At 49.2% G+C, this 550749-nt stretch overlaps 1 long non-coding RNA gene and 1 pseudogene across 1 annotated transcript; one reads left to right on the top strand and one right to left on the bottom strand.

Moving 5' to 3' along the window:
- Positions 1-211465: 211465 nt before the first annotated feature.
- LOC147667219 (uncharacterized) lies at positions 211466-464179 on the bottom strand (annotated as a pseudogene).
- Positions 322753-356198, top strand: LOC147667220 (uncharacterized). The gene is made up of 4 exons (XR_015304481.1): positions 322753-322888; positions 323324-323393; positions 335803-335981; positions 355653-356198. It is a non-coding gene; the product is annotated as an uncharacterized LOC147667220 (long non-coding RNA).
- Positions 464180-550749: the final 86570 nt, after the last annotated feature.

Below are 550749 nucleotides of genomic sequence, written 5' to 3' on the forward strand. Positions count from 1 at the left end.
CGCAGCAGTAATCGACATCGCAAGCACCCGCTGAAACTGAAACCTCGTCAGTGGGGTGGCGTCAGCGTGTCTCAACAAGGTCCCCCCCCATGATGCCACCCTTTGTGCTAAATATTCCTCTACACAACTCACCGGGCACATGGAGGACCCGGGGATCCTTTGTATTATTATGCAATCACCCATCGCACCCTGATCGGTCTTGGACCTGACGAACGAGACAGTCATTGTCTCCCCTCTGATCTGAACGTGCTCTTGGCACAGTCCCCCCATCACGTCCTGCTTGTTCCTCGCCACTAATTCGCTTACCCGCATAGCCCCATGGAATGCCAGCGTAAAAGCGGCTCGGAATAACACTGTTTCATACTGGGATGAACATGTTGCAGGGAGTCTAGATAATAACAGGGCCAACCTATCCAGACCTATTGGGCGCCTTTCATCTACTCTGCGACCCTCAAGGCGTTGCCACCCACGTAGCGCTTTTTGCACAACGAAAGACGCTGTCGGGTCCTGGATCCCATGAGCCCTAGCCACAAAGGAAATGGCGGCCCGATGCCTCTGGGCCGTAGCCACTGATTTGCCTGCCTGCCGTAAAGACAGCAGGAATTTCACTACCCACTCCTCCTGGTCCCAAAGCTCCCCTCTAGCCGCCCCCAAAAAGGCCCAATAGGAACGGAACGCCCCTTCATATGCCTTCCTCGTCCTGGGTGCTAAACTCTCTCCCACGAGGTTCTGTAATTCGGGGCACCGAGAGACCAGAGAGCTTCGGGAAAGGGTGCTGCCACCGGGTCCGCTGTGGGCAGAAAACCCCAGAAGGCCTGCATACGAAAACGAGAAAGCGCATCAGCCGCCTGGTTCATCACCCCCGGGACATGTCTTGCCTTAAATAGTACATTCAATTGCATACACAATAACACAATTTCCTTGAGCAATCTCAGAATCCATTTGCATTGTGCTGCCTGGCTATTGATACACTCAACAACGGTCATGTTATCAGACCAGAATACCACAGAGTGATCTCTGAACCCCTCGGGCCAAGTTCTCAGGGCCACCAGAATGGGAAAAAGTTCTAGGAAAGCAATGTTACTTGTCAGACCACTATCATGCCACCATGACGGCCATCTTTGTGCCGACCACTGAGTGCCGAATATGGCACCAAAACCAATGCTCCCTGCCGAATCTGTCCACAGCCCCAGCTCCTCAGAGGACACGGCCGGTTTGTTCCAGACAATTCGACCATTGAAATCCGCCAGAAATGCCAACCAAATGCGCATGTCCTGGCGAACCTCTGCCGAGAGCCTTGTGCGATGATGACCCTCCTTCAGGCCGACCATGGCTTGAGCGATCGAGCGAGAAAAGGGGCGGGCCATCGGTATAACTCTTAGGGCAAAATTCAACTGCCCCACCAATTGCTGTAATTGATGTAGCTTAACCTTAGACTCACTTATACACATTTGCAGGGATGCCCTGAACCTTAACACTTTGTCACCTGGTAAACGAAAACAACCTTCCTCGGAATCGAGCTCGATCCCCAGAAACTCGAGGCAAGTCGAGGGACCCACAGTCTTACCTGGTGCCAATGGCACGCCAAACTGATTCATCAAGACACAAAATGCATTCAAAGCCTGTCCACATTCCGGATCCCCGGCTGCCCCCAGAAACAAAAAGTCATCGAGATAATGCATAACATGCTGAAACCCCGTCCTCTTTGTGAAGACCCATTGCAGGAAGCAACTGAACTTTTCGAAATAGGCACACGATATAGAGCACCCCATCGGCATACACCTATCCATGTAATAGTGACCCTGAAACATGAAACCAAGGAGACGCTGATCGTCTGGGTGTACCGGGAGCAACCGGAACGCTGACTCGATATCAGATTTTGCCATCAGCGCACCGGGCCCCAGGCGATTCAATATGGCTACGGCCTCATCGAAGGATGCGTACCGCACCGAACACACTTCCGGGTCTATCGCATCGTTCACGGAAAGACCACGTGGGGCTGATAAATTATGTATCAGCCGAAACTCACCCGGGTCCTTCTTGGGGACCACCCCTAAAGGGGAACAAACAAAGTTAGCAACCGGTGGCACATTAAATGGACCGGCGACTCGACCTCGAGCCACCTCCTTCCCGATCTTTTCCTGTACCACGGTCGTATGCTGTAAGACCGATATCTGGTTTTTACATTTTGCTATACTCTGAAACTCCCCTACTGGGATGCGAAAACCATATGAAAATCCGCTCCGCAACACCCCAGCGGAAGCGTGATCCGGGTATTCGCTGAGCCAGGGAATCATTGCCATGGTATCAATCGGAGTAGGTAAAGGCGCCCCTCGGACTATGTCAGACCTGTTTGGCGCCTCCTCTACCCCCGTTATCACCCGTTTTGGCTCTGCACATGGACTCAGGATGGGATGATTGCCCACACCCCCCACATTCGTGCCTAAATTTGCATGACCCCTGGGGCCTAGTACATTTCCCCCTGTTAAAGTTCCAACAAACCCCCCTTTTACCTGTGTTGCCGATTGGCCTCGAGTGATTGTCGTTACTCGTACCTGATCGAAAGGGCGTCCCCGCATATTGGCGGGAGGATTCGCCAACGTTACTCCCTACCAATGGCACCTTCAACATACCAGAGTCCTCCATTTTGGACCAGGACACAGAATCATAACAATCCCAAGTTAAGTTTTTATCATGCTCTTTCGCTTTTCTGAAAATATTATCATAACAAAACCAATGGTTGCCCTCGTGAGATACTGAATACCCCATGATCCGTGACTGGTAAATCGGCAATTCAGACAGCAATTCGGGCCTACGTTCACCCAAGATGGATGTAAAAACCCCCCATGCTTTGCCCCAATTACCAATGTTTTCATTTACCTTAAAGGCGGCCATCTTTGCGCGCCAAACACTCGGATGCATGAGCTCCTTTTGGCTCTTAACATGCTCCATCTCATAATGATCGGTAAGCAACGAGAAGATGTTTATATACTCCCCTGCCCATATCTTCTCTTTGATAGCCAGAGGGACATGTTGACCCAACTTTTCCCTTCGAGAGGGTGCCGACTCATCCCTCGCAATCGGCAATGGCCGCTTACCTGAACCGGAAGCTGTATCTGCGACTGGACCTGACCCAGGTGGTCTTTCTACTGCCGCATCCGGCGATGGAGCCTTCGTCGCTTCCCTTGTTTCCCGCAGCTGCTTCATCAACACCTGCGCGTCGTCAGCCGTGGCGCCCTTGCTACCTTTACCCAACCACGCTGCTAGTTGTGCTGCCAGCTCGGGCGGCATATCCTCCCCGGATACGGGGGTGACCACCACGGGAATCGGATTCCCTTCCTCCGGCACAGGGGTGGGTGCCTCGAGTGGAGTACAGGGAACTGGGACGTCTCCCCCAGCTGCTCCCCTTCTGGGCCTCTTGCCTTTTCCTCCTGGAGCTGCTCCTGCCAGAGGACGTTTCGGCCCCCCTTCCTCGTCTTTCTCCGCCATTCGCTTCTTTAGGTCGGTCACCTCTTTCATGAGAACATGCAGCATCTGGTCGGTAGTCATTCGCTTTCCCGCCTTCTTAGGCATTCTCCGACAGAGTATCTGCAAAACAAACAAGAAAGATTACAACGCTCAAAAATGGCTCTTCGTTCCGTCTCGAGCTCACGTGCAGCGAGGTGGTGCAGCTTCAGAGCACAGGAACAAGAGGATGCTTCCTTGGCTTGTTGCTCCTTTTATCCGTCTTCAGGGCGGGCGTAAACCCGCACCGGCCTGCCCCGAGGGCGTGGCCAGCCGCGTCAGTGTCTAGGCCAGCCCACTCCAGGGCGGGAAAAAGGCGCGCCCCGGCTACGCCACTTCGGGCATACCAGCCGAGACTCGCCTCCCGCCCAAGATGGCTTCCCGGGGGGATCGTGGTACTCCACCATACGTTCGGGGGGACCGAATGGTCGCCCCTTTCCATTCTCCTCCAAATCCCCATCTGCCCTTCAGGATCTGATTCTTGCCCAAACGACTCTTAATAACATTATAACTAATGAAGCCTGTCATACCCTCCTTAAAATAAAATCTAAATATCATGGGGGTCAGAACAAAGCAGGGAAAATGTTGGCCAATTATTTGAAAATCAAGTCTGAACGCAAAGCTGTCGGCCCAATTTTTAATGATTCACTCAACAAACTGGTTACATCTGATGAAGACATTGCTGAAGTTTTTCACAACTACTATCAAGCCCTATATACAGACGATACTCATCCTTCTGATGCAAACTTAACAACATTTTTTGAAGGCCTTCCCTCCCCCCCTGCCCTTCCTGTTGACTTTTCACACCTAGAACGTGAAATTACTCTCCAAGAAATCACCTCAGCCATTCATTCCCTCAAGAAATCAAAAGCCCCTGGCCCTGACGGCCTACCAGTTGAATTTTACTCCTCCTTTCATTCCTTTTTTGCTCCCAAACTCCTTCAGTTATTTAATTCTTTTATTTTGGAAGCTAAAGCCTCTGGGTCCTTTTTGGATGCCCTCATTGTAATCATTCCAAAACCTGATAAGGATCATTCCCAATGTAAAAATTACCGCCCCATATCCTTAATTAATTATGACTGTAAAATTTTTGCTAAAATTCTTGCCTCTCGCCTTGATTCCATTATTCCTCGCTTAATCAACACAGACCAGGTGGGTTTTGTTAAGGGCAGACTCGCTGCTGATAATGCCGTCTTTTCTCCAATGTCCTTTCTCACAGTAAAAATGTCAAAACCCCGTTAGCAGCCCTATCCCTAGATGCTGAAAAAGCTTTTGATCGTATTAATTGGCAATACATGTTCCGAACCCTTACTTGGTTTGGTTTTGGCCCAAATTTTATATCGTTAGTTAAACTCCTTTATTCATCCCCCCGTGCCAGCATTTTTGTCAACAACCAATTTTCCAGATTTTTTTCTTTAACCAGAGTCACAAGACAAGGTTGTCCCCTATCCCCTTTATTATTTATTTTATGCCTTGAACCCTTTCTACAACGCATTCGTTCCAACCCCCATATCACTGGTTTAAAATTCTCCTCTGTCGAAACTAAACTCTCAGCGTATGCTGATGATGTCCTCATCTACATGTCCAATCCCGAATCATCCCTCCCGCCCTTTTTAAATGAAGTTCAATTGTATTCTTCAATATCAGGTTATAAGCTCAATTTATCCAAAACGGAAGTGCTTCCCCTTAATTCATTGTGTTTTCAATATATGTTTAATAATACTGATTTTGCATGGTGTCCTTCTAAAATTAAGTACCTTGGCATATGGTTTTCTTCCTCTCTAAAAGATACCCTTAAAATAACATTTGATTCGTTGACTAAGAAAATTCAATCCCTTCTGCAGATTTGGTCCCCCCTATTTCTCTCTTGGTGGGGTAGATTAGATACCATCAAAATGATGATTACCCCTCATGTTTTGTATACAGTTTCTATGCTCCCTTTCAAAATCCCTAAATCCTATTTTTCTCGTATCAATTCTATATGCACAAAATTTTTGTGGAATAATAAACATCCCCGCATTGGGTTACATAAGTTGATTCGACCTAAAAATGAAGGTGGTGTTCGTTTCCCTGATTTTGGCTCTTATCATTCTGCCTTTTTGATCAAACAATCCTTCTCCTTGGCATATGACTTCCTTGATACTCCTGTTCCTAAGTGGGTTCTTCTGGAACGCTCTTTTTTAAAAGATTTCTCCTTTCAACACGTTCCTTTCATGTCAAATTGTACCTTTATATCCAAGTATCCCATTCTGAAATATTGCCAATCTACATTGCAAAATATTTTTTCCTCTACCCTTTCCCCTCTACAATGTTTTCTATCATCTGTAGTTTGGTATAACAAATTTCTTCGTTATAAAGGCAAATCATTTTATTTTAAGCACTGGAAGGAAAAGGATATAATGTTTGTACATCAGTTTTTCCTTGATTCCACTGTTCTTTCTTTTCCAGCTTTACAAAATAGGTTTAACTTGCCTTCCTCATTTCTTGCTGAATATTCTATTATAATATCTGCTATTCAATCTCACTTATCCTCTTTATCTTCTTCCTCCGATTCCTTCTCTTCTTTCACTCCTGTCACTCCACTTTATCCTCTCTTTTCTACTCAACAACCAAAAGCTGCTCTTGTATATTCACTTTTACTGTCTAATTGTTCTGTTCGATCTAAATCTAAAGTAGAGACTGCTTGGGAAACTGATCTTGATGTCTCTTTTGACATTGCATTATGGGATCGTTTATGGTCTAGACTCTTCAAAGTTTCTGTTGCTGCACGCATTACCAAATCCTTACTTTTTATTTACCACAGAGTTGTTATTACCCCAGTTACTATTCATAAATTTTCTCCAACCTCTTCTCCTTTATGTTGGTCTTGTTCCAAAGTTACAGGTACTCTAAAACACCAACTATACCATTGTTCCCCAGTTTTATCTTTTTTGACTGATGTTTGGAATATATGTATGAAAATGTTATCTCTTTCTTCACAATTATCTTTTTTACGCATATTTTTAGGTTCTTTATCTGATGATATTGATATTGTTATACCCTCTTCTGCTAAGTTGTTGGACCTATTTATTGCACTTGCATTTAAAGTTATTTTATCGTGTTGGAAAGATAATTCAAAACTTTCGGTCCACACATGGTGGAATTATATTTGTGATGAACATAGAATTTCTATAGCCTCTTCTACCTCTGTCCCTTTGAAAATCAAATCTGACTTGTTATGGCTTCCCTTTACTTCCTATCTCTCTTCTAATCCCTCTCCCTTACCGCGTGCTCCTTGTCCCCTATGATCCCTTAGTTCTACTTTCTTATCCTCCTCTTTCTCTCCTCTTCTCTTTCCTTTCCTTTCCTTCTGCTTTCCTTCCTTTCTTTTTTTTTCTTCCTTCTTTCTTCTATCTCTCTCTTCCTACCCTTCCTTGTTATATATAAATTCCTATAGATTGATGTCTTTTAATTATTATTATACTCATATGTACTTTTTTCTACTTTTTCATGACATGCTTCTTGTATCACTTTTCAATGCTTAATAAAAATTTCTTAAACAAAAAAAAAAATCTGTGTCGTGTTCTCATTCTTCCTCCTACATTGTCTTTATGGTGGTGTATATCTGTTTTCTTCTTATTCACTCTTCTTCTCTCTATCTTTCTCTGTCTTCTGCTTTGTTTGTCCATCTCTGTGTTGCTTCTGCTCTCTCTCACCCTATTGTAGTGTTTGCCTGCTGTCCTCTCTGTCTCTGTACCTCCTGTTTTTTGTCTTCTTTGTTCTCTGTCTGTTATTTTTACTCTGTGACTCCGTCTGCATGGTAATCTTTTTCTTTATTGTACCTCCCCTTTCTTTCTTGACTTTTCAGTGGTGGTGTTATTTTTTTGTCTATCTATTTGTGATTTGAATGCTAGTCTGTCTCTGTATGTTCCTCTTCCTGCTACTGTCTCTCTCTTTTCTGTAGTCTGTATCTCTCCTGTCCTGTATCTATTTCCTACTCTATATTGGATATTTTATTTCATATTTATTTATGTCATGTAATCAATAAACAATTATTGAACTTAGTTAGGCATTAGGATATCTAATGGTAGAAAATCTTAGGGAATTTATCTGTTAAGGTTCTTCTTTGCTAAAATGGCTCTATGTTGTGTAATAAATATGTCTGTAATATGTTAATTACATTTGATTACTTCTCTTTTTTATAGTGTTTGGTGCTGAAAAGCAACAACCTGCCTTCCATATCACAGAATTCCACGAATTATATTCTTTTTTTCAGGTGAGTTGGTATTTTTGAAAGGCAATTTTTTTGGGTGCACATTAAAATAATAAACAAGATTTTTAAAAATATTTGCAAAGTTTCGGTTTGGAGCATGATTTTATCTTCTATTTTTGCCATGTCTGTATCTGCTTGTACTAGATATGTATTTTGAGATATTTTTCAACTGACAATTGATATTAACTTTTTATGGGCCTGGTGCATGTCTTCTTTCTGATTGAGTTCTTGTTTATATATCATTATCTATAATTCTTTGCAGTTTCCATGGAATAATTCTTGCTAAGTGTTGATTATTTTTGGAAACTCATGCTGTATTATCTTTGGCAGTCTTTTTTCTTCCTTTACAGAGGGGTATTATGATATGGCTCTTTGTGTGATGGGCATCTTTCCTGCACATCTGTGACTGTACTATCTGTATGCATTGTTTTACATATATTTGCAGAGCTTTATTATGATGTGGTTCTTCATGGTTAGCATGAAATTTCGTACATGCAATGAAATTCACATGCTGAGTATGCTGTTGAACAAAGAAACAACTGTCTCTGTAGGAAGTAGCAATCTGTTAAGTGAATGTTATGGTTTGTACAATGTGAGCCTCCCCTTCAGACTCTACATAGTTTGAATAGCACTTTGTAGTGGTGAACTCAGAAATTGGATCCCTAAAAATTAATTATAAAGTTTATTAATAGTTGTGATATCTAGAAAATCTAAAAACAAATTTTACAGTAAAATGTCTTTTTACAGCAGTAATTATTTCATGTAAAAAAAAGGAACAGTGTTAATGTCTAGGGTTATAGTGTCAATTTCTTTTCAAAACAAGAGGAAGGCGCTATCTTATATATGTAGTTAATGAGTTAGAAAGTATAAAAATATATGTAGTTTAAAAATTAGTAGAGGTAGAAGCAAGATGGCGGCCGCTACTGCAGCCGAGTGAGGAGCTACGTGGCGTTCTGCCTGCACCCGTACCGGCTTTCAACCTGCGCCTTGACAAGCTGCCTCTGTTCAAGTACGGGACTCGTACTTACTTACTTGGGAGGAGGTTCTTTCTTCTCCGGAGCCATGGCCGATTGAAGTATCACGGCGTGTGGCGAGCTTTCAGATTCTGCGAGTACGGGAGTGCAGGAGCGGGACGAGCGAGACGCCGAGTGACCACAGGTGTGGGACTGCTGAACCGGAGCTCAGATCAGCCCGGTGCGCTGCTTGGTCTGTGATAGTCGGCACCCGGCTCTCATTTAACAAGAGAGAAAAAGGATAGAGGAATCGGGAACACTGCAACATTGTTGCAATATCTACACGACGGCAGCTTGGAAATTTTCTTTTCTTTCGTCTGACAGACCAGCTGAGGGGTAAGAGAAGGGGAGAGCTAGTATATTCGAAACCCTACGCTGTGACTTTCTTTTTTCCTTCTCTCCTCGTGTGTCTGGGCTTAAACTGATACTGACCAGCCCTGCCTTCATTTCTATCCTCTTGATCCCTCGTGACTGTGTACATTGGTACTGGTGGGACTTCCTACAAAAGTGAAATACTGGTACTGCTACAAGTGGAGTTCCTTGCCCTGTCTGGCTTTAACTTACTTAAAAGGAGATACGGAAAGTTATGGCACCTAAGGGTAGAGGGGGCAGAACAAAAACAGCTGTTAGTTTAGCTGATGTAGATAATCCAGTTACCATGGCGCCTAGCAATGCTGAAAGCACTACAATAAGACCTGCACCAGAGCTTAATTCTCAAGATAGCTCCGCTCCAGAGACTCGTGCTCGCCAGCAAAACTTGGTCAGTAAGGAGCCTACAATACCTGATTTATTAAAAAAAAAGTAACTATTCCAAATAAGAATACTACGCAGGCACCTCAAGTTCTCACCAAAGGGAAAGCGCAAGGAGCACATGGAGCCGCTATATCTGACCCATCAAGCGCTGTTTCAAAAAATCGTGGCCTCAATTTATTTATTTATTTATATATTTCTATAGCGCAGGAATCGAGCCCGAAAGGGTTATCTCCGCACTTTGACAGCAACAGGTGGCAAAGATACTGTACAGATAGCCAGAGAATGCAAAAGGGGGCATCCTTTAGTTATGTCTCCATAAACAGATTTGTTTTTAACATTTTTCTAAAGGTGAGGTGATTGTAGGTCCGTCTTAAGCTGAGCGGCAAGTTATTCCACAAGGCCGGCCCCACTGATGAGAGGGCTCGGCCGCCTTGTCTGTTTTTTTTAATGAATGGTGGTTTGAGCAGGAGTTGGTTACTTGACCGTAGATCTCGTTCCGGTACTCTACTCACCCCTGCAAAATTAGGGGGTGCAGCTCCCCCCCCCCTTGGAAGAAGAAGACATTGATAAAGATGTTGCTGAACTTTGCCAAGCGGTTGGTGAAGTCAGAGTCTCACCACGAGTTAATGTAGGGGGGGATGTAGAGGAAAATGGGGCAGCTCTAACTACAAACTATGCTGAATCTATTGAATCAGGAGGCCAATTTTACTCTATGTCTGATGTCTCGCTTGTATCTGACGGAGAGAATGACGAGGATCTGATCAATGAAGGTCACCTATCTTCAAAGGATTGGGCTGACGAGGGCACTCAAAACTCTGAGGAAGAACTTCTGGGCTCTGACAACTTGACGAATGAGGGGACTCCAAACACAGTTCGCAAGGTTATTGAATCCCAAAAGCCTCCCTTGAGTGATAATGTTGGCGCAGTCGCTCAACCGCAGTGGGAAGGAGCTGGAGCAGCTCCGGAAAGTCAACCTGAGCTTCAAGAATTTCAGGAAGGAGACGAGGAAATCACTCTTAAGTCTATTTACAATTGCAATTTTCCATGTACAGGCTAATCATGGCTCACAGAGAGGAGACTAAGGCGGAGGGGCTTCGCACGCAAGGGGCTGTGGGAAAACTGCAGAATGTAGTACGTCGCTTAGCTAAATCTAGTAGCGAAACCATCTTAAGAGTTAACGAGACTGAAACCCGTATCTCTGCTGTTGAGGATGAACTGTCTACACAGAACAATTCAATTAAGGACGTAACAAATACCAGGAAGGACATTGACTGGAAACTGACCGACTTGGAGAATCGAGCAAGGCGCAATAATTTGCACATTTTGGGGGTTGCAGAACGTTCGGAGGGGGGAGATATTTGTCGTTTTGTTGTGGACCTGTTTTCGGATGCTTTTCCAGATCTCCAGGGGTGGGTCTGGGATAAAGAGATTATTAGAGCTCATCGTTTTCCCTTTAATCAAAAACGTGATCAGGGGGGGAGAACAAGAATCCAATAGCTATCCTTATTTGTCTGCAAAACTACTTACTCCGTGAGATTTTATATGACCTTCAAAGACTAGAAAGGGATTGGGGCATGAGTTTTTTGTAAGGCCAGATTTCTGTCCAGCAACAGTGCAACAACGTTGGAGGCTTAAGCAGCTAATGGCTCCAATCAAGTCTAAAGGCGGGCAAGTCTTTTTGCTAAACCCTGCAAAGCTCAAGGTGGTATACAAGGGGAAAACCATCTTTTCATCTGAGATCAAGGCACAGCATTTTTTAGATGAAATGAAATAGATGACAGGATAAAGGGCTTTTCTTTTCCTTTCTCTTAAGCGTATTAGGGAAAAGATATAAGATTATCAAGGGCCCGGGTGGATCAGGCAGAACCACTTAGCTCATTTTCACTTTCCATCATGGAGGGCTTTTGCCCTTAAGCTTCTGGTGGTGGGGTTTTGGGAGGAGGGCGGGATGGGAGGGGGGTCTGTGGGGGGGGCTGGGGGGAAAAGGGTGATGTGTTGGGTGCAGGGAAATACAGCTGAAGGATGCTTAGTTTTGGGATACTCGGAATATGTATGGCTGAGTTCAATTGTAGGAATTTTGTTTTTGCAAATGTAGTATTAACTGCGGTATTAAACTAATACAAGATAATGGCTAAATTTTCAATCTGTTCTATGAATGTCTGCGGGTTGAATGATAAAAGAAAAAGGCACATAACTGCTCAGGTATTCAAAGCTTTGCGAGCTGATGTAATCTGCATACAGGAGACCCATGTCTCCTGTTCAAATAGGGGATGGCTTAAGGACCTGGGAATGGAGGTTGTGGGATGCTCTTGTCAAAGTTCAATGACAAGGGGGGTGGCCATTTTGAAGAGGTTTGGTCTGGGGGATGTGAAGAGAGTCAAAGAAGACCTGCTGGGACGATGGATCATTGTGGAATTTAAACTTGGGGGGTCGCTCATTACTATTTGTTCAGTCTATGCCTCCACGGTTGATGACCCCACAGCTTTTCATCAATTAAGCTTAGAGCTGGCTTTATGGTCACCCAAGTTAATCATATGTGGGGATTATAATCTTCATTTGGATGAAACATTCGATATTTGTGGAAATACTGCATATATGGGGAGAAAAAAGAATGTGTTTAAAGCAGTTAAGGGGATTGTCCAAGAATACTGTATGATAGACGTGGGCTTTGAAAAGAATTGTGGGAACTTATGGATATACCTTTTTTTCTGCCCCACATCAAAAACATTTTAGGCTGGATTACTTCTTAGTGGCAAGGAACTTTTTCAAGGAGCTGACCCAGATGGGATATAGAGTTTTACCTAAAATTGTATCAGACCACAACCCCATTATGCTTAGTTTTGAGTCAATCTACCATTTAATCCCCGGCCATGGTCTTTCGATCGTAAGCTTTTGTTCGATGTATCTTATGTTGAACACATGAATACTTGGATCCCGGAGTTCTTTGCTAATAATAAGGGTTCTGCCTCGTTAGAAACAGTTTGGGACGCATTTAAGTGCGGGGTTCAAGGAGAAACTCTGAGCTACTCTATAAAAAAACAGAGGGTGACTCAAAAGCATGAGGAATGTGAGATGAATAAATTGAGACTAATAGAGATTCGTCTAATGTAGGCTTGTAAGAAGGGGCTAGCCACAGACAATATTGTTAAGGATCTACTGGCTCATAAGGTTAAGAACCATCAGGGATTTGCTACTAAATTTGCCCAACAACAGGCAGCTTTTCGAACAGAAGTATATGAGGTGGGTGAAAACTCAGGAAAACATCTGGCTAAGAGGGCAAGGCAAAAGGCTGTTTTGGCTAGTATTGATAGAACTAACGATATTAGAGGTATGACAGTTAACAGTTCTGCAGATATACTTAAAGTGTTCTGCGATTTTTATCTTCAACTTTACACAGATGATACGGAAGGAGACTGCACAGATCGAATAAATCAATTTATTGATCAGGCCTTGAATGATACTTTATCTATTCAGGAGAGGGAGAATCTGGATTTGCCCATTACTTGGGAAGAAATTGAGGGGTCATTACTATCCTTGGCCTCCGGAAAGGCGGTAGGTCCCGACCTCATTCCCTTGGAGTTCTTTAAACATTTTCGAAACGTATTAAAAGCAGAACTGGTGGATTTATTTCTAAGAGCACAACAAGGCCTAGCCCCTCAGTCCTGGCAGGATTCCATTATAACTGTGTTTCTTAAAAAGGGCAAACCTCCTCTGTTACCGAGATCCTTTCGCCCCATTTCCCTCATAAATGCCGATAGTAAAATTTTCTCCAAAATCTTTGCATCACGCTTATCTAATGTTATATCTTTATTGGTTTCCAAATATCAGCATGGCTTCATCCCTTCTCGAGACACCGCGGACCACATCCGATGAGTGATCACGTTTTTGGATTGGTCCCAAGCAACCCGGTCTAGGGTTGGACTCATTTTTTTAGACGCTGAAAAAGCTTTTGACCGATTTGCTTGGAACTATTTATGGGATGTGCTAGTTAGGAAGGGATTAGGCCCAGGGTTTCTAACAGCTTTAAAAACTATGTACACTGCCCCAAAAGCGTGTATTCAAATCAATGGCCAACTCTCCCCTTTATTTTTGATCACCAGGGGCACCCGTCAAGGATGCCCCTGCTCCCCCTTACTTTTCGCACTTTATATCGACCCCTTAATTAACCGGTTTATCATGGAACAAAGGATTAGCCCCATTTGCTTAGCGAATATGAATTATCGTGCACTGGCTTACGCTGATGACATAGTTGTAACAACTACCGACGTGCAGACTGCTGTTCCTGCAATTAACGAACTCGCTAAACAATTTGGGGCATTCTCAGGGTACAAACTAAATATAGAAAAGACACAGATTTTATGTACAGGAGACAATACACTTCTAAACATTCCTACTGTTTCAGAGGTCACATATTTAGGAATCAGACTAACTTTGCCCATAGAGAAAATACCTGAACTTAATATTAGTCTTGTGATATCTCAAATTAATAGCTTGCTACAACGCCTAGATAATCTACACCTATCACTGCATGGTAGACTCAACATTTTAAAAATGTTGATTCTGCCAAAAGTGTTATACTTGTACCGTACCATACCGTTGGAATTTTCCCCTTCTTGTTTCAAAAGTTTAGAAAGGACTACATCTAGGTTCTTATGGGGTAACAAGCATCATCGGAAAGCTTTAAAATAAATGGTGCTGAGTAAGGAGTGTGGAGGATGGAATGTTCCATATTTCATCTTTTATTACTTAGCAGCAACGCTTCAATTTATCAGACCTCTCATAATTTGTGACAGAGCAGAAATTACCGAATGTCAAACTCCATCTATTAATGAATTGATTATGGGTGAAGAAGTGAAAGGCAGTTTTCTTAAGGTTGTAGAGCCGAGCTACCATAAAAAGACAAAGTATAAGATGATGAAGTCAGCCTTTGGAGCTTGGCAGAAAGTACGTAAGCTTTTGTCCATATCTAAACTAAATCCTTACGCACATTTAGCGTCTCCCAGGCTTCTGCCAAATATTTTCTGTGATCTCACAATTTACAGGTGGGAACAGAAAGGACTATTTTATCTAGGTGATTTGTTTAACAATGGTCAAATCGCATCTTTTTAAGAACTACAGACTAAATTTTCGTTGGCAAGAAATGATTTTTTCAAATTCCTTCAGATCCGCAGTTATCTACAGAGCCATACATTTATTACTTCAGTGAGAATGATAAAAATTTCTTTATTTGAGCTTCTTTATAAAAAAATGCCTACAGGTCCTCTTTATACAAGTTTGATTCAAGAATGAAGACGATATGGATCAACGTCAGCTTAAATGGGTTACTAAATTAGGTCTCCCTGGTATTGATGTTTTGTCCTCAGTTAAATGTGCTTCATGGTGCTTAATCACAGAGATGATGAAATCTCAGCACTTTATGTGCATACACGATCTTTACTATACCCCTAGCAAGGTTGTCAAGTGGAGCTCTACCACTGGAACGACCTGTAGTCGCTGCGGGTTGTATGCAGCTAATGATTTGCATATGTTTTTTCAATGTCCTAAACTTAGGAGTTTTTTTCAACAAATTGAAAGTTTTCTTGCAGTTGTCCTTAGTTGTGATATTTCAGTAAACATCGAGATGGTGTTGTTAGGAATGGACTCTTCTATTTCTAGATCAAGATCTGTAACTTACTTTTTATTTATTTGTATGGCAGTGGCCAGAGCATGTATTACTAGGGAGTGGATCAATCCAGACCCCCCTTCTTTTTTTACTTGGCGTGAAAAATTATTGTTTATGTATAATATTGAGTCTGCCATGTATAAGTTAAAAGGTATCAAAAGAAGGATTCTGGGGGAGAAAATTTGGGCCCCAATTGCCGATTGGATTTAATCAACCTCAGGACTTTTTTATGATTTTCTTATGTTCTGTAATCATCCAAAAAAATCCCTTTTTCTTCTGCTGCTAGTTCATTTGTATTGCTGTATTTCCCTGTAATAAAACAATAAAACTTTAAAAAAAAAAGAAAAAAAAATAGTAAAGATACTTTTAAGTTATATATTTATGAAAACGATATAATTTAGTCTTTATATTTTTTTAAAAGGATACAGAAGAACGAAAACTAATAGAGATGCAGAATTATTCTGATCCAAAAGAAATTCATTTAGAAATTATTAATGATCTGATGGAGGACTTATTAGAAGCAGTTTTTGAGAAGGATAAAAACAATGAAAATGAGAACTTTATGGGCATTTCATTGGACAGTGCATATTTAGAGATGGTGGAAGGAGAAGAGGAGTATTTGGAGGATGAGGACTATGAATTGGACGAAGTACCTGATGATATTATGCTTGAAGTTCTTTTAGATTATAAACTTTTAAATGAATAAAATTATTTTTGATAGTAAAGTATTCTTCAAGACAGTTTTCTTGTCCTATTCGTCGTTTATCTGCTTTTTGAGAGTGACAAGACATGTTCTCATGAAGTGTATAAGAGATTATAGTAAAAAAGATTAAAGCACTAGGATGACCGACAGTTCTTGAAAAACAGTGTACTGTTTGTATGCTTTAAAAAATAGAATCAGAAAATACGTCTATAATGTTAAGACAGCTATGGACTGTCATAAATTTAGAACCAACATTCACTACAGGATTTCCTACTCTGTTCAGAGACTGTTTCTTTGTCTTTATTCTACTTCGAAAATTAATCTGTGGTTTTAATTTGTATGTTATATGCTAGTAGCCAACTATAATATTTGTTATGGTTGTGTTTTACAGATTGTCATTTTCATCACAAACATAAATTAGTATGCCGACCAGAAGTGAAAACAGAAAGCTCTATAAACGGACATACCATTTGAAGAGGAAAGAAATACAAGATTTATCAGAACAAGAAAGGACGGATAAAAAGAAGAGTGCTCCTGGTAAGAAACCAAAGCTTTTTTAAGAAGATTATGTCAAAGGAAAACTATTAACGATAACGTTCAAAAGGAAAAACAGTTATCAGTATGTAGAAGGACAAATGGAACAAAACATAAAAATGTTTCTGGAATCAGCAGAGAGGAAAATAGATACAGCAAAACTCGTACGAATCAGTTAACGGAAATCAGGAAGCGTATGTTTTATAACAGAGTAGTTTCGAATTTATTAAAAAAGGAGAAAGTTTGTAAAAGAAGATCTGCTTTTTATAAGAAGAAAGAACATATAGAGGGTGTTGTTCAGCGCACGTTTGAGACAAAAAGAAAATTATTTATTTGAGTACTTAATAGAATAAATACATGAAATAGGGCAATCCGAGTTTTAAAAGCTAAAAGTAAATAGAAGAGACACATAAATAGAAGTAATTTTTGTAAAGTGTTTTCTGGGAAGTGGATGCATACTTCAACTTCTAAGCCATTTTTTAATGAAGAGAGTTACTTTCAAAGTAACGATTTGTTGCATTCAGTTGACACCAGTGGTCGAGCATATGAGGCGAAGGATGGTTGTGCAATTGAGAAAGAGAAAATTGTGGTTAGAAATGCAGAAGAGGTGATGGCAGGAGAAGTTTTAGAGGGACGTCCTAATGTTCCTGTTTACAGTTGGAATTGTAGTAGCATTTGTAGTGTACGACAGGATACAATTGATTTCTTTCGCAATTTCTTACGTAAGTACACTAAGGAAAGTCTTAAAAAAAATTGTAATGTTGCAAGAATTAGATCATTGCAGAGTGTGAGAAAAAATAGGTCTGCAAGGCCATTCTCTGGCTTGTCTTTCTAAAAAAGTCTGCCAGAGTGTGTTTCATCACTTCAGGATGTTAGCAGTACATCATACCAAAATGAGAAAATTACTGAGAAAGTTGTATTATGCAAAAAGTCCAGCACTTAAACTTAAACAGTTAAATAGTGCTATTTTGCATGGATGTGAATTAGATGTTAAGAAGATTTGTGGAGAAATTGAGGTAAGTTATTTTGGTCCAGAGGAAGATAATGCAGAAACTGATATAATTATAGAAGGAAATGTGTTAGAAAATGTTGGAAATTTTAATATTGAAAATTTTGAACAGGAAATAACAAAGTTTAAGGTCATTGCAGTTGAGAAACCAAATGTTCCTTGTGTGTGTTGTCGACGCATTCATTACAAAAGTCAAACTAGGTTAGTTGATTTATATTTAAAAAGTGAAGATGAAAGTAATAGTCAATGGAAAGATTTCACAACTAATTTGTTGGTGGAAAACTATTTTGATTTGGGTTTTGAGCAACGTATTTGTAAATATTGTTATAATAAATTAAATGAAAATAGAATGCCTGCTAGAGCTGTCCATAATAATCTTGAGTTGATAAATATTCCATCGGAACTGATGGATTTAAATACTTATGAGACTATTCTGATTCAATGTGTACATCCTTTTCATGCTATTGTTCGTATGGAGCCTAAGACTGGCAAATTAAATCCTTCAGATTTACAAAGAGGATTAAAGGGTAGAGTTGTTTATTTGCCACTTGATTTAAAAAAATATGGAAACAATTGGTGTTGAAAATGTAGAAGAGAAACCTCTAGTTATTCTAGTTAATGGTGTACCTACAAAGAGTAAGAAAATCTGGCAATATTTAGTGGATGTTAGAAAAGTCAAAAAGGCAACGTTGTATTTAGTCCAAAATAATAAGTACTATAAAGATGTATACGTAGAAGAAGAATGGAAAGGGGCGACCACTCGGTCCCCCCGAACGTATGGCGGAGTACCACGATCCCCCCGGGAAGCCATCTTGGGCGGGAAGCGAGTCTCGGCTGGTATGCCCGAAGCGGCGTAGCCGGGGCGCGCTTTTTCCCGCCCTAGAGTGGGCCGACCTAGACACTGACGCGGCTGGCCACGCCCTTGGGGCAGGCAGGGGCGGGTTTACGCCCGCCCTGAAGACGGATAAAAGGAGAAACAAGACCAGACGGCATCCTCTTGTTCCTGTGCTCTGAAGCTGCACCTCCTCGCTGCACGTGAGCTCGAGACGGAACGAAGAGCCAATTTTGAGCGTTGTAATCGTTCTTGTTTGTTTTTCAGATACTCGGTTGGAGAATGCCGAAGAAGGCGGGAAAGCGCATGACTACTGACCAGATGCTGCGCGTTCTCATGAAGGAGGTGACCGACCTAAAAAGACGGATGGATAAAGACGAGGAAGGGGGGCCGAAACGTCCTTTGGCAGAAGCAGCCCCGGGGGGAAAAAGCAAGAGGCCCAGGAGGGGAGCAGCTGGGGGAGACATCCCAGGTCCTAGTGCCCCGCTCGAGGCACCCACTCCCGTGCCGGAGGAAGGGAATCCGATTCCTGTTGTGGTCACCCCCGTGTCCAGGGAAGATATGCCGCCCGAGCTGGCAGCACAACTAGCAGCGTGGTTGGGTGAAGGTAGCGAGGGCGCCACGGCTGCCGACGCGCAGGTGCTGATGAAGCAACTGCGTGAGAAACGGGAGGCAGCAAAGGTGTCCACGCCAGCAGTAGACAAGCCACAGGGGACGAATTCGACCGCAGAGGCAGCGTCCGGTTCAGGTAAGCGGCCATTGCCGATTGCGAGGGACGAGTCAGCACCCTCTCGTAGGGAAAAGTTGGGTCAACATGTTCCTTTGGCTATTAAAGAGAAGATTTGGGCAGGGGAGTATGTAAACATCTTCTCGTTGCTTACTGATCACTATGAGGTGGAGCATGTTAAGGGCCAGAAGGACCTCATGCATCCGAGTGTTTGGCGCGCAAAAATGGCCGCCTTCAAGGTAAATGAAAACATTGGCAATTGGGGCAAAGCATGGGGGGTTTTTACGTCGATCTTGGGGGAACGAAGGCCCGAGTTGCTACCCGAATTGCCGACTTATCAGTCACGAATCATGGGGTACTCGACATCACACGAGGGTAATCATTGGTTCTGCTATGATAATCTTTTTAGAAAGGCTAAAGAACATGATAAAAGCTTAACTTGGGATTGTTATGATTCTGTGTCATGGGATAAAATGAAGGAGACTGGTATGTTGAAAATGCCATTGGTGGGGAGTAACGTTGGCGAATCCTCCCGCCAGTATGCGGGGACGCCCTTTCGATCAGGTGCGGGTACCGATAATTACTCGAGGCCTGCCGGCAATACAGGAAAAAGGGGGGTTTGTTGGAATTTCAACAGGGGTAAATGCACTAGGCCACAGGGATCGTGCAAGTTTAGACACGAATGTAGTGGGTGTGGGCAGACATCCCATCCTGAGTCCACGTGCAGAGCCAAAACGGGTGATAACGGGGGTAGAGGAGGCGCCAAACAGGTCTAACATAGTCCGAGGGGCGCCTTTACCTACCCCGATTGATACCTTGGCGATGATTCCCTGGCTCAGTGAATACCCGGATCGTACTTCTGCTGGGGTGTTGCGGAACGGGTTTTCTTATGGTTTCCGCATCCCAGTAGGGGACTTTCAGGGTGTGGAGAACTGTAAAAATCAGCTTTCGGTCCTGCAGCATACGACCGTGGTACAGGATAAGATCCGGAAGGAGGTTACTCGAGGTCGGGTCGCCGGCCCGTTTAGTGTACTCCCGGTGCATAACTTTGTTTGTTCTCCTTTAGGAGTGGTTCCCAAGAAGGACCCGGGTGAGTTCCGGCTGATACATAATTTATCAGCTCCACGTGGTCTTTCTGTAAACGAAGTGATAGACCCGGAAGTGTGTTCAGTGCGGTACGCATCCTTCGATGAGGCCGTAGCCATTTTGAATCGCCTGGGGCCCGGGGCGCTGATGGCAAAATCGGATATCGAGTCAGCGTTCCGGTTGCTCCCGGTACATCCAGATGATCAGCGTCTCCTGGGTTTCATGTTTCAGGGTCATTATTACATGGATAGGTGTATGCCGATGGGGTGCTCTATATCTTGTGCCTATTTCGAAAAATTCAGTACCTTTCTACAATGGGTCTTCACAAAGAAGACGGGTTTCCAACATGTAATGCATTACCTCGATGATTTTTTGTTCCTGGGGGCAGCCGGGGATCCGGAATGTGGTCAGGCCTTGGCCGAATTTTGTGTCTAAATGAATCAGTTTGGCGTGCCATTGGCACCAGGTAAGACTGTGGGTCCTTCGACTTGCCTCGAGTTTCTGGGGATCGAGTTAGACTCCAGAGAAGGTTGTTTTCGTTTACCAGCTGACAAAGTGTTAAAGTTCAGGGCAGCCCTGCAAATGTGTATATGTGGACCTAAGGTTAAGCTGCATCAATTGCAGCAGTTAGTTGGACAGTTGAATTTTGCCCTGAGGGTTATACCAATGGCCCGCCCCTTTTCCCGTTCGATTGCCCAAGCCATGGTCGGCCTGAAGGAGGGCCATCATCGCACAAGGCTCTCGGCTGAGGTCCGCCAGGACATGCGCATTTGGTTGGCATTTCTGGCGGATTTCAATGGTCGAGTCGTCTGGAACAAACCGGCCGTGTCCTCTGAGGAGCTGGGGCTATGGACAGATTCGGCAGGGAGCATAGGTTTTGGTGCCATCTTCGGCACAAGATGGTCGGCACAAAAGTGGCCGGCATGGTGGCATGACAATGGACTGACAAGTAACATCGCTTTCCTGGAACTTTTCCCCATTTTGGTGGCCCTGAGAACTTGGCCCGAAGGGTTCAAAGATCACTCTGTGGTATTTTGGTCTGACAATATGACCGTGGTCGAGTGTATCAATAGCCAGGCAGCACGATGCAAATTGATTTTGAGACTGCTCAAAGAAATTGTTTTACTGTGTATGCAATTGAATGTGCTATTCAGAGCAAGACATGTCCCGGGGGTAATGAACCAGGCGGCTGATGCACTGTCTCGTTTTCATATGCAGGCTTTCTGGGGTTTTCTTCCCACAGCGGACCCGGAGCCGGCACCCTTTCCCGAAGCTCTCTGGTCTCTCGGTGCCCCGAACTTCGTCACCTCGTGGGAGAGAGTTTAGCACCCAGGACGAGGAAGGCATATGAAGGGGCGTTCCGGTCCTATTTAGCCTTTTTGGGGACTGATAGAGAGGGGTTTTGGGGCCACGAGGAATGGGTGGTGAATTTTCTGATGTCTTTACATGTGGCTGGGAAATCGGTGGCCACGGCTCAGAGGCATCGGGCTGCCATCTCCTTTGTTGCTAGGGCTCATGGGATCCAGGACCCGACAGCGTCTTTCGTTGTACAGAAAGCGCTACGTGGGTGGCAACGCCTTGAGGGTCGCAGAGTAGATGAGAGGCGCCCGATAGGTTTGGATAGGTTGGCCCAGTTGTTTTCCACACTCCCTGCTACATGTTCATTTCAGTTCGAGACAGTGTTGTTCCGAGCCGCTTTTACGCTGGCATTTCATGGGGCGATGCGGGTAAGCGAACTAGTGGTGAGGAACAAACAGGACGTAACAGGAGGTTTGTGCCAGGAGCACATCCAGATCAGAGGGGAGACAATGACTGTCTCATTTGTCAGGTCCAAGACCGATCAATGTGGGATGGGTGACTGCATAATCATACGCAGGATTCCCGGGTCTTCCATGTGTCCGGTAAAGTGTTTAGAAGATTACCTAGCACGAAGGGTGGCATCATGGGGGGGGACCTTGTTGAGACACGCGGACGCCACCCCACTGACAAAATTTCAGTTTCAGCGGGTGCTTGCGATGTCGATTGCCGCTGCGGGCTTGAACCCGGGCGAGTTTGGGACCCATTCCTTTCGGATAGGGGCTGCTACAGAAGCTACAGCCAGGGGTCTGAATGTGGAACAAGTGAAACGGGTGGGGCGTTGGTCCTCCAATTGTTATAAAAGGTATGTGCGGTTGCACATGTTGTGAAGCTGGAACGATGTACTCACGCTTCTTGTTTTTGTTTGGTTTTCAGTTGCGCAAGCCTACGAGGCGGGGCGGACTATGCAGTCGACCCAACACCGGGCCAGCGGTCAGACATCACCGGCTGTGAAAAAGGAGGTGTGGGTCGTGGGCCACTCATACGTGAGGCGTGCCGCGGACGTATTCAAGGCAGGTGACATGATTCACGTAGCTGGGGAATACGGGTACAGGGTGTCCTTCTACGGAAGAGGCGGTCTCTGTATTGACCAGTTTCAATCATTTTTCGAGGGTTTGTTAGGGCGGACGAGGTCACCGCCGTCTGTAGTAATAGTACATCTTGGGGGCAATGATTTGGTCACCACTGGTAGACGACTTCTCCTTGAGGCGATGCTTTCCACTGTAAGTTGGTTAGCGAGGAGAGTTCCAGGGTGCACAATTGCGTGGTCCCATATGATACCACGAAAGGTGTGGCGGGGGGCTATTTCTATTCCCGCTTTGAATCATTCTGTTAGAAAGCTTAATAACAAAATGAGTAGGTTGTTCCGTTCCAAAACACTGCATTATATTTCGCATGGGTGTATTAATGATGACAGTATGTATTTGGGGGATGGTGTGCATTTGTCTCGGGTGGGGAATGAGTTACTCATAGGAGACTTCTTAGCATGGCTAAAAACGTTATAATATGACCTTTAGGTAGGAGTCTTGTGGGGGGTCCGGATAGCCGGTCAACTATCCGGCCTGTGGCGGTAAGGTCATGATCGGTGAGCACTAATTGGAAGATCCCTATGAGTGGGCGTCACCCAACACGGATGGGAGCGCTCGGGGGAGGTGGCCATTGGCCCCTCAACGGGGAGGCGGTCCCTTCTAAGGATGGGTCGCCGAAAGAAAAGGAAAGGCGGTCAAGGCCCCTTCCTGGGTAGGAGGGGTTACAGCCCCCTCCTGGGGAATTTCCCGGGGCCAGGACGTCTGCGACGGCAGATGTGGTAAGTTGTGTGGGGTTTGGGGGGGGTCTACGCTACCTTCTAGATACCTCACACGAGTCCTCGGACGACCGTTAAGTGGCGTCGAGTTTTATTGGGGCCCCCGTCAAGTCAAGGGAAATTGGTAGTTGCACTTGAGGTACGCCTCTGTGCGGTCCCCCCTCACAAGTGAGGGGGATATTTCGGGTTTAGGGATCTTGACACCGGTTACGACCTTGCCGTTGGCCCTTAAACGTTAGGATGTACAATTTCAAAATTTCAAGTAAATGTTTTGTAGGATGTTAGTTCGGCTAGGAGAACCTTTGTATTAGAGAATCTGTTAAGGTTAGCCAAACATCGCAATGTGGTAATGAAATTGTACATTAATATGAAACTGTTGATTTAATGTTTTAATTTTGTTTCATATTTTAATAAATACGGCCGGGAGGGTCACTCCCTCCCTCTTCCAAAAACTTCAGAACTGTTTCCGGTTTCCCTTCCTTTGGGGATTGTGTTGAGAGGGGGTGGCGGGTATCTCAGCCATATGGAAAGGGGCGACCACTCGGTCCCCCCGAACGTATGGCGGAGTACCACGATCCCCCCGGGAAGCCATCTTGGGCGGGAAGCGAGTCTCGGCTGGTATGCCCGAAGCGGCGTAGCCGGGGCGCGCTTTTTCCCGCCCTAGAGTGGGCCGGCCTAGACACTGACGCGGCTGGCCACGCCCTTGGGGCAGGCAGGGGCGGGTTTACGCCCGCCCTGAAGACGGATAAAAGGAGAAACAAGACCAGAAGGCATCCTCTTGTTCCTGTGCTCTGAAGCTGCACCTCCTCGCTGCACGTGAGCTCGAGACGGAACGAAGAGCCAATTTTGACCCACCCACCAGCCCCTGAGGACAGCAAGTGGTTTTTGAATAAAGTTGATGGATAACTCTGATTTTCGTTTACAGGTTGTGGTATTATCGTGATGATTTTGAGTATGTAATAAAGAATGGTCGATTTGGGTTATCTTTCACGAATAAAGAAATTCTGCTTTAGTGTCCATTGGTAAGCATGCTTTTAATTCAGTTGTAGTAGCCAAGGTTTTTGTAGTTTAGTAAGTTAGTTAGCATTGTCGTATTTATTTTGGTCGGGCGGTATGGTCGTGATCGGTGAGCACTAATTGGAAGATCCCTATGAGTGGGCGTCACCCAACACGGATGGGAGCGCTCGGGGGAGGTGGCCATTGGCCCCTCAACGGGGAGGCAGTCCCTTCTAAGGATGGGTCGCCGAAAGAAAAGGAAAGGCGGTCAAGGCCCCTTCCTGGGTAGGAGGGGTTACAGCCCCCTCCTGGGGAATTTCCCGGGGCCAGGACGTCTGCGACGGCAGATGTGGTAAGTTGTGTGGGGTTTGGGGGGGGGTCTACGCTACCTTCTAGATACCTCACACGAGTCCTCGGACGACCGTTAAGTGGCGTCGAGTTTTATTGGGGCCCCCGTCAAGTCAAGGGAAATTGGTAGTTGCACTTGAGGTACGCCTCTGTGCGGTCCCCCCTCACAAGTGAGGGGGATATTTCGGGTTTAGGGATCTTGACACCGGTTACGACCTTGCCGTTGGCCCTTAAACGTTAGGATGTACAATTTCAAAATTTCAAGTAAATGTTTTGTAGGATGTTAGTTCGGCTAGGAGAACCTTTGTATTAGAGAATCTGTTAAGGTTAGCCAAACATCGCAATGTGGTAATGAAATTGTACATTAATATGAAACTGTTGATTTAATGTTTTAATTTTGTTTCATATTTTAATAAATACGGCCGGGAGGGTCACTCCCTCCCTCTTCCAAAAACTTCAGAACTGTTTCCGGTTTTCCTTCCTTTGGGGATTGTGTTGAGAGGGGGTGGCGGGTATCTCAGCCATAGTAGTAAGTGAAGAAGAGGACAATGATTTGTCTATTGGACAAATTGAAAAAGTTGACTTATCCAGAAGTGAAGAAATTTATGAGCATTACAGTGTTTATCCACTGTATTCCAAAGAAGCAATAGGGAATGCTATTGAATTATTTCAGATGAAAAAAGCAAAAGGAAATCCTATTAGTGTATGGGAAGAAAGTTTGGAAGGTCGTTGTTTTCCACAGTTATTCCCTACAGGTGAAGGTACACGATATGATGATCGACCTATGCAGATTCCTGCATCTGAGTACCGGACAACAAGATTATATGCAGAAGATCCGAGGTTTCGCCAATGCATTCCATATTTGTTTCATCTTCTGTTTGAGAGTGACTTATCTGGTCTGTCTTATGCAGTAAACCATATCTTAAAAAGTGGAGTGCATCTGCAAAATATTTCAGCAAAGGAATTTATGGATAAAGTGCAACAGAAAGATAGTGTTTTGGATTAACACCTAATTAATTTAATAGCTTGTCAGCGTGGTACTAATGAGTATTGGTACCGTCGTCATGAAGATTTGAAGTGCATGCTTAGAAACTTAGGAGCACCTACATGGTTTTTAACTCTAAGCTGTGCAGGGTATGCTTGGGAAGATTTACTTGAATTTCTTCGGAATGCGAATGCAAGCATAGAAAATATAAACTACAAGACACCTGGAGAACTGTGTTAGTTAGATCCGGTTAATGTTTGCAGATATTTTAATCATAGATTTGAAGCTATGATGTCTTTTATTACAAACAAGAAAAATCGCCTCTTGGTGAAGTACTGGATTTCTTTCGGAGAAAAGAATATCAAGCAAGAGGTGCTCCTCATATTCATATGCTGTTATGGATCAAGGATGCTCCTAAATTTGGAACAGACTCGGAGGAGACTGTACTGTCTTTTATTGAACAGTATGCCACTTGTGACATACCTAATAGTACAACTGATAAGGACTTAAGAGGAAAAGTGTTACGCTTTGAAAGTCATCGTTGTGGAAAATATTGTCGGCGAAAATTCAAATCAAAGAGTAAATTCTACACCAAATGTCGTTTTGGATTTGCACGACCGGTACTTTCAAAAGGAAGAGTCAACAATTTGATGTCATCTTTGCGACATAACATCAGAAGAAGGTCACCTAAAAATACGTACAATTTAAGAAGAGGTGAAGAATCCAAATATATTAATGACTATAACCCAGTCATTTTGTCCATGTGGAATGCTAACATGGACATACAAAATGTTGCAGACAACTCTATTGCTGTGGCTGGATATGTAACGTCTTACATCACGAAATCTGAAAAGACGGAACTGAAGGAGATGTGGGAAGACATTTCTCTTGAAAAGAGCCTAAGCAAGAAATTGTATACGTACAGTTTGAAGATGTTGTCTCATCGAGAAATTGGAGCATATGAATGTTGTGATCGGTTAACATCAGCAAGTCTTTATGCAAAATCAAGGACTATCCTCTGGGTGAGTTTGGGTCTTGCAGAAACACGAAACCGTGTTCTGAAACCTGTGCAAGAAATTGAATATTTAGCCCAGAAAGAACCAAACAGTACAGACATTTTGAAAACAAATATGTTGGATACATACTATCCAAATAGAAGTATTCTGCTTGAAAATATTTGTCTGTATGAAATACTTCAAAACTACACTTTTAAAAGGAATATTACAGAGAATATTGATAAAGGTGCACACGCTGTAATTGGACATGAAGGATGTCTGGTGAAACAAAGAAAAGGACACTTGATTAATCATCGAAAACTGAGTTGCGATACACCTGACAAAAGAGAATTTTACTATTTAGCTCTTTTGCAACTCTTTAAACCATGGCGTACAGAAGAGGAACTACTTGGTGACTTTGATAGTTATGAAGATTCATTCAACGCATCTAAAAGTAGTATCGAATGTCCTGTTTTTAGTAATTATCTCCAAATGTTGAATGATGAAATAGAGCAAGCACCAACAATTGCAGCAGAGATTGCTAGAGATAGTTCACAAGGTAGTCAAAGTTCGGCTTCATTAAGTCAAGATCCACTGGGACAACCAATTATTCAAAATGAAGCAGCCACTGCCATGGATGAGGTGGAAAGAGCAATGCAGCAAGGTCAAGAGGAAGTAATAAACTTAGAAGAATTAAAGAAGCAATTTAATCTTGAGCAAAGACAGATATATGATGAAGTGACAGAGCACATTGAGCATGGCTTTCGTCATGAGAAAAAAGATTGCTCATGTATGTCGTTTGAACCTATTCGACTATATGTAAGTGGAGAAGCTGGACTGGTAAAAGTTTCCTAATTAAAGGAATTACTACATATCTACAGCAAAGAACTCAGTCAACACTGTCGTGTGTTGTTACTGCTCCAACTGGATTTGCAGCACATAATATTAAAGGTATTACTTTACATCGTTTACTGATGCTGCCAGTTGAACATGAAAATAAACTACAATATCACAAGCTATCTGGAGAAGCTTGTTTTGAAGTTTCTAGAGTCCTTAAAAAAATGAAACTTCTTATTATTGATGAGGTAAGCATGGTATCCAATTTAATGCTTGCTTTTGTGCATTTAAGAATGCAACAGATACTTAAGACAGAGTATGATGTGTTATTTGGAGGTGAATATGTCATAGTTTTTGGAGATTTACTGCAGCTAACTCCTGTGAAAGGACAACCTGTATTTGAAACCTTTACGCATGAGGAGACCAGAAAGTACCTGGGCAGTATTGGAAATGTTAATATATGGTCACATTTCAAATATACTGAACTGATTCAAAATATGCGACAGGCAAAGGATACTAAATATGGAAATATTCTTCAAGATATAAGGATTGGAAAACTAACTGAAGATGCGAAAGACACTCTACGAACACGATTACTTTCCAAACTGTTTCCTAATGAAGATAATGTACCTGAGAGAATCTATAGTAAAGAGGTAGCAGATAAGTCAGTCATATGCTTGATGCCAACTCTCAAAGAATGTTCAGTTTTTAATGTGAAAATGTTGAATTTAGAAAATCAAGAAATTAAGAAACTGGAAGCTAAAGATGGAATAGAGCATGAAGGTAGTACTATTGTCTGAAAAGTTGAAGTTAAAATTGGATTCTCTTCAGAAATCTATATCTAAAACTGCTGGCTTAGAGAAAAATCTGTATGTATGTTTAAATTGTCAGATAATTTTACGGAGAAATTTACATGTAGAAAGAGGATTGGTAAATGGAGCAATGGGTAATGTTGTTGGTTTTGTCAATTATTCAAATAGAGATGAGATTGAATTTTTAAGAATAAAATTTGATGGAATTGAGGAAGTTCAACAAATTAGTCGCTGTTCAACTCGTTTTTTGCTTGTGAAAGACTTATATGTCCGTCGGAAGCAATTTCCAATTTGTTTGGCATATGCAGTTACTATTCACAAATCTCAAGGTTTAAGTGTAGATTGTGCTTTGGTAAATATTGGAAGCACTGTATTCAAAGAGGGTATGGCGTATGTTGCTTTATCTCGAGTTAGAACTTTATGTGGACTTTATCTAATTGATTTAGATGAGACAAAGATTAGTGCAGATTTAAATTGTGTGAAGGAGTATAATAGGTTAAGAAGAGAATATGCTCCAAGTTTACCTCAATATCCTTTAATTGAAAGGCGTATGGTTGGTCAGAAAAGGAGAAATGAGGAAAAATGTACCGAAGTAGTCGAGAAACAAAGAAAAAAAGATGTAGCTGTCGTTGGTAGGCGTAAGACAAAGGTTAGTATTAAAGAGATTGTTGGATTTAAGTTTGAAAACAGGTCTGGTGCCAACTGCTATGCAAATGTAGTATTTAATGTTAAGCAACAGATTGTACAAAATCGGGAGCAAACATTTTGTTGTTCATTAAATTCTGTATTTGAAAAATGTAGCAGTGGTGATAGTGAAGTAGCAAGTGTTTCAGAACTAAGGAATGTTTTAGACATATGTGCATGACTAAATCAATTTTCTCAGAATATTCAGCAAGATTGTCAGGAATTTATTATGTATATGTTTACAGTTTTGGAAGAAGAAGGTGTAGATATTGATAGTCTTTTTGGCCTTTCTTATAAATGGGAACATAAGTGTGATAATTGCTCACTTTCAAGTACTACTGATATACACAGTGAAAGATTTATATATTTAACATTACCAGACTGTAAAGAAGTGTCTTTTAATAAACTAGTTAAAGATGCGCATCAGAACATGGTCCTTTCTCAATGTAAGTCTGAAATGTTATCAACTTTATTTATCTCCAGAAATGGACAATAGGTAATTTTAATGTTTCAACGATGCAGAGCTGATGGGAGTAAATTGTCAACTTTAATTAAAAATGTTGTGGCTTCTCAAGTATCTATTTCTAGAAGAACATTTGTAACTGTAGCCATTATTTTTCATGAAGGGCCTTCAACATCATCAGGACATTACACAGCTTATTTGAAGTGTCCAACCGGCTGGACGCTTTGCAATGATAGTCAATTGACTTTTAAGAAACGTTTGCCTTTTGACTTAACTAACTCTTATCTGCTCTTTTTGCAACCCAAATTTCAGTAAAATGACTTAGTGTAGGAAGATTAATACTGTAAAGATATGAAACTCTGTTTAGAAATATCTTGTGACTGAGGGTGTGCAAATCTAGAAATGAAATTTGTATTTGGCATAGTGATAGCATCAGGTACAAGTTTACTTAATGTTTGATGGTACAGAACATGTTACAATTTTTAACTGGAAAGATTCAGAAAAGAATAGATAAGGCTAAGATTAAGAAATTTCAGAAAATAACTACTTAACTCATACTATTTGGCCACGCGGAAAAATATGAGACAAGAAAATGAGTACTTCAGATAATTATTTTAGAACATATATGGACACAAGTTTTTTGAGAGGTATTTAAAAGATAACGAGTTAACTTATACTATTTGGCCACGTGGAAAGGTATGAGAGAAGAAAATGTGTACTTAAGATAGATTTTTAAAGAAGATACTTGTACGGGGCTTTGTTGAGATGTATTTAAAAATAGGTGGTATAGTTTAATTAGTTTGTAACTGTGGAAGATGTACTGTGCTTACTCAAGAAATTGCAAATTAGTGAAAAACATTTAAGACATGTTTTTTTCAGGTATTTATATTATGTATGGAGATCTTGTATGGGTTTTTGTGTGGATTGTGTTTTTTTTTCCCGCTGTTACATGATGATTAATATTGAAATCACTGTTTATAGTGAAAATCAATGTATTCTGAGGACAGCAAAAATAAACCATGTAATATGTTGTTTAAGTTATTTTGTTACATTGGATTTAGAAATATGTATTATAACAGATTTTTTTACTGTCTTCCACAGATTTTACATTTATAAGGTAAGTACAACTAATAACATCCAAGAGTTTTGTCTGCCTCTCTCTTATCCTTATTGTTTTGATCTCCTTCCTTTCTCAGTACTGTTTAGTCACACTTATTCCGTTTAACTCATTCACATTTTGTGTTGTTTAATTTTTTCTCCTGTTTCTATAACATCTTTTCTGTCACTATCTTATTCAGTCGATCTATCTCTTCAGTTTGTTTCTACTGTTGTCTCATGGTGACTCACCTTTATTGACCTTGCATCACCTTTGTTTCTAGAATCTTAATTTGTTTGTCTTACTGTATCTAATATTTGTTCCCTTACTCTGCTTTCATTAATTATGCTCAATTCTTACACTTAAATGTAAAGGGCCTCATTTATGAAAGCCTTGCGCCACCGATGCACCAATGTTTACCATGTTAAAAGTGACGCATGGGCGTTGCAAGGCCTTCATAAATAAGGCCCATACTTTACTTCTCTTACCCTACTTTATTTCTATTTATATGTGTCTTGGAGTGCTTGTCTATTTGTACTCCGTTTACCTTCTGTTACTCACCCTTTTTCACTCTGTTTCTCTTACTGTTTTTCCTTTATTTTATTTATCTCCTTAAGATATTTTTGTACTCTTACTGTGTTTCTTTAAGAGACTGTTTACTTCGTGTACTATCACTGATCATACTTTTATTTTCTCTCTCACTTTACTTTCGTTTAAACACTCCTTCCTTCAGTGCTATTATCTCTTTCAATTAATTATGTTACTTATTGATTTATATACTAGACATTCTGTCTCTGTCTCTCTCTCTCTGTCCCTTAGTCTTCTTTTTTTTACTTTCTGTTTCATTCACTCCTACTTTTTTTGTTTTATGAATTGTGCATTATAATCTTATTTTTACTTTTCTTCCAGAGATACTATGTTTTTAAAAGAAATTTACTTTTACTTTGTTACTATTTCTTAGGTAAGTATAAAAAATAAAGAAACTTTTCTATCACTGTGTCATTTCTTTGTCTATCCTGGTTATACCAGTGTCATGTTTTATATAAGCACTTCCACACAGGATTGGGTGCATTCTCATAAGGAGTGCCTTAAAAGTGATTTAATGAAATCAGCGACATTTCACTGAGTGAGTTCAGCAACACTGATATATGAAAACATTGGTGGTAAATGATATTAAATGTTAAATGGTGTTGTTTCCAGGACTTTAACTCCTTTGCTGCGGTGGCAATTCCGCCGCAGCGCTAGGGGGGCGGGGGGCTGAGTGGCGCTCGTATGCTCATGATGGAGCCACTCCTTCACGAGCCGCGGTTGAGCTGTTCTCATGACAGAGCGGTTCCATCATGGCCCCTCTCACTCAATAGAACACGCTGTGCAGGCGCAAAATTAGCGCCGTGCAAGCACAGTGGCAGGGCCATGACGGAACCGCTCCGTCATGAGGACAGCTCAGCCGATGCTCATGACGGAGCGGCTCTGTCATAAGCATGGGAGGAGTTAAGAGGTGTTAAAAAAACTAGGGGGTCTCTTCAAAGAGAGTGTTGGTTGTAATTTAGAGGGCAGTTTAAAACACATAGGGGCAGATTTATGATGCCCTTGCGTGTCTTTGCGCCACAATTCCGTCACTTTATTTGACGCAATGGCGGTGCAAACAATGCACCATATTTACAACGTGATGCATCTAGGAGATGCGTCATGTTGTAAAGCCCTGCACCATAAGGAAGTGTTCCTGTGCAGGGGGGGGACGTTCCTGTGCAGGAACGCCTCATGAAAGTGGCTGAGTGAAATCTATGAGATTTCACTCAGTCACTTTCAGGCCAATGCTGCTTCAAAACCCTGCATGTGCTTCAAGCAGGCGTAGGTCTTGACACAGCATTGTCAAGATGGGGTACCGTCGAGCCTTGCTGGAGCTGTGTCACACTTGCGATGCAACTCCAGCAATGCACCACCTTTCCGGCACAGATGCGTCACGCATCTGTGCCGTTTTTGCACCATGGTGCTAGTGTTATGTTTTTCTGTCATTCTATGTAGATATGTAATATTGCAAGTTTTTTGTCAGGAAAAAGAAGCCATGACTATTGGCTTTGTGAATGATTGCTAGATTCTTAAAATAAAAAAGCAGCAACCATGGCATTGTTCAATATAGTATTGTAAATACTTATGTTCAAGAATGATGAGAGAGTAAAAGAGGGTTAACCTGATCTTTTAAACTTATTCACAGGCTTCTTTAAAGGAAGTGTTCTATATCATTGTAGCTTGGGTGTTTCACTTTTTTATACCTAACACAATTCATTCTGTATGCTGTAGCAGGAGGAGTGCTACATACTTGAATATCCTTCAGTGCTTATTTTCATTCAGTAAGTGGCAATGAGACCGACAAAGAACTTCAATAGGCGGGAGGGGCTGCTCCTGTGCTCCTGGAAGAGTGCGAGGCCGCTGCAGCAGTGGGAGTGAGGCCTCTCAGAGGGGAGCAGAGCAGCTCCTTCAGATGGCCACAATTACAAAATACAGGGTATGGATGTCCGTGGAATTTATGGACGGTTAGTCACTCTAGAGTGTGCGCGGCGCCCCTGGCACCTCATTACAGTGCACAGGGGAGCCGCGGTGCATAGTTTCAGAATCATAGACCTAGGACATAAACTTTCATAATAGCAAGGCTCCTAAGAGATAAAAATCGCCGCTGCTCGGCGTTCTAAATTTCGACGCTATGGGCGGAATTTTCCACGGTGTTAGTGCTTTAATATCAATGGGAACACATGTGTGATAGTAAATGCTGTAACAGCCGCGGTACTTAACATTATCGCGTGAAAACAAACGTTGTTTTCACACAGTAATGTGTGCCTTGTAAATAGGGGGCGGGGTGGATTTAGTTTTATTTTCTACACTCTTATGTTAACGATGCCGAATGTTTGATTAGAGCAGGATTTAACAGTCCTGCGATAAACAAGTTTATTCCACCTCTTTCTCTCGCAACGCCTCTTTACGTGATAGGGTGCTTTCCCCTCCAACCACATTTTGCATGTGCTTTGACCTACGCCCACTTTGCATGTCATTAAGTTACTGTGCGCAAGATATGCAAAGTGGTCTTACGGCAGGCGATGTAATGCCGTTTTCAAAAAGGTGCAGCAGAATATTTTCAAGGATAGGTAAAACATTAAAGTCGCTTTTATCGGCAGAAAAGTGCAGATATAGCGGCGATAACGGCGTTGATAATGTGCTCTATGAATTGCAATCGAATCTAATGTTAGATGTAAAGACAACTAACGTAGGTTTCGGTTGCAATTCATAGATCATATTATGAAGGCTAATATCGTCGTTTTATCGGCAGTGTCCTGTCGATGAAACCGACGATAATGTATTAGGTCTCCTTCATAATATGCCCAAAGTATCGTCGCTTTTTTGCATAATTATCCCGAAAAAAAGCGTCGATACTTCAGCTTGTGAATAGAGCAATTTTTGGTACAATGAGTTAGTTCTGAAAATAACTTTATTTTTTTAACAAGTGTTATATTGATTTTGATTTTTAAAACTTGCACCGAAATTTTTAAGTGTAAAACTGTGACACAGGATCAAATTGAAATGAAAAAAATTATTTTCTGTCGGAGCATTGATGATTATCAATTTTCATTTTAATAAGAATGAGGCTCTGTTCTCCGTACAGAAGAAGTTCTCCACACTCGTTGCATTTCATATGCACCTTTGACAAATATGGTCTCAAGTCCATCTCTGCACTGGATGGAGAAAGAGGTCATCCACCAGAAGATGTGCTGGCCACCTCTGATGGTAGTTGCGTGGCCAGAGCTCTTGTCGATACCTGTGCAAATTGCACAGGGTGCACTTGTCTCACATGCCTCATCAAGGTATGTATGGAAAAGGAATACTTTTTCGACGGATTTCCTCTTGAAAGAACTGCTTCACATATTGTGCAAGTACCTTTGGGCGCATTCACTTTTTTTTGGATCCTTAGGATAAGTGAAAAATTGCCAGATGAAAGATTCCTTCCTTTTTTTTAAAGGTAGTCGATAATTTTCCTCAGATTCGGAAGATGAATTCTTTGCGGCAGCCATTTCACCAAAGTTTTCGGAAAGATGTAAAACGTTGTTCTCTCTTCAGAGTACAAAAAATAGTGAGGGAACTGGTTGGAGTGGTCCATGAAAATTCCAGAATAGAAACTACTAAGAACCAATTTGAAGTGTTGTTTTCGAGTCACATGACTTCACATACACGCATTAGGACGTGTACGTGCTGAGGGAGGGAAGTGGGTGGGATCTGTGAAAATTCCAGAACAGAAACTACTAAGAAGCAATTGCAAATGTTGTTTTCAAGTCACATGACTTCACATGCGCTCATATGGCTGGGATGCCCGCCACCCCCTCCAAACACCAATTCCCCAAGGGGAGGAGACAGACACAAGTTTGAGCTTTTGGAAGGCGGGGGGGAGTTACCCCCCCGGCCGTATTTATTAAAATATGAAACAAAATTTAAAACATTAAATTAAAACGTTTCATAAATTATGTACAATTTTACTTTCATTACATTTTGATGAAGACATGTTCTTTGGCTAACCTTAACAGATCTCTAATACAAAGGTTTCCTAGCCGAGTCTAGCATCCTGAAAATGCATACATTCTAAAATAAAATCGTACATCCTAGCATTAAGGGCCAACGGCAAGGTCTTAACCGGTGTCAGATCCCTACTACCAAACTCCCGCCCTCACGGTGTGAGCGGCGCATGCGCAGAGGACTTTACCCTCGTTGCCAACTGCAACTTCCCTTGTCGTGGGGGCCCCCTTTCACTCGACGCCATCTTAACCCCTTAAGTGCGGGGAACGTTCAGCGGTCGTCGCGTGCACTACCTCGCTAGTGCTGCGCACGTTCGCTGAACGTTCCATTCCCGTTAGCGCAATCGAACGTCCGCACTGGGGCGGAATTTTCGGCGCGCTTAACGGGTTAAAGGTCGTCCGAGTTCCCGTGTGAGGTATCTGTAAGAAGGACAGCGTGGACTCCCCCCCCTTCCCCACACTCTCTTCCGCCGGAGCGGATATCCGGCCCCCGGGAAATTCGTAGGAGGGGCATCTAGCCATCTCCCCCTGGGAGGGGCCTATGGCCGTCTCCCCCTAGGCGACCCATCCGTAGTGGGTGCCGCCTCCCCATGGGAGGGGCCAATGGCCGCCTCCCCCCGGGCGCTCCCATCCATTCTGGGTGGCTTCCCCCCTAGGGACCTTGAAATTATTGCTCACCGATCATGACCTTACCGCCACAGGCCGGATAGTTGACCGACTATCCGGCCCCCCCACACCTCCTAAAGGTCATGCCTCCTCAATCCCACTAGCCATGCTATGAAGTCTTCTATGAGTAAATCATTCCCCGCCCTGGACAGGTGAACCCCATCATTCAAATGAAAGTGATCACCCCGAATACACCCATGGGGAATGCTTTGTAAATGCGCGGAGCGAAACAATTTCCCAATTTTATTGTTGACCCTCTTTACCGAGTGGTTCAACGCCGTCACAGAGAAACCCCCCCGCCAAACTCTCCTGGGGATCATGTTGGACCAAGCAATTGTACACCCCGGGAGCCTCTTAGCCAACCAGCTGACTGCCGACAAAATGTGTTCCACTAACACTCGCCTTCCCAGTCTTACCAAGTCATTGCCCCCCAAGTGTACTATGATTATAGATGGCGGTGACCTTTGCCACCCTAAGAGACCCTCCACAAACGATTGAAATTGGTCAAAACAGAGACCTCCCTTCCCATGGAAGGTCACTCTGAACCCGTATTCCCCAGATGCGTGAGTCGCGTCACCTGCCATGAATACGTCCCCGGTGCGCCTCACGTATGAGTGGCCCACGACCCATACCACTTGCTCTCCAGTCGGTGATCCTTGACCGCTGGTCCCCTGGTGATGGGTTGATCCCAAATTCCGCCCCGCGTCACAGGCTTGCGAAACTGTAATTCAAACAAAAGACAACAAGTGTGAGTGCATTTCATCAGTCTTTTACAACATGTGCAGTCGCACATACCTTTTGAAACAGTTCGAAGACCAACGGCCTAGCTGTTTCACTTCTTCCGCACCCAGACCCCGAGCCGTAGCCTCAGTAGCGGCCCCTATTCTGAATGAGTGGGTCCCAAAATCGCACGGGTTCAAGCCCGCCGCAGCAATCGTAAGCGCCAGCACCCTCTGAAATTGAAATTTCGTCAACGGGGTGCCATCCTTGTGTCTAAGCAGACTCCCTCCCCATGTTGCCGGCCTCTGTGCCAGGTAGTCCTCTACATACCTTATCGGACAACTGGGGCTCCCTCGAGCGCGCTGCACAACAACACTACTCCCTATAGCATCCTGGTCTGTCTTGGACCTGGCTATTGAGACTAGCATAGAATCACCCCGTATTTGAACGTGATCCCTGCATAGGCCTCCCTCCATATCTTTCTTGTTCCTCGCTACGAGTTCACTCACCCACATAGCCTCATGGGATGCCAAGGCGAAAGCCGCTCGGAACAGAACTACCTCGGAAGGGGAGGAGCATGTCTCATCCAGTTTTGCTAGTAGCAGAGACCATCTTTCTAAACCAATCGGGTGCCTTGTATCTTGTCTGAGACCCTCAAGGCGTTGCCAACCGCGGAGTGCCATCCTGACTAAAAAGGAACCCGTCGGGTCCCGTATTCCGTGGAGCTGTGCCATGAATGATATGGCCGCCCTATGTCTGTTGGCCGTCGCGGCTGATCGGCCTTCTCTATGAAGCGCCACTAAGAACCCCAGGAAGGATTCCTCCTGCCCCCAGCTATGTCCCCCTGCCGGCCCTAAAAAGGCGCAGTAAGAACGAAACGCTCCCTCATAGGCTTTTCTCGTCCTGGGCGCTAAATGGGCTGCCATGAGGTCCTGTAATCCGGGGCACCGATCAGCCATAGTGCTGCGGGGAACGGTGCCGCCACTAGATCCGCTGTAGGTAGATAGCCCCTGAAAGCCTGCATGTGTGAACGAGAGAGTGCATCCGCTTTATTATTCAGTACACCCGGCAAATGCTTTGCCCTGAACTGTACATTCAATCTCATGCAACGTAATACAATTTCCTTAAACAGTCTCAAGATCCACTTGCAGCGTGCTGCCTGCTGATTAATGCACTCGACCACTGTCATATTGTCTGACCAAAACACAACTGAGTGGTCCCTAAAATCTTCTGGCCATGCCAACAGAGCCACCCAAATGGGAAATAGCTCCAAGAACCCAATGTTACCTGTTAGGCCACTGGAGTGCCACCACGTCGGCCATACTTGCGCCGACCATCGGTTACCAAAGATGGCGCCAAATCCAACGCTCCCGGCTGAGTCGGTCCACAAACCCAGTTCGTCCGACAATGCTGGGGGTTTGTTCCACGCCACTCGACCGTTGAAGTCCGCCAGGAATGCCAACCAAATGCGCATATCCTGGCGAACCTCTGCCGACAGTCTCGTGCGGTGGTGTCCCTCCTTGAGGCCGGCCATAGCCTGCGCAATGGAACGTGAGAAGGGGCGAGACATCGGTATTACTCTCAAGGCAAAGTTAAGCTGACCCACTGTTTGTTGTAACTGGTGCAGGGTCACTTTTTCTTTGCCCAGGCATTGTATTAAGGAAGCCCTGAACTTGGCCACCTTCTCCATTGGAAGCATCCCTCCACTGAGTCGAGCTCAATTCCCAGAAACTCCAGTGAAGTAGATGGCCCCACTGTCTTACCTGGTGCCAATGGGACTCCAAACTCCTGCATGAGAATGCAGAAGTCCTGCAGTGCCTGTGCACATTTCTCAGTGCCGGCCGGCCCTAAGAACAGGAAGTCGTCTAAATAGTACATCACTTGTCTATGCCCTGTGGCCTCGGTGAATGCCCATTCTAAAAAACAGCTGAACATCTCAAAATAAGCACAAGAAATTGAGCAGCCCATGGGCATGCATTTATCCATGTAATACTTCCCCTGGAACGTAAATCCTAGCAAGCGCTGGTCCCGCGGGTGTACCGGGAGCAACCTGAATGCTGATTCGATGTCTGATTTCGCCAACAGAGCACCGGGGCCCAGTTGATTCAGTAGGGCAACGGCATCGTCGAACGATGCGTACCGAACTGAACAGACATCCGGGTCAATGGCTTCATTCACCGAGGCGCCCCTCGGGGCCAACAGATTGTGAATGAGTCTATACTCCCCTGGGTCTTTCTTCGGAACCACTCCTAGAGGTGAACACACGAAATCCGCCACGGGCGGGCATGGAAAAGGTCCTGCTACCCGCCCCAAGCTGACCTCTTTGGTAATTTTCTTGGCTGCCACTTCCGGGTTGTGTTGAATGGATTGCTGATTTTTACAAAAGGGGCTCCCCCGAAAATTTCCCGCCGGGATGTTGAAGCCATATAGGAAACCATTCCTCAAAATCCCGGCGGACACATGATCAGGGTATTTGTTCAGCCAGGGAGTCAAAGCCATGATGTCGATGGGGGAAGACGATTGCTTCCCAAGCATCACTTCAATCCTGCTTGGATCCCCCCTTTCCTCCCGAACTACCGCTCTTGGACCTACAGCTACTTTCCGGGTGTGAGGAGTTCCCACAGCCCGCACAAGCATGCCGGAACCTACATGTTCCCTGGGGCCTGTTACAGTTACCTCTGTTGAAACCCCAACAAACCCCGCGCTTGCCCCCATTTCCGCCGGTCTTGGGCTGTGATTCCCCACCGACGCTTGCTCGAAAGGGCTGCGCCGGCCTTTGTTGAACTGTCCCAGACCCGCTCCCGCCGGGCGAGGACGTACCTGCCGATCCAGGCATGAGCTGTTTGTGCCACGATACCGTGTCGAGGCAATCCCACGTTAAAGTTACATCAAACTCTTTAGACTTTCGAAAGTGCACATCATAACCTTTCCACTCATTCCCCCCGTACATGGTATAAAAATCCATGATCCTGTTCTGGTAACAGGATAGATCGGGCAACACTTCAGGTTTACGTTCCCCCATTACTGCCGTAAATATAGAGAAGGCCTTCACCCAGTTCGCTACGGTCTCGTCGACCCTAAATTCCGCCATCTTGGCCTGCCATACGCTGGGGTGCCATAAATCTTTCTGGGTCTTTGCGTACTCTATCTCACGATGGTCGGTCAATAATGAAAACATATTAACATATTTGTCCCCCCATATCATTTCCTTCGTGGCCGCTGGGATGTGCTGGGCCACCCTTTCGTGCCTCGAAGGCACTGAACTTTCCCCTACCATTGGCAATGGGTTCTTACCAGGTTCAACCGCCGTGTCTGCTGTCTTTTCTCAGCCAACCGTTGTCACTCCCGGTGCCACCTGTGGGGAAATAGAAGGAACATTCGCCGTCCCGGCTTCTCTTGACTGCCGTAACTGCTCGATTATTAACCTGGCTTCCTCGGCCAGATCCCCCGCAGCCACTGCCCCCCCTGTTTTCTTTTTAACCCAGGGCAATACTGCCGCTAACTGAAGGGCCAGTTCTGGGGGCATTTGATCATCATCAACCGGAGTTATTACAACAGGGATTGGTAAACCCACGTCTGGACTCGGTACCGGGCTGTCCACCGGTGTGACGGGGCCTGCTGGGGGTACCTCCGGGACCGGGCTCTCCCCAGAAACTGCCCTCTTCTTACTACGCCTCCCCCTACCCTCAGGGGCGACTCCCGGCAAGGCCGGACCTATCACCTTCTTAGGACGGCCCGAGAGGTTGTTCTGGGCTGCTATCTGCTTTTTAACCACTGCTAAGCCCTGACCGATCGAATCTACTTTACCCAGTTTTCGGTCCATGACCGCCATTCGATTCGACAAAGTGCGCAGTATCTTCTCCAACTCGGAGCTCTTTCCTGCTTTTTTGCCGGACATGGCTTCGTTCACTCCGTTCGAGTTGATCGACGAGGTCCTAGATCCTTCACACGCCTGATACTGAAAGAGAAACAACAAAGATTACAAGTTCTCAAAATTGCCGCTTGTTCCGTCGAGGGCTCACGAGCAACGAGTGGTGCAGCCTTCAGAGCACTGGAACAAGAAGAAGCTTCATTGGATTCCCGCTCTATTTATCCGTCTGCGGGAGGGCGGGGACCCTCCTCAGGTACGCCCACTGGGCGCGGTCTTCCGGGCAGGTGTCTAGGACAACCCCTTCTGGGCGGGAAGGGTGTGCTCTGGCTACGCCGCTTTGGGCATACCAGCCGAACCACGCCCCCCGCCCAAAATGGTTTCCCGGGGGGATCGGGGCACCCATCCATACGTTCGGGGGGACCGAGTGGTCTTCCCTTTCCATCAGGACGTGTACGCGGTGACAGTATCTGGTCACGTACGTCATTTGGAAGTAGCGGTCTAATTTACTGAAGTTTCAAAACGTGAAAAGGAGTAAACCTAAACACATCCTGATTTTGTATATCTTCTGAGGGGGATCCAAGCACAAAATTGTTAAAGTATAAAACGTTTTATGTCTTTGAAAAATACCGGGGTGTGTGCATCCGGTCACTCACGAAGTTTAAAAAGTCGTTCGGCTCCATTTACTGAAAAGTTTCACAATAATAAAAAAGAAGGCTAGGTACAGTCTCTTTGACCTACTATAACTTCTTTGAGGGGTCTATGAAGAAACTCGATGAGTTGGAATTGCAATGTTTTCCCGAAATATATAGGAGGGTACGCGCACCCGGTCGCGCACAAAATTTTACAAAAGGTGATCTCCATTTGCTGACAAATTTCAATATGTTCAAAATAAGGCAAAGTAGAGACTTTTTAATCCACTAGCGCTTTACAAGGAGTCCCTATACAACTCTGACAGTCAAGAAAACTGTCTCTTTCTGAAAAAAAATATTTGCACATATTCATTGACAAAACTATAGGTTGCATTCACAATATAGTTCAAAATTAGCATTTAAAAAACCTATGAAATTCACTGAAAAAACCATAGGTTTTAAACCTGTTATAGTTAGGAAGTAGCATTAAAAAAACCTATGAAATTCACTGAAAAAAACCATAGGTTTTAAACCTGTTATAGTTAGGAAGTAGTATTCAAAAAACCTATGAAATTCACTGAAAAAAACAAAGGTTTTACACATGTTATAGTTAGGAAGTAGCATTTACAAAACCTATGAAATTCACTAAAAAAAACATAGGTTTGACACATGTTATAGTTAACTGGACATTTTACTCATATAAAACCAATGCACTGCTGATGATGTTACATATTACATCACTTAGTCATGACATGGTCAGTGACATCACTTATGACATCACTGATGATATCTGGAATGACATCACTGATGATATCACTGATGATATCATCTTTCTGAAAGAGTCGTAGACTTCCACTCAGCGTAATATAACCTTTGATACACACATTCAAAAATAGAAACTAAAATGTTCAAAGCATGAGTGAAGTACTATGTGACATCATCAGCAGTGCATTGCGGGCGCGCAAGTTATAGTTAGCTGAAGTAACTATAACGGGGGAATTTCATTGGTTTTATATGAGTAAAATGTCCAGTTAACTATAACATGTGTCAAACCTATGTTTTTTTTAGTGAATATATATATATATATATATATATATATCTGTCTCTCTCTCTCTCTCTATATATATATATATATATATATATATATATATATATATATATATATATATATATATATATATTCACTGAAAAAACCATAGGTTTCACACCGGTTATAGTTAGGAATTAGCATTTAAAAAACCTATTAAATTCACTGAAAAAAACATAGGTTTCACACCAGTTATAGTTAGCTGGAAATTTTACTGATATAAAACCATTGAAATTCCCACGTTATAGTTAGTTGGACTCAATATAACTTGCGCGTGCAATGCACTGCTGATGACATCACATATTACATCACTCATGACATGGTCAGTGACATCACTCATGACATCACTGATGACATCTCAAATGACATCACTGATGACATCGTCCAGTGAATGTGTGTCTTTCCGAAAAATAAATATATTTTATATATGTATATGTTAAGATCGATGGAAGAATAAATGTTTAAATAAGTGTCTAAATGGATGTTTTTTTAAAAAAAATTGATTGGTTAACTGGCTTATTAAGTGTATCTTAGTGAATACATATATTAGCGAGTAATGTTTAAATATTTAAATATATGTATCAGTGTTTTACTTTGTGTATAAGTGGCTGCATGGGTTGGTGAGTAGCTACATGTGTGTGTATATGGGTTATTAGATGTTTTTTTAGTATCAGTATGAGTGTCTGTATGGTTTGGTGGGGCTGTTACTTAGCATATAGATGCATCAATGACTGACTCACTGTTTGTATGTGTTTTGAAGACAGCATTTGTGTAGGATTGTATGGATGGATGAGTGTGTATATGTGTGTGTTAGAGAGTGAATGCCTCTCTCACTAGTGTCTTTATGAGTAACTACATATGTTTTAATCTTGTATATATGAGAATTGATGTATATAAGTAAGTATATGTGAGAGTGAGAGATTGAAAGAGTTCCTGTTTAAATAAGTATGTGTTTCTATAAGTGATTGTTTAAGAGAGTAAGTATGTGTAAGTTTCCTTAGAAGTAATGTGCTAATGTGTGTATAGTTGTATATGCAAATAAATGGATGTTTATTAGTTTATTTGCATGTGTGAGTATATGTATGAGTAAGTTTTTGATGACTGTCAGTGTGTAACAGAATGAATAGGGGTATCACTACATATGATGAGTGAGTATATGTATGAGTGAATACATAAAACTGTTGGTGAATGTGTGAATTTGTATATAGATGGTGAAATTACTGAATTGGTTGTTGTAACTGGTATGGGTATATCCACTTTTTTGTTAATGTTAGTTTCTATTTTTGAATATGTGTTTCAAAGGTTACTTTACAGTGAAAGGAGGTCTGTCACTGTGTTACAAGGATGGTGTCATCAGTGATGTCATGAGTGATGTCACTGACCATGTCATGAGTGATGTAATATGTGATGTCATCAGCAGTGCATTGCACGCGCAAGTTATAGTGAGTCCAACTAACTATAACGTGGGAATTTCAATGGTTTTATATCAGTAAAATTCCCAGCTAACTATAACTGGTGTGAAACCTATGTTTTTTTCAGTGAATTTAATAGGTTTTTTAAATGCTAATTCCTAACTATAACCGGTGTGAAACCTATGGTTTTTTCAGTGAATTTCATAGGTTTTTTAAATGCTAATTCCTAACTATAACTGGTGTGAAACCTATGGTTTTTTCAGTGAATTTCATAGGTTTTTTTAATGCTAATTCCTAACTATAAGTCTCACTTTATAAATAAGACTGTTAGCACTCTATTTGTTCTTTAGAACACTCTGGTACATTCTGTCATTGGGCTACAGTTGGGCTACATCTAGTTGAAATTTGGGCTACATTTACATTTTTTGGTCTCTGGTGGCCATCTTTGGGCTACATTGGGCTACATTGGACTACATTTGGGTTACATTTTGGCATTTTGGCATATATATATAGCCCAATGTAGCACAATATATATTTTATCAAAGTTAATTTTCGTAAAAACCACTTAAGAATAGGGCTACCAGTCCCTACAATTTTTCCCATTTTTTATTTTTTTATTTTTTGCTTTGGAGCGCTCCCGGTGCGCTTCCCGGGGAGCGCCCCGAAAAGCGTACTTTTATAAAGCGCCCCCGGGCGCGCTCCGAGGAGCGTCCCGTAAGCGCCAATATCGCGAACGAAAACATGATCATGACGTATCGCGTAGCCGCGTCCGCGTGATACGCACGGCGTAAGCGCACCCGGAAGTACTCGAGCGAATACGATCGCGCAACGTAAACATCTGACGCGCTTACGCTACGCGACCCGAAGCGCCCCCGGGCGCGCCCCGGGGCGCGTAGCGTAAGCGCGTCGGGTCATGTGACCTGAAAATAACACTTTTCATTGGTTCATAACAGTTTTAGTTTCATAATGATGAAGCCCCTGGTCTTGTGACCTGAAAATAACACTTCTCATTGGTTCAGGACAGTTTTTTTTCTAAATGATGAAAGACCCCACCTTTTTTCCTTATTCTGACTTTGTCCTTTGACTGAGGAAGACCTGTTTGTACATCTCTGTACCTTTTTGATATTAATAATGGCTTCAGTAGCAGCAGCAGCTGGTGCATCTGCCCCACCACCACCACCACAACCACCAAGAGGACCACCTCAAGATTATATTGGTGGTCAAGAACAGGAGGAGGAGGAAGAGGAAGAGGAGGAGGAGAGGAGAAGATGGCTGCCTGAAGAAAATACCCCATACAAACCCAAGCCACACATTGTATGGGAGTTTTTTTCAATCCCAGAGGGCAAGAAAAAAGTGAATGCGCCCAAGGTAACTTGCCTAATCTGCAATGATGAACTTTCACGGGGCAACCCAAACAAAAAATATTCATTTGGTAACTATACCATGATTTGTCATATGACCAGAAAGCACCCAAACAACTACTCTCGTGCTGAGTTCAGGGAACTGGCCAGTAACCTCCCCCAGTCGTCAAGGACCACCTCCCAAACAAACCAACCCACTTCATTGGGACCAGAAACATCCGAGATGATGCCTTGCATTCAGCCAAGATTTGCTGATTTTAAAATCACTTGTTCTGCATGTGGCAAGCTTATCGCCTATGGTGAAAAAAGCGTTAAGCTCATCGTCCTTGCAGGTGATAATCACAAGTGCCCCAAAAAGAAGTAATTTTTGGGTTTTTTTATTTTTTTGCTCCAGTTGAGCCAGTTTCAATTCCCTTTTTTCGTTTCTCCCCCTAAAAAAATACAAAAAAAATATAAAACTGTTTTGAAAAGCCAAAAAAAGTTAAAAAAGTTCAAAAAACACAAAAAAATATAAAACAACAAAAAGAAGAAAAAAAAAGTTCTTTTTAGAACTACCTCCAATTTCTAAATAAAAACTTCATTTTTTTAAAACTCTGTCATCTTTTTCCCTCATTTTACGCTCCCCGGTGCGCTACCTGGTGCGCGTACCGGGCGCTTCCCCCGCGCAAAACGAAAAAAAAAAAAATATTTTAAATGCCCCGCGGGGCCCTTTTATAGCCCCCACATCAAACCTAGGGGGTCAAGGGGGGGTCTACCCTGCCCCCTTATGGTCATTTCCCTCTTTGTTTTGCCCACCTCTCGTGTCTCAATCCTACCGAGACACAAGATGGCGGCCGCTCCGGACTGTTTAGAATGTTTACAGACAACTGAGAGCCAATCAGCTTTCTGCGCGCAAGTCGCGTGGCGCGCCTGGAGCGCTCTCCGGTGCGCGCAACGGAGAGCGCCTATAGATATATATATTTTTTTGAACCTAAATTACTCAAAATCCACTGGAGCACATATCTTGAGACATAGCAAAGGCACATCGGGCTACCAGTCCCTACAATTTTGCCAAGTTTGGTGGAAATCCATTCAGCCGTTCGGGCTAAAAGTGAAATCGACCGCCCTATGGAAATTAACATGGGGAAAACGCGTTTTGGGACCCCCCTTTTATCTCGGCCCCCGCTTGACGTATCCCCCCCAAACTTTCAAGGAAGGACCGGAGCTCGACGAGGCCATTTTCAGGAAATTTTCAGGCAGATTCGTCAACCGGTGCCAAAGTTATTCCAAATAGAATTTTGAGATTTAACATTGAAAAAAATCCTAACTATAACTACCTACTGGCGACCGCCAGTAGGTAATATATATACATATATATATATATATATATATATATATATATATATATATATATATATATATATATATATATATATATATATATATATATATATATATATATATATATATATATACATATATAGAGACAGAGAGAGAGACAGAGAGAGAGAGAGAGAAAGAGAAAGATATTTTCACTGAAAAAAAACATAGTTTACAGAGACGTTATTGTAGGAAATAGTATCAAAAACCTTAGAAATACACCGAAAAAAACAAAGGTTACAGAGACGTTTACTTAGGTTCAGATTTTACATACTCAAAACCGTAGAAACTGAGCAGTTATAGCTACCTGGGCTAACTATAACTTACACTCCCCCCAATGCACAGCTTATAAAGCCGGCAGAGAAACACATGGAAAAATTGTTCCTGCCCGTAGAGCACAGTATTTTAAGCTGCTCCCTACAGGTAGAAACAATACTGGCTCCCGCTGGCGTCATGGGGACTTTGGGGGCCCTCAACATTGATAATGTGGGCTTCCTGGATGGGCTCAAGGGCACCCACCCTTTACTGGCAGGGCCATTTTTGTAAATCCTTCATTATGCATGGTCAAGGCATATGCATGGTAAAGGTGTTACGTGGTAAAGGCATACGTGTTTAAGGCATTGCAGGGTAAAGGCATACGTGTTAAAGGCATTTGTTGGTATCTATAACATTATAATTAGTCTAATCCTGCACTATCTCTTGACTTGAAACTAAACCCTGGGCCTTGATAAACTGAACACAGACAGCTCAAAAAAAGTGTAAAAGCAGGTTTAGTGGAAATGTCAGGTCACATTGTCATAACACAAAAGAGAGGGGAGGGCCCAAGGGGATGTTTAAAGACCCCACAATACTACAACCCCTTATTACAAACTATCACAACAGAAAGTAGCAGTGGGTCTATCAATCAGTTGACTCAAATATGTGTCCGGAATCTGGAGGTAGACTTAAACTACTTCAAAAATGAGCATCTTTCCTACGTGGAAAAATACCCATCAGTTGTCGATCCTGGGCGCCCTGTTCATCATTTGGGTTTCCTTCACACCGGGAAGGTAGGTTTCAAGCCAATATTAATGATGGAAATGGAAACCTTTTGTTGTTCTCATATGTCAGGGTGTGGATTGAGGAATGGCAAGAAAATTCCCCAGGAGCAACCGGGAACGTCAACGACACCAGCCTCGTAATTATCCTAAGCTCCCATGTATTGACTCAACTTGAAGAACAGGTGCTTAACAGAGGCCTGGGCTTTGTAGCAACAAATAGAGGAGATCCTTTTCTCACACAAATAGAGATGAGAAGATTCTTTAGAAAGGTTTGACTACACTTTCTCTTTTCGAAGACTAATGGAGATACTCAGGATCTGTGTGAAGAGGTGAATACTGGCCTAAAAAGACCGTCAAAATGTAATCCTACCACGATAGGGCTGCCTGCAAAAGTCACAGCCTTCGAGGAGGCAGTGGACCATGACCTTAAGGTCTTGTTTGAACAGCACCATAATCCCTTTGTCAATTTCACTCGAAAGGAACAGGAAGCTCTTAAAGGTTTGAAAGAAAATGAAGCACTAACAATAAAACCTGCAGACAAAGGGGTTGCTATAGTTCTGATGGACTCTAGTACATACAGAGAAGAGTGCCTCCGACAATTGAATGATGTGAGATCATATCACAAATTGAGCGAAGATCCAACTGATAGGCTCTCTGTAGTGATTGCTACTGTGATAGAAGAAGTACTTGCAGAAGGTTGGGTGACAGGAAAAGAGGCACAATACTTGTGTGCAGAGAACCCGGTGGTTCCATATTTGTATGTACTACCAAAAGTACACAAACCACAACGTCCGCCACCTGGCCGTCCCATAATATCGGGAAAAGGTTCTCTGTTAGAGCCTCTTTCCTCCTTTGTTGACTTCTTTTTGAAACCAATTGTAAGAGAAATGCCCACCTTTTTGAAGGACACAAAAGATGTCCTCAGGATCTTACCAGAGATTGAGTTTGACAGGGATCTGGACCTACTCGTCTCTTTTGATGTAGAATCCCTGTATACCTCCATACCACAAACAGAAACTCTAGAAGTGGTGGAGAGGCTTTTAACAACTAGGGAACTCAATTCCATCACACCAGTGAACCTAATTATGACTTTGGCTACAATAGCAATGACAAAAAATTATTTTCAGTTTGAAGATGCGTTCTATTTGCAGGTTAGCGGGACTAGCATGGGCAGCGTTTTTTCCCCTAGTCTCGCCAACCTGTATGTGCATTCAATTAATTCAATTAAATTAATTTATATAGCGCGCTACATACCCAGAGGGTCTCAAGGCGCTTGGAGAAGGGTGGGGAATTACTTGTCGAATATCCAGGTTTTAAGTTGCTTTCTGAATGCTAGGTGGTTCTGAGTGAGGCGAAGGTGTGTGGGAAGTGATTTCCAGGATTTGGCTGCCAGGTAGGAGAAGGATCTACCTCCCATGGTGGTTTTGTTGATGCGGGGTATAGCAGCAAGGGCTTGGTGGGAGGAGCGTAGATGGCGGGAGGGGGTGTAGAAGGAAAGTCGTGTGTTGAGGCATTCGGGTCCGAGTTCGTAAAGTGCTTTGTGTGCGTGGGTTAGGAGGCGGAATGTTATCCTCTTATTGACGGGGAGCCAGTGGAGGTTTTTCAGGTGATTAGAAATGTGGTCTTTCCGCGGAATGTCTAGTATGAGTCTGGCTGATGCGTTCTGATGCGTTGAAGTTTTTTCTGAAGTTTTGCGGTGGTGCCGGCATATAGGGTGTTTCCGTAGTCCAGGCGACTTGTAACCAGTGCGTGGGTGACCGTTTTTCTAGTTTCGGTGGGGATCCAGTGAAATGTTTTTTTGAGCATGCGAAGGATGTTGAAGCAAGATGATGAAACGGCGTTGACCTGTTTGGTCATCGAGAGTGAGGAGTCCAGAATGACGCCCAGGTTCCGTGCGTGGTCCGTCGGGATGGGTGCTTTTCCAAGGGACTCTGGCCACCAAGAGTCGTCCCAGGCGGACGGGGAGGTGCCTAGGATAAGGACTTCAGTTTTGTCAGAATTCAGTTTCAGGCGGCTGTGCTTCATCCACTCAGCTACTTCTTTCATTCCTTTATGTAAGTTTGTTTTGGCGGTGTTAGGGTCTTTGGTGAGTGAGAGGATCAGTTGAGTGTCATCAGCGTAGGGATGATGTTGAGGTTGTGTTGGCGAGCGATGGCCACGAGGGGGCTCATGTATACGTTGAAGAGGGTGGGGCTGAGTGACGATCCTTGTGGCACGCCGCAGATGACTTCGGTTGCCTCTGACTTGAATGGTGGGAGGCGGACTCTCTGGGTTCTTCCGGCAAGGAACGAGGTGATCCATTCCAGTGCTTTTCCTTGGATTCCGATGTTTCTGAGGCGCTGTAACAGGGTGCTATGACAGACAGTGTCGAAGGCTGCGGAGAGGTCGAGGAGGATGAGGGCGACTGTGTCTCCATTGTCCAGTAGAGTTCGAATGTCGTCTGTTGCTGCGATGAGTGCAGTCTCAGTACTGTGTTTTGCTCGGAAGCCAGATTGTGAGGAGTCTAGGGATTTGTTGGTTTCGAGGAAGGCGGCGAGCTGGATGTTGACCACCTTCTCGATGACTTTGGCTGGGAATGGTAGGAGCGAGATGGGGCGGTAGTTTTTGAGTTCGGTGGGGTCAGCTGTGCGTTTTATCAGAAGGGCGCTGAGTTCGGCGTGCTTCCAGATTTCCGGGAAGGTGGCGGAGTTAAAGGAGCAGTTGATGACATCTCGGAGGTGGGGTGCGATGATGGAGTCAGCTTTGTTGAAGATGTGGTGAGGACATGGGTCTGTGGGGGATCCTGAGTGGATGGAGTTCATTAGGCGAATGGTGTCCTCGGTGGAGATTGGGTTCCAGTCATTAAGGATGTTCAAGGGGGGTGAGGGTACGGCAGAAGTTAGGGTGGGCTGGTCTCCGGGTTGGTTGTCGTAACTGTTGTGGATGTCTGCGATTTTGTCGTGGAAGAACGAAGCTAAGGAGTCGCAAAGGGCTTGAGAGGGAGTGATGTTGTTGGAGTTGGCAGTGGGGTTGGTAAACTCTTTGACGATGTTGAATAATTCCTTGCTGTTGTGGGCGTTGTTGTCAAGTCGGTCTTTGAAAGCGGCTTTCTTGGCAGTCCGGATCAGTTGGTGGTGTATGCGGGTGGCGTTTTTGAAGGCGTCCCTGGTGCTGGTGTTAGGGTCTTTTTTCCAGGTCTTCTTGAGGGAGCGACAGAGTTTCTTGGATTTCTTAAGATCATCGTTGAACCAGGGAGTGTTTTTTCTGCCTGGTTTGATTTGACGTTTTTTCAGGGGTGCTAGGTTGTCGGCGCTGTTGGTTAGCCATTGAGTGAGGTTAATGGCTGCTTGGTTGGGGTTCGAAGATTGGGCAGGGGGGTGTTGAAGAAGCGATGAAGAGATTTGGTCGATGGTGATTTTGTGCCAGTTTCTTCGCAGAGTAGGTTGAGGATGGTTGTGGGTTGTGGTCTTATTGTAGATAAAGTGAACGCAGCTGTGGTCCGTCCAATGGAGAGCTGTGGTGTGGCTGAAGGAGATATGTTTGCTGGAGGTGAAGATAGGGTCGAGTGTGTGACCTGCGTAGTGAGTGGGGGTATTGACAAGTTGTTTGAGTCCGAGGTTGGCGAGATTGTCCAGGAGGGAGGTGGTGTTGATGTCGTTGCTTTTTTCCAGGTGAAAATTGAGGTCTCCCAGTAGAATGTAGTCCTCGGAGGGGATGGCATGTGGGGTGATAAAGTCAGTGATTTCTTCACTGAATTGTGCACGCGATCCTGGTGGTCTGTAGAGGAGGGTGCCTCTGAGTGTGGTATTGGGGTCGGTGTGGATCTGGAAGTGAAGGTGTTCGGCGCTAGCGAGGTTGACGTCGAAGTTGGTTGAGATGCGGATGGAATTCTTATGGACGATCGCGATTCCTCCTCCTGTTTGCTTGGTGCGGTCTTTTCGGATGATCTTTGTTAGACCTGGCACCTTGGCGTGAGTCTCCCTTCCACTTTTTGCTGGTGTGCCTCCGATGTTTTGCTGGTTTTCCGATGCTCAGGGCACTGCGCCACGGCTGACCCGTGCCGCAGTGCAAGTGCTCCCTACTGTAAATTGTACATGCGATTGGTATCCATGATTGGTGCATTGGGTTTACTGTCAGTCCCCAGTAATGCGCACTAGAGAGTGCCGGGGCTTGTAGATGCCAATACTGCTGGTGGGCCTGCAGCGCTGGTTGCGCCACCCACCGAAGCAGCCGTAAAGATGTGTCCGGGAACTGCGACCGCAGAGCCCGCGTGCGGTCTCGTACTGTCACGCTAGCTGGGCAAGTGCACCCACTTGCCAGCCCCGAACCTTCCCTTGACTACATATTAGTCACCCCTATGGTAGGCCTGCGGGCAGGGTGCGTTGTAGGTGTAAGGTAGGACAAGCCCTGATGTGTGTAGCATGTCCTAGTAGTGACTTACAACCAAAACCGTATTTCACTATTGAAGGCTACCTGCTCCATTAGGCCAGACTGAGCTGCTGGAATTATTACACCCTATAATCCCAGCAGGCTCAAGGAGCATGGTAGCGAGTCATGTTTAGTATGCCTGAACTCAGGATGATAAAATATTTCTTTTAGTAAAGTTTATTTTAGTATCCTGGGTTTGCAAATGCTACTTTTAGAAAGTTAGCATTTGCTTGCTTAACCATTTCAGTCCGCCTCTGCTGGTATGTGTATCTGACTGTCTGGGACGTGTGAGTGACAGGGCTGGAGGGATGACAGGTGGTGAATGCACAGATTACACCTTAGTGGGAGATAGGAGTGCCTCTTGACTCGAACTGTAGCTGTGCTCGGCCACCACAATGCTGGCTCCACCCTCCTGGAGAGCGGCGGATGACTCGGCCGGCACCTGGCCCAGGAAGGGCGAAGCCCCCATCAACAAGGTACTCTGGTCGCCCCTGTCCGCACAATGCTGGCTCCACCTCCTGTGGGGCGTCTGATGCGCCTGCCCCTCACACTGAAAGCAGAAGCCGGAGTACACCCGCCAGGGTACTCAAGGACTGAGAGTGGCTATGCAAAGGCCCCCCTGGCCTGCGAGAACAAAAGAAATGGCCTATAAAAGAAGGAGCCCTGCTCCTTGAAAATTAGATCCTGTTTGGGCCACAGAAGGACTCTGCCCTACGAGAAGGACCGTGAGAGACAAGGAAGGGTGCTGACTCTTGCCTGTGTCTGGTGCCTTGCTGCCGAAGGAGAGGAAGAAGAAAAAGACTACGAGAAGACTTTTGCTTTACTTTGTGCCAAACTCTGCTAAAGAGATCTCCAAGGGCTTGCAACTGAACTTGCCCCCTGACCAGCGCCCCAGGACCAGTGGGCGCTACACCCTGAAAGAAAGCGACTGCGGGTGCTGGCCATCGCTGCAGTACCGACGGAGGAATCTCCTCCAAGGCAACGACATCCACCTGACCACCGTGACCGGGGCCCTAAGCAACAGCGAACGCAAAGTAAGGACCAGCCGCCGCTGGCCCGAACACCGTGACCGCAACTGCACCGGGAGCCCGAGAGCAAAGCAAAGGAGGACCCGTCCGGTCCGAGCTCTCGAGTTGACTGCGCAACGAGCAGCCACTCACCTGCAAAGACGGACAGTTGCCCTGTGAGAATCCGCAAGGTCGGTAGCCTGCCCGACAGCCCAGCTGTGAGCGCACAGCTGCACCGGCACTTGGCTGGGTACGTCCTGCACTTGGGGACCGTACTGCCACTTGCCGCCACCGCACAGCCGCCGCCTCCAGGGTCGGAGCGGACGACGAGGAGAGGACCCTGCCGCCACAGAACACCGCTGCCCCGGATGACCCGTGAACTGCTCGGCTGAGAGCCGCAACGAACAGCGACCACGGGAAGGCAACGCGACGTGGGACAGATCCCCTGGAAGCCGCCTGCTCCCCAAGAACTTTTGTTGACACCGGCCTGAGGGCCCTAAGAGAACGCTTAAACTGCTAGAAAGAACTGTGGTAACCTGAACTGAGTAACTTGCAACCGTTATTGTAAAGTACGTTGACTGTATTCACGAGCCTGCTTAAAATCTATATAAAGATATATATTTTTACAGAATACAGTCTGGTCTCGTTGTGTGGTGGGTTGGTTGTAAAGGTGTACTATTGCAAGTGTTTAACCTATATGCCCCAAAGATTAGCCTACGACTGCTTAAGCCGCTCTACCTAGAGGGTAAGCAGAGGTTGTCTGGAAGGTAACCCTCAGCCCTGACGAGGAAGAGGAGAGTCCCTGCTTGTCGCTAGTGTTGCACTGCGCCAACTAGAGACTCCCCCTTCCTACATTGGACGCAGCGGTGAGGATTTTCGAATTTACACTTGCGATATCTATACCTGAGCTTCTGACCACTACACAAGGATTACGGTCCAGTTACTTAGCCACAGACTTTGCTTTTGAATTTTGCCGAAAAGAAGATTCCGAGTGCGGAAGCCATGCCGGGCACAAAGAGCCTGGATGGAGCAGAGTCCACGACCTCCGAGGTGTTGGAGGTGGAGTGGGACCCCGCAAAGCTGGATAAATATTCCAGGGATGAACTGAAGTTCTTTTGCAAGAAACTCAAGGTCCCACACGCTGGTTGCAAAAACAAGACACAGCTCTCCAAGGCCCTGAAAGCCTGGATAGAGTCCAGAAAGACCCCGGAAGATCAAGACGCCCTCGCCGAGCAGAATGCAACGGAGGAGCAGAATGCACTTGGGGATCTGATTGACCTCGAGAGGCAAGACAGCGTGCACAGCTTTGGTAAAGGCCTGTCGCCAGAGGAGCTGGCGGACAGGAAGGAAACAAGGAATCACGAAAGAAAGCTGGCAGAATTGAAAATCCAACTGGAGCTTGAAACAAAAAGAATGGCGCTGGAAGAGCGAAAGCACCAAATGGATTATGAAGTGAAAATGAGGGAGATAAGTCTCAAGGAGAGAGACTTGGATCGCCCTCCCTCTGGTGGCAGCACATCGCCAGTGCAGGTAGAGTCAAGAGTGCACATCCCAAAGGACGTAGTTAAGGAGTTCTTTAAGGGGGATGACATAGGACAGTGGTTTAGGGCATACGAGGTAGCCATGTCCTCCCACCGGGTCCCTGACAAGGATTGGGGAGCGGGGTTGTGGGGAAGGTTCCTTAGCGAAGGGAGAGATACCTTGCTAGATTTGCCCGTTTAAAATCAGAGATCCTATGCCCACATGAAAGAAGCTTTAATGAACAGGTACGGGCTTACCCCTGAAATGTATAGACAGAAGTTTCGGGTATGTACTAAGCGGCCTGGGAATACGTATGTGGAGTATGTGACTTACTTTTGCAGAGCACTGGATGGTTGGGTGAAGGGTAGCAAAATTGATGATTTTCAAGGTCTCTTTGATTTAATTGCATGGGAGCACTTGTCTGATCACTGTTTTCCTGAGTTACGCCAACACCTGATCGATAGCAAGCTGTCCAATCCGAGGAAGCTTGCTGAGGAGGCGGACCGCTGGCTCAGCACCAGGGTCCACAAAGGTCCCGTGGGAGACTCCGCCAAGAGTGGGCAGGGTCCCCAGCAGAAGAGTGGGGGGGACAAGGGGGGAAAACAGAAAGGGTTCCAAAAAGGCCCCCAAAGTAGTTCCCAGGGGAGCCCGCAGCAGGGTTCTCAGCCTCCCCCACCTCCGAAGCAGAATGGGGCCCCGACAGGTAAACCTGTTCCAAAGGGGCCCTTCAATTGTTTCAAATGTGGCGAGCCTGGGCACATATCCAGTGACCCCAAGTGTCGCCTATTTGGAAAACCCGCACCCACTGGTGCTCCGCCCCGACAAGTGACTAGCTTTCACCTGGGAGAAGAAATGATGGTCCCGGGGGGTGGAGATCCCGTTCACATGACCCTGGTCTCGCTAGGAGACAGTGAGATGATCCCTACGAACTACCTGCCCTCTAACACTAAGAAATATGGGCAGGTGGTGATCATCAATGGTAAGGAAGCTGAGGCTCTTCGAGACACAGGAGCCAGTGTGACTGCAGTGAGGCAGCACCTGGTGTCTCAAGAGCAGGTTGTACCCCATGCCTACTGTAGGGTTATCAACGCTGATAATTCAGAGAGTCCGTGTCCGATGGCTCAAGTTCCCTTTGAGTGGGGGGGGGTCTCTGGTACTCTGCAGGTCTGTGTGAGAAAAACCATGCCTGTTGACTGTTTGCTAGGGAACGACTTGGAGCACTCCCCTTGGGAAAAGGTGGAGAAGACGACTCACCTGCGGATGGTGGGTCTGCCTGATTGGGCGTGCGTGACCACCCGGTCGATGGCAGCCAGTAGGGGTGATCGAGAGGTCCTGGGGCCTGAAGGAGAGGCCCAGGAACCGGCCTTAGGGAGAAGGCGCAGGGGGCGCGGGAAACCGGCCCCTGAAGTTCCCACGGTCCAGGAGGAAGCAGACCTTGAGGGGGATGCCCTGGAGCCTACAGGGGAACAGATCGCCGAACTGGGGGACCTGCCTGAGCTGACCCATTGGCAGCAAGAAGGAGGACCCTCCAGGGAGGAATTCTGCAAGGAGCAGAAAGAATGCCCTTCTCTCGTGGGTATGCGGCAGCAGGCTGCAGACCAGGCCAATGGTGTTCAGGCCAAAACACATTACGTGTACTGGGAGAACGATCTCCTGTATTCAGAGCCTAAGGCTGCTGAACCTGGGTCAGCCCGTGTGCTGGTGGTACCCCAGAAGTTCAGAGCCTTCCTACTGGGTCTGGCTCATGATGTGCCTTTAGCAGGACATTTGGGGATGGACAAGACCTATGACAGGCTTGTCACCCACTTTTACTGGCCCCAAATGCATAAGAGTTCAGATGCTCATTGCAGAACCTGTCCGACTTGCCAGGCAAGTGGGAAGACGGGAGGGAAGAACAAGGCTCCCCTCCAACCATTCCCTGTGGTCGGTACGCCATTCCAGCGAGTGGGTATTGACATCGTTGGGCCTCTGGACCCCAAGACAGCCATGGGCAACAGGTTCATCCTGGTCTTGGTGGACCATGCCACCCGGTACCCTGAAGCCATCCCTCTGAGGACAGTGACGGCCCCCGTGGTGGGACGTGCACTGATGGGAATTTTCTCACGAGTGGGATTCCCTCTAGAGGTGGTGAGCGACAGGGGGACCAATTTCATATCCAAGTATATGAAGTCCCTTTGGCAAGAGTGTGGCGTAACGTATAAGTTCACCACGCCTTACCATCCCCAAGGTAACGGGTTGGTTGAGAGATTCAACCGAACCCTGAAAGGCATGATCATGGGCCTAGAAGGTCCGATGAGGCGTAAGTGGGACGTCCTCTTACCATGCCTGCTCTTTGCATATCGCGAGGTGCCACAGAAGTCCCTAGGGTTCAGCCCCTTTGAACTACTGTACGGCCACCCCGTGAGAGGACCACTGAGTTTGGTAAAGGAAGGCTGGGAGCAAGCTCCCAGGAAACCTCCCCAGAATGTATATAGCTACATGCTGGCCTTCAGAAACCAGACCAGACGCTTCAGACAACTTGCCGAGGCAAATCTGGAAGCGAGCCAGGAGGAAATGAAGCGGTGGTACGATCAGAATGCCACTCTGGTCGAGCTTCAGCCTGGACAAGAGGTGTATGTCCTGGCCCCAGTGGAGCCCTGTGCCCTTCAAGATAAGTGGACAGGCCCATTTTAGGTTGTGGAGCGCAAGAGCCCCGTGACATACTTGGTGGACATGAAGATGCCCAGGAACCCTTTGCGGTCTTACATGTCAACCGCCTCAAGCCCCACTTGCGAAGGTCCGAAGTGGGCATGTTGTTGGCAACTGATGACAGAATGGAGGAGGAGTCGGAGCCTCTTCCTGACCTCTTGGTGGCCTGTGAGAAAGATGGGTCAGTGGATGGAGTTAACCTCTCACCCACCCTGACCGCCGAACAACAGGAGGACTGCCGCCAGTTGCTGGGGCAGTTTCCAGACCTATTCTCCCTGGTTCCGAGTGTCACAGATTGGTGCGTCCATGATGTGGACACTGGAGACAGCTTGCCTGTGAAGCATAAGGCTTACAGGGTGACTGACAGGGTCCGGGCCTGCATCAAGGAGGAGGTCTCCAAGATGCTTGACCTGGGGGTGATTGAGTCTTCCAGCAGTCCTTGGTCCAGCCCCGTGGTCTTGGTTCCGAAGGCTGCTGCGCCGGGAGCCACACCCGAACTCCGGTTCTGTGTGGACTACAGAGGACTCAATTCAGTCACGAAGACTGACGCGCACCCCATCCCCAGAGCTGACGAGCTCATTGATCGGCTAGGGGCTGCCCGGTTCCTCAGCACGTTTGATTTAACGTCTGGGTACTGGCAGATCGCCTTGACCGATGGGGCAAAGGAGAGGTCGGCATTCTCTACACCAGATGGGCATTTCCAGTTCCGGGTTATGCCATTTGGAATGAAGAATGCCCCTGCCACCTTTCAGAGATTGGTCAACCAGGTGTTGGCTGGACTGGACGAGTTCAGTGCCGCCTACCTGGATGACATCGCGGTGTTCAGTGGCACCTGGCCCAAACACCTGCGACACCTTTGGGAAGTGTTGATGGCCCTGCGCAGAGCAGGCCTCACAATCAAGGCAAGCAAGTGCCAGATTGGGCAGGGTTCCGTGGTGTACTTGGGACACCAAGTTGGGAGTGGCAAGGTAGCACCCTTGCAGCCCAAAATTGAGACCATCCTGGCTTGGGAACCCCCCAAGACCCAGACTGCAGTGAGAGCCTTCCTGGGGCTCACTGGGTATTACAGGAGGTTTGTCAAGGGTTATGGCACGATCGTGACCCCCTTGACAGAGCTGACGTCGAAGAAGCAGCCCAGGAATGTGATTTGGACTGACACCTGTCAGAAGGCTTTTGACACCCTGAAGACTGCCATGTGCACGGCGCCCGTGCTCCTGGCTCCTGATTTCTCCAAGGAATTCATAGTGCAAACAGACGCTTCAGAGCATGGTGTAGGGGCTGTTCTTTCACAGATGACTGAGGAGGGCTTTGACCAACCCGTAGCCTTCATAAGTAGGAGGTTACTTCCACGGGAAAGTAGGTGGAGTGCAATAGAGCATGAAGCATTTGCTGTGGTCTGGGCGCTGAAGAAGCTAAGACCCTACTTGTTTGGGTCTCACTTCCGAGTTCAGACGGACCACAGGCCCCTCAGATGGTTGATGCAAATGAGGGGTGAGAACCCGAAACTGTTGAGGTGGTCCATTTCTCTACAGAGTATGGACTTTACGGTGGAACACCGCCCTGGCACCGATCACGCCAACGCTGACGGTCTGTCCAGATTTTTCCGCCTTAGTGATGTGGAACTCCCTGGGGAAGGGTAGTTCCCCCCACATTTCAGCTGGAGGGGACACATGTTAGACCTGGCACCTTGGCGTGAGTCTCCCTTCCACTTTTTGCTGGTGTGCCTCCGATGTTTTGCTGGTTTTCCGATACTCAGGGCACTGCGCCACAGCTGACCCGTGCCGCAGTGCAAGTGCTCCCTACTGTAAATTGTACATGCGATTGGTATCCATGATTGGTGCATTGGGTTTACTGTCAGTCCCCAGTAATGCGCACTAGAGAGTGCCGGGGCTTGTAGATGCCAATACTGCTGGTGGGCCTGCAGCGCTGGTTGCGCCACCCACCGAAGCAGCCGTAAAGATGTGTCCGGGAACTGCGACCGCAGAACCCGCGTGTGGTCTCGTACTGTCACGCTAGCTGGGCAAGTGCACCCACTTGCCAGCCCCGAAACTTCCCTTGACCACATATTAGTCACCCCTATGGTAGGCCTGCGGGCAGGGTGCGTTGTAGGTGTAAGGTAGGACAAGCCCTGATGTGTGTGGCATATCCTAGTAGTGACTTACAACCAAAACCGTATTTCACTATTGAAGGCTACCTGCTCCATTAGGCCAGACTGAGCTGCTGGAATTATTACACCCTATAATCCCAGCAGGCTCAAGGAGCATGGTAGCGAGTCATGTTTAGTATGCCTGAACTCAGGATGATAAAATATTTCTTTTAGTAAAGTTTATTTTAGTATCCTGGGTTTGCAAATGCTACTTTTAGAAAGTTAGCATTTGCTTGCTTAACCATTTCAGTCCGCCTCTGCTGGTATGTGTATCTGACTGTCTGGGACGTGTGAGTGACAGGGCTGGAGGGATGACAGGTGGTGAATGCGCAGATTACACCTTAGTGGGAGATAGGAGTGCCTCTTGACTCGAACTGTAGCTGTGCTCGGCCACCACAATGCTGGCTCCACCCTCCTGGGGAGCGGCGGATGACTCGGCCGGCACCTGGCCCAGGAAGGGCGAAGCCCCCATCAACAAGGTACTCTGGTCGCCCCTGTCCGCACAATGCTGGCTCCACCTCCTGTGGGGCGTCTGATGCACCTGCCCCTCACACTGAAAGCAGAAGCCGGAGTACACCCGCCAGGGTACTCAAGGACTGAGAGTGGCTATGCAAAGGCCCCCCTGTCCTGCGAGAACAAAAGAAATGGCCTATAAAAGAAGGAGCCCTGCTCCTTGAAAATTAGATCCTGTTTGGGCCACAGAAGGACTCTGCCCTACGAGAAGGACCGTGAGAGACAAGGAAGGGTGCTGACTCTTGCCTGTGTCTGGTGCCTTGCTGCCGAAGGAGAGGAAGAAGAAAAAGACTACGAGAAGACTTTTGCTTTACTTTGTGCCAAACTCTGCTAAAGAGATCTCCAAGGGCTTGCAACTGAACTTGCCCCCTGACCAGCGCCCCAGGACCAGTGGGCGCTACACCCTGAAAGAAAGCGACTGCGGGTGCTGGCCATCGCTGCAGTACCGACGGAGGAATCTCCTCCAAGGCAACGACATCCACCTGACCACCGTGACCGGGGCCCAAAGCAACAGCGAACGCAAAGTAAGGACCAGCCGCCGCTGGCCCGAACACCGTGACCGCAACTGCACCGGGAGCCCGAGAGCAAAGCAAAGGAGGACCCGTCCGGTCCGAGCTTTCGAGTTGACTGCGCAACGAGCAGCCACTCACCTGCAAAGACGGACAGTTGCCCTGTGAGAATCCGCAAGGTCGGTAGCCTGCCCGACAGCCCAGCTGTGAGCGCACAGCTGCACCGGCACTTGGCTGGGTACGTCCTGCACTTGGGGACCGTACTGCCACTTGCCGCCACCGCACAGCCGCCGCCTCCAGGGTCGGATCGGACGACGAGGAGAGGACCCTGCCGCCACAGAACACCGCTGCCCCGGATGACCCGTGAACTGCTCGGCTGAGAGCCGCAACGAACAGCGACCCCGGGAAGGCAACGCGACGTGGGACAGATCCCCTGGAAGCCGCCTGCTCCCCAAGAACTTTTGTTGACACCGGCCTGAGGGCCCTAAGAGAACGCTTAAACTGCTAGAAAGAACTGTGGTAACCTGAACTGAGTAACTTGCAACCGTTATCGTAAAGTACGTTGACTGTATTCACGAGCCTGCTTAAAATCTATATAAAGATATATATTTTTACAGAATACAGTCTGGTCTCGTTGTGTGGTGGGTTGGTTGTAAAGGTGTACTATTGCAAGTGTTTAACCTATATGCCCCAAAGATTAGCCTACGACTGCTTAAGCCACACTACCTAGAGGGTAAGCAGAGGTTGTCTGGAAGGTAACCCTCAGCCCTGACGAGGAAGAGGAGAGTCCCTGCTTGTCGCTAGTGTTGCACTGCGCCAACTAGAGACTCCCCCTTCCTACAATCTTGTAGCCTTCCGGGATGGCAATGGTGATGTCTGAGGCAGAGGAGGCGTTCATCCATGTTTCTGTTAGGAAGGCGACGTCCGGAGAGATGATGTCTAGTAGATTCCAAAGGTCGATGGCGTGTCTGTGGATCGAGCGGGTGTTGAGCAGGATGCATTGTAGGTGGTTGGTGTTAGAGCTCTGTTTGGTGTTCGTGGATGGGGAGTTGGCCTTGGTGCCGTCAAACTTGCAGGAGTTGCATTTGAAGGGTCCATGGGTGTGTCCAGGTGCGGCTTGGGCGCAGTAGGGGAGTCGGCCTGGGTTAAGGGCTAGGAGGGTGGAAGCGGCGTATGTAATGCGGGAGGGACGGGGGCCAGGGGGTCTGGCGCTGGGCGCGGGCTTGGCGCGGACGGGCGTAGATGGGCTTACCTTTGGCGCACCTTCGGCGCGAATTGGGCGCGACCGCTGCGCGAGAATGCTTCTGTCATATATGGATGGTGGAGGGGGAGGGGCGAGGGAGGGTCAGCAGGGAGGCGGGGCGGGCTGTGGGGGCCGGTCTCTGGGGCACTAACAACAACAACAACAAGCGTAAGATGGCGGCAGCTATGTATAAAGCGCTACTTGCGTTATGCTGAGGCTGATGTAACTGACTACGCTTGCAGCTGAAGCGTCCTGTTTAAATAAGTGTACAAAGAGAGAGCGCCGATAGTACAATGCCCCCAAGCGTTCCGAAGTCTTTTTAAAAGGTCAATGAGCGCCGAGTCAGCACTCCCCTGAAGTAATTTAAAAGTCCCAAATGCGTGTGGCAGCACTCGCGCTGCAGCGCTATGCAAGCAGATCAAGTTAATGCAGTCAAAATATTAATCAATGCACATCCAAATAACGATACCACACAGGAGCAGGCAGCAGGGCAAAGGGAGCGGCCGCTTCTGAACTGGTCAGGGCATCAGTTTGAGCAAGAGCATGTCCTTAGTCAAGTGAACCCATACCGCAGTAAGCTGCGGTTATGGAGACGTTATATTGATGATATTCTGGTGGTCTGGCGGGGCTCAGAAGATGATCTCAATAACTTTCATCTCTGGTTAAACAACAGAAACCGCTTTTTACGCTTCACAGTGGAATTCAGTAAACATCAGCTACCCTTTTTGGATCTACTCATTGTCACTACGGACTCTGGCCTACAATCAGAACTATATCAAAAGCCAATGGCTAGAAATTCTCTGCTCAGCTACCAAAGCTGCCATCCAACAGCCCTACAGGACAATCTCCCGTTTGGACAATTTCTGAGGATCCAGCGTAATTGTTCGACTAAACCATCCTTTGAAAGGCATGCTAAGAACCTGGAGGCGAACCTGGTCGCAAAAAGCTATCCAAAAAGCCTAGTGCGCAGGTCTAAAAAAAGAGCCCATAATAACAACCGTGAAAGCCTCTTAGAAATAAGTACTATCAAAGAAAAGCAAGACCGTATGACCTGTATTAGTACTTTTTCTACTCAATCCAACAAAATCCAACAAATTGTGAAAAAACACTGGGCTATTCTCAACACAGGGACTGACAAACTACCTCCACTTCTTTTCGCATGGAAAAGGGGTCAGAATTTAAAGGACCAACTAGTCCACACGAGGCCTAAAGTGACAATGCCACGATCTGTAGGTACATTGTGGGACTTGCCAGCAGTGAGAGGTCATCATCCTTGTGGGAATTGCGCTGCATGTCCCCAAACCTCCAAGACAACGAGCATCGATATCGGAACTGAAAAGCCATGGTTACAACTACGCTTTACAAACTGTAATAGTGCAAACCTCATATATCTCATCACATGTCCCTGTGATCTGAGGTATGTGGGGATGACCACTAGGAGAGTAAAGGTTCGAATTTCTTAACATAAGAGTTCAATCAGATGCAAGCGCCAAGCGACCAAAAGAGAAATCACTTTTTGGAAGTAGGTCATAGTCCGACTGATCCTAAATGGACTGTGATTGAACAGCCAATGATTCCATCTCATGTATCTGATGTGAAGAATTTCTTGTTTAAGCGCGAACAGAAATGGGTTTTCAAATTGAACTCTGTAGGAAGGGGGAGTCTCTAGTTGGCGCAGTGCAACACTAGCGACAAGCAGGGACTCTCCTCTTCCTCGTCAGGGCTGAGGGTTACCTTCCAGACAACCTCTGCTTACCCTCTAGGTAGTGTGGCTTAAGCAGTCGTAGGCTAATCTTTGGGGCACATAGGGTTAAACACTTGCAATATTACACCTTCACAACCAACCCACCACACAATGAGACCAAACTGTATTCTGTAAAAATATATATCTTTATATAGATTTTAAGCAGGCTTATGAATACAGTTAACGCGCTTTCAAGTATCGGTTCCAAATTACTTAGTTCAAGTTGCCACAGTTCTTTGGGCCCCGGTCACGGTGGTCAGGTGGATGTCGTTGCCTTGGAGGAGATTCCTCCGTCGGTACTGCAGCGATAAGCAGCACACACAGTCGCTTTCTTCAGGGTGTAGCGCCCACTGGTCCTGGGGCGCTGGTCAGGGGGCAAGTTCACCGCAAGCCCTTGGAGATCTCTTAGCAGAGTTTGGCACAAAGTCTTGTAAAGCAAAAGTCTCTCGTAGTCTTTCCTTTCTCCTCTCCTTCGGCAGCAAGGCACCAGACACAGGCAAGAGACAGCACCCTTCCTTGTCCTTCACGGTCCTTCTCGTCGGGCAGAGTTCCTTCTGTAGCCCAAACCGGATCTAACTTTCAAGGAGCAGGGCTCCTTCTTTTATAGGGCATTTCTTTTGTTCTCCCAGGCCAGGGGGGCCTTTGCATAGCCACTTTCAGTCCTTGAGTACTCCGGCGGGTGTAATCCGGCTTCTGCTTTCAGTGTGAGGGGCAGGCGCATCAGACGCCCCACAGGAGGTGGAGCCAGCATTGTGCGGACAGGGGCAGCTAGAGTACCTTGTTGATGGGGCTTCGCCCTTCCTGGGCCAGATGTCGGCTGAGTCATCAGTCGCTCCCCAGGAGGGTGGAGCCAGCATTGTGGTGGCAGAGCACAGCAAGTTCCAGAGTCAAGAGCCACTCCTGCCTCCCACTAAGGTGTAATCTGCGCATTCACCACCTGCCCTCTCCCCAACCCTGTCACTCACACATCCCAGACAGTCAGATACACATACCAGCAGAGGCGGGCCGAAATGGTTAGGCAAGCAAATGCTAACTTTCTAAAAGTGGCATTTGCAAACACAGGATACTAAAATAAACTTGACGGAGGCGTGGCCAAGATGGTGGTGTGAGCGGACGTGCCTTGCTGAGCTCCCGCCGCCGGTCACCGAATTCAGCACTGCATCAGCACTTACCCGGCCGAGAGTGGTCCCGAGAGACTCCTGGCACCTGCGCCGCAGCAGCGGTGACCTTCTGGCCCGGTTCTGAGCCCGGAGGCAGCCTGACCCGTGAAGTATTCGGCCGCGGAGACAGCGGCCGTTGGGGCCTAGCGCACTCCTCGAGACGGGAGCGCGTCCGAGAGCGAGGCCGAGGAGGGCGGAGCCTCAGAGCCGCCTAAGATCGCCCGAGGCAGGCATCAGCTGAGGCGGCGGGTCCGGCCCGCGCGGAAACGTGCGAGGCTTCCCACGGTTCCACGTGGAAGCTACTGCGGACCTGCCGACCCCATTGGAGATCGGAGCGGACACTGCCCGGGCTGCCGCCGGCTCCCATCACCGGACCTGGTGGCGCCACTTGGAGGACACGCACAGGCCTTGAGACCCGGCCCGCAGCACAGTGGAGAAGAGGTACGGGGGGGATGAGACAGTAACACCAGGCCCCCCCCCCCTCGCTGACCACCCGCGACCCGACCCGCCTGGCCGGGGTAGAATCGGCGCGAGAGGCGCGATCCCCAGCAGCACCCCGCCATCTTAGGCGTACAAGCGCTGAAGCCACGTGGGAGCGCGACAGCGGCCTAGCCTGCACCCGGCGACCGCTGACACCGTGGGTGGCGTCTGGGACCGACCACCTTCCTGCCCACTCTCTTGAGCCGCTGACCGGCGCGCCAGCACGGGATCGCTTGGGGGACATGTCGAGAGTGGAGCCATCGCGCCGGTGTGAGAGGAACCTGACAACGAGCCCTGCGCTGCTCCCGCGCCCACACCGCGGGCCCCTGTGACGACCCCAGCACTAGCCCAGACGCCGGCCGGAGGACGCTCCTGAACTCCAAGGCAAGGGGAGGGCCCCCGCCCCCGACTTGCCCCTACCTGCGTGGTGCACCTCTGGCGGAGCCCTCACACCCAGGCCCTCACTGCGGAGGCCGCACTGCGACGCAGACACCCGGCTAGACACACAGCTGGCACGCAGGGCGCACCACCTCCCCGCTATCCATGTGCCGGACGCCAAGAGACACAGCAGCATCTGCGGCCTGGGCCAACGGTACCAGTAGCGGCCTGTTGCTGGGCAGGAGGCACCGCACGCGCCATGTCCACCGCCAGGACGAGGAAAGACCGCTCCATCGCTGACCTCTTCACCCCCGGCGCTGTGGGGAAGAAGGCGGATGCCGCAACGGCCAGCCACCGCGTGGGCTCCGAGAAGAAAAGCCAGGCCTCGCCAGCCCAGGGACAGACAGACTCAGAGGGCCCAGTCACGCGCTCTTTCCTGGAGTCGCTCTTCATGGGGCTGCGCGAAGACATCCAGGAGCTGAAGAAAGAACTCCAGGACGAGATAAAGGAGGTGCGCCGAGATACCGACGCCATTGGTGAGAGAGTGGCGGAACTAGAGACGAAGAGCGACGCACGGGACATAGAAATTGAGGCACTGCGGCAGGAACTGGTGCGCATACACGACCAGCAAGTGGACCTCCAGACACACGCCGAGGATTTGGAGAACCGCTCCAGGCGGCATAACATCAGGATCCGGGGGGTAAAGCACTCCCCTGACACGGAGGACCTCTTCCAATTTACTCAGGGCCTGTTCAATCATATCCTAGGCCGACCGTCAGACGCCCCCCTGGGCCTAGACAGAGTGCACAGAACGGGCCCACCTAGAGCGGCTACGGCCCATCCAGCGGACATCCTTGTGTGCGTGCAGGACTTTCGGACCAAGGAGGAGATCCTCAACAAAGCGCGCCAGATGGCGCCGGTGTCCTTTGGCGCACACTCCCCTGCTCTTTATCAGGACCTTGCAGCGCTGACCCTGGAGAAGAGGCGCATCTTCCGACCTATCACAGCGGAGTTGCGGAAACGCAACATCTCCTAAAGCTGGGGACACCCCTTTAGGCTTGTGTTCAAGATGGGCAATAACCTCCACCAGATTCGCTCCCTCAGGGAGGCCTGCACCCTCCTGAACATTGAGGAACCGACTGAGGCCGAGAACCCAGGGGCGGGGGGCACCCCCAGCGAGGAAGCACCGGGACGGTGGCGGCAGCAGCGGCGGCGACACAGGCCGCGACGTCCCGCCACCAAAGAAATAGCAGAAGGCCAACGGGCGGCAGTGGAGACCGTCGCGCAAGGCCTAGTAAATAAAGAAAACGACTGACCTCTGGCCACAGTCTCACAGTACTACCGGGACACGGCCCGGCCGGGACTGCTCACTCCAGCGGCGGGGGCGAAGCCTCGCTAACCCGCGCTATGTTTACGCCATCCCTTTGATGGCTGACCCACACGGAGACGTGCAGTGTCCGACGTCACCGTCGCCATCGCCCACACTCCAAGTGTTTCCCTTACCACGGGTCCAGAGGACATTCACCTGGATCTGGGACTATGATGGTTCAGACTTCTTTACGGTTGAGTTGACAGGGGCAGAGGGTGGGGGTGGGGGGGGAATTGCTTCGGTGCTTGCACCCTTCTTAGGGATCGAACACTGCACTACCGGGGGTTGGGGGGAGGGGGGTGTTGCACCAGTTGGGGTCGGGGGGGAGTTGGGGGAAGAAGGGGAGGGTTGGGGGGGTTCTCCTTGTCCAAGGGATTCTACCACCACTAACGGAATCGGTTTGACCTCCGGCGCAGTGTCTTCCACGGACCATCGGCCAGCGCCCGCCACCTCCAGGTGGGACCCAGCGTTTCCCCTATTGCCTTAGCCATGACACGACACATAACAGTACTCTCGCTTAATGTGCGGGGGCTCAACAGTCCGAACAAACGCAAAGCCATACTGTCCTTCCTCGAGCGTTCCAAAGCAGACATCTGCCTCCTCCAAGAAACACACCTGGTCCGTAACGACCAGCACAGACTCAAAACACGCGCCTTTCCATGGCAGTTCTTCTCCTCATCCCTGAAGAAAGCAGCGGGGGTAGCGATTCTAGTAGCTAAGTCATTTGAGGGGAGGGTCCTCCAGAAGGAAGCTGAGATTAAAGGGCGACTCCTGCTTTACAGCTTCCAGATTGCAGGTCATACTCTACTCGTGGGTTCGGTCTACGCCCCGAATGAAGGGCAGGAACGGTTCTTGCACACAGCATTGGAGGCCTCGACATCCACCACACACGCGCACTTACTTCTGGGGGGGGACCTCAACATTGTATTTCATAACACAGCTGACCGCTCAGGCCAGAGATCCGGGCAAGTAGGGGCACTCACTGCTGCAGGACACGCACACATAGCGGACTTGGGCCTCCTAGACCTATGGAGACATACCCATCCCCAGTCGACGGCCTACACATATTATTCGGCGGCGCGTAAGACCTACGCGAGGCTGGACTATTTTTTATGCTCCTCTCAACTAGCGCTGCAGGTCAAAGCAGTGGAGATAATGCCAGCCGCGCTATCAGATCACTCCCCAGTGGTGGCGACATTTCGAATGGGGGCTACGCCAGCTCCGCAACGACACTGGCGGCTGCGGGATGGCCTTTTGCAGCTGCCTGATACCCAAACGCGGCTCAAGACCGCGATTGACCACTATTTGGAACACAACGCCAATGACGACACCACCAAAGCCACTCAGTGGGCGGCCCTCAAAGCGGTCCTGTGCGGTGAACTTATCTCCATTGCCACCGCCAACAACAAAGAAAGGGCTCTAAAACGTGCTGAGCTCACCCAACGGGTGGCGGAACTGGAACAGATGCACCAGCGCACGGAAGCGGCGAGGGCATGGCGCCAATTATGCGCCGAGCGGAAAATGTTGGCCGCTCTAGACCAGGATGTAGCGGAATATGCCGCTATGCGCCTGAAGCACGCCTATTACACCGGAGGCGACCGTTGCGGGAAGCTTCTGGCGAGCAGACTGCGGGCGCAAACCCAACGGCAACAGGTGCACTCCCTCCAATCTGCTAGTGGCAGCCAGATCACAGAGGACGCGGCAATCGCAGCGGCCTTCAGCAATTTTTACGCGGCACTATACGATGCGGACCACTTGGACCCTACCGCCGGGCCGACTTATTTACGGAGCGCGGAACTCCCCGCCCTCAATCAAGCCCAAGCGGACTTTCTGGAACGGCCCATAGGCCTGGAGGAAGTCATCTCTGCCATTGCCCGCCTCAAAGTGGGGAAATCCCCAGGCCCTGACGGCTTTACTGCTGCCTTCTATAAGACCTTTTGTCAGCAGCTTGCCCCACTTTTGCGCGACCTGTTTAACACCTTTGACACGCCTGGTGCCATACACCCGGACCTGCTAGAGGCCTCAATCTCTGTAATTCCCAAACCGGGCCGCGACCCAACGGCTTGCGGCTCGTGCAGGCCCATTTCGCTGCTGAATGTAGACTTGAAACTCTACACTGGAATACTAGCGGGCCGCATTGCACCATACATGCAGCAGTTGATTGACCCAGACCAGGCAGGCTTTATCCCACAGAGGCAGACCAGCGACAACACCAAGCGAGTGCTGCACCTCATTGAGGCCGGGTCGCGCACAAAACCGGACTGCATGCTCCTCACCATCGATGCGGAGAAAGCATTCGACAGGGTGCATTGGCCCTACCTCGACCAGGTTCTTCGCCACTTCGGGTTTGGGGAGAAACTCCGCCACCGCATCTTCAATTGTTATCGCCGGCCCAACGCCACCGTGAGGGTGAACGGCCATACTTCCCCGAGATTCGATATTGGCAGAGGCACGCGCCAGGGCTGTCCACTATCGCCGCTCCTATTCGCACTGTACATGGAGCCGATGGCCCAGAGAGTGCGACAACACACGCTCATCTCCGGCATAAAATTTGGTGCTGAAACGCACAAAATTAGCCTGTACGCTGACGACATTTTGCTGTCACTCACCGACCCGATGCAATCCCTGCGCGCTCTCTTTGTGGAGCTCCATACCTTTGCCCTGGCCTCGGGTTTTAAGATCAATGAAGCTAAGTCTGAAGCCCTGAACATCTCCCTGCGCCCGGAAGTGGTGGCCGAGATTAAGTCCGAATTCAAGATACTGTGGTCAGATGCGGCCGTCCCGTACCTGGGTGTGCGCTTGGCTCCGACTGTGCGGGGTACTGCGCAAATCAATTATGAGGCGCTCACAGCCAAAATCCGGGAGCAGCTCCGGCGATGGAAGCCGCTTACACTCTCGTGGCTAGGCAGAATCGCCGCAGTCAAAATGACACTGCTACCTCAGATCTTATATCTATTTCAGACGCTCCCCTTGAATCCTCCGGCCGGCTGGCTGCAACAGACCCAATCGGAATTGTCGCGATTCATTTGGAACGGCCGCCGACCGCGGTTTAAGCATACCCTCGCCACTTTGCCCCCAGCGAACCGGGGGGGTGGGTGTGCCCGACCTCACCCTGTACTTCCAGGCGGCGCAACTGCGCACCTTCGTGGAGTGGTTTCAACTGGAGTCCGGCAAACACTGGCTCTTCCTGGACCAGGCAGTGGCAGGCCGCACTCTTCAGGGCGTGCCTTTCCTGCCACGCCAGCATCGGCCCCCTAATCTGTACGCCTCTGAAATCACCAGCACCGCTCTGAGAGTGTGGGACAGAGTGGCCGTGACCAGGGGACTAACCACCTTTCCCTCGCCTATGACCCCCATTTTCGAAAATCCTGACTTCACGCCAGGCTTGGATGCCGGAGCGTTTACGACCTGGCGATCGACGCCCTGTAGAGCGGCGGGCCACATGTTCGACCTCAATGGGATCCTCCCGTTCCAACAGGTCAAGGCGGACTACGGTGTGGCCGAATCGGAACGCCTACAGTACCTGCAGGTGCGCCACTGGGTGCTCCACCCCTCGATCCAGCCTGGTGCCCAACGACACCTCACGCCTTATGAAAAATGGCTGCTGACACGCACTTCGGATAAAAAGTTGATTTCAGACCTCTATCAGCAGCTGCTCCTCACCCACGCGCACACATACAACGCGGGACAGGTCAGGTGGGAAAGGGACCTGGGGCGGCAGCTCACAAGGAAAGAATGGGAGGGGGTGTACCATAGAGCCAGACATTCGGCACACCACACCGGGCTCACCGAGACACTAACTAAAGTAGCCACGTACTGGTACCATACCCCTGAGAGAATACACCAGTGGGATGCCCGAGTTAGCGATAGGTGCTGGAGAGGGTGCGGGGAGCTAGGAACACTGGAACACCTGCTATGGAGCTGCAAGGCACTTCGCCCCTACTGGGACCCTATCCTGGACCTTATAGACGCACATCTAGATACACAGCTGCCGCGCTTCCCAGCATACATTATACTAGGCCTCCCGAACGCCCTCATGTACCCTCTGAAGTCCTGGAGGGGGCGGCTGATCGCACTGGCCCTGGGGGCAGCAGTCCAGAACATTGTGGCCCATTGGAGAGCAGCCCAGGCTCCGCAACAGCTGGGGTGGCTCCACCGGCTCTGGGCGATCCTGGGAATGGAGAAATTGTCCCTGGCTGCGGCAGGGAGGGGGGCGGAATTTGCAGAGCTCTGGCGACCATTCCTCGCCCTACTTACGGGGGAATTCCGTGAGGTGAGCTGCCCACGCTACCTGCGCCTGCTACGCCTTGCGGAGACGCCTCTCCCAGAACCCAAGACACGCTCCCACAAGCGTACAGGTCAGGCGAGCGCAGTACCACCAGGCCATTAGTGGAAGACAGTAACCAACCGATTATTCCCAGACATGGACAAGGAGAGGGGAGGGTAAGGGTGGGAAGGGTGGGGGGTTGTTCACAGTTTGATGGTTCTTTCATGTTGCACTAGTACTACTCAGCTTGCACCTTTGTAGCACCTCTTATGACGCGGCCGGCCCGGTTGGGTTGTAGGCGGCTTGCTGTGTTAACGAACAGTGTGGCCCGATGGCCAGGCCATGGGTGTCAGTGTGATCTCCGCCTTTGGCTTCCCCGGAGTGGGGTCGGCCCACATCACAGATTGAGGTGCATTTTTTTTGCCTGTGCTCAATAAAAGATTTAATACATAAAATAAACTTGACTACAAGAAATATTTTATCATCCTGAGTTCAGGCATACTAAACATGACTCGCTACCATGCTCCTTGAGCCTGCTGGGATTATAGCGTGTAATAATTCCAGCAGCTCAGTCTGGCCTAATGGAGCAGGTAGCCTTCAATAGTGAGCTACGATTTTGGTTGTAAGTCACTACTAGGACATGCCACACACATCAGGGCTTGTCCTACCTTACACCTACAACGCACCCTGCCCGCAGGCCTACCATAGGGGTGACTAATATGTAGTCACGGGAAGGTTCGGGGGCTGGCAAGTGGGTGCACTTGCCCAGCTAGCGTGACAGTACGAGACCGCACGCGGGTTCTGCGGGCGCAGTTCCCAGACACATCTTTACGGCTGCTACGGTGGGTGGCGAAACCAGCGCTGCAGGCCCACCAGCAGTATTGGCATCTACAAGCCCCGGCACTCTCTAGTGTGCGTTACTAGGGACTAACAGTAAATCCAATGCACCAATCATGGATACCAATCGCATGTACAATTTACAGTAGGGAGCACTTGCACAGCGGCACGGGTCAGCCGTGGCGCAGTGCCCTGAGTATCGGAAAACCAGCAAAACATCGGAGGCACATCAGCAAAAAGTGGAAGGGAAACTCACGCCAAGGTGCCAGGTCTAACATGTGTCCCCTCCAGCTGAAATGTGGGGGGAACTACCCTTCCCCAGGGAGTTCCACATCACTAAGGCGGAAAAATCTGGACAGACCGTCAGCGTAGGCGTGATCGGTGCCAGGGCGGTGTTCCACCGTAAAGTCCATACTCTGTAGAGAAATGGACCACCTCAACAGTTTCGGGTTCTCACCCCTCATTTGCATCAACCATCTGAGGGGCCTGTGGTCCGTCTGAACTCGGAAGTGAGACCCAAACAAGTAGGGTCTTAGCTTCTTCAGCGCCCAGACCACAGCAAATGCTTCACGCTCTATTGTACTCCACCTACTTTCCCGTGGAAGTAACCTCCTACTTATGAAGGCTACGGGTTGGTCAAAGCCCTCCTCAGTCATCTGTGAAAGAACAGCCCCTACACCATGCTCTGAAGCGTCTGTTTGCACTATGAATTCCTTGGAGAAATCAGGAGCCAGGAGCACGGGCGCCGTGCACATGGCAGTCTTCAGGGTGTCAAAAGCCTTCTGACAGGTGTCAGTCCAAATCACATTCCTGGGCTGCTTTTTCGAAGTCAGCTCTGTCAAGGGGGTCACAATCGTGCCATACCCCTTGACAAACCTCCTGTAATACCCAGTGAGCCCCAGGAAGGCTCTCACTGCAGTCTGGGTCTTGGGGGGTTCCCAAGCCAGGATGGTTTCGATTTTGGGTTGCAAGGGTGCTACCTTGCCACTCCCAACTTGGTGTCCCAAGTACACCACTGAACCCTGCCCAATCTGGCACTTGCTTGCCTTGATTGTGAGGCCTGCTCTGCGCAGGGCCATCAACACTTCCCAGAGGTGTCGCAGGTGTTCTGGCCAGGTGCCACTGAACACCGCGATGTCATCCAGGTAGGCTGCACTGAACTCGTCCAGCCCAGCCAACACCTGGTTGACCAATCTCTGAAAGGTGGCAGGGGCATTCTTCATCCCAAATGGCATAACCCGGAACTGGAAATGCCCATCTGGGGTCGAGAATGCCGACCTCTCCTTTGCCCCATCGGTCAAGGCGATCTGCCAGTACCCAGACGTCAAATCAAATGTACTGAGGAACCGGGCAGCCCCTAGCCGATCAATGAGCTCGTCAGCTCTGGGGATGGGGTGCGCGTCAGTCTTCGTGACTGAATTGAGTCCTCTGTAGTCCACACAGAACCGTAGTTCGGGTGTGGCTCCCGGCGCAGCAGCCTTTGGGACCAAGACCACGGGGCTGGACCAAGGACTGCTGGAAGACTCAACCACCCCGAGGGCAAGCATCTTGGAGACCTCCTCCTTGATGCAGGCCCGGACCCTGTCAGTCACCCTGTAAGCCTTATGCTTCACAGTTAAGCTGTCTCCAGTGTCCACATCATGGACGCACCAATCCGTGACACTCGGAACCAGGGAGAACAGGTCTGGAAACTGCCCCAGCAACTGGCGGCAGTCCTCCTGTTGTTCGGGGGTCAGGGTGGGTGAGAGGTTAACTCCATCCACTGACCCGTCCTTCTCACAGGCCACTAAGAGGTCAGGAAGAGGCTCCGACTCCTCTTCCATTCCGTCATCAGTTGCCAACAACATGCCCACTTCGGACCTTCGTAAGTGGGGCTTGAGGCGGTTGACATGTAGGACCCTCAAAGGGTTCCTGGGCGTCTTCATGTCCACCAGGTATGTCACGGGGCTCTTGCGCTCCACAACCTCAAATGGGCCTGTCCACTTATCTTGAAGGGCACAGGGCTCCACTGGGGCCAGGACATACACCTCTTGTCCAGGCTGAAGCTCGACCAGAGTGGCATTCTGATCGTACCACCGCTTCATTTCCTCCTGGCTCGCTTCCAGATTTGCCTCGGCAAGTTGTCTGAAGCGTCTGGTCTGGTTTGTGAAGGCCAGCATGTAGCTATATACATTCTGGGGAGGTTTCCTGGGAGATTGCTCCCAGCCTTCCTTTACCAAACTCAGCGGTCCTCTCACGGGGTGACCGTACAGCAGTTCAAAGGGGCTGAACCCTAGAGACTTCTGTGATACCTCGCGATATGCAAAGAGCAGGCATGGTAAGAGGACGTCCCACTTACGCCTCATCGGACCTTCTAGGCCCATGATCATGCCTTTCAGGGTTCGGTTGAATCTCTCAACCAACCCGTTACCTTGGGGATGGTAAGGCGTGGTGAACTTATACGTTACGCCACACTCTTGCCAAAGGGACTTCATATACTTGGATATGAAATTGGTCCCCCTGTCGCTCACCACCTCTAGAGGGAATCCTACTCGTGAGAAAATTCCCATCAGTGCACGTCCCACCACAGGGGCCGTCACTGTCCTCAGAGGGATGGCTTCAGGGTACCGGGTGGCATGGTCCACCAAGACCAGGATGAACCTGTTGCCCATGGCTGTCTTGGGGTCCAGAGGCCCAACGATGTCAATACCCACTCGCTGGAATGGCGTACCGACCACAGGGAAGGGTTGGAGGGGAGCCTTCTTCTTCCCTCCGGTCTTCCCACTTGCCTGGCAAGTCGGACAAGTTCTACAATGAGCGTCTGAGCTCTTGTGCATTTGGGGCCAGTAAAAGTGGGTGACAAGCCTGTCATAGGTCTTGTCCATCCCCAAATGTCCTGCTAAAGGCACATCGTGAGCCAGACCCAGTAGGAAGGCTCTGAACTTCTGGGGTACCACCAGCACACGGGCTGACCCAGGTTCAGCAGCCTTAGGCTCTGAATACAGGAGGTCGTTCTCCCAGTACACATAATGTGTTTTGCAGAATTCCTCCCTGGAGGGTCCTCCTTCTTGCTGCCAATGGGTCAGCTCAGGCAGGTCCCCCAGTTCGGCGATCTGTTCCCCTGTAGGCTCCAGGGCATCCCCCTCAAGGTCTGCTTCCTCCTGGACCGTGGGAACTTCAGGGACCGGTTTCCCGCGCCCCCTGCGCCTTCTCCCTAAGGCCGGTTCCTGAGCCTCTCCTTCAGGCCCCAGGACCTCTTGATCACCCCTACTGGCTGCCATTGACCGGGTGGTCACGCACGCCCAGTCAGGCAGACCCACCATCCGCAGGTGAGTCATTTTCTCCACCTTTTCCCAAGGGGAGTGCTCCAAGTCGTTCCCTAGCAAACAGTCAACAGGCATGGTTTTTCTCACACAGACCTGCAGAGTACCAGAGACCCCCCCCCACTCAAAGGGAACTTGAGCCATCGGACACTGACTCTCTGAATTATCAGCGTTGATAACCCTACAGTAGGCATGGGGTACAACCTGCTCTTGAGACACCAGGCGCTGCCTCACTGCAGTCACACTGGCTCCTGTGTCTCTAAGAGCCTCAGCTTCCTTGCCATTGATGATCACCACCTGCCCATACTTCTTAGTGTTAGAGGGCAGGTAGTTCGTAGGGATCATCTCACTGTCTCCTAGCGAGACCAGGGTCATGTGAACGGGATCTCCACCCCCCGGGACCATCATTTCTTCTCCCAAGTGAACGCTAGTCACTTGTCGGGGCGGAGCACCAGTGGGTGCGGGTTTTCCAAACAGGCGACACTTGGGGTCACTGGATATGTGCCCAGGCTCGCCACATTTGTAACAATTGAAGGGCCCCTTTGGAACAGGTTTACCTGTCGGGGCCCCATTCTGCTTCGGGGGTGGGGGAGGCTGAGAACCTTGCTGCTGGTTCCCCTGGGAACTACTTTGGGGGCCTTTTTGGAACCCTTTCTGTTTTCCCCCCTTGTCCCCCCCACTCTTCTGCTGGGGACCCTGCCCACTCTTGGCGGAGTCTCCCACGGGACCCTTGTGGACCCTGGTGCTGAGCCAGCGGTCCGCCTCCTCAGCAAGCTTCCTCGGGTTGGACAGCTTGCTATCGATCAGGTGTTGGCGTAACTCAGGAAAACAGTGATCAGACAAGTGCTCCCATGCAATCAAATCAAAGAGACCTTGAAAATCATTCACTTTGCTACCCTTCACCCAACCATCCAGTAATCTCCAAAAGTAAGTCACATACTCCACATACGTATTCCCAGGCCGCTTAGTACATCCCCTAAACTTCTGTCTATACATTTCAGGGGTAAGCCCGTACCTGTTCATTAAAGCTTCTTTCATGTGGGAATAGGATCTCTGATTTTCAACGGGCAAATCTAGCAAGGTATCTCGCCCTTCGCTAAGGAACCTTCCCCACAACCCCGCTCCCCAATCCTTGTCAGGGACCCGGTAGGAGGACATGGCTACCTCGTATGCCCTAAACCACTGTCCTATGTCATCCCCCTTAAAGAACTCCTTAACTACGTCCTTCGGGATGTGCACTCTTGACTCTACCTGCACTGGCGATGTGCTGCCACCAGGGGGAGGATGATCCAAGCCTCTTTCTTTCAGGCTCATCTCCCTCATTTTCACTTCGTAATCCATTTGGTGCTTTCGCTCTTCCAGCGCCATTCTTTTGGTTTCAAGCTCCAGTTGGATTTTTAATTCTGCCAGCTTCCTTTCGTGATTCCTTGTTTCCTTCCTGTCCGCCAGCTCCTCTGGCGACAGGCCTTTTCCAAAGCTGTGCACGCTGTCCTGCCTTTCGAGGTCAATCAGATCCCCAAGTGCATTCTGCTCCTCAGTCGCATCTTGCTCCGCAAGGGCGTCTTGATTAGGCATGGGCGAATTTTGCGGATCTCGCGTTCGCGAATTTTGCGGATTTGCGGATTTGCAATCCGCAAAATCCGCGAATTCCCGCGAATTTGCGGATTTTTTTTTTTTTGTGTACGCCCGTGTTTCTGCCAGTTCGTGAGGGTTTTTACAATTTCGCAATTTGCGAACTTACCTGTCGGGTCGCAAGTTTTGCGAACTTGTTGTTTCTACATGTCCAGCCTGTTTGGGACACTCTTCTTCATCACTGCCACTCTCTGTCACCACTGCCACTCTCTGACTACTCATGCCACCCTCTGGCCCACCCATGCCACCCTCTGTTTCATCACCACACCCTCTGGTTGTCCAGTGTACATTATTTTCGGCAAAGCAAAGCACACCTTCCCTGCCTCAAGTGACCTGAATTAATTTGGGGCTGATTAATGTGTCACAGAATATTTTTTTAGCTGGCACCTGCTTCCTTAGTGCGCCCTGATTAGTGATCTTTTGCACTTGCTAAGTGCTTTCATTGTTGCAAAATTAGTTACAACACCTGCCCTGCCCCAACTGACAATAATGAATTAGGGGCTAATTAATGTGTCACTGAAAGAATTTAAAGTTCCAGCCTGGCACCTGCTTGTCTGCTCCTTTAGCTGTAAATCAGGACCTTTGTGGCATACAGTTAAGGTCAGAGCAGGGTCACACAAAATAGTTGCAAGCAGGCAACCGAATTCTGGAGGGCCCCCTCAGGAAGCACTACAAAGAATCGTTACAAATCATGAGGTTGACCTTTTGCACCTGCTCATTGCTTTTGCTTTTGCTGAAATAGTTTTTCGGTTTTTTTCGCGCTATTCGCGGGGCGCGGCGTCGTGCGAAACCGACCAAGGAAGCCGCCAATTCGTGCGAATGAGCATTTTATTTTTTTGCGGCTTGTTGTTTCGCAAGTTTTTTTGCAGTATTCGCGAGCCGCTTGCAGCGCAACACGCGAATTTACCCCAAGGTCGAGTACGGGCGCGGCCATTTTGTTTCCGTGACGTATTTCCGTTTCCGCCCGCTATGTATAATCTCGCGCAGTAAGCGCATTGCGAGTAGAGGTTCGCACGAGATCGCGCGGGAAATCTACAGGTTCGCACGAGATCGCGAGGAAAATCTCGCGCGAACTTTCTTTCGCGCTCGTGAACGGGCGCCGGCCATCTTGTTTTTCATTCATTTCCTGTGTCTGGGCATGGTGTTTAATCCTCTTGGTATCTTTGCCATCCTTTGCTTGTTTTCAGTTTTTTTTTTTACGATTTTGCTTCTTATCTATCCCTCTCTTTTCCTAGCTGCATATTTTTGTCTTTTCTGCTATTTTTCTTTACTTTTAAACTACTTTTTTAAACTCTTTTCTTTTCTTCTTCCCTATCCTATTCTTTCTTAATTTTCTGCTTCTTCCTACCTTACCTGCCCAGACCATGGTCAAGCCAGGCGCCGTGAAGCTGCCCAGGCACTTGAGGGCCGCAGCGGCGGCGGGGAGTAGTGCTGGACCCAGTGGCAGGACAGCATGCGGGAGATTGAGGGGGGAGCAGGTGACGCGACGGGAGATATTCAGCCCGGAGGAAGTGGGCGCGCTGGTCTACTTCGTCCAGCGCCGCCTGCCCAGGACCATCGCGGGAGGCGGCAGGATCGCGGCCGGCGGCTACAACATGCGGGAGCGCCGGAAGCGGTGGGAAAAGGTGTGCTGGGCCATATCCCACCTCTACGGGGTCCAGCGCACCTACAGCCAGGTCACCCATCGCTGGACGGACCTCCTGGACCGCGAGCGCGACCTGCTGGACCAGCTCGGCTTGGAGATCCCCGGGCTTGGTGAGTAGTAGTAGCCATTTAATCACTCACTACTATGATGTTTTCTCCTGCTCTGTGTTGTTGTATTGCAAATATTTGTTTTTTACATGGAGCAAGCCAATAATGCCGCTGATGACGATTACATTGTAGTTAAATTATATTTCAAAATCTTCTGTGCATTTCAGGTGCACTGCTCTCCTTCTCAGTGGCGTTGCTACTATGCTTATTTGTTTTCTATTTCGTGGTCTCATTGGCCTGAGTAACTATTATGTATGAGTGTACTTTACAGAACTGCGTAATGCTAGACACTAGGGGGCAGATTACATTTACAAGCCCCTTGCGCCACGTTTACGTTGCCTTGCGTGACGCAACAGCGGCGTAAACGTGCTGCATCCCTGCGAGTCATTTACAGCATGACGCATCTAGGGAGATGCGTCACGTTATAAAGCCATGGGCCTGCACCACAATGGGTGCGTTCCTAGTACGCAGGGTGGGCGGTCCAGCGGCTGTGCGCCTCGCAAAATTGCCTGCGTGAAATGTACAAGATTTAACGCAGGCACTTCTGCGACGCTGCTACGTCAATTCAATTCCTTATGTCTGCTTGAAGCAGGCGAAAGGACTGACACAGCATGTTAAGTATTGGGTGGCCCTGAGCATTACTGGAGTTGCATTGCATTGACGACGTGACTCCAGCGATGCGCCGCTCTTACGTGACGAGATGCGTCACGCAAGTGCCTACCCTTGCGCCAGGGCGCGCCGCATTGTAAATGAGGCACATCTGCCGTGTCGCAAGGGTAGTTTTGCGTGACGCATTTGATCTGGCGCATCTCTGGAGATGCGCCAGAACGCGTAAGTAAGTATGCCCCTAAGGGGCAGAATTGCAATTACCGTCGCATCCCTGCAAAGTAGCAGGGATGCGCCATTAATTGTGCGGCCCGCTACCACCACCAAACATGGTGCGCCGTATTTGTAATGCGGCGCACCATGGGCCCAAAACGTCACCGAAGCTTTACTGCTGGAGTTGCGTCGCAACGATGGCGCAGCTCCATCAATGCTCTGGGGTACCCTATCTCCCCAATGCTGGGTCAAGCCGTACGTCTGCTTCAAGCAGGTGCAGGGTTTGTGTGACGCATCATTGTCCTAAAGGTGACTGATTGATATTTTGTAGATTTCCCTCAGCCACTATTAGGATGTGTTCCAGCGCAGGAATGCCCTCCCTTGCCCCTGATGGCGCAGGGCTTTATAACGGGATGCATCTCCCAAATGCGTCACGTTGTTATAATATTATACGCCGCACCATGGCGCCCTTTTTTGTTTAGCTGCTGCGTCACAAAAGTCACGCAAGAACGGCGCAAAAGAGCCGCAAGGGCTTAAATCTGCCCCTTCCTTTGTAACCCTGACAATAAGAAAAATAGTGGCGGTGGATTGATAGTTTGACTATTTAAATGACTGGTAATGTAGCAGGCAACTGTTAGTGTTGTCACTGATCTGACTGAAATCACAATGGAGTTTGTCTGTCACTTTGCGTCTTGCCTGCGGACTGCTGCCTGCCAGTCCTAGGTGAACGTTTCAGTACTTTGTTTAGTGAGTTACGTGACTTTCGAAGTCACAGGTCCGCAAATAAATGAAAAGTAACCATAATCAATATAATTTCGCAGAAATATTTTGTTATTGTTCTTTTGAAATGTTTGATTTGGTTGACATTGACAAGCAACAATCATCCATGTTTTCTGTTCTTTCTTTCATGTTGTACGTCAGCTCCCCCCAGGGGCGAGAGGAGGACACAGGAGCAGCAGGCGGCGGATGCTGTTCAACAGGGCCAGGATCGGGCAGGCGAGGGCTCCTCTGCTGGCCCCAGTAAGTTTTCATTTTAGACTAGTACCTATTTTTCCTAGCGTTCCTCATTTGACTTTTTTCAAAATTGTCTTTGCTCTTCTTGTAGACTGTATCTAAATTCTTATCCTGCCTCTACTATGACTCCCTGTGGTATTACTAGATTATTCTTATTAGTCTGTCTGTGTAGCTAACTAAGATTGCACGGTTGGCGAAACTCCCATGATTCTAGTCAGCAATAGCTCTATCAACTTAGTGCAGTCCTCTGGGATTGTCCATAATGTCTTTTGAAGTGTTCTATCTGGACTCATGCTTGCAAAAATTGCAAAACCTTTCGCTCAGTCACTCTAGTCTGGACCAAAAAACACAGATTGTATTTAAGTTTAAAAGCTTTATTAAAAGTAAACACATTTATTAAAATCAAGTCATAATAAAACTAAACGTTTAACTGATAATGGAAAAGTGGTTAGTGCTGACGATTAATTGAAGACATTTCTTGTGGTCAAGCCGAGCTCTCACCTGGTTTCAACTTGATCTTGTTGTTAGAAGTCCATCTTCTGTCTGTGTGGAGAAAAATGGTGCGTGTTAAAAAAACAGCCTTCATCAGTTGTGCCAAAAAGTGCAGCAAGACAACCTTCCCTGGAAAAAGGGACATTTTTTTTTAACTTTAACGTAGACAGTCACAAATTACATTGTTTTCACATGTCTTCATTCCTAGACCAAATACTAGTGACTAGTGAGTGCTTTATTCTAACATTCTTAAATGTACTTTGTAGGTGGAACATCTGGTGGCGGGGCCAGTGTGGAGGTGGTGGTGCTCGACACGGAGGCGGAGGGCGATTCTTCAGGGGAGGAGGCGGCGGCTGTGAGAGTTGAGACGGTGGTGGTGGCGGCCAGAGGTAAGCTCTTATATATTCCTTACTTATTGAGATTGAAGACTAGCTGGGAAGGCAAGAATATGAGATGCATGGCTGGGTGAATGATGAAGCAATGATGGGTGGAAGGACAGCAGCCTGGGTGGGTGACACAGAAACTGTATGTGTCCATATACCTGGATCATGCTACTATCTGACTCTTAGATAGCATATGTGTATCTAGAGCAGGGGTACTCCTAGTACGGCCCGCGGGCCGGTGGTGGCCCGGCAAGCCTTCCTTGGCGGTGCGCAGACCTTGCAGACAATCACTGCTCCCCCGGCCCCCACAGAGCAGAGGCTTTTTTGTATTTCACCTGTTAGCGCCCCTGCATCTCCACTCTGACAATCACTGCTCCCCCGGCCCCCACAGAGCAGAGTGGAGATGCAAGGCCACAAAGAGGTGAAATAGAACAAAGCCTCTGCTCTGTGGGGCCGGGCAAGCAGTCATTGTCAGGGTGGAGAAGCAGGGGCGCTAAAACAAACAAAGCCTCAATAATATGTTAATGGTCTTTTAAAGACCTGTTAAGTACTTTGGTGTTGTTGTCTGTGTGTGCGCGTTGAGGAAGCGGTCTCAACCCGGGCTGAAGGCTGACACAGATAGACACACACACAGTGAGATGACAGAGGGGGAGGGAGAGGGAGGGCAGGAGGGAGAGAGAGATGGAGGGAGGGCAGGAGGGAGAGCAGGAGGGAGAGAGATGTATGTAAATGCTGGGTCTGGTGGCTCAGTGGATGAGGGCATCTGCTGCAGGGACCTGTGTGCAACCTCATGGTCACAAGTTATCGTTTTGCTTTAGCCCCGCCCCCTCTGACTCCGCCCCCACCAGTGCGGCCCTCGGCCCCAAACTACACTGTAAATGTAGCCCCTGAGAGAAAGTTTGTGAGCACCCATGATCTAGAGAGAGTAGACGGTCAGTGGATGAACTAAGTGTAACTTTGAAGAGCATGTAACACTGCACCCGCACGTCCGTTCCAGTGTAGGAAAGGCAAGGAAAAGAACTTTTAATTTTGTCCAAATACTACCATAAATAGTAGCAGTAGTTTGTATTGCAAGCACTGCATAGATCCGGTTATTATGGTGGCCACTCCCTACCTCTCTTAATAAGTTTAGTAGTACTCAGTCATTCATGTGTGGATGTATCACTGGTCACTCAATAAAAAGCAAATCACCTAAAGTCATCCCATATATAAGCAAAAACATCCCATGTGAAGTGATAGATAATCAGATTATTTATCTTCTTCAATTTTCCATTTCTAGTACTCATTTCCACTGTAGGGTGAAAGTTAAATTAATTAAGCAGTAGCCCTTGAGTTGTAACAGAGTATTCTCAGTGCCACCCGTAATAGAAAAGTAAGAGCTTCACCACCTGCATGTACTGGACGGGTACAGTAACGCAACGGCAACGCAAGTCTAGGTCACTCCTCATGGCGTGCGTCTCTTTTTCTCGGGTGCAAGTTTACTGCGCTGGCATTATGCCGGCTTGCAGAAAATAACGTACCAATTTTCCAAAACAAGAGATAAGAAGAAGAATAAGACTGGTGTACTTTCATAGTCGACTCCAATGGAAGTCCACAGTGCTCGTAGAATTTGTTCCTTAAACTCCCACTAATGTTAGAGCAAGGATGAAGAAGTGTGAGGTTAGATAGATACTGGCCTCAATAGTTATGTAATGCGCTTGCAAGTTGCTAGTTGTACTGCAAAACAAATTTCTGCTGAATGATTGAGTTAATCTTAAAGAGCATTGGTTACAGACTATGTCTTTCTTTCTTCATATAGGTTCTCCTTCCAAACGAACAAGGAGGAAGGAGCTGGCTAGAGCGGCCCGGCAACGGAGGATCGAGGCCACTGTTGCGGAATATCGGCGGCTGGTGGCCCTGGAGGACGTGGAAAGTGTGCAGTCGACAACTACAACAACGTCGTCTGCATCGGCCTCCGTGGCCCCACGGGCTGCCACCCAGCACAGTGGTCCACCCAGACTGAGCCGGGCTGCCAAAGGCAAACGCCACGCCGAGCAGCAAGGCCAACAGCTGCCTCTCACAGGCATTGCACCTGCAAGGCAGTGAAGGCACGCCTGCGCCGCACTACCCTGATGGTGTCCCGCCTTCAGCAGGAGCTCGCCTTGCTCCGCGAGGAGCATGATGCCCTGGCCCAAAAAGTTAACAGCATCCACCCATAGTGTCCCTTGCCCCTTTTTTAGAGACTTTTGGGGGGTGGGAATTGGGAGTTGGGTTTTTGGGGACTTTTGAAGGACAATCGTTGGGGTTAGGGAGGGTCTTGCGGGAGATTATTTTGTTAGGGATATAAATATACTTTTTCAAACTTTATCTGAGCATACCTGTTTTTTACTGCTTGCCTGGTGGGTGGGGGTTTAACGTTGACTGTTTTCCTGAAAGTTTAGTTCTATTTTCTTCCTTTAAGTGTAAATGCCCAAATGTTTTCAACACTAAGTGCCTCTCACAGACTAAGTGAAGTGAATCCAAGAGTCCTAGGACTTTAGTAGTACTACCTTCAGTCTCTCGTCTCTCGTACTAATACTCCATTATACCCCCAAACCACCAAACGCTTATCTTACCTGTAATTTGTGTTTGAAAGTAGGACTAGACCCAGGGCTGGCTCCACGGGAAACACCGAATAACGTTGGCAATCTTGGTCGGATAAAATTTCCTCATAGCGGTGGTACTAGTGGTGTGACACAGTGGCAGTTGCATGCCTATGAAAAAAAAGAAAATGAAATCTGGTTTGTCCTCCTGAGCAATTCAACGGTACAACTGAGAATATAGCAGGTGACAGAAGTACAGTAGAGCAGTGCCACATTGTAGCCTAACAAATGGTAAAGTATAACTACTAATTCGGTTGAAGTTCTTTCACATTAGCAATGGTTCTTTGTCAAGCAGAGTAAGAATATATCCTCGGATTTCTTCACCAGCCTGTTGCTATCACCTTATCCTCCCCACCCAGCAAGTGTGTGGATTTATTGCTGTAATAATAATTTAGTCACACATCAATCAAAACCACACAGCCCGGGGGAAGAGGGTTAGGGTTTGAAAAATGGATGGGTACGGGGGTTTTTGGGAAAGGTTTTGGGAGACAAGAAAAAATAGCACAGCATAGACAAACTATTGTGAACATAAACAAATCTTTGGGTACAAACCTATCCATCAATCTTTGAAAGTGCATGCACTACTGCATGCATGTCAGTGAAAAGTAAGTAGTACATTCGACAACTGTGGAAAGAAAGAATGCGACAGTACAGGGCCTGTGTGGAATTATTGATAACGATATTCAACATAAGGTCTCTGTAGCCAGATACCCGAGAGCCTTGCTGGTCACTATAAATCCATTCACAACAACACTCAATGGGGTTGGTCTGGAAGGTGTCAGGTTTACTCCCCGTGATCCAGTCGATGCAAATATGGTTCCACCTCCAAATGTCACCAACACCCAGAAGTGTAAACACAGGGTGTTCGAGCCATTAGGCGGGGGAGAAAAATAACAAACTAAAATAAAAAATGTGGGATGGGTAAAGGTAGGGTCAGCAGGGAAAGGATACCTGTAACAGAAGACAAGACAGGCATCAGTGAAGTGCTGTCCTAACATACAAGGGTACTCTCATATAGTCTCACTAAATAACCAAGGAAGTAGACAAGTACCTGAGCACCAAGAAAACATGACCTTGGATAGGAAATACTATAGCCCTTCTGCCACAATCTGTGAGGAAGGCCTAAGAAACACATAAACATATAGTTAACGAACACACTCCTGTCGCACCAAACACACTCGCGTTATACTAAGACATCAAACCCACTACTCACAACATACCACAAACATGGTAGAGGACTCAATGTACAAAGGGGGTTCCAAATAGTCAAAGCAAAGATGTATGGTCCAACAAAAAGGAAGAGGGAAACGGTAGTGTGTAGGAAGCAAGAACTACAACACTGCGCTCTCTAAGTAATGACCCAGTAGAGAATCTTTGGTGAAGGTCAAACAGAAAAACGTAGTTGCTGTTGCGACCACCACTGAATTCTGCCAACAACACACCCCACGGTGCACTACACAAAGAGAACTGGGGTAGCCTGTAGTTACCTCACTACATGCCCAGTTATGGAGGTCCTTTGAAATACACAGTTATACAACGGAGACGCGTAGTTGTCCTTACTACCGCGCTCCGTTTTAATAGTACAAAAACGATCCCCGATGTGAACGCTAACACGTGGTTAGCCACTGTGCTCCGCCACACACAATTCAACCAAACAGGAATTCATCAAAGCTAGAATTCTGTTAGAAAACAGTCACAGAACCTCCCTTAACAATCCGTTCAGGCAGTAATCAGCTGACCGCACGGGCGGCCGAAGAGTTTAGAGCAGCTTTACCTGAAGACGCGTGAAGTCCGTCTACCGCCAAGGACAGAACACGGAAGCGCTCCCCACTGAGCCTCAGGGGGGGGGGGGGGGGGGAAGGTGATAGTCCACAGGAGACACGATAGAAAAGCATGCAGAGCGTCCGCTCTCATGCCGGTGCAGAACAGAAACCAGAATAACGCGCAACAGGAAGCGCGTCTGTTCCCCAGATAAACTTCCTGCAAGTCTCCCGCCTACTCATGGGAAATGTAGTTTCATAGTACGGTAGGCGCTTAGGGGCTGCGTAACCTGACAGAAGGTATAGTAGATAGAAAAGGAGAAATTGCTTTTTTTCTAGGTGTCCCCTCACTCACCAGGGTTGCCCCTTGGTGACATGCTTCATCATTGGGGCCATCCCAGTCCTCTACGGCCTGGGGCGTGCTGCGACTTGCGAATTACGTAGGAGCACTTACAAATGACTATGTGTGGTGCAGATGTGATAGTGGAGTGGACTAAGTGATGTGTTAAGGGATCAATTTAGAAGCCTAGAGAGAGCCAAGAAATGCAGTCACAGTCAGAGAAAAAGGCAAGGGATACTGTATGTATGTGGTTGTAGTGGTCCTGTTGGAAGTGGTAAGTAAGTTGCCTGCAGAAAAAAAATCCTCCTATTAGCGGCACTCCTCCATTGCAGCCGACGCTTCGTCCATCGATGTTGGTCACCAGAAGACACCCTGTAAAAAAAAGCACAGCATAGACAAACAATTGAACATAAACAATTCTTTGGGTACAAACCTATCCATCAATCTTTGAAAGTGCATGCACTACTGCATGCATGTCAGTGAAAAGTAAGTAGTACATTCGACAACTGTGGAAGAAAGAATGCAACAGTAAAGGGCCTATGTGTAAATTATTGATAACGATATTCAACATAAGGTCTCTGTAGCCAGATACCCGAGAGCCTTGCTGGTCACTATAAATCCATTCACAACAACACTCAGTGGGGTTGGTCTGGAAGGTATAGTAGATAGAAAAGGAGAAATTGCTTTTTTTCTAGGTGTCCCCTCACTCACCAGGGTTGCCCCTTGGTGACATGCTTCATCATTGGGGCCATCCCAGTCCTCTACGGCCTGGGGCGTGCTGCGACTTGCGAATTACGTAGGAGCACTTACAAATGACTATGTGTGGTGCAGATGTGATAGTGGAGTGGACTAATTGATGTGTTAAGGGATCAATGTAGAAGCCGAGAGAGAGCCAAGAAATGCAGTCACAGTCAGAGAAAAAGGCAAGGGATACTGTATCTATGTGGTTGTAGTGGTCCTGTTGGAAGTGGTAAGTAAGTTGCCTGCAGAAAAAAAATCCTCCTATTAGCGGCACTCCTCCATTGCAGCCGACGCCTTGTCCATCGATGTTGGTCACCAGAAGACACCCTGTCCACTGCCTGCCTGATGCTGAATTGTGGCTCGCTACTGTGAAGCCTGACTCCATCCTTTTTTCCCCATTGCAGAGACTGAAACCCGGCCTGTAATTATTCAACGAAAAACAGGAAGTGATATAATATTACAACACCACTGATAAATAAATATAAGGTATGTAGGCTGTGGAGTGCAAAAAGTCACAATTTGATTTTCCTAGTAGACAGTACAATATTTTTGAAAGTGCGTACTCTGAGTCACCTTTTGAAGGATAAATAAGTATGGGCAAATTAATGTAGCGGATCTTGCCCCTCAAGCTAGGTGTACTGTAAACTGTGTTTTAGAACAAAATTAGATCTTCCTAGCAGTGCTCCCACCCAGACCCTTACTAAAGCCAGTCGCAAAAATGTAGAAGACCCCCAATCAAATCTCAAAAAACAAGGCCTAGCAGAAAACTGGTGACAAAACTTACTTTGAAAGTAAAAGTAGGCCGAAGTACCCCCTTCCTAATTACCCATTACCCACCGTGGATTGCATTCAAACCTCTTGCAAGCAACCAAGCAAAAGTAGCCATAGCCAGCATCGCTCCAAGACTCGAAATCCCCCCCACTCAAACACATGCAATAGAAATACTGCTAACCCTAACGAACCCTAAGTTAAGAATAGTGGCAAAGGCTTTCTTTAACTATGCCAAATCCCCCCTTTCCCACCATGGATTTTCTTCAAATGACTTGCAACCAAAATTACACATTCTCACGAGTGCTCTAAGACCCCAGAACTCAGTTGGAAAAATCTAGAACACCCCGAAACACATGCAATCCTGCTGCTAGGGCTAACCCTAACGAACCCTAAGTTACAAAAAGTGCCAAAACTAAAGGCTTTTCCGCGCGGATTTTGTCCCAACCACTTCTACCCGGTATTAGACCTTCCCAGGAATGCCCCAAGACCCGGCAACCCACCCGCCAAGAAGCATAACACCCCCAAACAGGCCAAAAGCAAAATCTCATACTTGCAATATTTCTGGGCCTTCGGTCCAAACGCGCTGCGTAGCTAGGCCATAAGTCGGGGTTGGCACGACGGATTTCCTGAAAAGCGAATGCAATCAAGATTAGAGTGTCCCAGCAGTGCTCCCAGACCACGAAACTCACCCACAAACACCAGGAAGCCCCCCAAACAGGCCCCCGAAAACGCTACATAGAGCAAAATGTCAGAAATAGCCAAAAAAAAAATCGGCCTGGATTTTGTCCCAACCACTTCTACCCGGTATTAGACCTTCCCAGGAATGCCCCAAGACCCGGCAACCCACCCGCCAAGAAGCATAACACCCCCAAACAGGCCAAAAGCAAAATCTCATACTTGCAATATTTCTGGGCCTTCGGTCCAAACGCGCTGCGTAGCTAGGCCATAAGTCGGGGTTGGCACGACGGATTTCCTGAAAAGCAAATGCAATCAAGATTAGAGTGTCCCAGCAATGCTCCCAGACCACGAAACTCACCCACAAACAGACGGAACCCCCCCTAAGAGCACCTCAAAGGCAAGCAAGTCATCAAAAACACAAAAAAAATTCCGCCTGGGATTTGGTCCAAAACACTTTTATCCGGTATTAGAGCTTCCCAGCAATGGCCCCAGAGCCGTCAACCCAGGAGAAAACGAGTAGAAGACCCCCAAACAGCCAAAGAGCAAAAGTACAAAAATGGGGACTTAGTCAATTTTTCACAAATTTCCCAAATCACTCCGCGCGTGCTCTGCAGCTAGGCCCTAAGTCCCCTCTGCCACCATGGATTTGCTTCAAACCTCTTGCAAAGTAAAGTATATATAGCCAGCAGTGCTCCCAGACCACGAAACTCACCCACAAACACCAGGAAGCCCCCCAAACAGGCCCCCGAAAACGCTACATAGAGCAAAATGTCAGAAATAGCCCAAAAAAAAATCGGCCTGGATTTTGTCCCAACCACTTCTACCCGGTATTAGACCTTCCCAGGAATGCCCCAAGACCCGGCAACCCACCCGCCAAGAAGCATAACACCCCCAAACAGGCCAAAAGCAAAATCTCATACTTGCAATATTTCTGGGCCTTCGGTCCAAACGCGCTGAGTAGCTAGGCCATAAGTCGGGGTTGGCACGACGGATTTCCTGAAAAGCAAATGCAATCAAGATTAGAGTGTCCCAGCAGTGCTCCCAGACCACGAAACTCACCCACAAACACCAGGAAGCCCCCCAAACAGGCCCCCGAAAACGCTACATAGAGCAAAATGTCAGAAATAGCCCAAAATAAAATCGGCCTGGATTTTGTCCCAACCACTTCTACCCGGTATTAGACCTTCCCAGGAATGCCCCAAGACCTGGCAACCCACCCGCCAAGAAGCATAACACCCCCAAACAGGCCAAAAGCAAAATCTCATACTTGCAATATTTCAGGGCCTTCGGTCCAAACGCGCTGCGTAGCTAGGCCATAAGTCGGGGTTGGCACGACGGATTTCCTGAAAAGCAAATGCAATCAAGATTAGAGTGTCCCAGCAGTGCTCCCAGACCACGAAACTCACCCACAAACACCAGGAAGCCCCCCAAACAGGCCCCCGAAAACGCTACATAGAGCAAAATGTCAGAAATAGCCCAAAAAAAAATCGGCCTGGATTTTGTCCCAACCACTTCTACCCGGTATTAGACCTTCCCAGGAATGCCCCAAGACCTGGCAACCCACCCGCCAAGAAGCATAACACCCCCAAACAGGCCAAAAGCAAAATCTCATACTTGCAATATTTCAGGGCCTTCGGTCCAAACACGCTGCGTAGCTAGGCCATAAGTCGGGGTTGGCACGACGGATTTCCTGAAAAGCAAATGCAATCAAGATTAGAGTGTCCCAGCAATGCTCCCAGACCACGAAACTCACCCACAAACAGACGGAACCCCCCCTAAGAGCACCTCAAAGGCAAGCAAGTCATCAAAAACACAAAAAATTTTCCGCCTCGGATTTGGTCCAAACCACTTTTAGTGCTTCCCAGCAATGGCCCCAGACCCGTCAACTCACCTGCAAAGAGGTAGAACAACACCCCCACAAGTGCTGAGTCTTTCTTCATTGGGCGTAAACCAGCCCTCTGCTTTGATGGAAATAGGAGTCTGGAGGAGGAGGATAGAGGAGCATGTTCTTCTGAACTTGTGAACCTGAGGAATGCAGACTGCGGCACCTTCAAATAAATTAGCAAACAAGTGAAGACAGTTCTGCTGATGGGCTTGTTTTTGTGATTATCTGATTAAAGTTTGAATTATATTAACTGTGCACAACAAAGAAAGACAGACACACAGGAATAAAAGTGAATAAGGATGAAAAAGAAAGTTATTGATTCGTTGTCTCATTTTCAGGGCTCGAAGTCGGAATCACGGTCCAGGAATAAGAATAAGGCTTCGTCATCATACTCTGCGAATTCAGGCAGGGTGAGGTCAGTGTCACCTGACAGAGTAGAAATTCCCTCATCTATGTTGCTGGCCACCTCCTCTTCATCCGGCACGCTCTCTCGTACTCTGAAATCTGGTGGTATGAGGTGCTGATTCATCTTGATCATTGTTAACCTCTCCACATTTTTGGGCGAGAGGCGGCTCCGTTTGGGAGTTACAATCCCACCAGCCGCACTGAAAACCCGTTCAGAAGACACACTTGCGAGTGGGCAAGACAAGTAGTTTAAAGCCAGGTTGGTGAGCTGTGGCCACAATTCTTTTTTCCCATGCCAATACGCCAATGGGTCAGAATTAACATAGACCTCTGTTGAGTCATTCAGATAGTCCTTCACCATCGACTCAAGGTCCTCATCCAAGGTTCCTCCACTTTGCTTAGCTCTTGCTGTGCCTCTGACCTTTTGAGAACCAAACCCACGCAGAGCTAGCCAATCCTCTTCAGCCTCCAATGTTTCTGTTGTCTTTCGTGCAGATGATCCGGTTGCCGGTGTCTTTAACGGCTGAGAGGTCACTTGTGCCACAGCCACAGGTGCAGAAGTGGATTGTTTTGACTGGGGATGGCCTGCTGATGTACTGCCATTTCCTTCAATTTCCAGCCGTTCTGTTTCAAACTTCTTGGCTGACAAGGCTAGCCAACGTTTGTACTTTGGAACATGTTCATCATTAAAAGGAAAGAATGCTTGGCCTGCCAGCGCCTTTTTGTAGCGTGGATCCAGAATAGTAGCACAAATGTAATGCTGTTCTGAGTGGATCTTTTTAAGACGTTCATCACCTTGTAGGAGCTCTAATAATTGCTCAGCCAGAAGCAAAGAGTCTTGCTTTTTGTCATCTTTTCCAAACACAGAACACACCTCCTTCAGTTGGTCCTCCAGCATGTACAACAATGGGATAGCTTTTCCCAAATTAGAGTCCTCCTTGCTGACTGCACGCGTGAAGACCTCAAAAGGACGAAGCATGCGTGTCAGGCTTTCAACTATGTTCCATTGCGGCCCACCCATCCTCAGCTCCTCTATACCCTCTTTCAAGAAATATTGATCGAGTTCCGTATACTGCTCATACAGACGCTCAAGCATGTAGAAGGTTGAGTTCCAACGTGTTACCACCTCCTGGATGAGTGCTTTCACTGGCATTTGACATTGATATAGCATGCTCCTCAGCTGCTTCCGGGCCTTAAAAGAATGCCTGAAATGCTTGCAAATTTTTCGGCAGGTCTCCAATACACCGTACGCTGCACTGCGTTTATTACCCAAGAATTTTTGGACAACCAGGTTTATACAGTGCGCCAAACACGGCACTCTGAAATAGTAACCGTCCCTCATGGCCTTAACTATATTGGCGCCATTGTCCGTGGAAACATAACCAACCTTGCGTTTTAGTGGGGACAGACAGTTAAGGACCTTTGTGTTAAAGACATCCAAAATGTTTTCTGCTGTGTGACGTTTCTCCAAACCAAACATGGCTAGTGTTGCATGTTTCCGAGCACCTTTTAAAACAATGTTAGTGTCAACACCTGAGTTTAGCTTTGCTTTAGCCCCTGAAAAAGAGACCCAGTGTGCAGTGATGCACATGTAATCAGCGCCTGCGCCACTGGTCCACATGTCTGTTGTCAGATGTATAGTGTGAACAGCACTCTTCTGCAAAGCTGCCCCAATCACCTTCAGAACATCTTCATGTAGTGCTGGAACCGCAACTCGGGCAAAATAGAACCGGCTAGGAACCTTCCATTTAGGGCAGAGCGCTGTCACTAATTCTAGAAAACCAACCCCTTCTACAAAAGAAAAAGGGAGAAGGTCCAGAGCTAGCATTTTAGCCAGCTTAGTGTTATACAGACGGGTCATTGGGTGGTTGCGTTCATATTGCGCTTCTGTAAACAACATCTTTTTAATGTTGCCCTGGACCAATGATTTACGGGATGATGATGATCTCTTCGACCCAGTTACGCTCGCTGATGAACTTTTCCGCATTGATGTCTCACTCTCTCCCACACTCTTAGTGTGGCTCCCATGGGGTGTGCTGCTGACATGGGAACTGGGTGTAAGTGAAGTGTTTGAATCGTCTTCTTCTACCTCCTCGTCATCAGCAGATGAAAAATCAACGTTTTCATTACGTGCAATTCCGGCTTTCTTGACCGCCTCTAGGTGCGGAAACCATTGGACAGCGTGCCTTCTCTCAAGATGACCTCTCTGGCCTCCGGTACCATAGTTAGAACCAAGCTTACCACGACCAACTCGAAGCTTACAAAGGCTACAAATGGCTACGTTTTCCTTTTTTGGGCAAACACTAAAGAAGTCCCAAACTGGAGACTTGAAATGTCTTTGGGGGCCGGAGGAGGCGGCGATACTGGTGGTGGTGGTCCTGCTGCTAATGCCAGATGAAGTGGAGGATGTGGATTGCCGAACTTCAGTACGTTTTGCACTTTCACCACCACGAATTGAGGTCGAGGACGAGGTGGGTACCTTCTTGCGAAGAAATATGGAAGCGGTAGGTTTTGGTGTACTACTTAACTCCAAATCTAATGATTCCATTTCCATTGCCTCCTCGCCGACATCATCATCACGCTCAGCAGCTTCTCGGGATAGGGTCAAAATGTCTCTTTGCTGCATGCCCGGTGGGGCTGCAGTGACCTTTGTGATGACTGGCTCGTCGTCATCGTGAGAGGCTTCATCACCAGCAGTATCTGTCACTTCTTGTTGAGCCTCATCACACTCCATAGGTTTGAGTTTTTGGACGACCTTCCTTTTACGCTCAGGTACCGGTGTCAGATCATGGTGTGCCTCACTGTCAGACCGCAGTTGTGGTTCCCAAGACAGATCACTTGCATCAGAAGGAGGTGGGCTTGAAGAAGATGTAGACACCCCCCTTGATCTTTTCCTTGCTAGGGATGTGGAAGACAATGAATGATCATCAGGAGGAGTGGCTTCCAATGATACCTCGGCTTCATTGTCGATTTCCTGATGTGCCCCTACTTCGGGAGGAACAACTATTGTGGGCACTTGTGAACCTCCATGCACCTTTGCTTGCGCATCTCCTTTTGCTGCCTCTCCTTCCACATGTACTTGGGCGTGTACTTGCACATGGTGTTGTTGTTGCGGCTGTGTTGATTCAGGGACATTGCTGCTACTTTCTTGCGATGAGCCAACATCACTGGTCGATGGTGATTGGAGAAGTACACTGACTGCCTCTGAAGCACTCAAGGGCTTTGACTTAAGTTGGCGTGGTGGTGGAGGCACTGAACCCAATGGAGCAGGGGTGCTGCTCCCAGCTTGGTCCCCAGCAGAACCTGCTGCAGCAGGCGTACTTTTTTTTTTGCTCCCAAAAAACGTGGCGGGTGGCACACCAGCCTCCTTGGTAACTTGCTTCTTCTGCTCCTTACTAGCAACTTTCTTGCTAGAGGAGCTACGGAGAACTTTCTTTGGGGGCGGGGCCATCTTCTTCAGAGCAGGTCAGACAGCAGGCCGCAGTTGCACGAATTGTAGAGTTGTCTGAGGCCAGACGTGACGTCGCGTGACGTTATGCTGCACACACACACCGCTGCAGGACTTCTTCCTGGCACTGGTGGTTCTCTTGAGTCTTGTGCACCTAAAAAAAATGGAAGACAGAGGAACATCAGTTCAGTTATAGAGCACAAAAAAAATCGAAAAACACTGCAAAATCAGCACAATCCCAATCTATCCATGCCCTCCATAATGTTTAAATTCAAGACAACCCACAGAAAGACTAGGCCCATGCAAGACTCACTAGTACCCCTGGGCATAAATAAAGGTTGAAAAGTAGGCAAAATGGTTGGAGGCCTAACAACAAAGCCTGCATTCAAAATGGCCACTTGCCTCCTAGCACATGGCCAGGGCCTGCCTGTACCAGCACTCAAAATGGCCCCCACCCACATGGCCTGTCCCCATGAACACCCCCAAAAATCGAAAAACACTGCAAAATCAGCACAATCCCATTCCATCCATGCCCTCCATGATGTTTAAATTCAAGACACCCCACAGAAAGACTAGGCCCATGCACCACTCACTACCCCTGGTCAAGGCCCCAACAACAGGTCAAAAATCGAAAAACACAGAAAAATCAGCACAATCCCATTCAATCCATGCCCTCCATGATGTTTAAGTTGAAGACAGCCCACCGAAAGACTAGGCCCATGCTAGACTCAAATACCCCTGGTGAAAAGGCCACAAGTACAGGCCCAAAAAACGAAAATCACTGAAAAATCTGCACAATCCCATTCCATCCATGGCCTCCATGATGTTTAAATTCAAGACAACCCACAGAAAGACTAGGCCCATGCAAGACTCACTACCCCTGGGCATAAATAAAGGTTGAAAAGTAGGCAAAATGGTTGGAGGCCTAACAACAAAGCCTGCATTCAAAATGGCCACTTGCCTGCCAGTGCCAGCACATGGCCAGTGCCTGTAGCTGCACTCAAAATGGCCACCAGCCACATGGCATGTCCCTCCCCATGAACACCCCCAAAAATCGAAAAACACTGAAAAATCTGCACAATCCCATTCCATCCATGCCCTCCATGATGTTTAAATTCAAGACAACCCACAGAAAGACTAGGCCCATGCAAGACTCACTACCCCTGGGCATAAATAAAGGTTGAAAAGTAGGCAAAATGGTTGGAGGCCTAACAACAAAGCCTGCATTCAAAATGGCCACTTGCCTCCTAGCACATGGCCAGGGCCTGCCTGTACCAGCACTCAAAATGGCCCCCACCCACATGGCCTGTCCCCATGAACACCCCCAAAAATCGAAAAACACTGCAAAATCAGCACAATCCCATTCCATCCATGCCCTATATGATGTTTAAATTCAAGACACCCCACAGAAAGACTAGGCCCATGCACCACTCACTACCCCTGGTCAAGGCCCCAACAACAGGTCAAAAATCGAAAAACACAGAAAAATCAGCACAATCCCATTACATCCATGGCCTCCATGATGTTTAAATTCAAGACAACCCACAGAAAGACTAGGCCCATGCAAGACTCACTACCCCGGGCATAAATAAAGGTTGAAAAGTAGGCAAAATGGTTGGAGGCCTAACAACAAAGCCTGCATTCAAAATGGCCACTTGCCTGCCAGCACATGGCCAGTGCCTGTAGCTGCACTCAAAATGGCCACCAGCCACATGGCATGTCCCTCCCCATGAACACCCCCAAAAATCGAAAAACACTGCAAAATCAGCACAATCCCATTCCATCCATGGCCTCCATGATGTTTAAATTCAAGACAACCCACAGAAAGACTAGGCCCATGCAAGACTCACTACCCCTGGGCATAAATAAAGGTTGAAAAGTAGGCAAAATGGTTGGAGGCCTAACAACAAAGCCTGCATTCAAAATGGCCACTTGCCTGCCAGCACATGGCCAGTGCCTGTAGCTGCACTCAAAATGGCCACCAGCCACATGGCATGTCCCTCCCCATGAACACCCCCAAAAATCGAAAAACACTGCAAAATCAGCACAATCCCATTCCATCCATGCCCTCCATGATGTTTAAATTCAAAACACCCCACAGAAAGACTAGGCCCATGCACCACTCACTACCCCTGGTCAAGGCCCCAACAACAGGTCAAAAATCGAAAAACACAGAAAAATCAGCACAATCCCATTCAATCCATGCCCTCCATGATGTTTAAGTTGAAGACAGCCCACAGAAAGACTAGGCCCATGCTAGACTCAAATACCCCTGGTGAAAAGGCCACAAGTACAGGCCCAAAAAACGAAAATCACTGAAAAATCTGCACAATCCCATTCCATCCATGGCCTCCATGATGTTTAAATTCAAGACAACCCACAGAAAGACTAGGCCCATGCAAGACTCACTACCCCTGGGCATAAATAAAGGTTGAAAAGTAGGCAAAATGGTTGGAGGCCTAACAACAAAGCCTGCATTCAAAATGGCCACTTGCCTGCCAGCACATGGCCAGTGCCTGTAGCTGCACTCAAAATGGCCACCAGCCACATGGCATGTCCCTCCCCATGAACACCCCCAAAAATCGAAAAACACTGCAAAATCAGCACAATCCCATTCCATCCATGGCCTACATGATGTTTAAATTCAAGACAGCCCACAGAAAGACTAGGCCCATGCACCACTCACTACCCCTGGTCAAGGCCCCAACAACAGGTCAAAAATCGAAAAACACAGAAAAATCAGCACAATCCCATTCCATCCATGCCCTCCATGATGTTTAAATTCAAGACACCCCACAGAAAGACTAGGCCCATGCAACACTCACTACCCCTGGTGAAAAGGCCACAAGTACAGCCCAAAAAAACGAAAATCACTGAAAAATAAGCACAATCCCAAGCCATCCAGCCCCTCCATGATGTTTAAATTCAAGACACCCCACAGAAAGACTCAGTCCACCCACCACTGAGTACCCCTGGGCAAAAGGCCCCAAAACAGCCCAAAATCGAAAATTCCAAAATTTTAATTGCAGCAACTGTATTGCCCCAAACAAACTTACTTGTAAAATTTCTAATCCAACAGTGATCCAAAGAAAGTCAAAAAGGCCTCAAATCCAAAGATCCAGCAGCATCCACAAAAAGTAATCCTTCCAGCTGCACATCCAAATGAAAAGTGACCAGGAGATGGACAAAGCACTGGGAGGAGCCTGCTGAACAGGAACAGGAAGTTGAAGACTATGGGGCACTTCCTTCCTCCCACCCCCCTGCCCCCCTCCCCAAAATGGACTCCTCGCTAAAAAAGTGCAGGCAAATGTCAAACTAAGGAGTTATTCACATAAAAATCATCATTTCTAGAAGATTTATGCTGCTTGCTGGTGGATTTCTTGTGCAGAATTGCAAATTTATATTTTCGCTCGCCGCATCTCAAATCTCGCAATTGCGAAGTACCGCGAGACGAGATCTCGCCGTACTCGCGTTGACAAACTATCGCTGGCAAGCCGCGATGACGTAATCGCGCTCGCCAATTCCCGCGGGATCACACAGCAAGATCCAAAATGGCTCAGCACTCGCAAACTATCGAAAAAAACAACTCGGCAAACGATGATAAACGCCGCGCGCCGCAAAAATTGTATCACCAACGCCGCGCGCCGCCAAAAAAATCCGCTGCGTGCGAATTTGCGGATTTTGCGGGAAATCCGCAAATCTCGCGGATTGCGGATTTCCCGAAAATCCGCAAAGTCCGCGAGCGTAACGGATTTTCCGCCCATGCTTAGTCTTGATCCTCCGGGGTCTTTCTGGACTCTATCCAGGCTTTCATGGCCTTGTAGAGCTGTGGCTTGTTTTTGCAACCAGCGTGCGGAACCTTGAGTTTCTTGCAAAAGAACTTCAGTTCATCCTTGGTGTATGTATCCAGCTTCGCGGCGTCCCACTCCACCTCCAACACCTCGGAGGTTGTGGATTCCGCTCCATCCAGGCTCTTTGTGCCCGGCATGGTTCTCGCACTCGGAATCTTCTTTCGGCAAAATTCAAAAAGCAAAGTCTGTGGCTAAGTAACTGGACTGTAATCACTGTGCAGTGGTCAGAAGCTCAGGTATAGATATCGCAAGTGTAAATTCGAAAATCCTCACCGCTGCGTCCAATGTAGGAAGGGGGAGTCTCTAGTTGGCGCAGTGCAACACTAGCGACAAGCAGGGACTCTCCTCTTCCTCGTCAGGGCTGAGGGTTACCTTCCAGACAACCTCTGCTTACCCTCTAGGTAGTGTGGCTTAAGCAGTCGTAGGCTAATCTTTGGGGCACATAGGGTTAAACACTTGCAATATTACACCTTCACAACCAACCCACCACACAATGAGACCAAACTGTATTCTGTAAAAATATATATCTTTATATAGATTTTAAGCAGGCTTATGAATACAGTTAACGCGCTTTCAAGTATCGGTTCCAAATTACTTAGTTCAAGTTGCCACAGTTCTTTCTAGCAATAAGCGTTCTTTAGGGCCCTCAGGCCGGTTCAACAAAGTTCTTGTGGAGCGGGCGGCTTCCAGGTGAGCTGTCCCACGTCGCGTTGCCTTCCCGGGGTCGCTGTTTGTTGCGGCTCTCAGCCGAGCAGGTCACGGGTCATCCGGGGCAGCGGTGCTCTGTGGCGGCAGGGTCCTTCCGTTGGCGTTCGCTCCGACCCTGGAGGCGGTGGCTGTGTGGTGGCGGCAAGTGGCAGTACGGTCCTCAAGTGCAGGACGTACCCAGCCAAGTGCCGGTGCAGCTGTGCGCTCACAGCTGGGCTGTCGGGCAAGATACCGACTCAGTGGACTCTCACAGGACAACTGTCCGTCTTTGCAAGTGGATTGGCTGCTCGTGGCGCAGTCAACTCGAGAGCTCGGACCGGACGGGTCCTCCTTCGCTTTGCTCTCGGGCTCCCGGTGCAGTTGCGGTCACGGTGTTCGGGCCAGCGGCGGCTGGACCTCACTTTGCTTTCGCTGTTGCTTTGGGCCCCGGTCACGGTGGTCAGGTGGATGTCGTTGCCTTGGAGGAGATTCCTCCGTCGGTACTGCAGCGATAAGCAGCACACACAGTCGCTTTCTTCAGGGTGTAGCGCCCACTGGTCCTGGGGCGCTGGTCAGGGGGCAAGTTCACCGCAAGCCCTTGGAGATCTCTTAGCAGAGTTTGGCACAAAGTCTTGTAAAGCAAAAGTCTCTCGTAGTCTTTCCTTTCTCCTCTCCTTCGGCAGCAAGGCACCAGACACAGGCAAGAGACAGCACCCTTCCTTGTCCTTCACGGTCCTTCTCGTCGGGCAGAGTTCCTTCTGTAGCCCAAACCGGATCTAACTTTCAAGGAGCACGGCTCCTTCTTTTATAGGGCATTTCTTTTGTTCTCCCAGGCCAGGGGGGCCTTTGCATAGCCACTTTCAGTCCTTGAGTACTCCGGCGGGTGTAATCCGGCTTCTGCTTTCAGTGTGAGGGGCAGGCGGATCAGACGCCCCACAGGAGGTGGAGCCAGCATTGTGCGGACAGGGGCAGCCAGAGTACCTTGTTGATGGGGCTTCGCCCTTCCTGGGCCAGATGTCGGCTGAGTCATCAGTCGCTCCCCAGGAGGGTGAAGCCAGCATTGTGGTGGCAGAGCACAGCAAGTTCCAGAGTCAAGAGCCACTCCTGCCTCCCACTAAGGTGTAATCTGCGCATTCACCACCTGCCCTCTCCCCAACCCTGTCACTCACACATCCCAGACAGTCAGATACACATACCAGCAGAGGCGGGCCGAAATGGTTAGGCAAGCAAATGCTAACTTTCTAAAAGTGGCATTTGCAAACACAGGATACTAAAATAAACTTGACTACAAGAAATATTTTATCATCCTGAGTTCAGGCATACTAAACATGACTCGCTACCATGCTCCTTCAGCCTGCTGGGATTATAGCGTGTAATAATTCCAGCAGCTCAGTCTGGCCTAATGGAGCAGGTAGCCTTCAATAGTGAGCTACGATTTTGGTTGTAAGTCACTACTAGGACATGCCACACACATCAGGGCTTGTCCTACCTTACACCTACAACGCACCCTGCCCGCAGGCCTACCATAGGGGTGACTAATATGTAGTCAAGGGAAGGTTCGGGGGCTGGCAAGTGGGTGCACTTGCCCAGCTAGCGTGACAGTACGAGACCGCACGCGGGTTCTGCGGGCGCAGTTCCCAGACACATCTTTACGGCTGCTACGGTGGGTGGCGCAACCAGCGCTGCAGGCCCACCAGCAGTATTGGCATCTACAAGCCCCGGCACTCTCTAGTGCGCGTTACTAGGGACTAACAGTAAATCCAATGCACCAATCATGGATACCAATCGCATGTACAATTTACAGTAGGGAGCACTTGCACTGCGGCACGGGTCAGCCGTGGCGCAGTGCCCTGAGTATCGGAAAACCAGCAAAACATCGGAGGCACATCAGCAAAAAGTGGAAGGGAAACTCACGCCAAGGTGCCAGGTCTGACAAACTCCGACAAAGCTGGTCTGAATGAAGACATCCCATAGATGTCACTCTAGGTCCCCAGAAACGGTGCCCCAGTTGAGGTCCGGCCTATACTGTAATGCGGAGTAGATGTTCATGTAGAAGAAGGGCAGGTTTTACCCCCTATAGATCAGCTGTGCCAGTATGATAAATACTCTCGACCACATGAAGACATATGGGATGTTTTATGATTAATAGGGTGCAGAATTTTTCTTCCCCTGGTTGGTGTCCCTTATGTACCAGTGTCGTGTACCAACACTTTATACACTACATGCAAAGCGATCCAGAGTTAAATAGACTTATCTTTCTCATTCTCAGCGCATAAGCACTAGGTATATGCGGTCATCGCTAAAATCATTTCACCACTATACATTTGTTTTGTGATCATCCATCAACATTTAGCAGGGCTTTAATAGCCAACAGTATTCTGATCCGGTGCTGCCATTGTACTTGCGATATGAGCCTGATGGAAAATTGTTGGATCCCTATAGGAAATCTTTATTATATAATAAAATGTGCCTGAAAAGTAAAAAATTCTTGTGTCAAATAATCAGGGCTACGAGCCGAATTCAAAGGGCACAGTGTAAATGTGAGCGTGAGCTCGTTCAGGGCTCGTAACTACATTTCCCGTGAACAAGTGCGAGAGCGCTTAGTGATGACGTGCTTGTCGCGACCCACGCTGGAGGTTCAAAGGTCAACACTCCATTCCGGTCAGCACCTCCCCGAGACAGCCCAGAAGGACGTCTGGAGTACCGACCGGACGGTGAGTGAAGCGCGCGGTAAGCGGATGTTGCTTCGCAGACAGGCTGCCCACTGGACTGCTGGTTTGCGTTTAGCGAGGGAACGAATCTGCTCTTGTACAAATGTAGCTGTTGCTACAATAGCCAGCGCTCGGTCCATTTAACAGACAAGAGAGAGCGAACAGAGCCGATTTCAGTAATGGGGCGTACTAGCTCAGGACGCCGTTTTTTACGATAATAATTTGCTACCAACAACGATGGGATACATAAAAGCAGCGCTAAGATATTCATGGTCAACATACAAAGAAAAGTCATTGTGAAGCACACTAGAGCATGCCTGTGTTCAGATTATCACGAACATACTTAGGTGAAGTCACAGGATATGTTTGCTGATTCCTAGGTGGTAAAATGAAGTCAGTTTCCTGATATGTCATACTAACCCGACATTCAATATGTTTTCCTTTTTTATGCTCATCAGTGCGGGGCTCCATGTACCTGAGCTGTGGCCAAGTGGGGTGGAGCGTTTCTCTCCTACAACTTTGGTGAGTGAGAGCAACCACTTTAAGCTTTGGAAGTGTGGTGTACTCTGTGAGGCACTAGATTTCGATTTTGTGACGAATCATCTAATGCATATAATTCTGGTATATTGTAACCAAACTGACTGACTGATCTGTTGGTTGTTGTCTTTTTGTATGTGTCTGCATGGGCATCACATCTCTACTGGGATCCTCTGGATTTCACTGAAGGTAGGAGAATGATGTACTACTGAAATACACAGGTGATAGTTTTCTCATTTTTTTTACTTTTTATTGAGCAGTCGCGAATTAGGTCCTGAAGAAAGCAGCAGGATACCTGAGAGGATCCATAATTTAGTCTGCAGAAACATGTTGACCATATACAAGGTTTAGTGGCTATTTGTTAAAACCACTAGTATCACACGCTTTTTTACATTGGTAATAGAAAGGTGTTTATTAAAATTGTCTGTCCATTCTATTACCCAATTTTATCTGTTCACATCACAGTTCACACCCTTTCACTCTACACATGCACTGCTCTAGAGTTGTCTATCCACACCCTGACATATGAGAACAACAAAAGGTTTCCATTTCCATCATTACTATTGGCTTGAAACCTACCTTCCCGGTGTGAAGGAAACCCAAATGATGAACAGGGCGCCCAGGATCGACAACTGATGGGTATTTTTCCACGTAGGAAAGATGCTCATTTTTGAAGTAGTTTAAGTCTACCTCCAGATTCCAGACACATATTTGAGCCAACTGATTGATAGACCCACTGCTACTTTCTGTTGTGATAGGTCACATTGTCATCACATGCCATTTTCCCAGTGCATTGTACCATTTCCACAGTTTTCCCCAGATAAATGGTGCTATGAACCGTATAGCACTACTCGCCACCACGTTTAGAGGGTGATCTATTTCTCTTCCTACCCTGGAAAGAGAGTTACTCCAGCATTTTGTTGAAGTGAAACTCTAACTGTTTCCAGTGTCAGAAATAGTCAGATTGGGGTCTGTGAATGCTCACTTGCTCACAAACTGACAAGGTGAATCATGCATGCAGTACAGTTACTAGTGTGTGATTCAACACATGCAAAATATGTACACCTGGCAGCTATCATCTGATTAGTTTTGTTTTCAAACATTGTTGAAAGAGCTGAGGACACAGACAAGCCCACTGACACCAAGAGAGAAACAGTAATAACAGTTAGTCACAGGCCCTGGCAAAACCCCTAGGCCTGCTCATCATGAGACCAATCTCCCTCCCAAACATTCTTGCTAAACTATTCACAGGCATTCTGGCACACAACATAGTCCGTTCATAATGGCCTTATGACTGCAAGCCACAGCAGTGGTGGGTTAATATTGTGCTGTTAATAAAATTGATAATTCCCAACACTGAGAAGACACTGGGTGTAGGAAGGTGGATATCTAACTATATGGTTACCCCAACTTTTTGCCTTGTGTTTTGCTGGTTTTCGACTTATTTGGCCTGGGATCCTGCTATTCGGAGCCCCAGGCTATCTGCTGTGCCTATAAAATGGACTCCGTGTACTTTAGGTACATACCAGATTGGGTATTGGGTCACCTCTGTGAGCCCCTGTGTAGTGTACCATAGGTACCCAGGGCATAGGTGCATCCAAGGCCTACCATGGGCTGAAGCATGTATTATGCCACCCCTAGCTGGCCATCCAAACTGACACCACAGGTTGAAGGTGGTGTAATCACCCCTTACTTAGATATAGTATACCTATATCTACCTTTATATATAGACACATATGCACCTATAAGTCACTCCCATCGTAGGCCTCGACAATCCTCAAGGCAGAGTGCTTGGTTTTATGTGAGAGGGTGCCCTAGCATGAGCTGAGCCCCTCTGCAGCTTTCAGAACCATGTCCTTATAGCTGTTCTATGATATAGCCATACCATATACTCTTAAGTGCATTATAATCCTCGCGGTTAAATGCTAACTTTCGTGTGGCTTTATCAAAACATGTGGTGTAAGGTGTCAAACGCTTTGGAATACTACCCTCTCCCACCAATTCTGGCGGCGGGGTAGCATTCCACCCTTCTAGAGGGAAAAGACATGTATGTTACTGCTTTACCCGGTTAGAGTTAAACAGAGCTTCAGCATCACAAAATGGATGCTGCTGCCACAGACACCAGTCTGACCTCCTGCTGCTGGACGAAACGCCAGCAAGGGAGGCCTGGACAATGGGTTTCCTGTCGAGGGAGGTGCTAGGACCTCCCCAGACAGCCTGTAGTGTATTGGGGCAGTGTGGGTTGAATGGAACAATGCTTTTCCAGACACTGCCTGGGGCACACAAGATGCTCCATGCATAGCCCGGTTCAAACCAGTTGCTGGGGCACTCCAGCCCTGCTCTGGCACGATACTGGACAAAAGGTAAGGGGTGTAACCACCCCCTTCTCAGGTGCACCCATAGGAGGGACCTAGTGGGTAACCCAGCCCATTTTCTTAGTATAAAGATAGGTGCTGTGTCCCCAGGACTTTAGATTATCCTGGAACAAAACTCTGAAATGAAACTCTTGGACCTTCGACATTCTATACCGACTAGAAGACTGAAGACATCTCCCTTGTGTTCAAGGAGTGACCACCCTGTGTAAACAGGGACCCCTGTCTTTAGTAACAAGCAAGGTAAAGGCGGCAGTTGGCATTTGAGCTGATCCAGTGTGAACAGGAAAGCATTGTGGAAAAAGATGTCCGGAGTTACCTTTGTCATATATACTTCCTGAAGAGTTACCTTTGTTATACAGTTCATAAAGAGTTACCTTTGTTATACACTTCCTGAAGAGTTACCTTTGTTATACACTTCCTGAAGAGCTACCTAAGGTAGATACTTCCTGAAACTGAATTAACGGCAGCGCTTACTGATTCCGCTCTTTTTCCACAATCTGTTCTGTTTAAATGAAATCTTATCCATGTGTATCTACCCAAAACTGTACCTGTAGCACATGAGTGCTCTGTAGCTGCCCTTTGCTTAGTAATTTACTCTGAACAATGGTAAATCACCGTCTTTTCAGAAGTAAATACAATGTGACATGTTCAACCACAGTTTTAATGAAATATCCATGTATGGTAAAATGTTCCTTACTAAATTTCAAATATGGTAGAGAAGAGATGTCTTATCCAGCTGGTTAAATTTTGTGTATTCACATTGTATTACATTTGCATTTAGTAATATTACATTTCTTTACATCCAACAGAAAATAAGCCTTAAATGCACGGATTGATTTTGAATAATGAAGATAACACATCAAACCTGCAAAAATTGTCAAAAATAAGGAGCTCCAAAAACATCAGTGCAATCAGAGACAGAGGACAGATCCAGGAAGAAGCAGTCAAAGGCAATTCAGTGAGTGTCCGAGTCTGAGCTCTGCACCTCGACACCCCAAGACAAAGAAATGACCTCTACAAAATTAAGGCAACAAAACTGACAAACCACCTGCTGTATAAACAAGCGTCCAACACCAGCTTTGATCATGAGGCCGGTATGAGAGTTGGAGGAAGGTCTCGTGTCTATTTGTAATCCACAGCGGGGGAAAAACCATACCACTGCAATGAATGTGTAAAGAGCTTCTGTCAAATTTCAAACCTCTACACACATCAGAGAATACACACAGGGGAAAAACCGTACCAATGCAATGAATGTGTGAAGAGCTTCTGTCGGTTACAAGAACTCCAAAAACATCAGCAAACCCACACAGGGGAAAAGCCATACCATTGCAAGGAATGTGTAAAGAGCTTCACTCAATTATCAAGCCTCCATAGACATCAGAGAATACACACAGGGGAAAAACCATACCATTGCAAGGAATGTGTAAAGAGCTTCAATCAAATTTCAAAGCTCCGCACACATCAGAGAATACACACAGGGGGAAAACCATACCATTGCAGTAAATGTGTGAAGAGTTTCAGTACGTTAGCAAAACTCCAAACACATCAGCGAACACACACAGGGGAAAAACCATACCATTGCAGTGAATGTGTGAAGAGCTTCAGTCAAATTACATGTCTCCGCACACATCAGAGAATACACACAGGGGAAAAACCATACCAGTGCAGTGAATGTGTAAAGAGCTTCAGTCGGTTAACAGGCCTCCAGAGACATCAGCGAATACACACTGGGGAAAAACCCTACCATTGCAATGAATGTGGCAGTAGTTTTACTTACTCGTCAACATTAAGAAATCATCAGCGAGCTCACATAGGGGAAACAAATCTCTTAAATGCCATGAATGCTTGAAAAGCTGAAGTCCATTATCAATCCTTAACAGGCATCAGCGAACACACGCAGAAGAAAAGCCTTCAAGTGCAATGAATGTGTGAAGAAATGTAGTCAATTATCAAGCCTATATAGACATCAGCCTACACACACTCTGTAAATACCGTACAACTGTAGTGAGTATAGAAGTACCTTTAGGAAATCTTTCGCATTAAGGATTCATCAGTTAATGCACACAGAGAAAAATCCTTTCAGGTGCAGTGAATGTGTGAATATCTTCTGTCAGTTATTAAACCTATGGATACATCAACTAACACACAGAGAGTAAAAATGAGCATTGCAATGAATGTCAGAAGTGATTTTGTCAATTGCGAACACACCTGGGGTAAAACTTACAATTGCACTAAAAGTGTGACGAGCTTTTGTCAATTTCTGATCCTACATAGCCTCAGCGAACACACACCTTCATTTAACTCACTTAGAAATAATGCCAGAGATGCAGTGAATTCAAAAAGAACTTAAGAACATTAACATTAATATCGACTCATCTGAGGACATAGACAGGAGCAGAACAGTGCAGTTATTGTGACATGAAGGAATTATAGGAATAAATATATAATTATGTTAGTTATTCAAATACCAGATGAATGAAGACTCGACTATAAGAAATGAAGAAAACCAAAGATTTGTAGAATAATAAAAGTGTCTGTTCCCAGTGATTGTTCACTTCGGTACACATAGAAAAAACATGATATAACAGGAAATCCACTGGGAGACTAGCACAATGTGGAATAAAAGAAAAGAAACACTGTTGGTTTTTATTTGGCGATGAAGAGTTGCAAAGAAAAACATCCTAGTGTTCCTGTTCATGCTACCTGTAAAAGTGTAGGGATGAATACGATTCTGCCTGCACACATTGCTATATTAGCATAAGTGAGCTAGTTGCGAAAACGCCATTTTGCTGCTTTTGCACATGACACTACATCTCTGTTTTTATAAAGACAAACTGCTTGCTTTTCCTTCACATGAGAATGGTCTGTTTTTCATATCTCTAAACTCACACTGCGACCTCAAGTCTGCACAAAGTGTTCAAGGTTAAAATAACATTGTATGCTGTTGATGCAGGTTGATCGGCCCACGCTCTAGACACAACACAATCACAGCTGCTCATTTCTGAAACTCAGGTGCTTTTAATATTGCACTGCATGCATGAGTCTAGCACTTGGGAAAAACCTTTCAATCGACAAAGAGCTGTGCTGATCTGGGATGTGATTCACTTCACCTGACTTTGGAGGTATGGGGTTCCCGGTTTTAACCTAGAGATCTTCTATATTATAATACCTAGCTCCTAGCAAGGGGAGGGTGATACCCAAGGCTCTATAGACCTGGTTCCACTATCATTATAATATGATTTCTCCCTTTGTATTTTATGGAATTGTAACAATGTTGATTGTATTGATTTTATGCATCTTTTTACTTATGTTAATAAAGATACTGCATCTTAGAGCACGTAGTTGAAATAAACATTTTAAACTATACGTTGTGGACATTTATGAGAATAAAAACAAAAGAGAGTTCTTGATTCCCACTATTCCTGAGAGGTCCCAAAGTCGCTTGTTCATTGGTAGCTTCGCTGTAGTACAGAGAATGAATGAGACACTGTTGCTAGTCGGATAAGGGTTCTGGGCACTGAGGTGGATTTTTGGTACACCGCAATACACTGAGGTCCTGGTTTCCTGCGCATAGTTCTGTGCATGAGCAGAATTCCCGCAACATGGCACCCAAAGTCTTGATTAGTGCTCGTATCTGTCCACAATACCCTCAACACCTTTTCCGGTTAACAGGTGTGACGGATTAACCTACCTATACGAATGTGTTATAGGTCAATTCAAGCATGAGATTTATGAAAAGGTTCACATTTTGAATTACAAGCCTTTGTTGAACTGCAATTTATATAAATTGTTTTTATTTTCTATGTCCTCATGGGTGATATTGACATAGCTCAGCATAGTTGGGAAGCGCTCCGGCGTCATCTGATGCAGTTTGGAGTAGCAGACAATGGTATGTCTGTTATCTTTGTGGTGAGTGCTGATTCGGCGTTCCCCTTTGAGCTTTTCTTCTCTTGGGTCACGTTTCCTGCAATAAATGCGGATGAGTATACGTTTCACACATACACTCACACTGCGATTCCTGTGAACGATACTCCATATAGGACAGAAGAGATTCCAATTTCAGCATGGCAGCATCGTGTTTGGTTGTAAGGCACCCTCCCCCACACCGTAACTCCGGTTCGGTTAGGTCCCTTGTCAATTCCTGGGGCCACTTGGCCAGTCTTAGCCGGGTTCACACCATATCCACGTTATCTCAATGCCCCGATTGACGACTTGTGTCAACTTTATACCTCTTTTGTTGGGGTACATAGGGCTTTAGTTCAATGTGTTTCTTGCAGCGGAACAAGTTGGACTGGCCGGAATGTAGATTAGTCCAGTCATGGTTAATTTGGTTAATTCGGTAATGGGCAAGCACCCTCAAACTAAGTACGGTATGCCTTATTGGCTTACTGAGAAATTTGACCAACTGGAAGCAGTGTTTCCTAATACCCAGGTCCCCGATCCCTGGGTGCTGGGTTTAGACCGGTCCCGGGCTCGATCCCGTTTTGGCAGCCATCTTAGGTGGGGGCACATTCGCCGAGCGGTCTAGTCGCCCTATAAAAGGAGGGCTTAGTGACCAGACCAGAGATTGAGAATTACTGAGAGGCTGCTAGTCGAGCTCTCAGTTGCTGCTTTAGTTTTAAAAACTGTACCTGATTTCTCCCTTTGTGTCCGATCCCCCCCTGCATTTTGCACTACATTTTAGGACGAAAAAACAGAAGTTTTAAAATCGAATTTAGAATTGTTTAACTGAACGCTCCTACCCTCGTTAGGCAGAGAATTCATTTCCCTCGGTCCCCGATCCCTGGGTGCTGGGTTTAGACCGGTCCCGGGCTCGATCCCGTTTTGGCAGCCATCTTAGGTGGGGGCACATTCGCCGAGCGGTCTAGTCGCCCTATAAAAGGAGGGCTTAGTGACCAGACCAGAGATTGAGAATTACTGAGAGGCTGCTAGTCGAGCTCTCAGTTGCTGCTTTAGTTTTAAAAACTGTACTTGATTTCTCCCTTTGTGTCCGATCCCCCCCTGCATTTTGCACTACATTTTAGGACGAAAAAACGGAAGTTTTAAAATCGAATTTAGAATTGTTTAACTGAACGCTCCTACCCTCGTAAGGCAGAGAATTCATTTCCCTCGGTCCCCGATCCCTGGGTGCTGGGTTTAGACCGGTCCCGGGCTCGATCCCGTTTTGGCAGCCATCTTAGGTGGGGGCACATTCGCCGAGCGGTCTAGTCGCCCTATAAAAGGAGGGCTTAGTGACCAGACCAGAGATTGAGAATTACTGAGAGGCTGCTAGTCGAGCTCTCAGTTGCTGCTTTAGTTTTAAAAACTGTACCTGATTTCTCCCTTTGTGTCCGATCCCCCCCTGCATTTTGCACTACATTTTAGGACGAAAAAACGGAAGTTTTAAAATCGAATTTAGAATTGTTTAACTGAACGCTCCTACCCTCGTTAGGCAGAGAATTCATTTCCCTCGGTCCCCGATCCCTGGGTGCTGGGTTTAGACCGGTCCCGGGCTCGATCCCGTTTTGGCAGCCATCTTAGGTGGGGGCACATTCGCCGAGCGGTCTAGTCGCCCTATATAAACAGTCACACATGGCTCCGCGCAGCGGACGCGAGCAGCGGACGCGCCGGACTAGCGCCGGAGTTTCGCCAGAGTTAAGCCCGTCTGGGCCCGTCCGGGCCCAGACGGGTCCAGGACCAGGGGCTATGCCCGAGGCGAGACCCCAACAGGCTATTACGATCAGGTACACGAAGGATGAGCTCCTATCCTTCAGAATACCGAAATATGTCAGTTGCTGCTATATTGCCAAAGATGGAAAGCACTTTAGGGGATGTAGAGTTTGCCAACCGGATGTCGAAGAAGCCACCCCCACTACCTTGTGTCGGCTCGCCCTGCTTAACTGCAGATCTCTCCCCTGCCACGCTATAGAGATTAACTCCCTACTACTGGACCACAAGGTTGATGCCTTGCTTCTCACTGAGACTTGGCTATCTGACACCTCGGGTCCGGATATGGTGACAGCGTTGCCGCCGGGATATCTGATCTACCATCTTGACAGAGGCACAGGGAGAGGTGGGGGTCTGGCTATTATATATAGGGAGTCACTGGGTTGTAAGGCACGTGAGGCAGGGGTCAAAGATTGTGAGAGCTGCCAATTCTCACTTCAATTCTCCCCTACCTACTCGCTGACAGGCCTCCTAGTCTACCGGCCCCCTGGAAACATGGGTGATTTTATATCGTCACTAATGGAAACCACTACCCTGTTGGCTGCGGCCGCATCCAACTTCATATTGCTGGGAGATCTCAATTGCCATTTCGATGAAGAAACTGACCCTATAGCAACTAATTTGTTGAGCGAGCTGAGCGCCCTGCAGATGAAATTGATAAATACTGGGGCCACACATGTTAAAGGTCATCTTCTGGACCCCATTTTTTCGAACATGACGGGTATATCCGCTATGCCTCCCCTCGCTCTTCCTTGGTCTGACCACTCACTGATCATGGCTAACTGGGAGGTTAAGTGTGTTGATACGCTCCCACTCAGGAAATTCAGAATAGACAGGGCATGGTCAAGGCTTCCTGTACAGACGTGGAATACCCGTCTTGAGGACACCCAGCCTGAGAAGGGTGGTGATCCGGTGTCTGCAGATGCTATAGTGAGGAATTGGTTGACCAATGCAGTGGACCATGTGCTTCCACTCAAGAAGATGCTCATTAGGGATAAGAGAAAGGGGTCTGCCCCTTGGTATACCCCAGAGCTCAGAACCCTGAGGCAGAACTGCAAACGCGCGGAGAGACTATGGAGGAGGAGCCCGGAGATAGATAGCAGGGAAAAATATCGCATGGAACTAAGAATATACAAACGTGCTATACGTACTGCTAAGACCTCCTTCTATGAGGAGAGAGTAAATCACGCTGCGTCCTCATCCAGGGAAGCCTTCCTAGTGATGAAGGGGCTTCTTAAACCACCTGAGCCTATTCCTGTCTACGAGAGACCACAGGAAAAATGTATGGAATTAGCCACCTATTTTAAAAACAAAATTGATATTATTATTAGTTCTCTCCCCTCGGTGGTGGGAACATCGTCCCCTTCTGAGGACTTCAGCATGTCGGAAAATCGACTGATGTCATTTGGTCCTGTATCTTCAGGCGAAGTGCTGAAGGTCCTCGGGAGCCTGAAAAGTGGCTCACCTCGGGACCCAGTCCCGATGCGGTACCTTAAGCAGGCCGCCTTGGCGATAGGAGAGCCCGTGACCGATTTGATCAATCTCTCGTTCACCCAGGGGACTGTGCCGCCTGACTGGAAGAGTGCGGTGGTCAAAGCGCTTCTGAAGAAGCCGGGCCTGGACCCGCAGAACTTGGCCAATTTCAGGCCCATCTCCTTATTACCAGGAGTGAGTAAGATTGCCGAGAGGTTGGCGAACCATCGGTTATCAAACTTTCTTGAGGAGAATGGCCGGTTGAGGGACTCCCAGACGGGATTTCGTCCAGGCCATGGAACGGACACGGCTCTGCTAGCAGTGGTAGAGGAGGCCAGAAGCACTTTGGACGGAGGGGGATCAGTGGCAGTGATCCTCCTGGACCTCAGTGCGGCCTTCGATACCGTCAACCATGGGGTGCTGATACAACGTCTAGCCGAGTCGGGTGTCGCAGGAGTGGCCCTGGAATGGTTGACCTCCTTTTTGGAGGGGCGTACCTTCGAGGTCTGGGAAGGAAACGCAAAATCCCCTCCTCTCCCATTTCATTGCGGGGTGCCACAGGGCTCATCCCTGAGCCCCACGTTATTTAACGTGTATATGGCACCCTTGGAAGGTGTGGTGTCTCCGTTTGGCTTTAAGACCATAAGCTATGCGGATGACACCCAGCTAGTGGTGAGTCTTACACAGCTGGAGAAACAGCCTGAGACGCTTCATGCTTGCTTGAGAGAGGTGTTTGATTGGATGTCCAGGTCATCGCTCAAATTGAACGGATCAAAAACCGAGCTGATGATCTTGGGCCAGTCAAGTTTTTCCCTCTCGCCAAGCAGCTGGCCCAACTGCATGGGCACCCCGCCCGATCCTAAAAAGGAGATTAAGAGCCTGGGGGTCTGGCTGGAGCCGGATTTGTCCTTTAGGACACACGCCAAAAAGACCGCGGGCGTGTGCTATGGAATGCTCCGGTCGGCCCGCAAGGTTCTCCCTCTGCTACCAGAACTCTCCCGGAAGCTGTTAGTCCAAGGCTTAATCATCTCACGCCTGGACTACAGTAATGCGCTCTTTCTTGGAGCGCCAGAATTAACGTTTAAGATCCTACAACAAGTGCAGAACGCAGCAGCAAGGCTGCTGCGGAACGTTCCGGCCAGACAGTCAGCCAGGCCTGCTTTAAAAGCACTTCATTGGCTCCCTGTCAAAGAGAGAGTCACCTTTAAGGCCCTGTGCATTGCCCACAAGAGCATACAGGGTAAAGGACCAGCTATTCTGAAGGACATGATTTGTCCATATAAGCCCACAAGAGCCTTACGCTCTGTCAACAAACATTTCCTTCAGACAAAGAGAATCAGGAGAGCCCGCTCAGGGGGCCGGAGTTTCTCTTTCCATACAGCGCGCACCTGGAACTCCCTCCCATTCTCGCTGCGCTCTGAACCAAACCTTCTCAGATTCCGAAAACATCTGAAAACGTATCTTTTTCCAGAATAATGGTAGCTCCCCTGTTCTCTATTAGCAGTCTGCTCTTGGTCTCTATAGGCGCTGGGATGCCTCAGGGTAACCGTGCGCGGTATAAAATTCAATAATAATAATAATAATAATAATACCACTCCTGTGGAAAAACACAGGATTCTCACAATTAGTTTGCAGAAAGACTTATTGCCAGAGGAGGTAAGAGATTGTGAGATTTGGGGTAAAGTATTTGCAGCAGAATATGAGAAGTGTTTCTGCACGCCGTCTATGAATGTCTTGCCCTCTGTAATCAAGCATGTTCCGGATGAGCACAGTGCAGAGGTGGCTGTCGAGTTGAGAATGAGGCTCGTTGAAGTGTTTGACGTAGTTGCTGATCTCATCTTTTGTAATATAAAGGGAGATGCGGTTAACTTTCAGGTGTGGAATGCTTTGCGCCTTGTCCAAGATGCCGACAAACCCCGAGTGTTACCATAAATTATTGCGGAGGCTTATAAGACCATTGGCCGCAAAAGTTTGGGTGTTAAGCCTTTTGCTAAAACGGCAACTCAACCGCAGACTCAGATAGCAAAGTCTACTAAAGATAACCATCCAAATTTTCCAAAACAGAATTGGAAGAATAAAAATCAGGGGAAGCAGCAGTAGAAACAGGGGTTGCGTCCGGCGTCGCCGATACCAGCGTCTACTGAGCGCACTTTGTGCGACCACGCAAGAATTAGGTCTCCTGATAGATTTCATGTTCCTGAGCAACGTTCTCCTAGTTCTTCACAGGAAACATCTCGTGCAAGCTGGTGGAGGAGAACAACACATCAGGGGTCGGGGTGTCCCTTAAGGACGTAAGCAGCCCCGCCCGTCTGATGGTAAAGGCAAGCAGGAAGACTTGCCACGTTAACACCCTCATTTTCAGAAAAAGAAAGTTGCTGCGTTAACCTTAAGGTATGCCACGGATAGTGAGAACACAGCTTCGGATCCTGACATGGGCATTAACGCTGCTCGACAGCGCAGCGGAGATTACAATAGTGCGCAAGCACTGCGTCCATATCTGAAGGCGACAGCAACTGATACTTTTATCACAATGGAAACTGCTGACAGTAGGGTGGCTCCCCCTGACAGACTATATGATATAGTTCTTTTAATAGAAGGTGATATCCAACGTGTAATAAAAGGGATTTTTTTGGGAACATCTGACCTCTACATATGACATTCTGTTAGCTGAGTCAGACTGGCTCCCGCTTTTCATTTTGGCTGCTCCAAGAGGGGAGGAGGTCACCCTCCCCAGCTTTCCGCACACCGTGCCCAAGGAGCAGTCCGCAGAACTTTGCAGAAGAGTGTGCTCTGGTGCTTGCACCTGCGTTGTACCATACTCAAGTCGGGTGGGCTAAACTTTCTCCCAGACACGAGATTCCATTGCGGTTTATGCCACAGCCACCACCCCGACTTCCCATGTGGCGAGTGGCTAAAGCCCCCGTTGCGGAAATTCTTGAACGATTAGAATATCAAGGTGTGATTGAGACATGTGTGTCACCCATGAATAATCCTCATTTCACTGTTACCAAACCTGATGGGTCGTACTGCCTGGTTTTGGATTATCTCTGTGAAACAAAGGAGTTAGGTCCATGTAGGGTATGGGGTAGATTGGATCGTAATAAACTAGAAAACACAAGAATATGTCTACACCCAATTAATTTCCAAAAAAGTATTTCAGATCATAGGAGAAACACAAACGTATTGAGTTTGACCCGGTATTTTTATTTATACCTGTCTATTTCAACAAAAAAAAATCATTCTTCTTTTGAAAGTTTTGCAAAAAAGGAGAAAACTGTACATTCAATACATTTAAATTCCAACATCTAACTATTTACAAACAAAATATTTACACTTTATTTACACAATTATCATTCCACAAAAAATTCACTATACAAACACAAACAATTGAAATTTTCAATAAAGTTAATCTGAATTCATAAATCAAATAAATAATGTCAAATAATGTAATGCTTATTGTTTAGTTAATTAAAACCATACCAATTTTAAACCAAGAACCAAAAAACGGATAAAAAACAGTATTGTACAAAGGTTAATAAGACAAGAATTTAAATATACAGTCACTTCATCTCTACATAGGGTCTCTAAAATGACCATTGTTAGTAGAATAAGAAAAAAGTCTGTTCCGTGAGTTAGCCCTCACATGGTCATGCTTCCGACCCCTTTTAGCACAGCTTTGTAAACACTTTGAGAAATTTAATCAGTCTGCCATTCAATGGGGGATCAGAGGGGTTTAGGCACGCCGTTATTGCAGCTCTGCAAGATCTAATGCCCCTCTGATTGAAGCATGCTTTTAAAAGGAGCGCTCGCTCCTCCTGTAGTTTCCTGCATGTGCAGATTAGGTGGATAAGATCTTTTTTTTAAGGGTGAAGAAACGAAAAAAGCTTTATTGTTGCAGCAGAATAAACAATACTTTCCCCCAAAAAATTGGCATCAAGGTATAGAAAATACATGTGTACGCAGTTCACACCCCCAGCACGGCTTCAACAGTTGCAGATAGAACAGGAGATGCAAGAATCAGATCCACGGGATACAGTGCAAGTACAGAAAAACTAACATAAGGAACATGTGCGCAGTCATCAGGGTAGTACCCCAGCCCCTTCTCACCCTCCCCATCCCCCGCCACCTCTTCCTCAGGTTCCGATTCCTCGGACGAGAACAATGCAGCACTAGTAGCATCAGAGTCGCTGGCAGTCGACCCCACCGCACACATCATACGCCATGCAAGCAAGTCCTCCTGTAGCCGCTCATCCCTACGCGTAAGTTGCATGTGCGTTTCTTCAGCCAATGTCCATTCCCCCACATCCCGAAGCCATAATGTCATATCTGGCGCCCTTTGTCCCATCCAGGTTATAGCCACCCGCCTTCTAGCCAGCACTAAGAGCAGCTGCAGCATTTTATACGACAGATTCCTCTTCTTAGGTTTGGGGTCCAGGGCTAACAAGCAATGGATCGGGGACAGGTCAAGACGCAGTCCCGTGACTCTCCGGATGTAGGCTACCACAACCCTCCAGAAGTCCCCGACTAGTGGGCACTCCCAAGCTAAATGGAGAAATCCGGCTCCTACTGAACCACACTGAGGACAGGCATCCGATTTATCCGCCGCAATGCGGCGCAGAGCAACTGGGGTTACGTAAGTGCGGTGCATGAAATTAAAATGGATTAATTTGAAACGTGAGTTACACGATAGCTTCTTGGTGAGCGTCCCTATCCGCCCGGATAAGATCTTCTTTGTAGAAGTTGCACAGCCGGCATGTTTTGGGGCCTGTATGCAACCACGCGGGCTGGTCAGCCAAGGATGGTAAGATTCCAAAACGTAGTGTCATAAGTTGCATTTTTACATTAATTGAAAATGTTTTGCTCAGGTATGCCACCGGTGCAAGGGACTTATAGTGGTTTAACACCATCCAGGCATGCGACCTTGATCTAAAAATGTTTTTATCCAATAGAGACGAATGGCTTTTTGACGCCTTATTTACAACTTGCTTGAAAGATTGGTACGGCAAATTTTTGTTCCATAATTCCATTGTGCATGTAGTGGAGAGGGATTTGGTGAGGTATTGATTAAAAAGAGAAGTTTTATCCTCATTTAATTCACACCAAAGAGCTTCGTTGATTTTTGATGTGGCTGCATTTAGTTTCAGGCGATACCAGGTTTTCACAGTCGCATACATTCTTCCTATTTCTTCATTTATTAGACCAAATTCAAGGCGGACCTGCGCTGGAGAGGCCGACCTTTGTATGTGGAATACTTTTTTGTAGATGGAAGCTATTAGTTTGTTTATGAGCTCTCCGTCCTCGCCATGGAAGGCAGCGCTGGCATATGATAGAGTTGGCAGGATTTTTGCCTTCATTACAGCAAGCAAGGGTTTATAGGAGGGACCCTTCAGCTTTTTAGCCAGTAAACTGAAGGCAAAAGTTAAGGCACTTGTTCTCTGAGACATATACTTTTTTTGCTCTGTGACATTTTTAGAGTTGTCAATGTAGAGGCCTAGGTATTCGTATTTTTTTACCTCCTCTAGCTGGGTTCCATTAAGCCAAATTGTCTTGGGACCATCCATGCCGCAACGGTGACACAACCACGTCAACTTGTACAGGTTCACAACGACTCTACACCTGAACACGGTCAGGAAAAGGAAGTGACTGAACTTCATGGAATATCTTCGAAAAAAAATGTCAATACCGGAAACGTGAAAATCTTTATGGGGAAGATTATATCGCCCCTCACAACAGACCATCATAAGAACCACTGGATGGGCAGGAATAAAGGAAACTAACTGGGGACAAGAAGGATCCAAACCCTGCGTTTCCGGAGAAATACTGTTGTGCCCTGAAGAAACTCCCTGGAAGGGAGTGAAACGCGTTGGCTGATCTTTTTTGTAAAATGCCTGGTGATTTGTATTTTATGAACGGATAAAAATAAAGAACATTTCTATATACACGAATAATACTCTCCTTGGACTTCTGTTTGGTGCGCCCCTGCAAACAATTGAGCAAAATAAGCCAAATTGTCTGTTTTCTTTGCTTTTTGCTACCAATCACCATAGTTTTAGTTTTGGATGTGTTTATTTCAAGATTATTTTCTGAAATATATGATGACATTTCGTTAAGGCATCTTTGTAGACCGATCTTTGTTTGGCTCATTAACACCACGTCGTCCGCATGTGAAAGATGTGAAAGCCTCAATTCACCAAGCTTTGGTGGATGGGAGTTAATACTGTCCAGCCTTTGAGAGAGGTCTGATAGAAACAGATTGAAAAGGTGTGGGGCCAGGACGCACCCTTGTTTTAAGCCTCTGGTGGTCAGCAGCTTCCTCGATAGCCTGGGCCCATCACCTATCTTGATCCTTAGCCAGGTATTTGAATAAAATAGCAATATGCCTTTTAATACCCTGTCAGGTATGTCCCAGGCTTGCAGCTTTTTCCACAGTAGGTGACGATCGACACTATCAAAGGCTGCTTTTAGGACTACAAAGCAGAGGTAGAGATGTAATTTCCTCTGCTTTCACTTGTTCGCAATTAGTGATAGACCTAAGATATTCGTCGTCGTCCATAAGCCTTGCCTGAAACCCGTTTGGTTAGCCGTGATAAGGTTAAGGTTGTCAGACCATGCCTTGAGATCTTCTAGCACCCGGGTGGCATAGTATTTCGCCTCTATGTCCAGCAGGGCTATCAACCTATAATGAGCTGGATTTGCTCTGTCACCTCCTTTAAATATTGGAGTCAAGATCGAACCTTTCCAATTTTCTGGTATTGTACTTATTTTCTCTATTTCTTGGTATAGATTAGAGAGGTAATTACCCCAAAACGAGATGTCGTGTTTAAAAATTGCTTGCCGGATGCCGTTGGGGCCTGGCCCACCGTCGTTTCTGCCTTTCTTGATTATGCGTGTGACTCCTTCACTTGAGGGGGACATGTAGTTTGTAGGTGGTGTCAGAGAGGCTTTTCCCTCTATTGGGTTTATTTCAACATTTATCTGGTCTTTTTTTTGTGGAGTAAATGCGTCTTCTGGGCTGGTAATTTCTATGGCCCCATTGAGTTTGCCATTTCCCTCTACTGAATCGTAGGAGTTTCTTTGACTTCTTTCTTGATAGAATGTTTCTGAAAACCTCATGGTTAAAAATTCCGCCCATCCGATTCTTGTATAGTTGAGGATACAGCTTTTGCTGGTCGGTTCAAATTGTTTATAATTATCCAAAACTGTTTTGAGTTGGTTTTCTTTGAGCTACAGAGGAGTTCTGCCCAGAATTTGTCATTGCTCTTTCTTTTATCGTCCCAGAGATCTTTTTTATAGCTTTTCCAAGGCTGCCTTGCCCTATCCCATGCAGCTGTATCAGGGGTTGTTCTTTTTAACATCCTTATTGATTTTTTAAGGTTACGTTTCAAAGTTCGCAGCCGTGCTGTTGATGTTTTTCCCCGGGCGTTTGTTTGGCTGAGATTGTTTATCTTTTTTTGTCCAGGCGACATTAATGTTGTGAGATCCGCTGTGAAGTTTTCCCACGCTTGTATTTTATTCTGTACAAAAGGGGGTGGTGATGGACGGAGCATCTGAATCAATCAAACACTCACACCCAGTCAAAAGATCTGGGTTTAATCCATCACCATTCTTTAGCCCACTCTGCCACTTCAGTTCAGACATGGCTATATGCAAATCAGTCTGACCCTGTGCCTCATGGGAACAGTCCAGCCCGAACTGCCAAGCCATGTCTTCCCAGGACCGGAAACAAGCTTCCGAGGACCGGTTTCTGGCATTCAAGCCGTCTTCATCCCGGCTTGCTTGAATCCAGTGGCGAAGTGAGCAAGGGACTCACGTCTAAGCATACCCTGCCACACTAATGGCGGCCAAAATCGGTACAAAAGGGGCTGGTGATGGACGGAGCATCTGAATCAATCAAACACTCACACCCAGTCAAAAGATCTGGGTTTAATCCATCACCGTTCTTTAGCCCACTCTGCCACCCCAGTTCAGACATGGCTATATGCAAATCAGTCTGACCCTGTGCCTCATGGGAACAGTCCAGCCCAAACTGCCAAGCCATGTCTTCCTTGGACCGGAAACAAGCTTCCGAGGACCGGTTTCTGGCATTCCAGCCGTCTTCATTCCGGCTTGCTTGAATCCAGTGGCAAAATGAGCAAGGGACTCCCGTCTGAGCATACCCTGCCACACTAATGGCGGCCAAAATCGGTACAGAAGGGGGTGGTGATGGACGGAGCATCTGAATCAATCAAACACTCACACCCAGTCAAAAAATCTGGGTTTAATCCATCACCGTTCTTTAGCCCACTCTGCCACCCCAGTTCAGACATGGCTATATGCAAATCAGTCTGACCCTGTGCCTCATGGGAACAGTCCAGCCCAAACTGCCAAGCCATATCTTCCCTGGACCGGAAACAAGCTTCCGAGGACCGGTTTCTGGCATTCCAGCCGTCTTCAGCCTGGCTTGCTTGAATCCAGTGGCAAAGTGAGCAAGTGACTCATGTCTGAGCATACCCTGCCACACTAATGGCGGCCAAAATCGGCTTTACTTGTAGATAACTTTTCTTTTTTTTTTGACTGAAGGTTTTCAATTGAATCGTGTGACCATTTTCGATGTTTTAAGTCAACTGTGTGTATGTTGCCTACTACTGTTGCATTTAACAGATGTTTACTGGTTTGTAGCCTAAAATGGATCAGCTGATATGAGTGGTCTCTCTTGGTTGTATGGTACCAGTGATATTGAGATTGCTCTATAGTCCAGTCTTGATCTTGTTTTTCCCCCATGGAATGTAAACTTGGGGGGGAAATCGTCAGGAGTCCGACCATTCATCACTCGTAGCCCGAGAAACTCTAGGGCATTTACGAACCCTTGGCCTGCATGGTCGACATTTGGTCTCGTTGGCTGGTATTGGTGTGGATCAGACCAAATTATATTGTCAGATGCTAGAAATTCGTCCTCATCCGGAGTATGAATTAAGTTTGAATTAAAGTCCCCATTGAGTATCAAGTCCCACATGGGGAAGGTACTTCGGATATTTGTGATGATAGTGATTAGTTCTTTGTCTTTGTTGGGTGCCAGTTTTTTTCTGGCCGTAGGGTGTGCGTATGTATTCATCAAGAGGACGGTTTTTGTTCTACTAGCAGGCCCCATTGTCAATTTGATCATTTGAATGTTTGGTCCTTCTGTTACCATTTGTTCGCTCTCGATTTTTATCTCTGCCGAAATGTAGACTGCCAGGCCCCCTTTAGGGCAACCAAAGGTTTTAGTTATGGTGGCTGGGACAGTATAGTGGATGTAATTTGCCAAGGGGAGAGCTTCTAGTGCCCACGTTTCTTGCAGAGCTGTTATGTCGTACGTTTCCCATTTTTTTGAGTGAGCTCCATTCTCCAACATTTTTTTTCCCCAAGCTATGTTCCACGAAAGTATCTGTATGTTGTACGGGTCTTGAGTTGCTGGGATGTTTTCCGTTGGTCAGTGCCATGATTTCGAATTTAGCACTCCTGTCAGCCAATTCATAAAGAATGAAGAGACAAAGTCAAAAGGAAGGAGCACGTCCTAAAATAAGGATGGCTTTTACAGCCAGCCAGAGCTAGTTCAACCGCTTAGTGATATTGATTGCTCCCTCAGATGTGTTGACACGTTTCTAGTCCGAGGAAACCAGTTCCCAGACAGTCATCAGGGCTTTGCCACTTTTCTGTGTAAAATGCAGAAAAATAATAAAGTTTTAATTATCTAGCTTGAAGCCTCTATTCTTTCTGGTATTGCAGTAAATGATCTAAAATATGTACCTGTTGGTCTCTGATGTCCTGGCCTCTCACGGTATCGTTTGGCTCAGAACACCCACAGTTCAGCTCTCGTTAACAGTCTGATGCGAAAAAGATTTAAGATCACACAAGACATTTCAAATGGCTTTTTTAGTCATAACCTGTCCTCTGTTAGTAGTCAATGGACAGCGTTCTCTTGTGGCGGCAAACAAAAACAATTTAAAAGACTGGCCATTGGCTATAAAAACAGCCCAGGTGTCTTCGCCGCACGTGTCGTCTCTTTCTTAGATGGCATTGAGGAAAATTGAATTTTATATGGCCTAGTATGTCCCCTATCGTGTACCCCAACGCTCCATGTATGTGCATGACCCCCATGCATTCCCCTCCATGGCCGAAAATGAAGACGCATATGCATTTGCGTCCAACGTTAACATGTCATCTACCAGATCCACCATGAATGAATCGATAATTCAGTCTTTAAACATGCCATGCCAACGTCTTTACATGGTATACTTTTGACATCGAGAAATGCACTTTTTCCTGGCTTAGTCGAGCTAGGCCCTGATTTCTGACTCCGAACCACTTCTGCCTCTGAAAGCTGCCGTTTAGGTATGCATCCCTGACCTCTGCCTTACTTCCTGCCAAGCGAAGCGGTGCCTGGCTCAGCCTGGCCTGCCTGCCAAGACAGTATTTTGCCTACAGTTATCTGTTCAGCCTCCTCGAAAACACATTCCAGTCTAGTGATATAGGTAAACATATTGCCGGCTACAGAGCAAAGGGCCCGGCCTCCCTGTCTCCATGCAAGTAATTTACTGCTCCCGTTGCCATAGTAGGCCCATGGCCCCGCGCATTGCACCAAGACACGCATGCACCCACTAGCATTCAGTGATGAATAGCCTCTGCCCGAGAGACCTTTTACTCCAGATAATACATCCTCCAAACACAAGATACCAGATATGTTATAGGTCCAGGTCGTTCTGACATCCCAGACTACAGTCTCCTCTACTAGTGCTAAAGTCAAGCCCCCAGTTCTCCCCAGTTACACGTCAATGCCTCGTTATGCTCAGTTGCGTGCGCACACAGGGTAAAGGTTTCTGCCGACTCTGCAGATTTTCTCTATGCATCCACCCACCTATAACACTTTCTGTGACGCCCACATCACACACCTCCGTGTACGCCTATTACACGCCTTCTTTCACGCTCTTATGTTCTTATCTTCTTCTTTTCACTTGTTACGCCTACTGTATTCAATGCAATTATACCGTTTTACTATATATATTGTGTGCTGTCAATAAAATGTTGAATATCCCTTCCTGAACCTTAGTGGTGATGGAACCCGATGTCCCTTGGCTCGAGCCAATTAATTAAAGCCCGTATGACTCAGATACCACTGACTCTGCCTTTCATTTTATTGAGATTGAGCTATCATTTAATGTATAGAAAAATGGTCCGGTAATTTTATTTACCACAGATCCTGATGCGTACTCGTACATTGATGATATTTATCTAATGTACGACGAATTATGGGCGCATTTGTGTCGCATTGACCGCATCATCGTTATGTTTGCGGACTTCGGTTATAAATTTATCTTTGCAAAGTCAGACATTGCGGAGTTCACTGTGTTATTCCTGGGCTCAACAATGAAGGTAGAGGTCTTCACTTCCTGGAAAAATGCGCATGTTTATGGTCTCCTACAGCTCTGAAAAAACTACAATCCTTGCTGGGATTTTTGAATTTCGGGCGTACTTATATTCCCGATTATGCCCAGCGTATCAAACCTCTTTATGCTTTGATACAACCAACTTTTACCAAGTCATGCTGGCTGCCTGAACATTCAGCTATTCTGAAATTTTTGCAGTCTGATCTTCTTGAATCTAAGTACTTATTGACTCATGATAACCACATCAACCTGGTAATAAGAATTGTGCCTGGTGCCGTGGGTTTCACGTACTTGATGTTTAATGAAGGAGACACAGTGCCTATCCCTTACAACTCACCTTTGTACACTTCGGCTGAAAAGCGATTTTCTTCTGTCGAGAAAGTCTTGACAGCTGTACAGATGGTGATTCTAAAAGAGAGAGCACAGTCACAAGGAAAACACATGTTGGTTGTTACAACTTATACTGCATTTGAAGCAGTGATGAAAGCCAGTGTTCCAAATTCTAAAGTTTTATATCCTAATTGGATACAATGGGCAACTTCGTTGACATCTCTGGATGTCACATTTATCCTTGACCTCTCATTGCAAACTCAGGATTTCTTACAGTATGAGTTTGTTCATGCTGCTCCTCTGATCATGCGCATGCTTGAGGATTACCATTGTATCATTAACACTGACGGTTTGGCGCAACCGGCGATAGGATCTAAGCATTCTTATTCAGTGGCCTGCGCAATCGTGGCTGGTACCATTGTGAATGGAGAATTCAAGTCCGATGTCGTGCACACGCAGACATTAAGTGACTGTACCTCCCAGTTGGCAGAGCTACGTGCTCTAGTGCTTGGGTTAGTGAGAATGAGGGGTAAAAGGTCCCAATCCCTTACTAGCCGTTTATTGAGCAATGGTCCCTCTTTTTTGTCAAGCTTGCCCTCGGCATGGGGAAACCCCTAACCCCCTATTATAGCAAAGTTTGAGAAAGGTGTGTTAGGGCAAGCTTTGTTTTTTATAGTCTATTATGGAAAAATTCCAATCGCACGAGACGACTCGTACCGGCATTACACCAAAATCAGGGAATCCCTATTTATCCACAGAAAAGAACGACCAAATATACTTCTTCAACCTGATTCGTAAAGCCCTGAGGAAGCCCCAGGCCGGATGGCCATGTGAAGGGTGAAACAAGTGTTGGCTGTTCTCCTACGTACTATCACAAATATAGTAACACCTTTATTAAAACAAAAAAATTAACCATCGTGTGATTGGAATTTTTCCATAATAGACTATAAAAAACAAAGCTTGCCCTGACACACCATTCTCAAACTGTGCTCTAGTGCTTGCATTGAAGTTTGCTGACCCTCGTGTGACTACTTTAATTGTGAGTGACTCTTATTACTGTGTTCAGTCCTTCAATAAAAATGTATTCTTTTGGACTCAGAATGACTATCGTAATTCCAGAGGTGGCACAATTAAGCACAAGATGCTATGGGTTTGAGTCGCAGAAATAAAGAACGTCTGCCTCTCGTAAATGTAATTCATACTCTTGGTCACCAGCATTTAAGAGTACACGCTGTTTGCAACGGTCTTGCTGGTGAAGCAGCAAAGACCGCAGAAGCAACATATGTAGTAGCAGCAGTTACAAGGTCCAACAGTGAGAATGATGATGACATCTTGGCAGCTATAGCTGCTACAGAGATCGGTGATAATTACCCTAAGGGTTTCCCTTCTAAATACTCTTATCATTTAAGTCCTGATAAAGTTCCCTATGTGAGAATCAACAACATTGGAGACAGGCTGATTCCTGACGCGGACCGCAGGCTACCCTTGATAACAGTCGCTCACGAAGGCATAGCCTCTGCTCATGCCGGCATTTCAGCATATGTTTCTATCTTACAGCAGCGTTACTGGTGGTGTGGATTGTATAAATAAACTTGTGAATATGTCCTTTCTTGTTATGTATGTCAGCAGATTAAACCTTCAACTGCGGCACGGCCGCCACAAACTCAGCTGTACATATCTAATAGACCACTTGGTTGTGTTTATTTAGATCACTGCTGACCTTTTTCTGCTGATACTGTGTATAAGCACATCTTAGTTGCAGTGGATTCATGCACACATTTTCTCTGTGTTTGGCCACAAAGGAGTGCTGATGCTCAAACTGTCATCCGAGATTTGCATGTCTTCGTGGGAATTTTTGCATGTGGCACCTTCCATTCTGATCAGGTCCAGCGTTCACCTCTAAGGTGTACAAGGAAGCCATGGGGTCTTTGGGGGTGCAGGTGAAATTTTTGTCTCCATACCGGCCTGAGGGCAATTCTGTTGTGGAGCGAATGAACCGTGACTTAAGGCAATCTTTGACAGCTAGGGTTTTGTTAGAAGGGGTGATCCTAGAGGGCCAGGCTATGCTCTCCCGACCACTCCGTGACCCACCTCTCCCACAAATAATGCAGAGTCTTAACGTGAGGTCCTCACCGGGGAGGACTTCGAGTCTAGGATCGTACACACTGAGCTCACACCACACTTACGAACGGACACCACACCGTAGGTTTTAAGTAACAAGTTCTTTATGAAGAGTAAAAAGGAATTGGCACTCTTATTTACAAGCGATCGAGGGATCGTAAAGTCTCAGGAATTCGGGAAGGGGGAAGCGGGACAGTGTCAGTCTTTAGGCCAGTATGAAGCGTACCCTGCGCACAGCTCTCAGTCCTCGAGCCATGGGATACGAAAAGGTGATGGTCGTACTGACTGCTTCACTCACTTCAGGTCGACTCAGGTCGTGTTGGTAGCGTCGAGGGTCCAGCCGGACCAGAGTACTCCTCGAGCCGCGACGAGGTCAGCAGGGCTCGATCCGGAGGTCAGTTCTTGAGGAGCCGCGACCACGTCGGCAGGGCTCAGGATGTTCCGTGAAAGTCTCTTCAGAGTTCAAGATCGAGCCACAATGAGGTCAGCAGGGCTTCGATGTTCTAGTTCCGTTCTTACGAGGACGAGCCGCGACAGCATCAGCAGGGCTCCGATGTTCCAGTTCCGTTGTTACTAGGATGAGCCGCGACAGCGTCATCAGGGCACGAAGAGTTCGAAGGTTCAGTTTTCCCCAAGAGTCAGCCGCGATCAGATCAGAAGGGCTTTCTTGTCCAGGATACAACTGCCTGCTAGTTGTTGGGCGGGCCTTGATATAGTCCAGTGGCCCTTTGATGTCTGGACCCTCTCAGGCGGAGGTCTCATGCCTTGGGGGCTAGTCGTTGGAGAGGTCCGTCGGTTGGCCCTTTGATCCCTTTGAAGATGCATCCGGGAATTCCCAGACACCCAGCAGGGTCTGGAGCCAGCACTCGGGCAGGCCAGTGGTGCGATCAAAAGCGGCCCACAGGGGAAGGCCAGAGCTGTGATAGAAACCAGTCTCTTGGGGGAGGCCGTAGGTGCAATCGAAACTTCCTGTCTTATCTCACTCGGGGAGCCCTTTACCCCCCAGCCGGGACTGGCGCGCCTGCGCCTAAGTTTCGCTGGGGTCGGGGTCAGGCTAGGCCGAGGGAGTCAGGGACCTTGGGAAGGGAAAATGGCTGCCGGGGGCCCTGTGGGGTGATGCAGGTTCTGGGCACTCGGAGCCGGGAAGGAGGACGGGGGTATGCAGGGCTGGTCGTCGGTTGGCGGGGTCGTGCAGGGAGTTTGGGCGTACATGGACAGGACGACCAGGGGCTTCTGGGTGCAGGGCTAGGCTAACGGGGTGCTGAGGAACGGGGGGGAACCATGCCACGAGGCCAGGTCCAACAGGTTTTAGGTACTACGTGCACTAAATAATCTTCCTAGAAGATCTCTGGGTGGGCAGACCCCGTACGAAATGCTCTTTGGCATAAAAATGTTTGTCCTGGACCTTGATGGTCTAGACATGGCGGCGACAGCCGTACCCTTTGAAGTAGATAATCATTCTGCTGTGTTACAGAACCTACAAGAGACTCGAGACAGTCTTGCAAAAGAACACTTGCCCTCCACATATGGAGCTGAAGCTGCTCTACAGATTCCGGTAGATTCCTGTAGTTAGCTGGCTACCCCGAGTCGGTGACCTGGTCTGTGAGAAGGTGGAGAAGAAGGAGTTCAGCCCCTTGTATCATGCGCCCGTTCCAGTGCTTGGCATGCAGGTCACAAGAACAGTCATTTTACCACCACTTCTTGGTCACAAGTGAAACAGGCACGACTCCATTGACAATGTCAAACTACAACGAGCAGACGATTCTTCTTAGTATGACTCCTGCTGTCTCTTGTCCAGCACTGCTGAGAAATTCTGTTTTGGCCTCTGCTGACACCAACATCCCTAACCTTGCTATAGAGATGTCCACAGTCACTAATCCATTATTAAATTCGCCAGCTGGCGATCCACATGAAGATACTGAGTATACATATCCCACGGATTTGTCATTGCCTGGTGTGTAAGCAAGTCTATCTTACCAGTCACATTTTTCCTTTGACTCTGACTCTATAACATCAAGTGTACCATTGAGGTTTTCTATTTTTGTTACTTGGTTTAAAAGACATTTTTTGGTTCCACCTTGGAATTACATCTGGTTGGTTCTCATCTCCATTTTTTTGTTCATGTCGATTGGATTTGTGATGGTATTTTTCCGTCTGGTAAATGGACACTATATAACTGAACGATCAAAAATCTGATTAATTGATGCAACTTTAGCCCCAAACTCCTCATGACACATCATGAAAAGAGACCAGACTTTTGTCAACATCACAGCCTAGCCTGTGCTAGATGGGATTGTATGAGATGCTGTAAAATTTCAAATTCATGGACCCACAGAGGTGGTTAATGTTCCTAATGTACTTCGTGTTTCAATGGGGGATGTTGTGAAACAAAACATACGTTCTGATGATTGGGATGTCCAAGCCATTGAAACTCTCTTTTCTGATTTGAAATATTATGCTGCCTTTGATGCTGAGGATTTATATTTAGACTCCACAAACTACGCCGACTTGTTCAGTTACCGACACTATGGCCATCACTTTCTGCATAAGGCTAATACATTTAGAAATGTGGTTAATTACACCCAATGGGAACATTGTCCTACTCCCTTAGAAGGCAGCTCAAATACCCTTTTGAATAAATTCACATATTTTACTGACTTTGATCGCTCTAACCCGAGCTCATTTTATTTTAAATTAAATTACAAATCTAATTCGAAAGTGAGACTTACTCACTCAAAATCGTTGTATTCCAAATCCTTTATGGATCAGTTAGCAGTGGATGGCTACAAGCTATGGAAAGATACCATAGATCTTAAATCTGTTTGGGGTTCTAGACCCTGGCAAGTGCAGGGCACTGAAGCTTTACACCGAGCATGTCTTATTCTCGGCCACATGTTGTTTTTAAATAGTACGATCTCACAAACAACTTGTCTTAGTTTGGCCACTTCAAAACACATGAATACCCCTAAAATTCCTAATCTGCATGCTTACTCTAATTGGAACAATCATACTGATAGATCCCTTGATGAATTACAATCTTTCATTTCAAATTCCTCCTTTAACATTTCGTCCCTGGATCCTGAGGGTTGGCTGTTGTGGCCACCAAGTTCTGATTCTTGTCAACATGGCTTGCTGGGTTTAGCCCCTGGCCTTACACAGGACAGAACTGATCCCTTTTTGAAACTTCCCATTCAGTTACCACCTAGTCAGTGGGGAAATGATGTCAAAATTGGCTGAAACATTCCACTCTTTCGTCTGTTAAACATTATTTATCTTTGTTCACTGACAATGTTGATTTAGCTGATTTTGTTAAGGGTCCTGTGAGTGGAAGATCTAAAAGATATATACATGTGCTATTTACTATGAAGTTTGGAAACTGTCGCAGGTTGAGGCTGCTTCCCGTTTAAGAGAAATAGACCAAGCTAATTTGGAAAAAGTGCTTGCTCTTATTGATAATAGCATTAACACACTCTCTTCCAGGATTTACACCTTGGATAATATTGTTTCGTCTGTTGTGGATATTGTGCAAGATGATGTTTCTGTTTTGTTCCATGGTCAAAATCAATTGCGGTCCATCATGCAGTTTGCATGGACCTTACAAACTTTAAAATCTGGGAAAGTGCCTTGGGACTACATTAATATTTCGTCTGTGTTTTTACCGTTTAATTTAACAGAAAAACAACAGTTCATGTCTAAGAAGGATGCGTCATATTCTCTATGGCATATAAAAAAATTAGAACCATTACCATTTTCTGTAGTCGAATCTAATTCAGCTGTTGGTTCATCCATGGTTTAATAACATTGCCTTTTCCTCTGTTTAAGTTTAGTTCATGTATGAAACACTATGCCCTGGGTAGATATGAACCACTTGGTACCGCTTTTCTCCATGAAGTTTGGTCTCTGCCCTTCTCATGCAGATGTCTGAGGGATGGCTAAGAGCTTTACTTAAAAGGGGAGGAGTGCACTTCCACACCTGATCATTCACTCGTATGCAAGAATGTTCAATTGCACGGCACATGTAATGTGGAGGCTCCAAATTTAGCTTGCATTTTGAAGGAAATTCCTGTGTCAGCTATCGTACCAACATTCATACTATTAGGTCATTTCAAGAATAGTTGTCCTGTTTTGTTGCAGCGCACGAATGGTGCTTCTGGTGTGAGAGGTCGAGGTGTTCAGTAAGCTCCTAGAGGTAGGGGACGTGGTGTGTTACCCCAGAATGCGCGTTCCTTGCCTCCACAAAATTCGATGAATTGTTTTGATCAGCAGAATGGTGCGTCTGGTAGGAAGGCTCAGTACTACGCGGACGATTACTATGTTGAAGGCGAGAATATGGATGGTAATGATTGCTAGGACAGCCATAGACAAAGAGAGGAAGTTGTTTCAGTTCCAGTAGATCAGAGTGGACCTTATGTTGAAGTGATTACATCAGGTGTGTCAGAGCCTTTTCTGTTGGATACTGGTGCTGTGAAGTGTTCTATTATGCACTCTAAACTCCCTGGCGCACCTTTGTCTGGCTTAACGAATGTTTCAGTAGCTTTTTCTGGCGCCCCAGTTAGTAATCCGATTTCTAGTCCCTTGTCTATTTCTGTTGGACCTTGTGATTTTGAAGCACCCCTTATTCTGACGACAGGTTGTGGTGAGAACTTGTTGGGATTGGACTTGTTGAAAAGATTGTATGCAGCGCTTTATTGCTCTCCTTCAGGAGTACAGCTTACATTGGGTAAGAGAGTGATCTCTCTGATGTACTTGTCTAAAGATCATTTTCCAGCTGAATTGTCTTCTCTTTCTGATTCTCTTTGGGCTACGGGTCCTAATGATGTGGGTCTTTTGGAGATTCCGCCGCCATATGTTGTGACGCTGAAAGCGAATGCTAGATTGCCACGTATTCCCCAATATCGGATTTCCAGTGATGGTGAAAGAGCACTTTTGGCGATCATCTATGATCTGATTGAGAAAGGTGTGATTGAAGAAACGAGAGGTAATGTGTGCAATAGTCCGGTTTTGCCTCTTCTGAAACGAACTGATTCTTCACAGCCGCCTGTGTATAGGTTTGTGATCGATCTTCGCGAGGTGAATAAGATTGTAGTTCCGCAATTTCCAGTTGTGCCAGATATCACTGCTTTATTGACTCTGATTCCAGCTTCAGCCACCTGGTTTTCGGTGATTGATTTGAAGAATGCTTTCTTCAGCATCCCGATTGCCGAGGAGAGTAGGGATATTTTTGGCTTCTCTTTAGGAGTCCGAAGTTTCCGGTTAAAGCACGCTCCTCAAGGTTATTGTGAGAGTCCATCCATCTATAGTCAGGCTTTGAAAACACAACTTGATACGATTGTTTTACCTGATGGTGCTGCTCTTATTCAGTATGTCGGCGATTTGTTAGTTGCTGCTGACAATGAAGAGATTTGTAAAGAGGCTACTTTGTCGTTGTTGCGTCATTTGTCTGATTTCCATCATAAGGTGTCTCTTTCGAAGTTACAATATTGTCGACAAGAAGTAACCTACTTAGGTCACCTCTTATCAAAGGAGGGAAGAAGGTTGACCCCAGAAAGAATTCAAGCCATTGCGAACATGAGTGTGTCAACTACACAGAGAGAAGTGCGTGCTTTCTTGGGTATTACGTCGTACTGTAGACAGTGGATTCCGAATTTTTCACTTCTTGCGAAACCTTTGATAGCTCTTACTGTTAAGGATACTCCAAATCCTATTCCTTGGACTGACGAATGTTAGAAGAGTTTTTTTGAACTGCGCGATGCGTTGTGTTCGGCTCCTGTGTTGGGTACTCCTGACTACAGTAAGCCTTTTACACTCTATGTCCACGAGAGAGAGGGATGTGCATTGTCAGTTTTGACTCAACAGTTTGGCGATAAGCAACGTCCATGTGCGTATTTTTCATCGACTTTGGATCCGGTAGCTAGGGCGTGCCGAGTTGTTTGAGAGCTACAGCAGCAGCAGCTGTCTCTATTCGACAGTCTGCTGGTTTGGTGATGGACAATATGTTGATTGTGATGGTTCCACATGCAGTGGATACCTTATTGAATCGAACCAAGACACAGCACTTAACTAGTGCTCGGTTGTCAGGTTACAAATTGACACTTTGAGCGAGTCATGTGCATATAAAGAGATGCAACACGTTGAATCCAGCTACGTTGTTGCCGATTTCAGTTGAGACAGATGTTTGTGAACAGCATGATTGCTTCCTTAGGACAGAGGAAGAAACGAAAGGGAGGATAGACCTTAGGGATACTCCTCTTGCAGAATGTGATGGTACTTTATGGGTGGATGGTTCGTGCTTCAAGCTTCCGAATGGTGATACGACTGCGACATATGCTGTTACGACTTTGCATACGATGGTTGAAGCTGCACGTATCCCACATAATTCAGTGCAAGCAGCAGAGTTGATTGCATTGACAAGAGCGTGTGTGTTGTCAAAAGGGAAACAAGTGACTGTGTATACTGATAGCCAGTATGCGTTTGGTGTGGCTCATAGTTTTGGACGATTGTGGAAAGAGCGTGGGTTTCTGACTTCGCATGGGACTAAGATTCAGCATGGTCAGTTGGTGAATGAGCTCCTTGAGTCACTTACTTTGCCGTTGCAAGTTGCGATTGTGAAATGCAGTGCGCATAAGAAAGTTACTGATGATGTTGGTCGTGGTAATGCGTTTGCAGATGAAGTTGCGAAAGAAACAGCGAGAGATGTGATGAGTCGAATGTATGTTGCGGGTCCGGCGAGACGGGTTCTGGATAGAAGTATGTGTGAAGATACGATAGAGAGCGTGAAGTCTATTCAAGCTGAAGCTACAGAGAAAGAGTTGAATGAATGGAGAGAAAGTAAGGGTAAATTGGATTCGAATGGTTGTTGGGTTGAGTTGTCAGAGCATCAGCGATGGTTGTTACCAGATGCGCGTATGTTTTTCCAGTGGTTATGATGGCGCATGGAATGGCTCATATCAGTGTGAAAGGGATTTGTAAGTTGTTGGCTCCAGTATGGCAAAATGCTGGAATTCCTAAGTGTGCAGAGAATTTGGTCAAGAACTGTATGGTTTGTTTGATGTACAATCCTGGTAAGGGAACTCCAACTCCAGCTGGTCATTTTGCGCCTCTGACGTATCCGTTGAAGGCTCTGCAGCTAGATTTCATCCACATGGAGAGGTGCAACAACTTAAAGTATGTGCTCGTTGTTGTTTGTGCCTTTTCGCGATGGGTAGAAGCATACCCCCTGAAAGATAACAATGCCTTATATACAGCTAAAGCCCTTGTCAGGGAATTCTTCCCTAGGTATGGATTGCCGAGAATGGTCTGGAGTGACAATGGGAGTGAATTTGTGGGTCAAGTTATGAAGAGAGTGTGTGATGGTTTAGGAATAAGGCAGAAATTCCACGCTGCAAATCATCCCCAATCAGCTGGCCGAGTCGAATGCTATAAAGGCACCCTTAAGCTAAAACTAGCCAAGATTCAGGCGAGCTCTGGTCTTCAATGGCCTGATGTCTTGCCGTTAGCCTTTCTGTCCACAAGAATGACTGTGCATTCGCGAATGGGACTTAGTCCGTATGAGGTTGTGTTTGCTCGCCCGGCAAATATTTAGGGAGTGCCGTGGCCGACCAAATTCAGTGAAATAGAGTGTCCTGTACTGCTTGATTACCTTTACGAATTGACAGCTAAATTGCGTGTTTTGCACCAACAGGTTCATGATACACTGCCACAAGCATCTGAAGATCCAGGACATGCTATCGAACCTGGATCTTAGGTCTTCGTGAGAAATTTCCAGCGGACCAAGAACGATCAGCCCCGCTGGAACAGACCCTACTTGGTGCTTTTGTCCACACGTTCAGCAGTGCGAATGCGCGGTAAAAAGAACTGGATCCACGGCCTACATTTAAAAGGGCCCGTTTGCCTCTGCCGTACGACCGATGGGTCCAGAACGGACTTCCTGACTCTGAGACTGAAACCGTGCCTCGTCTTCTGCCTTTTAGCGATGCACGTTTGATTGGAACAAACTCTGAACGAGAAAGCGACGATCTTCTGCAAGAAGCTATGCCTCCGTCAGTTCGTCTGGATACTTCTGAACCTGAACTTTTGTTCCGAGAACAGACATTGCCTGGCAAAGAGCGTTATAATTTGCGACCAAGAGTCGTTGGACTAATAAACAAATACATTCTTTTTCTTCTGATTTTTAAGGTTTAGCTCTCCTCCGAGGAACTATTTTGATTTTTGTTTTTCGAACCGCCATCCGGGTTCAGCTGTAAGGTCGCGGTACAAAGACTTTGGAGTGCAAGCCGAAGATGTTAGGTCGACGGTTCTGGTTGGTCTAAGGGCGTTCCCTGGACTGACAGACGCACTCCTTAGCACGGAACACCCTAGCGCCGCGAACAGCACGATTAGAGGATGGAGTTTTTCGAGATGGAGAGACCTGTTGAAGGAATGAGCTTTAAGAGCAAAATGTGTAAAGTAATGAGCAGAAAGTGTTTTTTAATATTATGTCTTTTTATGTTCCTTAGCTTAATGATGTTTCTGATAGGATATATTATATTCTCTTTCAAAGTGACGTTTGCACCCACTGCACAACCTATGCCTCCTCCTACTGTTTCTTCGCATTCTTTTCACCCTCTGCCTGAACATGAGTCCATTAGGAGATTGGAATTCGTTAATAATAACTCCTTTGTTCAGCTTCTGCACCAACACCAGCTAGTAATGAACACGACTGATTGTTGGGTGTGTGGCCTTATGCCCCATACTACGGATAAAGGTATTCCTTACCTGGTCCTGCCATTCAGCTTCAATGGTTCTGTGTGGGCATACAGAACGATGTTCTTCTATGCTCGTGAAGTTTACCCCCTACGTTCTGTGAAGGATAGTCCAAAGAATAGTGCTCTAGTTAAGGGAATAGTAGATATGATTAGAGGAATAGATTCTTATGAGACTATCCCAAGAGATGAGACGCTAGCATATATTGGATGGAGCGTTACTGGATATGGAGTTAGTCTGAGTGAGAACCAGCAAGCGAAAAGATCCTCTCCAATCTGGATTGTACCCCAGTAGGGTCATTACTGTCCGCAAGGTAATGGCAAGAATCCGAGAGCTCAGTTAGGGAAGAGTGTTTGCACTGAGACGTATGTTTTTATGTCCCAGACTTCCCCATCGTTTCTAGCAGCTAAGGGTACCTATTTTGTCTGTTACGATAGAGCGTATACATGGTTGCCCCCTGATTTCTCGGGCACATGTTTTGTCTCGTTCCTGTTGCCGCCTACGTATACAGCTACGGCAGATTACCACAAGACGAGAGTTGTTAGAGGTGTCTTCAGTAAGGAAGATACTGCAGGACAAGAATTGGGAGATTTTCTGAAGGGTTTTCTGCCGTTTTGGGGACCTATGGTTAACAGCAGGAACATACGGCAATTGACAAGAGTGGTTGAGTCCACCATAGTTGAAACTGCCGGTGCCCTTAGTAACTTGACTGCTCGGATCGCCTTATGACTCTTCAGAACAGAGTTGCGTTACATGTCATACTTGCTGATAGAGGAGGGGCATGTAAATTGATTCAATCGAGCTGCTGCGTTTTCATTCCAGACAACGCTCCACCAGTGTACCAAGACATTTCCAAGCTACATAAGATCTCCTAGTCTGTGCATATGGACGAAGGAGATTGGTCGTTGATGGGATGGTTTTGGGAATAGTTATCCACTTGGGGATGGAAGATTCTGATGACCATTGGGATGGTTCTAGCGATTCTTTTCCTGTTCTGTCTTTGCGTACAGTGTGCTCCTGCTATATGTGGCCTTTGTGCTACTTCGTGTTTGAGGAGACCTGTCCAGAGAGAGTTACTAAGTACTAGGATGATGCTACAGCAACATCTTGATGATCTGATGAATATAGACCTGGATTCAGATTGATGTGAGTTTAGGTTATTGCCTATGTAAGGGCAAAAAGAGGATCTGAGGTTCCTTGAATTCTGAACCTGGGTCATAAAAGTTATGGTTCCGTTACGATTTTGGTAACAGCGAACCATAAACAGTGAGCTTAGCAAGCATGAGTGTTTTCGTCATGTTACACCGATGGATTCACTGTGTATTCGACGATTTCGTTCTGAAACCCTTGGGTTCCATTTTGTGCATGGCAGCCATTTTGTGGATTGCCCTCACATAGGCCTATGACAGTGGCTGAACAAGTCTCTAGGACACATGCACCTTAGCTTGAGTTTGTACTGACTTCTGTGTGACCTGAGCAAGCTGACTCCATTGCCCGAAGCTAAACCTGTTGAGCCAGTTCCTTGTTTGGCAGCTGGTCAAGATAGAGATCAAAGAGCAGGACATTGCTGAGTTTATGGTACACGCACACACCCTTCTATCTTGCTTCTCATCTGTTTCTGTTCCCTCTTTTATGGTCTATTTATGGTTTGGGTTGAGGTCTTTTTATTATGGGTTCGTCCGGCCTGTTTGAGCAAGAATGTTGGGCCTTCCCGTGTAATTTATTATGGGCTGGACAACTGAAATGTGGGTTTGTCATCATGCAATGCTTTTGTCGTGTATACATGTGATTGGTCAACTGTAAATAAGGAATGTTTGCCTGAAGCACAATTTTTGGCATAAAAAGGGACAACCTGCTTTGTAAAATTGAGCAGTCTCCTGAGAATATACACTGTGTTGTACTTCTAGGACCTCTGTTACTGGCTGCAGCCAATAAATTTGATCTTTGACGTCACCAAGAAGTATCCCGTTTCTCTGTTTGCCAAGACAGGTGAATCCGAAGACATTGGGCGTTTCCCCTGGCACCGCTGGGTTCTAAAACCCGGTTCTTCAGGGCTTGTCCTACCTTATACTTACAATGCCACCTGCCCTTGGGCCTACCATAGGGGTGATTGATATGAAGAAAAGGGAAGGTTTACGGACTGGCAAGTGGTGTGCACTTGCCCAGTCAGCATGACAGTACCAGACTGCACGCAGGCTCTGCAATGGCAGACCTTAGACACGTTTCACAAGGCCGCTTCTGTAGGTGGCACAACCAGTGCTGCAAGCCCACTAGCGGCATTTGGATTTACACACCCTGGGCACACTCAGTGCACTGTACTAGGGTCTGACAAGTAAACCAAATATCCAATCATGGAACCACTAATCAATACATCATTTTACAGTAGGGAGCACTGGCATTGTGGCACTGGACAGCAGTGGCACAGTGCCCAAAGCATCTAACACCAGCAAAAACACAAGGCAACAGTAAAAGAGAGGGGGAGAGCAGTTAGGGTAGAGGAGTTGGCATAACAGCTAGGGCGCTCAACCTGGGACCTCGGGGTCTGGGGTTGAGTCTCGATAATGATGCTAAACATCTTGTGATTCTGGGAAAATCACTTAATCTCCCGGGGGTATGCTCCGGTAAACAGCATAAAGGCGGGGTGGGATCCCGCCTCAAGACACGCACAAATGCGGGGTGGGCTCCTACTCTCTTCCTGCAGGCAGCCCAGCTCTGCCTGCAACAAAAGTTTCTCCTATCCTGGGAGAATGAAGGAGATCGTCACAGCACTCACAAGGCGCTTAAGCCCCCACAAAGATTTCCTCAAGGGACAAAGCTGTGCTCACGCAGGCCAGGACACAGGGCCCTCCAGCAGGGAGGCAGTCCCTTGTGGCAGTTCCACCTGGGACCCAGCAGCAACAGGTCCCAAAGAAGCACAAAAAGTACAACTTTTCCTGGGGTCACAGCCCCTATAATTATACTACACATCTCTTTGTCTGCAAAGCAGGGCTTGTGGGGACCAGCCAGAACTGGTTCTGGAGCATTCTGTTTACAGTGCTCACAACCTTCTTTGGGAGATGGGGGATCGGCCATCAGACACACCGACGTGGGGCCGAGCCAGCATTCACTAGGGCAGGCACAATCCTATTCATGGTCAGGGGACTACTCCTCCCACTACTCCAAATGCTGATGTCCTATTGAGCCCAACACTGACTCACCCTGCCCCTCCTGGATCCACACACACCTCCAAGCCCCTGTCACTCAAAAGCCAGACATGCAATTCATATCAGGCAGGCAGACACATAGCACCTAGAAATGGCAACTTCTAAAAGTGGCATTTCTAAAATAGTTATAATAAATCTGGCCACACCATTGCGTAGCATTTGTTATCCCTATTCCAAATATACCAAACTTGACCATGCTGCTCCTCTCATATCAGGAATTACCACTGAAACCCTTATCAGGGAATCCCCAAAGCATTCCTATGGGAGGGCAACCTCACAGTAGTGAGAAACCAAAAGGGCTGTTTGTCACTACCAGGACATGTCACACACTTAACGTACATGTCCTACCTTTAACCTATAATGCACCCTGCCCATAGGGCTAGCTAGGGCCTACCTTTGGGGTGACTGACATGTAGTAAAAGGAATGTCACAGACATGGTACACACTATAGGTGCCACGTCACAGTGGCAGTAACACTGCGTGCACAGGCCCTGCAACGGCAAAGGCCTGAGATAGGTTTGAAAGGCTACTTTGGTTGGTGGCGCAATCAGCTCTGCAAGCCCACCAGTAGCATTTAATTTACCAGCCCTGGGTATATGAGATACCACTTCACAAGGGACTGACAGGTAAATTAAATAGGCCAAATAGGTGTATACCAATCTTACCATATTTAACACAGAGAGCACACACACTTTACACTGGACAGCAGTGCTAAAGTGCCCAGAGTCCTAAAACCACCAACACCATGTCAGAAAAAGGCTAGGAGAAAGGCAAAAAGTTAAGGGATGACCCTGCAAAAAGGGCCAAGTCTAACAAAGACCATTGACACATGAGAAAGAGAATAGGTGCAAATATATGTGCCAGTCCCTTCAAAAATCAGGATATGAATGGAGATTGTATGAGTCATGCTGGACAGGGCAGCAATGTATCCTTCATCTACTGCTGAACTCAGCAGGACCAGCGACAGAGCACAATGGAAACCTTTTGTAAGGAGATCCTTCGAAGTATGTTATGATCAATACGCCAGACGATGCATGTTTTTTATCTTCCAGAATAGGCTGACTAGGTGGAGGGGCAACAAGCTGATAAAATTACATCGATCACCTCTATTGGCATCTGGAAGGAGCTCTGATGACCCTCACAAGGCAAGGTGCCGGTCCTGCCCCTCTCAACCTACAGACATGAAGGTGGAGGCTCTGCAGGGAGAGTTGTGGGTGCCGCTCCTCTCAAACTCCAGGCATGGGGGTGGAGGCTCTGCAGGGTGCGGTGCGGGTCCTGCCCCTCTCAATCTCCAAATATGAAGGTGGAGGCTCTGGAGATTGAGAAACATGTCCTACCTCTTGAGAGTTCCAGATATTAAGGTAGAGGCTCTGGAGGTTGAGGCGCGAGTCTCGCCCCTGTCAATCACCGGACAGAAGGGTGGAGGCTCTGCAGGGGGAGGAGTGGGTCCCGCCCCCTCAATCTCCAGATGTTGGACTTGGCCCTTTTGGCAGGTTCACCTCTAAATTTTTTGCCTTGTATGTGACCTAATATTAGTAGTTTTTGGCCTCTGCGCACTTTAGCACTGTGGCCAGTGTAAAGTGCGTGCGCACTCTGAGTGCATGTGGTGAGTTTGGCCTTGCCTCCCATAGGAATGCATGGGGGATATGTGTGTCGATGGTAATTCCTGGTGTGAGCACAGTGCAGGGGCGAGTTTGGTATGTGCAAACGCGTGAGAATAAATGCTGTGCAATGGTGTGCGCAGATTTATTGTGACTGGTGGAGAAGTGCCACTTTTAGAAGTTGGCCTTTCTGTGTGCTGTGTGTCTCCCTGCCTGATGTGAATTACATGTCTGGCTTGTGATTGACAGGGGCTGGATAGTGTGCTTGGCTCCAGGAGCCAGGATGGGTCTGCCCAGTGGTGAATAGGGAGATCTGCATGTGGATGGGAGGGAGGAGTTGCACCTGGGACCTGAATAGGGCTGTGCCTTCCCTCCACATTGCTGGCTCTGAGCACCTAGCCCCCACCTGACAAAGGAGAGAGGAGCTGAGCACGACAAAGTACTCCAAAGCTCCCCCTAAACCAGTTGCATCTGGTTTTCCTCCAGCCCTTTGCTGTATGGCAAAGGGAAAAGTGGTATAAATGAAGGGGCTGTGACCCCATGAAAAGTGGTTATTCTGTTCTAATTTGAGGGGGGCCTGCTGCATGGCTCCAGGAGGAACCCCAACTAGGGACTGCCTCCCTGCTGGAGGGCCCTGTGAGCTGGACTCCCTGGGCCCAGCCCTTGCCCCCTCCCTCTTAAAGAACTTTTCCCTGGACTTTGGAGGACTGTCAATCCTAGCACCTTGAAAGTGCTTCATTTTTGGTACAGAGCGCTTTTCTTGTCCCAGGAGCATGTAGGCTCTGCAGCCCTGAGCTGCCTCCTCTACTGAGGGAATCCCGATGTAGGGATTCCCCCGCAAGTGCCCACCCTGCATCTGTGCACTATGAAATCTGAGTGGAAGCCTACCTCAGATCAGTACCTTGGATGCGGGTGCCCACCCCGCATATTTGCCGTTTGAAATACCCATAGCGGATGCCCACCCCACCAGGGACTTTATGTGGAAATAACGGGGGCCTACCCCGTACTGCGGCTAGGAGGAGCCACTAAACCCTGAGGGAAGCCGCGCTACCTGCGGTGACCCGGAAGCTGAACTCTGCAAGCCTTGATTGGGGGCGGGGCTTGGGAGCAGCCCAGAAGAGAAGAACCGGTCAGAACACCGTCAGAGCTGTGCCGGTGTTCCTGGAAACCAGAAGACCCAGATGGGAGCCTACCCCACACTGGGACGTGCTGCAGGGAAGGTATGGAGCCTCGGAGGCTCCACAGAGAAGCCGCAGCCATCTGGAAGTAACACGGAGGGGGCACGAGGCACATTGTTGGTGCCTGCCCCTGCCACATGTCAGCCCCGCACAAGCCGACACTAGGAAGAGAGGAGACCGCGAGGGAGTCCCAGGTGAGTGGGACGTCCCCCCCATGCCTGGTTCCTGTTCTCCTTGAGCAGTCCTGCAGGACAGCGGACCGCTCTAAAGTTGGGGGACATTTTTTGTGGCTTAAACTTGAGTCCCCTGAGTGGGACTCACAGGCACAGCTGTGCCCGTTCTCCCTATGCATATTGAGCGGTCTCGCAGGGCAGCGTACCGCTCCAACGTTGTGGGGACATTTTGTTCCTAAGAGTCCCCCGAGAGGGGCTTCCAGGCACGGTTGTGCCAATTCTGACTTTGGGTTCACAGCAGCGTCGCAGTTGCAGGCCACTGCAATGTTGGAGACAAAGTGTGGAGCCTTGCTGGTGCCCCTCGAGTACAGTGGGTGCCGGTGTCTTACTTTACTAAAGACAGTGTACGTGAAAAAATACCTCTGTGACAATGAATTATATATAAGTATTTCAAGACCTAGGCTTAAATTTATTACCTACGCCGATTTTCTATAAATGAACACAATACTTCTATCAATTTGAAAAATGTGGTAGATAGACATCACCTACATCACTCTACTTATGTGGGAATGATCAGCACGACACACGAAAAATACAATCTGTACCTTTTCAAGGATGAATTTTACTTCATATTATTTTGTTAAAAAAGAAGAATAGTCGATTGTACAAATCATTATACATTACTTGGTATTTTATGTATATACAAATCAATAAGCGGCTTGGCATAGCCAAAAGGTCTCGCCTTTGGGACCTTATAAGTATTTATTTATGCAGCACAATATCTTTGGTGCAACAACATCAACTGTTGCATTGCTAAACACTTATGAGGTCCGAAAGCAGAGACCTATTGGCTATGCCAATGCTTATTTGCATTGTAAGGGCACAGGGCACCATTTACTGGCACTCATGAGTTCCACAGACAGAAGGGTGTGAGGGAGCCGTGCAGATATTGAGAGGATCACAATTCACTAAAATGCATAAGGGACAACATCAAGGAGCATGCGGGGGCACACTGCACAGTTTAAGATTGTTGCAGGTAACTGTTCACTAGGGGGGTTCACAGTAGAAAGTGTGCAAGGGCATAGTGCCTAAATTACACTTATTTAACACTGAGAGAAAAAGCTAGGTCTTCAGAGCTTGCTTGAGCCAACTTCTGTGGTATGCGAGCTGTCTCCACTACTGTCTCAAGTGTCGTAATTGCATATGCAGCTGAGGTTGTGCCATCTGGTAACTTCAAACAGGACCCATCAACCACAGTTCCCCATCTACATCTGAAAGGTGCGTATCTTGCAAGTCGATGCGACCCTTTGTCTGTTCCTCAGTAAGAAATAAACAGTAGTGAGGCTCCTTTGACTGAGACTGAGTCGCAGGATATGGCAACAAAGTGGCTAGGTTTAGTGTCGCACATCTCTTCAAGGTAATATGAAATGCTAACAATGTCAATTCATTTTCTGTCAGGCGAGCACTAGTTAAATGTTGTGTCTTAATCTGATTCAAAAGGGCATCTACTGCATGGGGTACTAGCACCAACAGTTTATGTGACAAAACTATCCCTTCACTCTGACGTATGGACACCGCTGTTGCTGCAACTGAACGAAATCACCTGTGTAATGCTCGAGCAACAGGATCAAGAACCACTAAAAAGTATGCATAGGGACGCTGCTTATCACCGTGTGTCTGTACTAAAACTGACAATGCACACCCATCTTTCTCGTGTACATAGAATGAAAACAAGTTACTTACCTGTAACTTTGGTTCCCCAGTATTGGTAACTTTCATAGATTCCCATGCTTTGTATCATTCCCCGTCGTCGAAATGGGAGCCTCGGTAAATAGAAAATACCTTAGTAGTAAGCACAAAGTGAAACAAGCATTTACAATGCAACGGTTTCGCCTTTGGAAAAGTTAGAGCTATTGGCATTGTAAATGACACCATTTTTATTTATGTGTTGGCTTTGAAAACATAAATAAATGGCATTGTCATTTACAAAGCCAATAGCCTAATCTCTCGCAATGCGACACCTATTGCATTTGACCCACACACGCACACAAAACTGGGTCACAAGAAGGGAACAGAGGCACACACAAAACCGGGTCACAAGCAGGCAACAGAGGCACACACAAAACCGGGTTGCAACCAGGCAACAGAGGCACACACAAAACCGGACTGCAAGCAGGCAACATAGTGTGGAAAATGACAATGTTAATGTACATAAGCGGCGTTCATTTGCGTTCACCGTACCCCTCACTGTAAGCAGAACGAATACCGTGAAGCATTGACCGCATCATCCCGCCAGCATAGGTCCATGCACGCATGTACACAACAGCCATTTTAGGCACCATGGCCTCTCTGCCCGTTTGTTAGAATCCCCGGCTCCCCTCCCGCGCGCATTGAACACCCCCACTCTCACGTGCATAGACCATAAAACCCTCTCCCTCTGCGCGACCCTGCTCTAGAAGTAACACTCCTGCTTGACCCACGCACCTCTGCTGACGAGCCCCCCCAGCTGCACCTGATCTCTCAACCCGGTCCCAAGTCATAAGACCTAGCCTCGTGGATTTACACCTCCCCCTGAACCGATCTTATCGCCTGCCCAACCTTTGATCTGATCACCCCCTCTTGCCCTCATGTCCTGTTGGAATGTCCAGCTGAGAGATCACAATCTCTTGTTACATACGGGAGGGGGGATGACATCCGAGCGACTGATATGGGAATAGGCCTGAAGCTGGGATTCCAAACATGCCTTTCCGTACTTCAAAGTGTCTTTATTGCAATAAGAAATGTTTGTGCACCATAAAACTGTGTATAAAAGACGAAGCCTCAGAGAAACCTGTTAGAGCACCTCTTGAAGACATTGTGTGTCTGTCCGAAATGACAGGCTCTCCTCATGAGAAATAAAACTCTGTTCTTGCGTTCCTGCTTCCAGCGCCCGTCTCTTTATTTGGTAACTGTTCAAGATGGGAACTAAGAGGCGTCTTGTGCCAGCAGCCTGGGCATCGATTGAAATTTGGGCTGTTTTCCTCAATTGGCGCCCAACGTGGGGCCCATCAGCGACATAAGGTCCGGTAAGAGAGGTCCAGACGATGGGGTGAACATCTAAACGATTGGAGTATACCTGCCTTGAGAGGACCCTCGTCCGGCTGCCGATTGAATGAACTTCACCGATTCCGAACGGACCTCTCTCAAGTGACCTACTGTCCTGACTGGAATCCCACAGGAATGCTGCGGTAAAAACATGGAGTAAGAGAACGATCGGGCGCTGGAAAGGGGAAGGCGAAGAACTGTCCACACGGTCCGGTCCGGGTAAGGTTAAGTAGGACGCCTCTTACGTCTGATTGGTAGGATGGCTTTATCCATCTGATTGATTGATTGATTGTTTGTATTGGAATCGGTATTTAAATACTGATATTGTTCATTGATTGGTTCATTTAGCCATGGTCGCTACTTGAAATATTGGTTCTCTTTGAGACATTCTCTGTTTGCAAACAGCGACGAATAGGAACATTCCTCCCTCTTTGCAAATAGTGAAGGATAGGTAATGCAGACTTTAGTCCCCATTGTAATCCGTCATGCCTATCTTTTCTCCTCACTGATTGTTTGTTATCGATTTTTATCGATTATTGCTCTTTTGAGATATTCCCTGTCTGCAAATAGAGAAGAATAGGAATGTTCTGTCTCCCTTTGCAGATAGCGAAGGATAGGTAATGCAGACTTTTGTCCCCCGTTGTAATCTGTCATGCCTATCTACTCCCCACTGATTGATAAACCAGTTCCACCCGGACCATTTATTAGAGGTGGATCATCTGGCTCAACCGGAGGGCACCCCTAATAAAAAGGACATATGTAAAATATGAAGTAATCACCGTATCCTGTTAACAGAAACTTTAGCATGAAACACACTAGAAAAGGAAGGAAAAAGAAATCGAGCAAAGTCAGTAGGCCACTGATGAGTTTTCGACTTCGCTAAAAATAAGAAACGTTAGAAATAGCCCGCAATAAGAAACATGGAAGTGGTGAGAGGAGCCAAACGTGGCATCACAGCAGCCACGAGGTAACTAAGCTCCGCCGCCCCTCACTGCTCCAAACATGTCTGTCCCACCGCCCGCCCCGCACAATAACGACAACATAAGAATAGACCAGAACCAATAGATACCTACCCCCATTCCGGAAGCTCCCGAAGTACAACAGGCTCATGGTTACGCCCATCCGGAAGACAAGGCCTTCGGCACGTGTAGGGCGGGTCCTGCTGGCAACCGTCGGCTGGAGAGGTTGCCGCGTAAGGTGGGCCAGGAGAGGAGCCGAGGCCGACGGGGTCCCTTGTCGACAACTCTCCTTTCCCTAATAATGGCTGCGACAGCACTTCTTTCTTCAATAATGGCTGCGACAACACTTCTTTCTTCAATCATGGCTGCGACAGCTCTTCTTTCTTCAATGATGGCTGCGACAATGGAGGGGGGGGATGTCTTGAACATGCCACCGACCCCCCCCCCTTGTACCTCCTGGTCTGGCCCCGGCTTGGTCTGGGCTCCCCGATCTGCCCTGAAGCGGCGCCCTGCAGGCCACGGGGGGGATGTCTTGCCTCTGCCTCCGACCCCCCCCCTTTTCTTACTGCCCGGTCCGGCCATCATGAAATACCGGAGCCGAGAAACGGCGTGGGGTGCGCTGGGAGGGAGAGGCGGCGCGAACGAGCCTCCCCCACCTCCCCAGGTGGAGGCCCCCAGCGACACCCCAACGCTCCAACGTACACACTATAGGTGCCACGTCACAGTGGCAGTAACACTGCGTGCACAGGCCCTGCAACGGCAAAGGCCTGAGATAGGTTTGAAAGGCTACTTTGGTTGGTGGCGCAATCAGCTCTGCAAGCCCACCAGTAGCATTTAATTTACCAGCCCTGGGTATATGAGATACCACTTCACAAGGGACTGACAGGTAAATTAAATAGGCCAAATAGGTGTATACCAATCTTACCATATTTAACACAGAGAGCACACACACTTTACACTGGACAGCAGTGCTAAAGTGCCCAGAGTCCTAAAACCACCAACACCATGTCAGAAAAAGGCTAGGAGAAAGGCAAAAAGTTAAGGGATGACCCTGCAAAAAGGGCCAAGTCCAACAAAGACCATTGACACATGAGAAAGAGAATAGGTGCAAATGTATGTGCCAGTCCCTTCAAAAATCAGGATATGAATGGAGATTGTATGAGTCATGCTGGACAGGGCAGCAATGTATCCTTCATCTACTGCTGAACTCAGCAGGACCAGCGACAGAGCACAATGGAAACCTTTTGTAAGGAGATCCTTCGAAGTATGTTATGATCAATACGCCAGACGATGCATGTTTTTTATCTTCCAGAATAGGCTGACTAGGTGGAGGGGCAACAAGCTGATAAAATTACATCGATCACCTCTATTGGCATCTGGAAGGAGCTCTGATGACCCTCACAAGGCAAGGTGCCGGTCCTGCCCCTCTCAACCTACAGACATGAAGGTGGAGGCTCTGCAGGGAGAGTTGTGGGTGCCGCTCCTCTCAAACTCCAGGCATGGAGGTGGAGGCTCTGCAGGGTGCGGTGCGGGTCCTGCCCCTCTCAATCTCCAAATATGATGGTGGAGGCTCTGGAGATTGAGAAACATGTCCTACCTCTTGAGATCTCCAGATATTAAGGTAGAGGCTCTGGAGGGTGAGGCGCTAGTCTCGCCCCTGTCAATCACCGGACAGAAGGGTGGAGGCTCTGCAGGGGGAGGAGTGGGTCCCGCCCCCTCAATCTCCAGATGTTGGACTTGGCCCTTTTGGCAGGTTCACCTCTAAATTTTTTGCCTTGTATGTGACCTAATATTAGTAGTTTTTGGCCTCTGCGCACTTTAGCACTGTGGCCAGTGTAAAGTGCGTGCGCACTCTGAGTGCATGTGGTGAGTTTGGCCTTGCCTCCCATAGGAATGCATGGGGGATATGTGTGTCGATGGTAATTCCTGGTATGAGCACAGTGCAGGGGCGAGTTTGGTATGTGCAAACGCGTGAGAATAAATGCTGTGCAATGGTGTGCGCAGATTTATTGTGACTGGTGGAGAAGTGCCACTTTTAGAAGTTGGCCTTTCTGTGTGCTGTGTGTCTCCCTGCCTGATGTGAATTACATGTCTGGCTTGTGATTGACAGGGGCTGGATAGTGTGCTTGGCTCCAGGAGCCAGGATGGGTCTGCCCAGTGGTGAATAGGGAGATCTGCATGTGGATGGGAGGGAGGAGTTGCACCTGTGACCTGAATAGGGCTGTGCCTTCCCTCCACATTGCTGGCTCTGAGCACCTAGCCCCCACCTGACAAAGGAGAGAGGAGCTGAGCACGACAAAGTACTCCAAAGCTCCCCCTAAACCAGTTGCATCTGGTTTTCCTCCAGCCCTTTGCTGTATGGCAAAGGGAAAAGTGGTATAAATGAAGGGGCTGTGACCCCATGAAAAGTGGTTATTCTGTTCTAATTTGAGGGGGGCCTGCTGCATGGCTCCAGGAGGAACCCCAACTAGGGACTGCCTCCCTGCTGGAGGGCCCTGTGAGCTGGACTCCCTGGGCCCAGCCCTTGCCCCCTCCCTCTTAAAGAACTTTTCCCTGGACTTTGGAGGACTGTCAATCCTAGCACCTTGAAAGTGCTTCATTTTTGGTACAGAGCGCTTTTCTTGTCCCAGGAGCATGTAGGCTCTGCAGCCCTGAGCTGCCTCCTCTACTGAGGGAATCCCGATGTAGGGATTCCCCCGCAAGTGCCCACCCTGCATCTGTGCACTATGAAATCTGAGTGGAAGCCTACCTCAGATCAGTACCTTGGATGCGGGTGCCCACCCCGCATATTTGCCATTTGAAATACCCATAGCGGATGCCCACCCCACCAGGGACTTTATGTGGAAATAACGGGGGCCTACCCCGTACTGCGGCTAGGAGGAGCCACTAAACCCTGAGGGAAGCCGCGCTACCTGCGGTGACCCGGAAGCTGAACTCTGCAAGCCTTGATTGGGGGTGGGGCTTGGGAGCAGCCCAGAAGAGAAGAACCGGTCAGAACACCGTCAGAGCTGTGCCGGTGTTCCTGGAAACCAGAAGACCCAGATGGGAGCCTACCCCACACTGGGACGTGCTGCAGGGAAGGTATGGAGCCTCGGAGGCTCCACAGAGAAGCCGCAGCCATCTGGAAGTAACAAGGAGGGGGCACGAGGCACATTGTTGGTGCCTGCCCCTGCCACATGTCAGCCCCGCACAAGCCGACACTAGGAAGAGAGGAGACCGCGAGGGAGTCCCAGGTGAGTGGGACGTCCCCCCCATGCCTGGTTCCTGTTCTCCTTGAGCAGTCCTGCAGGACAGCGGACCGCTCTAAAGTTGGGGGACATTTTTTGTGGCTTAAACTTGAGTCCCCTGAGTGGGACTCACAGGCACAGCTGTGCCCGTTCTCCCTATGCATATTGAGCGGTCTCGCAGGGCAGCGTACCGCTCCAACGTTGTGGGGACATTTTGTTCCTAAGAGTCCCCCGAGAGGGGCTTCCAGGCACGGTTGTGCCAATTCTGGCTTTGGGTTCACAGCAGCGTCGCAGTTGCAGGCCACTGCAATGTTGGAGACAAAGTGTGGAGCCTTGCTGGTGCCCCTCGAGTACAGTGGGTGCCGGTGTCTTACTTTACTAAAGACAGTGTACGTGAAAAAATACCTCTGTGACAATGAATTATATATAAGTATTTCAAGACCTAGGCTTAAATTTATTACCTACGCCGATTTTCTATAAATGAACACAATACTTCTATCAATTTGAAAAATGTGGTAGATAGACATCACCTACATCACTCTACTTATGTGGGAATGATCAGCACGACACACGAAAAATACAATCTGTACCTTTTCAAGGATGGATTTTACTTCATATTATTTTGTTAAAAAAGAAGAATAGTCGATTGTACAAATCATTATACATTACTTGGTATTTTATGTATATACAAATCAATAAGCGGCTTGGCATAGCCAAAAGGTCTCGCCTTTGGGACCTTATAAGTATTTATTTATGCAGCACAATATCTTTGGTGCAACAACATCAACTGTTGCATTGCTAAACACTTATGAGGTCCGAAAGCAGAGACCTATTGGCTATGCCAATGCTTATTTGCATTGTAAGGGCACAGGGCACCATTTACTGGCACTCATGAGTTCCACAGACAGAAGGGTGTGAGGGAGCCATGCAGATATTGAGAGGATCACAATTCACTAAAATGCATAAGGGACAACATCAAGGAGCATGCGGGGGCACACTGCACAGTTTAAGATTGTTGCAGGTAACTGTTCACTAGGGGGGTTCACAGTAGAAAGTGTGCAAGGGCATAGTGCCTAAATGACACTTATTTAACACTGAGAGAAAAAGCTAGGTCTTCAGAGCTTGCTTGAGCCAACTTCTGTGGTATGCGAGCTGTCTCCACTACTGTCTCAAGTGTCGTAATTGCATATGCAGCTGAGGTTGTGCCATCTGGTAACTTCAAACAGGACCCATCAACCACAGTTCCCCATCTACATCTGAAAGGTGCGTATCTTGCAAGTCGATGCGACCCTTTGTCTGTTCCTCAGTAAGAAATAAACAGTAGTGAGGCTCCTTTGACTGAGACTGAGTCGCAGGATATGGCAACAAAGTGGCTAGGTTTAGTGTCGCACATCTCTTCAAGGTAATATGAAATGCTAACAATGTCAATTCATTTTCTGTCAGGCGAGCACTAGTTAAATGTTGTGTCTTAATCTGATTCAAAAGGGAATCTACTGCATGGGGTACTAGCACTAACAGTTTATGTGACAAAACTATCCCTTCACTCTGACGTATGGACACCGCTGTTGCTGCAACTGAACGAAATCACCTGTGTAATGCTCGAGCAACAGGATCAAGAACCACTAAAAAGTATGCATAGGGACGCTGCTTATCACCGTGTGTCTGTACTAAAACTGACAATGCACACCCATCTTTCTCGTGTACATAGAATGAAAACAAGTTACTTACCTGTAACTTTGGTTCCCCAGTATTGGTAACTTTCATAGATTCCCATGCTTTGTATCATTCCCTGTCGTCGAAATGGGAGCCTCGGTAAATAGAAAATACCTTAGTAGTAAGCACAAAGTGAAACAAGCATTTACAATGCAACGGTTTCGCCTTTGGAAAAGTTAGAGCTATTGGCATTGTAAATGACACCATTTTTATTTATGTGTTGGCTTTGAAAACATAAATAAATGGCATTGTCATTTACAAAGCCAATAGCCTAATCTCTCGCAATGCGACACCTATTGCATTTGACCCACACACGCACACAAAACTGGGTCACAAGAAGGGAACAGAGGCACACACAAAACCGGGTCACAAGCAGGCAACAGAGGCACACACAAAACCGGGTCGCAAGCAGGCAACAGAGGCACACACAAAACCGGACTGCAAGCAGGCAACATAGGCACACACAAAACCGGGTTGCAACCAGGCAACAGAGGCACACACAAAACCGGACTGCAAGCAGGCAACATAGTGTGGAAAATGACAATGTTAATGTACATAAGCGGCGTTCATTTGCGTTCACCGTACCCCTCACTGTAAGCAGAACGAATACCGTGAAGCATTGACCGCATCATCCCGCCAGCATAGGTCCATGCACGCATGTACACAACAGCCATTTTAGGCACCATGGCCTCTCTGCCCGTTTGTTAGAATCCCCGGCTCCCCTCCCGCGCGCATTGAACACCCCCACTCTCACGTGCATAGACCATAAAACCCTCTCCCTCTGCGCGACCCTGCTCTAGAAGTAACACTCCTGCTTGACCCACGCACCTCTGCTGACGAGCCCCCCCAGCTGCACCTGATCTCTCAACCCGGTCCCAAGTCATAAGACCTAGCCTCGTGGATTTACACCTCCCCCTGAACCGATCTTATCGCCTGCCCAACCTTTGATCTGATCACCCCCTCTTGCCCTCATGTCCTGTTGGAATGTCCAGCTGAGAGATCACAATCTCTTGTTACATACGGGAGGGGGGATGACATCCGAGCGACTGATATGGGAATAGGCCTGAAGCTGGGATTCCAAACATGCCTTTCCGTACTTCAAAGTGTCTTTATTGCAATAAGGAATGTTTGTGCACCATAAAACTGTGTATAAAAGACGAAGCCTCAGAGAAACCTGTTAGAGCACCTCTTGAAGACATTGTGTGTCTGTCCGAAATGACAGGCTCTCCTCATGAGAAATAAAACTCTGTTCTTGCGTTCCTGCTTCCAGCGCCCGTCTCTTTATTTGGTAACTGTTCAAGATGGGAACTAAGAGGCGTCTTGTGCCAGCAGCCTGGGCATCGATTGAAATTTGGGCTGTTTTCCTCAATTGGCGCCCAACGTGGGGCCCATCAGCGACATAAGGTCCGGTAAGAGAGGTCCAGACGATGGGGTGAACATCTAAACGATTGGAGTATACCTGCCTTGAGAGGACCCTCGTCCGGCTGCCGATTGAATGAACTTCACCGATTCCGAACGGACCTCTCTCAAGTGACCTACTGTCCTGACTGGAATCCCACAGGAATGCTGCGGTAAAAACATGGAGTAAGAGAACGATCGGGCGCTGGAAAGGGGAAGGCGAAGAACTGTCCACACGGTCCGGTCCGGGTAAGGTTAAGTAGGACGCCTCTTACGTCTGATTGGTAGGATGGCTTTATCCATCTGATTGATTGATTGATTGTTTGTATTGGAATCGGTATTTAAATACTGATATTGTTCATTGATTGGTTCATTTAGCCATGGTCGCTACTTGAAATATTGGTTCTCTTTGAGACATTCTCTGTTTGCAAACAGCGACGAATAGGAACATTCCTCCCTCTTTGCAAATAGTGAAGGATAGGTAATGCAGACTTTAGTCCCCATTGTAATCCGTCATGCCTATCTTTTCTCCTCACTGATTGTTTGTTATCGATTTTTATCGATTATTGCTCTTTTGAGATATTCCCTGTCTGCAAATAGAGAAGAATAGGAATGTTCTGTCTCCCTTTGCAGATAGCGAAGGATAGGTAATGCAGACTTTTGTCCCCCGTTGTAATCTGTCATGCCTATCTACTCCCCACTGATTGATAAACCAGTTCCACCCGGACCATTTATTAGAGGTGGATCATCTGGCTCAACCGGAGGGCACCCCTAATAAAAAGGACATATGTAAAATATGAAGTAATCATCGTATCCTGTTAACAGAAACTTTAGCATGAAACACACTAGAAAAGGAAGGAAAAAGAAATCGAGCAAAGTCAGTAGGCCACTGATGAGTTTTCGACTTCGCTAAAAATAAGAAACGTTAGAAATAGCCCGCAATAAGAAACATGGAAGTGGTGAGAGGAGCCAAACGTGGCATCACAGCAGCCACGAGGTAACTAAGCTCCGCCGCCCCTCACTGCTCCAAACATGTCTGTCCCACCGCCCGCCCCGCACAATAACGACAACATAAGAATAGACCAGAACCAATAGATACCTACCCCCATTCCGGAAGCTCCCGAAGTACAACAGGCTCACGGTTACGCCCATCCGGAAGACAAGGCCTTCGGCACGTGTAGGGCGGGTCCTGCTGGCAACCGACGGCTGGAGAGGTTGCCGCGTAAGGTGGGCCAGGAGAGGAGCCGAGGCCGACGGGGTCCCTTGTCGACAACTCTCCTTTCCCTAATAATGGCTGCGACAGCACTTCTTTCTTCAATAATGGCTGCGACAACACTTCTTTCTTCAATCATGGCTGCGACAGCTCTTCTTTCTTCAATGATGGCTGTGACAATGGAGGGGGGGGATGTCTTGAACATGCCACCGACCCCCCCCCCCCCCTTGTACCTCCTGGTCTGGCCCCGGCTTGGTCTGGGCTCCCCGATCTGCCCTGAAGCGGCGCCCTGCAGGCCACGGGGGGGATGTCTTGCCTCTGCCTCCGACCCCCCCCCCCTTCTCTTACTGCCCGGTCCGGCCATCATGAAATACCGGAGCCGAGAAACGGCGTGGGGTGCGCTGGGAGGGAGAGGCGGCGCGAACGAGCCTCCCCCACCTCCCCAGGTGGAGGCCCCCAGCGACACCCCAACGCTCCAACGTACACACTATAGGTGCCACGTCACAGTGGCAGTAACACTGCGTGCACAGGCCCTGCAACGGCAAAGGCCTGAGATAGGTTTGAAAGGCTACTTTGGTTGGTGGCGCAATCAGCTCTGCAAGCCCACCAGTAGCATTTAATTTACCAGCCCTGGGTATATGAGATACCACTTCACAAGGGACTGACAGGTAAATTAAATAGGCCAAATAGGTGTATACCAATCTTACCATATTTAACACAGAGAGCACACACACTTTACACTGGACAGCAGTGCTAGAGTGCCCAGAGTCCTAAAACCACCAACACCATGTCAGAAAAAGGCTAGGAGAAAGGCAAAAAGTTAAGGGATGACCCTGCAAAAAGGGCCAAGTCCAACAAAGACCATTGACACATGAGAAAGAGAATAGGTGCAAATATATGTGCCAGTCCCTTCAAAAATCAGGATATGAATGGAGATTGTATGAGTCATGCTGGACAGGGCAGCAATGTATCCTTCATCTACTGCTGAACTCAGCAGGACCAGCGACAGAGCACAATGGAAACCTTTTGTAAGGAGATCCTTCGAAGTATGTTATGATCAATACGCCAGACGATGCATGTTTTTTATCTTCCAGAATAGGCTGACTAGGTGGAGGGGCAACAAGCTGATAAAATTACATCGATCACCTCTATTGGCATCTGGAAGGAGCTCTGATGACCCTCACAAGGCAAGGTGCCGGTCCTGCCCCTCTCAACCTACAGACATGAAGGTGGAGGCTCTGCAGGGAGAGTTGTGGGTGCCGCTCCTCTCAAACTCCAGGCATGGAGGTGGAGGCTCTGCAGGGTGCGGTGCGGGTCCTGCCCCTCTCAATCTCCAAATATGATGGTGGAGGCTCTGGAGATTGAGAAACATGTCCTACCTCTTGAGATCTCCAGATATTAAGGTAGAGGCTCTGGAGGGTGAGGCGCTAGTCTCGCCCCTGTCAATCACCGGACAGAAGGGTGGAGGCTCTGCAGGGGGAGGAGTGGGTCCCGCCCCCTCAATCTCCAGATGTTGGACTTGGCCCTTTTGGCAGGTTCACCTCTAAATTTTTTGCCTTGTATGTGACCTAATATTAGTAGTTTTTGGCCTCTGCGCACTTTAGCACTGTGGCCAGTGTAAAGTGCGTGCGCACTCTGAGTGCATGTGGTGAGTTTGGCCTTGCCTCCCATAGGAATGCATGGGGGATATGTGTGTCGATGGTAATTCCTGGTATGAGCACAGTGCAGGGGCGAGTTTGGTATGTGCAAACGCGTGAGAATAAATGCTGTGCAATGGTGTGCGCAGATTTATTGTGACTGGTGGAGAAGTGCCACTTTTAGAAGTTGGCCTTTCTGTGTGCTGTGTGTCTCCCTGCCTGATGTGAATTATATGTCTGGCTTGTGATTGACAGGGGCTGGATAGTGTGCTTGGCTCCAGGAGCCAGGATGGGTCTGCCCAGTGGTGAATAGGGAGATCTGCATGTGGATGGGAGGGAGGAGTTGCACCTGTGACCTGAATAGGGCTGTGCCTTCCCTCCACATTGCTGGCTCTGAGCACCTAGCCCCCACCTGACAAAGGAGAGAGGAGCTGAGCACGACAAAGTACTCCAAAGCTCCCCCTAAACCAGTTGCATCTGGTTTTCCTCCAGCCCTTTGCTGTATGGCAAAGGGAAAAGTGGTATAAATGAAGGGGCTGTGACCCCATGAAAAGTGGTTATTCTGTTCTAATTTGAGGGGGGCCTGCTGCATGGCTCCAGGAGGAACCCCAACTAGGGACTGCCTCCCTGCTGGAGGGCCCTGTGAGCTGGACTCCCTGGGCCCAGCCCTTGCCCCCTCCCTCTTAAAGAACTTTTCCCTGGACTTTGGAGGACTGTCAATCCTAGCACCTTGAAAGTGCTTCATTTTTGGTACAGAGCGCTTTTCTTGTCCCAGGAGCATGTAGGCTCTGCAGCCCTGAGCTGCCTCCTCTACTGAGGGAATCCCGATGTAGGGATTCCCCCGCAAGTGCCCACCCTGCATCTGTGCACTATGAAATCTGAGTGGAAGCCTACCTCAGATCAGTACCTTGGATGCGGGTGCCCACCCCGCATATTTGCCGTTTGAAATACCCATAGCGGATGCCCACCCCACCAGGGACTTTATGTGGAAATAACGGGGGCCTACCCCGTACTGCGGCTAGGAGGAGCCACTAAACCCTGAGGGAAGCCGCGCTACCTGCGGTGACCCGGAAGCTGAACTCTGCAAGCCTTGATTGGGGGCGGGGCTTGGGAGCAGCCCAGAAGAGAAGAACCGGTCAGAACACCGTCAGAGCTGTGCCGGTGTTCCTGGAAACCAGAAGACCCAGATGGGAGCCTACCCCACACTGGGACGTGCTGCAGGGAAGGTATGGAGCCTCGGAGGCTCCACAGAGAAGCCGCAGCCATCTGGAAGTAACACGGAGGGGGCACGAGGCACATTGTTGGTGCCTGCCCCTGCCACATGTCAGCCCCGCACAAGCCGACACTAGGAAGAGAGGAGACCGCGAGGGAGTCCCAGGTGAGTGGGACGTCCCCCCCATGCCTGGTTCCTGTTCTCCTTGAGCAGTCCTGCAGGACAGCGGACCGCTCTAAAGTTGGGGGACATTTTTTGTGGCTTAAACTTGAGTCCCCTGAGTGGGACTCACAGGCACAGCTGTGCCCGTTCTCCCTATGCATATTGAGCGGTCTCGCAGGGCAGCGTACCGCTCCAACGTTGTGGGGACATTTTGTTCCTAAGAGTCCCCCGAGAGGGGCTTCCAGGCACGGTTGTGCCAATTCTGACTTTGGGTTCACAGCAGCGTCGCAGTTGCAGGCCACTGCAATGTTGGAGACAAAGTGTGGAGCCTTGCTGGTGCCCCTCGAGTACAGTGGGTGCCGGTGTCTTACTTTACTAAAGACAGTGTACGTGAAAAAATACCTCTGTGACAATGAATTATATATAAGTATTTCAAGACCTAGGCTTAAATTTATTACCTACGCCGATTTTCTATAAATGAACACAATACTTCTATCAATTTGAAAAATGTGGTAGATAGACATCACCTACATCACTCTACTTATGTGGGAATGATCAGCACGACACACGAAAAATACAATCTGTACCTTTTCAAGGATGGATTTTACTTCATATTATTTTGTTAAAAAAGAAGAATAGTCGATTGTACAAATCATTATACATTACTTGGTATTTTATGTATATACAAATCAATAAGCGGCTTGGCATAGCCAAAAGGTCTCGCCTTTGGGACCTTATAAGTATTTATTTATGCAGCACAATATCTTTGGTGCAACAACATCAACTGTTGCATTGCTAAACACTTATGAGGTCCGAAAGCAGAGACCTATTGGCTATGCCAATGCTTATTTGCATTGTAAGGGCACAGGGCACCATTTACTGGCACTCATGAGTTCCACAGACAGAAGGGTGTGAGGGAGCCGTGCAGATATTGAGAGGATCACAATTCACTAAAATGCATAAGGGACAACATCAAGGAGCATGTGGGGGCACACTGCACAGTTTAAGATTGTTGCAGGTAACTGTTCACTAGGGGGGTTCACAGTAGAAAGTGTGCAAGGGCATAGTGCCTAAATGACACTTATTTAACACTGAGAGAAAAAGCTAGGTCTTCAGAGCTTGCTTGAGCCAACTTCTGTGGTATGCGAGCTGTCTCCACTACTGTCTCAAGTGTCGTAATTGCATATGCAGCTGAGGTTGTGCCATCTGGTAACTTCAAACAGGACCCATCAACCACAGTTCCCCATCTACATCTGAAAGGTGCGTATCTTGCAAGTCGATGCGACCCTTTGTCTGTTCCTCAGTAAGAAATAAACAGTAGTGAGGCTCCTTTGACTGAGACTGAGTCGCAGGATATGGCAACAAAGTGGCTAGGTTTAGTGTCGCACATCTCTTCAAGGTAATATGAAATGCTAACAATGTCAATTCATTTTCTGTCAGGCGAGCACTAGTTAAATGTTGTGTCTTAATCTGATTCAAAAGGGCATCTACTGCATGGGGTACTAGCACCAACAGTTTATGTGACAAAACTATCCCTTCACTCTGACGTATGGACACCGCTGTTGCTGCAACTGAACGAAATCACCTGTGTAATGCTCGAGCAACTGGATCAAGAACCACTAAAAAGTATGCATAGGGACGCTGCTTATCACCGTGTGTCTGTACTAAAACTGACAATGCACACCCATCTTTCTCGTGTACATAGAATGAAAACAAGTTACTTACCTGTAACTTTGGTTCCCCAGTATTGGTAACTTTCATAGATTCCCATGCTTTGTATCATTCCCCGTCGTCGAAATGGGAGCCTCGGTAAATAGAAAATACCTTAGTAGTAAGCACAAAGTGAAACAAGCATTTACAATGCAACGGTTTCGCCTTTGGAAAAGTTAGAGCTATTGGCATTGTAAATGACACCATTTTTATTTATGTGTTGGCTTTGAAAACATAAATAAATGGCATTGTCATTTACAAAGCCAATAGCCTAATCTCTCGCAATGCGACACCTATTGCATTTGACCCACACACGCACACAAAACTGGGTCACAAGAAGGGAACAGAGGCACACACAAAACCGGGTCACAAGCAGGCAACAGAGGCACACACAAAACCGGGTCGCAAGCAGGCAACAGAGGCACACACAAAACCGGACTGCAAGCAGGCAACATAGTGTGGAAAATGACAATGTTAATGTACATAAGCGGCGTTCATTTGCGTTCACCGTACCCCTCACTGTAAGCAGAACGAATACCGTGAAGCATTGACTGCATCATCCCGCCAGCATAGGTCCATGCACGCATGTACACAACAGCCATTTTAGGCACCATGGCCTCTCTGCCCGTTTGTTGGAATCCCCGGCTCCCCTCCCGCGCGCATTGAACACCCCCACTCTCACGTGCATAGACCATAAAACCCTCTCCCTCTGCGCGACCCTGCTCTAGAAGTAACACTCCTGCTTGACCCACGCACCTCTGCTGACGAGCCCCCCCAGCTGCACCTGATCTCTCAACCCGGTCCCAAGTCATAAGACCTAGCCTCGTGGATTTACACCTCCCCCTGAACCGATCTTATCGCCTGCCCAACCTTTGATCTGATCACCCCCTCTTGCCCTCATGTCCTGTTGGAATGTCCAGCTGAGAGATCACAATCTCTTGTTACATACGGGAGGGGGGATGACATCCGAGCGACTGATATGGGAATAGGCCTGAAGCTGGGATTCTAAACATGCCTTTCCGTACTTCAAAGTGTCTTTATTGCAATAAGGAATGTTTGTGCACCATAAAACTGTGTATAAAAGACGAAGCCTCAGAGAAACCTGTTAGAGCACCTCTTGAAGACATTGTGTGTCTGTCCGAAATGACAGGCTCTCCTCATGAGAAATAAAACTCTGTTCTTGCGTTCCTGCTTCCAGCGCCGTCTCTTTATTTGGTAACTGTTCAAGATGGGAACTAAGAGGCGTCTTGTGCCAGCAGCCTGGGCATCGATTGAAATTTGGGATGTTTTCCTCAATTGGCGCCCAATGTGGGGCCCATCAGCGACATAAGGTCCGGTAAGAGAGGTCCAGACGATGGGGTGAACATCTAAACGATTGGAGTATACCTGCCTTGAGAGGACCCTCGTCCGGCTGCCGATTGAATGAACTTCACCGATTCCGAACGGACCTCTCTCAAGTGACCTACTGTCCTGACTGGAATCCCACAGGAATGCTGCGGTAAAAACATGGAGTAAGAGAACGATCGGGCGCTGGAAAGGGGAAGGCGAAGAACTGTCCACACGGTCCGGTCCGGGTAAGGTTAAGTAGGACGCCTCTTACGTCTGATTGGTAGGATGGCTTTATCCATCTGATTGATTGATTGATTGATTGTTTGTATTGGAATCGGTATTTAAATACTGATATTGTTCATTGATTGGTTCATTTAGCCATGGTCGCTACTTGAAATATTGGTTCTATTTGAGACATTCTCTGTTTGCAAACAGCGACGAATAGGAACATTCCTCCCTCTTTGCAAATAGTGAAGGATAGGTAATGCAGACTTTAGTCCCCATTGTAATCCGTCATGCCTATCTTTTCTCCCCACTGATTGTTTGTTATCGATTTTTATCGATTATTGCTCTTTTGAGATATTCCCTGTCTGCAAATAGAGAAGAATAGGAATGTTCTGTCTCCCTTTGCAGATAGCGAAGGATAGGTAATTCAGACTTTTGTCCCCCGTTGTAATCTGTCATGCCTATCTACTCCCCACTGATTGATAAACCAGTTCCACCCGGACCATTTATTAGAGGTGGATCATCTGGCTCAACCGGAGGGCACCCCTAATAAAAAGGACATATGTAAAATATGAAGTAATCACCGTATCCTGTTAACAGAAACTTTAGCATGAAACACACTAGAAAAGGAAGGAAAAAGAAATCGAGCAAAGTCAGTAGGCCACTGATGAGTTTTCGACTTCGCTAAAAATAAGAAACGTTAGAAATAGCCCGCAATAAGAAACATGGAAGTGGTGAGAGGAGCCAAACGTGGCATCACAGCAGCCACGAGGTAACTAAGCTCCGCCGCCCCTCACTGCTCCAAACATGTCTGTCCCACCGCCCGCCCCGCACAATAACGACAACATAAGAATAGACCAGAACCAATAGATACCTACCCCCATTCCGGAAGCTCCCGAAGTACAACAGGCTCACGGTTATTCCCATCCGGAAGACGAGGCCTTCGGCACGTGTAGGGCGGGTCCTGCTGGCAACCGTCGGCTGGAGAGGTTGCCGCGTAAGGTGGGCCAGGAGAGGAGCCGAGGCCGACGGGGTCCCTTGTCGACAACTCTCCTTTCCCTAATAATGGCTGCGACAGCACTTCTTTCTTCAATAATGGCTGCGACAACACTTCTTTCTTCAATCATGGCTGCGACAGCTCTTCTTTCTTCAATGATGGCTGCGACAATGGAGGGGGGGGGATGTCTTGAACATGCCACCGACCCCCCCCCCCCTTGTACCTCCTGGTCTGGCCCCGGCTTGGTCTGGGCTCCCCGATCTGCCCTGAAGCGGCGCCCTGCAGGCCACGGGGGGGATGTCTTGCCTCTGCCTCCGACCCCCCCCCCCTTCTCTTACTGCCCGGTCCGGCCATCATGAAATACCGGAGCCGAGAAACGGCGTGGGGTGCGCTGGGAGGGAGAGGCGGCGCGAACGAGCCTCCCCCACCTCCCCAGGTGGAGGCCCCCAGCGACACCCCAACGCTCCACTCAAAGGGTTCCTGTTGTACAGCGGCGCTTTGCCCAAAACCGGCGCACGTCCTGTGATGTTCTCCTCAACCTTGAAGATTCTATAAGAGTCGGGGGGCCCCGACCCCTCCCCGCGGGCGCCCCCTTCCCCCGATGGGAACCGCGAGACGTCGGCGCACTCATGACGGCACCAGCCTCAGTTTTGAAATGACCAAAATCCTGCAAGACTACCAACGTGATCAGTTCCGGTGGGACACCAGTATGACCCGGTAGGAAAGATTGTTGCCTCCCTCCCCACTTTGACTGATGGTTCATATCGCCAGTCCCTTCTGTTACCCTTTTACGAAAACTATTTGGAGTGCCGAAAGAGGTTCTGGTCCGACCACGAGTTGGTGGAGACATTTTGACTACACTCGGATATGCCTGACCTCACCCAAAATGGCGCCGGTACAAATGAAACTCTCGACTCCTTGTTGTGCCCCGATCGCTCAGCCTTGATATCATGAGATATGTATGCAGTTTTTAGCACGTGGCAGGAAGGGATGGGTACTGATTAGATGTTCGGACAATGAATTGATACGGGATGAGTGCTGATTATATGTTCGGACAATGAATTGATATGGGATGGGTACTGATTAGATGTTCGGACAATGAATTGATATGGGATGAGTACTGATTATGTGTTCGGATAATGAATTGATATGGGATGGGTACGGATTGAACATTCGGACAATGAATTGATGTTAAGTTTGGCGCATCATCATTAGTAAAAGTTTGAATTCCCGACACTTATGATACTTGCTCACAATGAATTTTCTATATGATTTTATTGCACTTGTCGCACTTTCTATTATGAAATCAATGACCACCGACTCCGTTCCCCTCATACACAGTTCCAGTCTGCTCCGTGGCCGACCCACGGGGTTGTAGAACCGTATTTTTGCACCAACATTTTTAATTAAAGGTTTTTTGAAAAAGCAAATGTGGTTGTAGCACTTAGATTGGTAAGTTTCGAATAAATGGCCGCAGGCGAAATGAAGCAGCTCGATTAAAGGTTGATTAAAAAGCATGGTATACAGAAATATCGCAAATATGAATGGTCCAGGTTTTGTTATATGTGTTTTTATTTTTTGTACGACATAAAGCAATTCATAAAGGTGCTGGTATATTAGCCTCTACCTTATATGCCACAGGTAGCAAGGGAGTTGTTTCAGATCCCCCTAAACCACTCCGAAGAAATGCCGTCTGGCCCCCTAGTACTAACGAAAACGACCCTGTACCACTATAGACCATCCCTCTTCCCCGGAGGAGAACACGAGCTCGCCCCCACTCTACACCGACTGCCCTTTTGTTTTGACCCTCCCCTGCACACAACCTGAAATACCACGCTTGGGCGACCTTTGCTATCCATAGGCCATCAATAATTATCTCTCCCACACTGCCGGTCCCCCTGGGCTCGAACGCCGAGATGGTAGGGACTACATCCCGCGGAGATAGGCCGAGTATTTGGTAAGTAAAAGCATTTTCGGGTTTTTGCGCGCTGATGTGTTTTAAAATGCTGCCCCCGCCCCCTTCTCTTTTTTTCCCTTCTTTCTGCAGGTGACGATGGAACGTCGATTAAAGTACGGAGGAGTGATGATCGAACGACCGATGGAATGGGAAAAGGGGGTTGGAACATGGTGCCTATACGCGACGAGCTTTGAAAGATATAGCACTCCCTTACTTAGAAATGACTATTCCTCTCTCAGAACCCAGCGACTGGGAGGGTGGTCTGACGTAGAAATTTGACGGGTTATTCCAGTATGACTAAATATGACCCCAACCGGCACACCAAATAATGCAACTAAGAATGATGGGCACCATGAATAAATTCATACGTTTAACTAGATAGGAAAAGGTTAAAGGAATATTCCGGGGTAAGGTTTTCCTAAGTACCACCCGTCTGGAAGACTAGAAATGTTGTCAATGTTTAAAATGTACCACATCCTTCTTGCACCCTCATAGACATAGAGCTAAGCTGTCCCATTGTTCTCCCGATTGATGCCCTCCGTTGCCTCAACCTGGAAAACAATTCGCCAGAAAAGAAAAAGAAAAATGATTCAAAGATCCCACCGTGAGCATTAGCCCGACCAGGTTAATTCCCGACCAATTGGCAGAGGTGTAAGTATTAGCAACCGAGAACACTCGCAAAGACAGCCAACGATAGGAAAGAAACAAAAAAAAAGGTGAAGAGCTCAGCCCCAGATGAATAAAGTAGGATACTAAGGATTGCGCAGCATGCAGGTAGAGATTTTTTTTTTTTTTTGGCCAGAAACTGTTCTATGTTTTGTCTTGGATCTTTTGTATGTAATGCATGTACTGTCACCTCTGCCTGAATTTGTGTCTACGTGATGTATGGATCTATGTCACCCCTCTGCCTGTGTTTCTATATTGCTTGACCCCTGCTGTTCTGTGTTGTGTGCGCACTAAATGGCCTATTATTGTACACGTCTCTCTCTCTCTCTCTCTCTCTCTGTCGTGCGTGTACCGAATAGTTCGTTTAGAATGCGGACGACTCTCACTCTCTCTGAGAGTCCACCTGCTCCCTCTTCCTTTGTGTGGTAACGTTGTGCCCAGCCGGCACAAGCCTAATTGGGTCTTTTTGAACACAAAGGTGTTCGGCAAAATTGACAGGAACTCAAATAATTGTAACTCGCCATATTATTACCTCTCCTTTCTGCAAAATGAAGGAACTTGAATTGGCTAAGAAGGAAAGGACAGGTAAGACGACTGATGTCCCCTAATCTGGCCTTTTATAGGGGGACTATACGTCAATGGCCTTCTGTTTTCAGTCGTTTGAAAAACAACCCCCAATACCCAGATTGTCCCACCCCTCTGCACCCAAGTACGGATGTCCAAAGCGTCCTTGCCTCTCCCGATTGACCCCAGCCCCATATCTGTTGTCCCCGAACTATAACTGAAGACCCTGATTAACGGTTGCTCTCCGAGAAAAGAATGTTTAGCCTCTGTCCTTCTCTTATGATGTTAGATGTTAGTACCCCCCCCCCCGTGCGCAAGAATTAGCTGACTCTGAAGGAAAATGTAAGACTGCTAGGACTCGGGTTAGCAAACGAGTCTCTACCGAAGGATCCGACTTCGAGCTTGATAAGAATACACAGTCGATAGGAGTCTGACTTCTCCCCATATACATCATGAATGAACGCCAAATAGACTTACGAACCCAGTAGAAATGCCCTCTTACATACTCCATAGTGATGACTTCTGACCGTGACCGATGAACGTATCCCCACCTACTTAGGATTGGGGACGGAATTGAAATGTATAAATGTCTTCTCTTGCCGGTTCTCTAAAACCTGTTTTTTACCCATTCAAGGATACACAATCACCGGAGGAGAGGGGCCGGACGTGACGCTCAGCCTGGCCACAGATCACGAAGCACGTATGACCTGGACCAAAAGGTGGAGCCGCAGAGCAACGAGACGCGGGACGAGGCACCACTTTCAAACACGGAAAATGAAAGAATGAAGGGCTGCCCTGAAGCCCCCTGTTTGCCGACCAACTTGTGCCAGAAGTCCCCCGCCCCTCTGAGCCCGATCAATGGGCCTGCCTGCTCGTTATCATTTGCTCCCTGGGTCTGCTTCAGAGAATCTGACTCCGCTCGGCCCTCTCTTCCCTCGATTACCCAACAACACCCCCTTTTATCCCTGGATTTTGGCTCAGAAAAAGGAAGCGGCATTTAGGAAGAATAGGGTTTTGCCACGGAAGGAGAAAGAAATGCAGGTGCCCAGCTTGGGACACCCTTAAAGAGATTAGTTAGGAAACAGGACTGTGGTCTAACAGCAGAGGACAGATCGCACCCTGCAACGCGTAAGGTTGGATCCGAGCTGGACCTATAGCTCCACCGCCGGTGCTCAACAGCGCCAACGAAAGAAGACGGACTAGAGCCTACCAGTGATGGCTCGCTGCTAAAAAGACACTGTGACGAAGATAGCATCCCCCTTTCCCTAGACTGATTGCTTGTATTGAACTGAATTCCTCCCTCAACCACTTTGTATTGTTTTCAAAATGTTTATCGGTCACTTTTTACTGTACATTGATACCACCGAAGAGAAGGTCAGAACGTCTATAATATGTAGTATGCTGATCCCTAGACTTGTATGAATAACCCACCAAATGTAAATTCATATGTACTGCATTCCGCCAATCGCATCGACTGCACATGGTTATACGCAATCTGCTAGTACTGACAAACGCTATCTTATTGACCGCGCATGACTATATGTACGTCCCATCAATTAGGATAAACACGGAAATGAACTAACTTATGTTAAAAAGCGGCGACTGTGGAAAATGACAATGTTAATGTACATAAGCGGCGTTCATTTGCGTTCACCATACCCCTCACTGTAAGCAGAACGAATACCGTGAAGCATTGACCGCATCATCGCGCCAGCATAGGTCCATGCACGCATGTACACAACAGCCATTTTAGGCACCATGGCCTCTCTGCCCGTTTTTTAGAATCCCCGGCTCCCCTCCCGCGCGCATTGAACACCCCCACTCTCACGTGCATAGACCATAAAACCCTCTCCCTCTGTGCGACCCTGCTCTGGAAGTAACACTCCTGCTTGACCCACGCACCCCCCATTTCCTCCCAGGAACACCCTTCCCCTCTGCTGATGAGCCCCCCCAGCTGCACCTGATCTCTCAACCCGGTCCCAAGTCATAAGACCTAGCCTCGTGGATTTACACCCCCCCCCGAACCGATCTTATCGCCTGCCCAACCTTTGATCTGATCACCCCCTCTTGCCCCCGTGTCCTGTTGGAATGTCCAGCTGAGAGATCACAATCTCTTGTTACATACGGGAGGGGGGATGACATCCGAGCGACTGATGTGGGAATAGGCCTGAAGCTGGGATTCCAAACATGCCTTTCCGTACTTCAAAGTGTCTTTATTGCAATAAGGAATGTTTGTGCACCATAAAACTGTGTATAAAAGACGAAGCCTCAGAGAAACCTGTTAGAGCACCTCTTGAAGACATTGTGTGTGTGTCCGAAATGACAGGCTCTCCTCATGAGAAATAAAACTCTGTTCTTGCATTCCTGCTTCCAGCGCCCGTCTCTTCATTTGGTAACTGTTCAAGATGGGAACTAAGAGGCGTCTTGTGCCAGCAGCCTGGGCATCGATTGAAATTTGGGCTGTTTTCCTCAATAGGCACACACAAAACCGGGTCGCAAGCAGGCAACAGAGGCACACACAAAACTGGATCACAAGCAGGCAACAGAGGCACACACAAAACCGGGTCTCAAGCAGGCAACAGAGGCACACACAAAACTGGATCACAAGCAGGCAACAGAGGCACACACAAAACCGGGTCACAAGCAGGCAACATAGGCACACACAAAACCGGACTGCAAGCAAGCAACAGAGGGACACACAAAACCGGACCGCAAGCAGGCAACAGAGGCACACACAAAACCGGGTCGCAACCACACAAAGAACTGCCCATGAATCAGAGGAAACCCTCTAATATGCATTCAGTTGAACACAGCACCATCCCATATACCCAAGGAAAGGTGTGCTTGTGGGGGAGGGGGAAGGGTGGTGGGCAGGGGGGTACAGTTGTTTCGTTTTCCCCAATTGCGTCATTCTGTTCTAACCAGAGGGGAGGCAGGTGGCCAGTGGTTCGTTTTTTCCAGAGTATTATCACTACGAAACAAATTGAAATGAACCATCGTTAACGGCAAGCATAACTTCCTAAAGCATGGATAGAAAATAACCTATTATTTTTACTAATTGCCAGTTCAGCAGGAATAGCCAGGCTTTACAGCACCGTCATTTGGAGAAAAAAAATCTAAAGTTGGAACAGGGAAAGACGAGAATACAGTTACTAAACAACATTTAAATATATTTTTGAAAATTTTCAGCACCTAGAGAAAATATCGCTAAACTACAACTTGAGACTAGAACTGAGCTCTCTTCATTGTTTACATTTTGCACAACCACGTAGAAACTTTTAAGGTGTTTAACACCCTTGGGTGAAATGTTCAACAGAATGGGTGCCGGTTTCTTTCAAGAAAGTGGCTTTTTGTGAATACAGCATGAACAGCGTAACACTGCAAAATGTGTTTATGTTTTTCCTATATGAAAAAAAAAGCAAGCTGCATCTCCATAACTACCAGAGTAGCCCTTGCCGCTGCGTCATGGTAACAGACAAGCAATATCGTACACAAGCAGTAGCAATGACATTTGAGAAAAATAACCGCCAAATCAGCACTCTGGGCCTTCAACAGCATGCATTGGGAAGACTGACTTTCCTCCCAACAAGGTGCTAGAGCTATCCTTTAAAATAGTACCATTATTTATAATTAAAAGCACGGATACTGCACCGATGTGTTGTAAAAATGAGTGAACGGCGCGGTCTCCACAAGTCACATTCTTACATACAAGGAGAGCCAGATAAACACTACACAACATTTCATTTTACTAGCAAGCTCGCCTTGGAAGAAAAGTTATTCACACAGCTCCCATCACAAGGTATCTTACTAGTTTCCTTACTCTTAACGCGACCCAAAGAGATTTAAGCCTTAGGACAGCATGAAAAACTTTAAAATCAACTGGCATGCCAACAGACACTTTTAAATGACGAAAGGAACAGGCACATTTGGCAACACTAAACTCCATCAAACCAGAAATATCAAAACCTCAGCAACAAATATTCAATATAGTATAGGTAAACACCACATTAGCATAGCAGCTTGAAATCTATAGAGGAGCGTCTGAGTCACGCAATTTATCCAATGATTTTGCAATCTGAACAGCACTGCGCACTCCGTAATTCGCTTGCTAGCACCATCCACCCTCTCATTCGTGTCATGATACTGGACACCGGTGAAAAGATGTTCCCATTAAAATACTGTGCAGGCGGCAGACCTTGGTTGTTGATCATTAACGTCCCAGATCATCTTTTATTCTTCAACACTCTACACAACCAATTCCTCAAGTAATTTATTTTGACGTTCTAATTTAAGATTGTCAATTTTGTAGCAATACTGTACAGTTATTTATGACGATTGCATTTTACAAAATTCAGCTGTTCTTCCTATTCTAAAATTTTAAAATCGGGCACTGTATTGCTCGTTGAAGTGGTTTCCCCGCTGCTTGATGGCAAAAGTGTATTGCACTGGATATCCAGGGGGAAATGCAGGGTTTAGAAACTGGACACCCCTTTCGAGGAGCGCTGAATGAAAAAAAATGCTGGGAAGATTTTCTGAATAGTCTTGTTCGCTCAAAGTAGAATTTAAGACATCTGTGAATGTCCAAAGAGTGCAAAGCCCTTTCAGCTGGCGTGGAGGGCCGCGGGAAGAAGGATTTTAAGATGAAATTCTGAGGGTACCTTCAGAATAAATTTAGGATTTGTCTTTAGGCTGAGAACATCATTTTTGAATTGTAGAAAAGGTTCCTCAATTGTGAAAGCCTGGAGCTCACTATGTGTTCTAGCCGATGTCAGGGCCAAGAGAAGAGCTAGTTTCCATGAGAGAAACTTCAGGTCGGCCCTGTAAATAGGTTCAAATGGGGCCTTCATTAGATGTGACAGGACCAAATTAAGATGCCAGGCTGGTGGTGGAGGCCGGACTGGTGGAAAAACCCTGAATAGACCCTTCAGGAATTGTTTAATGATCCTTGCAGACCACAGGGAAGGACCTGATGATGAACATCTAAATCTAGAAATGACGGCTAGATGTACCTTTACAGAAGAAGGAGACAATCCAGATTTTGCAAAAGAAAGGATGTAAGGCAAGAGTTGGTGCGGTGCAGAAGTATATGGATGTAGACCTTCCCTCCGACACCAAAGGCAGAATCTTTTCCACTTAGCCCGATAGGTCTTGTTCGTACTAGGCGCTCGGGCCTGGGCCAAAATGTCTTTACATTCTCCTGAAAGATTTAAACCCTGGAACTCTCTGAACTCAGGAGCCATGCTGTCAATAGTAGGGACTTCAAGTCCGGATGCAGAACCTGTCTGTGAGCCATTGTCAACAGTGACGGAACAGGACGCAGGAGAATTGGTTGATCTTGGGAGAGGAGAAGAAGTTCTGTGTACCAAAACTGCCTGGGCCATGCTGGTGCGATCAGAATCATCCTGCACGGCTCCGCCTTGAGCTTGCAGATCAGTCTCGGGATCAGCGGAATGGGAGGAAAGGCGTAAACAAATGCGCCGTACCAGGCAATCAAAAGCGCATTCCCCAAGGATTCCCGATGGTGAACCCTGCTTGCGTAGGACTGGCATTTGGCGTTCTGGGAAGTTGCAAACAGATCGATGGATGGGGTCCCCCAACGTGCAAACCGTTCCTCTAGAATGGTCTGATCCAGTTCCCATTTGTGGCTGATAGTCTTTTGGCGACTCAAAGCGTCCGCTGTGGCATTGAGTGTTCCCGCCAGATGTTCCGCTGAAAGGGTGATATTGTGTTGGATCACCCAATTCCAAAACCTCTGTGCTTCCTTCGAAAGGGTGCAAGATCTCGTTCCGCCTTGCTTGTTTATGTAGTGCATGGCTGTGGTGTTGTCTGTACGAACCAGCACTGAACGGTTGCGGATACTCTGAAGGAAAGCTTGTAAGGCTAGACGAATGGCCATAAGTTCCAGTAGATTGATGTGGAACTTAACTTGAACTGGGCTCCAATGACCACTGACCTTTAGTTCTTGGAGGACCGCTCCCCATCCTTCCATGGAAGCATCTGTCGTCAATACCATGGGAGACGGTGGAAGTTGGAATGGTAAACCCATGGAAAGATTGTCTTTTAGCAACCACCAGCTGCTTGCCTTCCTCATTTCCGGAGTAATGACAATCCTGTCGTCGAAGGAGCCTGTCACCTGACGCCATTGTTTGTCCAACTGTTCCTGCAGTGGACGCATTCGCAGCCTGCAGTGTGGTACCAATGTTATGCAGGATGATATTGATCTGAGAAGCGATTTGTATTTGCGAACTGACAGAAACTTCCGTGTCCGAAAAAGGCGAGCTGAAACAATCAGCTTATTTTGGCGTTCTTCCGAAGGAAAAGCCAGGCAGCACTCAGTGTCCAGGATTGCACCCAGAAACTTCGCTGTTTTGGAGGGGCGCAAAATTGATTTTTCTCTGTTGAGCCGAAGGTCCAGTTGCTCGAACAGCTGTCTGCAGCTCGTGACTGCCCTGGACGCCTCTTGAAAAGAAGGAGCCTTTAGCAGCCAATCGTACAGATATGGGAAGACTTCCAAAGACTGCTTCATGAGAAAGGCTGCCACCGGAGCTAGTACCTTTGTAAAGATCCGCGGAGCGGATCGGAGACCAAAAGGCAGTACTTTGAATTGGAAATGGCTCTTGCCTACTGTAAATCGAAGGTATTTCCTGTGAGCTGGATGAATGGGTACATGGAAGTAAGCGTCTTCCAAATCTAGGGTCGCCATGTAGTCCCCTGGATTGAGAAGGCGGAGAATGTCCTGAAGAGTGATCATCCTGAAGGACAACTTGATGAGATAAGTGTTGAGCTGCCGTAGATCTAAGATCGGACGCCACTTGTCCTTTGTCTTCCAAACCAGGAAGAACCTGGAATAGAACCCTTTCCCCTTTTGGGAGAGAGGTACAGATTCTATTGCCCGCTTGGTGAAGAGTTGGTGGGCCTCGAGATGAAGGAGTTTCAGATGTTTGGGTGTAAAGGCGCCTGGAGCTCTTGTTGGAGGAAGATCTTAGAACTCCAACGTGTGTCCTTCCTTGATGATGTTTAGGACGCACTGGTCAGTTATGACCATCCAGTTGTTGAGGCAATGGGCAATCCTGCCCCCCACTGGTGTTAATGAGGGCACAGGAACAGTAGAAAGAGCTACCTGGACGCTATTGTCTCTTGGTATTGGCTCTCCTCTGCTGCCCTTGTCGTCCTCTCGGCTGCTGGCAAGAGAAAGAACCCCTTTGAGAATACTGGGGTTTGTATGTATGGCCAGGTTGTGAGCTGGAAGAGTAGCGGTGCTGATTGCCGCCTCCATAGGTGGAGAATCCTCTTCCTCTTGCTCCTCTGAAGGGCACTTTGCGATATTGTAAAGTTCCTAGGGATTTGGCCGTATCCGTATCTTTCTTTATGCCCTGTAGGGCGTCATCCACGTGTTTGCCAAATAACATCTCTCCATCGTAGGGCAGATCTAGAATTTTATTTTGTACCTCCTGTCTGAACCACGTGGCTCTCAACAATCCCTGATGTCTCAGAACCGCCGAGCCGGCTAGCGCTCGAAATGCTGAGGTTCCTATATCCATAGCGCAGTCGATTACCTCCGAAGAGGCTCGCTCTCCCTCCAGCAAGATCTTCTTTACCTCGTCCTTAGATGTATCCTGAAGTTCTTCCACGAACGGAGAGAGGTCAGACCACATCTGGCGATCGTATCCCCCCAGAATCGCCAAAGCATTAGCCGCCCTAACGAGGAGGCTGGCCATTGCGGAGAATCTTTTTCCCACATTGTCTAAACACCTGCCCTCTTTATCCGGAGGCGTCGTTAGCGGCGTGGATGAGTTTTTTGATTTGCTCTGTGCCGCCTGGGAAATGACAGAGTCCGGTTTTGGTTGACCTAGTAGATACGCCGGGCTGCCATCTGGCGCCTTATATTTTTTCTCCAGTCTGGGGAGCACCGGGAGGACTGTGGCCGGATTCTGCATAGCCTTTAGGCCTTCAGACCAAACATGTTCAATGATGGGGATTGAACGTACGGATTTCCGAAATGGTTCTTTGAAATCGTACAAAAAACATTCGGACTGAACTGTGGTAACCGGGAGACCAAATCTCTTGGAAGCTCGTTCCATCAAGTTGTGAAAACCTCCGACATCTGCTGGAGGAGAGATTGCGTTATCAGGCCCTGTGACGTCTGGATCTCGAGGGTCATCCTGATTCCAGTCTACATTCTGGTCTTGGTCAGGGTCCACTTGTTGGTCCACATCTGATGATGCATTATCATCATCTGTATCGTCCTGAACGGGCACTACCTCTTGTGGATGCTCTACAGGCTCTGTTTCACGCCCTCTTGAAGGCAAAGAGTGTCCTGCCACAGGATGTGATAGCTGAGGCGGAGGTGTAGGAGGGCGCACCTGTTGAACCTCTTGAGGAGTAGGAAATCGCCTTCGATAGTCCTGCAACATAAGTTGTAGATCCGAGATGAGAGTGGATGGCATTGCCACCATCTCCTGCCGAGATTAATGCGAAGGTTTCTGCAAAGGAACTTGCATGCTTGGCATTTCCTGTTCATAATAATCTTGTGGAACATATTGTTGTTGTTCCATTTCCCCTTCTTCAGAACTGATGTCCTGAATTTTTACTTGTAAGTCAGAAGGGCTATAAGCCTGGCCGAAATCGCTATAAGCCTCCTCTTCAGAATCCTCGTCCGGCAGTAGGTTAGGAGGAAATTTTTGGACTTGCCATGGAGATGTCATTTCTGGTGTTATTTGCCTCCTTCTGCGTGAAAAAAAATGTTTCCAGTCGTCGACGACGTCGTCGACGGAGTCATCGTCGAGGGTAGTGCCTGCACAGACTGTTTCGTCGACGGAGGCGCCGACGAAGAAACTGCGCTCGTCAATGAAGAAACTGGGCTCGTCGTCGAGGATTGCGTCGTCGACGAGGAGAAGGTCATCGTCAACGATGGTTGGAGCGTCGACGGGATCGTCGACGAACTCGTCGTCAGCAGCAAGGTCACAGGTGTCGTCGACGTCGTCCTCGTCGCCGCCGAAGCGATTCTCGTCGTCATCGTCGTCGACGTGGAGAAAGTCATTTTCATCGACGACGAACAGGCATTAGGCGTTTTAAACATCGTCGACGGCGCAGGTGCCGTCGTCGCAGCCGTCGGCGACGAGCCCGTCGATGAGGCTAATTTCACAGACAAGTCCTTTTTAATAGAAATCGTCGGCGTACCTGTGGTTTTCACTGTTGACGAACGCTGTTTCTTGTCGGAAACGACCTCCTGAGTCGTAGTAGAAGGCTTTTTCACCCCTCTATCCCTGTCAGAGGGTGATGAAGTCACAGGGGCAACCTTCTTCAACTTTGTTGAGGGTTGCGACTCCTCAAGCTTTCCCTGCCTCTCCTTTTCACCGTGGTGAGATTTTTGGGAAGCAGGCCTATCCGACCTATCAGAGATGCCTGGCAAGGCCTTGACAAGGGGCTTGTCAGAAGTAGAAGGGGGAGACCTACCCCTCTTCTTCAACCTTTTAGATGTCACCATCGACGAGGAGCCCTCACTGTCAGAAGACACAAGTTCTTTGCGGTCTTTCATCTTCTGTAGCCAAGTGAGGAAACGTCCCTCTCTGTCCCTCAAGGTCTTGGTGGAGAAGGTTCTGCAAATCTTGCAGTCCGTGGTTTTATGATCCAGATATAGGAAGTAGATGCAGCCTTCATGTTTGTCCTCGACAAACAACCTCTTTTTTGAGCAAGTAGCACAGGCTCTGAAAAGTGCTTTCTTCTCCTTGTCAGACATGACTAAAAAATAGACACAAGTTGAAGAAAATATACTAAGAATTGAAGAAAATGAGCAGAGCTCAATGGAGACTCCCTTGCACAACGTGCGGTAGAAAATCTGAGGCTCTCTCAGGAAGGTTCCATGGGGTGAGGCTGCTCTGATTGGCTACTGCAAGAATTTGGTTTCTTTTACAAAAAGAGATAGATAAGCTACAAAATGAGATGAGACCTAGGCCTGTTTTTTCACGTTGTGCTTACTACTAAGGTATTTTCTATTTACCGAGGCTCCCATTCCGACGACGGGGAATGATACAAAGCATGGGAATCTATGAAAGTTCCAATACTGGGGCAAGTAAAGGTCTTCGAGTAATCTGGAGTACCTAACACTGGTGCAGAACAAAGAGCTTGACGTAACTGATGAAAAGCATTCTGGCATTCAGTCGTCCATGGAAGGGGCATTGGAGTGTCTTTAGTCAAAAGCACTAGCAGAGGTTTAACAATGTGTGAAAATCCTAATATCCATTGCCTACAAAATGAAGTCAAACCGAAAAAGGCCTAAATATCTTCCAGAGTAGAAGGTACTGGTGTATCTAAAATTGCTTGAATGCGATCTGGTGTCAGTGCACGGCCCTCCTTAGACAGAAGGTGACCTAAGTAGGTTACCTTCGGTCTACAATATTGCAATTTCATTCATGACACTTCAAGACTGTGTGTAGCACGAAAAGAAAGCAAAGACAAAGTACACTCTTCACACCGTTCAGGCGTATTGGCTGCCAACAAGATGTCATCGACATATTGTATGAGAGCCACTCCTTTAGGCAAAACTAAAGAATCAAGCTGTCTCTTCAATGCTTGACTGTAAATACTAGGACTCTCAGTATCGCCTTGAGGAACTCTACAAAATCCATACGATCGATTATTCAAAGTGAAACTAAACAAATAGCAGCTATCAGGATCGAAAAGAAAGCGTTCTTCAAGTCTATCACGTAGAATGTAGTTGCTGTCGGAGGAACCAAAGTAAGTAGTGTCATTGTGTCAGAAACCACAGAATATTGCGGTACTACAATCTTGTTAACTTCTCGCAAATCAATAATGAATCTGTAAATCCTAGTGTCAGTATCTTTTTTCAAAATAGGAAGAATAGGACTGTTGCAAACATTGTAAGGGACTTCCTCCACAACCCCAACTTTAATCAAATCATGGACAATGCGTATAAGTGTTTCTTCGCCTTCTTGAGAGATTTTATATTGAGGCAATCGTGGCAATGAAGCACCCTCCTTGACACTAATATGCACTAGTGGGATAACCATCTGTCCTACATCTGTGTTTGAAGTAGCCCACAAAGTACTAGGGAGTGAAGCTAATGCAGTATCCTCTTTAACAAGACAAGATCTCTCAATCACGGGGAAATTGTCATTCAAAATAATCCGTACTCCTTCAGGAGAACATCGTCTAGTAGCCCTGAAATATTTGAGCATATAAAGACCCACAATATTGTCTGGTGTGTTTGGAGAGAGCAAAAACAGACATGGAGCAGTAAATTTGTCAACATGGAATGCAAGAGGCTATGACAGTGGGCTAAGGGAAGGTGTTCCATCGAAACCTATCGATGTAATGGTTAAGCCAGACAGGGGAGCCCTCGGAAACAAATGCTTAGATAAAGCGCTACGAGTAGCTCCTGTATCAACCAGAAACTGATCAGTAGAACCCAAAACATGTGCGGTAACATAGGGACCCTTCTGATCTACTGGAACTTCAACTGATTTCTTACCCCATCCTAGGCAATCCTATGCATAAGCAGAATCATGAAAATCAGACGGCACATAGTCGGACATTTGATATTGGTTACGTCTATCAAACGTGTTAAACCCATCCTGCCCACGTGTATTAGCATCAAACCTAGCACGATCATCCATGCTTCCTCTAGGCCCTGAATATCCTGAGAGATTTCTCGTTTGTCCCCGACCACGTGGACACTGCTGAGCACGCAGGACCGGGCAATCAGAAATCCAATGTCCAAACTGCCTGCAGTGCGCACACGCGCAGAAGCTGGAACAAGATCACAGCAGACCAGCTCGCCACCTCCCTGAGCCAGCACCCTCCTGCCAGCTCAGCGAACCCCAGCCAGGCCGCCGACAACCTCACGAAGTGGATCAGCAACTGCGCGGACGAACTCGCCCCACTGAGGACCCCGCCCAGCAGACCCGGCAGCAAGAAAGCCCCATGGTTCACCGACGAACTCAAGAGCTCCAAGAAGAACTGCCGAGCCCTCGAGAAAGTCTGGAGAAGGGAACCGACACCGGACAACAGGACCTCCTTCAAACTTGCCACCCGGAAACACCACCAGCTGATCCGCGCCGCCAAGAAAACAGCATTCAAGGACCGGTTGGACAACAACGCACACAACTGCAAGGAACTCTTCAACATCGTCAAAGAGCTTTCCAACCCCAGCGCAGGAAACAACGACATCACCCCATCGCAAGACCTCTGCAACTCCCTGGCTTCATACTTCCACAACAAGATCGCGGACATACACAACAGCTTCAACAACCAACCAACGCACACCATGACCGAACAACCACCCCCCACCACCACCCTCCACGCCTGGACCCCGATCAGCACCGAAGACACCATCCGCACGATGAACTCCATCCACTCCGGATCACCGACCGACCCCTGCCCTCACCACGTCTTCAACAAAGCCGACGCTGTCATCGCACCCCACCTGCGAGACATCATCAACACATCCCTCGACACCACCATCTTCCCCGAGAGCTGGAAACACGCCGAACTCAGCGCCCTACTCAAGAAACCAACAGCGGACCCCACCGACCTCAAGAATTACCGCCCCATCTCGCTCCTCCCGTTTCCAGCCAAAGTCATCGAGAAGACCGTCAACAAGCAGATGGCCGCTTTCCTCGAGACTAACGGATCCCTCGACCCCTCACAGTCCGGCTTCCGAGCCAACCACAGCACCGAGACCGCCCTCATCGCCGCCACCGACGACATCCGAGCCCTGATGGACAATGGAGAAACAGCGGCCCTCATCCTCCTAGACCTCTCCGCGGCATTCGACACGGTCTGCCACCGCACCCTAGTACGGCGCCTCAGCAACGTCGGAATCCAGGACAAGGCGCTGGAGTGGATCACCTCCTTCCTCGACGGGAGAACACAGAGAGTCCGCCTACCACCGTACAAGTCAGAGGCCACCGAAGTCATCTGCGGCGTCCCCCAAGGATCATCTCTGAGCCCCACCCTCTTCAACGTCTACATGAGCCCCCTCGCGGCCATCGTACGCAAACACAACCTCAGCATAATCTCCTACGCCGACGACACCCAGCTGATCCTCTCCCTGACCAACGACCCCGCCGCCGCCAGAGCCAACCTGCACGAAGGGATGAAAGAGGTAGCCGAGTGGATGACGACCAGCCGCCTGAAACTGAACTCGGACAAGACGGAGGTCCTCATCCTGGGCTCCTCTCCCTCCGCCTGGGACGACTCCTGGTGGCCTCCCGCCCTGGGCACCGCACCCAAACCGACAGACCATGCACGCAACCTGGGCTTCATCCTGGACTCCTCCCTCTCCATGACCAGGCAAGTCAACAACGTCTCCTCGGCATGCTTCAACATCCTACGCATGCTACGGAAGATCTTCTGGTGGATCCCCACCGAGACCAGGAAGACCGTCACCCAGGCCCTCGTCACCAGCCGACTGGACTACGGCAACGCCCTCTACGCCGGGACCACCGCCAAGCTCCAGAAGAGACTCCAGCGGATCCAGAACGCCTCAGCCAGACTCATCCTCGACATCCCACGAACCAGCCACATCTCCGGACATCTGCGAGACCTTCACTGGCTCCCCGTCAACAAAAGAATCACCTTCCGCCTCCTCACCCACGCACACAAAGCCCTACACGACCAAGGCCCGAGCTACCTCAACAGCCGAGTCAACTTCTACGCTCCCAAACGCCACCTCCGATCAGCCAACCACGCCCTCGCCGCCGTCCCCCGCATCCGAAGAGCGACTACAGGAGGAAGGTCCTTCTCCCACCTGGCCGCCAAGACCTGGAACTCCCTCCCGACCGACCTGCGCCTGACCCAAGACCACCTCTCCTTCAGGAAGAAGCTGAAGACCTGGCTGTTCGAGCAGTAGCGGCTCCCCCCCCCCCAGCGCCTTGAGACCCCACGGGTATGTAGCGCGCTTTATAAGTGTCACTGATTGATTGATTGATTGATTGGTCAATGGACAAATTCGAACGAGTAAAAGATGGAAAAGACAAACCATAAGATCCATGTCTACCTCTATCATTACCTCTGGAAAGCGGACCATAGGCCTTCGGTAATGTATGAATTAGCACACTGAATGGAAGGAGCTTGGTCCTTTAATACCCACACAGGGGCTCAAAAGAAGGCGGTACAAGTACAAGAAGAAGATTTTAGGTACATATAAGATTATACAGAAAATACACAGTCAACAAGTGGGAGGAGCTAACAGTTGCTAATTCTGGTAAACACATCCTGACAGTTACATACTAACAGCAGCTGACTGGACAGCTGCAAGCTCAACTGAGCATGTGCGAAGCAGAAGAGACTACATATAACCTGTCTCTAGGCAGATTTCAAGGGCAGACAACAGCAAGGTAGGACAGAACACATGGTGAGCACACGGTAGCACATGGTAAACAAGATGGCTGCCAGAAATACAAAATGGATTCCACAAAACGGACAAGATAGCCTCTAAATACAGGATGGCTTCCGCTAATGCTAACCTAATCGCTGCCAAATTACAACACACCGGCTGGTAAAGAAATATTTTTTTTACTCTAACAGATCACTATGTATTGAAGTGTATTTATTGAGTCGGGTGACACCTCCCTGAATATTGCGACAAAGTTAGATGCACAATTGGTAGGACCTCAAGTCGTTTGGCTGTCACTCTCCCCTTGACCTAATGAAGACCCCACTACCTGTACCACACAGCCATTGGCTCATTCACCGTATGTGTCCCTTTTTTTGTTTTTGACAGCCGCTTATTGATTTGTATATACATAAAATACCAAGTAAAGGAACTTAGTTGTTTTGACAGAAATTGTTTCTTCTCATAGTGTGTTACTTCATTATATGACTAAAAGCATATTATTTTCAAAAGTTGATATCCCCGACAGAACCACTGTTTTTCTTTAAAAAGAAGGGAGGGGCAGTGACATTTTGCATGACGTACATACTATGTTTAGACCTAGTTACTACTTAAGGGTGAACTTCAGTGATCTGCTTACAGTGCGTAATATCCACAAACCTTATAAGATGTGCGTATCAGTGAAACTTCAGCAATTAATATTTAGGCCAATGCGCGTAATCCCAGAAACTTAATTTGCTGTGAGTATCAGCGGAACCATCAGCCCGATTACTGATGGCTCATATTTATATAGGGAGGAGTCACTTTAGTCTGGTGCTCAATTACATGTGTAGATGTGAGTCTAGTGGTGCCGGATAACTGAAAGGCACATATTTGTTTACATACAATTTGATATATGTCTGATTTATTATTCCTATTACAGCACCTTCTACCTTGAGAAGGACTAGACCAGTGTGTGGACAAAATACATGCCAACATATCGGGGACAAAGGGATCGGGACATGGTCTAGGAACAACAAATTCTACATCAAACCTCATGTTTAACTGATGGAGAGCAAAGAGTGACATAAAGTGATACATACTGAGAAAAAGTAACCTGCAGAATTGCTGCAAATTAAAGTACATTAAAAAAACTAATAAAGAACCACATATTCACCGCTGTGTGACCTGGAAGCCGATTATTTCTCAATATAGCCTTTGTTTGTGATTACCTTACAGTGATCACATTATCATCCGCGCTGGAAGAGATCGGAGCCTGGGGTGTTTAGTCATTGAAGCTCATTTACATGCAAACGGGGGTGACAGCCTGTTCACAATGCACAGCACAAGTTATGTACGTAAAACGCTTGTACACCTAACAGGGTAAAGTGATTCAGGTAACAGTGTGAGTTTTGTATGACAGGAGCGGGCAGTCTTAGTTTTTGAGACCTGATTGTCTGAAGGGTGCATCTTTAGCTCTTTTAACTGTTTGAGAGAGGGTGGCAGTCTCAAATTCTGGGGACACAGCTACCAACAACACTCCTCATGGTTTTTACTTTTTGCATCTACAGTTGGTGCAGATTCCACCTAAGACCATAACCTTTTCAGCTCGGTGGTCTGCTTCCTGGAGTCCGCCAGCTTTGCTTCTCTCATACTTCTGTCAGCAAAGGTAAAAGTGTCATCTACTAAAGTGCCCTTAACTCACTTTTGGTAACGTGGCTTGAGTAGTACAGTCTAAAGCACGCTCAAAGGTAAAGCAACACAGTGGAAGTCACAAATTTCAATACAGTATAGTAAAAAGAGACAAGGAACTTTAAGATGAAAACCAAGGTTAGAAAAACAAGAATATTTAATAACTATTCAGAAGCAAAATCAAAAGGTCTCTGATTTAAGGATTAATAATTAGCAAAAACAACTGTCCTAAAGGAAATACCAGATACTGTTAGTCATGTACTCTAAACCAAACAAAAAGGTTAATGAATACAAACAAATGCAGATCCACTGAATCAGTGTTTAAGGTGCACACAAAATAGTACCTGAACTCACTAGAAATGCTCGAGGGGGCAAAGGTAAGTTCAGTCTCCGGTGATGATTAACACTGGAATTTGATGCTAGTTTTTTCGCTGAATCACTCTCAGAAGGTGACGAGATGCACAGAAGTGGGTGGCCAGCAGCCGAGCATGTCAGACGTGAGCTGAGCTATCTCCGTCTAAAATCCCCTGTTTTGGTAATTTATCCTGCTGTCTCGGTGCCGAAAAACCCCCTTCTAGACTCTACCTGGTGAGGGGTATTGTCTGAAGGAGAGAGAAGGCATCTCTACACTGCACACGCTGGGTCACAGAGGCTCCGCTGCGAGGAGGGGATGAGGCCTAGTGGAGAGCGGGCATCCACGGCCCCGGTGACAAACTTGGCGGACCGGAAGTACACTGAGGCCGGGAGGGAGTATACCGGCACCCCCATTCCACGCATCGGGCTGGAATCAACTACAGGAGTGATACGGGGCTGAGAATCGGCCTTGCGCTGCCTCCCGCTCACCCGTCCCTGTAGACGATCGCGCTGCCTCGCGGACGGAGGCGCGGGTCAGCCATCTACAGTGAAGCCCGGGCCTACCGCCGGGAGCGGTGACCCTCCGAACTCTTGCCGGGGAGAGGGAGAGCGGTGCGCTGCCTTGCCCGCGGGACGACTCAGGGCCCGGAAAAAGAGAGACGCTGCGGATTATTCCACCGGGACACGCCCACGAAAGAGGATGGCGGCCATTGCCCTGCATCTGAGGTGAGATCTGACGGCCTCCTGCGTTTGAGTGAACAGCGGGGTGGCCCGAAGAGCGGTTGTTCCTGCTGACCCCCCCACACCTGTTTCGCCCTGCACTCACTGTACTGCTGGATGGGGGACGCCCGTGGGACTGGTGCAGACGGACCCCTTATCGCATTCCCTTCCCTCCCCCACATCTTCCTCCATTTTCTGTGGCTGACGTCGACAGTCGCCTCAGAGCTCAGGCCGGGACCCCACGCACTGCAATAACACTGTGCTCCGAAGGGGCTAAAGGAGGGGGTGCATCACACGCGGTCCACTGTTGGACTCACTTGCAATGATCTAACTGCTAAGTACATTGAGAGTGTACAACTTGAGACAGCGAAGGGGGTGAGGATTTGTACGGGTGCAAGACCAAGAATGGGACACTGAGAAAGTAGAGAACACTGTGAAGACCCTGGAAGCTTCCTTTGAGGAGCTGCTAAGGTTTTGAAGCTGGGCGCTCCAAAGAACATTATGCCACAGGTGGGCCTAGACACACGGACCGACAAGGAGGCTGGTTGCAGGGGTGAGTGGTGAGTCGGACCGCCGCTGGATCGAACACACGAGTGATTGCGGTGAGGGCGCCTTCCTGACACCGAGAAGCCTGCACATCGAGAGTTCACTGCTGTGCAGAAGGAGAATAGTGGAACAAAGGTGCGGAATAAGGCCCCCAAACCTGCCCCAGTTTCACGGACGGTGGTGCACTCCTCTGGTTCGGAAGATCCACTGGCCTCCTCAAATGACGACATAATACCCCCGACGGGATTGGGGTCACAGGAAGCCAAACTAGACCTTATCCTTGCTGAAATCAGAGCCTCCAGAGAAGCACTCGAACTGCGGATGGATACGATGTCAACGGGCCTCTAGCTGCTGAAAGATGACCACAAAAAACTGTCCAAAAAAGTGGCTGAACAAAAGCTTGCACTGGATGATCTGATTCCGCAGCAGACTGAACATTCTACACGACTAGAGGTCTTGGAACATCAACTTAAAGGTTTGTGGGAGAGGGTGGACGATGCTGAAGGGCGCTCTCGCCGTAACAATGTGCAAATTCTAGGCGTGCCGGAACGCAGCGAAGGGACAAACCCAACGAAATTTGTGGAAGATTGGCTGCAGTCCATTATGGACCCCGGGGACCTCACACCGATGTACAGTGTAGAAAGGGCCCACAGAGTGCCCCCAAGGCCTCCGAAACCAGGAGCCCCCCGTGTCCACTAATAGCACAACTCCTACACTTCAAAGACCGGGATGCAATACTGAAAACTGCACAAGAGAAAACCCAACTAAAGTTTGAGAACAAATGGATTTCCATTTACCCGGATTTTGCGCAAGCTGTGCAGAAAGCCCAGGCGTCCTTTTGGGAAGTGAAACGGACATTGCGGGAGCGTAACATGAAGTACTCACTCTTCTTCCCAGAGAGACTCAAAATTATTCATGGCCGCAGGTCCTTCTTCGACACCCCGGTGGACGCCTCTGAATGGATGGAGGTGACCCTGACGCCGCCCCAGACTCAAGGCGACTCAAGGAGTGTGCCAAACGTCCAAGTATCGAACACTTCCGGGACGCGCCTCGATCAAGGAACAGCAATAGAGCCAGAACTCTCGCAGCCTGTCAGTCGGAATCGTTCAGACGCAGGACGCTCCTTAGAGATTGCGGTGCTGACAAAGGATGCCCTAGCGGCACATGACGTGACCAATGATGTGGACACGAACAGTCAAGCCAGCTCACACACACCTGCATCAGATACGGACACTAGCGTGCAATTGTTCTCACGCATCACGGCTCAGATGGCGGAAGATTTATGAACACTGGTGTGACAGATGCAGCTTGGTAAAGTAGCCGTGCGTCAGCCTGATTACTTAAAGGGGGGGAAAAGGTACCGAGCTACACATTGGTAATGAGGTGTTACGGAGGTGTGACTTTGGGTGGACAACTGATAGTAGGGGACGTCTGGGCACACCCCCCCAGGCATAGGCACAATGGTGATTTGTTACTACCCCAGTTGGGTATTTGGTTTGGCCCTTCACAGTTTAAGAGGAGGGGCCTTCTAGTTGGGGAGTTCAGCACAAAGGTAACACTTACAATGTATACCAGCATGATGTTCAAGTTGGACCTTAGAGTAATGTCGTGTAAGAGTAATGTTTTTTGCCATGTCGACCCTAATAATTACAAAATCTACACCTGGAATGTGAGGGGCCTAGGCTCAGTCCATAAGAGGCATAGAGTTCTATCGCAACTGAACAGGCGCCAAATATCCATAGCGTATATACAGGAAACTCATTTGAATAGAGAGGAGGGTGTTAAGCTACTACGGAAATGGAGAGGCCAGTTATATGCCACAGAATATTCAGCGTTCTCCCGAGGGGCGGCCATCTGGATCAGGAATACTGTCCCTTTTAGGGTCTGGGAGCATAAGGTGGACAAGGAAGGGAGATATGTGTTCATAAGGGGGATACTGGATGGTTTATGCATAGTCCTGGGCTGTATATATGCGCCCAACTCGGAGCAATCAAAGTTCTTACAGGATATTAGTGGAGTATTGTCTGGGTGGTGGCACATGACTGGGTGGTGGGAGGAGACTGCAATACAGTCTTAGATATTGCACTTGATAGATCACACCCCCCATTACATGCCACTGATAGTAGATGGCAAGCTGCAACACTAGCGTCTTGGGCTGACGGTTGGGAACTTGTTGATGCGTGGAGGACATTGAATACGACACATAGGGAGTACACGTTTTACTCTCCGCCTCATAAATTACATACTAGAATAGAATGTATATTTTGTTCACGTACACTGTCCGGGTCCATACTGTCGGTGACCCATATGGGCAAAACACTATCAGATCACAATCCGGTGGAACTAACATTACAGTGGGGGAGGCTCCCCACTGCTGTACCAACTTGGCGCTTTCGCCAGGCTTATTGGAGGACTCGGTTCTCCGATCCAATTTACTAGATGCCAGCACCGCATACTTTGCATAAAATGAGAACACAGCCAGTACCAGACAAATTGAATGGGATGCGTTTAAGGCAAACATCCGTGGGGTAGCGATGCGCACGAAGGTAGGGGTCAAGCACCTGGTATTAGACAAATTACGGGCTGTAGAAGGTAGCCTGGCGTTGCTTGGGACCGAAGCTGTGGGTACAGCTGACAACCTCACTCAACTTCAAGAGGCGCATATTCAATATGCGGAGTTATTAGAGGAACTACGAGTAATAGGTTACAGGGAAATACCAACAGACAACACACGGAAGCCGACAGGGCAGGGCCCCTTCTGGCGCGCTTAACACGCAACGCTCCAGAAGGTGCTCCTATAACGGAGGTGAAAGACCAAGACGGATCAATAATACGAAGCCAATTAGAAATTAACAACACATTTAAACATTATTACGCTGACTTATATGGTCCACATGCCACACTGTCGGAACATGAGCTGGAATGCTTCCTTTCAGACTTAAACATCTCACAACTGACACCTACACAAAGAACTGAGTTGTCGAAACCCATATCACTAGCGGAAATCAGACAGGCCATTAAAGGGATGCCAAGGAACAAAACCCCGGGGTCCGCCGGCTTGCCGGCTGAATTTTACCTGACAGACATTGATATCCTAGCCCCAAGATTACACACGTTGTACAAGGGAGCCCTAGAAGGTAACGCACTGCCAGACACAACAACACAAGCACTGAAAGTGTCTCTATTGAAACCGGGTAGGGACGCACTGCAGCTGGAAAATTATCGACCACTATCCTTATTAAATACGGATTATAAAATCCTTAGTAAGCTGCTAGCGAACCGCCTCTCACACTGTGTCGCAGACATAATACACCCAGACCAGTGTGGTTTTGTACCGGGTAGGAGCACAGCGCTGAATTTGCGAAGAATCAGTCAGTTTATGTCACAGGGTGATGGGGTGGGAGACACGGAAGGGTGTATTTCCCTGGACCTTAGAAAAGCCTTTGACTCTCCGAGATGGGATTACATGTTCGCAGTCCTGGCCAGATTCGGCATACCACCTGAATACATTACATGGGTGAAATTACTATACACGGGCCCCACAGCACGTGTCCGTACTAACAAGTGTAACTCAAAACAATTTGAAATAGCAAAAGGGACTAGGCAGGCCTGCCCACTGTCGCCCTTGCTCTTCATTATCACCTTAGAACTCTTACTGCTAAAGGTAAGGACTGTGGCAGTCGACAAGGGGATGACAAGTCTAAACACTCATCATATTATCTCCGCGGTCGCGGATATCTTCTTGTTTCTTAGAGACCTGTCGAGCCCGCTAACACCGTTGCCAGAAATATTTAGAGATTTCAGGGGACTGTCGGGTCTCACGATAAATAAAACTAAATCGTACGCTTTCAGCTTGCATGGGTCTCTTGAGGGCACACACCTACAGTTTACACTGCATAGTTTCTGGATTGCGCCCGAAACGTTCTAATATTTGGGTATATAGATTTATAGGCGGGCACAGGATATGCTAGATGGTAACCTAGGTAAAGCCCTTACTACCCTGAAGACACAGGTCCGCTTTTGGACCACATTGCCGCTCTCGGTGGCAGGTAGGGTCACTATCTCAAAAATGGTGGTACTGCCCAGAATGCTCTATTATTTCACAAACATACCGGTACTAATACCCATGTCCTTTTTTATAGCACTAAACACAGTCAAAACGGAGTTGGTGTGGGGATCCGGCAGGAGACGAATCAGCCTGGTAAAATTGCAACTGCCGACAGTCAGGGGAGGTATGGGAGTACCGGACCTAATTGCTTATAGCTACGCGTGCCAGCTGCAGTGGCTGGCCTACTGGCTAGCGGGCCGCAACGTTCATGAGCTGAATAGGTCTGGTGCTGATAGGGCAAGAGGAGAGATACACCGGTTGCTACTACCGCATGCCAAGGTAATGAACTCTGCCCCACCTTTGCTCAGGCTGGCACTCCAACACTGGAAGGCAGCAGTCAGATACACTAACAAACACTCTACATACGCCCCCACGATACCGCTGCTGGGGATGCCCCTGGGAACTGGTACACTAACGGAACGCAGGCTGAAATTATGGCATGACGCGGGAGTGTTAACTGTCGGGGATTTTTTCTCGGATGGCAGTCTATTATCACATGCAGATTTCCCCGGGTTACACCAGACTCCAGGGGCACTGTTCCTCACTCACATGAAAATTTCACATTACATAACCACGCATTGGGAAAGGGACGGACAGGAACCAGATACGAACACACTACTTACAAAGCAATACCTTATGGGGGCGGGTAGTCACCTAACGTAGTGGCTGACCAACGGCATTCGTTTGGGCAGAGCGATATCACTGCAGCCCATCGGACCCGCTGGGAAGCGGACACCGGCAGACCCCTCGGGACAAAGAATGGGAAACAGTACTGAAATATCCCAAGAAAATAGCACGCAACCCGAAGTTCAAATTCATTCAGTTAATGGTAGTCCACAGAGCATACCTGACACCACATAGGCTGCATGCAATGTTCCCGGAGTCAGCGAATACATGCCCCAGATGTACCGCGGAAGACGCGGGCCTTCTGCATATGTTCTGGGACTGTCCCAAGCTCGGGCATTATTGGGTAACAATACATGAGATTTTAAAAGCTGTGGCCCCGTACAGACCTTACACGTCCCTGCTCTTCGGCGTCCTGGGTCTGGGATACAAAGAAAAGAAAAGAAGTGTTGCTACTAGATTTGTGGACCTTGCACTGTTGTTGGCTAAACGTGCAATAGCGATGAGGTGGAAATCACCTAGGCCACCGGACATTGAGAGCTGGCATGGAGAGGTAATGAGATGGGGGAAGGCGGAAGGGGTAGAACTGCAGAGAGAGGAACGCAGAGGTCTTAGGAAAACACACATCTCACTAGACTGGAACACACTACTACTAGAGTTCGACACACGCGCTACGGTGCACTTTGAGTAGGCTTTAGCGATGAACCGGCGAATCAAGGTTTTATGTCTACACCCCGTATCACCGGATACCTAGTTACTGGACAAGCCGTACACGTTCCTGGTTCACCCGCAGACCAGGTTGCGGAACCTGATCTAATGATACGAATCATATGCAGTACAAAGGCAGGTGGTCGACAGTTACAACAGTGATAAAGGTATACACTCATGAGGCATTACCAGTTGCCCCAGTATTGGAACTTTCATAGATTCCCATGCTTTGTATCATTCCCCGTCGTCGGAATGGGAGCCTCGGTAGTATCACAACCATAGAAACAAAAGAGAAAAAATAGGCCCAGGCCTCATCTCCTTTTGTATCCTATCACCCTCTTTGTGTAAAAGAGACCAAACTTTTGTCAGGACCAATCAGAGAAGCCTCACCCCCTAGAACCTTCCTGAGAGAGCTCAGAGCCTCGGATTTTTCTACCGCACGTTGTGCTAGGGAGTCTTCACTGAGCTCTGCTCAGTTTTCTCATTCTAACGGTTTATTTCTTCAAGTTTTCTACTTCAATCAGGACATGTCTGACAAGGAGAAGAAGGCCTTGTTCAGGTACTGTATGAGTAATAAAGGGGTGGGCCCTTAGAACTCGAGGACCTGGGTCCATGGAACAGTTCAAAGAAGAAAAGGTCCAAGTGGCGATGTGACTAATATGCAAAATCAATTCTGTATCATATCATACAGACATACACCACAGATTCATTTGCAACAATTCAAAAAGAATCAATAAAGAAAAAATAGTATTCAAAATGAAAATTGCATTTATTTATGCAATATTAGTATTTGCGTACGTTGTTCAACCAGTTGTATATCAAATATTCAAAAACAATACTTTTTTTATTTTTTATTTTATTTTATTCGCAGGATGCAATACATACAGAGCTGTTCGCCTACAACCCGTCTCAAGCCGGCATTACATTGAAGTTGGTCTGTAAAGCATATCACGAAAAGGCAAACAGTTTGAAAGTCACATACTCAAATAGGTGCCACGGACAGCAGTCACTGCTCCGCCCAATCCGTAACATCATATAACATTTTATTTTAACTTTTTCGCCCCCCCCACCTCCCCCCCAACTCCCAGTCCCAAAACCCCAACCCCCCCATAGGTGCTCTGGTTACATGACTGTGCAACTGAATTGAATGAACTACCTAGCCTTGTTGAGTTAGCTCCTGCACCACTTCCAGGGCCTACCTGGGAACCCACTACAACCTGACTCAACCTACCCCTGGGGGACTCCCCTGGACCAACCCCAGGAACGTGGGACTACCCCGGCGTCCACCTCCCCAGGACCCCGGCTCTATAGTGTGCCTCCACCTCGCCGTTACGTTAAAAATATTTCTACCGCGCACGTTCACCAACGGTTTCACGCCCCTCTACTTCTGCACCACTCGAGAGCCTGTGCCAACCAAATCAGACTGTCCTTCCCGTGCCTGCACTGGGGACTCCACTACTGGGTCTTTGGAATATATGTAGGTCTGATACAGTCCCCAGAAGTTCTTAGGCCGGCTCCTGGGTGGAAGCAGCTCACCGTAAACTTCTGATTGCGTGTTGCAGTACAACATATCATTGGACCATCTTTTCATTGTGGGTAATGGGCCCCTCATCCAGCACAGTGCTACCACTCTTTTTGCAAGTAGCATGCCCATGTCTACCAATTTTCGCACTGACACTGGGACCCCTTTGGAGAATCCAAGCAGGGCTAGGGCAGGGTCGATGGCCAGTTCTAAGTCAACTATAGTGCCCAATTCGGCAAATATTGAACGCCAGAATTTCTGCACTCCCGGGCATGCCCAGGCCATGTGCACAAAGTCCGCCACTGGGGCATGGCATCTCTCACACTCCAGGCTATCGCGCAGTCCATATCTGTGCAGCCTCTCCGGCGTGTAGTAAACACGCTGCAAGTATTTGAAGTGGACCAGGCGATGCCGTCCATTCAGCGATATTTTTCTAGAGTTTGCACAGCAGTATGTCCACATGCTATCGTCTATTTGGATGTTTAAGTCACTTTGCCAGGCCAAACGCGCCTTAGTATATCGCAGTGCAGTGTTCATGACCTCTTTTGTAAAGCTTCGTTATGAGTTTTTGGGGTGCGGCCGGTTTGATGACACACGTCAGCTCCGGGATTTCGGGCGGCTCCTCTAGATCGGGTCCCAACAGTTCCAGCAATGCACTTCGTACTCTATGGAATTGGAATCGCTGCAGCAATGAGGGCCGTGTCCCACCCCACGTGATTTGCTCCCATGTCTTAACCTTTCCTTGTTCAAACAGGTCACCCACCGTGTGGACCCCCAATTAGCGGAGGGCACCGCAGACCCCTGGCTCCACCAACGTGGGTAGCCACAACACCCAGTGAGTACAGCAACTCCTTGTCCTGACGTCGCAGTAGGGAATGCCAAGCATGGTTAGTTGTCATAATAGAGTCCAGTGTCCCCACTCTGCGATCCATAGGGCCGCACACCGTTGCCGGGAGGGGCTCAGGGTCCGCGAACAGTCTTTCCATTATCACATGCGGTGTATCTGGATTCCCGTGGATCCACGTGTGGAGATGGGTAGCCTGCGCTATTCTGTAATACCTCTCCATATCTGGAGCTCCCAGACCCCCTTGCTCATACGGTAGCATTAGGACCTCCCATTTCACTCTGGGTTGTTTGCCGCCCCAGGCCAATCGAATGAGGAGTTTGGTCAACGTAGCAAAGAAGGCCTTGGATAGCACGATAGGGATGTTGCTGAAGAGAAATAGGAACCGCAAGAGTATCACCATTTTCATTATGGTGATACGTCCCATTAGAGATAGTGGTAGTTTGCACCAAATCTCCACATCATCCGTTAGTTTGCTATAGGCCACTCCGTAGTTCTCTCTGACCATAACATCAGGGTCAGTGTGCAGCATAATGCCTAAATACCGGACCTGTTCAGTGGACCACTGTAGCGGATACTCCATGTCGAAGGGCTCAGTGACGGTGGTGAGCGGGAACGCCACAGATTTTGTCCAGTTCACCCTGAGTCTGGAGAGTGCACCAAAGTGCACCACTTCCCTGAGGACTGAAGATAGGTTGGTAGCCGGGTCCCTGACATAAAGCAGGGTGTCGTCCGCGTAGGTGGATATTCCTATCTTATACGTTGGGTAGCTGATGGCCTCATACGAGTGGTATTCTCTGATCGCACAGGCTAACGGTTCCGCCACCAGAGCATAGAGCAGAGGCGAGAGAGGGCAACCCTGCCTGGTGCCCCTGCTAATGTCGAACGGCTCCGAGACCCTGTCGCCTAGTCTGACCCGTGCCGTGGGCATGTAGTATAGTGCGCCTAGCATTTGGAGGAACAGTTCTCCTAACCCCAGTTTCCTAAGTACCCTTCGCATGAAGGGCCACTCTATGGAATCAAATGCTTTCTCCATGTCCAGGAACACCGCTATCGCCTTCGTGTCCTGACGAGTGTGCTGGATGGTCCCCATCACCGTGCGTATATAATAGGTGAGGTTGCGCGCCGGTACATATCCCGCTTGCTCTGGGGCTGCCAGGTCGGGGGCAACCATCGCCAATCGAGTAGCCAGTACCTTAGCGTACAGTTTGGCGTCCACGTTCAATAGGGACAGCGGTCGGTATGAACCTGCCTGGGCAGGGGGTTTTCCCGGTTTTAGGACCGTAACCAACATCGCCTCTCTCATGGAGGGTGGCATGGTTCCCTCCTCACAAATATCGTCAAAGAGAGTGGACAGGTGTGGAAGAAGCTTATCTTTATATGCTTTGTAGAAGCTCACGGTCAGGCCGTCTGCCCCGGAGGCACTGTCGGGTCTCATACTCTCCAACGCATCCGATATCTCCTCCTGCTGTATAGGGGACATCAGAAAGTCCCTTTGCCAATTCTCGAGGAACGGCATCTTGATATAACTCAAGTAACTATCTATCTGTTCTTCGACCACAGTTAGCTTAGTGGTGTATAGATCTGCATAAAAGTTTCTGAACTCGGCTAGGATCTCTTCCTCCTCAGTGAGTAGCCCCCCTGTAACTGACTCCAGCTCTGCTATTACTTGCCGTCTTCTGCCGCCCTTCATTATTTTAGCCAGAAGAGAGCCTGGGCGGGCGCCGTTGCGTATTTGCTCATGTGTCGGACCTCCCTGTCTGCCTCCTCGTTAAATTCTCTAAGCAACTCTTGTAGTTCCCCGGTTCAAGCCGCCACTGTGCCCGCTATTTGCTGCTTCTCCAAATCTGCTATCTGTCTCTCCAAATGTGTCAACCTCTGTCTGATAGCTTTCAGTACACTGGAGTGTTTGGCCATCGCCACTTCCCTAATACAGACCTTAAACGCTTCCCATACAGTTCGGAAACTGTCCACCGACCCTATGTTAGTTTCGAAAAACGAATCTATCTCCTCACCCAGCTCACCCCTGAACCCCTCATCCAGCAGGGAGTAAGGGGGGAAACGCCATGTGAATGGAGGGATTCTACGTTTTGGGGAATCAAGTGTCAGCAGAAGCGGGGAGTGGTCTGACAGGGTACGCGGCAGTATCTTGCAGTTTCTCACTGTCTCTAGAAGGGAGTGTGTGACTAGCCAATAATCTATCCTGGTGTGTATGTTGTGGTAGGCGGAGTAGTGAGTGTAGCCCCCTCTGCCCTGGTGTCTCTCCCTCCAGACATCCACTAGTTCCAAAGATACCATCTCGGCCTGCATTTGTAATGCGGCAGCTGCCGGCCAACTGGGGGGGCCTGCAGATCTGTCCAGCTCTGTATCAAATATCAAGTTGAAATCCCCCCCCCACAGAATTCTAGAGGGACTCAACCCTACACAGTGTCTGGCTGCAGCAGCATACAAGTCCGGGGAATCATAATTTGGTCCGTACACATTCATGACCACAAAATCATGTCCTTTACCCACACACCTGGATAACACAAACCTCCCCTCCGGGTCAGCACATAGTAGCGAAAGTTGCAATTTGGACTTAGGATTCACCCATGTGAGGACCCCCCTAGAGTGTGTCGTGAAGACCGCATGTGTGATATTGCCTAATAGCCCCCTATACGAGAGCATCTTACTCGTGTCAGGAAAGTGCGTTTCCTGCAATAGTGCCAGGTCAACCTGGTGCCTCTGCAAGTAGTGTAGTACTTTGCCAAGTTTTCGATAATCATTAAGCCCCCTAACATTCCAGGTCATGGCTTTAAAGGACTCGGCATCTCCCACCGAGCTTCCGGGGTGCTCTTCATCCATACTCACAGTGGTGTCCTATCTCATGGGTCTTCATTATCTGTCTCTGATTCCCCGCACCATACAGAGTCCGAACAGGGTTGGCACAGGTATGTAGGACTATATCCATATTGTGTAGAGCGGCATGCATAACATCTCTAATCGTACTCGCAAACATGAGGTAACAGTCCCGTTGGGCAGAAACCCGCCTACCAGTGCACACACCACTCAGAGCACCCATCCAGAGCAAAACAACCATCGGCGTCAGAGCTTTCCTCAATGCACCCAGAGCCCACCCACCATGAATGAACAGCAACAAAACCCCACTATCTCTCATCCTCCCACAGCCAACCAACCCCAACCTGGTCAGACCGAATCCCCTACCTCCCCCCCCTCCTCCCTTCCAAGTAGCCAAAACCAATCCCCAAACTAGGCCCAATATGTACCAAAAGTGCTGACAGCGCTAGGGCAGAGGTCGCCAGACAAATCCTGTAGTCCTGATCCTCCAGTTCGGCACCACGAAAGTGTATCACAAATCTGCCCCTGCACCATCACCGTTCCAATTTTTGCTGACAGTGGCCTTGCAATGATCCCAACGACTAGATAAATGAGTCCCCTCTCGCCCCCTCGCCCCACAGAGGCTCCACCCTGTACTATGCCTGTCGTTGAGACACCACGCATCATGCTGTTCTCAAGTCTTATAAGTATCAAGCATTGCACCCTCTCAGCAGCGCTGAAACAGCATGGAAAGATCCCACCCAGTATAGTTCCTGTCACCTTCTCCTCCAGCCATCGCAAGGGCGCCGTGGAACACCATCCAGTGCTCCAAAGGGCCAGCAGTTCAGTCCACCAGTTTGTGGTCCACCTCCGACCCTAACGTTTCCGCTCTCTCCACTAGTCCTGCTCATAGAGGTCGTTGTTGCGATCTGGCTCTCCCTCCTGGCTCCTCGGACTGCCCGGCCGTTCCTTGGCCCACACCTTCAGAGATTTCTGTAGTTCTTTAGGGTCTGTGAAAAAATGCGAGTGCCCCTGTCTGTTAATACGCAGCCTCGCCGGGTACAACATTGCGTAATCCAGTCCCAGTTCCCGGAGCTGCTGTTTGTAGGGGGCGAAGTGCCTTCTCCCTTCCTGCACTTTAGCCGTAAAGTCCGGGTACAGAGATATGTCCATTCCCTCGTACTGCAGCTTTCCTTTCTCCCGAGCTGTTTTCAGTGCCGCGTCTCTGTCCCTATAATTTATCAATTTTGCGATGATCGGCCTGGGGTTGGCCCCCGGGCGCGGGTGCGGTCCCAGTGTGCGATGCGCAAGTTCCACTATAAATATCGGCGAAAAGACGCCTTCTCCCTGGAGGGTGACTAGGAGTTTTTCAGCAAACAGCTCCATCTTACCCGTTTGGGTCGTTTCGGCCACACCAGTAATGCGAATGTTCGAGCGCCGCGAACGCGGTTCCAAATCCTCAGACTTGTCCTGGATGACTTGCAGCAGTCTGCCAAATTGTTTGCGGTCTCTGTCCCATTCGGTTTGGGCTTCCCCTGCTTCTGTTAAACGCCTCTCCGACATGTCCAGCCTTTCCGCATGTTTGTCTATTCTTTCAGTCATGCGGTCCATGCGGTACAAGGGCGCATCGATTTTGGAGCCAATTGCTGACATGCCTTCTTGTAGCCCCTTTTCCATGGTCGTCAGCATGTCCTTGATCTCCGTGCATAGTGAGCCCCAGGGCTCTCCGCCACGTGGTGGGGTCGCCTCCGCACGTGGCTCCGGCTCCTTCTGCCGGCGTTGATCAAATGATAATTTCGTCTGTGTTCTATCTCCTTTTCCCATGGCTGCTCCGCGTGCACTGGGGCGTCCTGCACCCCGGCAACTTGACAGGCTGTCTCCTCCGCGGAGGACTGCTATTTGACTCACTCGCCGCCAGGCCTCTTCCGATCCTCAGCACAGCGTAGGACCCCACTCTCAGGACACGCACCTCCCGGGCTGGATGTCTGCGCCAACGGGGGGCTGTACGCTTGAACCTGTAGCCAGGTAACAGTACTCTAGTCAAACAAGGCAGGGGGGGAGCCGCCGGTGCCACCTTCACTGTGCCCCCAAGTAAACCTCTCTGCGCCACAACACACACTAGCCGCTTCCTTGGGGCCTCCACTGCACTCCAGCACTGAGTCCCTCGTGCCACGAGGCTATGCAGGCCGCAGTTCACACCACTGGGGAGCCTCAGCTGTTACCGCTGTTTTATTTTAAATCAGAGCCCCAGCGCCGGGGGTCGCACAGGTCCACAAAGCTCCTCCAAGTCGCTCTCCGCCGAGCTCTCCCCAGCTGCGCACCTTGCTTCTCGCTCCGTGTGGGAAGATAACTAGGGAGACTCCCCAGCCTCTACAGGTGTCCGGGCCTCCGCAGGTTCTGCACCCACGTCCTCCCTCCGGGTCTGAAAGCCCAGTCCACGGGTATTACTGGGCTCTCCAACGGCTGCAAAGGCCTCCATCTCACTTCCGATCACTACGCCTGGACTCAGATGAAATATCGGGGTCACACTCCCGAAGTTCTGGTTCCCTCCGGGCGCCGGTCTCAGCAGCGCCCGCACGTAGGGCGACGCAGAGCGGATCGCCGCACAGGAAAGACCGGTGGCAGCGGCCTAGTCCGGCGTCCACAGTAGGGGCCTGTCTCTGGCGGCCGTCGGTGGCGTCTCTGGCTGCAAACACCACCGGAGCGAGGGCGAGGGTGTCCGGAGGTGGCCCCCGGGTCTTTTAGTGCGCAGCCACTTCAGGGAAAGGATTGATTACAGGATTGACTGTCGGTGATGGTGCGGAGCCTCGCGCTTATGCGTCCACCATCGACGCTGGCAAGCTCCGCCCCCCATTCAAAAACAATACTTCAATGTAATTACAAAATCATTACATTCGGAGTGCTCTCAGTGAGAAGGGGAAGGGAAGTGCAAAAGTTGTGAGGGACCGGGTGAAGGTGGTGTGACTTTTTTGAGGACATCACGTTAAAATCAAAGCACGCCTTTACAATCGAAATGAACAAGAGGTTCCAAAATTACATCACACATAGGTTAAATCAATATATTCCTTGGTATCCTATGGTGTGTTCAGATGGCGTAGTCTACGTTTCGAGCCCCAAGGGTTATTATTGCCTCATGTTGGGGTCTTCATCAGGACAGTAAAGTGGAGAGCCTATAAAAATAATACGGAGGCTAAGGTTAGATTGTAATAGTGAACTGTCTTTGTGGTGAACAAACTGATTATGAAAAGGAGTTACATACATCAATGGATGGTCGTCATCTGTACCGTCAAAAAGTGGGCCTGGGCGTGCTCCTGTGTATTCTGTAATACATAATTTATGGGAGAGAGATCTCAAAGGACTGTGTAGCTGTGAGGCCAGACTGAATCAAAAAAGATATTTGGAGGGGAGGACTTACTTGGACACTATTCCTTATTGATGAATGGACATCCTTATGTCGATTGCCGTATCAGGGTTCACTCCTGGTATTCAAAAACTGAGCGCGCCGTTCTAGGAAAGTTAACAAGAGCCGCCATTAAGTATACAGCGGGACTGGGGCTGTTGTTGCAGTCCAGTCATCAGTAATATATGCGGGCAAGTTTTAACAAATCATCAATGGCGGTGAAAAGAGCTTAGCGTGCCGTTCTATAAAAATTAAAAAAGATCGTCAATTAACACTCGACGGGACTAATAGTTAGATTAAAGTCCCGTGAATTACAAGTACACATTACGGTAGTCAGAGAGCTCAAGGATCGCATGGGAAACACTATGAGCACAGGTCTGAGAAAATGGACATGAACGCCATTTAAAATTAAACTCGAACGGGGACTAAAGATCGTGTTAAAGTCCCGTAATGGATATTGCATAAGGGTACTCTTCACATTAAACAACTCCTGGTATGGTCGCTTACCTCATCGTGGAGAGGCTGTGGCCGTCAATGCTCCTAGCTGCCTTGCTGCATCTGTCGATGCTCGCGGTGCAGCCGCTGGGTGCTAGTTGTAAAAAATGGACTCGTCAGTGACGGACCAATCACAATAGACGGCTGTGGACCTGCTCTGTCCACGCGCGAAGCGTGAGCAAGGGAGCGTCTAACAACGAGTCGGATACTTCGGAAAAGCTAAGGGAGTGAGTGAAAATGGTAATATCACTCGGTGGTGGAGAGTTCTTTGCTGTAGGTCATTTGCATGGATGACTGAAAATAGAACAAGGAACGCAGCCCCGCCTAGTGATATAATGGTCCTAGCAATAGGATCCAACCAATATGTATGGGGTGATTAGTCTAGGAGTTAGCATTGCACATAACAAAAATAAGTCAATCCAATTATACTCAAGAGAAAATGTTTAGGAAATATATATATTTTTATTTTTTTATACTCTTAGAACTGATGTAGAAAAACCGTACAAAAATAAGTAGCATTTTAAATCCACATAATATTTTTTAGAACATCAAAAAGACATACATTGGTGAAAGGAGGGGTAAAAATAAGAGAAATTCATCATACCCAGACCTACCCAGTAACAAACCACACTTCAATCATACTTTCATACTCACTGATTTCAAAATTAATCTACCTAATATTCTACCATTCAACTTTCATTCTTCCATTCATTCCTATTGTCCTGGCGTGTGCGACACAGAGATGGTAAGTCTGTTGCATAAATCAGTATGTTATTCCAGGCAGATGACATTAATACGGGTCCTGATGAATATAGGACAGTGTGCCGTATTCCTGGAAACACAAGCCGACGCGCGTTTCGGTGACAGGCCAGTGGGGCCACACCTTCGTCAGGGCTGGGGGTTGTTGGCTGGGGCGGGAAAAAGGAGTAAAGATCTATTATAGAATTCTAGTCATAAAGACACAGATGCTCGAGACCAGATGTCCTATGTGCGGAGGAGAGTGCTTTCTACTTCCATTCTCACTGGATACTGTAGATAGTGGACCTGAGGCGATCTTTAGAAAATTATCCGGCAGTAGTGTGAAATTAATTAGTTCCCAAGGAACGAGAATATGTAGTTCCTGAATGAATTAGCTGTCATGAAGCGCTATACCGATAAACTAGTTCCGTGAGCGATAGGCTAATAGTCGTGGGTAGGGTGTGTATCCGCCGTATTCCCGGCTATTTTGTAGAACAGGTAGCTATCAGTAAAAGTCCCGTAAAGGGATGGGATGCGACGCCGCCGTATTTTCTGTTATGGAAATGGCGAGTAGATGTAGACGGAGCTGCCTTAGAGAATTGATGGATCGTCTGTAGATGGGGTTCCGTCGACTCAACGGGTCGACCTACCGCAACGGGAGACAGGACTCTCATGGATGGGACACATGGTCGATCGGGTCAGAAGAATGGTATATAACATGTAATATGAGAATTTCACAAAGCACATTATCGTTATCAAGCATCATACACAACACAATGTTATATCAAGATAACATGCAGCATAAAAATGTAGTTATCATTCAGTAATCGGGATGCATATTTAGCAAAGGTAGGACAATACCTTCTCACATCTGGTGGAAATGTTGGAAACGTGTTGGGGACTAAGGCAACATAAGAATTCATTCTGAACTTGAGACCCTTTCTTATACAGAGGATTATATAAAGAACTTGATTGGGGAAGATACGGGGACTTACAACCAATAGCGCCAGTGTAGATTATTCCCTAAATGAGAAAATAAATAAACTTGAACGCCTAGAGAAAGTATTGGTAAGAATCAAACTACATGGACACTTGCTAACAGGGTACTTGAGATCGAACATCATCCCTACCGGACTCCAAGTCCGCAACGAACCGGCCATCTTTGTCGATAATCCTAAATTTAAAGAGGGCTTCAGTTTTGTGGCAAATAACTGCTCCCGGCACTGGATGGTGATGGGAGTGGAGACAGCTATAGATCAGGTGGAACAACTCACAAAGGAAATTGATGAACTCAAGGCTGAAATTGCCAGTCATTCGGCCTTTGCAGATGCCAAAGACACCTTGGAAAAACTGAAAAAAACTCTAAAAGACTTTGATGTGGAAACACAAACGAAAAAACTGGATAAACTAGCTAGAGACATTCAGTATTACGATAGGAAGAAGACAAACCCCTACCTACAGCCAGATTACTACAGGCAAGACCACCAGGGCCGGTTCTTTAACAGAGGGAGAGGAGGCTACAGAGGAACACAGAGATTCACCAACTTCTCGGATTCCTCATACAGTGGAGAAAGTGAGAACGAACAAACCACACCAGGCGGAAGCTATCAACAACAAGACCAATGGTACCAACTACCCCACCAACATATGAGCGGACCCCAATCGCCTTTTTTAGGGGACACCCAATGGAGACCACCGAGAGGCAGAGGCAGAGGAGGATCTTGGAACAGCCGCCCCAACCGGGGTCAGAACCAGCAGAACTGGGATGGCGGGAGGCAGCAAGGCCAGAATACCAAACAGGTCCGATTCCAACCAGAAGATCGCGGGGAGAGAAGCACCAGGAGGAAGACCTACAGATGGTAACTGGTGGACCACCTAGGACAAGGCCCAGCTCCAGCCCAATCATAAATCTGTCTAATCACACACTCACGCCGGAGGAGACCAGCATACTCTGCAAAGGATTATCGTTCGTACCCACTTCTCATCCCAACAGATTCAATATACAAGCGGAACTCACCAGGTTCTTCAGAAAATTGAGATTGAAAAACTTTTTCAGTAACAAACCATCGACAGCCATGACGGCTTTCACAAAATCTACAACCCCCCTCTACCTTCATGCCCACTATGGCATCAGTCTCTCACAAAATATTGATGTATGAAAGCGTGGTGTTGAGGAACGTTCTCAAAACACTTGGAAACAGATCCTATGTGAAACATAACATTACCGCAGGAGAGAGGGCAGCATTGGACTCACTTAAAAACAACAAGTCAGTGGTTATTAAACCGGCGGACAAAGGGGGATCCATTGTCATGCTGAATGTAGAGGATTATAAGACAGAGATCTACTCGCAATTGACTGACGGCATCAGCTACAGACCAGTAGCACAAGACCCCACGCAGGAGACACGGAAGGAGATTGTGGCCCTCACCAACAAAGCCCTTGAGATGGGATTCCTGACGAAGAAGGAACTCCAATACCTCAATGTAGAACAACCCAGGACACCTACCATATACGTACTGCCTAAGGTACATAAGAATCCAGTGAAACCACCAGGACGCCCGATCATTTCAGGCTGTGGATCACTCATAGAACCACTCTGTAAATATGTGGATGTCTTCCTAAAACCGCTAGCAGAAGTAACTCCGACGTACCTCAGAGATACCATGCAAGTCATCAATCTTATAGACCAGACACCTTTCAACAAAAATAGCCAGATCCTGGTAACAATGGACATGGTCTCGTTATACACCAGCATCCCCCAGAGACCGGCATTGGAGTGTATCAAAAGAGTTCTCAACAGACGTGAACAACCAGTTGGAGTCCCAACAGAATTCATTGTTGGCTTACTAGAAATTGCAATGACTAAAAATGTCTTCATGTTCCAGAACAAATTTTACATCCAAAGCAAAGGAGTTGCCATGGGCACTGTATTCGCTCCGGACCTGGCTATCCTATACATGTCGGAATACGAACACTATTGCATTCTATCACAAGAGAATCCATACCGTGACATGATTTCCACCCGGCATCGATATATAGATGACGTCCTCATGACATGGACAGGTGACGAAGATGCCCTACACGCCTTCATGGAATGGCTAAACAATCAATCAGATGATATAAAATTTACAATGCACATGAGTAAAGAGTCCATTGACTTTCTTGATATCAGCATAAAAGTGAGTGAAGGAAACCTCTACACCACCCTCTTTGGGAAACCTTCAGAAAGAAACTCCCTTCAGAGATACACAAGCCACCACACCAGAGGACTAAGGGACAACCTACCCTTTGGTCAATTTCTCCGCATACGGAGAAATTGTTCCCTCAAGGAAGACTTCTTTAAAGAATCCGAAGACCTGATTAATCGCTTGATAGACAGAGGATACCCCAAGCGACTCGTAAAAAGATCGCGAAAACGAGCATGGTTCCAAGACAGATCAACACTACTGGTACCGAAAAAACGTACAACTTCCCAAGAACGTATGATCTGTGTAACAACATTTTGCACTAAAAGCAATGAAATACGAAAAATTGTCAACAAACATTGGGAACTGATTGCGGATACTCTAGAGAGCCCTGATCCACCGATGCATGCCTTTAAAAAGGCGAAAAGTGTAAGGGACCATGTGGTACGATCATTGCTGGACACGCCGCAGGCACCAACCATTCAAAGATTATGGAATCTACCTGAGGTGGTGGGCCATTTTAAATGCACGAAATGTAAAGCATGCCCCACATGCTGGGAAACCAAGAAAATAGTTCACAACAACCTCACTATAGATTTGAAATCTTTCACAAATTGCAACACGAGTGGTGTGATTTATGCTATCCTGTGCCCATGCGACCTGATGTATGTTGGGCAAACAAAACAAAAAGTAAAAAATCGAATATTCCAACATTGTAGCAGAATCCGCTGCTTAACGGCGGGGGCACCACTAGTGGACCACTTTAAAGACAAGAACCACACCCCAGAGTCCATCAGATGGTTGGTACTGGAAAAGATCTCCTTGGGACCACGTGGAGGCAATTTGAATTCCATTCTAAATATCAGAGAATGCAAATGGATGCACATATTCAAAACTATCACCCGAGGGCTTAATGAACTAGATGCTAATTTTGTCCAAATGGCTCGCATAAACCCAGAATGAGCACCCTGCATTAAGGATTGTTCCCTCCTTAACTTGATTCATTATAGTACAGGGTCTCCAATCAGAATGAATTCTTATGTTGCCTTAGTCCCCAACATGTTTCCAACATTTCCACCAGATATGAGAAGGTATTGTCCTACCTTTGCTAAATATGCATCCCGACTACTAAATGATAACTACAATTTTATGCTGCATGTTATCTTGATATAACATTGTGTTGTGTATGATGCTTGATAACGATAATGTGCTTTGTGAAATTCTCATATTACATGTTATATACCATTCTTCTGACCCTATCGACCATGTGTCTCATCCATGCAAATGACCTACAGCAAAGAACTCTCCACCACCGAGTGATATTACCATTTTCACTCACTCCCTTAGCTTTTCCGAAGTATCCGACTTGTTGTTAGACGCTCCCTTGCTCACGCTTCGCTGATGAGCCCATTTTTTACAACTAGCCCCCAGCGGCTGCACCGCGAGCACCGACAGATGCAGCAAGGCAGCTAGGAGCATTGACGGCCACAGCCTCACCACGATGAGGTAAGCGACCATACCAGGAGTTGTTTAATGTGAAGAGTACCCTTATGCAATATCCATTACGGGACTTTAACACGATCTTTAGTCCCCGTTCGAGTTTAATTTTAAATGGCGTTCATGTCACTTTTCTCAGACCTGTGCTCACAGCGTTTCCCATGCGATCCTTGAGCTCTCTGACTACCGTAATGTGGGCTTGTAATTCACGGGACTTTAATCTAACTATTAGTCCCGTCGAGTGTTAATTGAGGATCTTTTTTAATTTTTATAGAACGGCGCGCTAAGCGCTTTTCACCGCCATTGATGATTTGTTAAAACTTGCCCGCATATATTACTGATGACGGGACTGCAACAACAGCCCCAGTCCCGCTGTATATTTAATGGCGGCTCTTGTTAACTTTCCTAGAACGCCGCACTGAGTTTTTGAATACCAGGAGTGAACCCTGATACGGCAATCGACACAAGGATGTCCATTCATCAATAAGGAATAGTGTCCAAGTAAGTCCTCCCCTCCAAATATCTTTTTTGATTCAGTCTGGCCTCACAGCTACACAGTCCTTTGAGATCTCTCGCTCCCATAAATTATGTATTACAGAATACACAGGAGCACGCCCAGGCCCACTTTTTGACGGTACAGATGACGACCGTCCATTGATGTATGTAACTCCTTTTTATAATCAGTTCTTTCACCACAAAGTCAGTTCACTATTACAATCTAACCTTAGCCTGCGTATTATTTTTATAGGCTCTCCACTTTACTGTCCTGATGAAGACCCCAACATGAGGCAATAATAACCCTTTAGCGTACATGGGAGTCGAAACGTAGACTACGCCATCTGAACACACCATAGGATACAAAGGAATATATTGATTTAACCCATGTGGGATATAATTTTGGAACCTCTTGTTCATTTCGATTGTAAAGGCGTGCTTTGATTTTAACGTGATGTCCTCAAAAAAGTCACACCACCTTTACCCGGTCCCTCACAACTTTTGCACTTCCCTTCTTCCCCTTCTCACTGAGAGCACTCCGAATGTAATGATTTTGTAATTACATTGAAGTATTGTTTTTGAATATTTGATATACAACTGGTTGAACAACGTACGCAAATACTAATATTGCATAAATAAATGCAATTTTCATTTTGAATACTATTTTTTCTTTATTGATTCTTTTTGAATTGTTGCAAATGAATCTGTGGTGTATGTCTGTATGATATGATACAGAATTGATTTTGCATATTAGTCACATCGCAACTCGGACCTTTTCTTCTTTGTATTGTTCAGGTGCTGTGCGTCTTGTGGAAAAAAGCGTCTTTTTGTGGAAGATAAGCATGAAAGCTGTATCTATTGCTTATACCCTGACCACAAGGCCACAGACTGCAAAATTTGTAGAACCTTCTCTACTAAGACACTTCGTGACAGAGAGGGACGGCTTTTGACCTGGCTTCAAAAAATGAATACTCGGAAGGAGGTTCTCTCATCGGATGAAGAGGATTCAACATCTCTGGCTTCCTCTCACAGATCCAAGAAGAGGGGTAGGTCTCCTCCTGGTTCTTCTTCAGCTGAGCACCCTTCTAAGGCCCCTCATAAGATCTGACAGGTCTGAGAGGGCTAGTCCCCTTAAATCTCCTCACGGAAGTGAAAAGGAGAGGTAGGGACAGGCTGCTGGATTAGTTACAGCCTCTAAGGACAAAAAGGAGGTTTCTATCTCTTCTCCTCCGTCCAATAAGGAAAGGACTGGTGACAAACACTCTACAGGCACTCCAGGGACCGTGCCTGAGAAAAAACAGCATCCGTCGACGACAAAAACATCAGGTACGTCGATTACTTCTGTGAAAATTCCCGCTGCTTCCTTGGCTCAGTCGACGGGCTCGTCGTCGGTAGCGGTTTCAGCGTTGACGACTTCGTTGTCGTTCAAGGTTCCTGGTCTGTCGACGATAACTTCTTCAACGTCGACGATGGTGGTCTCAGGAAAGCTGCTGTCGACGGCATCGTTGACGACGAAAACTACGTCGACGACGACAACGACGACAATGATGGTGATGATGACGAGTTAGTCTACGAGACCATCGACGATCATCCCGTCGACGACGACCAAGACTCCGTCGACGAGCTCTTCTGTGCCGTCGACTACTCCGTCGACAATACCGTAGACTATCTCTGCACCGTCAATGATGGCTCCGTCGACGAGGCCGTCGACGGGTCAAAAACTGCAATTTCCGCTGCCATCGTGCCTTCAAACCTCGGGCCACGCCCACTTTAGAGACCAAGCCCAATTATCCCTGGACCTATAAAATCGCGCTGATCCACTAGCATGCCCACAGACCTGAAGTACTCCTGAGGCGGAAGCCGGGAGAATCTGCTCGTTGTTTTAAAAAAACTGAAATTGTTTCTTGTGTGTTTTTAACCCACCCTGCACCTTTCCTGAGCACTTTTCCCCTGGTAGCAGCTGGAGAATCACTCACACAGCGGATTTTAGCGCTGATGCAGGTGGGCTGCTGCCATCGCGCCTTCAAACCTCGGGCCACGCCCACTGTAGAGACCACGCCCAATTATCCCTGGACCTATAAAATCGCGCTGATCCACTAGCGCGCCCACAGACCTGAAGTACTCCTGAGGCGGAAGCCGGGAGAATCTGCTTGCTGTTTTAAAAAACTGAAATTGTTTGTGTGTTTTTAACTCACCCTGCACCTTTCTTGAGCACTTTTCCCCTGGTAGCAGCTGGAGAATCACTCGCACAGCGGATTTTAGCGCTGATGCAGGTGGGGAACCGCGCTGTCGCCATCGCGCCTTCAAACCTCAGGCAACGCCCACTTTAGAGACCTCGCCTCCCACCTTTCTACATCAATGTGCTTTCTCCGGAAGCGCAGCTGGCGCGCCGTCATCGCGCCGAAGTCGCGCCTGAGTCAAGCCCGTCTGCGCCCGTCCGCGATTGTACGCGGACCAGGGCCAGACCCTATGTCCCTCGGGTGGGACACATACGGTGGAGCAGGCAGGAGCTGATGGCTTTCCGCAGTACCACTGCCAACATATGCTTGCATACTACGCGAGTGGAGGATAATATGGCCTGTGAACACTGCCACTTTTCCTATGATCCAGGCAGAGAGGTTGCCTCGGGAAACCTTATCCTGGCCTGTGGCCTGCTCAACGTACGCTCCCTGCGGAAGCACAAACTAGACCTTTACGATCTACTCACTGAGAAACAGTGGGATCTTTTGTTTCTCACTGAGACATGGCTGGATGAAGGCTCTACCCCTTATGCTTTAGAAGCACTACCAGAGGGCTATAATATGCTTAGGCAGGATAGACCCATTGGTAGAGGAGGGGGAATCGCGATTATAGCTAAGCAAAGCCTACGATGTCAACTGGATCTTTCCCCCACTTTAGATAGTGAGGCGGGGAACTTTACCATCAAAGTAAATGAAGGCTGCACGCTGAAGGGCCTCCTGATTTATAGACCCCCAGGCCCTATTGCCCGGTTTGGGGAGAGTCTAGTAGAAGGCATTACGGAGGTTGCGCTGCGCAGAGATAAACTCTTGGTACTGGGGGATCTTAATCTTCATTTGATTAACCCCACAGACAACGCTACCAGGGACCTCTGCCAGGCGCTAGGAGCCCTCCAACTGAGTCAGATAGTAGGTGGTCCCACTCACCAGCTGGGACGATTGTTAGACCCCCATATTCGTCAACTGGGGGGAAGTAGAAGCCATGACTCCTATTCCTATCCCATGGTCGGATCACTATCTGGTTCCATTCTCCATACGTATTCCTGGGGCAAGACTATTGGTGCCAGCACCATTATACCATTCTAGGCGGAGATGGGCAAACTTCTCCCAGGCAATATTCTGTGCGGCACTTATCAAAGGAGGGAGTCCTGGGGGGGATGATGCGGACACTGCCAATACCAACCTTTGCAAACGTATCACTGAGGCGCTTGACTGCACGGCCCCACTCTGTCGCGGCAAATTAGGCGGCCGCATTCAAAAATCAGCCCCGTTGTTCAGTGATGAGCTGCGGGTTGCAAAAGCAGCATTGAAGCGAGCAGAAAGGCAATGGCGAGAGGCCTTTTCCATGGAAACTAGGGAGCTCTACCTAACTGAGCGGCGACTATCATGGACTAATTAGAAAGTCCAAAGCTGCACATTATGCCACCAGAATCAGTGAAGCTGGCAACTCCATGAAGGAGCTTTTTCTGCTTTATAAATCTCTCTCAAGTGGGAAACCAGCTACTGCCCCAGATGACTGCTCGGTGGAATCTTGTGATAAGATCGCAAACTTTTTCGCCGAGAAGGTAGCTCAAATCTACTCAGCATTTCCTAGTCACCCCACAGCAGGGACTGAGTTCGTGGAAATCCCAATGGATTGGGGGGATAGACACATACTGACCAACTTTGTCACTCCGCCCCCGGAACACCTTCTAAAGATCTGTAGATCTATCAAGTCTGGATCCCCTCGGGACCCCACCACGCCAAAACGGCTAGCCGATTGCTTGCCAGTATTGGAACCCTACATCAGGTACTTGCTAGACTTATCATTTAAGACTGGGACCGTACCTAGAGATTGGAAGCAGGTGGTGGTTCTACCTCTTAGGAAGAAAGCTAATATCAGCTTCGAAAAGTTAGAGAACCTCCGACCCATCTCCCTTCTGCCCCACCTGGCCAAAGTGGCAGAAAAAATGATTAACGCCCAACTGATGGATTTCGTGGAGGAGGCTGCCCTCGTGCATGACACCCAGTTTGGTTTCCGCCCCCATCACTCAACGGAATCGGCGCTTCTGATGGCTGTGGAGACCTTACGCCAGGGGGTGGACGAAGGACAGACCATGGCCCTCATACTACTGGACTTAAGTGCAGCATTCAACACTGTAGCTCATACCACCTTGCTACAGTGTCTGAATAATGGAGGAATATCGGGTTCTGCACTTGATTGGTTCCATTCCTTTCTGACAGGGAGAGGCTTCCAGGTCCGCCAGGGCGAATGCTATTCTGGGGAGATTTGTTTGGGACAGGGCATGCCCCAGGGTTCGTCCCTGAGCCCCACCCTTTTTAACTTATATGTCTCCCCAGTGGCCTCTATTGTGGAGGGTCATGGTCTGCAGATAGTATCCTACGCCGACGATACACAGCTGGTTATCTCCCTGTCGCGCGCGCCCGGTCTTGCGGTGGACAGATTCAGAACATGCATGCAGGAGTTGGCAACCTGGATGTCCACCAATTGCCTCAAACTAAATGGCAGTAAGAGCGAGGTGCTCGTGGTGGGGGGAGCCCATCTGTGTGGTCGTCGGCGTGGTGGCCCTCTTGCCTAGGCGAGGCTTCAGTTCCCTGTCGGGAAGCCAAGAACCTCAGAGTTTGGCTTGATGCTGATTTGTCCTATGATCCTCAGATAGGCCGTGTGGTGGGTGTTTGCTTCAGGGTCCTAAAAAGTCTGCGGAAGGTTTTAGATCTCCTTCCCACGTCTGCCCGTAGGAGGCTGGTGCATGCCCTCGTCACATCGCGCCTGGACTATGGCAACTTACTGTACCTGGGAGCAACCAGTAAGGTATTAAATCGCCTCCAGGTACTGCAGAATGCGGCAGCTCGCCTCATTCTGAAGTTTCCTAAAAGATCGGCCTCCAAAGCAGCCCTTCAGACTCTTCATTGGCTTCCAGTGAAGAGTAGGGTCGAGTTTAAGGCCCTTTGCACATGCCATCGAAGCCTTAATGGGAAAGCACCAGCACCACTCCAGAGTCTGGTTACCAGATACGAACCTATGCGTGCTCTGCGCTCCTCCCACGGTGGCCTACTAAAGGTCCCTAGGATAAGAAAGGCTCGCATGGGAGGCAGATCTTTTCGCTACTTGGTGGCGAAAGGCTGGAACGCTTTACCGCTGGATCTTCCCCTAGAACCGTCAGAAGCCGGCTTCAGGAAGAAGCTAAAAACACACCTCTACACACGTTAAACTGAGCTGACTCTGCGGCCTGCTGCATGAGTTCTTCTGTCTTAGCGCGGGGACACGCCATTTGAGCGTAACCAGGCGCTTTATAAAACTCCCTTATTATTATTATAGAGAATGAAAATGACACCTGAGATGACGTCTCCGACGAGTTTCGAAGCATTTACCGACAATGCTTCTGGATGACTATTCGGAGGAGGATGAGGAAAATGAAGGCCATTTTGGGGATGCCTACAGTCCCTCAGACTTAAATGTAAAATTGCCAAGAGACTGACACGGAGGAATACTATGAGCAATTTGACCAGCGGATGCATCAATATGTTCCACAAGGACTACGTCCACCTGGTTTAGGGCAGGACATGGTGGCTATGCCCGCCTCTTTAATTTCTGACCTGCAGTTGATGCTGCAGGACTATAGGAGCAGGTTTCCTTCGGAACAGTCAAAGCAGTCTACGAAACCTCCACCTCAGGCGTTGCCGCAAAAGCAACCAGTAGTCGAACTTCCTCCGTCACAAGTGGTGTCTCTCACACCACCAACGGTCATTTCTAGGGTCCTTTCCCGGACACCGGATCCCGGACCCTCCTCTCCTATTCAGCAGGATACCTCTTCGGATGACGAGGTACAGGTGGATCCCTTGACTTCCATTGCAGGACCCAGACTTGGATCAAGGAGACAGTGGGTTTCAAGATCCAGACGCCACTGGTCGGGATACTTCTATTTCCCCTCCAGTCGATATAGGGGGGTTCCATAACCTCATGGAGAGAGCTGCAAAGAGGTTTGGACTACCAATTTCGAATGAAAAGTCTCAATGTTTCCTGTATGATTTAAAGGATCAGTACAGAAGATTGGTCAAATCCATTCCTATTATTGAGCATGTGTGGGAGGAAGGTATGAAGATAAAGCAAAATCCAGCCACTGTGATTCTGGTTCTCCCCAGGTTGGAAAAGAAGTAGAAGGCTCCAGATGGCAGTCCAGCTTGTCTTCTTGGGCAGCCGAAGCCTGATTCCGTGATATCACAGGCTGCTCAAAGCAAGTCCAAGAACCCATCAACACCTTTGACTACGCCTCCGGACAAGGACGGTAGGCGCCTGGATAACGTGGGGAAGAGGTTTTCTTCCATGGCCAGCTTACTGGTTCGAGCAGCAAATTCTCTCGCCATTCTAGGCAGATACGATCGCCAGATGTGGTATGACATGGAGCCGTTTGTGGAACAACTGCCAGACTCAGCGAGGGAGGAGGCAAAGAGTTCTGATGGAGGGAGAAAAATCATCCTCTGAAGTTATCAACTGTGCTATAGACATAGCGTCCACGGCTTTTCGAGCATTGGCAGGGTCAGCTGTGCTTCGTCGACAAGGTTGGATGAGAGCCACCTGGTTTCGTCAGGAGGTCCAAAATAAGATCCTGGCCTCACCATTTGATGGAGAGATGCTTTTTGGTAAGCATGTTGATGATGCCCTGCAGAATATAAAAAAGGATACGGACACGGCGAAGTCTTTGGGATCACTCAAGTACCGTAAAGTCCCATTTAAAGGTGCTCGTGGCAGAGGTTTCTCTTCATATAGAGGCAACACCCAACAGAGATATTCCTCTCAGTCTTCGCAATCTTATAAGACTCAATATTCAAATCAAAGGCACGGACAATCGGCGTCTTACTCTCGCCAACCTCCGCGAGGACGTCAGAACCGTCAGGGACGCGACAACACTAAGAGACAATAGCGGCCTCCTGGCTCTACCTACTGTTCCTCCCCTCCCAGTCACATCAGTGGGGGGCAGGATATCATTTTGCCTGAACAGCTGGAAGTGTATAACATCGGACCAGTGGGTCCTGAATATTGTTCAGAGTGGCCATACGTTGGAGTTCCAAGACCTTCCTCCAACAAGAGCTCCGGGCGCCACCCGCACAAAACATCTGGGACTACTCCACCTCGAAGCCGACCAATTGTTCCTCAAGGGGGCAATAGAACCGGTACCTCTCTCTCAGAGGGGCAGAGGTTTTTATTCCAGGTTCTTAAGACGGCAGAGACTTGGCGCCCCATACTAGACCTACAAGCAAAACACTTATCTCATCAAACTCTCTTTTGGGATGGTCACTCTCCAAGAAATTCTTCCTCTTTTGAACCCAGGCGACTATTTGGCATCTCTGGATTTAGAAGATGCGTATTTCCACATTCCAATACACCCAGCTCATAGACAATATCTGCGATTCACAGTGGGAAAGAGCCATTTCCAATTCAAGGTGCTTCCGTTTGGCCTTCGGTCTGCACCTCGGGTATTCACCAAAGTGTTGGCACCAGTAGCAGCTTTTCTACGAAAACAATCCCTGGAGGTTTTCCCTTATTTGGACGACGAGCTCGTCAAGGCTCCATCTTTCAAGGAAACCTCTCAAGCTGTTTCGGCTTGCATTCAGTTGTTCAGTCACCTGGGCCTTCAGTTGAACAAACACAAGTCAGTTCTACAGCCCTCCAGATCCACAAGGTTCCTTGGGGCCATTTTAGACACAACGCAATGCACAGCTCGTCCTTCAGAAGAACGTCAACAGAAGTTGATCATATCGGCTCGCCAACTGTTCCACAAGAAATGCCTTTCAGTCCGACAATACAAGTCCCTGCTCGGGTCGATGTCATCCTGCATACCACTAATACCTCATTGCAGGCTGCGAATGCGTCCTCTGCAGGAAGAGCTAGACAAACAGTGGTGCCAAGCAGAGGGATCATTCAACGACAAGGTGTTGGTAACACCAGAAATGAGAAAGGCATGTGAATGGTGGCTAGTGCAGGACAATATCGCACAGGGTCTGACGTTCAGAGTTTCACCATCCCCTCTGATCATGACAACGGATGCCTCTTTGGAAGGCTGGGGAGCGGTGCTCCGAGAGCTTCAATTCAGCGGGCACTGGAGTCCAGAACAGGGTCAGTGCCCGCTGAAATTTTTTGGAGCTAGCGGCCATTCGTTTGGCTTTGCAGGCTTTCCTTCCCAGAGTCTGAAATCGCCAGTGATGGTCCGGACGGACAATACGACGGCCATGCACTACGTCAACAAGCAAGGAGGAACGAGATCGCAAACTCTGTCCAAAGAAGCTCAGGGGATCTGGGATTACGCGATTCTACACAACATCAGCTTGAGAGCCGAACATCTGGCAGGCTCTCTCAATGTCAGGGCGGATGCCCTGAGTAGCCAGACAGAGGTGAATCACGAATGGGAGTTTAATCAGTCCATTCTGGAGAGTGTGTTCTCGGTCTGGGGGACACCAACCATCGACCTTTTTGCCTCTCCGGTGAACGCCAAATGACGGTTTTCCGCAAGCAAACTTCACCATCAGGAATCTCTGGGGAACGCCCTTTCGATGGCCTGGTACAGCACATTCTTTTATGCTTTTCCGCCAATTCCCCTAATTCCTCGAATACTCAGGAAAATGAAAGCGGAACCTTGCAGGATGATTCTCATTGCACCAGCTTGGCCCGGCAATTTTGGTACACAGAACTCATTCTACTCTCCCAAACTCATCCAATTCTCTTGCGACCAATTCCTTCCCTATTGTCGAGGAATCAAGGACAAGTTTACCATCCGGATCCGAAATCACTGCACTTGACAGCGTGGCTCCTGAACACAGAGAGTTCCGTCATCTGAATCTCCCCTAGGAATGTAGAGAAGTTTTGTCCCAAGCTCGAGCACTAATAAAACTTACAAGGCTAAATGGAAGAGGTTCTGCCTGTGGTGTCAGAGACAAGATCTCCATCCTTACAAATCTCTGCCTCATCAACTTTTGCCATATATACTATCATTGGCAAAGTCTGGGTTGGCGCATTCATCTGTTAAGGTACATCTTGCAGCCATATCAAGGTTTAGGCGCAGTTCTTCAGGCCCTTCCTTATGGTCCTCTAGGATTGTTAAACAATTCTTAAAAGGCTTGTTTCGAATGTATCCTCCAGTTTGCCCTCCTCCACCAGTTTGGCAACTCAATCTTGTCCTGGCTAAACTCATGAAAGCTCAGTTTGAGCCGGTGCACAAGGCGGACTTGAAATTCCTGTCTTGGGAACTTGCCCTCCTCTTAGCTCTAACATCAGCGAGAAGGGTGAGTGAGCTCAAGCCCTCTCCACAGTGCATCCATTCGTGCAATTCAAAAAAGATGTACTTATCCTTCGCACCAATCTGAAATTTATTCCTAAGGTGCCATCTGAGTTCCACTTGAATGAACCTTTGATTTTAAAGTCTTTATTTCCGCGCCCTGCAACGCCTGCGGAACGCACATTACATTCTTTGGACGTTCAAAGATGCTTAAAATTCTACTTAGATTCAGAAAAGGGGGTGGTGATAGAGAGTATCTGAATTAAACAGAACACTCGTACCCAGTCAAGAGATCAGGGCTTGACCCATCACCGTTTTTTTAGCTCACTGCACCATCCCAGCTCAGAACCTGGCTACATGCAAATTAGTCTGTCCCTGGCCCAGTGCATCATGGGAACAGGGCAGACCAAACTACCAAGCCAATTCTTTTACTGGAAAGGAAACAAGCTTCCGGGAACCGGTTTCTGGCATTACACCTCAAGCGTGGAAGGGTATGCTCAGATGTGAGTCCCTTGCTCACTGCACCATCAGGATTCAAGCAAGCCGGGCCGAAGACGGCTGTAATGCCAGAAACCGGTCCCCGGAAGCTTGTTTCCTTTCCAGTAAAAGAATTGGCTTGGTAGTTTGGTCTGCCCTGTTCCCATGATGCACTGAGCCAGGGACAGACTAATTTGCATGTAGCCAGGTTCTGAGCTGGGATGGTGCAGTGAGCTCAAAAACGGTGATGGATCAAGCCCTGATCTGTTGACTGGGTACGAGTGTTCTGCTTAATTCAGATACTCTGTCCATCACCACCCCCTTTTCTGAATCGTTTTGTCCACCACAAGCGTGGAAGGGTATACTCAGATGTGAGTCCCTTGCTCACTGCACCATCAGGATTCAAGCAAGCCGGGCCGAAGACAGCTGTAATGCCAGAAACCGGTCCCCGGAACCTTGTTTCCTTTCCAGTAAAATAATTGGCTTGGTAGTTTGGTCTGCCCTGTTGCCATGATGCACTGGGCCAGGGACAGACTAATTTGCATGTAGCCAGGTTCTGAGCTGGGATGGTGCAGTGAGCTAAAAAACGGTGATGGATCAAGCCCTGATCTGTTGACTGGGTACAAGTGTTCTGCTTAATTCAGATACTCTGTCCATCACCACCCCCTTTTCTAAAATTCTACTTAGAGCGCACACAACCCTTTCGGAAATCATCCCAATTGTTTGTGTCCTACAGCGCACCACGAAAGGGGTTTCCTTTGGCAAAGAGTGGCATTTCCCGCTGGATCTCCAGTGCGATTCGATTCTGCCATCAGGAGGCGGGCAAGCCTTTGGACAGAAAAGTCTGTGCACATTCCACAAGGTCTGTGGCATCGTCGGTGGCTCTTTTCTCTGGAGTCGCCATTAAGGACATATGCAGGGCAGCAACGTGGAGCAGTACACATACCTTCACGAAGCACTACTGCCTGGAGTCTGCAGGACGAGACGACGCGGCTGTTGGTCAAGCAGTTCTGCGGAATCTTTTCCATTGAGAGGTGAGCTTTCCCTACAAGCCCTGCATCCTGGTGAGCACATTTTGCTTTCTTTTTTGCTATGCCATAAGTTTATATGCTTTATGGTTATGTGATGCCATGTATCTACAAAATGTGTCTTGGTTATTACTCCTAGCTACTCTGATACAAAGCTTGGGAATCTATGAAAGTTCCAATACTGGGGCAAGAAAACAAGTTACTTACCTGTAACTTTGGTTCCCCAGTATTGGTAACTTTCATAGATTCCCATGCGCCCACCCTCCTCCCCTGGGAAAGCTCAGTTTTTTGACAGAGATAGTGGCGGTTTGCACAACGGCTACGAAAATCTGAGGCTCTGAGCTCTCTCAGGAAGGTTCTAGGGGGTGAGGCTGCTCTGATTGGTCCTGACAAAAGTTTGGTCTTTTTTACACAAAGAGGGTGATAGGATACAAAAGGAGATGAGGCCTAGGCCTATTTTTTCTATGGTTGTGATACTACCGAAGCTCCCATTCCGACGACGGGGAATGATACAAAGCATGGGAATCCATGAAAGTTACCAATACTGGGGAACCAAAGTTACAGGTAAGTAACTTCTTTTCATATATTGAGAATTGTGTGTTCAGTAAGTGCTGTGGGGGAAGGGGGGGAAGAGTTTATGAACGTTCTTTGTAGACGAAAGAGACGGGGAGAAAATGGAAAATTGCTCTCCTTTATTGTTTCTACTTTACAACATAAGATGATAACATTGTAACGAAATTGGAAACTGGTTGTATGTATATGATTGGAATATTGATGCAACAATAAAAACATTTAAAAAAAAATACTCTGCCGACAGAGCTGTGTCCCACTCTACTCTCTGCGGACCGAGCTGTGTACCACTCTACTCTCTACAGATAGAGCTGCATCCCGCTCTACTCTCTGCGGACACTAATCCCACGAGTTAACTGAAAATACCATTGTTAGTCCCAGTATTGTTCAGTGTTGCTTTTACAGAAAGTGTGATCAGGTGAGATTTAATTTTTTTCTTTGTATCTCTTCTTCACCAAATAAAAATCAAGAATGTTTCTTTTCTTTTAATCCAAATTGTGCTCGCCTCCAACTGTGTATCCTGGTGCATCATGTTGCTTTGCTTTGTGTACGCAAGTGAGCAATCTCTGGAAACAAACACTTTTCTAACTTTGAAAATACTGTTATCTGTTTTTCTTCTTTACTGCTAGTCGGGTCTTCTATCAAAAGTCCTTCACACTTTCAGCGCCCTTCTATGTTTTCTCCCTGTGTGTTCGCTGATGACTTTGTAGGTCTGACAATCGACTAAAGCTCTTCCCACATTCATTGCACTTGAATCGTTTTTCTCCTGTGTGAGTTTGCTGATGATTCCTTAATGCTGAAGAGTCACAAAAACTACGGTCACATTCACTACAATGATAGGGTTTTCCCCTGTGTGTTCGCTGATGACTTTGTAGGTATGATAATCGACTATAGCTCTTCACACATTCACTGCACTTGAATGGTTTTTCTCCTGTGTGTGTTCGCTGATGATTCCTTAATGCTGAAGAGTCACGAAAACTACTGTCACATTCACTACAATGATAGGGTTTTTCCCCTGTGTGTGTTCGCTGATGTATTTGAAGCACTGATAATCGACTATAGCTCTTCACACATTCACTGCATTTAAATGGCTTTTCCCCCGTGTGTGTTAGCTGATGTCTTCGAAGGCTTGATAACTCACTAAAGCACTTTGCACATTCAGTGCACTTGAATGGTTTTTCCCCCGTGTGTGTTCGCTGATGGCTTTGAAGCACTGATAATCGACTAAAGCTCTTCACACATTCACTGCAAATGAATGGCTTTTCCCCTGTGTGTGTTCGCTGATGTCTTCGTAGGTTTGATAACTGTCTAAAGCTCTTCCCACATTCACTGCACTTGAATGGGTTTTCTCCTGTGTGTATTCGCTGATGAGTTTGAAGGCTTGATAACACACTAAAGCTCTTCACACATTCACTGCACTTGAATGGCTTTTCCCCTGTGTGTGTTCGCTGGTGTCTTTGTAGATCTAATAACTTACTAAAGTACTTTGCACATTCAGTGCACTTGAATGGTTTTTCCCCCATGTGTGTTCGCAGATGACTTTGAAGCACTGATAATCGCCTAAAGCTCTTTACACATTCACTGCACTTGAATGGTTTTTCCCCTGTGTGTGTTCGCTGATAAATTTGGAGGTTTGATAAGTGACTAAAGCGCTTTACACATTCACTGCACTTGAAAGGTTTTTGTCCTGTGTATGTGTGCTGATGAAGCTCGAGTAGTGATGACAAACTAAAGCTCTTGCTGCATGTGTATGAGTCTTCTTTCTTGGTTAGTGTTTGTGGGTCGGGTATATATTTGTCTATATCCCTTGACTTTATTTCCTAATGGGCCAACATGGCTGATAAAGCACTAGTGTTTTTCTCACACACTTTATATGTGTGCGGTATTTTACACATTTGATTTCTGTTTTAACAATAAAATGCAATAGCCACCAAACATTTGCCACACTTCTAATACGTAGAAGGTGTCTTTGTAGGTGATTGTGCCTTTAGATTGGATTATGGCTATGCACGCTTGCGGGTTAAGATGTATCTTCCTTTTGGCCAGTGCAAATTGCGATAGTCTGTTGAATTGTAGATACAAGAACTCCTCTTTCCTTTACCTGTCAATTGTCTGGCTCCGCTCGGTTGTGCCTTTCTATGGCTGTTGTGAGTTACCCAGAAAGAGTTTACAATTTACCTAGAGTACTAAATGATAGCTTGTCATTATATTAGAAAACAGAGCACTGCCGTAATCACATCATACTGATCCCACGATCAAAGCTGGAGTTGGACACTTGTTTATACAGGAGGTTGTTGGTTATTGTTGTTGCCTTAATTTTGTAGAGGTAATTTCTTTGTCGCGTGGAGGTGCACAGCTCAGCTTCTTACAATCACCGAACTGCCCTTGATGCTTCATCCGGGATCTGTCTGTTTGTGTGCAGGTTACTCTGTCGCTGACTGCACTGATGTTTTGCTGAATACTGTAGCTCATTATTTCTGCTATTATTGAAGACTTACAAAATTAGCTTCATTATAGATGGTCATTTCATACATTCAAGGATGGTTTTCTGTTGGATGAAAAGATATTTAAAATTACTACCATCCAATGAGAGTGGAAGAAAAGAACAATACGTGACACGCACTGCACAGAAGTGTAAATAAATCTACCATTATCATTCCATGTACCATTGTCCTACTGATGTTTCCACATGGATGTTATGCCGTCTATCAAAGCAGATTCTTCGTTGAAAATCTTACTCAACAGTTTGTTTTTCACCAAGCCCTTGCCACTGTACCTCGCATCAACAAGACCACCATGGGAGGTAGATCCTTCTCCTACCTGGCAGCTAAAACCTGGAACTCTCTTCCCACTCACCTTCGCCTTACCCAGAACCACCTAACATTCAGAAAGCAACTCAAAACTTGGATATTTGACAAGTAACTCCCCACCCCTTCTCAAGCGCCTTGAGACCCTCCGGGTATGTAGTGCGCTATATAAATCCTTTGACTTGACTTGACTTGACTTTCTGACCTTACAATATCTCTGGCAGACATGTTGTGCTGTTTGTTGCTACATAAATAGGAAGTAGATTCAAACTGCAGGAAGAGTGCAGTGTCCTTGCAGTCAGAGGCCAGGCACGAGGACAATCTGGCGCAAACAAAGCAATAACACAGGTCAGGCACTAGAAGGATTTTATGCAAACAATGCAATGCAACAATTCAATACAATGGAGAAAGGAGTTGGCCTAATGGCTAGCGAGGTCGACCTCAAATCTGGGGAACCAGGTTTAAGTCTCGGCAAGGACGCGCAACATCCTGTGATTCTGAGCAAATCACTTAATCTCCCCGTGCCTAACAAAAATTAATGTGTCCTCATGTAATGCAACTGGTGTTCGTGTAAAGCGCTCTGATACCCGATACCTTCGGGTCAAGTTTGCGCTATATAAAACTGCTAAAAAAACAAAAATGCAATAACATAGGCCAGGGACTTGGCGAATCTGATGCAAACAATGCAATAAAATGGGCCAAGCACTAGGAGAGTCTTATGTAAACAATGCAATAATAAAGGCCAGGCACGAGGAGAATCTGATGCAAACAATGCAATAACACAGGTCGGGCACAAGGAGAATCTTATGCAAACAACGCAATAACACAGGCCAGGCACTAGGGTTGATGCAAACAATGCAATAACACAGGCCATGCTCTTGGTGAATCTTATGCAAACAATGCAATAACACAGGCCAAGCACAAGGATTGATGCAAACAATGCAATGACATAGGCCAGGCGCTATGATTGATGTAAACAATGCAATAACACGGACCAGGCACTAGAAGAGTCTGATGCAAACAATGCAATAACACATGCGAGGCACTAGGGTTGATGCATACAATGCAATAACACAGGTCAGGCACTAGAGGAATCTTGTGCAAACAATGCAATAACATGGGCCAGGCACTAGAAGAATCTGATGCAAACAATGCAATAACACAGGCCAGGAACTAGGAGAATCTTATGCAAACAATGCAATAACACAGGCCAGGCACTAGGAAAACATGACACAAACAATGCAATAACACAAGCCAGGCACTAGAATAGTCTGATGAAACAATGCAACAACACAGGCCAGGCACTAGGATTGATGCTAACAATGCAATAACACGGACCAGGCACTAGAAGAATCTGATGCAAACAATGCAATAACACAGGCCAGGCACTAGGAAAATGTGATGCAAACAATGCAATAACACAGGCCAGGTACTAGGGTTTATGCAAACAATGCAATAACACAGGCCAGGCATTATGGTTGGTGGAAACAATTCAATAACATAGGCCAAGCACTAGGATTGATGCAACCAATACAATACCACGGGCCAGGCAATAGGAGAATCTAATGCAAGCAATGCAATAACACAGGCCAGGCACCAATAGGATTGCACCCAGTGGAGTTACTAACAGAAAGTGTTCAGTGTCCACCAGCAAGAAAACTTCTATTCTGTCTGTAAGTTCTCTTGACAGGTGAGCATGTAATAGCTGGCGGGATCCAGGGTACTGTGTGGACAAGAGGGTGGGAGGGCAAAGACTAGTTTCATATGGACTGAAGCATGGGCAAAATGAGCAATATTTTAGGAATGTATTACCATATAGTAAATCATGCAGGACCCAGGTTTTTTTTGGGGGCAGGTATGGGATATTACGTACCAAGTGGTGTCAGAGAGATTATAATCCTCCCTACAAGTGGCATTTGCTTTACAAAGAATTTCAGTACAAGGAGTTACTCTAAAAAAGCAGCGGCAGGGCATGCAGTGAGAGGAGAGAATGCAGATTGTCACTAATGTCATGGAGCAGCGCACAACTTTAGAGGGTACGTAGATACAGGGGAGACACCTGAAATGGGCTCGCCACCTCACATGAATCCAGTACACGAAAGCGCCTTTACACACAGACACACAGACCAAACATCCTTGGTGGGTTCAGAGGGGAGAAGGAGGGGCTCAGAACACAAACATAGGAGGAAGAGCTAGTAGGTGTTCAGGGACACGTTACTAGACACTGACTACTCTAGTTAGTAGTGTCATGGACAGCTTTTGCTCCACAACAAAAATAAAAGGTCTCAACCTTCTTACATGGAAATATTGGTGGGAAGGCCCTTATAAATATGCTCAATACATCTAGCACATGATGTAAAAAAAACCTTTGCAAAACCCTTAACGAGGTGGGCAATTCACTGTTGGCGTTCAACGTTGATTTTTTTAAGCCCAGCTGCTGTGTTTGCATGAAGGAGATATTTAGATATGCCTTCGTATAAAGAGATGCAGAAATCCATTCTTGATAGAATCAGGACTAGACTCAGGTCTTTCCTAGATGAAGCTGGGATTGATAACGTTCAGCATTTCGGAGCTTGTAGAACAGGTGATTTTCACCTCCTTTGCAACCCCAACCTAAAAGGACAGGCCTCACCTCCTCTGCACCTCTGGACAAGCCTCAACTCCTCTGCACTGCTGGACAGGCCTCACCTCCTCTGCACCCCTGGACAGGCCTCTCCTCTGCACCCCTGGACAGGCCTCACCTCCTTTGCACACCCGGACAGGCCTCACATCCTCTGACCCCCTGGACAGGCCTCAGCCCCTCTGCCCCCCTGGACAGGCCTCACCTCCTCTGCACCCCTCCACCCCTGGACAGGCCTCCCCTCCTCTGCACCCCTGGACGACAGGCCTCTCCTCCTCTGCACCCTGGACAGACCTCTTCTCCTCTGCACCTCTGGACATGCCTCACCACCGCTGCAGCCCTGGACAGACCTCACCTGTGTACCTCTGGACAGGCCTCACCTCCTCTACACCACTGGACAGGCCTCGCCTCCTCTACACCCCTGCAAAGGCCTCACCTCCTCTACACCCCTGGACAGGCCTCACCTCCTCTACACCCCTGGACATGCCTCACCACCGCTGCACCCCTGGACAGGCCTCACATCCTGTGTACCTCTGGACTGGTATCACCTCCTCTGCACCCCTGGACAGCCCTCTCCTCCTCTGCACCCTGGACAGACCTCTCCTCCTCTGCACCCCTGGACATGCCTCACCACCGCTGCACCCTGGACAGGCCTCACCTCCTCTGCACAGCCCTCTCCTCCTCTGCATCCCTGGACAGGCCTCTCCTCCTATGCCCCCCTCGACAGGCCTCACCTCCTCTGCACCCTTGGACAGGCCTCTCCTCCTCTGCACCCCTGGACAGGCCTCACCTCCTCTACACCCCTGGGCAGACCTCACCTCCTCTGCACCCCTGGACAGGCGTCTCCTCCTCTGCACCCCTGGACAGGCGTCTCCTCCTCTGCACCCCTGGACAGGCGTCTCCTCCTCTGCACCCCTGGACAGGCGTCTCCTCCTCTGCAATCCTGGACAGGCCTTACCTCCTCTGCTCCCCTTGGACAGGCCTCTCCTCCTCTGCTCCCCTTGGACAGGCCTCACCTCCTCTGCACCCCTGGACAGGCCTCTCCTCCTCTGACCCCTGGACAGGCCTCTCCTCCTCTGCACTCCTGGACATGCCTCTCCTCCTACGCACTCCTGGACATGCCTCACCTCCTCTGCACTCCTGGACAGGCCTTATCTCCTCTGCACACCTGGTCAGGCCTCTCCTCCTCTGCCGCTCCTCTGGACAGGCCTCACCTCCTCTGCACCCCTGGACAGGCCTCTCCTCCTCTGATCCCCTGGACAGACCTCCCCTCCTCTGCACCACTGGGCAGGCCTCTCCTCCTCGGACCCCTGGACAGGCGTCTCCTCCTCTGCCGCTCCTCTGGACAGGCCTCACCTCCTCTGCACCCCTGGACAGGCCTCTCCTCCTCTGCACCCCCATGGACAGGCCTCTCCTCCTCTGTACCACTGGACAGGCCTCTCCTCCTCTGCACCCCTGGACAGGCCTCTCCTCCTCTGCAACCCTGGACAGGCCTCTCCTCCTCTGCACAGCCCTCTCCTCCTCTGCACCCCTGGACAGGCCTCTCCTCCTATGCCCCCCTGGATAGGCCTCCCCTTCTCTGCACCACTTGACAGGCCTCTCTTCCTCTGCACCCCTGGACAGGCCTCTGCCACTCCTCTGGACAGGCCTCTCCTCCTCTGCCCCTCCTCTGGACAGGCCTCACCTCCTCTGCACCCTAGGACAGGCCTTACCTCCTCTGCTCCCCTGGACAGGCCACTCGTCCTCTGCACCCCTGGACAGGCCTCGCCTCCTCTGCCCCTTCCCTGGACAGGCCTCTCCACTGCATCCCTGGACAGGCCTCTCCTCCTCTACACCCCTCTCTTCCTCTGCACCCCCATGGACAGGCCTCGCCTCTGTACCCCTGGACAGGCCTCTCTTCCTCTGCACCCCTGGACAGGCCTCTCCTCCTCTGCACCCCTGGACAGGCCTCTCCTCCTCTGCTGCTCCACTGGACAGGCCTCATCTCCTCTGCACCCCTGGACAGGCCTCTCCTCCTCTGACCCCTGGACAGGCCTCTCCTCCTCTGCACCCCTGGACAGGCCTCTCCTCCTCTGTACCCCTGGACAGGCCTCTCCTCCTCTGCCGCTCCTCTGGACAGGCCTCATCTCCTCTGCACCCCTGGACAGGCCTCCCCTCCTCTGACCCCTGGACAGGCCTCTCCTCCTCTGCACTCCTGGACATGCCTCTCGTCCTACGTACTCCTGGACATGCCTCACCTCCTCTGCACCCCTGGACAGGCCTCGCCTCCTCTGCACACCTGGACAGGCCTCTCCTCCTCTGCCGCTCCTCTGGACAGGCCTCTCCTCCTCTGATCCCCTGGACAGACCTCCCCTCCTCTGCACCACTGGGCAGGCCTCTCCTCCTCGGACCCCTGGACAGGCGTCTCCTCCTCTGCCGTTCCTCTGGACAGGCCTCACCTCCTCTGCACCCCTGGACAGGCCTCTCCTCCTCTGCACCCCCATGGACAGCCCTCTCCTCCTCTGTACCACTGGACAGGCCTCTCCACCTCTGCACCCCTGGACAGGCCTCTCCTCCTCTGCACCCCTGCACAGCCCTCTCCTCCTCTGCACCCCTGGACAGGCCTCTCCTCCTATGCCCCCCTGGGTAGGCCTCCCCTTCTCTGCACCACTTGACAGGCCTCTCTTCCTCTGCACCTCTGGACAGGCCTCTGCCCCTCCTCTGGACAGGCGTCTACTCCTCTGCCACTCCTCCGGACAGGCCTCACCTCCTCTGCGCCCCTGGACAGGCCTCTCCTCCTCTGCACCCCCATGGACAAGCCTCTCCTCCTCTGTACCACTGGACAGACCTCTCCTCCTCTGCACCTCTGGACAGGCCTCTCCTCCTCTGCACCCCTGCACAGCCCTCCCCCCTCTGCACCCCTGGACAGGCCTCTCCTCCTGAGCCCCCTAGATAGGCCTCCCCTTCTCTGCACCACTTGACAGGCCTCTCTTCCTCTGCACCTCTGGACAGGCCTCTGCCCCTCCTCTGGACAGGCCTCTCCTCCTCTGGCCCTCCTCTGGACAGGCCTCACCTCCTCTGCACCCCTGGACAGGCCTCACCTCCTCTGCACCCTGGACAGGCCTCACCTCCTCTGCACCCCAGGACAGGCCTTACCTCCTCTGCTGTCCCTGGACAGGCCACTCCTCCTTTGCACCCCTGGACAGGCCTCGCCTCCTCTGCCCCTTCCCTGGACAGGCCTCTCTGCTGCATCCCTGGACAGGCCTCTCCTCCTCTACACGCCTCTCCTCCTCTTCACCCCCCTGGACAGGCCTCTCCTCCTCTACACCCTTCTCTTCCTCTGCACCCCCATAGACAGGCCTCGCCTCTGTACCCCTGGACAGGCCTCTCTTCCTCTGCACCCCTGGACAGGCCTCTCCTCCTCTGCCGCTCCACTGGACAGGCCTCATCTCCTCTGCACCCCTGGACAGGCCTCTCCTCCTCTGACCCCTGGACAGGCCTCTCCACCTCTGCACCACTGGGCAGGCCTCTCCTCCTCGGAACCCTGGACAGGCGTCTACTCCTCTGCCGCTCCTCTGGACAGGCCTCACCTCCTCTGCACCCCTGGACAGGCCTCACCTCCTCTGCACCCCTGGACAGACCTCACCTCCTCTGCAACCCTGGACAGGCCTCACCTCCTCTGCACCTCTGGATAGGCCACTCCTCCTCTGCACCCCAGGACAGGCCTTACCTCCTCTGCTCCCCCTTGACAGGTCACTCCTCCTCTGCATCCCTGGACAGACCTCGCCTCCTCTGCCCCTTCCCTAGACAGGCCTCTCCGCTACATCCCTGGACAGGCCTCTCCTCCTCTACACCCCTCTCCTCCTCTGCACCCTCCTGAACAGGCCTCTCCTCCTCTGCACCCCTGGACAGGCCTCTCCTCCTCTGCACCCCTGCACAGCCCTCTCCTCCTCTGCACCCCTGGACAGGCCTCTCCTCCTATGCCCCCTGGATAGGCCTCCCCTTCTCTGCACCACTTGACAGGCCTCTCTTCCTCTGCACCTCTGGGCAGGCCTCTGCCCCTTCTCTGGACAGGCCTCTCCTCCTCTGCCCCTCCTCTGGACAGGCCTCACCTCCTCTGCTCCCCCTGGACAGGCCAATCCTCCTCTGCACCCCTGGACAGGCCTCGCCTCCTCTGCCCCTTCCCTGGACAGGCCTCTCCGCTGCATCCATGGACAGGCCTCTCCTCCTCTACACGCCTTTCCTCCTCTTCACCCCCCTGGACAGGCCTCTCCTCCTCTACACCCCTCTCCTCCTCTGCACCCCCCTGGACAGGCCTCTCCTCCTCTACAACCCTCTCTTCCTCTGCACCCCATGGACAGGCCTCTCCTCTGTACCCCTGGACAGGCCTCTCTTCCTTTGCACCCCTGGACAGGCCTCTCCTCCTCTGCACCCCTGGACAGGCCTCTCTTCCTCGGATGCTCCTCTGGACAGGCCTCATCTCCTCTGCACCCCTGGACAGGCCTCTCCTTCTCTGACCCCTGGACAGGCCTCTCCTCCTCTGCACTCCCGGACAGGCCTCTCCTCCTCTGCACTCCCGGACAGGCCTCACCTCCTATGCACCCCTGGACAGGCCTCTCCTCCTCTGCACCACTGGGCAGGCCTAACCTCTGCACCACTGGACAGGCGTCTCCTCCTCTGCCGCTCCTCTGGACAGGCCTCACCTCCTCTGCACCCCTGGACAGGCCTCACCTCCTATGCACCCCTGGACAGGCCTGACCTCCTCTACACCCCAGGACAGGCCTTACCTCCTCTGCTCCCCCTGGACAGGCAACTCCTCCTCTGCACCCCTGGACAGGCCTCGCCTCCTCTGCGCCTTCCCTGGACAGGCCTTTCCGCTGCATCCCTGGACAGGCCTCTCCTCCTCTACATGCCTCTGCTCCTCTTCACCCCCCTGGACAGGCCTCTCCTCTACACCCCACTCTTCCTCTGCACCCCCATGGACAGGCCTCGCCTCTGTACCCCTGGACAGGCCTCTCTTCCTCTGCACCCCTGGACAGGCCTCTCCTCCTCTGCACCCCTGGACAGGCCTCTCCTCCTCTGCCGCTCCACTGGACAGGCCTCATCTCCTCTGCACCCCTGGACAGGCCTCTCCTCCTCTGACCCCTGGACAGGCCTCTCCTCCTCTGCACTTCTGGACAGGCCTCACCTCCTCTGCACCCCTGGACAGGCCTCTCCTCCTCTGCACCCCTGCACAGCCCTCTCCTCCTCTGCACCCCTGGACAGGCCTCTCCTCCTATGCCCCGCTGGATAGGCCTCCCCTTCTCTGCACCACTTGACAGGCCTCTCTTCCTCTGCACCCATGGACAGGCCTCACCTCCTCTACACCCCAGGACCGGCCTCGCCTCCTCTGCCCCTTCCCTGGACAGGCCTCTCCGCTGCATCCCTGGACAGGCCTCTCCTCCTCTACACGCCTTTTCTCCTCTTCACCCCCCTGGACAGGCCTCTCCTCCTCTACACCCCTCTCCTCCTCTGAACCCCCCTGGACAGGCCTCTCCTCCTCTAACACCCTCTCTTCCTCTGCACCCCATGGACAGGCCTCTCCTCTGTACCCCTGGACAGGCCTCTCTTCCTTCGCACCCCTGGACAGGCCTCTCCTCCTCTGCACCCCTGGACAGGCCTCTCCTCCTCGGATGCTCCTCTGGACAGGCCTCATCTCCTCTGCACCCCTGGACAGGCCTCTCCTTCTCTGACCCCTGGACAGGCCTCTCCTCCTCTGCACTCCTGGACAGGCCACATCTCCTCTGTACCACTGGGCAGGCCTCACCTCCTCTGCACCACTGGGCAGGCCTCACCTCCTCTGCACCACTGGACAGGCCTCACCTCCTCTGCACCACTGGACAGGCGTCTCCTCCTCTGCCGCTCCTCAGGACAGGCCTCACCTCCTCTGCACCCCTCTCCTCCTCTGATCCCCTGGACAGGCATCCCCTCCTCTGCACCACTGGGCAGGCCTCTCCTCCTCGGACCCCTGGACAGGCGTCTCCTTCTCTGCCTCTCCTCTGGACAGGCCTCACCTCCTCTGCGCCCCTGGACAGGCCTCTCCCCCTCTGCACCCCTGGACAGACCTCACCTCCTCTGCAACCCTGGACAGGCCTCACCTTCTCTGCACCTCTGGATAGGCCTCTCCTCCTCTGCCCCTCCTTTGGACAGGCCTCTCCTCCTCTGCCCCTCCTCTGGACAGGCCTCACCTCTTCTGCCCCTCTTCTGGACAGGCCTCCCCTCCTCTGCACCTCTGGACAGGCCTCTCATCCTCTGCACCTCTGGACAGGCCTCTCTTCCTCTGCACCTCTGGACAGGCCTCTCCTCCTCTGGACAGGCCTCACCTCCTCTGCACCCTTGGACAGGCCTCTCCTCCTCCGCAGCCCTGGACAGGCCTCTCCTCTGCAGCCCTGGACAGGCCTCTCCTCCTCTGCACCCCCTGGACAGGCCTCTCCTCCTCTGCACCCACTGGACAGGCCTCTCTTCCTCTGACCCCTTGACAGGCCTCTCCTCCTCTGCCCCTCCCTTGGACAGGCCTCACCTCCTCCGCACCCCTGGACAGGCCTCTCCTCCTCTCCACCCCTGGACAGGCCTCACCTCTTCTGCTCCTATGGACAGGCCTCTCCTCCTCTGACCCTCCTCTGGACAGGCCTCTCCTCCTCTGGACAGGCCTCACACCTCCTCTGCACCCCTGGACAGGCCTCACCTCCTCTGCCCCTTCCCTGGACAGGCCTCTCCTCTGCATCCATGGACAGGCCTCTCCTCCTCCACCCCTCCTCAGGACAGGCCTTTCCCCCTCTGCCCCTCCTCTGGACAGGCCTCACCTCCTCTGCACCCCAGGACAGGCCTCACCTCATCTGCACCCCTGGACAGGCCTCACCTCCTCTGCACCCCTGGACAGGCCTCACCTCCTCTGTCCCTCCTCTGGACAGGCCTCACCTCTGCACCCCTAGACACTGCACCTCTGGACAGGCCTCACCTCCTCTGCACCTCTGGACAGGCTTAACCTCCTCTGCACCCCTGGAAAGGATTTACCTCCTATGCACCCCTGGAAAGGCCTCACCTCCAATGCCCCTTCCCTGGACAGGCATCTCCTCTGCACCCCTGGACAGGCCTCTCCTCTGCATCCCTGGACAGGCCTCCCCTCCTCTGCACCAAAGGACAGGCCTCCCCCCTCTGCACCAAAGGACAGGCCTCACCTCCTCTGCACCAAAGGACAGGCCTCTCCACCGCTGACCCCTGGACAGGCCTCCCCTCCTCTGCACCAAAGGACAGGCCTTCCCTCCTCTGCACCAAAGGACAGGCCTCCCCTCCTCTGCACCAAAGGACAGGCCTCCCCTCCTCTGCACCAAAGGACAGGCCGCACCTCCTCTGCATCCCTGGACAAGCCTCTCCTCCTCTGCACCCCTGGACAGGCCTAACCTACTCTGCACCCCAGGACAGGCCTTACCTCCTCTGCACCCCAGGACAGGCCTTACCTCCTCTGCACCCCAGGACAGGCCTCTCCTCTGCCGCTCTTCGGGACAGGCCTCACCTCCTCTGCACCCCTGGACAGGCCTTTCCTCCTCTGCACCCCAGGACAGCCCTTACCTCCTCTCCTTCCCCTGGACAGGCCACTTCTCCTCTACACCCCTGGACAGGCCTCTCTTCCTCTGCACCCCTTGACAGGCCTCTCCTCCTCTGCACCCCTGGACAGGCCTCTCCTACTCTGCACCCCTGGACAGGCCTATCCTCCTCTGCCGCTCCTCTGGACAGGCCTCTCCTCCTCTGCCCCTCCTCTGGACAGGCCTCTCCTCCTCTGGACAGATCTCACCTCCTCTGCACCTCTGGACAAGCCTCACCTCTGCACCCCTGGACAGGCCTCACCTCTGTATCCCAGGACAGGCCTCACCTCCTCTGTACCCCAGGACAGGCCTCTCCTCCTCTGCCCCCCTGGACAGGCCTCACCTCCTCTGCACCTCTGGACAGGCTTCACCTCCTCTGCACCCCTGGACAGGCCTTACCTCCTCTGCTCCCCCTGGACAGGCCACTCCTCCTCTGTACCCCTGGACAGGCCTCACCTCCTCTGCCCCTTCCCTGGACAGGCCTATCCTCTGCACCCCTGGACAGGCCTCTCCTTCTCTGCACCCCTGGACAGGCCTCCCCTCCTCTGCACCAAAGGACAGGCCTCACCTCCTCTGTCCCTTCCCTGGACAGGCCTCTCCTCTGCATCCTTGGACAGGCCTCTCCTCCTCTGCACCCCTGGACAGGCCTCTCCTCCTCTGCACCCCTGGACAGGCCTCTCTTCCTCTGCACCCCTGGAAAGGCCTCTCCTCCTCTGCACCCCTGGACAGAACTCTCCTCCTCTGTACCCCTGGACAGGCCTCTCCTCCTCTGCCGCTCCTCTGGACAGGCCTCATCTCTTCTGCACCCCTGGACAGGCCTCTCCTCCTCTGACCCCTGGACAGGCCTCTCCTCCTCTGCACTCCTGGACATGCCTCTCCTCCTACGCACTCCTGGACATGCCTCACCTCCTCTGCACTCCTGGACAGGCCTCATCTCCTCTGCAGACCTGGTCAGGCCTCTCCTCCTCTGCCGCTCCTCTGGACAGGCCTCACCTCCTCTGCACCCCTGGACAGGCCTCTCCTCCTCTGATCCCCTGGACAGACCTCCCCTCCTCTGCACCACTGGGCAGGCCTCTCCTCCTCGGACCCCTGGACAGTCGTCTCCTCCTCTGCCGCTCCTCTGGACAGGCCTCACCTCCTCTGCACCCCTGGACAGGCCTCTCCTCCTCTGCACCCCCATGGACAACCCTCTCCTCCTCTGTACCACTGGACAGGCCTCTACTCCTCTGCACTCCTGGACATGCCTCTCCTCCTACGCACTCCTGGACATGCCTCACCTCCTCTGCACTCCTGGACAGGCCTTATCTCCTCTGCACACCTGGTCAGGCCTCTCCTCCTCTGCCGCTCCTCTGGACAGGCCTCACCTCCTCTGCACCCCTGGACAGGCCTCTCCTCCTCTGATCCCCTGGACAGACCTCCCCTCCTCTGCACCACTGGGCAGGCCTCTCCTCCTCGGACCCCTGGACAGGCGTCTCCTCCTCTGCCGCTCCTCTGGACAGGTCTCACCTCCTCTGCACCCCTGGACAGGCCTCTCCTCCTCTGCACCCCCATGGACAGGCCTCTCCTCCTCTGTACCACTGGACAGGCCTCTCCTCCTCTGCACCCCTGGACAGGCCTCTCCTCCTCTGCAACCCTGGACAGGCCTCTCCTCCTCTGCACAGCCCTCTCCTCCTCTGCACCCCTGGACAGGCCTCTCCTCCTATGCCCCCCTGGATAGGCCTCCCCTTCTCTGCACCACTTGACAGGCCTCTCTTCCTCTGCACCCCTGGACAGGCCTCTGCCACTCCTCTGGACAGGCCTCTCCTCCTCTGCCCCTCCTCTGGACAGGCCTCACCTCCTCTGCACCCTAGGACAGGCCTTACCTCCTCTGCTCCCCCTGGACAGGCCACTCCTCCTCTGCACCCCTGGACAGGCCTCGCCTCCTCTGCCCCTTCCCTGGACAGGCCTCTCCACTGCATCCCTGGACAGGCCTCTCCTCCTCTACACCCCTCTCTTCCTCTGCACCCCCATGGACAGGCCTCGCCTCTGTACCCCTGGACAGGCCTCTCTTCCTCTGCACCCCTGGACAGGCCTCTCCTCCTCTGCACCCCTGGACAGGCCTCTCCTCCTCTGCTGCTCCACTGGACAGGCCTCATCTCCTCTGCACCCCTGGACAGGCCTCTCCTCCTCTGACCCCTGGACAGGCCTCTCCTCCTCTGCACCCCTGGACAGGCCTCTCCTCCTCTGTACCCCTGGACAGGCCTCTCCTCCTTTGCCGCTCCTCTGGACAGGCCTCATCTCCTCTGCACCCCTGGACAGGCCTCTCCTCCTCTGACCCCTGGACAGGCCTCTCCTCCTCTGCACTCCTGGACATGCCTCTCGTCCTACGTACTCCTGGACATGCCTCACCTCCTCTGCACCCCTGGACAGGCCTCGCCTCCTCTGCACACCTGGACAGGCCTCTCCTCCTCTGCCGCTCCTCTGGACAGGCCTCTCCTCCTCTGATCCCCTGGACAGACCTCCCCTCCTCTGCACCACTGGGCAGGCCTCTCCTCCTCGGACCCCTGGACAGGCGTCTCCTCCTCTGCCGCTCCTCTGGACAGGCCTCACCTCCTCTGCACCCCTGGACAGGCCTCTCCTCCTCTGCACCCCCATGGACAGCCCTCTCCTCCTCTGTACCACTGGACAGGCCTCTCCACCTCTGCACCCCTGGACAGGCCTCTCCTCCTCTGCACCCCTGCACAGCCCTCTCCTCCTCTGCACCCCTGGACAGGCCTCTCCTTCTATGCCCCCCTGGGTAGGCCTCCCCTTCTCTGCACCACTTGACAGGCCTCTCTTCCTCTGCACCTCTGGACAGGCCTCTGCCCCTCCTCTGGACAGGCGTCTACTCCTCTGCCACTCCTCCGGACAGGCCTCACCTCCTCTGCGCCCCTGGACAGGCCTCTCCTCCTCTGCACCCCCATGGACAAACCTCTCCTCCTCTGTACCACTGGACAGACCTCTCCTCCTCTGCACCTCTGGACAGGCCTCTCCTCCTCTGCACCCCTGCACAGCCCTCCCCCCTCTGCACCCCTGGACAGGCCTCTCCTCCTGAGCCCCCTAGATAGGCCTCCCCTTCTCTGCACCACTTGACAGGCCTCTCTTCCTCTGCACCTCTGGACAGGCCTCTGCCCCTCCTCTGGACAGGCCTCTCCTCCTCTGGCCCTCCTCTGGACAGGCCTCACCTCCTCTGCACCCCTGGACAGGCCTCACCTCCTCTGCACCCTGGACAGGCCTCACCTCCTCTGCACCCCAGGACAGGCCTTACCTCCTCTGCTGTCCCTGGACAGGCCACTCCTCCTTTGCACCCCTGGACAGGCCTCGCCTCCTCTGCCCCTTCCCTGGACAGGCCTCTCTGCTGCATCCCTGGACAGGCCTCTCCTCCTCTACACGCCTCTCCTCCTCTTCACCCCCCTGGACAGGCCTCTCCTCCTCTACACCCTTCTCTTCCTCTGCACCCCCATAGACAGGCCTCGCCTCTGTACCCCTGGACAGGCCTCTCTTCCTCTGCACCCCTGGACAGGCCTCTCCTCCTCTGCCGCTCCACTGGACATGCCTCATCTCCTCTGCACCCCTGGACAGGCCTCTCCTCCTCTGACCCCTGGACAGGCCTCTCCACCTCTGCACCACTGGGCAGGCCTTTCCTCCTCGGAACCCTGGACAGGCGTCTACTCCTCTGCCGCTCCTCTGGACAGGCCTCACCTCCTCTGCACCCTAGGACAGGCCTTACCTCCTCTGCTCCCCCTGGACAGGCCACTCCTCCTCTGCACCCCTGGACAGGCCTCGCCTCCTCTGCCCCTTCCCTGGACAGGCCTCTCCACTGCATCCCTGGACAGGCCTCTCCTCCTCTACACCCCTCTCTTCCTCTGCACCCCCATGGACAGGCCTCGCCTCTGTACCCCTGGACAGGCCTCTCTTCCTCTGCACCCCTGGACAGGCCTCTCCTCCTCTGCACCCCTGGACAGGCCTCTCCTCCTCTGCTGCTCCACTGGACAGGCCTCATCTCCTCTGCACCCCTGGACAGGCCTCTCCTCCTCTGACCCCTGGACAGGCCTCTCCTCCTCTGCACCCCTGGACAGGCCTCTCCTCCTCTGTACCCCTGGACAGGCCTCTCCTCCTCTGCCCCTCCTCTGGACAGGCCTCACCTCCTCTGCACCCTAGGACAGGCCTTACCTCCTCTGCTCCCCCTGGACAGGCCACTCCTCCTCTGCACCCCTGGACAGGCCTCGCCTCCTCTGCCCCTTCCCTGGACAGGCCTCTCCACTGCATCCCTGGACAGGCCTCTCCTCCTCTACACCCCTCTCTTCCTCTGCACCCCCATGGACAGGCCTCGCCTCTGTACCCCTGGACAGGCCTCTCTTCCTCTGCACCCCTGGACAGGCCTCTCCTCCTCTGCACCCCTGGACAGGCCTCTCCTCCTCTGCTGCTCCACTGGACAGGCCTCATCTCCTCTGCACCCCTGGACAGGCCTCTCCTCCTCTGACCCCTGGACAGGCCTCTCCTCCTCTGCACCCCTGGACAGGCCTCTCCTCCTCTGTACCCCTGGACAGGCCTCTCCTCCTTTGCCGCTCCTCTGGACAGGCCTCATCTCCTCTGCACCCCTGGACAGGCCTCTCCTCCTCTGACCCCTGGACAGGCCTCTCCTCCTCTGCACTCCTGGACATGCCTCTCGTCCTACGTACTCCTGGACATGCCTCACCTCCTCTGCACCCCTGGACAGGCCTCGCCTCCTCTGCACACCTGGACAGGCCTCTCCTCCTCTGCCGCTCCTCTGGACAGGCCTCTCCTCCTCTGATCCCCTGGACAGACCTCCCCTCCTCTGCACCACTGGGCAGGCCTCTCCTCCTCGGACCCCTGGACAGGCGTCTCCTCCTCTGCCGCTCCTCTGGACAGGCCTCACCTCCTCTGCACCCCTGGACAGGCCTCTCCTCCTCTGCACCCCCATGGACAGCCCTCTCCTCCTCTGTACCACTGGACAGGCCTCTCCACCTCTGCACCCCTGGACAGGCCTCTCCTCCTCTGCACCCCTGCACAGCCCTCTCCTCCTCTGCACCCCTGGACAGGCCTCTCCTCCTATGCCCCCCTGGGTAGGCCTCCCCTTCTCTGCACCACTTGACAGGCCTCTCTTCCTCTGCACCTCTGGACAGGCCTCTGCCCCTCCTCTGGACAGGCGTCTACTCCTCTGCCACTCCTCCGGACAGGCCTCACCTCCTCTGCGCCCCTGGACAGGCCTCTCCTCCTCTGCACCCCCATGGACAAACCTCTCCTCCTCTGTACCACTGGACAGACCTCTCCTCCTCTGCACCTCTGGACAGGCCTCTCCTCCTCTGCACCCCTGCACAGCCCTCCCCCCTCTGCACCCCTGGACAGGCCTCTCCTCCTGAGCCCCCTAGATAGGCCTCCCCTTCTCTGCACCACTTGACAGGCCTCTCTTCCTCTGCACCTCTGGACAGGCCTCTGCCCCTCCTCTGGACAGGCCTCTCCTCCTCTGGCCCTCCTCTGGACAGGCCTCACCTCCTCTGCACCCCTGGACAGGCCTCACCTCCTCTGCACCCTGGACAGGCCTCACCTCCTCTGCACCCCAGGACAGGCCTTACCTCCTCTGCTGTCCCTGGACAGGCCACTCCTCCTTTGCACCCCTGGACAGGCCTCGCCTCCTCTGCCCCTTCCCTGGACAGGCCTCTCTGCTGCATCCCTGGACAGGCCTCTCCTCCTCTACACGCCTCTCCTCCTCTTCACCCCCCTGGACAGGCCTCTCCTCCTCTACACCCTTCTCTTCCTCTGCACCCCCATAGACAGGCCTCGGCTCTGTACCCCTGGACAGGCCTCTCTTCCTCTGCACCCCTGGACAGGCCTCTCCTCCTCTGCCGTTCCACTGGACATGCCTCATCTCCTCTGCACCCCTGGACAGGCCTCTCCTCCTCTGACCCCTGGACAGGCCTCTCCACCTCTGCACCACTGGGCAGGCCTTTCCTCCTCGGAACCCTGGACAGGCGTCTACTCCTCTGCCGCTCCTCTGGACAGGCCTCACCTCCTCTGCACCCCTGGACAGGCCTCACCTCCTCTGCACCCCTGGACAGACCTCACCTCCTCTGCAACCCTGGACAGGCCTCACCTCCTCTGCACCTCTGGATAGGCCAGTCCTCCTCTGCACCCCAGGACAGGCCTTACCTCCTCTGCTCCCCCTTGACAGGTCACTCCTCCTCTGCATCCCTGGACAGACCTCGCCTCCTCTGCCCCTTCCCTAGACAGGCCTCTCCGCTACATCCCTGGACAGGCCTCTCCTCCTCTACACCCCTCTCCTCCTCTGCACCCTCCTGAACAGGCCTCTCCTCCTCTGCACCCCTGGACAGGCCTCTCCTCCTCTGCACCCCTGCACAGCCCTCTCCTCCTCTGCACCCCTGGACAGGCCTCTCCTCCTATGCCCCCTGGATAGGCCTCCCCTTCTCTGCACCACTTGACAGGCCTCTCTTCCTCTGCACCTCTGGACAGGCCTCTGCCCCTTCTCTGGACAGGCCTCTCCTCCTCTGCCCCTCCTCTGGACAGGCCTCACCTCCTCTGCACCCCTGGACAGGCCTCACCTCCTCTGCACCCCTGGACAGGCCTCACCTCCTCTGCACCCCAGGACAGGCCTTACCTCCTCTGCTCCCCCTGGACAGGCCAATCCTCCTCTGCACCCCTGGACAGGCCTCGCCTCCTCTGCCCCTTCCCTGGACAGGCCTCTCCGCTGCATCCATGGACAGGCCTCTCCTCCTCTACACGCCTTTCCTCCTCTTCACCCCCCTGGACAGGCCTCTCCTCCTCTACACCCCTCTCCTCCTCTGCACCCCCCTGGACAGGCCTCTCCTCCTCTACAACCCTCTCTTCCTCTGCACCCCATGGACAGGCCTCTCCTCTGTACCCCTGGACAGGCCTCTCTTCCTTTGCACCCCTGGACAGGCCTCTCCTCCTCTGCACCCCTGGACAGGCCTCTCTTCCTCGGATGCTCCTCTGGACAGGCCTCATCTCCTCTGCACCCCTGGACAGGCCTCTCCTTCTCTGACCCCTGGACAGGCCTCTCCTCCTCTGCACTCCCGGACAGGCCTCTCCTCCTCTGCACTCCCGGACAGGCCTCACCTCCTATGCACCCCTGGACAGGCCTCTCCTCCTCTGCACCACTGGGCAGGCCTAACCTCCTCTGCACCACTGGACAGGCGTCTCCTCCTCTGCCGCTCCTCTGGACAGGCCTCACCTCCTCTGCACCCCTGGACAGGCCTCACCTCCTATGCACCCCTGGACAGGCCTGACCTCCTCTACACCCCAGGACAGGCCTTACCTCCTCTGCTCCCCCTGGACAGGCAACTCCTCCTCTGCACCCCTGGACAGGCCTCGCCTCCTCTGCGCCTTCCCTGGACAGGCCTTTCCGCTGCATCCCTGGACAGGCCTCTCCTCCTCTACATGCCTCTGCTCCTCTTCACCCCCCTGGACAGGCCTCTCCTCTACACCCCACTCTTCCTCTGCACCCCCATGGACAGGCCTCGCCTCTGTACCCCTGGACAGGCCTCTCTTCCTCTGCACCCCTGGACAGGCCTCTCCTCCTCTGCACCCCTGGACAGGCCTCTCCTCCTCTGCCGCTCCACTGGACAGGCCTCATCTCCTCTGCACCCCTGGACAGGCCTCTCCTCCTCTGACCCCTGGACAGGCCTCTCCTCCTCTGCACTTCTGGACAGGCCTCACCTCCTCTGCACCCCTGGACAGGCCTCTCCTCCTCTGCACCCCTGCACAGCCCTCTCCTCCTCTGCACCCCTGGACAGGCCTCTCCTCCTATGCCCCGCTGGATAGGCCTCCCCTTCTCTGCACCACTTGACAGGCCTCTCTTCCTCTGCACCCATGGACAGGCCTCACCTCCTCTACACCCCAGGACCGGCCTCGCCTCCTCTGCCCCTTCCCTGGACAGGCCTCTCCGCTGCATCCCTGGACAGGCCTCTCCTCCTCTACACGCCTTTTCTCCTCTTCACCCCCCTGGACAGGCCTCTCCTCCTCTACACCCCTCTCCTCCTCTGAACCCCCCTGGACAGGCCTCTCCTCCTCTAACACCCTCTCTTCCTCTGCACCCCATGGACAGGCCTCTCCTCTGTACCCCTGGACAGGCCTCTCTTCCTTCGCACCCCTGGACAGGCCTCTCCTCCTCTGCACCCCTGGACAGGCCTCTCCTCCTCGGATGCTCCTCTGGACAGGCCTCATCTCCTCTGCACCCCTGGACAGGCCTCTCCTTCTCTGACCCCTGGACAGGCCTCTCCTCCTCTGCACTCCTGGACAGGCCACATCTCCTCTGTACCACTGGGCAGGCCTCACCTCCTCTGCACCACTGGGCAGGCCTCACCTCCTCTGCACCACTGGACAGGCCTCACCTCCTCTGCACCACTGGACAGGCGTCTCCTCCTCTGCCGCTCCTCAGGACAGGCCTCACCTCCTCTGCACCCCTCTCCTCCTCTGATCCCCTGGACAGGCATCCCCTCCTCTGCACCACTGGGCAGGCCTCTCCTCCTCGGACCCCTGGACAGGCGTCTCCTTCTCTGCCTCTCCTCTGGACAGGCCTCACCTCCTCTGCGCCCCTGGACAGGCCTCTCCCCCTCTGCACCCCTGGACAGACCTCACCTCCTCTGCAACCCTGGACAGGCCTCACCTTCTCTGCACCTCTGGATAGGCCTCTCCTCCTCTGCCCCTCCTCTGGACAGGCCTCTCCTCCTCTGCCCCTTCTCTGGACAGGCCTCACCTCTTCTGCCCCTCTTCTGGACAGGCCTCCCCTCCTCTGCACCTCTGGACAGGCCTCTCATCCTCTGCACCTCTGGACAGGCCTCTCTTCCTCTGCACCTCTGGACAGGCCTCTCCTCCTCTGGACAGGCCTCACCTCCTCTGCACCCTTGGACAGGCCTCTCCTCCTCCGCAGCCCTGGACAGGCCTCTCCTCTGCAGCCCTGGACAGGCCTCTCCTCCTCTGCACCCCCTGGACAGGCCTCTCCTCCTCTGCACCCACTGGACAGGCCTCTCTTCCTCTGACCCCTTGACAGGCCTCTCCTCCTCTGCCCCTCCCTTGGACAGGCCTCACCTCCTCCGCACCCCTGGACAGGCCTCTCCTCCTCTCCACCCCTGGACAGGCCTCACCTCTTCTGCTCCTATGGACAGGCCTCTCCTCCTCTGACCCTCCTCTGGACAGGCCTCTCCTCCTCTGGACAGGCCTCACACCTCCTCTGCACCCCTGGACAGGCCTCACCTCCTCTGCCCCTTCCCTGGACAGGCCTCTCCTCTGCATCCATGGACAGGCCTCTCCTCCTCCACCCCTCCTCAGGACAGCCCTTTCCCCCTCTGCCCCTCCTCTGGACAGGCCTCACCTCCTCTGCACCCCAGGACAGGCCTCACCTCATCTGCACCCCTGGACAGGCCTCACCTCCTCTGCACCCCTGGACAGGCCTCACCTCCTCTGTCCCTACTCTGGACAGGCCTCACCTCTGCACCCCTAGACACTGCACCTCTGGACAGGCCTCACCTCCTCTGCACCTCTGGACAGGCTTAACCTCCTCTGCACCCCTGGAAAGGATTTACCTCCTATGCACCCCTGGAAAGGCCTCACCTCCAATGCCCCTTCCCTGGACAGGCATCTCCTCTGCACCCCTGGACAGGCCTCTCCTCTGCATCCCTGGACAGGCCTCCCCTCCTCTGCACCAAAGGACAGGCCTCCCCCCTCTGCACCAAAGGACAGGCCTCACCTCCTCTGCACCAAAGGACAGGCCTCTCCGCCGCTGACCCCTGGACAGGCCTCCCCTCCTCTGCACCAAAGGACAGGCCTTCCCTCCTCTGCACCAAAGGACAGGCCTCCCCTCCTCTGCACCAAAGGACAGGCCTCCCCTCCTCTGCACCAAAGGACAGGCCGCACCTCCTCTGCATCCCTGGACAAGCCTCTCCTCCTCTGCACCCCTGGACAGGCCTAACCTACTCTGCACCCCAGGACAGGCCTTACCTCCTCTGCACCCCAGGACAGGCCTTACCTCCTCTGCACCCCAGGACAGGCCTCTCCTCTGCCGCTCTTCGGGACAGGCCTCACCTCCTCTGCACCCCTGGACAGGCCTTTCCTCCTCTGCACCCCAGGACAGCCCTTACCTCCTCTCCTTCCCCTGGACAGGCCACTTCTCCTCTACACCCCTGGACAGGCCTCTCTTCCTCTGCACCCCTTGACAGGCCTCTCCTCCTCTGCACCCCTGGACAGGCCTCTCCTACTCTGCACCCCTGGACAGGCCTATCCTCCTCTGCCGCTCCTCTGGACAGGCCTCTCCTCCTCTGCCCCTCCTCTGGACAGGCCTCTCCTCCTCTGGACAGATCTCACCTCCTCTGCACCTCTGGACAAGCCTCACCTCTGCACCCCTGGACAGGCCTCACCTCTGTATCCCAGGACAGGCCTCACCTCCTCTGTACCCCAGGACAGGCCTCTCCTCCTCTGCCCCCCTGGACAGGCCTCACCTCCTCTGCACCTCTGGACAGGCTTCACCTCCTCTGCACCCCTCGACAGGCCTTACCTCCTCTGCTCCCCCTGGACAGGCCACTCCTCCTCTGTACCCCTGGACAGGCCTCACCTCCTCTGCCCCTTCCCTGGACAGGCCTATCCTCTGCACCCCTGGACAGGCCTCTCCTTCTCTGCACCCCTGGACAGGCCTCCCCTCCTCTGCACCAAAGGACAGGCCTCACCTCCTCTGTCCCTTCCCTGGACAGGCCTCTCCTCTGCATCCTTGGACAGGCCTCTCCTCCTCTGCACCCCTGGACAGGCCTCTCCTCCTCTGCACCCCTGGACAGGCCTCTCTTCCTCTGCACCCCTGGAAAGGCCTCTCCTCCTCTGCACCCCTGGACAGAACTCTCCTCCTCTGTACCCCTGGACAGGCCTCTCCTCCTCTGCCGCTCCTCTGGACAGGCCTCATCTCTTCTGCACCCCTGGACAGGCCTCTCCTCCTCTGACCCCTGGACAGGCCTCTCCTCCTCTGCACTCCTGGACATGCCTCTCCTCCTACGCACTCCTGGACATGCCTCACCTCCTCTGCACTCCTGGACAGGCCTCATCTCCTCTGCAGACCTGGTCAGGCCTCTCCTCCTCTGCCGCTCCTCTGGACAGGCCTCACCTCCTCTGCACCCCTGGACAGGCCTCTCCTCCTCTGATCCCCTGGACAGACCTCCCCTCCTCTGCACCACTGGGCAGGCCTCTCCTCCTCGGACCCCTGGACAGTCGTCTCCTCCTCTGCCGCTCCTCTGGACAGGCCTCACCTCCTCTGCACCCCTGGACAGGCCTCTCCTCCTCTGCACCCCCATGGACAACCCTCTCCTCCTCTGTACCACTGGACAGGCCTCTCCTCCTCTGCACCCCTGGACAGGCCTCTCCTCCTCTGCACAGCCCTCTCCTCCTCTGCACCCCTGGACAGGCCTCTCCTCCTATGCCCCCCTGGATAGGCCTCCCCTTCTCTGCACCACTTGACAGGCCTCTCTTCCTCTGCACCTCTGGACAGGCCTCTGCCCCTCCTCTGGACAGGCCTCTCCTCCTCTGCCCCTCCTCTGGACAGGCCTCACCTCCTCTGCACCCCTGGACAGGCCTCACCTCCTCTGCACCCCAGGACAGGCCTTACCTCCTCTGCTCCCCCTGGACAGGCCACTCCTCCTCTGCACCCCTGGACAGGCCTCGCCTCCTCTGCCCATTCCCTGGACAGGCCTCTCCGCTGCATCCCTGGACAGGCCTCTCCTCTACACCCCTCTCTTCCTCTTCACCCCCATCTTCAGGCCTCGCCTCTGTACCCCTGGACAGGCCTCTCTTCCTCTGCACCCCTGGACAGGCCTCTCCTCCTCTGCACCCCTGGACAGGCCTCTCCTCCTCTGCTGCTCCACTGGACAGGCCTCTCTTCCTTTGCACCCCTGGACAGGCCTCTCCTCCTCTGCACCCCTGGACAGGCCTCTCCTCCTCTGCTGCTCCACTGGACAGGCCTCATCTCCTCTGCAACCCTGGACAGGCCTCTCCTCCTCTGACCCCTGGACAGGCCTCTCCTCCTCTGTACCCCTGGACAGGCCTCTCCTCCTCTGCCGCTCCTCTGGACAGGCCTCATCTCCTCTGCACCCCTGGACAGGCCTCTCCTCCTCTGACCCCTGGACAGGCCTCTCCTCCTCTGCACTCCCGGACATGCCTCTCGTCCTACGCACTCCTGGACATGCCTCACCTCCTCTGCACCCCTGGACAGGCCTCGCCTCCTCTGCACACCTGGACAGGCCTCTCCTCCTCTGCCGCTCCTCTGGACAGGCCTCACCTCCTCTGCACCCCTGGACAGGCCTCTCCTCCTCTGATCCCCTGGACAGACCTCCCCTCCTCTGCACCACTGGGCAGGCCTCTCCTCCTCGGACCCCTGGACAGGCGTCTCCTCCTCTGCTGCTCCTCTGGACAGGCCTCACCTCCTCTGCACCCCTGGACAGGCCTCTCCTCCTCTGCACCCCCATGGACAGCCCTCTGCTCCTCTGTACCACTGGACAGGCCTCTCCTCCTCTGCACCCCTGGACAGGCCTCTCCTCCTCTGCACCCCTGCACAGCCCTCTCCTCCTCTGCACCCCTCGACAGGCCTCTCCTCCTATGCCCCCCTGGATAGGCCTCCCCTTCTCTGCACCACTTGACAGGCCTCTCTTCCTCTGCACCTCTGGACAGGCCTCTGCCCCTCCTCTGGACAGGCGTCTCCTCCTCTGCCACTCCTCTGGACAGGCCTCACCTCCTCTGCACCCCTGGACAGGCCTCTCCTCCTCTGCACCCCCATGGACAAGCCTCTCCTCCTCTGTACCACTGGACAGACCTCTCCTCCTCTGCACCCCTGGACAGGCCTCTCCTCCTCTGCCCCCCTGGATAGGCCTCCCCTTCTCTGCACCACTTGACAGGCCTCTCTTCCTCTGCACCTCAGGACAGGCCTCTGCCCCTCCTCTGGACAGGCGTCTCCTCCTCTGCCACTCCTCTGGACAGGCCTCACCTCCTCTGCACACCTGGACAGGCCTCACCTCCTCAGCACCCTGGACAGGCCTCACCTCCTCTGCACCCCAGGACAGGCCTTACCTCCTCTGCTGTCCCTGGACAGGCCACTCCTCCTCTGCACCCCTGGACAGGCCTCGCCTCCTCTGCCCCTTCCCTGGACAGGCCTCTCCGCTGCATCCCTGGACAGGCCTCTCCTCCTCTACACGCCTCTCCTCCTCTTCACCCCCCTAGACAGGCCTCTCCTCCTCTACACCCCTCTCTTCCTCTGCACCCCCATGGACAGGCCTCTTCTCTTCTGTACCCCTGGACAGGCCTCTCTTCCTCTGCACCCCTTGACAGGCCTCTCCTCCTCTGCACCCCTGGACAGGCCTCTCCTACTCTGCACCCCTGGACAGGCCTCTCCTCCTCTGCCGCTCCTCTGGACAGGCCTTTCCTCCTCTGCCCCTCCTCTGGACAGGCCTCTCCTCCTCTGGACAGATCTCACCTCCTCTGCACCTCTGGACAAGCCTCACCTCTGCACCCCTGGACAGGCCTCACCTCTGTACCCCAGGACAGGCCTCACCTCCTCTGTACCCCAGGACAGGCCTCACCTCCACTGCACCTCTGGACAGGCCTCTCCTCCTCTGCCCCCCTGGACAGGCCTCACCTCCTCTGCACCTCTGGACAGGCTTCACCTCCTCTGCACCCCTAGACAGGCCTTACCTCCTCTGCTCCCCCTGGACAGGCCACTCCTCCTCTGTACCCCTGGACAGACCTCACCTCCTCTGCCCCTTCCCTGGACAGGCCTATCCTCTGCACCCCTGGACAGGCCTCTCCTTCTCTGCACCCCTGGACAGGCCTCCCCTCCTCTGCACCAAAGGACAGGCCTCACCTCCTCTGCCCCTTCCCTGGACAGGCCTCTCCTCTGCATCCCTGGACAGGCCTCTCCTCCTCTGCACCCCTGGATAGGCCTCTCCTCCTCTGCCGCTCCTCTGGACAGGCCTTTCCTCCTCTGCCCCTCCTCTGGACAGGCCTCTCCTCCTCTGGACAGATCTCACCTCCTCTGCACCTCTGGACAAGCCTCACCTCTGCACCCCTGGACAGGCCTCACCTCTGTACCCCAGGACAGGCCTCACCTCCTCTGTACCCCAGGACAGGCCTCACCTCCACTGCACCTCTGGACAGGCCTCTCCTCCTCTGCCCCCCTGGACAGGCCTCACCTCCTCTGCACCTCTGGACAGGCTTCACCTCCTCTGCACCCCTAGACAGACCTTACCTCCTCTGCTCCCCCTGGACAGGCCACTCCTCCTCTGTACCCCTGGACAGGCCTCACCTCCTCTGCCCCTTGCCTGGACATGCCTATCCTCTGCACCCCTGGACAGGCCTCTCCTTCTCTGCACCCCTGGACAGGCCTCCCCTCCTCTGCACCAAAGGACAGGCCTCACCTCCTCTGCCCCTTCACTGGACAGGCCTCTCCTCTGCATCCCTGGACAGGCCTCTCTTCCTCTGCACCCCTGGACAGGCCTCTCCTCCTCTGCACCCCTGGACAGGCCTCTCTTCCTCTGCACCCCTGGACAGAACTCTCCTCCTCTGTACCCCTGGACAGGCCTCTCCTCCTCTGCCGCTCCTCTGGACAGGCCTCATCTCTTCTGCACCCATGGACAGGCCTCTCCTCCTCTGACCCCTGGACAGGCCTCTCCTCCTCTGCACTCCTGGACATGCCTCTCCTCCTACGCACTCCTGGACATGCCTCACCTCCTCTGCACCCCTGGACAGGCCTCCCTCCTCTGCACACCTGGACAGGCCTCTCCTCCTCTGCCGCTCCTCTGGACAGGCCTCACCTCCTCTGCACCCCTGGACAGGCTTTTCCTCCTCTGATCCCCTGGACAGACCTCCCCTCCTCTGCACCACTGGGCAGGCCTCTCCTCCTTGGACCCCTGGATAGGCGTCTCCTCCTCTGCCGCTCCTCTGGACAGGCCTCACCTCCTCTGCACCCCTGGACAGGCCTCTCCTCCTCTGCACCCCCATGGACAACCCTCTCCTCCTCTGTACCACTGGACAGGCCTCTCCTCCTCTGCACCCCTGGACAGGCCTCTCCTCCTCTGCACAGCCCTCTCCTCCTCTGCACCCCTGGACAGGCCTCTCCTCCTATGCCCCCCTGGATAGGCCTCCCCTTCTCTGCACCACTTGACAGGCCTCTCTTCCTCTGCACCTCTGGACAGGCCTCTGCCCCTCCTCTGGACAGGCCTCTCCTCCTCTGCCCCTCCTCTGGACAGGCCTCACCTCCTCTGCACCCCTGGACAGGCCTCACCTCCTCTGCACCCCAGGACAGGCCTTACCTCCTCTGCTCCCCCTGGACAGGCCACTCCTCCTCTGCACCCCTGGACTGGCCTCGCCTCCTCTGCCCCTTCCCTGGACAGGCCTCTCCGCTGCATCCCTGGACAGGCCTCTCCTCTACACCCCTCTCTTCCTCTTCACCCCCATGTTCAGGCCTCACCTCTGTACCCCTGGACAGGCCTCTCTTCCTCTGCACCCCTGGACAGGCCTCTCCTCCTCTGCACCCCTGGACAGGCCTCTCCTCCTCTGCTGCTCCACTGGACAGGCCTCTCTTCCTTTGCACCCCTGGACAGGCCTCTCCTCCTCTGCACCCCTGGACAGGCCTCTCCTCCTCTGCTGCTCCACTGGACAGGCCTCATCTCCTCTGCAACCCTGGACAGGCCTCTCCTCCTCTGACCCCTGGACAGGCCTCTCCTCCTCTGTACCCCTGGACAGGCCTCTCCTCCTCTGCCGCTCCTCTGGACAGGCCTCATCTCCTCTGCACCCCTGGACAGGCCTCTCCTCCTCTGACCCCTGGACAGGCCTCTCCTCCTCTGCACTCCCGGACATGCCTCTCGTCCTACGCACTCCTGGACATGCCTCACCTCCTCTGCACCCCTGGACAGGCCTCGCCTCCTCTGCACACCTGGACAGGCCTCTCCTCCTCTGCCGCTCCTCTGGACAGGCCTCACCTCCTCTGCACCCCTGGACAGGCCTCTCCTCCTCTGATCCCCTGGACAGACCTCCCCTCCTCTGCACCACTGGGCAGGCCTCTCCTCCTCGGACCCCTGGACAGGCGTCTCCTCCTCTGCTGCTCCTCTGGACAGGCCTCACCTCCTCTGCACCCCTGGACAGGCCTCTCCTCCTCTGCACCCCCATGGACAGCCCTCTGCTCCTCTGTACCACTGGACAGCCCTCTGCTCCTCTGTACCACTGGACAGGCCTCTCCTCCTCTGCACCCCTGGACAGGCCTTCCTCCTCTGCACCCCTGCACAGCCCTCTCCTCCTCTGCACCCCTGGACAGGCCTTTCCTCCTATGCCCCCCTGGATAGGCCTCCCCTTCTCTGCACCACTTGACAGGCCTCTCTTCCTCTGCACCTCTGGACAGGCCTCTGCCCCTCCTCTGGACAGGCGTCTCCTCCTCTGCCACTCCTCTGGACAGGCCTCATCTCCTCTGCACCCCTGGACAGGCCTCTCCTCCTCTGCACCCCCATGGACAAGCCTCTCCTCCTCTGTACCACTGGACAGACCTCTCCTCCTCTGCACCCCTGGACAGGCCTCTCCTCCTCTGCCCCCCTGGATAGGCCTCCCCTTCTCTGCACCACTTGACAGGCCTCTCTTCCTCTGCACCTCTGGACAGGCCTCTGCCCCTCCTCTGGACAGGCGTCTCCTCCTCTGCCACTCCTCTGGACAGGCCTCACCTCCTCTGCACACCTGGACAGGCCTCACCTCCTCTGCACCCTGGACAGGCCTCACCTCCTCTGCACCCCAGGACAGGCCTTACCTCCTCTGCTGTCCCTGGACAGGCCACTCCTCCTCTGCACCCCTGGACAGGCCTCGCCTCCTCTGCCCCTTCCCTGGACAGGCCTCTCCGCTGCATCCCTGGACAGGCCTCTCCTCCTCTACACGCCTCTCCTCCTCTTCACCCCCCTAGACAGGCCTCTCCTACTCTACACCCCTCTCTTCCTCTGCACCCCCATGGACAGGCCTCTTCTCTTCTGTACCCCTGGACAGGCCTCTCTTCCTCTGCACCCCTTGACAGGCCTCTCCTCCTCTGCACCCCTGGACAGGCCTCTCCTACTCTGCACCCCTGGACAGGCCTCTCCTCCTCTGCCGCTCCTCTGGACAGGCCTTTCCTCCTCTGCCCCTCCTCTGGACAGGCCTCTCCTCCTCTGGACAGATCTCACCTCCTCTGCACCTCTGGACAAGCCTCACCTCTGCACCCCTGGACAGGCCTCACCTCTGTACCCCAGGACAGGCCTCACCTCCTCTGTACCCCAGGACAGGCCTCACCTCCACTGCACCTCTGGACAGGCCTCTCCTCCTCTGCCCCCCTGGACAGGCCTCACCTCCTCTGCACCTCTGGACAGGCTTCACCTCCTCTGCACCCCTAGACAGGCCTTACCTCCTCTGCTCCCCCTGGACAGGCCACTCCTCCTCTGTACCCCTGGACAGGCCTCACCTCCTCTGCCCCTTCCCTGGACAGGCCTATCCTCTGCACCCCTGGACAGGCCTCTCCTTCTCTGCACCCCTGGACAGGCCTCCCCTCCTCTGCACCAAAGGACAGGCCTCACCTCCTCTGCCCCTTCCCTGGACAGGCCTCTCCTCTGCATCCCTGGACAGGCCTCTCCTCCTCTGCACCCCTGGACAGGCCTCTCCTCCTCTGCCGCTCCTCTGGACAGGCCTTTCCTCCTCTGCCCCTCCTCTGGACAGGCCTCTCCTCCTCTGGACAGATCTCACCTCCTCTGCACCTCTGGACAAGCCTCACCTCTGCACCCCTGGACAGGCCTCACCTCTGTACCCCAGGACAGGCCTCACCTCCTCTGTACCCCAGGACAGGCCTCACCTCCACTGCACCTCTGGACAGGCCTCTCCTCCTCTGCCCCCCTGGACAGGCCTCACCTCCTCTGCACCTCTGGACAGGCTTCACCTCCTCTGCACCCCTAGACAGACCTTACCTCCTCTGCTCCCCCTGGACAGGCCACTCCTCCTCTGTACCCCTGGACAGGCCTCACCTCCTCTGCCCCTTGCCTGGACAGGCCTATCCTCTGCACCCCTGGACAGGCCTCTCCTTCTCTGCACCCCTGGACAGGCCTCCCCTCCTCTGCACCAAAGGACAGGCCTCACCTCCTCTGCCCCTTCCCTGGACAGGCCTCTTCTCTGCATCCCTGGACAGGCCTCTCTTCCTCTGCACCCCTGGACAGGCCTCTCCTCCTCTGCACCCCTGGACAGGCCTCTCTTCCTCTGCACCCCTGGACAGAACTCTCCTCCTCTGTACCCCTGGACAGGCCTCGCCTCCTCTGCCGCTCCTCTGGACAGGCCTCATCTGTTCTGCACCCATGGACAGGCCTCTCCTCCTCTGACCCCTGGACAGGCCTCTCCTCCTCTGCACTCCTGGACATGCCTCTCCTCCTACGCACTCATGGACATGCCTCACCTCCTCTGCACCCCTGGACAGGCCTCCCTCCTCTGCACACCTGGACAGGCCTCTCCTCCTCTGCCGCTCCTCTGGACAGGCCTCACCTCCTCTGCACCCCTGGACAGGCCTCTCCTCCTCTGATCCCCTGGACAGACCTCCCCTCCTCTGCACCACTGGGCAGGCCTCTCCTCCTAGGACCCCTGGATAGGCGTCTCCTCCTCTGCCGCTCCTCTGGACAGGCCTCACCTCCTCTGCACCCCTGGACAGGCCTCTCCTCCTCTGCACCCCCATGGACAGCCCTCTCCTCCTCTTTACCACTGGACAGGCCTCTCTTCCTCTGCACCCCTGGACAGGCCTCTCCTGCTCTGCACCCCTGGACAGGCCTCTCCTCCTCTGCACAGCCCTTTCCTCCTCTGCACCCCTGGACAGGCCTCTCCTCCTATGCCCCCCTGGATAGGCCTCCCCTTCTCTGCGCCACTTGACAGGCCTCTCTTCCTCTGCACCTCTGGACAGGCCTCTGCCCCTCCTCTGGACAGGCCTCTCCTCCTCTGCCCCTCCTGTGGACAGGCCTCACCTCCTCTGCACCCCTGGACAGGCCTCACCTCCTCTGCACCCCAGGACAGGCCTTACCTCCTCTGCTCCCCCTGGACAGGCTACTCCTCCTCTGCACCCCTGGACAGGCCTCGCCTCCTCTGCCCCTTCCCTGGACAGGCCTCTCCGCTGCATCCCTGGACAGGCCTCTCCTCCTCTACACACCTCTCCTCCTCTTCACCCCCCTGGACAGGCCTCTCCTCCTCTACACCCCTCTCTTCCTCTGCACCCCCATGGACAGGCCTCGCCTCTGTACCCCTGGACAGGCCTCTCTTCCTCTGCACCCCTGGACAGGCCTCTCCTCCTCTGCACCCCTGGACAGGCCTCTCCTCCTCTGCCGCTCCACTGGACAGGCCTCATCTCCTCTGCACCCCTAGACAGGCCTCTACTCCTCTGACCCCTGGACAGGCCTCTCCTCCTCTGCAGCCCTGGACAGGCCTCTCCTCCTCTGTACCCCTGGATAGGCCTCTCCTCCTCTGCCGCTCCTCTGGACAGGCCTCATCTCCTCTGCACCCCTGGACAGGCCTCTCCTCCTCTGACCCCTGGACAGGCCTCTCCTCCTCTGCCGCTCCACTGGACAGGCCTCAACTCCTCTGCACCCCTGGACAGGCCTCTCCTCCTCTGACCCCTGGACAGGCCTCTCCTCCTCTGCAGCCCTGGACAGGCCTCTCCTCCTCTGTACCCCTGGATAGGCCTCTCCTCCTCTGCCGCTCCTCTGGACAGGCCTCATCTCCTCTGCACCCCTGGACAGGCCTCTCCTCCTCTGACCCCTGGACAGGCCTCTCCTCCTCTGCACCCCTGCACAGCCCTCTCCTCCTCTGCACCCCTGGACAGGCCTCTCCTCCTATGCCCCCCTGGATAGGCCTCCCCTTCTCTGCACCACTTGACAGGCCTCTCTTCCTCTGCACCTCTGGACAGGCCTCTGCCCCTCCTCTGGACAGGCGTCTCCTCCTCTGCCACTCCTCTGGACAGGCCTCACCTCCTCTGCACCCCTGGACAGGCCTCTCCTCCTCTGCACCCCCATGGACAAGCCTCTCCTCCTCTGTACCACTGGACAGACCTCTCCTCCTCTGCACCCCTGGACAGGCCTCTCCTCCTCTGCACCCCTGCACAGCCCTCTCCTCCTCTGCACCCCTGGACAGGCCTCTCCTCCTGAGCCCCCTGGATAGGCCTCCCCTTCTCTGCACCACTTGACAGGCCTCTCTTCCTCTGCACCTCTGGACAGGCCTCTGCCCCTCCTCTGGACAGGCCTCTCCTCCTCTGCCCCTCCTCTGGACAGGCCTCACCTCCTCTGCACCCCTGGACAGGCCTCACCTCCTCTGCACCCTGGACAGGCCTCACCTCCTCTGCACCCCAGGACAGGCCTTACCTCCTCTGCTGTCCCTGGACAGGCCACTCCTCCTCTGCACCCCTGGACAGGCCTCGCCTCCTCTGCCCCTTCCCTGGACAGGCCTCTCCGCTGCATCCCTGGACAGGCCTCTCCTCCTCTACACGCCTCTCCTCCTCTTCACCCCCCTGGACAGGCCTCTCCTCCTCTACACCCCTCTCTTCCTCTGCACCCCCATGGACAGGCCTCTTCTGCTCTGTACCCCTGGACAGGCCTCTCTTCCTCTGCACCCCTTAACAGGCCTCTCCTCCTCTGCACCCCTGGACAGGACTCTCCTCTGCCGCTCCTCTGGACAGGCCTTTCCTCCTCTGCCCCTCCTCTGGACAGGCCTCTCCTCCTCTGGACAGATCTCACCTCCTCTGCACCTCTGGACAAGCCTCACCTCTGCACCCCTGGACAGGCCTCACCTCTGTACCCCAGGACAGGCCTCACCTCCTCTGTACCCCAGGACAGGCCTCACCTCCACTGCACCTCTGGACAGGCCTCTCCTCCTCTGCCCCCCTGGACAAGCCTCACCTCCTCTGCACCTCTGGACAGGCTTCACCTCCTCTGCACCAAAGGACAGGCCTCACCTCCTCTGCATCCCTGGACAGGCCTCTCCTCCTCTGCACCCCTGGACAGGCCTCTCCTCCTCTGCACCCCTGGACAGGCCTCTCTTCCTCTGCACCCCTGGACAGAACTCTCCTCCTCTGTACCCCTGGACAGGCCTCTCCTCCTCTGCCGCTCCTCTGGACAGGCCTCATCTCTTCTGCACCCATGGACAGGCCTCTCCTCCCCTGACCCCTGGACAGGCCTCTCCTCCTCTGCACTCCTGGACATGCCTCTCCTCCTACGCACTCCTGGACATGCCTCACCTCCTCTGCACCCCTGGACAGGCCTCCCTCCTCTGCACACCTGGACAGGCCTCTCCTCCTCTGCCGCTCCTCTGGACAGGCCTCACCTCCTCTGCAACCCTGGACAGGCCTCTCCTCCTCTGATCCCCTGGACAGACCTCCCCTCCTCTGCACCACTGGGCAGGCCTCTCCTCCTCGGACCCCTGGACAGGCGTCTCCTCCTCTGCCGCTCCTCTGGACAGGCCTCACCTCCTCTGCACCCCTGGACAGGCCTCTCCTCCTCTGCACCCCCATGGAAAGCCCTCTCCTCCTCTTTACCACTGGACAGGCCTCTCCTCCTCTGCACCCCTGGACAGGCCTCTCCTGCTCTGCACCCCTGGACAGGCCTCTCCTCCTCTGCACAGCCCTTTCCTCCTCTGCACCCCTGGACAGGCCTCTCCTCCTATGCCCCCCTGGATAGGCCTCCCCTTCTACGCACCACTTGACAGGTCTCTATTCCTCTGCACCTCTGGACAGGCCTCTGCCCCCCCTCTGGACAGGCCTCTGCCCCTCCTCTGGACAGGCCTCTCCTCCTCTGCCCCTCCTCTGGACAGGCCTCACCTCCTCTGCACCCCTGGACAGGCCTCACCTCCTCTGCACCCCAGGACAGGCCTTACCTCCTCTGCTCCCCCTGGACAGGCTACTCCTCCTCTGCACCCCTGGACAGGCCTCGCCTCCTCTGCCCCTTCCCTGGACAGGCCTCTCCGCTGCATCCCTGGACAGGCCTCTCCTCCTCTACACACCTCTCCTCCTCTTCACCCCCCTGGACAGGCCTCTCCTCCTCTACACCCCTCTCTTCCTCTGCACCCCCATGGACAGGCCTCGCCTCTGTACCCCTGGACAGGCCTCTCCTCCTCTGACCCCTGGACAGGCCTCTCCTCCGCTGCACTCCTGGACATGCCTCTCCTCCTACACACTCCTGGACATGCCTCACCTCCTCTGCACCCCTGGACAGGCCTCACCTCCTCTGCACACCCGGACAGGCCTCTCCTCCTCTGCCGCTTGTTAGACGGACCGGGAGGGTCGGCCGAGGATAAGGGGAGAGGTCTCCGGGGAGAGCCGTCTCCAGCGATCGTACAGACAAGTAACTTCCCCCCCACAGACGGACACCACACAAGGTTAAAGTTCAACGAGACTTTATAGGCAATTCTTTAAGTTTACGATGAAATGGTACAAGGAGGTCTGGACTCAGGGGTCCCCTCGATTCTGGTCTCTGGTTTGGGGAAAGGGTAGCGGGACAGTCTTATTACCAAAAAGGTGGAAATAGCTCTCAATCCTCGAGCTCGGCGTTCTAGATGATCGGGCCGCGGCGGAGCCAGCAGGTCCCGAGATGGACGAAGGAAACGACGGTCCGCGGCGGAGCCAGCAGGTCCCGATGAAGATGATGGTTACAAACGGTCCGCGGCCACGCCAGCAGGTCCCGACGACGATGAAGGATATGAAGGTTACGAAGGTTGCGGCAGCGCCAGCAGGCAAGACGATGGTGCACAAGACAGAGCTACGGCAGCGCCAGTAGTCCGTCTAGGATGAGTTCTTCTTTGCGTCTCTCGACTCGCCTTCCTGCTCTGGAGCTGCCCCAGTTATAGGGCTGGTGTTCTTTGATGTCCGGACCCTCGCACTTGGAGGTCGGGAGGTCCGGGATGAGGGAGTCCAGACACCCAGCAGGGGGGTGGAGCCAGCGCCCGGGGAGGCGATGGGCAAGCGGCACTTGAGCCATCGACACCTCTTTCTCCCATTGACTTGCCAAGTAGCCCGCTCACCTCCTGGGTGGATGGTGGTGCCGGGATGTCTGAGGCCTGGCCAGGCCCAGGGTTGAGGTCGATCGGGGGCCAGGCGGCCTCGTGGTGGAGTGTCCAAGATGGCGCCCCAGGATGGGCGCGCGGGCCGGCAGTGGATCGGGCCCACGAGGTCGACATGTTCGAGGGCAGGGGTCCCTGAGGGGACGGAGGACGTGCAATGGTGGTGTGTGGTACCTGCGTGACCGGGCTCGGGCCTGGTCGGGCCGGGGGAGAGCGGCCTTTCATGTGGCCTGTCCAACATGCGTCCCCCCCAGCTGAAGGCGGGGAGAGTTACCCATCCTCTTGGGGACTCTCCTCGTCGAGGCGGAAGAACCGGGACAGGCCATCCGCGTTGGCGTGATCTGGCCCAGGCCGGTGTTCAACTGTGAAGTCCATCCCTTGTAGGGAGATGGACCAACGTAGTAACTTCGGGTTTTCCCCCCGCATCTGCATCAGCCACTGCAGGGGTCGGTGGTCGGTCTGCACCCGAAAGTGTGTGCCAAAGAGGTAGGGCCGGAGCTTCTTGAGGGCCCATACCACAGCGAAGGCCTCCCTCTCTATGGTGCTCCAGCGTTGTTCTCGTGGTAGGAGTCGCCTGCTGATGAAGGCCACTGGTTGATCAAGGCCTTCGGTGTTCACTTGAGACAGGACTGCCCCAATGCCATGGTCGGAGGCATCCGTCTGGACGACGAACTCCCGGCTGTAGTCGGGGGCCTGGAGCACAGGGGCGGAACACATGGCGGCTTTCAATTGTTCGAATGCTGTTTGACACTCTGGGGTCCAGTTGACTTTCTTGGGTTGATTCTTTGACGTGAGTTCTGTGAGGGGCCCCACTATAGTACCATAGTCTTTCACGAACCTTCGGTAATAGCCCGTGAGGCCCAGGAAGGCTCGTACCTCGGTCTGGGTGATGGGGGGCTGCCAGGACTGGATGGCGGCAATTTTGAGCTGCAGAGGGGCCACCAGGCCGCTTCCCACCTGGTGCCCGAGGTAGGTTACAGACCCTTGACCAATTTGACATTTGCTGGCCTTGATCGTGAGGCCAGCTCGCTGAAGGGCTTGCAGCACTGCTCGGAGGTGGTGGAGGTGCTCGGACCAATGGTGGCTGTATACAGCGATGTCGTCTAGGTAGGCGGCGCTGAACCCTTCGAGCCCCGCCAGGACCTGATTGACGAGCCGCTGAAATGTTGCTGGGGCATTCTTCATGCCGAAGGGCATGACCGTGAAATGGTAATGGCCATCGGGGGTGGAAAAGGCAGAACGTTCTTGAGCCCGGGGTGTGAGGTCGATTTGCCAGTAGCCCGCCGTCAGGTCGAAAATACTGAGGTAGCGAGCAGCTCCCATGCGGTCGATTAGTTCATCTGCCCGGGGGATGGGATGTGCGTCTGTTCTGGTGACCGCATTCAAGCCCCGGTAGTCGACGCAGAACCGGAGTTCCGGTGTGGTGCCAGGGGCGGCCGCTTTGGGGACCAGTACTACAGGACTGGCCCAGGGGCTGTCTGAGGGCTCGATGACCCCGAGCGTGAGCATTTTTGCTACCTCTTCTTGGATGCAGGCCCGTACCCGATCTGGTACGCGGTAGGCCCGGTGGCGGATAGGGGGGCTGTCCCCCGTGTCCACATCGTGCACACACCAGGAAGTGACACCTGGGGTGAGGGAGAACAGGCTGGCGAACTGTGACAGGAGGACTCGACACTCCTGGCGTTGCTCTCTGGTGAGGGCCTCCGAGAGTCGGACCCCATCCACGGAGCCGTCTTTCTCCCGAGTCCGTAGGAGGTCAGGGAGGGGCTCGGAGTCTTCTTCAGCCCCATTGTCTGTGGCCATCAGGAGGCTGAGTTCTGTACGCACAAAGTGGGGTTTCAGTCTGTTAGCGTGGAGGACCCGGAGGGGGTTCCGGGAAGATTCCACGTCGATGAGATAGGTGGCAGGACCCTTGCGCTCGACTACTTTGAAGGGCCCCGTCCACTTGTCTTGCAGGGCGCAGGGCTCGGTGGGGGACATCACCCATACCTGTTGGCCAGGTTCAAATTCGATGGATGAGGCATTCCGGTCATACCACTTTTTCATGTCCTCTTGACTGGCCTCTAGGTTGGCTTTTGCCAGCTCTCTGAACCGCCGGGTCTGGTTGCGGAGGGGTAGGAGGTACCGGAAGACATCTGGTGGGTTCTTTAGAGGGGGCATCTCCCAGCCTTCCTTGACTAGGCTGAGCGGCCCCCGCACTGGGTGTCCATATAGCAGTTCAAACGGGCTGAAGCCCAGGGACTTCTGGGGAACCTCTCGATATGCGAAGAGGAGGCACGGCAGCAGCACATCCCACTGGCGACGGAGGGGCTCTTCCAACCCCCCGATCATCCCTTTGAGCGTGCGGTTGAACCGCTCAACGAGTCCGTTTCCTTGAGGGTGATAGGGGGTCGTGAATCGGTAGGTAACCCCGCACTGTTGCCAGAGGGACTTCATATATTTAGAAATAAAGTTCGTGCCTCTGTCGCTGACGACTTCTTGGGGGAAGCCCACACGGGAGAAGATCCCCATCAGAGCCCGGCCGACTACCGGGGCTGTCACAGTTCGCAGGGGAACAGCCTCGGGGTAGCGGGTGGCGTGGTCCACTAGCACCAAGATGAATCGATGGCCTTGTTTTGTGCGCGGGTCCAGGGGCCCCACGATGTCTATCCCGACCCTCTCGAACGGGGTGGTGACCACGGGAAAAGGTTGCAGGGGGGCTTTTAGTTTGCGGCCGCTCTTTCCACTGGCTTGGCACGTGGGGCAAGATCGGCAATGCTGGTGTACATCGTTCCTCATTTTGGGCCAGAAGAAGTGGGTCACCAGGCGACTGTAGGTTTTATCTTGACCCAGGTGTCCCGCCAGGGGGACATCGTGGGCCAGGTTTAGCAGAAAGTCTCTAAAACGGAGGGGCACCACTAGTACTCGGCTGCCCCCCAGCTCCGCGATTCTTTGCTCACTGTACAGCAGATCATTGTCCCAGTAGACCCAGTGAGTTCCGGAGGTATCCCCTGCGCTTTGGGCGAGCGCTTGCTGGCGGGGTCCCTCGAGGGAGGGACAGGTCTTCTGTTCTTGGCGAAATTGTTCTTGCGTGGGCCCCCCCTCTTGAGGCCACTGGTCGAGGTTAGCGAGGTCTGAAGGTTGAGCTGGTTCTGGGGGGACGTCACGGTCGGTGGTTTCGGCGGGGGCGACCGGAGGCGGTGGCGCCGGCCATTCGGGTTCCTCTGGGCGGTGGTTGGCACGGGCGGCCATGGACCGGGTGGTGACGCACGCCCAGTCCGGGACGCCTAACATCCCCAGGTGTTCTCTTCGTTCTACGGCTGCCCACGGAGAGCTTTCAAGGTCATTCCCCAGGAGGCAGTCCACGGGGGCATCGTCTCGGACCGTTACCTTCAACATGCCGGAGACCCCTCCCCATTTGAAGGGGACGCAGGCCATCCGACACAGACTTTCTGAGTTATCGGCTGAACGTACAGGGCAGAGAATGTTCGGTAGATACTGTTCTGGGGTCACCAGGTGACAGCGGACGGCTGTTACACTGGCCCCGGTGTCACGAAGGGCTTCGGCCTGGCGTCCATTGATGCTCACCCATTGGCTGTACTTCTGGGTGTTAGCGGGTAGGGGGACCCGCGGGACCATGTCTCTCCCCCCTAAGCAGGCTAGAGCCATGGCGGCTGGCTCCCATTCTTGGTGTTCCTGTTCATATTCCTCTTGTTCCTCTGAGATCTGTTCCTCCCCCAGAGCAGCAGCAGCTACTTGGCGGGGTCTTGGGCTCTGGTACTGGGGGCAGCTTGGGTCGTTTGCGTAGTGGCCGACTCGTTGGCATCGATGGCACGTAACATTGGCTCGGTAACCCGGTCGCGCCGGGGTGCTGCCCCGGTTGGCCGGGGGGGTGGTGCTGGTAGCGGGGGCGACCGGGGCGTTGTCTCTTCCGCGTCCTTGGCCTCCTCCTCCTCCTCGGGGACGGTGCTGACCATTGTTGTTCCGGTTCTGCTCGTAGGACCCATTCCGGCCCACTCTGGTGATTTCCCACCGGTCAGCTTCGGCTGCGAGCTGCCGGGGATCCGTTAACTTGCTGTCGAGGAGGTGCTGGCGGAGTTCAATGAAGCAATTGTTCGACAGATGCTCCCATACCATAAGATTGAACAGTTGTTCGTAGGTTGTGACCTTGCTTCCTTTGATCCAGCCCTCGAAGGCTCGGCTAAAGTAGTTTACATAGTCCACCCAAGTTGTACCCGGGATGCGGGTGCAGTCTCGAAACCTCTGACGGTACATCTCGGGTGTGAGGCCATAGCGTGTGAGGAGTGCAGCTTTCATATGGTCATAGGAGGTCATCTGGTGGTCCGGGAGCTGTAGCAGGGCGTCGCGGCCCTCATTGAGGAATCTCCCCCATAGACTGGCTCCCCAATCGCTTCTATCGATCCGGTGTGCAGTCATAGCGATTTCATAGGCCTTAAACCATTGCTGGATGTCGTCCTCTCGGAAGTATTCTCGAACGACATCCTTGGGGATGTGTACCTTTTTCTCTGTTGCCCCTGGGGTGTGGGGTTGCTCGGACACCCCTACTTCTTTATTCTGCTTGCGTAGGTCGATCTCAGCTAGTTTCCGCTCGTGTTCATACGCCAGTTTCTTTTCCTCGAGCTCCCTTTGTCTCTGTTTCTCCTCTCTTTCTTCTCGGAGACGCAGGTGCTCTAAGTTGATTTTTTGTTCGGCCAACTTAAGTTCAACGTCCATTTTGAGTCGGGCCATTTCCAGCTCGTGTAGTCGGGTTTTTTCTCTTTCCTGGATCTCGTCTTGCGAGAGACCCGTTCTTCGCTCTTCAGGGGCCGTGGTGGTTTTTGCTGCGGTGCTTTGATCGGGGGTTCCGGCAGCCCCGGTTTCTGCCCAAGACTCTAGGGCATGCTTAAAATCGTCTTTGGTACTTAGTCCGGTGGTAGCGATACCTAGTTCGATGCAGAATTGTTTTAGTTCATGATGGCTGTACTCGTCCAATTTCTCCATCTGGAACTTCTCGGTTCATCCGCTTTCTTTAGTTGTCATCGTGATTTCGTCGTGGGGTGAGCTACTCTCTGTACGATTATGCGGTGATTCGGATCGCGCCGCTGGCCACCAATGTTAGACGGACCGGGAGGGTCGGCCGAGGATAAGGGGAGAGGTCTCCGGGGAGAGCCGTCTCCAGCGATCGTACAGACAAGTAACTTCCCCCCCACAGACGGACACCACACAAGGTTAAAGTTCAACGAGACTTTATAGGCAATTCTTTAAGTTTACGATGAAATGGTACAAGGAGGTCTGGACTCAGGGGTCCCCTCGATTCTGGTCTCTGGTTTGGGGAAAGGGTAGCGGGACAGTCTTATTACCAAAAAGGTGGAAATAGCTCTCAATCCTCGAGCTCGGCGTTCTAGATGATCGGGCCGCGGCGGAGCCAGCAGGTCCCGAGATGGACGAAGGAAACGACGGTCCGCGGCGGAGCCAGCAGGTCCCGATGAAGATGATGGTTACAAACGGTCCGCGGCCACGCCAGCAGGTCCCGACGACGATGAAGGATATGAAGGTTACGAAGGTTGCGGCAGCGCCAGCAGGCAAGACGATGGTGCACAAGACAGAGCTACGGCAGCGCCAGTAGTCCGTCTAGGATGAGTTCTTCTTTGCGTCTCTCGACTCCAAGATACAACTGCCTTCCTGCTCTGGAGCTGCCCCAGTTATAGGGCTGGTGTTCTTTGATGTCCGGACCCTCGCACTTGGAGGTCGGGAGGTCCGGGATGAGGGAGTCCAGACACCCAGCAGGGGGGTGGAGTCAGCGCCCGGGGAGGCGATGGGCGAGCGGCACTTGGCGGGGGAGAGCCATCGACACCTCTTTCTCCCATTGACTTGCCAAGTAGCCCGCTCACCTCCTGGGTGGATGGTGGTGCCGGGATGTCTGAGGCCTGGCCAGGCCCAGGGTTGAGGTCGATCGGGGGCCAGGCGGCCTCGTGGTGGAGTGTCCAAGATGGCGCCCCAGGATGGGCGCGCGGGCCGGCAGTGGATCGGGCCCACGAGGTCGACATGTTCGAGGGCAGGGGTCCCTGAGGGGACGGAGGACGTGCAATGGTGGTGTGTGGTACCTGCATGACCGGGCTCGGGCCTGGTCGGGCCGGGGGAGAGCGGCCTTTCATGTGGCCTGTCCAACACCGCTCCTCTGGACAGGCCTCACCTCCTCTGCACCCCTGGACAGGCCTCTCCTCCCCTGATCCCCTGGACAGACCTCCCCTCCTCTGCACCACTGGGCAGGCCTCTCGTCCTCGGACCCCTGGACAGGCGTCTCCTCCTCTGCCGCTCCTCTGGACAGGCCTCACCTCCTCTGCACCCCTGGACAGGCCTCTCCTCCTCTGCACCCCAATGGACAGCCCTCTCCTCCTCTGTACCACTGGACAGGCCTATCCTGCTCTGCACCCCTGGACAGGCCTCTCCTCCTCTGCACAGCCCTCTCCTCCTCTGCACCCCTGGACAGGCCTCTCCTCCTATGCCCCCCTGGATAGGCCTCCCCTTCTCTGCACCACTTGACAGGCCTCTCTTCCTCTGCACCTCTGGACCGGCCTCTGCCCCTCCTCTGGACAGGCGTCTCCTCCTCTGCCGCTCCTCTGGACAGGCCTCTCCTCCTCTGCACCCCTGGACAGGCCTCTCCTCCTCTGCACCTCTGGATAGGCCTCTCCTCCTCTGCCCCTCCTCTGGACAGGCCTCTCCTCCTCTGCCCCTCCTCTGGACAGGCCTCACCTCTTCTGCCCCTCTTCTGGACAGGCCTCCCCTCCTCTGCACCTCTGGACAGGCCTCTCATCCTCTGCACCTCTGGACAGGCCTCTCTTCCTCTGCACCTCCGGACTGGCCTCTCCTCCTCTGGACAGGCCTCACCTCCTCTGCACCCTTGGACAGGCCTCTCCTCCTCCGCAGCCCTGGACAGGCCTCTCCTCTGCAGCCCTGGACAGGCCTCTCCTCCTCTGCACCTCCTGGACAGGCCTCACCTCCTCTGCACCCCTGGACAGGCCTCACCTCCTCTGCACCCTGGACAGGCCTCACCTCCTCTGCACCCCAGGACAGGCCTTACCTCCTCTGCAGTCCCTGGACAGGCCACTCCTCCTCTGCACCCCTGGACAGGCCTCGCCTCCTCTGCCCCTTCCTTGGACAGGCCTCTCCGCTGCATCCCTGGACAGGCCTCTCCTCCTCTACACGCCTCTCCTCCTCTTCACCCCCCTGGACAGGCCTCTCCTCCTCTACACCCCTCTCTTCATCTGCACCCCCATGGACAGGCCTCTTCTCCTCTGTACCCCTGGACAGGCCTCTCTTCCTCTGCACCCCTTGACAGGCCTCTCCTCCTCTGCACCCCTGGACAGGCCTCTCCTCTGCCGCTCCTCTGGACAGGCCTTTCCTCGTCTGCCCCTCCTCTGGACAGGCCTCTCCTCCTCTGGACAGATCTCACCTCCTCTGCACCTCTGGACAAGCCTCACCTCTGCACCCCTGGACAGGCCTCACCTCTGTACCCCAGGACAGGCCTCACCTCCTCTGTACCCCAGGACAGGCCTCACCTCCACTGCACCTCTGGACAGGCTTCACCTCCTCTGCACCCCTAGACAGGCCGTACCTCCTCTGCTCCCCCTGGACAGGCCACTCCTCCTCTGTACCCCTGGACAGGCCTCACCTCCTCTGCCCCTTCCCTGGACAGGCCTATCCTCTGCATCCCTGGAAAGGCCTCTCCTTCTCTGCACCCCTGGACAGGCCTCCCCTCCTCTGCACCAAAGGACAGGCCTCACCTCCTCTGCCCCTTCCCTGGACAGGCCTCTCCTCTGCATCCCTGGACAGGCCTCCCCTCCTCTGCACCCCTGGACAGGCCTCTCCTCCTCTGCACCCCTGGACAGGCCTCTCTTCCTCTGCACCCCAGGACAGAACTCTCCTCCTCTGTACCCCTGGACAGGCCTCTCCTCCTCTGCCGCTCCTCTGGACAGGCCTCATCTCTTCTGCACCCATGGACAGGCCTCTCCTCCTCTGCACTCCTGGACATGCCTCTCCTCCTACGCACTCCTGGACATGCCTCACCTCCTCGGGACCCCTGGACAGGCCTCCCTCCTCTGCACACCTGGACAGGCCTCTCCTCCTCTACCGCTCCTCTGGACAGGCCTCACCTCCTCTGCACCCCTGGGCAGGCCCCTCCTCCTCTGATCCCCTGGACAGCCCTCCCCTCCTCTGCACCACTGGGCAGGCCTCTCCTCCTCGGACCCCTGGACAGGCGTCTCCTCCTCTGCCGCTCCTCTGGACAGGCCTCACCTCCTCTGCACCCCTGAACAGGCCTCTCCTCCTCTGCACCCCCATGGACAGCCCTCTCCTCCTCTTTACCACTGGACAGGCCTCTCCTCCTCTGCACCCCTGGACAGGCCTCTCCTGCTCTGCACCCCTGGACAGGCCTCTCCTCCTCTGCACAGCCCTTTCCTCCTCTGCACCCCTGGACAGGCCTCTCCTCCTATGCCCCCCTGGATAGGCCTCCCCTTCTATGCACCACTTGACAGGCCTCTCTTCCTCTGCACCTCTGGACAGGCCTCTGCCCCTCCTCTGGACAGGCCTCTCCTCCTCTGCCCCTCCTCTGGACAGGCCTCACCTCCTCTGAACCCCTGGACAGGCCTCACCTCCTCTGCACCCCAGGACAGGCCTTACCTCCTCTGCTCCCCCTGGACAGGCTACTCCTCCTCTGCACCCCTGGACAGGCCTCGCCTCCTCTGCCCCTTCCCTGGACAGGCCTCTCCGCTGCATCCCTGGACAGGCCTCTCCTCCTCTACACACCTCTCCTCCTCTTCACCCCCCTGGACGGGCCTCTCCTCCTCTACACCCCTCTCTTCCTCTGCACCCCCATGGACAGGCCTCGCCTCTGTACCCCTGGACAGGCCTCTCCTCCTCTGACCCCTGGACAGGCCTCTCCTCCTCTGCACTCCTGGACATGCCTCTCCTCCTACACACTCCTGGACATGCCTCGCCTCCTCTGCACCCCTGGACAGGCCTCACCTCCTCTGCACCCCTGGACAGGCCTCTCCTCCTCTGATCCCCTGGACAGACCTCCCCTCCTCTGCACCACTGGGCAGGCCTCTCCTCCTCGGACCCCTGGACAGGCGTCTCCTCCTCTGCCACTCCTCTGGACAGGCCTCACCTCCTCTGCACCCCTGGACAGGCCTCTCCTCCTCTGCACCCCAATGGACAGCCCTCTCCTCCTCTGTACCACTGGACACAGGCCTCACCTCCTCTGCACCCCTGGACAGGCCTCTCCTCCTCTGATCCCCTGGACAGACCTCCCCTCCTCTGCACCACTGGGCAGGCCTCTCCTCCTCGGACCCCTGGACAGGCGTCTCCTCCTCTGCCGCTCCTCTGGACAGGCCTCACCTCCTCTGCACCCCTGGACAGGACTCTCCTCCTCTGCACCCCAATGGACAGCCCTCTCCTCCTCTGTACCACTGGACAAGCCTCTCCTGCTCTGCACCCCTGGACAGGCCTCTCCTCCTCTGCACAGCCCTCTCCTCCTCTGCACCCCTGGACAGGCCTCTCCTCCTATGCCCCCCTGGATAGGCCTCCCCTTCTCTGCACCACTTGACAGGCCTCTCTTCCTCTGCACCTCTGGACCGGCCTCTGCCCCTCCTCTGGACAGGCGTCTCCTCCTCTGCTGCTCCTCTGGACAGGCCTCTCCTCCTCTGCACCCCTGGACAGGCCTCTCCTCCTCTGCACCTCTGGATAGGCCTCTCCTCCTCTGCCCCTCCTCTGGACAGGCCTCTCCTCCTCTGCCCCTACTCTGGACAGGCCTCACCTCTTCTGCCCCTCTTCTGGACAGGCCTCCCCTCCTCTGCACCTCTGGACAGGCCTCTCATCCTCTGCACCTCTGGACAGGCCTCTCTTCCTCTGCACCTCTGGACAGGCCTCTCCTCCTCTGGACAGGCCTCACCTCCTCTGCACCCTTGGACAGGCCTCTCCTCCTCCGCAGCCCTGGACAGGCCTCTCCTCTGCAGCCCTGGACAGGCCTCTCCTCCTCTGCACCCCCTGCACAGGCCTCTCCTCCTCTGCACCCACTGGACAGGCCTCTCTTCCTCTGACCCCTTGACAGGCCTCTCCTCCTCTCCACCCCTGGACAGGCCTCTCTTCCTCTGCACCCCTGGAAAGGTCTCTCCTCCTCTGCACCCCTGGAAAGGTCTCTCCTCCTCTGCACCCCTGGACAGAACTCTCCTCCTCTGTACCCCTGGACAGGCCTCACCTCCTCTGCACCCCTGGACAGGCCTCTCCTCCTCTGCACCCCCATGGACAAGCCTCTCCTCCTCTGTACCACTGGACAGACCTCTCCTCCTCTGCACCCCTGGACAGGCCTCTCCACCTCTGCACCCCTGCACAGCCCTCTCCTCCTCTGCACCCCTGGACAGGCCTCTCCTCCTATGCCCCCCTGGATAGGCCTCCCCTTCTCTGCACAACTTGACAGGCCTCTCTTCCTCTGCACCTCTGGACAGGCCTCTGCCCCTCCTCTGGACAGGCATCTCCTCCTCTGCCACTCCTCTGGACAGGCCTCACCTCCTCTGCACCCCTGGACAGGCCTCTCCTCCTCTGCACCCCCATGGACAAGCCTCTCCTCCTCTGTACCACTGGACAGGCCTCACCTCCTCTGCCCCTTACCTGGACAGGCCTCTCCTCTGCATCCTTGGACAGGCCTCTCCTCCTCTGCACCCCTGGACAGGCCTCTCCTCCTCTGCACCCCTGGACAGGCCTCTCTTCCTCTGCACCCCTGGAAAGGTCTCTCCTCCTCTGCACCCCTGGACAGAACTCTCCTCCTCTGTACCCCTGGACAGGCCTCTCCTCCTCTGCCGCTCCTCTGGACAGGCCTCATCTCTTCTGCACCCCTGGACAGGCCTCTCCTCCTCTGACCCCTGGACAGGCCTCTCCTCTGCACTCCTGGACATGCCTCTCCTCCTACGCACTCCTGGACATGCCTCACCTCCTCTGCACTCCTGGACAGGCCTCATCTCCTCTGCACACCTGGTCAGGCCTCTCCTCCTCTGCCGCTCCTCTGGACAGGCCTCACCTCCTCTGCACCCCTGGACAGGCCTCTCCTCCTCTGATCCCCTGGACAGGCCTCTCCTCCTCTGATCCCCTGGACAGGCCTCTCCTCCTCTGCACCCCCATGGACAGCCCTCTCCTCCTCTTTACCACTGGACAGGCCTCTCCTCCTCTGCACCCCTGGACAGGCCTCTCCTGCTCTGCACCCCTGGACAGGCCTCTCCTCCTCTGCACAGCCCTTTCCTCCTCTGCACCCCTGGACAGGCCTCTCCTCCTATGCCCCCCTGGATAGGCCTCCCCTTCTCTGCACCACTTGACAGGCCTCTCTTTCTCTGCACCTCTGGACAGGCCTCTGCCCCTCCTCTGGACAGGCCTCTCCTCCTCTGCCCCTCCTCTGGACAGGCCTCACCTCCACTGCACCCCTGGACAGGCCTCACCTCCTCTGCACCCCAGGACAGGCCTTACCTCCTCTGCTCCCCCTGGACAGGCTCCTCCTCCTCTGCACCCCTGGACAGGCCTCGCCTCCTCTGCCCCTTCCCTGGACAGGCCTCTCCGCTGCATCCCTGGACAGGCCTCTCCACCTCTACACACCTCTCCTCCTCTTCACCCCCCTGGACAGGCCTCTCCTCCTCTACACCCCTCTCTTCCTCTGCACCCCCATGGACAGGCCTCGCCTCTGTACCCCTGGGCAGGCCTCTCTTCCTCTGCACCCCTGGACAGGCCTCTCCTCCTCTGCACCCCTGGACAGGCCTCTCCTCCTCTGCCGCTCCACTGGACAGGCCTCATCTCCTCTGCACCCCTGGACAGGCCTCTCCTCCTCTGACCCCTGGACAGGCCTCTCCTCCTCTGCACCCCTGGACAGGCCTCTCCTCCTCTGTACCCCAGGACAGGCCTCTCCTCCTCTGCCGCTCCTCTGGACAGGCCTCATCTCCTCTGCACCCCTGGACAGGCCTCTCCTCCTCTGACCCCTGGACAGGCCTCTCCTCCTCTGCACCCCTGCACAGCCCTCTCCTCCTCTGCACCCCTGGACAGGCCTCTCCTCCTATGCCCCCCTGGATAGGCCTCCCCTTCTCTGCACCACTTGCCAGGCCTCTCTTCCTCTGCACCTCTGGACAGGCCTCTGCCCCTCCTCTGGACAGGCGTCTCCTCATCTGCCACTCCTCTGGACAGGCCTCACCTCCTCTGCACCCCTGGACAGGCCTCTCCTCCTCTGCACCCCGATGGACAAGCCTCTCCTCCTCTGTACCACTGGACAGACCTCTCCTCCTCTGCACCCCTGGACAGGCCTCTCCTCCTCTGCACCCCTGCACAGCCCTCTCCTCCTCTGCACCCCTGGACAGGCCTCTCCTCCTGAGCCCCCTGGATAGGCCTCCCCTTCTCTGCACCACTTGACAGGCCTCTCTTCCTCTGCACCTCTGGACAGGCCTCTGCCCCTCCTCTGGACAGGCCTCTCCTCCTCTGCCCCTCCTCTGGACAGGCCTCACCTCCTCTGCACCCCTGGACAGGCCTCACCTCCTCTGCACCCTGGACAGGCCTCACCTCCTCTGCACCCCAGGACAGGCCTTACCTCCTCTGCTGTCCCTGGACAGGCCACTCCTCCTCTGCACCCCTGGACAGGCCTCGCCTCCTCTGCCCCTTCCCTGGACAGGCCTCTCCGCTGCATCCCTGGACAGGCCTCTCCTCCTCTACACGCCTCTCCTCTTCACCCCCATGGACAGGCCTCTCCTCCTCTACACCCCTCTCTTCCTCTGCACCCCCATGGACAGGCCTCTTCTCCTCTGTACCCCTGGACAGGCCTCTCTTCCTCTGCACCCCTTGACAGGCCTCTCCTCCTCTGCACCCCTGGACAGGCCTCTCCTACTCTGCACCCCTGGACAGGCCTCTCCTCCTCTGCCGCTCCTCTGGACAGGCCTTTCCTCCTCTGCCCCTCCTCTGGACAGGCCTCTCCTCCTCTGGACAGATCTCACCTCCTCTGCACCTCTGGACAAGCCTCACCTCTGCACCCCTGGACAGGCCTCACCTCTGAACCCCAGGACAGGCCTCACCTCCTCTGTACCCCAGGACAGGCCTCACCTCCACTGCACCTCTGGACAGGCCTCTCCTCCTCTGCCCCCCTGGACAGGCCTCACCTTCTCTGCACCTCTGGACAGGCTTCACCTCCTCTGCACCCCTAGACAGGCCTTACCTCCTCTGCTCCCCCTGGACAGGCCACTCCTCCTCTGTACCCCTGGACAGGCCTCACCTCCTCTGCCCCTTCCCTGGACAGGCCTATCCTCTGCACCCCTGGACAGGCCTCTCCTTCTCTGCACCCCTGGACAGGCCTCCCCTCCTCTGCACCAAAGGACAGGCCTCACCTCCTCTGCCCCTTCCCTGGACAGGCCTCTCCTCTGCATCCCTGGACAGGCCTCCCCTCCTCTGCACCCCTGGACAGGCCTCTCCTCATCTGCACCCCTGGACAGGCCTCTCTTCCTCTGCACCCCTGGACAGAACTCTCCTCCTCTGTACCCCTGGACAGGCCTCTCCTCCTCTGCCGCTCCTCTGGACAGGCCTCATCTCTTCTGCACACATGGACAGGCCTCTCCTCCTCTGACCCCTGGACAGGCCTCTCCTCCTCTGCACTCCTGGACATGCCTCTCCTCCTACGCACTCCTGGACATGCCTCACCTCCTCTGCACCCCTGGACAGGCCTCCCTCCTCTGCACACCTGGACAGGCCTCTCCTCCTCTGCCGCTCCTCTGGACAGGCCTCACCTCCTCTGCACCCCTGGACAGGCCTCACCTCCTCTGCACCCCAGGACAGGCCTTACCTCCTCTGCTCCCCCTGGACAGGCTACTCCTCCTCTGCACCCCTGGACAGGCCTCGCCTCCTCTGCCCCTTCCCTGGACAGGCCTCTCCGCTGCATCCCTGGACAGGCCTCTCCTCCTCTACACACCCCTCCTCCTCTTCACCCCCCTGGACAGGCCTCTCCTCCTCTACACCCCTCTCTTCCTCTGCACCCCCATGGACAGTCCTTGCCTCTGTACCCCTGGACAGGCCTCTCTTCCTCTGCACCCCTGGACAGGCCTCTCCTCCTCTGCACCCCTGGACAGGCCTCTCCTCCTCTGCTGCTCCACTGGACAGGCCTCATCTCCTCTGACCCCTGGACAGGCCTCTCCTCCTCTGCACCCCTGGACAGGCCTCTCCTCCTCTGTACCCCTGGACAGGCCTCTCCTCCTCTGCCGCTCCTCTGGACAGGCCTCATCTCCTCTGCACCCCTGGACAGGCCTCTCCTGCTCTGACCCCTGGACAGGCCTCTCCTCCTCTGCACTCCTGGACATGCCTCTCCTCCTACACACTCCTGGACATGCCTCACCTCCTCTGCACCCCTGGACAGGCCTCACCTCCTCTGCACACCCGGACAGGCCTCTCCTCCTCTGCCCCTCCTCTGGACAGGCCTCACCTCCTCTGCACCCCTGGACAGGCCTCTCCTCCTCTGATCCCCTGGACAGACCTCCCCTCCTCTGCACCACTGGGCAGGCCTCTCCTCCTCGGACCCCTGGACAGGCGTCTCCTCCTCTGCAGCTCCTCTGGACAGGCCTCACCTCCTCTGCACCCCTGGACAGGCCTCTCCTCCTCTGCACCCCCATGGACAGCCCTCTCCTCCGCTGTACCACTGGACAGGCCTCTCCTGCTCTGCACCCCTGGACAGGCCTCTCCTCCTCTGCACAGCCCTCTCCTCCTCTGCACCCCTGGACAGGCCTCTCCTCCTATGCCCCCCTGGATAGGCCTCCTCTTCTCTGCACCACTTGACAGGCCTCTCTTCCTCTGCACCTCTGGACCGGCCTCTGCCCCTCCTCTGGACAGGCCTCTCCTCCTCTGCCCCTCCTCTGGACAGGCCTCACCTCCTCTGCACCCCTGGACAGGCCTCACTTCCTCTGCACCCCAGGACAGGCCTTACCTCCTCTGCTGTCCCTGGACAGGCCACTCCTCCTCTGCACCCCTGGACAGGCCTCGCCTCCTCTGCCCCTTCCCTGGACAGGCCTCTCTGCTGCATCCCTGGACAGGCCTCTCCTCCTCTGCACCCCTGGACAGGCCTCTCCTCCTCTGCACCCCTGCACAGGCCTCTCCTCCTCTGCACCCCTGCACAGCCCTCTCCTCCTCTGCACCCCTGGACAGGCCTCTCCTCCTATGCCCCCTGGATAGGCCTCCCCTTCTCTGCACCACTTGACAGGCCTCTCTTCCTCTGCCCCTCTGGACAGGCCTCTGCCCCTCCTCTGGACAGGCCTCTCCTCCTCTGCCCCTCCTCTGGACAGGCCTCACCTCCTCTGCACCCCTGGACAGGCCTCACTTCCTCTGCACCCCAGGACAGGCCTTACCTCCTCTGCTGTCCCTGGACAGGCCACTCCTCCTCTGTACCCCTGGACAGGCCTCGCCTCCTCTGCCCCCTTCCCTGGACAGGCCTCTCTGCTGCATCCCTGGACAGGCCTCTCCTCCTCTACACGCCTCTCCTCCTCTTCACCCCCATGGACAGGCCTCTCCTCCTCTACACCCCTCTCTTCCTCTGCACCCCCATGGACAGGCCTCTTCTCCTCTGTACCCCTGGACAGGCCTCTCTTCCTCTGCACCCCTTGACAGGCCTCTCCTCCTCTGCACCCCGGGACAGGCCTCTCCTACTCTGCACCCCTGGACAGGCCTCTCCTCCTCTGCCGCTCCTCTGGACAGGCCTTTCCTCCTCTGCCCCTCCTCTGGACAGGCCTCTCCTCCTCTGGACAGATCTCACCTCCTCTGCACCTCTGGACAAGCCTCACCTCTGCACCCCTGGACAGGCCTCACCTCTGTACCCCAGGACAGGCCTCACCTCCTCTGTACCCCAGGACAGGCCTCACCTCCACTGCACCTCTGGACAGGCCTCTCCTCCTCTGCCCCCCTGGACAGGCCTCACCTCCTCTGCACCTCTGGACAGGCTTCACCTCCTCTGCACCCCTAGACAGGCCTTACCTCCTCTGCTCCCCCTGGACAGGCCACTCCTCCTCTGTACCCCTGGACAGGCCTCACCTCCTCTGCCCCTTCCCTGGACAGGCCTATCCTCTGCACCCCTGGACAGGCCTCTCCTTCTCTGCACCCCTGGACAGGCCTCCCCTCCTCTGCACCAAAGGACAGGCCTCACCTCCTCTGCCCCTTCCCTGGACAGGCCTCTCCTCTGCATCCCTGGACAGGCCTCCCCTCCTCTGCACCCCTGGACAGGCCTCTCCTCATCTGCACCCCTGGACAGGCCTCTCTTCCTCTGCACCCCTGGACAGAACTCTCCTCCTCTGTACCCCTGGACAGGCCTCTCCTCCTCTGCCGCTCCTCTGGACAGGCCTCATCTCTTCTGCACACATGGACAGGCCTCTCCTCCTCTGACCCCTGGACAGGCCTCTCCTCCTCTGCACTCCTGGACATGCCTCTCCTCCTACGCACTCCTGGACATGCCTCACCTCCTCTGCACCCCTGGACAGGCCTCCCTCCTCTGCACACCTGGACAGGCCTCTCCTCCTCTGCCGCTCCTCTGGAAAGGCCTCACCTCCTCTGCACCCCTGGACAGGCCTCTCCTCCTCTGATCCCCTGGACAGACCTCCCCTCCTCTGCACCACTGGGCAGGCCTCTCCTCCTCGGACGCCTGGACAGGCGTCTCCTCCTCTGCCGCTCCTCTGGACAGGCCTCACCTCCTCTGCACCCCTGGACAGGCCTCTCCTCCTCTGCACCCCCATGGACAGCCCTCTCCTCCTCTTTACCACTGAACAGGCCTCTCCTCCTCTGCATCCCTGGACAGGCCTCTCCTGCTCTGCACCCCTGGACAGGCCTCTCCTCCTCTGCACAGCCCTTTCCTCCTCTGCACCCCTGGACAGGCCTCTCCTCCTATGCCCCCCTGGATAGGCCTCCCCTTCTCTGCACCACTTGACAGGCCTCTCTTCCTCTGCACCTCTGGACAGGCCTCTGCCCCTCCTCTGGACAGGCCTCTCCTCCTCTGCCCCTCCTCTGGGCAGGCCTCACCTCCTCTGCACCCCTGGACAGGCCTCACCTCCTCTGCACCCCAGGACAGGCCTTACCTCCTCTGCTCCCCCTGGACAGGCTACTCCTCCTCTGCACCCCTGGACAGGCCTCACCTCCTCTGCCCCTTCCCTGGACAGGCCTCTCCGCTGCATCCCTGGACAGGCCTCTCCTCCTCTACACACCCCTCCTCCTCTTCACCCCCCTGGACAGGCCTCTCCTCCTCTACACCCCTCTCTTCCTCTGCACCCCCATGGACAGTCCTCGCCTCTGTACCCCTGGACAGGCCTCTCTTCCTCTGCACCCCTGGACAGGCCTCTCCTCCTCTGCACCCCTGGACAGGCCTCTCCTCCTCTGCCGCTCCACTGGACAGGCCTCATCTCCTCTGACCCCTGGACAGGCCTCTCCTCCTCTGCACCCCTGGAAAGGCCTCTCCTCCTCTGTACCCCTGGACAGGCCTCTCCTCCTCTGCCGCTCCTCTGGACAGGCCTCATCTCCTCTGCACCCCTGGACAGGCCTCTCCTGCTCTGACCCCTGGACAGGCCTCTCCTCCTCTGCACTCCTGGACATGCCTCTCCTCCTACACACTCCTGGACATGCCTCACCTCCTCTGCACCCCTGGACAGGCCTCACCTCCTCTGCACACCCGGACAGGCCTCTCCTCCTCTGCCCCTCCTCTGGACAGGCCTCACCTCCTCTGCACCCCTGGACAGGCCTCTTCTCCTCTGATCCCCTGGACAGACCTCCCCTCCTCTGCACCACTGGGCAGGCCTCTCCTCCTCGGACCCCTGGACAGGCGTCTCCTCCTCTGCAGCTCCTCTGGACAGGCCTCACCTCCTCTGCACCCCTGGACAGGCCTCTCCTCCTCTGCACCCCCATGGACAGCCCTCTCCTCCGCTGTACCACTGGACAGGCCTCTCCTGCTCTGCACCCCTGGACAGGCCTCTCCTCCTCTGCACAGCCCTCTCCTCCTCTGCACCCCTGGACAGGCCTCTCCTCCTATGCCCCCCTGGATAGGCCTCCTCTTCTCTGCACCACTTGACAGGCCTCTCTTCCTCTGCACCTCTGGACCGGCCTCTGCCCCTCCTCTGGACAGGCGCCTCCTCCTCTGCCGCTCCTCTGGACAGGCCTCTCCTCCTCTGCACCCCTGGACAGGCCTCTCCTCCTCTGCACCCCTGCACAGGCCTCTCCTCCTCTGCACCCCTGCACAGCCCTCTCCTCCTCTGCACCCCTGGACAGGCCTCTCCTCCTCTGCACCCCTGGACAGGCCTCTCCTCCTATGCCCCCTGGATAGGCCTCCCCTTCTCTGCACCACTTGACAGGCCTCTCTTCCTCTGCACCTCTGGACAGGCCTCTATGCCTCTGCCCCTCCTCTGGACAGGCCTCTCCTCCTCTGCCCCTCCTCTGGACAGGCCTCACCTCCTCTGCACCCCTGGACAGGCCTCACTTCCTCTGCACCCCAGGACAGGCCTTACCTCCTCTGCTCCCCCTGGACAGGCCACTCCTCCTCTGCACCCCTGGACAGGCCTCGCCTCCTCTGCCCCTTCCCTGGACAGGCCTCTCTGCTGCATCCCTGGACAGGGCTCTCCTCCTCTACACGCCTTTCCTCCTCTTCACCCCCCTGGACAGGCCTCTCCTCCTCTACACCCCTCTCTTCCTCTGCACCCCCATGGACAGGCCTCGCCTCTGTACCCCTGGACAGGCCTCTCTTCCTCTGCACCCCTGGACAGGCCTCTCCTCCTCTGCACCCCTGGACAGGCCTCTCCTCCTCTGCCGCTCCACTGGACAGGCCTCATCTCCTCTGCACCCCTGGACAGGCCTCTCCTCCTCTGACCCCTGGACAGGCCTCTCCTCCTCTGCACTCCTGGACAGACCTCTCCTCCTCTGGACAGGCCTCACCTCCTCTGCACCCTTAAACAGGCCTCTCCTCCTCCGCAGCCCTGGACAGGCCTCTCCTCCTCTGCAGCCCTGGGCAGGCCTCTCCTCCTCTGCACCCCCTGGACAGGCCTCTCCTCCTCTGCACCCACTGGACAGGCCTCTCTTCCTCTGACCCCTGGACAGGCCTCTCCTCCTCTGCCCCTCCTTTGGACAGGCCTCACCTCCTTCGCACCCCTGGACAGGCCTCTCCTCCTCTCCACCCCTGGACAGGCCTCACCTCTTCTGCACCTATGGACAGGCCTCTCCTCCTCTGACCCTCCTCTGGACAGGCCTCTGCTCCTCTGGACAGGCCTCACACCTCCTCTGCACCCCTGGACAGGCCTCACACCTCCTCTGCACCCCTGGACAGGCCTCACCTCCTCTGCACCTCTGGACAGGCCTCACCTTCTCTGCACCCCTGGACAGGCCTCACCTCCTCTGCACCCCTGGACAGGCCTCACCTCCTCTGCACCCCAGGACAGGCCTCACCTCCTCTGCCCCTTCCCTGGACAGGCCTCTCCTCTGCATCCATGGACAGGCCTCTCCTCCTCTACCCCTCCTCAGGACAGGCCTTTCCTCCTCTGCCCCTCCTCTGGACAGGCCTCACCTCCTCTGCACCCCAGGACAGGCCTCACCTCCTCTGCACCCCTGGACAGGCCTCACCTCTTCTGCACCCCTGGACAGGCCTCACCTCCTCTGTCCCTCCTCTGGACAGGCCTCACCTCCTCTGCACCCCTAGACACTGCACCTCTGGACAGGCCTCACCTCCTCTGCACCTCTGGACAGGCCTCACCTCCTCTGCACCCCTGGAAAGGACTCACCTCCTATGCACCCCTGCAAAGGCCTCACCTCCAATGCACCCCAGGACAGGCCTTACCTCCTCTGCACCCCAGGACAGGCTTCTCCTCTGCCGCTCTTTGGGACAGGCCTCATCTCCTCTGCACCCCTGGACAGGCCTTTCCTCCTCTGCACCCCAGGACAGCCCTTACCTCCTCTCCTTCCCCTGGACAGGCCACTTCTCCTCTACACCCCTGGACAGGCCTCACCTCCTCTGCCCCTTCCCTGGACAGGCCTCTCCTCTGCATCCCTGGACAGGCCTCTCCTCCTCTACACCCCTATCTTCCTCTGCACCCCCATGGACAGGCCTCTTCTCCTCTGTACCCCTGGACAGGCCTCTCTTCCTCTGCACCCCTTGACAGGCCTCTCCTCCTCTGCACCCCTGGACAGGCCTCTCCTACTCTGCACCCCTGGACAGGCCTCTCCTCCTCTGCCCCTCCTCTGGACAGGCCTCTCCTCCTCTGGACAGATCTCACCTCCTCTGCACCTCTGGACAAGCCTCGCCTCTGCACTCCTGGACAGGCCTCACCCCTGTACCCCAGGACAGGCCTCACCTCCTCTGTACCCCAGGACAGGCCTCACCTCCACTGCACCTCTGGACAGGCCTCTCCTCCTCTGTCCCCCTGGACAGGCCTCACCTCCTCTGCACCTCTGGACAGGCTTCACCTCCTCTGCACCCCTGGACAGGCCTTACCTCCTCTGCTCCCCCGGGACAGGCCACTCCTCCTCTGTACCCCTGGACAGGCCTCACCTCCTCTGCCCCTTCCCTGGACAGGCCTATCCTCTGCACCCCTGGACAGGCCTCTCCTTCTCTGCACCCCTGGACAGGCCTCCCCTCCTCTGCACCAAAGGACAGGCCTCACCTCCTCTGCCCCTTCCATGGACAGGCCTCTCCTCTGCATCCCTGGACAGGCCTCTCCTCCTCTGCACACCTGGACAGGCCTCTCCTCCTCTGCACCCCTGGACAGGCCTCTCTTCCTCTGCACCCCTGGAAAGGCCTCTCTTCCTCTGCACCCCTGGAAAGGCCTCTCCTCCTCTGCACCCCTGGACAGGCCTTTCCTCCTCTGTACCCCTGGACAGGCCTCTCCTCCTCTGCCGCTCCTCTGGACAGGCCTCATCTCCTCTGCATCCCTGGACAGGCCTCTCCTCCTCTGACCCCTGGACAGGCCTCTCCTCCTCTGCACTCCTGGACATGCCTCTCCTCCTACGCACTCCTGGACATGCCTCACCTCCTCTGCACCCCTGGACAGGCCTCACCTCCTCTGCACACCTGGACAGGCCTCTCCTCCTCTGCCGCTCCTCTGCACAGGCCTCACCTCCTCTGCACCCCTGGACAGGCCTCTCCTCCTCTGATCCCCTGGACAGACCTCCCCTCCTCTGCACCACTGGGCAGGCCTCTCCTCCTCAGACCCCTGGACAGGCGTCTCCTCCTCTGCTGCTCCTCTGGACAGGCCTCACCTCCTCTGCACCCCTGGACAGGCCTCTCCTCCTCTCCACCCCCATGGACAGCCCTCTCCTCCTCTGTACCACTGGACAGGCCTCTCCTCCTCTGCACCCCTGGACAGGCCTCTCCTCCTCTGCACCCCTGGACAGTCCTCTCCTCCTCTGCACAGCCCTCTTCTCCTCTGCACCCCTGGACAGGCCTCTCCTCCTATGCCCCCCTGGATAGGCCTCCCCTTCTCTGCACCACTTGACAGGCCTCTCTTCCTCTGCACCTCTGGACAGACCTCTGCCCCTCCTCTGGACAGGCCTCTCCTCCTCTGCCCCTCCTCTGGACAGGCCTCACCTCCTCTGCACCCCTGGACAGGCCTCACCTCCACTGCACCCCAGGACAGGCCTTACCTCCTCTGCTCCCCCTGGACAGGCCACTCCTCCTTTGCACCCGTGGACAGGCCTCGCCTCCTCTGCCCCTTCCCTGGACAGGCCTCTCCGCTGCATCCCTGGACAGGCCTCTCCTCCTCTACACGCCTGGACAGGCCTCACCTCTTCTGCACCCCTGGACAGGCCTCACCTCCTCTGTCCCTCCTCTGGACAGGCCTCACCTCCTCTGCACCCCTAGACACTGCACCTCTGGACAGGCCTCACCTCCTCTGCACCTCTGGACAGGCCTCACCTCCTCTGCACCCCTGGAAAGGCCTCACCTCCTATGCACCCCTGGAAAGGCCTCACCTCCAATGCACCCCAGGACAGGCCTTACTTCCTCTGTACCCCTGGACAGGCCGCACCTCCTCTGCATCCCTGGACAAGCCTCTCCTCCTCTGCACCCCTGGACAGGCCTAACCTACTCTGCACCCCAGGACAGGCCTTACCTCCTCTGCACCCCAGGACAGGCCTTACCTCCTCTGCACCCCAGGACAGGCTTCTCCTCTGCCACTCTTCGGGACAGGCCTCACCTCCTCTGCACCCCTGGACAGGCCTTTCCTCCTCTGCACCCCAGGACAGCCCTTACCTCCTCTCCTTCCCCTGGACAGGCCACTTCTCCTCTACACCCCTGGACAGGCCTCACCTCCTCTGCCCCTTCCCTGCACAGGCCTCTCCTCTGCATCCCTGGACAGGCCTCTCCTCCTCTACACCCCTATCTTCCTCTGCACCCCCATGGACAGGCCTCTTCTCCTCTGTACCCCTGGACAGGCCTCTCTTCCTCTGCACCCCTTGACAGGCCTCTCCTCCTCTGCACCCCTGGACAGGCCTCTCCTACTCTGCACCCCTGGACAGGCCTCTCCTCCTCTGCCCCTCCTCTGGACAGGCCTCTCCTCCTCTGGACAGATCTCACCTCCTCTCCACCTCTGGACAAGCCTCGCCTCTGCACTCCTGGACAGGCCTCACCTCTGTACCCCAGGACAGGCCTCACCTCCTGTGTACCCCAGGACAGGCCTCACCTCCACTGCACCTCTGGACAGGCCTCTCCTCCTCTGCACCCCTGGACAGGCCTCACCTCCTCTGCACCTCTGGACAGGCTTCACCTCCTCTGCACCCCTGGACAGGCCTTACCTCCTCTGCTCCCCCTGGACAGGCCACTCCTCCTCTGTACCCCTGGACAGGCCTCACCTCCTCTGCCCCTTCCCTGGACAGGCCTATCCTCTGCACCCCTGGACAGGCCTCTCCTTCTCTGCACCCCTGGACAGGCCTCTCTTCCTCTGCACCCCTGGAAAGGCCTCTCTTCCTCTGCACCCCTGGAAAGGCCTCTCCTCCTCTGCACCCCTGGACAGGCCTCTCCTCCTCTGTACCCCTGGACAGGCCTCTCCTCCTCTGCCGCTCCTCTGGACAGGCCTCATCTCCTCTGCACCCCTGGACAGGCCTTTCCTCCTCTGCACCCCAGGACAGCCCTTACCTCCTCTCCTTCCCCTGGACAGGCCACTTCTCCTCTACACCCCTGGACAGGCCTCACCTCCTCTGCCCCTTCCCTGCACAGGCCTCTCCTCTGCATCCCTGGACAGGCCTCTCCTCCTCTACACCCCTATCTTCCTCTGCACCCCCATGGACAGGCCTCTTCTCCTCTGTACCCCTGGACAGGCCTCTCTTCCTCTGCACCCCTTGACAGGCCTCTCCTCCTCTGCACCCCTGGACAGGCCTCTCCTACTCTGCACCCCTGGACAGGCCTCTCCTCCTCTGCCCCTCCTCTGGACAGGCCTCTCCTCCTCTGGACAGATCTCACCTCCTCTTCACCTCTGGACAAGCCTCGCCTCTGCACTCCTGGACAGGCCTCACCTCTGTACCCCAGGACAGGCCTCACCTCCTGTGTACCCCAGGACAGGCCTCACCTCCACTGCACTTCTGGACAGGCCTCTCCTCCTCTGCACCCCTGGACAGGCCTCACCTCCTCTGCACCTCTGGACAGGCTTCACCTCCTCTGCACCCCTGGACAGGCCTTACCTCCTCTGCTCCCCCTGGACAGGCCACTCCTCCTCTGTACCCCTGGACAGGCCTCCCCTCCTCTGCCCCTTCCCTGGACAGGCCTATCCTCTGCACCCCTGGACAGGCCTCTCCTTCTCTGCACCCCTGGACAGGCCTCTCTTCCTCTGCACCCCTGGAAAGGCCTCTCTTCCTCTGCACCCCTGGAAAGGCCTCTCCTCCTCTGCACCCCTGGACAGGCCTCTCCTCCTCTGTACCCCTGGACAGGCCTCTCCTCCTCTGCCGCTCCTCTGGACAGGCCTCATCTCCTCTGCACCCCTGGACAGGCCTCTCCTCCTCTGACCCCTGGACAGGCCTCTCCTCCTCTGCACTCCTGGACATGCCTCTCCTCCTACACACTCCTGGACATGCCTCACCTCCTCTGCACCCCTGGACAGGCCTCACCTCCTCTGCACACCTGGACAGGCCTCTCCTCCTCTGCCGCTCCTCTGCACAGGCCTCACTTCCTCTGCACCCCTGGACAGGCCTCTCCTCCTCTGATCCCCTGGACAGACCTCCCCTCCTCTGCACCACTGGGCAGGCCTCTCCTCCTCAGACCCCTGGACAGGCGTCTCCTCCTCTGCTGCTCCTCTGGACAGGCCTCACCTCCTCTGCACCCCTGGACAGGCCTCTCCTCCTCTCTACCCCCATGGACAGCCCTCTCCTCCTCTGTACCACTGGACAGGCCTCTCCTCCTCTGCACCCCTGAACAGGCCTCTCCTCCTCTGCACCCCTGGACAGTCCTCTCCTCCTCTGCACAGCCCTCTTCTCCTCTGCACCCCTGGACAGGCCTCTCCTCCTATGCCCCCCTGGATAGGCCTCCCCTTCTCTGCACCACTTGACAGGCCTCTCTTCCTCTGCACCTCTGGACAGGCCTCTGCCCCTCCTCTGGACAGGCCTCTCCTCCTCTGCCCCTCCTCTGGACAGGCCTCACCTCCTCTGCACCCCTGGACAGGCCTCACCTCCTCGGCACCCCAGGACAGGCCTTACCTCCTCTGCTCCCCCTGGACAGGCCACTCCTCCTCTGCACCCCTGGACAGGCCACGCCTCCTCTGCCCCTTCCCTGGACAGGCCTCTCCGCTGCATCCCTGGACAGGCCTCTCCTCCTCTACACGCCTCTCCTCCTCTTCACACCCCTGGACAGGCCTCTCCTCCTCTACACCCAAGTCAAGTCAAGTCAAGTCAGAATTTATATAGCGCACTACATACCCAGAGGGTCTCAAGGCGCTTAGGAAGGGGAGGAGGAATATTTGTCAAATATCCACGTTTTAAGTTGCTTTCTGAATGCTAGGTGGTTCTGGGTAAGGCGAAGGTAAGTAGGGAGTGAGTTCCATGTTTTAGCGGCCAGGTATGAGAAGGATCTGCCTCCCATGGTGGTCGTGTTGAAGCGAGGTACAGTGACGAGGGCTTGGCTGGAAGAACGTAGTTGGCGGGAGGGGGTGTAGAAGGACAGTCGTGAGTTGAGGCATTCTGGTCCGATGTCGTAGAGTGATTTGTGTGCGTGGGTTAGCAGTCGGAAAGTGATTCTCTTATTGACGGGTAGCCAGTGGAGGTCTTTCAGATGACCAGAGATGTGTTCGTTGCGCGGGATGTCTAATATGATCCTGGCTGAGGCGTTTTGGATTCGTTGGAGTTTCTTCTGGAGTTTAGCGGTTGTACCTGCGTAGAGGGTGTTTCCGTAGTCCAGTCGGCTCGTTACCAGAGCATGGGTGACTGTTTTCCTGGTTTCGGTGGGGATCCAGCGAAATGTTTTTTTGAGCATCCGAAGAATGTTGAAGCAGGATGAGGATACGGCGCTGACTTGTCTGTTCATTGAGAGTGAAGAATCCAGGATGACGCCTAGGTTCCGTGCGTGGTCTGTCGGGATGGGTGCTTGTCCAAGGGCTTCCGGCCACCAAGAGTCGTCCCATGCAGAGGGGGATGTACCTAATATGAGGACTTCTGTTTTATCAGAGTTCAATTTCAGACGGCTGAGTTTCATCCATTCGCCACCTTCTTTCATTCCTTCGTGTAGGTTAGTTTTGGCGGTGCTGGGGTCATTGGTGAGAGAGAGGATTAGTTGAGTGTCATCCGCGTAAGAGATGATGTTGAGGTTGTGTTGGCGGGCGATGGTCGCGAGGGGGCTCATGTATACGTTGAAGAGGGTGGGGCTGAGTGAGGATCCTTGTGGTACGCCACAGATGACTTCAGTGGCCTCGGACTTGAATGGTGGAAGGCGGACTCTCTGGGTTCTTCCGGTGAGAAACGAGGTGATCCATTCAAGTGCTTTTCCTTGTATTCCGATGTTACTGAGGCGTTGTAAAAGGGTGCTGTGGCAGACTGTGTCGAATGCTGCAGAGAGGTCGAGGAGGATGAGGGCGACTGTGTCTCCATTGTCCAGTAGAGTTCGAATGTCGTCTGTTGCTGCGATGAGAGCGGTCTCAGTGCTGTGTTTTGCTCGGAAGCCAGATTGTGAGGAGTCGAGGGATTTGTTGGCTTCGAGGAAAGCGGCGAGCTGGTTGTTGACAGCTTTCTCGATTACTTTGGCCGGGAATGGAAGGAGCGAGATGGGGCAGTAATTTTTGAGTTCTATGGGGTCCGCTGTGGGTTTTTTCAGAAGGGCGGTGAGTTCAGCGTGTTTCCAGCTTTCCGGGAAGGTAGCGGAGTTGAAGGAGCAGTTGATGACGTCTCGGAGGTGCGGTGCTATGACGGAGTCTGCTTTGTTGAAGATGTGGTGAGGGCATGGGTCTGTGGGGGATCCTGAGTGGATGGAGTTCATCAGGCGGATGGTGTCCTCAGTGGAGATTGGGTTCCAGTCGTTAAGGGTGTTCACGGGGGGAGAATGTTCAGCATGTGGTTGGGTGGGTTGGTCTCCGGGTTGGTTGACGAAGCTGTTGTGGATGTCTGCAATCTTGTTGTGGAAGAATGAGGCTAGGGAGTCGCAGAGGGCTTGAGAGGGGGTGATGTCGTTGGAGTTGGCCGAGGGATTGGAAAATTCCTCTCTTCCTCTGCACCCCATGGACAGGCCTCGCCTCTGTACCCCTGGACAGGCCTCTCTTCCTCTGCACCCCTGGACAGGCCTCTCCTCCTCTGCACCCCTGGAAAGGCCTCTCCTCCTCTGCCGCTCCACTGGACAGGCCTCATCTCCTCTGCACCCCTGGACAGGCCTCTCCTCCTCTAACCCCTGGACAGGCCTCTCCTCTTCTGCACTCCTGGACAGGCCTCACCTCCTCTGCACCCCTGGACAGGCCTCTCCTCCTCTGCACCCCTGGACAGGCCTCTCCTCCTCTGCCGCTCCTCTGGACATGCCTCACCTCCTCTGCACCCCTGGACAGGCCTCCTCCTCTGATCCCCTGGACAGGCCTCCCCTCCTCTGCACCACTGGGCAGGCCTCTCCTCCTCGGACCCCTGGACAGGCGTCTACTGCTCTGCCGCTCCTCTGGACAGGCCTCACCTCCTCTGCACCCCTGGACAGGCCTCACCTCCTCTGCACCCCTGGACAGACCTCACCTCCTCTGCAACCCTGGACAGGCCTCACCTCCTCTGCACCTCTGGATAGGCCTCTCCTCCTCTGCACCCCAGGACAGGCCTTACCTCCTCTGCTCCCCCTGGACAGGCCACTCCTCCTCTGCATCCCTGGGCAGACCTTGCCTCCTCTGCCCCTTCCCTAGACAGGCCTCTCCGCTGCATCCCTGGACAGGCCTCTCCTCCTCTACACCCCTCTCCTCCTCTGCACCCCCCTGGACAGGCCTCTCCTCCTCTACAACCCTCTCTTCCTCTGCACCCCGGGACAGGCCTCTCCTCCTCTGCACCCCTGGACAGGCCTCTCCTCCTCGGATGCTCCTCTGGACAGGCCTCATCTCCTCTGCACCCCTGGACAGGCCTCTCCTCCTCTGACCCCTGGAAAGGCCTCTCCTCCTCTGCACTCCTGGACAGGCCTCTCCTCCTCTGCACCCCTGGACAGGCCTCTCCTCCTCTGCACCCCTGGACAGGCCTCTCCTCCTCGGATGCTCCTCTGGACAGGCCTCATCTCCTCTGCACCCCTGGACAGGCCTCTCCTCCTCTGCACCCCTGGGCAGGCCTCTCCTCCTCTGCACCCCTGGACAGGCCTCTCCTCCTCTGCACCCCTGGACAGGCCTCTCCTCCTCTGCACCCCTGGGCAGGCCTCTCCTCCTCTGCACCCCTGGACAGGCCTCTCCTCCTCTGCACCCCTGGGCAGGCCTCTCCTCCTCTGCACCCCTGGAGGACAGGCCTCTCCTCCTCTGCACCCCTGGGCAGGCCTCTCCTCCTCTGCACCCCTGGACAGGCCTCTCCTCCTCTGCACCCCTGGGCAGGCCTCTCCTCCTCTGCACCCCTGGACAGGCCTCTCCTCCTCTGCACCCCTGGACAGGCCTCTCCTCCTCGGATGCTCCTCTGTACAGGCCTTTCCTCCTCTGCACCCCTGGACAGGCCTCTCATCCTCTGCACACCCCTGGACAGGCCTCTCCTCCTCTGCACCCCTGGGCAGGCCTCTCCTCCTCTGCACCCCTGGACAGGCCTCTCCTCCTCTGCACCCCTGGACAGGCCTCTCCTCCTCTGCACCCCTGGACAGGCCTCTCCTCCTCTGCACCCCTGGACAGGCCTTTCCTCCTCAGCACCCCTGGACAGGCCTCTCCTCCTCTGCACCCCTGGACAGGCCTCTCCTCCTCTGCACCCCTGGGCAGGCCTTTCCTCCTCTGCACCTCTGGACAGGCCTCTCCTCCTCTGCACCCCTGGACAGGCCTCTCCTCCTCTGCACCCCTGGACAGGCCTCTCCTCCTCTGCACCCCTGGGCAGGCCTCTCCTCCTCTGCACCCCTGGACAGGCCTTTCCTCCTCAGCACCCCTGGACAGGCCTCTCCTCCTCTGCACCCCTGGGCAGGCCTCTCCTCCTCTGCACCTCTGGACAGGCCTCTCCTCATCTGCACCCCTGGACAGGCCTCTCCTCCTCTGCACCCCTTGGCAGGCCTCTCCTCCTCTGCACCCCCACAGAACAGGTCTCAACTCTTCTGCACCCGCTTCGCAGGCCTCATCACCTCTGCACACATGGGCAGGCCTCTCCTCCTCTGCACCTCTGGACAGGCCTCTCCTCCTCTGACCCCTGGACAGGCCTCTCCTCCTCTGCACCCCTGGACAGGCCTCTCCTCCTCTGTACCCCTGGACAGGCCTCTCCTCCTCTGCCGCTCCTCTGGACAGGCCTCATCTCCTCTGCACCCCTGGACAGGCCTCTCCTCCTCTGACCCCTGGACAGGCCTCTCCTCCTCTGCACTCCTGGACATGCCTCTCGTCCTACGTACTCCTGGACATGCCTCACCTCCTCTGCACCCCTGGACAGGCCTCTCCTCCTCTGCACCCCTGGGCAGGCCTCTCCTCCTCTGCACCCCTGGACAGGCCTTTCCTCCTCAGCACCCCTGGACAGGCCTCTCCTCCTCTGCACCCCTGGACAGGCCTCTCCTCCTCTGCACCCCTGGGCAGTCCTCTCCTCCTCTGCACCCCTGGACAGGCCTCTCCTCCTCTGCACCCCTTGGCAGGCCTCTCCTCCTCTGCACCTCTGGACAGGCCTCTCCTCCTCTGCACCCACATCTCTTGCTGATACATATATAACTGGAACTCTATGTTGCTGTAGGTTAACCACACTGTCGACCTATTGGTCACACTTTGGCAGCTTTATTGACAGCTACAATTATGTAGAGCTTACATAAATACTCTCCTTCCATTAATGTCCAAAATGTATTTTAATAAAATGTGCTCCCGGCATTCTGCAGCTTGATAATTAATAGCACGGCAGGGTAGCATAAGCACTGGGTAGCATAAGCACTGAGAAAGGGGGGTCCCAGCAAGGAGAAACAATTTCACAAAATAAGTTAATAATATAAGAAAATGTAATTAGCCTGCATTGTTATTTATTCACAATGTAGGTATCTGCAAGTTATCATAAATTTGAGTACAAAATCACAGATATTTCATAGTGCGGGGGGGGGGCTGAAGGTGGTCTTATGATGACGAGGCTGTCGTGTATATTTAGACCTTGTTAGACAGATTTTGCATATTTAGAACTTGTTAGTCAGATTTTGTTCCACCCCATGCTCTTTGCCCCTAATGTTAGTTATTCTCAGGAGATTAAGGTCCAATAGTAGTCTGTTGAGAGTATGGGCGTACAACACATTTGGTGCCGAATGGGTTTCTGTTACAGGCTGATGCTAAGTTCAGTGATCACCAGTGGTCACTGGGTGTTCGTTTATTATCTGTTCTATTTTGACCAAATTTGCTTTGTGATGGTTCTGAAAGTGGTCCAGTTGGTCCTATCATATGTAAACAATTCCTTTGTTTATCTAGTGCCAGGTGACATCATGCATACCTAGATGAAGGGCCCATCAAATACCCACCCCACTTCCCGGACGGCACATTAGTTCTGATTTCTTCATCCAACATCTGGAATATGTGCCCCCTTCTTGTCCTTTTACTTCTCATCACCACCGCTTTCCTAGTAACACCCTTCTTATATCCCCCCCCCACCCTCCTCTGTCTCAGTCTCCTAACATGGCCACCACCCGAGTTAAGGCAGGAATTAATTGCTACAAAACCATCTATCCTCCCAACCAGACTAAAGATTCAGTAAAACGATTGACGCATAATACTATTGAACATTTCCCTGATTCCCTTTTTGTTGATCAATTTTACAATGGTCGTTTTGGGAGGCTCAAAAACGATTTTATCTTCTTCACTCACAACACCCCCTCTTGGTCCACTAGCTTATATAATTCCCTTAACGTCACCTCCTCCTCCTCTATCCCTCATGGCAAACAACTAAAAATGCCCCCCTCTGCATGTTTAAACGGCTACCTCACTATCTCACTCTATAACAACGGTACTGTCATGATCCAAGGCAAAGACAACTGTCTCTCTCTCTTTGACCACCTCTTCCCCTCCCTACTCCCCTCCTCTGCGATTCGGTTATCCCCCGACTCTTCATCTAGCTCCACTCACTACTCACTTTCTCCTCCCCTGACCCCCCTATATACCATTAGGGTGTACCCTCGAGAAGCACAGGTAGGCCCTCTTCCCTCCCCCTCCCCTCCTATGCCTCCCCCTATCCATCACTTCAGCCTTACCTCTATCTAATACGCTCCTCGTCCAATCTGCACCATCCCGGTTCCCCAATCTCTTCACCTCACCCATACTCCTACCTGCCACACCCCTTTTGAGTCCACCTCTCCTCCAACCCTCTCCCCCGGTTAACCTTCCCTACGCTCCCCTTATTCCTCCCCCCCTCTCCTCTACCCCCTCCTCCCCTCGTTTTTCACCCAGTTTTCTCCACAAACCCATTGCATTTCTCTCTCCTCCCTCCCTCTCCTCCAGCAATGCTGTGCTACCCCCTTTCCCCTCTTGGTAACCCTGTCCATTTCCCTCCCTCGGGCACAGCAGAACCACTTCCTTTCATCAACATCCCTTTCTCCCAACCCCCTCACTCTGCCTGATGGCTGTTTCCTCACAGCCACCTCTTCTCGATGACATGACCTCTTCAACCACCTCCCCTCTTTTCCTCCCTAACCTCCTACATTCCCATGACTCCACACAGGCCACCCCTCTCCTTCTACCATACCGCCCTGATCCGCACCCATCTCCCCCTAAATTTGTCCTTAATTCCTTTCCTTCTTGCAACTCCAACAAAGACAACTCTCCCTTCGCCTCTGATTCATCAACTCCCGCTCTCAACATCCACCTTTCCCCACTTTTGAACCCTATACCCCAACTCCCCTCCTGTACCCCCACCTCTCCCTGCCTTCCACCACCAATTCCACCCCCTCCTGTTTCCATCAAGCCACACAACCATCTGTGCTCTGCCTTACTCTCTCTGGAAAATAAGCTAGACTCTCTGATCACCTCCATCTCCCAGCTTGTAACTGCCATTTCACTTTTAAGCTCCAAGATTTCCACCTTTTCATACACCTCTACTCCTTTGGAAAACCCTCACCATCCCACGAGATGCACCTCGCCCCCTCACCCCACTATAGCCAAGCTGAACCTGTCGTCAGCAAACTTCGTTAACTCACACAAGCCTTTGAATGCCTCCCTTCTTCAACCTTCACCTCCCAGTAACCCTACTATCTACGCTATTCCGACCATCTCCTGTCAGAAACAAGCATCCACCTAAACCCTCCCGAGCACCCTCGTATAAATACAATATCCGGATTACCCTTCAGAGCCCAAGTGTCCTCTTCACCAAAACAGTCTTGTCAGAGCAATGCTGTCTGCTCCACAACTGCAGATCTGCAGTAAAACACAAACTTGAAATCTCCGATACCATCACCTTTCACAATATAGACATGCTCTTCCTCACAGAGACCTGGTTCAACGATACCTCTCACTCTATCTTTGATCTCCTATTACCCACAGGCTATTCTTTACTTAGGAATGACAGAACTGACAGCGTTGGGGGAGGTGTTGCAGTCATCTTTAGGAACTCCCTTCAACTGAAGGCTTTTCCTTTCAGCTCCTTCCACACTTTTGAATGCTTTTCTCTTGAGCTACAATTGCACCACCGCTCACCCATCAGATTCCATGTCATTTACCGCCCGCCGGGTAGCAGCCCTTCGTTATTGGAGGAACTCACTGACTTCATCAGCGACCAATACTCGCAAAGTGACAATCAGACCTTTGTGGGTGACTTCAATCTCCACTGGGCTCACCGCAAGACTCTTCTGCGAACTCGCTGGCCACCTTCCTCTCTGCTAATGATCTTATCCAACACTGCACACAGTCAACACATTCTAAGGGCTCAATCCTGGACCTTGTTATTTCTAAAGCAGACAGGCTTTCTATCACTACCCCTATTCGTGTAGACTGGTCTGACCACGACCTCCTCATCCCATTCTCTCTTCACCTATCACGCTCTATAACTCTTGGTCAACCTAAGAGGGCTACATCCTGGTTCCGTGATGCTAAAAATATTGACACTGTTTCCCTCTGTGAGTCAGCTTGCTGTCACTTCCAAGGCTAGACCGGAACCTAGATGTTGACAAAGTTACCTCCCAATGCCTCACAGTCCTTGCAGTTGAAATCAATAGCGTCACTCCTCTCCAAAGTAAAAAGATAAGGCCCACTCCCTCAGCACCCTGGTTCATCAAATCCCTCTATGAAGAAAGGAAGCAACTAAGATTCCTGAAGAAACAATGAAGGCAAGCGCTCTCCACCGATAATTTGACCACGCTTCGTTCAGCAAGATCCAAGTACCACAAGAGCATCTTCCTTGAGAAAGCGTTGCACTTCAGAACCCTCCTTGACTCAGCCAAAAATAGACCTAAAAACTATTCGATCTCATCAAGATTCCTAACCGCTCTCCCCCAACCTCCATGCTGGAGGATTCTACAAAGAAAGCAGCGGATTTTGGTATATTCTTTGACGAAAAAGTGAAATCCCTTGTGGCTCAGGTTGCTCATCCTACCCCTCCAGAGGAGCGCAAATCCTTAGCCATTTGGCAGAACTTTGACCCCATCTCTGAAGATGCCCTCCTCAAGTGCATCCTCGAAACAAAGCCCTCCAACCATTCTCTTGACCCCATCCCCAGTGCCATTGCCATTGACTTCTATTCCTATTCTCTTTACTATTGGACCACTCTGGTCAACCTCTCCCTTTGTCAAGGCTCCCTTCCTGTCTCCTTCAAAACTGGGCAGGTCACCCCTCTGCTTAAAAAACCCACTGCTGATGCGAATGACCTCAACAACTTACGCCCCATCACTAACCTACCCTTTCTTGCGAAGATCACAGAAAGATGTGTAGCGAAACAACTCTATTGTCATATCAAGGACAATGATCTTCTTGATAATTGTCAGTCTCCTCCCCCGGTTCAATCATGGATGGATCAGATGAATCTACTTAACAATAAACCCATCATTGTCGACAGCGCAAAATATCTTGGTGTCATACTCGACAACAAACTCAATCTAATCCCCCACATCCACTCCATTGCAAAGTCTGCACGATACCAACTGCGCCTTCTTTGGGGAATTAGTCGCTTTTTCACTGAGCAAGGCCTTAAAACACTGGTGCAATCGCTGGTCCTCTCCAGACTGGAATACTGCAATTCTCTTCTTACTGGCCTTCCCAAATCCCACCTGTCCCCCCTTAAATCTGTCCTCCACTCAGCAGCCCGTTTCATTTGTGGGGCCAAAAGAAGCAACCACATCTCACCGTTGTTATCCACCCTTCGCTAGGCTTCCAATCGAGGCTAGAGCTATCTACAAGACTGCCTGTATCACCCACAAAGCCTTGCACTCCTCCTCTCCTCGCTACCTGTCGAATAAACTGAACTGTCTGGAGGCTCTAGACCATCTCATAATGCAGAAAATCTACTGCTTGAACCCCCCACTTTCAAGAAAGAAAGATCGATGGCCCAATCCTTTTCAGGCAACGCTATGAGAATCTGGAACTCCCTTCCGCCTCAGCTCCGGACCACCTCCTCCTCCCAGGCCTTCAAAATGGACCTCAAAGTTCTCCTCCTCCAAAGACTCCTCCAAATCTAATTCACACCCTCTATCATCTGAAGGAAGACCTCCCATTATTGAAAATTCTATGGTCCATGACTATGGAAGTGCCTTCCTAGTGTGTTCTGACAGTTTGAGTGTTTAGCATTTATTGCAGACCTGTGTATACCCTTTTGTAACTTGCGCACGTCACTTTTCTATGTAACACACTGTATGCTACCTCTCACATTTTTTTTTTGCTTCAGATACTTGCACAAGTGCCACCATTGCCTACGTAACGTTTGTTCTTGTGCTGGAGTGTCTGCCACTTATTGCAATATTATACCTCTACTTGTACTTTGTACGCTTTTGTAACCTGCACACTTATGAAATATGCTACTTACCAGTATACATCTGTTCTTGGCATGTAGGGCGGCTGACATTTATATCTCTACATGAGGTCAGCTAGATGACCACCAAACAAGTACTAGTGCCTCCCCCCTTTAATTGCCTGTAATTTTCTGTAACCCTTGTTTTGTTCTATGTGTTACATGTATTGGATACAGGATTGTATCCCACTGTATTATTGTTTTGTTTATTTTTGTTTATACATTTACATTGATTAAATTAGTGTCCGGCTGGACACCTTCACAGATTCTTGTCTATAATTTGCATCCCCTTGCGTGAATTCTATAAATTAAGGACCAATGTTGCTTTAATAAACTAGCCTGCCTGCAGCAGCTACCAGCCTGCCCACAGAGCCTGCAGCACCTACCAGCCTGCCCACAGAGCCTGCAGCAGCTACCAGCCTGCCCACAGAGCCTGCAGCAGCTACCAGCCTACCCAATCAATCAACTAATCAGTACATTTATGGAGCGCGCTACTCACCCCTGAGGGTCTCAAGGCGCTGAGGGAGGGGGGGGTGCTGCTACTGCTCGAATACCTAGGTCTTGAGGTGTTTCCTGAACGTGAGGTGGTCCTGGGTCAGTCGTAGGTGGCGGGGAGGGAATTCCACGTCTTGGCAGGCAGGTAGGAGAATGATCTTCCTCCGGTGGTGGCCCTTCGAATATGTGGGACGGTGTTGAGGGCAAGGCTGGCGGAACGAAGCTGGCGGGTTGGTGTGCAGAACGTGAGGCGGTTGTTGAGGTATTTGGGGCCCATGTCGTGGAGAGCTTTGTGTGCGTGGGTGAGGAGCCTGAACGTGATCCTCTTGTTGACGGGGAGCCAGTGCAGGTCTCTCAGGTGGGCGAAGATGTGGCTGTGGCGAGAGATGTCGAGGATGAGTCGTGCGGATGCGTTCTGTATGCGCTGGAGTCTTTTCTGCAGTTTGGCCGTGGTTCCAGCGTAGAGGGCGTTCCCCTAGTCCAGTCGACTGGTGACGAGGGCCTGGGTGACCGCCTTTCTGGTTCTGGTGGGGATCCACCTGTAGATCTTTCGGAGCATGGTCAGGGTGTTGAAGCATGTGGATGAGATGGCGTTGACTTGCTTGGTCATCGTGAGAGATGAGTCAAGGATGAATCCCAGGTTGCGAGCATGGTCCGTGGGTGTCGGTGCGGTGCCCAGCACTGTGGGCCACCAGGAGTCGTCCCAGGCGGATGGAGATGGTCCTAGGATGAGGACCCCCGTCTTGTATGAGTTCAGTTTCAGACGGCCGAGCTTCATCCATTCTGCGACGTCTCTCATTCCTTCCTGGAAGCTGATACTAGCGGTGGCCGGGTCTTTGGTGAGGGAGAGTATCAGCTGGGTGTCGTTTACATAGGAGATGATGTTGAGGTTGTGTTTGCGTGTGATGGTGGCGAGGGGGCTCATGTAGATATTGAAGAGGGTAGGGCTGAGCGAGGAGCCTTGGGGTACGCCGCAGATGATCTCGGTGGCCGCGGAGCAAGAGGGAGGCAGACTCGCTGGGTTCTGTCAGAGAGGAACGAGGTGATCCAGTCCATGGCCTTTCCTTGGATCCCAATGTTGAGCAGGCGGGATATTAGGGTGCGATGGCAAACGGTATCGAAGGCGGGTGAGAGGTCTAGGAGGATGAGAGCAGCAGTTTCCCTGTTGTCGAGCAGAGTCCTGATGTCGTCGGTGGCTGCGATGAGGGCTGTTTCGCTGCAGTGGTTGTCTCAAAATCCTGACTGGGAAGGGTGGAGAGAGCCATTTGCCTCGAGGAATGCAGTCAGCTGTTTATTGACAGTCTTCTTGATGACTTTTGCAGGGACGGAGAGAAGAGAGATGGGGCGGAGGTTCTTGAGGTCTTTGGGGTCCGCTGAGGGTTTCTTAAGTAGGGCGTTGATTTCTGCGTGCTTCCAGCTCTCTGGGAAGGTGGCGGATGTGAGTGAGTTGTTTATGACATTCCGGAGTTGGGGTGCGATGACGGTGTCGGCTTTGTTGAAGATGTGGTGTGTTCATGGGTCGAAGGGAGACCCAGAGTGGATGGTGTTCATCACGTGGGTGGTGTCTTCTGTGCTGATGGGAGTCCAAGCGTTGAGGGTGGTGGTAGGGGACGTTGGTTTGGTGGCTGGGGGCGGGGTCTGGGCACCGAAGCTGTTGTGTAAATTGGCGATCTTGCGGTAGAAGAACTTGGCGAGGGAGTTGCAGAGGTCTTGCGATGGTGTGATGTCATTGTTGCTGGGGTTGGAGAGCTCTTTTACGATGCTGAAGAGTTCCTTACTGTTGTGTAGGTTGTTGTCCAGCCGTTCTTTGAAAGATGTCCTTTTGGTGGTGCGGATCAGCTGGTGGTGTTTGCGCGTGGTGTTTTTGAGGGCTGTCAGGTTTTCTGTCGTCTGTTTGTGGCACCATGCTTTCTCGAGGGTTCGGCAGGATTTCTTTGAGTCTTTGAGGTCGTCGGTGAACCATGTGGCTTTCTTGTTGCCGGGCTTGCCTGGAGGGTTCTTCAGTGGTGCAAGGGTGTCAGCGCAGCTGGAGATCCACTGTGTGAGGTTGTGGGCTGCGGCGTTGGTGTCAGTAGTGTCGGTTGGTGGGTTCTGGCTCAGTGCTGTGGTTAGCTGGTCGGTGGTTACTTTGCTCCAGCATCTGTGGGGGATCTGTTGCGGGTGGTGGTGGGATGTCGTCTTCTTGAAGGTGAAATGGATGCAGCTGTGGTCAGTCCAGTGAAGTCCGGTGGAGTGGCTGAAGGTGACGTGGCTGCTGGCGGAGAAGATCGGGTCGAGCATGTGGCCGGCGAAGTGGGTGGGGGTGTTCACCAGTTGCTTGAGTCCGTGGTTGGCGAGTTTGTTGAGCAGGGTGGTGGTGTTGCTGTCGTCGTTTTTCTCCAGGTGGAAGTTCAGGTCCCCTAGGAGGATGTAGTCTGGCGAGGCGAGGGCGTGTGGTCTATTGAAGTCGGCGATGGATTCACTGAATTGTGTGCGTGGGTCTGGGGTTCTGTAGATGAGCGTTCCTCTGAGGGTAATTTTGGGGTCTGTGTGGATCTGGAAATGTAGGTGTTAGGCTGCAGTGAGGGTGTCTTCGGAGTTGGTTGTGACGCTGATGGTGTTCCTGTTCCTGCAGATAATGGCTATTCCTCCTCCGGTTTGGTTGACGCAGTCCTTCGCGGTGATCTTGTAGCCGTTCGGTATGGCGATGTCGGGGGCTGAGAAGGTGTTCATCCAGGTTTCCGTGAGGAAGACGACGTCCAGCGCTGTTGTATCGAGGAGGTCCCAGAGTTCAACTGCGTGCTTGTGGACGGAGCAGGTGTTAAGCAGGATGCACTTGAGGTGGTTGTTGCCTGGTCCGGAGGGTGGGGTGCAGGTCCGGAGGCAGCTGAATTTGCAGGCTTTGCAGGTGAAGGGACCGTGGAAGCGCTTCGGGGAGGCACGGTAGCAGGCAGGCGGTCAGCCGGTGTTGAGTGCATGGAGTGTGGCGGTGTCGTATTTTAGTCAGGTCGCTTAGCTTCGGTGGGGGCCAGGGGTTCTGGCGCTGGGCGCGATCCAGGCGCGGACGGGCTTGCCTTAAGCGCGCCCGCTGCGCGGCCTCCATATGAGGGGATGTGGGAGGGAGGAGCAGCTTGGATGCGGGAGCTGGGCGGCAAATGGGAAACCAGAGGGCGGGGCCGCGCAGCGGCAGGAAGCGGGCACAGGGGGTCAATAGAAGGAAAGAAAACGGCAATTTGGGAGACCAGAGGCACGAGGGGTCAACAGAAGGAAAGAAAACACAGCAATGGGGGACATGGGGCACGAGGGGGTCAACAGAAGCGAATCAGAGTACAGCAGAGGAGTACAAAACCGGTCTGCTGCGGACAACTTGGAGAGGCGGCAGCAGTACACAGGGGGTCTGCACGTTGGCAGAGGGAGCGACCTACCTGGTCACAGGGTCACGGGTCGCCCACAGAGCCTGCAACAGCTACCAGCCTGCCCACAGAGCCTGCAGCACCTACCAGCCTGCCTAGAGCATGCAACACCTACCAGCCTGCCTAGAGCATGCAACAACTACCAGCCTGCCTAGAGCATGCAACACCTACCAGCCTGCCCACAGAGCCTGCAGCACCTACCAGCCTGCCCACAGAGCCTGCAGCAGCTACCACCCTGCCCCACCCTACCAGCCAGTCCACAGAGACTGCAGCAGCTACCAGCCTGCCCACAGACCCTACAGCACCAACCAGCCTGCCCACAGAGCTTGCAGGAGCTACCAGCCTGCCCACGAAGCCTGCCCCACCCTACCAGCCTGCCCACAGAGCCAGCACCACCTACCAGCCTGCCCACAGAGCCAGCACCACCTACCAGCCTGCCCACAGAGCCTGCAGCACCTACCAGCCTGCCCACAGAGCCTGCAGCAGCTACCACCCTGCCCCACCCTACCAGCCAGTCCACAGAGACTGCAGCAGCTACCAGCCTGCCCACAGACCCTACAGCACCAACCAGCCTGCCCACAGAGCTTGCAGGAGCTACCAGCCTGCCCACGAAGCCTGCCCCACCCTACCAGCCTGCCCACAGAGCCAGCACCACCTACCAGCCTGCCCACAGAGCCAGCACCACCTACCAGCCTGCCCACAGAGCCTGCAGCACCTACCAGCCTGCCCACAGAGCCTGCAGCAGCTACCACCCTGCCCCACCCTACCAGCCAGTCCACAGAGACTGCAGCAGCTACCAGCCTGCCCACAGACCCTACAGCACCAACCAGCCTGCCCACAGAGCTTGCAGGAGCTACCAGCCTGCCCACGAAGCCTGCCCCACCCTACCAGCCTGCCCACAGAGCCAGCACCACCTACCAGCCTGCCCACAGAGCCAGCACCACCTACCAGCCTGCCCACAGAGCCTGCAGCAGCTACCAGCCTGCCCACAGAGCCTGCAGCAGCTACCAGCCTGCCCACAGAGCCTGCAGCAGCTACCAGCCTGCCCACAGAGCCTGCAGCAGCTACCAGCCTGTCCACAGAGCCTGCTACCAGCCTACCCACGGAGCCCACCAGCCTGCCCACAGAGCCTGCAGCACCTACCAGCCTGTCCACGGAGCCTGCAGCAGCTACCAGCCTACCCACGGAGCCCACCAGCCTGCCCACAGAGCCCACCAGCCTGCCCACAGAGCCCACCAGCCTGCCCACAGAGCCCACCAGCCTGCCCACCAGCCTGCCCACGGAGCCTGCAGCACCTACCAGCCTGCCCACAGAGCCTGCAGCACCTACCAGCCTGTCCACGGAGCCTGCAGCAGCTACCAGCCTGCCCACAGAGCCTGCAGCACCTACCAGCCTGTCCACGGAGCCTGCAGCAGCTACCAGCCTGTCCACAGAGCCTGCAGCAGCTACCAGCCTGCCCACAGAGCCTGCAGCAGCTACCAGCCTGCCCACAGAGCCTGCAGCAGCTACCAGCCTGTCCACAGAGCCTGCAGCAGCTACCAGCCTGTCCACGAAGCCTGCAGCAGCTACCAGCCTGTCCACAGAGCCTGCAGCAGCTACCAGCCTGCCCACAGAGCCTGCAGCAGCTACCAGCCTGCTCACAGAGCCTGCAGCAGCTACCAGCCTGCTCACAGAGCCTGCAGCAGCTACCAGCCTGCCCACAGAGCATGCAGCAGCTACCAGCCTGTCCACGAAGCCTGCAGCAGCTACCAGCCTGTCCACAGAGCCTGCAGCAGCTACCAGCCTGCCCACAGAGCCTGCAGCAGCTACCAGCCTGCCCACAGAGCCTGCAGCAGCTACCAGCCTGTCCACAGAGCCTGCAGCAGCTACCAGCCTGCCCACAGAGTCTGCAGCAGCTACCAGCCTGTCCACGAAGCCTGCAGCAGCTACCAGCCTGTCCACGAAGCCTGCAGCAGCTACCAGCCTGCCCACAGAGCCTGCAGCAGCTACCAGCCTGCTCACAGAGCCTGCAGCAGCTACCAGCCTGCTCACAGAGCCTGCAGCAGCTACCAGCCTGCCCACAGAGCATGCAGCAGCTACCAGCCTGTCCACGAAGCCTGCAGCAGCTACCAGCCTGTCCACAGAGCCTGCAGCAGCTACCAGCCTGCCCACAGAGCCTGCAGCAGCTACCAGCCTGCCCACAGAGCCTGCAGCAGCTACCAGCCTGCCCACAGAGCCTGCAGTGCCTACCAGCCTGTCCACGGAGCCTGCAGCAGCTACTAGCCTGCTCACGAAGCCTGCAGCACCTACCAGCCTGCTCACAGAGCCTGCAGTGCCTACCAGTTTGTCCACAGAGGCTGCAGTGCTGTGCTGAAGTTACTCCGTGACTGAACCGCTCATATTTGTGGCCCGCGCTTCACAGGCCCCTGTGCTAAATCAACAGTAACTTCCCTTCTTTGCATATCTTCTCAAGCTGTACCCGCACCAGAAAAAAAAGACTAAAACAACCTGCCCCTGCAAGGCTCTGACTGCAGGATCATGGAGGACAGAAGAAATGTAGGTGGGCGAATTTTGTACCCACATCTGGAGTGAAAAAAAGCAAGCTTTAGGGCCGAGCGACAGGTGCAGCCGCACCGGGCGCCGGCCTGTGGAGGGGGCGCCGAACTCATGGGAGGGGGGATTGTTTAGCAACAACTTATGATTGGAGAGATGAGGGGCACTTCTGCCTGGTGGTAGAGAGAATCAAGGAGGTGGTCATGGGGGTGTGGGGGAACCGGGGTCCACCATCGCTAAAGCCGGCCCTGATACAGCGACCGCTCACACTTTACAGCCACAGCATGACCGATGCATCGTAAACACAAAGAGGACACAAATAAAGCTGCCGTCATCATTCCTAACATGGATGGAAGTCACTTATATACAGTCTCGCCTTCACCTTCAACCTCTGCAGAACAAACATGGACAGCAGCAAGTCTGCAAACGCGTCCAGGTGAGACAGCAGGAACTTTTGTCTATAAACAATAACATACATGCAGTTCACATGTGACAGACACCGACACATGCAATGAAATGGGAGTTCATGGATCAAACGAGTACAAAAGAATGTTATACAAATCAGTCAAGAATAAAAACACGAGAAATGACACCACGTGTGCTAATGAGAATCCGGCACGAAGTTCGGGCGCCTCGCTGTCCCAGGAGCAGATCACTTTGGAAAGCTGGAAAGAGACATCCATGTTGTGTGACATGCACCAGCACTGCAGGTGACACACCTATCACTGTGCTGAAATATGGAGCCGGCATTAAAGTGAAGACAATTATTCTTTTGAGGGTAAGAGTTAAACAAGCATTTGCAATGCAATAGGTCTCGCATTAGGAGAGTTTGAGCTATTGGTATTGTAAATGACAATTTCTTTTTTAAATGTGCTAGTTTAGAAATTAACGAAATTAATAGCTTTGTCATTGATAATGCCAATTGTTTTAACTTTCGCAAATGTGACACCTATAGCATTTGTAAAGCAAAATGTTTTGTTTTTATGTGACATATATGTATTGATATTACTAATAACAGTGTCTTTTAATTTTTGTAAATAATTAATACTTAAATAAAAGTTATTGTAATGTTTAATGGCAGTAGTATAAACTGTTCTAATGAACTTTTGTGAAGATTATGTTCATTGTATTTTATTGTGACAAAAATCCAAGAACAGACGTGAAATATTAACATGTTTTTTGTGAAATTTGTAATAAAGCTTGAAACATTGAAAGAACATATTTGAACCAGTTGTTCTTGAATGGTTGCCCAGCTTGATGCTGTGTTGGCGCTGAGTGATGTTGTGTTTGCGACGAGTGATGCTGTGAGGGCGGTAGATAGATATAGTGAGTGCGATAGATAGATATAGTGAGGGCGATAGATAGATAAATAGAGTGAGGGTGATTGATAGATACAGTGATGGCAAAAGATAGACAGATAGAGTGAGGGTGATAGATAGACAGATAGATATAGTGAGTGCGATAGATAGATATAGTGAGGGCGATAGATAGAGTTTGGGCGATAGATAGGTATATAGAGTGACGGCAATAGATAGCTAGAGGGCGATAGATAGATAGAGTGCGATAGATAGATAGATAGATAGATAGATAGATAGATAGATAGATAGATAGATAGATAGATAGATAGATAGATAGATAGATAGATAGATAGATAGATAGATAGATAGATAGATAGATAGATAGATAGATAGATAGATAGAGGGCGATTGTTAGATAGAGCGATGGCGATAGATAGATAGATAGATAGAGTGTGCGCTAGCTAGATAGCTAGATAGATAGATCTATAGAGTGAAGGCGATAGATAGATAGAGGGCGATAGAGTGAGGGCGATAGATAGATAGATAGAGTGAGTGAGGGGTGATAGATAGAGTGAGGGGCGATAGATAGATAGATAGAGTGAGGGTGATTGAGTGAGGGCGATAGATAGATAGATAGAGTGAGGGTGATTGATAGACAGATAGATATAGTGAGTGCGATAGATAGATATAGTGAGGGCGATAGATAGATAAATAGAGTGAGGGTGATTGATAGATACAGTGATGGCGATAGATAGACAGATAGAGTGAGGGTGATAGATAGACAGATAGATATACTGAGTGCGATAGATAGATATAGTGAGGGCGATAGATAGAGTTTGGGCGATAGATAGGTATATAGAGTGACGGCAATAGATAGCTATAGGGCGATAGATAGATAGAGTGCGATAGATAGATAGATAGATAGATAGATAGATAGATAGATAGATAGATAGATAGATAGATAGATAGATAGATAGAGGGCGATTGTTAGATAGAGCGATGGCGATAGATAGATAGATAGATAGATAGATAGATAGATAGATAGATAGATAGATAGATAGATAGATAGATAGATAGAGTGTGCGCTAGCTAGATAGATAGATCTATAGAGTGAAGCGATAGATAGATAGAGGGCGATAGAGTGAGGGCGATAGATAGATAGATAGATAGATAGATAGATAGATAGATAGATAGATAGATAGATAGATAGATAGATAGATAGATAGATAGATAGATAGATAGAGGGGCGATAGATAGAGTGAGGGGCGATAGATAGATAGATAGAGTGAGGGTGATTGAGTGAGGGCGATAGATAGATAGCATAACACTTACTACATACAGACAGTGTTACAGTTAGACAGTGTCAGATAGAGTTAGACAGTGTTAGACAGACAGACAGACTGAGTGAGACAGATAGACTTAGGTATAGTCAGACAGAGTAAGACAGACAGACAGTCTGACATATATAGTCATATACATTGCCAGACAGAGGAATACAGAGAGACAGATTCAGATAAACAAAGCCAGACAGAGTCAGTCATTTTGATAGAGTCATTAGACAGATTCACAGTTAGTTAGACAGACAGAGTCAGTTAGACAGACCAAGTTAGTCATACAGATAGAGTTAGTCAAACAGACAGTCAGTCAGACTCAGTCAGACTGACTCGGTCAGACAGAGTGACAGACAGTCATTCAGACAGAGTGATAGGCAGAGTCAGTGATACAGAGTGACAGGCAGAGTCAGTCAGACAGAGTCAGGCCAAAAACACCCTTAGTAGGAGACACACCCTGTTCAATACCATAAACCTGAATCTTACAAATCACATCCACAAAATGCAGACACATGAAAATCAACAGTGTTCAAAAGTGCACCCTGCACAAGCAGTCACCAACTAGAGATTAGAGGATAAAAGGATTATAGACATAAAAGGAATCCTTCAAAACTCAAGGGTGCAGTAATTTGTCAATATGGGGTCATAGGTGTAAGGCAGAGGTTAAAACAGAACAAAAACACCAACAAAATCGCACACATCCATTTCGTGAATGTATTCTCTTGATAAAAATGTTGTTTTAAATTGAGCATTTGCGAAAAATACTTCTTCGCATTCTATAGCCAAATGTACATAAGTTGCGGAATTAAAAAGAAGCCATTAAGAGTAAGCAGAAACATTTGCATCTCAGCATGGCACTGTTTACTTGCCAGAGCAATATTAAAAGTTTTTATAATTGTGGATAATGTTGAAACATGCATGCAAATAGGAGTGTTACAAAATGGGCACTGGGCTTATAAAACTGGCTTCCCAAACAAGTGAAATAAAGACATTAAGTGCCATAACAACATTTCCAAAACATACATGGAGAGTGTGATCGCAGCAGTGTGTGCTTTATATAATGGAGAACCATTCAGACCCCTTTTTTTTTAAATTGACATGAAGCAAAATGTTTGGAGTTAAACGTTAAATGATTGTCCTCTGGGGGGAAACATTCATTAAGGAGCATGTCTGTGTGTTTGGTGCTCTCCTGGCGCCTCCGGTATCTTTACTGCTCACACGTGCAATTTACAAGGCATTCACCAAGGAGGGTGGCTCTGTCTGCCTTGTGCCCTCCCACTCCCTCACCCCCCCCCCCAGTGGCGCAAGTTGCCAGTTTCCTAGATGTGTAAAGCAAAGACCGAACATTCCCGCCTTGTTGTTTCAAAATATATAGAGCTCGTGCAATTTGCAACTTACATTGCACTTCCTAGACACAATTGTAAAATGCACGCTCTGTATATATTTTAAAACAATAACACAGTAATGTTTAACTAATAACGAAACATGGCTGGAGAGCAGGCTGACTTTCCTGAAACAGTACGTCATGCCACAGAATTCTGTTTAGGAGGTATTCCCGGCTTGTTGTTTCAAAATATAGAAAGCGCGTGTTTTTTTGCAATTTACATTGCACCTCTTGACTCGATTTTAAAAATGCACGCGCCGTATATATTTCGAAACAAGCCGGTAATGTTTGACTAGCAGCTAAACAATGTGTAAGCTGGAGACCAGGCTTACTTTACCTAAAAAGTGGGTCATTGCTCAAAATTGCGTTTAGGAGGTGCAATATAAATGTGAAAAGATGTTGGGGTGGAAGTGAACAAAACGTGAAGCGCGGTGTTGGGACTATACCGCACTTCAAGTTTTAGACAGCATAGCGCAGGAGAGGGCCCTCTAGGCGCTAGAACTAAGCTCTGCACTCTGTCTGGCTGGAGCGAGCCCTCTAGGCGCAAGAACTAAGAACCTGTCTATCAGGAGAGTGCCCCGGTAGCCACTGCCAGTTGTCCCTGTTCTCTCTCTGGCAGGAGAGAGCCCTCTGGGCGCTATCAGTCATTTATCGTCCCTTCTCTTGCAGGAGAGGGCCCTCTAAGCGCTAGAACTAAGCTCTGCATCCTGTCTGGGAGGAGAGTGCCCCGGTAGCCAGTGACAGTTGTCCCTACACTCTCTCTGCCAAGAGAGAACCCTCTAGGCGCTAGCAGTAATTTCTCGTCCCCGCTCTGACGAGAGAGGTCCCTGGCAGGCGCTGGCAGTGGTCGCGGGGGGGGGATAATGTCTGAAAAGTCAGCCTTTTTGCGGCTCAGGCCGTGTTTCCCAGATCCGAGTGCATTAGCCCGGAGCTTTGAGGGGATTTGAATGCACTCTCGGTGAATGGCATCCTCGTGCAGGCTGGCAGTGCCACGGGGCTGCCCATGACGGGCATCAGGGGTAGGGGAGGGGGCACCCCAGAGTGCGCGGCGGAGGAGACAGCGGCGGAGACCACCTTTCCTGTCACAGACTCCAGGAAGGAGAGAAGCGAGAGGCAGAGGAATGGAGGAGCAAGGGAAGAAAAGCGGAGAAAGGAGGGAAGAGGAAAGAGAGAGTGAGTGAGACAGAGGGGACAGGCAGACGAGAGAGAGAGAGAAAGAGAGATAGAGGTGGGGAGACTGAACTGAGGGAAATAGAGAAAGAATAGAAGGAGTAAAACGGTAGAGGAAGGGAGGGCCAGAAAGGAAACGGAGAGAGTAAAAATAAAGTGACAGAGAGACGGCGTGAGAGAGAGGGAGCCGGGCAACAAGAGAAGGAACGAAAACGGGGGACGAAAATAGGAAGACGCTAAAACGGGGGGCGAGAAAGAGGGGGGAGGGCGGGGAAAGAAAGAGTGAGAGAGGGTAAAAAGAAAAGAGACGTGGGACAGCAAAAGCTATAGATCAAGAGAGAAAGAAGACAAGAGACAAGTGAAAAGGAAAGCAACAGGAGTGAGAATAACACATTAAGCAAACGGCGAAGACGAGGGAAATAAAATCACCAGTCCTGCGCTGCCATCAGCTCTTTGCCGGCCTGTGAGCAGTGGGAGGGCGGGGGCTGCCTGCGCATGCGCGCCACTCTTCAGTTTCGTTTCCTTTGGACGAGCGAGAGCCAGTAGAAGAGAAGTGCCGCATGAAGTCCCGGCTCCCAGGAGGGGGCCCGGGTGAAGACCAGCGGGGAGACTGCGAGGCCCCCATGCCTATGGGGAGAGCTCCGCTTCTTGGTAGAGTGGGAGAGGAGCTCGAGTGCTCTGCGGGGCTCCCTTGGCAGATGGTGCTAGCCCGACTCCGGTGAGGTAAGAGGGGAGGAGGCGGGGGGGCTGTGTGCCTGCATGTGTGTGCCTGCGTGTGCGTGTGTGTGTGTGTGTGCGCACACGCGCGTGTGCCTGTGCGTGCAGGGGATGGGGCCTGCCTGTGTGCGCGCCGTGTTTGCATGCAAGCCCTGCGGTCTGCGCAAGCGCGCTCGCTCCCGCGGTGAAATCCGACACTGGGAAAGCGCGTGACACTCTGCTGTCCACTTTCCTAAATACGGATAACATTAGTTGTCTTGCTGACAGCTTTCATGCTTTCGCATGAATGCTACGTCAGCTCGACCTAATAAAAAAAAGAATCAAATTGGTCAAGTTAAAAGCAGGTTTTTCTATTTTCTTTTTTGACAATGACATTAAAAAGATGCATGGTTTTCTTTTGAGAGGTTTTATCCCCAATCATGACTTGCTCTTTTATATCTTTGGTTTTGATACATGAACCCCGCTGGCATTCTCTCATATCTGGTGCTGTTGCCAGTGGCGCTATGGCTTAATTGACTGGTCAGTGTTGTGAATTTCTGCTTGAATTTAAAAGAAGCTGCCCCTTCAAGCCACACTTCACAGATAAAATACAGATCCCATCAGCCAGCCTTGCCCCAGGGTCTAAGGCTGCAGAGGGCAGCAGGTTGAAACCAAGATACTTTGAAGGGAGCGGTAGAGGGGGGTGGGGGGGCTTCTCTTACCTGCAGGGGGATGACAGCATCCGGAAGGGGGCTGGGGGGCAGAACCCAAGGAGACACCCTGGAGACCAGAATGAACATAGACTAGTGTCGGTTTCTTGAGGCCTTGAAAGATAAAGAAAACAAAGCATCAGCGTCCAGGCGCCAACGAGGGTAAACGACAAAACTAAAGGATTAAAGAGGTGCCTCAAATTAAATAGAAACTGGTAAAACAAACTGGGAAAAATATGTACTGAAAATACTGGGAAAAAAACTATGATATCCTTAAGGGATGGACATTTTTAGTTTTACAAATCATTTCAAGAAGGCGCCATCATTCTTTGAAAGTACACAAGAAACAATGAAATACTTTGAGAATTAAAATAGAGCCGCATTATACCCTAAAAGTAAGCAATCTCGCAAACCAGCAACATACTAGGTAACAGGCGAGCAACACCCATTGGACTCACCGGGCTTCAGCCCCCCCGTCGTGTGTGGCAGCCCGGGATGAGCAGATCCCGGGCACACACAGAGCCGCACCCGATCGTTTCACAGGTCTTTAAAAGACCATTTGAATGCTAATTAGGCCCTGCTGTTGTTTTACCCCTTGTTGGAGGCCCTGGATCTTCGCTCTGCCTACTGATTAAAGGTTCAGCCCCCCTCCCCCCCCGAAATTTTTCCTTAACCCCCCCCACCCCCCCCGCCCCCGAAATTCGGCTCTATTTCAATAAAATTTATTTTATTATGTTTTGGCTCTCAACGAGGGCCACATAAAATACACAATACACATTACATACAAAAAAAAGAAATTCAATACAATAATCACAAGACTAACTGCATCGATTGACAATAGACAAGAATCATCACCACCAGACACCTCCATATCTCCTTAATAAATAGCTAAAAAACCTTTTAAAAAAATTAAAAATGTGGAAGCAAAACATTTCCTTTGGGGGGCAATACAAAGCTTGCAAGAAGATATTTACATTGGAAATGCCTAGTTGGAGACATATTGGCTTTAACCATTTCAACCGCAATAAGCGGAGTGCAGGGCATATCAGCAGCACATGAATTCGATCCTGAACACTCATACTACAGAGATTATACATCGGAGAGGACCCATACCATTTGGATAAGAGTAAATTTAGGGGCAATAGATTATATCTTAAAAGAAACCATAATCTACGGACACCATGTGGAATATTCCATGTGGCATAGGGTTGGGCAAACTTCATAGAATAAGAATTAAGAAGGAGATCACAACCCCCCTTTTCTTGTAATCCATTCTTATCTGTTTTAAAACAGAGTTCCCACGATGCCTGTTTCAGCAGGGTTTTTAGCTGAGCCGGCGAATGTAAGAATAAAACACTTTCATCTAACTCTAGAAGTGACACAGCTCTTCTGAAGTTCCTTACTATTCGGGAGAACTCTTTAATGTTGCCCAACAATTCTCCTTTGAGAAGAGCTCTCAGCGATCTCGGTTCTGCTCTGGCCAAGCATGCCACCCATCTTACCAGAGCACATAGTCCCTGAACCCAGCTGCTCCTGAGGCCAAAGTCGAGCCTACATGCGGCCAGGGAGCACGCGGTGTTGAGGGTAGATAAGGATCTTAGGAGTTTCCCTTCAATTGTGTGGCAGAAACCCCAGTGCTTTAGCTCTACAAGTTCTATTCCATATAATATCGTAGCAGGAATCTTTGCCCTATACACCTCAAGAAGACAGGAAAAGTGTCTTTTACCAGTGGCGAGATAAAGGGAATTCAAACCTTTGCCATGAGCGAGGGCTTTACGTGTACTATGCTCGATATGGGGTTCTCACTCAAATTGGCCGCAATTATTTTACCCAAAAAAGCATAGGATTTGACAACCTCTACTTTCTGGCCACCTATGGACCAACCAAAGTTTTCGGATCGACACTTCTTTTTCCCTGCAATGCACATAATTTTACTTTTAGATGTGTTGATCTTCATAAAATGAGAGTCAGCGAATGCATGTAAGGCCTGCAGACGATTGGCCAGGCCCTTAGGTGTTAAATCTAGGACAAGGATATCGTCTGCATACATTAGACAAGAGATAGGGGACCCCCCCACCACCGGAGCTATGCCCACACAAGCAGACAAGGAGGCAGGGAGATCTACAGTATACAGGGAAAACAATAATGGAGCCAAGAGGCAACCTTGTTTAAGGCCGTTCAAAGATGGGATTAATTGCGAAAGACCCCTTTCTCCGCCTTGGAGCACACGACACCAAGAATCCATGTGAAGGGCACGTACCAAATCCAATAAGTAAGATGGTAAACCTAGTGCTGCTAATTTTCTCCACAGCGTACGATGATCTACTTTGTCGAACGCTGTGGAGAAATAAATAAACGCAGCATACACCACCCCCCCCCCTCGGACATGTGTGTATTCGGCTCTAGTTGTGCCTCTGGTAACAGATCTGGCTAGATATGACCGCCCTGACTTTGTTATTTAGTATTCATAGTAAATACTGACCGGTGTTTAAGACACGCAGGAGCCATCACAAGCGCCTTGAGCGGTGTCCGCGAGGGATCACTCTCCAGGCCATGTAGAGGGCAGCGGGTTGAAGCCAAGACACTTTGAATGGGGCGCTAGAGGTGGGGGGGGGCTTCTCTTACCAGCATGGGGCTGTCAGCATCCGGGGGGGCAGAACCCGAGCAGACACACCCTGGAGACCAGGGAGGAGCGGGAAGAATGAACAGACCGGAGCTGGGTACAGGAGAGGCCTTGAAGAGAAAGAAACCAAAGCATCAGCGTCCAGGTGAGGAAATATGAATTTTTATGATCAATTGTGTCCCCTATCTTAGACCCCAACGGCTCCATGTACGTGCTACAAGTACATGTATGTTCCCTCCACTTCCAGCTATGATGACGCAAATACATTTGCGTCCAACGTTAATATGTCCTCTTTCAGATTCACCATGAATGGGTCAGATATTCCGTTCCTAAGTGTGCCTTGCCAATGTCTTTACATGGTGCACTTTCATGTATTTCTAGCCCTGGCGAGTTAGGCCCTGAATTCTGCCATCGAGCCTTTTCCTGCCTTCTGCATCTGAATGCTCCAGCCTGGACCTGCATCTGTATCCATGACCTTTGTCTTACTTCCTGCACGGCCAACGGTGCCTGGCTCGGCCTGTTGCCTGCCAAGACTGTATTCAGCCTTCAAGTTATCTGCTCCGCTCCTCGAAAAATACATTCCTGTCTAGTAGTTTAGGTAAACATCCTTCCAGCTGCAGAGCAAAGGGCTCGGCCTCACTGTCTCCGTGCAAGTAATTCATAGCTCCTGTTACCATGGTAGGCTCATGCCCCCTCGCATCTCATGCAGACACGTAGACGCTTATACACGCACTAACAGTCAGTATAGAATAGCCTCTGCCCGAGAGACCTTTCCTTCCAGATAATACAGTTCCTTAAACACAAGATATTAGATACGATTTGGGATTAGGTTGATCTGACATCCCAGACTTCTGTCTCCTCATGTAGGGCTAAATGTCAAGTCTCTAGAAAAAGAGGGTGGGGGGGTCAACAGGGGAAAATTTAATGACCACGGTAGCTCAAACCCCTTTTATCCACTAAATAAACAAACAAGAGGTACCTGGTCAGGTTGCTTACCTATGAGTTGTGTCGTGCCAAAGAGACCACTACACCAAATTGTGCTCCCAATGATAATACTGGGATTAGAAAAAGTCCCATCAGCCCACCCTTATTGGTGGAGTGTCGTCATGTGGGATATGACCATGAACCAAGATTTTCTCCTGATGCACCTAATAATGATGCAGAGATAGGTTCTGGAAGGTGATCTTCTTAACCACAGTATTACAGAGGTAGGACCAATGGAGTGCAGTGCTGGTGAAAACCAAAAATAAAGGTGATTTTAAAATTGGCTCCTGGGACAAAAAATATGTTTATTCAGAATTGTCCAGGGTCAAGAGTAAAAACAACGCCTATAGTCTTAAAAAATGGCTATGTCATGGCGTAGTGCATAGTGGTCGACATGTTTCAGCTCGGGGGACAACTAGTCCGAGCTTTCTTCAGGACCTTAAGATGTTATGCATATGCACTGTTGGAAACATGAAGTGTAGTTAACATTTTGGATTAATCCTACCGGATCTTTGAGCCCAAAGTATACACTGGTAGTCGTCCAATTGGTCTTGATTTTCCTAAATGGAAAAAGGGGAATGTGAGAGGCAATCTGTGAAGCAGTGGCACTTAAAAGGACATAACACAACAAGGAATAAGCAGTGGCTGTAGAAAACTTTTCTCAGCCCTTCAGAAGCTGCATATGTCTTCTGATTTACAACTAAGTTAGTTACACAGTGTTTGTTAATTTATGTTATACTCACCCAGCAATCTCTGGGAAAGCGCCTCACCTCACCCGGCACCCACTCGGGAAAGAAGGAGGCCCGCTCTGTTAGAGATGGAAAAGTATAGTGACCTCTAATGAACAGATCTATTGAGGTACAGAGTGTGTATGCTCTACTTATCCATATATATATTTAGACACTAACTAAAACTAGTTGATTAAAAAGAGACTCAACCCAGACAAAAATACATGGTTGTGACTAGGCTAGGGAATAAAACTTGATGAAAAAGTTGGTTCTATAGGTGGGCTGTTGATGTAAGCTAGACCCACATGCAGAAATTTAAGTAGAAGAGACCAAGACAGGCTAAGTTGGTGCAAGTAGAACAACCAAACTGAAACTAAGTGAACCACAGAGTTCAAAGTTGATTAAACAATGCTAAAGCTTAATCTTGCTAGTTCCAGTATCTCAGGGTCAGCTTGGGCCATACCTGTCCGTCGGTACCCCAATGGCCAGCTTCCAAGTGGGAGTAGAGGTGATCTCAGCTATGTGAAATGCTGAGTTATATACCCCCTCTAATTGGTTAATTGTCGAAAACCGTGCGAAAAACGGCGTTTTTTAATGTACACAGCCTGCCCATTGGTTTATGCTGACTGGCTAGTGTTGTGTAAGAAGCGCGTGCGCTAAAAATTAGTACTGTCAAAACATGCTACTGCGCATGCGCGTATTATAGGTACAGACAGAGTCTGAACGCGCATGCGCCGTGCAAGGGCGCTCCGCGCATGTGCAGCGTAACGCCACCGCTCGCGTGTAGCAGCGGTAGCGGCGGTACTAGATAAATTCAGGCAAGGTGCGCGCATGCGTCATGCCAGCAGTGTAGTGCGCATTTTTAAGAGGGAGCCACCCAAGCGTGTTAATGCTATAGCTGTAATGTTGCAGTTATGTGTACGCTGAAGTAGATGGAAAGCTTATAGAGTTTAAATGTACCACAGCTGAACAGGAGCTAACAAAGGATTTCTAAACATAGAACCACGTGATATGAATGGTAATCCGTGTTGCTCAGCACAAAAATAGATATGTCGAGACAAGCTTGACAAGAGAAAGCAGGGAAGCTGATCATCATAAGGTGTATGCTCAGGAATCGGTCATACAGCTATAACTAACACAAGTGTAATTGGCACAACATGGTTATTTTGTTGGACATCATGGGCATCATGGAAATAAACAATTAGTATTGTTCAGACAGATAAAGGGGGATGTGTAGAGGCAATCCTATTTGGGGAAGGCACCAGTAAAGAAAAGTGGATATGACCCTCACACACACTAGCTCGGCAGGTGGTCATATATCTTTGACTGTTATGTATGTTGTTAATACAGCCACAGTTAATTATAAAGATGACCATGGTATGTCATCGTTGAGCCCCTTGGAATCGCTTTGTAGCTGAAATACCCATTTCTGCTATTTCTTGAACAGGAATTTAGAAACGTCATTTATATGAGTGGGGATGTATGGGTGTTCTAGAACCACCCATCTCATGTCTTCTGCTGAATGTTTGTTGGTAAGGAAGTGATTGGTCAGTTTGGTTGCCTGCTTGTGTCGCCTGATGGTGCTCTTGTGCTCACCAATTCTGATTTTAATTTTACGGGTTGTGTAGCCAATATATCTAAGAGAACAAGGGCAAGTGATCATATAGATCACGTTCTCTGTATTGCAGTTAGTGTGTTTTTTAAGGACCCAAGTCCTCCCCGAACCTAGATCAATGGTGTTGATTTTACTAGTCTGAGGACAGACACTACAAGATCCACATGGGTGGTGTCCCGTGACTGGTGGGAGGTCCCACAGAGTGGCTGGTCCTACGGTATTTTGTATCCTGGGTCTTGTATGGACCAATGTGTCACGTAAGCTTTGCGCTCTTTTAAATGAAAAGAGCGGTAACGGGATGTTGGCGTTAGTGGTATTGAGGATCCCCCAGTGTTTACGCACCGCTTTCTGGAGTCTGTTGGACTGTGCGTTGAAGGTACTTACAAATGTGAGTCTCTCAAGAGGTGGTTTGGGAGGACGTCTATCCAGCAGTGCCTCACGGTTGTTGTTAGAGGCCCTTTTCCAAGCCCTTTTTACCAGATGTGTAGGGTATTCTCGTTCTTCCAATGATAGAAGGTATTCCTCCAGGTCTCAGGTCCATTTTCCCTGAGGCTGGTAGTCTACAAAGTGAATTATACACCAAACCAATGGCGAGAAACTCTCTGCTGCTCTTCAACAGCCACCACCCACGCTCGTTGAAGGAAAACCTTCCCGTGGGACAGTTCCTCAGAGTGAGAAGGAATTGCTCATCCCTAGCACTATTCAACCAACATGCAAAGACCCTTTCAAAACAATTACAAGAACGAGAATACCCTACACATCTGGTAAAAAGGGCTTGGAAAAGGGCCTCTAACAACAACCGTGAGGCACTGCTGGATAGACGTCCTCCCAAACCACCTCTTGAGAGACTCACATTTGTAAGTACCTTCAACGCACAGTCCAACAGACTCCAGAAAGCGGTGCGTAAACACTGGGGGATCCTCAATACCACTAACGCCAACATCCCGTTACCGCTCTTTTCATTTAAAAGAGCGCAAAGCTTACGTGACACATTGGTCCATACAAGACCCAGGATACAAAATACCGTAGGACCAGCCACTCTGTGGGACCTCCCACCAGTCACGGGGCACCACCCATGTGGATCTTGTAGTGTCTGTCCTCAGACTAGTAAAATCAACACCATTGATCTAGGTTCGGGGAGGACTTGGGTCCTTAAAAAACACACTAACTGCAATACAGAGAACGTGATCTATATGATCACTTGCCCTTGTTCTCTTAGATATATTGGCTACACAACCCGTAAAATTAAAATCAGAATTGGTGAGCACAAGAGCACCATCAGGCGACACAAGCAGGCAACCAAACTGACCAATCACTTCCTTACCAACAAACATTCAGCAGAAGACATGAGATGGGTGGTTCTAGAACACCCATACATCCCCACTCATATAAATGACGTTTCTAAATTCCTGTTCAAGAAAGAGCAGAAATGGGTATTTCAGCTACAAAGCGATTCCAAGGGGCTCAACGATGACATACCATGGTCATCTTTATAATTAACTGTGGCTGTATTAACAACATACATAACAGTCAAAGATATATGACCACCTGCCGAGCTAGTGTGTGTGAGGGTCATATCCACTTTTCTTTACTGGTGCCTTCCCCAAATAGGATTGCCTCTACACATCCCCCTTTATCTGTCTGAACAATACTAATTGTTTATTTCCATGATGCCCATGATGTCCAACAAAATAACCATGTTGTGCCAATTACACTTGTGTTAGTTATAGCTGTATGACCGATTCCTGAGCATACACCTTATGATGATCAGCTTCCCTGCTTTCTCTTGTCAAGCTTGTCTCGACATATCTATTTTTGTGCTGAGCAACACGGATTACCATTCATATCACGTGGTTCTATGTTTAGAAATCCTTTGTTAGCTCCTGTTCATCTGTGGTACATTTAAACTCTATAAGCTTTCCATCTACTTCAGCGTACACATAACTGCAACATTACAGCTATAGCATTAACACGCTTGGGTGGCTCCCTCTTAAAAATGCGCACTACACTGCTGGCATGACGCATGCGCGCACCTTGCCTGAATTTATCTAGTACCGCCGCTACCGCTGCTACACGCGAGCGGTGGCGTTACGCTGCACATGCGCGGAGCGCCCTTGCAAGGCGCATGCGCGTTCAGACTCTGTCTGTACCTATAATACGCGCATGCGCAGTAGCATGTTTTGACAGTACTAATTTTTAGCGCACGCGCTTCTTACACAACACTAGCCAGTCAGCATAAACCAACGGGCAGGCTGTGTACATTAAAAAACGCCGTTTTTCGCGCGGTTTTCGACAATTAACCAATTAGAGGGGGTATATAACTCAGCATTTCACATAGCTGAGATCACCTCTACTCCCACTTGGACGCTGGCCATTGGGGTACCGACGGACAGGTATGGCCCAAGCTGACCCTGAGATACTGGAACTAGCAAGATTAAGCTTTAGCATTGTTTAATCAACTTTGAACTCTGTGGTTCACTTAGTTTCAGTTTGGTTGTTCTACTTGCACCAACTTAGCCTGTCTTGGTCTCTTCTACTTAAAGTTCTGCATGTGGGTCTAGCTTACATCTACAGCCCACCTATAGAACCAACTTTTTCATCAAGTTTTATTCCCTAGCCTAGTCACAACCATGTATTTTTGTCTGGGTTGAGTCTCTTTTTAATCAACTAGTTTTAGTTAGTGTCTAAATATATATATGGATAAGTAGAGCATACACACTCTGTACCTCAATAGATCTGTTCATTAGAGGTCACTATACTTTTCCATCTCTAACAGAGCGGGGCCTCCTTCTTTCCCGAGTGGGTGCCGGGTGAGGTGAGGCGCTTTCCCAGAGATTGCTGGGTGAGTATAACATAGATTAACAAACACTGTGTAACTAACTTAGTTGTAAATCAGAAGACATATGCAGCTTCTGAAGGGCTGAGAAAAGTTTTCTACAGCCACTGCTTATTCCTTGTTGTGTTATGTCCTTTTAAGTGCCACTGCTTCACAGATTGCCTCTCACATTCCCCTTTTTCCATTTAGGAAAATCAAGACCAATTGGACGACTACCAGTGTATACTTTGGGCTCAAAGATCCGGTAGGATTAATCCAAAATGTTAACTACACTTCATGTTTCTAATAGTGCAGATGCATAACATCTTAAGGTCCTGAAGAAAGCTCGGACTAGTTGTCCCCCGAGCTGAAACATGTCGACCACTATGCACTACGCCATGACATAGCCATTTTTTAAGACTATAGGCGTTGTTTTTACTCTTGACCCTGGACAATACTGAATAAACATATTTTTTGTCCCAGGAGCCAATTTTAAAATCACCTTTATTTTTGGTTTTCACCAGCACTGCACTCCATTGGTCCTACCTCTGTAATACTGTGGTTAAGAAGATCACCTTCCAGAACCTATCTCTGCATCATTATTAGGTGCATCAGGAGAAAATCTTGGTTCATGGTCATATCCCACATGACGACACTCCACCAATAAGGGTGGGCTGATGGGACTTTTTCTAATCCCAGTATTATCATTGGGAGCACAATTTGGTGTAGTGGTCTCTTTGGCACGACACAACTCATAGGTAAGCAACCTGACCAGGTACCTCTTGTTTGTTTATTTACTAAATGTCAAGTCCCCTTCACCCTCCAGTTACACGTCAATCACACGTCATGCTGCTGCGCGCGCATCTCTGCCATGTACTTCTGCTGACACTGCAGGATTCTCTTATGGATCCACCCACCTGTGACATCCTCATAATGACGTTTCTAGTACATGCCCTCATGCACGCCTATTGTAACGCCTTTTTCTTTTTTTTTTTTTTTTTTTTTTTTTTGAAAACCTTTATTGAGCCTTCACAGATTAGTACACAGCTCGTCGCCTACAACCCAACCGGGCCGGCCGCTAATAAAGCGTATAAGCAATAAATATGCATTAACACAGTACATGCGGTCGTGAGGACTTGAGGATGAAGCACCAAAAGGAAATTGTGAAGAAGGAGTTGCGAATGGTCCATGCCAAATTATGAGGTTTTCGTTTTCTGTTTTATACCTAAAAAAAGGAAAACATTCAAACTTCGGGAAATCACGTTGCCATCGACACAGGAAACTGAATGCCATTCAGGTGGAAGTGTGCCTCTGAGTCCATTCAAATAGCGCTTTGCACATCTTGGTAAATACCGTAGCAATCGCCCCATTCCGTTATACCGCCCCCACCCAGTGCAGCCCCCCCCCCCACCATCATGCCCTCCCCTCACATTCACTCGTCCTCATCCGACTCCAGTGTGTCCCCTTCAGGGAGTGGCTCACAAATCTCACCCCGGTAAACATTCCATGGGGACCAAACTTTGTTCCACTTGGCCGGGCACCCCCTGGATAAATACACCGCCCGCTCGGTGACCATGGCCCTATCCATATTCACACACCATTGGGAGGCCCTCGGCAGATCTGCCACCCCCCAGCGCTGCGCAATGTCCCTCTTCGCCATCATCATGTAACGCCTTTTTCATTACGTATGTGTATTCTTATCTCTCCTCTCAGCTGTTACGCCTTCTGCATCTGCCTTTACTGTAATGCATTGACTATATATATGATAATCTGTCAATAAAGTATTGTCTATCCCTTCCCGAACCTTCGTGGTGACGGAATGCGATCTGCCTGGTTCGAACCAATTCCTTTTTAAGGAATAAAACCCCTTTTAAACCCTCAAATATCACGGATTCTGCCTCTTATTTTTTCTGAGTTATTCTTATTGAACTTTACCGCATAAATTAAGTATAGGTAATTTAAATTTACCACATAATTGGCGCCCGAATAGGGACCCCTCCCCCACCCCACGCGCCGGAGGTGCGTTGCAGGCCCGGTCCCCTGCCACAGCCGGACGGACAACTACGCGTACCCGCAGGATTTCCTGTACCTCCCTCAGGCCAACGGAGGTGACTGAGGCTGCGATCAACACCCAGACGAGGCGGTGAGGAGTGCGGAGGATCCCGACCAGAGCCTAGCTGAGAGAGCAAGATCCGAGGTATACAGAGGCCCACCAGGTTCCGAAGTTCCGAAGTACCTACGTCACGAGTCGAGTCGAGTCCAGTCCGGTCCAGTCCAGTCCAGAGTTTCCGAGGCCTTCCGTTCCGTGCTTCCCGGTGAGTACTATTGCTGGGGACGCATCTAGACGTGCGCATTAATTTGTGCCGGTCAAGACGGGTTTGGGTACACAGACCCGGTTAGCACTGTTTTAGCGGTGTATCTGTGCTGTTTAGCAGTACATCTAGTATTATGCAGTTAGCTAGTTTTATTCTAATTATTGCTGTTCGTTTTAATATGTTTTAATGTGTTTTAAATGTCGTGGTATGAGTGATTGTTCGATTTTCGTTATTGTGATTACTGTATTAATTGTGTTCAAATCCGAGTAAGAATCAAGTAGCAAGGTTTAAGATGCCGTTATTCTCAAAATTAAGACAGATAAAAACTAGAAAAGGGATACTCGAGGAAGCCGTTCCCATTCCACCTAGGGACACTCCAGGGTACTTTATGTACCACAAACATGGCCTAGATGCCGTATTATATCTCGATTTATGGGTGGACTACACCAAGGATTTAGCAGAGAATCAGAGATGGCCCGCTGCTGGGACATGGGATGCAGATTGCATCATGAGAGTAGAAGAAGCATTATGGAAAAAGAAAGCCAGACAGTCACAGAAAGATGCCATTGAATTATGGCGTAAACAATCGCATAGACGCACAGAAAAAGCACTCAGAAAAGAAGAGAAAAGTAGAGAGGATTCAGACAAAGCCCGCGAAAACGTATTAGTTGAGGAAGGTATCCGAGTAAAAACAGAACAAGTAGACAGACAACGAAACACTCTTATGAATGGTATGTATCCTCTTCTGGCCGAGGGTTTACCTAAGGCCACCCCGGAAGTACCAAAAGATCTGCCACCTCCATTGCTTCCGACTAAATTACATCACAAGACCGCAAAGGGCATTTTCCTTTCTTCCTATTTAGACGATGCAGCCCCCGAATATGTTAATGTTCCACCGCCACGCACACCACCTGCTGGCGGCGCTCGACCCCGAGATAATCTGCCCCCACCTCCGCAGCAACATACTCCTCCTCCCGCTCCACACCCTCCGCCTGTTCCCCCACCTCTACCTATTCTTCCTGGCTATAACCCACTAAACCCTTTCTTACCTGGCACCTCAGGAGGTGCGACAGGAGGTTTCCAAACGCCACCACAAGCACATCGATTGACTTATAGGGATTTAGCGCAACAACGTACACCCCAATCAGCGAATTACAACATACTCAATGAGCCTCTTACAGACTGTAGATACGATCCAGTACCCGGTAAAGACGACAGAATGATGCTGGCATCAGTACGTCTAAGACGAGTTGCAAACTATTTAATGATACTACCAGAGATGATAGATCATCTAGACAAAATATACCACTTCATCCAAACAGGGGAAGGTCCCGAAAGTATTGGCAACGCCATGACATACCAGAAAGTTGATACTCAAAAGATGATACTACGTTTTTTCATAAACTGCTTGATAAGAAACCAAGATAGGCCTGGTGCAGACCCGGAAGAAATGAAAGCACTTAACAAATGGGGTCAGAATATAGCAGACGGAAAACATGATAAACAGAGTAGTATAGAAAACATGTACCGAAGGATCCGAAAAGCAGTAGAACAAATACATGAAAGAAGACCGCCGGAAACAGAAATAGATTCAGACAAGATTGAATCCTCGGAGGAGGAGGAACAACCAGAAACGGCAACAGGACAATTACAATTGCCAGCTAGAGAAATGATAGCTTATGTAGGTAAGGGTAGATCCTTTAATAATTCAATGCGTCCGGTACATCCAGAAAGTAAGAGAATTTTTCAAGCAGCCATGTCAAATCCAAAGACCCCTGAACACTTATTTCAGGCCACTGATAAAATACTTCAAGAACGAATGGGGTACCATGTACTCGATTCTATGGACGAACAAGAATTAGCCAGGTCAGCAGTACAGTGGGCTGACAGTTCTGATAAATACAGTGATGACGCGCTAGCACACACGTTTTTGAATCTCTCACCAGATGAACAGCGTTTAGCTGGTATGTACATGATACAACACCTCTTTATATTGTATAAAAGCCAACATTCCGATCCTGGTCCCCTGCCTGATATATTAATAGAACTACTCATGAATAAATGGAGAGGTCTAGGTACCGATCTAATTAAGGTAATTCCAGAACATCGGCACAGATATAGTGCCTTCCTGTGTCCACAGCTTGATTCAGCTCCATCCTGGGAAAGAAAAATGTATTACATAGACAGACAGAATCCCTTACGAGAAGTGCACCCAGTTAAAAATGATGATAATACTTTTAGACGTGTGTTTGTGTACACGCCCATAACTAAAATTGAACTATTGGAAATGAAAAAATTAGTGCCCAGTCATGACAAAGATCCAGCAGGTTTTCACCGTGAAATAAAAGACATGTTACTCATGGGTGATTATACCTATCCTGACATTATGAAAATATTGAAAGTATTATTGCCTGCCGGTATTTACGAGAAACTCAAAGAAAAAGAATGGGAGGTGGGAGAGCAAAAGATTAATTGGGCTGAATTAGAAACCGAAGAAACTGGTCGAACCCCAGGTTTAGGTCTTGGGGCGAAAACTAAAGCATTACCAGGATTGTTAGTACAGGTCTTGCCAAGATTATTGGCAACTAAAAAGGAGGATTGGGATGCAATCTCAGCCTGCAAACAGAAACACGACGAAGACACTAGTGATTTTTATTCCCGATTTGAAAAATGTTTTGGTATTAATAGCGGCCTGAAAGCAAGTAGCGATTCATATCCACATCTTTTTGTAACAAAATTAGTCGAGAATTCCCTGCCCCAGGTTAAGAACAGAGTACTGAAAGTCGAGAGCACTTGGCAAGCTAATTCCCCTTCACAAATGTTACAAATGTTACAGTACCACCAGAATAGAATTAGAGAAGAACAAGAACACGAACAAAGACGTATGAAAGACACGAAAATGAAAATGTTAGTTGCTCAGTCAGTTCCAGCTGACAGTCATAAAAAGGGTGCGACACAGTCCAGTAATTCGACGGCCCCTGTTAAAGGGACATGCAACTATTGTAAACAGCCAGGTCATTATATAAACGATTGTGCAGTTCTGAAACACAATATCTCTACGGGTAAAACCAAGGAGAGACCGCGTCCGCCCAGACAGGATCAGATCCAACAACAAGTACCCCAGAATGTACAGCCTATGCAAGCTTCACAACAGACCGTAGCAGTACCAAAGCCACAGCCTATTGCCGCAACACAAAACACGACACAACAGATGTATCAGTATGCACAAAATGACTACCCCGATTATCAACGTTACACATGAAACAGCCTAGAGAGGGAGGTTGGCTTGCCTCTTATTGAGGTTCCTGTAGATCAAGAGGGTCCTTATGTACACAGTCAAGTATTAGGGAAAGACAGAAAGTTTTTAATTGATACAGGGGCAAGCAGAACAACTATAAGTCACGACGAGGTTCCAGGGGCACCCCTCTCAGGCTCACAGAATGTTTCCCTTGGATTTTCAGGAAAGCCTATTATTAACGAAGTATCGCAACCTCTTCCTCTTGCAGTTGGTCCATTGACACGGACTACAGATTTATTGCTTACAAAATCATGCCCAGAAAACTTGTTAGGTATAAAAACACTGAAAGCTCTAGGAGCTGTAATATGCTGTTCTCCGGAAGGAGTACGACTATTTTTGCGAGACTTTAAAGGTCACTATGTATTGAGAGACATGGATCACCGGTTACAGAATGTCCCTGCACATTTATGGGCACAAGGCCCCACTGATGTAGGTTGTATGCACATTACACCATATCGAGTCACACTCAAAGCAGGAGTGGTATTACCACGAATTCGACAATACAAGTTACCCCCAGATGCTGTAGTGGCTTTACTGCAAATCATTGACGAGCTCATTGCACAAGGAGTGGTCGTGGAAACCGACTCCAATGTATGTAATTCACCTATCATTCCAATTCTTAAACGTACTGATCCGAATGCACCCCCAGTTTATCGATTAGTTATTGATCTGTGCGAATTGAATAAATGCATTGTACCTCAGTATCCCGTGGTTCCAGATATCTCTTCATTATTGACAGCTATTGATTCAGAAGCAACGTTCTTTACTGTAATTGACCTCAAGAACGCCTTCTTTAGCGTCCCAATCGATCCGGAAAGCCAATACTTGTTCGGATTCTGTTTAAATGGACGAAGTTTCAAATTTGCACGCGCACCTCAAGGATTCACAGAAAGCCCCAGCATCTATAGCCAAGCACTGAAAAGACAACTTGACAGTATCCACATGCCTGTTAACACTGCCCTGCTTCAATACGTCGATGATCTGCTGATCACCGCTCGAAGCGAACCTGAATGTGAAAAAGCATCATTGACAGTTTTACATTTTCTGGCCGACAAGGGGCACAAGGTGTCCCCTTCGAAGCTGCAATTCTGTGTTCAGCAAGTTGTGTACCTTGGGCACTTGCTGTCCAAAGGGGGGAGACAGCTCACACCTGACCGCATCCAGTTAATTGTAAACATGTCACCACCCAAGACACAAAAGGAGGTGTGGGCCTTCATAGGCCTCACTTCGTACTGCAGACAATGGATTCCCCAATATGCATTTCTAGCAAAGCCACTCATTCAGTTGACAACCCAGGAGGCAGCGACATCGACTGTCCTCCCTTGGACTCAGGAACATACACAAGCTTTTGAAGACTTAAAGAAAGCCTTATGTCAAGCACCTGTTTTAGCAACACCATGTTATAGTAAGCCTTTTACACTTTTTGTCACAGAACGCGAAGGTACTGCCTTGTCAGTACTCACTCAGGAACAAGCAGGTTCACACAAACCGTGTGCTTACTTTTCTAGCACATTAGATCCAGTAGCCCAGGCTCTGCCTGCGTGCTTGAAATCAGTTGCAGCGACAGCTCTAGCAATCAGACAAAGCGATTCCATAGTATTAGGACATCAATTGACAGTACAAGTTCCACATTCCGTGGAAGTTCTTTTAAACCGTACACAGACCCAGAACTTGACTATAGCACGACTGACAGGTTATGAATTGACATTGTTTCAGCCACACATAGAAATCAGACGCTGTAGTACATCAAATCCTGCCACACTGTTGCCATTAAGTGGAACAGACCCATTGGCACATGATTGTATTGAAGTCATTACTATTACGACGAAACCCAGACAAGACTTGACAGACATTCCATTACCAGATCCAGACCTGACACTTTATGTGGATGGTTCATGCATGAGAACAAGTACAGGAGAATTAGTGGCCGCCTACGCAGTCACGACAGACACCGAAGTTATTGAAACAAATTGTATCAACACCTTGTCAGCTCAAGCAGCAGAGCTCATCGCTCTGACACAAGCCTGTATTCAAGCCAAAAATAAGAGAGTTAACATATACACAGTTTCACGTTATGCATTCTGAGTCGTACACGACTTCGGAGTCCTCTGGCGAGAGAGAGGTTATTTAACTTCTCACGGTGCCAACATCCAACACGGTCCCCTCATTCAAGCTCTGCTAGATGCAATACATCTGCCTACTGCGATATCTATCATGAAGTGTAAGGTACATACAAAAGTCACCGATATCATCTCCCAGGGTAACGACCTGGCAGACCGAACAGCTAAGCAAACTGCCCAGAATCGAACTCATGCAACTGACTTGACAAAGACAATAGTTCCGACATCGACACACTGCATGACAGTTAGGGATCCCGCCCATGATGTAATGGACATACAGACACATGCTACACCAGATGAAATCAAGAAATGGACTGAACTAGGAGGGATCCAAACAGATCAGGGATGGATGACGAAGGGAAAATCTACATGGTTTCTCCCCGACTCAATGGTTCAAGTCATCATTAACACAACACATAGTCCAGCGCATCTAGGAGAGAAAGCTATGCTAGACAGTATTCAAAACATTTGATTCAATAAACACTTACGAGCCGCAGCCAAACAGAAAGTGCGTACTTGCATGATTTGTTGTCAGTTCAACCCAGGTAAAAGCATTCCTGTAGAGCAAGGTGGATTTCAACCTCCCGATCACCCTTTTGAAGTCCTCCAGATGGATTATATCCAGATGGAACGTTGTCGAGGATTCAAATATGTCCTCGTAGTTGTATGCGCACTTTCCCGATGGACAGAAGCATATCCAGTCCCAGATTACACTGCTCCGACCACTGCCAAGCAGCTAGTTCGTGAATTCTTCCCACGGTATAGTTTGCCCCGTATCGTATACTCAGATAACGGTCAACCGTTCTCATCCGAGCTTGTGAAACACATTACACTCCTGTTAGGCTATCAGTGGAAATTCCACTGTGTCCGGCATCCCGAGGCAGCAGGTCTCGTGGAGCGCCATAATCAGACTCTGAAAATTCGACTTTCTAAAATCTGCAGAGAGAAAGGCGTTGACTGGATAGTAGCTTTGCCAGTTGCGCTCTTCTACATGAGGATGATAGCGCATTCTCGAACAGGGCTATCCCCGTATGAGGTGGTCTTCGGTAGGCCACCAAATATGTGGGGGACGCCTATACCTCGTAAAATCACTGATGTTGACTGTAATATGCTGACAGATTACCTTGCCTCCTTGGTGTCTGCACTACAATCTTGTCGTTCACAGGTAGCTGCAGCCTTTCCCGACAACACTGAGGTGAAGCCCCATGAAGTGGTTCCTGGTGATTATGTGTTTGTAAGAAATTTCGACAGGAGGAGCCCGCTGGAGCCCCGCTGGCAAACACCGAAATTAGTGCTTCTGACTACGAGGACAGCAGTGAAGATTGAGGGCCGAAAGGGGTGGCTGCACTCGAACCACATCAAGAAATTTCACGGACTGCCTTCTGATTTAAACTCTCAGCCCTGCCCTCCTCCACAGACTGACTCAAAACTCCCCCTGGTCGAGAAAACCGCTTCCCAAGAATACAAACTGAAACTAAGGTCTAGCAAGTCAGACAGTTTAATTGTTTAAGTCCTCCCCTAGGTGAATCGGTTAAATTAGTTTCTGACATGTATCCCCTAGACCGAAATAGAGAGAGAGATAGACAGAAACAGCTCAAGAAACATGCATATTGTAAATCACTTCGTAGTCACTGTATAGTGACATTATTGATTATGTTTTTCCTAAGTCTTCTGATTATTGCTGCAAGTATACTATTGCACATCTACTACCCTATTTTCAAGCGTGCACATTCTGCTTTCAACGTTACTGCCGAACACTCTTTTAGTGAATTACCTCCGCATGAGTTGTCCTACAGACTTGCGCTGCGCAACAACATCTTCATTAGTATGTTACATCACTCCCATCAGACCAACAACGCTACAAATTGTTGGATATGTGGCCGACTCCCTCCCTACCAGAAATACAAGGGAGTTCTGCCCCTCTTTCCGTATCCGTTCACACACAATGGTTCCTGCGGTGCATGGTTTAGTTTGATTAATTCTTTAGATTCAGATACCGTAGTTTACCAGGGCAACTGGGTTTGGGGAAACCTGAACTTAGTTTTGCTTAAAGCCTGCTACCCTAACAAGGAGGGACTTCCCAAAAGAACAGGAACTGATCTAGAAAATGAAGTATATGGATTAGGTAACTTTACACTTAACCTCATGATTCTGAATGTTGAATCCGAAGCTGCACCAGTCCTGCCTGCTATGTCAGTATTACCAGTCAAAGGTGAATTATGTGTAAGAAAAAATGGTTCAGTACACCTGGGTCATAGTAAATGTACTACTGTGGTCGAATTCAGTGATCAAGGCAAGTCTACAATTAGAGCTTCCCGTCATTCCTACTTCATTTGTGGTCATACCGCATATGTACGCTTACCTCTAGATTGGGATGGTACCTGTTACATTGCATTCCTTCTGCCACCTGTTTTCCTAGCCCCTCCTGATTATCATAGAAATACCCATCTAGTAAACAATAGACTCCGGAGAGATCTCCCGATTGTCGACTACACTGAAACGGCATGGGAGCAATACACAGACTTCAATAAAGGTTTATTTCCCTACTTAGGTGCTGTCTTTAATAGTAAACTGATACGCAAATTAACCAGAACCCTCGAAGCAGTAGTGAATGAAACTACTTCTGCCCTAGGCAACTTAACGGAGGAGCAGTCTGCGATGCGGATTGTTGTTCTCCAAAATCGTCTTGTCCTTGACGTCATCCTAGCCGATAGGGGCGGAGCCTGTAGAGTCATCGGATCGAGCTGCTGTGTTTTCATTCCAGAAAACGCGCCATCAGTATATAGAGCCATAACCCGTCTTCATAAGATTGCAAGTTTGATACACCAGAATCCAGGCACCTGGACTTGGTCCGGTTGGTTCTGGAGCGTGTTGTCAGCCTGGGGATGGAAGGTCCTATCCTTCCTAGGTATTGCCCTTCTCATAGTATTCAGTTGCTGCCTATGTCTACAATGTGGGCCGGCGATTTGCGGCCTGTGTGCCACATCATGTATTCCACATTCAAGTTCTCATTCAAAACGCCATAACAAGAAAGAAGAGCAAATGATGTTACGTGAGCAGATCGATAGATTCATGAGGATCGATATATCATGAAGGGTCCGTAGGGGACAAGGAGGGAATGAGGAAATATGAATTTTTATGATCAATTGTGTCCCCTATCTTAGACCCCAACGGCTCCATGTACGTGCTACAAGTACATGTATGTTCCCTCCACTTCCAGCTATGATGACGCAAATACATTTGCGTCCAACGTTAATATGTCCTCTTTCAGATCCACCATGAATGGGTCAGATATTCAGTTCCTAAGTGTGCCTTGCCAACGTCTTTACATGGTGCACTTTCATGTATTTCTAGCTCTGGCGAGTTAGGCCCTGAATTCTGCCATTGAGCCTTTTCCTGCCTTCTGCCTCTGAATGCTCCAGCTTGGACCTGCATCTGTATCCATGACCTTTGTCTTACTTCCTGCACGGCCAACGGTGCCTGGCTCGGCCTGTTGCCTGCCAAGACTGTATTCAGCCTTCAAGTTATCTGCTCCGCTCCTCGAAAAATACATTCCTGTCTAGTAGTTTAGGTAAACATCTTTCCAGCTGCAGAGCAAAGGGCTCGGCCTCACTGTCTCCGTGCAAGTAATTCATAGCTCCTGTTACCATGGTAGGCTCATGCCCCCTCGCATCTCATGCAGACACGTAGACGCTTATACACGCACTAACAGTCAGTATAGAATAGCCTCTGCCCGAGAGACCTTTCCTTCCAGATAATACAGTTCCTTAAACACAAGATATTAGATACGATTTGGGATTAGGTTGATCTGACATCCCAGACTTCTGTCTCCTCATGTAGGGCTAAATGTCAAGTCCCCTTCACCCTCCAGTTACACGTCAATCACACGTCATGCTGCTGCGCGCGCATCTCTGCCATGTACTTCTGCTGACACTGCAGGATTCTCTTATGGATCCACCCACCTGTGACATCCTCATAATGACGTTTCTAGTACATGCCCTCATGCACGCCTATTGTAACGCCTTTTTCATTACGTATGTGTATTCTTATCTCTCCTCTCAGCTGTTACGCCTTCTGCATCTGCCTTTACTGTAATGCATTGACTATATATATGATAATCTGTTAATAAAGTATTGTCTATCCCTTCCCGAACCTTCGTGGTGACGGAATGCGATCTGCCTGGTTCGAACCAATTCCTTTTTAAGGAATAAAACCCCTTTTAAACCCTCAAATATCACGGATTCTGCCTCTTATTTTTTCTGAGTTATTCTTATTGAACTTTACCGCATAAATTAAGTATAGGTAATTTAAATTTACCACACAGGAGCCCACGAGGGTAAACGACAAAACTAAAGCATTAAAGAGGTGCCTCAAATTAAATTAAAACTGGCAAAACAAAACGGTAAAAACGCATCCTGGAAATACTGAACAAAACTATCATATCCGTGAGGGATGGACATTTTTAGTTTCACAAATCATTTCAAGAAGGTACTATCATTCTTTAAAATTACACTAGAAATAATTGAATACATGGAGAATAAAACTAGAGTATCCCCTCCCTCCCTCCGCCTCCTCCCTCTCCCTCCTCCCTCTCCCTCCCCTCTGCCCACCGAGAGCCGCAGGGCCCGGGCCGGGGCGAGGCCCGTCCAGAGAGACAGAGCAATGACCGTCTTTCTCGCCGCCTCGGCCTCGGGTTCTTACATGGAGCGGGATGATGCGTGCGTGGAAGCCGGGGGGCTGAGGCTGCGGAGGGTGGAGGAGGCTAGGGTCACTCACCCGAGGTGCAGGAGAGCGGCCTCGCGTGCCCCGGCTGGCTGTGGTGGCCCCAGGGGGGCAGCAGTGGCCCCGCGGCCTCCCTCGGGGCTCCAGGTGCCCGCGGCCGTCAAGGGCAGAGAGGAGTCGATGACCGTAGAGTGCCTCAGACCCCAGGATTCCGTCCACCACTCACGAGCCGAACACCGCCCGCGCAGAAAGAGCGCATGACGTCACACCCAGCATTGTATGGCACCGCGGGGGCGGGCCCAGGGCCGTCATTGGCTGCGCGTCCGCACGCTACAAGATTGACGGCCCTGGCGGATATGCGGAGCAGTGTCCGGTCCGTGTACCCACCCATATACGTGAGCACCCTGGGCAGCTCGGTAATATAGTTCGAGCTCGGGAGCTCGCAGTCCTCCGTCCTCATACGGCCATATCAGAATGTCCCATGCAACCCTAGGCTGCTTACCAGCCCATACCAGACGCAATACCAGAGCATGTAGCTGTTTTAAAAATACGCTGGACAATACCATCGGTATGTTGCTAAATAGGAACAGGAAACAAGGGAGTACTGTCATTTTTATTATCCTCATTTGTAAAGCGCACAATCACCCGTAAGGGTCTCTAGGCGCTGGGGGCCGTCGGGAAGATTAAGCAAGCTATTGCCCAGAGTCACATGGTGCTGGGCTAATCTGCCACCGGTGCCGGGGATCGAACCGTGATCCCCAGAAGCCGGAGTCAGTCGCCCTAGCCCCGGCGCCACACCTCTCCCACAAGATGCGACCCATGAGAGAGAGAGGGAGGTTCATCCATTTTTCCACGTTGTCCTCTAACTTGGAGATCGCTACTTCATAATTTTCTCAAAGGACCACTTCCGAGTCGGTGTGCAGCTGTATCCCTATGTATCTGACAGATTCAGTGGTCCACTGTATAGGGTACTCCGAATCTACTCTTTTTATGGCTGGGGTAAGAGGGAACATTACCGTTTTGCTCCAATTTACTTTAATACCAGAGAGTGAGCTTTACAAGACCACCTCTCTCAGCACTCTAGGAAGATTGTCTTCCGGCTCTCTCACGTAAAGCAGGGTGTCGTCTGCGTACGTTGACACTATTAAATTATACCCGGGGAAACGAATACCGCAATGTCCATGGTACTCTCTCAGTGCACAAGCGAGTGGTTCCGCGACAAAGGCATATAGGAGAGGGGACAGCGGGCAACCCTGCCTGGGGCCTCTGCTTATAGGGAATGGTTCAGTCGTAACAGAACCTATTCTAACTCTTGCTGTGGGTTTGGAATATAATGTGTTCAGTAGCTGAATAAAGAGATAGCCCACCCCATACGCTGCAGCACCATCCTCAGGAAGGGCCACTCGACGGAATCGAACGCCTTTTCATGTCGAGGAAGACCACTACCGCTGGTATTTCCTGACGCGTGTGTTGGAATGCTGCAAAGACGGTGCGTAAGTTATAAGTCAGGGTGTGGCAAGGTACAAATCCCGCCTGTTCGGGTGCCACAAGAGTGGGAATCATGGGGCTGAGGCGATTAGCGATAATTTTCGCAAAGATCTTTGCGTCGACGCTGAGAAGGGACAACGGACGATAGGACGCACAGTCTCCCGGAGGTTTACCTGGCTTCAATAGAGTTATGATAGTCGCTTCACGCATCGTGGGGGGCATCTCTCCGCACTCAGTGACTTGTTCCACTAGTTGTAGTAACTTAGGGATCAATAAATCTGGAAACGCTTTATAAAATGATGCTGGAAACCCATCATTGACCGGAGCACTGCTAGGTTTCATGGAGGACAGTGCCCAGACTATCTCTATGCGTTCAAACGGGCGAACGAGAAACTCGCGATGAGTGTTGGTGAGCCAGGGCAATTGAATATATGTGAGGTAATCAAGGATATTATCTTCCGAGGCTGGCCCTCTGGTAGAGTACAGAGTAGCATAATACTCTCGAAAACGATCTGCGGACTGTTCATCAGTCATTCGTCTCCGTTTGCAGACGTCTGCCCCCCAGGTGAGGGTGTAGTTTGTCTATGCTGCTTAGCCATCTTGGCAACTACTGCACCAGGGCGGTCGTACTCGCCGTAGGAACGGGCGATCGCGTACTTTCCTAAGTGTTTAACTTCGGCGTGCGCCTCCTCGTGGTATTCTCTAATCGTCTGAGCAAGTTCCTGTGTCAGATCCGCATTTGGCTCACGTATCATACGCGTCTCTATGTCCTGGAGTCGAGTCTCCAAGAGCCTGAGACGGTCCCTGATGGACCAGAGGCCTCCAGCATGCTTAGAAACTATGACTCCGCGGATATATGTCTTAAAGGTCTCCCACACAGTTAGGAATGACTCTACTGTCCCCTCGTTCCTGTGGAAAAAGTCCTCAATGTCAGTCACTAATTCCTCACGAAAGGCATTGTCGAGTAAAGCTTACGGTGGCATGCGCCATGAGAAAGGGGGGGACGTTTCTGCAGGGTATTCAGGGAGATCAATACTGGGGAGTGGTCGGAATAGGTGCGTGGGAGCATTACACAGGCATGCACCCTGGAGAGGAGAGGAGCCAATAATCAATTCTAGTGTGAATATCATGCTGTGATGAATAATGTGTATATCCCCCCTTGTCGGGTTTTTGGCCCTCCATACATCCAGTAAGCTCAGTCCAACCATTTCCGCAGTAAGGGCAAGGGCAGAAGCTGATGGTCGTCTATTAGGTCCGTCCGACCTATCTATATCTGGCTGCAATGTAAGGTTAAAGTCTCCCCCCCCACAGAACATGTTCTTCACCTAGTTCTCTGATCTTGTTAGCAAGAGTTACATAAAATGTAGGGCAGTCAAAATTAGGGCCATATGCGTTAATCCCAGTGAAAGACATACCTTTCCCAGAACATTTAGTGATAACATATCTGCCCTCAGTATCAGTCTCGACTGGTGTAAATGTCAAGCGCGATCTCGGATTCACCCAAGTAAGCACTCCTCAGGAGCTGGAGGTAAAACCGGCCGCATGTACTCGGCCATGAAGGCCCGTATATCGTAGCGCGCTACTATCTTGCCTGAGGTGTGTCTCCTGTAATAACGCAATATCTATGCCATGTCGTGCGAGATACTGAAGTATCTTCCTGGCCTTCCTGTGATCATTCAGTCCCCTTACATTCCACGTTAGAAGGGTTAGGCTGTCTGTGTCGTGCTTAGATTGTGTCTGGTGTGGGGATGAGAAGTGCACCCGATCAGTATCTGTAACCGTCAGGTTTCCTGCCATCTTAATAGAATTGTCGGTATCTGTCCTCCGGTGTGTCCTCTATTTGTAAGGGAGCAACGTGTACTATATTGTTTTTTCATGCCCTAAGTGGTCTCTGTCACACTTTCAACACACGCACAATTTGCCATCAACAATAACAACAATGAACAAAATACAGCATAAATCTTCCCACCACCCACCCACGCTTGCCCAACCCCAATATGGCCGCGCTTCCCTGTTCTACTTCCCCCCTTCTTCCTAACAGTACCTGAAGAATGCCCCCCCAACTCCAACCCCCATCTACATTTAAGTCTAAGTACAACGAGGAAAATAACGCAAAATAAAAACAAAACACTCCTAACGTAAATCTTTGTAAGAGAGTGTGGTACACACCCGGGGGCGTAGGTAGCATACACATTATGAGGATATCTCAAAAACAATACAGTGTATCCGCACAGTGTCCCGCCCCTCCGTCTCAATTAAGGCATATGAAGAGTAAAAAAAAAAAAAAAAAATTAAGAAGGTAAGCAGTGCCCCCCAAACCCCAAACACATTATCAATAAGCAGTGTTATTATCTAGCGAGCACATCTACACATCCCAGTCACCCCGTCACGTGCACCATGTGCCCCAGCAGCCGCCGTCTTTGGTGCACAACTACTTTATTGTCCAGCAGTGTCTATACCACTCAAGTCTTGACTACGGAGCCTCAAAGCAATTCCTGATCAGCCAACCACACTCGCACATCTCTTGACCGCATCAGTAGTCAACCATGGGACTCAGCAGGTCCAACTGCGCCGGCAAATGTCTCTCAAATCAACAAGTTCCAGGCTCCCAGTCTGGCTGCCTCTCTGCACATCATAACAGTCATGTATAGTCCCACTGTGATTAGCACCCCTTGAGGAGTCAGCCCCTCCCAAACCACTGACGACACTAAAACTCCCAAACCGCAGTGCCTTTGTTGTTACCAATACCTCCCTTTACCGCTGTGTGTGTCCTGAATCGTGCTCCTCCACGGGATCACCAATCTCCTCCTCTGCTTCCCCTTCTCTACGCACAGTTCTCGCATTCTTTCGCCAGTCTTTCCTTGCTTTCTGCAGCGCTCTCTGATCTGTGAATATAGTGGATCATCCCTGCCTGTTGACTCTTAGCTTAGCAGGGTACAGCAACGAGTAGTCTATTCCAAGATCTCGTAATTGTCTCTTCATGGGTACAAATTGCCTCCTCGCCTCCTGTACCCAGGCAGTAAAATTTGGAAACAGGGATAATGTAGAACCTTCATAGTTGAGCGGTTGTCTCTCCCGGGCCAGCCGCAGAGCATTGTCTCTGTCCCTGTAGTTGAGGAGCTTGGCCACTATTGGATGTGGTGGGGCCCCCGGCTTCGGCCTGGGGCCAAGGGTGCGGTGAGCTCTCTCAATAACGAACATGTTTGAATAGACATTATCACCGAGCAGCTTCTTCAGGAGGGACTCCACGAATAATTCCATATTGCCTGTTTGTGTATTTTTGGGAAGTCCCGCAATGCGTATATTGCATCTCCGGGAGCGCGCCTCTAAATCTTCCGCCACAGCAGATCTCTTGGAATTGAAACGAAAGCGGCCTTTAGGTCAATAAAGGCCATATACAAGTTGTCGGATCGTAGTTTAGTATACTTCCAGGCAATGGTTAGCAGCCTAAACACCTGATCTATGGGGCTGATTCTTTTTCTGAACCCTGCCTGGCATGGGGATAATATGTCGTTGTCAACTAGCCAGTTGTTTAGCCTGTCCAGTATCTGCTTTGAATAGACCTTTTGGGTAATGTCTATCAAGCTGATAGGTCTATAATTAGCGGGATCGTCCCTACTGCCCTTTTTGTATATATGGGCGATCTCTGCGCCCTTACATGATATAGGGATAGGCTGCCCTCTGCTAATTGCATTGCACAGTAAGTTGATATACGGTGCCCATACCTCTGGGTCATGTCTAAAGAGGTCTCCCGGGATGTTATCTGGGCTGGCGCTTTGGACGTCCTAATGGCGGCTATAGCCTGCTTAGTATCTAAGATACTAAAATATAGTGGTTCAAACTCCTTGGACATTGTCAGCTCTTTAATTATGCATAAGTTCTCGCTTGAAGGGGAACCCGGACATGCATATAAATGTGCTAAGTGTCTGAACCATGTTTTAGGATCTAGATGGTAGTCCTGGGCTGGCTTGCTCGACTTATTGCCGTTTGCAACAATCCCCCCAAAAAGTGATTGATCTCCTGCCCTGGCTGCGGCTAGCAAGTCTTCCCAACCAGAGTCCTCCCAATCTCTACGTTCTAGTACAGTCTGTGCTTGAGATTGTGTTCCTTTTGCCTGTGTTCTTTTGATTCTATGGCCTGCTATTTGTATTTGTTCCATCCTGTAACAGTTCTCTCATGTAACGTAACTGGTTCTATTGTACGGTGCTGTGACACCTTCGGGTAAAGTCCGCGCTTTATAAGAATGCATAAAATAAATGACTTCACCTGGGGTTTCATGTGGGTGCTGTGCTCTCTTGTGGGTCGGGTTAAAAGAGGACCTGTGGATAAACAACTGCGCATGCGCCGAGGACAGACACTGCTTCCCACAGCGTGGGCTAAAGAGGCTAAGGATTAGGTGCGCATGCGCTGAAGACAGACTCGCCTCCCGCTGCGGAGCGAGGGTTAAAGAGGGCCTGATGGATGAACAACTGCGCATGTGCTGGGGACAGACACAGCTTCCCACAGCGCGGGCTAAAGTGACATTGGATTAGGTGCGCATGCGCTGAAGAGAGACACGCCTCCCACTGCGTAGCGCGGGTTAAAGAGGGCCTGATGGGTGAACAACTGCGCATGCGCTGAGGACAGACATCGATGTTACTACAATTCAACTCCAGAAGTCGATGCAAGAAAGATTTCTTCATTTAGTTCACAGCACAGGCCCCGACAGCACAGAGCGCAGTAAAGGACTACAGCTCAGAGCCAGCACAGGTAGGACGGGGTCCGAGCAGAGACACAAAGAAGCACAAGAATAACAGTGTCATCGCGGGGACACAATAAATGAGATACAACTGGCTCCCGCCGCGGAGCGCGAGGCGCCTCGCGCCACAGCACAGGGTGAGAAGTGTTTAAATGCAGAGCATCTCGGCCCGCTCCTCTGGGGGAAGTGTCTCTCCTCTGCGCATGCGCAGTGAGACTGAGGGTTCCCTGTCCAGGGCGGTTCACAGTCCGTACCCCGTGCTAGGTCCTAACTCGGCGATAGGACGTAGTGTCTTCGCTCCGCACGTGCGCCGCTGTGACGCGCGGTCCTGCGCGTGCGCAGCAGTGAGACGCGTTGTTTTGTTTTGTTGAGCTCGCGCGTGACTCAGAGGGGGAATAACACACCGGGCCCCACTCCTCACAGGCAGCCGGGCCCCCGGTGCCTCCCTCCCCCCAGACCCTGCAGCCCCCACTGAGCGGGGCTCCAGCAGAGGTGAGGGAGGCCTCTGACCCCAGGGTGACTCTCGAGCACGGGGGCATCTTCAGGACACTGAGAGGCAACATTCAGGGCAGGGGCTGTGCAGTGCTTTCCAGACTCTGAACTGTTTCATACATGTGTGAATTAAGAAAAGAAAGTGCATTCAAATCAATAGTTCCACCATCTTTATAAAACAATGTACATACGCAAGCATATACAAACTGTATATAGCGTTTTCCTACTATGCTTTCCCGTGTGTGTCTGTGTGTCTGTTGGTCTCTGTGTTTCTGTCTCCCATTCCCTGTAGGGAGAGTATGTAGCTCCCTGTTGTAGAAGAGTCGGTCAAGCAGGAGCTCACTGCACTGAATAATTTCTTGGTATGCACTTTTTATTAGTATTACAGGAAATCACAATGATTGATTGTCTCTGTTATATTCTTCTTTCCCACAGGGTCTTCCTCTTCAGTCCCTTAGGTGAGCCTCGGCCGCGGTCGTCCCTCGGACAGAAGGAAAAGTCACAGGTAAGTGTTTTTGCTTTATGGTTTGGTCAAGGGAGGATGTGAGGTTAGAGCAACCAAAAAAAAAAGAGTAGCCGATGATTTCTGCTCTTGTCTTTCTTTTCCATCTCACTTATTTCCTTTTCCCTGGGTCCCTTTCACCCCTCAGCCTCCCCTCTCGTCCCTCTCTGACTCAGCCCCTTTCCAAAATCCCCGTAGACGCCCACGCTCCTGTAAAAGCCACATTACTCCAGGGCCATGGCGTGGTGACTCCACGTCCTTCAGTGAGGTCTGGTCTCCTTCTGTTTCGACTTTCCCTCCTCCGCCAGGTTCAGGTGTTCCGCTCGTCAACAAGCTGTGACCTCCCCAAGGCTCCAGTTCTCTCTCTCGGAAGGCTGTTCAGTGTTCTCGGTTTTTCCTGTCTTCCCTGCTGGTTTCTCCGCCTTAGGTTATGGCTCACTTGAGCTCGTGGAATGCCTTTCTGGCGGGTTGGGGAGGATTTACCAAGTCTTAGTTCCTTTTCTCTTTCTTCAGTAGGTCGGTTAGTGGTGCTGCTATTTCAGAATAATTGGGTTTAAACCGGCGGTAGTAGCCTTGTAAGCCCAAAAAGGATCAAATGCATTTTTTGGTGGTAGGGAAGAGGGTATCTAAGACTGCTCTCAATTTCTCTTGTTGCAGAGCGATAGCCCCATCTCCCAATAAATAGCCCAAATATTTGACTTTGGTAAAGGTTATCCTGGACTTTTTGGAGTTCACGTGGAGCCCTGCAGTCCTAAGTGCTTGGAAAATCTTCCCACAATGGACGAGATGTAGTTCCCAGTTAGGGCTAAATATTATGATATCGTCTATGTAGGCTAAGGAGTACTCTTGATGTTGGGAGCAAACTTTGTTCATAAGTCTTTGGAACGTCGCTGGTGCTCTGTATAACCCAAAAGGCAGTGCAGTAAACTTGCATAGCCCATTAGAGGTGCTAAAGGCGTTTTTTTCTTGGTCTTCCTGTTTAAGTGGTACCTGCTAATAGTTTTTTGTAAGATCGAATGTGATTATATATTGGGCTAAGCCTAATTTCTCGAATCATCGACTCTTGGTAATGGGAATGAGTGAAATTTCGAGATGGCATTGACTGCACGGACGTTTATACAAAAACGGATGGAACCATCAGGTTTCAGAACTATGACAATGGGGGAGACCAGTTACTGCTGGAAGGTTTTATGACTCCTAGTTGTAACATGCTCTCTATTTCGGCAGGAACTGCGTCCCGCCTAACGCCTGGTATTCTGTAGGGGCGTTGTTTTATTACTTTATTTGGTGGGGTAACAATGGCATGCTCGAGTATTGTTGATTTTCCCAGGAGGTCGGAAAAGATGGAGGAGAAGGACTCTAAGAGGGTCTGAAGAGACACTTCTTGTTCCTCTGTTAGATGTTCGTTTATGGGCAATTTATTCAATGTTGAAGGAATGGGTTTTGAGTCAGACAAAACGTAATGGGTGTCTTTGGGGGAGGGGTCCCAACCATTTCTTTAGTAGATTTATGTGGTATATCTAGGTTTTGGGTGAGGAAAGGCATAACCGGTAAGTAGTGAGGCCTATCCTTTCAGCACCTTCATATGGTCCCTTCCATTCTGCCCGATTTTGGTGAATAGAGGAAGGTAGGAATAGGAGCACCCAGTCATGGACCTGTAACTGTTGTCACTTCTTTCCTTTATTGTAAGACATCTGCTGGCTTCTTTGAGCTTTTTCTAGTTTTTTGTGAGCAAAATCTCGCAATTTATGTATACGGTTTCTTAGGCTTTGGGTGTATTCTAGATGGTGTTGTGTCTCTTCTTGTTTCTCTTGTTCCCACGCTTCTCTTGTCATTTCTAGCAAGGTTTGTGGCTATCTCCCGTAAAGAAGTTCAAAGGGAGAACAACCCAAGCTTCTCGGAACCTGGCTTCAAATAACAAAGAGGGCGAGTGGCAACAACATGTCCCAATCTTTCCCTTCGGTGGTTAGCATTTTCTTCATGGTTAGCTTGAAGGTGGCGTTATATCGCTTGCACAGACCATCTGTCTGAGGGTAATAAGCCAATGTTTTTATTTGGGTAATTTTCAAGGTTTTACAGACTTGTTTCATTAAACGAGAAACAAAGGGGGTACCCTGGTCTGCCAAAATCTCTCTTGGAAATCCTACCCTCGAAAACAATTCTAGTAACTTTTCACTGATGTTTTTTTCGGGCTTGGTGTTTGTAGGGGAAATGCTTCTGGGTATCGAGTTGCGTAATCAACAATAACCAGTATATAGATATATAATCTTTTTGATTTTGGGAGAGGACCCACTAAATCCATACTTATCCTCTTATAAGTAAAGCACTGGGTGTACAAGCGAGTCCGAACATTAGGGTAAATACTATTTTATCATGTCTGTGAACCATCCATTGATTACACCCACCAACTATTAAAACGACAAATCCATGCCAGGACTGTCCAACATGCATGGAAATTAAGAGTGCCCTGACAATGTACAGGGTCTAAGAAAAACACAAGTTAAATTGTCATAGCAGACTTGATACTCTCGTCATAAGAAAAGTTAAGTTGCCAAAAAACCTTAAACGAGGAAGGATTGCTTTTAATGGGCATGGCTCCATTGCGTATTATGTTGCACTGGGTAAACCGGTCAGTAGTAGGAATCTCGCTGGACACTGGCATGTTGAACAATGCCCTTCCAGGCTGCTCATTCCCCTGCGTGATCGTCGTTTAGCACAGAGTCCACATGGCCTTCACCTCTATCACACACACTCACAGCTCTTTCTGCTCCGGGCATTCTGAATGTAACCAAAAGTTGATTTCACTCACCGCCATGATGAGCTCGAAGGGATGTTTGTACACCCGCACCGGGGACTAGAACTTTAAAAGAACTGGTCCCACACGGTGTTTGTGCCTCGCCGTCTTTGAAATTCAGCGGCCGGTAGACCCGAGCTTTTAATTATTAATTAAGTGGGCGCTAGGTGCCTCTCTGGGAATATTCTGCTCGCCCTGCTCATTAGCTGAGTCCTGATCCTAGCAGCAGGGGCGAGGGAAGCCCAGGGGGGTGGCAGGCAGGAAAGCATAGTCTGCTGCCCTTCTACAGATATCAGTTGTCACATAATGCAGCTGTGACAGGTGAGGGCGGCATTCTATGCAGCTGACCCAGTGCCTGGACTCTACCTGGGGGCCATGACAAATAACTCTTCTGCTGCGCCCTGTCTTGACCTAATCTAGTGGTGTATAATGTTTTAAAGTAGGACATAAATTCCCCCTACATATTCCCTACATTCCCTACATCCCCCTCCTCTTCCCCAAATAGTTCCTGGTTTTCGCCTGTCCTGGATTTTACAGGATTATAGCGCGGGGATGCCTTCGGGTCACCAGGCGCTTTACAAATCTCAAAATAAATAAATAAATAAATATCCTGTGGGTCAGTGATCTGCTGTCCCGACGAAGTTCTCAACTCGGAAATGTATACCTTACAATAGGGAGGTCTAATCATCCGTGTTAGGACTCGTCCCGGCCACTCGCCTTCGCCGTATTTCCTGGCATTGTAGTATTTCCCCATAAAAAGGATCTAACTCTCAGCGTATCTTTGAATTCTGTGAGCAGGGACAAACGTCGCTTGTCTATTTCGGGACCTGTCGCCTGGCGTTGTTCAGAGTCTAACGGCCCTAGGTCCTTTTCCAGGTGGGCTACCTTACTGCACAAATCCGGCACTACACCGGCATTTTTGGATATACACACGCCCTTCATGTATGCTTTAAAACCCTCCCGTAACATTGCCACAGTGTCTACTGAACCAGTGTTAATGACGAAGTAGTCCTCTATCGCTTCTAGTTATTCCTGTCTAAAAACGTCATCATCTAATGCGCGGCTGGGGAATCGTGGGACCTTCAATATTAATAATACCAGGGAGTGATCCGAATATGTGCGAGGAAGTGTTCGGATTACATGACACCAGCTGATAAGTTCTGGGGATGCCAGCCAATAGTCGAGCCTCGTCCATGTGGTATGACTGCCAGTGTAGTGAGTATAGTCAGTGCTATGCGGGTTTTGCGTACGACCTATGTCAATTAAGAAGAATTGATCGCAAAGCGAGCTCAATGCCTTTCGTGCTCACGGTTTCGTATCTAGTGCTCTCGAAGTGGTGTCAAGTGACTGGTCCTGGACTATATTAAAATCACCCCCCAGTAAAAGGGGAACTGGGCCTAGCTGCGCCAGTTTAGAGAGTAGGGTATAATAAAGTCCAGGGAGCCGCTATTGGGGCCATACACACAGACCAATGCCCCCCTGTGACCCATTAACGTGCCCAGGACAATGATATACCTGCCTTTGCTGTCACGTATTACAGAATGCAAATGGAAGGGGAGTCATTTATGTATAAGAATGGCAGTGCCCCTTGCGAAGTTGCTGAAGTTGGCAAAATATCGATGTGTTCCCCAATTTGCGGCAAAGTGGGCCTGATCACTAGGAGGCAGATGAGTTTCCTGTAAGAAAGCTACATCTACCCTGTGACATAGTAAATACTGTGTTATCTGCCTTTTCTTGCGAGTGTTGTTCAGGCCGCGGACGTTCCATGTCCCCAAAACCACCTCTGAGGGTACAGAATTATACCCTAACTGAGCCATGGTGGTGGTAAAAATGAGTGCTTAATGAAAATCAACCGTGCGTACTTGCCAGTTACATCCAAGTGTGTACCTAAGAACGTCTCAGTGTAGCTAAACAATGTCCCAGCCTCCCCCCCTACCCAGCCTCCCCACCCTACCAGAGAGGCAAAACCATTACTATCCAGAAACAGTGCAGTACTAATAGTTCCTCTGCATCACTGAAAAACAACCATAAGTAGTACTTACTAAATTCACACAACAATTATAAGGTGAACACCATTAGGGGTGGTGGCAGCGGCCCTACAGCTACGTTGCAATAAAAAATTATACTAAAAGTGATTGAATGAAATCCAAACTTATTCAAGTCTCCATGTAAAGGAAGGTCATATTAACAGTTTAGCCGTGCCCAGATCCCGAGCTGGATAGAGCAGTCCTAGATTTCTGAGTGTTGCCTTAACTCCAGTGTATTTCCGCCTGGCCTCCTGTACCATGATTGTAAAGTCTGGGTTTAGGGACAGCTTGGAGCCCTGCCATACCGGTTCGCCCCGTTCTCGTGCCTGGCGCAGGGCCGTGTCTCGATCCCTAAAGTTCATGACACGGGCAGTGATGGGTCTGGGCGGGCATCCAGGATTGGGCCTTGGACTTAGTGATCTATGAACGCGTCCTATCACAAAAGCCCATAGTGAAGACTTCTCTACAAAATTAGTCTATCAGGATTGTTTCTACCAAGGTGTCCATGCGATCAGTGGCTGTCGATTCTGGAACACCCAAAATGTGCACGTTATTTTGGCGACTGCGCACCTCTAAGTCCTCTTTCTTGATCGCAACGTCTTTGAGGTAACGTTCCATTCGGCCGAGCCTTTTCAAGGATTGCGCTGTTCCATCTCCTAGATCTGATGTATGCGATTCCACCACGTCGAGTTTTCTGTCGTGAACTTGGATCTTTGATACCAGATCCGCCATGTGCTTATCTAGGGCATCAAAGCGCACATCTAGGGCTCTGAACCTCGCTCTCCTCTCTTGTAGCAGGAAACCTAATTGGTTGGTATCACTCTCTAGTGTTGTGTCTTTCTGGAAACCTTCCGCCATGTTGTAAGGGGCTTCTTGGGCTACTTCGTGACCTTTTCGAAGGGGAGGAGGCGCTGTTTGGGGTCTTTGCGGGCCATACCACAGTTCCACCCGCCAAGTATTAATTAAGCCCAATGCCAGAGTCTTGTGGTTATGGCCGCAGAGCAGGTGCAAGTAGCTGGCGAAGAGAGATTAGGCAAGCAGAACTGATAAGCAAGGAATGGGCATCCAACCCGTGTTTGTATTTTCCTGGCTACAGGGGAGGTTTTGGGTATTTCACTTTTGTCTCCCACAATGGAGCTTGTGGCGCAGCAGTGGTCGAGGCACAATACTTCCATGGAGCAGGTTGTTTGAAGACAAGGCAATGTGCAGTGGGCAGTTAATGTTTCAAGTTTGCTGCAGCATAAATTGGTGGCTGGGGCGGGGACACTGCTGAGGGTTGGATTCAGTTTTTCGCTCCGGGAGCAGCGCAGCCATACCAGGAGGCTTTACAACAATGGAGCCCTGCGGGGGAAGAGAGGGAGAACAGCGCAGGCCACGGCCGAGCGATTGCTTATGCGGGGAGGAGATCCCCAAGGGCGCTTTGGAAATGCTGTACCAGGTGTCGTCGGGGGAGCGATCACAGGCACCATCCATGTGTGCCCCCGCGATCAGCGCAGACATAAGAGTGACGTGCTCGGACCGCCAGAGGTCAAACGGACCTCCCGCCAGTACCGAGCGCCGCTTTGCCCAGAATGTGGGCACTCAACTCTCTGGCCCGGTGACTCACAGCACCCCAGCTGCTGGCTCAATCCCTCCGCCGCCGCACCCGGAGTCTCCTCATATCGTCGATTCCGCCATCTTTAAAGTCGTCCGCCTGGAGTCGCCGATTTCTGCCGTTCCGGTGGTTCTCTCTCAGCACCGCAGGGAGACTTTTAATCAGGATCCTTTCCGCTGCATTTAGACGTCTTTTCCCTGCCCGGTAGCCTCGCTGGATAGCGGGACATCACGTTGTTCAATCAATCAATCAATCATTGGCACTTATAAAGCGCGCTACATACCCGTAGGGTCTCAAGGCGCTGGGGGGGGCGCTACTGCTCGAACAGCCAGGTCTTCAGCTTCTTCCTGAAGGAGAGGTGGTCTTGGGTCAGGCGCAGGTCGGGAGGGAGGGAGTTCCAGGTCTTGGCGGCCAGGTAGGAGAAGGACCTTCCTCCTGTAGTCGCTCTTCGGATGCGGGGGACGGCGGCGAGGGCGTGGTTGGCTGATCGGAGGTGGCGTTTGGGAGCGTAGAAGTTGACTCGGCTGTTGAGGTAGCTCGGGCCTTGGTCGTGTAGGGCTTTGTGTGCGTGGGTGAGGAGGCGGAAGGTGATTCTTTTGTTGACGGGGAGCCAGTGAAGGTCTCTCAGATGTCCGGAGATGTGGCTGGTTTGTGGGATGTCGAGGATGAGTCTGGCTGAGGCGTTCTGGATCCGCTGGAGTCTCTTCTGGAGCTTGGCGGTGGTACCGGCGTAGAGGGCGTTGCCGTAGTCCAGTCGGCTGGTGACGAGAGCCTGGGTGACGGTCTTCCTGGTCTCGGTGGGGATCCACCAGAAGATCTTCCGTAGCATGCGTAGGATGTTGAAGCACGCCGAGGAGACGTTGTTGACTTGCCTGGTCATGGAGAGGGAGGAGTCCAGGATGAAGCCCAGGTTGCGTGCATGGTCTGTCGGTTTGGGTGCGGTGCCCAGGGCGGGAGGCCACCAGGAGTCGTCCCAGGCGGAGGGTGAGGAGCCCAGGATGAGGACCTCCGTCTTGTCCGAGTTCAGTTTCAGGCGGCTGGTCGTCATCCACTCGGCTGCCTCTTTCATCCCTTCGTGCAGGTTGGCTCTGGCGGCGGCGGGGTCGTTGGTCAGGGAGAGGATCAGCTGGGTATCGTCGGCGTAGGAGATTATGCTGAGGTTGTGTTTGCGTACGATGGCCGCGAGGGGGCTCATGTAGACGTTGAAGAGGGTGGGGCTCAGAGATGATCCTTGGGGGACGCCGCAGATGACTTCGGAGGCCTCTGACTTGTACGGTGGTAGGCGGACTCTCTGTGTTCTTCCGTCAAGGAAGGAGATGATCCATTCCAGCGCCTTGTCCTGGATTCCGATGTTGCTGAGGCGCCGTACTAGGGTGCGGTGGCAGACCGTGTCGAATGCCGCGGAGAGGTCTAGGAGGATGAGGGCCGCTGTTTCTCCATTGTCCATCAGGGCTCGGATGTCATCGGTGGCGGCGATGAGGGCGGTCTCGGTGCTGTGGTTGGCTCGGAAGCCGGACTGTGAGGGGTCGAGGGATCCGTTCGTCTCGAGGAAGGCGGCCATCTGCTTGTTGACGGTCTTCTCGATGACTTTGGCTGGAAACGGGAGGAGCGAGATGGGGCGGTAATTCTTGAGGTCGGTGGGGTCCGCTGTTGGTTTCTTGAGTAGAGCGCTGAGTTCGGCGTGTTTCCAGCTCTCAGGGAAGATGGTGGTGTCGAAGGATGTGTTGATGATGTCTCGCAGGTGGGGTGCGATGACAGCGTCGGCCTTGTTGAAGACGTGGTGAGGGCAGGGGTCGGTCGGTGATCCGGAGTGGATGGAGTTCATCGTGCGGATGGTGTCTTCGGTGCTGATCGGGGTCCAGGCGTGGAGGGTGGTGGTGGGGGGTGGTTGTTCGGTCATGGTGTGCGTTGGTTGGTTGTTGAAGCTGTTGTGTATGTCCGCGATCTTGTTGTGGAAGTATGAAGCGAGGGAGTTGCAGAGGTCTTGCGATGGGGTGATGTCGTTGTTTCCTGCGCTGGGGTTGGAAAGCTCTTTCAAGATGTTGAAGAGTTCCTTGCAGTTGTGTGCGTTGTTGTCCAACCGGTCCTTGAATGCTGTTTTCTTGGCGGCGCGGATCAGCTGGTGGTGTTTCCGGGTGGCAAGTTTGAAGGAGGTCCTGTTGTCTGGTGTCGGTTCCCTTCTCCAGACTTTCTCGAGGGCTCGGCAGTTCTTCTTGGAGCTCTTGAGTTCGTCGGTGAACCATGGGGCCTTCTTGCTGCCGGGTCTGCTAGGCGGGGTCCTCAGTGGGGCGAGTTCGTCCGCGCGGTTGCTGATCGTGAGGTTGTCGGCGGCCTGGCTGGGGTTCGCTGAGCTGGCAGGAGGGTGCTGGCTCAGGGAGGTGGCGAGCTGGTCTGCTGTGATCTTGTTCCAGCTTCTGCGGGCGGCCTGTTGCTGGTGTTGGTGGGTCGTTGTTCTCTTGAAGGTGAAGTGGACGCAGCTGTGGTCCGTCCATTGAAGCTCTGTGGCGTGGCTGAAGTCGATGTCTGTGCTGGAAGAGAAGACTGCGTCGAGTGTGTGTCCGGCGAGGTGGGTGGGGGTGGACACCAGTTGCTTGAGTCCCAGGTTGGCGAGGTTGTCGAGCAGGGTGCTGGTGTTGCGGTCGTTGTTGTTCTCCAGATGGAAGTTGAGGTCTCCCAGGAGGATGTAGTGACTGATTGCGTGCGTGGTCCAGGGGGTCGGCAGATCAGGGTGCCTCTGAGGGTGGTGTTCGGGTTGGTGTGGATCTGGAAATGCAGGTGTTCGGCGCTGGTCAGAGTGTTGTCGGTGCTGGTCGTGAGACGGATGGTGCTCCTGTGGATGATGGCGATGCCTCCTCCCATCTGGTTGGCGTTTCGGTCCCTCCGGACGATCTTGTAGCCCTCTGGGATGGCGATGGCGATGTCGGGAGCTGAAGAGGCGTTCATCCAGGTCTCCGTGAGGAAGGCAACGTCAGGGGCTGTGGCGTCTAGAAGGTTCCAGAGTTCGATGGCGTGTCTGTGGACGGAGCGGGTGTTGAGCAGGATGCACTTGAGGTGGGTGCTGCTGGTGTTCGACTTGGCGGGTGCTGGTGCGGGGCAGGTCCGGGTGCAGGTGAACTTGCAGGCGTGGCAGCTGAAAGGTCCGTGGGTACGTCGTGGAGTGGCTTGATGGCATTCTGGGAGTCGGCCGGTGTTGAGAGCGGTGAGGGTGGCGGCGGAGTACGTCAGGCGGGTCGGTCGGGGTCCTCGTGGGCCAGGGGTCCTGGCACTGGGCGCGGTCCAGGCGCGGACGGGCGTAGACGGGCTTACCTTTGGCGCGCCTTCGGCGCACAAACGGCGCGCCCGCTGCGCGTTCGCACGGTCGCCATTTAAGGCGAAGTGCGCGGGTGGGCGGAGCAGCTGGGAGGCGGGAGCGGGGAGGGAACAGAAGAGAAAGGGGCGTGGCCACAGGCGGTGGCGGGAGGCGGGAAGCGGGGAGGGAGAGCGGAGGGCGGCGAGGTAGGCGGGCGAGCAGGAAGGAAACTGGACACGGCAAAGAGGAAAAATTACATTAACAGGCACAAATGGAGGGAAAAATAAGGCAAAAACAGGAAGGAAAAACGAAGGTACACCACAAGGGAATACAGGCACAATAGACGGGCAAAACAGAGGAAAAACAGCTAAAAAAGCGATCGGACGGCACAGAAAAAAAAAACAAGCACAAATTTTGGGCAAAAACACTGGCAAAACCAGAGGGGAACGGCCAGGCGTCAGCGAGGCCGGCGGCGAGGCAGAAGGCAGGCAGAGGGAGACACACGCAGCAGCTGGTGGCCGTGCGGCGCACGGGTGTCCCACAAGTGGGTCACACTCACCTGCGTCGCACGGTCGCCATTTAAGGCCAAGTGCGCGGGTGGGCGGAGCAGCTGGGAGGCGGGAGCGGGGAGGGAACAGAAGAGAAAGGGGCGTGGCCACAGGCGGTGGCGGGAGGCGGGAAGAGGGGAGGGAGAGCGGAGGGCGGCGAGGTAGGCGGGCAAACAGGAAGGAAACTGGACACGGCAAAGAGGAAAAATTACATTAACAGGCACAAATGGAGGGAAAAATAAGGCAAAAACAGGAAGGAAAAACGATGGTACAGCACAAGGGAATACAGGCACAATAGACGGGCAAAACAGAGGAAAAACAGCTAAAAAAGCGATCGGACGGCACAGAAAAAAAACAAGCACAAATTTTGGAACGACTGCTGGCGGAGCTTCAAAGCCGAGCGACCATCTTGGTCTCTGGCTTGGCCACGCCCTCGGCTCTTACCTCTTCTTCAGCCCTGGTGCCACTGTGTCTGCTGCACTAACAATAGATGTGCCTATGTTCTCTGTCCTAGGAGCATTTTGCACTTTGACCCCTAGCCTACGGTGCCCTGCGCGTTGGTTGCACTGGGCTGTTTACATTTATGTGCCCTGATTTAACTCCATCTGCCCTCATATGAACCATACATTAGATAAGACCCTTTCAACTCTGCGATCCGGAAGGGCCTCTCTGAAACCTGATATGCAGAGAATAGATATAAGAAAACAAAGCAAGAGAGAAAATGGGGATATAAAAAAGAGTGAATGTTGTAGAAAAACAGAATGAGAAACAGCAAAGGAGAAACAAAGGTTATGAAGTGCGTGTGTGATTAGGGTGACCAGGTGACCCGGATTTACCAGGACAACCCCAGTTTTTCAAATTTCAAGAAATATGTATGGTGTCCCTGTTTCCATAGAGGGCTAGCTGAAAGAGGCACATTTTTATGTATTCCATTGGAGGACTGGCTAGTTTCTGTTATCGGAAAGCAATTTAATTAGCCGGTACGAAATGGTGTTTAAAATTGCATTTTATTTATTTCCTTGGCATTTCGATGTTGATAAGCACTGTCATCCCATACCCCTCAGTTAATGTAAAATAGTCGTCCATCTTTTAGATTTTTTTTAAATATACTGTTTTTTTGTTGTTTTCAAATTCTGGTAGTCTTATGTGTGACCAAAATAGCAAAAGAGATAGAAAGATAGACTAAGAGAATCTGAAAACTAAGTGAGAAATAGCATGAGAGAATGAAATAGGGTAAGAACCAGAGCAAAAGAGAAACAAATTAACATGAAAGTGACAGCAAAATCAAGGGAATTATAGAAGAGAGTGAAAAAGTCAAAGGTTAGCATTTAGAATTTGTGAGATGATGGATATCAGCCAGAGATTGTCAGATATGATGTCCCCCTTATTCAGAGTGCTTAAAGGTGCACACTCTGCAAGGAGGGTGGAGAGTGAGAAAGATGAGCATGGAGAGCAAGAGAAAACCCAAAGGTATCAGAGAACAGAGTGAAAAAGAGGAAAGAAAGAGGGTGATGCAGGCAATGGTTGAGAAGAAGAGCAAATAAGGCAAAAATAAAGAGAGAGATAAAATGAGACAAAGATGAGATGAGAGATGAACAGAGGGATAAAAAGAGCAGCAGAGCTAGCAGAAGAGAACAAGATCAAGAGAGCGAACATACAACAGACAGTGTGACATAAAAAGTAAAAGCAAGAAAAAAAAGTGAGAAAAAAACAAGATTGAAAGAAAAAAAGGCTGTTGAAAAAGAGGAAGAGAGTTAAAAGAAAACAGTGATAATCTATGATTGCTCAAATTAACACAAGAGTTACTGATTTCCTTTACAATATTTGCTTTCGTAATTTCACATTAAATATATATAAATAATAAAAACAATCAAGCTCTCTGTTCCTTTTCAGTCTTCTAATCAGACTCAAGGTATTTACACAAATGTCCGTTTTACTTTAACATTCTTCACTTACTCAATGTCCTTAAACTCCTGGGATTGTTTCAGGAAGAGTTTCAAAGCGTTCTCTTGATTTATAGAAGGTCAAGAGATCCACCACAGTTTTCATAAAGTTTATATTCTTACCGGTATGTGTTCAAGCATGCTAACGCTTTACCATTCAGAGCGAGGTGTTGCTTGGCAACCCTTTGTTGATTCTCTTTTCTTTTCTCTTTTGCAGGATATCGGAAACAGTGCCGGGAGAGGATTTGGAGCCGGAAATTCAGAAACGGGAAGGAACGTCTGAAATGTGCTCCGGGCAGCAAGAACACAGCCGAAGACACTGAGTGAAGACAGGGAAGTAAGCAGGGTGGAGAGCTGAAGAGCTTCGGATGATCTACCATCCAGGTCCGGAGTCAGGTGAGTGTTTAGACACGAAGCGAAGCATCGGGAACCAAGTGGGTGGGGTTTAAATAGCTTTGGGTCTCAGGTTTTCTCACGTGTGCATGTGAAGGTGATTCGGGGCTTAGATCTTTCCCAAGTAATTCACGTGTACATGCCAAGACCGTTTACACATGCAGGAAATGCCTCCTGGCACCCCCCCAAGGTCTTCGTATGTGACAGGGTTTTTCCGGATGCAAGGCATGGAAAGATCTCACCAATCTTGGAGTATGTACATGTGTTTCTGTTTCCAGGATCTTTCTAACGCATCATAACCCTTCCAGTCAATTAAATACTGTAATCAACCATGTATACGTTTTGCACCTATAATGCGATTTTCTTCATATGCAAAATTGTCTCCAACTACAACAGGAGGAGGAGGGTTGTCTTTTCGTGTGGACGGATGTAATGACTGATATTTTCCTACTTTTCTGGTGTTTCAGCTAGTTAGCTATAAAGTAATTACTCATCACAGTCCCTTCCCAGAATGCTTTACAACAAAACACCACATTCAGACTACCTATCTGAGAAAGGAATAACATAAATAACTAAAGATACTATAGATCATAGCTCCGAGGGTATGTATAGCAACGTCCTCCGATGAATCAGAATCAAATATCAAATCAGGTCAGCAGCGTCTTCCGACGATCAAAGCGCACTTACGCGAGGAACGCACCCTGGTGCGAATCAATATCAAATCAGCAACGTCTTCCGACGAATCCATATCAAATCAGCAACGTCTTCCGGCGAATCAATATCAAATCAGCAACGTCTTCCGACTAATCAAATAAAGTCAGCAACGTCTTCCGACGTTCAACGAGCACTTACGCGAGCAACGCACCCTGGTGCGAATCAGCAACAACTTCCGGTGAAAATCAGTACATACCTCTTACGCTATGTTGGGTTGGTCTACCAGCAATTTAGGTATTCCTGCTTAGGAGCCGATTTCCCTTCCGTATCTACAATTACTCATTAGAGGGGAACTAGCACATCCCTCTGTAAGCACTTGGTAAAAAAGGGGCCCGACCTTCCTCCACAGATAATAAGGACAAATTATATATTCTCCCATGTAGTCATCCCTAATCATGAGCAGCGCACCTTCCCATCATCAGTTACCTGTAAGAAGGGAATCACCCCTCCTTCTATACGACAGCACCTGGTTAAGAAGAACTCACACTCCCTCTTAGTGACAACAAACAAATGGAATTAATGCAAATTGGGGTCTTTTATTGCACAATGATGAAAGGACATAGAAATAAATGACTTATTAATATACATACACACATATAGAACCTGAAAATAAAGGAATAATTAGATAAAATTAGTCATACATGGAACACCTCACCATATTATTAGACATCTGCAATCTGAAGACAGGTCCGTCTCTCTTTCCCTCTTCGATTGGGTCAGGACTCTCTGTTCCACAAACACGTCTGCACCGTGATGCTTCACAAGACCGCCAAAACCACCAGACGGTCATCTCACCCTCACTTGGACCCGCTTTCACTAATATAGAATCTAGCTCCCTCTCGAAGCTTCTAGAAGAACCCGCCTACCGTTCTTATGAGATTCCTGTACCTTTCCGTACCAGGCACACAACAGCAGCTGGCCAAGCGTTTGTTATGGCTCCAGCGCGAAGAGAGCACATTCCTCCAAAAAGGACCGGTCCTTGCTGGTTCACTACTAGCGAACAACACATTGAAACTAAAACATTGCCTTTCACCTGAAGAGGCTTAGCAGGATGGTGTCAGAATAGAACATGGCATCGCTCGAGCATAGGCCTTTAGGCCCGAAAAAGAGCGAAAAGCAGCATATAAGGGGACATAAAGCTGTCAAAGTCTATAGGCAAGCCCTACCAACTAGGTGAAATAAAGGTCGGGAATTCAACAAAACACTATACATGTTCGAATGATAGCAGCATATACTGAGTGGTAAGCAACGGTCATAACCGAGCCAAAAAAGCACCAATACCTCAGTCACTACAACGGATCATGTGGTTTGAGCAAAGATACATGAAAAACTGGGTGGATGGCATATTCAGAGGGCAAAGTTAATCTCATTGAAACTGGATTCAAAATGTAATTTATGGGAAAGGGGCCAATGAACCTAGGTTTTAGTTTCTTGGGGCCTTCAATCTGGATATTTCTGGTTGATAACCAGACGAGATGCCCTACTTTATAGGGTGGTGCTGGTGCTTTGTGTTTATCGACTGATAATTTGACCTTTTTGTTTATTTTTGGCTAAACTACGCTTGGCTTGTTCTTGAAATCTCGCAATTCTGTTAATCTTTCGGTCATAGCAGGCATAAATCTGAAAGGATGGCAGGAATAGATCGTGGATGTAAGCCAGTTATAAAAAAGAAAGGGGAACAGCCTAAAGCTGCATGATAGCTATTGTTGTATGAAAACTCTGCCAATGGTAGGACCTCATCCCAATGAGCCAATATAATGGAGGTTAGGCACCGTAGACTTTGTTCAAGGTATTGATTAACTTTTTCTGTCTGTCCATCAGTCTGTGGGTGAAAAGCGGAGGATAATGCTATTTCAATTCCTAAATGTTTGCACAACTGACTCCAGAATTTTGAAATAAATTGAGGTCCCCTGTCGGAAATTATTTTACTGGGAAGGCCATGTAGTTTTACAATATGGTTTAAGAACACTTCACTAAATTCTGTAGCTGTTGGTAGTTTTTGTAAGGGAATAAAGTGCCTCATTTTAGGCAACAGATCCACAACTACTAAAATTGCAGTAAAATTATGGGATTTAGGCAAATCTGTGATGAAGTCCAAACTGATAGTATGCCAGGGAAGCAGAGGTATGGGCAATGGTTGTAGAAGACCTTTAGGGGATAAATGGGAGGACTTTTGTCGTGCGCTCACTGGGCAGGCTTTTATATATTGTTGGGCGTCCTGTCTGATGTTTTTCCACCAGAAATGCCGCTGACATAACTCTAAAGTTTTATTGACCCCTGGATGTCCTGCTGTACTAACATCATGATTCCAGTGTAATATCTGTTGTTGCAAGTTTTCCTGAGGGATAAACAGTTTATCCTTGTGGAAGAAGTAACCCTCAAATATGGTGTTTTGTTTCTGAGCTAGCCATTGCTGTTCATTTAACGTCTGAACACTCAATTTAACTTGGTCTAAAAAGGTGTCCTCTTGTGTGACTGCCACTATTTTTTCAGAAAGAATGATACTTTATGAATTCTTTGTTTTGCTAACATCCTTTTCACAAACTAATCTAGACAAAGTGTCAGACAGCAGTTGCTTTTGTCCAGGGCAGTATGTTATGATAAAACCGAATTCACAAAAAAAAGTAACCAGCGCATCTGTCTGGGAGCGAGTGCCTTAACTGTGGTGAAAAACTGGAGATTTTTATGGTCTGAAAATATGGTAATTGTATGCTTTGCACCCAATAAATGGTGTCTCCATTCAAGAAAGACTGCTTTAATTGGCAACAACTTGCTTTCTGCAATGGTATAATTCTGTTCAGCTGGTAACAGTTTGCGCGAGTAGAAGGCAATTGGATGTAAATGTCCAGTTGCAGCACCGTTTTGCATAAACACGCCTCCCAATGCAGTTTGGGAAGCGTCAGCCTTGACAAAGAATGATTTATCAGGGTCTGGTTGAATCAAAAAAGGTACTGATGTAAAAGCTTGCTTCAATTTAAAAAAAGCTTTTCCAGCGTCTGGGTTCCATTGAAATTTCTCACCCTTTCAAAGTAATTGAGTGATAGGTGTCACTATCTCAGAAAATTTAGATATGAAGCTCCTATCAGAATTAGCAAAACTTTGTACTCGCTGCGTGTCTTTTACAGAAGAGGGAGTGAGCCAATTTAAAATTGCTTCAACCTTTTTTGGGTCCATGATTATTCCTTCGGGAGAAAGCCAATAACCAAAACATTTGACCTTCTTTGTGTTAAATACACACTTTTCAAGTTCCACATACAAAGAATTGTCTCTTAATCTTTGTAGAACTGAGAGAACATGTGTAGTATGCTCTTCCTCAGTCTCGGAGAAGGCCAGCATGTCATCAATGTATACGATGACACAGATATCAAGTAAATCATGTAGGACTTCATTGATGAAATTCTGAAATGCTGCCGGGGCGTTACAGAGACCGAATGGCATTACTGTATATTCGAATAGACCATATTTCGTGCGAAAGGTGGTCTTTCATTCCTCTCCCTCCTTAATACGAACAAGGTGATACGCACTACGTAAACCCAATTTAGTATAAATACTTGATCCTTTGATTTGATTTAGAAAGACTGAGCTAAGAGGTAATGGATAACGATTTTTAATCGTTGCCTTTTAACTGCGCGGTAATCTATGCATGCACTCAGATCGCCAGATTTTTTAGCTCCAAAGAAAAGTGGCAAAGAGACTGGTGACGTAGTGGTTTTCGGAGTCTAGGCGCCAGTCACGGTTCTGTATTTGCCTTTAACCAGAGTCATTGTGAGCTGTGGATAAAGCTAGAGTGATCCCTCGCTCCGGTGCTGAGGAGAGATATAGCCATCTCCCCAGCTCAGAAAAAGGATATTGAGGTGGGCAATCTTTGATTTTCTAAAATAATTTGTAGCCCATGTGAGCAAACTCCAGAAATATGCGATTTACTCTTGTCAGATGTTCCAAGAGGTCATCATCCGTCAGATATAGGACATCGACACAGGACAATACCTGGTCATTAAAATCTTTTACTAGCTTTGTCATCTGGCTGAAAACAGCCCGGGCTATTCTTATCAAAATCTAAATTGCGATCTTGGCAGTAGAGCTGAGGAAGAACACCCATTCAAGTAGGCCAGTTTTGGGGACCCCAAAGATCTTTATTCTTCCCCAGAATCAGGACCTTAGTTTTCTCTCCATTGAGTTTGAGAAAATTGGCCTGCATCCAGTATGCAATTTTACTCAACCCCATCTGGAGAGCAGATGTCTCAGACACCCTCTCCACAGAGAGAGAGAAGACTATCAGGGTGTCGTCAGCATAGGAGAACAGGGACAGCCCGCCTCCTCTGCAATGTCAGCCAGAGGTCTGACACTAACGTTAAATAACAAAGGGCTAAGAATGGAGCCATAGGGTTCCCCGCAGGGAGAGGAATGAGTAACAGAACTGGCCGTTGGGGCGAAGACCTGGAACGTTCAGTCGGTGAGAAAAGAGATAAGCTCGTGAGGAATCTATGTTGTATGTTGTGTGCGGAAAAAAGTGAAATAAGAATTAACCTGCAATGCAATCTAATCCTACATATACATAAATGAATAGTTTACTACATGTCCTGGTAGAGCCGAACCGCATTTCTGCGTTTGTGTTATACCAGGGTCTTCGCCTTTTCAATAGTGAGAGCTATTTCTGATCTACTGCCTTTATCACGTGGCTTAGCTAAGGGTAGATGAATGCCAAACAACCTAATTGCACACCTAGAACGCCCAGTCCTGCTGCAGTGAGTACATAGCATTTGTAGCACTGGGTTAGGAAAGGTTTACCTGTAGGGCCCCTAAGCCTTTGTAGCACTGTTAGGTTTACCTGCGGGACCCCAGGCATTTATGGTACTGGTAGGAACGGTGTATCTGTGGGGTCCCCAGGGACCTGTTATGTTAATTTTATTCTTATTAACGAATCACATCTGAGAGATGAGTGTTTCACTGAGGGTTGTGGCCTCTTTGTCATGCAATACATGGGATGGCATTGTTCTCTCTGAGTGAGTGTGAAGACAGAAGACTTCTATTATCTGGTGAGTTGCCCTCCTGTTCATTGGCTCCTGTCCAGATCCTGGCCCTGGTTTAACAATTCAAGATTAATGTTCAGTAGTGGCAGTCACAGTATAAGGACTGTGAGCAAGACCTGCTGTATAGTTTTCGCTATCCTAGGAAATATACCTGCGCTGATTGCAGTGTCCGATTTATTAAAAATTGCACACAGAGTACCCCTTAGAGGGGTCCCGTAAAATCTACCACTCCTTAGTGTGGTCACCGACTGGCCTGAGCCAACCTGCTACCACCAGAGTGTGTTCTGTCTTCATGGGGAGAGTGCCTGTGCACTTCAAGGTCAATAACAATGCCTTTCCTGGGTGGAGGTGCTCACACCTCCCCCTAGTCAGGAAGAGCCATCTTTGGTAAGGATTTTCAAACGCCTTGCCGCCTTTGTAATGCGACCCCAACCTCTCGTGTTAGAGGGAGCAAGCGATCTTCCTGTCCTCACCCCCTTTTAGGTGCAAGGACAGGTGGGAAACCTTAGATACAACAGGAGGTGTGCCCCCCGCCCCCTCTGTTAACTCCATCCCTCAGGTGCTAGAGGCGAGGTGAAGTACACTTTGTAGTGCCCACCATCTTGAAGATGATGGGACTTATCCAATCAGGGCTAGGACTATGTCCCCTTCCCACAGGAGGTGGGCATGATAGAGGGTGTAGACACCCTAGGAAAGGGGCCCATTAGCCTCTACCTGTCACTCCCTTGTAACATCCTTAAATCAAGATTTTAGGTGTCATCCCCAGACCATGAATTTCAGTTCTTGGTGACCTAAGGGCACTGCAGCCTTCTCTGCTGGTGAGGATCTGTAGAGAACTATTGTCTTGGTCCCAGTCATACTGGCCTGTCTGCATCCCTGGATGATCCAGAACCAAAAGTTAAGTCGTCTTGCAGCCCAGCGACCTCCAGTACCTTGGGAGGACTATCTGCCTTCGATAAAGGACAATCTAGTTTTATGTAGTGGGGTTTGGCCAGGGAGTGTCAGGACAAGCCAAGCTATGCTACTCACTCTATATTTGCAGACTTTGTGTTTTTGGTCTAATCACTCTCATTAATGTGCACCGTATTTTCGGTGTCAACACCATCGATTGAGCACTTGTTCAATAAAAAGAGATTTACAAAGTACCTGTGTCTTGGCAAGATAAGCAGTGTGCTGGTCATTTATTCAATCGAGTCTGTTGTTGAGCTCTGAGTTCAAGCTGCCCTTTAATGTAAACAGGGTCATTGATTTGGCAGTATCACTATCTGTAGTTAAATTAGACAAAACTGAGTTCTAATTGCCAACTCCCTGACACCCTGAATGACCTCAACCCAATCGCCATCGCCAAGCGGGCCTAGATCCCTCTCCCACAGAGCTCTCCGCGTCCCCAAGGCATCCAGAGAATTGTAGATCAACTTCCTATAGATGGTTGAGATTGCTTTTTCGGTCAGGAGATCAATTAGTAGCTGGTCCTCCAGTAGGGGTGCATCAGGCAACTGCCCCCCTTCCCGGATGTGACTTTGCAGAGCGTTTCCACCTGCAAATGCCAGAACTGTTTTTATTCCCCTAATTTATACTTTTGTTGTAGGATCGTGAAGGACACAAGCGCCTGTCCCCCCACACATCGCCCGGCTGCTCTAGGCTAATCAATCCCCATTTTGTGAAGACCTGCAATACTCCAGCTGCACCTAAGAGATCACCATCATACAGTGGAGTCATTTCAGTCAGCTTACCTTCCCAGCCTAAATACCTGGTAGCCTCTTTCCACACCTTTACCAATGTTTGGGTATGAGTAGGCAGGGTGCACTCATACTTTCTTCGATACAGCACCAGGGTGGGGTAACCTCTCATGCCCATGGCCAATCTATCTACCCGGTAAGCAGGATACTCACAGTCTGCAAAAACCCAGTTGTTGACTGCCACCAGCTGCGAGGCCCAGTAATACTTGTGAATACTCCAGACCGCCAGTCCATCTTAATAAATTCCCCTCTGCACCTTACTCACAACAGGAGCCGAAGTTCTCAGACTATCTTTTGAAAAAAAATGTCTGGTAGGATCTTAAAGGACATTTATTGCACAATGTACAGGGGTCATCACTTTAAATAGGGCCACCCGGCCCAGTAAGGAGAGTGGGAGCGCCCGCAAGTGTGGGGCATCCCAGCGAAGACGGTCTCATTTCGGGAGTATGTTCCTGCCTGTGCTCTCTTGTAATAAACACAACCAAATATTTAAAGCCGTGTAGTGCCACCCTAACTGTGCACCTAGAGAGCAGCCGCAGGGTCCCTGCCACCAGCAGGAATATTAAGGACGTCTTCCAGTTGATCTTATATCCTGAATAATCTCCAAGTATGTGAAAAATGTGTAGGATTCATTCACTCGAGAATGCTGGCTACGTGTCATATACCAAAACGTCTGAGTAGACGGAGATTCTCACATCCCACTCCTGATCAACTGGAATACCCCATATGAGAGGTCCTGGTGAACCCAAACATGTGTGAAGAGCATAGGAGACAAGGAACATCCCTGTCGGACGGCAAAGACTCGGTAGACTGTATTATTGAGGCGCATGCTCGCTAGAGGAGCCACATACAAGAGCTTAACAGCAGCGCCACTGGTTCAGCAAAGGAATCCCCTATTGCATATGGTACTCCATTAAGGTGTCGGAGATTTAAGCGCGTTCCCTGGTGTGGTATAAAGCCCAATTGATCAGGATGAACCACTGTTGCAATTACTGTCCGCAGGCAGATCGCCAGGGCGTTCGCAGGGACCTTAGTCTCAATATGAAGCGGGGAGATAGGCCTATAAGACCCACACTCAGTTGCTGGTTCGTCCTTTTTAGGGCTCGGGCCAACCGTCCCACTGCATCAGCAGTGGGCGTGGCCTAAGAGTCATTTTCTCAGGGCTTCCGAAAACGTACCTAACAAATTCCTGGCTGCTCGTGGTTTTTCGTGCTTTTTTTTGCTACGTGCATTGCTATTGGCCTTCGTGTGCGTGTGCTTTAGAAATAGAACACGCAATAGGCCATAGGCGGTCGAGTAGCTCCACCTATGGCCTATTGGTGTCTGTTACGCGCACCAGAAAGGCCATATATCTTCAATTATCTCAGCCGTCACTGCAGAGATAATTCAAGACATATGGTGGCAGTGGCTTGCGCGCGTGCACCACTCGCCGGCGGTTTACGATTATGTTTCTTTCTTTTTTTCTGCGGCTTCTGTTTTTTGTGGCGAGTTGCTCTCGTATCGAGCATACTAATATCTGTTATGAGATCGAGTAGGCAGGGGTGCTGAGAGATAGACTCGTATATTATATTTAAATTATATTTAAAACTTTTAATTGAGAGACTGGATACATTTCATGCCCATGATTTATGTCAGCAAATGGGGCCGCTTAGCTGTCTATGAACTGAATAACAAGAGCATTTGGGGCCGGCGCTTGCTTTCCAGCTGGAGTTGGCAAACTGCAAAAATTCCAAATATGTATTTAGAGCAAGGAGCTCTCTCTGTCAGCCTCTTCTCTGTGTCTACGCTGGGCTTAGACAGGGTCAGTCTGCTCCCAGGGCATGGTTCTTGCGACACAGAGGGGCGCTGGGCTGGGGCAGGGTCAGTCAGCTTCTAGGGCATGGTTCCTGCAGACACAGAGGGGCGCTGGGCTGGGGTAGGGTCAGAGAGTGTTGAGTGCAGAGAGTGTTGAGTGCAGAGAGTGTTGAGTGCAGAGAGTGTTGAGGGCAGAGAGTGTTGAGGGCAGAGAGTGTTGAGGGCAGAGAGTGTTGAGGGCAGAGAGTGTTGAGGGCAGAGAGTGTTGAGGGCAGAGAGTGTTGAGGGCAGAGAGTGTTGAGGGCAGAGTGTTGAGGGCAGAGTGTTGAGGGCATGCAGAGTGTTGAGGGCGGGCAGAGTGTTGAGGGCAGAGTGTTGAGGGCAGAGTGTTGAGGGCGTGCAGAGGGCAGCGTGTTGAGGGCGTGCAGAGGGCAGCGTCTTGAGGGCGTGCAGAGGGCAGCGTGTTGAGGGCAGAGTGTTGAGGGCAGCGTGTTGAGGGCAGCATGTTGAGGGCATACAGAGTGTGTGAGTGCAGAGTGTTGAGGGTGTGCAGAGGGCAGAGTGTTGAGGCCAGTGTTGAGGGCGTGCAGAGAGCAGAGTGTTGAGGGCGTGCAGAGGGCAGAGTGTTGAGGGCAGTGTTGAGGGCGTGCAGAGGGCAGAGTGTTGAGGGCAGTGTTGAGGGCGTGCAGAGTGCAGAGTGTTGAGGGCGTGCAGAGGGCAGCGTGTTGAGGGCAGCGTGCTGAGGGCAGCGTGTTGAGGGCAGAGTGTTGAGGGCAGCATGTTGAGGGCGTGCAGAGTGTGTGTGAGTGCAGAGTGTTGAGGGCGTGCAGAGGGCAGAGTGTTGAGGGCAGTGTTGAGGGCGTGCAGAGGGCAGAGTGTTGAGGGCAGCGTGTTGAGGGCAGCGTGTTGAGGGCAGTGTGTTGAGGGCATGCAGAGGGCAGAGTGTTGAGGGCAGCGTGTTGAGGGCAGCGTGTTGAGGGCAGCGTGTTGAGGGCAGCGTATTGAGGGCAGCATGTTGAGGGCAGCGTGTTGAGTGCAGCATGTGAATGAGTGCGGCAGAGTGTTGAGGGCAGAGTGTTGAGGGCAGCGTGTTGAGGGCAGCGTGTTGAGGGCGTGCAGCATGCCACCATTGCTACAATTCCAATCCAACCCACATAATTCCACTACACACCACCTGCATACACTCCATAGCACATGGCTAAAAGACATTGCCATTGACAATGCCATTAGCTCTAACTCAAATAAATCCGAGACCTATTGCATTTCTAATGCTTGTTGGGATGACCACCACCTCAGATGTTCTTTGGTGCTCTGGGAGACACCCTTATTTTCAGGCAGTCTGAAACCTACTCTGGAGGTACTCCCTGATTTTATCCATCATGCTTTTATATAATTCTAAGGGTAGCTCATCAGGCCCCATCGCTTGCCCTGTTTTCAAGGTTCCTATTGTCTTATTTATTTAGTCTACTGTCAGGTCTTGGTCTAGTGCGTCTCGGTCCTCATTCGTTAGCATTGGCAGGGTCAGGTCTTTCAGGAAGTCTCTCCCAGTATTTCCGTCCCCTTGTTGTCAGTGTCCTCAAGGATCCAGTTCCGTCCTTTGTCTTGTCTCTCTAACCATGTAAGCAACTCATTGGCTTTATCACCGACATCATAGAGACAATGCTGGGTAGCCAGCGCATGAGTGCCCGCTATTTTCCATTAGTGCTCTTAATGTGTGCTGCTTCAGTTGATGGTGTAATGGGAGAGAAACTGATTCCCCACTTGCCAGACGTGCCTCCAGGAAAGCACATTCCTTGTCCTGAGCCTCGCACTTCAATTTACGTTCCTTACGTACATTCTCCCAATCAAGGCTTATGTCTGGCCTTGAATCACTGCCTTGAATTCACCCTATAGCACGCAAGCTGATTCAACAGGCCGCCCATTCTCCTTAAAATAGAATTCTGCTCAATCTCTCATACAACCTTTGAACGTCTTGTCTTTTAAATATCACGGATCAACCCTTGGGGGTAGGATAAAGTCCACAACCGGACCATCGAGTTGCACCTCCACCAGCGAATGGTCTGAGATTCCCCCTGCTATGTGCGTAACAGCTCTAAAATCAACTTTATGGACAGTCTGGGTGAAAGGATGGTGCAGGCATGCCAGACTACCATGTGCTGCAGATAGGTGTGTCCGGTTCTGATACCCTCTTCCCCTCTAGGGGAAGAGGAGAAGTGTGGCTCACCGATTAGAGCGGCAGACCCTGAGGTAGAGGTCTGGCCCGGGACCAGGGTTCAGTTCCCGACGCGGCAGGGTCTTGGGCTCAATGTCCACGGACTTGATAATTCTCGCCTAGGTGCCTACTCTAATCATGGGTCCCACTCTGAAACTCTGGGCAATAGCTTGCTTAATCTCCACAACGGCCCCGAAAGCGCTAGGATGCCTGGCCTCACCGTGGAGGTGCCCAGTAAGGGGGCATCTCACAGGGAAAGCCAGGAAGGGTTCCACAGCGGTATACAGCACCATGATACCTTTCAGGTGATAGTGCGCTTTACAAGTATACCCACATTTACATTTACGTTTAGGAGTATCATGAATATAGTATAGGTGCAGTTCTGTCACTCCAGTCACCCCAATGCGTATATGCTCTGTCGTAAGCGTTTTATCCTTCCACAGGATGAGTCAGTCTTTTCTGGGTCTCTTTCCTGTTTCCCGGCACTTGAATGGCACGCCCGAACACTCGAGAGAGCAGTGACCCACCAGCAGGCTTTTGTGGAGCGCTTTTGTCCTGGATGTAGGGCTGCATACAGTAGGGCATCCACTCTGTCTTTTCTTTGCCTTTGCCTGAAGATCAGCAGTCCCAAGGTAGAAGTCACACCTGGCCTGTCGGAGCCCCTCTGGAGGCCCGACTGTCAGCAATTAAGCCCACACTGTGGCCGGCTGGACCACAGGCGTAAGCTCATACAGGGTGTTCGACACTGGCGTAGTTGTAGTCCCTCATGGGCCTCTGACACAGAGTAGTCAGAAATTCAGCAGCTAAAAGCCCAACACAGGCTCTCCAGGAAGCCAGTAGATTCAGACCCTTTTGTGTTAGGAATTTGGCAAATGCAACCTTGAACGGGGTGTTGCCAGCACACAATTGTCCAACTGGGCCTCAACAATCACGTTGTGGTAGAGTTTTATTTCCTGCCTTGATCTGTTGGGAGAGTCTTGGCGGGGGAGGAGGGGGTCCCTCAGACTAGCTGGTCCTGCTGGATGGCTTTCCGGCCCGCCCTACAAATAACGAGGATGTGTCGGACCTTGCTTTTTCCAGGACAGCCTTGTCCTCCTGCTGGATAGTCAAACTCATTTCCCTTTCTTACCAGAGTATAAAAGAGGGATAGATGGTCCCACTTGTATAAACAACTGGCAGGCAGGAGATGCAGTTTACTCTGTCGCACTCTCACATTGCTTTTATGCTACGCACACCAACACCCTAAACACGCACATGATGTTAGCGCAAAGTCTGGGCACAGGCATAGAAATGGAGCATTACATGGGTGTGTCATCTATTCCAGGTGTAGCAGTCCTGAATAAACCCAGGGCATTTTCTTTTGACCGGAAGCTTCTCCTGGATGAGCAGTTTATTGTGTATATGCAGGCTTGGATGGCTGAATTCCTTCGTATTAATCGGGGTAGTACTGATCCTGAGTATGTTTGGGATGCATTCAAGGCTGCTTTTAGGGGAGAAACCCTTAGTTATGGTTTGTATAATCAGACGCAACAGGCATTAAAGGAACATGAGCTATATCAGGGTCTGGTCAGAGCTGAAGAGGCTCTAGTTCAGGGTATTCATATGGGTAGGGACATTGGGGCATTTGTAGTAGAAGTGTCAAAGATCAAGGCGAAAATAAATCTCCAATGGAGCCAAGAGGCTGCTAAAAAATATGTAGTAAGACAGCGACTTAACTATGAATATGGGGAGGCCAGCGGTAGGTGCTTGGCGTAAAAATTAAGGATGAAGGAGGCAGCTGAGAGAATCAATTACATTTGGGATAGTAATGGCCAGTGTGTTGAGAATGAGAATGGTATTCTGGAGGTGTTCAGAAGTTTTATATGAAGCATTATACACGGATGATCAATATGATGTCCGGAAAGTCAAGGAATTTGTATCTCAACAGTGTGAGCAAGATATTGGGGAGGAGGACGTAACGAGATTAGAAGCTCCTATTACAATGCTGGAACGCGAACAAGCTATTAAGGAACTTGCAATTGGTAAGGCTGCGGGCCCTGATAAATTACCATTGGAGGTATATAAAGCTTTCTTCGAGTTTATAAAAGATGATATGTTATTAATATTTAAAAGAGCACAAGGTGGATTGGCACCGAAATCACGGGGCGAAGCCAGTATTATTGTGTTTAGAAAAAAGGTAAACCAGCGTAGCTTCCAGCATCGTATCGCCCCATATCTCTTTTAAACGCGGATGGCAAAATGTATTAAAAAATGTTGGCCACTCGGCTTGCCACCGTAATATCGCCACTTGTGTCTATTAGACAACATGGCTTTATCCCTAAGCGTGGCACTACAAATCATGTTAGTAGAGTTATTGCATCATTAGATAACGCCAATGCTACTGGGGACCCGCTGAGCCTTATTTTGTTAGATGCCGAGAAGGCGTTTGACCGAGTGTCTTGGTGTTTTTTATGGGAAGTAATGCGGCAGCGGGGTTTTGGGCAGCAATATATAGTATAATAATAATAATATATATAATATATATATATATATATATATAATATATAATATATACTGCCAACCTGTCGCTAAGATCTGTACCCTGGGCCTCGAGTCAAAAGCAGTGGTAATAAAGTGGGGTACTAGACAGGGCTACCCCTGCTCCCCATTATTATTTGCCCTGTATATAGAGCCTTTTTTGAAAATGCTTGACCATAGCCCACAAATACAGCCTGTTTGTTCAGCAGCAACAATATCGGGTTCTGGCTTACGCAGACGATGTTGCCGTGCTTTCTGTTAAACCTGCAGCAGCAATACAGGCAGTAGAACATCTCGCTGCAGAATATGGAACTGTCTCGGGATATAAATTAAACACCGCCAAAACGCAAATCTTGTGTCTCACATATCTAGGAGTGCTATTAAGGACCTCGGCACCAGCATTAGTTGGCGCTAATTGGGGGAAGCTTGTACAAGGGGTGTGTAGACAGCTTGATCGGTGTGAATGCTTGCATCTGTCATTAGTTGGCAGGTGCAACATGCTGAAAATGATGATCCTGCCAAAAATACTGTATTTTTTTATATGTGTTCCACTTGAAGTCTCACGCACTCATTTGACACAATTACAGTCATTATGTATGAACTTTATATGGGCACGAGGGAAGTCCCGCAGAGCTGCACGGTTTATGGTGTTACCTAGAGCGGTTGGGGGCTGGTCTGTACCGGACTTTACACTCAACTACTATGCATGCATGCTCCAACATATGAATATACTCTTTACTGGAATAGGGCCAAGTGTGGCTGCTGAATCTCCTGCTATATATCATATGTTGCTGGGGTCGGATGCAAAAAACAGTTTGTTCATTCACCTAGACTGGAGCTATTATAAGCACACAAGATTCAAGACTGTATTAGCAGCTTGGAAGGTTTGGAAAGCTATTAAGAAAATGTTCATGATAGAGAAAGTCTCCTGGTATACCCCATTAACTGTTGTTACTTGCTTTCCGAGTGTATTTTGGGATAGGACAGTGCAGAACTGGCAGAGTAAGGGTATACAAATAGTGGGGGGTTTGTATACGGAAGGGGGTCTGAAATCGTTTAATCAGATCATGGAACAATACCATATACCCGGGCAGATTTTTTAAAATATTTACAAATTAGGAACTATCTCCTCACTGCCCGGTGGAATATTCAGACTAATTCTCTTATTGAAGCTAGCCGAAAAGCAGTAAGAATAGGGGGGTTATATAGTTGTATGTTGGAAACAAGATCCAATGATTTGGAAGAACATAATCGTAAGTGGGAAAGCAGGTTAGGATGTTCTGATATTAGTTTGGAGACCTCCATTGAATTAGCTAGTCGATTATTTATGACTGCTAACCTGTCTGCCCAACATTATAAAACTATTTTTTATTTATATATGACACCTCATAAGATTGCCAAATGGGGTGGTGGACAGGAGGGGAAATGCTTTCGCTGTGATAACCCTGATGTAGATGTGATGCATATCTTCTGTACGTGTCCACTATTAAAAGAATTATTAGAGCATGTTGATAAATTTCTAACTGCTATTTTGGAAACACCTATTGATTTGTCGCCTACGCAGCTTTTGTTGGGTGTAGAGATGGGGGTAAATGCTGATAGTGTACCAAGGAATGCTATATATTTGAATTTTGTAGCAACAGCAGTATTAAGGCTATGTATAGCTTCAAGCTGATAACAAAGGGATCCCCCATAGTTTGAGGCTTGGAGGGCTAGGTTCTAGGCTAAATTTAATTTAGAGTATAGTTTGTATGCATTAAAAGGCAGGCGTAAGCGAAAGCTGGGCGTACAAATTTGGGGTCCTGTTTTATCTTATTTGGATTTTTGAATGGCAATTTTTTTGTTGTTGTGTTTAATTCTATGTACTAAAGTTGGGCATACCAGAAGAAGTCGATCTGCTATGGAACTGTCCGAGTTAAATGTATATGCTTAAATGTGGTGTGATGGTTAAGACGCATGTACTCACTATACTTTAATTTATTTGTACTCTTGTGAGTTGAATACTCATGTATTGCTAATAAAAAACAAAAAACAAAAAAAATAAACATAGGTGTGTCAGCAGGACGCCACTCCACTGACCATGATGCAAAGATCTCATCAGGCTATTGATCCTTACAACAGGGTGCATTGCCACCACCGCTCTAGCTGTTAAACCCATGATAGTCCTCTGGCTTAAATAAGGGAACACTTGGTGTGACCCTCCAGGTCACAGGACCGGTCCAAGACCGCTCATAGTCCCTTGTTAGAAGTTGCACAGTGCTGGAGTGGCAGAAAAATCTCATGTTATTGTTTTTTTTAAAACTTTGTGGTATATTTACCCCAGTAACATGCAGTCACAAGTTTGACGCCATGGACAGGGGAGTTGCCACGAGGAACAGATTCGTCTGCCTGTCAAACCACATGCCATTCACTATTTCATAGTGTTTTTCTGCTTTTATTTACCACTTGTTTTAAGCAGGTGGTAGATAAATGCATGTGGTTGGTTGGGCGATGGGTGAAGCAGGGGAGGGAAGGGTAAAGAAATGTCTAACAAAGGGAAGAATTGTGTGTTTCTCCCAGTTTGTATAAAAACAGCATAAGTCTTGGCTGCTTCTGCTGCACCCAGAGTCTTGTGCGTCTTTTCAGTCTTATTTTCCTGTCTGGAAAAAAATGGTGTCCTGTTTTTTTGCACCCGGTACATCCAGGTGCAGAAAAACCTAACAACTGATAATCAGGTGGAATAAAATGAGCACATGAAAGTACTCCTTAATTTCATTGCCCTTGATTCATACTCTGGACATAGTTGAGGGATATGTGTAGGCATAGTCCTCGCAGCACACAATAGATTTGTGTGCGGCAGAGACCAGAACTCAAAAGTCAGGATACCAGATACAAGTAGGTGGTAACTCAGGGCAGGGGAAACGCCTGTTGTCCATGGAGGGGAAATTCCCGTCCCAGAAATCTACATTAAAAATTAATTAATAGTATCCTTTTTTAAATATCTGTTTGGTGCCAGTGCATATGACTTTAATTTCTGCCTTTGGGATTCAATGTTACAAGTCCATAGGGTGGACTTGTAACATCAAGCAGGCCAAGGCGACTTTTATACAAACGTCCCTGCTGCAGGCGCCTAATAAATCTCAAGCCCTGTTCAAAATTGTCAAGGACTTGTCTCATCCGGTTTGTGCGGCTAATTCGGTCCGGGCGTCACAGGCTCTGTGCGACTCGTTGGCTCTTGCCTTCGAGGAGAAGACCGCTAAGATCCTGGAGGGCTTAACACATCCCGTATCTGCGGAGGCCAGCCTGGGAATGGCCGCTGACCTGTCTAGTCGATCTTGTATTAGTGTTGCCGACCGGGGGCTGGGAGCTCTGGCTAGCTCACCCAGCCGACCGCAGCCGATCGGGGTGGGAGCTCCGGAGGAGCAGCCCAGTCGACCCCAGACGTGCATTGTTGCCTCTGATCTGGGAGCTCCGGGCAGCTCACCCAGTCGACCCCAGCCGATCGGTGTGGGAGCTCTGGTGGAGCAGCCCAGTCGACCCCAGACGTGCACTGCTGCCTCTGATTTGGGAGCTCCGGGCACCTCACCCAGTCGACCCCAGCCGATCGGTGTGGGAGCTCCGGTGGAGCAGCCCAGTCGACCCCAGACGTGCACTGCTGCCTCTGATCTGGGAGCTCCGGGCAGCTCACCCAGTCGACCCCAGCCGATCGGTGTGGGAGCTCCGGTGGAGCAGCCCAGTCGACCCCAGACGGCTACCGCTGCCCTTGGGCCGGGAGCCTCGACCATTTTACCCAGGCTATCCCGGCTGAATTTTCCCCCCCCTTCCTTTGAAGAATTTTGTAAGATTGCTCATTCGGTGTCATCGGGGTCTCCGCTTGATCCGCTGCCCCCCAAGTTTTGGAAGGCCTTTCATGCAGAACTTCTTCCGCCTCTGTTTTCGATCTGCCTCCAATCCTTGGAATCGGCGTCGGTGCCAGAAAGCTGGAAGTTAGCAGTGGTGTCGCCTCTGCTAAAAAAGCCAACTTTGGATCCGGCCTGTTTCTCCAACTACAGGCCGATCTCCTTGCTTCCTTTTCCGATCAAGATCCTGGAAAAGTGGGTAACTCGCTCTCTCTCTGGCTTCCTGGAGAACATTGGGTGGTTCGACGAGGCCCAGTTTGGCTTCCGCCCTGGACATGGGACGGAGACCGCGCTGGTGACCGTATTGGACAATCTGCGTTAGCGTGTCGACAGTGGCCGGGCAGCCTTTTTGGTGCTGCTCGACATGTCGGCCGTGTTCGATACGGTCTGCCATCGGACCCTGGTCCGGAGGCTGGAGGAGTGCTGGGTCACCGAGGGGGCTAGAGACTGGCTGATTTCATATCTTGGTGGTAGGCAACAGTTGGTCTCACTTCCGCCTTTCAGCTCTGAGCCAAGGAAAATAGGACAGGGGGTTCCACAGGGCTCGGCCATCAGCCCGATACTGTTCAACCTGTACCTCCGCCCTTTAGTCCAGCTAATAAAATCTTTCGGTGTCTCGGCATTTAATTATGCCGACGACACCCAGCTGGTCTTCTCCTTGGAAGGGAATAATGCGGTCTCGCTGGGCACCTTCCATCGCTGTATGGCAGCCACAGCGGACTGGCTACGAGCTAACTCTCTGCAATTCAACAGCTCGAAGACGGAGGTGCTCCACTGTTCTACTGATCGTATTCCGCGGGCACTGCCCGAGAACTTCTGGCCCAGTACCTTTTCCGAACCAGTGCTGGCATCGGAGTCAGCATGCAACCTGGGGGTAATGTTTGGCCCTAATTTACAACTTGACATACACGTCAACAAAACCACTGGAACGTGTATGATGCTGCTACGCATGTTACGCAGAGTCCTGCCTTTTCTCCCTGTTCATGCCAGGCCGGAAGTAGTCCGTGGGACCATATTAAGTCGGCTCGACTACTGCAACGGACTTCTTTTGGGGGCCCCAAAAAATTTGATAGGGAAGCTTCAGCGGGTGCAGAACATGGCCGCTAAGCTGGCCCTTTCCCGGCCCAGGTCTAGCTCTTCCACTCTTGCGCTACGAGATCTGCATTGGCTCCCGGAAGATGTACGGGTTCAGTTTAAAGTGGCATGCTTGGTGTTTAGAGCTGTACACCTTTTGGGCCCTATCCCTCTGCAAAATATGTTTGCATGGTACTCGGCCCCACGGCTTTTGCGGTCTTCGTCGGCTCACCTCCTGGTGGTGCCAAGGTTTCAAAGAGTGAGGATGGGTGGTCGCTCTTTTAGCGTGGCTGCAGCTAAATTATGGAACTCCCTCCCACTCTCTCTAAGGAGTCACAAGGACTATCTTCCGTTCAGGAAGGCCTTAAAAACGCACTTATTCCCTAAATAATGGTTGCGCGACTACTTCAGTCAAAGTGCACGGTTCTCTGATCAAAGCGCCAGGATGCCCTGTGGGTGACAGGCTTGCGCTCTACAAATATATTAAATAAATAAATAAATAGGGTGCATGTATCCTTTGTGAGCTTAATAAAATGTTGAAAATTCTATAAATCCTCACTCCTACATCCAAGTACTCTCAGGCTACAATTCTACACTCTGCTCTGTATGAAAACCAGCTCAACATTTTCAAAATTCTGCAACTCTGCATTGATTTGGCTTGTAAATTATATTTTGGGAAATTTTCATGTATTAACTATTTAATTTTAATACTATAGGTGATTGAAATTACTGACGAAGAAAGCAAGATTTAGCACCAGGCAACTGAAGTCTGTGCCTTAAGAAGGATTATTTTGAAAAACTGAAGGACATCCAGCATTCTATGTTTAAACAATTTCCAAAATCTAAGTGTGTCGAGGAAGTGGGAGCTGAGGAAAGTACTATACTGTAAGTGAAGTCTCTAATTTAGCATTTCATTAACCCAGAGCAAAGCCATATCTGTGTACAGAATAACCTTCATCTAAAACATCATGTAATTCTAGAGAGGAAGCACACACTGCATAAAAAGAAAGTTATAACAAAAGGTTTCTTCTGCAGACCATCAAAGAAAAGACGCTGAGAGAAGACTCTGAAGCTGACACGTTAACAACCGAAAGATTGGAAAATCACCTTTGTTCAACAACTGTTTTTAACCAGTTACACGAGTTTGAGACTATCTGACTCTGGGTAGAAAACCACGACCCACTCTGCTCACTCTTGCGAAAACCTTAAAAATTCACCACTTTATTGTGTTCATAACCATCTCAGATTGTTTCCTTTTTATTGTGTGCTGTTCTGTAATTCTATGTAAATCGCCTCAACAGTATCTGCTGTGAATGAGTGATATGTAAAACTGTTAAATATAAAAATGGATTAAATGAGCACAGTTGCGCTATAGGTAATGTAAATAAATCCTCGTCTTCAGAACTACAAACCTTAACCTTACACCAAACATAGAAAGGGTAAAAGAAACTGATGTTCTGAGACTCGTGATCCACAATAGTACTGTGCACGTTCTAACGCCCTCAGTTACTGCCATTACGTCAGTGCAAAAAGGTACTTATCAGTTTAATTAATAAATATCAGACTAACACCTTATCACTGCATTGCTAAAAACCTATACAAATAGATTTGAGAAAATCTTCAGTCACAAAATAAGTTGCTGCCGGATAGGCTATAACCTAAAGACTATTATCTGCTAGAAATATTTCGACAGGTGTTACAGGGCTGCTTTCAGACATATTTTGCTCAATTAAAGTGTTAAGAAGATTACACACAATTTCTTTTAGAGATAAATGCTGAACATTATCTAAACAAGTCCAACTCTAAAATCGGGTTCACTCTTACTGTGGCATATAAGCAAAAGAAAACTAAACGTAGAGATATTAACTCTAGGAATACACCTTATAAAAACACGGACTGTGAGAACAAATTCAGTGTTCAAAACCACCTCAATCAAGGCAAAATAACCTAAGTTGGGGAAAAAAGTTACATGTGCCAAAAAAGATACAGCCATAAATCTTATCTCACAGAATTTGAAACAATGCACACTGGGGGAAACCACTCTCAGTGCAAAGTATGCCAAAAAAGTTTCAGGCGTACATCTTATCTCACTGAGCATATGAGAATCCACACTGGGGAAAACCACTCTCCATGCAAAGTATGCCAAAAAAGTTTCAGGCGTAAATCTTATCTCACTGAGCATATGAGAATCCACACTGGGGAAAAACCTTATCAGTGCTCTAAATGCCAGAAAAGGTTTAGTATCAAAGCGAGTCTATATCGACATGCATTAACCCACTCTGCGGAAAAACCTTACCAGTGCTCTGAATGCCAGAAAAGGTTTAGTATCAAAGCGAGTCTATATCGACATGCATTAACCCACTCTGTGGAAAAACCTTATCAGTGCGCTGAATGCCAGAAATGTTTCAGTGACAAAAGAGCACTTACTATACATACAAGGACCCACACTGGGGAAAAACCTTACCAGTGCTCTGAATGCCAGAAATGTTTCAGTTACCAAAGCATTCTCACTTGGCATAGAAGAACCCACACTGGGGAAAAATCTTTTCAGTGCTCTGAATGCCAGAAATGTTTCATTGACAAAAGCAGTCTCACTTGGCATATAAGAACCCACACTGGGTATAAACCTTTTCAGTGCTCTGAATGCCAGAAATGTTTCAGTATAAAAAGCAGTCTCACTCAGCATATAAGAACCCACACTGGGGAAAAACGTTATGAGTGCTCTGAATGCCACAAATGTTTCAGTGTAAAAAGCAGTCTCACTAAGCATATAAGAATCCACACTGGGGAAAAGCCTTATCAGTGCTCTGAATGCCAGATATGTTTCATTCAAAAAAGCAGTCTCACTCAGCATATAAGAACCCACACTGGGGAAAAACCTTATCAGTGCTCTGAATGCCACAGATGTTTCAGTGAAAAAATCAGTCTCACTCAGCATATAAGAACCCACACTGGGGAAAAGCCTTATCAATGCTCTGAATGCCACAGATGTTTCAGTGAAAAAAGCAGTCTCACTCAGCATATAAGAACCCACACTGGGGAAAAGCCTTATCAATGCTCTGAATGCCACAGATGTTTCAGTGAAAAAAGCAGTCTCACTCAGCATATAAGAACACACACTGGGGAAAAGCCTTATCAATGCTCTGAATGCCACAGATGTTTCAGTGAAAAAATCAGTCTTACTCAGCATATAAGAACCCACACTGGGGAAAAGCCTTATCAATGCTCTGAATGCCACAGATGTTTCAGTGAAAAAAGCAGTCTCACTCAGCATATAAGAATCCACACTGGGGAAAAGCCTTATCAGTGCTCTGAATGCCAAAAATGTTTCAGCCAAAAATCTCAACTCAGTAAACATGTGAGAATCCACACTGGTGAATAAAATTATCAGTGCTCTTAATGTCAGAAAAGATTCAGAGGTAGAGATGGTTTCAAGCGCCATAAGAAAACACACCATTAAAATAATTCAGTGCTCCGAATGCCAGAAAAGCATTAATTTTAAACGCAATCTCCCTCTACATAAGCAGACGCACACAGGGAAAAACCATTACCAATACTGTGAATGCCAGAAATTCCTATTTGATAGGCACAGCCTCACTAACCATAAGCGACTCCATACTGATGAAAAACCTTATGAGTGCTTTGAATGCCAGATAAGCTGCATGAGAAACTCCACACTGGAGAAAATCCGTATGCCATAAAAGCTTGAATCTGAAAGACAGAGTTATGCTTCACGAGAGATCCCACTCTGGGGAAAAACCTTATGAGTGCTCGAAATGCAAGCAAAGTCTTGAATACAATGTCATTTCACATAAGAGAATTCACACTGGACTAAAGCCATATATAGGTGGGGAAAGCCAGAAACGTTTTACTCAGAAAGGAGATCTCACTAAACATGAGAAATGCATCCATACCAGGTGAAAAGTGAGGCGTATCTTGAGTTTCAGAAAAGCTTCTAACAACCTGACTTTACATGAGAGAGCACATATTGTAGTTGCAATAGGATTCATCAAGAAACACTTGCAGGATAACTTAGGCTGGCCGCATGCAACCTCCAAATAAATTTCAGGCCTGGAAATATTTTTAATTGCAACAGAATCCACAATTTGAGTATCTGAAAGTTACAAAACTCTCAAGGTCTTTACTTTACACAGAGAAGTGTTAGTGCTTGCAAAAATCAACTAATTGCCAAAGAAATCACAATAATAATGTCTTAAATATACACCCAAAAGGTTTCTACTCACCCTTGTTTCTTAACATATGACTGATATCTATTTTTTCATGATAAGATTAAGCCTATGCTGAGTTCCTCGGTGAGGAACTCCGCAAAGTGACAAAAAAACTCTGGTGGTCTACACGGAGTTCCGCGAGCAGTGAAGTGCGTAAGGGTCATGCCGTTTGTGGTGATTTCATCCCATGTCGGAGGATCATTTGCCCTTCTCTTCCAGGAAGTTATGGATCTCTTTGCCAAGGGAGCTATCAAACGCATCCCTGTGCCAGAAGTAGGTCAGGGTTGCTACTCCCACTACTTCTTGGTACCCAAAAAGACATAGGCCTGCATTCTATCTTAGTCCTCAGGGACATCAACCGCTTCCTCCGAAAGGAGAAGTTCAAGATGTTAACCTTGGCTCAGGTTTTGTCTGCCTTCGACGCTGGAGATTTGATGGTAGTGTTGGACTTGCAGGATACTTACTTTCACATCCCCGTCTTGCCTGCCCAACGGTTCACGGTAGGCCACACTCATTTTCAGTTTACCATGCTCCCCTTTGGCCTTATCAGCCCCCCCCCGGGTTTTCACGAAAGTGATGGCGGTGATCGCAGCTCATCTGCGCAGATCAGGGGTTCCAGTCTTCCCCTATCTCGACGACTGGCTATTGAAGGCGAGCTCGCCCAGGTCGTCTCCCACCTCCAGACTACGACAGACTTCCTGTATTTGCTGGGGTTCACAGTTAGCATGCTGAAGTTGCACCTGATTCCCTCCCATAAGCTCCTTTCCATCAGGGCGGTTCGAGACACAGCACAGTTTTGGGTCTATCCTCCCTAGCAGCAAGTCCAGGATATTCGGGCTATGATACCGATGTTTCAGCCTCCATCCCGGATTTTGATGAGAATGACCCTGAGGCTGCTGGGCCTCAGGGCCTCCTGTATCCTGCTGGTACATCATGCCAGATGGCATATACATGCTCTGCAGTGGAACCTGAAGTTCCAGTGGGTGCAGCACCAGGGGAATCTTTCCGATGACATTCAGATTTCGGAGGGGACTGCAAGTCAGTTGCAGTGGTGGTTCATGAACCAGGATTGGGTCAACAGCAGATCCCTCTTCCTTCCCCAACCTGAGTTCACAGTAGTGACGGATGCGTCACTCCTGGGATGGGGCAGCCATATGGGAATGGCGGAGATCAAAGGCCTCTGCTCTCTGGCGAAGTCCAGGCACCACATCAACCTTCTGGAGCTCCGGGCGATTTGTCTTGCACTGAAGGCAAGGAAGAGTGGTGCAGGTGTTGACGGACAACACCACCGCCATGTGGTACTGCAACAAACAGGGCAGGGTAGGGTCGTGGACCCTATGTCAAGAGGCTCTTCTCCTTGGACATGGCTGGAACATCAGGGCATACCTCTGGTAGTTCAACACCTAGCAGGTTCCCTGAACCCCAGGGCGGAGAAACTCCGCCGCCAGTACATGATGGATCACGAATGGCGTCTTAACTCGAAAGTGTTGCAAGGTCTCTTTTAGCAGTGTGGAGAGTCTTGGTTAGATCTATTCGCAACCGAAGAGAACGCGCAATGTCAGCAGTTCTGCGTGTTGGAGTTTTCAAGGCGGCTCTCGCTCGGCAACGCTTTTCATCACTAGTGGAGTTGCGGCCTCCTGTATGCCTTTCTGCCTGTACCACTTCTGCTAAAATTGCTGAAGAAGATCAAACGCGACCGGTCCCAAGTCATTCTTGTGGCTCCGGACTGGGCACGAAGAGTCTGGTACCCCGAGCTCTTGAGCATGGCCATCGATCCTATTGTTAACAGATTTCTGAAGTGCATTACTCATCTCTTTCCACCTTCTCCTTTCGTAATGCCCCAGTGGGACTTGAATCTTGTCCTCACTTATCTTATGTGTCCTTCTGTAGTAGGGATCTCTGTGTATAGTCATAATCTTGTGAATAGTCCCGCCCATGTGCGTGGACCCCGGAGCAATCAAAATAGTCTCTTAAGTTGTCTTCTACTGCAGTCCTGCATAGACACTTTAGAGAAAATCAAGACAAATAATGCAGCCTAAAACTACAAGGCTACATTGGCCAGCACTTCATCTTGAAGTGAAAAGGATAGCCAAATAATATTAAATTCTACACATTTTGTAAAGTTTCACATCTAGAGAATCTCCCCTTCACAAAAATCCTTTGTCATGATAGAGAGGAAGGGTTGGACAGACAAGCCCCATATGCTGCCATTATGTGTCTGGAAAAGGGATACCGTGCCTTTAAGTAACACTCCAAAGACCCTCGGTATCCCAGGATGCACAGCCAAAGGCCTTTTACTTTCAGTTCTTTTTTCTGGCTCCTGCTAGCAGGACCCTGGAGCATTGAGCTCTACCTTTTTGGGTATATCTTCAATTTGTGAAGCTTTTCTAGTGACTTGAGTGTTTCACTCGACGTCTGGGGTCTTCCTCTTCCAGTTGCTGTGTTTTTTTTCCCAGTTTTGTCACCTCTTTATTGTCGAAATGCCAGCTTCATTTGACAAGTGCCCTGAGTGTGGTAGGAAGAAGGCTAAATCTGACCCCCACAGAGTATGCATACTCTGTCTCCCTTCGACCCATGTCCCTGACTCCTGTGATATTTGTCATTGAGGGAGAAGATTCGTCTCCAAGGCCTGGAACAGAGGAGACATCAAGAACCAGGTGGGACTTCTGGGCATGGAGGGACTCTGTCATCATCCTCTGCCCGTGCCTTGGCCTCTGGGGGAGGCTCCCCAGTCAAGAAAAGGCCCAGAAACTGCACCGGTCCCAGTCGACATCGACATTGATGGCTTTGACTTCGGCGTCGAGAGGTATGACTACCATCTGTTCCCCGTTGACCCTGGGCTCTGGGTCGAAGCGACGTCGACGCTCGGCGTCGAGGGGCAGGATCTCGAGACCTCGGACAAGGTTGACGTCGAGGACTTTACCGGCGTCGACACACCATCGACGTCGTGATGAGTCTCGAAGAAGCAGGCGACACCGCCCTTCGCCATTAAGGTTGACGAGACGTTCGACGTCGAGGAGAGGAAAATCGACGTCAAGGCGAGGATGTTCGATGTCGAGGAGTTCATCGACGTCAAGAAGGTCATCGACGTCAAGAAGGTCATCGACGTCAAGAAGATCGACGTCGAGAAGAGCGACTTCAAAGAAGTCGACGTCGAGGAAGGATCAGTCGACGTCAAAGAGGACGTCAAGGCCCAGGACTGTGTCTAGTGCCTCTGTGGTGAGCGTCTCATCATCATCATTGGCGAGTCCCCGGTCGTGGCGGCACCGGCGCTCGCCCTCAGAGATATCTGCCTCCAGTGCGTCCTCCCTGAGGCCTACTCATAAGAAGAGGAGAGTTGTTAGGTCACCGGACTCTGATTATTCCCGGACCTATTCGCCCTCAAGGCCCAGGACGCCTACACCTCCAGCTCTTCCGCAGCAGATTCATCCACCACCACCACCGCCTCCTCCTCCTCCACCGCCTCCTCCTCCAACACCGACTCGGCCTCCACAGCCTTTGGTTCCGGCTCAGCCTCTTCTTCCTCTGCACCCTCAAAGGCCCAGAAAACCGAGGTCAAGGTCCAGAGGGAGGCATTGCTCTCGCAGTGAGCGTAGGTCTTCGACGAGGTCACGTCATCGTCGTAGTCAGGAAAGGTCACAGTCCAGGTACACGGACTCATTCAGTGACAGGAGATAATTCTCCCACTTTGTGGGACTCTCCTCCTACGAGAGTGTCACCCGTGGATGACATTGTGACATTCCAGGATGTGCTGCTGAGGGGGGCAGCGAAGTTGGGGATCACATTGACGGTGCCCACTCCTTCCACCTCTGTGATCTTTGAAACATTGCATCGCAGGCACCTCTCTCGTCCTTTGCTGCCTTTGGTGCCAGGGCTGGAGGAACCGGCCAAGGAGCTGTTTCTGACACCGGCCTCGGTGAAGTCCGCGCCATCTCGGCTTCAAAAGAAGTGCAGGCCCCAAGATTCTGATCCAGCGTTTTTGAGGTCAGATCCTGTCCCGGATTCTGTCATTGTGACAGCGGCCAAAAAGCAGTATTCTACTGCCCCTTCGTCTACAGTTCCTCTGGACAAGGAGAGCCGTCAAATGGACTCGGCAGGAAGGAAAGTCTGCAGTACTGCTGCCACCTCTATGAAAGCGGCGAGGACCTCCGCGCTGTTGGGTCGCTATGACTGCCCTTGTGGGAGTCCCTGCAGCAGTTCATTGAGCTCCTCCCGAGGGATAGGAGAGAAGACTTTCAAGAGATATTGAATGAGGGCATGATGGTCTCAAATCAGGTCATCAGTTCGGCGGCAGTCGCCTCTCTCCTGGCTGCTCATGGGTACTGTCACAGCATCAATTTGAGAGGCCATTCATGGTTGTGCCTTACCTCTCTTACGCCAGAGGCACAACAGAGGATCGCTAACTTGCCCTTCTCGGGAGCTACCCTTTTCGAGACTCATGCGGATGAAGAAATGGCCTGCATGAGCGCAGAAGTAGAGACACTGAAGGCTGTAGGTTTGGAAAAACCAAAGGAACAGCGGAAGTCCTTCCGCCCTTTCCAGAGGCGTTGCTCTTCCCAGAGGCGAGGGCACTGAAGGCTGTAGGTTTGGAAAAACCAAAGGAACAGCGGAAGTCCTTCCGCCCTTTCCAGAGGCGTTGCTCTTCCCAGAGGCGAGGGCAAGGCCGCCAAGCTGGCAGCAGCAACAACAATATCAGCAATACCAGCGACAGCCCTTCCAGAAGCGTCGGAGGGGCAGAGGCGGCCACAGGCCTCCTCGCCCTCAAGGGCCCGGCCGGGTCTAAGCCCTGGGGAGTTACTTCCCCCTTGTCCATTATCCGATCCGGTGGGGGGAAGCATACACAATTACTTGGCAGAGTGGAGAAAAATTACTCAGGACAAGTGGGTGCTGAATATTGTTTGCAAGTCTTCATTTTATCAGCACTCCTCAAGCAACTCCACCGGTTCGTTCAAACTACCAGCTGCGTGAACTTCAAGCGAAGGCCGATACCCTGTTAGGAAAAAGGGCGATAGAAGACGTCCCTCTGTCTCAGAGGGGAAAGGGTCTATACTCAAGGTTCTTTCTGGTATGCAAAAAGGACAAGAACAAGTTCAGGCCCATTCTGGATTTGCGACAAGCAAACAAATGGATCCGTAGGGAGAAATTTTGCATGCTGTCTTTGCACTGGATTTATCCTCAGCTGCAACGAGGAGACTGGCTTTGCGCAATAGAGCTGCAGGATGCGTACTTCCATGTGCCCATTGCACTGAAACACCGGAGGTTCCTGCGCTTCTTAGTCGGCACCAATCACTATCAGTACACCGTACTACCGTTTGGACTGAAGTCTGCACCCAGGACTTTTTAAAAATGCATGGCAGTGGTAGCAGCGCACCTGAGAAAGGACAAGGTGTTTGTCTACCCGTATCTGGATGACTGGTTGATCAAAGCCTCCACCTTCCAGGAAGCGCAATTGCATTTCAACAGGACGGCCGTTCTGTTGAACCAGCTGGGTTTGCACATCAACATGTCCAAGTCTGTTCTGACTCCTGTTCAGTGCCTGCATTACTTGGGAGCCTCCATCAATACTCTCTCAGCAAGCGTGTCTCCTTCGGAGGAATGATGCTTATCGATCCATCGGAAGGCTCAGGCTCTCATGTCCGTTCCATCAACGACAGTGAGGACGGTGTCTTCTCTTCTGGGGTCGATGGCCTCTTGCATCTTCCTCACACCACATGCACGTCTCCACATGAGACCGCTGCAGGAATGTCTGGAGGATCAGTGGGACTAGAAACGAGGGAGCTGGGATGACAGGATCCAACTGTCTCTACACGCTCAACAGTCCCTGAGATGGTGGTGTTCAGCAGAGAATCTCCGTTCAACAAGGACATTCCCATACAGACTATCGTGACGGATGCTTCTCTCCACGGCTGTGGAGCGCATTCGGACCATCCACAGATCCAAGGAACGTGGTCCCAGGAGGAATCCACGTATCATATCAATTTTCTGGAACTCAGAGCTGTTCACTTTGCGCTGAAAGCCTTTCATCCGTCCTTCCAGACCAACTCCTTGCTTGTACAGACGGACAATATAACCACAATGTATTACCTTAACAAGCAGGGGGGCTCGAGATCGCGCACACTGTCACAGGAGGCCAGAAGACTGACGATAACCGCTACCCATCTGCCAGGTGTGCAGAATGCTCAGACGTACGCACTCAGCAGGCTGGTCCAGGAGAACCACGAGTGGGTCCTAAACGATGAGGTGCTAGGAAGCAAGATGGGGAACTCCAGAAACAGATCTGTTCGCCACCGCCAAAAACCGAAAATGCAGAGACTTCGCCTCCAGGTTTTTCCAACCGGGGACTCGGGGAATGCGCTATGGATCAGCTGGTCGAACAGCTTTCTGTACGCTTTTCCACCCATTCTCATGATTCTGGCAGTACTCATCAAGCTGTCTCAATCCAGAGCACGAATGATCCTCATTGCTCCATAGTGGCTTCGACAGTGGTGGTTCACGGACCTGCTCTACGGGTCTTTCCAACCCCACCTGCGGTTGCCATGTCGGCTGGACCTTCTCACGAAGTTCGGGGGGCTGATGGTGAACCCCAACCTCTCATTGTTGAGTTTGGCAGCATAGCTCCTGAGATAGTGCTATATGGACACTTGAACTTGCCTGACAATTGCATGGAAATACTCAAGGAGGCAAAGAGACCTTCCACAAGGACTTCCTACGTCTGCAAGTTTAAGAGGTTCTGCATCTGGTGCACGTCCAAAAATTATGATCCTACCTCCTGCCAGGAAGATGTCATCCTTCCATACCTCTTGCACTTGGCTCAATCTGGTCTGTTTTTCCATTCTATTAAGGTTCACCTCGCAGCATTAACTGTGTATAGGAAATGCCCTTCACAAACATCCTTCTTCTAGATTCCTGTAATTAAGGATTTTTTGGAAGGATTGAAGAAAGTATTTCCCCCCTGTTCGGTGTCCGTCGCCTTCATTGGAGCTGAATGTGGTGCTGTCTCGCTTGATAAAGGAACCTTTTGAACCTATTCATAAGGCTTCACTACAGCATTTATACTGGAAGGCGGCCTTCCTTGTGGCTATTGCATCGGCCCGCAGGATGAGTGAAATCCAGGCCATGTGCTGCCAAGAACCTTATACTGTATTTCGTGCTTCTAAGGTCGTGATGCGAACTCATCCTAAGTTCCTTCCTAAAGTATTTTTTATTTATTTTATTTATTTTTGGAGTTTTCTATAGCGCTGGCCAGACCCGAGGGTATCGGAGCGCTTTACATATAGTCTGGGAAAAACAGGTGCGAAGATAGTCAGTATAACATAAACAGGGTTCGTATAAGTTCATAGATTAGCATAGAGGTCTTCCGCCTGGGGGGCGGTTTTGAGGTAGTGTTTTCGAGGTAGTGCGAGTTCCATGTTGCGTTCTAGAGGTAGAGTTCGGGAACGCGCTGTTGAGGTAGAGGGTTTTTAGGCGATTCTTGAATTCTGGAAAGGAGGGGGTAGTTCTGATGTCCACTGGGATGCAGTTCCAAATTTTTGGGGCGTTGCCGGCAAATGAGCGGCTGGCTGTTTTTTGTTTCCGGGTTTTCAGGGGGATGAGTAGTAGGGAGTTCGAGCTTCTGAGATTTCTTGATTGACCCGCTTTCTTGAGCTTGGAGGCTAAATATTCCGGTTTCCCTGTGTGTAGGGCTTTGTGTGTTAGGCAGGCTGTTCTGAAGTTTGCGCGCATTTCCACTGGGAGCCATTTAAGGTTTTTGAGTGCGGGGGATATGTGGTCAAATTTCCTTGCACCTGATATCATTCTGGCTGCTGCATTGAGGGTGGTTTTCAGTGGCGCTAGGTGGGATTTGGCTGTGCCGGATAGGGTTGCGATCCCATAGTCCAGTCTGGACAGGACCAGTGCTTGGGTGGCTTGTTGGAGATCTTTTTGTGGGATGTGAGGTTTGATTTTATTGAGGAGTTTCAGGTTAAGGAAGGCGCTTTTCGCGGAGCTCTTGATGTGGTTAGACATAGTTAGTTTATGATCCAGGGTGATTCCAAGTGACTTTACTGAGTTGGTCAGGGTGATATCCTTTGAGAATGTCGATGGCTTTCACCCATTCGGTCATTTGTGGGTTGTTGTCTTTGTTGGAGATGAGGAGGATCTCGGTTTTTCCTTGGTTGAGTTTGAGGTGATTTGATCCTAGCCAGTCTTGGATTTCTTTTAGCGTGTTGTTGAGCCTTAGAATGTCGTTATAGGAAGTAGCTTCTATGTAGATCTGTGTGTCGTCCGCGTATAGATGGAAAGGAATGTTGGCTTTCTTCAGTATGGTGGTGAGAGGGACCATGTATATGTTGAACAGTTGAGGGGAGAGAACGGATCCTTGGGGGACCCCTCTGGTCACTGGGAGAGGGTTGGATGTGAAGGATTTTATTTTTACTGTTTGGAAGTGGTTCTGAAAGAAGGAGTCAAACCATTTCAGGACCACGTCGTCCGCACCTACTCGTTCTTTGAGGGCCTTAATGAGGAGCTTGTGGTCAACCGTGTCAAACGCCGCTGACAGGTCAAGGAGGATGAGTATGCAACACTGATCAGAGTCAAGGGAGTTGCGGATGTCGTCTACTATGTTCAGGATTGCGGTTTCGGTGCTGTAGCCTTTTCTGAAGCCTGATTGGTTTTGATCAAGAAGGTTGATGTTGTCGAGCTGGTTGTTGAGTTGGCGTAGTACGCACTTTTCTAGGATTTTGGCTAGGAAGGGTAGACTTGAGACTGGTCTGAAATTATTTAGGTCGTTGGGGTCTAGACCTTGTTTCTTTAGGAGGGGAGTGACCTGGCCGACTTTGAGGCAGTCCGGGATGATGCCAGATTTTAGGGAGCTGTTGATGATTTTACACCAGAGTGGAGCAAGGGTGAGTTTGAAGTCTTTGGCCATTTGGGCGGGGATGGGATCCAGGATGTGGGAGGAGGGTTTGGAGGATGTGATTAGATTGAGGACCTCAGCTTCATGGACGGGGTCGAAAGAGGACCAGGCGGTGGAGGTTGTGCCTCCAGGGATGGTGAATGTTGTAGTTAGGTTGATGTTGATGGTCGGGGCAGGGTTGATGTTTAGGGATAGTTCGATCTTGGCTATTTTTTCATTGAAGAAGGAGACGAAGTTGTCACATAGGGTTTTGGAGGGTTGAGCATGGACCGTGGAAGGCTTGGAGGTTTGTTTTTTGATGATGTCAAAGAGTTCTCTTGGTCTGTTTTTTGCCTTTTCTAGAGCATTGCAGAAGAAGTTTGTTTTTTCGTTGTTGATGTGGTTTTTGTACCTTCTTCTCATTGCTCGGAGTTCCTCGTGGCGTCTAAGGGAGGGGTTCTTTCTCCAATGTCGTTCTGTGGCTCTGAGTAGTCTCCTTTTCTCGTTGATGTCCTTGTTAAACCAGGTTCTCGATGGGATGTTCCTGGGTTTTTTTTGTTTTAGGGGTGCCAGTTGGTCTAGGATGGCGGACGTGGTGGTGTTGTAGTGTGAGATGAGTTCGGTAGTTGAGAGGCCTTCTGTGGGGATTGGCAGGGAGGAGGCTATTTTTTCTTCTAGATCTTTTGAGTTGACTTGTGATAGATTTCTGGACCACGTGCTGGCGGCTGTGATTGGGGGGAGGGATTGGATCTGTTTTGTGAGGTGGAATAGGATTAGGTGGTGGTCCGACCAATCTACCGGGAGGATGTGTTCAATAGAGATTGCGTCTTTCCTGGCTATGATGGCGTCCAGGGTAGCCCCTTTGTTGTGGGTCTCTTTTGAGCAGTGTTGGGAGAGGTTGTTTGCGTGGAGGAGTTCGTTTAGGGATTTTATAGTGGCATTGTTTTCGTTGTTCCAGTGCAGATTAAGATCCCCTAGAATGATGGTGTTAGACTCTTTGAGGGAGCAGTTGGCGATGAGGTTTGACAGTTGTTCTGCGAATATAGCGTTGTTGCCTGGGGGGTGGTATATTAGGTGGCATTGGAGTAGGTTGTTGTCGGTGGTTTTGATATTGGTTGTAAGGCATTCGAAGGCGTTGTAGTTGAAGGCGTCGCATTCGGCCACTGCGAGGTTGTTGTTGTGGATAATAGCCACACCTCCGCCTTTTTTTTGGTCCTTCCTGTCTTTGTTGATGATGGAGTAGCCAGGGGGGACAAGCGTATCTAGGATAGGTGTGGAGGATTCGTCAAGCCAGGTCTCAGTGATGAAAGCTAGGTCTATGTTGTGGTTGAGGATGGTCTCTGCTAGCTCGGTCGAGTGTTTGGTGGCGGATCTGCAGTTTATGAGCAAGCAGTTGGTCTGGGGAGACTCTTTTTTCCTGGGTTCGGTGGGAATGGTGATGCGGGTGATCGGGGGTCTGGGGGGTTTGCGTATGGGTTGTTCGTATCTGAGACCCGTGACTACCTGTATGGAGGACTGGGTGGGGAGGGTGGTAGGTGTTGTGTAAGAGGCGGCCATTTCTAGTGCCTTTTCCCAGGTCATGGCTTTCGCCGCTCTTCTAGGTCTCCAGGTCTGGGACGGTGGGGGGGGGGGTGAGTTGGAGTGGGGTGTTGAGTCGGTTGGTCTTGCGGGGGCGTGCGAGTCTAGGGGGGCGGGTTGGGAATTTGGGTGGGTGTTGCGGGGGGTGTCGAGGTTGGTGAGGATAAGGTTCAGACCATGAATTATAGTGTTTATTTGGTTTTCGATGCGGGTGAGGCGGTCGTGTGTGGCCTCCTGCGGGAGGGGGAGTTGGTTTACGGAGACGTTGTGGTTAAGTTGGGTTTTGTGGTCGTTACGGATGTCCGATTGGGTTGGGATGCCTGTTTGAGTCATGGGCTGGGGAGGGGGGGTGCGGTGGGTGGGTTGCGTTGGGCGCTTATTCATGACAGGGGAAGGAGAAGGTTGGGTGTGGGGGGGCTCAGGTCCGGCCTTATGGCGGGCTGGGGCTGCTAGGAGGGTGTCTTGTACCGAGCGCGTTTCAGTATAGTGGGTCGTGATGTTGGGTAGGACAGTGACTATGTTTTCCTGGGCCTTTGAGAGGGGTGGGGGATGTATGGGTGAGGGTGTGTGCCTGGGGGGTGTTGTGGTTTGGTTTAGCATCATGATGGGCTGGTGTGCCTGGTATGGGTCAGGTGTGATGGGATTTGCAAGGAGGGAGGGGAATAGGCGGTCAAAAACCTCCAGATTGGCGTTGTTGGCTTGGATCAGGACTGTGCCATTCGAGTATATGGTCACAGATGTGATCCCGTGGTTGGGTAGGTGGTTCGGGGTGAGGAAGGAGAGCTTGCAGCTATGGATTGTCTTCGTGGTCTTTGTGATTAGGCGTTTTTCTCTTAGGTTAGAGATCCAGTAGCTTGGTCTGGCAGTGTGAAAGATGAGGTCCATTTTTATTTGACCTTTTGAGGGGCAGTGGTATATATCTGCGAAGAGGGATTCAGGGAATTGCCTGATTAGTTTGTGCTTAAGGGATTTTTTTGCATTGTGAGAGATGTTTAGAGGGGGGGTGATGGAGAAGGAGTTGGGCCCGTGACGTTTAATGAGGGGGGAGGACAAGGGGTTGATGGTCATGGTGGCGGGCGATGGAGAAACTTGGATAAGACCATGGACATTCGTAGGTCAGACCAATTGTTTTTCAATTATGGATCGGTCAGGACTGGTCTTGCCACCTCAAAACAGTCCATCTCTAGGTGGATTGTGTTCTGTATCCAGTTATGTTATCAGAAGGCTAACAAAACATTAGGGGAAAGCCTATGGCTCATTCCACCAGGGGCAAAGCAGCTACAACGGCTTTGCTGCGTAATGTTCCCATTGCAGATATCTGCAGGGCGGCCACTTGGAAGTTAGTCCATACCTTTGCTAAACACTACTGTCGGGACTCTGATACCAGAGCAGATGCTGAGCTCGGGCAGGCTTCGTTGAGAAATCTGTTTGCACAGTAGTGGTGTTGTCTGTTTCCTCCACCGCTGGTTTGCTCTTTTGGGATGGGCTTGCCATTCTATTGACAAGATTATGACTATACACAGAGATCCCCCACTACAGAAGGAGTAGTTTCTTACCTGTAACTCCAGTTCTGTAGTAGGGGTATCTCTGTTATAGTCATAAGCGCCTGCCCTCCTCCCCGGTGGATGAAACAATACTGTACAGAATGCTACAGGCCTAGCTTTATACACCTTCAAAAAGAACTGAAAGTAAAAGGCCTTTGGCTGTGCATCCTGGGATACCGAGGGTCTCTGGAGAGTTCTTTAAAGGCACGGTATCCCTTTTCCAGACACATAATGGCAGCCTATGGGGCTTGCCTGTCCAACCCTTCCTCTCTGTCATGGCAAAGGATTTTTGTGAAGGGGAGTTTCTCTAGATGTGAAACTTTACAAAATGTGTAGAATTTAATATTATTTGGCTATCCTTTTTACTTCAAGATTAGGTGCTGGCCAATGTAGCCTTGCAGTTTTAGGCTGCATTATTTGTCTTTGATTATCTCTTAAGGGTCTAGGCAGGACTGCAGTAGAAGACAACTTAAGAGACTATTTTGATTGCTCCGGGGTCCACGCACATGGACGGGACTATTCACAAGATTATGACTATAACAGAGATACAAAATAAACAAACAAGAGGTACCTGGTCAAGTTGCTAAACTAAGAGTTGTGTCGTGCCAAGGAGACCACTACACCAAACTGACCTCCCAATGGCAATACTAGGTTAGAAAAAGTCCCATCAGCCCACCCTTATTGGTGGAGTGTCGTCATGTGGGATATGGACCATGAACCAAGATTTTCTCCTGATGCATCTAGTAATGATGCAGAGATAGGTTCTGGAAGGTGGTCTTCTTAACCCAAGTATTGCAGAGGTAGGACCAATGGGGTGCAGTGCTAGTGAAAACAAAAGATAAGGGTGATTTTAAAATTGGCTCCTGTGACAAAAAATATGTTTATTCAGCATTGTCCAGGGTCAAGGGTAAAAACAACGCCTATAGTTTTAAAAAATGACTATATCACGGCGTAGTGCGTAATGGTCGATATGTTTCAGCTCGTTGGACATCTGGTCCGAGCTTTCTTCAGGACCTAGAGATGTTTATGCATCTGCACTATTAGAAACAAGTGGTGTGATTAACATATTGGATTAGTCCTACCGGATCTTTGAGCCCAAAGTTTTCCTTGGTAGTCATCCAATTAGTCCGGATTTTCCTAAATGAAAAGTGAGAGGCAATTGGTGAAGAAGTGGCACTTCAAAAAGACACAACACAACTAAGAATAAGCAATGGCTGCAGAAGACTTTTCTCAGCCATTCAGAAACTACATATGTCTTCTGATTTATAAACAATTTAGCTACACATAGCTCGTAAATTTATGTTCTACTCACCCAGCAATCTCTGGGAAAGTGCCTCACCTCACCCGGCACCCACTCGGGAAAGAAGGAGGCCCCGCTCTGTTAGGGATGGAAAAGTATAATGACCTCTAATGAACTGATCTATTGAGGTACAGAGTATATGTGCTCAACTCGTCCATATATATGTATTTAAACACTAACTAAAAACTAGTTGACTAAAACGAGACTCAACCCAGACAAAGACACACGGTAGGTGACTTGGCTAGGGAATAGAACTTAATGTAAAACGTGGGTTCTGTGGATGGGCTACAGATGTAAGCTGGACCCTCATGCAGAAAAATAGGAGGGAGCAAAAAAGGCTAATTTGCTGGCAGTGAGACTAACAGACTAGCATGCAGTGAACTGCACAGTTTCAAGTTAATTTAGATAATGACATAGCTTAATACTACAAGTTGCAGAGTATCATGGTCAGCTAGATTCATACCTGTCCGTCGGTACCCCTATGGCCAGCGTCCAAGCAGGAGTGGAGGTGAAATCAACTGTGAGATGCTGGGTTAAATACACCCTCTAATTGGTTAATGTCGTCAAAAACGCGCGAAAAAACGACGTTTTTTTATGTAAATGACCGCCCCATTGGTCTACACTAACCGGCCAGTGCTAAGGGTGGAAGCTCGGGTAAGCCGCGCATGCGCTAAGATTTAGCGCTATTGCGAGATATTGAAATGTAAGCGCGCATGCGCTGAAGATTAGTGTTCTAAAGAGATGTTACTGCGCATGCGCTAAGAGTGTAGCGCTGTGTCAGGACATGTAAAGGCGCATGCGCGTGTGCAAAGAGAGTTTGGAATCTGCACGCGCAAGCGCCGTGTATCAATTCGGACGTTCTGCGCATGCGCAGATAACTAACACCGATAGTGTGTGTTTACTGTTGCAGCAGCGCCAAACTCGAATAAAACAATGTGCCTGCAAACATCGCGCTAGCGTTATGATGCGCATTTGAGATGAAAGAGTGCGTGTCTGGCACTGTATTCTCTGTAGTACAACAGAAGTTAGATATAAAGAGGAAAAATATACCTGGGGATATTATTCCTCATGAGATGCTTACACAGATGGGGTTATACAAACAAAGCTTCACCTAATATTGACACCAATGGGCACCCTGGACATAAACCAGATGTATTTGTGCAGACAAAAGAGGGTGCTATGTAAGGCAATCCTGAATAGGGAAAGTACCAGTAAAGAGAGGTGGAGAAGGTCCTTACACATATTGGCTCAACGGTAGGTCATATGTTGTGAACATAGCCATGGTTTGCTATAAAGATGACCACGGGATGTCGTCGTTGAGCCCCTTAGAATCGCTTTGTAGCTGAAATACCCATTTCTGCTCCTTTTTGAAAAGGAATTTGGAGATGTCATTTATGTGAGTGGGGATGTATGGGTGTTCTAAGACCACCCATCTCATGTCTTCTGCTGTGTGTTTGGTGCTTAAGAAGTGGTTGGTCAGTTTGGTTGCCTGCTTGTGTCGCCTGATAGTACTCTTATGCTCACCAATCCTGATTTTGATTTTCCGGGTTGTGTAGCCAATATACCTGAGGGAACAAGGGCAGGTGATCATATAGATCACATTCTCTGTGTTGCAGTTAGTGTGTTTTTTGAGTACCCAAGTCCTCCCCGAACCCAAATCGATGGTGTTGGTTTTGCTAGTCTGGGGACAGACACTACAAGAGCCACATGGGTGATGCCCCGTGACAGGTGGAAGGTTCCATAAAGTGGTTGGTACTGCAGTGGTTTGTAACCTTGGTCTTGTATGGACCCATGTGTCACGTAAGCTTTGGGCTCTTTTAAATGAAAAGAGTGGTAAGGGGATGTTGGCATTGGTGGTATTGAGAATCCCCCAGTGTTTACGCACTGCTTTCTGAAGTCTGTTGGATTGTGTGTTGAAGGTACTCACAAATGTGAGTCTCTCAAGAGGTGGTTTAGGAGGTCGTCTATCCAACAGTGCCTCTCGGTTGTTGTTAGAGGCCCTTTTCCAAGCCCTTTTTACCAGGTGTTTAGAATATTCTCGTTCCTTTAGTTGTTTTGAAAGGGTCTCTGCATGTTGGTTAAATAGTACTAGGGATGAACAATTTCTTCTCACTCTGAGAAATTGACCCACGGGAAGGTTTTCTTTCAACGAGCGTGGATGGTGGCTGTTGAAAAGAAGCAGAGAATTTCTCGCCATTGGCTTGGTATATAGTTCACTTTGTAGGCTACCAGCCTCAGGAAAAATAGACAGGTCTAGGAATGCGAGTCTGACACGGCTATGTTCTAATGTGAATTTTAGGAACTGGTTCCGTTCGTTCAGCCATTGGTGAAAGGACTCGATCTCGTTCTCAGTCCCTCGCCATACCATCCCACATGACGACACTCCACCAATAAGGGTGGGCTGATGGGACTTTTTCTAACCTAGTATTGCCATTGGGAGGTCAGTTTGGTGTAGTGGTCTCCTTGGCACGACACAACTCTTAGTTTAGCAACTTGACCAGGTACCTCTTGTTTGTTTATTTAGTTGATGAAAGGGGTTTGAGTTACCGTGGTCATTAAACTTTCCCCAGTTGACCCCCCCACCCTCTTTGTTCCAGTATAACAGAGATACCCCTACTACAGCACTGGAGTTACAGGTAAGAAACTACTCCTTCCTTTGAGCCCCTACATAATTATCCTCTTGGCCTCCTTTGAAGACTGCTTTTTTGCTTGCCATCGCCTATGCTCGCAGGGTGAGTGAGCTTCAGGCTCATCTTCCGGACCTCCCTTTCTTGCTGTCCATCCAGACAAAGTAGCCCTCCGTACTAAGCCCTCTTTTCTGCCCAAAGTGTTTACCTCTTTACACATAGGTCAGACCATCACATTGTCCACCTTCTTCCCGCCTCTGCACCCTTCCAAAGAGGAGGCTAGATTCCACTGTCTGGACCCAAAACGTGCGCTGTCTTTCTACCTTTTCCTAGAACAAAGATCCTTGAGGATTTATTCTCATAAACAATTCTTAATCATAATCTCGTCAGGTTAGCGATCGAATACTTGATATAACACAAAAGGCAAACTGATTTTTTTAAATATTTAATTTAATCAGAGATTGCATTTAAATTCATTTAAATTCTACAGTATTCATCATACATCAATATACACATGTTAATATATATACACATTTCATACATGGCAACCATAGAAAATGATGTTATCTTTTCTTATATCCACAGTATTAACAGCCACCCTTTGTACATGAGTATGGACCAAACCCAACAGTATTGCCATACAGCAACAACAGTTCAAACAATGTTCGAAGGTGTCAGATGTAGAAATAAATTAATCAGTACAAACAAGGGGTTTCTACCTTGACTGCACTAAAGACTTCCGGGTGGATGATCAACTCTTTGCGGATTATGTGGGCAACAAGAAAGTTCGGGCAATGCACAAAGGTACCACCTCTCGATGGGTCGTCCTATACATTAAGATCTGTTATTCTTTGGCTAAAAAGGAATCTCCAGTAGGACTGCGCACCCACTCTACCAGGGGGACGGCAGCCACTACTGCTTTGGGACGTGGAGTTCCGCTGCTTGACATCTGTCACACAGCAACGTGGGCATCCCTGCACACGTTAACTAAGCATTACTGCCTGGATAGCCAAGTCCAGAGAGATGGCTTTTTCGGCTGTTCTGTACTCCAGGACTTCCTGGTGTGAACTTAGTTCGCAGACCCTCCTCCGGGGTTGGTATAGCTGAGGTATGTATTCTAAGGTAAGGAATCTATAATGTATAGTCTATTTCAGATGAACAATTTACTTACCTTCGGTAATGATGTATCTGTAAGAGACATATATTAGTTATAGATTCCCTACCGCCCAACCCATCCTCCCCATTCTGCACACTGACTTCTAGGGATAGGGACTCCCTTACAGGGCCCTAGTTTTGTGCACCAGGAGTCAGTGTCTTGCATGGCTCTGCGCTTCTGGCATGGAACGTCGTATCAGAACTGACATTAGTGTGCAGGAGCGGAGTCTAAATAGACACCACTGTGTCATCCCAGCGACCACGATGCCCATGACAGACGTGGAGTTGACCGATGCCACCTACAGACAGTAAAAATTTCTTCGGATCCAGTCTAACGCCTGGGGGTAATTCTAAGCTAAGGAATCTATAACTAATATATGTCGATACCGAAGGTAAGTAACTTGTTCGTTTTGTGCCTACCAGGGCATTAATTGAGAAGGAGGGCAGATAATGAACAACATTAATATAGAAAGAAAACTGGGTGGGTGCCTGTGCACAGCCTTGGTGAACACCTTAATTGATAGTTAATCGTTCAGTCACCTGGCCCTGCGTTCTCCAGCGAACCTGTGACTAATTACCCTCATGTAGACTGATCAATAGGCTCAAGAGCCTCCTGGGATGGCCCATATCACCCCAAACCTTCCATAGCCTGCTTTGTGGAACCAGGACAAAAGCAGATTTAAGGTCGATGAAGGCAACATACAAGTTTCCCTGCCGACCACAACGATCTTCCAATAAAGTAGAAGGTAGCGTAAACCTGATGAATCGTGGATATCTTCTTCCTAAAGCCTCTCTGAAAGGGGGATACAATGGCTTTAGCTGCAGTCCATTCCTCAATCTTGCTCAAAACCAATTGGGCAGAAATGTTCTTCGCACAGTTGATCAAGCTGATCAGCCTGTAATTGGCTGGATGGAATCTATCCCCCTTCTTATATATTGGGATGACGTCCGCTCCCTTCCAAGACTCTGGTACTGGGGCTCCACTGATAATGGCATTAGTTAAGAAAAGGTTATACCAAGACAATTTATCTCCTTCTAGCAGAATGATACAAGCTGGAATGCAGTCTAATCCTGAAGCTCTACCTCTGGTTATTGCATCCAGAGCTGAGGATGTCAGCCAGGTCAAGGAAAGGGCCAGGTACAGCTATAGAGTAGTCTGTTTATACAGTCCCCAACACAGTGTCCGGCTCATTAAAAGGAGTGACTGAATAAAGATTGGAGAAATGATCAACCCAGGTCTGGGGAGAAATGTTATTTTCCAGAGGTGAAGCAGAGACCTCTCCCCTCCACTTTACAAGTGCCCAAAACTGGTGGAGTTCTTAAGAGAGCAAGGCAATTTGAGTTCCTGCCATCTTCCTCCCATTCTTTCTTAGCCCGAGCTTGGGCCCTTTTATACCTCTCTCCATCCAGACTGATTTCTGAGATATACTTTGTGAAGGATTTCTACGTGAAAGTCTGAATTCCTTATTAAACCAATTGTTTACTTTATGAAAATGCTGTTTGTGGACTTTAATAGGGACTATAAGGTGGTACAATATTTTCTTGAAGTTGTTGTGGAAGCAGTCATTTGCATGCCACACTCTTAGGGGCCAGATGTAAGTAGGCTAGGACCGGTCGGTAACAGCCGAATTCGTCCGTTACCGACCGGTAATAGACTTTTCCTATGTAGGAGGCTTTTTTACCAATTTGGTAAATAACGAATCGTTATTTACCGATTCGGTATTTACCGAATCATCATTTACCGATTCAGTATTTACTGAATCGGTAAATGAGATGTAGGAAGCACTGTAAACAGTGCTTCTGGGTTTTGTATATTAAACCCCTCCTTTATACTTATATTGGTTCATACACCATTTTTAGGTCTCGCCTGAGCCAGGCCGCATGCGTTGCTCTGCGAGGCTCTGAACACATTGCGCATGTGCTTATTTATCCTTGCTGTCTCTCTTTATCACCTTCCCCTTTCCCTCTCTTGCTTTGGGACCTTTTCAATGTTTAACAAAAAGCTGTAAAACCTGCTGACCGATCTTTGTTCTTTTAATAAAGCGTTTTTTTTATCACCCTGTGCCTGGAAGCTGTGGCAGATTGGAGTACGAAAAACCCCTGAAAAATGGACCTCGTCTGCCGGTTTCTAAGCATTAACCAAGGAGAAATGTATTCTGTGATAGCTTGGAGAGATGAACTGACCAGTCAGAGATCCCATAGCAGCTCTGTGGAGACTCAAATTCACGAGCTCCTTCTTGCAAGGAGTTATGGGAACCAAATCATGCATGCCAGGCCCTCTGAACTTTTGCAGGCGACATAGTTAATTTTAAATCCCTCCTTGCGCAAAAAATGTCAGAATGCCTAAGAATCCATTCTTTTGAGGTCTAGAGCGTGGGGTCTGTCTTCTATATCTAGGCGTTTTAATACCAAATAATGAAAGAGCCTAGATTTTCGCACCATATAGGTCAAGGTAGTTTACGAGAACGATGTGTGCCCCTTGCATCTGTTCCCTGCGGCGTGTGCATCATTACAGGAATCCGACCCAGAGCTGGAGGCTCCCGCCTCATTCCTGTGCCTTGGTAGCCTGGTTCATCCAATTGTTGCCTTCTGAAATATTTAACCCCGGTTTGTCCAAAATGCCTTCAGTATTGATACAGTGCCGATTTATTCCTTTACATTTACTTTCCAGTTTGCCCAGTAACATTTTCTTTTTGGGAGGAGGTATGTTTTTGATAATTCAAATGTAACTCCTGTAAAGGCACACATTTCCACAGAAGATATTGCATTCGCAGTGTATCCTTCGTGGTATATGGGAGATGGGTGGGGGCCGGAACGTTTTTCAAACACATCCAAATTTCTCTTGTATATTTAGAAAGCTTTTTTCCTATCCTTGTGCTTGCAAACATGAATTGTATTAAAAATAGAAGCCTTGACTGAGCCAATAGACTCTTCGATAAATTTTGTATGCTATGTTTTTCTCTGCCAGGCGCACAACATATAGACTGTTCACACACTTTCTGTAGTATGCTTCAATCTGGGCAGATAAACTCTAAGCCCCACCCTACTTTTATCCTCGTGTTAGTGCAGCCCGATGTAAACAGTAATTGTAATGTATTTAGATTTATATAACGCTTACTACCCCTGACTAATTTTGAAGCGCTTTTTCGGCGAATTGCACGCTACTCCAGGATCCAAAAATGATTAGTGGTGAATTAGTATAGGGAAATCTAAAATGTATTTGAGAGCTGGACATGTTGGTCTGTTAGTTGGGTTAAAAAAGATAGCGAGGGGATAGAAGAGGGAAGGTTTTGCATTTATATAGCGCTTGCTACACCTGATGAACTGTTGAAGTACTTTTCGGCGAGTAGCATGCTACTCCAGATCCCAAAAAGATGAATAGACAGATCATTTATGGTGGGTAGGTTGCTTTACTGTATACACACAACTGTACAAAAATTAATACAATTCCGTTGTAAAGTTGTATCCAAGAGGCAAGTATAGTCTCTGATAATAATGTATACAAAACTGATAAGTTTTAAGTTGGTTTGCCATCAAGACTGATGCTCCGTAATGTTGATGCAAAGTCATCTGTGCTGGAGTATCTTAGACTCTTGTTGAATTGTACCATCCACCTTGTAGGTACTGCTATTTGCGTCAGGTCCACGTTGTAGGCAGACACAAACGCCTAAATTGTGCACTATTTATATTAAGCATAATGTATGTGAGCAGAGGCCAGTAACCACTGTACAAGCTGTATTAGGTGCTTAGAAGTAGAGTGACATAGAGGGCAATAAACACTCCACTAAATCTTTTTTTATTATTAACAGTGCTCATAAGACCATACAATTCAATACCATGTACAAATAGCCCATTGGGGAACAGTTCAGGCATCATCTGGGGATTATATATCCGAGAAACACAAGTGTCATTCATGAATACAAATTGACTATTCCTCCAAGGACTGCCCTGTATTATTGACACGGGCGAAAAGGCAAACAAGCAGTCAGGAGGCGCACTGATTGTATACCCCCCCCACCTGACAGGATGGTGACAGACCCCAACCACCTGCAGGGGAAACGTGCCACCTCATTGGGGAACAACTTTTACAATGCACTACCTTTACAGCAAAACTTTTACAACGCAACATCCATTACAACGCATGCCATTACAACACAATCATTACAACGCATGTCACTACAACGCACACCACTACAACATATGTCATTACAACGCATACCATTACAACGCATACACATAGTACCCTTACACTATCCAACACTTACCCTACTGTTGCACCCACTGGAGTTAGAATAGTACTTTTTACCCCTACACTATCCAACACTTGCCCTACTGTTGCACCCCCTGGAGTTAGAATAGTACATTTTAACCCTACACTATCCAATACTTACCATACGTGCAATGTAATGGTATGCGTTGTAATAGTATGCCTTGTAAAGGTAGTATGCGTTTTAGTGGAATGCGTTGTAAAGGTAGTTTTTAAAGATGCGTTGTAATGGCATGCGTTGTAATGGAATGCCTTGTAATGGATGTTGCAAATGCGTTGTAAAGGTATGTATTGTAAAAGTATGTGTTGTAGTGACATACATCCACCTCATTTAATAGCTGCCAGACGCTTTACTATGTAAGCAGACTGGTGGTTTACAACTGCGCCTACATTGGGGCACCACATATTTTTTCCAGCATAATCTGGGGTACTCCCCCTGTGTGGGATGATAGCACCCACTGAAAACTGCACCGTTGTGTAGTCTGGGACAGTGCACCTTCCATGTTATTCTATTTTGTGTGCCTATTTAATTCAGGTGTACAAAGAATGTGGTACTACTTGTATACTAGGGTAGGACAAGGAAGATTGAATTTCTATGGTGGCAGAATTGTTTTTGTCAGCGTGCTTTATGTCCTAAACACTCCCCCGTACCCTAAAGATAGATAAACATATTCATAGTTCACGATTTATGTCTGCATCTAATATAAAACTGTAAATTAGGAGAGGTGATAAGTGAGAAATTAAATGCAGCCGCTAATCGAGCTGCATTTGTACATAGGCCTTCCTATATTATGATATCTATTCCTGCTTCAGTCTTTAATTGTAATAAATACTTTAATACCCAGGCATGAAGTAATCGTCGAACTGTTTAGATAATCTACCTGTCTCGCCACCTCTTCCCCACTGCATCCTTAACCAGTGGCCTAGCCAGTGTGCCCTGGGCCCGAAGGCAAGAAAGGAAATGTGACCTCTGCCCTTTATTTGGACTGTGGAAAACAGCAATAATCATTGTTCTGTGGGTCCCTCAGGCCTCTGTTTGAACTGTGACAAACCGCAGTTATCAGGGTTCAGTGGGCCTTTAAGGCATCTGGGACCTGGTGCCACTGCACCTGCTGCTCCAATGGTAAGTTAAGCCCCTACCCTTAAAAGCTTCTATTCTAGCCCCACTGGAGAACCGAAACAGCCAAGTACTGATCTGGCCATATATGCAGGCATGTAGCCGCCTCTTCCACTGAAGGGATTTAAGTCGCATGAAAGCAGCATGCAGGAAACAACCATTTTCCGAGGTAAAGTTAACCAACACCTCTTCTGTTCCAACCTGAATCCATTTAAAACCAGGGACAAAAAAATGGTTCATCGTCATCCCTAGCTTATCAGAAGGGTAAAACAGATTAATCTAACATTACAGTGTACCACATACAAAATTGTGATTCTGTTTACAAATTAAATCTCGCATGCATATAGAAAGGGCAGCCTTTGGCCAAAATAGCCATTTTCCCTACCCATACTTTTAACACATCTTGTACAAAAAATGCTAATTACATTGTCATCCGGAAATAGTCATTAGCGCCTACTCATAACCAAATGCCACTTAGAATTGTCTTTCACTTCAAGCTTTCAAAGGTAAATTGATATAAAAGCAGTATTGAATTTTTTGACGTTGTGTACTCTTACCTAAATTTAGAGCATCAATTTTTTATGACACACCATAGAAAAAAAGGAGTTGTTTATCTATACTAAACCTCCCGAAACGTTTGATTAAACAGTTATAAAGTCACGTCTAGCTTAGTTAGTTTATAGTCTTCTTTTTTTTAATAGTAATTATTTCATATTGTTACTGTCATGGCTAAACACTTATAAGGTCCCAAAGGCGAGACCTATTGGCTATGACAATGCTTGTTATTAATTGAGTACATTGAGCAGCAGAACCTTTGATTAAGTCCTGAAGAATGCCGCAAACCCCACTTTGGAAGGTTAATAGGCTGAAACATGTTGACCTCTTATTGACTCTAACAGTGCATATATATTTCTCCCACAGTGTCCTGTTTTTAATCCTGGCCCAGGGGCGTACAAATAATGGAAACCACATACCCTTTAGCAAGTTTTAACTTTCACTCTGCTGCCCCCACTACCCTGAGCTCATTATTGTGATATTTAGTATACCTTTCTCTATAACAAAATATGCCTGAACTCCTCCCTCTCAATGAGTGGGTTGTTTCATGGTGCAAGGAGATTCCCAATAAGGAAGCATGCCAACTATGGTGGGTGAGGGAAATCGTCCCTTTAAAGGCATATTTCATCTTAGCTAGGTCTTCATTTGCAACAGTAATCCTCATTGACCCAAGGGTTTCTTGATTGTGGTAGAAATGCATTTTAACCCCTTCATTGTACGTTCAACCACAGACGATTGCATGAAATGTTTTGATCTATGTAGGGAAAATGCACTGACAAAATGTGTTAAAATAACAGAAAGTTTATAACTGCATTTAATAACTTCTCATACCTGGATTTATCTAGAAGAGAAGTCTGTTAATTCTATCATATTTATGATACCACAAGGTATAAGAAATTAGGGGATCATTATCTGATATCTTTATCAGTAAATGATCTGAAATTATTGAACATAAACTTTTCCAAGGATTATTTCTAAAGATTAAGGAATTGGTCTTTTCTAAACTAACCCCAGTGCACATAACTACAATAACCACCTCTCTCAAATCAATATTGTGCTTGTTTTAGTGAGAAAGCTAAATGATCTAGGAGAAACCAGGAACTGGCCTCAGTTTCTTTCTTAGGAAGCTTAAAGCTAGAGAGTAAAAACACTTTTTAGAATGCCCCAAAAATTATGATAAAGATATTTCAATTTGTTTGACAAAAAGAATAGGTACATTTCATGACAATATTGAAAGGGGAACTAACAGGAACAAATATTTACACAACATTACAAAAATATTAGAGACTACATTTCAGCAATATAGGAAATACTGAGGTTCATGTACTAATAATCCATTTGGTAAAAAGTGGTTGCTTGTAGAGTCAGCACACTACTTTGTCTGTGAAAGCTTTTAAATAAAGGCATTTTTAATGCACCCCATTTTACTTTCAGATTCACAAATGTCCCCTTGGGTTACTACCTCCTGTTACTGTTTTTCAGCCCACATATGGTTTCAAAGCTCAATATATACCTTAACAACGTATTAAATATTCAGAAGGGAAACTATTAACATTCCCCTTCCAAATTCAGAATTGTTAAATGAGCTTAGTACATTTCAAAAAGGGGTTTAGCATTTGCAAACTCTGTGAATTACTGAACCAGTGGATTTTTTTAACAATAAAACATGAGGCAATTTTTCCCAATTCCCTCCAAATTAAGTTTGCTAATAATGTTAGTTGAATGATAACCGGTGCATGTACCTATTTAGTGTTAGTGTTGCTTCAGATCAAATAAAAACCATCACACATAACTTTTAAACAAAACTTAAAGACAGAATTTCTGACATCCAGCGTTAATGTTTTGTGAAATATAATTGCAAATGTCACTTAAACAGGAAAGCAGCTAAAGCAGTCTCTGGACATAAAATAGGATGTAATCATAATCTTTAGATACATTTTCTGAGTTTCTGGAACAATGTGTGTCTTCTGGGTTTACTCTAAACCACTATAATAAACATATTCAATGATTTTAGATTTGATCTGTTTGTACTGGTTTCTATTGCAGACAATAATCTAGATTTAGACCAAGGATCAATTCCACCCATGTTTTTTTAAATCTATTTATCAATGTTCTCTATTAGTGTTATCGCAACTAAAACTGTACTAGAACTGATCTGAGAGATGGACCTTCAAGTATTATGCTCAGTCAGTTTATTGAATAAACTATGGAGTTAAAATCTGAATAGATTAGATCCACAAGCATTGCCTGACCACTGTATTTTACATCAATAGATTACTTATCAGCACATTTTCTCTAAGTACAATTTAGTCATCTTCTATTTTTCAGTGAGCTCGTGCTGGGTCTATTAGAACCCTTTCCAAAATATGACATTTAAATGTCCAAAAAATCAGGAATTCTAGTTTCAAGCCTGGTCAAACCTTAATGAATGCTACACCAAAATATGCCCTTCTGTTCCTACATTTTATTGTGCACCATGATTCAGAAATGGCATGTTTTTGCTTTCGGAAGTAAAATTCTAAACATATTTATTGTTGTTGCCAGCCGAAACATTTTCACTAATTGGAAAGATAACAACAAGTGGTCTTGCGATGCTTGCTGGAATGGAAAGTGTTTAATCAAAAAGTGGATGGAATTCAACTTTAGGAGACAATTTTACAAAAGTGTATGGATGTTGTATATATTTCAAATTGTTGATCTCCAAAATGGCCTAAATCAATAAATTGAATTGAAATTCAAGTTTATCATTTGAATCCTATTGTTGGAAAAGATGTGATTTTGAACCCCATGAGGTGGTTCCTTTCCAGAAAGCATTCAGGTTGTAATCATGAGTCAAATAATGCTTAGGAGGATAAAATATTCAAATTGAATTCTAATTACATATGAAATGTTCACTGTTCAATATATTTCTCCTAGTATTTTAATGTGAGGAATGTATTGCTTAAGGAAAATAATTAGTATTTGTTTTTCTATATGTAGGAAGCATTACATTAATGAAATCACTGTATCCTACCTTCTTTGTTTCCTTTCCTGTTCTCTATGAACGTTTCTATTGTTGAACTCTAAAGATTGCCCGAAATTAGGAATTGTGCTCTACATAACTTTGCTGTGTTATAGTATGTTGATTTTTATGTACTACTTTTGTCTCTTATGTGTATGACAACTGATGTTTTGTTTTAATAATCATCTTATGTTTATTAGGTTTTATTATTCAATAAAATGTTTCAAACACAACAAATGGTAGTTGATATGTATTTACAACTGCAGCATTTTTATTGTATGGGCAGTTTCAAAGGGGCCAAAAATATGGTCTGTGGGATGACGGAAGACCACATTGGCATCAGCAGGGAGAGGTTTGGGCAGGTGATTGGGGTATATGTAAGTTTGGAAGTAGGGGGAACAAAGCATGTACATTGTGTGAACTGTGACTCCTGGAGTTATTTTGAGTGATACCATGCTACCCTGTAAATGAATCCCCCAGTGATTATTATCAACAAACTTTATTCGGTTTTATAAAAGAAAAACATCTTCCAAGTTACAGATTGTTAAATATATTATGTCCAAGTTAATCAGAACACAAGATAAAAATTCATGAATTACAGTAGTAGCATTTTGCGTCTGTGAGATCTCAATGAATGCCGTTATCAGAATCGGTAGCCGCTGAGGACAACACAGTGCATGGGCCGTTACTGGTTCAAGCAAAGTATCAACATCCATTGGCATGACTGATGGGAGTGTGAAACATGTGTCTAACACGCATTCTTCTCCGCATAGCAGGCAGCGTAGAACAGTTAGGATGCAATCTTGCCAAATTGGTCTGAATGACAGAAACCATTTGGTATTTAATTCTCTTAGGCGAGGTAGTCCCAACATTTGGAAGATGCGCTCACAACACTTCATTGCTAGTAGAGTTGTCTCTATGGAGAACTAGGTGTCGTTTGTGAAATGACTTGCCATATCGCAGCATAGGAGCAAAAATAGTACTCCTGCAGCGAGTCCCAAAATGAGAGGCAATCCGCCAAACACAGAGTGCACAAAGTTTGGAAATATTACTAGGACTGCTTCCAACGGTGCTAACAGTCCAGAAAATACGGTCTTAAATACATGTACAATACCACTCGTATCAGACATGTTTAAGATACGACTTAACATTTCTGAGAAATGTACAGGGCAATTTGTAGTTACGAGGGCATGTAACTCTGCAGAAGTCCTTGCGACTTGGCAGATCATAGGTTTCTTTGGCCGAGGTCAGTGGCACAGTTTTTTGCAAAAGAATGGATTTCATTCTGCTGAAAGTATCAATTCGTATAGAAGAGATGTTCAGTGAAGGCCAAAGTGCCGACTCTTGGCTGTCTTGGTTTTAGGAAACAATACTTGCATACAGCAAGTGACCCTGGCTTACACAGTTACTAGATATGGTAATCCTGGCAACATGCCACAGCAGCTGCGATCATTCAACGTTAGGTAACTCCCATTCGAGAGTTGTCCAAAAATTGGATCAATCACTGCGGCTGGTGTACCTTGCATGTGCAGGATAGGTTTTTAGAAGAACTATCGCAGGCCCCATGTAAGTTTATACCCTGACATAGGAGAGAACCGCTTAGTGCGTTTTCACAATTTTCCCCGCTAAGAAACACTTCACTACCCCCACTCCAATATCTGTATGTGTACGGTAATTCTCAGGATGTCTTGATGCATTCTTTACCCAACCTTTTATATGTGCCTGCTGGTATATGTTGTAGGCAATATTGAAAATAGAAAATTGTAACAGGCAGAGTGATTGTTCCATTTATAATCCATTCCATAACTGGCTTTTCTGTGACAGTAAATGGCAATCTTTCCAGTTTTTCAATGCTCAGCACCGTATTGTCTGCTCCCCTTTGTGCCAATTTGATCTGTTTATCAGTGATATTGAATTCTGAAAACAGTGAAGTAGTATTGATTAAACGTCACAGCACATAGCCTGAATGAAGGTTTTGCAACGTCCAGCCTATTAGCATGATAGAACGTAATTGCGACTGACCATGTTGCAACATGACCAAGTAAATGTAAATGTAAATGTAAAAAGCTCTTATATAGCGCAGCCTTCACTCCAGGGAGCATCTTGGCGCTTTAGAAGGGAATGGCAGAAAATGACGAGCCTTGCTGATGGTAGAAGAATGGTCTGCGTATTCAAATTAGGTTTTTGCATAGGGTATCGGATAGATTGTATATCCATGTTTTGAGGGTCTTTCTGAAGATTGTTTCTGATGCAATTTGATGTAGGGGCGGTGGGAGTATGTTCCACGTTTTGGAACCCAAAACTGCCAGGGCCTTTCCTCCTCTCGTTTTCAGTCTGAAATTAGGGATGGTGAGGAGGTTAGCCTTTTGGGATCTCAAACTAAGTGTGGGAGCGTAGTGTCTGAACATGCTCTGAATATAGTTAGGTCCTTTTCCATAGAAGGCCCTAAAGGTAATTAGGAGAACTTTGAAAAGTACCTGTTTATGAATCGGCAGCCAATGTAAAATATCCATTGCTGCTGTGGCTGACGTCCTCCTATTCCATCCCAGCACCAGTCTTGCCGCTGCATGTTGCACCATTTGCAGCTTATGGCAGACCATCCTATTTGTCCCTGCATATAGGCTGTTGCAGTAGTCGAGGCTTGATGTTATAAGTGCTACTGCACCCATTTTTCGTCCTGGGAGTGGTATTAGGTCAAAGAATTTTCTGAGCCCCTTTATGATGCCGAAACATGTTTCTGCCATGGCCACTGCTTGTTGTTTAAAAGTCAGAGAGGAATCAAATCTGATCCCTAAATTTCGGACTGATAGAGCAGTGTTTGGGGGGACGGTGGCGTCCTCCGGCCACCATAACATGGGGTTAAACAGATTACCTTTTCCATACGGCAAGATCTCCGTTTTTCTTGAATTGCATTTGAGATGGTTCACGCTCATCCATTGGAACGTGGCTTTTAGGCAGTTTTTGAGCTTCACTTCAGCCTCACCGGTGTCATCCTCCATCACCAGGATGAGCTGCGTATCATCCGCATACGAGATGGTATTGATATTAAAGGATGATATGAGAGCAATCAGGGGGGCCATATATACATTGAAAAGTGTCGGGCTCAAGCAGGAGCCCTGAGGCACTCCTGAACTGAGCCATTTTTCTTCTGACCTAAATTGACCTAAGGTGACCACTTGTCACCTATTTGCTAAAAAGCTTTTTAGCCAGCCCAACACGTTTCCAGCTATTCCTGCCGCGGCTAGACGGTCCACCAAGATGGCAAGTCCTGTTCCATGATGCCTATGGCAGAAGACACTATGCTACATAAAGAATATATCCTGGGCCACAGAGTCGTTAAACCATTGTCAACCACAGAGAGAGATTTTTCAAAATTAATACGATCAACTTCTCGTACTCGTTCTGCAGTCTCTGCTTGCGTAATTTTCCACGTTTTATTATAAGCAGCAAAGATACCGGCATATTTAAAACGATTATGACGCAGTGTTCTTGGTCCTAGCAACAATTCCCTAAGATCAGCGGCATTTTTAAGCAAAGATAAGTGTTGCTTTACATCCTTAACTGTGGATCTATGTATCCAATCAAGGCAAAGTTTCCCTACACTGTATGTTGTTACTATTCCTGGATGCCGTTTTTGAACATATCTTGGTTCTGGCCGAATGAATGTGAACCCCTTTGTTTTATTCAGGAATCTATCTTGACAGATTTTTGTGTCTGTGGGCCAGATCAACCATTTATTCCAATCTGGATCTGTTCTGTTGTGATGCAAAATAGTATGTACGTCGACTCCCCCCTCTGAAGTGTTATCATTAACAGGTGTAGGTGTAGGTGTAGGTATAGACGGATTGTTCAAGTCTTTTATCTTTGCTAACCCAAGACAAGACATCTGTTGGACAGTGTCATTCAAAAACCTACTTTGCTCAGGGATGAAGCAGGCTCTAAATAAAGCTTCTATCCCCTGCACTTGCCAATCTTTTGTGCCCCAGACAGTTTTTGTCTCAATGTTGTCTTTCCAAGATTCGAAACCTAGTGAAGACAGTTGAGCATAAAAGGATGTAGAATAAATTTGCTTGGTATTTGTTAACATACTTTTCATTCCTGTTTTTGTTTAGATTTTTAAAGTAAAATGATTCCGGATTGGATACATTGAACCCTGAAAAGTACGGACATTTTCTAAAAAAACTTTTTGGAGCTACCCTTTGGTTATACATTAATACATTTCTAGGATTTGCAGATTTGTGCAAGAAATGATGACCATGGTGATTAAATCTGATGAACCTTCTAAGTATTCATGATTTGTAAAGTCTGACATCATATTATTAACAGTCTCAAAGTCCCAATCATCAGAAAAGGTACTAGATGAAACAAAGTCATTCAAGGAAATCTTGAACTGGTGTGGAATCTTCAACAGCTCTGATGGGCCAAACATTTCATAATTAGTTCTGTCCCAAGCTATACTCCCTGGTATAGGAACGGCTGTGATGTTCACTGATGACAAGTTTCTTTGTTCACGATGGGATGATTTGTGTGGCTTGAGAAGTAAGTTGATGTTCTTATTTGCTGTGTCCATTGTGACATATCTTCCATTTATCAGCATTCCCAAAGTTATTACCAGAGTCAACCAAAGTAGAAGAAAAAGCACACCCAACACAATCCAAAGTTCAATCCATGGTGTAACCAAATAAGTCTTTTCCAGGTTATGAAAAGGGTCTGTTGCTTGTTCTTTCAAAGATCTTTTCACTGGCACAGTTTTAGGCTCGCTTGGATCCTCGGAAAATGTATCAAAGTTAATGAAATAGCCAGAGGCAGTTCTGTCAATTGTTGAGATTGCATCGGGATTCGTTGAAATCGCTGGAACCTCAGGATTACTTGTAACATTTGTGTAGTCAGATGCTACTTTATTGTAGACAGGCGTTTCTTGACGAACTGTTATTTGGTTTCAAGAGGTACAAGTTCCATAGCTCTGTTGCTTAGTCCTTCATTTCGCACTGCAGAGTCTTCAAAGGTGATGAGTCTCTCAGTTTGAACCTCTTGGATAATAGCCAGAGCTGAGCGTCTGCTACATTGGAGGAGTCCACTTGGCCTACTGCTTATGATCGGCCACATGAGGTTGTATGACCAGGTTGATAGACACGAACCTGTTCTCCTTTTTTCCAGCAAGGGGCGGCAGTAATACTGGTCTTGATCCGTGGATTGCTAGGACAGGTACTGGTTGTCAGTAAGAATGCCCAAATTCCTTCTTGTCCACAATCTTTTCTCTACCAGATCACTGAGCATTGGGATCCAGACAGGCCTTGTTGGGACGGTCAGTTTCTCTTCAGTGGTGGTTGGCTTCAGGAACACGTTACTTTGTTTCCTTCTTATTTCAGTTAAGTCCTGTAAGACAGCCAAACTATCTTTGATATCAAAGAGTGTTTGGTCTACCATTGAAGTCTGACAATCGAGGTCCGCTACTAACATTCTGGTCCCAAAAAGGACTTCATATGGAGTGATACCCTCTAGAGAACTTCTTGGCAGATTGTTAAGACTACGTTAGACACTTATTAGATGTTTTACCTACCCGTCACCCTATCCTAATACCCTAGCTGTTATAGATTGCTTTATGTCCCAGTTTTTTCTCTCCACTACTGAATTTCTCTCAGGATGGGATGGACTAGAGTACCGCAATGCAACGCCCAGATTGGCCATAGCCTCCTTGTAAGCTCGAGAGCTAAACTCAGGACTCTGGTCAGAATGTAGCGTGCCGACTGCGTATTGGCCGATAAAGACTCGCAAATCTTTTATAACAGTTGGAGCGTCAGCCGAGCGCCGAGGCCACATCCAAATGAATCTTGAACACGAATCCACTGCGATCATGATATATTTATAGTTGCCATCCCTCTGTAAGGAACCGCAGTGGTCCAGGTAAACGCAAGCTAATGGTTTATCTGAAATTTTTATTTTTTTAATTTATTTTTTGTGTTTTCTATAGCGCGAACATGACCCAGCAAAGGGTGTCCGAGCTCTTTACAATAGCATTTAAACAACAATCCTAACTTTACATATTACTAGACATAGGTGTTTGCAGTAATTGCCATTCCAAGGGGCTAAAAAGTTCACTGATAGATTACCATAAAGTCTTAGACATTTTTTTTTAAAACAATGAGATAAAAACGGGTATAAAAGACCAATATTGTACAGTGAAGCTGGTAGTATGAAAATTGTGCCCCCCAGGCAGGATGAAATAAATAAAGAACAGTTTTAAGGAATTAAGGGAGAAATTTCCTCATCTAGAACGATGTTACTTCTTTTTTTAATTTTGCGATGGTTGGAATTCTTCTCAAGTCGGGGGAGGGCGTTCCAAATTCTCGGTGCGGCCCCTGAGAATGCTCGGTCATACGTTCTTTTCTTATGGAAGCGCGCAGGTTTCAGTAGTTGATAAGCCTTGCTCCTTGTTGGACAGGCCTCGTGGAAGGCCCGCTCCCTCCCTGCATGACGGGGACCAGACCCCTGCTCCCTCGGTATCCCCAGCAAAAGCCACCCCGGCAACCCACCGAGGCAACCCACAACCCGTCCACAACGGGACTACAACTCCTGAACCCTCCCGTACCGGCTGGCCCTGGCCCCCGTCAGCACCATGGCCTCGGCCCAGTCGCCATCTTTGGACCCTGCACCACGGCGCCGCGTGGCCTCGACTCGACCCCAACCCTGGGCCTGGCCAGGTCCCGACATTGAGGCACCAACATCCACCCAGGAGGTGAAGAGACCACTTGGCAAGTCAATGGGAGAAGGAGTGTCAATGGCTTCCCTCCGCCAGGTGTCGATCGCCCCCAGCCTCCCCGGGTGCTGGCTCCACCCCCCTGCTGGGTGTCTGGGCTCCCCCATTCCGGACCTCCCGACCTCCAAGCGCGAGGGTCCGGACATCAAAGGGCGCCAGAACTATAACTGGGGCAGCTCCAGAGCAAGAAGGCAGTTGTATCCTGGAGTCGAGAGACACCGAGAAGAACTCATCCTTGACGGACTACTGGCGCTTCCGCAGCCCTGCCTTGTAAACCATCGTCTTGGCCTGCTGGCGCTGCCGCGGCCCTCTGCACCGTGAACCCTCGTCTTGGCCTGCTGGCGCTGCCGCGGCCCTCTGCAACGTGAACACTCGTCTTGGCCTGCTGGCGCTGCCGCGGCCCTCTGCAACGTGAACCCTCGTCTTGGCCTGCTGGCGCTGTCGCGGCCCTCTGCAACGTGAACCATCGTCTTGGCCTGCTGGCGCTGCCGCGGCCCTCCGCAACGTGAACCATCGTCTTGGCCTGCTGGCGCTGCCGCGGCCCTCTGCAACGTGACCCATCGCCTTGGCCTGCTGGCGCTGCCGCGGCCCTCTTCGTTGTAAGCCTTCCTCTTGGCCTGCTGGCGCTGCCGCGGCCCCTCTTGCGAGAACTAGCACCTTAGCCTGCTGGCGCTGCCGCGGCCCGGCCTCGCAGACTCCTAATCTCGAGGATTGTGAGCTTCCCTCTTACCACAACCATACCAAGACTGTCCCGCTACCCCCCTCTTCCTACAGAGACTAGAATTGAGAGGACCCTCGAGTCCTGATCCCACTGTATCGCTGATAACCTTGCCTCAAGAACCTCATATAAAGTGTGTTGATCTTATCCTTGTGTGGTGTCCATCTGTGGGGGGGAAGTTACTTGTCTGTACGATCGCTGGAGACGGCCCTCACTAGAGGCCTCTCCCCCTGTCCTCGGCCAACCCTCCGGGTCCCCGTCTAACATTGGTGGCCAGCGGCGCGATCCGAACCAACGCATAGTCGTACAGAAAGTAACTCACCCCACGACACAACCACAATGACAACAAAAGAGAGAGGAGCAACGGAAAAATTCCAGATGGAAAAGCTGGAAGAATACAACCACAGAGAACTAAAGCAATTCTGCATAGAACTAGGCATCGCTACCACAGGTCTGAGCACGAAAGAGGACTTCAAACACGCCCTGGAGTCTTGGTGTAGTGAAGTAGTGTGGCTCACTGGTTAGAGATGGCAGACCCGAGAGCAGGGACGGCCCGGGACCAGGGTTCGATTCCCGGCGCGGCAGGTTTCTGGACCAGGGTCAGCGGACTCGATAATTCTCTCGCCTCGGTGCCCACTCTGATCAGCGATCACACTCGGCAACTCTGGGCATTAGCTTGCCTCATCTTCACTAACGGCCCCACCAGACCGCCGGGGATGCCTGGTCTCACCCTGGAGATACCCATTAAAGGACCATCTCTCAGGGAAGCCAGGAAGGGTTTCGCAGCGGTCGAAGCGCCTTGGGACCCTACGGGTAAGTAGTGCGCTATATAAATGCCTATACATTTACATACATACATTTACATTTGGGCAGAAACGGGTACGACCGTACCCCAAAACCAAAGCCTCGTGACAAGCGAAACAAGCCCCGCGCTGACGGAAGAAATAAGATCGGGTCTCTCCCCAGAGGAGGTCCGAGAACGGGAAAAAAGCAGGCTCCATGAATTAGAACTGGCTCGACTTCGCTTAGATGGGGAACTCAAATTGGCGGAACAAAAAATAAAGTTGAAACACTTACGGCTCCGAGAGGAGCGAGAAGAAAAACAAAGACAAAGAGAGTTAGAGGAGAAAAGGCTAGCCTACGAACATGAGCGCAACCTAAAAGAACTAGAGATTCGGAAGCAGAACAAAGATCTCGGGGTCCTCGAGCGCCCGAACACTTCTACCACTATGGACCCCAAGGTCCACATCCCCAAGGATGTCGTCCGAGAATATTACCGAAACGATGATATCCAGCAATGGTTCAAAGCCTACGAGGTAGCCATGACCTCCCACCGGATTCCCCGGAGCGACTGGGGCGCCGGGTTATGGGGGAGGTTTGTCAACGAAGGGCGAGATGCCCTGCTGCAACTCCCGGACCATCAGATGACATCCTACGACCACATGAAAGCCGCCCTCCTCACTCGATACGGACTCACGCCCGAGATGTACCGCCAGCGGTTCCGCGACTGCAAGCGGATCCCGGGTACAACTTGGGTGGAGTACGTGAACTTCTTTAGCCGAGCCTTCGAGGGGTGGATCAAGGGCAGCAAGGTGACCTCTTACGAGCAACTCTTTGACCTTATTGTGTGGGAGCACCTTTCTAACAACTGCTTCGTCGAACTCAGGCAGCACCTCCTTGACAGTAAACTGACCGAACCCCGGCTACTCGCCGCCGAAGCTGACCGATGGGAAAGCACCCGAGTTGCCCGAAACGGGCCCAGCAAACAGAACAGAGCCACCCAAGGGCCCCATCGCCCCCGCGGGGGAGGAGGAGGCCAGGGTCGGGGTAGAGACACCGTCCCGGTGGCTCCCGCCAGCAACCCCCCGCCCCCGGCCGGCAGGGGAAACCTCCCGATGCGACCAGGCTTCCGAGCCAACGTTACTTGCCACCGATGCCAGCGACCCGGCCACTACGCCAATGATCCCAACTGCCCGAAGAACCCGGGCCCTATGCCCCGCCAGGTCGCTGCCGCCGCCCTGGGGGAAGAACCAACACCAGAAGACCAAGAGGAGTACGAGCCCGACCAGCCCGAGTGGGAACCAGCCGCCATGTCCCTGGTCTGCCTAGGGGAAAGAGACCTGATCCCGCGGGCCCCCTACCCACCAATACGCAGAAGTACAGCCAGTGGGTCAACATCAATGGGCACCGGGCTGAAGCCCTCCGCGACACCAGGGCCAGTGTGACCGCCGTCCGCTGTCATCTGGTGACCCCGGACCAGATCTTGCCAAACATCCTTTGCCCTGTCCGGTCGGCCGACAACTCAGAAAGCCTATGTCGAATGGCCTGCGTCCCCTTCGAATGGGGGGGGAGTATCCGGGATGCTGAAAGTGACTGTCCGAGATGATGCCCCCGTGGACTGCCTCCTGGGGAACGACCTCGAGAGTTCTCCCTGGGCTGCCGTCGAGAGGAGAGCGCACCTGGGGATGCTAGGCCTCCCCGAATGGGTCTGCGTAACGACCCGGGCCATGGCCGCTCGCGCCATCCCCAATCCAGAAGAACCCGAGTGGCCAGAACCTCCTCCCCCGATTGCCCGGGAGGGAGCCACCCTAGAAGCCAATTCTCCAGCCCAAAACGAAGAAGGGCCCGATCAGCTCCAGGACCTTCCCGAACTGGCCCAGTGGCGTCAAGAGGGTGGCCCCACCCAGAAACAATTCCGACAAGAACAAAGAACCTGTCCCTCCCTCGAGGGACTCCGGCAGCAATCTCTCGCCCAAAACGCAGGAGCTACCTCGGGGGCCTACTGGATTTATTGGGACAATGACCTCCTATACAGTGAGCAAAGGATTGCGGAGCTAGGGTCCAGTCGGGTACTAGTGGTGCCCCTCCGCTTCAGAGACTTCCTCTTGAACTTAGCACACGATGTGCCCCTTGCCGGACACCTGGGGCAAGACAAAACGTACAGCCGCCTAGTGACCCACTTCTACTGGCCCAAAATGCGAAATGATGTCACCAACCACTGCCGGACCTGCCCCACCTGCCAAGCCAGCGGGAAGAGCGGCCGAAAGACCAAGGCACCCTTACAACCCTTTCCCGTCGTCACCACCCCGTTCGAACGGGTGGGAATAGACATTGTGGGTCCCCTGGACCCCCGAACAGCACAAGGGCACCGATTCATCCTGGTACTGGTGGACCACGCCACCCGCTATCCCGAGGCCATCCCTCTTCGGACGGTGACGGCGCCCGTGGTAGGCCGAGCCCTGATGGGGATCTTCTCACGGGTGGGCTTCCCCCGGGAGGTCGTCAGCGACAGGGGCGCAAACTTTATCTCAAAGTACATGAAGTCTCTCTGGCAACAGTGCGGGGTCACTTACAAATTCACAACCCCCTATCACCCGCAAGGAAATGGATTGGTCGAGCAGTTTAACCGCACCCTCAAGGGAATGATCATGGGCCTAGAAGAACCCCTACGTCGCCAATAGAACGTGCTGCTCCCGTGCCTCCTGTTCGCCTACCGAGAAGTCCCTCAGAAATCCCTGGGCTTCAGCCCATTTGAACTCCTATACGGGCACCCCGTCCGGGGTCCCCTCAGCCTGGTCAAGGAAGGTTGGGAGATGGCCCCCCGGAAGACTCCAGGACCTTCCCGAATATCTACAAGTATCTCCTGACCCTTCGCAACCAGACCCGGCGATTCAGGGAGATCGCCAAAGCCAACCTTGAGGCTAGCCAGGAGGACATGAAAAAATGGTATGATCAGCACGCCTCCTCCATCGAGTTCGAACCGGGGCAGCAAGTCTGGGTAATGTCCCCGGTTGAACCCTGTGCCCTACAGGACAAGTGGACCGGACCCTTCAAGGTGATAGAACGCAAGGGTCCCGTCACCTACCTAATCGACATGGAATCCTCCCGGAACCCCTTACGGGTCCTCCACGCCAACAGACTCAAGCCCCACTTCGAACGCTCAGAACTCGGCCTCCTGATGGCTACTGATAGTGGGGCGGAAGAAGACTCCGAGCCCCTTCCTGACCTACTAAGGACCTTCGAGCAGGATGGCTCAGTGGAAGGGGTCAGACTCTCCGAGGCCTTGTCCCCGGAGCAACGCCACGACTGTCGAGCCCTCCTGTCACAATTCGCAACCCTGTTCTCCCTCACCCCTGGGGTTACCCCTGGTGCCTTCACGACGTGGACACCGGGGATAGTCCCCCTATTCGACACAGAGCATACCGCGTGCCAGATCGGGTGCGCACCTGCATCCAGAGCGAGGTCTCCAAAATGCTGGCTCTGGGAGTGATCGAGCCGTCTGACAGCCCCTGGGCCAGCCCAGTCGTACTGGTCCCCAAGGCGGCCGCCCCGGGCGTTGCACCCGAGCTCCGGTTCTGTGTGGACTATCGGGGCCTGAACGCTGTTACCCGAACAAACGCTCACCCTATCCCCCGGGCGGATGAGCTGATTGACCGCATGGGGGCCGCCCGCTACCTGAGCATTTTCGATTTGACAGCGGGCTATTGGCAGATCGGCCTCACCCCCGGGGCACAAGAACGATCCGCCTTCTCTACCCCGGATGGCCACTACCACTTCAAAGTGATATCATTCGGCATGAAGAACTCTCCAGCTACCTTCCAACAACTCGTGAACCAGGTACTGGCGGGCCTCGAAGAATTCAGCGCCGCCTATCTGGACGATATCGCTGTGTACAGTCGCCACTGGGCAGACCACCTCCACCACCTCCGGGAAGTCCTACACGCCCTCCGGCAGGCCGGGCTCACCATCAAGGCCAGCAAATGTCAGATTGGCCAGGGGTCCGTAACCTACCTAGGACACCAAGTGGGGAGCGGTCTAGTGGCCCCCCTCCAGCTCAAGATCGCTGCCATCCAGGCCTGGCAACCCCCTACGACCCAAACCGAGGTCCGGGCCTTCCTGGGACTCACCGGGTACTACCGGCGGTTTGTGAAGGACTATGGCAGTATCGTAGGGCCCCTCACAGAACTCACGTCCAAGAAAAACCCCAAAGCAGTAAACTGGACTCTGGACTGTCAAACGGCCTTCGAGAAGTTGAAGGCCGCTATGTGCACCGCCCCCGTGCTCCAGGCCCCCAACTACAGCCGGGAGTTCATCGTACAGACGGACACCTCGGATCATGGCATTGGGGCGGTCCTTTCTCAGCTGAACACCAAGGGAGTCGATCAGCCAGTGGCCTTCATCAGCCGACGCCTGCTGGCCCGAGAACAGCGCTGGAGCACGATCGAGCGCGAGGCCTTCGCCGTGGTATGGGCCCTCAAGAAACTCCGGCCCTATCTCTTCGGTACCCATTTTCGGGTACAAACAGACCACCGACCCCTCCAATGGTTGATGCAAATGCGGGGGGAGAACCCAAAACTGTTGCGTTGGTCCATCTCCCTGCAGGGGATGGACTTCACTGTGGAGCATCGTCCAGGCCAGGACCACGCCAACGCAGACGGCCTGTCACGCTTTTTCCGCCTCGGCGAGGAGAGTACCCAAGAGGATGGGTGACTCTCCCTGCCTTCAGCTGGGGGGGACGCATGTTGGACAGGGCTCGTGGAAGGCCCGCTCCCTCCCCGCATGACAGGGACCGGACCCCTGCTCCCTCGGTATCCCCAGCAAAAGCCACCCCGGCAACCCACCGAGGCAACCCACAACCCGTCCACAACGGGACTACAACTCCTGAACCCTCCCGTACCGGCTGGCCCTGGCCCCCGTCAGCACCATGGCCTCGGCCCAGTCGCCATCTTTGGACCCTGCACCACGGCGCCGCGTGGCCTCGACTCGACCCCAACCCTGGGCCTGGCCAGGTCCCGACATTGAGGCACCAACATCCACCCAGGAGGTGAAGAGACCACTTGGCAAGTCAATGGGAGAAGGAGTGTCAATGGCTCCCCTCCGCCAGGTGTCGATCGCCCCCAGCCTCCCTGGGCGCTGGCTCCACCCCCCTGCTGGGTGTCTGGGCTCCCCCATCCCGGACCTCCCAACCTCCAAGCGTGAGGGTCCGGACATCAAAGGGCGCCAGAACTATAACTGGGGCAGCTCCAGAGCAAGAAGGCAGTTGTATCCTGGAGTCGAGAGACACCGAGAAGAACTCATCCTTGACGGACTGCTGGCGCTGCCGCAGCCCTGCCTTGTGAACCATCGTCTTGGCCTGCTGGCGCTGCCGCGGCCCTCTGCACCGTGAACCCTCGTCTTGGCCTGCTGGCGCTGCCGCGGCCCTCTGCACCGTGAACCCTCGTCTTGGCCTGCTGGCGCTGCTGCGGCCCTCTGCAACGTGAACCCTCGTCTTGGCCTGCTGGCGCTGCCGCGGCCCTCTGCAACGTGAACCATCGTCTTGGCCTGCTGGCGCTGCCGCGGCCCTCTGCAACGTGAACCATCGTCTTGGCCTGCTGGCGCTGCCGCGGCCCTCTGCAACGTGACCCATCGCCTTGGCCTGCTGGCGCTGCCGCGGCCCTCTTCGTTGTAAGCCTTCCTCTTGGCCTGCTGGCGCTCCCGCGGCCCCTCTTGCGAGAACTAGCACCTTAGCCTGCTGGCGCTGCCGCGGCCCGACCTTGCAGACTCCTAAGCTCGAGGATTGCGAGCTTCCCTCTTACCGCAACCATACCAAGACTGTCCCGCTACCCCCCTCTTCCTACAGAGACTAGAATTGAGAGGACCCTCGAGTCCTGATCCCACTGTATCCCTGATAACCTTGCCTCAAGAACCTCATATAAAGTGTGTTGATCTTATCCTTGTGTGGTGTCCATCTGTGGGGGGGAAGTTACTTGTCTGTACGATCGCTGGAGACGGCCCTCACTAGAGGCCTCTACCCCCTGTCCTCGGCCGACCCTCCGGGTCCCCGTCTAACACTCCTGGAGGAACGTGACCCTCCCGACAGCTTAAGTTTCTGGGCGAGGTAGACTGGAGTCTTGTTGTGTATTGCTTTGTGGGTAATGCATGCCAGCTTGAACTGAATTTGTGCTTCGAAAGAAGCCAGTTGACAGCTTTCAAGTGGGGGGAAATATGGTCGATTTTTTGGATCCCGTTATGAGTCTTGTGGCTGCATTAAGACATGCTTTCAACTGGGCTGTTGAGATCTTAGGGAGTCCAGCTAAGGTTGTGCAACCATATTCAATCCTTGAGATGACCAATGATTGAATTGCTGTCTTGAGGTCTGCTTTATTTAAAAAAGGTTTTAGTTTTCGTAAGTAACTCAAGTAGAATATGGCGTTTTTTGCCATTGTGTTGATATGTGCAGACATATTAAGGTTTTTGTCCAGAATGATACCCAGAGATTTAGTTGACTCCACAATCTTCGGAGTGCACTTTAGAGCACTGACGAGGTTGGACCATCCTGCCATCGATGTTTTGCTTGTTTTAGGGGTAATCAGAAGGAATTCAGTTTTTTGAGCATTTAGTTTTAGGTGGTTCTTGGTTAGCCATTGAAGTGTTCTTGTTAGAGCTAGGTTCATTGTCTTTATATCATCAGTCGAGGCAATCTTAATGTATAGCTGAGTGTCATCAGCATATATATGGAAAGCAATGTTATCTTTTCGAAGTATTTCCGTAAGAGGTTCTACGTATAGATTAAAGAGTGATGGAGATAGCGTTGAACCTTGTGGGACTCCTATAGTATTGTCGGTTGCGCTTGAAAGGGTCTGGTTGACAGTGAATTTTTGTGATCTATTCTCCCAAAAGGAGCGGAACCAGGATAGCGCTGTACCCTCAAATCCCATCCTGTTTTTCAGTCGATCGAGTATATAGGCATGGTTCACCGTGTCGAAAGCTGATGACAAGTCCAGTAAGATTAGTAGGCATGTTTCATTATGATCAAGAGCCAATAAAGCGTCATCTACTATGTGCAGAATCGCAGTTTCTGTACTGTGGTTTGGACGGAAACCGGATTGGCAATCGTTTAGAAGCTTGAAGTCAGAGATGTGTAGGCTCAATTGTTGTTGGACAAATTTTTCCATAATTTTGGCCAACATGGGAATATTTGTTACCGGTCTAAAATTGTTTGCATCTAATGGGGTTCTCAGAAGTTTTTTTTAGTAGCGGGATGACTTGTCCTGTTTTTAAGCAGGCCGGTATTTGACCTTGTGACAACGATGCAATAATCTTTGCCCAAGCCGGGATTAGCAGGTGACTTATGGAGGACCAGCATTTCGCCGGTAGGGGATCATTGTAATGATTGTTAGGTTTCGAGGTCGCCATGATCTTAAAATCACTAACCTGTGTAAAATCTGACCATCTGGCATTGTTTTTGAATTCAACTGATTCTAGATCATCCATGCCCTTACCTCCCTGGCCCTTCTTCATTTCCATGTCATCCGCAGCCTTTTTTAGTTCCCTCTCCAAAGAGTTGACTTTGTTTGTAAATAAGATCGAGAAGTCTTCGCTGTTTAAGTTAGTTTTGGAAATGACTGGAGCCATTTTGGCCGTCTTGTTTGATTGATCTTTAAGTAGAGACTTTCATCTTTTGGCATATTTCACATTCCAAAACATAGTGTTCGAGTCATATGAGCTGCAGATACTACACTGTGCATTAGATCGCCACCTGGTGTTGGGCTCAGATGATTGCATGTTGTTGCCGTTTTGGAAGAAGTCTTTTGTAGTCACGAGATAGGTGACTCTTCCCTTGGATGATAGTGCGCATGGGCATCGGCTCCATCCTTAGATTGTTTTATTCGGCCACTGGGTTCGGATGAATTTTTCCGGCCCGGCTCGACATCTACTTTTCAAGTACTTCGAAGAGCAAAAACTTATTTAAACATCACCTAACTACCTTTGATATCGACTAACATCGTTTTTGCCTCCATCAGCTCGATTCCGGTCATCGACGCGGGCCGTTGGGCCTATCCACGCCGTGAGGCCTACACCTCATGGAAAGGACGGCATTCAAGAAATGCCCCGTGTGTGGAGCAAAGTTTCCATGCAGTGACCACCACGTGGTCTGTAACCTGTGCTTATCGCCAGAACACGACGAACCCAGCAGTGCAGCCTGCGCGTCCTGTCGATCCAAGAAAACCATCCGAGATCGGAGGGCCCATCGACACGACATGCAGAGACCAGCCCCGGAACCGGGGGATATCTTCGACGAGGAGGTTCCTCTCGTTCTCGAAGAGGATTCCGATGATCTCCAAATCGTCGTATCAGAGGCAGACGACTCAGATGACTCCATACCATCGGGTCAGCGCATGAGTACTACTGCTCCTGCACCACACACAGCACCCATACCGAAGGCGAAGGTCAACACTCTGACTCCTGGGCCCAGTCAAGACCAAAAAATCACTTTGAAAGCCCCGCCATCGAGCCCGGCTCCGAAGAAAAGAAGTAAGCCTTCCCGCAGCTCCTTACCGAGCAAGCCGCACATGCCGATCCCACCAGCTCCATCGGCACCGAAACCAAAAGAAGTCTCTACTCCGTTGACTTCTAAAGACAAAGGTGCAAAGCCAGCATCCGACGCCTCGAAGCCGACGAGACCAGCTTCCACTCCGAAGCCATCACTTTCGGTATCGAAACCGACAAGGTCTCATTCCGATGCACCCAAGCGCTCGAAACAGCCTACCACACCAAAAACAACACCTTCTACGCCAAAGGACACTAACACCTCCTGAGGCTAAAGACAAGCAGCAACCTCGTTTGGATCTGAAAATATTGGCGCCGACAAAGGTTACACAAGGAGAAGAACTTTTCCAACCTGATCCTCTGCAAAAGAAGATCTACATTGACCCAAAGACAGGTGCTGTATCCACTATACCACACAAGAAGAGGAAGGCAGATACAACACCTACAACAGTAGTACCTGCCAAGAAGAAGGACTCTGCCACATCTCCTATGCACCCTTCTTCTCCTATACCTCCTTCTCCTTCATCCCATGTTCCTCTTAACAATTCACCACAGATTTCCCCTTCAAATTCTCCTCTTCTGTCTTCACACTCACCTCAAAATGATGATGAGTATAGTTTAGGAAGAGGGATAGACCCAGATGAGCCTTTCCCATACCCTATATATGATACAGACTGGGAGTACCCGAACCCACAGGATGCACCAGATATTCCTGACCCACAGTCATACCCATCAAAACCTTCTCCTCCAGAAGATAATATTAGTTTTGGACACCTGCTGAACAGAGCTGCCATTTACCAGGGAGTCACTATGCACTGTGATGCGGCAGAGTAAGATTTTCTTTTAGACACATTTGAACAATCGCAAAGGTCTGTTCAAATTCTTCCTATGATTAAAGGGGTCATCAAACACGCTCCAGAGATATTTAAAGACCCTGTACGTACTAGGATCCTAAACCCTAGAATTGAGAAAAAATATAGGCCTGCAGCTGCAGATCCAGCCTACATTAAAGGACAACTACCATTAGATTCACTAGTTGTATCAAATGCTAGGAAAAGGGCAAATTCACAAATGTCAGGTGAGACACCCCCACCTGACAAAGAATCTAAAGTAATAGATGCTTCAGGCAAAAGAATAGCTGTGCAAGCTTCGAACATATGGCGTATAGCTAACACACAGGCCCTCCTGTCAAGATATGATAGGACTCGTTATGATCAGTTAGAGAAACTACTGGAACATCTACCTCACCAATATAAGGCGCAGGCAAACGACCTTATACAAGAAGGCAAGCTAATTTCCAATGCCTCAATCAAGTGTGCACTTAATGTGGCAGACACTGCATCCAGAGCTGTCAACACTAGTGTCATACTTAGAAGACATGCGTGGCTACGCATTTCAGGATTTAAACAGGAAGTGCAAACTACCATTTTAAATCAACCATTTAATCAAAAACAATTGTTCGGACCAGAGGTAGACACAGCACTTGAAAAGATGAAGAAGGATACATACACTGCCAAATCTATGGGAGCTTTACAGTCCACACAAAGCTAAAAGTTCCTTTCGTTTATCCTTCTACAGAGGAGGCTCCAAACAGTCTGGAGCAGACAATACAACATCCTTCAATACAAACACACAAACATCCTCTTACAAAGGATATTTTAGAGGAGGATATAGAGGAAACAACAACAAAGGAAAAGGTCGGAGTAACAACAATAATCGAACCTCCTCCAACACAAAACAGTGACTTTCCTCTGCTCCCCAACAGCATTCAACTCCTGTGGGGGGCAGATTAACACAGCTCCTACCTGTCTGGAATTCCATCACAACAGACAAGTGGGTAAGATAAATTATCCAGTCTGGCTACTGCCTGGAACTTACAGCAACCCCTCCACACATACCACCCAGACAGCGTCCAATGTCGGCAGAACACCTTACTCTGCTCAAACAAGAAGTCCTGTCACTTCTTCAAAAGGACGCAACAGGGGCGTGGCCAAGATGGCGACAAAGTAAGACGTGCCTGCGAGTCCCCCCGGTGCCACGAGCCCTTCTTAGCCTTGTATAGCTTCTTGGGGGCTAGCTTTACCCCGATAATTGAGTCACGGGGGTGCCTGAGGTGCCCCAGCTTGCTTTGGTCCTTCCTCTGCTCAGCTACGACAAGCGGAGACGGAGATAGACGGTGCGACGCAGCGGTGGCCCGTGAGGCCTACACAGCCTTACCAGAGACCCTCGGAGATCTCCGTGAATCGCCTCCCCGGTGGGCCTTGGACTCCCACCCTCTAAAGTGACTGTCCTGAGAGCTGCGCCCTGCGACCCTTGCACGGCCCTCGGCTGGCGATCGCCTGGCCGGACAGCTCCGGTGAAGAATAGATCGGCTGGCGACCACTGAGGCCGGGACGCTACGGAGAAGAAGAACTGATCGGCCAGCGCCCACCGAGGTTGAGTGGCTTCGGAGAGGAGTGGGGACGTTCGGGGCCTGGGGAGGCTCAGCTGGCCTCCCCTCCGGGACTGAAATTGGCTCTACGTGCCGCGGAGACCGACTACGGCCCAAGACTCTTCAAAACGCCCACCGGCCCATGCTCCAGCGGGGTCTACTCGTACGACGAGCCCGGCCACTCGATCAGGACAGAGCAAGGATTGCAGGCCCAGTTGGGCCCCTGGCCGAGATCTTATACTATTGGCAGCTGAGGGGGCCTCGAACGATCTATAGACAGCTCCTAGAGACTAGGTTTGCATTTCGGAGCACTAAGACCCCGTCCAGCCGAGAGCACTCCTACCCTGCTGCCCCCGGCTCTTCGGAACCTCCGCCATGTCGACCAGGAACCGCACGAATAAGCCTGGGAAGGATGGCCCTGGGAAAGGCTCCCTTGCTTCGCCCCCTGGCCCTAGCTAGTCACCCTTGAAAGGAGACAACGCTACTAAAGCGTTCATGATCGAACTCGAAATGTGTTGGGTTGTTTCCAAGTGGAAACTGTAATGGTATTCTTGTACCGTGATGGAAAAACCAATTCAAGGGTCTTGTTGATGTTTATAAAGATTTATTCACAGGAGGTGTGTATAGTACATCCAAGTAGTACGTTCATGTGAAAAGTATAAATGAAAAAAGAAGCCGACACGTGTTTCGTCACAGCGTGAAACGGCCGTGACTCATCAGGGCTGGAGCGTTTGTAACGCGTAGAGTAAACGAGGCGTGTTAATAGGACGCCTGTTGCCTGAATATGCGTGAGTCTGCTTAGAGAAATTGAAAGAATTGGGAGGGTTTCAGGATTGGTGCACGGCTTGCGGAAAATCCGTGTAGTGGATTTGGATGGTGTCACGGTGTGACACAGGGAGGGTAGGTACAGTTTGCATATGGGTAAATGCAGAGAACAAAGTATCTGTCACCGGATTTCTAGGTAAAAAGGCGTGCGGATGTAGCCAGGCTTACTGAGAAACAGCGGTACACTAGTATTGCCAGGTCGGCGAAGTCCTGTTGCGTGCATCAATCCTCAGAGGCGTCCGGGTAGTGGATGTCTGGCGGGTGATGTGCACCAACTTCAGCAGGACATGATCAGGCTTTAAGAGCAGAACCTGGATCTGCAGGCCCACTGCGAGGATTTGGAGAATCGGTCCTGCCGCAACAACATCAGGATTCGAGCGGTCCCCTGGGAAGGCGAGGGGGGTGACCTGCGAGGATATGTGGAGGCCCTCTTCCTCCAGATTTTGGCGGAGAACGACCTTACGGAGATCCGTATGGACAGAGTACACCGTGTTGGGTTGCCACGTGGTGCGCGGTCGCCACCTCCTGATATCCTGGTCTGCTTACATGACTTTCAACTAAATGAGCGCATACTTAGTAAGGCCAGGGACACTAACCCATTACAGTTCCGGGGGCATCACCCCCAGCTATTCCAGGACTTGGCGGCCACCACGCTACAGAAACGCCGGGACTTTCGACCAGTAACAGCGTTTCTACGGGACCATAACGTGGCCTACTCTTGGGGTCTCTCCTTCCGCCTAATTTTACGGTGGCAAAACAGATTAGTGAAGATCAGATCTTTGTCGGCGGCTCGGGACCTCCTGGGCATGGACGAAGCACCCTCGCCTCGCAGAGAAGGTACATCCCCAGCAAGACGAAGATCCCGCTCCCCTGCCTGGCAGAGAGTGGGCTGCTCAGCAATGGCGGAGGGCCCGGGTCCGGCAGTTAGCCAACACGAGCGAGGTGAAGCTGTCGCTTTGGTTGCATTGGTGACTGAGGCGGACAGCTCCTCAGCGGCCTGAGACCCCCAGATGCAGCTCCAAGGTGGCCGGAGGGACTCTTCCCCCTCAGGTACATCGAGAGACCTTTGCTCCTACTGGAGGGTTACCCCGACCCTGAACTCTGGGGGGACATTACCTGGGTTCACTTCCCCCGACCCTTACGGTCATGTCCAGCTGCCCCCCTATGGGGCCTGTTTTGGTTAGTTTTCTTCTCTAGTTCTCCCGTTTGGAAGATGTGTCATTTTTTGGGAGGGACGGGGAGGTTGGGTGGGAAGGGAGGGTGGGCAGTGGTGATAGCGATGGTGTTTGTTTGTTTGTAGAGGAATGCAGTGCAATGGTGACTCTAGAGGGTGATTTACAAATGCAACCGCCCGACCTAGGAGGGGGTGCCTTTCGGGGAGGGACATGTCCTGGGTATCGCGCGCTTTTGGGGGGGAACGAGGGGGGGATGCCTCGGGGAGACATGTCTGGCGCTGCCTATACTCTTCCTATGATTGAGCTGGGGAGGAGGCCTTATACCTGATGCCTATTACACTGGGAACGAGGAACGCGAAAGGTCTTAACTCCCCCCAGAAAAGGCAGAAAGTGTGGAAGTACATCCTAGATCATCATCTTGACGTAGTGGGGCTCCAGGAGACCCATCTGGCCCGAAAGGATGAAACCCGCCTCAAGAATAAGCAGTTCCCCCTTATTTACAGATCCTCAGCCTCCACAAAACACAGGGGGGTGGCCCTCTTATATCGATACAACCTGCAATACCAACCTATGGGCGTGCGTAGTGACAGGGAGGGTTGGTGGCTTATGGTTAAGGGAATGCTCCTTGGCAAGCTCTGTACGTTTCTAGTCCTGTATGCTCCCAATGCAGGTCAAAATGGGTTCCTTCAGGGCTTGTTGCAGGAGGTGGAGAACTTTGTAGAAGGCGCCTTGGTGGTCATGGGTGACTTTAACCTGGTATGGGATAAGGAACTAGATTGCTCTCATCATCAGTGAACAGAGGCAGGCCTTTTTTCCTCAGACACGCAAAACACCACGGAGAGCCTTGGCCTTACTCATAGCTGGCGCACTCTCCAACCCCAGACCAGAGACTACACTTTTTTCTCCCATGTCCACCATACGTACTCGCGGCTGGACCACATTTCCCTGAGCCAATCACTGAGGGGAGACCTTCGGGAGAGTGAAATATATCCCCTATCCGTGTCCGATCATAGTCTTCTGGCGGTGTGCTTGAGTTGGATTCCAGGGGCGACCCCCCATCGCAAGTGGTACTTCCCAATGTCCCTGACCCGGGACAAATCATCCTGCCAAAATCTCCGCACGGCTTTTCGCAACTTTTTTGAACTCAATCAGGAGGAGGATACATCGATTTTTATCCTTTGGGACGCCTTTAAGGCAACAATATGGGGCAAATGCATAGCTCTAATATCCGCCCTTAACAAGCTTAGACGAGAGGAAAGGGAGGCGCTTGAAAGGGAGCTCTCCGCCCTTGAATTGGCGCACAAACAAAATCCCTCTCGGATAACACTGAGACCACTGACAGCAGTCAGGGGCAAACTCAAGGCCCACTATAATAACAGGGCAGAGTTCACACTATTGAAACTACGATGCCTCTCCTATTCTCAGGGGAACAAAGTGGGGAAGCACCTGGCCCGCCAACTCAGGGATAAGTGTGAAAAGAATATATAGGAGGCCTCCAGGACCCATCAGGCACCCTGATGCACCAAGACTCGTCCAAGGCTGAGCTATTTGGCGACTTTTACGCTGCTTTGTACTCGGCGGACGCTCTGGACCCCAGGGACCAAATTGCATATCTGGGAACACACCCACTCCCCCAGGTCTCCAAAGAATGGAATGAACTGCTTGCGGCTCCCTTCACTAGGGAAGAAGTGCTGACTGCCATTAAAGCTCTAAAACCTCACAAAGCACCAGGGCTGGACGGCTTCACCGCCCCCTTTTATCAGACCTTTGCCTCGGAGTTGTGTGACTTCCTGACGCAACTGTTTAATAACATGGGGGAGTCAGGCCTGACTTCGGGCTCCATGGCGGAGGCTGTAATATCAGTCATCCCTAAGGCGGGGAAGGCCCCCTCAAGATGTGCATCATATAGGTCTATAGCCTTACTTAACATAGATGCTAAATTGTACTCATCCATCATTGCTGCTAGGCTCCAGGACTTAATGCCAGCCCTCATCCACCCAGATCAATCTGGCTTCATCACAGGTCGCCAGACCCATGACAACACCAGGAGAATGATCCACTTAATTGAAGAGACCAACAGATTCAAGATCCCAGCATTCCTAGTGGTCCTCGATGCCGAAGAAGCCTTCAACCGGGTGGACTGGGGCTTCTTGATCCGCACCCTAGAGGCTTTCGGCTTTTCCTCTTAATTCATCTCCATGCTGAGGGCCAACTACAGTAGTCCCCGATCTAGAGTCATTGTCAATGGGCATCTGTCATCGTTCTTTCCACACTCTCGTGGTACAAGACAGGGTAGCCCCCTGTCTCCTCTACTTTTTGCTCTCAGTATAGAACCCCTGGCGCTTATGGTGAGGGAGAACCTGGACATACGAGGTCTCCCCTTTTCGGGGGAACAGCATAAAATCTCCCTCTTCGCGGACGATGTGCTTTTCTCCCTGGCGGACCCGGCACACTCTCTCCCTCATGTACAGGACGTCTTGTCACGCTTCGAGAAGGTAGCCAGTTTTAAAATCAACCACAGTAAATCCTACATTCTTAATCTTACGCTCCCACCTGCCGAGGTGGAACACCTCCGGCCGCTCTCGCCCCTGTCCTGGTCACGCTCCTCAATATAATATCTAGGAGTTCAGCTGACCTCCAGTGTCGAAAAACTTTATGCCGCCAATTTTCCCCCCTTGTTGGCGCAGATACAGAGCGAGCTGGCCCGGTGGAAGCCTATGTTTACATCCTGGCTAGGACGAATCCATGCGGTCAAAATGTCCATGCTTCCCAAACTCTTATATCTTTTTTAAGCACTGTCCATTGTTCTGGACGGGGACTTCTTTCGTCACCTTAAGACCATGATCCTGCGTTACATCTGGCAGGGGGACCGAGCTCGATTCTCCTTCGTAACCCTTCGGCGCCCTTTAAAGAACGGAGGGGTAGGTCTGCCAGATATGCACCTGTACTACAAGGCGGGGCAGCTCCGAGTCCTGGTTGAGTGGACTCAGACTGAGTCTGAGAAACACTGGCTCCACATGGACAGGAGTGTGGCAGGCAGGTCTATTTGGGACCTAGTATGGAAACCCAAGGGGGACAGACCTAGGAACACTTACATCAGTACGCCTACTAGCACCACCTTGAAGGTATGGGATTCGGTCTCTGACGACGGGGAGGTGGACGTCCTTTCCTTCCCCCTTTACCCCTATCCATTTCAATCCGGCCGGCGGCAAGAGAGGGTTCTTTCGACACCTGGAGGACCGGGGGTTGCCTCGCTCTCATGCATGTGTTCCACGGCTTCGCCCCACTCACTTTCGACAACTGCATGCGAGACTACGCAGTTCAGCAAACGGAGCGATTCCATCACACTCAAATGCTCCACTGGGCGCTGTCGCCCGAGGTGCGAGACGCGGCAACCAGGCCACCTACACCCTTTGAGGCCTTTCTCTCTCGGACCTCCTCCATGCGGGGCGTGATCTCATTCATTTACAGTCTCCTGCTCTCTACTGCCATCTCTCCTCGTCCTCGATATATGAGTCAATGTGAAGAACACCTCGGCTGTGATATCTCCGACGAGGAATGGTCCAGACTTTGGCATGACATAGCTAGACTCAATCATTCAGTGGAGCTGAGAGAGGCCCATCTCAAGACGATGATGGACTGGTACTTGTATCCGGCCAAATTGAAAAATATTTTCCCGAACTCTTCTGATAGATGCTGGAGGGGTTGTGGCTTGTTGGGGGACTTCCGCCACATCTGGTGGGACTGCCCTGTCACTCGCCCCTACTGGGAAGAGATACTGTCTCATATCAAGGAAATACTAGGTTACCCAGTCCCGGACTCACTGGCCTTTGTCTTACTGGGCCTCTGTGACCCAGTTTTGGAACACCAGACCAAGGCAGACAAAAAGATTCTCTGGCTTTGTATAGGAGCGGCTAAGCTGACCCTGGCAGCGGCCTGGAAGAAGAAGGAAGCCCCTGCGCTCTCTGTGTGGCATGCATGTTTGTGGACACTATTGAGTATGGAGCGCATGGCCGATATTTTCCGGGGTGACTTTAAGAACTTCATCTTCCGCTGGGGTCCCTTGGTCCGCTTCCTTTCCGTGGGTCTGCCATCTGCGGTCTGCCCACCTACATTGCGAGCTCTTCACCTGTTCCAAGTGTGATTTGATTATCTGAGTGAATGTGTGAATGCAATTCAGCTACCACCACTGGGGGAGGGGGAGGGGCAAGCGGTTGCGGGGTGGAGAGAAGGGGGGGTTGTTGTTTTTTGTTTTATTTTTGTGGCACCGCTCTTGCTCAAAGGCAGAGAGATGAACAGTGCAGCTTGGAATCTGACTTGATATGTTGTGCAATGCCTCCATGGCACCTTCCGCCACGGTAACGATTTGCTGGCTTTTTTTGAACTTCCTCACAGCAAGAGACTTTGCCCAGTACACTTTTACTGTTCGACTGGCTAATATGGGCGCGAACAAGCGCCCCCCTTGCTAATTATTGTCTCTTGCGCCGATTCATTTTAGCCCCTGTGTGGGATATTGTGCGGGATTGTCGCTACTTTTCTTTTTTCTTCTTTTTCCCTTATGCAAACTGTTAATAAACACATTTTTGAGAAAAAGGGACGCAATAGAAATAGTTCCTTTACAACACCAAGGAACAGGGGTTTACTCGCTGTATTTTCTAATACCCAAGAAAGATGGGACACTAAGACCAATTCTAGAAATCAGGCCCCTCAATCATTACATAAAATCAGATAATTTTCACATGATCACTTTACAACAAGTGCTCCCACTGCTGCAACAAGGCGATTTCCTCACAACACTAGATCTAAACAACGCCTACTTTCACATTCCTATGCATCCTGCTCACAGGAAGTATCTAAGGTTTGTACTAGAAGGACAACCAGTTAACCGACCTTCTCCATCTGGGTTGGTACCAAGCGCCAAGATGCTCCTTGGAGTGGTAGCAGCGCTATAGAAATGTATCTTACATTACATTACATTACATTACAACATTATCAATTCAAAGTCCTTCGATTCGGAGTTACAACAGCACCAATAGTATTTACAAAGTGCCTAGCAGTAGTAGCAGACCATCTAAGGAGATAACATGTACATGTCTTCCCTTATCTAGGCGATTGGCTCATAAAAGCCAAGTCATTCAATCAGTGTGTTCAACATACACATCAAACAATTCAAACATTGCCTGACTTAGGGTTCACAATCAACTACACCAAGTCACACCTGCAGCCCTCTCATATACATCAGGGATACAATAAACACGCCTACAGCTCTAGCGTATCCCAGTCCAGCAAGAATACAGAACGTTCAGTCCTTAGTCACAGTCTTCCAACATCAACAATCTCTGCATCCAGAGTGTTCATGAGACTGGAAGGCATGAGGGCATCTTGCATTTTCATAGTACCATATGCAAGACTGCAGATGCGTCCGTTACAGGAATGTCTAGAACAACAATGGAACCAGGCTCAAGGGCAACTAACAGACCTGGTGTTGGTAGACAGCCGCACACATCGCTCTCTGCGGTGGTGGAACACCAAAATCTTGAAACGGGGCGGCCGTTCCTCGAACCAGTTCCACAAATAGTACTTACAGCAGACGCATCACTCACAGGATGGGGAGCCCATCTCCTACATCATACAACTCAAGGGCAATGGACCACTCAACAAAGACTGCTCCATATCAACCATCTAGAGCTGCTAGCAATATTCCTAGCACTCAAAACATTCCAACTGCAAGTACAAAACAAAGCAGTCTTAATCCAGACCACAACATGACAGCCATGTATTATATACAAAAACAGGGGGGGGGGGACACAATCTCTACAACTGTCCCAGCTCGCACAGAACATTTGGAGATGGGCCATTCCACAAAACATATATCTAGGCTTTCCTGTTTTCAGTTTCTATTTTTGGTAAATTCTGGTGGTGTTTTTTCAGTGTTTTCCAGTGATTTCCATACCTCAAAAAAACAGTGCTTTTCAGTGTTTACTCATTTTCGCGCCATAAAAAACAACTGAAACGGTGCTTTGCCGGTGCTTATGGAACGCTTTGCTTTTATGATTGCTTTTTCAATTTTTATTCATAAATTGTATACTACTCTACAGTTCAGAAGCTTAATAAAGTCATGAAATCCTTTCCATTGTTCTTTGATTCTGCAGCTCAGATTTAACAAGCATTTGCAATGCAATAGTTCTCGCATTTTTGCGAGTTTAAGCTATTGGCATTCTAAATGACAAAGACTTTTATTTATGTTTTAAAAACAAAAACAAAAATAAAAGGCATTGTTATTCGCAATGTGAATAGATCAAACTGCTTAAATGCAAGACCTATTGCATTGTAAATGCTTGTTTTAAATGGAAGCATGCATTGGCCACTCAGCAAGTGTTTGTCAAATATACGTAGTGCTCCAGGTTACCCTGGTGCCCTACCCTTTTGTTTAACTGGCTATCGGAAATTGGCGCCATTCCACTAATCTGTATTGCCCTGCCTCCACAGCAAGTGTAGTCCTACAACAAACTTACTCTGAGCTTTCCGAGCACGAGCAGCAAGGGTGTAGGAGACATCCCATTTCTGGGGAGAACGCACAGCCTGGGAGAGCTAAGCCAGGGGCTCTGGCTCGGCCCCAAGAGTCAAAGCATGAGTCATTAAATGATGTAAATCCGACAATACGTCATGAAACAATATGATCACGGTTTTAAAATTAAAAAAATAAATGTACCAGTGTCTCGGGTACATAAGATTTACATCAAGGCATTTTTACTTTTTTAAACATGAAATATTCAAGAACACATACATATTCCCATGCCCTGACTACCTTCCCACGAGTTACCCAAAATGCTTATTTACTATCTCGAATTGTTTATACAGCCTATATTACTATTAAATGTAAAGTAAGATTGTTTTATGTTACACACAGAGAAGTTCGGTTTTTAGAACACAGATCCTTTACCAAATTATTTCAATGTGCTCGCAAAGTGAATAGCTAAGGAAAATGATACGTAGTTGTGGGGCACTGGAATTATGCGGCACAAGAGGGCCAATTATGCTGCAGAAGAGGGCCAAATTACGTGGCAGGGTTGACGAAATCATGCAGTAAGAAAATATAAACTATGCTGCCTAATGCGGTACATTTGCTGATAGTATTGCTTCACTATTTCAACACTTGTTAACACTGGGAATAGGTTGTACCTCATTAGTACCAAGTTTAACAGTCAAACATAGCCATAAGCAACAGAAAGGTGACCAGTCAACCTTTACAATGGGCCTTCCGTTACACTGCAACACATGGCAGGAGGCTTTGCCAATGCTTGTAGCTAATTGCGATCAGGAGCTAAACTTTCCTAAAAACACTTTGTTTTCAAAACAGGCATTCCAGCTGTAGCTTTAACATAAAATAGCACCTTCATTCCCCATCGCTGGGTACCTTGGCTTACATAACTGAACGATATTGGTAGAAGTTCAATACCTTAAGTACCACAATTAAAAGAAGAAAACACAATTAAACAAATATGTCGTGCAGTCACCAAAGAACTGAAGAAGATTTGTTTATTCTTCATTTGCCACTTTAAAAATCTGGTGGTGGGAATTGCCCCTAAACTTCCCACTCAAAAATCTGGTTGAAGGGTGATACATCCCTCGTAGTTTGTACCCCCACCCCGAGCAGTGGGTGTTTACATGTGCACTCTGCGCAGAAGCACGACAGAGAGCACTAGGTCACGAGCGAGATTTATTTATATGTATTTATTAGAGCTCGGTTCTTGGGTCCCGGACATGGCTATCACTCGGAACTGCAGGCAGTGGCAAGAGAACTCACTAAGGGGAGGAGGTGGGGCTCCACTGCTGGAATAGCAAGGGGCGCTGGACAATCAGTTGGGGTCACGGTTTGAACAGGGGTGCTGCTGTAGCAGAGTTCTATGGCTCCTGATCAGGCGGGCAACTAGAGCCAAATTTCGGTGGGGGCTGAAAAATATCTGGGGGGGGGGGGGATGGGGGCCTAATTCTAACAACCATAGACAGTAGCTGTAAGAAGGGGTGAAAACATAACAAAAGCCTACATTACAAGTAAATGGTCTTTTAAAGACCTGTCAACCACTCGGGTGCGGCTGCAATCAGACGGTCGCCAGGCACCAAAGCTGTGTCAGCACACACGACGGGGTGGGGGTGTGGGGGGCGGGGGCAGGGGGTAGAGGGGGGGCTGATACAATGAAGACGAAAGGCGCCGCAAGTCCGCTTTAGGCTGCTCCCTGTCACTGTGTGGCATCATTCTCTGGGCTCGGCAGACCCTCCTTGCCAGGACGATTCATTATTCTGTGTGGTCCTGTTGGTGCTCTGCTACCATACTTACAGAAGGCAATTATTTTTTTTAACAATTTTAAGACGTAATCCTCAAATTACACAAGTGAGGTTCATTGGAAGGCCGTATACGAGGCAGATTATTACGAGTTGACGCCCCATTACAGATGAAGCATTAGCATTAGGGTCTGCTCTGTGACACCTCGGTGCTCTCCGTGACCCTTAACAGTGCGGCAACTCTCTCCTCACACCAAGGGGGCGAAGCAGGGCCCTGTAGCCCCCGCAATGCCTGTGTTAACAACATCAAAGCCTTGTTAAGGAAATGGTCTTTTTAAAGACCTGTCAAGTACTTGGGAGCAGTAAGACAGCAGAGCACAAAAGCTCCTCACCCCCCACGTGAGCCAGGCAGGGGGCCTGGTGTTGCTATGGCCCTTGGGCCATTCACACCACGGCTCCCCATGTGCATGTGCTGGACCGGCCCAGAAGCACTGCTTTCGCCTCACACCTCCGCGCCAGGCACCACAGTTTATTATGCTTTGGCTCCCTCATGTGGCCAAATCCTGCAACAACAATGAAAATCAGTGACACTCGGTTTAAACCAGGTCAGCTGATTTTCATCCTGTAGGGTATTTTCGAGTAGAGTCGGTTTTAACCGAATTCCGGACAGCCTACATATATCTGTTGGCAGAGCACCTTCCAGGAGTTTACAATCAGATAGCCGATCTGTTGAGTCGGCAGACACAACAAATTCACAAATGGGAACTACATCCACAAGTTCTTCAACCATTCTTTCACAAGTGGGGGCATCCAGACATAGATATGTCCGCCACACACGAAAACGCAAAATGCCCAACCTTCGCCACCAGGTTTCCACACCCGCTGTCCAAGGGCAATTCGATATGGATGAACTGGTTGGACAGATTTGCGTATGCTTTTCCGCCAATACCACTAATACCACTAGTAGTACGCAAGCTCACACAACAGTCTCTCAAAATAATCCTGGTAGCTCCCACATGGCCACGCCAACCGTGGTTCACCGCACTGTTAGGACTCTCTCTAGCTCCACACCAAAAGTTACGCCTAACACCATCTCTGCTAACGCAGAACCATGGAGACATCAGACATCCAGATCCAAATCAACTGAATCTGGCGATATGGCTCCTGAAGTCTTAGAGTTTGGTTATCTTAACCTACCTCCAGACTGTATGATCATTGTTAAAGAGGCCAGGAGACCTACTACAAGAGCTTGTTATGCTGCTAAATGGAAGAGATTTGCCATTTATTGCAACAATAACCAAATAGATCCCCTGGATGCTTCTATCCAGGATATCATTTGCTACCTTTTACATTTACAAAGATGTAACTTGGCATATTTATTCATACGCCTGCACCTTGCAGCAATTTCAGCATATTTACAAAACAGACAACATCAGTCTCTTTTTAGAGTACCCGCTATTAAAGCATTTATGGAAGGATTAAAAAGAATCCATCCCCCCGGTTACCACCTACTCCAGTGTGGAACCTAAATGTTGTTCTTACAAGACTCATGGGACCACCTTTTGAACCTTTACACAAATGTGGACTGCAATTCCTCACATGGGAAACAGCTTTCCTTATTCCTATTACCTCTCTTAGGAGAGTTAGTGAGATACAAGCTTTCACAATACAAGAACCTTTTTTACAGCTACATCGTAACAAAGAGGTTCTGAGAACTAATCCTAAATTCCTTCCAAAAGTCATTACTCCTTTTCATTTAAACCAATCTGTAGAGTTACCTGTGTTTTTCTAAAACCCTGACTCTGTAGCAAAAAGAGCTCTACACACACTAGATGTCAACAGAGCTCTTCTCTACTATATAGATAGGACTAAATCTTAATTAAAAAAAAAATTGTTTGTATCTTTCTCTCCACCACATAAAGGCATCCCCATCTCTAAGAGTGGAATTGCAAGGTGGATTGTCAAATGTATCCAAATATGCTATCTGTAGGAGAGTAGGGTCTGCAATCCTATGATCACCCAGATTTTTTGCTTTTGTTTCACTGGTTTACAACTTTCTCTGGCCGCGGGCCTGCCAATCAGACCCACGGCCTAGCTATTCTCTCGCTAAATTGATATGTGTACCCTAGGTGCATTACCCAATTGGAACTGGGCCACCCTGTCAGATCCTGTACCCAGGGCCTACCAGGGGCTGCAGCATGTATTATGCCACCCCTGGATGGCTATCTAAATCTGACACAACTGGCTGCGCGACAGCTGGGGCAACGTGGCGTACTCGCCCTTTGCTTTAGATATAGTATACCTATATCTAACCTCCAAATGGACACCTGAATTCCTATCAGCCACTCCTATGGCAGGCCTTGACAATCCTGAAGGCAGAGTGCGTGGAATCGTGTGAACTGGGCTCTGGCACGAGCCGAGCCCGGTTGCAGCTTGCGGAACCAAGACCCAATGGCTGCTCCATGATAACGCGTGCCATATTGATAACTTCGGTATCACATTATCAAGACATGTCGAGTAAGGTGTCATACGAATCGGGATACTGACCCCTCACCAATGCTGGCAACGGGGTTAGCATTCCACCCTTCTAGAGGGACACGACATGTACGTAACTGTGAACCCCGGTTAAAGTTAACTGAAGCCTCAGCTCCACAAAATGGATGCTGCCACCACAGACACGAGTCTGACCTCCTGCTACTGGGAGTCCTTCCAGCGAGGAGAGCTTGGACAAAGGGTTTCCTGTCCGGGGCGGTGCTCGCACCATCCCAGACAGGGTTTTGTGTATCCTGGGTAGGCAGGGCTTTACAGGAAGGTGACTGCGGAGTGGCACCCCGGTGCTCACTACGCATCTGCCGGCTAGAACCAGTTCCAGGGGCACACCAGCCCCTGACCTGTGGAAAGTCCGGCATGGGAGAGGGGTGTAACCACCCCCCTTCCTGGTCCCACCCCTAGGGCAGGACCTAGTCGCGTACCCACCCCTTTCTTTAGGATAAAGGCAGGAGCGGGGACCCTTCCAAATTAGATCATCTTTGAATCCTGAAACTACTTTCTACGAAAGGAAATCAAGACTTCTTCTCAAGATTTCTCCCTTGTGACTAAGGAGTAGTCACCCTGCATCCGCAGGCACCATCTAAGAACTCTGCGGTCTGCTGCACGTCCTTCCTCAGGAATCCGACTGCCCAGCTCGACGAGAACTGGCTTCCCTGGCACCTCTGACCTCTACCCACATCGCCAGCTCAGCTGAGATCCGTGGGTGCGACGAGACCTCGAGGGACCGGCCATCATCAGAACCTGCACGATTTCTAACCCAGCACGACCACCGAGGGATCCTCTGGTGAGTGCTCTGGGGTCCGAGAAGCCCCGACCTTGAGCAGCTCCAGCACCGAAGTGCAGCCTCCCAGTATCTCCACGATCTGCGTGGGGCCCTTCTGCTTTCCGCTGCTCATCACGTTGTCTGGTTACTAGCCGCTGGCTTGTGGCCTTCTCGACGACGCCCGACAACAACGCTGCTGGTCTGGTTGCTCCAGACTGGCCTTTGCTCCCTTCTAAGAGAGGAGCACTCCGGAGCCTCCTGGTCCACTCAAGACGCCATTTTAGGACCACCACGTGGCCCTGAATTTGCGAAGGCTTGTTGCCCCAACCCTGGGCCCAGCGACGCCGACAGCATCAACCTTCGTGGGACAGCTCGCACCTCCATCCTGGTCGCCGACAACGCCTCCTGGTCCGTGAGACTGCAGAGCCTAGCGTCACCCACCCACCTAGTCGAGGTGACGATTATCCGGTGCCCTCCTGGTACCCTCTGACTACTGGCTAGTAGTTACGAACTTGGTCCCCTCTGCTTTCAGGTGTCATCCATCTCCGATCCAGGCTTGGATCTCTACGAACTATCTCCACTGGTCGCCGGCCAGCAACTCCTTCCTTCTGGCTCCTGGTTCGTCAGCGAAGACTCCCGACGTCTGTACAAGACTTATGCAGCCGCAGCCCCTGGGCTAGGTAACTTCGGCATTTCGGTGCCCGCATAGCCTCACTATCTAAGGGTCCAGAGTCCCTGTCGCTTCCGGCTTACCTTATCGGGTTCGCCCGAGAACACTAACCTTTCCGTGCCCTCGGGCACTTGTATAGATTGTGCACTTGAAGTATTTTCCTAAGAGTTTTGTTGTGTGCTTAGTACCCTGGCCTCATAAAGAGTACAGGGCTGTTGTGACTTTAAATAAATACACTGTTTATTTTCATAACACTTGTGTGGTGTCCTTTCACTTGGTGTTCAAGGGGTATGTGATGGTATAACAGCTGGCTTAACACGCCCTCTAGAGTTTAGCCCGAAGACTGCTCGTATCCACGCTACTAGGATAGCTGGTCTAAGGTTGACTTACAACCAATCACCATAAAAAATCACCTGTTTTCAGTTTCTATTTTTGGTAAATTCTGGTGGTGTTTTTTCAGTGTTTTCTAGTGATTTCCATACCTCAAAAAAACAGTGCTTTTCAGTGTTTACTCATTTTCGCGCCATAAAAAACAACTGAAACGGTGTTTTTCCGGTGTTTATGGAACGCTTTGCTTTTATGATTGCTTTTTCAAATTTTATTCATAAATTGTATACTACTCTACAGTTCAGAAGCTTAATAAAGTCATGAAATCCTTTCCATTGTTCTTTGATTCTGCAGCTCAGATTTAACAAGCATTTGCAATGCAATAGTTCTCGCATTTTTACGAGTTTAAGCTATTGGCATTGTAAATGACAAAGACTTTTATTTATGTTTTAAAAACAAAAATAAAAGGCATTGTTATTCGCAATGTGAATAGCTCAAACTGCTTAAATGCAAGACCTATTGCATTGTAAATGCTTGTTTTAAATGGAAGCATGCATTGGCCACTCAGCAAGTGTTTGTCAAATATACGTAGAGAACTTTTTTTAATGCTATTATGAAATTGCAAAGTGGCTGAAGGGGTATATGCAAGTCAAACAAGCATCGGCATAGCCATAAGGTCTCGCCTTTGGGACCTTACAAGTGTTTAGTTATCCAGCACAATATCCTTCGTGCAACAACATCAACTGTTGCATGGCTTAACACTTATAAGGTCCCAAAGGCGAGACCTATTGCCTACGCCAATGCTTCTTTGGCTTTGTGAGCTTGCACATTCTGTGTGCTCAGTGCAGACTTCGAAAGATTTTAGCGAAGAGGTAAGGCAGAGGATGTATACAAAGATGTAGTTGCTTTTTTGTTTTGTTGAAACAATACGCTTTGGTTCTATTCACCTGAGAGTATGGGCTCGCATGACGGCATCAAAACACCCAAGCCTTAACAAGCTTGTTAAATGAAGAGTAGATAAAGGAGCCCTTTGCTTGTGCTCCCAGGTTACCCTAGTGCCCTACCCTTTTGTTTAACTGGCTATCGGAATTTGGCGCCATTCCACTAATCTGTATTGCCCTGCCTCCACAGCAAGTGTAGTCCTACAACAAACTTACTCTGAGCTTTCCGAGCACGAGCAGCAAGGGTGTAGGAGACATCCCATTTCTGGGGAGAACGCACAGCCTGGGAGAGCTAAGCCAGGGGCTCTGGCTCGGCCCCAAGAGTCAAAGCATGAGTCATTAAATGATGTAAATCCGACAATACGTCATGAAACAATATGATCACGGTTTTAAAATTAAAAAAATAAATGTACCAGTGTCTCGGGTACATAAGATTTACATCAAGGCATTTTTACTTTTTTAAACATGAAATATTCAAGAACACATACATATTCCCATGCCCTGACTACCTTCCCACGAGTTACCCAAAATGCTTATTTACTATCTCGAATTGTTTATACAGCCTATATTACTATTAAATGTAAAGTAAGATTGTTTTATGTTACACACAGAGAAGTTCGGTTTTTAGAACACAGATCCTTTACCAAATTATTTCAATGTGCTCGCAAAGTGAATAGCTAAGGAAAATGATACGTAGTTGTGGGGCACTGGAATTATGCGGCACAAGAGGGCCAATTATGCTGCAGAAGAGGGCCAAATTACGTGGCAGGGTTGACGGAATCATGCAGTAAGAAAATGTAAACTATGCTGCCTAATGCGGCACATTTGCTGATAGTATTGCTTCACTATTTCAACACTTGTTAACACTGGGAATAGGTTGTACCTCATTAGTACCAAGTTTAACAGTCAAAAATAGCCATAAGCAACAGAAAGGTGACCAGTCAACCTTTACAATGGGCCTTCCGTTACACTGCAACACATGGCAGGAGGCTTTGCCAATGCTTGTAGCTAATTGCGATCAGGAGCTAAACTTTCCTAAAAACACTTTGTTTTCAAAACAGGCATTCCAGCTGTATCTTTAACATAAAATAGCACCTTTATTCCCCATCGCTGGGTACCTTGGCTTACATAACTGAACGATATTGGTAGAAGTTCAATACCTTAAGTACCACAATTAAAAGAAGAAAACAAAATTAAACAAATATGTCGTGCAGTCACCAAAGAACTGAAGAAGATTTGTTTATTCTTCATTTGCCACTTTAAAAATCTGGTGGTGGGAATTGCCCCTAAACTCCCCACTCAAAAATCTGGTTGAAGGGTGATACATCCCTCGTAGTTTGTACCCCACCCCGAGCAGTGGGTGTTTACATGTGCACTCTGCGCAGAAGCACGACAGAGAGCACTAGGTCACGAGCGAGATTTATTTATATGTATTTATTAGAGCTCGGTTCTTGGGTCCCGGACATGGCTATCACTCGGAACTGCAGGCAGTGGCAAGAGAACTCACTAAGGGGAGGAGGTGGGGCTCCACTGCTGGAATAGCAAGGGGCGCTGGACAATCAGTTGGGGTCACGGTTTGAACAGGGGTGCTGCTGTAGCAGAGTTCTATGGCTCCTGATCAGGCGGGCAACTAGAGCCAAATTTCGGTGGGGGCTGAAAAATATCTCGGGGGGGGGGATGGGGGCCTAATTCTAACAACCATAGACAGTAGCTGTAAGAAGGGGTGAAAACATAACAAAAGCCTACATTACAAGTAAATGGTCTTTTAAAGACCTGTCAACCACTCGGGTGCGGCTGCAATCAGACGGTCGCCAGGCACCAAAGCTGTGTCAGCACACACGACGGGGTGGGGGTGTGGGGGGCGGCGGCAGGGGGTAGAGGGGGGGCTGATACAATGAAGACGAAAGGCGCCGCAAGTCCGCTTTAGGCTGCTCCCTGTCACTGTGTGGCATCATTCTCTGGGCTCGGCAGACCCTCCTTGCCAGGACGATTCATTATTCTGTGTGGTCCTGCTGGTGCTCTGCTACCATACTTACAGAAGGCAATTATTTTTTTTAACAATTTTAAGACGTAATCCTCAAATTACACAAGTGAGGTTCATTGGAAGGCCGTATACGAGGCAGATTATTACGAGTTGACGCCCCATTACAGATGAAGCATTAGCATTAGGGTCTGCTCTGTGACACCTCGGTGCTCTCCGTGACCCTTAACAGTGCGGCAACTCTCTCCTCACACCAAGGGGGGCGAAGCAGGGCCCTGTAGCCCAGCAATGCCTGTGTTAACAACATCAAAGCCTTGTTAAGGAAATGTTCTTTTTAAAGACCTGTCAAGTACTTGGGAGCAGTAAGACAGCAGAGCACAAAAGCTCCTCACCCCCCACGTGAGCCAGGCAGGGGGCCTGGTGTTGCTATGGCCCTTGGACCATTCACACCACGGCTCCCCATGTGCATGTGCTGGACCGGCCCAGAAGCACTGTTTTCGCCTCACACCTCTGCGCCAGGCACCACAGTTTATTATGCTTTGGCTCCCTCATGTGGCCAAATCCTGCAACAACAATGAAAATCAGTGACACTCGGTTTAAACCAGGTCAGCTGATTTTCATCCTGTAGGGTATTTTCGAGTAGAGTCGGTTTTAACCGAATTCCGGACAGCCTACATATATCTGTTGGCAGAGCACCTTCCAGGAGTTTACAATCAGATAGCCGATCTGTTGAGTCGGCAGACACAACAAATTCACAAATGGGAACTACATCCACAAGTTCTTCAACCATTCTTTCACAAGTGGGGGCATCCAGACATAGATATGTCCGCCACACACGAAAACGCAAAATGCCCAACCTTCGCCACCAGGTTTCCACACCCGCTGTCCAAGGGCAATTCGATATGGATGAATTGGTTGGACAGATTTGCGTATGCTTTTCCGCCAATACCACTAATACCACTAGTAGTACGCAAGCTCACACAACAGTCTCTCAAATTAATCCTGGTAGCTCCCACATGGCCACGCCAACCGTGGTTCACCGCGCTGTTAGGACTCTCTCTAGCTCCACACCAAAAGTTACGCCTAACACCATCTCTGCTAACGCAGAACCATGGAGACATCAGACATCCAGATCCAAATCAACTGAATCTGGCGATATGGCTCCTGAAGTCTTAGAGTTTGGTTATCTTAACCTACCTCCAGACTGTATGATCATTATTAAAGAGGCCAGGAGACCTACTACAAGAGCTTGTTATGCTGCTAAATGGAAGAGATTTGCCATTTATTGCAACAATAACCAAATAGATCCCCTGGATGCTTCTATCCAGGATATCATTTGCTACCTTTTACATTTACAAAGATGTAACTTGGCATATTTATTCATACGCCTGCACCTTGCAGCAATTTCAGCATATTTACAAAACAGACAACATCAGTCTCTTTTTAGAGTACCCGCTATTAAAGCATTTATGGAAGGATTAAAAAGAATCATTCCCCCCGGTTACCACCTTCTCCAGTGTGGAACCTAAATGTTGTTCTTACAAGACTCATGGGACCACCTTTTGAACCTTTACACAAATGTGGACTGCAATTCCTCACATGGGAAACAGCTTTCCTTATTGCTATTACCTCTCTTAGGAGAGTTAGTGAGATACAAGCTTTCACAATACAAGAACCTTTTTTACAGCTACATCGTAACAAAGAGGTTCTGAGAACTAATCCTAAATTCCTTCCAAAAGTCATTACTCCTTTTCATTTAAACCAATCTGTAGAGTTACCTGTGTTTTTCTAAAACCCTGACTCTGTAGCAAAAAGAGCTCTACACACACTAGATGTCAAAAGAGCTCTTCTCTACTATATAGATAGGACTAAATCTTAATTAAAAAAAAAATTGTTTGTATCTTTCTCTCCACCACATAAAGACATCCCCATCTCTAAGAGTGGAATTGCAAGGTGGATTGTCAAATGTATACAAATATGCTTTCTGTAGGAGAGTAGGGTCTGCAATCCTATGATCACCCAGATTTTTTGCTTTTGTTTCACTGGTTTACAACTTTCTCTGGCCGCGGGCCTGCCAATCAGACCCACGGCCTAGCTGTTCTCTCGCTAAATTGATATGTGTACCCTAGGTGCATTACCCAATTGGAACTGGGCCACCCTGTCAGACCCTGTAACTCAGGGCATCGGTGTACCCAGGGCCTACCAGGGGCTGCAGCATGTATTATGCCACCCCTGGATGGCCATCTAAATCTGACACAACTGGCTGCACGACAGCTGGGGCAACGTGGCGTACTCGCCCTTTGCTTTAGATATAGTATACCTATATCTAACCTCCAAATGGACACCCGAATTCCTATCAGCCACTCCTATGGCAGGCCTTGACAATCCTGAAGGCAGAGTGCGTGGAATCGTGTGAACTGGGCTCTGGCACGAGCCGAGCCCGGTTGCAGCTTGCGGAACCAAGACCCAATGGCTGCTCCATGATAACGCGTGCCATATTGATAACTTCGGTATCGCGTTATCAAGACATGTCGAGTAAGGTGTCATACGAATCGGGATACTGACCCCTCACCAATGCTGGCGACGGGGTTAGCATTCCACCCTTCTAGAGGGACACGACATGTACGTAACTGTGAACCCCGGTTAAAGTTAACTGAAGCCTCAGCTCCACAAAATGGATGCTGCCACCACAGACACGAGTCTGACCTCCTGCTGCTGGGAGTCCTTCCAGCGAGGAGAGCTTGGACAAAGGGTTTCCTGTCCGGGGCGGTGCTCGCACCATCCCAGACAGGGTTTTGTGTATCCTGGGTAGGCAGGGCTTTACAGGAAGGTGACTGCGGAGTGGCACCCCGGTGCTCACTACGCATCTGCCGGCTAGAACCAGTTCCAGGGGCACACCAGCCCCTGACTTGGGGAAAGTCCGGCATGGGAGAGGGGTGTAACCACCCCCCTTCCTGGTCCCACCCCTAGGGCAGGACCTAGTCGCGTACCCACCCCTTTCTTTAGGATAAAGGCAGGAGCGGGGACCCTTCCAAATTAGATCATCTTTGAATCCTGAAACTACTTTCTACGAAAGGAAATCAAGACTTCTTCTCAAGATTTCTCCCTTGTGACTAAGGAGTAGTCACCCTGCATCCGCAGGCACCATCTAAGAACTCTGCGGTCTGCTGCACGTCCTTCCTCAGGAATCCGACTGCCCAGCTCGACGAGAACCGGTTTCCCTGGCACCTCTGACCTCTACCCACATCGTCAGCTCAGCTGAGATCCGTGGGTGCGACGAGACCTCGAGGGACCGGCCATCATCAGAACCTGCACGATTTCTAACACAGCACGACCACCGAGGGATCCTCTGGTGAGTGCTCTGGGGTCCGAGAAGCTCCGACCTTGAGCAGCTCCAGCACCGAAGTGCAGCCTCCCAGTATCTCCACGATCTGCGTGGGGCCCTTCTGCTTTCCGCTGCTCATCACGTTGTCTGGTTACTAGCCGCTGGCTTGTGGCCTTCTCGACGACGCCCGACAACAACTCTGCTGGTCTGGTTGCTCCAGACTGGCCTTTGCTCCCTTCTAAGAGAGGAGCACTCCGGACCCTCCTGGTCCACTCAAGACGCCATTTTAGGACCACCACGTGGCCCTGAATTTGCCAAGGCCCCTGGACCACGCACGCAATTCAGCGAGGACATCGCCGACTTCGTCAGCCCGCATGCCCTCCCCTCCGCTGACTACATCCTCCTGGGAGACCTCAACTTCCATCTGGAGAACAACAACGACCGCAACACCAGCACCCTGCTCGACAACCTCGCCAACCTGGGACTCAAGCAACTGGTGTCCACCCCCACCCACCTCGCCGGACACACACTCGACGCAGTCTTCTCTTCCAGCACAGACATCGACTTCAGCCACGCCACAGAGCTTCAATGGACGGACCACAGCTGCGTCCACTTCACCTTCAAGAGAACGACGACCCACCAACACCAGCAACAGGCCGCCCGCAGAAGCTGGAACAAGATCACAGCAGACCAGCTCGCCACCTCCCTGAGCCAGCACCCTCCTGCCAGCTCAGCGAACCCCAGCCAGGCCGCCGACAACCTCACGAAGTGGATCAGCAACTGCGCGGACGAACTCGCCCCACTGAGGACCCCGCCTAGCAGACCCGGCAGCAAGAAAGCCCCATGGTTCACCGACGAACTCAAGAGCTCCAAGAAGAACTGCCGAGCCCTCGAGAAAGTCTGGAGAAGGGAACCGACACCGGACAACAGGACCTCCTTCAAACTTGCCACCCGGAAACACCACCAGCTGATCCGCGCCGCCAAGAAAACAGCATTCAAGGACCGGTTGGACAACAACGCACACAACTGCAAGGAACTCTTCAACATCGTGAAAGAGCTTTCCAACCCCAGCGCAGGAAACAACGACATCACCCCATCGCAAGACCTCTGCAACTCCCTCGCTTCATACTTCCACAACAAGATCGCGGACATACACAACAGCTTCAACAACCAACCAACGCACACCATGACCGAGCAACCACCCCCCACCACCACCCTCCACGCCTGGACCCCGATCAGCACCGAAGACACCATCCGCACGATGAACTCCATCCACTCCGGATCACCGACCGACCCCTGCCCTCACCACGTCTTCAACAAGGCCGACGCTGTCATCGCACCCCACCTGCGAGACATCATCAACACATCCTTCGACACCACCATCTTCCCTGAGAGCTGGAAACACGCCGAACTCAGCGCTCTACTCAAGAAACCAACAGCGGACCCCACCGACCTCAAGAATTACCGCCCCATCTCGCTCCTCCCGTTTCCAGCCAAAGTCATCGAGAAGACCGTCAACAAGCAGATGGCCGCTTTCCTCGAGACGAACGGATCCCTCGACCCCTCACAGTCCGGCTTCCAAGCCAACCACAGCACCGAGACCGCCCTCATCGCCGCCACCGATGACATCCGAGCCCTGATGGACAATGGAGAAACAGCGGCCCTCATCCTCCTAGACCTCTCCGCGGCATTCGACACGGTCTGCCACCGCACCCTAGTACGGCGCCTCAGCAACAACGGAATCCAGGACAAGGCGCTGGAATGGATCATCTCCTTCCTCGACGGAAGAACACAGAGAGTCCGCCTACCACCGTACAAGTCAGAGGCCTCCGAAGTCATCTGCGGCGTCCCCCAAGGATCATCTCTGAGCCCCACCCTCTTCAACGTCTACATGAGCCCCCTCGCGGCCATCGTACGCAAACACAACCTCAGCATAATCTCCTACGCCGACGACACCCAGCTGATCCTCTCCCTGACCAACGACCCCGCCGCCGCCAGAGCCAACCTGCACGAAGGGATGAAAGAGGTAGCCGAGTGGATGACGACCAGCCGCCTGAAACTGAACTCGGACAAGACGGAGGTCCTCATCCTGGGCTCCTCACCCTCCGCCTGGGACGACTCCTGGTGGCCTCCCGCCTTGGGCACCGCACCCAAACCGACAGACCATGCACGCAACCTGGGCTTCATCCTGGACCCCTCCCTCTCCATGACCAGGCAAGTCAGCAACGTCTCCTCGGCGTGCTTCAACATCCTACGCATGCTACGGAAGATCTTCTGGTGGATCCCCACCGAGACCAGGAAGACCGTCACCCAGGCTCTCGTCACCAGCCGACTGGACTACGGCAACGCCCTCTACGCCGGTACCACCGCCAAGCTCCAGAAGAGACTCCAGCGGATCCAGAACGCCTCAGCCAGACTCATCCTCGACATCCCACGAACCAGCCACATCTCCGGACATCTGAGAGACCTTCACTGGCTCCCCGTCAACAAAAGAATCACCTTCCGCCTCCTCACCCACGCACACAAAGCCCTACACGACCAAGGCCCGAGCTACCTCAACAGCCGAGTCAACTTCTACGCTCCCAAACGCCACCTCCGATCAGCCAACCACGCCCTCGCCGCCGTCCCCCGCATCCGAAGAGCGACTACAGGAGGAAGGTCCTTCTCCTACCTGGCCGCCAAGACCTGGAACTCCCTCCCTCCCGACCTGCGCCTGACCCAAGACCACCTCTCCTTCAGGAAGAAGCTGAAGACCTGGCTGTTCGAGCAGTAGCGGCCCCCCCCCTCCCCCCCCCCCCCCAGCGCCTTGAGACCCTACGGGTATGTAGCACGCTTTATAAGTGTCACTGATTGATTGATTGAAGGCTTGTTGCCCCAACCCTGGGCCCAGCGACGCCGACAGCATCAACCTTCGTGGGACAGCTCGCACCTCCATCCTGGTCGCCGACAACGCCTCCTGGTCCGTGAGACTGCAGAGCCTAGCGTCGCCGACCCACCTAGTCGAGGTGACGATCATCCGGTGCCCTCCTGGTACCCTCTGACTACTGGCTAGTAGTTACGAACTTGGTCCCCTCTGCTTTCAGGTGTCATCCATCTCTGATCCAGGCTTGGATCTCTACGAACTATCTCCACTGGTCGCCGGCCAGCAACTCCTTCCTTCTGGCTCCTGGTTCATCAGCGAAGACTCCCGACGTCTGTACAAGACTTATGCAGCCGCAGCCCCTGGGCTAGGTAACTTCGGCATTTCGGTGTCCGCATAGCCTCACTATCTAAGGGTCCAGAGTCCCTGTCGCTTCCGGCTTACCTTATCGGGTTCGCCCGAGAACACTAACCTTTCCGTGCCCTCGGGCACTTGTATAGATTGTGCACTTGAAGTATTTTCCTAAGAGTTTTGTTGTGTGCTTAGTACCCTGGCCTCATAAAGAGTACAGGGCTGTTGTGACTTTAAATAAACCCACTGTTTATTTTCATAACACTTGTGTGGTGTCCTTTCACTTGGTGTTCAAGGGGTATGTGATGGTATAACAGCTGGCTTAACACGCCCTCTAGAGTTTAGCCCGAAGACTGCTCGTATCCACGCTACTAGGATAGCTGGTCTAAGGTTGACTTACAACCAATCACCATAAAAAATCACCTGTTTTCAGTTTCTATTTTTGGTAAATTCTGGTGGTGTTTTTTCAGTGTTTTCCAGTGATTTCCATACCTCAAAAAAACAGTGCTTTTCAGTGTTTACTCATTTTCGCGCCATAAAAAACAACTGAAACTGTGTTTTGCCGGTGTTTATGGAACGCTTTGCTTTTATGATTGCTTTTTCAATTTTTATTCATAAATTGTATACTACTCTACAGTTCAGAAGCTTAATAAAGTCATGAAATCCTTTCCATTGTTCTTTGATTCTGCAGCTCAGATTTAACAAGCATTTGCAATGCAATAGTTCTCGCATTTTTGCGAGTTTAAGCTATTGGCATTGTAAATGACAAAGACTTTTATTTATGTTTTAAAAACAAAAATAAAAGGCATTGTTATTCGCAATGTGAATAGCTCAAACTGATTAAATGCAAGACCTATTGCATTGTAAATGCTTGTTTTAAATGGAAGCATGCATTGGCCACTCAGCAAGTGTTTGTCAAATATACGTAGAGAACTTTTTTTAATGCTATTATGAAATTGCAATGTGGCTGAAGGGGTATATGCAAGTCAAACAAGCATCGGCATAGCCATAAGGTCTCGCCTTTGGGACCTTACAAGTGTTTAGTTATCCAGCACAATATCCTTCGTGCAACAACATCAACTGTTGCATGGCTTAACACTTATAAGGTCCCAAAGGCGAGACCTATTGCCTACGCCAATGCTTCTTTGGCTTTGTGAGCTTGCACATTCTGTGTGCTCAGTGCAGACTTCGAAAGATTTTAGCGAAGAGGTAAGGCAGAGGATGTATACAAAGAAAGTTGTTTTTTTGTTTTGTTGAAGCAATGCGCTTTGGTTCTATTCACCTGAGAGTATGGGCTCGCATGACGGCATCAAAACACCCAAGCCTTAACAAGCTTGTTAAATGAAGAGTAGATAAAGGAGCCCTTTGCTTGTGCTCCCAGGTTACCCTAGTGCCCTACCCTTTTGTTTAACTGGCTATCGGAATTTGGCGCCATTCCACTAATCTGTATTGCCCTGCCTCCACAGCAAGTGTAGTCCTACAACAAACTTACTCTGAGCTTTCCGAGCACGAGCAGCAAGGGTGTAGGAGACATCCCATTTCTGGGGAGAACGCACAGCCTGGGAGAGCTAAGCCAGGGGCTCTGGCTCGGCCCCAAGAGTCAAAGCATGAGTCATTAAATGATGTAAATCCGACAATACGTCATGAAACAATATGATCACGGTTTTAAAATTAAAAAAATAAATGTACCAGTGTCTCGGGTACATAAGATTTACATCAAGGCATTTTTACTTTTTTAAACATGAAATATTCAAGAACACATACATATTCCCATGCCCTGACTACCTTCCCACGAGTTACCCAAAATGCTTATTTACTTTCTCGAAATGTTTATACAGCCTATATTACTATTAAATGTAAAGTAAGATTGTTTTATGTTACACACAGAGAAGTTCGGTTTTTAGAACACAGATCCTTTACCAAATTATTTCAATGTGCTCGCAAAGTGAATAGCTAAGGAAAATGATACGTAGTTGTGGGGCACTGGAATTATGCGGCACAAGAGGGCCAATTATGCTGCAGAAGAGGGCCAAATTACGTGGCAGGGTTGACGAAATCATGCAGTAAGAAAATGTAAACTATGCTGCCTAATGCGGTACATTTGCTGATAGTATTGCTTCACTATTTCAACACTTGTTAACACTGGGAATAGGTTGTACCTCATTAGTACCAAGTTTAACAGTCAAACATAGCCATAAGCAACAGAAAGGTGACCAGTCAACCTTTACAATGGGCCTTCCGTTACACTGCAACACATGGCAGGAGGCTTTGCCAATGCTTGTAGCTAATTGCGATCAGGAGCTAAACTTTCCTAAAAACACTTTGTTTTCAAAACAGGCATTCCAGCTGTATCTTTAACATAAAATAGCACCTTTATTCCCCATCGCTGGGTACCTTGGCTTACATAACTGAACGATATTGGTAGAAGTTCAATACCTTAAGTACCACAATTAAAAGAAGAAAACACAATTAAACAAATATGTCGTGCAGTCACCAAAGAACTGAAGAAGATTTGTTTATTCTTCATTTGCCACTTTAAAAATCTGGTGGTGGGAATTGCCCCTAAACTCCCCACTCAAAAATCTGGTTGAAGGGTGATACATCCCTCGTAGTTTGTACCCCACCCCAAGCAGTGGGTGTTTACATGTGCACTCTGCGCAGAAGCACGACAGAGAGCACTAGGTCACGAGCGAGATTTATTTATATGTATTTATTAGAGCTCGGTTCTTGGGTCCCGGACATGGCTATCACTCGGAACTGCAGGCAGTGGCAAGAGAACTCACTAAGGGGAGGAGGTGGGGCTCCACTGCTGGAATAGCAAGGGGCGCTGGACAATCAGTTGGGGTCACGGTTTGAACAGGGGTGCTGCTGTAGCAGAGTTCTATGGCTCCTGATCAGGCGGGCAACTAGAGCCAAATTTCGGTGGGGGCTGAAAAATATCTCGGGGGGGGGGATGGGGGCCTAATTCTAACAACCATAGACAGTAGCTGTAAGAAGGGGTGAAAACATAACAAAAGCCTACATTACAAGTAAATGGTCTTTTAAAGACCTGTCAACCACTCGGGTGCGGCTGCAATCAGACGGTCGCCAGGCACCAAAGCTGTGTCAGCACACACGACGGGGTGGGGGTGTGGGGGGCGGCGGCAGGGGGTAGAGGGGGGGCTGATACAATGAAGACGAAAGGCGCCGCAATTCCGCTTTAGGCTGCTCCCTGTCACTGTGTGGCATCATTCTCTGGGCTCGGCAGACCCTCCTTGCCAGGACGATTCATTATTCTGTGTGGTCCTGCTGGTGCTCTGCTACCATACTTACAGCTAACTTTGTGGACCCTGGACAGATCATGCCAGGTACAGATTTCCTGGTGACCAATGCCAGCAACGTCACTACCAGTCATAGTATGGCGATTGTTGCTTTCTCCTGGGGAGGGGTAAATGGCCAGAAAAAGGTTGTTGTTAGTTCAGACCTCCCAGTGGATTGTTTGTTGGGCAATGATTTGTAGTCATCACAATGGTCAGAAGTGGAGCACAGGACTCACATGGAAATGTTAGGCTTGCCAGCACATGTGCTTGCTGTGACTAGGTCACAGGCCACACGATGCCCCACTGAACCGGTGCTGGATCCTGGAACAACGGACCAGACACCTCCCAAGAAGAAGAGCAGTCGGGTTAAGGCATCGCCTTCCCCCTTGCCCCAGGTCGAGGATCAGGTCTCAGAGGAGGCTGACCTCCAGGAATTGCGGGAAACTGAACCTAAAGAACTCGAACTTGATCAAGTTGAGTTTCTGGGCTCAGGGGGACCCTCACGAGAAGACCTGGGGAAGGACCAGTTAGACTGCCCTTCCCTTGAACCCCTCAGACAGCAGGCTGCTGCTGAGGCTGCTGGGAACGCCACAGGTACCCACAAGGTATACTGGGAGGATGGACTCCTGTACACTGAGGCAAGAGACCCCAAGCTTGGCATGACCAGGAGGCTGGTTATCCTCTTGTCTCAGCGTGGTTTCCTTCTTACCTTGGCCCACGAGATTCCCTTAGCAGGACACTTAGGCCAGACGAAGACGTGGGACAGGCTTGTCTCACACTGTCACTGGCCTCACATGAACGAGGATACCAAGGAGTTTTGTCGCTCCTGTGTCACTTGCCAAGCCAGTGGTAAATCAGGTGGCACAACAAAGGCCCCCCTTATACCAATGCCTGTGGTGGGGGTGCCCTTTGAACGAGTGGGGATTGACATTGTCGGTTCAATGGAACCCCAAACAGCATCAGGGCACAAGTTTATACTGGTGGTAGTGGATCATGCCACCAGGTATCCTGAAGCTATTCCCCTTAGGACCACGACAGCACCTGTTGTGGCAAGAGCCCTAGTTGGAGTGTTCTCCAGAGTAGGCTTCCCTAAGGAGGTTGTCTCTGACAGAGGTGCAAACTTTATGTCGAGCTACTTGACTGCTATGTGGAAGGAATGTGGTGTCAACTACAAGTTCACTACACCCTATCATCCACAATGCAATGGGCTTGTTGAAAGGTTCAACAGGACCCTAAAAGGGATGATTCACGGACTACCTGAAAAGCTCCGGCGTAGATGGGACGTCCTGATTCCCTGCCTTTTATTCGCTTATAGAGAAGTCCCACAGAAGGGGGTTGGCTACAGCCCTTTTGAACTTTTGTATGGACATCCTGTAAGAGGAACCCTGTGCTTGGTGAAGGAAGGATGGGAGAGACCTCTCAAAAAGCCTGCAACCAGCATAGTGGACTATGTGCTTGGCCTCCGCTCCCGGATGGCTGAGTACATGGAAAAGGCATCCGAAAACCTTAAGGCCAGCCAAGAACTCCAAAAAGCTTGGCATGACCAAAAGGCTGTCCTGACTGTTTATCAGCCTGGACAGAAGGTGTGGGTGTTGGAGCCAGTGGCCCCAGCAGCACTCAAAGACAAATGGTCTGGGCCCTACACCATTCTTGAGAAAAAGGGAGAGGTCACCTACCTGGTGGACCTTGGAACTCCCAGGAGTCCCCACAGGGTGCTCCATGTCAACAGGCTCAAAGCATATGTCGACAGGAAGGACATGAGTTTGCTCATGGCCATAGATGAGGGAAAGGAGGAAGAGAGTGACCCTCTCCCAGACCTGCTCACTCAGAATCCTGGCGATGGATCAGTAGACAGTGTTGTCTTTTGTGGCAGCCTCTCTGAACATCAACAGAAGGATTGTAAACAGGTTCTTCAATCCTTACGGCATATGTTCTCTCTAACACCCAGTCAGACCAATTGGTGTACCCATGAGGTTGACACTGGTGACAGCTTGCCCGTCAAGAGTAAAATCTACAGGCAGCCCGATCACGTTAGAGACTGCATCAAAACTGAAGTGCAGAAAATGTTGGAGTTGGGAGTCATTGAACCCTCGGATAGCCCTTGGGCTAGTCCTGTAGTTCTAGTGCCGAAACCTCACACCCCGGGTGGTAAGAAAGAGATGAGGTTCTGCGTAGACGACAGGGGTCTCAATGCAGTCACTAAGACTGATGCCCACCCAATACCAAGGGCAGATGAGCTTATAGATAGATTGGCTTCTGCCAACTACTTATGTACGTTTGACCTGACAGCTGGGTATTGGCAAATCAGGTTAGCTGAGGACGCCAAGCCTAAGACAGCATTTTCTACCCCTGGTGGGCATTATCAATTTGTGGTAATGCCCTTTGGTTTGAAAAATGCACCTGCCACCTTCCAAAGGCTGGTGAATCACGTTCTCACTGGGCTGGATGACTTCTGTGCGGCGTATCTTGACGATATTGCTGTCTTTAGCTCCACCTGGGAGGATTACCTGGTCCACCTGAGGAAAGTGTTAGAGGCTCTGCAAGCAGCAGGTCTCACTATCAAGGCCACCAAGTGCCAGATAGGGCAGACACAGGTTGTATACTTGGGCCACTTTGTAGGTGGAGGCCAAGTTCAACCACTGGAGAGCAAAATACAGTCAATCAGGGACTGGGCTCCTCCAACCACCCAGACTCAGGTTCGAGCTTTCTTGGGCCTGACTGGTTACTACCGAAAGTTTGTCAGAAATTATGGATCGATTGTGACTCCACTTAATGAACTGACAAGTAAGAAAATGCCAAAAAAGGTTCAGTGGACAGCGAGCTGTCAAAAAGCATTCGATGACCTAAAACAGACCATGTGCACGGCACCTATCCTCAAGAGTCCAGACTACTCCAAACCATTCATTGTCCAAACAGATGCTTCTGAGTTGGGTGTGAGAGCTGTTCTATCTCAACTGAATTTTGATGGTAATGACCAGCCCATTGCTTTTATAAGCAGACGGCTGACCCCCAGAGAGAAAAATTGGTCAGCTATTGAGAGTGAGGCCTTTGCTGTGGTTTGGGCCCTGAAGAAACTGAGGCCATACTTGTTTGGCACTCATTTCAAGATTCAGACCGACCATAAGCCCCTCTTGTGGCTAAATCAGATGAAGGGTGAAAACCCCAAACTGCTTAGGTGGTCCATTTCCCTACAGGGGATGGACTTCACAGTGGAGCATAGACCTGGCACTGATCATGGCAATGCAGATGGGCTCTCCAGGTATTTCCACTTAGAACAAGAAGACTCACCTGGTCAAGGTTAGTTTATTGTCCCAACGTTTGGGGGGGGGGGGTCATGTAGGAGAGTAGGGTCTGCAATCCTATGATCACCCAGATTTTTTGCTTTTGTTTCACTGGTTTACAACTTTCTCTGGCCGCAGGCCTGCCAATCAGACCCACGGCCTAGCTGCTCTCTCGCTAAATTGATATGTGTACCCTAGGTGCATTACCCAATTGGAACTGGGCCACCCTGTCAGACCCTGTAACTCAGGGCATCGGTGTACCCAGGGCCTACCAGGGGCTGCAGCATGTATTATGCCACCCCTGGATGGCCATCTAAATCTGACACAACTGGCTGCGCGACAGCTGGGGCAACGTGGCGTACTCGCCCTTTGCTTTAGATATAGTATACCTATATCTAACCTCCAAATGGACACCCGAATTCCTATCAGCCACTCCTATGGCAGGCCTTGACAATCCTGAATGCAGAGTGCGTGGAATCGTGTGAACTGGGCTCTGGCACGAGCCGAGCCCGGTTGCGGCTTGCGGAACCAAGACCCAATGGCTGTTCCATGATAACGCGTGCCATATTGATAACTTCGGTATCGCGTTATCAAGACATGTCGAGTAAGGTGTCATACGAATCGGGATACTGACCCCTCACCAATGCTGGCGACGGGGTTAGCATTCCACCCTTCTAGAGGGACACGACATGTACGTAACTGTGAACCCCGGTTAAAGTTAACTGAAGCCTCAGCTCCACAAAATGGATGCTGCCACCACAGACACGAGTCTGACCTCCTGCTGCTGGGAGTCCTTCCAGCGAGGAGAGCTTGGACAAAGGGTTTCCTGTCCGGGGCGGTGCTCGCACCATCCCAGACAGGGTTTTGTATATCCTGGTTAGGCAGGGCTTTACAGGAAGGTGACTGCAGAGTGGCACCCCGGTGCTCACTACGCATCTGCCGGCTAGAACCAGTTCCAGGGGCACACCAGCCCCTGACCTGGGGAAAGTCCGGCATGGGAGAGGGGTGTAACCACCCCCCTTCCTGGTCCCACCCCTAGGGCAGGACCTAGTCGCGTACCCACCCCTTTCTTTAGGATAAAGGCAGGAGCGGGAACCCTTCCAAATTAGATCATCTTTGAATCCTGAAACTACTTTCTACGAAAGGAAATCAAGACTTCTTCTCAAGATTTCTCCCTTGTGACTAAGGAGTAGTCACCCTGCATCCGCAGGCACCATCTAAGAACTCTGCGGTCTGCTGCACGTACTTCCTCAGGAATCCGACTGCCCAGCTCGACGAGAACCGGCTTCCCTGGCACCTCTGACCTCTACCCACATCGTCAGCTCAGCTGAGATCCGTGGGTGCGACAAGACCTCGAGGGACCAGCCATCATCAGAACCTGCACGATTTCTAACCAAGCACGACCACCGAGGGATCCTCTGGTGAGTGCTCTGGGGTCCGAGAAGCCCCGACTTTGAGCAGCTCCAGCACCGAAGTGCAGCCTCCCAGTATCTCCACGATCTGCGTGGGGCCCTTCTGCTTTCCGCTGCTCATCACGTTGTCTGGTTACTAGCCGCTGGCTTGTGGCCTTCTCGACGACGCCCGACAACAACGCTGCTGGTCTGGTTGCTCCAGACTGGCCTTTGCTCCCTTCTAAGAGAGGAGCACTCCGGACCCTCCTGGTCCACTCAAGACGCCATTTTAGGACCACCACGTGGTCCTGAATTTGCCAAGGCTTGTTGCCCCAACCCTGGGCCCAGCGACGCCGACAGCATCAACCTTCGTGGGACAGCTCGCACCTCCATCCTGGTCGCCGACAACGCCTCCTGGTCCGTGAGACTGCAGAGCCCAGCGTCGCCCACCCACCTAGTCGAGGTGACGATCATCCGGTGCCCTCCTGGTACCCTCTGACTACTGGTTAGTAGTTACGAACTTGGTCCCCTCTGCTTTCAGGTGTCATCCATCTCTGATCCAGGCTTGGATCTCTACGAACTATCTCCACTGGTCGCCGGCCAGCAACTCCTTCCTTCCGGCTCCTGGTTCGTCAGCGAAGACTCCCGACGTCTGTACAAGACTTATGCAGCCGCAGCCTCTGGGCTAGGTAACTTCGGCATTTCGGTGCCCGCATAGCCTCACTATCTAAGGGTCCAGAGTCCCTGTCGCTTCCGACTTACCTTATCGGGTTCGCCCGAGAACACTAACCTTTTCGTGCCCTCTGGCACTTGTATAGATTGTGCACTTGAAGTATTTTCCTAAGAGTTTTGTTGTGTGCTTAGTACCCTGGCCTCATAAAGAGTACAGGGCTGTTGTGACTTTAAATAAATACACTGTTTATTTTCATAACACTTGTGTGGTGTCCTTTCACTTGGTGTTCAAGGGGTATGTGATGGTATAACAGCTGGCTTAACACGCCCTCTAGAGTTTAGCCCGAAGACTGCTCGTATCCACGCTACTAGGATAGCTGGTCTAAGGTTGACTTACAACCAATCACCATAAGGGTCGTTTGGACTGATGCATAATGATCACTAGAATAGTGAGCACTGCATATCAGGCCAACTTCTCACACTATCAAAAAGCAAAATGTACATTAACAGTTCCTCCTAAAGTGCACTCCACACGCAAAATAGGAACCTCTATGGCTTTCTTAGGGAACATCCCCCTAGAAGGCATATGCAAGGCAGCACTAAACACTACTGTGTTGATGTGCAATCCAAGCAGCAAGCTGCAGTAGGCCAAGCTGTCCTTAAAACTCTTTCAAACTACTGCAACAGATACAGGTGACCACCGCTAGGGACACACTGCTGCAAAATTGATGCACAGTGTAGTATCTGCAGCTCATATGCCTCGAACGGTATGCATCTGTTCTTGGCATGTAGAGCTGCAGATTACTACACGCCCTCCCGCCTCCCCGGGACCTGTATCTGTTCCAGTTTTCATCTTACTTAGATGCACATGCATGGACATCTTTCTATTTACTTCTACTAACTCCATCATTTCCCATCATGGCGAAAAACAATCTAAGGCTGGAGCCGATGCCCATGCGCACTATCGTCCAAGGAAGGAATCACCTATCTCGTGACTACAAAAGACTTCTTCCAATACGACAACAACATGCAATCATCCGAGCCCAACATCAGGTGGTGATCTAATGCACAGTGTGGTAATCTGCAGCTCTACATGCCAAGAACAGATGCATACTGGTAAGTAGCATTTTCCTTCTGGTTTGCTTCCTCATGCATGGCCACCAGTGTCTCTGCTTTAATAATGACACTGTGGCGGAAACACGTGCATGTGCAGAGGCGAACCCTTCATGTGCTGCTGCAGATTAGACCTAATCTATGTTTCATTTTTGAAATTACTCTATCCCCCACTCCAGGGATATGAGCAAACGGAACATTGTTCGCATCAGTTATGTATGAGTATTTGAGTGGAAACCCTTTTGGTAATGTTTACCACTGCCTTTGCTTGAAGCATTGACAGGCAACATTATTTTGCCGTTTATTTTTGTTTTTGAATGAGTGATTGCAGCTACGGAGGCCGTTTGCACATCTGCCTTCACGGCTTCATCAGCCAATGATTTCCCTGCAAGGTGAACGCCATCACGTTGATGACTCAGCCTATGTATCACATGAGTGTTTTGTAGTTCTTGTTGTAACTGAACTATTTGTTCCCAAAGCAACTTCTGCTTAATTGTGCCACCCTTTGCATCTTAGTAACCGTTTTGAATACAGTTTTGTAAGTATTCATTGTAAGATTGAACACAATAATGCAAATTGCACACTATGAGTGTAGGGAATTCGCGGTCCGTATTCCCAAGCGCCATCTTGAATGCTTGTAGTTCAGCTCGCTGAGCTGTACAATCTCTTAGAGATTGAGTTTTAGAGACCATTGGTCGGAATTTGCCATCACGCCAACAACCTTTAACGGTCACGCAGGCTGCACTATAGGCTTGTTTACCCTCCGTAGCAGGTTGAGCTGATCCGTCACTATAAATGATACATTCATATTGTTCTAGAGGCAGAATTTCAGTAGGCAGAGGACATTCTTGTTCATATTGTAAAAATGCTTGTGTTTTCAAATAAGGCTCAAAAACATAGTCATAGTCAACGTCTGTCGCAGCAAGAGAATTAACACATTGTATCCATCTCGGATGTAAAGCTTTAGCATTAGGAATGCTCGCTTTTGTCACTGCCTCTAAGGCAGGTGCAGGTGTAATGACCATAATGCGCTTACCCTGTGCGAGGGCTCTCTCTTTCGCTACAGCAGTTTGAACAGCTGCCAGAATTTTTTCTGTAGAAGTGAATTTCATTTCTGCTTGTGTGTACAAATGTGATTTGTAAGCTATTGGTACTTTTTCACCTTCGTTAAAAGTTAGGTACGTGAATCCGCATTGTCCTGGAATGATTTCGATCACCAAGTTGCGTATGTTTACGCGTGTTTGCAAATGTTTTGTCGCTAACATGTCTTCGCAATGAACGCAAAATTTCAGTGTGTTTTGTGTCCAATTAACTGTTTTAAAATCAGGTTTGATTAATGCGTAGAGAGGTTTTACCCTTTCTGCGTAATTTAGAATGTAAGTTCTTCCGAAATTCAGGAAACCTAGAATCAACTGAAAGATTTTCAGCATTTTTGGAGGTTGGAGCATCGCTCATTTCTCTAGAAAGCTTGCTGCCAGTCTTTTGCCTTCACTTGAAAGTTTGTATCCTAGCAAAAGGACATTGAGGTGGGCAATATTTGATTTCTTAAAATTTTATTTATACCCTTCACAGGCGAAGCCCAATATAATGGTGTTCACCCTGTTCAAGTGCCTATCCAAGTCATCATCTGTCAGATAGATGGCATCGACATATGACAATGCTTCGTCATCATAAGTTTGTAGTAACTCTGTTACCCTCGCTTAAAATAATCCAGGACTATTCTTGAATCCCTAAGGGAGACGACAGAAGTGACTCTCTGTCCCCATGATTTGGCAGGCCTTAATAATCCTGGAGGCAGAGTGCTTGGTTTTATGTGAGATGGTGCTCTAGCATGAGCTGAGCCTGTCTGCAGCTTTCGGAACCATGTCTTTATAGCTGTTCAAGGATATAGCCATACCATATACTCTTAAGTGCATTATAATCCTCGTGGTTATTGCTAACTTTGGATTGGCTTTATCAAAACATGTCGAGTAAGGTGTCATACGATTTGGAATACTACCCCCTCGCCAGTTCTGGCGACGGGGGTAGCATTCCACCCTTACAGAGGGACACAACATGCACCTAACACGAACCCCGGTTAAAGTTAAACAGAGCCTCAGCATTACAAAATGAATGCTGCCACCACAGACACAAGTCTGACCTCCTGCTGCTGGGAGTCCTTCCAGCGAGGGAGGCTTGGACAAAGGGTTTCCTGCCTTGGGAGGTGCTAGCACCACCCCAGACAGGATTTTGTGTAGTGGGATGGGGAGGGCTGAAAAGAATTAGACATTGCCTGGGGCACACAAGGTGTCCTGTGCATATGCCAGTTCAGACCGGTGCTGGGGCTCTCCAGCCCCAGATCTGGCGCGAAACTGGACAAAAGAAAAGGGGTGTAACCACCCCTGTTCCTGATTCCACCCATAGGAGGGACCTAGTAGGTAATCCAGCCCCTAGATTTGGTATATAGGTAGGAGCTGTGTCCCAAGACTTTAGATTATCCTGACTGAAACTCTGATACAAAACTCTGGACCTTCACCACTCGACTTCCAAAGAAGAAGACTGAAGAATCTCCATTGTGGTCAAGGAGTGACCACCCTGCAGCCGCAGGCACCATCCAGCGATCAACGACTTGCTTTGCCGCCGCCTCCTGCCGGAGCCCAGAGCCCGACAAGAACCAGATTCCCAGATATCCAACAGCCCGATCCACAGTCCCTGCAAAGCTGAGAACAAGTGGAGGCGACGAGAGACGTGGGACTGGTCATCTTGAAAAGTCCACGAAGTGCAGTTAGCAGGTCGTGGACTTTTCAAGATGGCCAGCCAGTTCTCTATGAACACCCACCATGTCATACAGGACAGGCAGCCAAGTTGATAAGAAGTTGTATTTTTTTACTTGAATGTCATTGGTTCACAAAGCCTTCCACAGTAAACATGCCATGGCGGACGGAACTCTGGCCCCATGGATGGGCAAGCTCTTTCTGTGCAACACCCGAGGCCTCCTCGACGCTGTGCTTTGGGGTTTGAGAAGCCCCAGCCCTGAGCAGCTTTTGCAGCAAAGATCAGCCCTGCACCATCCACGAGTTCTGCGTGTGGCCCTTTTGCGTTTTCCTGCTCAACGCGCCTACCCGGTCACTTGCCCGCTGGCTAGTGGCCATTTTGGCGAGTAAACTATGATTTTCCACCGCTGGGCTTGTTGCTCCAGACTGGCCCTTGCTTCTGTGAAAAGAAGCAGCCCCTCAGACCTTGCTGGTCTGATTAGAAGCCAACTTCGTTTCCTGCATGGCTTATATTTGCCAAGGCCTATTTGCTCTGATCTTGAAGCCGACACCGCCGACAGCGAGAGCCTTCGTGGGACAGTCCGTACCTGACTTTTGGTCGTCGTCGACGCCTCCTGGTCCATGTGGCTGAAAGACCAGCTTCTCAACATCACCTGCTTGCATCCCGACATCGCCTGGTTCTTTCCTGGTTCCTTCCTGGTCACTGGCTAGTGACCCAGACTCTGTCCCCTCTGCTTTCAGGTCTTCAACATCTTCGATCCACCCTTGGATCCACCAGAACTCTTCTCGCCTGGTCGCCTGCAGCCTCTTTTCTCCAAGGCTCCATAGAACTCCACGAAGAAACCTGACACACTTTGGCACCTATGCACCCGCTTCCTGTGGATGAGGTAACACTGGCACTCTGGTGTTCCTGTGTAGTGTAACACTCCTAGTGTCTAAGTTTCAAGTAGTTAGGTTCTAGACCATCCCGAAGACTCCCAATCTTTAACTTTGTGACTTTTACGCACCCATTGTTTCCAATGAGTGCACGCGTGTAATTTTCATCACTGCACACGCATCCTGTGGGCCTCCTGTTCTCTAACCATTGTTAGCTCAGTGTAGCCCCAGCGATTCCCAAGGCCCTAGGCCTTACCACTGTTCGATTCGTGGTTCTAACACCACTTGTTTAGTACTTGGTTTAGTGGGCCACCCGGGCCCATCCATATTTGTGCAACATATATATATTCAATCAAGTAACTTGTTTCATGTATGTGCTTCTGTGCTCATAAAGAGTATAGGGGATTGTTTTAGAAATAAAGACATATATATTTTCGATATATATCCTGTGTGGTGTCCTTTCAATTGATATTAAAAGGGGTTGCATATGGTGAAACAGCTGGCTCCACATGCCCTCTCGAGTTTAGCCTAAGACTGCTCTGTCCATGCTACCTCTAGGATAGCTGGTCTATAAGGTTGACTTACAACCAACACCATAAGGGTTGCTTGGCATGATACAAGGTGATCAATAGAACTAGTGAGCATCATATATCAGGCCAACTTCTCACATTCTGTTTTAAAAATACAATCAAATCCATGATTTCCCAACTTACTGTTCTAGTCAGGCAGGCCTTACTATAGCTTAATAGCCCGCTGCCGAGGGCCTGCGGCTCGGGCCTGCGGCTCGGGCCTGCGGCTCGGGCCTAAAACTCAGGTTCAGGGCCTTTAACAACCGGCATACCCTGAGGCAGAAAGGCTAAAGGCTATTAAAACATTCCAACCACTGAGGGTAGAATGTTCTAAATTAAAAAGTGAGAAACATGAAGACAAACATTGGAATGTTGGAGCTCCGGACTTATACCAGCCATTACAAGCCCGGAGCTACTCGGTTGTCTTCAATGGAGCTCCCAACATTCCAATGTTCTAGTAACGGGTACAAGTACCCACAGTGAGTTTATTTGAAGTGGGGGTGGAGGTTTTGAAGAACATTTGGAGTTCCGTCCCTTTTGACACATACTCCCAGCTAGGATATAAACGACAAAACATGTTAGTGACGGCCCATTGGAGAGCAGCTTACTGCTGCTCAGTATTTTCAGCTAAAAATAAAGCTCTGTTATCCGTATAATGATTTTTTGGCCAGAGCCTGGCGCCCCATCTGGGATCACCAGAGAACCCCCAAAGGGGGCACAACCCCAGTTTGAACACCTCCACCCTAGACATACATTTTAACCATTCATTCTCCTAAATAAAAAAATCACAGAAGAGCTGACAGAATTTGAGTGAATAAATCAAACCATATTTATTTCGGAATTAATGAATATTCCATGAAATTGATACAACAATAGCACAGAAGAAAAAATCAATGACTAAAATGTATTTTAACATCAATTAATCAATTTATAAACAGTGGTAGGGAACAAGGCACTGGTGCGTCAAAAGGATTACACACATCCAGGTCTAAAAATGATTATACGTTTGATTAAACATTTAAAGATACACAAACAGACTAACTAAAATAATTCAATCCACCGATCGCTAAATGAAATCTGCACAGATATGTTACCAGCCGCATCCTTCAATCTATGGGTGATGGGCATTCTTTAGCTAATTCAGTCACTTTTTGACCTAAAACTCTGTAGTTTCACTTGGTTTCATTCCTTTGGCTAATGACTACAGAACGTCCAGATCATCTGAGGGAAGTTACACCCTCACGTTAGCTTTCTTAAAAAACTTGTGTTTTTATTTTAAGGGCCCTAATACAGTGAAAATGTACCTAAACACATAACTGTTGGCAAATTGCTGCTCTGTTATAATTTTATCTGTCGCCTCGATGTCAGCTACTAGGTGTTTCAGAAATTGACAAACTCCTTATTCTGTACACTGCAATGAAAGATAGGGACAGATGTCTTGTTTATCAACCAAACTATCTCTTAAATTAGTAGAAACATCCCCAGTGCCCCCTGTCTAGCTTGAGAAGCCAGTTTTCTATGAACACCCACCATGTCATACAAGACAGGCAGCCAAGTTGATAAGAAGTTGTATTTTTTTACTTGAATGTCATTGGTTCACAAAGCCTTCCACAGTAAACATGCCATGGCGGACGGAACTCTGGCTCCATGAATGGGCAATGCTCCTTCTAGCATTTAACACCAACTAAATGTTTCAATTCCAAGTTCTGAAAGTGACCTTGTCCTATGCTTCCAGACATTGACCTAGTGTGCTAGGCAGTATATCAAACCAGCGTAATAGGCATATCGGCTAGCATCTGTTTTAAAGAGAACCAGGAGCAGAAAACGGTTTACCTATTAAAAAAAAAAACAGAACTACGATATGGTAATAATCTTGGCGCCCCCTTGATTAGGTTAAGGAGGGATGTGGCGCGCTGGAAGGCGCTTCCGCTCTCACTTCTGGGCAGAGCAATGCTTTTTAGGATGTTGGCCCTTTCCGGTTTTTATACGCGCTCCAGAACTCAATGGATTTGGTACCTGCATCCTACTTTAGGGAGATAGAGGTCCTCCAGGCCACGTATAGCGTTCTCCCAACTCACTCTCCCCTGGTATGACAGGGGGATAGGCCTGCCGGACCTACAGAAATACTACTGGGCCTCCCAGTTGGCCGGGGTGAATCATGCAATATACGGGCCCCCCCGGGGGCCCAGGGTATGATATGGACCGCTGGCAAGTCCTGGGCGGCGATTTCACTAGAGCGCTCTATGCTGGACCTCGTCGGTTTCCCCTTGCGGGAGCAACAGCACACGCCGTTCACGTGTGGCACGAGACGAATAGGCACCTCAGGAGGGAGGGGAGACTCACACTGTCCACCCCGTTGTGGAGTTTGGAGAAGTTGGGGAGCCTATGGAAATCTAGGGGGTTCGACAAGTGGGACCTCATCGGGATTACATAGATTAAAGATATCTGGGAGAAAGGCACAGTCCTCACATTCAATTCACTTCAGGAATGTTAGAAGGCGACCTCAGGGGAGCCAGGAAGTGGACCCGGTCACCCTAGGATCTACCCTCGAAGTATCGTAGCCGAGCACTGGCGAGAGACTCCTCAGGAGGAAGAGCCTCAAATCTAGGATCGTACACGCGGCACAAGCACCACACGACAGAGACACCACACCATAGATTCTTAAGAATAGAGCTTTATCTAAATATCGAAGGATCTTTATGATCAGGCTGGTTGCAATATATACAAGGGAGCACGAGGGCTCAAGAGTCTCGGTAGGGTAAAGGGTAGCGGGACAGTCTTTGTGGATCAGGGTCACCTGTAGTTGCGTATCCGGCGCACAGCTCACAATCCTCGAGCTGGGGGATACGATGCGATCGTTTGGGTCCAGCCGGACCGGGAGTGTTGTAGGAGCCGCGAGTCACTCAGCAGGGCTCAAGCAAAAGGTCGGAGTTCTTACGAGTTCAGGGGAGCCGCGAGTCACTCAGCAGGGCTCAGGTGTTCCAAAGTTGCAGGGGAGCCGCGAGTCACTCAGCAGGGCTCAGATGTTCCAAGGTTGCAGGGGAGCCGCGAGTCACTCAGCAGGGCTCAGAGGGTTCGGCAGAAGTCCTTCTCTACCAGGGGAGCCGCAACCATGCCAGCAGGGCTCTCGTCGTTCCAGAATCGAATCTGCCAGATAGGCCCAGAGCACCCCTGGTTATAGTCCACCTCCGCTTTGATGTCCGGAGTCTGTCCAGAAGGGGTCTTGACACCTGGGGGTTGCTGGTTGGGGTTTCCTGCCATGTCGTCCTTTGATCCTTTCAGGACCGGTTCGGGAGGAGTCCCAGACACACAGCAGGCGTGGAGCCGGCCCTCAGGGAGCCCGGAGGGGGGATCGAAACCCATCTCCCAGGTGGAGGTCGAAGGTGTGAGAGATACTGCTCCTCCCTCTCTCACTCGATGAAGCGTGTTGTTTTCCAGACTGGGTGGCGCCACTACGCCTGGGCCGCGCTGGGGCTGGGCGGCCATCTTAGGTGCTCGAAGGTGGGCACACAGGCCTCGTGGTGCTGGGGAAAATGGAGGGCACGGACGGGAATGTCCGGGGTCGTGCGTGTGTGCCCTAAAAGGGAAGGGTTGGCTAGGCCGGGTACGTGGGATGTGAGGGATGTGCACGGGTCAGGGTGTGTGCTGGGCTTCGGAGGGCCACGCTAGGCGGCCGGGTCTAACACGCGTCCCCCCAGCTGAAAGCCGGAGAGAACTACCCATCCTCTTGGGGGTTCTCTTCGCTGAGGCGGAAGAACCTAGAGAGGCCGTCAGCGTTGGCGTGGTCTGCACCTGGGCGATGTTCTACTGTGAAATCCATCCCCTGGAGGGAGATTGACCACCGCAGTAGTTTGGGGTTTTCTCCACACATCTGCATGAGCCAGCGCAGGGGGCGATGGTCTGTTTGGACCCTGAAATGGGTACCGAACAGGTAAGGTCGTAATTTCTTGAGGGCCCAGACTACGGCGAACGCCTCACGCTCGATGGTGCTCCACCTCTGTTCTCTGGGCGTCAGCCGTCGGCTGAGGAAAGCCACACGCTGGTCTAGGCCTTGGGCATTGACTTGGGAGAGTACCGCTCCGATCCCGTGCTCGGAGACATCGGTCTGTACCACGAACTCCTGGGAGTAGCCGGAGGCTTGGAGCACCGGAGCGGTGCACATGGCTCTTTTCAGGGCGTCAAACGCCTCCTGGCAGGCGGGGGTCCATTGCACACGCTTGGGGTGCTTCTTGGAGGTGGGTTCGGTGAGGGATCTACAATGCTGCCGTACTCTCGGATAAATCTCCGGTAGTAGCCGGTGAGGCCCAGGAAGGCCCGGACCTCGGTCTGAGTGGTGGGTGGTTCCCAGGCTAAGATGGCGTCGATCTTAGACTGCAGAGGGGCGACCTGCCCACTTCCGACCTGGTGCCCCAGGTAAACCACCGAACCTTGGCCAATTTGGCATTTACTCGCTTTCACTGTGAGGCCTGCCTGGCGCAGGGCCGTCAACACCTTCCGGAGGTGCTCACTCCATTCGGTACTGAAAACCGCAATATCGTCCAGATATGCGGCGCTGAACTCTTCCAGCCCGGCCAGGACTCTGTTTACCAGTCGCTGAAAAGTGGCCGGGGCATTTTTCATCCCGAAGGGCATTACGCGAAAGCGATAGTGCCCATCCGTGGTTGAGAAGGCAGACCGCTCCTTGGCTCCCTCTGTGAGCGCAATTTGCCAGTACCCGCAGGTCAAATCGAAGGTGCTGAGAAAACGAGCAGCCCCGAGACGGTCAATGAGCTCGTCTGCTCGGGGAATGGGGTGAGCGTCTGCTCGGGTGACTTCATTGAGGCCCCTGTAGTCCACGCAGAATCGAAGTTCCGGGGCTACACCGGGGGCGGCTGCTTTCGGGACCAGCACCACTGGGCTGGCCCAGGGGCTGTCTGAGGGTTTGATCACCCCCAAGGTCAACATCTTCGAGACCTCGGCCTGGATGCAGGACCGGACTCGATCAGGGACTCGGTAGGCTCTGTGCTTCACCGGCGGGCTGTCTCCGGTGTCCACGCCGTGGATACACCAGTCCGTGACGTTGGGGACAAGGGAGAACAAATCAGAGAACTGCCCCAGGAGCTGGCGGCAGTCTTTGCGCTGCTGGGGCGTGAGGGCCAGAGAGAGGTGCACTCCTTCTACGGAGCCATCCTTCTCCTTGGTATACAGGAGGTCGGGGAGAGGATCGGACTCCTCCTCTGCCCCGTCATCTGTGGCCAACAGAAAACTCAACTCCGTCCGCACGAAGTGAGGCTTGAGGCGGTTCACGTGCAGGACCCAAAGGGGGTCCCGGGGGGACTGGACGTCCACCAAGTATGTGACCTGACTCTTTCTCTCAATGACTTTGAAGGGACCTGTCCACTTGTCCTGGAGGGCGCACGGTTTTACTGGGGCCATGACCCATACCTCCTGGCCCGTCTGGAACTCGACCAGAGTGGCATTCTGGTCGTACCAGGCTTCATTTCTTCCTGGCTCGCCTCCAGGTTGGCTTCGGCTAGCTCTTGGAACTTCCTCGTTTGGTTCTGGAGGGCCAAGATGTAGCGGAACACATCTTGTGGGGGGTCAGAAGGTAGGGGTTCGTCGGTGGGGACAGATTCTCCTCGTGGGGAGACATCTGGGACCTCGACGGGGTCGATCCGGTTCTCTTCAGGTGGGGTGTCCTCGGCTTCCCCGGGAGGGGGCAGTCGGGCTGTCATGGATCGGGTGGTGGCGCACACCCACTCGGGGAGGCCCATCATTCCTAAGTGTGTCCGGCGTTCAACTTGTTGCCATGGGGAACTCTCAAAATCATTCCCCAGGAAGCAGTCAACCGGCTGGGCGGTTCGTACTGCGACCTTCAACTTGCCTTCTACTCCTTCCCATTGGAAGGGTACCAGGGCCACTCGACATAGGCTCTCAACGCTGTCTGCGGAAAGGACTGGGCAAAAGACATGGGGGAGGATCTGATCCTCCCGGACTAAGTGGCTGAGGACACCGGTAATACTCCCGGTGTCTCGAATGGCTTCGGCCTGCTGGCCATTGATCGTGACAATCTGCCTATACTTCTTCGTGTTGGGGGGTAGGGGATTCCCGGGGACCATCTCTCTATCTCCCAGGGAAACTAAGGCCATGGCTACGGGCTCCTGCTCCCATTTTCCTTCTTCCTCGATTTCCTCCCCTAGGGCGACATTGGCCATCTGTCGGGCTGGGGGCGCTGCAGCGGGGACGCGCGGGGCCATGGGGCACTCAGGGTCATTGGCATAATGGGCAGGCTTCTGGCAACGGAAACAGGTAATGGTCACCCGGTGCGCTCGTCCAACCGGGGGACCGGATACAGCTGGCGGGGGTGCTGGGAAGTTCGGGGGTTGGACCTTGGGCGTACTGGACTGGGATTCTCTATGTCCCCCCTGGTTCCCCCCCCTCGCTGGCGCTGGGGACCCTGACTAGAGCGGGAGTGTTCTCCTACGGGGCCCCGGGAGACCCAGGTGTTCACCCAGCGATCTGCCTCGACAGCCAGCTTCCTCGGATCCGTGAGCTTGCTGTCGAGCAGGTGCTGGCGTAGCTCTACAAAGCAGTTCGAAGCCAGGTGTTCCCACAACATGAGGTCAGCTAGTTCATCTAAGGTGGTGACCTTGCTGCCCTTGATCCACCCATCAAACGCACAACTAAAAAAGTTCACATATTCCACCCACGTGGTGCCAGGAATCTTCACACAGTCCCGGAACCGTTGGCGGTACATCTCTGGGGTGAGGCCGTACCTTGTGAGGAGGGCCTCCTTCATGTGGCTGTATGAGGTCTGCATGGAGGATGGTAGGTCGAGCAGGGTATCTCTCTCCTCGCTCAAGAATCGGCCCCACAACCTGGCCCCCCAATCCTTCTGCGGGACTCGGTGGGAGGTCATGGTGACCTCGTAGGCCTTGAACCATTGTTGAATGTCATCATTCTTGTAATATTCTTTGACCACATCCTTGGGGATGTGGACCTTTCGTTCCGTCAGGGGCGTGGCCTCTCCGGGCCCCGGGGGTCGGGGGTCGGGTCTCTTCTCTCCGGTCCTTGAGTTCCAGTTCTTTCAGGCTTTGCTCGTGCTCCAGCTGGAGTCGTCGGTCTTCCTGCTCCCGTTGGAGCTTCTTCTCCTCGAGTTCTCCTTGAACCCGTAACTGCTCTACGGCTAGCTTCTTTTCAGCTAGTCTTAGTTCGCCTTCGATTTTCAACCTCGCCAGTTCCAGTTCGTGATGGCGACTTCTTTCCCGATCTGCAAGTTCTTCCGGGGATAGGCTCCCGTCTGGTACAGAGCTCGGTACCGGGGTGCCGCTGCTCTCTCTTTGGGGGAGTCCGGCTTCGTCGTGCGGCTCCGTCGCTCCTCCTGTGCGGGGTGCTCCGGAGTCCACCCAAGCCTTTAGTGCCTTTTGCATGTCCTCTTTTGTGTTGAGACCGGTGGTAGCGATTCTTAATTCTTTGCAGAATTCTTTTAGTTGTTTGTGCGTGTACTCTTCCAATTGTTCCACCTGGAATGCAGTACCCGGATCATTTTCCGTGAGACTCATGGTGGTTTCTTCCGTCCTCCCTGTCGGTAGTGTGTCAGCCGTTACGGTACGATCTCTAGATTATGGGTTTTAATCCCGATGCTTGCCACCCATGTTATAAGGCGACCTCAGGGGAGCCAGGAAGTGGACCCGGTCACCCTAGGATCTACCCTCGAAGTATCGTAGCCGAGCACTGGCGAGAGACTCCTCAGGAGGAAGAGCCTCAAATCTAGGATCGTACACGCTGCACAAGCACCACACGACAAAGAGACACCACACCGTAGATTCTTAAATTCTTAAGAATAGAGCTTTATCTAAATATCCAAGGATCTTTATGATCAGGCAGGTTGCAATATATACAAGGGAGCACGAGGGCTCAAGAGTCTCGGTAGGGTAAAGGGTAGCGGGACAGTCTTTGTGGATCAGGGTCACCTGAAGTTGCGTATCCGGCGCACAGCTCACAATCCTCGAGCCGTGGGATACGATGCGATCGTTAGGGTCCAGCCGGACCGGGAGTGTCGTAGGAGCCGCGAGTCACTCAGCAGGGCTCAAGCAAAAGGTCGGAGTTCTTACGAGTTCAGGGGAGACGCGAGTCACTCAGCAGGGCTCGGGTGTTCCAAAGTTGCAGGGGAGCCGCGAGTCACTCAGCAGGGCTCAGATGTTCCAAGGTTGCAGGGGAGCCGCGAGTCACTCAGCAAGGCTCAGAGGGTTCGGCAGAAGACCCTCTCTACCAGGGGAGCCGCGACCACGTCAGCAGGGCTCTCGTTGTTCCAGAATCGAATCTGCCAGATAGGCCCAGAGCACCCCTCGTTATTGTCCACCTCCGCTTTGATGTCCGGAGTCTGTCCAGCAGGGGTCTTGACACCTGGGGGTTGCTGGTTGGGGTTTCCTGCCATGTTGTCCTTTGATCCTTTCAGGACCGGTTCGGGAGGAGTCCCAGACACACAGCAGGCGTGGAGCCGGCCCTCAGGGAGGCCGGAGGGGCGATCGAAACCCATCTCCCAGGGGGAGGTCGAAGGTGTGAGAGATACTGCTCCTCCCTCTCTCACTCGATGAAGTGCGTTGTTTTCCAGACTGGGTGGCGCCGCTAGGCCTGGGCCGCGCTGGGGCTGGGCGGCCATCTTAGGTGCTCGAAGGTGGGCACGCGGGCCTCGTGGTGCTGGGGAAAATGGAGGGCACGGACGGGATTGTCGGGGGTCATGCGTGTGTGCTCTAGAGGGAAGGGTCGGCTAAGCCGTGAAAATGGAGGGCACGGACGGGGATGTCCGGGTTCATGCATGTGTGTGCCCTAAAACGGAAGGGTTGGCTAGGCCGGGTACGTGGGGTGTGAGGGATGTGCATGGGTCAGGGTGTGTGCTGGGCTTCGGAGGGCCACGCTAGGCGGCCGGGTCTAACAAGGAACAATACCATCTTCACGATCGTGAACATTACCACTACCTCCAGATCGGACATGCCCTACTTGCGAATATCTCCAAGGATACGTCGCTTCCCGACGCCTCCCCTCTCGAGGACCGAGTGCTGGACAGCTACCTCCCTGAGAAAACAATTTCATTAATATATAAGAAACTTATTAGCCATATGGAAGACCCGCTGGTCCTCTTTAGAACGCGCTGGGGTGAGGATGGAATAGAGTTGGATGATGAGGATTGGCGGTAGGTGGTTTCCTCTCCACGGATAGTGGGGATACAGATGAGGCTTTGATTAGTACAATAAAGATTCTCCATAGGTCATATGTCACAGGCCTCGTCTGGTCCGAATGGGTCACTTGGAGGGCGGGGAGTGTAGGAGGGGGTGCGGGGAACTTTGAACGTTCAAGCATATACTGTGGCATTGTTCTGATGTGCAAACATATTGGGAGAAGGAGAAGATTCACGATAGGCTACAAGACGTCCTGGGGGTGGAGATACGGCCAGAAGCGCGCAGGTGTATTCTTAACGTTTGGGAACCCACGGATCTGACTGCATATAGGAAGCAATGGGTCACGCTGGCCTGCATGGTAGCTGAGCGGAATATTGCCCAGTTGTGGGGAGCCAGCCAGCCGCCTCGGGCCGAGAGGTGGGAGGAGGACCTGGATTGGTGCATGTTCAGTGAGAGGTCGGTGTATGTGGCTAGGGAGTGTCCGGCGAAGTGGGGGAAGGTATGGGAAACTTGGAATCACTACATCTGAGACGTTTGTGTGTCCCCCGATGTGTTTCGAGGAAGTGGAAGCGCAGGTGTCCCCTTGATCCTTTACCTATATTCTGTGTCTATTATTTTGAATGTATAGAAATGTACTCATGTAACTATCAAGATCTGCTAATGTCACCTGATGTTCTTTGCCGTTTTGTTAATAAAAAAGAATACAAAAAAAAATATATATATATAATCATTTTACTTTCCCAATTATTGGTGGCAAATGTTTCGATCCTCTAAAATTACCAAATGACTCAGCCTCACTCTAGTAATTGTATTCAACTGTATTAATTTATAGATATGGTCCACTAACTTCAGAAGTATTGGTGTGAAAATGCACACGAAATGAGGCCATTTTAACACAATTCCATACACATATTTGAGCCGAATAAACAGTGAGATGACAGTAATCCATGTTCTAATCATCCACACTCAGTGACAACAAGAACATCAAAATGATTCTGTGAACTTTCTCCTTGGAATCTCAGCAGATCTCATCAATAACAAAGACTTACTTCAGTATGGACTACCTACTTACCCATATCTTGGCCAGGTTCAGGAGGGCATTTAGTTCCATTCTAGTCAATAAACATTTAAAGTTAAGCTCCCATACGACTATGGAATTATTATCCCCCAGAGCAACCCACAGAATTTTCTATACAACAGAAGCTCAAGCAGTCCTACTCAGAAACACCAGTGCAGGGCGCCATGGATAGATTTTGCTAGATTTTCAGCACTGTATGTTCTAACAAGGGCTTTAAAAAACAGCCTTACATACTATGAAAAATGTTTAAAATGCCCTGTTAGTCCGGGACATGGGTAGACCAACATTCTAGATATGAAACTAAATCCTTAAATAACCTTAGCTTTATTACTGTTCACCCTTCCAAGGTGCTCAGAGCTTTCCGATAAACTCTTTGTACTCGGCTCCTTCATTCCACACCCATCACAGTATCGTTGGGCTAGCTGTATCACGATCGACAAACACCCAGTGTATAAAGCTGCACTAAAAAAGAAACTTTAAAAAAAGCATTTTTTGAATATTTATATCCCTCTTGTAGCAAAATACATTCAAGTACTGAACATTTTGTGTCATTTATATGGATTATTAACAAGGGGAATGCCAAGCGACAGGCATATTGTTATCGTTCCTAAAAAATAATCCATTGGTTGGGTAACAATTGAATTAAAAGTAGTGTAGTACAGATCTCTGTATTACCAGTAGCACTTCTCTTTCCAGCAACACAGGAGAGCTAGTACCATCCCAACCAAAGAAACATGGTCAGTCCAGGGACACACTGTCAAGTTGGACCACCTTCATCTGCCATCTGTGGCAGACTCACCCTAATTATGCCGGGTATGCACAGATATTGGTCTTAGCCTCGCAGTGCCACGGTAATCAATCTAGCCTGGCTGATGAGGAGTGATACCTCGAAATTGATCCTAGGATGCTTGTTTCTGGTCCAGGGAGGACCTGCCTTGGTAGTTAGGGCTGGATTGTTTCCATGAGGAGCAGCTTCAATACTGAGATGCATATGGCTGCCTCTAAATTGGGGTGGCATGGTGAGCTAAAGAAGGATGGATTGAACCCAGATCTCTTGACTGGAGGTGAATGTTTGATTTGTTCCTCATTCCGTCCATCATTTGTGTGTCTTTTGCTTTCTTGCCCTAAGTGCTCCTGGTATGGCCAGACATGAGTCCCGGGCTCACTGTGCCACTGAATTGAACCTGTCCTGGCTGATAAGTGGGATACGCCAAAGCCGTTCTCAGGATGCTCGTTTCTGGTCCAGGGAGGACCTGGTTAGGCAGTTCGGGCTGGACTGTTCCCAATGGGGAGCAGGGTCAAGACAGATTTGCTTATGGCTGGTTCTAAACTGGGATGGCATGATGAGCAAAAAACTATGGATTTAAATCAGATCTCCTGACTGTGGATGAATTTTTGATTTGTTCTGCATTCCCTCCATCATTTGTGGGCCTTCTGTAGACTCCCTGCAGGCAGCACAAAGTATCTTGATAGTGTAGGGGAGCAGTCTCATTCTTTACAATCAGCAGTCAAATACTATAAATCCAAATTATTTTTTGTTTTATTACATATCCCAAAACATACAATTTTATTAACATGTAAAATCTAGTAATTATTATGTACATTCTATAGTGTCATGATTAGTTCCAACTATATAATTGTATGGTGCAATCAATCTTTTTTTAATTTCCTTTGTAGAACAATCATTTCAAAATGCAGCTCATTTAGCCATTTACAACTGTCACCCACGAATGTACAATGGTGATTTTGTTCTCTTTGTGCTCGGCCTTGCTATCAGACATTGGGAGGCTCTGTGGCTTTTGTTAATGATCCGTCACTTTTCTGCAGAGAAGCCCTGTGCTCAGCCCGGCAATCACACAGCATGTGGGTCAGAGACTTTGTTAATAATTCATCTATGGTGATTAGAATTCTGCCTGGCTATCACACAGCTGCAGCAGCTCTACGACCTTCATTATTGATCCTGCACTCTTCTGAAGTATGCTCGGCCTGGCTATCACACAGCTGCAGCTCCGTGACCTTCATTATTGATCCTGCACTCTTCTGAAGTGTGCCCGGCCTGGCTATCACACAGCTGCAGCTCCGTGACCTTCATTATTGATCCTGCACTCTTCTGAAGTGTGCCCGGCCTGGCTATCACACAGCTGCAGTTCTGAGACCTTCATTATTGATCCTGCACTCTTCTGAAGTGAAGTACTCGGCCTGGCTATCACACAGCTGCAGCTCCGTGACCTTCCTTATTGATCCTGCACTCTTCTGAAGTGTGCTTGGCCTGGCTATCACACAGCTGCAGCTCTGCAACCTTCATTATTTTTTTTATTTTTTTTGCAAAACCTTTATTGATCTTTTACAAAAGTACATCATTATTGGCCTACAACCCTGGGGCCGGCCTCAAAAACACTATAACACCGACGCAAGTTAGATATACTTTTCTATTTGAATGCTTTCGTTGGTCACACACGTCATCTATGACGTCGCCTCATATATAACAATATTGCACTAGTGGTCTTACGTTTTGCACTTTTTTTCTTTTTTTTCAACTGGAATTAAAGAAATTAACCAGAAACTGAAACTTAGAGACCTAATCATAATACGTATTGTATTCTATACTTCTTTGACTTACAATCCTTATGGATTCAGAAATGGCAACAGTTTCATGTTACAGCGGAACATATCAGGCATCTATCGACTCATGAATAGATATTAATTAGATAGTCAGGCCTTACGATCCCCCCCCCGTCTTTATCGTCCAATGTGAGCAGATAATCTGTTAGATAGCACCAAAAGTCTTTAGATCTGGATATCGCTGGCAACTCTTCATCATACGTCATAAGCTTATCCCTGCAGCTAGACATATCTTGCAACCATCTGGACACCTTAGGTACTTTTCTACTGTGCCAGCATTGTGCAACCTGTCGTTTGGCCAATAATAGCAAAACCGCACAGCACTTTCGTCTAGTGGATTTGAGGTGTGGAGTTAGCCCCAGTAGGCAAACCTGTATTGTGCAGTCCAGTTCAGGGCCTATCATAACGGAGAGGGTTCCGCTTACTTCCCCCCAGTATTCCTGTACTTTTATGCAGTTCCATGCTAAATGTGAAAAATCTGCGTTGTCTAGGCCGCATCTTTTGCATCTATCTTCCATTTGCCCACCAAATTTGCACATCTGTGTGGGTGTATAATATGTTTGGTGGAGGAATTTATAGTGAATGATTCTTAGGTTGCCATTCGGGGTGAGAATCTGTGTCAGTGCACATGCTTGCACCCATTCCTGGTCTGATAGTGGTCCTATCAATGCCCTGTCCCAACGTGCTTTGGCCCTCCCCGTGTCGTGCAGTATTTCCTCCTGCGCCTTGGAGTATAATCTGGATACCATGTGCGATGTGTCTGATGTTGTAATAACCATTTGCAGTGTGTTCAGGCTATCAGGTTCAGTAGGGAATGTAGGATACAATTCTTTCAAAGCACTTTTCAGCCTGTGATATGTGAAGATAAACATAGGTGATTTGTTCTGAATATATGTAAGGTCTGTGATTCCTAGAAATTCGCCCTCGTTGAATAGATCTCCGATTTTGTCAATCCCCGCCCGCTGCAGCAGTGTCATACCTACTTTTTCCCCGGTTACTGATATTGCTTGATGGTGATGCAGTGGCATTGCTGGTGCATATAGTGGTGTCTTATGCGCTGGTTGAGCTAGTTTTTGCCAGGCTCTAACCGTCACGTCTACCGAGTTGATGTCTCGCGCATGCAGTGGTTGTCTAGTGTGGGATATAATTGCTGTCAGTGGAATTGGTGCTGCGTCATCACTTTTGATAATGGTATGGGTGAGATATGGTATTTCGTGGTACCAATAGGCAGCATATTGCGCCTGTGCGCACAAGAAATATAGCAGAAAGTCTGGCACTCAAAAGCCTCCGCGCGCATAGGGAAGACTAAGTGTCTGAAGGTCGATAAGGGCTTGTTTGCCTGCCCATATGAGTTTCAACACTAGTGTTTTTATTCGGCGAAACACTTCGGCAGGGGGCGTAATGGGGATATTGTTAAAAAGATATAGCAGTTTAGGCAGTATGTTCATTTTGACAATCGCAATGCGATCTGCAAGTGACAATGGCAATTGGATCCACCTTTGTACCTTATCCTCCAATTTGGAAATTGCTGCCCCATAGTTTGATCTAATTACCTCCACCGGGTCTCTGTGATACATCACCCCTAAGTAGCGGATGGGTTCGCTTTGCCATTCTAACGGAAATTCCATCGCAAACGGGGTCGTCGTGTCCGTGAGTGGGATAATCGAAGACTTAGTCCAGTTTATAGCTAGGCCCGAATGGCCCCCATATTTGATATATTCTCTCAGTAGTTCGTTTAAATGTGTCTCTGGGTCGCGGACATATAAGAGCATGTCGTCCGCATATAGAGATATGTGAAGAGGTCTTGCATTGAAACGGAGAGCCGATGCTTTGTAGTTTTCTCTGATTATGCAAGCTAAGGGTTCGAGCGCTAGAGCGAACAGCAAGGGTGATAGTGGGCACCCTTGTCTGGTGCCTCGCTCTATTGCAAAAGCTTTAGAAATATACCCATTGACACGTATCCTAGCACATGGATTGGTGTAGATCAGTGTCACCCATTGGATGAACCGTTTAGGAAAGCCCATCCTCTGCAGTACAGCAATCAGGTATCTCCATTCTATGGATTCAAAAGCCTTGGCGGCGTCGAGTAAAACCGCTGCCGCTTTTGTAGTGGGTTGTAAATAGTGTGATAACGCAAATAGTGATCGAGTGTTGTGTGACGTTGACCGTGTGGGGATGAATCCTGCCTGGTCCGGTAAAACTAATTTCGTCATCAATGGCGTTAGGCGAACTGCTAGTAGTTTCGCTAGAATTTTGGAGTCAGTATTTACGAGTGATAGCGGTCTATAGGAGTCGCATTTTTCCGGGTCTTTGGAGGGTTTGAGGAGAGCTATTATTACAGCCTCTTGAAGCATGGGAGGTAGTTCTTTCTGGTCGAACGCTGCTCCAAACATGCCCTCTATGTGTGCAGCAAGAAGATCTACATACTGCTTGTAGAATTCATTGGTGTAGCCATCTGGGCCAGGCGCTTTACCGTTGGGAAGGGTCTTAATTACATCAGTGACTTCTTCCACTGAGATTGGCATCGCTAAGTACTCCCTATGTCCGTCCGATAGCCACCCTATTGCTACATCATCTAGATATTGGAGAATTTCGTCCCCTGGTGCAGTCGGTTGCGATTTGTATAGTGAGGAATATGTGTCTACAAAGCTATGCAATATGCCCTCAGCCTGTGTGTGTATTTTTTCCATCATCCGTTTGGATCCGTAGCACAGCCGAGTGACTCTTGCCTTCACATATTTTATGTGCTAGCATCCTGCTGGCCTACCCCCCTCTCCAAATGTTCTTGCGGTGTGTTTTCGGTCTAGATATTTAATTTCATCTTCGATGAATGTCTGATGCTCTGATGGTATCTGTCGCAGCTCAGCTAGCAAGACGGTATCCTGTGTAGCTTCAAACTCTGTCTCAAGCTCTCTCATGCGTTTTTCACGTCGTTTTATCTGGTGTCGGATGTCTTTTAGTATGCCAATGGTAGTTGTAATACAGACCCCCCTTATAGTGGCTTTGAAAGCCTCCCAGAGAAGCACCGGGTCATCCACCACCGGTTCGTTTATGTGAAAATATTCTTTGATCGCTTTTTTTATAGTATCATCATAGACATTATCAGTAAGTGAGACCCTGAGCTGATGGTGAGCAGAGACCTGGGGGTGACGGAGGAGTGCGCGCTGGGGTGGAGGGGGCGCTACGTGGCCCTTGTGTTGAGCGAGGCGCAACGGGGTGGAAGGACCTGGAGGTGGTGGGGGGGCAATGAGTAGAAGGGTGAGAGCCTGAGCTGATGGTGAGTGAGCGGGGGACCTGGGGGTGATGGAGGAAAGCACGCAGGGGGGGAGGGGAGAGGGGGCGCTACATGTCCATACTGCTGAGCACGGCACTATAGGGGTGGAAGGACCTGGGGGCGATGGAGGGGTGAGGGTGTGAGAGGTTGAGCTGACAGTAATGGTTATTTGAGGGGTTACCCACTGGGCTGACTGAGGCCATCCTCTGCAGTACAGCAATCAGGTATTTCCATTCTATGGAATCAAAAGCCTTGGCGGCGTCGAGTAAAACCGCTGCCGCTCTTGTAGTGGGTTGTAAATAGTGTGATAACGCAAATAGTGATCGAGTGTTGTGTGACGTTGACCGTGTGGGGATGAATCCTGCCTGGTCCGGTAAAACTAATTTCGTCATCAATGGCGTTAGGCGAACTGCTAGTAGTTTCGCTAGAATTTTGGAGTCAGTATTTATGAGTGATAGCGGTCTATAGGAGTCGCATTTTTCCGGGTCTTTGGAGGGTTTGAGGAGAGCTATTATTACAGCCTCTTGAAGCGTGGGAGGTAGTTCTTTCTGGTCGAACGCTGCTCCAAACATGTCCACTATGTGTGGAGCAAGAAGATCTACATACCGCTTGTAGAATTCATTGGTGTAGCCATCTGGGCCAGGCGCTTTACCGTTGGGAAGGGTCTTAATTACATCAGTGACTTCTTCTACTGAGATTGGCATCGCTAAGTACTCCCTATGTCCGTCCGATAGCCACCCTATTGCTACATCATCTAGATATTGGAGAATTTCGTCCCCTGGTGCAGTCGGTTGCGATTTGTATACTGAGGAATATGTGTCTACAAAGCTATGCAATATGCCCTCAGCCTGTGTGTGTATTTTGCCATCATCCGATTGGATCCGTAGCACAGCCGAGTGACTCTTGCCTTCACATATTTTATGTGCTAGCATCCTGCTGGCCTACCCCCCTCTACAAATGTTCTTGCGTTGTGTTTTCGGTCTAGATATTTAATTTCATCTTCGATGAATGTCTGATGCTCTGAATGTATCTGTCGCAGCTCAGCTAGCAAGACGGTATCCTGTGTAGCTTCAAACTCTGTCTCAAGCTCTCTCATGCGTTTTTCACGTTGTTTTATCTGGTGTCGGATGTCTTTTAGTATGCCAATGGTAGTTGTAATACAGACCCCCCTTATAGTGGCTTTGAAAGCCTCCCAGAGAAGCACCGGGTCATCTACCACCGGTTCGTTTATGTGAATAGTATAGTATCATCATAGACATTATCAGTAAGTGAGACCCTGAGCTGATGGTGAGCAGAGACCTGGGGGTGACGGAGGAGTGCGCGCTGGGGTGGAGGGGGCGCTACGTGGCCCTTGTGTTGAGCGAGGCGCAATGGGGTGGAAGGACCTGGAGGTGGGGGGGGCAATGAGTAGAAGGGTGAGAGCCTGAGCTGATGGTGAGTGAGCGGGGGACCTGGGGGTGATGGAGGAAAGCGCGCAGGGGTGGAGGGGAGAGGTGGCGCTACATGTCCATACTGCTGAGCACGGCACTATAGGGGTGGAAGGACCTGGGGGCGATGGAGGGGTGAGGGTGTGAGAGGTTGAGCTGACAGTAATGGTTATTTGAGGGTTTACCCCCTGGGCTGACTGAGGGCCCGGGATGAGGGAGGGGAGTCCCCTTGAGACATCGGGAGCACTGTTTACAATGAGGATTGGAGTCGTGTGGGTGTGGGCAGGGGGTTGCGTAGCTCCTAGTGTGCGCTCGTGCTATAGTCACTAAAGTGTCAGAGAATGGAACAAGGTTCTGGAGAAATGTTTTTATAATTAACACATGTATAGCGCCCATTGCTTAATTTGTGAATACGCCCCCAGCCCAAAGGGTTGCTCAGAAGCCCTCAGCGAACCGGGCCTGTCTGCTGCTTGTGAACAGCACTTGTGCAGCTGACCTTCTGCCCTGATTCCTCACCTTGACAAACATCCTCGACCAGCACTCTTTCCACCTTCCGCAGGGATTCGCTGTCTCATGCAAATACTTTTCGAGACTTGTTTTTGTCGCTTACCAAGTAATCCGCACAAACCTGTAATTACAGCGCAGTTACCTGGCGCTCGTTTACCGGGGAGTCCCCAGGGCTGGCTGCGATGAAAATGTAATGTAATGTAATGTATGTGTTCTTGTAAAGCGCACTGCTGCCCTGAGGCGTCGTGGCGCTGTAGGTCGCTGGGGAACCCGTCCTGGCTATCCCTGTGAGATGGTCCCTACTGGGTATCTCCAAGGTGAAACCAGGCATCCCCGGCGAATGTGGGGGCCGTTGTAGAGATGAGGCAAGCTAATGCCCAGAGTTGCCGAGTGTGATCCCTGGTTATAGTAGGCACCGAGGCGAGAATTATCGAGTCCGCTGACCCTGGTCCACGACCCTGCCGCGTCGGGAATTGAACCCTGGTCCCGGGCCGTTCTCTGCTTCCGGGTCTGCCGCCTTTAACCAGTGAGCCACACCACTCCACAACAGGCCCGGGCTATTTATTGCCGGAGTAAATGAGAAATATATCATTTACCGTGCTCCCAAGTGCCCCGACGTACCTTGGGGACCGGATCACTGACAGCTAAACAGAAAGCAGCTCAGTATCCGGGCTGTGACTGAGAGGGCGGGGGCTGCCCGCGCATGCGCGCTATTTGTAATGAAAAGGGAGCCCCGGTGCCAAAGCGAAGTGCGGCAGCTGAAGTCCTGGGTCCCAGGAGGGGGCCCGGGTGAAGACCAGTGGATAGCACTGCGGGGCTCCCATGCCTAAGGGGAGAGCCCCGCGTCGTGCTGGCAGAGGAGCTGGAGTGCCCTGCTGAGCTCCCATGAACAAAGGAAGCCCCGTGTGTGCCAGGTGATGCAGAGACAAGAGCACCGTGAGGTAAGGGGAGAGAGGGGGGGAGGGTGTGTGTGTGTGCATGCGCGCAAGTGTGTCTGTGTGTTATCCACTTGCTACCAATGTGGGACAGGAGATGTGCACGGCGTTTGGGTGAACGTGCGCGCTCACATGGGGGATTCTCCTGCATGTGCCCATCCCCTATCTCACATTGCGGCACCAGGGGGTGGGGTGGGGGGTTGTGGTGTGTGTCTCTATGTGTGCGTGCGTGTATGTGCGCTCGTGTCTCTCTGTGTGTGCGCTTGTGAGTGTGTGTGCGCATGCGTGTGCGAAAGCAGGGAGGGTGTGACTGTGTGTGTTGGAGGCTTTCAAGGGAGACAGGAGACGGTGAACGCGCGCGCGACCTGATCCGATTCCTGAGACTGCGCATGCCCATCTCTTGTCTCCCTTTTGGCTCCTTGTAAGCAGAGCCGACAGCTATAGGTCTCGCGCTGCGACAGGGCTTTCGCAATGTATCGCAGGTGCGAGACCTAAAAAAGCATTTGAAATGCAATTGCGACGGAGATGATCAATATTCAGCACATAGTTGATCCATGGTACCTACTGAAGATATACAGGCATACTTCCACATTCATCCAGTGCCTATTTCTATATAGATGCACTGTCTAATTTTTAACATAATTGTACAACAGTTGCTACATCGTAAGGACAGACCAAAAGAGTAACATCAATGTAATTGTTGTCACATAGTTTCACAGTTAAAACGTAATCATTATTTTCATGGCTGAAGAATTTGTGTCCTCATTAGTTCTACATCAGAGCTTCAGAGGTAAATGTCATGCACTGCGAGGGTTGACCCAGAGAGCTGCAGCTCACATTCTCCTTCTTTCACTTTTGCTTTTCTACACAGTTCTCTGGCCACTGTCAAAGAACAATTAATGATGCATAAAATGACAAAAACCACAGCCAGCTCAGGAGACCTCATTTTGTGCTTGTTAAATTGTTTTGAGTGTGTTGGGTTTATATGTTTTAAAATTAGCTGAAAATAGACTTGTTAGTCCAAGCATTGTTCATGGTGTTGCTTTTACAGGTAGCATGGTCCGGTGTTCTTGGATTTCTTTCGTTAAAACTCTCTCACAGAATAAAAACCAACAATGTTTCTTTACTTTTAGTCCACTTTGTGCTAGTCTCCCAATGGGTTTCGTGATATTTCATGTTTTTCCTAGCTGTAGGGAAATAAACAATAGCACAGAATAGACATGTTCATTGATGGTGATAGAGTGCTCGCTGATTTTTTTTAGGTTTGAAGACTGACAAGAGCTTTTTGCACGTTCACTGCCATGATATGGTTTTTCTCCTGTGTGTCTTCGCTGATGAATCCTTAATATTGAAGTATCACGAAAGCTACTTCCACATTCACTGCAATGGTATGGTTTTTCTCCAGTGTGTGTTCGCTGATGTCTATGTAGGTCTGATAAGCGACAAAATCTCTTCCCACATTCTTTGCACTGGAATGGTTTTTCCCCAGTGTGTGTTTTCTGATGCCGCTTTAGGTGCGATAATTTATAAAAACTCTTCAGACATTCACTGCAATTATATGGTTTTTCCCCTGTGTGTGTTTGTTGATGATACTTTAATCCTGAGGAGGAACTAAAACTACTTCCACATTCACTGCAGTGGTATGGTTTTTCACCAGTGTGTTGTCGATGATGTACCTTTAATGTTGATGAGTCACTAAAACTACTTCCACATTCACTGCAATGGTATGGTTTTTCCCCAGTGTGTGTTTTCTGATGCTGCTTTAGCTGCCATAAGTTATAAAAACTCTTCTGACATTCACTGCAATGATATGGTTTTTCACCTGTGTGTGTTTGGTGATGATGCATTAATACTGAAGAGGAACTAAAACTACTTCCACATTCACTGCAATGATATGGTTTTTACTCTGTGTGTGTTCTCTGATGCTGTTTTAAGTTTGTTAATTGACTAAAGCTCTTCAGACATTCACTGCAATGATATGGTTTTACTCCAGTGTGTGTTCTCTGATGACGTTTTAGGTGTGATAATCGATTAAAGCGCTTCAGACATTCACTGCAAGGATATGGTTTTTCTCCGGTGTGTGTTCTCTGATGCTGTTTTAGGTGTGATAATTGATTAAAGCGCTTCAGACATACACTGCAAGGATATGGTGTTTCTCCAGTGTGTGTTCTATGATGTCGTTTTAGGTCTGATAATAGACTGAAGCTCTTCAGACATTCACTGCAAGGATATGGTTTTTCTCCAGTGTGTGTTCTCTGATGCCGTTTTAGGTCTGATAATAGACTGAAGCTCTTCAGACATTCACTGCAAGGATATGGTGTTTCTCCAGTGTGTGTTCTATGATGTCGTTTTAGGTCTGATAATAGACTGAAGCTCTTCAGACATTCACTGCAAGGATATGGTTTTTCTCCAGTGTGTGTTCTCTGATGCCGTTTTAGGTCTGATAATAGACTGAAGCTCTTCAGACATTCACTGCAAGGATATGGTTTTTCCCCAGTTTGTGTTCGCTGATGACTCATGACTTTAGATGATTCTGTAAAACTACTTCCACATTCACTGCAATCATCTGGTTTTTCCCCTGTGTGTGTTTGCTGAAGCTCTTCAGATATTCATTGCATTTGTATGACTTTTCCCCTGTGTGTGTTCTCTGATGCAGTTTTAGGCTTGGTAAATATACTCTGTGTTTTATATAGCAGAACCTCCATTTCCTTTAACTTTCATTTAACTGTGCTTTTCGCTGATTGCTGTGGAATGGCCAGAGTTTAAAATACACCTCTAGCTCTGACTGGTGGTCTGATATCACTTTAGGAAGCAGAGTACTGCAGTAACCACCTCATGATCAGAGCTGGTATTGGATATGTTTACACAAGAAGTGGTTGATCAGTGTTGCCTTCATTTTCTAGAGGTCATTTCTTCATCTTAAGGCACAGAGTTGCACAGCTGAGACTCGTAGAACCACCGAATTGCCCTTGACGGTACTTCCAAGATCTGTCAGTTTATGTTCAGGTTCGGCTGCCTCTGAGGGCTCTTATGTTTTCCTGAATACTGAAACTCAATGTTTCGGACTTTGCTTTTGTAGATTTACAGTATTATCTTCATTATTCCTAAACATTTTGTGCATTCAAGGATTGTTTTCTGTTGGATGTAAAGAGATTTAAATTACTTATATGGAAAATACCGGAATGTGAATATACAATTTTTAGTTGATTGTAAAAGCATCTCATTTATTGCTATTGTTGAAACTTATCAAGACATATTTAAGACACATTTAGCCATACAGAGATATTTGCATAAAAGTTTCTTTGAACATGCCACAAACTTATTTATTTCAGCAAAGGTGTTCATAGAGTAACTTTGCAAAAAAGGGCACTCGCATAGCACACATATACTAGTTACAGCTTTAGGTAGATGCATATGGTCAAAGTTTTGTTAAAACAAGAACAGCTCTTGGAGTAAAAGATGGATCAGGAACACTCAAGACAGCAAGGTGGGCAAAAGGAAGTTGTGCCATACATCAAATCTTATTGTTCACGGAGGTGCCTGGCTCCATTCACTACTAACTCCTAACTCTTTTTTCAGGAGGATTCCCCTGGCTGTTGTCTCAAGGCCTGGTTAATGGGGGCCTTTTGTGCGCTGATTGTGTTTGGGGCCCTTGTGGCATAAAGGGGCTCTATCTGGGCCTTGTAGGCACTGCATCATGTATCAATCCTCTCCCCATATAAAGTCCCTGCCCAATCTAAAATGGCGGCGCCTCTAAGACTCTAGGAATATAGATATCGACATAGGACTTTGCATGTCCTTCTTATGTACATGAAAGAAGGACTATCATGTTCTATAGCTTCAAAGTATTTCCACTGTGGCGGCCATCTTAGAATGATGTTGTTTACTAATTCTGCTTAGATTTCCAGACTGGCTCGGTCTATCGAATTTCCAAGTGCATCCTAGGCCACTGTTCATTCTATCCCCCCTATCCCTCTAATCTGGATTCTGTCTTCCTAATTGCATAATCTAGTTTGACCTAATGTATTTCAACTTCCCCTTTTTATATTCGCAGATGAGCCCTCTCCTGAGGAATTTTTGTTTTCCACCTAGTAATCACATGCATATAACGCTGGGAAGCCTAAAACAGAAAGAGCACCTTCTCTCTTAACATCTTCTGTCATTATACTGCTGTTTAATGGGCTGTCTTTGTAGAACGGAGTCATCCAACTTTCCTCCAGCCACCCCATGATTTGCCCCATCCCTTCCTTCCTTCCTTCCTGCCTTCATCTGACCATACCCCCTTCTCCTCATATCCCCTCAGCTTCCCCCCACGTGAGCATTGAGTACCCCGGTCCCTCCCCTCTTTCCACTCTGAAAATTTGGTGCCCTTAGCCATGGATTACCTTTCTCTGTGTGAAGCAAGCACACAATGTTACTCTCATCTTGGTACAGTGGTAGTCTAAACGCTGAAAGATGCAATCTAAGATTGAGTGAAGGGTCATGGAGATTCTCTTCCTTGCTCGAACACCTCCAGCACCTGAGATCTCTAAGAATCATTTACAACAAACACATGCATAGCTCAAAAGCAAACTTCCTTAGGAAACTGATAAACAATGCCAGGAATCGACCTAAAAACTGTTTGAACTCGTTAAATTGCAATCTAACAGGAAACCCAACCTACTTTCTGGGTCTTATCTGCAGCCTAACTGCGAAGAACTTGCTGCCTTCTTCCTGGGAAAGACGAACAAAATTGAAAGTGACTTAAAGACTGAATTGGATCTCCCCCCGATGCTTTCACACGTCAGTCCCCTCTCACCTGTGTGGCCTGAGCGTCCTACACACACCCCCAAAAATATTGCTGCATGGTGTTCATTCAAATCCTTTGATGAAACAACCATACTAAAAATGCTGTCAACACTTAAACCTTCAAAGCACTTCAGCGATCCGCTTCCTTCAAATCTCTTAATTGAGATTAAAACCTCTCTTCTCCCACTCTGGACCAAAATAGTAAATGATTCATTAATTCAAGGCAGCATAACAGACTACCTCAAGTCTGGACAGATAACCGCCGTTCTGAAAAAAAACCACAGCAGACCACACTGATCTACATAACTTCCGCCCTATCTCTAGCATCCCAACTCTTTCAAAGCCCCTCTAGAAATGTGCCCATACCCAGCTATGCAAACACAGAGCAATTTCAACTCTTAAATCAATACCAATCTGGATTCCTTCTGGGACGCAGCACTGAATCAGCCATGACTCACATAGCTGACGATGTGTTACACAATGCTTGATCAAATTTAATCCTGCCTTTTAAGCGACCTTGACCCGTCATCAGCATTTGATGACTTCAAGTCAGTTGCTCAAGCCCTAGTGTTTTCCAGGCTGGACTATGGAAATGTAACCCTTTGCGGTCTTCCTAGGTCAAAGTACCCCCCTTAGGGCCTCCCTTAACTCAGCTGCAAGGCTTATTACTGGATCTGAATGAAATAACCACATCACACCTTATTTGAAATCACTAAACTGGCTCCCTTACGAGGCACATATACATTTTTAAATTGCCTGCAGGACACACAAAGCCATACACTCCAAAACCCCGAGGTACATTGCACAAAAACTGGAGCTGTCTGGTGACTCTAGAACCTCAGGAAGCACCACATGCAGAAATTCAAGAAGAAAAACTTACATGGCCCAATTTGAGGCACCAGACGTGATGAATTTGAGAGAATGGATACATGTGAAGTTATATTGCCGCTTCATCGATGCTATCTTCTTAATTTGGGAGGACACTCAGGAATCATTGAAACACCTAATCAGAACTCTCAACCAAGTTGAGGCAAGAATACAATTCATATACAAAATAAGCAAAGAAGTAATTGATTTCCTGGACGTCAGGATAACTAAGACAGATAATGGATTTGACACGGAACTGTACAGAAAGTCCGCAGACCGAAACATTGCACTCAGTTACACCAGCTTTCACCCAAGGAGTCTAATAAGGAATTTACCGCTATCACAATTTATTCGGATCAAACGTATATGTTCCAATACACAAACGTGTGAAAACACCTTGGAAAGACAAGTCCAAAAATATGAGGAGAGAGGATACCCAAAGGCCATACTTCGAGAGCAAATACAAAAGGTCTCATTAATGAACAGAACAGAATTGTTGAAACCACTGACAAAAAATCAACAAAACAGAATGGTATTTGTAACAAAATACACAACCCAATCACACAGAATCAGAAACATCATCAACAAAAGATGGGAACTATTATCTATGGAGCAAGACTTTAATGGATTATTTAAAGAGCCTCCATTACATGCGTACACCAGAGGATTGAACTTAAAAGAAAAATTGAAATTCAAACAACAGCCATCATCAACGACAATAAACAAAGGAACAACACGCTGTCTCAATTGCATTAATTGCAACAACGTAATAACAGGAAGTTCATGCACTCACCCAACCTCAGGAAAACTGATCCAGTTAAAACATACCAGTGACTGTAATTCACAGAAAGTTGTGTACGGGATTAAGTGTCCGTGCGGAAAGATGTACATCGGGAAGACGGAACGGAAAATAAAAGTTCGAATATCAGAACATAAAAGCCGAATTCGCAACAACTCCCTAACTTCACCATTGGTACACCATTGGACACAAGAGAAACACAGTATCTCTCAACTTAGATTCCTAGTTTTGGAAAAGGTACCCTTAAAACAAGGAGTTAACAACCATCAAAAACTATTGCAGCGTGAACTTTTTTGGATCAAATATCTTAATACCATGGTACCAATAGGCCTTAATGATAAATATGATTTAGCGTGCTTTCTGTAGGGTCAGTAGATGAACTGAATAGAATTGAGGTCAGGGAGGCATAACTCAACGTGATTTTCTGATTTTTAAACTCATTAACCAAATGTCATTGTGACCATAATGTAATATCTTGGACAAACCTGCTATCAACTGTATGTATATAATAACATGAGGTAACCTGACAACAACGTTATACACTTAAAAAACACATACAGATTCCTTCTGTTTCACAGGCTAGCACTAGATTATACAATAAGTCAAGCAGCCAGCTGTATAACATTCATGATCAATCATGATAGTGGTAGAAACAGTTGACCACACAACAGAACGAGTGTTTGATCTCTTTAGAGTGTTGATAACTTTATATTATCCGGAACGCTTAGTTTTTTACAAATAATATCCAGGAATTATAACTAATATCTGGAAAGGCAGCACGAGTTTCTGAATCCTGTAATAACAAATTGTTGTAGCGGGTTTCATTAATGGCAGCAGAATTAGGACCACTCTAAGATGGCGCCTAACGGAGCGTAGTGAACAGAGAGATACCAACAGATAGTCCGACTTTTATTTCCACCATCACGGAGTTGTCCCGGAGTTTTGCGGAGTGATTTTAAACTCAGTTATTCTCGACACACGCTGATGTGAAAACAACTAACTAGGTTGCGGTTTTTGTTGAGGACGGAAGAAGGCTTTAACACAGGTATGAGCAGTATGCGTAACGCGGTTATTCAGAGTAATGAACTTGGTAGCACCTAGAGATGAAGGGTAACTGACGGTTATTATTGTTTGTTCTGGTTTCCTCAGATACGAGTTGGAAACGGAAGATAAGGTAAAGTCGGCTTCTTGCCGAGAGTTGATTAAAGCTCATAATTTATAACAATACGGTGCTAAGGCATTTTTCCGTTTGTTGTTTCAGAGATTTTTGGCACATTAACATAAGGTACGTTGCCCATTGAGTGGCTGGCTATTCAAAATAAGTTAATAACAATAAGGTGTTGGCATTTCCCGTTTGTTGTTTCAGAAATTATTGGCACAATAGCAGAAGGTACGTTGGCTATTGAGTGGTTGGCTATTCAAAATAAGTTTAACACATTATACCTGGTCAATTAAAGAGAAGTTTGAATTTTGTTTTACCAGAAGCATTGTGTTCAAGGCGGAGCATTGCATTCATACGTCACATACCAGCAACATTAAGGTACGCTAGCTAATATATTTTTAACTAAGTGAACCCCCAAGAACTAATATAGTCAACACACTTACACCATGTTTTTTACTTTTATTTTCTGCAGAATTTCCCCTGATGAAGGCACTCCAATAGTGCCGAAATGCATTGGGCTCAACCAAGGAACATTGATTATATGAGTCATGTACAATATTGGAAATGTTGAAAAATTTGAAGAAATGAAATATGCATTGAAATAATGTATTCAAAAGCAAGTTGTTATGAAAATTGTGAATAACAAAACTATAGTTTACATGATGAGGTGAACATGAGCACAAATTTAAAACTAAAGTAAAAAATAAGACATACTGTTGGTTTAAATTGTGTTTAAAAACGTAAAAATAAAAAGGTGCGTAGCACCAAGTGAACAGTGCGCGATTGGGTGGGTATCAATAGCCATCATAACGAATCATTAATCCAGGACCTACAATCCTTAACAATCGCAGCACCATTTGTTTAAAACCCTAAGATCCAGCTGACAACGGAGTGCTCCTTACAAACCCAATTTTTTCATAACTTTACTACAGTCAACCCAGTAAGGAGGCACCCAAACAAACAAAGATGCAATTTGAAACAATAACAGCGATCACGGACAATAGAGCCAACACATTGGCGTATACTAATTAACAGGCAGACCAGATTTACGCACTCATCAAGGAAGTCAGAAACATGGATGCTCACGGGGGTTCCATAAGTCAACAACTTAAACAGTTGGAATATCTTACACGACGTCAAGTTAACCAAAGAATGCACGCATCGACACTCATCCAATACCACAAAGCCAAACGCATCCCGAGAGGACTACGTTTGTCAATCAAACCAATGTTATTTCGATTCAACCTCAATTCTAAGTTCATGGATAAGTGGTACAGTATACTAAACAAATGTTCATTAGACCTTATACTGCTCATCATTGAAGAACTAGCTAAGACCATACGTGAGTTAGAAGATGAAATTTACACACTTAAAACAGAATTGGAAGCAAGAATGGAAGATGATTCATGGAAAATCAGTCTAGAGGGTATCAATCTGAAATTGGAAAAATACGAGAAAGAATTACAAGAAGGAAAGCTACGCAAATACAAACGCGACACAATCGATTATAAGCTCAACGAAGTTTATACATGGGCTGATATCTACGCTCGACGACAATTTGTACCACCAAAAAAAACAACACCAGCCGCAGATTCGTCCGAAGAAAGTCTTGTAACCGATAAGGAAACATCAATACGTAGAGGACCCATAAGAGCAACACAGGAAGGAGTAATATTATCCACTGATAACAGTCAACATGCTACAACAAGCAGAGATACGGCTTTTTTGTTACAAGACCAGGATCAAGGTCAACCACCAACATCACAAACACCAACACCAGCATCAAGCGCAAAACAAGGCGAGGAAGTGGCAGGCAAAGCTCTAAGAAGCGGACGGACAGTAGTTTAATCATTAATATTTCTTCAACAACACTGACAAGGCAACAAACATTGACTTTAAATAAGGGTCTTACATTTGTACCTACTACAGCAACAAATGAATTGGAAACAGAAGGTGCTTTTTCAGGTTCATGAGAACATTAAAACTCAGACATTATTTTGAAAATGTAATTGAACCTACAAATACTCAGATTGAAAACACAGACAAACACATTAAACCAAAAAGTGTATTTCAAGCTCCAACATCGCACAAAATGTTAGACACCTTTGAAATCATGGTGAAAAATGATTTGAAAACATTTGATTACAAGAAAATACGACACAACAACTTGACGAAAACTGAACAACACATAATTAACAACTTGGCCAATGATGCAAAATTAACCATTCAACCAGCTGATAAGGGTGGCGCCTTAGTGCTAATGGACACGCATTACTACGAACATAAAGTAGATGAACACGTTTCACACCAAGACACGTAGTTACAGCTTCCATCAGATCCAACTTCAATGCTTCAAATTATGCTTAATGGAATTTTGCAGACAGACAAACTGAATGGATGTGTTGATGATCAAACAGTGGCATATCTAACAGAAAAAAACAGAGACGGCCACAATTGTATATGATCCCTAAAATCCATAAACACCCGACCAATCCACCTTTTAGACCGATAGTTTCGGGGTGTGGGTCAATTTTTGACCCCCTTGGACAATACATCGACTACTACTTGCAGAAATTTTTTCAACAATGGGGTTCGTATATCAAAGATACAACTGATTTTCTGAATAAATTGACATGGATTCAAGAAGGATATCAAAACCACTGGATTATGTGCACCATAGATGTGGTGGCACTTTACACCTCTATACCCCATGGAGCAGGCCTTGAAGCTGCAGAATGGGCACTACTCAAGCTGGAAGAAGTACCAACTTATAAAAAAAAAAAAATTGTTGCAGCTACTGAAGTTTTGTCTCTATAACAGTTATTTCTTATGGAAGAATACATTTTACGCTCAACTCAATGGAACATCCATGGGCTTTGCTGGGGCCCCAGCATACGCTAATACTTACATGGCCCAATTTGAGGCACAGAACGTGATGAATTTGAGAGAAGGGATACATGTGAAGCTATATTGCCGCTTCATCGATGATATCTTCTTAATTTGGGACGACACTCAGGAATCATTGGAACACCTAATCAGAACTCTCAACCAAGTTGAGGCGAGAATACAATTCACATACAAAATAAGCAAAGAAGTAATTGATTTCCTGGACGTCAGGATAACTAAGACAGATAATGGATTTGACACAGAACTGTACACAAAGTCCACAGACCGAAACAGTGCACTCAGTTACACCAGCTTTCACCCAAGGAGTCTAATAAGGAATTTACCGCTATCACAATTTATTCGGATCAAACGTATATGTTCCAATACACACACGTGTGAAAACACCTTGGAAAGACAAGTCCAAAAATATGAGGAGAGAGGATACCCAAAGGCCATACTTCAAGAGCAAATACAAAAGGTCTCATTAATGAACAGAACAGAATTGTTGAAACCACGGACAAAAAATCAACAAAACAGAATGGTATTTGTAACAAAATACACAATCCAATCACACAGAATCAGAAACATCATCAACAAAAGATGGGAACTATTATCTATGGAGCAAGACTTTAATGGATTATTTAAAGAGCCTCCATTACATACGTACACCAGAGGATTGAACTTAAAAGAAAAATTGAAATTCAAACACCAGCCATCATCAACGACAATAAACAAAGGAACAACACGCTGTCTCAATTGCAATAATTACAACAACGTAACAACAGGAAGTTCATGCACTCACCCAACTTCAGGAAAACTGATCCAGTTAAAACATACCAGTGACTGTAATTCACAGAACGTTGTGTACGGGATTAAGTGTCCGTGCGGAAAGATGTACATCGGGAAGACGGAACGGAAAATAAAAGTTTGAATATCAGAACATAAAAGCCGAATTCGCAACAACTCCCTAACTTCACCATTGGTACACCATTGGACACAAGAGAAACACAGTATCTCTCAACTTAGATTCCTAGTTTTGGAACAGGTACCCTTAAAACAAGGAGTTAACAACCATCAAAAACTATTGCAGCGTGAACTTTTTTGGATCAAATATCTTAATACCATGGTACCAATAGGCCTTAATGATAAATATGATTTAGCGTGCTTTCTGTAGGGTCAGTAGATTAACTGAATAGCAATTGAGGTCAGGGAGGCATAACTCAACGTGATTTTCTGATTTTTAAACTCATTAACCAAATGTCAATGTGACCATAATGTAATATCTTGGACAAACCTGCTATCAACTGTATGTATATAATAACATGAGGTAACCTGACAACAACGTTATACACTTAAAAAACACATACAGATTCCTTCTGTTTCACAGGCTAGCACTAGATTATACAATAAGTCAAGCAGCCAGCTGTATAACATTCATGATCAATCATGATAGTGGTAGAAACAGTTAACCACACAACAGAACGAGTGTTTGATCTCTTTAGAGTGTTGATAACTTTATATTATCCGGAACGCTTAGTTTTTTACAAATAATATTCAGGAATTATAACTAATATCTGGAAAGGCAGCCCGAGTTTCTGAATCCTGTAATAACAAATTGTTGTAGCGGGTTTCATTAATGGCAGCAGAATTAGGACCACTCTAAGATGGCGCCTAACGGAGCGTAGTGAACAGAGAGATACCAACAGATAGTCCGACTTTTATTTCCACCATCACGGAGTTGTTCCTGAGTTTTGCGGAGTGATTTTAAACTCAGTTATTCTCGACACACGCTGATGTGAAAACAACTACCTAGGTTGCGGTTTTTGTTGAGGACGGAAGAAGGCTTTAACACAGGTATGAGCAGTATGCGTAACGCGGTTATTCAGAGTAATGAACTTGGTAGCACCTAGAGATGAAGGGTAACTGACGGTTATTATTGTTTGTTCTGGTTTCCTCAGATACGAGTTGGAAACGGAAGATAAGGTAAAGTCGGCTTTTTGCCGAGAGTTGATTAAAGCTCATAATTTATAACAATACGGTGCTAAGGCATTTTTCTGTTTGTTGTTTCAGAGATTTTTGGCACATTAACATAAGGTACGTAGCCCATTGATTGGCTGGCTATTCAAAATAAGTTAATAACAATAAGGTGTTAAGGCATTTCCCGTTTGTTGTTTCAGAAATTATTGGCACAATAGCATGTACGTTGGCTATTGAGTGGTTGGCTATTCAAAATAAGTTTAACACATTATACCTGGTCAATTAAAGAGAAGTTTGAATTTTGTTTTACCAGAAGCATTGTGTTCAAGGCGGAGCATTGCATTCATACGTCACATACCAGCAACATTAAGGTACGCTAGCTAATATATTTTTAACTAAGTGAACCCCCAAGAACTAATATAGTCAACACACTTACACCATGTTTTTTACTTTTATTTTCTGCAGAATTTCCCCTGATGAAGGCACTCCAATAGTGCCGAAATGCATTGGGCTCAACCAAGGAACATTGATTATATGAGTCATGTACAATATTGAAAATGTTGAAAAATTTGAAGAAATGAAATATGCATTGAAATAATGTATTCAAAAGCAAGTTGTTATGAAAATTGTGAATAACAAAACTATAGTTTACATGATGAGGTGAACATGAGCACAAATTTAAAACTAAAGTAAAAAATAAGACATACTGTTGGTTTAAATTGTGTTTAAAAACGTAAAAATAAAAAGGTGCGTAGCACCAAGTGAACAGTGCGCGATTGGGTGGGTATCAATAGCCATCATAACGAATCATTAATCCAGGACCGACAATCCTTAACAATCGCAGCACCATTTGTTTAAAACCCTAAGATCCAGCTGACAACGGAGTGCTCCTTACAAACCCAATTTTTTCATAACTTTACTACAGTCAACCCAGTAAGGAGGCACCCAAACAAACAAAGATGCAATTCGAAACAATAACAGCGATCACGGACAATAGAGCCAACACATTGGCGTATACTAATGAACAGGCAGACCAGATTTACGCACTCATCAAGGAAGTCAGAAACATGGATGCTCACGGGGGTTCCATAAGTCAACAACTTAAACAGTTGGAATATCTTACACGACGTCAAGTTAACCAAAGAATGCACGCATCAACACTCATCCAATACCACAAAGCCAAACGCATCCCGAGAGGACTACGTTTGTCAATCAAACCAATGTTATTTCGATTCAACCTCAATTCTAAGTTCATGGATAAGTGGTACAGTATACTAAACAAATGTTCATTAGACCTTATACTGCTCATCATTGAAGAACTAGCTAAGACCATACGTGAGTTAGAAGATGAAATTTACACACTTAAAACAGAATTGGAAGCAAGAATGGAAGATGATTCATGGAAAATCAGTCTAGAGGGTATCAATCTGAAATTGGAAAAATACGAGAAAGAATTACAAGAAGGAAAGCTACGCAAATACAAACGCGACACAATAGATTATAAGCTCAACGAAGTTTATACATGGGCTGGTATCTACGCTCGACGACAATTTGTACCACCAAAAAAAACAACACCAGCCGCACATTCGTCCGAAGAAAGTCTTGTAACCGATAAGGAAACATCAATACGTAGAGGACCCATAAGAGCAACACAGGAAGGAGTAATATTATCCACTGATAACAGTCAACATGCTACAACAAGCAGAGATACGGCTTTTTTGTTACAGGACCAGGATCAAGGTCAACCACCAACATCACAAACACCAACACCAGCATCAAGCGCAAAACAAGGCGAGGAAGTGGCAGGCAAAGCTCTAAGAAGCGGACGGACAGTAGTTTAATCATTAATATTTCTTCAACAACACTGACAAGGCAACAAACATTGACTTTAAATAAGGGTCTTACATTTGTACCTACTACAGCAACAAATGAATTGGAAACAGAAGGTGCTTTTTTCAGGTTCATGAGAACATTAAAACTCAGACATTATTTTGAAAATGTAATTGAACCTACAAATACTCAGATTGAAAACACAGACAAACACATTAAACCAAAAAGTGTATTTCAAGCTCCAACATCGCACAAAATGTTAGACACCTTTGAAATCATGGTGAAAAATGATTTGAAAACATTTGATTACAAGAAAATACGACACAACAACTTGACGAAAACTGAACAACACATAATTAACAACTTGGCCAATGATGCAAAATTAACTATTCAACCAGCTGATAAGGGTGGCGCCTTAGTGCTAATGGACACGCATTACTACGAACATAAAGTAGATGAACACGTTTCACACCAAGACACATAGTTACAGCTTCCATCAGATCCAACTTCAATGCTTCAAATTATGCTTAATGGAATTTTGCAGACAGACAAACTGAATGGATGTGTTGATGATCAAACAGTGGCATATCTAACAGAAAAAACCAGAGACGGACACAATTGTATATGATCCCTAAAATCCATAAACACCCGACCATTCCACCTTTTAGACCGATAGTTTCGGGGTGTGGGTCAATTTTTGACCCCCTTGGACAATACATCGACTACTACTTGCAGAAATTTGTTCAACAATGGGGTTCGTATATCAAAGATACAACTGATTTTCTGAATAAATTGACATGGATTCAAGAAGGATATCAAAACCACTGGATTATGTGCACCATAGATGTGGTGGCACTTTACACCTCTATACCCCATGGAGCAGGCCTTGAAGCTGCAGAATGGGCACTACTCAAGCTGGAAGAAGTACCAACTTATAAAAAAAAAAAAATTGTTGCAGCTACTGAAGTTTTGTCTCTATAACAGTTATTTCTTATGGAAGAATACATTTTACGCTCAACTCAATGGAACATCCATGGGCTTTGCTGGGGCCCCAGCATACGCTAATACTTACATGGCCCAATTTGAGGCACAGAACGTGATGAATTTGAGAGAAGGGATACATGTGAAGCTATATTGCCGCTTCATCGATGATATCTTCTTAATTTGGGACGACACTCAGGAATCATTGGAACACCTAATCAGAACTCTCAACCAAGTTGAGGCGAGAATACAATTCACATACAAAATAAGCAAAGAAGTAATTGATTTCCTGGACGTCAGGATAACTAAGACAGATAATGGATTTGACACGGAACTGTACACAAAGTCCACAGACCGAAACAGTGCACTCAGTTACACCAGCTTTCACCCAAGGAGTCTAATAAGGAATTTACCGCTATCACAATTTATTCGGATCAAACGTATATGTTCCAATACACACACGTGTGAAAACACCTTGGAAAGACACGTCCAAAAATATGAGGAGAGAGGATACCCAAAGGCCATACTTCAAGAGCAAATACAAAAGGTCTCATTAATGAACAGAACAGAATTGTTGAAACCACGGACAAAAAATCAACAAAACAGAATGGTATTTGTAACAAAATACACAACCCAATCACACAGAATCAGAAACATCATCAACAAAAGATGGGAACTATTATCTATGGAGCAAGACTTTAATGGATTATTTAAAGAGCCTCCATTACATACGTACACCAGAGGATTGAACTTAAAAGAAAAATTGAAATTCAAACAACAGCCATCATCAACGACAATAAACAAAGGAACAACACGCTGTCTCAATTGCAATAATTGCAACAACGTAACAACAGGAAGTTCATGCACTCACCCAACTTCAGGAAAACTGATCCAGTTAAAACATACCAGTGACTGTAATTCACAGAACGTTGTGTACGGGATTAAGTGTCCGTGCGGAAAGATGTACATCGGGAAGACGGAACGGAAAATAAAAGTTTGAATATCAGAACATAAAAGCCGAATTCGCAACAACTCCCTAACTTCACCATTGGTACACCATTGGACACAAGAGAAACACAGTATCTCTCAACTTAGATTCCTAGTTTTGGAACAGGTACCCTTAAAACAAGGAGTTAACAACCATCAAAAACTATTGCAGCGTGAACTTTTTTGGATCAAATATCTTAATACCATGGTACCAATAGGCCTTAATGATAAATATGATTTAGCGTGCTTTCTGTAGGGTCAGTAGATTAACTGAATAGCAATTGAGGTCAGGGAGGCATAACTCAATGTGATTTTCTGATTTTTAAACTCATTAACCAAATGTCAATGTGACCATAATGTAATATCTTGGACAAACCTGCTATCAACTGTATGTATATAATAACATGAGGTAACCTGACAACAACGTTATACACTTAAAAAACACATACAGATTCCTTCTGTTTCACAGGCTAGCACTAGATTATACAATAAGTCAAGCAGCCAGCTGTATAACATTCATGATCAATCATGATAGTGGTAGAAACAGTTAACCACACAACAGAACCAGTGTTTGATCTCTTTAGAGTGTTGATAACTTTATATTATCCGGAACGCTTAGTTTTTTACAAATAATATTCAGGAATTATAACTAATATCTGGAAAGGCAGCCCGAGTTTCTGAATCCTGTAATAACAAATTGTTGTAGCGGGTTTCATTAATGGCAGCAGAATTAGGACCACTCTAAGATGGCGCCTAACGGAGCGTAGTGAACAGAGAGATACCAACAGATAGTCCGACTTTTATTTCCACCATCACGGAGTTGTTCCTGAGTTTTGCGGAGTGATTTTAAACTCAGTTATTCTCGACACACGCTGATGTGAAAACAACTACCTAGGTTGCGGTTTTTGTTGAGGACGGAAGAAGGCTTTAACACAGGTATGAGCAGTATGCGTAACGCGGTTATTCAGAGTAATGAACTTGGTAGCACCTAGAGATGAAGGGTAACTGACGGTTATTATTGTTTGTTCTGGTTTCCTCAGATACGAGTTGGAAACGGAAGGTAAGGTAAAGTCGGCTTTTTGCCGAGAGTTGATTAAAGCTCATAATTTATAACAATATGGTGCTAAGGCATTTTTCCGTTTGTTGTTTCAGAGATTTTTGGCACATTAACATAAGGTACGTTGCCCATTGAGTGGCTGGCTATTCAAAATAAGTTAATAACAATAAGGTGTTAAGGCATTTCCCGTTTGTTGTTTCAGAAATTATTGGCACAATAGCAGAAGGTACTTTGGCTATTGAGTGGCTGGCTATTCAAAATAAGTTTAACACATTATACCTGGTCAATTAAAGAGAAGTTTGAATTTTGTTTTACCAGAAGCATTGTGTTCAAGGCGGAGCATTGCATTCATACGTCACATACCAGCAACATTAAGGTACGCTAGCTAATATATTTTTAACTAAGTGAACCCCCAAGAACTAATATAGTCAACACACTTACACCATGTTTTTTTACTTTTATTTTCTGCAGAATTGCCCCTGATGAAGGTACTCCAATAGTGCCGAAATGCATTGGGCTCAACCAAGGAACATTGATTATATGAGTCATGTACAATATTGAAAATGTTGAAAAATTTGAAGAAATGAAATATGCATTGAAATAATGTATTCAAAAGCAAGTTGTTATGAAAATTGTGAATAACAAAACTATAGTTTACATGATGAGGTGAACATGAGCACAGATTTAAAACTAAAGTAAAAAATAAGACATACTGTTGGTTTAAATTGTGTTTAAAAACGTAAAACTAAAAAGGTGTGCAGCACCAAGTGAACAGTGCGCGATTGGGTGGGTATCAATATCCATCATAACGAATCATGATGCCAGCTTCTAACATATGGTGTGGGAGTACCTCAAGCCATGACTACAGGTGGCATGGCTTGAAGTTACAGCCACTATAGCGGAACTCGCAGACCATACATGGTCACCTACTCCTGAATCCTGACTGCTAGGCCTTTGACCTAAAGTAAAGAGGGGGCAAATACTTACACCAGTTTACAGACCTTGCATAAGTACTTTTCAAGAATATGACTCGTTAACGAGTCATTACATCGCGTGGCATTACAACACGGTCGTTACAACAACCGTTTTGTTGCCACGCAATGCCATTACTATGCAAGTCATTACATCGGCTTGCAGTAGATGGCGCGCTAACATTAGAAATGTATAATTTACTACTCCAACTCCAGTCTACGTAACAGTAGGGAAGGTGTTGGAATAGTAAACTATACTATTCCTTTTGTTAGAGCGCCATCTACTGCAAGTCGTTGTAATGAGCTGCCTTGTAATGGCATTGTGTGGTAACAACGCGGTCGTTGTAACGACCACGTTGTAATGGCATCACGGTGTAATGACTACGATGTAAAGGTCGTTTCCCACTTTTCAAGCGCCAAATAGAAATGTCTTGGAAAGCAGGCTCTGTGCTGGACACCAAGAGGCAGCTGCATACTCTCCAGCACTGTGCAGGACCAGAGGCCAACACACTACACATGCTACTCACTGGAGGAGTGGGGAGAGTGGATGGGAGGGAACTGTGATATGTATATCTTAGCATAGAAGCCAAAAACGATATTCGACCACAATGAAGGGACTATGTCCGGGACCTCATGAATGCACAACTTCTGTACAATTGTACCTAAGTATGATGTATATCATCCTGTTCATCTGATCTCTGTTCCCCTGTTGATCTACCCATATGTGTTCCCTGCAGCATCCCCCTTACACCTACTTCCTTATAATTTATTATTTTATTGACGCACTGTCTGCTATTAGGATTGGTATGTTTTGTAGTCCTCACCATCCTCCTTGCCTTGTGATCATACTTTACTGTAATGATGAAAGGATCACCAAAGGCTGGATATATCAAGTGAAGTATTTATTGGTCACAGCTGTAGCAGGTCCTGAGTAACTGAAGATACATAGAATGTCTCAGGCAGGTAAAGCATTGTACATTCTAGACTCAGGTGACATGGGCATATGACATGGCTGATGACACAGTCCAGCCAGATCACCACATTTACCTTAGTAGATCTTGCTCTGAGACTGATGTAAATGGCAATGCTGCCCAACCATGATCGGTTTACATATGTCACATGTATGTTATGTTATGTTATGTTATGTTATGTTATTTTTATTTGTACCGCGCACAGCTGCCCCAGCAAAGGGGCGTCCTGGCGCTTTGAGGAGGTAAACACAACACAGCATTAATAGCGGGCAGCAAAAAGAGAAAAGCCCTAAGATGAGCTAAACAAATAAAAAGGTCTTGACAGCCCGTCTAAACTGAAAGAGCTCATCGATGGCCCGGATTTGTGCAGGGAGAGAGTTCCACCAGCTCGCCGCCAGGACTCGAAACGAACGGCCATTAATTTTGTCATTCATGCTCCCTGTAACCTGTATTCCTCAATTCGTTTTTCTTGTTGATGTTTTTTTTTAAAACACCATCATTTTGAACCCATGGAAACTGAAAACAGAACAACCTACGCATCTTGTTTTCAATGATCATTATCAGAGAAGAGGACTTGCTGCATGCACAGGAGGATTAACAACGAGACCTAGTGTGCCATGATAGGGCACCAGGTTCAGTTTTCCGTAGTCATGTATTCCAATGGGCTTTGGGAAGTGCAGTCTTTTTGTAACTGTGTTTAACTTGGATGCTGATAAAGCAAGGGATGAAATGCAGAATATTTGAGACTTTCTAAATCTTTAAACTTAGGAAATCTACATTCTGAGCGTGCACACAACGTGAAGTGAGTGAGCACTTGGATTAGAACAAACAGATGGCACCTCTCTCATCTTTTGCTTCCTATATACACGAAGCAGCCTTCCCCTCACACCAATTCTGACCCACTGTGGGAGTCTCAAAGGGAAGAGGACCAACCAGGCGATGACGCTGGATAACGACGGCCTAATCCTTGCTGACAGACACAGAGGTGAGGAGTGGGGGGAGTGGCATTGATCAAGCCCTGCACCGCAACAGAGGCAACTAATTGCCCTGAGGCAGAGACTGAGGACGTGTGAGTGCCCAAACAGCAAATACTCATGCTGGCTATTGGATTGCCAATATTGTGAAGGGGAAGGTTGCAGGGGGGCAGGGACAGATAGATAAATACACCAAACAAGTGGCACATGGCGGGTCGGTAGAGGGAGAAGCACAGGGCCTCCCATACTACCACAGGAAGTGACAGTTTCCACAGCAGCAGTACTCCAGGTGATCAAAGACAAACACAAATACTTGACAGACAATATTTATGGGGTAGGGGTCTCATTCCTTCGTCAATACTTGTGTAACTTATCTTCGCGAGCGATGGAGGCACAGGGGCGCATTTCCTCCCTGCAAGATGTGGCAGGCACCATTCCATGAGCATAAAAGACTGAATGAGCAGACAACACTCCTCGAACACTGCATGGAAGATGCAGAAGGCCAATCATGCAGAAATAATCCGTGGCTGGTGGGACTGCCGAAGGGCATGAAGGACAACAAACCAGGGAGACTGGTTTAAAACATGAATTCCAGGCAGAGTTATATCTGTGCTTTAATATAGAGAGGACGCAGGCCCCAAGACTGCCTCCGTCATCATCTGGAGGGAAGTACCCTTTTTGTATGGTCACACCCATACGTTTTGCTCCAGATACTGTTGGTTAGGACTCTGAAAGTGCACTGGAGCAGGTTGAAATTGCTATATGTGAATTGGCATCCTCAATTGGCAATGACTTTAACCCCCTTATAAGTCCCTAGTACATGGTCCCAATGGTACCCAGGGCATGGGTGTTAAAGTAGTCACCAGGGCCTGAAGCACTATTTATGCCACCCTGAGTAGCCCAAGCAAACTACTAACAAGAGGACGGCCAATGCAGACTGCAGAAGAGAATAAAGTGCTTGATCTCGACTCTGCCTTCACCATGTGTGGTAAAGTCAAACACGATTTTTAATATAGGTCTGTCACCCCTAAAGAAGGCCTCCTGAGCCAGACAAATGGCTGGGCCTGCTTTGGCCCAAGGATCCGAGTAAACTCCGAGCTGAGCAAAAGCCAGGCGTCCTTCACTGCCTCGCCCACCTCCATAAAATAATGGAAATTAAGGGCACAAAGGCATAGTAGGATATTATTTGACTATCTACAAAAAAATTGATGAAGCAGCAGTACCCACACCCCGGAGCAGAACTCCTTGTTTCAGGATTCATAACTTTCTCACTACATCATATTTTAGTTAGTGTATTATGAGACTAGGTGTTCCCTCCCCAAGGGTCAAAAGAAATGATCATTGTTTTACAGCGCAGTTTTATCATCCCATACTTACTACCAGTGTTTAGTTTGATTTAAGTTTCCATCTGGGTCACTACACAATGGGGTTGTGACTTGTTCTGATAGTTGGACTCAGGAACTCCTCTCACCAAGAGATATGCCACTGTGCTGTGGAAACTGTCCAGGCTAAGTATAGATTTCACAACCAGCATATTTTGGTAAAACAAAGATTAAATGCTAACCCTCATCGTTAGATGGCTAAAGCTTTCCCACTGCCCATGTCTTGCGGTGAAGGTTTGGTGTTAGAGTCTGCCCACCACAAAATAGAATAGGCTTAGAGTGTGAAATAAAAAAAGCATAAAGCTTCAAAACCCAATTAGAGCTACAGAACTGCCCATAAAGAGTAGTTCATAATACTCATCTGAGCCCCAATAAATCCAAGTAAAGCAGCAAACAGTTGTAGCAGCAATCTGTCAAATCAAATCAGAAAAAGAATACAATGAGGGGAAACAGTAGCAGTAATCTGTCAAATCAAATAGGAAAAGGAATACAATGAGGGGAAACAGCAGCAGAAGTTGCCACAACCATCAAGGCTCTGGGCGGGAAAGGGAATAAGAATAAGTTGTAACTACCTAGGAACACACTAATATAAAAGTCAAAACCATATGTCGTAAACATTGACATATGTTTGCTTGCTCTCATCGAAAGTGTGTACCTTGCGACCATCTTCTCTCATAAATCATCGGACTCTGGCCCACATCACCCACTCACCCCATAGTTGGGCTTCCGCTCCTCATCCTAACGACCCTTAATGGCCATCCAGATGTAGATCCTCCCTATCCGATATGGATATCCATTTTCTCCAACCATTCTATGATCCAGAACACTCCTCCAACATATCCAACTTGCATCAATCCCCACTGATCCATTCCGGGAACCGAGGCTAAACTCTAGACTCTAGAGCATTAAATGAGAACAACTTCACGTAAGTCACCACCACACTATATGCACCAATTGACACAAACACAAAGCTCAAATCCATGCTCCTGAAACTGTAGATCGGCAGTGAAACACTCTGCTGACATTGCATAACTCATCCCTGCACAGGACTTGGACCTTGTAATGCGGACTGAAACGTGGCTGAATGACTCAGCTTCTCCCATTCTAAACATTGTAGTACCTACTAACTATGATATAATTCGGTTGGATAGAGCAAGCGGTCATGGTGGAGGCATCGCCTGCTTACATCGCAGCAACTTAATGAACAAGTTACTTACCTTCGATAACAATATATCAGTAAAAAGCATTAGTTTGTGATAGATTCCTTACCTTATAATTCCCCCCTAGGCGTCAGATTGGATCCGGAAAGCTTTCGTCAGCAGTACCCCTACGCGTCAGGAGATGGCGTCGGTCTGCTCCGCGTCTGTCGTCGTGATCCCCGGGATGACGTTGCGGCGGACACTTAGATGCCGCGCCAGGAACGCAGAGCTATGCAAGAAACTGACCACTGATGCAATGAAACTAGGGACCTGAAAGGGATGACCTTGACCCTAGAGATCCGTTTGTTGGAGGACCTTCTTCTGTTTCGTAAGGCCATAAAAACTTTCTTATTTTAATGCCCCTTAGTTGTACCTCTTTTCTAACTCTCTGCATTGGCAGTGCTGTGTTCTACCTTGTCGTGCGCCGGGACGCTCTTTTGCTGGAGAATCTGTGCGCATTATAAGTGCCCATAGCATAGCATAGCATAGCAAATCAGTTTACATAACGGGGAGAATGGGTGGGGCGGAAAGGAATACATCACTAACTAATGTTTCTTGCAGCTATATCGTTACCGAAGGTAAGTAACTTGTTCATCTGAAAGAAAAACATGAGTGATAGATTCCTTACCTTAGAATAGATACCCCAGCAATACCAACCCAGGTAGTGGGTCTGCGGACCAAGAGCACAGCAGAAAGTCCCAGAGAACAGAACGGCCAAAGAAGCTGTCTCTCCGGACTTGGCTGTCCAGGCAGTAGTGCTTGGTATATGTGTGCAGTGAGACCCATGTAGCTGCCTGACAGATGTCATGCAAAGGGAATCCCCGTCCCAAAGCAGTAGTGGCTGCCGTCGCCCTGGTAGAATGGGCACGCAGCCCCACAGGAGGCTCTTTTTTAGCCAAAGAATAGCATGCTTTTATGCACAGAATGACCCACCGAGAGATGGTCTAATTGTGCAAAGCCCGACCTTCCTTGGCACCCACGTAGCCAACAAAGAGCTGGTCATCCACCCGGAACAGTTGTGTTCGGTTCAGATAGAATGAGAGTGCACGTTTTGGGTCCAGATGGTGGAGCCTCTCTTCCTCTTTCGAGGGATGCGGAGGTGGAAAGAAGGTGGGCAAAGTGATGGTCTGCCTGATGTGAAAGGCAGTGACAACATTTGGCAGAAAAGATGGATGAGTCCTTAGAACAACTTTGTCTGGATGGACAGAGAGAAAAGGTGGTGTAGAAGAAAGAGCCCGGAGCTCACTCACTCTTCTGGCAGAGGTGATGGCTACCAGGGAAGCAGTCTTTAAAGTAAGGAGACGTAAATGACAATTGTGAAGTGGCTCAAAGGGAAAATACATCAGATATGTTAAGACAAGATTCAAGTCCCACTGAGGCATTACGAAAGGAACAGGAGGGAACATGTGCAGAAGTGGTATAGGTGGAAATTAAAACAACAGACCGCAACTCCACTCGCAACGAAAATCGACGTCTAGCAAGTTCTGCCTTGGAAATTCCAATGCGCAGAACTGAGGACATTGCGTGTTATCTTCGGTGGCGAATAGATCTAACCAAGGCTCTCCCCACTGCTGAAAGAGACCTTGCGCCACTTCTGAGTTCAGACGCCATTCGTGATCCAACATGCATCTGTGGCTGAGTTCATCCGCCCTGGCGTTCAAAGAACCTGCCAGGTGTTGAACCACCAGGGACATGCCCTGATGTTCCAGCCATGTCCAGAGGTGGAGAGCCTCCTGACATCGGGGCCAAGACCCCACCCCCCCCCCCGTTTGTTGCAGTATCACATGGAGGTGGTGTTGTCTGTAAAAACCTGCACCACACTTCCTCAGACAGAGGGAAGGAATGCTTTCAGTGCAAGTCGGATTGCCCAAAGCTCCAGAAAGTTGATATGGAGCCAGGACTCTGCCGCAGGCCAGAGGGTTCTGATCTCCGCCTCTCCCAGGAGGGACGCGTTTGTCAATACTGTATGCTCCGGTCGGGAAGGGATCTGCCATTGACCCAATGGCGATTCGTTAGCCACCACTGCAAGTGTTGTGCAGTGCCCTTCGAGATCTGGATGTGATCGGACAGGTTGCCCTGATGCTGTGCCCACTGGGACTTCAGGTCCCACTGCAGAGGCCGCATATGCCATCGGGCATGATCCACTAGCAGGATGCAGGAGGCCATCAGGCCCAGCAGCCGGAGGGTCATCCTGACCGAAACCCAGGATGGGGGCTGAAAGATCGGAATCAGAGCCTGAATATCCCGGACTGGAGGTGGGAGATGACTTTTTGGGTCGAGACCACCTTCAACTACTAGTCGTCGAGATAGGGGTAGACTGGAACTACTTATCTGCGCAGATAAGCTGCGACCACTGCCATCACTTTTGTGAACACCAGAGGGGAGCTGGTAAGGTCGAAGGGGACAACTGTAAACTGAATGTGCTCTTGGCCTACCGGCAACCACAGGTAATGCGGGTGGCCGGACAGGACGGGGATGTGGAAACAAGCGTCCTGCAAGTCCAACACTACCATCCATTCTCCAGGGTCGAGGGCAGACAGGACCTGAGCTAGCATCAACATCTTGAACTTCTCCTTTTCAGAGGAAGCGGTCGACGTTCCCGAGATCCAAGATAGGACTCATGCCTTTGTCCTTCTTGGGCACCAGAAATTAGTGGGAGTAACAACCACGACCTACTTCTGGCGCAGGAACGCGCTTGATGGCCCCCTTGGCCAAGGGGGCCGTGACTTCCTGCTGGAGAAGCACCAAATGATCCCTCGACATGCAGTGGTACTGGGGTGGCATGGCTGGAGGGGTAGTCTTTAAGGGGAGGGAGTAACCCCTTCGGACAATTTGTGGCACCCACCTGTCCGAGGTGATATTGCGCCAGTGGGGGAGGTGATGGCGAATCCTGCCGCCCACTGGTGTTTAATGGGCTTGAAAGGTCGTATTAGGATGACTTTGAGGCAGATGCTGCGGAGGTGGAGGTGGAATGACCCGTCCGCTGGCTCCCTGCACCGCCTCGGCGGGGACCACATCCAGGCCGCGCTGAGGCAGGTTCTGTGCAGGCCTGTGCCTGAACTAACGTGTCGGCGTCCCTTCCGTGGCCACAAAATGGCCGGAAAGCAGAAGTGGCCGGGCGCCTGGTGGAAAGGTCCAAGGACTTGGCCGTAGCCCGGGAGTTCTTAAAGCGTTCCAGCGCACTATCTGCTTTGTTGCCAAAAAGGCGACGGCCATCAAAGGGTAAATCCATAAGGGAAATTAGGACATCCCCCGAAAAGCCAGTAGACCGAAGCAAGGCATAGCGATGGAGCGTCACTGTCGTGGAAATCGCTCTGCCTAGCGTGTCCGCAGTGCCAAGTCTACACCGTATGGCGAACTTTGCTGCAGCCTTCCCTTCAGCAACAGCCTGGGAGAACACTGTTCGGGTCTCCTCTGGATACTGAGGCAGCACCTGCACACCCCTATCCCACACAGAGTGGGAATAACTGCACAAGAGGAATGCAGTGTTCACCGATCGCAGCCCTAAGCTGGCACATGAAAACAGTTTCTTGCCAAACTGCTCCAGCTTCTTGGATTCCCTATCTGGAGGGGCGGTAGGGAACGCGCTCTGGGAAGTAGAGGCCTGAATAAGTAGGTTCTCTGGGGTGGGGTGGGTGGACAGAAAAGCAGAGTTGTCCAGAGCCGGGGGGCTGCGCCTGGCCACGTTCCTATCCACACATTGGATGGTCCTATCCCGCCTGTGGTGGGCCAGGACCAAGTGCCCAGAAGAACGCCTGTCAGAGCTTCATTGAAAGGCAGTAGAGGCTCCAAGGAGCTTGCTGGAACGCTTCAGTGAGGAGGTTAGTTGTCAAGGCCATCGTAGGAAGTTCGAGGTCCTTGGCTACCCTACGTAGAACCACACCTAAGTCGCACCCTCCTCCATAGCCACGGTAGAAGGAGGGAGGAAGCCAAGGTCAGGCGATTGATCAAAACCACTGGCATTCCCTAACTCTTCTGCCCAGTCCTAATCCAACTCACACTGTTGTGTGAGAGGGCCCTCAGACCCCTCCCAGTCCTCCCCTTCCTCCATAGCCCGATAAACAGGTCAAAAAGATGGAGACTGCACATAGGGATAGAAATCCCCCATCGGCATCGGAATCGAACAACACCGAACTGGCGCTGTACCGGGGCCGACGTCGTCCGAGGGACCGGACGGCGTCACGGGCAGTGCCGGTGGGGTCGATGCTGGCGGAGGAGTTGTGAGGTCGACCGGAATCCAGGCCTGGACCCAAGGGGGTCCTGCAACGCCGGCAACAAAGTCGTTGGCGGTGCAGGGGCCAGAGCTGCCGGTAGCACAAAGCAAGGACCCCAGATGGGCCCGCGGCGCCCGAAGGCGCTCCGGCGGGGGCCGACGGCCCAAAGAAAATCTTGCACCTGGGCTTGAGTCGCTCCTGGACCCGGAAAAAGTGGGTAGGACGGGGTTGACTGCACTGGCTCCACAGTAGTCACAGGGGTGGCACCACCCGCAACTTCAGTTGAGTTGTGCGACCGGCGAGAGTAAGTCAAAGGGTGACGATGCTTCTTCGACTTCTTTTTCGAATGCCTCGACTTACCCGACCCCTAGGACTTTGATCCTGAAGATCGATGGTGGTGACTCCGTGACCGGTCCCTTGACTTCCTCCTTGACTGGGACTCGAGCGGCACGGAGCCAACTCCTGGGCTTCCAACAACTTTCGGGACCGCTCCCGCAAAGTCTTTGTTGCCATGGCCCGACAGTCAGAGCACGACTTGGGGTCGTGGTCGCGTTCCAGGCAGAAGAGACACACGTCATGGGGGTCAGTCACCGACATCATGCGGGGACAGGCCCCGCAATTCTTGAAACCGGGCATCCCTACCCTGCATCAGGAGTCGATAGACTCGAAAAATAGAGACACAAATCTTCAAAAAACTCAGTCATGGAGGAGCTTCGCGCGCACCCAAGATGGCTGCGTGAGCTCGGGGCTCCGAAGACCCTCCGAACCTCCGGATATATCCTGTCACCTATCCTGTCCCAAAATAGTGGGAAAATATTTGTGAACCGACGCCGACACTGGACCCGTTGTCAGAATTGAAATCCGACTTTGTACGGGACGGCTACGTTGTGTAGAACTCTGAGGTCCGTCGCCTATGTAAGACCTGGGCCGGAGCTGGCTCGAGAGGCGACACTTGGGGGAGACGACGAAGATCTGTCGGGAGTGGGATGACCGAACAGTAGCTACTGGCTGCGGCGACATCGAGAACGGCTGGTGGGCTCTGGTGAGGCAGGGCGAGAAGGTTTCTGCCCGTGGGCTTGGAACACCGGTGGGCTGGCAAAGCCCCGGTGTGTGTACCGAAACGCTTGCTTGGTGATTAAACATGGCGGGCTGGCCGGAGACCGAGAAGACAAAGCCCAGGACCACCAAGAAGACGCCCTACTCCCAAGTCAACAACATGGAGCGCTACGCCCACCCGAAGGAGTCGCCCGGAGTCTCAGGCAGGACGAGAGAATCAACGCGTGAGAGTTTGCCCGCAGCTCCAGATCCAACGCTCCGCGACATAATGGGCGCCATTGAAGGCGTGAAGGCCACCATGGGCCAACAACATGAAGCAATGGCGCACAAGGTCGATACTATTGCGATCAAAGTCAACTTGATCCGTGTTGACCTAGGAAAAACGAATGAGCGGGTCAAGTCATTGGACATTAAGACCTCAAGCCTGAGAACCGATGTCTCGGACCTACAGCTCGAGGTCCGGAATGTCAAGTCGGCCAACGACCATTTTGCGAGGAGGCTTGAAGACTTTGAAAGCCGTGCCAGGCGACAGAATGTCCGCATTATCGGAGTGCCGGAGCGATCCGAGGAGCCGGCTGCGGACTTATTCATCGAAGACTTGGTACAGAACCACTTGGCACCCAAGGGGCTGAGTAAGTTCTTCTCCGTTGAGCGGGCTCACAGAGTGCCGGGGTGTCGCCCTAAGGTAGGGGCCCCGTCGAGGCCCATCATCGCCCGGATTTTTAACTTCAGGGACCGGGATGCCATCCTTCAGGCTTCGAGGAGCGGAGGGCCACTGAAGTTCGAGAACTCTAACATCAACTTTTACCCCGACTTTACCCAGTCCGAACAAAGACAGAGGCAGAGTTTTATGGGAGTGAAGCGACGGTTACGGGACATGGGGTTGAAATATGCCATGTTGTTTCCGGCTAAGTCGCGGGTGGAACACGAAGACCGGACTCTGTTCTTCGATTTGCCTGAGGTGGTGGGGGACTGGCTTGACTCATTGCCGCAGCAACATCGGGAACGTGAGGAACACACGGAGGAAGCTGATGGTGGGCACGATTCGCAGGAGTGATAGCTGGCTGCGGAACATTTGGACAATGGGTCACGACCCGGCTGTGCGGTTTGAAAATCCTGTGTTCAGTTTTTAATTTACTTTCAAAGTGGGGGGTTCTGGGGGGATAGGGTAGTCTCCTTTGTCCTCGGGGGCTTTTTGTAGGCTAGTTTTTCTAAATAAGGGCGACAGGCACACTGTGAGTTGGGGGCGCTGTTTAGTCTAATGCAGGGGTGCAGGGAGGGGGGAGGTGGGGGTGTTTGGGACTGTTCTTCTCAATTTTCTTTTTCTTGGCAAGGCAGACGGCTGACTACGTACATGTTTGATGCGACTGTGCCCATTCGGGGTGGCGCAGGTCTTGGGTTTGATGATGGGGGGTAGGAAATTGAATGTTCTTAGTTGGAACGTTAATGGGCTGGGGGACCGCATAAAGAGGGGGATTGTGCTTCAAATGTTTAAACGGTGTTCCTGACGTGATTCTGTTGCAGGAGACCCATTTAGTGGGCAATACATGCTATGCACTTAATAGGAAGGGGTACAAAATGGTGGCACACTCTGGGTTCTCTTCGGGCTCCCGGGGGGTGGGGATTTTGGTGCGCTCAGCTCTGCCACTAGAAATAGAGTCGAGGGTGGTGGACGATAGAGGACGTTATGTCGCTGTTTCAGGGAGGTGGGAGGGGCGTACCCTGGTTTTGCTTTCGATTTACGTTCCTCCTGGTTTACAAACAGTTACCTTCACGGATCTTGGGGGCGCCATTTTAAATCTCCCGGAGGGACTTCTCATTATGGGTGGGGATTCTAATTCTGTTGGTTCAGGCACTTTAGATAGGCATCCATCCAGAGACCTCCGTGGTGCGCAGGACTGGCTTCCTGACTTTATGGACACAATGGGACTTATTGACTGCTGGAGGCTTTTACACCCTGCCCGGCGTCAATACACTTTCCACTCAGGGGCTCACGGTAGCTTCTCCAGGATCGACTACGTCCTGGCTCTTGCGGCCCATGCACCGGCAGTATCCGAGGCTCGACTTATGGCGAGGGGTATCTCGGACCATTCCCCGGTCTGGGTATCCTTTGACTTTGACGTCGCAGCGGCCGAGAGGGTGGCACCGGTTAACCCATGGTACTTCCGCGACCCGGACTCATGGCCAGGGCTATTGAGTTGTACTTTACCGAGAATGCAGGTTCGGTTCCCTCAGCTATCTCCCTATGGGAGGCGTTTAAAACAGTTCTGAGGGGTGAGGCATTCTCCCTTATAGCGGAGGTGCGGAAGCGTAGGGACGCGGAGGCACTACAGATTGAGTCCGACATTGCGGAACTGGAGTCCCAGTTGGAGGCCGGCCTGTCCCCGGACCTGAGGCATAATCTCTCCCTAAAACAATCAGAGCTCCGGGCCACAGTCACGGATGCGGCGAAAGCCATGGGCAGGGAGCAGCAGGGGCGCATCTATGATGTTGGCGATAAGGCCGGTAAGTTGATAGCCTGGCTTGATAAAAAAGAGGGGGCCAACTGCGTGGTTCCTGAGGTACTGGGAGAAGACGGCGTTGCCGTGACTGACCCTGGTGCTATTGTTCAGTGCTTTGCGGAGTACTTCGAGACGGTTTATATTTCGGTCTCTGATAGGCCTGAGGAGGACTCGCGGGATCTACTGAGGGACATAGAGTTACCGAGCCTGTCAGAGACCGAAAGGGAGGACATGGACAGGGACATCACGGCTGATGAGATTGCACTGGCAATACGCTCCCTACGTTCAGGCAAGGCTCCGGGCCCTAACGGGATTCCCGTTGAGCTACATAAAATCAAGCCAGACATAGTTGCCCCGCCGCTGAGAGACATGTTTCTGGAGGCGCGGGAGACGGGCACACTTCCTCCCGACCAGAGGCTAGCTACTATTGTAGTTATCCATAAGGAAGGGAAGCCTAGAGATTTATGCCGCTCCTACCGGCCGATCTCTTTATTAAATGCAGAGCCCAAAAGTTTGGCCAAATTGCTGGCTAACCGGCTGGTCGGCGCAATTGGCGACTTGGTGCACCCAGATCAATCCGGCTTTATCCCGCATCGCAACACCGCCCTCAATCTCAGGAGACTCCATGGAGTTCTCGCGAGGGTTGGTACCCTCCAGGAGCCGGCCATCTTGGCGTCCCTAGATGCTACGATGGCCTTCAACTCCCTTGAATGGTCGTACCTTAGGGCGGTGCTTGCAAAGTTCGGATTTGGTCCAGGGTTTATAGGGTGGGTCAAGCTCCTATATGCAAGTCCTCTGGCCAAGGTGGCAGTGAACGGACACGCATCGGTTCCCTTTGTTCTGGGCAGGGGCACCCGACAGGGATGCCCACTGTCGCCGCTGCTATTCGCACTGGCTCTGGAACCACTGGCCGCGTGGATCAGGTGGCAACCAGACATCAACGGGATTCGCTGGTCCCAGGGTTTTGAGGATAAAGTGTCCCTGTACGCAGACGACATTCTCCTCTACCTCACATCGCCGCGAAAATCCCTCATTGTTGTCTGCGACGTTCTGCGTTCTTTTGGCAGAAACTCGGGACTTGTCATCAACTGGTCTAAATCCCACCTTTACGTGCTGAAGGGTGAAGCCCCTATTCTTCCTCGGGCGGTGCTATTCAGATTGCAAGGCAGGGGTTCAAATATCTTGGGATCTACATTTCTGTTGACCCTCGACTACGTTATACGAACAACTTGCTTCCCCCTCTCGAACGCCTTAGACGAGACGTGGAGGGATGGCGGAAGCTCCCGCTTTCCCTTCTGGGACGTGCGGCATTGTTCAAAATGATGTCCCTGCCTCGTTTCCTGTATGCACTTCAGAATACTCTCGACCCTGTCCCATCGCGCTACTTTAGAGAGGTCGAGGGCCTTCAGCGTACCCTGTTGTGGGATGGCAGGCCGCGTATCGCGGTGCCAAATTGACTTTACCGTGGTATGACGGAGGGATGGCGTTGCCGGACATCCGAAGATATTATTGGGCGTCCCAGTTGGCGGCCCTCAACCACGGCCTCTACGGTCCAGCTCTGAGTCCAGGATATGCCATGAATCGGTGGCTTCTGAACAACGGGAAGTATTATAGGGCTCTGTACTCGAGGTCTCTGGATGGACGTATGACTGGCCCCACTAAAACAGCGGTGAACATTTGGAGGATAGTTACCAGAGTGCAGGGATGGAAGGACAGGCTTACTCTAGCAACCCCCTTGTTTGACTCCGATCTGCTTGGATAATTGTGGCACACCAAGGGCTTTGACCGATGGGACTTAATTTGAATCTCGAAGGTGGGAGACATGTTGGTCAAGGGTCAGGTCAAGTCCTTTGAGGTATTGCAGAAGGAGTTTCAGCTGGGGGGCACAGAGTATTTTCGATATGCACAAATAAGACATGCCCTGCTCTCAGTGATGACCGATGGTGAGACGGTTCCCGAGTCGTCCCCTCTGGAGGACAGGGTCCTAGATGCCATATGCCAGACAGCGCAATCTCGCTTATATACAAAAAACTTATTAATGTACGTACCAACCTCCTCCTTGGGGTGCGAGACCAATGGACCCGAGATGGTTTAGAATTGGATGATGAGGACTGGCAGTACGCGGTCTCGTCCCCAAAGGAGTTGGCAATCCCGGCCAGATTGCGCCTTGTGCAACTTAAGATTCTGCACAGGGTATATGTTACAGGACCTCGGTTAATTCACATGGGTTACTCAGAATACGGGCTCTGCAAGCGGGGATGTGGATCTCTCGCAACATTTATGCACATTGTGTGGGAGTGTGGGGCTGTAGCGGCCTACTGGAAATGCATACATGAGGTCATGGGCGAGGTCACTGGGGTTGATTTGTTGGCAGAAGCCCGAAGATGTTTGTTGAATGTGTGGGGTCCCACTGATTACGATGGCTCACAGACACAGTGGGTTACCCTGGCCAACATGGTGGCGAAGAGAGACATTGCACAAAGGTGGGGAGCGGCTTCACCCCCCACCCTAGAGATATGGATGACTAACATGGACTGGTGCATGTTTTGTGAAAAGACGGTATATGTTGCCCGGGGTAGACCCAAAAAATGGCACAAGATCTGGGGACCCTGGAATGAGTACCGTGGGGACATCTGCGTCCCACCTGGCACGACACCCATAGAGGAACGGATGTCTCCATAGCCCACCGTTCCAACATACGTATTGATTGCCATAGGTCCTTTTCCCTCCCTCCCTCTCTCTAGCCTAATGATTGCATTTAAAGTATGTCGAATGTCAGCTAGGGCCTAACCCGCCCCTGGAAGGGGTGACGTCGCATTATTAATACACTGCCTTGCCTTTCAACACTTATATAGTGTTTCTGGTTTTCTTTTGTTTTTCAAAAATATAAATTAAACCTCATTTGTTTATGTATTTTATTCTGTGTGCACCATACATATTGATCGATTATTAGCTGCCAAGCCTCAGGGATGTTCGGCTGAATAGCTGTGTACTACTGTGTGTAAATAAAGGTTTTCCAAAAAAAATAAAAAAAATAAATTAAAAAAAAAAACTCAGTCACGGTACTTGCTCTCTCTGGATCTGCGCTTGCTGGTGTGGAAAACAAAAGAACTGCCATCAGCGCGCGAGAGTGGCGTCTAAGTACCTGCTGTGACGCCGGTGAACACGACGCCGACGACGGATGAGGAGCAGAATGACGCCACCTTAGGACACGCAGGGGTACTGCTGACGAAAACTTTCCGGATCCAGTCTGACGCTTGGGGGTAAATAACAAGAACAAAAGCAGAAAGGGACACTAGTTCTACACAAATCGTAAACTCACTTCTAGGTCAAAGTTGCCCACCTCACTGGTCTTCTGCCAAGAGACCATACAGTTATAGTAGACATAATAAAGCACAGAGAGGCAATATAAACATTTTAAAATGCACAAATGCACAGTAGATGAATCAATCCGGACTCTTCAAATGATGTTAGGCATGATCTTTTAGTTTAATGGATTCTTGGACCACATATGAATAGTACACACAGAGTGCAGCCAACGCGTTTCGCCCTGAATAGGGCTACCTCAGGGCAGTCTTCCAGTTACTCCAATCTTATGAGGTAAAAGAGGTGCCCAGATAATTACTGCAAAAAACTTTCAAATTTGGTGTGTATTTATTCCACAAAAGCGAGTATTCTTCCAGTTTCTATCTTGCTTTGAGTAAATGGTCTGTAATCACTTAAAACCGTGATGTATTAAGTCTCCAGTATTCCAAATTCTGTAATGTATTCCAAATTCTATTTTCTGGTGATCACTATGATAGGTGATACACCTGGGGTTAATCAATATCACTGGTCCTGCAAAACCCAGGTATGCAGGTAAATGGTTAGGTGTCTCCCAAATGATAACCCTCATTCACGTGTCTTTATTTCGATCTCGTAGCGGTATATGATGGGTCCCCGCTTATTGAAGTACACGTAGGTGCATAATCATTAGGTTATTTTTTGTATAAAATGCACCCTCCACCAGGAGGTAGTACCTTAGGTTGTGACAGTAGTGATCGTGGATAGTGATCAGTGAGTGCTAGGATGTATAAAAGCCCGGACAGCCAGATGGCACAACTTTTTAATTTTTAATAGGTCTGGATTCGGGTGGCTGCAATGAGCACAGGGATAAAAAGTAGGTGCGTATAAAGATTTGGTTATGAAATCTAACACAGTCATTTAGTGCAAAAAGAAAAACTAGGTCAACATGTTTCTGCCCTTATAGCCGTGGATCGGTCAGTGGGCATTCTTCAGGACCAACGAGTGCTAAGTGTGAGGAATTCTAGACCTGTTCCTTGGTGCGAGGTCACTTTGTACCTGTAAGAGAAAACAAGCATACAGGACAAAACGTAGGAAGGGGGACACAAGGCAATACTTTCACAGAATCAGTACTCCACCTCTCTCCCCCCACCTGATTATTTGTGTTGTTAATGAATATATCAGCAGTTGTTACTTCATATCGCCATCATTTGTAACGCCGTGTCTCTCGAACCGCCGTCACTCTCAAAATACAATGGAGGCTTGAACGTTTTTTTGCCTAACATCATTTGAAAAGCCGTCCTGTGAATACATATGCATCGAGGTGGCTGGTAGCAACAATGACCCATGCAAACTGCATACGTTCTACTACTCGCCTTGAGACAACCTTCCCTTTGCTGAACAGATCATGGATATTATCTCGGCTTATGAAGATTTCCAGGGCACTCAGATCTTCTTGAGAGATTTCAATCCTGGTTTGAGGGCCATTGCCGAACTGCGATGAATTTGCTGACCTAGTTAAGACCACTAAGATCGAAGTTGAACTACTCTCTGGCCTTGAACAACTGTCGATCGGTCCGCTGAACACCCTCCCACCCACTGGGTTGGTTGTCATTGTCCCCATGCAGCCTTACCTCCTCAAAAACAACGCATCTTGGAGTCTTTTCCAAATCTTGGATGAAGCCACTATACGCAATACGCTGGCTACTCTGAAACAGTCTAATCACTACAATGACCCCCTCCCATCCAACCTCTTTTCCAAAGTTAGAACCACCTGCTCCCACGTTGGACACTTTGGACTTCCTTAATGTATCCCAGATTGCCTAAAATCAGGTCAAGTTACCCTGAATTCTAAAGAAACCATCTGCAGATCACACCGACCTTCATAACTTTTGCCTAATCTCTAATATCCCCACATTGGCAAAGCTCCTGGAGAAATGTGTTCTCGGCCAACTATGTACCCACGTCCATCACTTCCAACTTCTGGACCAGTGTCGATCTGGTTTTCGCCCGGGCCATAATACAGAATCTGCTTTAACTCACATTGTCGATGATGTGGTAAGAATGTTGGATCAAAATGAATCCTACCTACTGATCCTTCTCGACCTTCCATCAGCATTTGACACCGTCAAACACAATAACCTAATTGACCTCCTGGAACATAGAATGGGGCTGTCTCTGCCTGTACTAAACTGGTTCTCCACATTCCTTCATAACAGATCCCAAAGCTTCACGGTCAACCAGTCTCTCTCTCATACTTCGCCAGTCACTCTTGGGGTCCCACAGGGTTCAGCGCTTTCACCCACGCTCTTCAACCTCTTCATGGAGCCTTTGAAAGAAATTCTGAAATCATCCAGCATTCACTATCACATGTATGTGGATGACACCCAGCTATACCTGAAGATTGCCTCCCTTGAGGACATCCTGTCCCTCAACACAGTCCTACTGGAAACTCAAAGCTGGCTGACACGCAACCACCCTGAAGTTAAACTCTCTCAAAACAGAATTCTTCCTAATCGCACCACACAAGCAATCCCAGGTCATTGAACAATGGTTGAAGCAGCTCACTGCTCTGATTTGTAGGCCGCACCTTGTTGATTCTGCAACCTCTCTGGGAATTATCTTAGACAAAAGTCTGAACATGCAGAAGCACATCAGCTCCCTCACCAAAGGAGCGAACTTCCAACTCAGTATTCTAAGGAAACTCAAACCTTACCTCTCTGCTCATGAACTCAAGGCGGCAGTGCAAGCCTTAGTGATATCTAAGCTGGACTAAGGTAGTGTAACCCTCTGCGGCCTACCTACAGTGAAGACAGCTCCTCTTAGGGCTGCACTCAACTCTGCTGCTAGGATTGTAACAGGCGTCAAGAAATACAACCATATCATCCCTGACCTTTTGTCCTTGAACTGGCTGCCATATGAAGCTCGGATACAATTAAAAATTGCATGCATGGCAGACAAAGCCTTCACTTCAACACCCCTCTGTACCTCGCTCAGAAACTGGAGCTCTCATGCGGTGCGAGAGCCTCCAGAAGCTCCAGCACACTATTGCTCAAACAAACAAAATTCAAGAAGACAAAAACCTACAATCCAGACTTCTCAGGTATAGCACCGAGGATTTGGAACTCCCTCCCCCCTGAAGTCAGGGTGAATCCTTCTATTATCCTCTTCAAAAAGGAATTCAAAGGGCTCTTGATGAAGAAATCTCTGCTTCAGACTGGCTATTCCAGTGCACACTGAGGTCACAGTTGCTGATCTGTTGCTCAGCTTCTATGGTCGCGAGAATCCCTTCATTATTGTGTATTTTTTGCTTTGTTGGTTGTGTTTCTGATTGCTTGTTTCCCTCTTGTTGTATAAACTGTAAAGTGCTCTGATACCCGAGTTGGTCATGTTTGCACTACAGAAAACTTTCAAAATAAATACATTTTAACAGGCTTCTTCCTTCACAGGCCAATAGGATGGCAGGATTCTTCAGTAGCAGACTCAGTTCCACCGATCCCAAGTAAATACAGGCAGCTGATACTTTTTATCATTTGGTTAGCTACAGACAGTCTTACGTAGTTAAATAAATACAGTATTTGTAAAGCGCACAGCTACCCGAAGGCCTCCCGGAACTGGGGGCTGTCGGGAAGATTAGGCGAGCTATTGCCCAGAGTCGCATGGTGATGGGCTGACCTGCCGCCGGAGCCGGGGATCAAACCGAGAGTCCGGCGTCCAGCATCAGTCTGACACATCAATAATTTTGGATTCTTTGTCAGCGGGGGTGCTTCACCAGAAGTCTGAGAATTGGCCCTTTTACGTGCATTGGACTAAGGAGTCTAGTGGTAGGTGTCCTTTAATATAGACTCTGTCTGAGGGTGCAGGTCTATATTTCTTTTCAATCCTGGGGTTCAAAATTCTGGTACGCACAGGATCTTTAAAGACCTCCGTAGCATGTTTAACCACTCCTTTGATCATGGGAAGAATTTGAGCGGATCTCTGAGACTGCTCAATAGTATCTAAGAGAAAATCTTCCTCAATGGTTTCACAATGTATGGAGACACCATGGTATGTAGCAGCTCTGTTTATCAGCTGTCCAAAACCAATAGTATCCTCAGGAGAAGGTTTAGATGGGTATGAGGGTGTCTCAGGGACATCAGGTTAATTTGCAGGGTATAGAAAGTCCCACCCAGACGCAGGTTTTGTGTATTGAAAATTCCACGTGCCCTCGCCTACAGGGTATGCAGTGTCTCCTTCCCCGTCCCCTCCACCCAAATCATATTCATCATCATTCTGTGGCGAATGTGGTGACAATGGAGACTGTATAGGAGAGGTTTGAAGTGAAATATAGGGAGGAGCGGGAAAAGGAGGAGAGACAGGAAAGGAAAAGTGCATAGGAGAAGTTACACAGTCCTTCTTTTTGGCAGGAACCACAGGTGTAGGTGGTGTAGCTGCAGGTCTCTTCTTAAGCGGTGTGGCACCAACATGACTGGTTTTCGGGTCGATGAAGATCTTTTTCTGTTGAGGATCTAGTTCAAAAAGGTCCTCTTGAGGCACAAACTTCTTGGACGTTTTTTCGGAGCCGGCGTAGAATGTCTAGTGTCCTTAGCCTTGGAAGGTATTAGAGCCTCCTGCGGCTTAGGTTTCTGCATCGAAGGCGTTGTTTTTGGCTTGGAAGGCATGTTCGAGGGCTTGGAGGCCTCAGAATCAGGCTGTGAGTCTTTCGGCACCGTGTGCGGCTTCGGAGCAGGTGCGTCTTTTGGGGTTCGGTTTCGGGATCGAAACAGGTTTCGGTATCAGCACTTCTTTCGGTGTCGGAGCCGAAGGGTGTTTTGGCTTCGGTGCCGACGGAGTCTTGCTCGGTGACGAGGCCCCGGAAGGCGGAGGACATTTTTTCGACGGAAGACTCTTGGCGTGGAAGATTTCTTCGGAGTAGAGCCTGAAGGCGGGACTTTTGAAGTAGATGATTGGTCTCGACTGGGCCCAGCAGGCAGAGTGCTGATCTTTGCCTTCTGTTTGGGCATATGTGTGGCCGGGGCAGTAGTACTCACGCGCTGACCCGATGGAATGGAGTCGTCGGAGTCATCTGCCTCGGAGACGATCAGGAGATCAGGAGATCGGTGAGTCTTCTTCGGGAACGAGTGGAACCTCGCCGAAGATGTCTTCCGGTGCTGGAGCTGTTCTCCTCATCTCGTGTCGACGGGCCCTCCGGTCTCGGATGGTTTTCTTCGAGCGGAAGGAAGCACAGGCTGTGCAGGTCGACTCATTGTGGTCCGACGACAGGCAGAGGTTACAACTCGTGGTGGTCGCTATGTGGGAACTTTGCTTGACATTTCGGGCATTTTCGGAATGGAGTCCTTTCCATATGGTGCAGGCCGCACGGCGTCGATAGGCCCAAGGGCCCACTTGGATGGCCGGAATGGAAACTTCGTTGTCGAAAGGTGCCGCAGTCGATATCGAAGGCAGGTAGTATATGTTTTATGAAGTTCTGCGCATCGAAGTTGCAGGCCGGAGCGAGAAACTTTCATCCGAACCCAGTGGCGGAAAAAAACAATCTGAGGATGGAGCCGATTCCGATGCGCAGTATTTCCCAAGGGAGGAATCACCTATCGGGACTAACAAAGACTTCATCCGAGCCCAACACCAGGTGGCGATCTAATGCAGTGTACTACTCTGTAGATCATATGCCTCGAACCATGAGTTTCTGGAAAACTATCAAGCACCCTATCAGAATCAGCCGCCCTTCACAACCATGAATGATTCAGTCTTTGGAGTGTGAATTGCACGTGGTATAACAGGAACACTACATGACTCAAAGCTCACTTCTCAGGGATGTACTGAAATGCCAGCCTCAGGGCACACTTAGACAGCTCTTCACCTCCTCCTCCTCAAACTGTTGACCAGGTATCAGGGCAAATGAGCCTGCAGCAAAGCATCGCTGGCTTGAGGCAAGGGGGTCATCTCCATACTTCTCCAAGTCAGCAAGCACTCTGGTCGAGCCAGTCCTAACCCCACATGAAAGTTCCCCATCACAACTATTTTAACAGTACTAAGTTATGTTCCGGCCAAATGATTGAGTCAAAAATTGAAAGGTTTTACTATGAAGTGCTGGAAGAGAAATCATGAAGTTTTTCAATATTTCTGAGTCCGCCACAGTACACTCGCTCAGCCCTCCACAGGGCTTGGTCGCCCCACTCACTGCTGCCGCTCCTGCCTGCCTTTGCCGCCTCCTGCCTGCAGATTCCTTCGCTCGCTGCCCGCTGCTCCTGAGAATTTCCCGCTGCTCCTGGGAATTTCCAGCTGCTCCTGGGAATTTCCCGCTGCTCCTGGGAATTTCCCGCTGCTCCTGGGAATTTCCCGCTGCCCGCTGCTTCTTGGAATTTCCCGCCGCTGACTTCCTGCGGCCCCGCGCCCCCCTGTGATTTCATTCGCTGCCCCGCTCCCGCCACCCAGCTGCTCCTCCCTCCCGGCTCCTTACTCCGGATGCGCGCAGCGGGAGCACCGATTGAGCGCCGAAGGTGCGCCAAAGGTAAGCCCGTCTGCGCCCGTCCGTGCCTGGACCGTGCCCAGCGCCAGAACCCCTGGCCCCCACAGAGGCCAGCCCACCTGCCGGACTTACGACGCCACCACCCTCAACGCACTCAACACCGGCCGAACCCACGGCTGCTACCGAGCCACCCCGAGACGCACCCATGGACCCTTCACCTGCCAGTCCTACAAGTTCTCCTGCATCCGGACCTGCACCGCACCCACCAAGCCGACCCTCAGCAGCAACCACCTCAACACCCGCTCCATCCACAGACATGCCGTGGAACTCTGGAACCTCCTCGACTCGACATCTCCAGACGTCGCCTTCCTCACGGAAACATGGATGAACGCCTCCTCAGCGCCCGACATCGCCATCGCCATCCCGGAAGGATACAAGATCACCCGGAGGGACCGCACCAACCAGACGGGAGTAGGCATTGCCATCGTCCACAAGAACACCATCCGTATCACGACCAACTCCGACGACACCCTCACAGCCGCCGAACACCTGCACTTCCAGATCCACACCGACCCCAAGACCACCCTCAGAGGCACCCTCATCTACAGACCCCCGGGACCACGCACACAATTCAGCGAAGACATTGCCGACTGCTGGTGACCACCCCCACCCACTACGCCGGCCACACGCTTGACCCCGTCTTCTCCTCCAGCAAGGACATCTCCTTCAGCCACGCCACCGGACTCCACTGGACGGACCACAGCTGCGTCCACGTCAGCTTCAGTAGGACCACGATCCACCACCACCAGCAACAGATTCCACGCAGAAGCTGGAACAAGATCACAGCCGACCAGCTCGCCACGTCCCTGAGCCAGAACCCCCCCCGCCAGCTCAACGAACCCCAACCATGCCGCCAACAACCTCACGAGGTGGATCAGCAACTGCACAGACGACCTCGCCCCACTGAGGGCCCCTCCCAGCAGACCCGGCAGCAAGAAAGCATCCTGGTTCACTGACGAACTCAAGAGCTCCAAGAAGAACTGCCGAGCCCTCGAGAAAGCCTGGCGCAGAGACCCGACACCAGACAACATGACCACCCTCAAGCTGGCCACTCGAAAACACCACCAACTGATCCACACCACCAAGAAAACCGCATTCAAGGAACGACAGGACAACAACGCCCACAACAGCAAGGAACTCTTCAACATTGTCAAAGAGCTCTCCAACACCAGCGCTGGAAACAATGACATCACCCCATCGCAAGACCTCTGCAACTCGCTCGCGTCGTTCTTCCACAGCAAGATCGCAGACATACACAACAGCTTCAGCACACAGCCAACGCACCCTATGACCGCACCAACACCCCCCACCACCACCCTCCGCACCTGGACCCCGATCAACACTGAAGACACCATCCGCACGATGAACTCCATCCACTCCGGATCTCCAACCGACCCCTGCCCTCACCACGTCTTCAACAAGGTCGACTCCGTCATCGCACCCCATCTACGGGACATCATCAACGCCTCCTTCGAAAGCCGCAAACTTCCCGGAGAGCTGCAAGCATGCCAAACTCAGTGCCCTCCTGAAGAAACCATCAGCAGACCCCACCGACCTCAAAAACTACCGCCCCATCTCGCTCCTCCCGTTTCCTGCCAAAGTCATCGAGAAGACCGTCAACAGACAGATGGCCGCCTTCCTCGAGACGAATGGATCCCTCGACCACTCGCAGTCCGGCTTCCGGGCCAACCACAGTACCGAGACAGCCCTCATCGCAGCCACTGACGACATCCGAGCCCTGCTCGACAACGGGGAAACAGCTGCCCTCATCCTCCTGGACCTCTCCGTGGCGTTTGACACGGTCTGCCACTGCACCCTAGTGCAGCGCCTCAGCAACGTCGGAATCCAAGAGAAGGTACTGGAATGGATCATCTCCTTCCTCGCCGGAAGGACACAGAGAGTCCGCCTCCCTCCGTTCAGATCAGAAGCCACCGAAGTCATCTGCGGCGTACCACAAGGATCATCACTCAGCCCCACGCTGTTCAACATCTACATGAGCCCCCTTGCGGCCATCGCACGCCAACACAACCTCAACATAATCTCCTACGCCGACGACACTCAGCTGATCCTCTCCCTCACCAACGACCCCGCCACCGACAGAACCAACCTACACGAAGGGATGAAAGACATAGCCGAGTGGATGATGAACAGCCGCCTGAAACTGAACTCAGATAAGACGGAAGTCCTCATCCTGGGATCGTCGCCCTCCGCCTGGGACGACTCCTGGTGGCCCCCTGCCCTGGGCAGCGCACCCAAACCAACAGACCACGCACGCAACCTGGGCTTCATCCTGTACTCCTCCCTCTCCATGACCAGACAAGTCAACGCCGTCTCCTCGTCATGCTTCAACATCCTACGCATGCTACGGAAGATCTTCCGGTGGATCCCCACGGAAACCAGGAAGACGGTCACCCAGGCCCTCGTCACCAGCCGTCTGGACTACGGCAACTCCCTCTACGCCGGAACCACTGCAAAACTCCAGAAAAGACTTCAACGTATTCAGAACGCCTCAGCACGACTCATCCTGGACATCCCCCGACACAGCCACATCTCCGCACACCTAAGAAACCTGCACTGGCTCCCCGTCAACAAGAGAATCACGTTCTGACTCCTCACCCACGCACACAAAGCTCTCCACAACCAAGGCCCAAGATACCTCAACGACCGCCTGAACTTCTACACTCCACCCGCCAGCTTCGATCGACCAGCCACGCCCTCGTCGCCGTCCCCCGCATCCGAAGAGCCACAACGGGAGGAAGATCCTTCTCCTACCTGACTGCCAAGACGTGGAACTCCCTCCCCATCCACCTCCGCCTGACCCAAGACCACCTCTCCTTCAGGAAGCAACTCAAGACCTGGCTGTTCGAGCAGTAGCGGACCCCCCTCCCCCAAGCGCCTTGAGACCCTCCGGGTGAGTAGCGCGCTATAAAAATGCATTGATTGATTGATTATTTCTCTACAGCAGCAAATCATGTATGTGCCCTGTAGAAAGCATGTTTGAATGAAACATGGAATGCATTGCAGCCAACAAGCTATGTAACATCATAGCAGAGTACAAGATAACTTGTGTTATTATTCCAGCAGAACGAAATGCGATTTCTAATGTGTACGTCATTTTAAACAAGGGGCCAGGAAATGTATGGTCAGTGTTGTTCTTCTGCCAGTTAAAAGACTATCGCCATTAATGTGCCAGGAAATAAAATACTATGGGAAATCCTACTGGTTGGCACGGTGCTGCCTGCCACTGTATTGCAGGTTACTTCCAACATAATCTGATTTATACATACATACTCCAGGGTGCTACCAGCTATCAGGTCTGCACACAGCAGTCTTTGTAGTGTAGTTCCTATATCCCTAATAGGCTCTACGCATTGGAATAATATACACTATAGTTTTGACATAGGACTGAGGTCAGTATGTCTTTATTGAGTAAATTTACTTAATTACTTGTGTGTGCTAGCTAACTCAGAGGTCACTAGAAACGTTCTTGAATGAACAAGAAGGGATTCGTTTCTGACAACCGCATAAACATGACAACTTTGTCCATTTAACCTGTTGACTAATATCTTTGCAAAGATCTTATAATCACAGTTCAGCAAAGATATTTGCCGATACGAACCACCATTTTTTGGGCATTTGTCTGGCTTCAGGATTAGAGAGATGTTAGCCTCATCCCATGAGGCTGGCATGTTAGCCCCCTTCAAAAAGAACTCATTAAAGAATTCTACAAAGACAGGTTTTAGTACACTGGCCAGTACTTTGTATACCTCAAGAGGTAAGCCATCGGGACCAGAGGCTTTTCCTTTCTTACCTTGTCTTATTTCCCCTTCCCCAATCTCCCGATTCAACTGCCTGCTCTTCTCTGCTGTGAGGGTGCTACTTGAGCCCTGTCCCGACCAAGCTTCAACCTCATCTTGGGTGGGTTTTAGATCTTCTTGGTATACCCTGCTGTGATAGCTGTGAAAAACATGCTCAAGCTCCCTATTGTCACTAATAAGGTTGCATGTTTGTTCACATTTAACCTCGTCCATGCTGCTTCTCACCTGCTCCTTTTTGACCTTCCAGGCCAGCAGCTTACTGCAGCGTTCACTATATTCGAAATGAGCCAATTTACTGGCGTCCTATTTCTTCCTCACCCTTTCTTGTAGGATTACTGCCATCTTACCTTTTGCTTACTGCACTTTTTGAAGCAGACTTTCCCGGGCTTCTTCCTCTATCGTGGGATCAGTCAGATCTTTCTCTAGGGCCAGAACCTGTACCTCAACTGTTGACACCTCTTTGTAGTAACTGCGTCTTTTTTCAGCTGCCAAATCCCCTATTCTACCCCTCAGAAAGGCTTTATAAGCATCCTAAATTATTCTGTGTGCTGCTGACCACTGATTGAGATGGAAAAACTCTTCTGTCTCCCTAGATAGTGCTGCCATAACTACTTCTTCTTGCAGAATTGTGTAGTCTAGAGTCCATCTGGAGTGGGGGATTCTCTCCTGTGACTTCAAATGTAGGACCACAGCTGAGTGATCCGACAGATCAACTCCCACATGCTCAACCTTCTGGATCCAATCTACCAGATTACTGTTGATAAGGAAGTAGTCAATCCTCGACTGGTGCCTATATTTTTATTATAAAAGGTAAAGCCTTTTATTTTCCCTACCTTCTGTCTCCAGATGTCACAAAGCCCCAGCTGAGCCATAATTTGCTTGATAAATGTGGACATCTTTGGATTGACGCATGCGCTGCTGTGTGAAGTTCTATCTAGGGAATGATCTAAAACAGTATTAAAGTCCTCTGCCATAATGATTGGATCCGGAGATTCTATTAATTCTGCTAGCAAATCTCCTAAAGGAGAGACATCATCTTTGTTTGGACCATAATGTCCCACTAGAGTAAAGGCCTGCCCCAAGATCTTAGCTTTAACAATTAGCCACCTTCCAGCTATGTCAGAAATCTGTGCCCCTAGAACCAACTGTGCCCCTCGCTTTACTAAAATCACCACCCCTTTTTTACAGTCATATGGGATGTGCAAGCTACCTGAGAGATCCAGTTTTGGGCCCTAAAAAGATCCAAGGCCTCCTCCTCTGATAGGTGGGTTTACTGCACAATGATGATCTGGGCTGAACAATCCTTTAGGTACTGTAGAATTTTATACCGCCTCGCTTGTTTTCGAAGACCATGGACATTCCAGGAAAGGATTTTAATTTTATTGTTTTCCCTCCCTTCTCTCCCATCTTTCTAGGGGATCAAAGAACCAGCACCAAAATTCCAAACACCTAATCAATACTAAAAACTTTATAGAGGCAATAGAGGATGGTTTTTTTGTCTTTTACCCCACTGCTCCCAACCCTGTGCTCTAGCAATACTCCCCTCCCCATGGGAAACCCTCCCCTATTTCTTCATGAACCAAGGCCATATGGGTGTCCCCCCAGAGCTGACGTGATATTTGAAAGTAGATATAAGGTGTAAAAAATGATATCTAAATGAATTTAGAATGTTGCCATTACCTTTTTATTAAGCTTGCAAAATTCATACCCTTAGGATAAGATCAAAGAATTTTACGCCCTATCCCAATAGTGTAGTAATAATGTTGTAGTGGAGTAATAATGTGATACAATTCAGGAGAGAGGTCTAGCCCCCTAGCTGAAAGTTTTTAATAAAACCGTCCAACTTTTCTACAGAATGGAAGATGTGCATCTTGTTATTTAACATAACCTTTAAAAAAGCTGAAAATCTCCGCTGTACAGAGGCTCCCAAGCTCTTTAGCCTATCGATCCTTTGTCCCATCTCCCACTGCCTATTAGAGGTGGTAGTAGAAACACCTGATCTAATCTCGTATCTAGCACCATCCACCTCAATAGATTTCATCCCCAGGGCTTTTGACAGTATTTTCTCTTTCAGAGAATACGTTAGAAAATAAATTAAACTTTTCCTGGGTTTAGACCTGTTTGTATTAAGTCTAAAAGAATCCCTGTGGGCTCGTTTTATGTCTTTTGCTATGTCCTCTTCTGACTTCTCCATCTGAAGCTTATTCTTAATCAGTTTTACTACATATGATTTAATATCATCACCCTCTCTGTTTTCAGGTACTTTCAGGATTTTCAAATTATTTTGTCTCTGGAAATTTTCCAACCTTTCGACCCTGTCCAAATTCTCTCTCTCGGTATTCCTTAGTTTGTCTATTTCAGCGCAGTTTGCCTGTACGGTTTCCCTAAGCTCTATGTCCTCCTCCTCTAATGCTGTAGTTCCGCTACTGAGGTCATCTATCTTTCTTTCCATTACCTCACAGGCCTTCTTTATCTCCAACTGATTCAACTCTGATATTTCAAACCTGTTTTTGATTTCGGCTGATAATACTGCTAAGGGTGCTCCAACAGATGATTCCTCCTTCTGTAGGTGGTGATGGCCATGTGCGAGGTCTTCAGAGATAGGGACTAGGATACCTGGATTTTTAGCGGAAAGCTGATTGCCTGTGTCGGTATCAGAGTCAGTATTTATCTAAGACTTTGCTACCCCGTCTCCATGGCCCACCTTACCAGGATAATCTAGGTGGCTTTCAGGAGTTACTAGCTTGGGACAGAACTGATTATGGCATTTTTGGCCCGTCTGAGCTGTTGAAGATTCCACATCAGTCCAAGATTTCTTTGAGTGGCTTTGTTTCATCTAGTACCTTTTCTGATGATTGGGACTTCGAGACTGTTAATAATATGATGTCAGATGTAGGAATGTCTGCAAAATTCACAAATCGTGAATATTTAGAAGGTTCATCGGATTATGAGCAAATGTATTGTTATAATCATTATAGTCATAATTTCTTGCATAAATCTGCAAATCCTAGAATGTATTAACTTATAACCAATTGGAACATTGTCCTACGCCACCAAAGGGTAGCTCAAAAACATTTTATGGCAAATTTCCATACTTTTCAGGTTTTAATGTTTGAAATCCAGAATCATTTTACTTTAAAAATGTTAATAAGACAGGAATGAAAAGTATGTTGAAAATACCAAGCAAATTTATTCTGCGGCCTTTTATGCTCAACTGTCTTCACTAGGGTTTGACTTTTGGAAAGACAACATTGAGACAAAAACTGTCTGGGTCACAAAAGACTGGCAAGTGCAGGGATTGGAAGCCTTATTTAGAGCCTTCATCATCCCAAAGCAAATCATGTTTTTGAATGACACTGTCCAACAGACTTTTGTTAGCCAAGATAAAAAACTTGAACAAACCGTCCACACCTACACCTGATAGTAACAACACTACAGTGGGGGAGGTCGACATACATACTATTTTGCTTCACAACAGAACAGATACTGATTGGAAAAAATGGTTAATTTGGCCCACAGACACAAACACCTGTCAAGATAGATTCCTGAAAAAGACACAAGGGTTCACATTCACTAGGCCAGATCCAAGATATGTTCAAAGACAGCATCCAGGAATAGTAACATCATACAGTGTAGGGAAACTGTGCCTTGAGTGGCTACACAAATCCACACTAAGGGAAGTAAAACAACACTTCTCTTTACTTAAAGATGGTGCTGATCTGAGGGACTCCTTACAAGGACCTACTAAATCGCGTCATAAACGTTTTATATATGCCGGTATCTATGCATTGTATAATGAAGCATGGAAGATTACACAAGCAGAGACTGCAGAACGAATACGAGAAATTGATCGTATTAATTTAGAGAAATATCTCTCTGTAGTTGACAATGGGTTAACAACTCTGTCGTCCAGGATATATTATTTGGACAGCATAGTATCCTCTGCCATAGACATAATAGAACAGGACTCGGTCATGTTGCAACATGGGCAGTCGCAACTACGTTCTATAATGCTATGAGGCTGGACGTTACAAAACCTACATTCAGGCTATGTGTCTTGGCACCTAATCAACACCACGTCACTGTTTTCAGAATTTAATCTCACTGATAGATCAAACTGGCACAGAGGGGAGCAGACTATATGGTGCTGCACATTGAAAAACTGGAAAGATTGCCATTAACTGTCGCTGAAAGACCAGCCACAGAATGGATAATACACTGAACAATCACTCTGCCTGTTACAATTTTCCATTTTCAGTATTGCTTAAAACATATACCAACAGGCACATATGAAAGGTTGGGTAAAGAATACATCAAGACATCCTGGGACTTACCATATACACACAGATGTTGGAGTGGGGGAAATAAGTGATTCTTAGTGATAGAAATTGTGAAAACGCACTAAGCGGTTCTCTCCTTTGCCAGGGTATTAATTTACACGGGGCCTACGATGGTTCCTCTAACAACTTATCCTGTCACCTGCAAGGTTCACCAGCTGCAGTGATTGATCCAATTTTTGGACAACTTTCTAACGGAAGTTACCTCATGTTGAAAGATCACAGCTGCTATGGCATGTTGCCAGGTTTACCGTATCTCGTAACTGTGTCAGCCAGGGTCACTTGCTGTATGCAAGTATTGTTTCCAAAAACCAAGACAGACTGGGAGTCGCAACTTTGGCCTTCACTGAACATCTCTTCTATACGAATTGATACTTTAAGCAGAATGAAAGCCATTCTTTTGCAAAAAACAGTGTCATTGACCTCGGCCAAAGAGACCTATGATCTACAAGTCGCAAGGACTTCTGCAGAGATACATGCCCTTTTAACAACAAATTGCCCTAAACATTTCTCAGAAATGTTAAGTCGTATCTTAAACATGTCTGATACGAGCGGTATTGTACATGTATTTAAGACAGTTTTTTCGGGACTGTTAGCAACTTTTGAAGCAGTCCTAGGCATATTTCCAAACTTCATGTTTGGCGGACTGCCTCTCGTTCTGGGACTCGCAGCAGGGATACTATTTTTGCTCCTACTGCTCCGATATGGCAAGCCAAATCACCAGCGAAACCCAGTTCACCGTGGAGAACACTCTACTGGTGATGAAGTGTTGTGAGCGCATAGTCCAAATTTTGGGATTAACTCGTTTAAGAGAGTTGAATACTACATGGTTTATGTCATTTAGACCAATCTGGCAAGATTGCATCTTACTTGTTCTACGATACCTGCTATGCGGAGAAGAATGCGGGTTAGACATCTGTCTCACACTCCCATCAGTCCTGCCAACGGATGTTGATACTTTGCTCGGACCAGTAACGGCTCATGCAATGTGTTGTCCCCAACGGCTACCAATCCTGATGACAGCATTCATTGAGATCTCACAGACGCACCATGCTACTGCTGAGGTACGAGAGGAAAGCGGCACACAGGTTCCTTCAAATTCAAACATTGCTAATGCTACCAACGCGGACGGCGATGCTTCACATCTATGTGCGATTGATCTTCTTAACAAGGTAATCCAACTTTCACCTACAATGGTAGACACATTCTTTACAGACTTAGAAGATTTGATGTTTTCCCCAAAAAATAACACTGACTTTTGATTTGGCACACAGTGTCTGAGAGACTCTGAATTCGACCTTCATTTTTTAATTTTTTCAAAACAAAGTTTCTAACTTTGGAACTCTTTTTTCAATGATTAATTTTTGTTTATCCAAATTTGTACTTTTTCATGATTCATTTTTGTTTATCCAAATTTGTAATTTTTCATTTTTTGGCACAAAGTAATCTGCTTAAAGTAGAACTATTCATAGAGAACCAGAATTCCTCGAAAAATCTTTCAAGTAAAACAATATTTGACCTTGTCCACATTCAACAAGTTTATATATTCTGCCATGAATTGGTCTCGAGTTTTTCTTCTGTATTTAAGAGCCATTTCATAAATGTATTTTCGTGATTCATTCAGATAGCATTTTCAAGTATCAAATGATCTGCTTTGAATGAAACATTGCTTCAAATGCGTACAGCACAAATGCTTCTTTTTGTGTGCAACCAATTTCAATGCATTTTTTTATGTATTTTGGGTGGGTTTTTAACATATCTTGTTTAGATATGATTTTAGGTGTTTAGAACTTAGTAATGTTGTATTTAAGAAAGTGGAGTGGGTGTTGTGTGGTGTTTTAGGCCCTGAGTGAATTTTCCCGATTCATGCCCTTATATAGGTACAATTCACATTGCCCTTATATAGGCATAGAAATCAAGCCCTTATTTAGGCTAAGCTCATGCTACCCAAATACAGGCATGGCTACTTCCACCCGTACCAAACGTCACAACGATTTCTTGGAAAACCGGCTTAAGCAGTAAGGGAACTTCCCCTTGCTTGAATATTGATTTCTCCAAGAACTCAGTTACTTACAATGAACAACTATTCCCCAGGGGTTCATTATGGCGTTCATATGCCCGATTTTACGTCAAACTATGGCATTCCTAAACACCTTCAAGGTATAAATATACCTTCACTTGCTGTGGCAAACTACGTCGGTTCGGAGCAGTTCGACTATCTACCTGCCCGACGCAGCTCGCTACAGCAAGTGCCGAAGGACGCCGACTCTCCAGCTGACGCACTGATTAAGAAGCTGCCCTGCTCCTGATGAGAATCCAGCTACAGTGTTTCCGGCTCCCCTTGCGGGATATTGGGAAATAGAGTCCCGAGACTGAGATACCAGACCTCCTTCATTCTAACCAAGGTATGGAGATGATTAGAACCTAGAGAAACCTTTGGTAGATTCTTGGCAAAGAAAACTAAAACCTATGCTATACAATACCTACTTCTTCAAGCGTACTAGACTTAGGTTAGGTACATAGGGGTAGGCGTATTTTAGAAGCACCAGGGAGTATTTTAGCCTGTGTATTTATGTATGTATTTTTTATATGGCTTAGAAACCATATAATGCTCTTACAGTATTATTGTATATTACTATTTGCGCTGTACGCATTATACTTTGAAGTCAGCCTAACGATTGTAGCAGTTCACTTCTCTTGCATGAGAAAGAAGACTGTTCAATAAACCTTTTATTGAAAACGCCTGTCTCTCTATTTCTCTGCAACTCTGTAGAAACTAAGCATGCACGATTGACTGAGTGAAATACTTATCTATTGTTTCCGCGACTCTGAGAGATATATTCTTATTCTTGGGAAACAAAGTTGTCATGTTTATGCGGTTGTCAGAAACTAATCCCTTCTTGTGTATTTGAGAAAGTTTCTAGTGATCTCGGAGTTAGCTGGCACACACACAATTAAGTTTAGCATATTCGATAGAGACCTAGTTGACCTCAGTCCTACGTCAAATCTATAGGATATATTATTCCAATGCGCTGAGCCTATTGGGAATATAGGAACTACACTACAGGACAACATGGATTTGTCTCAGTTAACCCTTTTAGTATGGAAACTAATCGAAGAAATGCAGGAACTAAGGTAGGAAAACCAGGCCCTTAGACAAGAGCTGGATAGAACCCGAACAGAATATACTAATTGGAGAGACCCACAACCAGGAGAAAATGAACCTATCATTGCTCCCGGTAAATTTGGTCCCTCATCTTTTTTTTCCCCTCGTACATAAGGCCCTAACACTGATCAGAACCTGCAAGTCACCGTGGTAACTCCAATCCCAGTTCCCTTGGCAAACCCAGAACGATTTGCTGGTGGTAGTAGTCATTTTACTACTTTTATAAGCCAATGCCAGTTACATTTTTTATGTAAACCGCAGGTTTTTTCCACCAACACTTCCAAGATAGCTTTCATCATCTCTTATTTAGGAGGCGTATCGGCCAACTGGGCTATGCCTTTGGTTGACACAAATGATACTTTATTGCACAATCTAGCTGCCTTTAAAACAGCTATGTCCAGTTTACTTGCCAAACATGTTTTTATTCAAGCATCCGATAACGAGCTTTTAAATCTACGCCAGGGGTCCAAGAATCTTTTAACCTATGTAACCAATTTCAACAGATTATATAAACAGTCAGGGAACAGGTTTTTAAGTATTCAGGAAAATGGCGCTCAGCTTGTCACGGTAAGTATTAAAGTCTCGCGATATAAAATTAGGTGCTTCTTGGCAGAGGAAAACCTTAACCTCTGTAAGAGAAGAAGTTCAGAGACCTCTCTCTAATGTAAATGGACAACAATCCAGAGCACACTTTGTGTATCCAATCAGGTATCAAACTTCAAACGGTCAAATGATTAAAGTGATGGGATAGATCATACACGCATAAGTCTTTCACAATGTATTTTATTGTTCAACAGTGTTCTTTCTTCAGAATCACTGTGTATGTCACTCTAGCCTACACGTGTTTCATCACAGCATGTGGCTGTGAATCTTCAGGGCTGATCTGAATGATCAAGGCGCGTTATCGGGAGACCGGTGATAATTCCGTCCCGGTCCTAATCGGGATGTTTGCGTGTGGTTGGAGGACGGTACCGTAAGTAATCGGTTACCGTTTCGTCAAAATAGGGGATCGTGTGTAACAAAACACACAGCGTCGGTACTTTAAGGCTGTTAGCCCGAGGGTTGAGCCGAATGCAGCTCCTGTTTCCGGATGCGGTAACCGATTACTTACGGTACCGTCCTCCAACCACACGCAAACATCCCGATGAGGACCGGGACGGAATTATCACCGGTCTCCCGATAACGCGCCTTGATCATTCAGATCAGCCCTGAAGATTCACAGCCACATGCTGTGATGAAACACGTGTAGGCTAGAGTGACATACACAGTGATTCTGAAGAAAGAACACTGTTGAACAATAAAATACATTGTGAAAGACTTATGCGTGTATGATCTATCCCATCACTTTAATCATTTGACCGTTTGAAGTTTGATACCTGATTGGATACACAAAGTGTGCTCTGGATTGTTGTCCAATTTCAACAGATTGTTATCAGAAACACACTGGCCGGAGGAGAAAAGAATATCTTTATTCTATCGGGCCTTAGAGATGAATTAAAAGATTCTTTGGCACACATTGTTAATTTGCCTGAGGACTACGCAGAATTTTTAGATCTAGTGGTTAAGTTAGATCACAGATTGGGAGAGCGAAAGAGTGAAAGACCCAGAAGTGATTTAAGAACTTGACATTTTAGAGTTGAAAAAAAAGAAACAGAAGAAAAGAACACACATGTGGAACCAATGCAGATTGGTGGTCTGAAAGGACAACTTTCTGCAGAAGAAAAAGAACGCAGGCGAAAGGGCAATTTGTGACTTCATTGTAGCAAGGCAGGTCACTTTGCTAAGGATTATCCAGTTAAAACTAACAAAAAGAAAGCTATAGCAATAACAGACAAACCATTGAGCGAGTCAGAAAACTAGATTTCTCGGAGAAAAAAGAGATTGTTTCTTTGAGAACAACTTCAGTACAGATCTCACAGTATGCCACTAATGTTGTTAATCGTACTCCGAAGCACTTTACAATTAGGGTAACCTTTATTATAACAACTCAAGAAAGACACAGCTTGGCTGTTCTGATTGATTCTGGGGCTACCGGCAATTTTTTAAAATTTGGAATTAGCCAGTAAATTAGGAATAACTCGAGCTGCAAAATCTGAACCAGAACCAGTCAGAGCTGTAAACGGCTCAGCTTTAGCTCTGGATTAATTAAGTTTCATATCAAACCTTTGACCAGAAGAAAATGGAGAAAATGGGCACACTGAAGAAACTGTTTTTGATTTAATTGATACACCCACTTTTGGTGTCATACTGGGAGTTTCTTGGTTAGAACTACATAATCTGAAGATAGATTGGATTAAAAGAACTGTCACTTTAGACTCCTCCTATTGCAGAAATCATTGTTATTCGGAAACTCAAGATCCCTTAACTCCATTATTTTGTTCTACCATACAACAAGATTCTCAACAGTTACCCAGCGAATATCAAGACTATGCTGATATATTTGATCCTGTCCGAGCAACTAAATTACCACCACACAGAGTGTACGACTTCAGGATAGTCTTGATCCCTGGTGCAGTCTTACCCTGTAGTAGGATATACGCCTGAAAACCAATATTTGAGAACATACTTAAACAAACTGTTAGAGATTGGTTTTATAAGACACTCTACGTCACCAGTCTCTTCGCCACTTTTCTTTGGAGCTAAAAAATCTGGCGATCTGAGGGCATGCATAGATTACCGTGCATTTAACAAGGCAACGATTAAAAATCGTTATCCATTACCTCTTAGCTCAGTCTTGCTGAATCAAATCAAAGGATCAAATATTTATACTAAATTGGATTTACGGGGCGCGTATCACCTTGTTCGTATTAAGGAGGGAGACGAATGGAAGACCACCTCTCGCACGAAATATGGTCTATTCGAATATACAGTAATGCCATTCGGTCTCTGTAATGCCCCGGCAGCGTTTCAGTATTTCATCAATGAAGTCCTACGTGATTTACTTGATGTCTGTGTCATCGTATATATTGATGACATACTGGCCTTCTCCAAGACTGAGGAAGAGCATACTACACATGTTCGCTCAGTTCTACAAAGATTAAGAGACAATTCTTTGTATGTGGAACTTGAAAAGTGTGTATTTAACACAAAAAAGGTCGAATTTTTAGGTTATTGGCTTTCTCCTGAAGGAATAATCATGGACACATAAAAGGTTGAAGCAATTTTAAATTGGCCCACTCCCTCTTCTGTAAAAGACACGCAGCGAGTACTAGGTTTTGCCAATTCTGATAGTAGCTTCATATCTAAATTTTCTGAGATAGTGACACCCAATTGCCTTCTACTCGCGCAAACGGTTACCAGCTGAACAGAATTATACCAATGCAGAACGCAAGTTATTGCCAATTAAAGCGGTCTTTCTTGAATGGAGACACAATTTATTGGGTGCAAAGCATACAATTACCATATTATCAGACCATAAAAATCTCCAGTTTTTCACCACAGTTAAGGCACTCACTCCCAGACAGATGCGCTGGTTACTTTTTTTTAGTGAATTCGATTTCATCATAACGTACTGCCCTGGACAAAAGCAACTCCTGTCTGACACTTTGTGAATTCTTTGTTACGCTAACATCCTTTTCACAAACAAAGCTAGACAAAGTATAACTCCTTCTGAAAAAATAGTGGCAGTCACACAAGCGGACACCTTTTTAGACCAAGTTACATTGCGTGTTCAGGTGGTAAATGAACAGCAATGGCTAGCTCAGAAACAAAACACCATATTTGAGGGTTACTTCTTCCACAAGGATAAACTGTTTATCCCTCAAGAAAACTTGTGACAACAGATATTACACTGGAATTATGATGTTAGTACAGCAGGACATCCAGGGGTCAATAAAACTTTAGAGTTATTTCCGTTGCATTTCTGGTGGAAAAACATCAGACAGGACGTCCAACAATATATAAAAGCCTGCCCAGTGTGCGCACAACAAAAGTCCTTCCATTCATCCCCTAAAGGTATTCTACAACCATTGCCCATACCTCCGCTTCCCTGGCATACTATCAGTTTGGACTTCATCACAGATTTGCCTCAATCCCATAACTTCACTGCAATTTCAGTAGTTGTGGATCTTTTGTCTAAAATGGGGCACTTTCTTCCCTTACAAAAACTACCAGCAGCTACAGAATTTAGTGAAGTGTTCATAAACCATATTGTAAAACTACATGGCCTTCCCAGCAGGAACGGCTCTAGGATCATGGTGGCCCTGGGCAGGGAGTTTAGGTAGGAGGCCCCGGAAAAGGGGTTCCGGGCGGGGCGGAGCAAAACATACGTGATGCAATGAGCTTTAAAAGAATCTCCCACCTAGATAAAGTCAGAAAATCATGTGAAAATGCACACAGTAAGTGAAAATCAGATAGACCATGAGTGATGTTACTTGGCCTTAAAAGAAAGTTAGAGTACGACAGTGTACAGTAGACTCCAGGGTTCAGTAAGGTGGAAGTTTTGAAAATTGTGAATTTTACAAATTTGGAACAATTGCCTTTGGGCACGATTAAAACATTAGTCCACTCAAGCTATTCTATCAAGCAAATTTAACCCGTACTTTACAGAATTTCAAGGCCAATGCAGATTAAAAAAAATATGTAAAGCAATCTCACACAGTAAGCAAGGGCATACTGAATGAATCAAATATTTCAGTGAGTTCATTTTTTTCGCTCTTCTGTCTGTTACTGTAACCCTTCGCATGTCAGTCCGTTTTTAGCCCATGATTAATAAATTAACGCAATGGTTGTCCATTGCACCAACCCTGAATTTCTTCCTAAGGTGGTCTCTCCATTACACCTTAGTCAATCTATAGAACTATCGGTTTTCTTTCCTCAACCTAACTCAGTTGCAGAACAGACCCCCCACACCTTAGATGTTAAGCGAGCCTTAATGTAATATGTGGATAGGACAAAACTATTTCAAAAGACTCAACAATTCTTTGTTACTTTTTCCAAACCGCACAAAGGGAAGACTTTATCAAAGTCGGGCATAGCCAGATGGATAGTTAAATGTATCCAAACAGGTTATGCAAAGAGGGCTTTGCCTATTCCTTTTAGAGCCCACTTTACCATGATACAGGGGGCCTCTATTGCTTTCCTAGGGAACATCCCCATAGCTGGCATTTGCAAAGCAGAAACTTGGTCTACACAACACACTTTCCCTTAACTTTATTGTGTGGATATACTAACACGCCAAAAAGCTAAAGTTGGTCAGGCAGTACTCCGTATCCATGGTGCAAAGATTGTGCATGGCCACCACATCCCAGACGGGGAGTCACTACTTGAGTACTCCCACCTTAGAAGATCGGCTGTTAGTAGATCCTATTCCTGACAAGGCAATCTCCCTCACATACAGGAAATTAATCAATAACCAAAAATGAGTGAAATAGTGCAGGCATAATGACTTATTGAGTGCCTTCATCCATCAACCGCAGAAGAGGCCCTTCCATTCATAAGCCAGACCTATTAGCATTTCCAGTGGATGTATGACATTACAACGCATACTTTTACAACGCCTACCTTTACAACGCATTTTTTACAACGCAACATCCATTACAACGCATTCCATTACAACGCATGCATTTACAACGAATTTTTAAAAACTACGTTTACAACGCATTCCATTACATCGCATACTACCTTTACAACGCATACCATTACAATGCATAACATTACATTGCATGTAAGGTAAGTATTGGATAGTGTAGGGGTAAAAATTACTATTCTAACTCCAGGTGGTGCAACAGTAGGGTAAGTGTTGGATAGTGTAGGGGTAAAAATTACTATTCTAACTCCAGGGGGTGCAACAGTAGGGTAAGTGTTGGATAGTGTAGGGGTAAAAATTACTATTCTAACTCCAGGGGGTGCAACAGTAGGGTAAGTGTTGGATAGTGTAAGGGTACTATGTGTTGTAATGCTATGCGTTGTAATGGTATGCGTTGTAATGACTGCGTTGTAATGACATGCATTGTAGTGGTGTGCGTTGTAGTGTCATGCGTTGTAATGGTTGCGTTGTAAATGCATGCTTTGTAATGGATGTTGCCTTGTAAAAGTTTCGTCGTAATGGTAGTGCGTTGTAAAAGTTGCGTTGTAAAGGTTGTTTCCCATTTCCAGTGCTTACTTTTTCGTTGGCCAAGGTCAAATGCAGGGACCGTGGTAGGGGTGTAGCTATTTGTAGCTCTGAGGATGCTGTTCACTGTAATGAGTGCTGTATTCAGCTTGGGGCTGTCCTATAGCAATCAGGCAGTGCCCGATAGGCTGCTCTGACAGACCTGTGTGAGGGACTTTTTTTTGCAGTTTATGGGCCTGTTTTATGACCAAGTGGACTTGTTTTTACTTTTGATTTCCCTGATATGATAAACAACCATGCCTGCAGCAAACATAAATATATGCAGTATCTAATACCTTGCAAAATAGATATACATTGTGTCTTTACAAGTTCAAAACGGGCCTGATTTTCAATCGTTGGCCGCTTTTAGCTATCTGCTTCGCTAATAGTGAGGTACTTTATTTTGGTACATAGGCCTCTTTTTTTTGATCCACTCCGACCTTGGCTGTATTTCACCAGCTTAAAGGGAAGGGGCATTTTCCTAGCTTTCGTTAGGGTTGTTAGCACACATCTGTGGTGGTCCATGGCCCGCTGTCAGCCTTCTCAAGCACAAGAGACATGGCCTCGAACGGGGCTATTTAAGGAACAGACTCAACATTTGAGCCTCGGAGACCGCTCAGACTCCCCCCATGGCAAGGTTATATCTCACTCAATGTATGTCAGCTAGAGAGCAACAGGGCATCAAGGCAACCCAGACATACCTGCGTGCAATGGAGAGTCATTGTGAAAACGGCAACTGCATATTTACAAACCTTCTGTAGAATATACTTCAGAATTTCGAGTAAGAATATTGCATTTTATAAGGACTTTGTGCCCCCAACTTTCTTACCTGTCTAGTTCCAACTGTCGTCTATTGCCCTAATTCCCTACACTGTGCCAGCTGGCGCGAGCCAATGCCCTTTACTCGTGCGCACACTCTCCTCCACCCCCTCGATGATCCCCCCCCCCAACCTAAGGCAGAATGGATTGTTTCTGTGTCCGCCTTTCATTTCCTCAGGAAGAAGCAAGAGAGGAACTGAGACCAGGGTGAGGCAGTAAGTTCCGGCGCGAGTACATGAGGGTTTAGGTGGATTTGCGGCCAGGGAGGAAGAAGCGGAAAAAAGTAGAGTGAGAGAGTGTGGGTAGGGATAGAGAAGAGGGGGTAGTACCGAGGGAGAGAAGTCCCAGCGAAGGGAGAGAAAAGAGTGCAGACAAATGGCAGGTGGGAGCATAGAGTGACAATAAGTGGCATTAAGGGGGTTATGGGGTAGGCTGGGGAGAGAGGTGCATAGACGGTAAAAGTAGAGTGGGAAGAAGTGCGAGAGGGAGACGTGAACCTGAAGGGAGGAAAAAGTAAAAGGAACTCTGTTCCAGAGAGCCGCTGGCGGGCAGTGCAGGAGATTAATCCACAGTGAGAAGTCGAATGGCCACGGAGGAGTAGCGGTCCTGAGTGGCCGTGGAGGTTGAGCAGTGAGGGAGGGCGAGGGCTGCAGCTCGCCCTCTGAGGCCTTCCACCGTCCGCGAGGCCCAGGAGAAGATGGGGCTTGAACCGAGCCAACCTTGTTGCTGGTGCTGCTGGGCCTCAGGCTGGGGCCGGGCTTGGAATGGTCTACACAGAAACTGGACCCCAACAGGAGGAACGTGTGCCTGGCCGAAGGGTATGTACTCCGACCTGGGGACCGTGCGTCTGTTAGACTGGTATGGCGCCTGAACCGTGCCTGCCAGATAGGCCTGGCGCAGTGTGTGTGCTGGGGACAGTCTAATACAGGAGTATGTCTGTCAGCTGGAGGAATGTGTGTCTGGCGAGGAAGATACCAAAGGAGAAAAGATTTACCTATGCCTCGTAATAATCATAATTGCAACATTTAATGTAACTGAAGAGTAAACCACACTGTTAGTCAACTCAGACAATTGATTTATGTCAATTATTTATCGAAACTCATAAATTATTCATACTTTGCGGCAAGGGAAAAATACATAGTCAACTTTACATTGAACACACGAAAAGAGATTTTTGCAAGGGAAAAAGCAAAACAAACAACATATGAACCATAATTGTGTGGATTATAGTGAACAAATCATTGACAAGTGCATATACATTGTACACAGTGAATAAATTATGTCAAAACAGTAAACAACAGCTTTTCAAAAGATTATAATGAGATCAAAAAAAGGGTTTGGGGGTACGTCCTATTCAATACTTGCCCCACTACCTGTAACACTATTCATTATGAATACTATTTATGTGAAATACAGGAAAAAAGAAAAGAGAAAACCCAACGTCAATTGGGACATGCCAAGACAAATTTTTGGGCAAAACAATGATGCTGAATGCCAACGCGTTTCGAATGCCAACGTATGAATCATTGGATTCTCATCAGGGCGTGGACTGTATCCATTGAAACTGTTGGGGAAAGAGGAACAAGGGATTTGATTTAAAAACTGAAAAATTTAACTTAAGGAAGCTTATCCCATACAAATGCACCATCTGATGCAACATACCTTGTGCGACCAAAGTACTGTGGCCGATTGGGTCTTTTTTATGTAAAAACAGTCATCATAGGCCGTGGTAGTCAACCTGCAATGTAGTGACATTGGCGTGGTAAGTAATTGTACACTGAAGTACAAGCAGGCACTAATGCGTGCATGCATTGTGAAAAAATATTACCTCTGTGTTAGGAGCAGCCGCTCCGAGGTCGAGGCTGGGAGGCACAGTTCTCAATTTAGTAATGTCCCTTTATTAGAATCTGCAAACACAAGGGGATTGTGTGTTAGCGAGGGTGAACGGTACGTCTTGTGCCCCAGTGAGTTAAATGAAAAAGAATCTCTTACTTGTGTCCAAAGGCAAAAAGGCTCTTCACCGTATTCTGTGGAAAAACCGAAAAAGCGGGGAACTGATAAATGCCCTATATTTGAATCTCACAGGCAAAGTGGAAAATGAATGTGCGCCAAGTGGCGTCTTACCGGGGAATCAGACCCTCGAAGCATCGGGTCACCCGTCTGTTTGGACGGAACAAATCTTTTGATCGGAAATCAATCCTGTGGGAAAAGCAGAGGAACCAAGCCGGTTAATGCCCGGTCATGCTGGAAAGGAGGCGCGTGTATGTGCGCTGAATTGTCAAAACGGGTCTTACCTGGGTTGTTGAGTAACAGCTTTGTATATTGGATTCTGGAAGGACACAACAGCTCGCCGCCGCGAGTGAAGTGGACTAAGTTGGATCTTTTGGTCACATGGTGCCGGGAGCCAACCGGCGCCGAGGGCCCTCTCGCTAAGGATTGTGGGACATGTAGTCCTGGGGACATGAAAAACGCCAATTATATTCTAGTGACTTCACTAAGGACGTTAAGTCCGTTATTAACAGTGTTAAATTTCATAATGAGGTAGGCCTCCTTGCGTAATAGTGCCGCCTCAATATCCTGTACATACTGTTTAGGATCCGCCCATGCAAGGACCGTCCATTTGAAATCAAGTTCCCCATGGTTGTGGCTCATGAAGTGTTCAACCATGGGTGCAGTGCACACTTTTTTCTTTATGCGCGATCGGTGTTGTGTGATACGTAAGTTGACAGGTTGACAGGTTTTGCCTATGTACACTTTGTCACAGGGACAAACCACGGCATAGATGACATTTTTTGTGCGGCAATTAGTGAACATATCATGTTTCCATGTGACCCCGTCATGGTCAAATGTATTACCTTCCAAGGTAGAGGAACACGAAATACAGTTGCCACACTTGTGATGCCCGCTTATTGGTTTTAGATTCCATTGTGAAAGCAAATCACTTTTGGGTTTCGGAATGTAGCTGTCTGCTCGAATCAGTTGTTGACCAATGCTTTTATTCTTGCGCATGGCAAAAATGGGCTTTTGTAGCGGACTTGGTAAATCTTCCAATAGATGCCAATTATTTAAAATGATACGTTTGAACCGATTCGTGTGTGATCCATAAGTTGTGACACACACCAACTCAGTCTGTTCATTTTTGTCTTTTTTCACCAGGAGGTTTTCCCTGGCAGTGCATCTAGCTCGTTTTTTTGAATGGTTAAGAAGTTTCTTTGGATAGCCCCTTTTGGCCATTTCTGCGCAAAAATTTGTGGCATGTTGATCAAAATCAGATATTTCAGTGCAATTTCTTCTTATTCGTAACAGTTGCCCAAAAGGGAGATTTTCTTTCAGGCACTGTGGGTGCGAGCTTTTAAAGTGAAGAATGGTGTTTCTGTCTGTAAGTTTTTTATGTAGGGTCGTGTTTAGGGTGTTTTCGCGGACACCTACTGTGATGTCCAAAAAAGTCATTTTGCTTGTACTGGATTCTATAGAGAAGCTGATGTCTCTGTGCCTGGAGTTAAGCCAATTGTAGAACTGGTCTAGTTCCGTCTGGCTCCCCTGCCACAGGAGCCAGACGTCATCAATGTATCTAAGCCATTGAGTTATATGGCCCAGAAATGGATTGTTCTCAAATATGAATCTTTGTTCATATTGTGCCATATAAAGTACCGCCATCTCAGGTGCGTATGGACAACCCATAGCGATGCCTTTTATTTGAATAAAAAACGCGTTCTCAAATTTGAAATAGTTGCTGCGTAATGTGATTTCAGCCAGTGAAAGGATGAAAGCGGTGGGGACCCGGTGCGGTCTTTCACGTTGTTCAAGGTATATTTCCAAGACCTGCAATGCTTCGTCCTGAGGGATTTGGGTGTATAGTGAGGTGACATCTAGGGTCACCATCAACTGAGTTGTTTGATCGAATGATTGTCCCTCTATCTTATTGATAAAATCTGTTGTATCCCTGAGATATGACTTGACCTGCGGTAGAAAGGGCTTGAGGAAAAAATCTATGTATTTTGAGACCGGTTCCAGTGCGGAATCGCACCCCGACACAATGGGTCGGCCAGGCGGTATTTTGTCATTTTTGTGAATTTTTGGTAAAAAATACAGGACAGGTGTCCTTGGTGCTTTTTTGTTTAAGAATTCAAATTCCTTGGGGCCTAGGAATCCCTCATCAAGTCCTGTCTTGGTTATGCTAGCAATTTTGCATTGTTGTAGCGGTTAGTAACCAACAGATATCCCAATAAGAGAAACCTTAAGCCACTAACCTTCAGGCACGGGCCGGCGGGGACCACAGCACGAAGAATAGTATCCCAGTTCCCCAAGAATGCCCACTCTCCCCGCACGAAACACATGCAAGGGACAGAAGGCACTCTAGAAAAAAGGGAGAGAACAACGAAGAAGGACGTTGTTGAGACGTTCCCCTCTTGGTCTGGTCACAAGGGAGGGATGTCTTCAAGTCACAACAAAACTGTTAAAACATAAATGAACAGACCATTAGTTCTCAGCCTATAGTTCATATACTACAAAGGATTAAGGAGAAAACCGTACTTACAAAAAGCTAACAAGGGAGATGCCCAAAAGGATTCTGGGTGATGTAGTAGCGGGGCGATAATCCTGAGCCTCAAGAGTTCCCGGATTACTATGCGCCCATAAAGGTTTACGGGGATGACTTCGATAGACCCTACTAGTTACTGTCACTGTAGGTAGTAGACGAGGTTCGTTTACAACTGACTGGTACTCCACTTCAGAACAAAGGGAGACAAAAAAGAAATAGTTTCTCTAGCACGGCCGTGCTTAGATAGTTCCTACCTCTACTGTTCGAGAAGGAAAAGATGCGGCGTCCTCCTAGCGGGAAGGCAAGCGTCCGCGCACCACTCGGTCCGGCGTCCTCCTAGCGGGAAGGCAAGCGTCCGCGCACCACACTGTCCGGCGTCCTCCTAGCGGGAAGGCAAGCGTCCACGCACCACACTGTCCGGCGTCCTCCTAGCGGGAAGGCAAGCGTCCGCGCACAGGCTCTCTCTCTCCGGAAACGATGGAAGGATTGATAAGCACGGAGCTACGCAGGAGGATTGCTTATATCTCTGGTCCCACAACCACTTCCGGTTTGCCAGCACCCAGGTCCTTCTGGGAGTTGTAGTGCCCCGGCGGTTTCCGCATATTGCGTACCTTTTTCGTCCTTTCGTGGACAACAGCGCTACAGAGCCCCCTCTCAAGGACTGCCGACTCGGCGGTCGACCCGGCTTCCCCGGATGCTCCTCGTGGAAGCGAACCACCAACTCGGGACAATGGAGATTTTGCTCAGGTTCCCATGTACGTTCCTCAACACCAAACCCTTTCCAATGCACTAGATACTGAACCCTACCCCGGAACAGCCTTGAGTCTAACAGTTCCTGCACCTCATATTCCTCCAACCCGTCCACTAGCACTGGAGTGGGTTGAACGGGTAGTCTCGTCTCTACGGGGCAGGGCTGGAGAAGGGACACGTGAAACACAGGGTGGATATGCCAGGTGCGAGGAATAGACAATCTCATGGCCACAGGGTTAATCACTTCCTCGATACTGTAAGGACCTATGTATTTGGGTTTTAGCTTGTTGACACCCCTGAGATGGAGATATCTCGTGGAAAGCCATACCTTGTCCCCCACCTCGTACACCGGCTCAGGACTGCGTTTCTTGTCAGCATGTCTTTTCTGCGTTGCTTGTGCAGCTGACAGATGATGAATGGCGTCGATTCTGACCGCATGCAGATGAGCATGGTGTTCTTGGATGCTCGGCAGCTGTGATGCTACAGGCCATTCAAAAGGAAGAATGTTCGGGTGATATCCCAAAAGACAAAAGAAAGGGGAGCAGCCCAGGGTGGAGTGATCGGTGTTATTATAGGTGAACTCTGCCATCCACAGGAGGGTGACCCAGTCAGTAGAGTTCTGTAGGGAAAAACATCGCAAATACTGCTCTATGGTCTGGTTGAGGCGTTCCGTTTTTCCGTCTGTTTGAGGGTGGTAACTCGTTGAGAGCCGGGCATCGATGGTTAGTGTTTTGCAAAGGGCTTTCCAGAAACGGGATGTAAACTGCGAACCCCTATCGGTAATGAAGACGGATGGGACGCCATGGGCTCTCACAAGATGTTGCAGGATCACGAGTGCCAGTTCTGCGGAGGTTGGTAGTCCCTCCAACGGTACAAAATGGCCCATTTTGGTCAGATGGTCAACGAGGACCAAGATCGTAGTCTTTCCTTGACACAAAGGCATTTCAACATTGAAGTCCATTGATACAGTGTGCCAAGGTTTGGGAGGAATGGGAATCGGGCGGAGCAACCCAGCGGGTCGGTTATGTATCGCCTTGCTTTGTGCACACACCGAACAATTCCGGACGTATTTCTTTACGTCGTTCCTGAGGTTGGGCCACCAGAAAGACCGTTCTATGGTGGCAATAGTTTTATAGACACCCCAATGTCCTCCTAGTACAGAGTCGTGAGCCCACGTAAGTACCTGCATCTGTAGGCCAGGGTCCAGGACATACAAGGCATGGTGATGATACAAAAGGTCGTTGTTTTGTGTGCGCCCTAGGGGTTCTTCTCGGAGCCAGGTTGGGATATCGACGTCCGTCAACGACACCCTAATGTCCTCGAGGAAATCGGTGGAGGTGAGCAAGGCAATGGTGCTTTCGGGAAAGGCACCCTCTGACAGGATAGAAGGTGGTTCACTGTGTTCCATGGTGTCTGAGTCTGTGATGTCCTGGTTCCTGGAAAGGGCATCGGCCTTCCCATTTTGTGGACCGGGACGATACTTGATCACGAAGTCGTAATCCGAGAAAAAGAGTGTCCATCGGAGTTGTCTTGGTGTGAGGGCTTTAGCCGTTTTCAAGAACAAAAGGTTCCTGTGATCCGTGTATATCTCAAAGGTATGCCGGGCCCCCCATAAGTAGTGTCTCCATTCTTCGCAGCCTCTTTTGATGGCGAGCAATTCTTTATCCGTGATGGAATAATTGATCTCGCTTGGGCTCAGTTTCTTAGAGTAATAGGCGACGGGATGTATTTGTCCAGTTGTCGGATGTCTTTGGGACAAGACCCCGCCCAGAGCGTATTGGGATGCATCGGTTTCCAATATGAAGGGCAGTTGGGCATCAGGATGGCGCAAAATGGGGGCTTGAGTGAATCGCTCCTTGAGGGTGCGAAAGGATAGATCTGCTTCTTCCCCCCACTCAAATGGCACATTTTTTCGCAGCAGACAGGAGATGGGATGGATAATCCTGGAGAAATCTTTTATAAATCTCCTGTAATAATTTGCAAAGCCCAAGAAACTCTGCACTGATTTAACGCTCCGTGGCGTAGCCCAGTTCTTGATGGCCTCTACCTTTCCAGTTTCCATCTGGAATCCGTTAGCGTTGATCACGTAGCCTAGAAAGGACACCTCGGAGACATGAAACAGACACTTTTCAAGTTTGGCGTACAATTCGTTTTGTTGCAGGCGTTCTAGCACTTCAGTGACGTGTTGTACGTGGTCTTGCATGGTCTTCGAATAGATGAGTATATCGTTTATGTATACCATGCATATGGTATCTAACAATCCCCTTAGCACTTCATCCATGAAATATTGGAAGGCGGCAGGGGCGTTGCATAGACCGAATGGCATTACCCTATACTCAAAGAGCCCAAACTTGGTGCGGAATGCGGTCTTCCACTCGTCGCCTTGTTTTACGCGCACAAGATGGTAGGCCCCACGAAGGTCCAGCTTGGTGAAATAGCGGGCTCCTTTGATTTGATCCATCAGCACGGATATCAACGGAAGGGGGTATCTGTTTTTGACTGTGATACTATTCAGTGCTCTGTAGTCGATACAGGGTCTCAACTCATTGCAGTCCTTTTTCGGGATAAAAAATAAAGGGGATGATGCAGGGGAAGTGGAATGGCGAATGAATCCGGAGGCCATGTTTTCATCAATGTACTTCCTCAAATACTGGTTCTCCTTCTCTGCTAGAGCATAAACCCTACTGCAGGGTATCGCTGCCCCGGGTAGAAGATCGATACAGCAGTCGTACTCACGATGCGGGGGTAATCTTGTTGCCTGCTTTTTGTCAAAGAGTTCATGAAATCCTTCATATTCTCTGGGTAACGAGCTGGCCTTTTTCGGGGCTTCCGCACAGGATACAGCCAAATGATGCGCCCACGGGATCTCTTCGTCTTCGGCTGTCTCCGGGAAACTTTTGCAACAATGTTCCTTGCAGTAAGCCGAGTTCATCGTCACCGTTCGTGCTGACCAGCTCACATCAGGATCGTGGAGTGTCAGCCAGGGCATGCCTAGGATGAGGCGGAACTGTGGCGCCGCTATCAAGTCAAATTGGATGAATTCATGGTGTTCTTCATGCTGCATGCGAAGAGGCACCGTATGTTTGGTTACTGGCCCAGAGGTCAAGGAAGAGCCGTCAACAGCTTTTACGTTTTCTGGCTCCTTCTTCCGCTCCCACGCAATCCCAAGGGAGGCAGCATACTCGAGGTCAATGTAGTTCCCTGTGGCCCCCGAATCCAGCAGGGCTTCCACGTGAGTGACATTGTTTCCTGCTATAAATAAGGTCACCGGCATGTTTATATGGGCCACAGCTGGCATCATCGTGTTGGCAAGGAGAGAGGAGATCGATGTCTGTCTCACGTCCAACCCAGCGACCTCAGTCTGGGCCGGACTTTTTAGTTTTCCGACGTCTCCTTGGTTCCCAATATAACGGGTTTTCTTGGCCCCTGGTTTCTCTCTGGTTGTTGGGCCCTCGCTCTACATTCACGTATGAAGTGCCCCCCTTTACCACAATAAAGACAAAGCTTCATCCTTCGTCTGCGATCCCGTTCTTCCGTTGTCAGAGGACCTCGGATCCCACCGATCTGCATCGGCTCAACCCCCTCTGGATTCTTAGGACCGCCCTCCGGCGACGGTTTTGGTTTGGGATACCACCCTAAGCGTGGAAGGGTATTCTCAGATGTGAGACCCTTGCTCATTGCACCATCAGGATTCAAGCAAACCGGGCCGAAGACGGCTGTAATGCCAGAAACCGGTCCCCGGGAGCTTGTTTCCTTCCCAGTGTAAGAATTGGCTTCTGTAGTTTGGTTTGTCCTGTTCCCATCATGCACTGGGACAGGAACAGACTAATTTGCATACAGCCAGGTTCTGAAACTGGGATGGTGCAGTGAGCTAAAAAACGGTGTTGGATCTAGCCCTGATCTTTTGACTGGGTGAGAGCTTTCTGCTTAATTCAGAGACTCTGTCCCTCACCACCCCTTTTTTGTAAATATTTTTGTCCACCCTAAACGTGGAAGGGTATTCTCAGATGTGAGACCCTTGCTCATTGCACCATCAGGATTCAAGCAAACCGGGCCGAAGACGGCTGTAATGCCAGAAACCGGTCCCCGGGAGCTTGTTTCCTTCCCAGTGTAAGAATTGGCTTCTGTAGTTTGGTTTGTCCTGTTCCCATCATGCACTGGGACAGGAACAGACTAATTTGCATACAGCCAGGTTCTGAAACTGGGATGGTGCAGTGAGCTAAAAAACGGTGTTGGATCTAGCCCTGATCTTTTGACTGGGTGAGAGCTTTCTGCTTAATTCAGAGACTCTGTCCCTCACCACCCCTTTTTTGTAAATATTTTTGTCCACCCTAAGCGTGGAAGGGTATTCTCAGATGTGAGACCCTTGCTCATTGCACCATCAGGATTCAAGCAAACCGGGCCGAAGACGGCTGTAATGCCAGAAACCGGTCCCCGGGAGCTTGTTTCCTTCCCAGTGTAAGAATTGGCTTCTGTAGTTTGGTTTGTCCTGTTCCCATCATGCACTGGGACAGGAACAGACTAATTTGCATACAGCCAGGTTCTGAAACTGGGATGGTGCAGTGAGCTAAAAAACGGTGTTGGATCTAGCCCTGATCTTTTGACTGGGTGAGAGCTTTCTGCTTAATTCAGAGACTCTGTCCCTCACCACCCCTTTTTTGTAAATATTTTTGTCCACCCTAAGCGTGGAAGGGTATTCTCAGATGTGAGACCCTTGCTCATTGCACCATCAGGATTCAAGCAAACCGGGCCGAAGACGGCTGTAATGCCAGAAACCGGTCCCCGGGAGCTTGTTTCCTTCCCAGTGTAAGAATTGGCTTCTGTAGTTTGGTTTGTCCTGTTCCCATCATGCACTGGGACAGGAACAGACTAATTTGCATACAGCCAGGTTCTGAAACTGGGATGGTGCAGTGAGCTAAAAAACGGTGTTGGATCTAGCCCTGATCTTTTGACTGGGTGAGAGCTTTCTGCTTAATTCAGAGACTCTGTCCCTCACCACCCCTTTTTTGTAAATATTTTTGTCCACCCTAAGCGTGGAAGGGTATTCTCAGATGTGAGACCCTTGCTCATTGCACCATCAGGATTCAAGCAAACCGGGCCGAAGACGGCTGTAATGCCAGAAACCGGTCCCCGGGAGCTTGTTTCCTTCCCAGTGTAAGAATTGGCTTCTGTAGTTTGGTTTGTCCTGTTCCCATCATGCACTGGGACAGGAACAGACTAATTTGCATACAGCCAGGTTCTGAAACTGGGATGGTGCAGTGAGCTAAAAAACGGTGTTGGATCTAGCCCTGATCTTTTGACTGGGTGAGAGCTTTCTGCTTAATTCAGAGACTCTGTCCCTCACCACCCCCTTTTTTGTAAATATTTTTGTCCACCCTAAGCGTGGAAGGGTATTCTCAGATGTGAGACCCTTGCTCATTGCACCATCAGGATTCAAGCAAACCGGGCCGAAGACGGCTGTAATGCCAGAAACCGGTCCCCGGGAGCTTGTTTCCTTCCCAGTGTAAGAATTGGCTTCTGTAGTTTGGTTTGTCCTGTTCCCATCATGCACTGGGACAGGAACAGACTAATTTGCATACAGCCAGGTTCTGAAACTGGGATGGTGCAGTGAGCTAAAAAACGGTGTTGGATCTAGCCCTGATCTTTTGACTGGGTGAGAGCTTTCTGCTTAATTCAGAGACTCTGTCCCTCACCACCCCTTTTTTGTAAATATTTTTGTCCACCCTAAGCGTGGAAGGGTATTCTCAGATGTGAGACCCTTGCTCATTGCACCATCAGGATTCAAGCAAACCGGGCCGAAGACGGCTGTAATGCCAGAAACCGGTCCCCGGGAGCTTGTTTCCTTCCCAGTGTAAGAATTGGCTTCTGTAGTTTGGTTTGTCCTGTTCCCATCATGCACTGGGACAGGAACAGACTAATTTGCATACAGCCAGGTTCTGAAACTGGGATGGTGCAGTGAGCTAAAAAACGGTGTTGGATCTAGCCCTGATCTTTTGACTGGGTGAGAGCTTTCTGCTTAATTCAGAGACTCTGTCCCTCACCACCCCTTTTTTGTAAATATTTTTGTCCACCCTAAGCGTGGAAGGGTATTCTCAGATGTGAGACCCTTGCTCATTGCACCATCAGGATTCAAGCAAACCGGGCCGAAGACGGCTGTAATGCCAGAAACCGGTCCCCGGGAGCTTGTTTCCTTCCCAGTGTAAGAATTGGCTTCTGTAGTTTGGTTTGTCCTGTTCCCATCATGCACTGGGACAGGAACAGACTAATTTGCATACAGCCAGGTTCTGAAACTGGGATGGTGCAGTGAGCTAAAAAAAGGTGTTGGATCTAGCCCTGATCTTTTGACTGGGTGAGAGCTTTCTGCTTAATTCAGAGACTCTGTCCCTCACCACCCCTTTTTTGTAAATATTTTTGTCCACCCTAAGCGTGGAAGGGTATTCTCAGATGTGAGACCCTTGCTCATTGCACCATCAGGATTCAAGCAAACCGGGCCGAAGACGGCTGTAATGCCAGAAACCGGTCCCCGGGAGCTTGTTTCCTTCCCAGTGTAAGAATTGGCTTCTGTAGTTTGGTTTGTCCTGTTCCCATCATGCACTGGGACAGGAACAGACTAATTTGCATACAGCCAGGTTCTGAAACTGGGATGGTGCAGTGAGCTAAAAAACGGTGTTGGATCTAGCCCTGATCTTTTGACTGGGTGAGAGCTTTCTGCTTAATTCAGAGACTCTGTCCCTCACCACCCCTTTTTTGTAAATATTTTTGTCCACCCTAAGCGTGGAAGGGTATTCTCAGATGTGAGACCCTTGCTCATTGCACCATCAGGATTCAAGCAAACCGGGCCGAAGACGGCTGTAATGCCAGAAACCGGTCCCCGGGAGCTTGTTTCCTTCCCAGTGTAAGAATTGGCTTCTGTAGTTTGGTTTGTCCTGTTCCCATCATGCACTGGGACAGGAACAGACTAATTTGCATACAGCCAGGTTCTGAAACTGGGATGGTGCAGTGAGCTAAAAAACGGTGTTGGATCTAGCCCTGATCTTTTGACTGGGTGAGAGCTTTCTGCTTAATTCAGAGACTCTGTCCCTCACCACCCCTTTTTTGTAAATATTTTTGTCCACCCTAAGCGTGGAAGGGTATTCTCAGATGTGAGACCCTTGCTCATTGCACCATCAGGATTCAAGCAAACCGGGCCGAAGACGGCTGTAATGCCAGAAACCGGTCCCCGGGAGCTTGTTTCCTTCCCAGTGTAAGAATTGGCTTCTGTAGTTTGGTTTGTCCTGTTCCCATCATGCACTGGGACAGGAACAGACTAATTTGCATACAGCCAGGTTCTGAAACTGGGATGGTGCAGTGAGCTAAAAAACGGTGTTGGATCTAGCCCTGATCTTTTGACTGGGTGAGAGCTTTCTGCTTAATTCAGAGACTCTGTCCCTCACCACCCCTTTTTTGTAAATATTTTTGTCCACCCTAAGCGTGGAAGGGTATTCTCAGATGTGAGACCCTTGCTCATTGCACCATCAGGATTCAAGCAAACCGGGCCGAAGACGGCTGTAATGCCAGAAACCGGTCCCCGGGAGCTTGTTTCCTTCCCAGTGTAAGAATTGGCTTCTGTAGTTTGGTTTGTCCTGTTCCCATCATGCACTGGGACAGGAACAGACTAATTTGCATACAGCCAGGTTCTGAAACTGGGATGGTGCAGTGAGCTAAAAAACGGTGTTGGATCTAGCCCTGATCTTTTGACTGGGTGAGAGCTTTCTGCTTAATTCAGAGACTCTGTCCCTCACCACCCCTTTTTTGTAAATATTTTTGTCCACCCTAAGCGTGGAAGGGTATTCTCAGATGTGAGACCCTTGCTCATTGCACCATCAGGATTCAAGCAAACCGGGCCGAAGACGGCTGTAATGCCAGAAACCGGTCCCCGGGAGCTTGTTTCCTTCCCAGTGTAAGAATTGGCTTCTGTAGTTTGGTTTGTCCTGTTCCCATCATGCACTGGGACAGGAACAGACTAATTTGCATACAGCCAGGTTCTGAAACTGGGATGGTGCAGTGAGCTAAAAAACGGTGTTGGATCTAGCCCTGATCTTTTGACTGGGTGAGAGCTTTCTGCTTAATTCAGAGACTCTGTCCCTCACCACCCCTTTTTTGTAAATATTTTTGTCCACCCTAAGCGTGGAAGGGTATTCTCAGATGTGAGACCCTTGCTCATTGCACCATCAGGATTCAAGCAAACCGGGCCGAAGACGGCTGTAATGCCAGAAACCGGTCCCCGGGAGCTTGTTTCCTTCCCAGTGTAAGAATTGGCTTCTGTAGTTTGGTTTGTCCTGTTCCCATCATGCACTGGGACAGGAACAGACTAATTTGCATACAGCCAGGTTCTGAAACTGGGATGGTGCAGTGAGCTAAAAAACGGTGTTGGATCTAGCCCTGATCTTTTGACTGGGTGAGAGCTTTCTGCTTAATTCAGAGACTCTGTCCCTCACCACCCCTTTTTTGTAAATATTTTTGTCCACCCTAAGCGTGGAAGGGTATTCTCAGATGTGAGACCCTTGCTCATTGCACCATCAGGATTCAAGCAAACCGGGCCGAAGACGGCTGTAATGCCAGAAACCGGTCCCCGGGAGCTTGTTTCCTTCCCAGTGTAAGAATTGGCTTCTGTAGTTTGGTTTGTCCTGTTCCCATCATGCACTGGGACAGGAACAGACTAATTTGCATACAGCCAGGTTCTGAAACTGGGATGGTGCAGTGAGCTAAAAAACGGTGTTGGATCTAGCCCTGATCTTTTGACTGGGTGAGAGCTTTCTGCTTAATTCAGAGACTCTGTCCCTCACCACCCCTTTTTTGTAAATATTTTTGTCCACCCTAAGCGTGGAAGGGTATTCTCAGATGTGAGACCCTTGCTCATTGCACCATCAGGATTCAAGCAAACCGGGCCGAAGACGGCTGTAATGCCAGAAACCGGTCCCCGGGAGCTTGTTTCCTTCCCAGTGTAAGAATTGGCTTCTGTAGTTTGGTTTGTCCTGTTCCCATCATGCACTGGGACAGGAACAGACTAATTTGCATACAGCCAGGTTCTGAAACTGGGATGGTGCAGTGAGCTAAAAAACGGTGTTGGATCTAGCCCTGATCTTTTGACTGGGTGAGAGCTTTCTGCTTAATTCAGAGACTCTGTCCCTCACCACCCCTTTTTTGTAAATATTTTTGTCCACCCTAAGCGTGGAAGGGTATTCTCAGATGTGAGACCCTTGCTCATTGCACCATCAGGATTCAAGCAAACCGGGCCGAAGACGGCTGTAATGCCAGAAACCGGTCCCCGGGAGCTTGTTTCCTTCCCAGTGTAAGAATTGGCTTCTGTAGTTTGGTTTGTCCTGTTCCCATCATGCACTGGGACAGGAACAGACTAATTTGCATACAGCCAGGTTCTGAAACTGGGATGGTGCAGTGAGCTAAAAAACGGTGTTGGATCTAGCCCTGATCTTTTGACTGGGTGAGAGCTTTCTGCTTAATTCAGAGACTCTGTCCCTCACCACCCCTTTTTTGTAAATATTTTTGTCCACCCTAAGCGTGGAAGGGTATTCTCAGATGTGAGACCCTTGCTCATTGCACCATCAGGATTCAAGCAAACCGGGCCGAAGACGGCTGTAATGCCAGAAACCGGTCCCCGGGAGCTTGTTTCCTTCCCAGTGTAAGAATTGGCTTCTGTAGTTTGGTTTGTCCTGTTTCCATCATGCACTGGGACAGGAACAGACTAATTTGCATACAGCCAGGTTCTGAAACTGGGATGGTGCAGTGAGCTAAAAAACGGTGTTGGATCTAGCCCTGATCTTTTGACTGGGTGAGAGCTTTCTGCTTAATTCAGAGACTCTGTCCCTCACCACCCCTTTTTTGTAAATATTTTTGTCCACCCTAAGCGTGGAAGGGTATTCTCAGATGTGAGACCCTTGCTCATTGCACCATCAGGATTCAAGCAAACCGGGCCGAAGACGGCTGTAATGCCAGAAACCGGTCCCCGGGAGCTTGTTTCCTTCCCAGTGTAAGAATTGGCTTCTGTAGTTTGGTTTGTCCTGTTCCCATCATGCACTGGGACAGGAACAGACTAATTTGCATACAGCCAGGTTCTGAAACTGGGATGGTGCAGTGAGCTAAAAAACGGTGTTGGATCTAGCCCTGATCTTTTGACTGGGTGAGAGCTTTCTGCTTAATTCAGAGACTCTGTCCCTCACCACCCCTTTTTTGTAAATAAATAAGGTCACCGGCATGTTTATATGGGCCACAGCTGGCATCATCGTGTTGGCAAGGAGAGAGGAGATCGATGTCTGTCTCACGTCCAACCCAGCGACCTCAGTCTGGGCCGGACTTTTTAGTTTTCCGACGTCTCCTTGGTTCCCAATATAACGGGTTTTCTTGGCCCCTGGTTTCTCTCTGGTTGTTGGGCCCTCGCTCTACATTCACGTATGAAGTGCCCCCCTTTACCACAATAAAGACAAAGCTTCATCCTTCGTCTGCGATCCCGTTCTTCCGTTGTCAGAGGACCTCGGATCCCACCGATCTGCATCGGCTCAACCCCCTCTGGATTCTTAGGACCGTCCTCCGGCGACGGTTTTGGTTTGGGATACCATCCTTTCATGTCGCTCCTATTCCGGTCTCCCCGCCTTTCCAGAAGGCGATGGTCGAGTTGTACTGTAAGATCTATCAAATCTTCACAGTTGGCAGGCATTTTAACTACTTGAGATAGGACGTCTTTTAACTCACTTCGAAGTCCTTGATAGAACAACGAGGTGCGTTTCTCCTGTGGCCAGTCAGTTTCAACCACCAGTCTGTTGAAAGCGGTGATATAGGTCAATAGGTCCTGCGACCCCTGGCGTAATGTGATAAGTTCCTTGTCCAAGGACAACATATGAGTCTTGCGGTCAAACAACCTCCGGAGAGCCGAACAGAAATCAGGGAAATGATGTAACACCGGATCATTCTTCTCCATTAACGGTATTGTCCAACTAGCCGCGTTCCCACTCATATAGGACATCATAAATGACGTTTTGGAAGCGTCGTCCTGAAACACCGCAGGCTTGCACAAAAAGTGGAGCCGGCATTGATTTAAGAATGTCTCAAATTTCTTTGGATCCCCATGAAAGCGTTCAGGTGGGGCAAGAGGAATGCCCTGTTCTGTATGACATGCACCGTGGGTGTGTGGTCGGTGGAGGACTGAGGTATGGCATTGGGGACAAAGAACCCACCCCCTGATGCTCCCTGGGGAGGGGGTTGCGTCACTGGATGTCCAGGGGGAGGCAGAGTCGCTTCTCTTATGTAGGATCCTGATCCCTGCCCTTTACGTACCATGCCCGCTACCTCTCTCCTCATGGTATTCATTTCTTTCTTCATCTCTTGGTTTTCTGCACGCGATGCGTGTACCTCGTGTTGAAGCGCAGTAAGGCTTTCTACCAGCGAGGCTAACATAACATTTGGCTCCATGGTCCAGGCTCGGCTTGTCTACTTGGGCTTATCAATCTGTAGCGGTTAGTAACCAACAGATATCCCAATAAGAGAAACCTTAAGCCACTAACCTTCAGGCACGGGCCGGCGGGGACCACAGCACGAAGAATAGTATCCCAGTTCCCCAAGAATGCCCACTCTCCCCGCACGAAACACATGCAAGGGACAGAAGGCACTCTAGAAAAAAGGGAGAGAACAACGAAGAAGGACGTTGTTGAGACGTTCCCCTCTTGGTCTGGTCACAAGGGAGGGATGTCTTCAAGTCACAACAAAACTGTTAAAACATAAATGAACAGACCATTAGTTCTCAGCCTATAGTTCATATACTACAAAGGATTAAGGAGAAAACCGTACTTACAAAAAGCTAACAAGGGAGATGCCCAAAAGGATTCTGGGTGATGTAGTAGCGGGGCGATAATCCTGAGCCTCAAGAGTTCCCGGATTACTATGCGCCCATAAAGGTTTACGGGGATGACTTCGATAGACCCTACTAGTTACTGTCACTGTAGGTAGTAGACGAGGTTCGTTTACAACTGACTGGTACTCCACTTCAGAACAAAGGGAGACAAAAAAGAAATAGTTTCTCTAGCACGGCCGTGCTTAGATAGTTCCTACCTCTACTGTTCGAGAAGGAAAAGATGCGGCGTCCTCCTAGCGGGAAGGCAAGCGTCCGCGCACCACTCGGTCCGGCGTCCTCCTAGCGGGAAGGCAAGCGTCCGCGCACCACACTGTCCGGCGTCCTCCTAGCGGGAAGGCAAGCGTCCGCGCACCACACTGTCCGGCGTCCTCCTAGCGGGAAGGCAAGCGTCCGCGCACAGGCTCTCTCTCTCCGGAAACGATGGAAGGATTGATAAGCACGGAGCTACGCAGGAGGATTGCTTATATCTCTGGTCCCACAACCACTTCCGGTTTGCCAGCACCCAGGTCCTTCTGGGAGTTGTAGTGCCCCGGCGGTTTCCGCATATTGCGTACCTTTTTCGTCCTTTCGTGGACAACAGCGCTACAATTGTATGGCGTGCACAGGATCCTCCTTAAGTGGTCTGTACCAATCTGAATTGTTAACATGCGCCGTTCCTTCCTCCAAGTACATGGTGCGGGGCCATATCACGACTGCCCCACCCTTGTCTGCTTGCTTTATTAGAATAGACGTGTCGGATTTGAGGTTTTGAATAGCAGATGTTAACCCTTTAGACATGTTTTTGTTTACAAAATGTTTTTGTTTCTCAAGTTTTGAGAGGGAGGAAAGGACGGCTTGTTCAAAGGCCATGACCTGTTTCGGAATGTTTTGGGTTGGAGTAAACCTGGATTTAACTCTAAGCCCTGTGGTTTCTGAATTAGACATCACTTCGGTATCCGCGAAAAACACCTTCAACCTAATCTTGCGGCAAAAGTCTAATGCCTCTAATTTCAGTTGGGTGAAGTCCGTTCTTTTGTTGGGGACAAACTTGAGGCCCAGGGATAGGAGTGTGATTTCATCCTGGGTACGTTGCTTATCTGAAAGATTAACTATGGCTGATTTCTCTAGCTCTTGTAAGTTTTGTTGCGTGTGCGCATCTCCCATGGCTGTTTGAAGCGGACCCGTGACTGTCCGCCTCTGCCTAAAAAAGGAGTTGATGCAGCAGCCCCTCGTCTTTTAGGATTGTCTTGTCGAGACTCAGATGACGAGTCAGATGATGTTGTATCTGAGAAAGTGAGGAACCTGTTCCTAGATCTGCCTTGGAATGATGTTAGAGCCCCTCTTGATTCACCTGACGTGTAAAAATCCTCTTTCAAGAATGGATAAACTTGCTCCAATTTGAAGGATTTCGAGTCCCTTTCAAATTGGGCTACTTTAGCGTTAAGCGTGTTGTCCTTAAAGAGTTGTATTTCTTTTTCAATCTTGTCTAAAAGATTCTTAGCTTCAGTTACCGTTTGATTGTCAGATATGGTCTTGATTAACTCCTCAATTTCTTTTTCTTCTTGGCTACAGATACATTGGGCTGTCTGTATAGTATGGACCATGAGGTCCCGACTACATTTGGTGTTAATCTGACTGAATCCCTTTTTGTAATCTGCGTCCTCGGTGAAAATCACCGGGATGTTCTTCACCTGGAGTCCCCAAGGGATAGTCCCAGCTTTCAGGTGTTTAAGTAAAAAGTGTCCATGTAGTTCGGTTCGGATGTGTTTTTTTTGGAGACGGGTCAATTTATCTGCCTCATTTTGTTGTTTGGCTGAGGTACTCAATGTTATGTTGGAGAAAGGAGATGATTCAATGAGACTCGCAATGTGGCTCTCCGTAAAGGACAGCGTGTCTTTCTCTGCCATGCTATGCAGGAGACGTGTCCCCTGCAATGGAATGAATCAGTTGTTGATAAGGATGACAAGCAATGTCAATCCCTACCCACTCGGGTACACACCCGCACTAATAATGAAGAACAAGGAGGGGTTTGGCCCAGTAGGGAAGAGGGTAGGTAGGGCCCATTAATACCAAAGGAGAAAAGATTTACCTATGCCTCTATAAACATACTTGCAACATTTAATGTAACTGAAGAGTAAACCACACTGTTAGTCAACTCAGACAATTGATTTATGTCAATTATTTATCGAAACTCATAAATTATTCATACTTTGCGGCAAGAGAAAAATACATAGTCAACTTTACATTGAACACACAAAAAGAGATTTTTGCAAGGGAAAAAGCAAAACAAACAACATATGAACCATAATTGTGTGGATTATAGTGAACAAATCATTGACAAGTGCATATACATTGTACACAGTGAATAAATTATGTCAAAACAGTAAACAACAGCTTTTCAAAAGATTATAATGAGATCAAAAAAAGGGTTTGGGGGTACGTCTTATTCAATACTTGCCCCACTACCTGTAACACTATTCATTATGAATACTATTTATGTGAAATACAGGAAAAAAGAAAAGAGAAAACCCAACGTCAATTGGGACATGCCAAGACAAATTTTTGGGCAAAACAATGATGCTGAATGCCAACGCGTTTCGAATGCCAACGTATCAATCATTGGATTCTCATCAGGGCGTGGACTGTATCCATTGAAACTGTTGGGGAAAGAGGAACAAGGGATTTGATTTAAAAACTGAAAAATTTAACTTAAGGAAGCTTATCCGATATGAATGCACCATCTGATGCAACATACCTTGTGCGACCAAAGTACTGTGGTCGATTGGGTCTTTTTTATGTAAAAACAGTCATCATAGGCCGTGGTAGTCAACCTGCAATGTAGTGACATTGGCGTGGTAAGTAATTGTACACTGAAGTACAAGCAGGCACTAATGCGTGCATGCATTGTGAAAAAATATTACCTCTGTGTTAGGAGCAGCCGCTCCGAGGTCGAGGCTGGGAGGCACAGTTCTCAATTTAGTAATGTCCCTTTATTAGAATCTGCAAACACAAGGGGATTGTGTGTTAGCGAGGGTGAACGGTACGTCTTGTGCCCCAGTGAGTTAAATGAAAAAGAATCTCTTACTTGTGTCCAAAGGCAAAAAGGCTCTTCACCGTATTCTGTGGAAAAACGGAAAAAGCGGGGAACTGATAAATGCCCTATATTTGAATCTCACAGGCAAAGTGGAAAATGAATGTGCGCCAAGTGGCGTCTTACCGGGGAATCAGACCCTCGAAGCATCGGGTCACCCGTCTGTTTGGACGGAACAAATCTTTTGATCGGAAATCAATCCTGTGGGAAAAGCAGAGGAACCAAGCCGGTTAATGCCCGGTCATGCTGGAAAGGAGGCGCGTGTATGTGCGCTGAATTGTCAAAACGGGTCTTACCTGGGTTGTTGAGTAACAGCTTTGTCTATTGGATTCTGGAAGGACACAACAGCTCGCCGCCGCGAGTGAAGTGGACTAAGTTGGATCTTTTGGTCACATGGTGCCGGGAGCCAACCGGCGCCGAGGGCCCTCTCGCTAAGGATTGTGGGACATGTAGTCCTGGGGACATGAAAAACGCCAATTATATTCTAGTGACTTCACTAAGGACGTTAAGTCCGTTATTAACAGTGTTAAATTTCATAATGAAGTAGGCCTCCTTGCGTAATAGTGCCGCCTCAATATCCTGTACATACTGTTTAGGATCCGCCCATGCAAGGACCGTCCATTTGAAATCAAGTTCCCCATGGTTGTGGCTCATGAAGTGTTCAACCATGGGTGCAGTGCACACTTTTTTCTTTATGCGCGATCGGTGTTGTGTGATACGTAAGTTGACAGGTTGACAGGTTTTGCCTATGTACACTTTGTCACAGGGACAAACCACGGCATAGATGACATTTTTTGTGCGGCAATTAGTGAACATATCATGTTTCCATGTGACCCCGTCATGGTCAAATGTATTACCTTCCAAGGTAGAGGAACACGAAATACAGTTGCCACACTTGTGATGCCCGCTTATTGGTTTTAGATTCCATTGTGAAAGCAAATCACTTTTGGGTTTCGGAATGTAGCTGTCTGCTCGAATCAGTTGTTGACCAATGCTTTTATTCTTGCGCATGGCAAAAATGGGCTTTTGTAGCGGACTTGGTAAATCTTCCAATAGATGCCAATTATTTAAAATGATACGTTTGAACCGATTTGTGTGTGATCCATAAGTTGTGACACACACCAACTCAGTCTGTTCATTTTTGTCTTTTTTCACCAGGAGGTTTTCCCTGGCAGTGCATCTAGCTCGTTTTTTTGAATGGTTAAGAAGTTTCTTTGGATAGCCCCTTTTGGCCATTTCTGCGCAAAAATTTGTGGCATGTTGATCAAAATCAGATATTTCAGTGCAATTTCTTCTTATTCGTAACAGTTGCCCAAAAGGGAGATTTTCTTTCAGGCACTGTGGGTGCGAGCTTTTAAAGTGAAGAATGGTGTTTCTGTCTGTAAGTTTTTTATGTAGGGTCGTGTTTAGGGTGTTTTCGCGGACACCTACTGTGATGTCCAAAAAATTCATTTTGCTTGTACTGGATTCTATAGAGAAGCTGATGTCTCTGTGCCTGGAGTTAAGCCAATTGTAGAACTGGTCTAGTTCCGTCTGGCTCCCCTGCCACAGGAGCCAGACGTCATCAATGTATCTAAGCCATTGAGTTATATGGCCCAGAAATGGATTGTTCTCAGTTCTACAATTGGCTTAACTCCAGGCACAGAGACATCAGCTTCTCTATAGAATCCAGTACAAGCAAAATGACTTTTTTGGACATCACAGTAGGTGTCCGCGAAAACACCCTAAACACGACCCTACATAAAAAACTTACAGACAGAAACACCATTCTTCACTTTAAAAGCTCGCACCCACAGTGCCTGAAAGAAAATCTCCCTTTTGGGCAACTGTTACGAATAAGAAGAAATTGCACTGAAATATCTGATTTTGATCAACATGCCACAAATTTTTGCGCAGAAATGGCCAAAAGGGGCTATCCAAAGAAACTTCTTAACCATTCAAAAAAACGAGCTAGATGCACTGCCAGGGAAAACCTCCTGGTGAAAAAAGACAAAAATGAACAGACTGAGTTGGTGTGTGTCACAACTTATGGATCACACACGAATCGGTTCAAACGTATCATTTTAAATAATTGGCATCTATTGGAAGATTTACCAAGTCCGCTACAAAAGCCCATTTTTGCCATGCGCAAGAATAAAAGCATTGGTCAACAACTGATTCGAGCAGACAGCTACATTCCGAAACCCAAAAGTGATTTGCTTTCACAATGGAATCTAAAACCAATAAGCGGGCATCACAAGTGTGGCAACTGTATTTCGTGTTCCTCTACCTTGGAAGGTAATACATTTGACCATGACGGGGTCACATGGAAACATGATATGTTCACTAATTGCCGCACAAAAAATGTCATCTATGCCGTGGTTTGTCCCTGTGACAAAGTGTACATAGGCAAAACCTATCAACCTGTCAACTTACGTATCACACAACACCGATCACGCATAAAGAAAAAAGTGTGCACTGCACCCATGGTTGAACACTTCATGAGCCACAACCATGGGGAACTTGATTTCAAATGGACGGTCCTTGCATGGGCGGATCCTAAACAGTATGTACAGGATATTGAGGCGGCACTATTACGCAAGGAGGCCTACCTCATTATGAAATTTAACACTGTTAATAACGGACTTAACGTCCTTAGTGAAGTCACTAGAATATAATTGGCGTTTTTCATGTCCCCAGGACTACATGTCCCACAATCCTTAGCGAGAGGGCCCTCGGCGCCGGTTGGCTCCCGGCACCATGTGACCAAAAGATCCAACTTAGTCCACTTCACTCGCGGCGGCGAGCTGTTGTGTCCTTCCAGAATCCAATATACAAAGCTGTTACTCAACAACCCAGGTAAGACCCGTTTTGACAATTCAGCGCACATACACGCGCCTCCTTTCCAGCATGACCGGGCATTAACCGGCTTGGTTCCTCTGCTTTTCCCACAGGATTGATTTCCGATCAAAAGATTTGTTCCGTCCAAACAGACGGGTGACCCGATGCTTCGAGGGTCTGATTCCCCGGTAAGACGCCACTTGGCGCACATTCATTTTCCACTTTGCCTGTGAGATTCAAATATAGGGCATTTATCAGTTCCCCGCTTTTTCCGTTTTTCCACAGAATACGGTGAAGAGCCTTTTTGCCTTTGGACACAAGTAAGAGATTCTTATTCATTTAACTCACTGGGGCACAAGACGTACCGTTCACCCTCGCTAACACACAATCCCCTTGTGTTTGCAGATTCTAATAAAGGGACATTACTAAATTGAGAACTGTGCCTCCCAGCCTCGACCTCGGAGCGGCTGCTCCTAACACAGAGGTTATATTTTTTCACAATGCATGCACGCATTAGTGCCTGCTTGTACTTCAGTGTACAATTACTTACCACGCCAATGTCACTACATTGCAGGTTGACTACCACGGCCTATGATGACTGTTTTTACATAAAAAAGACCCAATCGACCACAGTACTTTGGTCGCACAAGGTATGTTGCATCAGATGGTGCATTCATATGGGATAAGCTTCCTTAAGTTAAATTTTTCAGTTTTTAAATCAAATCCCTTGTTCCTCTTTCCCCAACAGTTTCAATGGATACAGTCCACGCCCTGATGAGAATCCAATGATTCATACGTTGGCATTCGAAACGCGTTGGCATTCAGCATCATTGTTTTGCCCAAAAATTTGTCTTGGCATGTCCCAATTGACGTTGGGTTTTCTCTTTTCTTTTTTCCTGTATTTCACATAAATAGTATTCATAATGAATAGTGTTACAGGTAGTGGGGCAAGTATTGAATAAGACGTACCCCCAAACCCTTTTTTGATCTCATTATAATCTTTTGAAAAGCTGTTGTTTACTGTTTTGACATAATTTATTCACTGTGTACAATGTATATGCACTTGTCAATGATTTGTTCACTATAATCCACACAATTATGGTTCATATGTTGTTTGTTTTGCTTTTTCCCTTGCAAAAATCTCTTTTTGTGTGTTCAATGTAAAGTTGACTATGTATTTTTCTCTTGCCGCAAAGTATGAATAATTTATGAGTTTCGATAAATAATTGACATAAATCAATTGTCTGAGTTGACTAACAGTGTGGTTTACTCTTCAGTTACATTAAATGTTGCAATTATGTTTATAGAGGCATAGGTAAATCTTTTCTCCTTTGGTATTAATGGGCCCTACCTACCCTCTTCCCTACTGGGCCAAACCCCTCCTTGTTCTTCATTATTAGTGCGGGTGTCTACCCGAGTGGGTAGGGATTGACATTGCTTGTCATCCTTACCAACAACTGATTCATTCCATTGCAGGGGACACGTCTCCTGCATAGCATGGCAGAGAAAGACACGCTGTCCTTTACGGAGAGCCACATTGCGAGTCTCATTGAATCATCTCCTTTCTCCAACATAACATTGAGTACCTCAGCCAAACAACAAAATGAGGCAGATAAATTGACCCGTCTCCAAAAAAAACACATCCGAACCGAACTACATGGCCACTTTTTACTTAAACACCTGAAAGCTGGGACTATCCCTTGGGTACTCCCGGTGAAGAACATCCCGTTGATTTTCACTGAGGACGCAGATTACAAAAAGGGATTCAGTCAGATTAACACCAAATGTAGTCGGGACCTCATGGTCCATACTATACAGACAGCCCAACGTATCTGTAGCCAAGAAGAAAAAGAAATTGAGGAGTTAATCAAGACCATATCTGACAATCAAACGGTAACTGAAGCTAAGAATCTTTTAGACAAGATTGAAAAAGAAATACAACTCTTTAAGGACAACACGCTTAACGCTAAAGTAGCCCAATTTGAAAGGGACTCGAAATCCTTCAAATTTGAGCTAGTTTATCCATTCTTGAAAGAGGATTTTTACACGTCAGGTGAATCAAGAGGGGCTCTAACATCATTCCAAGGCAGATCTAGGAACAGGTTCCTCACTTTCTCAGATACAACATCGTCTGACTCGTCATCTGAGTCTCGACAAGACAATCCTAAAAGACGAGGGGCTGCTGCATCAACTCCTTTTTTAGGCAGAGGCGGACAGTCACGGGTCCGCTTCAAACAGCCATGGGAGATGCGCACACGCAACAAAACTTACAAGAGCTAGAGAAATCAGCCATAGTTAATCTTTCAGATAAGCAACTTACCCAGGATGAAATCACACTCCTATCCCTGGGCCTCAAGTTTGTCCCCAACAAAAGAACGGACTTCACCCAACTGAAATTAGAGGCATTAGACTTTTGCCGCAAGATTAGGTTGAAGGTGTTTTTCGCGGATACCGAAGTGATGTCTAATTCAGAAACCACAGGGCTTAGAGTTAAATCCAGGTTTACTCCAACCCAAAACATTCCGAAACAGGTCATGGCCTTTGAACAAGCCGTCCTTTCCTCCCTCTCAAAACTTGAGAAACAAAAACATTTTGTAAACAAAAACATGTCTAAAGGGTTAACATCTGCTTTTCAAAACCTCAAATCCGACACGTCTATTCTAATAAAGCAAGCAGACAAGGGTGGGGCAGTCGTGATATGGCCCCGCACCATGTACTTGGAGGAAGGAACGGCGCATGTTAACAATTCAGATTGGTACAGACCACTTAAGGAGGATCCTGTGCACGCCATACAATGCAAAATCGCTAGCATAACCAAGACAGGACTTGATGAGGGATTCCTAGGCCCCAAGGAATTTGAATTCTTAAACAAATAAGCACCAAGGACACCTGTCCTGTATTTTTTACCAAAAATTCACAAAAATGACAAAATACCGCCTGGCCGACCCATTGTGTCGGGGTGCGATTCCGCACTGGAACCGGTCTCAAAATACATAGATTTTTTCCTCAAGCCCTTTCTACCGCAGGTCAAGTCATATCTCAGGGATACAACAGATTTTATCAATAAGATAGAGGGACAATCATTCGATCAAACAACTCAGTTGATGGTGACCCTAGATGTCACCTCACTATACACCCAAATCCCTCAGGACGAAGCATTGCAGGTCTTGGAAATATACCTTGAACAACGTGAAAGACCGCACCGGGTCCCCACCGCTTTCATCCTTTCACTGGCTGAAATCACATTACGCAGCAACTATTTCAAATTTGAGAACGCGTTTTTTATTCAAATAAAAGGCATCGCTATGGGTTGTCCATACGCACCTTAGATGGCGGTACTTTATATGGCACAATATGAACAAAGATTCATATTTGAGAACAATCCATTTCTGGGCCATATAACTCAATGGCTTAGATACATTGATGACGTCTGGCTCCTGTGGCAGGGGAGCCAGACGGAACTAGACCAGTTCTACAATTGGCTTAACTCCAGGCACAGAGACATCAGCTTCTCTATAGAATCCAGTACAAGCAAAATGACTTTTTTGGACATCACAGTAGGTGTCCGCGAAAACACCCTAAACACGACCCTACATAAAAAACTTACAGACAGAAACACCATTCTTCACTTTAAAAGCTCGCACCCACAGTGCCTGAAAGAAAATCTCCCTTTTGGGCAACTGTTACGAATAAGAAGAAATTGCACTGAAATATCTGATTTTGATCAACATGCCACAAATTTTTGCGCAGAAATGGCCGAAAGGGGCTATCCAAAGAAACTTCTTAACCATTCAAAAAAACGAGCTAGATGCACTGCCAGGGAAAACCTCCTGGTGAAAAAAGACAAAAATGAACAGACTGAGTTGGTGTGTGTCACAACTTATGGATCACACACGAATCGGTTCAAACGTATCATTTTAAATAATTGGCATCTATTGGAAGATTTACCAAGTCCGCTACAAAAGCCCATTTTTGCCATGCGCAAGAATAAAAGCATTGGTCAACAACTGATTCGAGCAGACAGCTACATTCCGAAACCCAAAAGTGATTTGCTTTCACAATGGAATCTAAAACCAATAAGCGGGCATCACAAGTGTGGCAACTGTATTTCGTGTTCCTCTACCTTGGAAGGTAATACATTTGACCATGACGGGGTCACATGGAAACATGATATGTTCACTAGTTGCAGCACAAAAAATGTCATCTATGCCGTGGTTTGTCCCTGTGACAAAGTGTACATAGGCAAAACCTGTCAACCTGTCAACTTACGTATCACACAACACCGATCGCGCATAAAGAAAAAAGTGTGCACTGCACCCATGGTTGAACACTTCATGAGCCACAACCATGGGGAACTTGATTTCAAATGGACGGTCCTTGCATGGGCGGATCCTAAACAGTATGTACAGGATATTGAGGCGGCACTATTACGCAAGGAGGCCTACCTCATTATGAAATTTAACACTGTTAATAACGGACTTAACGTCCTTAGTGAAGTCACTAGAATATAATTGGCGTTTTTCATGTCCCCAGGACTACATGTCCCACAATCCTTAGCGAGAGGGCCCTCGGTGCCGGTTGGCTCCCGGCACCATGTGACCAAAAGATCCAACTTAGTCCACTTCACTCGCGGCGGCGAGCTGTTGTGTCCTTCCAGAATCCAATATACAAAGCTGTTACTCAACAACCCAGGTAAGACCCGTTTTGACAATTCAGCGCACATACACGCGCCTCCTTTCCAGCATGACCGGGCATTAACCGGCTTGGTTCCTCTGCTTTTCCCACAGGATTGATTTCCGATTAAAAGATTTGTTCCGTCCAAACAGACGGGTGACCCGATGCTTCGAGGGTCTGATTCCCCGGTAAGACGCCACTTGGCGCACATTCATTTTCCACTTTGCCTGTGAGATTCAAATATAGGGCATTTATCAGTTCCCCGCTTTTTCCGTTTTTCCACAGAATACGGTGAAGAGCCTTTTTGCCTTTGGACACAAGTAAGAGATTCTTTTTCATTTAACTCACTGGGGCACAAGACGTACCGTTCACCCTCGCTAACACACAATCCCCTTGTGTTTGCAGATTCTAATAAAGGGACATTACTAAATTGAGAACTGTGCCTCCCAGCCTCGACCTCGGAGCGGCTGCTCCTAACACAGAGGTAATATTTTTTCACAATGCATGCACGCATTAGTGCCTGCTTGTACTTCAGTGTACAATTACTTACCACGCCAATGTCACTACATTGCAGGTTGACTACCACGGCCTATGATGACTGTTTTTACATAAAAAAGACCCAAATCGACCACAGTACTTTGGTCGCACAAGGTATGTTGCATCAGATGGTGCATTCATATGGGATAAGCTTCCTTAAGTTAAATTTTTCAGTTTTTAAATCAAATCCCTTGTTCCTCTTTCCCCAACAGTTTCAATGGATACAGTCCACGCCCTGATGAGAATCCAATGATTCATACGTTGGCATTCGAAACGCGTTGGCATTCAGCATCATTGTTTTGCCCAAAAATTTGTCTTGGCATGTCCCAATTGACGTTGGGTTTTCTCTTTTCTTTTTTCCTGTATTTCACATAAATAGTATTCATAATGAATAGTGTTACAGGTAGTGGGGCAAGTATTGAATAAGACGTACCCCCAAACCCTTTTTTTGATCTCATTATAATCTTTTGAAAAGCTGTTGTTTACTGTTTTGACATAATTTATTCACTGTGTACAATGTATATGCACTTGTCAATGATTTGTTCACTATAATCCACACAATTATGGTTCATATGTTGTTTGTTTTGCTTTTTCCCTTGCAAAAATCTCTTTTTGTGTGTTCAATGTAAAGTTGACTATGTATTTTTCTCTTGCCGCAAAGTATGAATAATTTATGAGTTTCGATAAATAATTGACATAAATCAATTGTCTGAGTTGACTAACAGTGTGGTTTACTCTTCAGTTACATTAAATGTTGCAATTATGTTTATAGAGGCATAGGTAAATCTTTTCTCCTTTGGTATTAATGGGCCCTACCTACCCTCTTCCCTACTGGGCCAAACCCCTCCTTGTTCTTCATTATTGGCGCATTGGCGCATGCAGCCTGGGCCTTACCTGGGCTGCCTGGTGAACTGCAGTGCAGACTCGACTCCTGACTAGCTGTCACGGGTCGGGACTCAAGTGAGAGTAGACTCATCTCTGCAGTTGTCCGTGTCCGTCTAGCTCCAGGCGCTGGCAGTTGATGACACAGTAACGGCAGGCTTCCTTCTTCCAGTACGTTCCGAGGACCACCACCACAGAATGCAGGCACACGCCGACGCAGGAAGCAGTATGAGGTTGAGTCTGCACAGACTCGAATCCTCGGCTTCCGGTGTCTGCCAGTCCCCGATGCCCTTGGTGAGAAACACCGCCACTGCCAATCAGGGATGAGAGCCGGAGGCCGCCAAATCCCTGCCAGGGGCCGTCAAGCAAATATTGTATCCATCCTCGTGGCGGCCCCTGGGGTTTGGCGGCCCTGTGCAGGTGTACAGCTTGCACATGCCTAAGGCCGGCCCTGTTCCCAGTAAAATAATTTCCGACAGGGGCCCTCAATTCGTTTCAAAATTCTGGAGTCAGTTATGCAAACATTTAGGAATTGAAATAGCATTATCCTCCGCTTCTCACCCACAGACTGACGGCCAGACAGAAAAAGTTAATCAATACCTTGAACAAAGTCTACGGTGCCTAACTTCCGTTATATCGGCTCATTGGGATGAGGTCCTACCATTAGCAGAGTTTTCATACAACAATAGCTATCATGCAGCTTTAGGCTGTTCCCCTTTCTTTTTTTACAACTGGCTTACATCCACGATCTATTCCTGCCATCCTTCCAGATTTATGCCTGCTGTGACCGAAAGATTAACAGAATTGCGAGAATTATCAGTTGAAACACAAAACACCAGCACCGCCCTATAAAGTAGGGGATCTCGTCTGGTTATCAACCAGAAATATCCAGATTGAAGGCCCCAAGAAACTAAAACCTAGGTTCATTGGCCGCTTTCCCATAAATAACATTTTGAATCCAGTTTCAATGAGATTAACTTTGCCCTCGGAATATACCATCCACCCAGTTTTTCATGTATCTTTGCTCAAACCACATGATCCGTCCACACGAAAAGACAACCCTCCTCCACCTGTTGTAGTTGGAGACAATATTGCATATGAAGTAAATTGCATTATAGATGCAAAACGTATACATGGTTGATTACATTATTTAATTGACTGGAATGGTTATGATGCGTCAGAAAGATCCTGGGAACCAGACACACATGTACATACTCCAAGATTGGTCAGATCTTTCCATGCCTTGCATCCGGAAAAACGCTGTCACATACGAAGAACTTTGGGGGGGCAGGAGGCATTTCCTGCATGTGTAAAAGATATTGGCATGTACACGTGAATTACTTGGGAAAGATCTAAAGCCCAAATCACCTTCACATGCACACGTGAGAAAACCTGAGACCCAAAGCTATTTAAACCCCAGCCACTTGCTTCCCGATGTTTCGCTTCCCGATGTTTCGATGTTTCGCTTCGTGCCTAAAGACTCACCTGACTCCAGACCTGGGTGGCAAATCATCCGAAGCTTTTCAGCGCT

The sequence above is a fragment of the Lissotriton vulgaris genome, unplaced genomic scaffold (genome assembly GCF_964263255.1).
Source record: "Lissotriton vulgaris unplaced genomic scaffold, aLisVul1.2 SCAFFOLD_1628, whole genome shotgun sequence".
Taxonomy (NCBI): domain Eukaryota; kingdom Metazoa; phylum Chordata; class Amphibia; order Caudata; family Salamandridae; genus Lissotriton; species Lissotriton vulgaris.